Here is a 576,716-nt window from a genome sequence, read left to right on the forward strand (position 1 = left end):
TCCCCTCACATCCCATTCGAGCCAAGGGACAAGCCTTGGCCTGGGCCAGGCCTCCTGCACCCGGCGTCCCTGGCTGACGGACACGGCCCATAATGGAGCCCCTGCACTCGTGGGTTGGATGGAGGGGAAGGAAGGGGACAGGACTGGGGGCAGGAGTGCTGACAGCACGCCTTCCCCTCACTGCTTCGCTACACCGCATTTCCCTGGGACGGCGCGCAGCCCGCAGGGCCCAGCAGGAGCGGGTAGAGCCCAGCAGAAGGGCGCAGCGACGCGCCCCGCCGGCCCCGCTAGGGGGAGCCGCCATGACGTGAGGCGGCGCCGCCGCCATGCTGGGGCTGGGGCTGCCGCCCCGCCGCCTCCCTTCTCCTCCCGCGCTTCCGCCCGGCACCAGGCGGTGCCACCCCTCTCGCGAGAGCCCCGCGGCCCCCGCCCGCCGTGCCCTGAGGTGGCGGCGGCCCCGCTGCGCTGCCCTGCGCCGCCGGCGGCCCGGCCCGGCCCCGCCATGGCCTCCGACAGCGACACCGAGGAGTTCTACGACGCGCCCGAGGACGTGCACCTGGCGGCCGCCTCCCCCGCGCCGTGAGTCCGGCGCGGCCGCCGCCCTGCCCTGCTTTCCTTTCCCTCCCTGCCCTCAGCGCGGTCCTACGGGGGGATGCGGCCGCCCCCTCGCCTGGGGGGGTCCCGGGGGGGGGGTCCCGGGGCGGTGGGGCCCTGCCGCAGCCCTGCGGCCTCCACCCCCCTCCCCAGCAGGGTGCTGGGCCGGGCGGGGGGCCCAGCTCGGCCGGGGGCTGAGCAGAAAGTCAGGGGGATGCGAGGGAACGGGGCGGCTCTCGGTGTGCTGTGGGGGGGCGGTGGGGGGCTGGCAGCAGGTGTAGCCTTGGGGAGGTGGTAACGGCCTGTCTCGGGCGGGCGACACGTAGGTTTTGGGAAAGATGTGTGATGAAATCAGGGCTGGCGGAACTAATTCTGAAGCACGAGTAAAATAGCAGATTTTCCTGAGGGGAGAAGGAGAGAGCGAGCTCCTCCAGCAACAGGCTAACTGTTGCTACGTGTAAAACAACTTCTGGTGTACCCTGTCATTTGCTTTTAACAGCGTTGAATTGACGTGTCTTGTCTAATGCAAGCGTGTGGCTCTGCGCAGTGTGAGTTTAACAGCGTTTCATAGCGCGGATTCAGGGCTGTTACCTCAAACAGTGTCACTGCATTGTTAATGTTACTAAAATACACGATCTCTTTTTTTAATTTATAAATATCTTTCTGGTTTTGTGCTAAAACAGGTTATGGGTTGTATCAGTTCTGGTTTTCACGTAGCCTGGACCAAACCTCTCCGTCATTTGATCTTGCAAGATGAGGTTTCATGTAGGTTGTTTGAAGAGCACTAAGATATGGATTGTGGGATCCAGCCATTTGAAGCTTTAATAATTGACTAAGGGCTCGTTTTAATCTGTGTGCCAGCAGCCGCTGGATGCCTTGAACAAAGGAGAAACTAGACCTGCACTGCTCACTCCCACATCCTGTATCAAAGCTTTTCTGAACTTAGCTTTTTACGTAGCACGGTGAAAGGCACATCTTGACACGCAGTTCCGCAAGATGCGGTGAGCCAAATTAACAGCACGCTGTTGCTGAAGTGTTGTGTTGCTCCAGTTGCTTACCTTGCCCTGGCAGTAGTGATCATCAGACTCTTCTGAGTTGCTTTAACTCAGGAATTGAAAGCAGCTGAAAACTAGAAACAGCAAAATCTATTCAGTAAGTTAAAACAGCTGGAATCTGGGAGGGCAGGGACAGGAGAGGGTGAAGGTGTGGGATTGTGTGGCTAGAGGCAGAAGTGGGAAGCAGGAAACATCTTTTGCTTCAAGTGAGCCATTAAATCTGACCTGACTGCATATCCTACCTTTTATTTGATACAAATAATGCCATATGGCCAGGCTTGAAAGTTTTCCCCACCTGTATCTATGCAGATCTTAACATGAAGTTAATACAACTTAAAACTGAAGATGCTTTTTTGGTTTTGCATTGCTCTTCCGTAACCTATAAGCATGCATCATTGACTCAATTTGATAGAGATCAGTCAGCTTGAGTTAAGGAAGGAGTTAATCTCAGAGGACTTAGTTTGCAATGCAGATACCGAATCTGTTATTCCATCTGACATTGAATCTATACTAACAATATTGATAGTATTTTCTCTAAATAAGCTCTGAGATGAGCTTAAGAGCTAATTTCAAATTTCCATTGCATGCTTCTTGGAAGCAGGATTGTAGATTGCAGTTTTGAGACCTGTATGTGCACTGAGTTGGGATCACAAACAAACCAAAACCTCATGGGAAGAAGGGCAACTGAAAACAAGTTCATGTTACCCTCTGCAGTTTGAGGTTTTTCCTTGTGCATTCACCATTCTGATATCAGCAAAATGACTTAGGAATTGTTTTTTGCAGCATGTTACAGCCAGTTTTTAGCAAAGTAGTGTAGATATATTTGCCCTCATTAAAATTGTGGGTTTGGTAGCTTCCTCCCTTCTGCCCTGTGTGGGGAAGTTTACTAACTGCTGATACAGAAATTCTGAAAGTGGCAACTTCTTTGGTATTTGATTGTTTTACTAGTTATCTCTTGTGATATGCAAGAACGGAATTTTCAAGTTGGATGTAAGCTCCCGGTTCCCACCTGCAGTCAGAGGGTACCAAAGATTAAACCCTCTCTCTCAAGGAAAGCACTGTATCTGCATCCTCAAGTGCGTATATGAACTGGTGCTTTATAAGGATTAATTAGTAAAAATTACAGAACTTGTTACAAAATGTTTGTCATATAATAATGAACTGAGGTAGCTCATGGATTGATGACTTCTGTAAGGGGAAGTGTGTTTAAATGAGATGTTTGGAGACTATTGTTTTGCCTCTGGGGAGGCCTATATCCTTCACTTCTCTGTAGGTAAATCTGTCCTTTCGTGGGTAGCTCTGCTTTTGACGTGACGTATGGAGAGTGTCCATCTTACGGATAGCTAGGTCAAAAGCAACATCCCTTTCTATAAGCTTTTCAAGATAACTAGTGAAAAAGAAACCAAGGTGCCTATGTGGACCAGTCAATGAAGGCATCTATTTGTTGTATGGCCAGCGGATTGGGGAGGGAGAGGTAGTATGGCAGAAAATGTCCTTATTTAACCTCTATCACTCTGCTTTCAAAAGACCGTAACTACAAAAAAGGTCGAGAAAAAGTGTTCATGCCTCTAATAATTTCTGGGTCTCCCATGAAGAAGGATGTCAGCTTTGAGAGGAGAATATGAAGTAAGGCTCCCTTGTTTGGATGCAGGCGTGTGACTGACTTTATCTCATAAATAGGAAAAGTGGTTCACCCACTCAAATTGAGAATAGCCAAACCTAATAGTTTGAATATCATATACTTAATAGCAAGGAGTAAGTTTGTTCCTGGTATACTCTTATCCGAAAAATTTGCTATAAGAAACCAAACAAAAGGCACTAGATTCAAGAGATGGTATAGGAAGAGAAACATCCTGTGGTACGTTCAGAAATTTAAATTCTTGAATTCTAACTTCAGTAGTCCTGTTTTTCTGATGGTGTTTCAATGCTTTTCCTGAAGAAATGAGTTTTCCCTGTAGGAAGCTGGATCATGTTAAGGTGTGCCCTGTTTACACATGAGACATGTTTAGCACAACTTTGTGTGTTAGCCAGTGCACAAAACTGAACTCAGCAGGAAGCGGAGCGCTGGACGCGCTGCTGTAGTGCCTTGCAGCACTGCAGGCAAGTTTCTGCATCCTGAGCTAGCTGAAGATCCCACAGGCTTTCCTAGGCTGGCTCAAACAGTGCATTGCAGTAGCGACTCGGTGTGGTTTAGAAGGTGTGGACTACCACAGAGAGCTGCTTCAGGAATAATTGTAGCTTCCAGGCCAGCCCTGAGTTAGAGGGAGGAAACCATCGTGTGCCTCTGCAAGCTGAAGGACAGCAGTAAGTACTGTGCTGGCTGTGGCTGAGCCTGTATCTTCTGTACAATGTGCAACAACTATGCATACCCTTCAAACCTCTTTCCATCTGCCTGTTTGCACGCTTTCTTTGTAACGGTGTTCATCCTCCCAGGAAATCAGGCAGTCTAGTTCTGGAGTTTGACCAAGGGGAATCGTTTAGCACACTGGGTTTGTTTTTTGAAGGGCTAGATGTATTTTTTTTTTTCTCTCACAAAACTTAGCAACAAGAAGTTGAAAATGTGAACCTTAGTAGAGACTGAGTTACTGGTTGGAAAAAGTACTGGGCTGGAGCTACGAGTGGGAGAGACAGCCTCATGTAGTCTGATCAGCATTAGGATGAATTTTGCAGCTGAAGAAATACAAAAAAGTTCTTCAGGAGTTTGTTTGACTTACATATTAGTCAGACGTGGTTATGTTTGTGCAGGTGAAATAGGATTTTTCTTTGACTACTGCCTAATCTTTATAGATAACCTTGAACGTCTCCCTTTGTTAAACTGGTGTTACAATGGTATCATAAGAAAACTGAAGTTAGAAGCATTTTATTTGAAGTGTAGTCTACAAAATCTGTTGCTATGAAAGTTTTAATCATATTATTTACTGAACAATCATGTGAAAACAAAATGAAGTTCTTGCATTTTCTGTGGTGTGTCAGTCTTTTGTTTTACCTGATAACCCTATAAAGCCACAGACCTTTCAAAGCAAAACCAGTGTTTGATTATTGGGTTGTTGATCTTCATAGAAAATCTTTTCAAACACTTTTGCTACTACACGCAGAAACACGTACAAGCAAGCATTTCAGATGCAGTGTCTATAAAACTATTGGCCTTAACGTAAAACTGAGAGGGAAGAAGGCTGGTAACCTCACGTGGTGGGGAGGGCGAGACCGTTGCAGAGTAGTGTTGAACTGTAAGAGACTTTGGTTACCAAACTTTTCTTTGGCTTATTTTCTTTATAAATGTACTAGCGCATAAGCAGCAACTAATCATGACTAAGAGAGAGATGTAGAATAGTTGAAAATTTTTCGGCTAAAATATTTTTCAGGGAAGCCGCTAAACTCACTCGGCTGTTTTATGAACACATCTGAAAGTGGTAGCATTGCCAAAGTTATGGAAGCTTTGCAATGTTTTCAAAGCATGATAATTTCAATGACAAAGCTTTACCTTAACATAAGACTTGTATGCTTGATATATCAAGCAATTGGTATGGTTATATTCTATACCTGTGATCTCTAGCATTTATTCCCTGAGCAGCTTTGTCCTAATGCATCTGAGTAAAAGAGAGTGGGAAATAGCATCTGTTTTAGTCTTTTTGAAGCTTGCATTTTTTGTTACCCAGTTGGAGGAATGATTTGCTTGTACTGGCAGCGATGTGCTGATTGGTGGGAAGTGTCAGAAAACTGAAGTAGGGATTTGCACTTGAGGGATTTGCACTTTATTTAGGTTGTAATGTCTAAGCAGTGCCTTGTACAATTGGACCACGTGCTTGCTGAAGCCTAGGCATTATTGTAGTAATTATAAAACGTATTTAATTATTGAAGACATTTTGTGTATTTAATGAACTGACACACAGTTCGACCTCTGTTTCTGTGGAAATCCAAGAGTAGATAGTAGAATTGAAAATATTTCAGTAACAAGAAATTCAGCACAGGTTCTAGTCTTTCCCAGCAATGTATTATTATGGGAGACCAAAGACATGTTTGTTTTTCAGGTCAAAATACTGATTGCTCCTTTTGCACGCTGTGGTCAGTACCTTCTAGAAAGGAGCATTCTTTGAAACAGTGTTATAGATCTTGTGTATTTTAAATGTCAAGATCTGGACAGGAACGAGTTTAAGAGATTAAATTAGTTACAAATAATACAGTCTTCAAGCAAATCCTCTGTGCTTTCCTTAACTCTGCTGTACAAACGCAGTCTTTTCTTGTTGCCTTAAAATATTCTCAAACAGTAAAATATAATTAAAAAAGAACCAAAATTCTTAAAAAAAAATAATTGGAAATATGTCTTTTTCAGAAGTTATTGTCCCCTAAAGCCATCATTTTGGAGTCAGGAGGGTCAAATTAGACTGAAATCTGTATTTGTATTGGTCGGTACGAGATGATACAAATTATTGAATGTCCCTGACCTTGTTAGCTACCTGGGATGATTTTGCAATCCAGATTGTAGTTACATTTAGTGCTAAGCCTGTAAGGCTGTAATCTGTAACTTGGTCCTGCTTGTGACTGACAAACTTCTTTATGTATTAGTAAGATCTTGTAATCAGAAAAAAAACATGTGACTCATTGCTTAAGTATCTTCTATAATTCTGAAAATCTTGTGAAAATGCAGTTTCAGGATATAATAAAGGTTGACAGTTCACAGCTTGGGTTGCATGGTGATCTGAAGAGAAGTAATTATTTGATACCAGTCCCCTTTGATACCTTGTTTTATGTAATTAGTGATATGAGAGGTTGCGTGTGAGTGGATGCTAATGCAACTTAACTGCTTCAGAGTATGCGTTTTGGAAAGTAAGCAGTGCAAAACTGCTTCTCTCCTTTCTTGATGTAAATGCTTACATGTATGTTCAGCATTGTGATTAGAAATGAGTTTTCAATTACTAGAGATGTTGAAGAGCAAAATGTCTATGATAATGTTGACACTACAGATTAGGATTCAGGCACTTGATTTGCAAGATACTAGGGCGTTTGTACTTCTGCTTCCCATTTTGGTGTCCACCCTGAGCTTTCTAAATATACGTGCTGATTTTAAATTATCTATAATGGGAGATGTTGTTAAATGTCTACTTGGAATAGCATCAGTTTAGAAAAGGGTGATAGAAACACGGTTTCCAGAAACTTGAGCTGAGAAACTGCAAGGGATTATAGAGCCTTCGGTAGATCTGTGCATCTTAGTTGGGCACTTAACTCTATGTGGAGCATTTTGTGTAAAAGAGAGAAGTATCAGGAGCATTCACGTTGCTTGTGTGAAGCATCAAGTATACATTAACTGTAAAGGAAGACTCTGTTAGAGATTGTTTAACATGAAGTTTAGTGTTAAGAGACTGATTTTTCTTGGAGCTCTGCTTAAGTCTGTCTTCTCTTTCTAACAGGTCACCGACGAAAGTTGGATCCCATGTGTTAAAGGTGAGTTCCTTAAAATCAATCAAATATTTGTTGACGAACATAGTGCTAAGCATTTTTACCTGATATAGTTGTGCTATGGTAGTACTAACATCTACACAGACAGGAAATTGTAGACTTTCCTTGCTGTGGGGAGCAACCATTGGGCTTACATCTCTTGAAGTTCCAACTTTACTTTTATTTACAGTATGTTAACGTGTCTTGAAGCTAATTTTATTCTAAAAATTAAAAAATGCAATTGACCTGTACTCAACTACTACTCAGTTGAGCTGTACTCAGTTACTAGACTGTCCTCTTTTAGGTGATTTGTGAATAGGAAGTAAGTTCCTGCAGGACTTGTTCTTTTGGTCAGAATTTATCTGAAATAGTTGACTCTGCTCCCTTCAGTCTTCAAAATAAGAAAAATCTTTGTGTGTGTACTTCAGAAAGCCTCCCCTCTAGGTTATATGAAAATAAAATACTATATTTAGCTTATTGAGACAGCATCGCCACTTCCCACACAGGTAATTGGTATGCTGCATCTGTGCACAGTGACAGTGCAGCTGAAATCTGACACACATTAAATGGGTGAAGAGTTGGAAAATTGTACAAATAACACTCGTTTGCCTGTCTCAGAAGGGCCAAACGTGGTACTATGCAATACTTTCACATGGAGTAAAGACTTGACACTTTGTCCTAAAAATGCTTGTCACACAAAATAAGTGTTTATGATTTGTCAGCAGTGTTAGAAACTAAGTGATAGTACTCTGCTCTCCAGCTGCCAGCAAATCAATAGTCTTTTTTTTTTTACAGTGATATGATATCTTACGGTATCTCGTGTGGAACAGACTTACCCCTATTTTGTGTTCTACTTAATATCCCTTTAATCATAAAGTATTACATGTTTAAACCTTTCAGGAAATGTAACTATCATTCTGACTAAACTCAGCACAGTTAAACTAACTTTAATGTCAAATTTTGTTGACTGAAATGTGGAAAATTTTTAACTATAAAGTTTTGCATGTTATAGTTTTTTCTTTTTGTAAGTGTCCTCTTAAGTCAATTGTTCAAAGCTGGTTTTGAATCTGAAACATTAATTCCTTCTCTGATTGGTACCGTATCAGTTCAGTGAACGTGTGACTAATGGTATAGTTTGTCTTGGAGTGGGGAAAAATTATTTCTTAAGTCCAAAGTTTAACAGGTGTGGGAGATTAATGTCAACAAAATTAGAAATTAATATAATGGGCTACTGTAGGCACTGTTTACACTTAAGTATTTAAGTTATATCTTTGAAGACAGATTTTTAGTGATAAAGCAAAATAGAACTTGCACTTGGACTAGAAAGATTTTGTATGGAAGGGAGTGGACAGGAAAGAAGAATTTTTCTGTAACTTCAGCTGTCTCTGCGTGATATTCCATTTCTAGAGGTCAGAGCTCTAAAAAGTGAATGTTTACAAGTGTTTTTTTCCCCAAACATTAGAGTACGTTAGTATGCTATAAAAAGTTTTTGATTAGCTGAATGTCTTAGAAGACATATCTTACTTTTTTTTTGTCATCACTAGGTAGTCAGAAAATCTTTCAAAGTCAAAAAAGGAGAGGTCTTTTAAAATACTTGTTGAAAAATGGGAATTAAGTGTTTAATACGGAGAATAACGTATTTTGTGTATATCCAAAGCTGTATAAGCTAAATTAAATTAATAGCCTGACAAAAATAGTTTATAATGGTGACAGTTAATCTCTGTGGGCTCTAACATTGTGGGGTGACAGCTGAGGACTGATGACCTCAGCAGAAATTATCAGAGTTCTGTATCTGTTGGCAGGAAGGAGTAGAAGAACAGCAGTTCTGTATCTCAACTCCAGGGAATTGGTCAAGATACGTTTGTTTTCTCTTAACTTTTTGAGCAGCTGATGGCTTATTAGATACCAATTTTTAGAGCCAGTCATGAGAAGTCTTTCTCTTTTGTGAGACAAACTGAGGCTGCTCCATTAGTCAAGAGGTCCCTTCCAACCTCAGGGTTTCTATCAAATTCCACTTTTGATACTGCTTTTATGTATAGTATTTGTAGGCAACGTCATAAAAAAAACATGCAAACAGAAGGCATGTGATGAATGTGTTAATAGACCATACTAACTGAGGTTAAGGTAGGCTTCTGGTTAAAGCAGTATCCTTCGATATTATAAACTACCTGTTTCTCTGAACACGAGATTTTGAGGGAGTTGAGTATTTTTACTCACAGCTAGGATATTTTCAGACCTGTGTTAAGTCTTCGTATAGTTTTCCATACCTAGCATGCTCAATATGTAATCTAATTCTTCTTTAAAGAATTTAAATCTTTAATCTAAGAATCTAAATCTTTAAATCTTGCATAATAAAAAGTAATTAAATCAATTGCAAAGACTTAATGCTTTATTTTGGCACGCAAACCCACTTCTAGTGAAATCTTTTATTCTTTGTTTGATAGGGTATGCCAAAGTGTTGATGCTATTTATGCATTTCTAAACTATGCTTCTTAAATCACAAACTGACTTCACATCACTAGTATAATATCCTGGTAGTGTTGATGGTATATATAGAACCTATAAATAGTATACTCAGTTTTGAATATTCATGCAGTCTTTCATCCAAATGCTCTGAAAATCTTCTTGTTTTTTTTTTTTTTTGCTTAAATCCAGTAATTCCATTTGTTCTGCTACAGTTTATATAAATTTCAGAAGAATCTGCATGAAGATGACTGATAGCAAAAAGAGACAGTGCTAGATATAGTTGTTGTAGTTGAATGGAAGATTCCATGTCAGAACCTCAAAGGAGTTTTTGTGACTACTTGATAAGGTAGATCTGCCTAACTTAACCTGGTAATTTCTAATTGTGTTTCTATTATAAATGGTGATAATACAGTTCTTGCATCCTTTCCCACAACCTGATAAACAGCAAAATATTTTTGTGGCTTTTATTTCCTCCAGATTATTAAATGCATGTATTTCTCTAAACTTCATGCTATCTTCAGTTTTATCTCAGTTGAGGTTGCAACCTGTTAAATATATAGAACTTACATGTATAAAATAAATCTTATTTGGAAAAATATTAATGTTTATCTTGGAGTCTGTTCCATCAGATTTCCCTATGCTGCAGCAGTAGCCAGGAGAAGGTAGAACTCCAAATTTTGAATTGCATTTTTGTTTAGTAGTGTGCAGGCCGACTCTGTGTGCGCTAGTGTGAAATAATATTCCTGTGTACTGTGCATTCCTGTGTACTGTACATGTTTATACGACAGCAGGTGAAAATGCAGCAGAATTATTTTCCTTTTCGCTATTTAGTTTGTTGTAGCTGTACTTCAGATCAGTTTATTCAAGAACTTCTTACTACCTTCTACATGTGTCTTTTTTTTCATAGGACCTAGACAGCAAACTACACAAAGCTGGAAATGAAACCTTTGTACAAGAAATGAAACAAGATGACTCAAAAGAGGTTAGCTAAATACTGCTTTACATTTTCATCATCACACAAGAAATAATAAATAATAACATTAATCAGTTGTCATCCAAAAACTGACATAGGTTAGAATTCATCGTTAACGTGAGAATGTTCATCTGAAGTGTAAATATCAAGCTAAGCATTCTGAAAACGCATTTAAGATTCACTAGTGTTAAATTGTGTAATTTAGAGGATTGTATTTATCAGTGTGAGAGCTTGGAGGGTTGAACAGCTTTTGAGACAGAACCAGCTGTCTCTCAAACTAAATTAGAGGAGTGGAAATTTTTCACTTTTATCTTTCAGATATGTGTATTTCAGCACCTAGGTTCTCATCTCCAGAATTTTTAAACAAAACATATTTTGAATGCAAAGCAACTCTTCAATGGAAGGATTTTTGTGGGTATTATACAGGCTAACTGGTAAGTGTTCTCCAGGAGTGCCTGCTGTTTAACAGTAGATTTTTTTTTTTAATTTCTTTAGATTATTGACAGTATTATAGAAGAAAGCCAGAAGGCACAGCAGCTAGAGGATGATGATTCCTTAGGTACTAGAGGAAAAGGACTGACTGTTCCAGCTTCGGATGCAAATGCTTGGATTGCTGGAGCAGGTATCATTAGTAATATTCCAGAAGTATTAGCAGGTAAAATATCATTACAAGAAGATCCAGGTGAACCAATGTATCAGAGTGTGGGTAAGGACACTGACGTGGAGTCTGGGAAGCTTTTGTTTACTTCTGAGGAACAGGAAATTGATAAACTAACAGAACTAACAAATACGACTGACCATAAAATGGATGAAACTGAAGCACAAGAAGAAACATCAAAAAATGAGGACATAACAGACAAGAAAGAGGCAAACGCTTTAGAGCAAGTGGCTTCAGATTTGTCTACCAAAGACCTTCATACAACAGAAGAAATGCCTCCAGCAAAACCTCCAAGGCAGCTTACTGTAGAACCCGATATAGTTGCTAGCACAAAGAAGCCTGTTCCAGCACGGCCACCACCTCCGACAAATGTTCCCCCACCAAGACCACCACCACCTGCACGGCCAGCTCCACCACCCCGAAAAAAAAAGAGCGAACTGGATTTTGAAGTGCAAAAACCTGCTTTAGAAGGCAAGTATTCAATTTAAATGGCTTTAGTTATCTACATGGTTACTGTTTTTGTGTTTTGAGCGAAGAAGAATCATTTAATCTTGTGATTTCAGTTTAACTGACCTGTAAAAAGAGGAAAAAGTCTTTTAACAGTCTTAGCTTCTTACAATGTAAAAATACCCTTTTGCATTACAGATGTTCCTAATTCATGGACTTTCTTGCATACCAACACATTTTGCCAAAATAGCTACTTTTGCAGCAAGGAGAATTGGCCACAGTAATACAGAAACAAACAAACAAAACAACCCACACTCTAAATGAAGTATCTGCAATCTGTATTAGCATAGAAATACAAGTCAAGGTGTAGTCTGAGGCTTTGTGAAAATGAGTAGTTCTAGGTTACTAGAAAAATGACCAAAAGGAGGAAAAAAACAATTTCTTAATAAAACTTAAGAGAACTAGGTGTGAAGTCATGCCTGTGCATCCAGCTATGTATGAAATATATAATCGATGAGACAGGTATAGTGGTGGTTGGCATAAAAACAAACAAACAACTTGCCAGAAAGGGTGCTTGGGAGTTAAACTGTTATGCTAGGACTCCAGTAAACTCTGTAGCCTGCCCATGGCTACTTTTATGCTCTTCTTCCTGATATGGATCTCTTTTCAGTTCCTCGAGAGAATTTCACAGCTGGTGGTCTTTTAACTCCAACTACAGCAACAGAAGGCATTCCCAAGGATTCTCAGCCTTCTTTGGATTTGGCAAGTGCAACTAGTGGAGATAAAATAGTCACTGCACAGGTATTGGGAAATGGTTTTGAGTCTGAGAATAACTAACATTTTCTTTTATTCCGTTGTTATACTAGAGATTATGTGTTCTATGTTTGCAACATTTCAGGAAAATGGGAAAGCAGCTGATGGTCAAGCAACAAATGAAGTACTTGGACCACAAAGACCGAGATCTAATTCTGGAAGAGAGCTCACAGATGAGGTAGTAATAAATGTGGTCTGTACATAGTACTTTTCTGTGCTTGCAATTTCCAATCCGAGTTAAATGGAATAGTCACGTCACTTTTGCCTTCTGACTTCTATGTGCTGTGACTAGAGGCTCAGATAGATGGGACAACATGCTGACTTTGCCCACGTAAAGACTTTGTGGTTCCTGAGTCATTTGGGGTATTAGTGTTTGAAAGCATGAGGTGTAATAGATATGGGATGATAGGAGTTTGTGTTTGTAGCTGTGCAAACATAGTACAAGATTCAACGTAAGGGAACACCAGCAAACTTGGTATTTTTTTCATGCAGAGGAAAAAGGAAGCAGTCAGCAATGAGAGAATGACTTTCCTAATATTAAGAAATAGTTTGCTGAGTTCATAACTTCCAATAATCCTAGTGATATTATCAGACTGTTTCCAGTTTTTATTGGTGTATATCTGTGTGTAGTTTATTATTGCTGAACAAGTATACTCATACTCCAAAAACAACTTTACTTTTGTGTTGTACTTGCTAGGTTTAAATATTCTTTCTCTGTAGGTAAAGGTTCTTCGACTAAATCTAAACTACAGCTGCTAGAATATCTGAAAGGGTATTCAAAATCTTTTAATTACATATTAGCATGGAAGGTGTCAGGAAGTGTCTGATGTCTGTATAGCTTCATTTCTGATCTATGAAATTGAAGCTTGTGATGACATGTAATTGTTTCACTATGTGTAGTAGTTGATAGCACTTGCACCAACATGCCAAAGGCAAGTTTAGCTTGAACTTTCTTTGTAAAATATAATGAACTAGAGAATTGTTCTTTAATATAATGTGTAAGACCAGATGATTTCTGTTTTGCTCTAGGTTTTGGAGCCTAATCAAGTCATCTTGACTTCACACCTTATTTTTTCCATAGGAAATTCTAGCAAGTGTAATGATAAAAAACCTTGATACAGGTGAAGAAATACCCCTGAGTTTGGCAGAGGAAAAGTTGCCAACAGGCATTAATCCCCTCACTTTGCATATCATGAGGAGAACTAAAGAATATGTCAGGTATGAATGATGATAGCTTTCAGCTCTTTATAATACTGTTGCTCTCATAGTTTTTGCATGCGTGGGGACTCTTCTTATGCAATTAAGATCCCTGATCCATCTGTCTCTAATTTGCACGTTCAATTCCCAGCTCTTTATGAACTAGGTTATTTATTGAGGTAACAGAATTGTTTATTGAATTATTCTAATCTAACTAAAAGCTGATGATAGTGCTGGAATGTGCGCATCTCAGGCAAGTATCTCTGAAAATCCAACTGAACTGCAGTTAGCACTAAATGTGCTAAATATTGTCATTTCTCTTATGAATTAAAGTACTTGAATACAAACTGTAATTATGTTCATGCTACCTCCTCCTTTAAGTTTTTCAGTGTTTAATTTAGTAGACCATGGTGCTGTGAAATCTGTGGTCATTACAGCTGACTACATGGAGGTTTTCCTTTTCTCAGCAGAGCATTAGGCCCTTCTGATGCTTAAAACTGATTCTATTTGTAAAATTTAGTTTAAAAAAATCTAGACTGACATGATTTCCTGATTTTCATCATCAAGAAACTGGATTTTTTTCCTAATGCCTAAAATTATGTGCATTATAAATTAGACAGTTTCTTTTTTTTTGCATTGCTATATTATTGAAAAGCTCACTTCTATAAAACTGGATCTTTGGTATCTAGGGAATATATGCAGTTTTAGTATCAAGATTCCGAACAATTGAAAGATCTGTTTTATCACTTGGTTAACATTGTGTCCATATATTTCTGATATGTGATGTGAAAGAATGAAGTGGGATCCTAAAGTTCCTACTTTATTGATAGTAGGATCCTAAAGATCCTACTTCATTGATGTTTCAGTCAGTTTAGATTTAGCATGATTTTATACTAAACAACAATCACTTCTGTATTTCCTAGTAATGACGCAGCCCAGTCTGATGATGAAGACAAAATACAGACGCAGCAAACAGACTCTGATGGAGGGAGGTTAAAGCAGAAAACGTAAGATGTTGTTCCATGTCCCTACAAAGAAATGTCAGATTTCATTTTAGTAAGCTGAAGTTCCCCTTCTCGCTTCTGAACAAGTTCACTCTTAGGTACAAGTGATACCTGAAACTACATATGCCCGTTATTCTGCAGTTAAATTAAAGGTTACATGACTGCTGGCAAATTAAATGCTTATTTTTAGAAGCAGAAATGGAAAACAGTAATACTGCATTTCAAATCAAAGCTATTGATTCATAACAGAGATAAATAAGAAATTGCCAATATTATGTGTTGAAAAAGTGTCCTTGCTTTTTAAGGACCCAGCTGAAAAAATTCCTTGGCAAATCTGTAAAGCGAGCAAAGCACCTTGCTGAAGAATATGGCGAACGCGCTGTAAATAAAGTCAAGAGTGTTCGAGATGAAGGTCAGTGACACTTTCCATGCCCCCCAAATAAGTGTTTATCCTCAGGCCTCTTGAAATCGAGGCTGGCTGAGGGGCATTTACCACTATATGCTACCACTGTACAGTTGATAATGATGTGGCTTCTTAAAGTTTGTAGCTTGGTAGGCATTTTGAGAATATCAGGCTACAAGAATGAATTCTTGTATAGTAGTTGGTGAGTGACCTTTTTGGCTAAATCAGTTAAATACTGTATTTTTTTTATGCTGTTAGAAAGCTGTCTGGATATGAAAACAAACTTTTTGAAAAGTTATTCCAGCATAGTAAGAAGTTGGGATTGTCTTCACTGCTTTAATAAAATCAGATGTTTTTCTGACAGTCAATTCCATGTTCTCATAAAAACAGAGCTCCTGTCGGTTTTGGTACTTCAGTAAACCAGTCTAACCATAGCCTGAGATAAGTGCCATAGAATTGCTGCGCTTTAGAATCCTGTGTTGGCACTGACTGTTTGCCCCACCTGTTTTTGCAATTCTTATGCTTGAAGGTCAAACCACCTGGCCATTTCAGCACATAGAAACCAATACAATTAAATGGATGATTTTCAGCATGCATTAAATTGGCAGAAATTGCTAACCGCAGGATGTGCTGAATGCAAAACTTGTTGCAAGAAACAGGGCAGAACAAAAAATGATGGCAATTACTTGTAGTATTGAGTGTTTAGATATACCGCAACCTAAAATCAGTGTAAATGTATTTTTAGACCTTGATGCAACAGTACTTTTGTTTCGCTTTAAGATCTTAAAATTGCCTATCAAAAGTTGCTAATTCAAGACTGATCTGCTACCAAAATGTTTTGGCACAAATGCTTTCTAATAGAAAAAATGCATGCTGCAATATGTACTTCCAAATTTGTGTTCCTCTTAGTCTTCCATACAGATCAAGATGATCCTTCTTCCAGTGATGATGAAGGGATGCCATATACAAGACCAGTTAAGTTCAAAGCAGCACATGGCTTCAAGGGACCTTATGATTTTGAGCAAATTAAAGTTGTTCAGGATCTCAGCGGGGAACATATGGTATGTCTCAAGTTTCTTCTGTGGCTTTTTTTCATTTTTTCTGATGACCTTCAGAAATAACCGTCAAATTTCTTCTTGGAATTTCCATTCTGAAAAAGTAATATTCTGGCAAGAAATGGAAATTCAGTTGGTTTGATTAGATCTTCAGGAAAAAAAAAAATCAGTCTGCACATACTTAGGCACGAGGAAATCTCCAGAACTTTTCCTCGGAAGAGTTTGTGTTGAATTTGGTTTTCTGGTTCTTGTAATTACAAATGTAGGCTGAGTAGGCTATGATTCGCTACCAGAACTGGGCACAGAGCAGTGAGTTTGACCCAGTCAGCAGCAAATAAGCTATTTTGCTTAATAGAGATCTGACTATAAGTATTGAACTGAAACACTAGATTGGTTCCGCAGGCAAAAGTGGGGAGAGATTAATGGGGTATGTACATTGGAATGATAAGGATGGAAGAGACTGGAGTGTGATATTTGCAAAAGGACAACTGTGGAGAGTGATGCAGCAGAACTACCCGTCCATCACTGAAGCGTGCATGCTCCCCTGCAGAGTCTGAAATGCATTGTAGTATTCCTGACTTCCCAGATTCTTCTGACAGCAGCTGTGTGACAGCAACTGAAGCTGTCTTTTAACTGTTAGGCCAAGGATAATGACCTGTAGTAGCCAGTTGGACTGAAGAGTTCAAGCTTGCCTTCCAAAACTAAAGTTTCTTGTCCTGAAGGTAATGCATCTGTATAAGGTTTCCATCAAGCCAGTAGTTGACTTCTTAAAACCTAGAAAATTACCCAAGAGTATACTAAAAGGAAGTTAGGTTGGTGGAGTCAAATACCTCATAGCTGTTCATTAAGTAACAAAGAGGAGGTTGAATATTGCTTGTGCAGTATTGTGTTCTTATTAGTTGCTAATGTTTTGAACTTTGCATTGGAAAAATAATTGTTGTCATCACAGGCTTTGCAAAATTGCTCATTTAGTGTGTGTGTGTATATATTTATACACACACACATAGTACTCGGTTTGGGTGCCAGAATTGATGCAACTAAGTATGATTTCTCAAAAAAAGAGATAACACAGCTTGTGGTAACTTCAAGCACAGCTACAAATATTTGCTACTTCTGCAAGTAAGTCCTGCCTTGCTGGCTGTTAGTAAGCATATCAGTTTTACGTAGAATGCTGTGGCAACATTGAGCTTCCTTAACTCCTCTCTTCTACAATAATCTTCCCTATATGCTCTATCTTTTCAACTGTTTTTGCAGAGCTTGTTACACTATCCACAAGTTTTAACAACTGCCTTTCATGTCCTGATTGTATGTCCTAAATCATGTCAGTGAACATTATAGAAAGGTTTTCTGGTATGGAAAAGGGCACTTTAACTTAAACCGTGATGTCTTTGTTTTTGACAGGGTGCTGTTTGGACAATGAAATTCTCTCACTGCGGTCGCTTACTTGCATCTGCAGGACAGGACAACGTAGTGAGAATATGGGTTTTAAAAAATGCTTTTGACTACTTTAATAATATGCGAATGAAATACAACACAGAAGGTATCTTTCTGTATATTAGTAGAGCTCTAAAACATTAGAAATTCTGGTTTTGTAGTAATGTAGAGATGGTCATGGAATTTCTGCCTTTGTTCTAGGCCGTGTTTCTCCTTCCCCATCTCAAGAGAGTCTGAATTCTTCAAAGTCTGATACTGATGCAGGGGTATGTATACTAGATATTGAGAGGGAAAGAGATGGGGGGAGAAGTTGCACTGTTCTGTAATGACAAATCTTCATTGTCGCTTTATCCAAACACGTTAAAGAATTCTTGTCCTGAGGCATGGGCAAACTGTTTAATCAATAGATTTCATCAGTTGAATACTGTTATCCCATATATATGAGATGTAAGCAAGAAAAAGTCACTTAACTTCATGCATTACAAAATCTGCTTAACTTTGCTGTGGCCTTCTGCCAGCTAACTCGTTCCTCAGAGTAGATTTCTGAATTAAATACTAAAGAGGGAAAAAACATTATTGAATTTCCTGACCTAGTGTTTTGCCTTAGAGCATTACTTAGAGTTAACATCTGACTTGATGTCTTTTCTGAGAAAAGGCAAGCTGAACAATAAGATACTCAGAAGCCTGGTAAAACATGATGTTCTTTACACATCTGTATAGAATAAACTGGAACATACCAGACCAAAAGTTAAGACATTGTTACTTGTATTCAGATACTTTTGTAAGCTTGCCATTAAAATCTACATAATCAGTATTTTTCTATTTTTGGTTTTCAGTAATGTAAGAAAGACATAATAAAATGGGGGGTAAAATGAAGATTTTAAGCAGTAGCGTTATTTAATGTGTTGCTTTGGTGGTGGGGAATCTTTTCTTACCCTGAAGTGGATATGCCACACACACCAGGGGTGTTGTTTTGAGTTGTTTTTCACATGAGAGCTTTTGTATAGGAACTTCTAGTTTTGTTCTGCATTTGTCTATTCTGAAAGGCGCTTTTATTAGGAAGCTAACATTCTTGATATGCACTAGGAATGCTGAAACTTTACCTCACAGTTTATTTTCTAAATTGAAATGCACTTTCAAGTTTGGTATGCACCGTTCCAAAAACTTATCTTCAACTGTTTGCTTTAATTGCTGTCAAGCTTATCCCATTGAATAAAAGCTGTATTGATGGACAATATAAAGCTGCTTTGTTTTGGCATTTCAAAATGTGTTTCACAGCGTGTTTGTACTTGAAAATGACTATGGCTGTTTATTAGGACAGTGCTGTTTATTTTACCTTTTCTAAGAGTTGTTCTTCAAATTCATATTGGCTCTGTAGATTTTGTTAGTAGTAAATGCTTTATTTTTAATTTTTCCAGCTGATATTTTCTAATGTTTCAAAACACTTATCTGATAGATTTGCAGTGGAGTTGATGAAGACCCAGATGATAAAAATGCTCCATTTCGTCAACGACCGTTTTGCAAATACAAAGGCCACACAGCAGATCTTCTTGATCTTTCCTGGTCTAAAGTAAGGCACCTTAATAGAGACTACACAGTTCTGTGTTTTCATGGTTTTCTTTTAACAAATGACATTGGAACTATATTTATAAACAATATGAAATAATTTTTGAATTTAAAAGAAAAGTTTTATAGAGACATTGCTTATTGCATCTGAAATAACAGATAAAATGAATAAGCTTTTTGGACTTCTCTAAGTCTTAAAAAAAAAAAAAACTAGTAACAATTACAGTTGTGTATTCACTACTAAAGCAAGCTGAATTGTTTAGAATGAGAGAAAAAGAATTTCCATTGGGCAATTTTGTGATTTCTGATTTATGGCATTAACTGCATATCTTGATTTCCATATATTTCACTGTTTTTTGCAAAATGTACAGATTCTATAGTTATTGAAAACATACATGTATTACCTTGTACTAAATAGAAACTAGAGAATTGTCTTGTACTTAACTTTTGAAATGTTTCATATGAAGCCAGTTTGGGTAATTCTTCATATTGGAAGACTTGTCATTTTATTTAAGAATTTAGTCTAGTTGGAGGACCTTAATCAGGAGAGGCTCTCAACCCCTTCTCTGAAGCCTATTTTGCAATAAAACCCTTTCTTTCATAGTGCGTTACAGTCAATGCCCTGGAAATGCTGTGCAAAATAAAATTGTAGCATCTCAGTGAGTCATCACTTAGTGAACCAGTGTTAAACTAAAACTGTTAAACGTATTCATCAGTTGCAAGAAAGCATGTACAAAGCACTATAATGCAAGCCAAAATTTGCAGTATCAGGTTGTTCCTGTATTTTCTGTTATGATTGTGCCTGTTAATAACTGTGGAAATCTCTTGTTCCACAGAATTACTTCCTGCTTTCTTCTTCTATGGACAAAACTGTCAGATTATGGCACATATCAAGAAGAGAATGTCTCTGCTGTTTCCAGCATATAGACTTTGTCACTGCTATAGCATTCCATCCAAGGGTAAGTGTAATTGTCCTGTTTCTTCTAGAGGTGGAATTTGAAATGACAAGAGTCTTCCCCCTTTATTTTTGATTTTTAAAAGCACATTGAATAATAGCATTTCTACACTTCAAAAATATCCCCATTGGATAATATTCCAGAACTGTGTGTTGATCTTCACCAAACATCTCCAGAAATGTACGCTTAATCATACAAAGCTTCCTAATATTAATAAAACTGAAGGAGAGGAGCATTTTTGGCATTCCCTGAATTTATTCATATGTAACTAGTAGATGCATTAGGAACTCTGAAGGGAGCTTAGAGCTCCTGACAGGGTTAGTATTTTTCTAACTTGTGTTCAGAGGATAAAAAGTAACAGTGAACAATTCTCTAACTTGAGGTACTTCTGTTCCTTTGACAAGGTTAAATGTATTCAGTCTAAAATCTCTAAGAAATTGAACTGTATTTACCAGTAACTTTAACATTGTCTTTTCAATCATCTGAAACTTCATATTCAACTAATTTGGGAGGTTCTGGAAAGAGGTGGTTTCAAAGTGGGGTGGGAATATTTCAAGGCAGTACTTCAAGGGCGTGCTTATAGCGTAAGCTGAGATTAATGCAGTGTGTCCTCTCAGGATGACAGGTACTTCTTAAGTGGTTCATTGGATGGGAAACTTCGACTCTGGAACATTCCTGACAAAAAAGTGGCATTATGGAATGAAGTAGATGGGCAGACAAAATTGATTACAGCTGCCAACTTCTGTCAGAATGGCAAATATGCAGTCATAGGCACATATGATGGAAGATGTATCTTCTATGACACAGAGGTAAAACGTTTTGAGACTGTTTTCTCATGATAAAGAACAAATGGATTTAAAAGTCACGCTTATTATTTAACTATTAAGAGTCAAACCTGTTAGAACTTGAAGCAAAATAGCTTGAAATTGAAGTTTTTACACGATTATTTCAAATCAGGATACAATTTAATTTCTTTTCAGCACTTGAAGTACCATACACAAATTCATGTGCGTTCTACTAGAGGCCGAAATAGAGTTGGAAGAAAAATTACTGGCATTGAACCTTTGCCTGGGGAAAATAAGGTACTGTTTTTCAGTGTAACTTTGGCTCAGTCTGGCATTTATATCTAATGCTCAGTAAGTTTGTTTTGCTTGCTCAGCTAAGCTATTTGCTGTAACTGGCTTAAATCAGGATTCTTTTAAGACTTCTAAAACAAAATTGCTCTTTGGTGTTACACACTTACAGAATACTGAATAGTGTTAAAACATTTTTTTAAATGACATTTTACTGTGATTAATGCAAAACTGAGAAAATGCTTATAGATGGCTTTCGCTGATTTTTTTTTTTAATTCTTACTGTTCGAATGAACTCTGTTGCTCCTTCCTGGACATGCTAATGGTTTTCTCTTCTAAATTTATATTTTCTAGATATTGGTGACATCAAATGATTCCAGAATCAGATTGTATGACCTAAGAGATTTGTCTTTATCTATGAAATATAAAGGTTATGTCAACAGTAGCAGCCAAATCAAAGCCAGCTTTAGGTAAGACAGGAGTTCTTGAATTTTGGAAATACCATAGATGAAGTACAGAGGCTTTTGTTTGAATAACCTGTTTAGTTTGGTAGGAAAGTGAGTCTCTGAAACGTCACTTAGCTCAGAATACAAAGGTAACTAAAGGCTCTGGTCAAGAATGACAAAACTGCCTATGGGCTGAGATCCTTCTGTAAATGAGTAAATCCTTTTATATTGACAGCTTGGTCACTTTAATTACGAGAACTGTGCTACAGCTGGTAGGGCTGGAGCACCATTCTTTCTCTCCTCTGTGGTAAATACATTTAATGCCCTTACTTTTGTTGTGCTGTAGATTGGGTGTTGGTCACCCAAATATCGCTCAAGGCTGTTGGTAACCCCCATGTATCATAACTGTCAGGAAACGGCCTGCAAATCTGAGTTCTTTTTTCCTGTTTCCCTGTGGTTGTCTAAGACATTCTTCTCAGTTTGTGTGTATTGCTGTGGCTGTCACAGAAATAGTAGTTTTTAGTGTAGAAAAAGGAAGGGAGGAAGGGGAGAAGAACATTTACTCTACTTCTCTTTGAGCCTTTTAGAAGATGAAGGGGAAAAATGCTTGGTTATCTGTTTAAGCTGGATGTTTGAGCAGAGGAGGGTGGTGTTTAAGGAGAATAATACTAGGTTTAATCTCGGTTGTCATCTGGTGGCCTTTAGGTCAGCTTAAAGATGGTTTCAGTATTTCACAGAATGGCTGATGTTGGAAGGGACCTCTGGAGGTTATCTTGTGCAGACCCATGCTCAAGATTAATTTCCCAGATTGTCATCTCTACTTACAACACTGTAGCATGGTATTAGTTTTGATAAGTAGCATATGCATATAGTAAGTAAATTAAATACTTGGGTTGGATCTGCATGTATGGTTTTGTTTCTGTCAGTGTGTATTCATCATCTGGTTAGTCTTACTGAATGCCTTTCATCTTCCACTTACGTGGACTTTTTTTCTGCCCATAATTTGTGTTGCAAACAATTCCTGTTATAGTCTCAGGTGTTCACACAGGTCCCAGACTCAGAAGCAAATTGCGCCTAAAAATTATGCCACTTGCTTGTTGTTGAGCATAGCTGTTTAGTTTAACCCTATTCTATACTAGATGCTGCAGGAGAACGGCTTCTGTGCACCGTTATGAAGTTGTCTTATTCACGAGAACAGTTTTTTCAAACTGTTTTTTCTTTCATCAAGAAGCTTACATATACCTTTTTTTTTAGAGACTGCAGATCAAAAAATACAGTCTTCAAAGATAAAGGAGCAGTTTGAGTTGTGAACTTAGCCTGACTGCCACTTGTAAAGCTGCAAGTCATCTGAAGTGCCATTGTAGGAGTTGTTTGAACGTCCAATGCAAGTAATGTTTTTTCTTGTTTCTACCTTTAGCCATGACTTTACATACATCGTAAGTGGTTCAGAAGATAAATATGTTTATATTTGGAGTACCTACCATGACTTGAGCAAGTTTACATCTGTAAGAAGAGACCGTAATGACTTCTGGGAAGGCATTAAAGGTAAATCAGTTTTTGATCTTTGTTTTATCTAAGCTTATATGATTTCAAAAATTAAAAATATTTTTCTTTCAGTTTTAATTTGCTTGGCAGTGCTATTCATTTAGTTTGAACAACTTGTTAGCATTTCAAAAGCAAGGTGGTTTTAAGTTGTGGGTTTTTAATGAGTGGACTCTCAGAAAACCTTGTCCTCAGGAAAATGTTGCATGAGATTGGGATGCATGACTGGGATGGCAAGTGGCGAAGTAGCTTCAGTCAGAGATTCTGAATGAATGTAATGTATCACTGGCAGAAATGGATTGCTCATCGACACTTAAATCCTTTATGGAAAAGTGACTTTGCAAACAAATGCAAACATTTTTATTGTTCTTTAAATTCTATAATGAAAGAAAAAATGTAGCTCTCTTCTATTTATCCACCATGCCCCCCATACCCAAGTGTTTGGAAAATGCAGGACTATGTTTATATTAAATGTGCTTCGGAGCTCTTGACTACTGGTTTTGGGTACTTCCAGGAGCTTCTGAGATCCTCGATCTTATAAAACAATGAAAATTGTTTCTTGATTTATGAGCTTACCTGGTTTCACTAGCACTGATATTCTGGGATATTTACTAAAATTTATGCTTGCTGTTTTTTGTAAAGATTAACAATTCCTTGAAACAAGGTAATCAAAATTGGGTTGTCTTTCTCAAGCGCATAATGCAGTGGTGACATCTGCGATTTTTGCTCCCAATCCTGGCTTGATGGTATCTCTGGAAACTTCTGATAAGCAAGAAGGTGAAAGTAAAGGAGAAGATTCTGAAACAGCAGATACAATTCCCTCTGGTAGGTATTTAAGATGATCTCTGCTTGTTACCATGGTATGAAAAGGAAAACAAGAAAACTACTTTCAGTTTGGGAGGGAGGCTTTGGAACAAAAGCCCTGGCAAGGGGCATGGATATATTCCTGCCTTAGCAGTGGAACATTTTGACAGCTCTTGCATTCTTAAAATCACAGAGAAAATGAAGTGAGGGACATAGCTATTGCTGTTTGTACTTTAGGTGTATTCTTGTTATATCTGAGCTGTTATGAGGTATGTCTGTCTCTACCACATATATAATGTAATAGCCCCTTTCCTAGAAATGCAGATGTTTCTTGAAGCAATGGTTAGATAACAGGAACGTGAAAGGTGAAGAGGGGTGTCACACTGATTCTTTCAATGAGCTTGATTTCTATAAAAAAAAGTAATAATTTATTCTCTTTCCTTAAGGAGCATTGAAGACGGATCACACGGAAGTGCTTTTATCAGCTGACTTTACTGGAGCAATCAAAGTCTTCATTAACAAAAAGAAATATGTATCTTAATTGTTTTGCAACTGACAGCATAAAGCTATGGTACTATGGGATTAAAATTCCATAAATAATGTGGGTAAAAGCAAAGTATCTAATGTAATAATGTTACAGGCTGATTTATTTTTAAAATCTTTATTTTAAGGCTACTTAAATATTGGATCCTTGGAAAGCAGTGTACCTATTAACACCTGGGCTTGTAGAATAGAGAGGAATGTGTAAGAATAATCCTGCCATACATTAGAATCTAAAATTTCTGGGGAAAAAAAAAAGATATTTGCAATGTAATTGTGCACCTGCACAGGTTTCTGCACGAAAACGTATTCACACATGTGTGTGCCTTTTGGTTACATGCACTAATTTGAACATATATCAAGAGGAATATAGTGGTGCTTGTGGCCACTAGATGTCAGGAGTGGGAGTGGGGAGGAATGGCTGAAAAGATGCTGAATGATTGTCTGATCTTTGCACAAAAATCCATTTGAGAAAGATCTTGAATTTGTAGTAGCTCTTGTTCAGAATTTTAAGTTATGCAAGTTATCAGTGGGTCAGCAACCATGTGTAAATGTTTTTTATAAATTTCTCAACTTCAGGACGTGAAAATTTTTGTTGTCTTTTAATTGTTGTGGACTTTAGATTCTTATATATAATTTTTTTGCACACTGGAGCACAATACTTGTGTAAAGAATTCTCTCATTCCTTGTTCACGGGCACCAGGATATATTCACCTTCCAGATAAAATTAAGCTGCATTAGAAAATTCTTATATTTTACAACTATGTAAAATAAACTGTTTACATTTTTTAAGCATTGTAGCTTAAAGTTTTAAGTTCCTGTTTATTTGTTTAGTGCCACTGAATTTTGAAAGTCTTTGTAAATATTCATATAAAATACCTATGAAGTAACATTCTGGGCATCATAACCCACGAAATGTTATTGATGGTCAAGTGTTTCAGAGAACAGATGTATCATTAAACTTGGTCGCACACTTGGAAATTGTTGCTTCTTTTCCATTTTGGTTCATAAATTTGCCTTTTGTCTAAATAACTTTGATCTGTTTCTCACATCATTGTCTTGCATTCACTTGTTACTTTTGAGTTCTGCTTTGTCTGATCTTGTCACTTTTTTACAACTTTATTTCTGAAGTAATGGGGAATAGTGTATTGGAAATGGATAAGTTATGTTTTTTTAAGCATAGCTAAAGAGTAGTTACATGGTAATTTAATGTAAGGAGGAGACTTCAAAAGTGTGTAAAGAGTGCAGTCCTTCCCATTAGTGGAAGAACAAAGGTATGGAAAGTCGGGAAATCAGTCCTACTCTTTTAATTCTTTTTTTGCTTGGGTGAATTTGACCATGACTATGTAATACTGTACCAGAACAAGAAAGGGAGTTGCAAGGGGTACATTGTCTGACAAAATAAATACTAAAAATGTTATGTGCTGTAGAAAACTATTTTCAGATGGCACGCTTAGAGTAAGTATAACTCAGATTTGAAAATACTTGTGTACATGAGACAAAAACAAGCTCTCAAGATTTTGTTTTCTTTTTACTTTGAGTTCCACTGAGTTGACCGTTGACGAGATGGCACAAAAAGACGTTTGGTCTGTGACTCCAAAAATGAGTTTCTGTAATAGGTTATATATCTAGAAGACTGTAACTGACAGTTTCCTGTGAGCTAATCTCAGACACTTGTGAAGTTTGGTATGGATGCTACACATTTAGTGACATGCAAGCAAAGAAGCTGCTTTGTATGGTATAAACACCATCCCTTTGCTACAGCTTACAAGGAGAGCCCTGTAGATCCTGCTGGCCCCCCAGCTTGCCTTGCCTCACCTGGCACAGCAGCCCTGGCATGCGGAGCAGCACTGTGTGACCCTGCTGAGATGAGCACTCACCTGGACTGCACCCTTCTGTGAGAAAATCAGTGTTGGGACTTGGTGTTTCTCCTGTCTTTGAGCTGTGGTTGTGCAGCCCTATGTAAGTCAGCAGAGGGCGGTCCTTTAACAGCAAGGGCTTGGTAGCTCAAATTAAGCATCAATAAGCATCAATTTACTGCTACCCATCTGGAGTATGCTCCCTTCACAGGTGTGGAGAAGCCAACAATAAGCAGTTTCTTGTTGACAGTGCCTTTGACATATCCAGCATTAAGTGACACGGGTCAATAAGCAGGACAGATGGCACAGAAGGAGTAACAGTAGTAGCTAAGGTCTGCTAAACCCCAGTAGACGACAGAGTCCAAACGGTGCAGTTCTTGCCATATCCAGCCTTGCATGTAACAGTGCCAGTGCTATAATCAGGCTTCACTTCTCCTGGGGCACCAGATGTGCAGTGTATAGCTAAGGAAAAGGCAAGCGGTGTCTAATCAGATTATCAGATACATAGGTTTTTCCCATTCTTGCTTGACATTAGGCATGAGCTATGCAGAAAGCACTGCTTGAGGAATTCTTCACTTCTGAACCCAGAGCAGTCTGTCCCTTGGCTTTGTTATCAAGAAGGGTAAATGTGCAGATGTGATTCCAAGGCTACATCCTTTTTATTATTTTAAATCTTGAACCACGTGAAATGCATTAAAATACCACAGCTTTACCTTACAGAAATTGCGAAGTGAGGAAACTGAAGATGTAAAGGCATTAATAACCCCTTCCCTCCCAGCAAAATATGTCTGGATCTGGGTTACTGAGTCCTGCAGGTTCACTGCAGGAATGCAGGCTACTACCCAATGAAGTGAAACAATGGGATTAATCACCTACTTACGGTTAGTTACTTAGTTAAGTGTTTTTCTGGGATAGGCCCATTTGACGGTGATAAAAAGGCCCACAGGTAACCAGTGAAGGCAGTTCTATAACAGGATTATTTGCTAATGATATTAAGTGTCTTTTACCTTGGATGGCTCATGAGAAATGAAATCCTAAACCTGCTTCTAACCCTTCAGCTTTTCTGAGAGATTTTCAGAGCTGATTCGGGAGTCCCATAAATAGGGTTCTGGATCGTATATTAGTGTCAGCTACAGACTGATGTCCATTACCCCAAAATTTATTGTCCCTTAGTGCATCTTCCATGTCACAATGCTACTGATAAGTGGGGAAGGTTCTGTTGTTAGTCTATTACGATGTCCTTTGCAAATCTTGTTTTCTTGTAGTCTGTTCTGTCCATCAGACCTAGGGAAGGAGCTGGCAGGAGAGCTGCTTCACCCATGTTGGTTATACCTTCCAGTGTATCTCCTCCCAGTTCACTGTGAGCTGGTGCTGTTGCTCACCCTCTGATCAGCCAGGCAGGTGCAGACATCTCTGATGACTTGGGAAGCTGGAATGGATGTCATTAAGATTTTAACTGTCTAGAAAATCATGTAAAGAGGTAATTTTTTTTTCCTGTCATCTTGGATTGCCAGTCTACGCTTTTTTGTGGGAACATTTGGATTTCCAGGGTGAAAGGATTTCTGGAGTATGCCAGCATCCCTCCCTTCCCTTCAAATCTCTGGCTGAAGGTCAAACTAGCCTGGACAGCTCTTCACCCACACCCTGATACTGTGGGCTTTCACCATCAGCACAGACGATGCAAAGCACTGAAAACCCCTTGTGATTTCTGATATGTCATTAATTCTGTGCTTGCCCTGAGGATGTTTCAGGCTTGTTTTTAAAGCCGGTAGTCAAAGTTAAAAGCTGATACAGGCTGGAGGTAGTTTGGGATCAGCTGTGAGTTCTCTTCTGGCTGTGAACTCCATGTTGTTTTAGGGGTTCTGCTTTTTTTTTTTTGGTTGTGTCTGTGCTGATACTTATATTTTATTGAAATTTCCTTTTGGGTTGGGTAGACTATAAAGCCTGGTCAGTAGCAGAGTACATTTCTATATTCAGGCTGTTGAATTTGCCTCTTTCCTCAGAAAGAGGAGTTCCCTGCCTGACCTTGATGAGCGAAGGGTGACAGACAAAGGAAGCAGGAAGAGCTATCCTAAAGGCAACCTTGGGCTGCAGCAAAGACTATTTCTTTCTTCAGAAAACCTGGTGTTCGTTGCAGTTCCTGTGCTCCCAGTAAATGCACATGCCTGGGAAAAAGGCAGCCGATCCGTCAGCTGTAACGCATCAGCTGGAGAGCCTGGTGCTGGGTGCTCTTCTTGGAATCTTCTGAAGGCAAAGGAGAGGCTGCTGATGCTTACATGGAAGAAGGCAGCAGCCTGGGCATTATTAAGGTATGCACTGAAAAAATATTTTACTAAACTGTTTTTTGAAAAATGAAACTGGGAGCAATTTTAATGATGCCTGTATTTTGTAAAGACCTGTGTTTTCTGCCCTTCTTTGGGAACAGAACGCTGTGAGAGATCTCAAGGCTCTAGCCTCAATGAAGAGGTGAAAATGTCAGCGCAGTTGAGGCTGCAAGTTCCCTTTGGCAGGCTAAATTCAAGAAAGTTTGATTATCTGAGGCAGTGCTTCAGCACCTCCAGAATCCTACTGCATGGGGTTTGTTTGTTTGTTTGCTTGTTTTTTTTTTTTAATGCTGAAAAACCATCACTGGCCTTTCTTCCCCATGCAGAAGGAGATAAAAGTCCTGCAACCTTGGGCTTTTTGCAGTTATAATAATTGTTGTTATAATTTTGTTGCAGTGATGCTGTGGCTGCTGTTATCTTGCCTTAGTACTCCTTGTGCTTGAAACTCATATTCCGATGTTTGAACTTCCTGAGAGGGAGTCAGAGCTTTCTGCGTGTTGTTTTCATGTGATGTGTCCTTCCCATTATTTCTGTTTTCCTTTTGTTTTCACGCTTAGCTCCAAAAAACAGCCTCACTGTTTGCTGGTCTTCCATGGCTTCTTAGCTCCTTCGAGTGGAATGCTGATGTGCAGCTGATCAGACGCAGCTCCTCGCTGGCACCACACCAAGCTCATAACCTTACTGGAAAGTTCTTGCTTCTGACTGCATAAACAAGGGTGGGTGCTCTAGGGATGATTTTATTTCAAGTGACCCATCACAACGCTCTTCTTAGCCCCTTGGCAAATGCTCTAGTTCTTAGAGCTCTTCCTAATCTAGCAAACCAAAGACAGGAATGACACTGCTGTAAGTGCCGGTCCTCGATCTTAGGTGCTGTGCTGGCTGATGCTCTCCTGTGGTGCCCAGGCTGCCCTAAGCAACCACAGGGGCTGGGGCTCTTCCCTGCAGGCAGCATGAAAGAGGCTGCCCTGTTCTGGGACAAGCAGCCGTACAGCCACAAGCTGTGCTGTGTTCCCTGTCCTCTCACAGCCAGGTGGCTGAGACCCAACCTGTGTTATTCACCAGTATTGCCATAGCCCAGCTCAGCACAGTGCGGTCGCTGGGGCAGTGTAGTGTGGCACTTTAGCTGGCAAAATCTCTGCAAGAATGTGCACGGGTGAAGGGATAAGGAAGTGAACCTCAGTGCTCTGCAGCTGGAATTGTTTTTCACAAAGCTTATTGCTTCTTTAGAAGGAATTTAGACAGATTTGGAAAAGCCTAATGAAGGGATGCTTGTGAAAATGCGAATTCTCCAGCTAATAGCCCCCTTCTTTTCCTGTCCCTCATCTAGTAGATATTTTATAATAAAGGATAAACTTTTAGGTTTGTTTTGCCACTGGTGTAGAAAATCAGAGCAATGCTTAATATGAAGTGGTGTCTGCTGCCCCTTCAGTGAACTCCTAAAAAGCAGAACAATAACTGTCTTGCATGCTTTAGAAGTCACAAATAACATTTGCAATGGTTTGGATCATAATAGCTGTATTCATTGCCCCCCTACAGCCTGGCTCTCACAATCTCACCAATTTCTCTATACGTTGTGTGACTGACAGCATGCCTCTAATTCCAGTGGAGTCCTTGTGCATAGTATTTAATCAGCCATATGGCACAACGTGTGTAAATTCCTTAATGCTGTGACTACCGGGCAGCTCTGTTCCATTCAATATTTTACAGCGAAGACAAAGCACACAATAAAAAAATAAGCGAAAGCATTTAAAAGAAAGGTATTAAGGTGCAAAATATATATTTAAAAATAAAAAATCAATGGATCTCTCTACCGCTGTGGTAATTTCAAAACCACCATCCTTAGAACAATGCACGCTGCTAAAGCAAGCGGGACCAGGAATTAAAGGCAGTCCTAAGGACCCTTCCTTCCCCACCCGCTGCTTTTCTTGCTTTTGCAGCCAGGGCGCTGGGCTGGCGGCCGCTGTCATCGCAACCCCGTAGGTCGGAGAGGCTCAGGAACGGGCAGGCCCTCGTCCCGGCTCCAGCTGGGGGTCCCAGGGACCCAGCTGGGGCAGAGCTGCGCGGAGCCGGCGGACCCCGGCCGGGCGGCACCTGCCGCGGGGACAAAGCGGGGCCGCGCCGGGGGCGGGAGCCGAGCTCGGGCCCTCCCCGGCCCCGCCCGCCGCCGCCGCGCGGCTCCGCCCGCCCCCGGCCCGGCCCGGCCCGGCCCGGCCCCGCCCGCCCGCAGCAGCCCGCGGCGCGGCCCCCTCGGCTCGGCTCGGCTCGGCTCGGCGCGGACCATGCCGCCATGGCGGAGGTGAGGAAGTTCACCAAGCGGCTCAGCAAGCCGGGCACGGCCGCCGAGCTGCGGCAGAGCGTGTCGGAGGCGGTGCGCAGCTCCTTCGTCCTGGTGAGTGCGGGGCGCGGCGGGGAGCCCGGCACGGCTCGGTTCGGCTCGGCTCGGCTCGGCTCGGCGCGGCGGTACCTTGGGCAGCTCCCGGCGGGGCAGCCGGGAGGGGCCGCGCCCAGGCCGGGGAGCGGCGGCGGCGGAAGGGGCAGAGAGCGGCAGGGGATGCTCAGAGCAGGGGAAGAGGAAAAGGAAAGGGCTGGGGCAGGGGCTGGGGTAGGTGGGGGTGGGCTGGGCAAGGCGCGGGATGGGGCAGAATTCCCGTCGGGTCCTCCGCGTGTGCCGTGCCGTGCCGTGCCCTCCTGCCTTCGACCCTGCTTGCCGCCTGCGGTCCCCGTGCCCGTCTGAACGTCGCTCAGAGACGCGGGGACCGCAGGAACCGGGCACTGCTGTCACGTAGGATTAGGGTTAGGTAGCGCTCCCGTAACGGGAGCGGGAATTAATAAGAAGCCGTCGGTGCAGGGCAGCGAGCGAACAGGTGCTGGAGCTCACCCTGGTAGGGTGCAGGCAACGTGAATTTGGTAAACAAATAGGGCAGGGCTGAAGGGCACAGCCTGGCGAGGTGAGAGAGATGTGGGCATTGGCGTAAGCGGGCAGTCTGATGTATCCCAGGAATCGCGCTCGAACGTCCGGGGCAAAAGCCATGTGCTTTCCCAGATGCGTTTCATCCCTGCGTGGGGGATGCTGCAGCAGGTTGTCCTTGTTGTGCTCACAGCTGCGCAGATGTTAGCTGTGGTACCCTGGGTGGATGCTTGGGTCAGTTCAAAGCTTCCCCGGGCTTTGTGGGATGTATTTCGCTGCTGCTCATTGAATTACTCTAGCATGCGGTCACGCTTGACCTTGACTTTGATGGAAGGTTGTTCAGTGGGACGTGCAGAAAGTACAATACAACTTCAGTGAATAATTCCTATTCGTTTTCTGCTGGCACGTTAAATGGTGTGTGAGCTAAGTAAGTGGAGGGTTTTTAACAGTTCTCCTTAAAATAGAGTTTTCTTGTAAATTTGTTAATTACTAGGGCTGGAAAAAAAAAATCATGGTAATAATACCGTCTGATTTCCTTGTGCCAAGGCTATTGTTTCCTGCATGCAGTTGTTCAGGGATCTTTAGAGGCTCCTTTGGGGTTTGCTTTCACTCTTTCATCAACAATACATACAGAATGCTTTGTAGAAACTGATGGAGCCTTGTTAAAAATGAGCTTGTTTGGGACCTGAAGAGCTTTGGTATCCTACAGGCAAACAGTTACACAAGGCCTGTGCAGGGTGTCCTCTGTAACAGACTGAAGGGTTAGGTGGGACTGCAGATGAAATAAATGAAATCCTGACAGCAACCCAAAGGAGCCAGCGGAGTCCAGCAGCTGTCAGCAGCCACTCTCTCAGAGCCTCTCTAGGGTTTCATTGCCCACACTGTTCCTGCCAACTCTATCTCATTCTCTTTCAGACAGGCAAATCCCCCAGGGCTGCTGTGCTGCTCAGTGTGTTCGCAGCCAAGCGCCGGAGGAGGGTGAGGGAAGGTGTCTCTGATTCCCGAGGCTTGGCAGAGTTTCCTGCTTTTGACAGTTCAGTGGCAAGGGATAAATCCCAGCACTTCTGCATCCCTAGGAAGAGCCATAAGATGCTGCAGCGTTCAGGGACTGGGGAAGGAGGTGGTATAAGCTTAAGGACTGTCTCAGATAGCACTTCGGACACCTGCAGTGATTATGTGTGAGGTGCATACTCCCCAGGCTTCTGCAAGGACAAGGTGGTTCCTCTCCACCTGCTAGATCATCACGCTTGTGAGGAAGGGATGGATGTCCGTGCTGGGGTGTGCTGGCTGGAGCTGAGTCCACAGAGATCTGTGCTGGTGAGCACGGATGAGGCAAGGGGTGGGGAGCAGAGCTAACGCTGTACGTGCCAGATCACACAACTTCACCTGCAGGAGGAGCGGGCACCATAAGGGTCCATTACTGTGTAGATGGAGCTCAGCATTTTGGGCATTCAAGGCACTCCCTCGAGAGGAGGAACTGTCTGGAGTAAGACGCCATTTGCAGTCAGTGAATGAAATATTGCTGAAGCAAAACATCTCAGCGAGGAGAACCTTTAACGTCACAGAAAAGGTCAGCCTGTGTGGAGCCATAATTTGTGCGTCAAAGGAGACGCATCTCCAGCCAGGAACAGCGTGCTCCTGCAAGGCCACCCCGAGCGAGTGGGACATCTGGTGTGATGCAGGTGCGATGCAGCTCATGCGGCGTTGTTTCTGTTCCTGGTTTCCCGTTTATGCTCATCTAGCGCCACGAGAATATTTGTTCTTCTCTTTGGTGTGCGAACCTGGAGTGAAGTCAATGCGAGCTTTGTCGGTAACTTCTGGCAGGGCTTTGCTCTTTTGCGAAAGGGAAGCAGCAGAAAGGGTGGTGCTTGGGCTTCCCAGCAAAGAGAGGCTGCCCAGAGCTTCGCCCCCAGCCTTCCTGAGGTGGCCTGGGTTGCCCGTGTCCCACCCGTTGCCCTTTGCACCAGCTGCTAGGATGCAGCCATTGCTCTTCCTGTCATGATTTCAGGGGAGCTGTGATCCTGATCTGTAGCAGTGAAAGGCTAGGCTGTGGTGGGAGCCCGGGGCACTTCAGTCCCCCTGGATGGGGAAGGATGAAGCGCAGCTTTCACTTGGTGCTGTTCTGTTTCTTCTTCCTGTGCTGGTGTTCCCAGTGTCCTGGCTGTCATTCTGGCCTTGCATCACGTTCACAGACGGGCTGCGTAGAGGAGGTCTTGGCAAGAAAAAAGACTTCAGCAGGAATCCCTTGAAAGCACGCACAGCCCTACAAAGCGCTGCTGCAAGCACCTAGGGTGCTGCAAGCATCAGGGCATGTGGGAACCCCGATTCTGCCTGCACACTTTTCTTTGCAAAGCTGCAGGGCAGATTGTATCAAATTCAGCTTTGAATGGCCCCGGATGCATGCTACCGATTATAAATCATTGGATAGAGATTTGGCAGAATAACAGACAAACAAGGTCACTGTTGAAATAGAAAAATGCAAAAGCATTAAATTGTGTGGTGGGATAAATGACATGCAAAACAATGAAGGAAAAAAATTCAAGATTTGGTTAAAGAGAGGAACAGTCAAAGCACAAGTGTGATAACTGACACCACTCTTAACCAAGGGATTACCTGCAGTTTAAACCTTGGGGCACCAATAGTAAAATACTGTGGTAAAACTGCAACTTCAGAGCCAGAGTACAAAGTGCTGATGGTATCTGAGAGGGGTAGCGAGGCCAGACCTCAGGCAAGAAAAGGAGCAGCCAGGGGACCTTCGACAGTGAATAGACACTGGTGGGTTTGGCTCAGACATTCAGTGAAATCTCCCTCCTCTCCATGTTTGGGATGTTGCTGACTATTAATGTGAAGGTCGTGTGGTGAGGCAGGGGAAACCTGCACGGAGCCGCCCGCCGTGGTCGGACCTGCGCAGCCACGGGAGCGCTGCGGGACAGAGCTCAGCCCTCACCAGGAGGATGCAGCCCCGTGCTCCCCGGTCTGGCAGAGGTGCCTGTGCACCTCTCCTTTTTGCCCCATCTTTGCTTTCCGCTCAAAACGCTATGGGGTATTGTAGAGTTGAGCAGAGCGCGTGTGCTTGAATGAGATCCGTAATCTGTGGCGCTGCCAGAAGAATAGCAAAGGCTCTGCCTTCTGCCTCAGGACCCAGATCGGCTGCACGTGGTCACTTGCATTGTTGGGCCTGGGTGAGCGTAAGGCCAAGGCTTCCCCGTGCCTCCCCACCTCACAGGAGCCGTGCACTCAGCAGCGGCTGGGCCCCGGCGGGGTGAGGGTGGTCTCAAGCCAGTTGCAAGCTTTCCAAAGGTGTCATTCGCTGTGCTGCGACAGAGAAATGAAATGCGGGAGATGTGAGATCAGAGGAAGAAGCGTTTGACAAAACCCAGACAATCCATTTTCCCACAGTGCGGCCAAAACCAGTCATCTGGTGGTAATTGCAAGTATCCCCCAAATATTCTGATTTTCTTTAGGTCATTTCTATGCAGATTAACTGAAGACCCATTCACTGCTTCACCACAGAGGCTTACACAGGATGCAGACCCAGAGCATCGTACCTGGGCAGCTGCAGCTGTGCAGGCTTTCCCCAAGCTGGGTGTCAGCCCGCTCTGCGGGGCATCCCGAGGCGCAGCTCGGTGCCATGTGTCCCGTGCACGCAGACACAGCTTGGTGCTGTGTGCCCCACGCGCTCTGGCACGCTCACAGCTCTCAGCCACACGTCTGGCAGCACCTGAGCTCCCAGCAATTGCAATGCGGGAGAACCTCTGCTTGCAAACAACTGCGTCAATCCTTGCCGTACAGATGTATTCAAACTGAGAGCACCTTCCCTCCCGTGTTACACGGTGCTACGGGACGCGCTCCCTGTAACCGCGCCATGAGACTGTGGGCGGCACGCCAGGAGGAGAAGGTGGCTTTTGTTTGATCCTGGTGGGACTGGGTTGGTATGTGTCGCTCGGTTTCAGGCAGACACAAAATAGGAGATAAAAAGCTCCCAAAGAATGATATTAAGAAGGTTTTGACTGGAAGCAAAAAGGCACTTTGTTCTTTCTGTGTTTTTTTTCTTTTTTTTTTTTTTAACATCTTAATCTATATTGTATGTGACTGAATTTATACTCATGCAGGGGAAATCAGCTTTCTGCATAGAATCCTCTTTTAATAAGCTAAATTTGCTTTGATCAATGTGCAGACTGTTTATACGCACTGCTCGTAGCGATCTTAGTGCTCAAGAGAGACACATTATATGCATGTTCCCCCTTGGGTGTAGTCAGTACTCTGTGTTTGCATAACTTCAATAGAAAAAAGAGACGTACTGGAGACGAGGGAGGAAATTCAGCCCTTACTTCAGTGGGTGGGAGTTTTGCTGCCGGTTCAGCTGGGGCAGGCTTTCCTGCTGCGGCTGGCTGCCTCCAGAGGCTGCCGCTACCGCTTGCTCGAGTGACTTCTGGGGAAGTGCACACGGTGAGATGATTACTCACAGGGGCTTAGTCAAGAAAACACTTAAACGCATTCTTAAAATTAATCACATACTTTCCCGAATCGGGGCTTGTGTACTGTGAAGGGCTGAATTTTGCTCAGCATCGGCTGGTTGCTGTGACATGGCCTTGGGCAGCGCATGCAGTGGAAGTGGCCTGGTTTGTTCCTGCCTGAGCGCAGCTGGGTTGTGCTCTGGATGAAGGGCACCACTTTACAGGGAGGAGCAAGGCCCCTGCTACACCACACAGCTATTTGGGGCCGCTTCTTAGCAAATCTCCAGCGAATCTCTTACCAACACCCAGTCCGGAAGAGAGAGCAATACCTCCCCCGTGCATGCCTGTGTGCTGAGGAATGGGTACTGTAGTCTGAGCTGTGGTCACTACAGCCTTTTCTGGAGGGTTTTGGAGACTACAGCAAGCTTCTGGTAGGCATTAAATCCTATCCTTCCCAAAGCATCATTTAAATACGATTCGTCTGAGGAAGAGAGCAAACCAGGCAGCCCTTAAACTCGTGTGCATATACCTCTTGCCACGTTTTGCTGGCTGTGTGGCCAGGGCTTTAGCGCTTGTTGGACAAGGCTGAGAGCGGTTTGTCCTGTGCCAGAGGCAGTGTCATGAAATTGCAGGTGTCCCTGCATCGACAGCATCTGCCCCGACCTGCCACCGTCAATGCAGTGAAACGCCTGGAACAGATGGTTGTTCTTGGTGCCTGCAGCTAGTGCCAGCAATGCAGCTGGGGATTTGGCGCACTCAAAATCCAGCTAGGGGACAGTTCTAGGGCTTTGTTTCATCTCTTTCTGGTATCTGAGGATATTTGCAGAGTCCCTCCCAGGACCAGGATCATTTGAACCTGGGCTGCTGTAGCGCATATTGTAGCATCCTTTCATATAGGCCGTTTGGTGGCTCTTAGAGTGTTTCACTGAAGTCTTTGCACACTGATTTATCATCTCTAATGATGCAAAATTGCACAAAGCTTTTGACATTTCTGTGGCCTAAGAATGCAAATCACAATCACACACGGCAGCTGAACAGCAACCACTCCTGGGGCATATGCGTGGTTTTAGATTTCCCTGCTTAATTGGCCTCCTCACTGCTGTTCTGGCCAAGGAAGAGAAGGATGGTTTTGTACGCCTTTTTGGGCACTGCTGTCATCTTAGAAAGGCTGGAGTGTCTTTCCCTGTTGCCATCTCCCTCCATCTCTTTCATTCCCTTAAAAAGTACAAATCAAAGCTCTCCCTTGCTGACTCCTCTTCCCTTCAGCGCAGCCCTGTCTCATCTCTAACATTTTTCCCTGCATCCTGCTGCTTCTCTAATGGGGTCAGGTCTGCTTGTTCCTAACCCCTTTCTCACCCCTGTCTCCTTTCTTGCTGAACTGCAATTTCTTTCTCCCTCCTATTAATAACTCCTGCCACAGGGCTATCCCTGGAGAACAGCTGTGTGTGGAAGGAGACCCTACCTGCTTCAGTCCAGAGCACTCCATCCTCCCTCCTACATTTTGGCAGCGGTCGGGAGCCTGGGATGCAGGTTAGAGCTGTGCAAGCAGGGTGCAGATGAAGGCCATGGACTGCAGCCTGTATGCCGAGGGCTTGGGGCTGGGGTACCCAGGCAGCAGCAAGGTCCCGCAGCATGGCAGAAGCTGTGGCTTCTCTCGGGTGTTTGGTAGAACTGGGGAATCCACGAGTGTTGATTTTTGTGCAATTCAACCCTGCACATCTGCAGAGTTGCTGCAGGCTGCATGCAGAATCAGGAGAGGAGAAAGGAGTCTCCCCCTCTCATAGGGAGATGATTGCCTTGGCTCTTCCCACAGCAGGTTGGGGCTTCAGGAAAGTTGCACTGGGCTCAGGTTTTCCCTTGCAGTTCCACCTCTTTCTCCACGCTCCCTTGTCCCTTTGAATAATGCTGGAGCTCGTGCGGATGTCTTCACCTGGGAGAAACTTGGAGGTGCTTCCATCAACAACAGCATTTCATCTGTGGCCGAGCTGAAGCATTGCGGAGCCTGTCCAGCAGCTACAGAGGCCCTCCTGGAGCACTCAGCCACCATGTGTTTACTGGGGAGAACGTGGTTTAACTTTGCAGCCACTGCAGCCCGAAGACGGAGCCGAGATGGGAGCTGACACGATTTCCTGAGCTGGTTAAGTCACCACCGACATCCCTGGGGCCTGACTTCACTGTTGTGGGTGTTCACTCTATTGCTAAGGCAACCCAAAACCAGATTGCGACTTCCTGCTTCGGTTCCCCCTGCGGCGCTGCATGGGCTGGCGCTCAGCTGGCGCCCGGCCGGGCAGAGAAGCAGCTCGCCTCCTCCCGGGGCTGCTCGCCTGCGGGGAGCGGCCGCCCAGTTGGCTCGGCCCGGGGCGAGCGAGATTTCTTGAGTGAAAAACAAGGGTTTTCAAGAGCAGGCAGGAAAGGGAGGGGTTCTGCTTGTGTGCAATTAATTGTTTTCAGATGTTCTGAAGCTGGATCTTCTGGAGATGGTTGCTAAATATAAAACTGATACTACATAAATAAATGATGAAATACCAGTGACATCTGAAAAGCACTTTGGGATGCTGTAGTTAAGAACTTATATAAATATCATGCATTATTGTCATTATAATTACTATTTCCCTTTTTTAGCATGCCTGTGCTTACAGAATGTTTTGAGAATTCCTATCTGGCAGAAATTCATCTGTCCCATGGAAACCAGTAGCTTTTTGCCAATTTCTATTAACGCTATTATTTTCAGAAGAGAAAATCAAAGCTGCGCTGTGTTTCCATCTCTCATGCTCTGCAGCAGATGCTCAGCTGGATGCAGGTGCAGCTCTGCTGACACAGAGATGGATGCACTGATCCTTCCCTCTGCTCCTCATGAGGAAGGGCTGGGTTTGAGCCTGGACATAGGATGCCAGGGTATAGGATGAGCACTGCTGGGGTACCCTGCTGAAGGCATCACCTAACATCTCCTCAGCGAGCCTGTGCTGCTGCAGAGGGGATCTGTTTGCTGCTGGAAGAGGAGCAAACAACTGAGAAAAACCCGTAAAAGCTGCATGGGAGGAAGCTTTTTTCCAGCCCCTGTCTCCAGACTCATCTCGGCCTTCTGAAGAGCTTCCTCCTGTGCACCCGACCCCTCCACCTGTAAGCCCTGCACGTCCTTCACACGAAGCCCTCGGAGAGCTTTTGGGTCAGGGTTACAGCAGAGTCCTGCACCCTTCCTGCGACGCAGGGTTTTTGTGCCTCCAGCACAGCCAGGATTCCTGTCTGGGCATTTGTCTCGTGTTTCTAAACTTCCTTCTCTCTGGCCAGTGTAAAAATAGTTTTGGCCTGCTCCTACCCCACTTTATTGACTGTTTCTCATCCCTGTGGTTTTACTGTAGCACATCTCTGCGCATCTCTTACTGTGCCGGGCCGTTCCATCCAGCTGAGGGCTGGGTTTGCAGCAGACTCGTAGGCAGGAGCTCCCCACCACCCAGTGAGAGCTGCCTCATTGCCTCCCTCCTGGTTTCTCCTCAAAATGTGGCTTTGCTAAGAAGCCCGCAAACCCCTTGGCAGCAGCAAGGCTGCGTCGTGTTGTGACTGCTGCCATCTGTGCTGACTAACGCTGTCGCCCTGTTTGCCCTTCCTCCCCTGTTTCTCCATTTCCGCCTCTTTCTTCTCTCCTCTGCTTCAGATATTGTTTGGTTTTGCACTGGGTTACAACGGTTCCAGACGTTGAAAAGGCAAGCTCAGGGTCTCTCACTTTTTGTTTTTCTTCCTTATGCCCAGGTTCCTGGAATAATGAGTTATGTGTGAATCTCAGCTTTTTTAAATGAAGTGCTCTGGCCCTCTCGCAAGCTTGAGCTAGAGCCTGTAAATGTAATCAGACAGCAGTGCAGGAACTGGGAGCAGAGAAAGCGAAAAGTTACCAATGTGCTACTTAAATAAATAAAAACAAAACCAAAAAACTCTTCAGGACCACACGATCTGAGAGTGCTATGACTTGTGATCTTTGAACCCTTGGCTTTGGAAAAGTTTTTCTATGGATAGAAATTCCTCAGTTCTGCGTGTCCATACAGGTTGCCAAATGGGTTTTCTCAGTTCCCAGATTCCATATAAATTCTCCCATGGACTGTCAGGTTTCGTGAGCAAAACCCCAGTTAAGGAGTTTTCTTCTCTGAGTGGTATCTCTGCACTTCCAGATTGCGTACTGTGGTAGGAAGTGGGCCCTCCCTGACGAGGGCTGCTGCCGGTCTCAGAAGTGATACGACTGTGACTGTTATGGGCAGGGGTAGTTGTGCACCTCCTTTATTTGCCCCTTTAGCGTTGAATCAATTCCCCAGATTTAATTTGTTGTCTGTTTTCTGTGTATCTCACCTACTTGGCCCCTTGGGGTTTGTTTTAAAATTTGGGCTTCGCTAGGCTTTGCACTTAAGTGCATTACCAGATTGCAACAGATGAAGCAGTAAATAAATCAGCTATAAAATCCTCACTAAATTTTGCAGAACAGTTGTACAGTGCGAGGCAATACATTTACATGTACACGTGGTCTGCGCTATTTCCTTTTCTCTCAGGTACCTTAAATAAGCATCGCTTTTAATATACGCATCCCTTGTGTCTCTAGCTGCTTCGTGAGCATGGATTCGTGCCGCTGGCTGACGCTTCCCTTCTGAGGAAGTGAGAAACTGATGTCCCGGGCGCTGCTGAGCCTGCAAGCTTTCCAGTGAGAGGTGCGAGGGAAGTGCTGCAGGAATGGCTGAGCATCACGCAGGGCAAGCCCAGAAGCAACGCGTGCGCTAGCCGTTAGCAATGCGGCACTCGCAGGGAGAAGCGAAAGCCGAGCGCCGTGCAGCCGTTGCGCTGGGGCTGTGGGTTTTTCTGGGGCTGGCTTCCGCTGTGTGATGGGAAACGTGCGCTGGCAGCCAACGTGGGGCTCGTGTCAACGCAAACAGACGAGCATAGTGGTTAAAACAGAGCCAAACCAGGCGGGTTTGCCATCAAATTGTTTTATTTTTTATATTTTTTATTTTATTATTTTTTATATTTTTATATTGTTTGTTTTAAATGAGAGACAGCCTGAAAGGACTGAAAATATGCATACTTTCTGATAGTTTTCCTTTGGTTTCCGTTTTAAAATATCCTTGAGCGAAACATTTTTCCTTCACTTTCTGTACAGTTGTGTCAATTTGATTATATTTCTTGTAATTATGGGAGAAAAGGATCTCAGAAAGACATTAATCATAGAATAAGCTTTTATTGTGCAACAAAAGTTGCACATTTGTACAGTGTACAAATGCAGGACAGTAGAAGACAGATGGTCGCTCTTTTTTGAGCCATTAAAGTTGAAAATAGAAATGTCCTTCCCAGTATGAATATGTCCAGGTGTTGTTGTGTACCCTTGTTTATAAAGCAAATATAAGGAGTTTGATAAGCTTTGCAAATGGATGCAGAAAGGAGACAATTCAGTCTGACTGCTCCAGATTCCCTCATTTTGGTTAATGGGTTATTCCCTTGCTAATGCTTTCCTTCACCCCTATCTCGTGGTGTCTGTTCAGAGGAGGTTTGCTCTCGTGCTTTTTTCTCGGCTGGGCAAGCAGAGCAGCGAGGTTGGGAACCTTCACTTGGGGTTTTCCTGGGGCCCAGCTCTTTGTGCTTGTGCTTGGACGAAGGCAGAGCCTAGCGTTGGCGTCTGTGGGCATGTTTCTGTTGAAGTAATTCAATTGAATTTCCTGTTAAAATGCCAGCCAACTTGCTTCTTGGTGGTGAGTCAATACTGTAATAGATTGGCTGTTGTTTTGCCTGTGCTGTTGTCCAAGAGGAGCCTCGTGACCTGACCTGGACGGGGGCTCGGGGTCTGCAGACCCCCCTTTCCCTCGTGCACCGCAGAGCCCCGTGCTCACGAGAGCAACGCTCTCGGGGCAGAAGCAGATGGGAACAGCACACTGTTTTCAGGAACGGTCCGGTGTGCAGGGATTGAACCAGCATTTTTTGTAAGAGAAGTGAGAGGGCTCATCCACAAGGGCTCACTGCGCCCCTCATTAAAATTTTATTTAAAATCACGTTAATTTAGTTTTCTCCTCTGCGAGGTCTTTCCCAGCAAGTCCCGGTTTTTATCCCAGTGCGCTGGGCTGCGGTGCTTTGGGTTGGAAGCTGCTGCTGGGTGTTCTCAGTTTCCCCCTCCTGCCCACCCTAGTACAGGGTGCTGGAGCAAGCCACAGGGCAGCACGGAGAAGCCCTCTGCCAGCCCTGGGTAAGCAGCTGCTCTATGCCTGTCTGGAACAGGCTTGCTTTGGCATCACTGGGTGGTTTTTCCTGCAGAAATGGGTTGGTTTTGTTGCTGGACTGGCAGCATTTCTTTGCACTTGGATATTGGCTTTCCCTGTGGAGGAATTTGTGGTTTCTAAGACTCTAATTGCTTTAGTGTAATAGTTCTTCCTCTGCTTTCGTAATGACTTTGGTGGGTGCCATCTGCTGTTGTGACAGCACGGGGCAGCGTGAGGCTGAGCCTTGTCTGCTGGGAGATGTCTGCGTTAACCAAGCTCATCAGAAAAACTAAGACTTTGAAATCTGATTTTCAGGGCTTAAAGTTTTATCTCCTGCCCTGATGGGACACTGGGTGCTAGGGTGGGCCAAAGGATGAAAAATGTTTGTGATATCCCTACTTACTCTGGAGCTCTGTTTGCAGGGGCGTGAGCACGTCTGGCCGCGTGCAGTTCTGGACAGACGGAGGCGTCCGTGTTTCCTTGGCAGCAGGCAGACAGGCCACATCCTTTTGGTAGCTGTTGCTTTGCTTACATATAGTTTGACCTATATCTTTTGGCTTCGCTTTAGAGACACTGCTGTGGTTCCCCTCGTGGCCTGGGACAAGTTGGTTGTGCAGCGCTGGGTGCAGGGGACAGAGGGCTGCTGTGTGTGGCCACCCTCGTCCTGCACTCTCCTTGCTGCAACAAGCCAATGATGCAGCCTGGGTAAGGAGAGCACTAGGGACTGCGTTTCTAAAGCCCCCAGAGGAGAAATGAAGTCTGTGGGGACTGCAAACCTGCCTGGGGGACATCTCCGTTGGCACCCGTCTCTCGCCTCCTGGAGCTCCCTGGACAATCGGCCGCCCGCCCTGGCACTGCAGCAGCCTGCACCACGCTTCCTGCCCGGTATCACTAAACGCACAAGAGGGGAAGGGTGGCAGGGATTTGTTTTAAAAAGCTTTTTTGTAGCTGCAGCGGACAGTGCTATAAGGGTTTTGAAGCCTCTCACGTGAGAATAAGGGGTCCTCTTCGGTCCTCGAAGTCATTACCCTGTAATTGACATCAACGTTACCATAAAATAACTTTTACAACAACTTCTGGAACATGGTCCATTTCAGAACCGTGTTGCAAACGGGACTGAAAATAGTGAGGAATTGGGAGGCCTGAATTCAGAGTACCCAAAGCCACTATTTAATGCCACAGCAACGTGCAAGGCTCTTGGAAAGGAATCTAATTTACCATTACAGCTGCTGCTGGGGTGAGGCGAGACCAGGAGCTGGTGGGACCTTTAATGCCGGCAGCGTTGTTGGGATTGCTGCGGTGATGGCAGCGAGAAAGGCGGATTGGGCAGCGGAGTGGCTGAGATTTGGGGATGCCTGACTTGCAAATGGGAGAGCAGCTCATGAATGTCCTAACATGTTAAGTCACGTTAATGTGCCAGGCTTGGCAAATGTGCAGAAGTGCGTAGCATGCTAACGAAATAAGACCTGCGCTTCAGATGATTAACCAAATTCAGTGAAGCATTTAAAGAACGTGAGGCTGACTGAGGAAAAAAGGGGTTCCTTCTCTCCATCTTCCTGCTGTTTTTTAGGGACTCCTAATTTTCTGGTGATCTCCTTTTACACGAGATTCGTGTGTAAGCCAGGTCCTGGCTGCCAGAGCAGGAGCAGCTCCAGGTGTGGTTGTGCCGGTGGCACACAGTGCTGGGGCTGGCAACGCTTGCCGCCCCACATCACAGACTTCCCCCCAACCCCCTAGCTTGGCACACATCATGGGCTCTCTGCTGGGCAATGCTGCCCTTCCCCACGCATGTCCTGGTGGGCTGCTCCCTGGGATGCCACAGTGCTGCTGCTGGTCATGCAACAGGAGGCTTGTGAGGTTTCTTCTGGGACTGCATTAGGAGCGAAGCAAAGTTTTCCAGAGAGCGATTAAGAGGAAGCTGTTTCAAATATCTGAGCTAATCCCTGCTGGATTCCAGCGGCACGGAAAATAGACGTTTTGAATGCAGAAGTGCCTTGGGCAGGAGGTGCATTTTCTTCAGTCAAAAGTAAGAGTTTCTTTGTGGGCAGCCAGAAGCAGGGCAGAGTGGGTGCTTGACAAAAGCCACTGCAGAAATCACCCTGACCAGAAGCATCACTTACGCTAGTAACACAGGCCTTGATTACACATAGGCTCCTCTCTCTCCTCCTTCAGTGAGCTGCTGGGATACTGTCCTGCTGCTGGGATGCAGTCCTGGGAAACATGTCATGCGAGGTACCCACTTTGCATTTCTGAAGTGCTGTGGGGAAAATATTTCATCTCAGTTTTGCTTTCTGAACATACTACACGTTTACTGGGCAAGTACCTGGGATGGAAGAACAGCCTCTGCTCAGCAGGGCTGCCCTTTGAGTGGGAAAAGCCAGAGGCAGCCTCAGAGAGACATTTGCCTTCGCTGTTCCAGTCCATCAGACCATCCAGATCTGCCACAGAGCCTGGATTTTTATTATTTTTTACCACATGCTAAAGTATAGCAGAAAAAGGGGGAAAAAAAATCTACAATTCCTTTTTTTTTTTTAAGGTGCTTTTGTATGAGAAGATATCAACATACTAAGATTTTCTACAGTGTTTCAGAAAAAGATAAAAACAAGATTAAAACATGACCACCCCTGAATGGCTCTCCCCTGGGACTGTTACCTGCTTATGTGACAACTTTCTCCCCGGAGTCCCAGCAGCAGCTCCACTTCAACATGAGAGATGCTCAGCTGTCATTAAAACAAGTGGCTCACATTTGCTGCAAAGGAAGGGCTTGGTCATATTAATGCATCCTGGAGACTCAGGTGCCAAGGGCACAGGACAGAAACTCTTTGGCTATGATTGCTTTTGGAAGAACAATGTTGATTTCTTCTCTCATGCGTCACAGGCAATGTTGAGTTGTTTGGATGCTCAGTGGCACAGCTGTTTATTTACCTGGTGGTTTTATATGGTGCTGAGCTTTCAATCCTTATTTTTGAGTCATCTTCTTAGGCTGCAGGTTTTGTTGTCTTCAGCAAGAGACTTCCACCAGTCTAATTTTTAATTCAGGAAGCTATGTGAGTAGTAAAAAAAAAAAAAAAAAATCAACTGTGTGGTAAATCTTGCTGCTGTTGGAGAAGCATCTGACATTCCTTTTCCAAGGGTGAAGCGCCCAAACACACCATCTTGCAAGGGCGTTATCTCCCTGGGGCACGTGCCAGCCTGGCATCACACAAGCTGGAGGGGTTTTGTTAACACCATCCATAGCACGGCCAGGCACCGACAGTCTTCTGGTAGGAATTCAAAGCAAGGGAAAGTTCATGTATTGGAATTTACTTCCCCTTTTGTTATGAGCATTCTTGTGCATACAGGGTCATGGGTTTGATTTGGTGTCATTTTGACAACTGCAGTGCTAAGTGCCTGACTCTTGCTTATGAAAGCCAAAGTCTAGGAGTGGACAGCTAAGATGACGTTTTCCTACTTTGGAAGTTGTCTTTGTTTTTTTAACATTTTTAAGCTGTGTTTTCTGGGCTTGTAGCATGAACAGAAGTAATGCAATGCTAAGCATACTGGCATTCTCCTAACAGTTTTTAATGGGGACTCCAGAGATTATGGAGAAGTTCCTCTTGCTTCTCAGAAATGTAAGTGAGCAAAACCAGGCCCCAGGGTTTTCCAGATGTGGGCTGTGGCTGAGGTGTGATTTATGGAGAGGGCTTTCCAGCCTTTCCGGAGGAATCTTCCTTCCACAGGGAGAGATTCCTGCACTGGAGGTTATTGCAGCCAGCTTACTACCATCCCACCAGCAGCACATTTCCAGAGGTAGCACAACTCTCATCATCTTGTCTAGCAAAACCAGCTTCGAGCTGGTGTAGAGCCCGTATTCCTTCTGAGCTGTGCAGATGAGCTGCTCGTACTGGTGGAAGCTGAAGCTTGTAGCTGTTAAAGCTGTGGCCTTTCCAGGAGAATTGCTTTCTCCATTAAGAAATTAGAGTGCCTGGAGAAGAACAGCACAGTACTTGCTTTCTTCCTGTAGTTTATTACCAAGCACAAATAACTTAACCCCTTGTTTCCCTCACTGCAATACATGTACATCAGTGGTTCCTTGTATCATGCAAGTATCTGATTGTTGAATTAATAAGCAGTCCGTTGGTAACATGGTTTGAAGTTGTCAGACCAAATTAGGCACAAGATGTTAGTTACTGGTTATTTTATATGTTATACATCTGTAAATATTCTACCTTCTATTCATCCTACAGGAAAAAACCAAAGTTGTTGAACCCTTGGACTATGAGAACGTGATCCTTCAACGCAAAGTTCAGATCTACAGTGATCCCCTCCGGGACCTGCTGATATTTCCGATTGAAGATGTGTCTGTGAGTTTGCACTGGCTCTTTCTCATGTTTGAGGCTCATTCATCTCCAGTCCTGCTTACTTTGGAAAATTTCCCGCTTGGCTACACATTGATTTTGGCTGCGTTACTAACACATAAAAGTGAAACAACCCACTGGTGATTTGGGCCCGCCATATTTATTTAAAGCAAGTATCAATTCCTGAAGACCCAGTTTACACTGAAACCATTTTCTCCTTTTCCCTGCAGATCTCAGTTATCAGTCGCCAGAGAAGGACTGTCCAGTCTACAGTGCCAGAAGATGCTCTGAAGAAAGCTCAGAGTCTCTTTGTCAAAGAGGTAGGGGTAAAAGTCCATGCGATGCCTGTCCTCAGCACCTTCTCCCTTAAGCAAGATTCTCTGCTGTAGCTGCTTGTCTATGAGGTTGCAGATCACTTAGTTTATCCTGGGAAGCACTGATCACTGGCAGGGTACTGCGCTAGCTAGTTCCTACATGCCTCTTTTATGGCACTTCTTTCCAGCAGGTTTTGTATGCAGACAAGTTGTGTGGCTTGAGCTGCAAGGTGCGGGGCGTGCAGCAGGGCAGGGGCTGGGCTGCACAGCCTCTCTAGCTGCATCCTGAGTGCTGCAGGTTTGTTTTGCTGCTGCTCTCTAAGACCATTCCCTCCAAGCGCAGTGGAAGTAAATGCCAGGTGACGGTCAGTGTTGAATGAGAGGCACAATAGTTCTGAGGGCAGGAAATTGGTGCTTTCTGGAAAGCAGTCCCCTTGCAAATCACTATTCCTTTTTTAAAGTGTTAGAGCTATGTGGATACAAAATCAGCAGCTGTGTGGCAGTCCAGATGCTGTGTGATTTTTGTCTCTGTGCTGAAAAGGTTCCTTATGAAATCTTGTGTGGTAGCACAAAAATAAGTGAAGCAGCCTTGTTCACACTTTCCACTTATACTTACATCTTATACTTACATCACCCAGCAGTCTGTAACCTTTTGAACTTGTGCATGGTTTTGTTATGCTTTCTGTAGCTTTCAAATACCTGTATTGTTTTCCTTTCAGTGCATTAAAACCTACAGCTCAGACTGGCATGTGGTAAACTACAAATATGAGGAATACTCAGGCGACTTTCGGATGTTGCCATGGTAAGTGTCATGCTCCCTTGGAATACTAATACATGGTCATGGGACTGTGGTTTGATCAGGCTTAGGAGAAACAGTCTGGCCAAAGTAGGTCTGTTCTTAAGATCTTGCAGGGAAGTGAAGCAACAACGGAGCAACACTGTTGAACAAATTGTGTTAAAATTTGTGAATAATCTTGCAGTCTGATCTGGCTTCTCTTCTAGCAAGATGGAAGATAGATCTGCTTCATCCCTGTGTTGCACAAACGCAAGTCAGCAAAAACTCTGCAAAGGCAGACAGCTAATACAGAGAATGTTAATTACAGGCTCCTTGTGCTTAGCTTCAGTGAAGTGCATTCAGAAGTTAGATGTCTTCAGCTGTAAGGGGCTGTAGGTCTCTTGAAATCTTCTGCAGTTGGACGGTTCTGCTGTGCTCTGTAATCTGCAGTTTGACTGTTGGTTGTGGAGCCAGCATCAGATAGCTGGCTTTGTGCATCCTTGTTTCCCAGTCATTAAAAATGAAAATGTTGTGATTGCAGCAAATCCTTTAGGCCAGACAAGATTCCAAGTCATGTGTTTGAAATCGATGAAGACTTTGAAAAAGACGAGGTAAGGAAAAAGTTTTTTACATATTCCACTCCAAGATCTGTTATAACGAAAATTTCACAAGACAAAGTCAGAATTCAGCTCCCAGGAATGGCTTTACAGTGAAATGCTTCATACTGCAGATATGGGGCCAAAACTGAGACAGTGATTCATTTGAAAGTGTGACAAGATAATCTCTTGGAGCCAAGAGTCTCCTAAATTAGGTGGAAGATTAGCCTTAATGTTTCTCATGGCTTTTTCACTTGATAGAGTCCAGCAACGAAATATGGGAAATAAAAAAAAGGAAGCCAAGAAATTTACTAAGTAAAATTATTTGTGTGAATATAAAAAATAAAATTCTTTTATGTGACCATAATTTAAAGTGGACAGTTTAGTTTCCAGCTACATGGTGATACAGCAATATCAGGGTCCTCTTCTTCAACAGGCTGGCGCTCTGCCTGGTAATCTGCCATTCTTAACCAGTTACTTTTCCCCAGCATATTCACAGCACATCAATCTAATTCTGTATACACTCTGCAGATATTCAGAGGCATTCACCTCTTCTGGAAGCTGGCGCCTTTGTGTTTACCTGTCTGCAGGGGAGATTTTGCAGCTTGAGAGCTTTTCCACTTGGAGGAGCTGGGGGTTCTGACAATTGGGATATCTCAAACCTGGCAGTCATTTCGGGAAATATGCATGCCATGTTTTCCCAATGCATATTGCATTTTTGGGGTGGGGCATGGGCATGTTAACATATTTCTTTATCAATTACCATGTGAAGTTTAATTCCCACACTTGACACTAAGAAATTTTAGTTTACAGTCTGAAGAATTTAGTCCAGCTGTTTAAAATCCTCATGGCACCAAGGTGCTGCTGCTGAAGAACAGGAAAGTTTCTGTCTCGCAAAACTGTAGATTTGAAGGGCTGTTTCATACACATTTTTAACAATTGCTATGCATGTCCCACACCTCATGTCTGGACTGGGATGACTTTTTCATAAATGGAAACGTATTGTCAATTTTGGCCTTACTTTTTTTGGCTGCATTGTTGGTTTTCATTACATTGTTAACTTGAGCTGTTACTTCTTTAATAATATCTAATTTTGGCTGGAGACAGAGCTGAGACAGAGCTTATCAGCATGCCTCTGAAAAAGTAAAGGGATAAAAATATGCTATCAGAATTTGGTGGAGACCTTTTTTTTTTCCTCTGATCAGTGTCCCAAATATGCAAACAAGTGAAGTTACTGATCTTGACAATGGGAGAGTATTCCAAGTACTTTGGCAGATATTTTGACATTTATGTCTTTTGGCTTGGCCATATCTAAAGGATTCTGTTACAATTTCCTGACAGAACATTTACATTAGAACTATGCAATGGAAATTTGAGTAAAAGAAATCTCTTGATGAAAAAGGGCGAACCATTATAAAGGATAAATCATTGGTTGTTCTACCCAGAGAAATAAAGCATTAGAAATTTTACTTTTTTCACTGGAAGTTTGACAAGAAAAGAGTGAAAACCTGCCATTTGAGATGCTGGAGATGATATAAACCAGTGCCTTGATAGCTCATCAACAGTCAGTCCAGGTCCATCTCTGCTGCTGAGTCACTGGAAAGACCAGGGCAAGTTTTTTCATCAGTCTAGGATCTTGTTTCCCTCCATCTTTAGTGGAGGTCACTGTTGGATATGGATGGAGGGCTGTTCACCCATTCTGGGACCACAGGACAGGACAAAAGATAGAAATCCCAGCCCGTATGCCAAGAATAATGCAGTTGAGTCACTTGAAACTTTTCATTTTGATAAATGTAAAATACGCTAGTTACTTTTCAGTTATTTGGGTTTGCTGTTCTTTTACCTAAATTTAAAATGCAAGTTGATTTGTACAAAAGGAAATGATGAAATAAATCTAATGTTCTGCATTTTGCAACTGTCCAAACAGACCATTTTGAAAATTTCTTGCTTCCCTGGGTTTTTGAAATACTACCTAAGAACCATGCATTTCTTCATTGCAAAATCCATATGCAGCTCTGTCAGCATACATGTAATTTTTCCTTGTTAAAGGTGACCAAAACTAGCCTGTTTCACTTCTTTGTTGGAAAGAGATGACCCTGATATTTTTTTGTGATTATACCGTAAATGTAGCTGTACATGTGTACATTCTACGTGATAGCTGTGTTGCTGTAGTTATCAGTATTGCTTTCCAGTGCAGACGTACCCTCATGTCCAAGGGAAATTTTGCATGGAAGGCAGTTCACGTGACCTCCTCTTTTTATGATCTTTTGCTCTCTTTCAGGATTCCTCATCATTGTGCTCCCAGAAGGGTGGGGTGATAAAGCAAGGCTGGTTGCACAAAGCAAATGTGAACAGCACAATCACTGTTACCATGAAGGTGAGACTGATCCAGCATTATGTTAATCAGAAACGAGACATAACCCCTGTTAAGTTCAGATCACATCTCTAAAGGTAGCAGGAGTGCAGCAGTGGGTTCAGGTTCGGTTGGGTGTCCATCCCTTTTGTAGAGCATCCCAAGGTAGATTGGAAAACCCAGTCTGGAAAGAGCTTTTGACCCTTCCCTCCCAAGAATATAAGACCAATGCACTTCAAATCATGACAGGCAAGCTGAAGAAGAAGGCAAAGCATGCTCTAGAAAACCAAGACTGTTTTCATAATGAGCAGCTGAGGCTAGGAAGAGGAAGGCAATTTAAATAACTGAAACAGCTGCCCTGCAATGAAGACTTTATGAATAGATAGTTTCCTTGGTGGTAGAAAATATGTACAGAGAATAATTTTAAATTGAAATGACAAGGCTTTGCTCTAAAAGCAGGGATGATGTCACTGAGGAGACGGAGCATTACTGACCTAAAAGCAACAGCTGCATTGTCTCCTGTTCTCCCTTGTACATAATCTGGCATGACATTGCTTAGATTTTGCAGGGGAAGTTTTTTTATAGTTCCACTGAAAGTTTTTGCTGTGGCAATGGGCCTTTCTGTTGCTCCACCATGCAGTTGCCTTCTTAAAGCATAGAGAGAAAGAATATTAGGTAATTACATTCAACTGTGCAGCTGAGGAATGGCTGCAGTGGGGTTCTTTACTTTGTAAGGTCAGTTGCTCTAAGGCTCAATTCAACAAGTTTTACATTCATAAGTGGAACAAGGTAGTTCATATGGCTAATTTTAATTAGAGTTTTAAAATGACTCCTCGTGAACTTGAAGGAAATAGAGCAGGGATTTCTGTTTATCTGCTTTTCTGAGCAGCAAGATTGAAGTCATTTCTGCTCCTGTAACTTCTGGAGGAGGAGGTATTACCATACATGTTTGAAGCAGTTAGTTATGTCCATCCTTGACTGAGCCTCTTGTGGTATTGTTGGCCTCAGTGCCCAGCACCTTAGACCCACTTTTCAGAGAAGTCTGAACTGCACTGCTTTCAGTTCAGTTAATAAAAATCTCTCATGAAACTCAAAGTACCAGAAATGAGTGGCCATTTTCTGAGCTGGTTCTGGTCACTACTGTGTCTTACAAAACACCTCCTAAGGCACATGCGAGAAATCTGAGGACTTTTAAAGTGTTCGCCCTTATCGCCACTTCAACAAGCAGCTGTACTACTGTGGAAGCAGACATATCCATCTTTTGTGTGCTGGTTCTTTCACTGCTGTGACATACTGAGTCTCTGGTACCTCACGCTGTTGCTAAGCTCATGCAGAGTGTATTTTGTGGAGAGCCAGCCCATGAGCAAGCTGTAATTAGGCTACAGCTGCCAAAAATTATTTGAGTAACCTTTCCTTTGCAAAGAACTTCCCACTGCTTCAGTGGGCTGCTCTGCAACAATGGCATCAGCATTTTCTCTTCTTTCCTCTCTGCCATAACAGACTTCTCCAGTTCTCTAGCTGTCCTTCTGCAATTGCCATGCTCACCCTCAGCGTCTGTAACCTGATCAAATGGGATGTTCCCTCTGTTATTAGGTTTATACTATTTATTTTAATTGCTCGTAGACTTCTGACAATTATTTCTGACAGCAGTGCTTACAAGTGGGGGGAAGGTTACAGGAATAGTGTTTGCTTCTTACTTCTGCATTTTTCCCTTGAACAGGATTCAGAGGATACAAATGGTTTTGCACAAAACCCCATATCCATGAGGGATATCAACCCTGTAATGTCTAGAGAAACCCATGACAGATCTCTCTCTAGCATTAACTATCAAAGTTTCCAAGACTGATTCAATGAAGTGCTAAATCAGTGTTTAAGTTGGTGTAACACTCAGCAGACTTAGATTTCCATGTATTTTTATGCTTTGCTAAAGTCTAGTTGCATGTTTTTCAGTAAATTTGAAGCTCCACAAACTTTGATGCATCTCAGCAGTAAACTACTCATCTAAATGGTGCCAGAGGTTACCCTTCAGAGTGGTTGAGCACAGTGCTCCCTTCCAGTTCCATGCAAGTGAGCAAGTGGTTTTATTGAACATAGATTGTGTCAGTAGTGCTGGGTGCAGGAAATTACTGGCAGTCTCCTATCTGGGATGAAAAATGCTGTGTTCGTTCATAGCTCTTCCAGATATTCAGAACTGTGGAAATACTCTGAGCCTCGCAATGCTGCTTGCCCTGGCTTGCTTTGTGGTTCTCCTGTTATCCAGCAACTGTGAAATGCACCCTGCTCCTCACACACCTGGCAGCATATGGTGCTATCTTAATTGCTGCCAGAATGTTCTCCTGAATGGTCGTACACTGCCTATGAGCTGACAAATGTGAAGCAAGGTGTTCTGAGAAAAAGCTGGAGAGTTTTTTTTTTCCTAAATCTGTTTGGGGTCTTCATAACAATCAATAGCTCAAACATATGAGTAATTCTTCCAAATTTACTGCTTTTTAAGGTGAGAATTGAACATACTAAGCCAAAGCTAATTCATGAAAATAGGTGTGTTAGGAAAAAATGACAGCAACAACAAAATACCTTGAGCAGTTGCATGGATTACAGTGTTCTTTGGCTTGCATTTGAGCGCTAGGAATTTCCACATCTGCTCCAAAGCCTTCTGGAGAATTGCTTTGTAATTCTAACTGAGGTCTTTATCAAAAAGGCTCTGGAAATACCTGCTCTATGGCGGGATGAATCTTCAAGCAATGTACTGATCTGAATTTACCATGCAGCGTTACTTTGTGAAGACAAATGAGTCTGGAGCCAGCTGAGAGATGAGCTTGAAGCCCTGGGGCTTTGCTTTAGATGGGCAAACTTATAATAACAACAAGAACATTAAAATTAAAGAAGACAACAAAATCTCCCCACACAAAAACAAGTCGTACTCAAAGGGGTGCATTTGCAACACTCTAGGGTCATCAGTGCTTCTATTTATAGTATTTTCTCCATAGCAGGAGGGCAGATACTGAAACTGAGACTGTTGCTTGTAGTATACAGAAGAGTGAATGCTTGCATGAGCAAGACTTTGCACTTTTGCAGGTATTCAAGAGGAGGTATTTTTACTTGTCACAACTCACAGATGGCTCCTACATTCTTAATTCCTACAAAGATGAGAAAATTTCAAAAGAATCCAAAGGCTGTATCTTCTTGGATGCTTGTAATGATGTTGTTCAGGTAGGTGTACTTTTGCCATGACTGTACGTGGGCTTATGCGTTGCTAGATCAGACAGAAATGCTCTCTCAGTCTGTGACAATGAGGGCTGAAAGCACGGATTTACAAACTAACCCAAAGCTGTTTTGCCCAGTCAGTCTCCCTGCTTTGTCCATCCCCTTTACCAGGTGTCTTCCTGGTAAAGGGGATATCTCACACCCTGAGGATTGGGGCCAGTAAGTAGCTGGTGCAACTAAGTCTTGGGCACCTTCTTTGTTTGCTGTTAGCACCAGCTTCTTACTAGGTCTTGTTAGGTTCTTAAGTTAGGTCTTGATAGGTCTATGCAAACATACAGCCCTTTGGGGCTTACCTTCTGCAAATGGCATATAAGGTTCTTAGAGGAGGTATTTGCACTGGGCTTAAACTTGGGGTTGTTTTATGCTGAGAGTGAAGTATATGGGTGAATTGCTTTTGTGTCTTGTGCCATTGCTGTCTCTGCTGAAGCTTCAAGCACCAAGTGTGATGGAGCTGGTACAGGGCAACATAAATTACTTTGACTCTTTGCTTCAATGTAGATGAGTGAGAGCTGTGCATTTCCATTTATTTTTCTAAATAGAATAAAAGCAGTAGTAGAGATGCCTTGGTGATGTACAGGATGTACTTCCCAAGTTGCATCAGATTTGCCTGGGCTTCTCATTAGAAAGTACTGTTTAAAGGCCAGCAGAGCTCAGAAAATTGCATTGAACCACTTGCCTTTAAGATAGATGCCTCTCTAAATGTGCTGGAGTGCAAAATCACTGTGGACAAAACCAATTCCTGGTTTCTCTGGGTGAATATTAAAGGTACAATGACATAGGAAGGAGCTTGCTTCTGTTCCTTAGTGCTATGTCTGTGGTTCAGTCTGATTTTCTTCCACTCAGAGTAACTGGCTACTGTGGAGCTGTGTACTGCTTGATCACTGCTGTAAAGCCCTTTGTGATTAACTGCAGGAGAGGTGCTGTGGCAAGGACATTCTTATATTCTAAGTTAGGTGATTTTTTTCCCTGTCATGGTATTTCAGTTCAGGATGCTTTAAGCAGAGAGGAGCCTTGCAGAAGGTACTGTGCTGAGTTATTGAGGAAAGTTGTAACACAAAGCTTGCCCTTTTTGTTTGTTCAGTGTCCTAAAATGCGCCGCTATGCATTTGAACTCAAGACGATAGATAAATACAGCCACTATCTCGCAGCTGAAACTGAGCAGGAGATGGAAGAGTGGCTGGTAACTCTGAGAAAAATCATTCAGAGCAATACTGAGAGTTTGGTGCAAGAGAAGAAAGATACTGTGGAATCTGCACAAGGTCAGTTTATAAATAAACACCTACCTTCACCATTCTCCAGCAGGATGTGAGCAGTGTGCCTGTAGAAGCATATACTTTTCTTTCTGGATTAATAGCAAGAATTGTGGCTGACACAGGATATCATTCTGAATGGCTTAGTACAATGTAGACAATAGTCTGAGGAATAAAAGTGGAGAGAAACATGACCCTTCCTCTGGATGGGAAATCCATGGCAGTGTTTCAAGACTCCTGGAAAGTTGGATCTGTGCTGAAGTTATGCTTTGGAAAGACCTAGCAGGCTGTTAATAGTACGCTCTGGTACTAGTAATTTATGGAAAAATCTTACATCTGAGAAGTGGAAAAGTCTCCATAAATTGTTTCTGTGCTATTGTAGCAAATATTGCAGTATGCTTTCTGGCAGAGGGAAATAAAATGGTGCTCAGGCAGTTGTTTTTGAACATCTGTTTTTTTGTCCTTGCAGATGATGAATCAAGTATGCAAGGAAAATCAGAAAACATCCTGGAGAGCCTAGAGAGAAGCATGCATCCAGAGCTGATGAAGGTATTGTGTTTGTAGAGATCGCTCTCCCAGCCCTATAGCTAGTTCTCTCCGCCACATCTGTAACAGGAGTTTCCCTGTGCTTTGACTTCAGCTCTGAGCGAGCTGGGCAAGCACCAAGTGCTGCTGGGGTCTTGGGCATCTCACCTCCCTGTCTCCAGGATGGAGCTAGGGGAGCTCCATGGTTTGAGGCTGCGTGGTGCTCGCTCTTAGTGCGCGACCTATGAGGAAGATCCATGCTTACAGCGAAGGGTTGTCGTGGTTGGCACTACTCATTCGTGCTCCTCAGGGATGACTCTCGTGGCTACCAGTGCAGAGGGAGTTAAGTGGCAGCTGTATCCTGCATGGTCCAGAGCTCAGCTGCCTCCTCCTCTTTGCTCTCTCATTTAGCAGAGCCACATCACTTTACTCTGGCTGTGTGGTGTTGGTAGATACAGCTGGGAAGCTTTGTATTATCTCATATATCACAAGGGAACCTGAAAAATATTTTGTTTTGCTCCCATTCTTTCCAAATAACAAATGTTTACCTCTGTGTGGCCAGGCAGTAATATCATTGCTTTTCTTTGTCCTAGTATGGAAGAGAAACAGATCAGCTGAACAAACTGAGCAGAAATGATGGAAGACAAAACCTCTTTTCTTTTGACCCAGAAGTCCAGGTAAACATTCCCCTGTCGGCAAATGTGAGGTTTTGCTCCCTTGGCATCATGCCTACCCTGTTCCCTTGCATGGCCACAGCATTTGCCCGTAGAGGCAGTGTGTTTTTTGGTGGGTTGGAGAATAGGAGTGCAGCACATTCCGTTCAGTGTGAGCTGAACAACTTAGATGATAGCTCAAATAAAAGGAGAGCTCACGACAGCCCCACAAAGGGCCTCCTTCCAGCTTTGCTGGCTTATGTGATGCATGTTGATGTTTCTGGATCTCGAACCCATCATATGGGCCTCTGGGAGGTTCCCATGGTGGGTCAGAAGCTTTAGAAGTGGAGACACCAATGCACATCTGGAGGAGGGAGCAGTGATCTTAGAGACAATCCTAGGAGCTTACAGGGAGAGCCTCAATCTTCAGAGAGTTTTTATACGTGGGGGAGGTACAAACAAAAAAACACCATATGCTGTTCTCATGCACCGGAACAGGGGTTCATTGACTATTTGGCTTGTTTTCTTCTCGGCTTTGACCTCTTAGCTGAGCTTTCTGCCAAGGCCCAGGTGTGGGATTTCAGTGGAATGAGCTGCAATTGTTAACATGGTTTTAGAGAAGTGTTCCAAGTTGTTTCGTAGTTTCTGGTTCTCTTTCTGGCATTCTTTGACTTGTTCACACCTGTGAAAAAAAACATCCTGGTTTAACAAGGACATGTAATTAGTCTTTAAAAGGTTTGTAGGTTTTTCGTTGTTGTGGTGTTTGTTTGTTTTTTTGTTTTGAAGAGAAGCTTTGAGAAATTTCCTATATTTTATTCAGATAATAAAAATGGAAATATCATTCAGTGTAGCGTGCAGAGCATATGAGATGTTTTTTTCCTAACTAAACGTTTTGGCTAGATTTACTGCCCTCCCTACATACACAGAGCTCTTCATTATGGCGTGGGCCAGTCAGATCTGCTGTAATACTGGATATTCAAAATCACTGCCCCAGGCAATATGGTGTATACTTGTGTGCTTGTATGCCTGGTGCTAAGGAAACTGGGAGCAGGAACATATACCTGCAATGCACTTTTCTCGTGGAAGGGAAATGGGGAAAACAATGGTAAGAGTTTCCCAGAATCAGATTAACAATTGCAGCCTATTTTGCTGAAATTACTTGTTTGTGAGATTTCAGTATCCCAAGTTTGGCATGCAGGTTTCTGCAGGATGTGAGGGGGAAAAACTAATAAGACTGTGCCAGATTGTCACTAAGAGATGTGCTGGTGTTTAGGGGTGTCTGGTAGCTGTGTGTCCCTGGTGCCCAGGAGAATGGGTGTGGTGAAGGCTAAGGGTATTTTTCTGGCTGATGGTATTTTGGTCATTTATGTGTCTGCTCTCTGAGAAGGGCAGACATTGTGGCACAGACCAGCCATGGGTGTTCTGGGTTAGGAAGGAGGTGATTATAATCAAGGCTGTTTGGATTTCCCAGCCAGCTCTGCAGAGCCTTTGTTGTTGCTAACCATGCCAGTTATTGCTGTGCATCTAGAAATGCCTTCCAGTTCAAGATGTTGTTCACGATCCCAACAGCATGTGCCTTCTCTCTATTTCAGGCACAGGGACCATCTCTTAAACTAGTCAAATCTTCAAAGTGGAAGATACTTTACTGAGTGTAACGACGGCTTATGTTCCGCTTTCTTCCCCAAGCTCTAAATGGTGTTTGGGAAGATCCCCAGGGTTACAGCAAAGCAGGAAGGAACTGAAATCATTCTGAGGTTTAGTTTTCTGTGCTATACAAACCAGATTGCTAAAAATTGATACATCCCCATGAATTCATGTCTTGAATACATTTGTGTAACATCACCAAATGACACTCATTTGTGAATGTCTTGTACTTTTTACACCACCTAAATGAAAATGGTTAAGATAGTATTGGCTGTAATGTGATCCCTTAACATTATTCAGGTGTATATTTTCTTTTTTAATGAGACCATGTTTCTTTGTTTGCTGTATAGAGGCTAGACTTCTCAGGGATCGAGCCAGACGTGAAGCCATTTGAAGAAAAGTGCAGCAGGCGCTTTGTGGTGTACTGCCAGGATTTGTCCCTCAACCTTCTCGCTCAGCTCAATGATCGATCAGAAGGAGGACCTACCAACGTAAGGAGAACTCTGGCATTTCCTGCTTTGGCATCTTTCTACTCATTGGCAAAACAAAACAAAACAACAACAACAGCAAAACTATTGCATGTTAATCTGGGTGGATAGAGACGTCCCATTCTGCCATGAGCTGTGATGGAACCTGGGCCAGTGGTGTCTGCTGGCCCAGGGTCATTGCAGGATTTGTCTGCCTTGGTATTCTGGTGTTCCAAAATGTGTTTGGGGAGGAGGTTTGTCCTTACGTGCCTCAGCCTGCCAGGAACTGGGACTGCTGGGAAGCCAGAGGTTTGCAAGCACAGAGAACAAGAAGCGTGTCTGCAGTATTCTGGGTCCCTTTGAAAGTCCTGTTGGTAAATGATTAAGCTCCATCTCCAAACCACTCACTGCTGTGTTTTATTTCATTTCCCCTAATGGCAAGGGATTTCCCTATTCTGAAACCTTCTCCCGACTCCAAGACCAACAGTGTTCACAGCCACTTTATTGTATGCATTTGTTATTGTGCCAAAGTTGTACCTTAGCCTAAAAAGCTCTTCCTTGTATTTTCTGAGCCTCTCAGGTCTGTAGACAGCAATTATATCTCTCCTCAGCCTTTGTTCTGCCAGGCTGAACAGACCAGTCTTTTCTCCCAAGACAAGCTCCCTATTATCATGTCCTATACTTGCTGTGGCTGGGGTCAGCCCTTCATGCAGCAGTTCCCGGAGCAGCAGAGAGCGTTGCATGTGAGGGAGGCAGCAGCACCAGCTGACCAGTCTCTGCTGATGGTACCTTGTCTGGTGCCTATTAGGACTGCAAAAGCCTCTTTGTGAATGGTTTCACACTGGCAGCTCACAGTCCATGTAGGATCAGTTAATACACCAGGCTTGTTCTTCTCAGTCACTCCCAGCAGATGAGCGCCCCACCGATAGCAGAGATTGTTATTTGTACTTAATCAAGCCCAGCATTGGACCTAATCAGCACATTTTTAGTATTGATGTAATGCCTCGAAGTTATGTTGTAATGTCTCAGACACGCTACAGCCTTATCGCAGGCCTTCACTTTTATCCTTACATGGACGCATGCCTGCTGGGATCTTTGAACTAAAAATATGTGGAATTGCTGCCACTTACGTTGTGCTGTCAAGGTCAGTAGCTACAAAGGAAGCTGTGCTTGGTGTGAGACAGCCCTCATCTGTAGAGCACCTCCTGCGATGCAGCTTTTGCACATGTGGTTCCCCAGCAGTGTTAGCCTTGTGTTCAAGCTTTCCTAGCTGGGAGGTGCTTTATACTAACTTTGCTTCTGTGCCCCGGTGTATAGCAGCCAAGGAACGTTTTGTTAATGCCTTGCAGTTGGACTGTCCAGAGCTGACGGACTTGGGACCGTGATGAGTGAAGTGCTCTCTAGCATGTGAACATAAACACTCTTAAGTTGCTTTCTTTCACATTACAAGGGATAAATAATTCACAACTCTAATTGATGGATTGGGGTAATCTTTTCTTCATAACTTCATGGTTTATAATTTATATAAACCCCTCTACATTGCTGGTTTTTTAAAGTAGCTTTGTTTAAATTGACTAGATCAAAATGCAAGATGATGAAGGGCAAAAGTGGTTTTATGTATTTATAGAGCAAATAAGCATGGATTATATGAATCCTGGAAAATTCTGGTACACTAAACTAAAGGAACAAACAGATACAGAAGGCAAACCTAGTGGGAAAGGCAATGCACGTGAATATTCTTGAGCCAGTACCATGTTGTTTTTTTGACACATATATTCAATTTCCAGGTTGAGCCCTTTTTCCTAAGCTTGGCATTATTTGACCTGAAGAATAATTGCAAGATTTCAGCTGACTTCCATGTGGACTTGAACCCTCCATCTGTTCGTGATATGCTGCTGGATGCCTCCACATCTGGGGCAGAAGACAGCAAGGGACGTTCACCGGGAGAGAACCTTGTGCATGGAGTACCCGAGTCTTGCCTGCGCTACATAAAACGGGTGAAGAACTGACTTCGTCCTCTCGTTCTGTGTCTCCATTGAGGTTGTGGCTATTCAGTAGCATTGTGGTGTGTTGTTACCCACTGTGTGGGCCAGTGCTCGTGAGCTGTCGCTGTGGATGGCCATGCCCTGTTGTGCGAGCCATGGTTTAAAAACTGCTTGGAAAGGTTGCCTCCCCCAGACAGCCATCAGCCATCTCAATTGACCATATTTCTCTCACTTCATCTGCTGAAATGAGAACAGGTCAATCAAATGGAAAAGCAGAAGTCGGCTTTTCTCTGGGGCTGTGGGGTTTTGTCATGTTTTGGTCAGCGTCTCAAGCTGATTGCCACTTTGGGCTTGCTGGTAGCTATAGGCAAAATACCAGCTAGAGTTTTTCAAAAGCTGGCTGTTCTCCAGCCTTGAGAGCCCCCATGGCCCGTCTGTGGCAGCAGCCATAGCAGGGTCTGTGTGGACTGCGGCAAGGGATGTGAGACAACTGGGGCCAAACCCAGAGGTGTGAGTAGGGTGTCCCACTGTCTGACAGCCTACCATCTATTTGTTGTAGGGCGTTTTCTCTGTGACCGACCCACATGTGGAGATCTTCCTGGTGGCCCGCGTGGAGAAGGTGCTGCAGGGCAGCATTACGCACTGTGCAGAGCCATACATGAAAAACTCGGACCCGGGGAAGGTATTGGATGGGCCCATGAGAGTATCTGCTTAGTGGTGCTCTCTGTTGCTGTGGGGAGTAGCGTGGTCTGAAACATGGGTTGTTTCTGCTGCTCTTCAGCTTCTTTCTGGCAAATTCTCGTCTTCATCCATTCTGCTACCTGTGCTGTTCCCAGGCTGGCATCATCTGGGCTATCCTGGGAGAATCAGCTCCTTCCTCTGGCAGGAGGCAGACAATTTTTAGAAAGAGCCAGGCAGTTGGAGCAGGAGGACTTTCCCCATTGCACTGCAACAAAGCAGAGCCTGGTATGGCAGTGGCAAAGTAGGACACTTCATCCCCTGAGAAAGGGGCCACACTGCTACATAGTGCAACACACAGCATCTCTGACTGGTCCTGCCTCACTCCCACTGGGAATAGCGACGTTTTAGCAGCAGAACACAGGCTTCACCCTTTACTCTGCTTGCCCTGCCTCTGTCCTGCTGCATGCATGATTGTATGGGGGAACTTATGCACGTTTTGGTCAGTGAGGGGCCCTGGTCCTGCTGTGCATCAGCTCCACGTGGCATGCACAGACAGTGATGCTGCCTTGCTGCAGCCAATCAAACTTAGTCCCCAGAAAATTGACGCGTGGAGTACCTGGTATGTGATGGCATTCCCTCTGCGCTCTTTGTAAGCCACACAGCATGACTGTGCTCGTGACATGTTTGTTACTGCTTTGCAAAAGTAATAAATGTGCATGGTGTGAAGTGACAAAAGATTTCCTATTGACTGCTCAGGCAGTGTTACGCCGTGTGCCTGCAAGGCTGTGCATTGTGGAATACAGAATGTCTTCTCCCTTCTTTCACCCTTTATTCTTCTTCCAGTGGTGTGGAAGCAGTTGCACATGCTCACCTTCTCTCTTGTGTTTTGCAGACAGCCCAGAAGGTCCATAAAGTGGCCAAGCAGGTGTGCAGCCGTCTTGGGCAGTACAGGATGCCCTTCGGCTGGGCTGCCAGGTTAGTCACCTTGGACTGTGCTTTGGCTGGTATGGGAGCTGCTGCTCTAAGTTATTTGGGACACCATTAGGCTGAGTGGGCGAAGGGCCAACTTGCTGAAGTCAGTGAGGTTGCGTGGAAGCAACAGGGGGCAGAATCTGGCTCTGACTCCCTAGGCAGAATGTGGATTGGCCTGAAATACTCTATCTAGAATTAGAAACAAAATAATAAATAGTAAACAGTGCTGGGAAGACAGTAACCTTCCCGCTGACCTGCAGTTACTGATTTCAAGGCAGAACATTCCTGAAGATGGATTATCCTGTCCCATGCTATTGCGGGAATTGGTGTAGAAATTCCTTCCTGGCACCACGCATTCCCAGGGAAAGGGTGAGAGTGGAGACCTCCTGGCCTGACAGTGGCAATCAGCTTTGACTCTGCTTTAATTAATGTTCTTGGGAATGACCAGAGAATAGTGATCCTATTCTCTCACTGTTATCAGTTTATGTGACTGATAAAATACATTAGTGGTAACTCCCTTAAAACTCACATCAGAAGAAGGCCCTACAGGCAAGTTCAACCCTTTGCCCCTGCCTCCTGTTGCTAATTGCCATTTGGTGGTGATGCAAGTGACAGTAATGATATGGGAACACCAGGTGATTGTCACGGTAAGCTGGGATTTGGTGGTGTACAGCTTGCAATGTGTATTCCTGAGCTGGATTTTCCTGTCAGGAAAATACTTCACCATTCAGTATTAGTGGAAGGGGATTGAAGGACGTTTATGACTGCGGAATAGGTTTGGAGCTGGGCTGGGTGTGTATTTCTCACCTGGCTTGAGAGAAGAGAAGTGGATGATGTCCCGTGCAATTCTATGTGACGTGGTGCGTTGCAGACTGCGTGGGGTCTAAACACCGCATGAGGATGGGAGAGTGATCATGAGGTCTGGAGGTGATCAGAGCAGTCACCGTCCAGCGAACCTCTTGTCTGATAAACTCCAGACTGTCAAAGACCTCAGATGTCTGCATATTTACCAACATTTAGGAAGTGTGTCTGTTCTTTTCTGCAGACCAGTTTTCAAAGACTCCCAGGGCACTCTCGATGCTGAAGGAAAATTCTCACCTCTGTACAAGCAAGACAGTGGCAAACTCTCAAATGAAGATATGCTGAAGCTTTTAGCAGAGTATAAGAAGTAAGTGTAAGAGACTGGTGCAGAGGCTGAACAGACGTTTTAATATACATTTTTAAACAGTAAGTGTAAGCATGAGATGACGATTTCTGAAATACTCAGGAGGTAACAAAAAGCCCTGCTGATGTGTTCAGCACCTGAATTTTCAAGATTCATAGTCTTGTTCCTTTCTTCCTAATGCAGACCAGAGAAGACAAAACTACAGGTCATTCCAGCCCAGTTAAATATTGTCATCAAAGACATCCCGCTAGACTTCACAAGTAAGAATCTTGGATCCGAAAATAAATGCTGGTGGTGCTAGCCTCAGGAGTTAGCACTTATATGGGGAGTTTCTCTGTTTCATTAGCAAGAATATTGTGGGGTTGCAATAAGAAATGAGTAATCTGGGACAACTGCTGACTTGTAACTCTTTCTGATGGATTCTTTGGAGGGTTGTGGTCCAAGTGCAGAGGTTTACCTGAGGGGTGCATTTGCTTTGCAGCTTGGTTGTCACATCCTAAATCTAAAGGAAGCCACCTGCCCTCTTTTGCCATTATAATTACACCAGGCTTATATAACACCAGAGGGCTTCACAAACATACTCAGTGTGATTCTTCACACTCGTGTTCAGTGTCACCCCATGGGCCTTTGCCAGCTCCTGTCACAGGTTCTGTGATCCAGTCCCCTATCCTAAAGGCTTTTCTGGCAGCCTTCATTTTATTTATTTATTATTATTTTTTTAATCTTTGTGAACACCGTCACTTGAGCTGAACTCTCCCTCATGATGCATGTGAGTCTCAGTGAATTAGGTGGGGATTATGCACAGGTATTTGCAGGCAAACTAACCATCAAGCATCTTTCTGAAGCAGAGAGTCAAGGACTGACATAGTAGAATCAGTGCATTTTGAGAAGTCAGTCTCATGTCATAATTTCAGTAGCCTGTCTGCTTCAGTTAGGCAATTTGCATGATCTATAAAACAGTAACTTAACAGGTCATATTTCTGGGAGTCTCAGGTTAGAGGTCTTGGGCAGAGCAGCCATCACTGCCCAGATGCAGGTAGGCCACAAGACCCTTCAACTTTGCCCAGAGCTGCAGCAAAGTGCCACTTCTGCAGTCCTCTCTGGCAAGGAGAATGGAGCACCATGGTGCCTGTGCACCCGTCTTTTCTCAGCATTACTAATGCAGATGGAGACCTCAGATGTTGCATGATCAAGAGGAGAATTTTCCCTTAATCATTTCTATGGGAGTGGGCCAAGCCCCACTGCCTGGTCAACACACACGACCCTCCAGCATGGAGAGAACTGAGTGCTCAGGAGCAATGGCAGAGTTTCAGACCACAAATTTCCTGTCACGTAAGCTGTACTTCCCATGTTTCTGGGGTGTGTGCTCATCCAAACTTTTCTTCTCTTCTAGATTGTGTCACAGCTTCTTATATTCCTATCAAACCTTTTGAGAAGAGCTGTGAGAACATTGCAGTCGAAGTGGAGGAGCTTGTCCCAGAAGTTGCAAAATACTGTTATCCCTTCACTGTCTACAAAAACCACCTTTATGTCTACCCCTTGCATTTGAAGTATGAGAACCAGAAAGTGTTTGCAAAGGTGAGCAAACCAGAGAACAGGCTGCAGGCAGACTTGGTGGGCTTTGGGGCAATGCTGCTGACCTGGAGCAATGGCTCATCTTCCTGTTCTCCCCCATTCCAGGCGAGGAATATTGCTGTCTGTATTGAGTTCAGGGATTCAGATGAAGCTGATGCCAGGCCGTTAAAGGTGGGTACCTGTTATTTCTAGGGAACTGGGACTGCCATTTGCTCACTGCTGTGCTGTCCATATGCCAGCCAAGTTGAGCAGGACGGCAGGAAAGCACTGAGGTGTCATGCTCGCTGTTTCAATTTGGTCAGCTAATTTAGGGTGGCAACAACTCTGAATCCAGTTTCTCATTTGTACTTCCAGTGTATATATGGCAAGCCTGGAGGCCACCTCCTGACAGCAAATGCATACGCAGCCGTGCTGCATCACAACCAGAGCCCAGAGTTCTACGACGAGGTAAAGCAAAATGATGGGAAATAACCGATTTGCTTGGGTGCTACAAAGCCAAGCGGCTTTTCAGGGTTTTTCCAGGGCTGGGTGAAATATGGAAAAAGGAAAAAACAAAACCACCAGCCCTTTTCCCCTTTGCGCCTCAGTAGAAGGCCCCAGCAAAGCGAGAGACTTTGTCAATTTTTAATGCAGGTTAGTTTTCTGCAGTCTTTACTGTCACGCTTTGTGCACTCCAATCACACACCCCCATTAATAACTAATGTGCAAATGTGATGAAAATGTTAGCCAGGAGTTATCTTGGATGGGTAGGAATGTGTCTTGTGTAACTGCATAAAATGTAACATTTGTGAAATAAAATAGAACTTAAAATATTACTCCATGATTAAAAATACAGTCTTATCTATCATGATATCATTTTAGATTAAAATTGAGCTTCCAATTCACCTCCATCAAAAGCATCATTTGCTTTTCACCTTCTATCATGTCAGCTGTGAAATTAATACAAAGGCAACATCAAAAAAACAGGACACCGTTGAAACTCAAGGTATGTTCACTGCTTACATTATTTCTGTTGGAGTTTAAGAGTCCAAGATAAAATAAATGTAGACACATGAAATGTATGTCTAGACGCACAAATGTAGCTTATCTGAATTTTCTTTTTTGAAAGCAACCTAAGACAAATTGTGGGTTTAAACTGTGTATATTAAATCTCATACTTTTGCTGCAATCTGACAGCTGTTTCTGCACGTTCTTGATTTGGCTTGTGTGAATAGGACTATTGTCAGTCAAATCACTAACAAAAACTTGGCACAAAATCAAGGCCTCCAAGGTTGGTCCTGCCAACACTAGGCACATGTAAGAGACCGAGCGTACTGAAGTCCCCCTGGTTGGGATGCTTCTCCTTCTTGCCAGTCCTCGGGCAACTGAAGGACCCTCGTCCTTGTCACGGTGCTCACAGCTCACACATCATTTCTGTTCCTCAAACCCACTCCTTATCTTGGTTGAGCACTGTCTGACTTCTGTTCACTGAGTCTTCAGGTAAAGTATGTTTTAGCAAGGCTGACATGATCGATCCCAGCCTGGTTGAAGCCACTTGCACTACTGTGAGTTGGATTTTCTTAGGGTGAGACACAGCTCCTTTTGGAGCTTGAGCTAACCATGTATCACTGTGTGTCTGTTAACTTTGGTCCCTCGGTTGCCTCTGCAGTGGGGTACGCTTGGGTCCCGTTGCTGAAGGATGGACGGATTGTCACCCTGGAACGGCATTTGCCTGTTTCATCCAACCTTCCACCTGGGTACCTGGGTCTCGGGGACACAGAGTCACGAAGGGTAGGGCGGATATTTAAAATGGCTTAAACATAGAGAAAAGCTAAGCTTTTGTTACCGCTGTAAGTTCTTGCCTTGTGTTTGTGCTCTGCATGGCTGGAAAGATCTTCACAGCAGTGTAGCCCCCAAAGCTTACTGTTCAAAGGGGTGGGAGATGGGACACTTTCATTCCACTGCCTGTGATTGTATAGGTTGCAGATCATATTTCTGTGACAGGCTGGGCTGGGCTGTTGTACATGGTGCAGCGCAGGACAGTAGGCATATGCTCTGCATGCATGTTCTCATGTGGACCCCTCTGCCCTGCCGTGGCTGCAGCCATGTCACTTGGGGGTCCCCCTTCCTCCACCCCACCCTTACCTTCTGAGCAGGTGTCTGCCCGCACAGAACCACCTGCTCTCCACAGTCTGAGGCCAAGTGCTTGAATGTTGTCTGTTCACAGCAGTCCAGCGTGGATGCAAAGTGGGTGGATGGAGCAAAGCCTCTCTTTAAAGTCAGAATCCACTTGGATTCGACCATTTACACCCAGGTAAGTCAAACATCTCGTCCTTGCAGACTTTCAACACAAATGCAGAGGAAGCAACTGCTGTACCTCTGCTGCTGCTCTGCTGTAGGTGCTGTGGGAAAGAGGTACCCATGTTTGCAGAGCAGCACTGAGATACTTCTGTAGCAGGGATTACTTGTAGGGGTCTGCTGCTTTGTCTAGATTTGATGAGACAGCTGTGTGAGTGAATGAGCCCTGGGAGGTGCTGATGTTTCTTTGGCCAATCGTGCTGTAGCTGACAGGACAAGGGAAACATCTGAAAAAAACAACAAGAGGCAACATGCACAAACTGAAGCACAGGAGATTCCGGCTGAATATGGGTGGGCACTTCTTTACTGTGAAGGTGACAGAGCGTTGGAGCAGGTTGCCCAGAGGGGTTGTGGAGTCTCCTTCTCTGGAGATATATAAAATCTGCCTGGATGCCGTCCTGTGTAATGTGCTCTAGGTGATCCGGCCTAACAGAGGGGTTGGACTAGATGATCTTCAGAGGCTGCTTCCAACCTTGGCCATTCTGTGACTCTGTGAAATAAGCTGCTTTAATGATGCAAAAGAGAGGAGAACTGGTGGAGATGGGAGGTTTTTCCCAAATGATAGACTGTACATTGACTTAAAAAAAATAAATAAAAAAAATCTGACAACAGCAGACACTTTTCACAAGTGAACAAGAATCCTCATTTCCCTTTGAAACCAGTTTAGGCTGTTTTACCTAGTCCTAAGTGTTCTGTTGACTTATGGTGGTGATGGACTTCCTCAAGTTTCATGTGATGTGCAAAGATCCCCAGCAGATGCTCCAGGGCACCTTCTGTCTGCACTGCTCATGGGGAAATGTACTTGACAGGGCTTGTTGTCCTGTGCCGGATGGGATCATCTGCATTTACATTCACTGCAACTTGTTATAAGCATCACCTAAACCTGTTTTAAGGTCTTACTGATTCTGTACAGAACTAAGAGCAGCACAGTATCTCTACAGCCTTTCAAATTGCATTCCCAGATGCGTTTTAGGGTTCAATAACCCAGTAATTACATTTCACATTGGAAGAGGAGGGAGGGAAACAGAGAAGCACAGGAAGGAGCTGAGGTCTGCTTCAGATGGACTGCAGGAGGTCAGTGAGGCAGATAGCGAGGCAGTATGAAAGAGTCGCAGCTGTGCTGTCGTCCTGGGGGGTGGCAGCTGGGGACCAGGAGTGCCACTGCTAGTGACAGGAGCCTTGCTAGAAATGTACATGCTCCTGGCTCTCTGCTGCAGGTCTGTCAGCAGAGTTTCATGTGTAAGCTGGAAAGTAGGGGCTGGTAAAAAAACTGAGGCTGCTGCACTGAACTTACTTTTCGTCTCTTCCAGGACATGCACTTGCACAAATTCTTCCAGTACTGCCAGCTGGTTCAGGCGGGAGCTAAGGAAGTCCCTGGAGAGCTTGTTAAATACCTAAAGGTGAACAGTGCCTGTCAGTAGGTTTTGTTTGTTTTCTGGACCATCAGTAAATACCCAGAGCCCTGTTCTGTAGGGACACACACTCACTGCAGTGCTGGGACCGGTACATTGTGCAAGGTCCTTACCTTTGCTTACTGACACAACCGTCTGCTGTCTGTGTGCTGCTTCCTGCTGCCTTTCCCAGTGGAAGGAACATGTAGTCGGCGCTGCTCTGCCATGCTCATGCCAAACCCTCCTCCTGATAGGCTCGCACACTCCTCTGCTGCTGCCGTAGATCTGATTTAAACTTTTAAAACTGTAGCATGATTCCTTGGTTTCACAAATTTATCCGTTCAAAACAGGATTATTTTTTTTCAGGCTGAAAAAAGATCTGTGAGATTGTAACTCAGTGAAGTTTGACCACAGATGGCCTGTGACCCAGACCTAGCTTTTCAGCACTCGCTGCACCATGAGTAAGGGCCTCGGAGCAGGTCCAACAAAAGCTTCTGTAGGGAATATATTTCTTGGCTGTTTACTGTCCTTGTTTCCTTCCATAACTGCCTGTTTTTGAGATTGCTGCTGTAGCAACAACTCCATTTCCAGTGGTGAGGATTTATCATCACAAAGTTACTGGGTGTGTTTCAGATAGCATACAAATATTTTAAGTAGTAAAAATAATTGCAGGTTTTGAAGCCAAGCACTAAGAGAAACTGTTGCTTCGACCGCACTGCAGCCTGCAAGCAGGGAAACATTTATGTGCTAGCCACAAGTGGGGGCTTCTTACCACTGATACATCGGTAATTTCAGTCATTTTAATACCCACATACAGATTTAAGAACGTTTCTTTAGATTTGCAGGTTTGAAAACTGAAAATGAAACACACTGTCCTTCCTAGACTCATATCATGAGATTCAGGCAAAAGAGACCTATGAGACAGGTGAAGGGTGTGTACAACAGATGATCTTGGCCTTCACCAAGTCACTTAAATCCCATTTCCAATAGCAAGCTCTGCCCTTTAGAGAAAAGTCTTACCGCAAGTTATCAGGCATCATTTTTCCGTGCTTCAAAGGCATTTGTGAAAATGGTACTTAGTCACATCAAAAAACTGCCACAGAGGGCGAGAAGAGTTGGAAGCAAACCTTCAGCCTTAAATTCTGGGTTACTGGGGTCAAACTGTAGCATGTGACCTCTAATTAAGTCATAGCTGCCTGGGCACATCTGAGAGGAGGATTAATACCTGCCATGAGTGATTCATGTTGCTCCCTGAAGGCACGCAGCTGGGATCTGTCAGCTGAAAGGCAGGCAGTAAGTAGTGCTATGGGTCCAAGTTCTCCTGTCCTCTGGCAGGCTGAAGCCCAAACCCTGAAGCATTTGCTAATGCCTGTCATATTGCCACAGAAATGTCTGTGGACTGTAAATATTTAACATCTGCAAAATGTTGAACTAAAAGTGTCTGTATTTTGAACATTTGTTTTAGTGTTTGCACGCCATGGAGATCCAAGTAATGATTCAGTTTCTACCTGTAATTCTTATGCAACTATTTAGAGTCCTTACAAATGTGACCCAGGAAGATGAAGTAGCTGTCAACTGCACCATGTGAGTGTCTGGTAAACCATCTGTCTTTCTTCAGTCGCAAGCGCAAAGCCACAAACTACAGTGCGAGCCCGGGTGTGGTTTCCCAGCGCAGGGAGCTAAGTGACAGCGCTGGCTGTCCGCTGCTGCTTGGTCGCACGGTCATGCAGTGGGACACCAGACGCTGTCCTCTTCTGGCACAGGCAAGTGGCGTGAGGCAGTGTGGGGCCCTTCTCCCGGGAGCTGCCTGGGGGAAAATGTGTTAGTTTAGAGATAGCTGCTGAGAAGGAGTGCTGGAGATGGCAAGGAGGTGAGGGGACGCTTAAGAAAGTGATTTCAGGGAAACCATCCTGATATTTTGTCACTCACGGCAAGAAATGTAATTAGCAGTAGTCCTAGATGACATCTGTGGTGAAGACCCTGCAGAGTTCTGCAAGTTGCTGTGGTGAGGCATCCCAGTGCGGCACCTGGAACCTGGGGACTGGATTTTTCTCCTCCCCATCACCTCGTTTGGCTCACAGGCTTCGTTCTGGAGGTTTCAGGCCTCCCTTCAGCAGTCGGGCAGGGTTTGCTGGAGGGGCTTGCTGCCAGGAAAGCCGGGTCACTGGCATGCCGAAACGTCTGCGGGTGCCCCAGCTGCCGGTGGTGTCACCATGGGTGGGGGCCCAAACCCTGAAAACCCCATGGTGCGGGGTGCTGCCTCCCTGGAGGCTGCCTCAGGCAGCTCCTGCCCAGCCGTGGCAGCAGCCCCCAGAGGGCAGTGCTGCCTAGCGCCTGGCTGCCGTGCTGCTGCTCCCAAACAGAGCAAAAAGGTCTGAAAGCACCTTTCAGTCCTGCCTCTGGTCACCATGCGCATAAACTGAAGGATGCGTTAAAAACATGCATCTTCCTCCTATGGCTCTTGCTCTATAAAGTGCTGCAATGCCTAGGGGAGTGCTGGATGCCGCTGCATGGAGGTCTTGCATCCGCATATCAAAAGCATCTTGCTCTCGTGAAACCAAAGGTCAGAGACAGCCCTGGTTCCCCAAGGATGTAGGTCCCGTTGCAGCCGCAGTCCTGGGGTGAAGGTGTGGGGACTGCTTCTGTGCCAAGCACTTTCCCATTCTGCTTAAATTGCTGGAGGACAAGGACAGGGGAATAAGTGACCCCACAGCTACCTGCTGGGTGACCAGCTCCCACAGATTTGTACAAAGCTTGGCCTGATCCTTTCTCGCTTGTCAGTAGCTCTCTGTTAATGACAACTGCTTTCCTATCCAGGGTTTCGGAGTGGAATTTAAAACCCGCCTTATCTGATAAGCGGCTTGTAAACTCCTCTCTGTGGTTTGGCCTATGGGGTCTGTGACAATGTGCAACAGTTTGTTGTTCCCTCTGACTTGAACTGGAATGTAAATTCCTGATGTTGGCTGGGGAAGCCAGGCACTTGCTGCCTTCGTCAACTGCCTGGAGTGTTTCCAGAGGGCTGGCATGTTCTTCAGGGGCTGTGTATCCCCAGTGAACTGTAAGAAAAAAGCCTGGAAAAAATCTAGCACAGGTAACAAGGAGCAAGGGAGGACACAAGTGACACCAATTCAGTAAAAAAGAGCCTTCAAAATTAATACATTTGGAGGAACCAGGAAGATACCGGAGTATAACAACCATGGAGAATTTTTCTCCACTTCTCAGCAGAGATCTTTTTTGTTGTTGTTTTGTTTTTGTTTTTTAATTTAATTTTTAACTGATTTTTCAGACGATGTAGTGTTGCGGTTGTTAGAAATCACTCTTATTAGCATTAGGGAAAGGTTCACAATGAGGACAGACTCAACACACAATAAGCTGTATGATGTGGATGAACTGGTGGTGTGCAGAAGGTGAAATTTGGCTCCCTCTTCATGTAGAGATCTGGATATGCATCTTGTGTTGGGTGACACCAGCCAAAGAGCAGATGAACTTCATATTTTTATTTTTGACTTATCTAACCCCTGAATGTTGTTCAGGTGCCTAATGCTCACTGCAGTATGGGTTTAAGGAGCTGCAGACTTTAATCCTGGTATGCACAGAGGCTAATGAATAGGATATATCCTCCACAGGGAATCACTCCACCTCACCTCCTTGTGCAGGGGGCATTGAACATTGAAGGTAGCTGGTCAGAGTGCCACCTGGTCCAGTCCAACATCAGGATAAAAAGCTTCGGGTGCTCAGCTGTAGGTGTGCTGTCAATAGATTGAGCTATGGCAAGGATGGTGCAGCCACAAGAGCTGTGAGGGACGCTGGCCTGCAAGTACTGTCTGGAAAACCAGGACGTTTGCAGCAATCAGGCCTTGCCAGTGTTGAGGCTTTGGGGGTTGAGCAGGATAGGGCACAGACGGTGTCTGCTTTCATGAGCTGGAGGAACTTGCCCTCGCGCTGCATGCTGAACACAAACCACATTTCTCCCCAGGGTTCTTCTGCACATAGTGTCCAAGTGCCATGAAGAAGGCCTAGACCACTACTTGCGCTCCTTCATAAAGGTGAGTCATGACATACCATTCTGTGAAACTCCCTGCTGGGAGCAGGCACACCACTGACATTGTTCTTCTTGCCTTTCAGTACGTCTTTCGAGCTGAGAAACCCAGTGTTGCTCAGGCAAAGATGACCCATGAAATACTGGTCCTTTCCATGGCCACGATTTTGAAGCAATCAGCAGATTTTTTAGCCATCAATAAGCTACTCAAGGTGAAGTACTGGCAGTATTTGGCTGCCAAAGGTAGAAGGGAGGAAAAGGGGTTCTGGAATAAAGCCCATCATTTCCACCCATCCAAGCCCACCATGGAGCAAAGCTACCAGGGCAGCTCCTTGTATCCACATCCTTGAGGTTCTCCCATTACAACAGAGACAAGTTCTCGCAGAGGACTTGCCTGTGTTAAGGCTCATGGCCAGACACAGCAAAGGGCTTTCCGATTTGCCAGTTTTATCTTTTTTCTTCATGCCACACATGGGAAGCAAACCGAGTTCCTGCCCTTCTGGGTAGGACTTGCACCCTAAACTCTGCTGGCTGCTTGCAGAGCGCCTTGGGGTGCAGAGGGATGGAGCTATTCTCACCCCAAGGCTGGCAAGACTCCTCCAGGTAGCAAAGCATGCTTCCAGATTGCTTCCCATGCCAAGCTGGCTGTGCAAGCACAGCTGTGCTTACAAAATGCCATTTGAATGCGAACTCTATCTCCCACACTGCTTCTTCCCCACATAGTCAAGCGTGTTCAGTCCTGCTGAGAAAAAAACTAATATTCTTTGTTTGTTCTAGTACTCGTGGTTCTTCTTTGAAGCGCTGGCAAAATCAATGGCAATATACTTACTGGAAGAAAACAAAATCAAGGTAAAAATGAATTTGTTCATTGCTGCATTACAGAGCTGTCACAAACTAACTCCCCTCCATTTTTTTTATGAAAAGCTATGTAATTCTTTATTAAAAAAAAAAAAAAAGATAAGCTGAATGACTAGCCAGATCATTCCTTTTTTTTTTCTTTTCCCTCTTTTCTCTTTTTCATTCTCTTCTGTAATTTAAAAATTCCATATCTCCCTCTGGCTTGTGCAGCCTTTCTTTTCTGTTACAAGCTACTGTAGTTTCAGCCACAGCTTTTTTTGTGCCAATGTTTTATTAGGAAGCAACATAAACAAATATAAAAAACATAAACAAATGTTGAAGGGAACTTGTGCCTGTGCTCAGTTCTCTCCCAGCTGCTTGCCTGCAGCACTGAGTGTACGACATGCTTTTGGTTTCAGCTGCCCAGGGGCCAGCGGTTTCCTGACTCCTACCAGCATGCCCTGCATTCGCTCCTGCTTGCCATCATTCCTCACGTGACCATACGCTATAACGAAATCCCTGAAGAATCCAGGAATGCCAATTTTAGCTTGGCTAATTTCCTGAAGGTCAGCAGTTTCTTTCATTCTCCCAGGCTTTAATTTAAAAAAAAAATAAAAAAAACAGAGAAAAAAGAAGTAACAAGCAAACAAATATGTTTTTAGTGTCTCATCTCTCAGGTTTCTTCAGTGATGAAAACTCAAGAGATTAGCTTTCCTAGGAAAGAAACATTCTCTTTCTGAGAGGCTATGATGCTCAATATGTTATCTAGGGTTTTCAGTCATGACTAGAAACTGTTCAAAACCTGAGATGAAATATGCATGCTCTCATTTTAAATATTTCTGTTGTCCACTGGAGACTTAAGTGAGGTCATCCAAATAATTTCAGGGAAACAGGATCAAGTAAATTGAGACCCAGAGGATCAAATCTGGCTGCTGGTGGGATGGTAGCATGGAGATGATTTAGGATGATTGCTTTCTTCTTTAATGATTGGTCACATGCCACTATGTTTTCTGCAGCGTTGTTTGACCTTTATGGACAGAGGATTTGTTTTTAACCTGATAAATGATTACATTTCTGGATTCAGCCCGAAAGACCCTAAGGTATGTAGTGCATTTCTTGAAAGGTGGTTTGTGGTTGTACTTGTCTACCTCAGCCAAAGCTCTGTAGTGATTATTTCATACCACACTTGGAGGCCTTTTAGACACGGTTCTTGCAGAGCTTTCTGTAGGCAGAGACCTCTCTGTCTAGGCTGAGAGCCTCTATGCAGCTAAGCTTTAAAACAATATAAAGAGCCAGAACTAAAGGAGGGACTGGTTAATCGTCTGGATGAAAAAGGTAGAGACATCCCAAGTGACAGTTGCATGCAGTGATGCTTAAGAGGACATCACAAAAATTGGTCAATTATTACTGAGTTCACTAAATGGTATTTATATTCCCCAGTCTTTGTATAAGAAACACACAGAACTGGAAGCAAATAAGTCAAACTGAAAACGTATTTTTTTGTTTGTCTGTTTGTTTGTTTTTTCCTCAGCTGCTGGTTGAATACAAGTTTGAATTTCTTCAAACCATTTGCAATCATGAGCACTACATTCCTCTGAACTTACCAATGACCTTTTCCAAACCCAAGCTGCAGAGAGTTCAAGGTATGTCCTTTCTCAAGGGACAGGCTAGAAAGCTATAATTTGTCATTCCTGATGGCCTCAAACCAGACATAACTTGGTTTACTGTCAAGGAAATTTATGTCTGAGTTAGCCTTATTTACATTAACCTCAGGAAAAGATGCTGCTCAGGCAGTATTACCTTATTGGGCTCCAGAATGGTCTGCAATCAGTCCTTTCAGTATTTCCCACGTTGAAATTCAAAAGGGATTCACAATATCCAAAACAAATTGCCCCTATTTCAGTAAATACAGGCTGTACAAGTGTAATCCTTTGTTTCTACAGCTGTCAGCATCCCCTGAGAAGTATTGTTTCTCATCAATCAGGGCCGTAGTGAATGGAGATAAAGGAGAAAAGATTGCATTCGCTGCTCTGCTTCCAGCTCTCTTTATGGCCACAAGAAGGTGATTTAGGTTGCTTTCTGCTCTCGTTTTGAACACAAGTATAGCTGTGCACGGTGCATTCAAGCTTGTACTCAAGCCTGGGCAGAAGGCAGCCAGCAGAGCACTTGAACCCATGCTGATCCTTAGTGCACAGCATGGATGTACGTGCCGTGGCACCGCCACGCACCCAGCCTGCTTTCGCAGTCACACCACGTCCCCTTCGGTCCCGATGTTGCTCACCACAGGACAGATGCGGTTTGCAAGGGTCCGAGCTGAGGTGCTGTGCAAGTATTTGGCTGCAGCTGGGCTACCGATGACAGTAGGGATGAACAGTGCCTCACCAGCATCCTAAGATTGTTATAGACAGCCTCATGCTCTCTGGGTCCTGATTTCTCATCTGTGCTAGATAAATGTAGTGAAAATTGCCAGACCTGGGTGCTAATAACCTGGCCAAGACAAGTACCAAAGAGGAAGGTGAGGCTTGGGATTTCCTATGTGAAATCCCTGTGGATTTATTTTGTTGAGATAAGGGAATGTTTGGCTGTGTCTCCAGAAGCAGCTATGCAAATCCCAAAGGAGTTCCCTTTGCATCCTGGTGGCAAAAGCAGCAATAACTCTCAGAATAACTCTTTATTCTGGTATGTTTCTGACTGCTCTGAGTTTTCTGGGCCAGGTGCTAACACTGGTGTACGCTTACATCAGTTTGGCTACTTGCCTGCCATAGTTTTAACAAAGAGCACTGCTAGAAATGGCTGAGAAACAGAAAAACACACAACCACTGTGCCTCCCCATTGCTTATTAGTGGCACGATAACATAACAATGCTCTTTCTTAATTAACATTCGCCTTTGCATTGGTTTAACTGGGAAGACATAAGAGCAGGTCACCTTTTCTCTTCTGTTTTACTGTAACTGGGACCTGACAGTTGAGATTTTGCTTTTAAAATACCCTCAGGTAGCAGAAGTGCCTTTGTGGTAGTGCCTGTGCTATGCTTGCCATGGTAGAGGCATAGTAGTACATCTCCATTGCAGACTCATCTGTTTTCAAGGACAGAACTGTGATTACAGGAGACAGTGGGCTCAGAGGTTGGGAGTTACGATGTGCACATCACCAAGGAAATGTCCTGCTGGGGAGCCTCACCTCTGTATCAGCTTAATTTGAATGAAGAGAGGGGACATGCCCAGCCCCCTAGTACTCTGTTCCTTGGAAAAAAAAAGTAATAGCCTCCAGGAAGATGGAAAAAGAGGGCTTCTGCAGCAGAAGCTGGTATAGATGAGCCTGCAGGCAGAGCACATCCCAGTGAGCTGGAAGATTGCATCTTGGAGCAGTTTCTTTGAAACATCTTAACTGATGAGAGGCTGGTAGCTGGTCTGCATCCCTATTGCCTCTCCTTGGGGACGTGTGTTTCATCAGCCAGAGCAAACCACTACGCCTGTCCTCAGTCAGCAGCACAGAGTTGTGTTTGCTGTCTTGTGATAGCAAAAAACCCAAGAGATTGACAGAAGTTGGAAGTTAAGCAAGTAGCTTGTAAAAAATACCAAAACATGACGTACTCTCTAATTTCTCCAAGATCTGTTTGCTTTTGCTGTCTTTTTGTTGGTCCCTTTTCTTTTTACACACGAATTAGATTTTTTTATTTGCTGTGGAACAGTTCACTTCAGTGGGTAGGTCCAACTGGTGTCACTGAATCCTCTAATGTCAAATTAAATATGCAACCTCCAATCAATTAGCTTGCATCCGACTAACGAGGTAACTATGATGTGTGACACTTAGGCATTTACTAACATGACTAACAATGAAAGCAAGATAATAGTTCAGATTGCTTTCTCTTTCCTCTGAATCAGATTTTCACAAACCAATAAATGGTACTTATGAATCAACCAATTTGAAAATATGTTTTTGCATGGGGCAAAGCTGTTGGTACCCTTTGGCTGGGATTTTCAAAGCTGTGTGTATGCACCCTGCATAACCACAGAAAAGCTTTCATAGTTGTGGGGCTTTCAGAAACATCTGAGCTGAGCACACAGGTTTTGTACCCTTTGGGGGAGGAATGCACAACTTTGAGGTTATCCCTCTGGGAGGCCTAGTGCTGTAATGCAACAGTCAAACAGTTGTCTGTTGTGGGTCTGATTAAGCATATGGGCTGCCCGAAAGAGATAACGGTGTCAGGGTAAGGTCGTTTGTAGCAGGCTGAGTGAGCATGCAACCCACTCAGAAATCTGTGTCTCGGTTGCTTTTCTGCTGCATTACCCAGGCAAGTCAGTGAAAATGATGCCTCATCCTTGTTGCAGCCGCTCCTTTGATCACAGTATAGATACAGCCTGAATCTACGTGAGATGCAAAGTGCGAGTTAATTAACCAAGCTGATTAGGTACCGAGCTGCCTTTCTCCTGGTAGTCAGGGCTGCTTATAAGCTGTGCTGAGTGTTTGTTGGTGAGAAGCTAATGGAGTCTCTCAGCTTCTGGCAAGCAGCTTCCTGGAACCCTGCCCTGGTTCCCGGGTCCTTGCAGCGGGGCTGGAAAGCCTGGCTGTGTAAACTGCTGGAGGATGCAGTAGAGGTCACTTGGCACCGCGTCCTTGTTTGCATCCCTCATCCCAGCAGGAGTATTTGCCTCCGCTCTGCTCTCTGACCCTGGCGACGAGGAATGCAGGTTTCACAGAGGATGTGGAACAAGCTGCAGAGATGGCACTGCCAGAGCTGGGCAACTGTGATAAACATGCAGTCCCCCTACCACTCTCACAGCTGCACCGTGGAGGTTAGTGCCTCTGCTGCCTGGGCACTCCACGGATTTTCAGGGTCACATGGAGTGTGGAAGGAGCCTGTCAGCTCCCAGGCGGTAAGTCATGCTGTCTTTCCCTCTTTCACCCATCTCTGACTTTCCAAATTAGTCCTAATCCTTCATTTAGCTGCTGCTGAAATGCTGAGGGCCACAATTCATGTCTAGTCTGAACTGGAAGGTGCCAAGTTCTTTAGTATTACTTAACTCAGTGGTGGAAAAAACTGTAGTCAGTTCAGGCTTTATTAACAGATCACTGCACCGTAGAAGAGAGTGTGATGAACTGTGCTCTTGGACTGTTTTGGCTTACTTGACTGTTCTGTCTCACTCTGAATAGATCTTTGGAACATTTTCCTTAACCATTGCTTTGCTGTTTCTTTCAGATGTAAATCTTGAATACAGTTTAACTGATGAGTATTGCAGGCATCATTTCCTGGTGGGGATGCTTCTCAGAGAAGCCTCTGTTGCCTTGCAGGACAACTATGATATCAGATATACGGCCATTGCAGTCTTAAAAAATCTCTTGATAAAGCATGCCTTCGACAACAGATACCAGCACAAGGTCAGGCATATTTTGTTGGCTTTTAAATGTAACGTTCTTGAATTTTATGAAAAATCTTACATCAGAGTTTTAGATATTGCATGGTGCACTGAGGATGTTCTCATTACTGTTTAGGAAACTGTTTTAAGTAACTGATATTTATGACATTACAGAAATAGCTCTGAGAAATGGTCTAGGAATACAAATAATTGAGTAAGATAACTGCAGCGCTCTTATCCACGCTGAGTATTTAGATAAAGCTCTGAGCCAGTAAGGAACCTGAGAGTGTCGTTAGCCAAGAGGCTGTTCAAAGTTAAGCAATGGCAATGTTCTTCTGGTCTTGGGCTTAAATTAATATCCTGCATTAATATACTATAATTAGGAAGCAGGACAGATCTCTGTTACAAGTCAGCTGCATGTTTGGCTAATTAGTGAATCAAGAGAAGATCTGTGGATTGTCATGAGATGCTGGGTTTCCGCCGGGGAGTTTTCAGCTTTCTTTGGTCAGAGGTTCAGCATGTGGTATTGGTGAAAGAGCCTGGAGATAGACTTGTTTTCTTTCTGGATGCTGATCCCTCCCGAAGTACACGCCCTTGAAAGTACAGGGCTACCTGTCCAGGTACTACCTGTCCTTGCTGTAGGCTGAAAACTAGCCTCTTTTTAGAGTTTAGCTCCTAAAATTGCTCCTAGTTTGCTGCCGTCTGGGTTTTATCTGGGAACAAGGATAGTATCCTGGGCATGAAGGGTAGAAATGACCCAAATGTGCCAGGGACTCCTACCCCTCTGCATGGACAAGAACCAGCTCCTCTCCTCTCCCATCTCTGCGTCTTTGGCAGCATCACTAGATTTTCTCTGCAGCAAGGATTCCTGGTGACTTGTACAGCCTGGAAATAAAACCATAGCACGTGGTAGTTGGCCAGACTTGGTATAACGGGAGAGATTTGCCAGCTGTCTGCCAAGGCTGGGTCAGAGGCAGCCTGTTTCTGCTCTTTTGGGTGCCTGAAAACCCTTACGCTAATTCAGAAACTGTTTGCCTCATCAGTGTGCAACCTCCTCAAAAATACCATGTGCCTTAGAATTGTCCCTCTGGATTTTTGTACATGTGGTGCTCTGGGCTGCATGGCCAGGAAGCTGGCTGGAGCCAGGGCACGATGCTCAGCTGGTGTCCTGGGAATCAATCGCATTGCAGGCAGGACAGGCTGACCATGGCAGGGTCTGTTGCTGCAGTCTTGCTCTAGCCAAGCAAACCTCATCTTTATCAATGCCTGAAAGAGGATTTGCTCAGCCTGTGATTATTTTCAAGATTTCTTGTATCTTTTGTCGTACTGAATCAGAAGAAAATGTTGGATTCTTGTATCAGTCAAAATGTGCCATTCGATTTGCAAGCCTTAGATATCTTTTTCTAACCTTTCTGTCAAGTCCAGAATAATCAATTTTTATCAAGAAAAGAATTGGTTGTCGAAGAGTACTGCATTTAGAAAAGCCAAACAGACTGTTTTTGATCATTTCAGAAGGGTAAAAACAAGTCTGTATCAGTTAATTCAAGTTAATCCTTTCATACAAACTGTTTTAACTAGGAGCATTTGTTACAGAGAATTCCCGACTGGAAGCAATAGTCAGCACCAGGCAAAAAGCGAATGTTTTTAGTTCATTACTCCTGAGTGTTGCACTTGAAAATCAAGCCATGTGAGTGAAGTGCCAGTTAAAGAGTTAGGAAATCCGGGATTTAGTTTGTCACACTTCCTGTATGACTGGGAATGTCATTCAGCCCCCGAAATCCCTGACTTCCCAAAGCTTGTAGCTAAAAGGGTAATATCCACTGGTAGCGGGAGAACTGGTGATGAGAACTCAAACCAACCCGTGCCCCCAGACACCATATAGTGTGTAAATATATATATGTATGTATATACATTTTGGCTAAAGAGCTTCCCTTTTTCACTGTAGAAAGCCTGGGCTCTTACCTACGTTTTTCTCCCTTTTTTCAGAACCAGCAGGCAAAAATAGCCCAGCTCTACCTGCCGCTCTTTGGGCTGCTCCTGGAAAACATCCAGCGAGTGGCCGGCCGCGACGTGCTCTCCTCCTGCGCAGCCGCCTCCAGCCCCGTGAGTGAAGCCCCGTGACCCCCCACCGCTCCCCCTTGCACCTCTTCTCCCTGCGCACCCCCAGTTGCAACTCCCACTGCCTGCAGCTAGCCTTAACTGTAGATACACATTTTTTCGTTGTTTTTTTTGTTGTTTTTTTTTTCTCCCCGCCATCCAGTAATGTGCTTGTTTATTTAATTTGGCATTTCCTGTGACTTTGCTCTGTCTGCTGTACTGCTGGTTTGCTTGCTATTGTTCAGTGTATTTATTTACAGCATACATAGTGCTTTACGGTTAAGTCCCTCCAACTGGAGTGAGTTGGAGCAGGACTCAGCCTCAGCCTCCAATAGCTTTTCTGGGGACTGTCTGCCTGCCTGAGGGATCTGTGTGGACTCAGCCTTGCAGACGAGGCTTTCCTCCTTGTTTAGGGCAAAGTAACAACAACAACAAAGATATTTAAACAATAATAATTTCAAATCAAGTGATGAAACATGAAAGGGATAACACTGACATAATTTCCTTTAATATGTTCTACTGTTCCCCAAGTCATTTGTCTCCTTGTTGTGGGTGAAAGGAAATAGATTTTTTTTTTTAATCTGCATTTTAAAAGCTGCCCTGATTTTCTTTTTTATTTCATTATTCTATTCTATAGAAGAATTGGTATTAGCTTCCATTGGTCACAACAAAACTCATATTGCTTTACAGGCATCCAGGGATGAATTCATGTGCAGTTTTGCATCCCCCTCAAATAGATCCAGCCTGATTGCAGACAAAGATACAGGTAAATTAACTTTTCTTAAATGTTACTTTTGTTTTTATTTTCAATGTAACTGTCACCAGTCCTTGGCAGGCTCAGCTGGTAAACAGCTCTCTCCCAAAATCTGAAATAGCCATCTGCTCAGCAACTTCTAAGAGCTTGCATGCTTTTCCCAGGATGTGGTGGGACCCTGTCTGTCCTTTCCAGATGAACCAACTTTAAACGAAGGGTTTCTGCACGCCCCATCTGTACTGTCCAAATTGCATCCCCCACTCGTCCATGATGCATTGAGGAGTGTGGGTGCAAACCGTGTCATTTTGGGTGTTTTTTTGTTTTATTGTCCAGCCAGTGGAGCAGCACTTCCAAATGGCCATGGGATAAAGCGAGAGGACTCAAAAGGATCCCTGAACTCAGAAGGGGCAACCAGTTCACCGGATCAGTGTGAAAATGTAATGTATCTGGGGTCAGAAAGGACGGCATTTACTGCACCAGAACGTGGGCCGTGCACAGGCTGTTTTAGATAAGGGGAAAGGAAAAGGACTTCCCCTTGGTAACAAACTCAAAGAACAGCTTATAAAAACCTCTCTTTGGAAACAAGCAGATTCATGTTTAGTAGAGGAGGTCAGACTCACTGGTCTGGTATGCTTTCCCTCTTCAAAAATCTCTGAGCTAAAAATATAACTGCTGACAAATTATGAAATATGAAAGCCAAAATCCATGGGGAAAGTCTATCTGCATGTATCGATGTGCAGATGCATTCCCTGTGCTTGGATGGGTCTGAGCTGGTCAGTGCCTGGTATGTGGCACTGGGAACTGGCTTCCACACACGGCTGGGCGGTAAAGTGCCATGACATGAGGTTACCGGTGACTGCTGACTCAAGAGAAGATGAGATATTTGTAGGAAAATCAGCACAGGTTAATAACCACAGTCCCAAACTTGCATAAGGTGACCGTGGTCACACCAAAAAGAGGTCTGGTCCAAATATTCATATAGCGTGTACTCTCTTTGGCAGATTGCGCACATGGAAATCAGGTATTTGTGCAGACCAGCCCCTGGTTTTCTTCAAGGCACTCTCCAGATGTCTTGGGTTGGCATAAATCATTGATGCATCTTGAAAAACTTTGGCCCTTCCAACAAGCAAAGCAATGATTATCTGGGCTCCTGCTGGCTGTGTCCTGACATGCTCAGGAGAGGTGGGGCCTTTCACGCTCCCCCACATGAATCACAAAGCTACAAGACCAAGTATAGCCAAACGCCTGAGTATCGAACTGTTCATATTCAGCAGAGCTCAGAGCGTATGCTTCCACCCTGCTGGCAGCAACACCTGGCTGGGTTTGCAGAAAGCATTACGGCTTTCAGCTCAGCTTATCCCCACAGCCAGACACCCCCTTCTGTGTCCTTGAAGGAATATTTTTCAGAGTAGCTGAAAATAGATTCTCTGTCATTAAATGTAATATCCTCAAAGCCCTGTAAAAGTAATGCCATGTGAGGGAGCACAGCTTTAGGGCTGCTGTACTGGGGTAGACATGCTACTTATCGCCTGTTCCCCTGGAGTGAGTTGTGTGCTGACTTGATAGTTTGGCATGGTCAACAGCAAAGTTCTGGCTATAGCACTGTATCTCCAACCCTAATCTGAATGTTTAAATCTGTTTTCTTATGACTCATCCATAGCCTGTCACAGAATAAACAACAAATATGATCTGTGGGTCAGTCTCCAAACATCTGAGGCACAGCTTTAAGAGAAGCACCCTCCTTAGAGCTTAATTGTATCCATTTGTCAGGGGATACAGCTAGGGCAAGCACAGAGAACCCAAAGAAATGGTAAAATGTTAAGAGTCCAGTCTTTTCCACCACAGAATTCCCGGGCCTTTCCCACAAAGATTGACTCACCAGGAGGATTTCACTTATCTTTGCGTAATTCACCAAATAGGAGGGAAAAAAAGAACACAAAAGCCACTCCCAAAAATCAGGAGGGAAAAAAGTTTCTTAAGTTGAAAGTTCCTGTTTTTTAATAACTGTCATTTTGATTTGAAGTGTATGTATTTGGCAGAAAATTAGATTCTTGTTTTAAACCATGAAAGCTAATGAATTATTTTGTTTGATAAAAACTGACTTAAAAAACGTGGAACCTAGATGCCGTAGAGAGCAGAAGTGAAAGTAAGACTGCCGTGCGTTTTGCTGGATAAGTCATCATTCTCTGCCCAGACATTTTTTTCTGGGTGAAGAAGACTTTGGCTGTGTGTCCAGGATTTCCAGACTGCCCATCCCTGCATGGGCAGCAGCCCCGAAGGTGGAGATGTCTCCAAAGCATGTCACACATGGTGCTGATGGGGTTGCACGTGCTGGGGGCGGGAGGCATGCTGCTGTATCTGGGATGTGCTGGATTTGTTGTGCCCGCGCTCAGGTGCAGCCCAGGCACCCAGAGCCACTGGCCTCCGTGTGACATCTGTGTCCTGTTAGATCCGCAGAAGCTCCACGAGGAGCAGCGTGTCACACTGCAGCCGCCTGGATCAGTTTGAGATCCGAACGCTCCTGATGTGCTACCTCTACATTGTGAAGATGATTTCTGAAGGTTGGTGGCTCTTGCTTACTGAGGGTGGCGTACTGGAGGGCAGCCAGAAAGACAAAGAGTCCATTACTGGATGTTTGGGTCTGTAAATTCACTTTTTTATTAAAAAAAACAACGAAAACAACAAAGTGTAATTTTTTCCCTCTTTCAGATACGCTTTTAGCTTACTGGAACAAATTCTCCCCCCAGGAGCTGATCAACGTCCTTGTGCTTCTGGAGTGAGTATTGTGAGGCTACAATTCAAACACTGCACCTTTGTGCTGGCAGCATTGGCGAGGAAGAAGAAATGAGTGCAGCTGCCTCCCAGGGTGCACGTGGTCCTATGCAGCACTAGAGGTGTCTGGCCAGGGTACAATGAGTTGATCTTCCTCCCTTTGAGAAGCAGGTGTCTACGGAGGGAGCAGGGTGAAGTGGCAGTTCCCTGTGCTCAGTGCAGGCTGTGCAGAGGGTGTCCCAGCACCCACAGGGCAGCCTGGCTCACAGCGCAGCACAGCCTCCACCCCCTTGGTGGAACGGGTGGGTGGGAGACACGGGTGCACCGCTGGGTTCAGAAACCAAGGGTATGAGGTCTAGTAACGCATAAATATAGACCCCAAACCCTCATGCAACAGACACGGCTGGAGTAGATTTGAAATGTTTTGATCTTTCCTGATCTGCAGGATCTGTAACATACTTTTTTTTCTTTCTTTCTTTCTTTCTAGAGTGTGTTTATTTCACTTCAGATATGTGGGGAAGAGAAATATTGCCAGGTACTGTATTCTTCCATCTGGGGCCAGTGTGAGGGGGCCCTCCCCATGCTCCCCGCCACAGCAAAGGCAGGAAGGGAGCGTGCACACCCACGCCAGGCAAACCCAAGCAAGCAGGAAGCCTGTAGGGCTGGGGCTAGGACTCTGCTGAGTGTCATGTAGGGAGCAGAGTCCCCTCCTTTTAGCACCATGCCCCTTCCCTCCCGTCCAGCTCCTGCATGACACCCCCAGCCCCAGGCGCTCCTGGATGCCTGTGCAGGTTTGCAATGTCCCCCACAGTCGGCTGCAGGTGAGACACGAGTCACAGCTCCATCTCAGCTCTCCGAGCAGCAGCTCTGCTGTCTCATTTGCTCTACGGCCATCTATCTGTAGCAGGCAGGACCAAGGTAGCCTGGTCAGTCCTGGGATTGTCTGGGATGAGACGCTTTAGCTTGTGGGAGGGAGGCCAGATCTCCAGGCAGAGTACCTCGTGTAATCTTGTAGTGGTGTGGCTTCTGCTCCTTGTCCCATCCCACAGCCTTTGCTTCCCCTTGCAGGGTGCACGACGCCTGGTTATCCAAGCATGTGGCAGCTGATAGGAAATCCCAGACGATGCCAGTGCTCCGCAGCAGAGCTGGTGGGATGCAGGTGCGGCTCCAGCACCTGGGCAGCTTGGACACATCCTTCACACTCAACCACAGTATGTACAGTGGAGCGAGATGGGATCATGCAGTTTTAGCCTGTTGAAAACTTCATGCAGCCATTTGCTGTTTGCTCTTGGTTGCATGGGGATATTCGAACTCTGCAGAATTGCGGTGGTCACCACTCTCTCCTGCAACATTCCTAGATTTGAAGGGGAGATATCTGAGCCAGCCCCTTAAAAATAACCCCTGGGACTTAGGACTTTTCCCCTTGCCTGTCATGGCTCAGCTTCTTGGCTGGGAGTGAGCGCCGGTGATGCCTTGGTTTGGGTAGTGAGCAGGGCAGGCAGAAGAGTTGCCCTGGTGTGCAGTTCAGCTCTACACAGAGACCTGGGCTGGGATCTGCTCTAAACCTTTCCATGTGGGTATTTGCCATTTCCCTTATGTGGGTGCAACTTGTACACCTCAGTCTGTGTCTGGCTTTAAAGACAGATTAAGGGGAAATACTGACATTGTTTTTTTTGGTTGACATCAGGCTGAGGCATTCTCTAAATGGAGCCAGCAAATTTAGCATCTTGCTATGTGCACCTCATCTCACAAGACCAGGGAAGTGTAAAGGGAGAACCTGTCTATATCAGCATTTAAATCTTGTGGGAGCTGGAGTGCTGAATACTGTTTCCTCCTGATTTTTTTTTTCCGTCCACAGGTGCAGGCACCTCAGAAGCAGATATTGTGCACCAAGCATTACTGGAGGGCAATATAGCCACTGAAGTGTGCCTGACAGTTCTGGACACCATCTCTTTTTTCACTCAGAGTTTCAAGGTCAGCTTTGAAATCAAAAGTATTGGAGAAAAGTGTGCTGTTTTTCTGTGTGCTTGTTGCTTTTGGTGACCCATTCTCTTAGAATTACAGATTGTGAAAGGATTTACAAAAGTAAATCATTTGCAGCTTGTTTATTTTCCAAAACACTGAGTGTTCACAGGCTCAACAAGTAATTATGCACTTATGCAATCTCACAATTTCTTCAAAATTGCAAGACCAGGGAAAATTACGTGGATGTTATACCATGATTGTAGGCATTACAAAAATAGAATAAGAGGAAACGTACATCATATAGAAAGTAGGGACCAGAGGAAAGGGAAACGAACATGCTTACAATAGTCACTGTTTTCTACCATAAATTGCCTAGAAGTGAGAACCAGATTTCTTTGAATTGTAGTACATGGATGTCCCGGGGGCGGAGGCTTTCCACATGTGGTTGCTGGTCCAGATAGGACCAGTGCTGCTGGCAGAAGTCTTTGTCCTCCATATAGTGATTTACACTCCTGGCAGTTGTTGCCACCTACAAGAATCAAAGCCTTTGTGATGGAGAGAACCCTAGGCTGGCAAGAAAATACTGAAAAACCGTTCCAGAAAAGCTCTTCTTGAAGTGTGGTTGAACAACTCTGTATTTCAGAGTAAGCTCAATGAAGACTTCATTTTTAGATGTATTGAACAACATGAAGACAAAGTGTATCCTCTGCTTCTGTTATGGAGCAAAATGACCATCCTGGTGCATACATTAAATTACTCCATAATAGTTTGGCAATAGCAGAAGGATTTAGATGCAAGAGTTAAACCTTGCTTGAATTTCACAGTTACCTCTTTTTTAATATAGCTGAACCACAAAACAATGTGATTTTCAAACCACAGGATAGACTGGATTCCCTTCCGCTTTAATGGGCTTCTGCTTTGCTTTTATGGTTATACAGTGTTACCACACAGAAGTGTGCAGTAAATGTGCTGATGCTGTTCTTATTGACAATATAAATAATTTCAGTTTAAAAGTATGGATCCTAAACTTGCTCTGCTGCAAGGTGTGTATAGGATGTCAAAGACAAATCCAAGCCAGACAAAAGCTCGATTGAGCTGACAATCATACAGGGGACTGCTGATCTATTGATATGGAGCGTCTGAATTCCTGCTGGGTGGCCACAATGTGCCAGGCTTCCTGCCCAGTGGCTGCAAGGATGGCAGAGGCATAGGCAAGATAACTTTGACATGAAACTATATTAATCCTCTCTAGGTAATTCTGTTTTGCCGTCTGTCTACAGGGGAGGGAGGAAAAGGGAGATGGGTTCCCAGAAGGTGCAAGTAGTCAAAACTCTGCAAAAGAGGAGGGAAGTGATTTACTGATTTACTACAGCAATAAAACACTTGTTGAGACTCATAAAAAGAAATGGAAAAAGAGTGTAACTGTTATGTTGGTAGCAGCCTGTTTTATTTAAAATATCTCAAGACCATTGATGAACGTTGTACAGAACATTGTCCAAAACCTAAAAGAGTTAGGTTTTGGAATTAGTGATGCAATAATAATAAAATGTTTTGTTTTATTCTCTGCTATTAAAATAGCATCTGACCAAACAGTGCAAGTTTGTACTGATTGTCACAGTTTCTGGTTATATTTTTACTAAAGGCTCTGCTCCTTCTCTGGCTTAGGAATCAGTGTGATTAATTATGCAAAATTCTCTCTTTCATTTTCAGCTTCAGGCACAACATTGCTGGAAACTAAATTCTCTTATTGCTTTCCAGACTCAACTTTTAAGCAACGATGGCCATAATCCACTCATGAAGAAGGTTTTTGATATTCATCTTGCTTTTCTCAAAAATGGGCAGTCAGAAGCAGCTCTTAAGCATGTGTTTGCTTCTCTGAGAGCTTTCATTAGCAAGGTATGTAATGCATAACTCCAAAGGTGCAAGAGAATTTGCATGGAATATGCAAATATAAGACAGAATATGCAAAATAAGACAGAATATGCAAATATAAGACAGAATAAAACAATATTTAACTTAAGTTAACTTTAAAAAGTTTAACTCCTGTTAAACTGCCATTTTGTGCAGTTTGAAGATAAGATTTAGAAAATAGCTTCTTAACCAGGGCATGTCTTTAAAACAGTTGTTACAACCATTATTATTTGCTGTATACCAGGAAACAAAATGAGAAATCACAAGGAATTCCTTCATGAGCCTGGTTCGCACAACTCCTATTAAGGATTAATATCCTTTCTACCCAAAGCTGATGCTTCTTGACTATTTTTTCCCCAAACTGCCAATATTGCTAACAGTGCTATTGCTTGAATAGTACTTGCACTGAGTACTGATTACCCAGCTCATCCTCTAGCCTTGAGCTGGATTTTACAGAGGGTAGCACCTGCAGAACCTCTTCCTACACTTTTCTGAGCTATGAGGCTGTTTAATCCCCTGAGCTCATGCAGTGACAAAGCCACAGCTAACCACACAAGAGCAGTGACTGATGCTATTGCTGACATTTCCTTTCATGTGTATCAAAATTTGCCACTTCTCATAAGTACATTTTTGATACTAGATGTACACGCAAACTCCGCTGCTTCCAAGCTGCACAGTTATAATAAATTCAAAATGAATTAAAAGCTCTCAAATCACTTGAATGCAACACTTCATTAATGAGGTAAATTCATATGGCTTGAGATTGCAGCGAGGCAGCGCAGCATGTGATTGATATGCAGAAAAGTATTGTTTCCAGAGGAGGTCTTGCATGAGTCACTGAACAAAGTCTGATGAAAGACAGAGACTGCTAAAAGTGTTTTTCAAAGGTGAAAAAAATCTGTACTATGATTGTTTTACTATAACTACACATTAGAGCTAAGAGCTAATATGAGTATGTCTAGGGCTGATTTTTGGTTTGTTCTGACCAGACACGTGAAAAGCAGAAAATGCAGAAGTCTCGCTAGCTACCTATCTGGCTCCAGACAGCATGGTTTCCTACATGATGTTTTTTTCCATGGGGCTTCTTAAAGCCTGCCAAATTGGCAACTGTCACCAGCAGGAATCACTTAGTTTTTCTACAGGCTCTAATATATGTTTATTGCTTTACCTTTCCCAGTATCTTTCAAGTTTTCTGCTTGACTGTGATCTGCTTATCCTTGAAATACATCCTGCTGTAGATCTACATACACCCCACGTGAACATAGTCTCTCAGCACCTCTGTCCCCCTTATTAGCTGAAAGTTTGTATAGATGAAAGTATTGTTTCTTGCCTATAGCAAATAAGAGACCTTCCTTGCCTCCTTGGCAAATTTTCTGTGTTTGTTTAAATGCAAAGCCAAAGCTGCACACCTGTTCAACTTGATCTCACCATCAGCCTTCAAAACCTGGAGCCCTTCAGGGGTTACACACTCATTGTACGAAATGCTGATTGCAGCAACAAAGGCTGCATTCCAGGCAGCTGCGAGGACAGGCATTCGGGTGGTTTTCTTGGATTTCTGCCATCCTGAATCCACACTGAATTTGGCATTATGGGTCTTTGGAGATTTGAAAAATTGCTTTCAGTTAATTTCTCACATTTCCCCTATGACAGGACACGGTGTTGCTTCTGTAAAAGCAAGATATGAGCCCAGCAGATGGTATCTATAAGGAAGTGATTTCTTTGCCAGCTCTTTAACCGCATGGGTCCCAAACTTCCTTTTAAGTCCTCTGAAAGACTTTTCTAAGATCCGAAGCAACAATAAAATAGATGGGGCGTCACTGCATTTCACGACAAGTGCAAGGATGGCATGTTTTTCTGCAAGTTTGTTTTGAAATATGAAAGTTGAACTGTTTTGTTTTGAGTTGCGTATCATTGCTAGCTATAAAATAGAGTTAATTTCAAGAAAACCAAAAGTGAATTATACCTCTGACGCAGCTAGTAGAGACCATTTGTCAGTTTTATGGCCTTCTGCAGCCGATAATTAAAATGAAAAGGCCCCCCCTTTTATCTAGTGTCACAGCAAATGGTTGTTGGAGGGAAAACCTCCTGAGAGTTATTTCACTTCCCAAAATCTGTCTTAAAAGTACCCTTATTTCTTCATGAAACCCGGTTATTTCATAGGCAAGAGATTCAGAATAGAAATGTCGCAAGAAAGCAAAGAACAAAGGAGATTTATAATTGTTTGCATGTTTGGTTTTGGGTTTAAAATGAATGCTGCTTGCATGCATGTGTGCCGGGAATTTGGAAAGGGAGATTTGTCTGCTTTACTGGCTGGGAAGAAGCAATAATAGCTAGAATATTCCTGTTTAATATCCCAGGTTTTCTTAAAATCTAAATCTCTTTTCAGAGCATCAGATAGATGAATACGTATGTGTATGCTTGGGAATGGTCTTTAAGTTAAGGGTTATGAAGGAAAAGATGCATAAAGTAGAGGGCTGAGATAATTTGCCTGCGTTAAAGAGACAAGTGGATGTGAGAGAGATGGAAACCCCATGTAGCTGCCAGCTCCATGCCTCTCTGTCCCTTGGTGCATTCATACTATAGGGGCCTGTTAGAGGCATCACCATTCCCAGGCCCTGGAGTACAAAGGCATCAGAGCTTTGCTCCTTTCCTGCAACAGCTGATTGCATCTGACCATGTCAAGCCTTGCTTTCCTTCCCCATTAGTGCAATTTCACAGCATCAGGCTGTGATTTGTCCAAACTGATGCCCACAACTTTGAAAGGCAGGAAGGCGCATAAAGCTTTCTGCCCTACTTTACTGTGCCAAGGCTGGTCTGGAGCCTCTCGCTGTGCTGACTCCTGCTCCAGCCCTTCGTATTAGGCCTGGACCAGAAACATACTCCTCCAGAGCACATGGGGTCATGGCCACATACAATGTTTCTCAGCACTTCCCAGCTTGTGTTCTCCTGCCAGCTGGAGAGCCGCAGTCAGCACCTGGTCCAAGCTGCAGCAGGCATAAACCCTTGGGTCTGCAGCCCTGGCACCACATGTGATTGCATCTGCTTGGGATAGGTCTCCAGGAGGGAGGTGCTCAGGGATGCAGGTTGGCTATGAACAGGCCACAGCTTTTCCTCCTGGAGCTGCTGCACAGTGGAGAGGAGTACTCAGGGAGGGATATGGGGCTTGTTGCCCAACAGATTTTCAGGCAAAGTTTTCTCCCTAGCACTGAGTTGGAAATGTTCACTAAATCTCTGCAGGCAAGCAGTGATGCATGCCGAGAGCCAGTGCCAGACATATTTTCTTGGGTGCCCCTGTGCTGCCCGTGCATGCCCAATCTCACATCACTGTGGCCATCTCTGTGCTAATCCCAATTACTAGTGTGATCCTATCTCACTATGGGAGGATTGCATTACAACAGGCAGCAGTTACTTAATAGCTCCTTTCCCAAGTACACACGTGACCCTCTTGGCCCTGTTTTACTATGATACTTATTTGCTTTTCTCCTTTTTTTTTTTTTTTCCCCTGAAAATACTGCAAGAGGCAGAGAACATCAAATAGTTGGGCAGTATTTTCATGCTGCCTTGTAACCTGTGTGGCTCACTGTAATCTCTATGCTGTAGTCTTCCTAGATGCAGCTCCTAGATTTCTGTTTTAAAACTTGTCCACCGGCACGCCATGGTGGTGGCCACAGCAGTACCTACAAGCTTTTCTGAATCATATATATTTAATGCAAGGAATAGAGGGCCAAGGCAACATCTCCAGGCTCTGACTTGGAGGACGTGAGTGAATACTCTGACAGCGTTTACTGTCATCTCCCTTGGGGAGGTGGTAGGACAGAGAGAAGTGACTCACAGACCATGCCCCCTCAGTACCACTGTGTCGTGAATGAACTGAGCAAATCCTCTCCCCCGAATAGACAGAAAACATGGTTACCTCTTTGTGCTAGGAAGTTCCCTAGGGCTTGGTCCCTGGCAGAGGGAGCAAAGTGCTGCTGCATGATGCCTGAACAGCCTCCGCTCGCCCCAGGACGCACCCCTCTCTAGCCAAGTCCCTGTGGTGGCTGTGGAGGCGGCTGCGTGCCAGCACAAAACCTTGCCTTGTTCTGCTACTCTGCACCCAGCCCACTGTGGCGGGGGTGGAAGGAAGCAGCGTGCAGTCCCACCTCACAGCCAGCCACCGCTCTGACCAAGGACGGATGGATGCGTGCTGGCATCCCTGCTCCGGCAAGCCCTGCATGGAGGCTGCTGCCGATCGGGGCAATGCACTGCTGCAGCTGTCAGCTTTTCAGGCATGGCTGAGCTCGCCCCCACAGACATGCACTGAAATAGGTGTTTGCTAAGGTGACAGACGTGCTGTTGCAGTGCAGGCTGCTGCTCTTCCCTTTCTGCTTTTCTTCACCCTGCTGCAAATCCCCAAGCCCTGTTTCTAACCAAACTAGCTCATGCTGCGGTTTGGCTTGGTCCTGCTGCTCCCTGGGGCTGGCTCAGTTTGCGGGGTCACTGTGTATTTGAGGCGCTCTGGGACAAGTGTGTCCCTTACTTGCTTTCCTGAATTTCTGAGGGCAGTCATGACTTTAGGCATTTTTTCTGGGACTTGTAGAAGTAGCTGTGCAAGCATCGCAGGTCATGTTTCCCAGCAGGGCTGGACTTGTGGGCAAGCTCCAGCAGATTTTTTTGATATCTCACACAGCAGCCTGTGGTGGGAATGTCCATGGGACCTCCTGTCTCTGCCCTGCTGCCTGTGTTTATGGCTTTTGCAAAAGCATGAGACAGAATTCTCTCTGTCCGATATGATGAGAATTTGCACTAAACCAAAAATTGTTGGGGGTAGGGATAGATGGACATACACAAGCACATCCCCAAAAAGTGTGACAGTTAAGGGCACGTTGCTTTAGGAAATGTGGTTAAAAATAGATCCTGATTTCATTCCCACAAATACTTTTGAGCATGAAACTTTGGCAGAAGTTTTATTTAGGCTGTCCAGGCTGGAGCCCACTGTGTTGCCCCATGCCTCTGCTCATCTGAGCTCTGTAGGCATTATTTTGTGGAGTATGTTCTAATATTTGCATACCTTTTGTGAAGTTTCCCTCAGCGTTTTTCAAGGGAAGGGTGAACATGTGCGCTGCCCTCTGCTATGAGATTCTGAAGTGTTGCACTTCGAAGGTGGCCTCCACAAGGAATGAAGCCTCCGCTCTTCTGTATCTGCTGATGAGAAATAACTTTGAGTTCACCAAAAGGAGAACATTCCTGAGAACACATCTTCAGGTCAGTTACTGGGGAGAAGGGAGGGATTGGGACACCTCAGATTTAATGAACAGATATATCGATATAGCTGGGTTACCACATGTCTGCAGAGGAACTTGTCGTGTATTTCAAAAAAGAGCAAATCTTGCCAATCTTTTATATGGACAAAATGCCTCTTGATTTCCAGGCTTTACCTAATCCCTGTTTTCAGTAATTGGCTTGGGGCCCATTGGGTGAAATACGCTGCCATCAAGCACTCCAAGTTGTTGATTTTTTGAAATTGCAACTACAAGACACATCTCTGCCTCAGGTGCTGGCTGGGATGGGGTGCGAGGTATGGCAAGAAGAGCCACCTTTAGGGCAGGAGGAGGGATTTTTCTGGAGCTGCTTTTGAAGCGTTGCTTTTTTAAAGCAAATTTATATACCTAGAGGGGCAGATGAACACCCTCTGGGTTGTAATAAGTCAGGTAAGAAGGTAACCAATGTACTCATTTCTGTGTTGGGATTTGTGTTATGATTGTTATCTTGTTAATTCTGTGAATTTGCCATTCAGCAAAGCAGCTTGGTCCTCTGGGGACTGTTTGTCCATGAGAGATCAGACAGTAAAGCCACAACAATCGTTGCTTACACTGTGGGAAAGACATGTTTTTGTATAAGCTTTTTATGTAACTATGACAATAAAACTTTTCTGTTAGGGCTTGTTTAAAGAAAGCCCCTATGCTGTCCCAACAGATAATAATTGCAGTGAGCCAGTTAATAGCAGATGTGGCACTCAGCGGTGGGACGAGGTTTCAGGACTCCTTGCTCATCATTAACAACTTTGCAAACAGTGACAGGCCTATGAAGGTAAGTTGGAGAAGATAAATCACATTATGTGCTATCAGCCATTAATGCAAGATGGGGTATGTATGCACTCAAGGTAAGTGCATACTCATGTTTAAGGGTAAGCCTAATTATTCTAACTGTATGATTTATAAGCACACTCTGGCCTGGTTGCTCAGTAAACAAGAATTATAGCAACAGCAGTAGGGCCAGCTGTACCATGCGTCATGTTCCACTGTGATGCCTAACGGCAAGAGGAGAGAGCACAGTAACTCAGGTTACACTTCGCATAGGGTGCTCCTTTCAAGGGCTTCCAAAGAGCTTTCTAAGAACATCCAGCTTGGAGAGGAATGACAAGGGAGGGCCTGCTGCCTAAAGGAAATAATTAGCAGGAATTAAAATTAATTAACTGATTGTCAGTAATATTATGAAAGTCCTCTTTTGTAAAGATTAATGGTTTTATTTCTTTGGAAAATAACGGTCTCTCTTTGCACTAGAATGAACAGCTTCTACCTAACCCATTGAACAATATATCATCACTATAACTTGCTTCATTGTGCATGGTGTAGCTGCCAGTGTAGGACTGAGAAAAATGGAAAAGAAGACTTCTATAATTCTATGACCATCCTATGACCTAAAGGTGGAATGGGAACCTCAGTTGGGTGTTGAATTGTGATATAGCAAAGTTATAGTTAGGATATACCTGACAAAAACTTCAGCTCTCTTCTGCACACATATATTTATAGGGTTTTCACTGATCCAGATTTTGCTGGTCTTATTTTACATCATGAGACCATCATTATATCTAGTTTACGTACAAAAATAAGTACAAGACAGATTTCCCAGTACAAGAGAGATTCTATTATGGTGGAGAGAATGCCATGCACAGGTCCAGACATAGCACAAGGAGAGAGAAGTGAACCAGGCTCAATACATAAAAGAGAAAGATGAGGAGGCATCTAACTGTTACTTTCTACTACCAAAAAGGGAGGTTATAGAGATGAGGAAGTCAGGCTCTTCTCAAAGGGGCAGGATGAGAGGCAATGAACACAAGTTGCTACAAGGGAAATTCCAACTTTACATAAAGAAAAAAATGTTTTCCAAGATAGTGGGGCAGGGGCCAGAAAAGAGGTCAGATTTCTGTCCTTGGAGATTATCAAAACTTGGCTGGACAAGCCTTGCTCTAACTCAGTGCTGATCCTGCTCAGAGCAGACGATCAGACTTGAGCATGTGTTTTTTTCTCTAATACATTCCAGTGGTGGGAAGCTCTACAAATGCCTTTGGTGCTTTAGGAATTATAGAGTGAGCACATCAGATAGTAACAAGCCAGATGTTGATTGAAGAGAAAAATGCTTCAGGAGTGGTTTACGGTTCCATTCTGTGGCATTCACGTGCAAGGAGCACCTCTGTCTCACCCTCACACCCGCTCCTCAGGATGCAGAAGTACCTGCTGCACTTCAGCACAGGAATAGCTAGCCTGACATCCTGTGCACAACCAGGAGAGATTGGCCCTGTGCATGCTCAGATTGAAATATCTCTAATTGAATATGAAATATTGTTTACTTTATAAACTGTGAGTTCAGTAGGTAAAAGCTACAGTCAGTGCTATCCCCTATACTTTGCTTTTTCAGACTGACAGCAAGTGGAGTTTTGGCTTAAAGGGTACCAACGGTCTTTGACAAACCTAGAACACCTTTTGTTTCTGTGTTTGCTTCTAATTAAATTTGTTTTGTATCAGGCAACGGCTTTTCCTTCTGAAGTCAAAGATCTGACAAAGAGAATCCGTACAGTACTTATGGCTACTGCCCAAATGAAAGAACATGAAAAGGATCCAGAAATGTTGATAGATCTACAGTACAGTTTAGCTAAATCTTATGCAAGCACCCCAGAGCTCCGGAAAACATGGCTGGACAGTATGGCAAAGATACATGTGAAAAATGGAGACTTTTCAGAGGTAATTTACATAATTAAAAACAACGTGCCTAACAAGGCAGATGTACAGATGACATTTTAATTTTCCCTTTGTACTTTGCAGGCAGCCATGTGTTATGTTCATGTAGCAGCCCTTGTTGCAGAGTTTCTGCACAGAAAAAGTAAGTGTGTACTGTTTAAGAGGCACAAGACAATGCAGTGGTGAATGATGATTTGGTAAATTATTATTTATTGATCTCTTCTGAACATGCTAAAAAGGAAAAAAAAACGCAGTGTGACATGATGAAGGTAGAAGAAGGTGAGTATTTTTAAAGAAAGTAATCTAAGTGTTCAAACACAGGCATCTACTAGGCTGGCCAGGTCTTAGACAGTCATGTTGGCACCTTGCTGAGAAAAATAAGAACTGATACATCATGTCTCAGTTTAAATGTTCAGATGCATTTCACATTAGGAAATGTGCTCACAGGGGAAGCCCATTTTACAAACGGGCTGTATGTATGTTCATCAGAAGTATCGCTATAGGCAATACAGAAAACTATATAGAAGCAAACAGTCAAAAATCAGTCAAAAAATGAGGCTATAGCCTAACTATACAGATACATAAAGAGCAACTGGAAAAAAGAGAGTGGTGTGGTTTAATGCAAAACAGGACAAACTTGTGTATTCTCAAGTAAGAGCATAACATTTTGCAGGTTTTCTTGTAAAAAATTATTCCACAGTTGATATATTGACCCCATTTGTCCTTTCCATGTAAGGGAGTATCGTTGAAAGAGACTTAACTTTCTACTACTTTTAAAAGTTAAAACCGCACAGAATTTGACTGTGTGCACTGCCTTGGCTGGAAAGGTCTCTTAGTGCTTTGCTCAGGGGGCTTGAAGTCCCTCCAAATTCTGTGTGTTGGCTAAATGGAAAAAATCAGGACATGTTTTTTTGATATGTATATAAACTTCATATGGCTGCAGAGGGAAAGCTTTCATTGAAAAGCATTGAAAAGCTTCATTGAAAGCTGAACCTTCTTTATTTGTACCCTGGAGGCTGCTGTCCACAACCAGTGGTAAAAAAGAAGAGGAACGAGTCTGAAGGAATATCAAGTGATATACCTTGTGTTATCTCTGTCAGTGACACTGTTTACATGTATGTAGGCTGGAAACAGTTCAATACAGGCTGAACTACTCAAAGCTTCAGGGTGCATAACTATGGTTTCTGCTAGGAGTATACTGCCCTGTTCACTTCATATCCTGCTCTCCAGCATCCAGCGGTAGCTTTCTCCTTGCAACTTCTTTGCAAAAATATACCCTGGTCTGTCCTAATGGGTTGGTCAAAGGTGACTTCCAGATAGTACACTGGAAGATCTGTTGTTGATGTTAGTCACATACTAGGAATGACTCCTTTGGCAAATGGCTGGGGAGATTCTTATGTGTTCAATCCCGTGACAGCAAATCAGTAGCAAAAATGGGAGTCGGGTCCCCTGCTGCCTGTAGGACTTTGCTATCAACTGGACTTCTTCTTTGGCCATTGAAGCACGATGCATTTGAGAAAAGTTATTCTGTGAATTCATTTGCTTTTGTCTGCTACAGAACTCTTCCCCAGTGGATGCACTGCCTTCAGGAAAATCACTCCCAACATTGATGAAGAAGGTGCAATGAAAGAAGATGGTGGGATGATGGATGTACATTACAGTGAGGTGAGGTCCTGTAGTATAGAATACGGAAAATTTGATAACCTAATAGGATTTAGTGTTAGACTGTGCTCATGTGAGCTTTAGCAAATTGTAGTTGTGCACTGTCATCTGTAAGGAAGGCTGTTCCATGGCAATTTCCCAAGAGAACTCTTCGTTGACAGATGTTATGTGTACAATTCAGATAGGTAAATCTGGTGCAAGTTCTTGGTTCCTTTGAAAGGCTTTTCTAGTTCTGAGAGTGAAAAAGCTACACCGCAAACTTTGTCTGCCACGTTATGCAAATGCTAACCCTTGCCAGCACAGGACAGCGCAGCTTGGTATTTTTGAGGCACAGAATGTAAGTCAAGCTCTGCCGAGCAAGAGGTCCGTTTAGATTCCCCTTGAGTTTGGGCTGTGCTGCAGGACACCATGGTAACAGAACAATCTAGAGACCATAACAGGGCACTGGGGAAACAGAAAGATCCTCCCGTAAGTTACAGAGAGTCACGATTACTTCTGCTCCGTCCATGTGCAACTGGGTGGGCCACGTAGGTGAGTGAGGTGGCCCTGCAGCCTTGCTGCTTGACTGTCCGTTCATCAAGACTAGGCTTGGGGATCCTTAGCAGTACATCCCATTGCTATTGCATGCATGTTCCTTGAACATACCTCTTTATGTACCTCTTTCTTCCAGAACTTTCATCTCCATATCCTCCCAAAGTTTTGGCATTCTCTTAGGGAGGTAGCTAAATAACCAAGGCATACTTGCTGGCTACTGTGCTGATTGATGAGTTACTAAGAATTAAACTTTTAAAAATTAACTTTTTTTCCCCTTCACAGTTTAGAATACTTTTGGAAAGGCCAGGAACACAAAGTATTTGAACTTATGTAACTGTGACCACTTATACTGGGACCTATTAAAGTATCTGTAGCTCAAATGGTTTATCTTCTCTTTGACTTAACAACACACATTTGGTTGCTCTTGTAGGAGGTCCTAGTGGAGCTGCTGGAGCAATGTATAGATGGTCTGTGGAAAGCAGAGCGTTATGAAACAATTTCTGAAGTTTCCAAACTGATCATTCCTATTTATGAAAAACGGCGTGAATTTGAGGTACTCATTTTGAAGTAGTTTGTATGTATCAGGTAATTTCATAGGTTGCTAAGGAAAAAGCAAGACACTTCTATTTCTCACACTCTGAGTTAATGGAATGGAGTCTGTAAAGCACACATTTTGCTTCATTGCTGGTCATTAAACAAATGAATGAAAGCAGTGGTATGGAGGGTAATAATTAAAGTTAAAGCATTCCTAGACGTGGAAGACCATTACTAGTGAATAATGCCCATCTTCCTTTCCCTAAAATAAAGCTGTCATTCCCATATGCTCATCAAAGCCATAGATTCTTTTTGTCCTTTAGTACGTAGAGACTTGAGTGTTTTAAGGGTTAAGAAAAGCGTGAACTGTTCAAAGAGAGGACTGGATCCTCAAGTAATTCAGTGGCTAGCAGAGAGGAAGGAAGGAAGCAAGCTGTCACTGTCTTGCTACTCCCCAACACCTGCATTGATCTGTGCTCCAGCGAGGCTCAAATGCTGATCAGTGCTCCCCTTTCCCTTCCTCTCCCATGATCCCCTCCATGTCAGGAAAGCATCCAGCTACATAAATAAAGCTATGAGAAATCTTGATCTATTGTTTTCAACATAAAGCTGTTTTTAATCAGAAAAGAATTTCTGAGTAAAATACTGCAAGCTGGTCTACCCTTAAAGGCTTAGTCAGTGAACATGCTGAGACTGTAGGCTGTCTTCTCTCGAAAGACAGTGGTTTTACTGCAGTCCACTGTACCTTTCAGACCTGAAGCCAAGAATGTGCTTGAGACTGAGGTTTTTTGAAAGAAACTACATGAACTCAACCTTTTTAGAAATTCTAATTCGCATTCTCCAATGGATTGTGATCAAATACTCAGTAGCTTCCAGTGTTAGCTAGAATTTCCTGCTTGTGTAATTCTGCTTTAATGATGTCAAGATTTGTTTTTCAGAAACTTACTCAACTATACAGAACGCTTCATGGAGCATATGCTAAGATATTGGAAGTGATGCACACAAGGAAGAGGCTTCTTGGAACTTTTTTCAGAGTGGCCTTTTATGGACAGGTAAGTATATACACAGGCTTGCCAGCTACCGCTCACCTGGCATCGAGACCCATAAAGCTGCTGCTTGGTCAGGTCTTAAGCTGAAAAACCTACTAGCTCCTCTGGTGCTCCACTAGTTTGTTGTGTCTTTGTGAGTGTTTCGGTATTGCACCCTTGAGGTGAATGTTTGTATCTCTCTCTAGGAGCACTTGATTTATTATAAATTTTGTTTCTGCTGATGGGATTTTCAGAAAGCAGTAAGAAAATTACTTAGCGGGTTCAGAAAACGTTTTTTTTTTTTTTAAATTAGAATAGTTATAAGTTACACAAACACAATTTAGCGTGTATAGTATATAAGCAGTAATAGTATTCAACCATAGATTATAAACAGTAATAGTAACAGGTATTTTCTTTTGCAGACTATTGCTGCTTCCATCTAAATATTAGCAGAGTAAAAGGTTACCTTAGAAGCTGGAGGCAAAATATGTATCAGAGTTGGTTTCATACTTTTAGGGATAGGTAGTATTTTTCATTAGCTGAGGTAGTTGGAAAAATGGAGATCTGGGGCTCAGTCCCAAAGAGTGTGATCTTACCATATCTGATGCAGTCTTCTGAACCCGAAAGTAGTTGCATGTGTTTTTCTTCCACCTATAGCATTAATCAGATAAAGTGTGTTACTTCTCATCTCCCTTGCATCTCTGGACTATCTTCTTCTGCTTATGGACCCATAACCCCAAGGGAAATGCAGATTCCCTCTTTAGAAAATACTATGTAAATGATATTAGCCCTGCCTTTCCTGGTTCCTTCTTTTAGAAGATGTGATGAATACCCCTGAAACCATCATGGGTTTGTACCTTTGAACACCACTGTCATTTCACGAACAACATATCTTTATTGAGAGCAGCTCTGAGGAGGAGGACCTGGGAGTGTTGGTTGATGAGAAGCTCAACATGAGCCAGCAATGTGCACTTGTAGCCCAGAAAGACAACCATATCCTGGGCCGTATCAAAAGGAGAGTGGCCAGCAGGTTGAGGAAGGTGATTCTCCCTCTCTGCACTGCTCTCATGGGACCCCACATGAGTATTGCATTCAGGTCTGGGGCCCCCAGCACAAGGAGGGCATGGACATATTAGAATGAGCCTAGAGAAGGGCCTCAAAGATTATCAAAGGGCTGGAGCCCCTCTCCTATGGAGACGGACTGAGGGAGCTGGGGATGTTCAGCCTGGAGAAGGGAAGGCTCCAGGGAGGCCTTATAGCAGCCCTCCGGTACCTAAAGGGGGGCTACAGAAAATCTGGGAAGGGACTCTTTGTCATGGCGTTCTAATTCCATGGGTTGGAATTAGATGATCCCTAAGGTCTCTTCCAACCCAAGCCATTCTATGATTCTATGATCAGTGACTTTTGCTGCAGCAAACATTTTGTCCTCATCTTCATACTTCATATACTTTGGGTATGTAAAAAGTTAATAAGGTTAGCAACAGATAAAAGGAAACAACTGCTAGTTTGGTTTTCTAGAATCTAGAAATAACTGGATCAACCCCTAAAACTAAGCAACGTAACATATCATCCTGACAAACAATACTTGATCCAGTTTTGCACTGTAAAGCTTTGTCAGCTTTGTATGTCAGCTACATAGAGATAGTTTTAATAATGTCACAATTTCTGATTGGAGCAACTTGCCAAAGCATGAAGCTTTCATGCTGTTTCCATTACAGGGAGAACTGGTAAGGCAGGCACTGGTGCAATTTTGTTTCTGTTTTCAGCAAATACACTGAGTTCCACTTCCCTGAATGCAAGAAGAATCAAAACAGTGGAAGCATGTTTCTTTATTTATTGCTTGAAGTCCCCGTTGGCTTACACAAAATCCTTTTCTTTAGACTTTTCATATGGCTCTGCTTTCAGGGCTCGGCAAATTTGTCTTTCTACTCCTTCTCTATCCCTGGTTTTGGTGTTTTTTTCTCCTAGTTGCCTCTTTCCAACCTTCCTAAAAGACAACCTCTGACCAAATCCCTCTTCCACATTGTTTAGATTTCTCATTCGTCATACTAACGCTTTTGTGTTCAGCAATGACATGCTCGTATTTGTTGAGGAATTTAAAAATTTATTTGCACAATTTTTGAAGGAGTCTATTAAACAGACCACATTGCGAGATTTAGTGCAAGCCATAGTCTTCTAAACCTTCTTCACCTTCTGAAATGTTAGTAGAACGTTGCTTTCAAAGTAGCAAATCTGAAATAATGTTTTCTAAGCGAAGAAACTCATCTGTTCCTCATGACTTGTTTATGATTACTACTAGACATTCTTTGAAGAAGAAGATGGAAAGGAATATATCTATAAAGAGCCCAAGCTGACAGGCCTATCGGAGATCTCCCTCAGACTTCTTAAACTTTATGGAGAAAAGTTTGGGTCGGAAACTGTAAAAATTATCCAGGATTCCAACAAGGTAAAGTTAAAATGCATGATCAAGCTATCAAAATGCAGTGAACGTCAGGGCCACATAGTAGAGAGTGCACTGATGAGTGCACTAACAAAAATATCAATTGTATTCTACTAATACTGGTCAGGGCCTGGGACTACACTGCTCTAAGCACTGTGCAAATGCAGCACAGAAGGATGAGCTTTGCTGTGTGGACCTGACAGATGGGAGATGACGGAGCATCCCTTCCTTCTGCCAGTAGAAAGGGAGGAGCAAGCCCTATCTTCTGCCCTTTTACAGGCACCTTGCTTCCAATTGCCCCTCCCATCCCTATGCTCCCACGTGGACAAGGCGCATAGCTTGGCAGTGTGGTGCTGATCTGTCTTCCAGGTGGAAATAAATGAGTTGGGAATTATGAATGGGAAATGGCAATTTACATCTCTCTGAGCCCTGTTGCTGAAAGGTGTTGGGAACCAGCACAGAGGAGCAGATGATTGGAAGGAGAATTACTTGTCATTGCTCTGACACTCCAAATCTAAGAGAAAATCTTTTGTGGCCTCATAGTCATAGCTTTCTTTCCCTATAGAATATCAATTTATGCTCACTGCAAGGGCTGTGCACACTCTTGGGTTGGAACTATGGATATGTCTCAGTTACTAAAGACAATGCTAGAGACCTGAAATGTTGTTTTGTGCAAACCTGCAGATTTGCATCATACAGCACAGTGCTGCATAAATGCTAGCTCATGGCTGGGAAGCAATATGGTCATATTGGAAGTTCAGGAGTGTGCTGCATTGATCGATAGCACAATATGACTATCCCTTCCAGGTATACCTTGTTTGGCACCAGATGTGGTATTTCTTGTGCCACAGCCTCGTTGTCTTGTATGTCTGCTAGCTGATGGTCTAACCAACACAGCTGAAGGTAAAGGGAGTGTTTGATGTGTCATTCACATGCATGCAGTGGGGCCAGGACAGCAGAGAATCAGAGTGTACATCCAATCCCAGTATATAAATTAAATGATTGTAAGTTAAATTGCTAACCTTTGTTCTTTTAGTGAGAAACTCTCTTATTTCACAGGTCAATGTTAAAGACCTTGACCCTAAGTATGCTCATATTCAAGTGACTTACGTGAAGCCCTATTTTGAAGACAAAGAAATTTCTGAAAGAAAGACTGAATTTGAAAGAAATCATAACATCAATAGATTTGTATTTGAGACTCCTTACACTTTATCTGGAAAAAAACACGGCAGTGTGGAAGAACAGTGTAAAAAAAGGACCATTCTAACTAGTAAGTACAAGCATCTGAACTTGAGACAGTAGGTATCAGCAACTGTTTTTAGACCATTTTATCTCCTAAAAACTTCTTAATCAAAACTGTGGTATGATATTCTGGTTAGAAGGGGGATTTACCTTGCATTTCTATGTGCAAATTTTTACAAATGAATAAATTGTGATGTTAAATTATAGCCCTGTTCAGGATTTCACACACACCAAGTAAAACTCTGAGCATAAGGATCTATCTGTATATACTCCTGTTTGCTAAAAGACTTTTCAATCTATAAACCTCATTTGCTGTTTCTGCTAGCTTCGAACTCCTTTCCATATGTAAAGAAGAGAATTCCAGTCAATTATGAACACCAGGTTAATTTAAAACCAATTGATGTTGCAACTGATGAAATAAAAGACAAGACCGCAGAGCTGCAAAAACTCTGCTCTGCTGGTGATGTTGACATGATCCAGCTGCAGCTCAAACTGCAAGGCTGTGTTTCCGTGCAGGTAAGGCTTGACATCTATTCAAAATTACATTTATATACACATCTCAGAGTGAGTCATCTTTTCACAACACAGCACATTTACTTTCCAGAAATCATTAACTACCTTGTTTGCAGCACTGCAGCCATCAGCCTGCCAGCGCAGCTTGCCTTGCCACATATATTTGTGGGTGGTTCATGGCAATAAGGGTTTTGTCCAGTGGTGTTTGCAGTGCCAAGTCCAAGTGTAGCTGCACATTAGTTGTCCATGGGTGAATGCTAAAATACATTTACTTCTTGAAGACTGTACTGTAAATATCAGGCTGAAATAACCTTTTTGTGAACCTGACTATTCTCCAGCCGGATACATGACCTTAAGTCTCAGACCATACGGCTTGCCAAACGGAAATAAGTGGAAAGTATGAGGAAACAGATTGCCTCTCTGTTTTTTATCTCCCTTTATCTTTTGGTCTTAAAAAGCCTAGATGGAAAACAATTCTCAAGTGTTGAGAGTTCAGGTGCCTCTGGTGATACTAGTAATGTAGAGCTGGTAGCATTCAAATAATAAGCTAATTATTTTCAAGAAAAAAAAATATACGCTTCTTAACCACCTTTAGCAACTCAGTCAAAGTTCTATCATAAATGATTCCTTACTTCTTTGGTTCCAGGTTAATGCTGGTCCCTTGGCCTATGCCAGGGCTTTCCTAAGTGACAGCCAGTCCAGCAAATATCCTGCTAAGAAGGTGAATGAGTTGAAAGAAATGTTCAGGTAGGACTTCTAATGCAGTAAAAACTTGCCAACTGGCTGGAACATGGTACTTGCTTTTCTTGTGTTTTTGTGTGTCTCCAAAATCAGCAAATGCTGAATGCTCACATCTTATAAAGATCCAGGTCTGATGATGCCATGGTTGCTCAGACATATGGAAAAAAGCCACTGTAACTATATATGTCAAGTGTTCCCAGTCTTGGGGTTGCGATTACCATGACTGAATGCCTGCTTCAGTTGTTTTTGCGGGTATTTGAGTTTGTAGAAAGTACGCTTGAAAATTAGAGGTCTGATAGTCTTGTGTTCAGGACTCTTTCATTTTGTGCATTGTTTCCCAATCTTTCCCAAGATATTTTTGACTACATAATGATGAACTTCAAATATTTTAAAGCAAATCCCTTTCCATTTTATGAGGGACCATCATTCTTGATTGTTGCTATATTTGGACACTATATGACTTGCACAGGCATTTTTCTAACTCTCTCCAGTCCCACAGGATAGGTGCATAGACCATGGCCTTTTACTTCCCACTTGAAAGTGTCCCCCATATAATCCAGCAGCTCCTGCTTCACCTCAGGATGACGTGTTCCCACACTTTGCCACACTACTTTCTGGACCTCCTGGGAGCAAACAGTTGCCCACTGGCTCTTGCATTCATGGCTTGGTGCTGGTGACACCCATTTCATCTGCTGGTCACAAAGCAGCATTAGGGCCGATTCTAGGTATCTTCAGTGTATTGTGTAATCTAGCAAACCGTGGAAAGAATAAGGGAATAATCCCTGCAAACCTGCCATGCATGGCTGCAGAACAGAGGAAAAGGACAAACATAATCTGTTTCAAGCAAAAAATAAAATAAATAAATAAATACATTTCTGGAAAATCCCAGACATGCTTGTAGTATTTTCACTATAGTCTCATTAGAGAGAGAGAGAGAAATAATGCCTGTGAAATAAGAGAAGAAAATGAGCAACAGTAACCAAGAAAACAGTGTTACAGCTCCCCATGATCTATATTTCTTGTCTGCTGTTAGCAACTTGACCTTGTGTGGTGCACGTCCTGCATCACATACATCCAGATTTGTCAAGCCCTGTACAATTGATTTCCCTCCTGCGCCTGAGCATGGCCTGCCTCTGTTTTGTGACCCCACCTGCTGCTGGTTGGGCTCATCCGAGATCTACAAGCTGTGTGTGGTGCCACAGGTTCTGGAGAAGGTCAGAGACCATTGTGCACTGCAGGTGTGTGCGCCCCCTTTATTCAGCACCCAGGCTCAAAGGAGCCCAGCAGAACACGATCCTGTGTTGAAGTCCCTCCCCATTCACTGACCCACTGTGCCAGGGATGCCCCTAGAATGTGACTTGTCCCAGACATCGGGGAAAAGGGAAAAACTGTTTTCTTTCGGTAGAAAAAGACTGGGAAATTGTAATACACAAAGTTAATTCCTTTCCTCCCCAGGAAGTTTATACAAGCCTGTGGAATTGCTCTGGAGCTCAACGAGCGACTCATTAAGGAGGATCAAGTGGAGTACCATGAGGGACTAAAATCAAACTTCCGGGATATGGTGAAAGAGCTTTCAGATATCATCCATGAACAGGCATGTACCGCATGTCAAGAGCCCACAAAAGTGGTTCTCTGTGCTTGAAAATTAGCTAATGTTGAAAACTTACTGAAAACTAAGTGAAAACACCTCATGTAATTTAACTAAATTCAAAAAAAGGCAAATAACTAAATGTGAAAAGTAAATGATACACTTGGTAGGTTCCTAACAACCAGTTTCTGTTGCTCGCAAGCCTCATCCTGGCAATGGTATACACAGTGGAGTCTTCAGTGACGCATATCATTAGTTTCCTGGCTACTTTGGTCATCAGAAATCTTGTGCCGTGTTTTGCTTCATGCTTTCTGCATTGGAAAAGTCCTGTGATAAGTCACAGGTTGAAATTCTCTGGCAAAATTTCCATTTCCTGTTATATCCCGCTTAAGTTCCTTTTTTCTTTTCTTTAAAGGATGTTTTCTTTGAATTTTGACTTAATGCCAACTATTCATATGCACTGATAAGGTATTTGTGCTAAATTATGTGACCCATGTTTTAATGTTTTATTGGATCTTTCTAGGAAAACACATTTGAATCGTAACATCAGAGAAGTGAGAGGTTCAGGGAACAATTCCACATCTATCTAGGATCATGCTTTGAGATCAGATGAAAACTGGTTTTCTGAAGTAACCTCTTTATCTCTGTGCTCTAATTGTGCCTTCATTATGACAAAAGAAAAATCAATGTAGATTTATAGTATCAAGCATGTAAGATGAACGGTTCTGACTGTGTTGTGATTCATAGGTCTTGAAAGTTAGAAGAATGTTTTCAAAATCTCCTAGTTCCTCTATAAAGTCATTTAGCTTCTCACGCCACAGGTAGATATACTGCTTAAATATATAAATATATATTTACCTTTTATACGACAGTTCCACGTGTGGCAATTAAAAATGTAGCACGTTAAGTCCCTAAAAATAGATAGAGAAATTCCACAATAATTTGAGAAATACATTAAGGAAAATGTGCAAGTAGCAAAATAATATAACTGCAACAGGCTGCTATTTGTAAGTCACGTTATTTACAGTAAAATAATGCTTATGAAAATCAAACAAAGTTTTTTTTTTTTTTTATGGAAAAGTACCTTATCATTTCAGGGAAGCAGGATGTGTAGTCTCGTGACGTGGCTGAATTTTGTCGTAGAAATATAAGGGAGGATCTGTTTGAGAATAAGTAATATTCTGCTTGTGACCATCATTTTCCTAGTGTGCAAACTACTATTTTGCACATTTAGCGCATTCATTTTTTCATGTACATTCCCTACCTTGTTTACTTCACTGTTGAATTTTGCTCAGAGATGTTTGTCCATAGGAGTTGCCACCTGCTTACTCTATGCTATTTGCAAGTAATCCTCTCCAAGACATTTGATTTGCATGCAGCTGCTGGAACTTCTGTGGTTTCTGAATTCTGCAATAGTCAAATTGAAAACAAATCACTCAGTTCTGCACTGTGGCAGTATAATAGTTAAGATTATCTTAGAACAAAGAAGCATTATTAAAGCACACCTTATTATCTTTACATATTTACAAATACAATGTCTTGTTCTCTTCTGTTAATGTGTGAAATATTACAGCAACGGAAAAGTCAAAGTGAATTGCTCACTGGGAAGGAGATATTTTCACTTTCTTCTATGGGGCTTTAGTATTTTGTAATTGATCAAAAACAGCTTAAAACATAATGTTTACAAGCACTGTTCTTAATCATTGTACAAAATTATATAGATAACTGCTGACATTAATTTTGTATTGCAATCAAATGAGCCAAGTAACTAGCAATTTAAACAATGAAACATTTTCTTCTGCAAAATTGCTCAGTTAAGTGTAAAAAGTATATTATATTAATTTAGGGTTCTCATTACAAATAACAAATCCTTTTCTAAATTTTTTCAGTGCCCCAAAGCAACACAGGCAGTGCATTTATTTTGAGATGGCAGGGCAGATGGGTCAGCCTGTGACCTATCTACTGATATTTTAAGTTAGGGAAATGTAAAAACAAAAAATTGGTAAACTGCACCCGAATAGGTACAAGAAGCCTCAGAGAGTGTCTGAATACTGGATGTCCAGAAACTGTTTATGGTGGCCAGTGATCTCAGTTTCACAGATGTAAATTAAGACTAACTTGTTGGCTGATGAACCACAGAGTGAAAAACAAATACCCAGTCAGCTCTAGAGCAGCTCTAGCAGTACATTAGATTCCATGCTGTGAGACCATCCTTCAGCTTATAAAATACAAAATTTTGTCACAGATACAGTGGGTGTTTGTTATACTTAGCTGCATATGCTCCCCATGCTTATAAATTAATTAAAAACAAAAACAAAACCAAAAAAAACTATCGCTGCTAAGATATAATAAAGAATTTCTATACAGAGAGAATTGTTTCTTTGCTTGACTGGATAGTCATAACTGAAAGCTATCTGGTAATGTGCAGAAGAATGTATATATGAATGCTACAGAAATTGCTAAATTACTGTTCTTTCTCATTTTTTGTTGTGCTGCCTTTGTGAAACAGCTTTGAAGACAAGGTCGGATATCTTTTTCACATATCTTTTTAAAGAGCTTGATTATAATAATGAACTAAAACATTTACTGAATTTGTGGCTGTTTTGTTTCATCTAGATGTACCATGAAGATACAATGCATTCGCCATGGATGCATGACTCCTTACATGTCTTCTGCGCCATCAGCGGGACATCTGGTGATGGAAGTTACTGTTCACTCAGACCCACTGCTGAAATATGAACGTCAACGATATTTTACAGAGCTTTCTCAGGAATATTTGGAACTGTACAAAGGATGTTAAAAAAAAATCCGTGATGAGTGAATTTACCATTTTCTTCCTCCAAAGTTACTATGCTTTCAAACAGGGTGCTTGCTTATTTTGCTGAGCAACATTGAAAGTGCCTGGACATTGCACCACTGTGCTTGTTTTCTACCTTTTTTTTTTTTTTTTTAAAGTGTATAAGAGGACATGGAAAGGCAGTTATCTAACTATGTATTGAATTGCAGAACTATGAATTGAAATGATAATGGTACTGTGTAAAATTGTACAATGGAATATGATAAAATGTAAAACTACTTTGTAAATAGAAGGAGCATAGAGTATATAGAAATTAGCACTGTATCATATTTGCTGCTAAAAGCTTTCTCGGGCAGGGAAGATGACGGAGAAGTTCTAAGAGATCTCACCTGTAAGAGATCTTCCTTGTCTAGAAAGTGACATGGGGTCCAGACGCCCCTGTTTCCCTCACACGATGAGAGTAAACTCGTGTTAGTCTGGAATAATTAAAACCTAAATCAGAAATTATAGTTTTTGTACATCCTTTGGGCAGGTAATTGTAAAGCGACCTCTATGAGAACTGAGTATACTATAGCTGATTTGAATTTTGGCTAACCTTTCATGTCTCCAAGAGGATGGATTGTAGTCACTAAGGACAACCTAACAGATTTGTCATTTGATACCAGTTTTTCCTCTTTATCATTCATTGTCTCACACAAATATAAACCCTGAGAACACCTTAAAGTGAGTTGGGCATTATAAAGTGCTTTAATGTCTTTCGATATAATTCTAATAATCTATGAGATGTGTTTAAAAAAAAAAAAAAAGTGCAGTGCATTGCAATTAAGTAATTCATGCATAAATGGTATTGTTTTAACATCATATGACATGCATGTTCCCTCCTTTTAAACAGATCTGTTTTCTGCAAACTTGTTATTTTTGTCCAAGAAGTGGTTGAAGAAAATCTATTCTCCATAATGCTTTTATTCCGTCTTCCCCTCCCCAGAGCTTTAGTACATTAGCTCTGTCTCCTTTAATAAGACACTTTCAGATCCAGGAAGAAGAAAACAGTTCAGTAATTCTTTTATCCAGCAACATTTAAATGTCTGTGATTTTCAAAATCCCATAAATTGTAAATATGATTCCAGTAGTTGATATGGAAAGGTGTTTTGTTTGTTTCTTTTAAATGATATGTAACAAAATGCCATAATAAAAGGACTCCAGCCTAGGTATTTAGCTTGGCTATAGTGTTCATAGAACGTTAAGCTTCTAATTTCTGTAACAAAAAATATCTTCAAATAGTAAATGGACCACATTTCAAAATGTTCGTTATGCATGATTCTAAATACCTGAAATTAATTGTCTTTTGAGAAACAAATGTTGTGATCCATACATTCACCCACTAGCAGTTGCAAGCAACGTTTAGATATGCCAGTGTAACAGATAGCTCACATTTCTGCTTCTATGTGCTTTTATGCTAGGCAAGCCCTAAATTTAGTTTAACAGAAAGAGGAAGAGAGTTTGAATGTTTAAATATGGTTACTACCTTACTGATTTTCATCTTTCAGCAAAGAATGTTTAAAGGCAGATAGTGAGAGTTTCCCAAATTACTTTTCTAAAAGGTGATGAAGCTGCTTAATAGTGGATACATTAAAAGCTTGTTTTTGGAGCTAGTAATACTTTAAACATCAGTACTAAAGACCTATTCTGAATACAAGAAGCAATAATGAGAATTCACTAAAGTTCGTGAACTATCACTCTCTTATCAGTTACATTTTTCTGTAGCAATTTTCCTGGAATTGCAGTGAAATTCTTGGATGTCCATAATGTTCCAAAATAATGTTTATGGATTGATTTTCAATTGTTATTCCTTATTTTTGGTGAAATTCCAGTGAAGTTCTTGTACGTGTGTCTGGATGTCTTTAATGTTCCAAGATGAAATTTTGTCTGAATTTCTAAACCTAATGTTGGTATTGGAGTTATCCTATCATTTCATTTTAATATCAATATGGAAACCTGTCTCAGTAATTCAGCCAAAAAAAAATATTTAATACAAGTCCTTCCTTCTTTGGAAGAATATAAATATTTATTGTTTATTAGCACTTCAGTTTTTCTTATACTGCCTAACTAAGGAACAGTGGGAGTCATTTAGTCTATAATAATTACTAGACATATTTTAAATTACAAATGACGTGCACACTTTCTAATACCAGTGTATCTGCACATACATATTTTATATATGACTTTTTTTATATAAGACTTCTAATAATTTCTGCTGCAAAACTGCTCTCTATCAAGTCTTTAGAACAGATGCATTGGTAATTTAGCAATTAATTGGTTGTTTGCATAAAGGGAGAAGAAAAAGGGTAAAATGCCTGGCAATGAGGCACTTGACTACTGTCAGTATCAGTATTGTTTTGGATAATAGTATGTGTTAGAGCCAAATTGTTTGCAGATAGGACATAAAGAGCAACGCAGGGTCTGCCAGCACTTTATATTCAAAAAATGCTTTTAGAGATTTATATACCTGTGTGGGATAGAGTGAGAAAGCATACACATTTACTGTCATCTCTGACATGCTGCTTTTCTCTCTGCAGAGAGATTAGTAAGGAGTATTTTCAGACTTCAGAGGTACATTTCTTTCCAAAAAATAAAATAAGATAGTCTGGAACCCAGAGTTTACTACAGCCAAGGATATATTTCTACGCGCTACTTGATGTTCTAAATTTCTTCTGAGAACTGACATTTTCTTAAGATACGGTAATAAATGGGAAATCATGGGTGTGAGAATATCTGTAGTGTGTGAACATGAACATCTTGCTTCAGGAGCCTTTTGAACATATACCACATGGTATTTTGATATAGAGTAAGAGTTTACATAGGCATAATGCATTTTATCTTAAAGTATGTTTGTTTTCCCTTCTTGTAGAGACAGCATCCCATTGACTTTGCAGCAGGCTTCAGAATAAAGGGGAGAAAGAGACTCTCCCTCTCCAACTTCACATAACACATAAAAAAAAAAAAAAAAAAGAAGAAAACACGTGGAAATCATAGGCTCAAAGTGTCATACAAATTAAACCCCATCTTACTTAATTTTCCCACTTTAGGAGAGTAGCATGTATCTGGGGTGTTTCTTCCGATACTCATTGAGCTAAGTTCTCTAATTAAACAAAGCAATCTTACTGGATTTGGGAATATCATATGCAACTAATTATTATGCAACCATATACTGTAGTACATACCCTTTAGATAATATGCTTCTGTCAAGCAATGGTGAACCAATTGTGATATACACCTAATATAATCTACTCTCTCTTCATGTAAATAACATCTGCTAGCACATAGTCATAGCAGAAGTGTTTTTATCGTGCATGTTGCATATATGTGTGTTGTACAAGCTCTCTTTAACTTTCTGTTTGTGATGACAGAATGGTACATACTGTTTGACTTGGTTATTAACTGGTGTAACTTTGGCACTGAGTAATACACAAAGCTACTCTGGAGAATTCCGACACCAGTGATCCTATATTGCTCTTTTTGTTATTGTTTTCTTTTTCTTGAAGAATCAATAATTTTGACAAGAAGCAAGGACAAACTCATATTTTGGTTGATAAAAGAAGGGACAATTTGTTCTAGGGCACACTAAAAGACCCCAAAGTCAGGAAAAATAAGTGTTGCAATCAGTACACTTTGCGTAGGCTTCCTTTTTTTTCCCTTCACTGAACAACAGAATGACTTATCTGAAGATAATACCATGCTAAGATTCATGGAACCTAGCCAAATGTGTTATTGCATACACAGTTTCCAAAAAAACAGGGAAAAAAATAAAGGAAAAAAAAACTTCAAATACATAAGTACACCAAATGTAATCATTAACACTGAATTTTTCATTGTCAAATAGAAGATGTTGATTCAAAAATACCAAAGGAGCATGAATGCCACACATCCTTCTCTGAGCATCCTGGAAATACGATTCTTCAGGAAACCAACAACTGAGACACAGGAATGTATACAAATTTATAAATAGAAATAAAGTATGATTCACCCATGAAGAAATGTCACGGCAAATCAGCCTAATTTCCTATAAAGTAAGTTCAGTAAGTTTATGATCATGTTTTTGCTGTGTTTTGTAGTTCCAATTTTCAAACCCACACTTCTGCTCTTTGGGAATATGTTTGTGGTTGCTCTACTCCAACTAACTCGGCTTAGATGGCTAGATTCAGTTGCCAGTATACTAATAAATATTCCAAGCACAGGCTATTACATGATGTAACGGAAGTCAGTAATACCATTGCTATTTACCTCACACCATCTGATAAAGGACAAATTGCTTTTTCTACTGCTCTCTTCTACCTTCAAGGCTTTCTGTACAGGGTTCTTGCAAGTCTTGTCAAAACAGCTGCAGAATAAGGTATATTCCTGGCCTCCGTTTGTGAGTTATAAGAGGCAAAGGATTTACTCCCTTGCCAAATAAATAGACAAATTAAGCAGACCTTGACATTCGGGGAACTGAGCAGAAAAGTTGATGCATGCATTTGCAGTAGCTATTTCTTGGAGAGAAATACAATTTTTGCACAAGCATAGTTGGTTCTAAATCTATCCCAAAGGGCTCTTCAAGGGAATTGGTTTTTATTCAACATAATTCCTGGGTTCCAGTGATGCTTGGTTAGCAGCTCGGAGAGAACTTGCAGAGTTCATGGCTGTTTTGAGCACACGTACTCCAAAACTCTCGACATCCCCCGAAGAATACCGAGGTCAAAAATGGAGAGGCCCAGTGAGTCACACCGTATTTTTTTCAGCTCACATTTTTGGATTTTTATGCTTCTGATCCAACTGTACTCTAATTGACTGAGCTCTTTTTTTAATTGACCCCAGCCATCTTTTGAAGAGCCTGTAATTCTGTCAGGTGAGATCTAAAGTATTCACAGAAGTTGCTGCAAAATCAGAAATGATAAAGGAGGAATTTCGTGGTCAGCGTGGAGCAACTGAAGACTTCTGCTCCCAGAAGGGACAATCCCATACCCCATACTCCCCCCCCCCCCCCCCCCGCTGCTAATTACTGCTGCCTCTTCTTGCACCTAGTGATCATGCAGTCATACACATTAGACTCATTTATTAATCTGATTTAGAGAACATGTAGAGAAATATATGGTGTTTTTTTTTTGTTTGTTTGTTTGTTTGTTTAATGCATCAGCAGACTTGCTACACAGCCCATGATCTCTATCTTAACATGGGTGGAAATCGCAAGAACACACAGCCATGGGCAGATCACCAGTATGATCTTAAACCAGTTTACACCAAATATGATGCCATGTGCCAAGTAGCTATTCAGTAGTCTTTTAGAAATATCTCAGGTGTGTCTGTCACGAGTTTGTCACTGCGTCATGGATGTATTATCTAAGAACATCAGGAAGCATGAGATTTGCAACAGAAAGATGCAGGACAGGACTCACCGAGATTGAGAAACGTGAAGTCTTGGGGAGGTGGTAAGGATCAAAGGGTTTGGCAAGAGCTCTGATTGCCGTGCACTGGGACATGGGAGGGGAAAGTGACGACAGGCTGAGTGAGGGGGGAGGGAGACGGCTGCCGGTGAAAAACATTTCAACTGCCTCCAACTACGGGCAGGCAGCCAAAAGCATGCTAAGCATTGGATGTGGGCTTGGCTCTGTGTCCCCCAAGAGCAGGAGTGGACAAAACAGAAAGAAGGAAGGAAAGAAAGCATTAACAAGGAAACTGAAAGCAAGGGAGAGGTCACTGGGTCTCAGATCAATTTTGGTCAATGAAGGTCATCTGTAGCGACCATAGTCCACACCAGCTACGTGCAGTTATACAGCCTGACATGTAAATTCATGTCCTGGAACTTTAAGTCACACTTTCCATTTGTTTATAATTGCAGGTCTTTGGGTGCTTTATAGCAGCAACTAGGAAATTTGCTAAATCCTCTTGTTTTCCCAGGAGTACAAAAGCAAGCAGGCAGAAAAGAAAATTTACAGCATTAACACAGGATATTCCCCACCCTATTATAAAAAGATCTGCTTCCCTTTTTCTAAAATGAGTCTCTAAAAAGCAGATGAACTCTTGCAAAACTCCTTGAAGAGCTGAGTAAATACCAAACAGTGCAGTTGACTTAGGAATAGGTAATTTTCACTAATTAATTTCAGTTTGCCCTGAAATTTAGCCAAAGTTTCCTTTCTGCTTCTTCTGTGCTTTTTTATATCTGTATTTATGTGACAACTAGGAGCAAGCTTGCTAGCTGCCACAAAAATCTAGGTTCAGAAGAAAACACCTTATCCCAATTTTTTTCTTGTCCTGGAATGTGTCAAAAGATCACTCGTGTGATATTCCACCTCTGTGGAAATCTGGGAAAACTGCTGCCATATTACACCAGTAGAAATGAGAGCAATGGTGCAAGCGACCATATTGTGCTTGCAAAAGAGCTGAAGCAGAGGAAGTTTGGGGATGTTTGTAGAAAGACGATTCAGTAGTAGTAGATCAGACAATGAACAGTATGTGCGTTTAGTACAGATGAGAACTCTAGCAATGGCATGAATTTGCAGAAGGGATTGGGAAGAAGGGAGTTCTGCTGGGCAGGGAGTTGAATAACTAGGTGTAACATCAAGAGAACTACTAGGGGACTTGCTAACATTTTCCTGGTGAGAGGATATTAATGTCTTGGGCACATTTCGATAATAGTAGGTGACAAGTATAGATCTGGTCATAAAAGGAAAATTACTTTGACCCTCAAAACGAGATCTTGTAGAGTTTATGGCCATACTGCTCCAGGGATCTTCTCCTTGAGCACGGCATGAGGGCAAGTGGCAGGGTGTTGGGGGAGAGTGCAGTCGACATACGTTGGGGTGCCACTGGAGCGGGGGAAACAGCCTGGAGCCTCAGGGTGCCTGTGGTCCCCAGACAGCGATGCGCAGACAGCGCTCGGGAGCCTGGAGCGCGGACGAAGTTCTGGCTTGGTGGCAAGGCTGTAGCGGGACTTGGGGAAGGCCCCTGGGAAGCACAAAAGGCGCCGGGGACAAGAAAAGTGGCTCGGTGGCGGGGCTGCTTGAGGAACCGATGGGCAGCAAAGACCGCCAGCACGGGCAGGGGGGGCGCGGGGGGGACTCAAGGGGCGGCACCGGAGGGAGGTGGGGGGCAGTGGAAGGGCTAGGGCCCGGCCCCGCAGGGGATGCCCCCCCCCCGGCGGGGCAGACACAGCCCGCACCCTCGGGTGCGGGGCAGCAGAGCCGGGCCGGGGGCGGCCCAGGTAGCAGGGGCGGGGCGGCCGCCACCGCCCTGCCGAGGCCGCTCCCCGCTCGGCTCGGGTTACCTGGGCGGGCCGCGCCGCGGCTCTTCCCGTCTGGCCCGGCCCCCGCTACGGGAAGTGGGAGTCAGGGGCGCGCTCGGACGGCCGGGACGGCGGAGCCATGGATCCCGCCGGTCCCTTCGGAGCTGCGCTGCGGGGCCGGCTGCTCCTCGCCGTCTGCTGGGCGGTGACAGCGGTGGCGGCGGCAGGTGAGGAGCGGGCCGGGCCGGGGTGGGTGGGGGGGGTGGCGGTGGGACCCCCGGCCGGCTGCGAGCAGCGCGCCGGGCTCGCTCCGCTCTGCTGCCGGCTCCGCCGCCGGCTCCGCCGCCGGCACCGCGGCTCCGCCGCCGGCCGCTTCGCCCGCGGGGTCGGGGCCGGGGTGGCCTCGCTGCCGGCCCCAGCCCGTAACCGGCTCGGGGGCCCCGCGGGGCGAAGCGCCCGGCGGCGGAGCGGCGGTGCCGGCAGCGCCGTGCGGGGATCTGCCCCTGCCGAGCGGCTGCGGGGCTGGCGCGGGCGGCCGGGCCGGCGCGGAGACGTTCGTGTCCGCGTACCGAAGCCCAGTGCTTTCGTTTCGTGGTGGAGATCGCCTAAGCTTTGGCGAGATCAGTGCTCGGAGCGTCCTCGGCGTCTTACGAGACAGGGGGAAGGGGATGCGTACAACTCCGCTCGTCTTTCTCTGTAAAGGCAGCGTTTGACAGGGGCGGCGAATACCTTTTAAGCTCTTGTCTTCGGTTCCCGGGGCTGTCTGTGTCTTAAAAATCCAAGCAGAAGCCCACCGCCTTCTCCGTGCGTGTGTCTTGGGGCAGATTCCTGGAAATCAGGAAAGCTGTCGCTGACAGCGCTGAAGAAGCTGGGTTTGTTGTTTACTGGAGCTCTGTGCACAAAGTTTCCCTTACTGTACGCCTTGTACCTTGCGTTTGCCATTAGTTTTGGTTTCCTCACTTTTGCGAGCACGACGACTTAGGAGGAGGAAAAGAAGAGTGAATGCGTGAGAGGGTTTAATAGGAAATGGGGGGTGAAGCCTTGCTCTATCTTTGCCGCTGTTAATGCACCAGCACAGTAACAAGCGTTAAAGAATTGCTGTTTTTTTAACCGGCTGTCATTCAATTTTATAGGATGAAATCAGTCTTAAGAAAATATAGGAGGACAAAATGCAAGTAGAAAGTATTTTATGATATTTTACAGTACTTCATACAAACCATTCATTGATGTTTCCATCTTATTGCTCTTTAAAATAAAACGTTTCATTTCTTTTTTTTTTTTAAATGCGGGATTGTTTCTGCTAATCTCTGCTACAATTACTGCCACGCTTTTTTAGAAACCATTACCGTGTTGTTTTTTTTTAAGAGTAAAATAATAATGTCCTTCATGTGTTTTGTAATTTGTCTTTGAGATGTTTTCCTGCAGTGCTGTACCAATGAGATTTTAATAGCAAAAGTATTAGACTGTATGTATATCTTCATATTTTTAAAAAATGGGACTGGCCAAGCCTATGAATAAAAGAAAACTTTCATCTGAATATAACATTAATCTACACAATTCCTAAACTTGTGCTTTAACCTAAAACTTTTCAGATTTATACTTCTTATGCTAATGTGATTTATTCATTTATTTATAAATCTTGAATATTCACAGTTCGTACTTTGGGCAGTTAGAAATCTGCACGCTCCATTACTTCTCATCAGACGCGTTAAAAGGAAATGTGCAGAACTTCAGAATGTCAGTCAGAGAGAAAACTATACATTTTTTAAATGATTTGTGGCTTTTGTAGGTAATAACAAAAAAGTTGGTCATGAGAAGAGAATGTTTGGAGCTATGTAGTTATTTTGAATAAATATGTGCTTTTTTTTTGTTTTTTGTTTGTTTGATTGATTGATTGCTTACATGTTTTAAAGGACTTGGGCAAGAACACTCAGTACTTGCAAAGTCAGGCCCTGATGCTGTTGACTAGAGAGTTTGCTAGTGGAACAGATAATAGGTAAAGATGTTCTGGCTAGCTGACTAGGTTTAGTTTTCAAAGAGGAGGCTATTTTTGTAAGTTCATTGGCTCTGAAGAGCTACATGTTCTCTTCTCTGCTTCTGTGGTCAGCATTTAAAAACAAAAAATCCTGTAAGTTTCAAGCATTCAGAAAAGCTAGGAATAGTCAGACTAAATGAGCAAATCCTAGTAACTATTCTCGTTTCTTTGTGAACATAGTCACACGCATACACGGACACACAAATGGTGATAGCGTCCGATATCTGCTATTGCCTGTTCTTTAGCTATGTCTATGAAACCTCCAAGTGTTTCATGAATTTTCTTCAAGTTTTAGCAGATCTGGCTCCAGGGAACGCAAGATAATTGTGTCACAGACACTTACGAAAAAATCTTGCTGAAAGAACCTTTTTCGCCTTTTCATCCACCTTCTTCCTTGTGCTAGGAGAAGCCAATGTGGTGGCACAGTGAACTGGATGGGAGATTGCATCTCTGCAAACTATTTGCTGTTTCCATACACGCTTCCCCAAAAGTTGGAGGGGTTTTGAGACAGGTTTCCTGGGATGAGCAAGACCTGCAGTGCTGTTGATATCAATTGGGAGTGTTTATGAAACTGCTGCATAACAGGGATACTCTCTTTCCACAGACAAGTGGGTGGTGGTGCTTCAGTGGTGATACTTGTAAATGCGGTCGAGAAGCAGTCTCATTTGGCCTCTTAATTAATATCTTTTAATAGTACACAGAGGGGAGGGAGGGGGGAAGCTTAATCACTTTCAATTTCTTAGGGAATTACCAATTGCGAACTTTCTCTGGAATTTGACTTAGACTCATACTTTAATCTTTCATGGCAATTTCCTACTTTCTGTCTCATTTCTATTCTTCCTTTTCTAATCTGACCTTCGAGCTGTGTGACTGGATATTGAGTAGACTGTGACTCAGTGCACAAATGTGAGAAAGGTTCAAGGCACAAATGGATTTATCCCATCAAGTATTTCTGAGTCATGGCTCTTCCTCGGCTTCTGTCTTGTCTTTGGGGAGGTGAAAAAAATTACCAGTGAAGTGCGCCAGCAGTAAATTACTGTTTTTTCTCACACTGATTTTGCTCACTGTGCATGAGCATAGCGTTAAAAGTTTAATAGGTGAGTAATTGAAAAAGTGTTGTGGTTTTTTGGTTGTTTTTCTAATATTCTCGTTTTTGCTTATATTGGGCTAAATCGTGGTTGTAACTTACAACTGCTACTTGTGAGTTTTGTTGTTTGTCTTTTTGTAAAGTGCTCTTTTTAAAACTGTATCAAAGGCTAATTACTAGTAGAATAAAGCATTAACTGCTTCTCATAATTTAAATGTATTTACTAAAAAAATGTATTTACTAGAAATTGGCATGAATGATGCAAACTCACAGCAAGAAAGAACTGAAAAACAAGGGCATTTAGATTCATCTTCCCTCTGCCAACATAAATTTCATTAAGACAAGCACTATATTGTTGCATGCTGCAATTTCCTATAAAACGTTAAAACATGTTTTTTTGTGTGTGTTTCTTATAATTATTTAAATAATTAATGGACTCTGTTGGAAGAGTACAAACACTTTGGACAGTAACTTATCTGATACCAAGTAGGAACAGACAGAGTTGAGAATTCGTGTTCTTTCCTTTTGGAGAGTTAAAAAAAAAAATCTATCAGTGATGAAATGTGGACCAACAGGATTGTTATACTGACAATTTCTCCTTTCTTTTAGGAGCAAAAGTTCTTCCACCTCCATCCAACTTAAATTATTCATTTGTCCAAATCTGTACATTGAACTGGACATGGAATCCCCCAGAGAACATCAGCAGTAGCTGTGACCTGGAATATTCCAGTGACATAGTGATTGATGAGGTCCCTCAGGACCAAAGAGTAAGTTCCTCACATCTTGAAGCTGTGCTGTGCTCCAGTGAATATATTATTGTGTTAAAACTGTGCGTATATGTTTTTATATATATATAATATATATATATATAAAATATAGTTTTAATATAACCCTTAATTCTCATCATGGGATCAAAACCTCAAAAATGAGTCATACCAGCATGTGGAACATGAAGACTAGAAAAATCTCTCTGCTGCTCTCTGATAATCGAGCTACAACTGATAATGTAGAAGTACAATAGTAATAATGTGAAAAGACTTGTTTCCATCTTTTGGTTTTTACAGCCTTTCAGGAAAATACACAATATACACACACAGAGCAGCCTACATGTATAAGATGTAAATGTGAATTTGCAAAGGTCAACCTGCTTCACTATGAGCTCAATTCAAGAAAGAGGTTTGCACGTTAATCTTGGTGCAATTGTGATTTGACTGTTTAGAGGCTTTTGGAAGTAATGCCAAGTATTAATGTATTCCCATGTTTGCTTTGTCCCAGCACCTGTGCTTACATTTATTCCTGGGTGTTGTGTTAGGAATACGACATGGAACAAATTTTTTTTCCTGAAAAAGAAACTGTGCCTCTAAGGATGCCTCCTGAAATAGTTCTTTGTTGTTGAGCACTTCTTGTAGTTTTATGGCCCGATATAATGGCCTCTTCACTGTGACTGCTGTATTCTTTCTGATAGCTACGGGATATCCTGGACTTGAAGTAAGACTGCAGTTTCACAAACAGTTGAGCAGATTTAATGGCTGGACACTGCTAAAAGGGTGATATTTCATTTTTGACATCCCCTCCTCTAATGATCTTCATCAGACCTTTATATGAGCCAGTTGTACTTGCCAACTCAGCAGAAACCTATTTACCTCTTTAATAGGTTCATTAACAAGTTGAAAGTCTGCTTGGTTTATAAGTGGAATGAATTTGTAGAAAGGTTTACCAAATGTTAAGGTCAACAGCAGTGAAAGAGCTGTTAGACAGTTTCATGTAACAGGATAAACGAGAGTGTGCTTTGTCTTGTTGTTGTCTTGCATTACAGTTGGTAGAATGTAGTTTGTTAATAGCTGTTAGATTTCCTTGCGCTTTTATTAGTGCCAATATTATTATTTCTATACACACAATGCATAAGAGTGGTTATACCATTCTTTGATCATAACAATTTTTTTTTCTATCTTGTTTCCAGTCAAGTAAAAGGCATCACCCTAGCCAAAAATGATCAAGAAAGTGCATGAGAAAAGGTTTAGCCTTTTGCTTGCACAAACACATACTTTTTTGCAAAAATAGAAGTTCGTGGACTTCTTGGTCCTGCTGTGATGTCACTGTACTTAATAGCCGTTTGTGGATTTTTTTTTCTTTGCTTCTTATATCCTTGTAGACTCTTTTTATTATTTCAGATGTTCTTTCTGTATGTGTGCACATGTGAATGTGCAGTGTGAAGGTTGACTCTGTAAGCTTCTTTCTGTATAACTGTAGTATAACCAGGTGTATTTTGCATTACTCGTGCAGACTTACTCTAGGACCATTTTCCTCCACCTTATACTAGTTCCTTGGTCTCTCACTCCAGTTAGTAATAAATACGACCAATAGCCACAAAGAGAGGTTTTCCTTTGGTGACTTCTGAGCATGCCTGATAAGGAAAAAGAAAAGTTAAGTGACACTGAGACTTCCACGTTATCAGACGTTCATTTCATTTGTCTTTGAATTGCAGCTTTTTTGATGGACTCTAATGTACTTTTATTTTAACAGTAATTTCCATGTATTTGATACGATATACCAAATGCTATGGTTTTCTTTTTCCCCATCTAAACCTAGCAGTGGAGTAAGAGTCTCTTTCGCGTGACGGATACGTTCCTGAATGAGGAAATGCGTTTCAAAGTGAGAAGTGAATGCAAGCATGATAATGCCAGTGAACCAAGTCGATGGGTGGAGACTTCTGTTCTACCAAAAGGTAACGTGCAAAAAGGCAAGACTTGAGACAGACGTGCCTCTCTTGGACTGAGGAGATGTAGTTTTATCTGTGCTATTTTAACAAAATATCTTAGAACTATATCAGAGCAAAATGTCTGAGAGATACCGGAGGCAATGGAAAGGTCAGTTGACAAAGCTTAGTAAAATGACTTTGGTACGTTTAAACCAAAGTACTCTTCTGACACTTAAAATGTTACTGGCAAGCTTTTAAAATTTCAGTGCACTTCCAAGACATCCTGATTCCCATCATTAATCTTGTTTCTGCCATCCCGTGGTTGTGAGATGAGAGAACTTATGTTGATTAAGTCTGCTGACTTATCACTAAAATCTAAATATATTTTCTATGATTTCTCTATACAAGCAAGACTACTTAAACTACACTTGTAAACGTTGGAGGGATGAATCTAGCAAATTTAACAAGTCTGTGAATAAAAAAGGGACTTAATTACTGTAAGGTTCTCTCTTTTTCGAAAGGTAGCTGAGTGAATAGTAAAATGAGTAGAGAAAAATATTTTCTGTTTCTTGTTGTCCAGGAATGAAGGCTACATAGCAAAAGTTATGAAGCAGGCACTAAGCAAAATTGTGTTTTGATTTTATGTTCTATAACTTGTGTTTTCAATATGTTGAAGAAGTCAAATGTCTAGAGGTATATGGGTGTCAATTAAAAATTCAACTTAACCCCAGTGTTGCTTGTGTCCTTATTTAAGAGCTACAGGTATTTCCGTATTTAGAATACTGAGAAGCTAATACTCTGTCTGGAGAAGATAACTATAATTAAATACTATTTTTATGGAGATGTCTGTAATAACTATAACAAAGCTTAGCACTGTCCCTATAAGTGGTAATTACTTTAATTCTTTTTTAAAGTATCAGTAGTTTAATAGAAACAAAATATTGTTTCTGACTCACCACCTTGTGCTTAGTGTCAGATAACTGAGTAGTAATTCAAACATCGTGGAAACTTTGAGATTCAGTGTTACAGTAAGCTGACATTTAGAAGCTGTCCTGGTGAGATTTCAATAAACAACTGGATTTATAGTGCTGAGACTGCAGGCTTGAGAGGTAACCCATCTTTGCCTTTCGAGCATCGTTAGTTACGTAAAAAGGGATGTTTTACTTTTGGAAACTGAGATAAGAATTTGCTGGCAAAACAAACGTTGATGTCTTTCAATTTTCTTTTGTAGGTATTCCAGGGACTGCTGCTGTTGGTTTGAACTGTGTTTGGCACAATTTGGAGTACATGGTTTGTAAGTGGCATCCTGGAGAGAATGCAAGTAGTGATACCAATTATACTTTATTCTACTGGTTCGTATTAAGTTCTTGTTGCCAACCCTGTTAGTGTTAATCTGTAGTTTTACATTACTTTAGATTTACTACTTTATTTCCTGTTGCTTTGAGAGATTCCAAAAGCACTGCATACAAGTTAGTGTTGGGTCCTGTCCAACAGAAAATTTAGCAACTGAAGAAGTTGCCACTACTGAGTCTGTTTGGGAAGCTGATATGTTTATTATATGAAAGATTTGCTGCTTCTGTAGTTATTTTTAAAAATAACTGCTATTTCTTTTCTGCTTTTTTCTAATTGTGGATTCAAACAAGGAAAAAGAAGAACTGCACTAGAACAGTATATTCATTCCTTTCTTTAAAGCCCAATAAGCATGGGCCATTTAAGTCAGAATCACTCACTAATGCATATATCATCTCTTAAATCATTGGAAAATGGCATGGAAGCATTAACATCTAGTAGTTTTGTTTGTATCTTCTATGTCATAAATAACTTATTTGCAATGAAAGTAATGAACATCTTTTTATCATCATCCATGCTTGCAAGCTGACTGCCATAAATAGACTCTTGTTCCAAAGGAACAGAGTTGTGGTGTGAGCAAAAACTTGGCAGCAAGATCTGTGCGCACTAATCTATGCATACTTCTGCATGTTGATGGGGCTTGTGAAATGCCAAGTTGTATTAGTTTCCGTAGAAATATTGAAATTTTATTTTTGTAAGTCCCCTGTAGTTTTTAAATCAGCTTTGTGTCTTATCTGAATGGACTAAAGTCTTTCCCTCTTCAGTGTCAGTCTCACAGACTGTTGTATTTAATGCAATTTGACAGCAAACAGCAGAAGACTTCCTGTGTTAGTTAAATGCTTGGAGGACTGTTCTCTAATGGTCTAATCTGTTACTCACAGGAGGCTTTTTTGTTTATTACAAGAACAGTAAAAAGTTGAAGACCTGAATTTGTAGGTATATGGATACTTACTGGAATAGTGCTTTAGATGAGAACTCAATGCTTCAATCTTACCCCGTAATATAAAAGATGTAGCTGCAGCGGCATCAGAGTGATTTGATTACTGCTGCTTAACTGAATTTATGGCAAAAATAATTGAAAGTCAAACACCTTTTCTCCATTTCAGTCCAACGTTTTGCTTAACAAAAAGAAAAAGATACTTTAAAATTTTAAGGCTGAAAACTAAGGAAACACTTGATTTTTGGACTGAAAGATGCTTTTTCTATAATGCAGGAGAGGTCAGGGGTTTGTTTGTTTGTTTGTTTTTTACTAAGTAATGACTGAAAAATGACCTGAAAAAATACTGCTTGGTTTTGTTTTGTTTTGTTATTTTTCTTTAATGTTTTCTTCTAAAATGTATCTCTTCATCCGAAGTGAATGTGATTTATAACACTCGCATAGAACAAACAAATCCTGACAGTGCATAGGAATAATTGCTGAAACGGGGACTTACTAGAGCAGGTTGGTGTCCCTACATAGTGCTGTCTGCTCTGAATGCTTCCCGTCTTCACCAGACCTGGAGTAGAGAGATGAGAAGGACAGATACAAAAGGGGGCCTAAAAACAGGACAGGCAGTTTTGGCTTTGGTGTCCCCTATATAGAGCGATGTGAAATAGGGGAACTTTACTCCTATTGTGCTCCTAAATGGAGCCCTGGTTACTGGTTTGAGAGATTGATTCCCTAATTTTCTACAGAGGAAAAGCTACTGGAATATTTTCAGTGGAACCTAGGGAAGACAGAAACAAGGAAGAAGGTAGACATAGCTTCTCTGTTATTGGAAGTGAATAGTGACGTTTTGAAAAGCAAATGCATGCAGTAGGTGAAATTTGACCATGTGAAGCAAGAGCAGCAATACCTTAGGCATTGCTAAAGGGTGTTGGTGATTTCATCCTGTCACAAGTGGAATTCTGTTGATGGGAAGTGATCCAGATTGGTTTGATTTTTATTTTTTTTCCTTGAAGTTGTTTTCCCACGGGGAAAATGTGAACTCAAGCAGAAAGCAACTGTTATCTTTGCTTGGATATATAAACACTGTGACCTGTCTCTCTTTCTGATATTGGACACTTTATGAAAATAATATTCTTCCTAAAGTTTGATATAAATGAGAAGCATCTTACTTTGTTTAGCTTTAGTTTTATATATGTTATAGTACAATACAAGATCAGTCTTTAGAATTCGTAACAAGCTTAAAAAATAAGGTTACTCCCCGCTATCCTATTCTTCTGAAGTTCTTTAAAAATGTATATATATTTTTATTCCTGTAGGTTTGATGGTTTGAAAAATCCTAAGAAATGCAAAAACTATTCTATGAGCCAAGGAAGCTTTGAATGCACATTCGGTCTTACCTTCCCAAGGTTTACCAATACTTACCCAGCTATCAGTATTTTGATTAGAGATGATTCAGAAGAAATTAGGCCTGTGTGTGCAAGTAAAAATCCTACCACCCTTGGTAAGTTTAATGCCACGTAGCCTGGAAAAAAAAAAAAAAAAGTGGGGGTGGGGAATGAAGCTTGCTGATATACCAATGTGCTTGAGAAGCTTGCTGCTTGCAAGCTGTGCATCAGACAACATGGTATGTTTTCTTCTACTGATCTTTTGATTTAGAAATTATGTAGATAATCTATAGGGTTTTTTGGGAGGTGGGTGTTTTTTGTTGTCATTTGTTTTTAGCTCTTTTCTACTCCTACTGTTCCATTGTTTTTATTCCTTCTTTATTTTTTTGGTGCTAGCTTTTTTCCTCTTTCTGTTGCTAAACTGTGTATGCGTAATATGCAATACAGGACTTCTAACCACATGTGTAACCAGTGAAATATAATTTTTAATTATTTCTATTTTATATTTCAGTAAAACCTGCTACACCAAAAATAGTTGAAGTATCATATGTTAATGGTGGAATATATCTACAGTGGAGTGAATCAGACACCTTTCCAGCAAACTGTCTCTATTATGAATTGAGATATCACAATGGTGATCTGACCGTTGCTCAAACAATTCGAGTAAGTTTTCATTACTTACAGTTAACATTTTTTTTTCCTGTGCATCTTCTATAATTTGTATTGATGTTCACAGTAAATTTGCTGTTTGAAAATGAATGATTGCATATGCTGCATGTGAATGTGTCTGTCTGTTGTACTAGCTGAAAGTGTTGTGTGGATTGAATAGGTTTTTCTTCCATATAATAGTTTTCTGGTAGTAATATCTATCCAACATAATCCGTGTTTGTCTTCCAAATCTTTACCATCTATTATGGCAAAGCAATAACATGTGAAGAGTCTCTGATAAAGAAGTATTTATTAAACCAAATAGCACTTACCTGGGAATATACTGCCGTGTGTATAACCTGTTTACTTCTCTTTGGTATGGAACTTTGGTCTGTTCTTGTTTTATTTGCATGCTATTGGTCTGTTCTCTGTCAGATGACTGACTTGTCCTTGGATGACACGACTCGAATACCATAAAGCAAAATTAGTTGCTGATGCACAGAAAGTGATACAGAAAGTCAAGGGGATGAAAAGACTGAGGGTAGGAGGCAGGGGTGGGGAAAAAAAAAAAGTGTGTGCTCTTAGATATGCCAATTTTGATATACATATAAAAGACATTGGTTTTAGTGTCTGGATGTACTCATGCCTGAATATGCGTAATCAGCCTGATGGCTGTCTGATCAGAATGGTAAACAATATGGTAAATCTAAAAGAAAAGTGTCAGTCTTCTCCTGCAGAGCTTCTAGTTTTGTGTACTACCTAAAATTTAGCAAACCTGAATTACATCAACATTCAGAAAACTGGCCTCTTGGATAAAAAATAAGTGAAGTTCCATCTTAGCCGTCTGTAGAGGCATCACAGAAAACTTTTGTATGGTCAGAATTAGATCAACATTGTTACCCTGACTGAGGGAGGGGAAGGCAGTGTAAATCACAGATGTTTCTCAAAAACAAAACAAAAAGCTCTGCTCCAGGCATAGTCTTATTTTAATCATTTATGCCAAATGATGTATAATAAGTATAGCACTGAGTCAGTTCAAATCTTAGCTTTGGAATCTCTATTTAGGCAGTATTTGCTGGTTAAATGCTATTATATCCTTTTTTTTTAAGAAGTTTGGTATTCACAAATAGATCTTCCATCTAAACATTAAGAATACATTAGCTACATGATGAAAATGGGCTTGTAAATGACTGAGAATATGTTAGTAATCAGACAACTTCAATAACCTTTTCTTTGTATCCTAGGTTACATCTAATCGTACGTCAATTCCTAGTGTTGATTTTAATAGCAAGTATACCTTCCAAGTAAGAGCACAACCAAAGCCTGAGTGTTACAGCAGCAAGCTCTGCAGTGAATGGAGTGAAGAAAAGAGTATTGGTGAGAACAGTTGTTCCTTGAATTTGAACTTCATTTTTCATCTGTTAGTAATCTCATGCTTTTGTCTGCTAAGTAAATGGGAGTTCAAGGTCATCTTCTTATGTACGAGCAAGGGATTTCTGTTACTACATGCATTACTATATATGTTGATGGGGTTGCCATCCATTTAGCTGTGCAATAAGTTCTTTCTAGAGCTGTTGATTTTTCAGACCCAACTCTGTTTTTCATTGTCTTATCAACTGTATCTACATTATAACATCATATTTTGAAAAATGAGTTCTTGCCTACAAAAGTTAGTGTATTTGAAAAACATTGTCTCTGAATTAGAGACTTGATTTATTGTCATTATTCCCAGAAAGCCTCCCAAGACATCCCTAAACTTCAACAATTTTTGTCTTTCAGGTGTGAATCCAGATTCTACGTTCTATTTTGTTTTAATAGTCACCATTCCATTAATAGTAGCAGTATCTACAATAGTCCTACTAGTTTACCTTAAAAGGTAGGTAATTATATTGCTTTATTGTCAATACATTATTTCTGATTAATTTTTTGACTTCCATTGTAATGCATCTCTTCTAGATAACTGCCCATGATGTTACATGTTTCAACGGTAGCTGTTTTCTGAGTAACATGCATTGAATAAGAAAAATGGCAATGAAATCATAACTCAGTCATTAGGGTTATAGACCAAATACATGCTCTGTTTCCACTTTGGTAACATTGCTTATATTTGCTTACAGTTAGATTTATGTAGCGTGGACATTGCATTCCCTCTCTTTAAGCAATGAAATCCAAATACAAAATTAAGCAAATATATATATTTTATGGGATTAAAAAAATAGGCTACAGTTGCACGGAGGATAAAGGCTAGCCAGTGGTATCAAAGCTGATTCCACACATTTTCTAGACTGCACTCAGGAATTACTTTGAAATAGTGATTTTTAAATTAATATATCTTTCTTCTAAAGCTTTTCTTTTTAATTTTCTGAAGGCTTAAGATATTAATTCTTCCACCAATCCCGGACCCTAGAGAAATACTTAAGCGCATGTTTGGAGAGCAGAATGACAATCCTCAGGTTAGTACAAAGCTGTTTGGACACCTTGTCTATTGAGCTGGAATCTGTAAGCTTCCAGTTTTCTTTTTCATACTAAAAAATAACAATATATGTAAGTATATCATATGCAGACTAAGTATTTACAATGGAAAGAGTTGTACTGAAACAATTACCCAAATCAGAGAGGTTTTTTTCCTTAAATTGTTTATATTTTTCTAGATACATTAATAGAATTTCATTATTCTGCTATTTCACAGCCTGCTAGGCCCTCAAATTTGGTTTGGGTCTTTTGCAACTGCACTAAAATTTTCGTGAACATTCAGGTCTTTGCTCATTCCTCATATTTATGATGCTGAATAAAGCTACTCATATTTGACTTCCAGAAACTTCCACTTTTAGCACTTCTACTTTTATTGCAATCAGTTAGCTATGAGGTAAATAAAGACGTAATTTTTCACCGACGAAAGAACAAAACTATGGGTATAATATAGCTGCTTCTAGCTTTGCTTGATGGAAGTCTTGTTGTGAATCCTTATTTCAGGAAACATAATACTGATTATAGAAATTCTTCTGCAGTTTTTGTGTCTGGGTTTCTAAACAGAACTAACTCAGCAGATTTAAAAAATCCTAAGGGAAGTGCACTGACAAGCCCTAATTCAAACCTGGACACGAGGCAATGTATGTTGTTCTCTGAACACAATCCTTGTGTGGAAAGGACCTTTTGACTTACCGTGGCATCTCAAAATTGATGCTACCTGTGAAACCTTTGTAGAGGATAGTGGCTATCTAGGCTTATGGCACTGCATGCGTAGTGGATGTTTTCAACTGAGGTGGAGTCCAAGATATAGTAGTCCCTTCTTCTGTAGGGGTATACAGAGCTCCCCTAATAGGAAGCTAGAACTATGTGGAAAGCATGGGTCTGGCCTCCTAGTTTACTACTTTTTTGGATAAATGTTGCAGCATGTGTTGATCATTGTGGGACTAAGATGGAGCTCCTGGCCATCAGGATCATAACTGCTGTAGTTGTTGCACTTTGTCTTACAAGTGCTTTACCACAAGTAACACTGTTCTTGCCTCAGAGTATTATCTTGATCTTCTCTATATGTTCAGGGTCTTTGAAAACTGGGCTAAGTGCATACATTTTCACTCATCTGCCTTCCTGCCTGGCCTTCACACATTAGCTGTAGTTGGGATTACTCTGTTAAGGTAGAGGCCAACCTTCAGTTCTTCCTTGTCACCAGAAAGCATAACTCTTCTGTCAGCTGGGACTAAGTTATGCCCCTGAGAAAAATGATTTCTTGCCCAGCTATCTTTGCTTTTTCACCATAATACATACTGTATGTTGTGAAACTGGTCTTACTTTTGGGGGGTTGAAAAAAAACAATACTTACTATGAAGAAATTCTGTTTAAAATGTTGTTCTTCTCTTTCAGAGCTGTGCAAAGGATGATTCTATGAATGCTTATGACAGGTTAATCAAGGAAGAAGAAATTCATTCTTTAATTTTAACAGAAACTCCAGAATCCTCTAATTCTGAAAAAGAAAACCGACAAACTCTGCTTTCCCAATGATAGATAAGGAAAGACTTTCATTCTTGCTACTTTACCTCAGGTGACAATGTAGATGTGAAGAGGCCTGCAAGACATTCACCACCAACTTCTACCTTATGGAGTCCTTTCTGAGCCTTATTACTTTAATGCTCAGAAGATGAGTTGCTAATGTTGGCCGTTCCTCCATCTCTGCTAGAAAAATTCATCTTGGATCATTTGAGATGAATATGTACATAAATTTCATCTAACTGCATTGCAGCATCTCTTGTTCTAGCTCCAACCAGCTTTGCCTTTTTACTTGTCACTTGCACTTGTGTTTGAGCCTCACATTAGACTGTAAACGTTGGCTTTTCTTGGTTTCGTTGTTTTTAGGGTTTTGCTTTGCTTTATATTTTTGGAGCAGGCACTGTGACTTTGAAGTATTTGGCTCTGTTTTGCAGCAGGTGAGACAAGAATTGCTTGCAGTAGGTGAGCTGTCTCTGTTAATACACAGAACTGTTGCCAGATAGGATGCCAGAGCAATGGACCATTTGTGAATGGCTTTATTTTGAGTGCTCCAGAGGATTTTTTTTTTTTCCAGAGGACATTAACGGACTGACATTCATAAGCTTTTAGTTGATGTGTTTCAGCTGTGGGCTGATTAAACCCAGTAAGAGGATTGCTTTTTCTTTAAAAACACGTGTGGAAAGCCTCCTCACCTTACAGCTGGTATTCAGACTATTCATAGAGAAGGCTTGTATTTTTTTATTCTTTCAAGTGCCTGTTTTCAGATCTGAGGCCTTCGTGAGCTTCTTGGGCTAATCACACTTTAAAATTATAAAAAGAATTCTTTACCTCTGTTGTGCAGCAGCTGATACCACTGTATTGACTGTCACCAGACTGTGATTCCGCTTTGGCCATATTGGCCTGAAAGTATCTGATTTTTAGAAGCTGAGTCATCCTGAGTCTGTCCAGCAAAATAACCAGGATGGATGCATATGTCCAAGGAGCTGTGTACAAATTGCTTAATAAGATGCTAAACCACAGCAGCTGATGAATTCAACGACTTTAAGATTCATCCTTACTGCTACGCTGATGGATTTGTGGAAAGAAAATATGACAACCTTGGCCTGCTTTCTTGGGGACGAATTTTATTGTTTCTGTAGTGATGATGCTTTAATTTTAGCTTCTTCTCTAGGGAATTAGCAGTTAAAAAAAAAAAAGTGCTTATTTGACTTCTAAAAAATTTTCTTGGATATTTGCTGCTGCAGCTTGATGAATTCTTTTTTTTAAATCATGAATTGATTTGTTTTCATGTAATGGTTTTGTTTTGAGGTTTCTTTACCCAGCAGAGTCCAACAGAAGTTTTTTGATACAACTGTGACACTTCTCTGCTCTGAGTTCTGAGCATTGGTTTCTAACTTGTGCTGCAAGGGTGTTAACAGAAGTACCTTGATTGTACTGGAGGCAGAAAGTAATGAGGAGAAAGGGACCCATGCAGCTGTTTACTGTTGAGGAACTTGTTCCTCCTAGCTCCCTCAATAGCTAAAAGTGCTAGTTAGTCATTGAGACACAGATTCTTAATAGACTGGGAAAAGATCTCGGATGTTCATTTGGAAACAAATTCTGTAGCCACTGAATGTTGTAAAATTCAGCCTTCTCCTCAAACTCAATTCAATCAGAATCCTGAAATGAAATACTAATTTTTAGAACATGTTGTTCTGTGGGAAGTAGAACTAATGGAGTTGTTTTTTTTTAGTTACAAATTTACATTCTTTACCCTTCTGTGTATTTCTTCCCTCAAAAAATCCAGTTCTTTCCTCAGTCCCCACTGGACCTCTCAAATATGCAGTTTCTTCCACATCTCTTATCTACCTCTGGTTTCTGGTGGTTGAAAGGGGAGGAGAAATGTAGCAGAACTAGCAGACCACATAAGAGCTTAAATCTTTTACAAGCAGGCTAAAAGAAAAAACACTATAAAAATTGGTTAATGAGACAAAACAAGAAGTCTCAGGGATTTCAGTGAGATATAATGAAACTCAGGTTATATAAAGTCAGCTAGCAGCACTATTTGATATTCCAGAGGTAAAGGAACAGTGTGGGGGAAAGGGTTATTCATTTCCTTCATCAGCTTCACTCCCACTCCACCGCAACATTCACATCACTATGGAGAGATAACTATTTCTCAAATCTACCTCATCTCGAATGTTGCTCATTGTAGATCACTAGACAAACAGAAAAGTATGATTTCAATATCAGTAAGCATAACAGCTTAAAGTTTAGTGGCTTTCAGTACAGTAATCTAGGAAGATGATCCTTGGTACTTTACCCTAAGTTCATTTGACTTTGTTTTGATGTTTATAGTAAAGCCAAAGCTTTTTTTTTTTTAAAAAAAAAAAAAAAAAACTTCATAAAGCAAAAAGAGGGAAAAACAGATGAAGTACTAGGCCAAGAGGAAGGCTTAAATGCAAAGGATGGTTTAATCAGAATAGAAATGTTTGGGTAATACTTTGTTTTCTGAGTAATAGTAATTGACACACTTCCTAAGGATGGATTGCTTGAGCCTGTGTTTTGGCATACAAAGTAACTGTTCAAGTTTATTTTAATCTTGTCTTGTTTATGGTTAGTTTTTTCTAAGTTTTGCTATCATATGTTTGCTCTTTGTTGCAGTTACTTGATTTGTAAGTTTGTTTAAGGAATGAATAAATATGTTTGAATGTTTTTCAATATGGATGCATGGCATACTCTTCTTTGGTTGAGAAGATAAATTGAGACAGAAAAGATGCCAATGGTTTAATAAGAAAGTGTTTAAGGCATGCAAAACACAGAGGGAGAAAAAAGTGTTGCTTTGTCCTCTTCTCTTTCTGTGAACTCAGCCTGCACAATCAGTGGGGAGTGTTGGGGCTGCCATTTTTTGGCTGGAGAAATGAAACGGAGATAGGGCTGTGCACTAGGGGGGTGGTCTTGCCCTGTGCATGCTCATTGCAACACTATTTTCTTATATTGGCATGTTTTTTTTCATAATGCTGTAGAGAAGTAATAAAATTCTCAAACTGAAATTTGACTGAGTGTTCTGTAACCTTCAGAGTAGTTCAAATATTTGATGTGCCTGTTAGCTGCTGAAGTAATTGAAAATGTTAGGTTGCTAACCTGATGATAGCCATTGCTTAGTTGCTTAGACCAAAATGTGATCAAGTGCCAAATAAACACATTAGTGATGGATTATTTGATAGATTCAGTGAAAGTACATCTTGTTCCCTTCAGTTCGGTGAGCAGATACTTTTGCTATTTAACTTCACAGTTTATTCTTTAATTTTGAACAATCTTTTTTTTATTTCTACAATTTTTATGGCAGTAATGGCCACTAATTTTAAACATTTCCCTTCAATAATCTTTCCCTATTTTAATACATCATGTTAAATACAAGTAATTGAAGTTTTCTGTATTTGGAATGTCTAGAAAGATTAAACATTTGATTTGTGATATTTTTAATTAATTTCAATTAAGGTATGACAGTTGAATAACTTTAATCAGTAGATGGACACTGAGTTGTACACCAAGGTGTTTCAGTGTTTAGTAGGTAGAAAGAACTATTCACAGTTTGGGTATTTCCATTCTCTGGAAAGTCTTCAATAAATTTAGTTCTGAACTGGCACTTCAAATGTTCAGAATTTCCATTGGAAGGGAAATGTTGATTTATTTTTCATTTAAAAAAAAAAAAATCAGTTTTAGAGGGATTTTCCCCTCACCCTAAGAAAGAGGAGGAGGTAGGTGACTTGAAGCCCAGGTACGGTCAGGGCACAGCAAAAACCTCCCTCCTGCTCCCCCCAGCACTGTGCTCAGGCAGCTGCTGGGTGCCTGAGCTCCAGGAACGGGCACAGTGAGGCTGGTAGGAACAAGAGGTCTGCCAGGGTTATTGAAGATTCATCTTGGTGATTCCCAAATACTTTGGTTTTGCTCGCTTGCTTTAGGCTGAAACTATTCTATTGGAACAACCCCCAGTGGTTGTGCTGCCAGCTGTAGAAATGTGGCTTCTAGATAAAAATTAAAATCCAAATGCAAAACCAGATTAAGATCACTCTATTTGGACGAGTTTCCTACTAGCTACATTGAATCATGGTGAAAAGTAAGTGACTTAAGATCACTTTGATGTAAATAAATCCACACTCTCACCACAGCAAAGCAATATCAGTTTGGGTGGGAGGGACAGGGGAGAGAAAAACTTTCTTTTGGGTCCGGAAACGGTGCCTCAGGTTTGCAGCGTGTGAGAGCTTGAAAGCTTGTTGATGCCTTCTGGGTCTTTTCTCTTTTCTCCACTTATGTTGTTAGGCTAATGAAATAATTTCTCTTTGCTTGTAAACCTTGCATATTTATCATTAAAGTATCCCAACTACAGCTCTGATGTAGTTATTTCCAAGTAGTGCTCTTAAGGTAATAACTCAGCAGTGAAAGCTGATCACTGCTGTCACTGCAGAGCTGTAAACCAGCCAGTGTATTCTAGTAATGCTCCCGGCTCCCTGTTTTGCTTTTGCCAAAGTACTGGAATTATTTCGATGACTCTTGCACAAAGCATTTACAAAAAGATGCTTTCCAGCTAACCAGTATTTCGAGTAATCATACTCTTAGCTTATTACATTGACGTTTTGTTTAACTTGCATTACATTCTAAAATGGTCTTGGCTAAAAGCTTGAGATGGAAAGTAGACACAAAAAAGCTCATTAAACTCAGACAGTATCACTTTTTGGAACACAGAGTTTAACAAGCTAAATTGAAAGTTAGGGGCAGCTTGAACCCGGAGTTAAACTAATGTCTCATATTGAAAGTAGTGCTGGCCCTACATCTTCTGTGATATAAAAACAGCACAACAACCACCTGAATATGTGCTTCATCCTAAAAAAAAAAAAAAAAACTGATGTGTGCAATGGGCATCTTCTCCTATTGATCTAATCAAAGACCAGTCAGATCACATGCTATCAGCTATTGCTGTCTCAGAGCTCATTGCCTGTATACAGAGCAATTCTGTAACGTCTGAATTATAAAAAGCCAGTGCTTCCTTAACGCACTTAAGTATGTCATTACCACTTCTCTTTGACCTGTTGTAATGAAGCAAGTTCAAACAAATAGCATTGATTTTTGGCAATGACAGTGGAAGCACTGAAATTAATTCATATTTATCTATTTTGCCTGTTGGAACCTTTCTCACTCCTACACGTCAAAGCCTCTTAGCCTCACTAGTTTCCTTCCTTTACACAAAATGTCAGCATAGAAACTTTGAAAATGCCAGCTAGGTACTTTTTTGAAAAGGTATGAAACTGTTCAGCCCTTCAAATGTCAAGGTGTCAGCTACAGGGAATGTTATTCATGGTATGGCTATTTGGTTTTTAATTTACATCCTATCATTTTCCGGGAGAATATTCAAATGTAGATAACCCTGACTAGATTGGCAACTACTAAGGCAGAACCATTAGCTGACATTTGTCAAGAGCTGATTTTCATATAGCTATTACATTGTGCACAAGACTTTGACTTGTTTTCCTAGGGGGAATAAAAGGCAGAAAAGCTGATAACACACCCATCAAAGAGAAGGGAGTCTGCCTATCTGCATGCTGGACTTCAGGGGCTGTGTTTAAGCTTAGCTTGGAGCAAAAAACCTGCATCCTTGGAAAAACTGGATCATTTTTATTAGGTGTGTAATATGTGTGGGGTATTTTTTTTTGTTTATAGGAGCTATGTAAAATGATATCAATAACCAATTTATTAAAGCTTAGGTACGGCTGGAGGAGGTCTTAGGACAACACCTGCTGTGTTCTTCTGTGCCAGAACTGAGCACTCATAGTGTCTGTTTGCTAAGCTTGTTTTTTTGTTGTTGTTTTGTTGTTTTATTTTTTTAATAAATTAAAAATAAAAATAAAAATCTCATGAAGGAGGCTCCCAAATATTCTGTTCTACTTATTTGCCTTAATTAAAAAACTCCCCTAGTAACTGACCTAAATTGAATTTGCTGCAAACTAAGTTGATTTCTTGTTCTTCCTGCCATTGCCGGGGACCATGGCTGTTTAGCAGCTGTTTTTGCACTCTGATACACTGCCTTGACTTCAGTCTCTGCTTTCTCTTTTCTTTGAAAACAGCCCAAATCTTTCGAACTCATCTCCTAAATTATGTTTCTAAACATTTTGTCATTCTTACTGGTCTTCTCTATAGCTGTGTGTATTGCTTTCTAAGCAAAACTGCATCATCCCCAGAACAGCAGAACAATTACCTTATTTGTCCGTCAGTCCTTTCCCCAAGTACGTCCAGAATGAGTAGTTTTTCCTTCTTTTTGTGGCAATGGATTGTTATTGTCAGTTTGTGGCTTTCTACAATTTTGGATCTTTTTAGCGATGCTACTACCCTGTTAGTCACTTTTTACTGCAAAATTGATTTCTCCTGCCTAAGAGGAATGCTTTTAACAATTTTATTGAATTGCATTTTTGTCACTTGTCTTTCTGTGCCATTTGGAAACTATTGCAATCTTTTATACTCTAAGTGTGTCCCTGGACATCTTTCTAACCATTTCTCATTCAATATAATCCATGGAGTGCCATCTTTCGCATGATTAAATTGTTTAAAGTGCTGAATAAAGCTGCTAACCTGGCAGATTCCTGTGAAGTAGCAGCATTTGCTATCCTGCTGGGTGGTCAAGTGCTCTTTAAGAGTTTTTCTGTTTTTTTTTTTTTTTTTTAGCTAGCTGTGTGCCTATCTCAGTGATTGACTGTTGTATTTCTTCAAGCTGATTATAAGGATGTTGCCCCATGTATTTGGGCTATCAAAAAAAAAAAAAAATGTTTTGGCACAAACTGTTGTTAAGGGCTCATAAACAAAGCAAAGAAGGGATACAAAAATGTTTACTTTGTTCCAGGATTTCTCTCGGGATAAAAGTTGGGTAACTGGATGAATAATTGCTTGGAGGCTTCCTTTCTGAAAACAAATATAATGTTTGTTCTTCAGTTTTTAGAGACTTCTCTGTTTGCCGCAGGCTTCATAGAAAACTGCCAGCATTTCAGGTGGCCTCATTACTTAGGTCATCCTGCACTCAGGGATTAATATGGCCCTGCCCATCTGAAGATATCCACTTTATCTCAGTGTTCTCCAGCCTGTTCGTCTGGATGTATGTTTATTTGCTTGTTAAAGTTAATGCTCTCTGATTATAGATAATAGTTTTTGTGAGGACTAAAACAACAGGAAAATCAAATGCACCAAGATTCACTGCAGCCAGCTCGTTCTGACCCTTCTCATTGGGCCATAAGCCTGTATTTCATCTTCCTTTAGCTTGTGGGGTATGCACAGGTTCTTTCCTTGTCTGCTTTGCCCTGTGTTAATCAGGATGCCTTTTAGCCCTGGGCTCTCATGCTGGCCGCTGCAGTACAGAGCGTGGTGAGGTGAAGGCTGAAGGGCAGAGGCAGGGCACGCTCAGAGGGAGCAAAACGCATCAGATCTCCCTGAGATAGTGACCACAAATTACAGCATACACAAAACAGGCTCTATTGCCAACTGCTTGCCAAGCTGGGCTTTTTGTTCTTGCCTTGTATCCTCATTGCTCTACCAAATATGGTTGGAGGACAAGGTCTGGCAGCAGCGCGCAGTGGCCCTGAGACTTAAACCAGGTCTCCCACAGCTCTCCCCTGCTCCCGGTGCTCCCAAAGGTGTTTCGACATCTCTCCTGAATCACTCACTAGCTTGCCTTCTTAACAAGCCACGTATTTTTGCGTGTTTGTCAATTGTAGCTTTAAAAAAATATGTGGAAGTGGATGCAATGTGGATTTTTGCTCTGTTGTGTTCTAGAAGTAGAACAAAAATGGGAAGCGTACTGTAAAAAAACAGCAGCCACAGAGCTCAGGGCTCTGTTACTTTCCTATCAAGTAACTACATAAATAACAGGAGATTTTCAACTTGCCAGTGCCCAATTGTGTGATGCTGGTCTTTAAATGTTCTTATTTATAGCTGCCATCTTTTATTTTGTCTGTATGTTGGGATGTTGTATAGCATCTTCTTAATGCACATGGGCTTGGTAGTGTTTTTGTTCCCTTTAAGCAAAGTCTTCCAGAGTTGCTAATTTTCTACAGTAAGTGTGTGACACATGCAGATTTATGGATGCCAATAATAGTGGGATTAGAGTAAATGTCTCTCCCAGGGTGACTGAGGTATAGCTTACACAACCCAGAGCTGACTCAGCCGTTGTACAGCTTTTCTTCCTCTTGAGGAAACGTAACACCCTGTCTGGGGTTGGGAAATGTAATTTTCTTTATTTTTTAAGCAACTAGGAAGAGGAAGTATCTGAGAACTTTGTCCCTAGTGCAGAGCAGACCTCTGAGCTATTTTCCCTCCCACAGCCCCAAGGGGACACAATGACGGCTGGTTCAGAGCAGAAGCATCCAGCGTGTCCCCAGCCACGGCAGCTGAGAAGCGGCCGAGGAGCCAGCACGGGCTCTGCTCCATGTGCCCCGCGGCAGAGCACCCAGGCAGGGCAGGGGTGCTGGAGGCAGCCGGTCTCTGCTTGCGATTCTTCTGAGCGTCTCCTGCCAGCACCCAGTGTGCTCTGCCCTGGGGCATGGCTGTTCCCAGCCTTTGAATTTTTCCTCCTGAATATCAGCGTACAAAGGAGAAACTTTGCTCGTGCAATGGGCACGAAGTGTCTTCCTGAATCATCTGGACTAGGACCATGATTCTTCGTATTTAATTAATAGACGTGATAAAGCAAGGGTGTTTTCTAATGGTTTTGTAAGCGTGCTGCTGCTTATACTGCCTTCTACTACATTTATCTCCTGACTCGTTGTTTTTCTGCTTTTCTCCCTCTCTAGGTGATTGTTTTGGTTTAACCCCGGCAGGCAGCTCAGTACCACACAGGCAGTGCTCACTCACTTTCCATAGGCGGGATGGGGGAGAGAATTGGAAAGGTAAAAGTGTGAGAACTCATGCGTTGAGATAAAGGCAGATAAAGCAAAAGCTGCATGTGCAAGCAAAGCAAAACAAGGAATTCATTTGCCACTTCCTGTCAGCAGGCAGGTGTTCAGCCACTTCCAGGAAAGCAGGGCTCATCGCATGTAATGGTTTCTTGGGAAGGCAAATGCCATTACTCCAAATGTTCCCCCCCTCCGCCCTCCACCTCCATCTGTTATTGCTGAGCGTTACACCACAGGCTGTGGGACATCCCTTTGGTCAGCCCGGGTCACCTGTCCTGGATGTGTCCCCTCACAGCTCCTGGTGCACCCTCAGCCTCCCTGCTGGCAGAGCAGCACGAGAAGCTGAAAAGTTCTTGGCTCCGTGCGAGCGCTGCTCTGCAACAGCTCAGACATTGGTGTCCTATCACCACTCTTTTCATCTAAAACGCAGCATCATACAAACCTCTACGAAGGAAGTTAACTCTATCCCAGCCAAAACCATGACGGTCAGATAAGCAAAATAAGCTTGCGAAAGCAGCATTTCTTTCAGCACACAGAGCTCAGCGTACCAAGGATAGTCTTGTTAGCAGATTCTCATACAGAGGCTCCTGCCACCCTTATAAATGAGTTGTGTGCGGCCTCTACAGGAACTGGCACACAATTGATGTTTTTATGCTGCTTCACTGTTACGTGAAGCCTCTGAGTGAGTGATACAGAAAGAATTAAGAAGGAAGGTTGCTGTTGTGTTTAAGCTAAAACTATACACTTTTCGTAGTGTGTTTTGACTCCTGAGTAGCAGGAGTAAAACCTCCCACTTTGCCAGGGGAAAAAAAAAAAAAAGCCTCTGTTTTAAAGGCTAAATCCAAACAACGTGGTGCTTCTGGAGATGCACTATGTTAAACTTCTCAGAAACCAAGCTGACTGGTTAGGATTGATATAAAACAGATACAGATGGGTCACACCATGCAATTTTTTCCCCCTCCTTTGGATTCTTTGCCTTTTTGGTGTAATCGAGTCAGTTCTTGGCTCTCCCTTAACAATAAGGAAGGTAAAAGCTTTCTAGTGGAAGCTGTAGCCATTTATCTCTGGGACACAGAGCTCTGGGAAAATGTCAAACACTGCAAGATTCATGTCAGGCCCTGGTGTTACTTGCACCTCGTTTACAGATATTCTGAGGCAATGCTCTTGCCAGCTGCAGCTTGAACCTGTCTGTGGTTATTAATGCTGCAGGATAACTAGCTCCTAGTGAGAGCCTGGGCTCCTGTTACATTTTCTTTTCTTAGCTTGAAGGGGGGACAGGGAGAAAGGTGTCATGCTTTTCATGCCAAAGAGAGAGGCTGTGAGCGCTGAACCAAATGAAGCCTCGATTCCTGCAGATTTGTGCCTTGTGCTCCCTGACAGCTGCTTGGCAGGTAGGGTATGTGCTCTCTCTCCTATCCTGGGATGCGTTCATGGGCCTCATCCATCTCCTGTCTTCACAAGCTGGTAGGAGTAAATCCATGGGTGGAGGAACCCTCCCAGTCCTTTAACAAAGTCAGGTGAAAGCGGACCGAAGTCCAAAAGTGATGATGGAGAAGATGGAAGTGTTCAGCTCTCTCTGCACCTCTGAAAAGTCAGGTTTTCGAAAGAAATGGGAATGTAAAATTTGAGTGCAGTCCAACGTGTCATTGCAAGATGACTTAATGAGCAGAGCGCGGCACGAGCCGTGAGGCCGGCTGGCACGGAACATCACCCACAGGGAGTTTGTCCCTTCCGCGCACAGTTTTGGGACGCTTCTTTGACAGCTGTGTTTGTCTGTCTGTTGGCCTGTCGAACCGATGTAAATCCCTGCTTCTGCAAAACCAGCCGCAGCCCCGCGCGGCCGCCGGCCGTGGCAGCGCCGCAGTGCCCGCAGCCGGCGCTGGGGGGCAGGAGCCTGCCGCGGACGGGTGCCCGCGGTGCTGCCCTGTCCCTTCCCGGCCTGAACAGGTCCCTTCCCGGCCTGTCGCCTCCAGCACGGGCTGTGCTGTGCGCCCTGCCCACCCGGTGCGTGCCCGAGCACCCCCCTGTGCACGTCCAGGAGCCCCAGTGCATGCCTAGCTGCCCCAAGCCCTGGCACCCCCCCCCCTTGAATGCTTATCCCCCCTCCACCCTAGCATGCCCCGGCACCCCCCTGGCCTGCCTTGGCCCCCCCACACCCCAAACACGCCCTGGCAGCCCGCACACCTCGCAGCTGGCCACGCTGCCAGGGCTGGGTGTGCGGGCGTGCTCAGGGGCGTGCAGGTGTGCTCCAAGGCGTGCCTGTGTGCTGCAGGGCATGGCCTAGGCTGGGGCTAGGTGAGGGTAAATGGAGGGCGCACATCCCTCCCGCTGCTTGGGTAGACCAGGGCCATGTGGCTGTGAGTAATTAGCAGCTCTGATAACTTCTCAGAGTGCGGGGAACCTCTGCGTGGGAATGCACCTGGTCTACACCTCGTGGGTGAGCTCCTCCTGCTCTTTCCTCTTTTCTGTCTCGTCCCAGCTCTGTGCAGCACCTGCTGAGACAGGAAATGGCTTCGGTGAAGGTGCAAAGCACGGGATAAGGGCGAGAGGGGAGCGGAGGGATGGATGGGCCGCTCACTGTGTGCAGCTGCTGGGAGCTGTTTACGAATCCAACTCCCAACTTTTTTTTTTTCTTTTTTTTTTGAGAAATGTGACTGCACTACCCAAGAGTTACCCAGTGTCGGCAGTAGGTCTCACATTTCCTTTTGCAGAGAGGGTTCCTGCAGCCAGCCTCTGATACTTTAATAAAACCCATTTTCCTTGCTTTAAGTGAATCCATGTTTTCTAACAAGTGGGGCTAAGCAGCCTGTGACCTTTGGCCAGCCACTCTGGGAGGTTGTGGTTTGGTGATGTGCTGCATCCTGTTTCAGGGCTTCCAGTACCAGAATATGGGTGCTGCGGTCACACACCACTCAGCACCGACCCAGCCGCCACTGCGCCTCTCTCCGCCCTCGGCGGGTGCCCCAGCACCACAGGTGTCCCAGGGGATCGAGCTCGAACATGATTTCCTTCTCCCTAGCAACTGGTGCAATTGTACAAACTGCCCCTGTTCTGGCCTAAATGGGAAAGCACCTGGGGTTGCTCAGCCAGAAAAGCCCAAATTAGTAAAGTACACTTGGGAAATACCTTAAATACCTTAAGGGCAGAGGGCAGAATGGGGCAGAAAGCCTGAGATGACAGGGAAGAGTGATATTTTATTAATAAGCCACTAATGACAGTCTCTTTGGCGTTTCCTTAAAATTTAATATGTTGGCTTTGCCTTGCCTTCTGCTCACGGAGCACTCTGATGTCAGCAGCCAGAAATCCTGCTAAACCGGCCTAACCTGCAAATGAATGAAAGTCGGTGTAATCTGCTGTCTTATCTCTCCTCCGCCCCCAAATCTCATCCACTTCAGGCATCAGAGCAGAGCTAATTGACTATTGAGCTTCCTTTTCGTGCTCAGACACCTCAGGTGACTTGGCTATTTTCTCTCAATTTTGTTTCCTAAACAAATCAGCTTCAAAGCCGGTGCTGTGCAGGTGTCAGTGCTATGTGATAAATATCTCTGAAATAACTGGGGGAGAGGTCTAGCTTCACCAGGTGCTCGCTGCCTCTTTGAGAAGCCTGCTTGTAGTTTTGCTGCCTCTCCCAGCTAACCACAGTGAGGACTGACACCTGGCAGGATTTTGGTTGCTGCTTGCCTTCCCTCTCTCCCTTTATTCCCCAAAGCAGAGGCAGGTAGGGACTTCTGGATAGAATGGGCTGGTGTGGAGTGGCCTTCTCGGAAATGGGACCTTTGCAGGGACACAGAACCATTCCTCAGAGCAGCTTTTTTAATGGGCAGCTACCCATGGGAATGGTCCCCTGCTTGGGAGCTGGTACAGAGGTGGGTGGGTTCCTGTTTCTGCTCTACTTGACTCTAACCCTTGTCCTCCTCCACCCTGCAGAGTGCAGGGCCAGACATGCTGTGTTTTCCTTTCCCGGGCTGGAGGCACAGCAGAAATTTGGAGGGAGGCAGGGGATGCTGAGCTCTTGCCCTGGCATCAACCATGAAAGAGGGGCAAGAGGGGTGCGGGCAGGGGGACCACCAGGACCAAGCATGAGGAGTCCCAGCACCCCAGTGAGTGTATCTGTCTGATGTCACCTGCTGCTGCTAGCCAAGTCTAGTCCCATCTCTCTCTGTACCCCTCCACTGCAGAGGAGGTTTCCACCCACTTGGCCCACTCCTGCAAGAAATGAAAGCAAAGCACTACGACTTAAGACATGGGCCCATTAAGACAGCATGGTCTTCCCTCCCATGCTATCGTGCCAGCAGCATGCCATTCAAAACCGGCTAGTTAGGTTGGTGTTTTCCAAGGGATAAGCCAGCCAGCAGCCGCAATGCGCCCATCACAGCAGCCATAAACCACCAAACGACAGCATGGGAAGATGTGTCAGAGAAGACACGTAGGCAGATAAGGTGGCCGGGTTGGACCTACCTAATCCACGGGAGTATTAGACTAGGTATCTCACTGCAGGGCCTGTCTCTCAGGACTCCGCGCTGCCACCAGGCAGCTCACAGGCTGCAGGAGGGATGTGGCAGGCTGCTGAAGCATAAACCCCCGAGCAACGACACCATGTTGGGCCAGGCTGGGTATGTGACTTGTCCTTTCTGACCTTGCAATTGCAGATCGGTGACCCATCTTCCCCTGGGGAGCTGGCAGGGGAGGAGAGAGCCTTGTAGGGTTTCCCCTCCATGGCAGCAGGATGTGGGGCAGGAAGGCCATCTTAAGGCGTCTGCTCACCTTCCCTGCCAGTACCTGTACCAGTCCTTCGTCCCCAGGCGGCCCAAGTCAGAGCCATGGAAGCGTGCAGCATGAGCAGAAGACAGCAGTGACAGAGCTGAGATGCCGCTCACTGGGTGCTGCCATCCGGACTAGTACCTCCTGCCACCATAACATTTTTCTTGTTATTTATCCTGTTTCCAAAAATCGCTTCGTTTGTTTGTTTGTTTTTTGTTGCACATGCATATAGGGCCTTGGCCCTACTGTTCATTGTTTTGACTTGTGCAAACCCTTTCAGGAGGCTGGCTTGTTCCTCTTATCTGTGAGTTGATGTTTAACCAAGTTAAGCGTATTTTGCTATAATCTTTGTGTGTTGGCCCTGTTGCCCTTGAGCCTTCCCTATTCTCCTCCCTTGAATTTTTCAGTCTGTCAGCATCTTCCTTGACTTGCCATGCCATTAACACATGCTTTTCAAGGTGATGCTGTGCTTCGTGTTCATCCTGTCTGGCTTGCACAAACTCCCAGATTGTTGCTGGGCCTTCTGTTCACTCCATGGTATGAACAGAAAGTGGAAAGCTCTGCGAGAGAAGGCTCCTATGCAGTTCTGTACACTTCCTATGTGATCATAAGCTGCCATTGAAACCACAGAATGACACAGTTTTCCTTTCCTTTGAGTTCAGAGAATAGAGAACAGATGCAGGAGAGGGAGAACGGAAAGAGAAGAGATGCCACGTTATGCTGCATGGGAGCAGTCAGACTGGCACAACACAAAGCTGCAGCACATCACATTTTCTTATTTTAAATTAAAAAACAAACAAACAAAACAAAACAAAAACCAACCCACAGTTCTGCAAGAGGACACAGCTCTTAACCGTGTTTGTTTCCTCCCTGGGATTACAAAATCTGCTTCCAGGCCCCTCCACGACAGTCACAGCTGCAAAGGTAAAGCCGTTCTCTGGTGGGCCATGCTCACAGCAAGAGAGCTTCCAGGGAGTTGGCTCTATCTTGCAAAGGGAAGGTGAGCGCACCTTTTCACTGTGTTGTACTTTTCCTGCCTGCAATAAATACAATTTTGGTACCTAAAATCAGTAAGTGAAATAAGGTTAGTCACAGGACTTCCTGACAAAGCAGCTCATAAACAAGCTTTCCTCACTTCCCTCTTATGAAAGTTCAGCTCTCCTCTGCTGCACTGACTTCTTTGTTTCTCTCTTCTCCCACTTATCCCCTGACTCCCATTAGTATCTGAGTCAGTCTAGTAAACATTTCGCCCTGTGGCAGCCTCTCCAAACATAGCAGGAAGATCAGGCTCTGGAGTGCACTCTTGACACGTCTCCTGGGGATCCTTTCGTACTCGCTGGTAGGTTATTCTGCTGTCGTTCCTCATTCACACATTGAGAAAGAGGGAACCAATGGCCCATGTATTCAGCAGCTCGTTAGCAGTGAATGGTAATAGGGTCTGCAAGGCTTCCTCTTCCCTTTCTCACTCATATCCTCCATGTACTTTAACCTTTGTAGTGGCAGTTTCCTGGACTGAATGTGCTGTTCAACATCTGCTTGTAGAAGAAGGTACTTATCTAAGTCTCGCTATTATTTACATTTTATTTAAAAGCGTGCCCCCTTTCATGGATGCAAACCTGGTCAAACACGAGCACACACAGCGGATACATCAACCACCGCGCCCTTTATGGATGCAGTCTTCTACCACATAAGTCACGCTGCCATTCTCATGCCATTTACAGTCTTACCAGTAGCCTTGTTGGCCTTGATCCACGTATTTACGTCTGACTTCCTCGTCAGCACAAGGGATAAATGTACGTAGCAGTTGGACCAGATAGAGGAGAGCTTCCAAAGCGGTCGGGAAAGAAGTGTACTTATGAGTCATCTGCTCTTGGTTGCTCCTAGTTGGCAGAAAAATGACTCCCTACGAACAGGGCTGTACTGGAATTTTCCCTTCCTCGCTGCAGTCAGTCTACTTTTGAACCCACTAAGACCATATGACAATGTTGGTGCCTTGGCCTCATCCATTCACACAGAGAGACCCTTGCATGGGGTTATATTTCACCTACAAGACTACGTGTAAAAGTCTGACTGCAGAACTGAGACTGAGAGCTGTTAGTACCATTGTCAGCCCGTTTGCACCCTTTACTAGTCGCTGCTGTGCGGGCAGCTGGGCTGGTTTGCAGCATTGCTTGAGGCTTCATTTCCTGGAAACAAGAATTGTGAAGGCAGGAAAGTTTCCAGATCACCCTACTTACATATTCAAATTGAGATGAAAAGCTAGCAGGAATTTCTGGTAGCCCTGTGTTTCCTTTTTATTTCTGTTATCTTTTCACTCTCTTTTGCTGTAAAACTAGCAAAACCCTGAACTGTCCTCACTCTCTCAGCTTCTTAGTGCCCTCTCCCCCCCCCCACCCCCCTTCTGGCCTTGCTGAAGTCTTGAGCATCTCCTGATTTTCCCTACACAGGAGCCACCATCTGTGGTGTCTAACAGCACACCCAAAGCCGGGCACTTGCTGTTCTCATCAAGTGACAGCCCAACTGGCACACAGATGTTGAGCTTTGTTTCCCACAATCCAGTGGCTTTTGGACATTTTTCCAAGAGATTTGTTCCACTCTCTCCTCTTGCTCAAGTCCCCTTTTAACAACCAACTCAACTTAGCATGTCTTTTATGCAAACAGCAATTTCCTTTTGAAGCTCTCAGCGGAGGCCACGTTTGTCACTTCAATGCTCTGTGAGGAATTTGGGTAAATCAGACCAGAGACAAAAACCTCTCTGTTCCCTCTCCCAGGAAGGTATCGGGTTCCTTTGCTTAATGTGCATTTCTGCTCTGGGAAGGAGCTCACTAACAGGGGTATTATCAGGTTGTCTCTTCAGGTTGATTCCTGGCTCAAACACATCCAATTCACTTATTAAAAACACTTGTTGCCAACATTACTAAGTTCCATCTGGAGGCTCAAGTGGGACTTCATGAGCCAAGCTATGGTCTTACCCCTACTAGGCCATCATCATTAATAACAAAGGTATAGAAGACCAATAAAGCACTCGTTTCCGCTGCCTGTTACAGTAATAGAGTCCCAACTGTTCAAGCTCACCATGCCACTTGGGCTCGGCTTGCTGTTGTGTCACAGCCCTGCCTCTGCAGGGATACAGGAATTCAAAGACAGCAACAAGGAAAATAGGGTTTTGCATTTAATGTCCTGCTTCAGCCTTGCAGAAGCTGTAGGCAGAGACAAAAGCGATGGGTGTCTCCCACCCTGACTGCTCCCTGGGGAACTGCATGGTGCTGTTAACTGAGAGCCACCACATGCTTGTTGTGTGAGCTCTAGGAATAAGCGCTCTTCCACAGCCGCATCCCACTGCTTTTTTCCTCTTGCTACTTTGGGGCAGTGGAGAAGAAACTGGTCACAGATCAGGGTAATGAGCACATGCCCCAGCCCTGTCGAAGAAAACATGTTGCCGCAGTCTCTTCCTATCTGCCAGCGTCGCTGCAGGGGTGGTGAGTTTCTAAGCTGTATTCCTCCAAGGGAACTGTGAAGTTATTTCTAGCTTTGACCCAAGTTTTTTTCTTCCGAGCATCCCCATCTGCGCTCCCCACCGGGCTGTGACCACTCCGCCAGCCTGTTTTCAGCAGGTACTGATAGCTGTGATGTGCCAGGAGCCCTTGGAAGGCTGCCTGTGCATTTTGTGAGCCCTGTTGCCACGATACTGAACGCAGAGCAGATGTTTATTTCAACAGAGATGGCTTTGATTCCTTTTCAACTTTTCTTTTGAGCTGCCATCGTGTGTGAATACTTCTTCCCAGGAGCCAAGCACTGTCAGGGCCCAACAGGCAGGCACTGTTGCTGCAGCCAGCACGGAGGGAAAGGGGCTCGCAAGGCATGTGGCGGAGTTGTACGAAGCTAACTGATGGCCCTGGCAGATCTTTAAGCCTCTCAGGAGAGACAGGGAGACTGTTTGAAAATGGCTGTGCTTCTGTGTTCATGTCTGCTTGCAAACACGTGTGTGTGCATGTACATGTGCTTGCATGTCCTTGTGTTGATGCTAACAGTCTGGCAAGGCTAGGGAAAAGCAGTCTCCCACTTCTAGGTAGTGCTCCTAGAACTTAAGTTTTCTATTTTTTTCATCCCAGTTGCCGTCATGAAATCATTGCAGCCTTCTTGTAGGCCTGGACCAGTATGCCTGGGGCCTGAGCTGATGAGACCATCCTCTTCTGGAGAGCAAGAGAAACCAAATACCGAAAAAGACCAAAGATGTGGCAGAAAAGGTGAGCAGATCCATTTTTTTAAGGACAATTCCAGGTGAGAATTACTGAGTAGAGGTACCAGTTCCTTTCCCTTCCCTTCCATTTCCTTTTCTTTCCTAAAAAATTTCTTTATTTCTCTTTTGTCTTTCTCCTTTGAACCATCCTGTCTTTCTCTTCTTTCTCCAGCTCACCCCTGAGCTCCCTGCCCGGGGCTATCAACCCTTGTGGAGCAGCTGCTTTTTTAGTATAGGAATTCTACCAGACCCAGCTTCCTGTTGCCATTTCCTTATATAGAAATGTTTTTAATTCTATAAATATTGTATGTATTTTACTAAATATATATATATATATATATATATATATATATATGGCTGGACCAGCTATGCAAAGACACTGTGCTGATTGGGCTGGCATTTTGTTTGCCCACTGGCAGGGCCTCTCACTTCCTTCACCCCTTCCACTGTTGTGGCCAAGCTATTTTTGGTATTCCAAGAGTGCAAGCTTTGCTGAAATTTTGTTTTCATGCTAAGGTGAAGTTAGAGCAGGGAAGTTGTTTAAAAGAATAAAATATGTTTTCAAGTAGGGAGGATAATATGAGAGAACATTCTTTTGAGAAGATCAATGTTCTGTGATGTTAAACTACTGAACTGGTTATAATTACATATGTATGTATGAGCATATTGTTAATTTTACAAATGGAAGTATAAGTAGAGTGTATTTGTAATGAAGAGGTCAGAAACACAATATTAACACTATCTCAATTCTGTTGCAACCTTGGAAGCACAGGACTATCCTACAGAAGACTGACTTGTTTAAGCCAAATACTATATTGAAATATGAAGTTCACCAGGACAAGGATCTTTTTATCTTACACAAAGGTGTAAAGCTTGTCCTTGAACCTGCAAACAGGCCATTCAATTTATCATAATCCTTAATCATGTAGTGACTCACCAGTCACCACATAGGTACAATACACATTCACTGTTAGCTTAGTACCTGTGTAAAGAGAACTTACTGATCTTTTTATAATGTCAGGGAAAAACTCCCAGGAAAGAAACAGCAAAACTGTGCTACAGACTCATTTAGTACCACGGGTACCAGGTCTATTTGTTCTGTTAGCAAGCAGCTTTGCCTTGATTGCAAGATCGTTCCTTTCATTTCAGCTGTGTACTCTTTGGCCCAATGCTAACCCTCCAGGTTGAAAGTTCAACACAGGAACAGGCAGATTATGCCAGAATGGGAGTCTGCCTACCAGGGTAGCTCATCTCTGACTGGAGCCAGTGGCAGTGATTTAGGGAAGCGCGTGAGAACAGCGTAAGGATGGGTAATGCTTGCACATGCCTGCAGGGATTTGCAGCTCACATACTTCCTCAACCAGAGGTGCTAGTTTTATAAATAGTATTTCCCAATGCTTTTTTCTTCCATTAAATTGTCCAGTCACTTTTGGCCTGTAGCAAGGAGTTCCCCAGTTTAACTATTACCTCTGCAAAGAAGTATCTACTTTTGTTTGTTTTAAACTTGGCACCTGCTTGTTTGATTTAATGATCGTTAGTCTTTGCATTGAAGGAGATGGTGAACACGCATCCCTCACCCACCTTTTCCATCCTGATCATTTACCCCAGCCTGATTATTTTCCTTAAAACTGCAGGAAGTGACAATTAAAAAATAGTTCAGCCATTTCTAAGAAGATTGCAGGAAGATGCATCACTTTGCCCTGTTAAGAAAAAGAATAAATGTGCCCCATTTCTTTTAAGGGAGGATGTGGAATGCGGTATAGCAATCACCTTTGTGTTGAGGATGTGCCATTGTTGTCTCCAGGATAAAGCACACAATTTGGCCATATTACGTGAAAAATTCCATTTCTGAACACTTAGTTGACACTGGCAGACTTTGGCAGCTGAATTCTCTAAATAATTCATTTGTGCTGAAGGAGCTCTGTGCACCTGCTGATCAGGGGAACCCAGAGCTGGAGAAGGCTTTTGACAGCCAGGTCTCCTGGTGGCATTGAGCTGCTAACACCATGCTGGGAACAAGGGGAACCTGTACTTTATGTCCTGGCACTCACCTATGTGCATGCAGACAGCGGGAGGCTAGAAGCTACCATGGCAGGTCAGAGAGGAAACAAAGAAGGGCAGAGGCTGCAGGAGTTGGAGAATGAGGGGAGGCAGGGAGGTTGGATACAGGGCATGGAAAGGAAAGGAAAGTCCTGGGCAGAAGTGGATGTACTATGGTACTGTTTCTAGACCAGTGGCAAGGTTTTGTCATTTTAAATGATTAACTAGTTGTAGAAATATCAAAGTTGTAATATGGGACTGATGAGAGCTACATCTGTCTTCTACACTAGTAAGTACCCGCAATTTCCAGCAGCAGTGCTGGAAATTCTGCAGCTGCTGAATAACTTGCCTCTAAGACAAAGTGACTCCTAGTGCCCATGAGTCAGAGAATGATATACATCGAAGAATGGAGAAATTATACCCTTACAAAAACATTTTCATTCTTCCTTTAACATCTCTGGTGTTCTCATTAATAATAAATATGCAGCCCATTTTTACCATCTCAGTCAACTTTTAAGCTCCAAAACATCTTTGGCAGGTGTTTCAAATGGAAAAACGTGAAAGGCATTGGACTTTACAAGTTTGGGATGCGGTCTTCCACTTTTACTTGATGACCCTTTAGATATACTGCTTGTTTTATGAGAACGGTGTAAGGAAGAAAATTGTGGAGTGACCTGTAAGTTCATCACATGGGATGATCATCATGAGCCCAGGACAGTACTGCACTGGCCAGCTGAACTTTGCAAAGGCACTGAGGAGTTTTAAATACCCAGACCCACCGCTTATACGTAGAAACCGGGCATTCCATTTCCTAGACAGACATGTGAGTCTGATGGGGTCTTTGCTAATAGTGAGTTTGCATCAGCTCTACTGGAATGAGATCAGACATCCACTCCCTCCCTCATCCCAGAAAATCACTTGGAGGAGTCCCTGGAGTCCGCAGCTCTAAAATACAATATTTTCCTACTTACCAGTGTAATGACACTTTATGTTTGGAAGTTTGAGAGAAATCCCAACTGTTTGTGGTGAGTTTAAACTAGCTAACATGGTACAGGCACTCGCAAAGAGCCTAGTGTTTTTACTATCTCCCTGCAGTCTTCTGGTGTAAAAATAACTATTTTCACACCAGCAACATCAAAATAGTACCTAAATGCACAAAACAGTAGAAGGTCTGAACTGGGTCACATTGCTACTGTGAGGCCCTGAGAGATGTCCTATGTGAATTATAGACATATTTTAAGTCTTGGAAAACAGCAGCAACAGGTATTTACAGAGCGGGCTGGGAGAGGGCAGGGAAGGCCTTTCATACAGCAGTATCAGCAACTGACCATCTGACTTTCTTAATGGACAAATTAGATCTTGCTAATTACAGAGTGGCATACAATATTACAACCCTTTTCTAAGATGTTATGGTGCCAGCCTACCTTACTTCACAGCCTGGCTTGATGATTCAGTCGTTACGTGACTGACTGATTACTTAAGATTCCCTGACAGATTTTCTTTCCTGGCTTTGCTCACCATATCATCCCAGGGCTTTCTGAGCAAGCGTGGCATAAACAAGTGCGGCCTTTTTGCAGAACGTTTTGCTTATGTTCTTGTCACTGCAGTTCTCCCAGCCAGTCTGCCACGGGTGGGTTTTAACTACAGATACAATTACTGGGGAGAAAACATTGTACCATGCATATCGATTATCCTCTTCTTACTCTATTAAATACATTTTTTAGTCCTGGTCATTTTATACTCAGTTGTGTGCAAGCCAGAAATGCATAAAAGGCCGAAAGTCTCAGTGTATGGTCCCAAAACAGGAAGCATGGATTGGAACCGGTACTCTCGCTGATATAAAATAAACAGGTACCATCAAGAGAGAGAATATAAAATCCAGGCAAGGCTGAGATAACTAGTCAGCAGGATTCTAGGGAGAAAAATCAAGGTAACTAATGGATTGAAAAAGAAAACAGAGCCCCAGAGTCAGAGGAGGAACAGAGGGAACCAAAATGGTAATGCATTAGCAGCCGAAAAAAAACCCTCCAATGTCCTTTGTCAGGATTTTTTCAGGAATTATGTTCTACAGGTCATTAAAATGTAAGATGAGAAGTGATTTCAGTATGTCTGAGTAGAATGAACCAGGCAGGATTCAGAGGTTCTATGAGAGGATATTCATTCATTTATTCACTGAGCCACTGTATACAATTTAGAAAGCTTTTCATTAATAGAAAGCCCTCTTTCTTCCTCAATTTTATTAAATAAAAATATTTTTGAATTTAAGTTTACAACACAAACTTTCAGAAAATACATACCTTAGTTATTCCACCCATTAAACTGACCTCTTTACAGGCTCTTAAGTAACTTAGATGTATAACTGTCACTTAGAAACCTTTTACGGCTATATATTTTTAAAAGGTGCAGAATAATCTGAATATTTTAATAACAGTAAAGACTTAACAAAATGGCAAGTCAGAAAATAAAGTAATTCCAGCATGAGCCACAAGTCTGTCCTTAACTAACATCACTGTGAGTTGTTTTCTGATTCAAACCACAGTGAGTTAAGGATGGAAAGACTGCCTAACGTTGAAATTCTTGGCTTTAGCCTGCTTTAGCAAAACCTCACCTTAAACAGAGGTGTTTTGTGTTCCTTGCCATAGCGCAACATTTCTCCATGTCGTAACGGAGAGAGACTGCCTCCAGTCACATCCTTTCTGAAGAGAACCACCCTTTGAACCGGGTAGGTCCAGCATGGGCAACAATCCTAAGTCTCCGGTTTACTTTACACTTTCTTAGTTTTCAGACCCACAGATCTGTGAATTTGAGGAAAGTCCTGAAGAACACATGAGGATATTTGTAGTTGAGCATGAGTGTGACTGCCCCATGTGATTTCTATATTCTTGCTCAGAGGGGTAAGGGGAAGACCAGCGGCATAAAGGATGTCATTTTTAGCTTCACTTGAGTAACTGGCAAAACTTTAATGTATAGGAATGTGAATCATGCAACACAAATAGGTGACTCACACATGAATGAGAAAAATGTCGCCTTAAAACACTGTAATTTTCCTCTCCAGGCCCTTGCAGAATCTGGGGTAGATGTGGAAGATGGTAGTGAGAGGCAGAAGTGGTCATTGGGATGGTCCGGTAGCAGCTTGGGCCAGGCTGGCAGAGGGCTGGCCTTGGTGGGAAATCCTTCTGCTGACACAAAACCCACCCCAAACTGTATGCTGCACCTCCACAGCATATTGGACTTGCCCACACTACCTTTAGAGAGGCTGGCTGCCACGAGTGCCCCCGAGACAAGAAGATGCCACCTCTGTGTGTCACAAAAGCCAAAACCCCATAAAACGTCCACTGGATTACTTACACCAGTGTGTCTCTGGGGCACGGGAGCCCGAGGTACAGGTGCTGTGACAGTGTGTTTGTGGGTACGGGGCGCAGCAACTGTTTGCCCAGAGGTACAGACGCTGTTTGGTAGGACAGGGCCCAGCGACGTCGTGCCTGCAGGGGACATGGCCCTCTGACAGCGTGCTTGAGGGGGACACGGCCCTGTGACAGTGTGCTTGAGGGGGACAGGGCACTGTGACAGCGTGCCTGAGGGGGACGGGGCACCGTGACAGCGCCTGAGGGGTCCAGGCCGGTGTGACAGCGTGTCCGGGGGCCCAGGGCAGTGCGACAGAGCCCGAGGGGCCCAGGGCACAGCGCGACGTCGCGGGCGGCCTCGTCGGCGTGACAGCGGGGCTGAGGGGCCCCGCCGCGGCCCGGCCGCCACTCCCTGCCCGCCCGGCCCGGGGCGGCGGCAGAGGCGGGGGCAGCTGACGCCGGGGCCCGTGCGGCGGCGGCGGCGGCGGCTCCGCCCCGCGAGGCCGGAGCCGAGACGGAAGAAGCCGCCGCCGCCGCCGCACAGCAGCCGCCACCTCCTGCCGGAGCCCGACATGGCGCTCTGAGCCCAGCCCCGGCCGCGCCGAGAGCCGCCACCCCGCGCGCCTCTCCGGGGGGCTCCGAGCAGCCGCCCCCGCGCCGGCACCGGGAAGCGGGGCATGGGCAGGGCCGCTGCTAGGAGCCCGGCAGGCATGGGAGGAGAGCGGCGCTAGGGTCGCCGTCCCGCCCGCCTCGCAGCTCGGCCCCAGCCCCGCGGCCGCGAGGTGAGTCGGCGGCGGGCGGGCGGGCGAGCGGGCGGGCGGGCGGGGGCGCCGGGCAGGGCGGGCCGCGCGGGGAGGGAAGGAGGGAGCACGGCCCGCGCTGAAGCCGCTCCCCGCCGCTTTGTCCTTCCAGGCCCCGCCGCCGCCGCCGCCCAGGAGCAGGGAGGCCGAGAGAGGGGAGCAGCCGGCGGCGCCCGGCCGCCGCAGCCCGCCATGGCCCACTCGCCCGTGGCGGTGCAAGTGCCCGGCATGCAGGTGAGCTCCGCGCAGCGCCGGCCCCAAAATGGAGGCGCCGAGCCCCGGGCTCGGCCCCGGCTCCGGAAGCGGCGCTCTCGGCCCCGCCGGGCGGAGGCCGCCGCTGGGGCGCCGGGTGCGGGGGACCGCGGGCGGGCGAAGCGGGGTGGGCGAAGCGGCCTGGCCGCGGAAAGGCCGCGCTCGGCCTAGCGAGGAGCGGGGGAAGGCGGCGGGCCGGAGCCCTGGCCCCGCGGGAAGGGGTGCCGCGAGGTAACGGGAGGCCGGGGTGGCGGCGGGGGGGGGGGGGCCGCGCCTCGGCGGGCCGCTTGGGGGAGGGAGCGCTGCGGCGGCCGCGTCCCGGCAGCCGGCCCCTGGCGGGCGAAGGGTTTCTCTCCCTCCCCCCTTTGTTCAGGCATCCAGGAGCACGTAAGAGCTTCTAAAACTGATTAAAGGCGCAATGAAGTTAGCCGCGGGGCGCGCGGGTGCGCTGTAAATGACATATCGGCCTCGCTGGCAGGCGTACCTCCCGCAGGACTTCCCCAGCGACGTGCACTTGGCGCTGGGCCTGTAGCGCAGAGTCTCAGGGGACCTTGCGCTCGGTGGAAAGGGGAGGGCCGGTGTTCACGCGGCGTAGCGGCCACCTTGCTGTTGGGAGCCATCACCTGTGAGAAACTTCCACCTCTCTGTGGCTGGGAATGAGGCTTTGTGTCATTTATGTGTTTGTGGCACTTGCTTTAAAAAAAAAAACGAGCTAGTATATAGCTGATTTTTCGTAGGAAGGTGGGAGTACCTCTGAGTCTTCATTCTTACTCTACTGGACGATCTAATACAAGTTTGGTCAGAGATCTTTATCAAGCAAAGAGAACCTAAGCTCATTTCAGCGTTGGCTTTTGCTTGTCAAAGACTGGCAGCCCAGTCAGCGTTTTCAGCTTTCTCTCAACTTGTTAGGATAGTCATGCCTGTATAACAGCCAAGTTTTTTTTTTTAATTTTTTGTTGTTGTTCCAGTAACACAGAAGCCTTTATGATACATCTCTATATGTGTGAGATGTACAGTTAATAATTTAGGAGGTTTCAGAACAGATATTTAAAACTTCTTTTGGTCAAGTATCTTCCATGTTTTTAGAAAGTGTAGAATTGAGATATAAAGAGTATTTATGTATTAATTTATGTCGGTTACAATACCAAGGTTTGCTTTAATTTTTTTGATTTCATATAGCTTGCAGGCCTTTTAAAATCAGTTATATTTTGGTCATCTGCTGACTTTTTGTTTACATAAAAGGGCATAAACTACACTCAGCCTCCCTGTTCTATTGATATGTCAAGGTTACTGTTGGGTTGGTACATCCTCAACAATGGGAAGCTAAAGAAACTTTGTGATAAAGATTTACGAGCTTTAGCCTGAGCTTCTTTATTTATATACTCTGCCTTTGTTAGTATTTTCATATTTGGGAGACTTGTATTTCAAAATCCAAGTTTGTCAATTCTTTATTTTTGTATTTGCTTAATGTATTGCTGTCCAGTTTCCCGTAGCTGCCCTGTCATCACAAAAGGACCTTGAAATTATTTAAGGTCCTGTTTTCCATTGTTAAACAAATAAACTTTATGTAATACTGCACTTAGTTCCACGAGTGTTTTTAGCTTAACCCAAGTTTCTTAACCTATATCTGTAGGTTTAAAGCAAAACCTTTTTTTTAACTGTTAGGTATGTACAGCTGCATAGAATTAAGAAATCTTTATCAAGGTGACTTTTTTTAATGAAAACTATTATACAAGTTCTGACAGTCTTAAAGTAAAAAAGGGGTAGGCTTTGGTGCAAAATTACTCTGCTGCTCTTAAAGAAGAGTAGTTTATGGGGGAAAACAAAGAAGCTCTGGAAGAGGGTGGTAGTCTGAAGTATAAGGACTGTTGTTTTTTTTTTTTAACTTATTTGAAGTATTCAGTCAGGATCATCTAAGGGATTATAAAAGCATCCCTGCTTCTGCTCAACATTAAAATGAATGCATGGTGACTGAAGAAGGAATAAATAGGTTCATCTGTGATGGAAGAAGATCTAATAGCTGTCTTAAAACTAGCAGTGTGTGAAAGTGCATGTGATGTCAAACCCCTTATTTTGTAGTCTGTGTTGAGGGAAATAACTGATTGAATATAACAGCTGGAAACTGGATTTGCCAGAGAATGTGTTATAGGTGCGAACCCTTCGATTTTATGGTAATCCTATGATTTACATCCTATTTCATTATTTAAAAAACAAAACAAAACTCAGACTGGTGATAAACCGTCAGACTCTTCTTTCTGGAGTTTTACAGAAACTCTTTTGACTGTTTTAAGATCTTTCACCTAATAAAGTGTCAGACTCCCTTTAAAAAAATAAATACAGAAAATTACTGAAGGTCACATAGGGTTATTCTGGTGAAGTTGGTGTCTGACTTTGAGTGCCATGAGAACAGTGGAAGGCCCAGAGGTAGTGTTGTCTGTTGCCCTTAGGAGTAGTTACAGAATCATTTGTTTATATAGTGGTGGCATTCAGCTTATCCTGTCTTGTGTCCCTAACAAAACCAAGTATTATACCTAACAATTCATGCCTGCGCAAACAACTTCCTAAAGATGTTTTTCTCCCCCCCTCAGCTTTTTGGAAAGGCTCCATTTGGACCACTTGTATGATGTTAACTTAACCCAGCTATCAAACTTCTAAGACTGTTTAATATAGTCAAAGTGCTTAGTGAATGTACAAAATGAGTGCTTTGAAGCTGAGCGTGATACTCCAGGTTATGGCATTTTATACAGAATGCAAGATTAAAAGGAAAAACAAGGTTGATGGATCTATGTGAGCACAACTAATGTGCCCTGATTACACAAGGTACGCTTTGCTATGAAAGTCAGGTTGGAGTTTTTATTCAGTGATGCCATTGTAAGTTGGTTCCTCTTTCTAATGAGATAAAATACTCAAAATATTTTTTAGGCTGAAATACTTTGAAATCTCACAGTAAAGTGAGCATCTCGTTGACTGGCAGTATCTTTGAGGAATCCAATTGAACTGATACAGAGCACTTTTGGACATGGCATGCAAGACGGATGAGATATTAGAGCTGAGCCTACCTGTGTATTTCTACCAACCCGGGGATTATACTGAAAATGACAGTGTTGCTGGAGTGAGGGTGTTGGGTCCTTTATTGGTAGCCATACGCTTTGGCATTTCTCCTTTCCAGCGGACAGGATGCATAGTTCAAAGGATTGTTTGTTTCAAATGATCAGAAAGTTTAAAGTATGTCAGTCACTTCAGATTGATGTATCTTCTGATGAGCTTATGTTATTGACAGCATCTTATAAATTACTCGAAAACTTCCAGCCTCTCTTGTAAGCTTACAAATAAGTGACGGTTAACCTTTTTAAGGTGGGCAGTGAGGAAACTTTGCTATTAGCATCCTGAATTTCCAAACTAGTTTGTAGACTTCAACAATGGAACTTCACTCAAGTAATACCTTCTTCTTTTAGTTGTTACAGTTTTTTTTATGTATAAACGTTTCCTATTCTAACTTGTTCTGTAAAATAAGTCTGAAATACTCATTCATTAACTCATGGAAATGTTGATTCTTTGCTCTCTTCTTCCTGTCAGTATGCACGTCTCTGGAACTTGCTTTGGGGCTTTGTTATCTCTGTGTCTATGCTATGCTATCCTTCTAAACACTTTGCTTTTTTTCTAATGGCTTCATCTCCTGATGCTGCGTGGCAGTAGTCTTCAGGGCAGCCAGCAAGGTTATTTAGACCTGATCTGCTTTCCTTGGCATCCAGGTTATCTTGCAATAAGGAACCTACCTTCCTCTAAAAGCAGAGCAGCTAGAAACATGTGACCTGTCAGCCAGTGTACTCTGATTCATAGTTGAAGGATTGCTTGATTAAATGCAAACTCGGATGTACAGGTGAGCTTTGCTCTCTGTGCTGCCAGTGAACAGACTGACTGTAAGGTGCTGCTCGCTGAACAACCTGAGCTTGGCAGCTGGAGATTCTATCCCTACGGGATGCTCGGAGGTAGATCAGTTACAATCTAGTTATTGGATGGATATAGGAAGATGACAGGAGCAGTAGTGTTTAGATTTGGAAGTGGTAGACTTCATAGACTGAGGGGGAAGAAAAAATACACTTTCTCTTAAACTGGTTCATTTGTAGAAACAGACTCGTAATGCGCAGTGCCTAAAGATAAGTACGGGAGGTGTGTCAGATTGCTAGTAAACCTTATTTATTATGGTTACAAGGGTGAGACTTATGCTAAGAGCAAGTAATTTGTTACTGTCAGGTACTTACGTGTTTAGAGGGTGTGCATTAGAGGAACTTAAACCTTTGAAAAAAGATCCGTTCAAGGATCTGTTAATATATTACTGTCCACAGATCTGAATTGGCACCCAGATAGTTCCACAGTGAGTTTGAAAAGGCTTTACACTTAGAAATGTGACTTAACTAGAGGAAAGTGGAAAGTCTAGTGCTTGCAGGTCACCGGAAAACTTACACAGTGCCTAGAAAACTGGCATTCCTTGTGATTGATCTAGAATGGACTCTGATAAATACCTTGGTGCTATTTCAGCTTCTTGATTTGTGCTTTGACCCACAGTGCAGTCAGACTGCAGGAAGATAGTATTTAAGACTTGTGGAGAGCATGCCTCTTTGCTACTTCTAGTAGATTCGCATAAAAGTATTTGTGGAATTCAGCACTGCAGTTGTTCTTTTCCTGGTTGTACTTGATGTACAAGCTAACTCTGGTCGGGCTTCATTAGCTGAGCTTGGTCCTTCTGTCTCGTGCACTGTGATAAGTTATTCTGATGACAAAGAAAAGTAGGGCTCAGTCATACTCGTACTGTCGTAGTGTTATCAAAGGAGGATAGAGTGAGCTTTGGAAAGTGTTTGCTGCATGGAAGTTATATTAGGTATAACCAACTGGAATTCAGCAGATGCTTATATCAGTCAGGAGAAAAAAAATCCTCAGCAGTCTTTTCCTGTTATTTTTTTGGTGCAGATTTTACAGTTTTATACACTTGTTAAGTGCACTGACCTGGAATTCAGCAAATCTGCTGAAGCTGCAGAGAATACATAAACTCAACTCTTCTCACCTTAATTGCTTTGCTCTTCTGCACCATCTGATGCTATCAGTTTTGAGCAGAGGGTAATTCAACTTAAAAATATATAATTCTTATTTTATTCGGTAGTGGTTATTCTATTGAATTTCCCATTGGAAAGATTCATATGGGCTGTTTTTTGAACTCCAACAGCTTACTGTTATGGTTTTACAAGTCCTGATGAAAGGTTGTTTTTTCTTCCTTTTCTCAAGAAGGAGAAAATACATTCGTAGCTCAGTGCTGTATTGCACTTCGTTTAAAAAAATAAATCTCATTTAGATGTTTATTTTGAGGGGAGGATTCTCTCTTTATATCATAAAACATCCTGAGTTGGAAGGGACCAACGAAGATCATCGAGTCCAACTCCTGGCTCCACGCAGGACCACCACAAAACCAAACCCTGCGTCTGAGAGCATTGTCCAAGCGCTCCTTGAACTTTGGCAGGCTCGGTGCCATTCCCACTTCCCCAGGGAACGCCTGACCACCCTCTCCATGAAGATGCATGGTTACTTCATGGCATGCTGTTGAGAGTGTATGGCTACTTGTGCCACTGCAGTAATGTTTGGAACGTGAGACCTGTGAAACATCTTAGTAAGGATGGGCAAGCTAATTATCCTCAGTTTTCATTGGTTTTACTGCCCTGAAAATGCGGTTTTCAATCTTCTCCAAAAGTGAAAGGATGAATTTTAAACCTGTTAGTGGTTGCATCACTCATTTACTCTTTGGTGATTAACTTCAGATTTAAGAAAGGGTCACCAACTGTGAAAAGTGATAAGAGGCTATCATTTGTTTTTCTTTTTTCCAGCCTTAGGAACTGAGTTTAATAATTGCCAGGCATTCGGAGTTCAGGGGTGGGTTTTGGGGGAGGATGGGGTGGGGGATAAACAGTACAAGATTGGTTGTGAAACAAATAATTTTCTTGCACGCTGTAATTAGTGGCTACATGTATGCTCTCTTTGCAGACATAAAGAGCAGATGAGGTGAGCTACTGCTGCAAGTCCTGCTATTTCTTTCTAACTTAAAATTGCTGAAAATCAAATCCGTTCCTGATACTGTCTCACCAGGTTTCTTGGTGTTTTTAAACTCTGTTTAGAGAACTGTCATTTGTTCTTCAAACTTTCGGCAGTTCTTCTAGAATAAGTCTGTTCTGCTGATTAGGTGAGGATCACCGAGCACGCTCAGTTCTGAAGGAGACTTAAATTTCATGAGACGGAGGCCCATCTAGTGATAGTCACTGAAAACTATTCTCCCGGAGGGATTGCTACCTAAATAAATAGGGCGAAAGAACCTCCATCAGAGAAGCTAAGCTATTAATAAAGGGTCTGACAAGGTAACAGTAGCTTGCTGGTCTTGTTCTTTATCATATGTTGTGCGTGTGGTTTTGCAGAGAGATGCTATATACTGTGTGTGTGATTAGGTCCGTAGCTCAGGAAGGAGTTTCAGCTTAGATCTTTCTTGATTGCAGTTCTTTAAAGCTTTATTCGTAGTTGGGTGTTAGAAGTGTGAAGCAAAGTTTGTCTTACTAAAGTCTGGATTTGAGTGGTCTTGGTTGAGGCAGTGTATCTGGAGAAGCTTCATGGCGTGTTGTAGCTCAGATCTGCACGAATTCTGTATGCTCTCTTGAATGAGGAATGTTATCTGCAGGTTTAACTCTTTAGCTATGGGTATCTGAGAGCCCAGGGTGGCTTCCCCGTTTTTGTGACCAGAAGTCAAAAACCATCTGCTCAGTTCAATGTTAGTATTCCCTCCCTCCTCATCTTCTGCAGGCGTTTCATTCAACTGGATACTGCTAGGTCCTGAATATTGGAATAATGTTTACTGGGGGGCTGTCAGAGGCTATATGCTTGCTAGATGTCAAGTTGTATTTCAGTGCAGGCTTCAGCTTCAGGAGCTGAACACAGAGTAAATAATAAAAAATCAAAACCAAAAATACTGCGTACCTCAGAATGACTAATGTTATTGTGAAGTGCCTGAATGTAAAGTGCTGAGCGAAAAAGGTTGAATTTCCACTGATGTAAATTGACTTAAAAGCGTATAGAGAAACTGGGAGGGGAGGAGGGCGAGATGATGGATGTAAGTGCATTGCCACTGTTGGCAGAGACTTCTGCTGGCTGGACCTGCCCCCCGGCAGAGGTTGGGTGTGGTGGGGCAGACTGGCAGGGAGATCATTGCCATTGATCTCTCACCTAGGAAGGTGTTATCTGGCAACCGGTCACAACAAGAACATTTTTACATTCCTGCTCAGCTTTATTCCAGCATAGTTGGCAAGAAGAATCTTTTTTTTTGGGGGGTGGGGTGGGGGGGTGTTTCTCTTCCTCCCCTCCACCTCCCTTTTATGTAACAAGATGCTTTGCCATTGCTATGAATGAGCTGCAGAGTAATTGGAAAAAGGAGTTTCCTGAAATGGCCAGGTTGGTTCTGGTAGGGTAGGTTTTTCACTTCCTTTGTAGCTCATTTTGGAGTTGTCTTTTTTTATTTTTTTCTCCCCTTCTCCATTGTGTGTGTCAAGGGAAACCAGCTGATGTGAGCTTTTTGGATTTCAGCAAAGCTTTTGACACAGTTTCCCATAGGATTCTACTGGACAAAACATCCAGCATGCAGCTAAACAAAGCCATCATACGGTGGGTGAGCAATTGGCTGACGGGCAGGGCTCAAAGGGTTGTGGTAAATGGGCACCTGTGTGGTGTCAGGAGTTGGACTCGATGATCCTTGTGGGTCCCTTCCAACTCAGGATATTCCATGATTCTGTGTGTCTGGTAGCTTCAGGTCCAGTGTGAGAGCAGACCACAGCTTTTGGGCCAGTGGTCACGTAGCCTTGGAGAGAGGACAGGAATCTAGGAATCCAGTAGACTGGTGTATTATTTGTCCTTTCTCAAAACGGTCCCCTCCAAAACTAATGGAATAGTGTGATATCCTTGAACTGTGGGTTCCCATTTGGGGTTATTGCAGGCAGTGGTTATTCCCAGAGAGCTATCAGTAGTAAATGAAGTTGTGGCCTGCTCTTTCCCCCATATCATGTTTTCGAGCCATCTCTCTTTTTTCAGCCAATGTTTTTCTGCCATGTTTTAATGTTGTTTAGCCAAAAGTAAGTAGTGACTGCTTCACTAGAGATATTTAACAAGGATATGTGCAGTAAACTTGGTCTTGTTGCTGCTTTCTAGTTTAGGAACTAGCATGTTAAAAAGGTGGAGTTTATTTTTGTTCTATCTGGATTATTGTATGAGTTTAGCCTTACTTAAAATCAGTGTTATCAGGTTCCAACTTGCACAGGAGTCCTAAAATGGCTTCTAAGAGCAGTAAGAGGCCTTTGAAATTTATGTAGCAGGTGCCATCTTGTATCTTGTTGCAGGTACTAAACCTCTAAATATTGGGAAAATAGCCCAAATGCTGAAACAATATAATTTATTGCTGGTAGAGTGCTGACGTAGTTGTTCCTTTAAATGGGTGTGGCAAAAATTGAAAAAAAAATTGTTTATGTACTGATAAGCAGGCTGCTAGCTGAAAGGAAAGGCATAGTGCTAAAAGCAGACTGCAGCCCATAAATGGCTATTTTTCCGTGTTCCTGTTAGACGTGGCTTTTGTAATCTCTCTGCATATTGGGTATTTCAAAGCAGTTTGTAAAATTAGGAGAATACAAATACTCTTCAGCAACGAGAAGCTGTAGTAGTCTTCTGACTTGTAATTCAGATGTACAGGCAGTTCACTGAGGTGGGTTAATTACCCATTCAACAGTCATTTGTCCTGCGCTGTTCAACAAAGGAGATTAAATTTGTTTTGAAAGATCAGCTTGTTGAACTCCACAATAAATGCAGAATGGAATTTGAACATTTTGGGATACAGGAATCTGTTGAATTCTGACTGACTTCTGTCTCCATCAAAGCACACCCATCCGTCTTAGCTATGGAGTGCTGTCACTTGAGGCTTTTTTCTTTTCTAAATCACAGTAAGGATCTAGTCACGTAATTTGTGGCTTTCCTCCCCTTTACATTCCTCTGACTTGCTAGGCCATGCTCGCTGATGAAAGCAGACTGAAGGATATGAAGCAGTATGCAGAGGTTTGAGGACTTTTTATTTAAATATTTTACAATACTGGATAGTTAAAATGTATCTGTAAGGATTTTCAGTCACAGAGAAGCTCAGTGGCATGAGGACTTTCTTTTTTTGTCTTTTTCCACTATGCAGAATACTCAACATAAACATTTGGTGTAATTTTTTAATTGCCGGTGTCAAAGAGCTAATCTTTGGAAAAACGTGTTGTAATTCTTGCTTTTGGCTTATTTATCCTATTCCTTAAGCTTCTTGTGCTGTGTTACCAAAGTGGAAGAATAGCTAAGAACAGAGGAAGTGAGTTTGTTTGTTTCCACTTTCAGTGCAGTGTGCAATTGACAGCATGCGTCTGCCATGGGTCAGAGGTGGTTGGAGGATGAAGGTGTGATTCCTTCCTTGAAAATCTGAGAATGGGCGAGAATGAAAGCAAATTTTAAAATTTGATAGTGATAAGAATTTTTAAGCAGCTGGCCGTATAGCTAACGTGATGAAAACAAAGCCATATGGGTTTTTCTTTGCTTGCTTTTTAAAGAATATTGTTTTATAATAACATTCCCAGGTTTTTACTAAAAATGGGAATGAGTCTTGGCCTTGTCAGATAAGGGAGATGCTTTGTAAAGGGTGTAACAGGTCAGGTCCCATCTAAGGAGAGTAGAGCTCAGATCTAGTTTTTATTACCTGTGGTACAGAAAAGTTAGTGTAAAGGTTTGATGCTTTATATAATGAAATTATTTTGTTGTCAAAAGCACTTTTTCCTTCAGCAATTATATCAGTTATGGTAAATATAATAAAGTATCTATTATCTTGATGATTGAGTCTGAGAAAGGACTGTGGGGTAACATCAGAGTTCAGGTCCATGCAAAAGTCAGTGAGAAGCCAGAGTATGTACAAGATGGGGGAAAAAAACATGGCTACAGGTTCCGCCCTTGTATTGAATGTCTGCAGGTTAATTTTTTTCTGACTCTTTGTAAGTGATAATGGATTTGCACCTGTGCTTTTATTGACTTCAAGGTATTTTAATAATATATATATATATATATATACAAGCATATGGCACTGTGTGTATGAGTAACTTTAATTGTAATAGGATTTTAAAGGAAAATGGAAGGGGTGGAGGGGGGAGGAACTCTAGGAAGTAAAAAACTCTCTACCTGTGGTGGCTTTATTGTAAAGAAGTAGAATATTCCCTGTGCAGATAAAATACAGAAACTTACCTCTCTATATATATCCATGTATATGTTAGAATATGCATAGTGTACAGTTAATTTCATATCTGAAACTGCATGTAGATAATGTATGGAAAGAAATTCAGTCAAGATATTTTTACTATATCTATTGAGTAAAACATTATTCTAAAGTTGTCCTGTACCCTGTTAGTTTCACCATGCCTATTCCCCTCTTAATTTCATTTTTATTTGGAATTTGAATAGAATAAAAAATGTAGAGGTAACTTTTTCTCTGAGAATAAATATCTATGAGTGGACTGATAGCCTATGATTTCAATGTGCTTGACCCAGATGAAGTGTTTTGTAAGAGCCTGATAAATGCTGAGACTAGATTAAGTGACTTAATTTTTAATCTGGTTTTCTTTTTACTGACTTTCAAGTGTCTTTTATTCATTGTATTTCAGGTATGAATTCTTAAGACAATAAGTGGTATCTTGGAGATTTTACAGATAACAGTAATTATCAAGCCTAGCTTAATTTTATTGTCAGCAATAACTCAGGTATTGGGAATTCAGAGAAATCCTAGCGCAGTATCTGCGAGCTTCAGCAAAGTTGGCACATGTTCTTGATCTGGCATTTTAATGCTAACATGGCTGTGGGGCTGCCCAGCAAATTAATTACAGGGATGTTTTTTGTTTGGTTTGCTTTTAATGTTTTGCCATAACGTAATCTTTCCTGGAAGCTTTCTTTAAGATGATTCTTTTCCTTAAAGTTTGCCTTTGACTTGTACCTGACTAAAGGTCAGGCCTTTATTGTAGCAATTGTTTGAAATGTCTTTTAAACACATGGCTAATCTGATGACTTCCAAAGATACCACTATATGTTAGGGTGTCATTGAAGCAGATACGTGAAAAATATGACAGTAGATACTCAAGTCTTCTCATACTAGCCTCTTAGAAAATCTGAGTTAATTATATTTTTATAAATGATCTTTTAACTGTGTATTTCTGCAGTGTTTCACCGTGTAGGTGAACTATTCTGTATTATTCCTACAATTTTAAGAGAACTTCCATTCCAAATAAAGCCTGGGAGATGCTTGAAAAATCCAGCTAATGTAACGCCATTTATGCGTGAGGTTTTAGAAATACTGTTAAGACAACAGTCTTTATGTTCTCACGCGGATGGACTACATAGGAATCTAATGTGACTATGTTAAATTATTTGCTTTGGGAGACCTGGAGGATGCTGGTTTTGATTTAGTTAGATGCAAGGCATTAACTCAGTTTCTGTCTGAGGTACTTGGAAGCTTCTCTTTTCTCATCCAGTTGTACTCAGTACCCGTTAATGAACTACATTAATGAACCTTCTTACAGGAAGACCCAATTCAGGTCTTACAGGCTGGACTGGGTGACCTCTTGAGGTCGCTTCCAAGACAAAATGTGGTATGATCCCGTGACTCCATGTGTGTAGATGCATATGTGTATGAACTCAGACAGTAATGGCACTTATTTGGATACGAGGACGGCAGAGATTTTGCTAAACACTAGTGCAAGCAGTGTAGTTGTGCTGCACTGGTGAAATGGTGGACTTCCAAAGCTATGCAGAGGGCTTGTATCGTCATGCTTGTGCTGGTACTATTGTTACTCATGCTGGATAGATTGAAGTTGGCATGTATATATGCCTGTGCTTGTCATATTTGTTGCTGCTTTTGTCTGTGGTAGCAGATTTAGGGAGTAGAAGAGCCATAAATTCTCTTCCTGACCTGTCCACTTACAGGTGTTATCTTACCAGAGGTGATGGTGGAGTTCACGCACTGCCTATTGATACCACCTGCTCTTCAGCAGATACGGCTCTCCATAGGAACCTATTAAAAAAAAAAAGTGCTGTTATTCATGCTGGCAACTTGCAAGGCTTCTAATCCTTTTTGCTATTCAATGAAGTATCTGTGAAAGAATATAGAGTAACAGTTTTGGTCAGGAGTATTAATAGCGTTACATTTCAATTTCTACCATATTAGAAGCTTAGCTGGCATCTCTACTGCAAAATTTCAGTGATTTATATTGGGGGTGTATATACGCACACTTTTATTTACATAAATCTCCACCCTTCTCTGTACTAGGAGGAAGAGAATAGGCATTGCTGCATCTTTTAATTTTGCCTTTGATTAGAAAGTAGTAGTCTTTAGTTTTTGTTTGTTTTTATCAGATGTAAAGAAATACTCGTGTAGAACAACCTTAAAGACAAGGTAATTAAAGAAAGGTAAAAGCAAATGTGTTTCAAGATGCAGTCTTTGTTCTAAGCCTGTGTTTTAAGTAATGTAAGGGTTCTTAGTTTGAAGCCTTTCCAAAAGAAATTATCTCAACATTAGCCATAGTTGTTCAGAAATACTTGTTTTCGTCCTGGAGCATCCTACAGATGCTTGTCAGCCTCGGACGCTGTAACAGAAGCTGTAAAGCTGACTTGGCTTGTGGTAAAGGGATTTGCTCAGAATAAAGATTCAGCTTCTCCCTTTAGTAATTCCGCACTATTTGTTCAGCTCTGGGCTGCCTTTGTTCCACCCCTCTCTCCCCTGGGTGTACACAGTTCTGTGGTGCCATCTTTTGCCTATACTCCAGCACTCCCACGTGATGGCGTTAGGAATTGCCGGAAGTTAAAATAGCTTTTAAAGCTGTGATTCACCTGGAGTAGCTTGGGGGAATTGTGAGGCCTGTCTCGTTTTGTTGATGACCAACCGTTAATTGGTTGTATAAGGCTGAGTGGTGTGCATTTCCAATGAGGATCCCAGAGGGATCTTCTACTTAAGGTTTCTCCCCAAGCAAAATCCAAGAGCAGCTCTTTGAGTTCATCAAATGCTTGTAAAGGTTAGGTCAGCTGCCTGTGTGTGGGATTAGGTCCCTTTTGTTTTACCTATATGGAAGGGTTCAGCAGGTTTTCTATCCAATCCAACTGCACTAATTAACTGGAATGGGTATCCCAGGCTCTTAAGCATCTCAAAGTGAAGCTGGTATTTCTGAAGATGACTGTTTCGGGGTTAATGGAAAGTTTTGCCAGTCCTCTCTCTTCACTCTTTCTGGGGGATTTTTGTTTATGTCAACAGAGAACTATTGGTTAATCATTCTTATCCCAACTGGGGTCGTAGTTCAGAAACACATTAGTTTGCTAGCTAAGTAACAGTTCTGCAGCTTAACTAGCAGCAGGAGAAGGCTGGGTGGCAGTTGCTGCTGCTTTTGCCATACTTGTCCCCAAAATATTTTTTGAAACAGCTCTAAAAATGAACTTTGAATTCAGATTATTTTTATAGCCTTAATAATAAAATGCCATACACTACTGCATCAACTCCTGCCATCAATGTGACTGTCTCTGGGTAATTTGAAGATTTACCGTTCTTTCATCTAACTAAAAACTTTCCAAGCATCTGAGGCCTACAGTCATTTTCTTTCCTTTTATAATAATATTAATTATCTCATATTGCAGGTCACAATAGTACTGATCTTTTTTCCCACTTGCTTTGATTATGTATTTGCTTATCTTTCAAGTCCTTCAGATCTATCAACAGATGAAAATACACATTTTTTGCTTAATTATTTCTCTGAAGGTGTGTTTTGTGTTGTTGTTGTTTTGTGGTGTTTTAATGGAGCAAAGTAGTAAAGGGCTCTTTGTAGACAAAGGAGAAATTCCTTATTCTTTTTGCTTTAATGTGCTACCCAGGAACAATGTGTCCTGTGTATTTGCAAAATCTAAAATCTAGCTACACAGATCAGCATGAACCTGCCGTACGACTTCATGTTCCATCCTCTCGTGATAGCACAAATGACAGCTTGGTATATATGAGCAGTGAATTGATTCTGCTGAAAATAAACCTGATAAATCATATGGCTAAATCCTTGGTAATCTGTTCGGATTCATCTCACCATATTGTGGAATAAATTCTGGTCTTGATAGAAGGAACGGAACAATAATAAGGGGCCAGTAAGGAAATGAGATTAGTTCAGTCCAAAAGGAAAAAAAAATAGCAATGTTTTTGTTTTCCTGGTAAAGGTTTTGCATCTGTTTGCAAAAGGATTGATGTGAAGATGTTTTCTGGAGTTTCATGTTGGTATTGGAGTATTTTGTTATGCAAGGTAATCTGTGCACTGGCTTAAATATCCACTTTTGCTAGATAGGTTCTTTCATGACAGCTCACTTGTTCTGAGCAGTGAGCAAGAAGCTTAGGGGTATGAGAAAGATCTCAAATTATCTTGGTTTTATATTTTCAAAAGCTGATTTTTGAATCAGAGGGCTTTTCGGCAAAGTCCTCTCGTTTGAGGCTTGATCTGTGCAATGAATTGCCCAGTTCTGACAGCATTAGCAAATGAACAGTAGCAAAGTTGCGGTGAAGTGTTAGGGGTCATCTTTCTCAAAATCCTGTTGTATTTTTCAGTAGACGGTAATATATTTAACTTGCTTACTCTGCAAGGCATAGGCTGTTGTGTTCACATGTCTCTTTTACCTCTTCAAAACACCTTTCTGAAAACTTTCTGTGTTCTGAAGTTTTATGTACTTAAACCGTGGGTCAAATTGTCCATGTCCTTCCTAAGTCACTGCTGCGGCTTTTGGGTAAGCAAGGTTCTCTCAGCAGTTGTGTTATGCTTTGTCTTGAAAGAAAAATGAGAATTTGCTGGGTGTTTGTTTGTTTTTCCTCCTGTCTACTTGAACGAAGCTGAGAAGTCTTAAATCTTTATATGATATCACTCTTTGCTGATGTTAGAGCAGTTAACCTCCAGGGACTAGATCAGATGCCCTCAGCAGTGCTTTGCTGTCTGGTGCTCTGCTCCCCCTTCTAAGGCATGCTTGGGTGCTATCAGCAAGTTCAGATCAGTGCTTCAGTTTCACTTCAGCATTCTTATTCCTTCAAACTTCTCTCGATCCCTTTTGCTCAACTACCTGTCAGCACTTTCAGCTAACCTGAACATGTGCAACCTTACCAGAAGCCCAGTGTGCTTGTCGGAGGCTGCTGGTGAACACTGGTATTGCGGTCCTCTCACAACTAACCCTATACTGTGTTGTTTGGTGTAGTGCTTTGTCTGCCCCAGGCTGTTGGCCAGGTAGGAAGCCCAGCCTTTTTTGCCCGAGTAATGATGTTCGTGCTTCTGTGCCAGTAATTGCGTTCCCCAGTCTTCTGAGTTATGCACGGGTAGGATTAATATTAAGGATGGCTCTGTTCCTTCCTTTTAAAGTGTTATGTGGGGAAATGAAATGAGATTTGTACCTGACTCTCTCCTTGGTGAGACTCGTGTACCTTTAATATAATTGTGTAATGTATATTCTGTAACTAACAGCTGAATTAGAAGTTAGTGTATGGGAAACAAATTTATCTGGTATGATCCTTCTAATAATAAATCTGGATGATGTGCTTTTTGGGAAGTAATAAGGGCTAATAAATTGGAAGTTAATTAAGATAACTCATATCTTTTTTCTTCCTTTTTCTTTCTTTTTCCAGAACCATAGAGCAGACCCGGAAGAGCTATTCACAAAACTGGAACGCATTGGGAAAGGCTCCTTTGGTGAAGTCTTTAAAGGAATTGATAATCGGACGCAGCAAGTGGTTGCTATAAAAATCATAGACCTTGAGGAAGCAGAAGATGAAATAGAAGATATACAGCAAGAGATAACTGTTTTAAGTCAGTGTGATAGTCCTTATGTAACGAAATACTATGGATCATATTTAAAGGTAGTGTATAGTATTGCACAGATATTTGCTGGCAGTATGTCACCCAGTTTCGAATGCTGCTAGGAAAAAAAATCTGAATTTGAGGATATATTGTCACGCCAACTTTACTTTTTTAGTTGTTTTTTTTTCTTTGAACAGTTCTTTTCACTTTGTTTTTGCTTCTTTTGCTGCATATTCTTTGAGGCTAGAATTTGCATAAAATGGCTACTGTCCTGCGAATAGGGGATTGCCATTGCTATTGCTTTTGGACCATAGTTTTCTTTCTTCCCCTGCAATCTCTAGCACAATTTTGTGGCCTTTCTGGGGAAGGAAAAATACATTCATAGCTATACTAACAAAAACCTTTCTCTGATATGGAAAGAAATCATGCACCTTGTAGAGATACCTTTGTGTTTATGAAATATAGTAGGCCTGAGACAGTAGAACTGACATCAGCGTTATGTAACCACTTCGTAAAATGTTATATTTGTAAAAATGTTTTTTTAAAAAATCTACAACATAAACAAACAAAAAAAAAAACACCCCAACCCTACAGAAATCCAAAATGTTGAGAGTCTTTTCAACTTCTGAAACTGTCCAGGTGTAATCATCTAAAATATCCCTTAAAGTATCTGCAGTGCATATGCTTTAGGTGACTTTTTAAAACTAAAACCATTCTAAAAAAGCTAAAAGCATTACCTGTAGTTGGTATTTAAAATGATTGGGGTGGGGTTTGTTTTTTGAGGCTTAAGGTATACTGTTTTTGATGTTATTCCAAAGATATCTCTAAGTTGTGTCACACTTGTGAGTGATACTATAGAATTATTTGCAGAATCTATATAATAGTGTTCTCTGAGTTAGGTTCTAAATGTTATCCTCCTGGTTGTTCATTATTTTTACTTTGAGTTATAAAACCCAAATGTTTGCCCTGAAGTACAAACGTGTCAAGGTATGTCTTGGAAGTGTTTTTGCTTGGAATTAGTTCAGAATTAGACAGGGATTTCAACAGTTGTAAATGGAGAAATGAAACCTTGACTTGGTTAGTGGGGGGGAGGAGATATTGTTTGAGGGGTAGTGGGTGGAGGAAGCTTCGTAAGCCATGAGTTGAACAGGGAAAGAAAACTGTCGTTTTATTATTACAGTAACATAGGTGCTAAAAGGGTATTCCAAATCTAAATAGGTACCTGTACTTAACGATAGTGTCTTTGCCATTCTTATGCAAGTCTTCTTTTTTTTCCCCCTTTTCTCAAATACATATATGTAGCTATTTTGTCAGTGCTATAAAACTTTCAACTCTTGGTTAGGGCTTTTTACTCTTTAAAAATTCCTGGCAAATACGGGCGTATATTAATGCTTCGTTACTTTCCTCACCGCTGTTTGAGTTCTTTCCATTTCTGTTCTAGATGGATAAATTCTGAAAGATTAATGCTGATCTTCTGCTTACTTTTCGCACTTCTAATATTTTTGGGGAAGGAAAACTTGTGTGAAGTTTAGGGAGGTGTTTGTGGAATTTTGGTTACTCTTCCATTCCTTTAAGAAATTCATTTAAAAAAAAAAAAGTCCACAGGAATGTTTTTCATCCCAGACTAGCATGGTAGGTAATTCTATTGCTTGCTGTTCCCTGCTTAAGTAGTATCTTGGCTCCAAATTTTTCTTAGGTTAGATTTATTCTTGGTTGCTAATACTAGAGCTTTCAACTTGAGATTCCTCAGTGGAAAGAGTATATTAGCTTTGCTATAAATGTGCAAAGAATCTTTTATGCTGACTTTAATTTTGGTAATAACATGTATTTTGAGAGTAGTATCTGTCTACTTTTTAGAATTTAATTGCTATAACTTTTAACTTTCTGTTAACTATTATTCTGAGAATGGCTGTCAGCCTAAGTATTCAACTCTGTAGTATTTAATTCTGGATTTAATTTCTACATACACGGTAGACTTCTGTTGGAAACAAGTATGTGCAATTTTGTTCCAAATGACTTTATAATTAAAGGTTAAAGAACATGGAGGCTAAATTCTGAAAATTAAGATGTTATTTCTTAGAAAGCAAAGTCCTAGGCTATTGAGAGTAATAGCAGTTTGCTATGGATATGACTGGTACCACGATCAAATTCAAAGCAGTCAAATAGGTTTGTTGGTGAATAGTTAGTTATATATAACTAAATCAGTGAAAATAACTCCTAGAAATACTTCAAGGTAGTGGCTAGAAGAGCATTAGTATACACTAAATAGAAGACATTTCAAAATGTAAAAGATAGTACTCTTCTTCTGTTCGCATCTTTTATTTGCCAGAAAACAAACGGGTTGAGCTTGATTGACCTCTTCTAGATAATGCTTATGGAATATAAATAGTTTACTGAAATATAATAATTATATGTGTAGCTTTCTCCGAAGCTCTAGGAATGGTGTTAGAAATGTTTTTGCAGTTTTGCACTGCTTAAAGAGACTTTTCCTGTCTGTACCAAAGCAAACCATCAGTGCGGATGGTCAAATTGCTTTCAGTGCTTATTAATATATTTTAGTTGAATAATCCTGATCACTTTTAAAATACTGTTTGCAAGTTGCTGTTAATGAAGCCTACACGATTTGATGGGTTTTACTTTGAAGAAACTACACTTGAAACCATGTCTTGACTTCAGATTTTTCTTGTCTGTTCATCCAATTGAACTGTAACTGAACATCTTCTGTTGTAACTTATTCTTGTTCGTTGACTGATTTTTAAGTAAACTTTGAACAAGCGGATGATTATTGTCATCAAGGTTTAGTCAGTCTCAACTTTTCTTCTGTAAGATACCATAGCTGATAACTGAATGTTATTTATGATTAAAACTTGAAGTTAGAGATGTTAACTGTGAGGGTTTTCTAATGGCAAGCTTTTCAGATGAGTGATTTTTGTTTTGTATGGTCTATTTTAAGTATTCTGTAGCTTTACAGTTCTAGTTTCCTACAGTTCCTGATGCAGAAGCAGCTTTGTGACTGACAGGAATGGACTGACCCAGTCTTGGGCCTTGGGACTTGCCAGCAACATGCAGGCTCTTCCAGATGCTCCTCCAGCTAAAGCAGAAACTGGAAGTGGGGAGGAAAGTGTGTCTTTATCTTGATTACTTGACTTAACTAATTTGTAACTTAGTCAGCTCAGCAGATGCCATTAAGATACTCTAATGCTCTGCAGCCTAGCTGCTCTTTAGCTACAATGTTTACATCTGACTTTTAAATGTGGTTTTAAAAATATGGACAGTCCCTGAATATTTTTACCTAACAATGTGAGTTTATTTATCTGTTATTAGATACTTCAAAAAACTTATCATTGATAAAAGATAGTAAGGCTTACCTTTTTTAGAGCTTCTTGAGATAAAGCTGATGCCAGTTTTCCATTATTGTGATGCAAAAAAGGTGCAAAAAAAAAAACAAACCTACCCCACAAAACAAAAGACACATCTTTGTAATTTGGGACACCTGTATATCTTGAATTTTGGAGTTCAAGTGGGAGTTTCCCACTGATTTAATTTTAGAGTTTTGCTATTGTTACTATTTTTTTCTTAGTTTTTCTTTGGTGTCTGGCAAGATCACTAGTATTTTCTAAGCATTGGTAGGTGAAGTACAAGTATATAGTCAAAGAATGCACCACAGTAAACACTCATGTAGGTAGGAAAAGCTTTCACCTTTTGTATAATGCCTTTCACAAGTGTGTGTAGTATTGTGCAAGCGTACAGCTGTATTAATGGAACTTCTGTAGGTAAGATAACTGAAATCCTGATGTATCTGTTTGTAGATGTTCATGTCTGTGGTAGGTAAAGGTCTAAATTCCTCTTGTCATCCAGTGTTGCATTTAACATCATACCTCAGTAAATGAAACAGGTTATGTTAAGTACCCTTCAAAGTGATAAAACATAGCAATGTAGCAGTGTAAGATAAGCGAGACTGCTAAAGTGAGTATCTTCTTCAACTCTATGGCTTGCCAAAATGTTGGTATTACTACCTTATGGAAAAAAAAAATTAAAGTTATTAAAGGTTACTCCACTTCTCATATGTTTTGGTTATGCCAAATAGTGAAGCTTAATAAAATACTTGTACTGTCTTTTTTGCTTGATCCAATAGAGAGCAATCTTCTCTTGATGACTGAAATGCCATGATTGTTTTCTGTATTTGTGCTATGTAGCCTTTGGAGTAGGGAATTAAGTATCTGTCCTTGTAACTAGCATAGCTGCCTAGAATTGTTCTTTTCTTTTGCAATTAAACAAACCTGAATTTACTTAGTTCTTCGGATTTCAGTATGGAAAACTCATACTAGCATCCAGAGACTTCCATCAAAACTGTACAGAAGCTAGTGCAGCAAAGTTTTGAGTCCATCTAAAGATATTGTTTGTTCTACATTATCTATTTATACTTGGTCGACCTAAAATAGCTAGGAAAAAGGTTGTACATGCTTGGCTAGAAAATATCCACACCCGGTTAGGCTGGATAGTAGCAGTTTCTTTGAAACATTATTTCAGGAACACAGTACTTATTCATTTTCACCCTACGGTGTTTTCAACTAATAGTCAGACCCTCCAAACATGTCTGGTAACCACAATGTTTGCCTTAAACTGGAGTTCCTTGCAGGTCTTCTCAACTGACAAAGTAGGGCTTTATAAAAACTGCTAAAATTAGCTAGCCCTTCCCTGCTGATCTCATAATATTGGAATAGACTCTCATAAATGGCGTGTTTCTTAAATTCAGTATAAATCTAACAGAGTACACTTTGTTAACATAATTGGATGTGTTACTTTCAGAAACTGCACCTTTATTTGCTTGTTGTATCCTTTAGATTTCTATCACTAGTCAGGAAACGGTAGGACAGAATACAACCTAGTAAGAGGCTTTAAAAAGTACTCCAGCTATAAGCTTGTGTTCTGCTATAAGGAACTAGTGCTAGTAAATATTTGCTGCTTAAACACTGTGCGTGGTACTTCATCGTTTCTGCTCTATTTTAGTATTTTTTTAATAGCTGTGGTATTGATTTCAACGAATTGTTTTTACTCCCAAAATTCCTTAAAGTAGTAGCCCGTAGGTTAATATCTGTGTTTCTGCTTCTGAGGGGACTGTGGCAAGTAGCAGATCCCAGTTTTGAAATATATTCTCTGTAGTTCTCATAACAAATCTCTCAATTTTTTGTTTACATGAATCAGCTGCTTCTTGCAATTGCACACTAAGGATGAACTCAGCACCTATAAAATCGTTAGAAGAATGTCAAATCTAGTACTGTAGCTGAGACATCTCAACAAAGAAAGTACAGCAGCTCACAGAAGCGAAGATTCAAATAGTACATAGTGAAGGAATACGTGAACTTTGCAGTGTTACTAGGAATTCAAAAACAAACTATAAGTTAGGTTCCTTAAGTCATACCTTTTATCTAATTATATTGTTCTTATCAACTTTTTTTAGTGGTTGATTTAGAATGTCTGGTCTAAAAACCTAGGAAATAATGAATGTGTTTGTAGGCTTCCAGGTCTAACAGTGCAGTTTCTCCTGGTTGGTGCTTACAGTGCTGCTTACTATCTCAAAATTGGAGCTGCCTATCTGATAGCAGGCATGTTTCATGATAGATGCAAGAGCTGTGAATTTTCATTTATTTATTGTTTCCCACAACTTAAGTTGGAACTTGTAGACATGCAAGATATGCACTTGCACAATTAACGTGGATGGAGGGACAGCTAGCATCTATGTCCACTTAGTCTTTAAATGTCTGTTGTCTGAAGAGAGGTTTGTGTTCTCGCACTTGCCCAAAAGCAGCTCTAAGTTCTGTATATTTTCCTCAGATGAGAAATGTGGTGATGTTACAAGTTTTTTGTTAAAATGTTATTGATTCTGTGCAGCAAATATCTGGAAGTAATAATTTCAGTGCAAAGATAGATTGTAGTTCTTGCAAAAGACTTAAATTAAAACTCTGGCTTTAAACTTAAACTCCCACCAAAATCTTATTTTTTTCCTCCCGAGTTCCGTTTCTTTAGGTGGAATTGTTTTAGATCAGCTTAGAGGAAAGTGATTTGGGGGGAGGAGGAGGGTGGTGATGTGTATCACTTCTGGTGTTGTTTTTGTTCTTATATGGAAGTCAAACTTTAATTGATATGTAGGCATCTTGCACAGGAGCTATGTGATCATTCTGCAGGAAGTAATTAGATGCATCTTAATGATTAATGGGTTTCTATATTTGTATTCTCCTAACAGTATACTGGTAGTCCATCGAAGGACTTTTTTTATGGCACCCTTGGACTTCTAACAGCCCATGCATTCTTTTACAGGGCACAAAACTATGGATAATAATGGAATACTTGGGTGGAGGGTCAGCTTTGGATCTTGTAAGTATATAATATTTGCATTATAAGTATGAGCAAAAACTACTTAATTGTGTTTTCATATCACTTAATGAAATCAAGTCCCTGGAGGCTGTTAATGTTGCATCACTGCTACATTATAGTGCTCCAAAATTGTTGATTTGCATGGTAGTTCTGTTACATGTCGGTGTTAATTTTTTTGTTTGTTTGTTTTACTGTTTTTGTCTAAGCATTAGGAAACTCTTGTTCTCAGTCAAATGGAACGCAAATTGTGGTGTTTTTCTTTTTTAGTATGAGAAGTACTGTTTGCCCCATAGAGGGGGTAGGAGGGTGGGTGACTTGTCTTGGGTGGGGAGTTTTTGTTGTTGGTGGTGGTGTCCAATCCCCCCCAATCAGGGTATTCATTACAGTTGCATACAAAATGTTTCCTTTAGGATCAGGTCTGAGGAATTAATGCTATGTGTGCCTACAGAGTATAATTAATTTTAACTGGTTAGAAGGTGTTATTTTTTCCATTTTCTGTTAAACATGAAAGTACCTTTTATTTAAGATTGTGTAGCATTCATGAAGGATGTAGCTTAGACAGAACAAGCTCACAGTCCACTTCATGTGGATGTGGTTTCCCCATACTTTCAGTACTGCTCCGCCTCAACTGTAAAGCTTCAAGACCCACCCTTTCCTGCAAGATAATGTAACTCAGTCTTTGTGTGGTTCTGAAGGGAAAAATATCATGTCTTCAGTAGTACAATATGGTGTTAATTATATTTTTGCTACCAGTTCTCCTTTCTGCAAAGGTTTAAGTCTGTGCTTAACTTCACAGATCTATTTAAACTTTATGGAATTACATCACATCAGCTCAAGTCTAGGAATGCAAAAGCATAGTAATTATGTATAGTGTATAGTACTTTGTAGCTTTGGAACTTAGTCTTTTTGAGAGATAGACTGAGATAATAACTCTTTAACATTTTCACATAATTTATAGTCTTTCGTGGATTGTCAGGAAATAATGAAGTAGGTTTTTTTAGTAGTGTTCGGTGGTTTCACTTGTTCTTTAGAAGGATAAAACCTTAATTTTTGGCTTATTTCACTTTGCTTCAATTTTTTGTAATGTTACAGTTTTCTCTTTCACTACAGTTTTGTGTGGGTTTTTTGATTCTTGTTTTTGTAGTAGAATCTCACACCTTAATACTTCTGTTTTATTTACATAGCTTTCCAATGTGCAAAACTTCCCCCATATAAGCAGCTTTATAGTAGTGCATTGTGTTGTTGTTGCAAAGGCAAGCATGGAATCAAAAATATTGGAACAAGGAAAAAACTATCGTTAACTTTAAAAACAGCATTCAATAGACATTTATTCTGAAATAAACTCTTTCTTCATACACATTTTAAAATGCAAAATTCAGTCTACTGTGTTTGATAGAAAACTAAAACTTCTAGGAAGTTCTAGCTTTTCATGTGTGTTGCATGCTGAGGGGACTGTACTATACATAAAAGAAAAGTAGCAGCACTTTGCATGTATTATCAGTAGAGGAGATGTGAAGATGATCGTTCTAATGGCACCTATTTCTGATAGAATATTGAGTTACTTAATCAATTCTTCGTTTTATGAATTCTTTTAGCTCTTTACATTAAAAATGTTTCAAGTTAATATTTAATTAAATCAATAACAAGGCAGAAATTAGATACAAGAATAAAACTATTTTACTGTGTCTTTTCTCTAAAGCTGCGTGCTGGCCCATTTGATGAGTTCCAGATCGCTACCATGCTAAAGGAAATCTTGAAAGGTCTTGACTACCTACATTCAGAGAAAAAAATTCACAGGGATATAAAAGGTGCATTTAAAATGTAACTTTGTTAAAGCCCTTAAAAATCATGGGAGCAGCATTCTAAATTAGATGTTTTATTATTTCCATTTGGCAGCTGCCAATGTCTTGTTATCAGAGCAAGGTGATGTTAAGCTTGCTGATTTTGGAGTTGCTGGGCAGCTGACAGACACGCAAATTAAGAGGAATACCTTTGTTGGAACTCCATTTTGGATGGCCCCTGAAGTTATTCAGCAGTCAGCGTATGATTCAAAAGTAAGTATGAGAGTAGAATATCTTTTCTTTGTATCTGCAGATCTAACAGAAAGCACTTTGGTTTTTTGTCTTTCTAGCTTTATCAATACTGAAAAAAGTTTATTTCAAATTACGGGATTTTAAGTAACAAAAGAACAATTAAACTGTTATTACAGTAATTGGATGTCACTGTACTCCCATGCAAGATCCATGAAAACTCAGCAAGTAAACTTGATGCTTTCATGTTAGCATTACTAGAGAAACTCCCTGGATACTTTGTGTTGTGGGTTTATTTTTGTTTAATTTAAATTCAGTGTTTCCCATTTTATTCAAGCAGTAATAAAGCTTTCAAATCAGAATACTACCAGAATTTATCACCTTATTTTAAACCTGAGATCAGGACTGAAATTTTACTCTTTTCTCACTCTTTTATATGACATGAATCCTACCATTTGAACTAATTTCTTAAGATGCAGGTATTTAAGTTAGTCTCTAGGCTTCCTCTTACTGTCAAAGGAGAAGGAATTGAATGGGTTGCCTGTCTTTCCATTATTTACAGAAGGGTGACTTGTGTGAGACCAAGTTTAGCTTTAGTATTCATCTGTGTTTTGTCAGTAAACATTGCACTCTTAATACGTGATTGCATTTCTACAACTTGCTGTCAGGTATTTCTGTGTAATTCTGAAGATTTCAACTAATTGCAGATGAATTAGAAGGGAGAGTTTCTCAATGTGAACACACAGTAGAAAAGCAGACACTATACCCCTGCCATGTTTTCTGTGGGTTTGGAGCTGCTGCTAAAAATCACTATAAGGAAGGAACAATCCCCTTTACTCCTGTGTCTATACCCACAAAAAGGTCTAGAGCATGTGGTTAGTGAAATGGCATTATATTTTGGTGCTGGCACTGGATTTTCTACACTGTTTGTTTAGATACATCCTCAAGTAGGAACAAGAAATCTAAAAGTCTTGGTAGTGCAAAGTAACTTTCATACTGTTTTTCTCAAATAGTAAGCATTTAGCCATACTTGTAATGTGCAGTTTTACTTAACATAAAAGCCTTTTGAGTATCTGAGATGTACTAAAAATCCACAGATTTTTCCCAGAATCATTCAAGTTTGAAGAAATTTTGTACATATCAGGGGTTCTTGCTGATAATAAGGAGCATATACATTCACTTGTAATTTTCATGTGTAGAGTTCCAGTGGTACAGCTGTAATACTCTTTCTAGGGCTTTTTGGGAAAGTATTCTAGCTTGTTTTAAAAATGCAAGTTGTCCTGTCCAACTGAAAATAATTCCTCTTCTGTTTGCCCTGTGTGTAAATCAGCTGCACCACCCCTTCATTTACATTCTGCCAGCAACCTAATCTCCTGCTTTCCGTATCTCCTCACTATTGTTGCGAGAGTAATGCCCTTTCTCTTTTCTTTCCTAGCCAGAAGTCTAGTGGGAAAGTATGAAAGAGGCAAGCCTTCGGGTAGGACAGATGAAAAGGTTTTGGACAGGATACACTGATTTCTAGTCTAATACTGAAAAGCATTTTGGCATCTGGACTGAATTTTAACTTTTCTCTGTTCCCTTCTTCAGAATAGTAGAAAATGAAATAAATTAATACACTTTTTATAGTAACAGACTTACAAGCCCCATCTCTTTCAAAATGTTTTATTCCAGTTACGAGCTAGCTTATTTCTTCAATATTAAATTACAGATATTTTAGTTCTTCTTATGAATAGGAAAGGAGTATTGGAGTGATGCAACTTGTAACCCTTCTTTACTATATGGGCAGCTTTGGGTTATGACTAATTTGCCAAGTGTAGTCAATCATTCCCATTTTTAATGAGAAACACCTATAGTGACTTGAATGGCTCTTGTAACTAATCTAAAAAGATGTAAATGATGTATATTTCACTTGGGAGAAATCTGTAAGTTGGAAGATTTCATAGTTCATAAGACACAAATAAAATTCGTCTCTGTATCAATAATGCTTATTTCTAGGTAAAAACAGTATCACTTAATTCTTCAGAAACTTGTACTGCCAACTTGGTGTCTCAGATCTAAACATAGTTGTTGATCATTTTCCAGCAAACTTCATAAAGCTGTCTGTTAGGAAAGAAATAGACAATGCAACAATACCGATGTTGTATACCTCAGTCAAAGTTATTCAAGACTGATTAAATCACTTAGGTCTTTGGAAATTATAGCCTTTGAGTATTAAAAAAGAATGTTTATGCATTTTCTACTGAGACCAAAGTTTTATTATATGGATGCAGATTTCAGTTATTAAATACTTTGTTGTAATATCATCTAACTTTATGCTAAAAGTAACTTTTTCCTTTCTCAGGCTGACATCTGGTCATTGGGAATCACTGCTATTGAACTAGCCAAAGGGGAGCCACCCAACTCTGATATGCATCCAATGAGAGTTCTGTTTCTCATTCCAAAAAACAATCCTCCAACTTTGTTAGGAGAATTCAGTAAACCTTTTAAAGAATTCATCGATGCGTGTTTGAATAAGGATCCAACATTTGTGAGTAGATAAGTGTGTGTGTGTAGAGATGTATAATTATATTTTTTTAATACATGTTTGTGAAGTATTCTGCTGGTACGGTACATCCTAGTTGATTTTAATAATTTTGGAGACTATACTTTTGACTGTAAATATTAATGGTACTTCTTAACAGATGTCTCTTCACCCCAGCCTCTTTTGTTTAAAATTGGGGGGTGGGGGGAGGCAGAAGAAATGATGATGGCAGAGGCAACTTCCTACAACGCATGTGAACCTAGGATAAGGTCAGAAGAGAAGCTTTGAAAGAGGAGAGAATCCTAAATCTCTATCCTAGCAGAACTTTTGTTGTCTGCCTGAATTCTGCTTACAAGGAAATGTTGCAGTGGAGAAATTTGATTAGTCATTTTCCTGGGTGTGTACTTTCTAGCATAGAAGGGTAAGCAATAGCCTGTGTGTTACTTGATCATATTTTTAGAGTGCTTGTAAATGTGGATTACTGGCTTTTCTCAACTTCCTGTTTCTACTAATTTCCTGATGCTGTATGAGCTAAGTCAGTTGTCATACTAAATCTCCCCTACTAACATTTAAAGTCACAAAATGTTAGCATAACATTAAATACTTAAGTGTTTCTTATAGCGCCCTACAGCAAAAGAACTTCTGAAGCACAAATTCATTATGAAAAATGCCAAGAAGACTTCATACCTGACAGAACTAATTGATAGGTTTAAGAGATGGAAAGCAGAGGGACATAGTAGCGATGAAACTGATTCCGATGGTTCTGATTCGTAAGTTAATTTTCACAATTTAGTCTCTATCTGACTTTTTCTGTTTTGCATTGGCTTCTTTCAAGGAAATCCTCTGTTTGAAACTGAAGACTAATGTATAAGTCAAGCTATGCACTCATTCTCTTTAAATTTTTTTAAATCTAAACTCGGTTTCAGTGCTGTTTAAGTGCTGTGTGTTTCCTAGTTTGGGGCTAGTGGTTATACCAAAAACAATGAATTACAATTAGAAATACCACAGAGCAAGGCTGAGGTGTACAAAGAGGTTTGCACAATGTGGGTGGAACAACATGCCTTCTGTAAGTGTCTTGCTTTTCTGGACATCAGATAACTGTTTTAAATGGGATGTCATAGGAGAAGGTAAGCTTTATAAGTAGGCATCTTCTGGTTGCTTTGATTGTATTTCAAGATGGTCTCTGAAGTTGATTTTCTGAAGATCATTTAACGTTTCAACACATTTTTTTCCCTTGTTTTAAGGCATACAGAAATAATCCATATAGATTTACTATGTATTTGGGTTACCTATGGTTGCTTAGCATTATGCTGTGGCTAGTATTATGTACATCGTATCCTTTTTCTTAGGGAGTCAAGTAACAAAGAAAACAACTCTCATCCTGAGTGGAGCTTTACTACAGTTCGAAAGAAACCAGATGCAAAGAAGCTGCAGAATGGGACGGTATGTAGCCTAAAGAGTTCTTCTTTAAGAGACGGTTTTGAAGCCATCGTAAGGTAGTGTTAAAACTTTGTAATTATTCATTTTTATTAAGAACTGACTACTTTTTTGTAGTTCAACAGATAATGCTTGTTAGTGACATTTCCTATGCCTGTGTCAGCCTTAATGGCAAAAGATACCACATACTAATAGAACAGTATCTGTTCAAAGATATATTAATTTTAAACTGTTATATTAGAGAAGAGAAATTGAAGTGTGACAATGACATATGTCATCAGGCATCTATTTCCATATTTCCTAACGTTTTTTTGATGTACTGTACCTTCATTGTTTTGTGATATGTTACAAGGGCTGTGTTAAATTCAGCTGAACTTTCAAAATCATGTAAGCTGCATTTAACACAGCATACGTATGGTATAGGAATATACTGATATCCTTATTTGTTAATTTTTAGGATCAAGATCTTGTTAAAACCCTGAGTTGTTTAACTATGATAATCACCCCTGTCTTTGCTGAGGTAAGTTTTACCTTCAAAGAAATTTTTAAGTTATTGCCCAAGCACCTGATGAATTCTGTAAGCTTTATTTGCTTTGGTTTGCTACTCAGCTCAAACAGCAGGACACAAATAATGCTAGCAGAAAGAAAGCAATTGAGGAACTTGAGAAAAGCATCAATATGGCAGAAGCAACATGTCCAGGGATCACAGATAAGATGGTGAAGAAACTTATGGAGAAATTTCAGAAGTAAGTGAAGAAAGTTTTGTGTGCATTTAAAAAAACATATATGTTTTTGGGGGGGGGGGGGGGGGGGGGGGGGGGGGGGGGGGGGGGTGGAATGAAGTACTTCCATTAAGGAAAAGCTAGTTGATTTCAAGCATTTCATATGCTAGGGAAGTTTGAATACAGTATTTTGATAAGTGATAGATCTGTTACATCCAGGGCTCTACATTCTTAGCTTCATTAGTTACGTGTAACACTTCTGGTGATTGAAAGAAAAACTAATGCTAACAGTAACTTTTTTTGCTTGGTCTTTACGCTCTGCAATTTTACTGTAGTTGTTATATTTTGCTTCCTTTAATTTAACCTGCAGTTTTATCTTAAGCATATTTATAGCAAGGAAGGAAGCAGGAGAATCCTTACTAGTTTAATGATGCATAGATAGTTACTTGCTGTCTGCCAAGATGAGACACAATAATTAACAAAAATTTTACTTACTTTTTTATCCGTAGATTTTCTGTTAATGACTCATCCTAAGAAACTTCACATAATTGACTGCTGTTTCATATGGACCCAGTGAAACCCACCAAAACTACTTCAAGCTTGGCAGTGCTTAGCTCATGAGCTCCTTGTGCCTTTTGGATCTTTGCAACATATTGATGGTGATTTGAGGATTTGAAAGAACCTACTCAACTATTTTGTGGCAGTGCACATGGTTTTATATTTTCAGGAAATTATTTTGTAAAGAACAACTTTTAATATTGTAGTTTCACCAGTTTAATCTGATAAATGTTGAGGTGCAGTTTTGCTTTTAGAAATAACCATTACTTTAGTTGATAGAAAGTGCAAGTACAGTATGTTTTGATGCTATTTTGTTCCTGTACACAGGGATGTACAGGTCTTTTGTATTCATGAGTTAAACTTTTGTAAATCACTAACAAGCTTCAGAGAAAATAGCTTTTTCACAAGCGTATTCAAAACATGTATTGTAGTGGCAAGGGTATTGCTGTAGCACCTGCTTCAACCAGCATATAGTTATCGTGCCCTGAAGAATAAACCTGCAACAGTATCTATTATAATTCTAAATTGGTACAGTATTTTAGGCAGCTCTATGATTAAATATATTTGAGAGCAATATGTCAATAGTTTGCAGGTGATATGTAGCAACAGGTATATCCTGATGTACAGTATATGTATTACCTTTTAGAACAAGTAGTAATTCAATCTTACATCATCATGGTAGGAAAATTAAAGCAATACAGTTGAGGGGGTGGGGCTTTTGGCAATAATGGACAAAAACTGAAGTCCAATTTTATTTAACTTAATTTTTTCCTCTGAGTATACATACCTGGGTGGAAGGGAGCCAGAGAAGCCGAGCGTCGCATGATACATACCTCACAAGCAGGTATAAGTGTAACACCAGCGTTCTTTGTGGTGGTGTTGTTTCTCCTGTAAGATATTTATACACATTTTTGTTCTTAAATACATAAATACAGTACATCAACATAATTTGTTTATAATTTTCTGAAAGTGTATTTTAAATATGTATTTACCAGTTAATATGCAAATAACTGAGTTATAGATATTCTTTCACAAAAAGGTAGTACTGTGCAGTATGGAGTGATTTTTTTCATAAAAAGTAGGTAAGATTATAAAGTTGCTTTCAGTTATATATTTATGGTACTGCTAACTGGGTAATCTCTTCTGGTTTTATATTATTTTTTTGTTATTGTTTGTTTTTTCTTTCTTTTTCAACCCAGTATGTATATTATGCTGAAATTTTGAACTGGGATTTTTTTTTTCAGTACTTAGCTGTGGAACTGTTGGTGTAAATTTATTTTTGATAAAGGTTGGGTGTGTTTATTTTATGGTTCAGACCTGCACATTTTGTTTTTGCACAAAAGTCATTTTAAAAATCTGAAATATATCTGCCAAATATTAAAAAAGTAATGGTGTGCAAGTAAATACTGCATTTTTAGTCAAATGTTGCCATTACATCGTTTTTATATAAAGGACACTTGTGAGAGATGGTGGTTAGATATGCCAAGGACAATTATTTTCAATGGTGCCTACACTGTAAAAAAAATTAAAAAAGGAAAAAAAAAAAGAAAAAAATAACTTTGTTTTAATTTTAAAGAAGTGTTTCTGTTTAAAACTTTCATCTGCTATATAACTGAAATTCGATTAGAATTTATATCTGAGAAAAAGTCTGGAAATAGTTTTTGAAAACAATAATGTTATGGATTAAATAAATATTTTTATAAATGTAAAAGCAGCAAAAGTTGTAAATACAGTTGATCTGAAGCTTTACAAAATAACTGCATCACAAACAAATTGTAGTGCTTCTCTAGCTTCTGTAGTTGTTAGTCTTGTAAATCTGTTTATAGATGAAGCTTATTTCAATGTTTTGGGGGGTTTTAAATGGTTTAAAAATAAATATTTAAGTTCTGTAAACTTTCATGAGCTCTTTCTGTTGTGCATTTTATTCTGGATTTTAATAAAAATGTGCAGAGGCGTGGATATACCTCCTATCTTGTGTTATGGTTTAGCAAAGGTGTTCCTTGCACGGAGTTGCATGGTTGTTTTGAAAAGGTTTTGGGTCGTTCTCCCTTACCCCCCATGCTGTTCTTGTCTGGAAGATACCTACCAGCTGCTATGCAACAGGGAATGCTAGAGAGACAGAGCAACTCCAGGGCTCAGTTTTGGTTTCAGTCCCATAGAGGAGTGTTCAGGATCTATGTGGTCAAACGAATGTGCACGGCCTGTGACAACGTAGTGTGACCTAATATCTCTACGGACTTAATTGTGAACTTGGCGTTGTAAAGTGAAGGTACAAAAAGGCCAGGGCCACAGTTACCTCAGCTTTTACTTCACCAGTCTCATCCCAAATCTTATTGTAAAGACCTCCATATTCATTTCTCAGAATTAAAATCATGTTTTTACTTCTATGTCACTTCCTTTAATGTGTGGTATGGTTTTTTTGTTTCATTTTGTTTTTTAATGAGACCAAGGGGAGAGGTGATAAGAATTTCTCCTGAATTTTGTAATTGGTGGTTATACCCTGTTGACACAGTCTTTAATCTATGCAACTCCATATCCTGTTCTGGGTAGCCAGAAAATTCACTAACGTGAATTAATTAATCTGTCCTATCTATGTGGTAAGACTGTAGCAAGTTACTGAACTATGGTGCCTCTTCCTGTGAAATGGGTGGGTCATATGCCTACCTCACAGGACAGTATGGGGGGGAAAAATCATCCATGTATGCGTAAAACAGCTTCATTCTCTTGTAAGAACAGTCCATTTAAAGACTGCTTTATTGTACTGCACGTGGCATTTTTGCACCTAAGGTCTCTGTGCATTGTACGACTGTAACTCTTAAGAATGGATGTCTGTATTACTGGTTTCCAGAGAACAGTTTCTTTTTCCCCATGACTTGTTAGATATTGATGAACTGTGTAACTTAATCAGCAGTATTCTGTTGCTGGCAGATAGGTAATGGGAAGAGATATCAAGATATTCATTTAGGAATCATCTTCTTGTGTGTTTGGTTTGTTAGGTTTCCCACCGTAGATGGAGAATTGATATTGAAGTAGTCTTATCAAAGTAGTCTGAATCACAGAGTAGAGAAATGTATTTGTTCTTGGGTAGATGAGTCCTTTATCAATGTAATCATTCTTAAAACCCCTGGTCTCTTGATTCCTCTAGCACACTTCTGTACAGTAAGCATTGTAGTATTGTAAAAACCTGTTCTTGCATTCAATTGAATGTCTATAGTTGAATAGGAAAGTACATAGATTCCTGATGTGTTTGCACAAGGCTTAGCAATTGTTAAAGGTCTCATTTTTATAACACTGTTTTATGACTTAACACTGGAATAAAATTATTTTATTCTTTACAAAGTTTTAATGGTATGTATGTCGGCTTGCCTTATTTCACATCTTTCCAATAAATGAAGTTACACTTAATATAGAAATTAGTTAAATTTGCTGGAACCTTAGAGCTCCTCCAAACTAATATTCTTCATATACTGTGTACATTTTGATGCTTTTGTAACTTAATACATACACCTATATGTTAAAAAAAACAACTGAGTATCTTGCATGTAAATCTCAAGATTAGCTTTATCTGTAAGTGATGCATTTTATGAGCCCCAGCTACATCAGTCCAAATGCGTTGAGTAGCTTAATGTTTTGATGCTATAATGCTTCTGTGCCCCCACCCAATTAATACTGCATGTTTGCTTAAGGGATGTAAGTTTGCATTTTCCCAGGTACTGATATGTCTTTCACCATCAGCAGTCCATGTCATCTCTCTATCCTCAGTATTTTTTGTTCATTTGTTTTACTAGTGAAACACACCCAATATTCTTGCCTCTTGGTGAACAGGGCTGAGAAGGGACTATACAGGTACCATAGGGAAGGACTGATGCAAGGGTTATTTTGGTTGTTCCTTTGCATGTGTGCCACTGCTTACTGAGATTGTTCCTTTATTCTAGTCAGTCCCAGCAAAGCTGGCTTATGCAATGATTTTAGCTTAATTTCTGTCACCTACTCAGGACTGCTTTGTTCCTCTGCTATTGTTGACCATTATGTATGATGTGCTAAGTCACAGTGTACATGCTGTGCCCCGGTACTCTATAGTCAATGGAAAAATCCAAAAATAGTTCCCAAGTCCTTGTTTCTCCATCTCATTGCAGTGTCCCCAGCAGTCTCGAATGCCAGAGTTAGGAACTCCTGGAGGTTTGTGCACTGTAGTTTTACGTTGAACCCTCCCAGTCAGGCTGCTTATCTGTTCTGGGCTATGCTCAAGGTAAAGCTGACCTGGGCCAGCCTTCCATGTCTCCACATGATTTCAGGACCTAACAGTGATTGTAGGTTTGCCTGTGTGCTTAAGGTATAATAACCCTTTAAGGGATGTTCTCTGGGGCCTACGTGTAAATTCTGTAGTTGAATCACTACAGCTATTTTTTCCCCTCACCACACCATGCATGTAGATTGCCATACTTAAATGCTGCATTGAATGGCAGTTCTTGCTGTTTCCATGGAGAAAGTAAACTTTCTATTTATGCAGAGTTTTTTTCCTTTTTTTTTTTTCCTTCACCAGAATGTGTGCCAGTCCCAGAGCAGTATGTGGGGTCCAGGTAGTTCACAGCTTCTTCAGCCCAGAATAACCTGGAGCAAAAGCAAACTGTGCTCTCTTGTTGATCTAACACATTTCTTTGGGCAGCTGACCAAGAATGTGGTTGTTTTCAGCAGCATTCAGTGAGTCTCAGCTGCCTCTAAGACAATGAACGCACAGAGGGAAAGCAGCCTGGCAGCTCTGTGGAGCAATGAGGGCTGCCTGGGGGCTGTGAGCTGTAGGGGAAGGTGGGTTGAGGTGCAGATTGCCTTAGCTGCAGCAGCTTGGGCCCCATCCAAAAGGAGGAAACGAAAACTCTAGTGTGAACAACTGTTTTTTTTATTATTATTTTATTGTCCAGTAAGACAAAAGACAGCAACGCACAGTGAGGCAGTAACCATGAACCTAGTTTTTTTCACACTTATTTTCCATCCCTGCCCCAGCTTCCTTGTTCCTGAAATCCCTTCAAGTGGTTTGCACTGCTTTCTCAACCATAGGTATTACGGAGCTGTTCTTCTCCTCATAGTCATGTCCTGCAGTTTTACAGAGTTGTTCTTAAAGAAAAGTAATAAGAACTATAAACATCTTACAGAAGTAGCATCATTCTCCTGTTTTCAGAGTAAATTTCCTGTGTTTTTAGGGTAATAAGTTCTTTGTAATAAAAACATGTCTAGGAAGTATCTATACCTTTTCACTTCAGGGAGCAATGCACAAATAAGTAATCTCCCTCCTGCTGCCCTATGGATGGTGAGAAGCTCCCTCTCCTGCTCTTCTATAACTAGAAACGGCCCTGGTAAAAATAACATTGCATTCATGTAGCAAACAGGAACGTTTAGAAGCACCATGGTTACAGCAGCCTTCCTAATGCCAAAAGGGTAAGCACCAGCTGCCTCTCTTTCCTGCCCCCCTCCTGAGAGCTTTTTCCCCATGCTGCTTGGTGGAGGCCTGATTTGGGGGAGCAAGACCATCCTCTGCATGCCTCACTCCCCCCAGGTTTAAGCAGGACAGTGAGGTGCCTGGGCTATGGAGCTGCTGACAGAAAATAACAGCTAATAGGCCTAAGAAGAGTGGAGCTATACCTCATCATTCATTAACCCACTTACTACAGCTCAGAGTGGGATGCTGCTTAATGATTTACGAGTGCTGCTATGATATTTCCTGGGAAGGATAATGCCCTAAACTGGCCAGGGACAAGACAGAGCTGCTCACTTCCTACATGGCTCCAAGCATCACAAAGAGCACCCCATGTGTGGCACCCTGTCCTGAGGACTGGGTGTTCCTGCAGCATTGGCGCAAGGAGGGGCAGGAGGCTCTGTGCTGGGGCATTGACAGCTCCAAGAGCAGACATCTCTGCTCAGCTTCCCCTGACCATCCTGCTCCTCTCCCAAGGGGCGTCACAACACTCATCCCACCATCAGGTTTCCCTGGAGTTGTGAAAAACTAATGTTTAAGATCTTCCATAAAATGTCTTTTTTTTTTTTTTTTAATTTTCTTCCACCTCACTGATGAAGACTTGAGTGGCTGAGCTCTGAGCGTGGCCTGCTTGGACTGGATGCAGTGTTTGTGCAGGGCTTAAGAGAGAGCCCCTGCCCATCTGGCTAAAGCTGGACCTCTGCATGTGAAAAGCCTGGTGGCAGAGATGCGCCGGTTTCGAGGTGTGACGCAGGAGATGGGGACCTCTGAACATTCCCAGCTGTCCCTTAACACTTCCTCTACAGCTAAGAGCACTCACACAACATGAGCCCATCACAACGTTTCGCAAGCAGGACTGTGACCATTCTGTGGGTCCGGATCAGTCCCGGCCACCTGTGGCTCCTTTCAGCCGGTGTGAGGCACCTAAGTGAAATACCTGGAGGCCCCCCTGGAAGTCCTCTCTTCAGCAGCGCCGGTCGCGCAGGACACCTCTTCATCCTCTTCTTCCAGCTGGAGGCTGCCGGAGGACAGCCGCACCCGAGCCATGGGCGACCGCAGCACCCGGCCGTACAGGGAGCAGTATTCAGCGGCCAGGAGGTCGGAGTCGGAGTCGCTGGACTCAGTGCTGCTGCCCACGTAGCGCTCGGCGGGGTGCCGCGGCCGTGGCGTGAGGCCTTGCTGGGCCAGCGCGTGCCGTAGGATTCCTGCCTTCCGGCTGCTCAGGGCAGGGCGTGGGCCCAGGGGCCTGAACTCCGAGCCGTAGGGGAAGCGGATGGTTTTCATGTCCGACTGGCTCCAGGACCGTTTGGGAGGCTGCTCTTGAAGGCCGTAATCAAAGGAGCGAGCCAGCGACCTGCTCCCCCCTTCTGGGGCCTGCACCGGTGCCCACAGCCCTGTGCGAAGCCTCGTGCTGTAATTCCCCCGTCCAGGCAGCGCTTGGGCTCCACTTGGGTGTTTTTGTGGCCGTGGGGATGCATCCAGCGGCTGCTCCTGCTGCCTCCTGGCTGGGCGTTTGCGCGTGGCACAGGGGCTGTGGCGGCCTGTCTACGTAAAAGAGGACCTGCGGGGCCGGGGTGGCCAGTGGCTGGGGGCATGGCACGTCTGTGTACACCAGCGGCCTCGTGCTGACCTCCCGCATGTTGCCCACCGAGGTGCTCTTACTGTTCCCAGCAAACTTGTGGTGGGGCCGAAAGGATGTCAAGGGGTTCCTGGAGCCGAAGAGGTCGGCGGGCTCCCACGCCCGCTCCAGCTCCAGCTCGGCGTAGAGCAGGGGGAAGGCGGAGCTGCTCTTGGAGTGGGGCAGGAAGACGGGGGCTGCTTCAGGCTTGGAGCGCTCCAGCTCGGCGGCGAACGTCACCTCCGTGGTGGAGCTGCAGCAGCGGCTGTCCAGCGTGGGCTCCGAGGTGTGCACCCCGTTGGCGGTGCGGAAGGAGCCCCGGCTGCCATAGGCCAGGCGCAGCTCCTCCACCTGGCGGAAAACAAGGGTGTGCGGGCATCCTGCTCAGCCCCAGGCGGGCAGGGGGAGCGGAGCAGGGCCGGCAGCAGGATGAAGAGCCAGGGTTGTGGCTTGGACTCTGGCTGCCTCTTGGGCACATTGCGGGGACGTACCTGCTTGGACACATCTGTCAGGAGGTCCGGGGAAGAGCGGCACTGCCTCTCGTCATAGCGGGATGCATGGTGCTTCCTGCAAGGCCGAGTGCATGGGTGGATGCAGGGCCAGGATGCCCCCCCCCCCCAACACCTCAGTCCTGCCCCCCTCCCTGCCCTCGGTACCTCTCAAAGGGCAGGCTCTTCATCTTCGCCTTCCTCCCGTGCTCCAGCAGCTGTCTCTGTGTCCTCCCACTGCAGCAGCAAGGAGGAAAAGGTGTGAGCAGCACCATCGGCCCAGCCCTGGGCGGCCCCGCACCCTGGGGGAGGTGAGGGGACGCGGCAGGACCGGGGTGGCATCAGCAGGACCAGGGAAGCAGCTGTCAGGCATCAGCCTCTCGCACCCAGCCAGGGCAGATGTGAAGGGGAGGCTTAGAGCCTCTGCACACCAGGGCTTTTCCTCCGGGACTTTACCTGTAGCGGAAACTCGAGCCCTTGCTGCACAGAAGGGCTTTGGGCTTTGACTTGGGCTCTTCAGACAGCCGGAAGAATGCGTGGTACTCCACACACGTCTTCCAGAAAGCCTTGCAGGCATCCCTGCTCGCCATGGTGAACTCCAGCGTGTCCTTGCACAGTGCCTGTGTGGCCAGGGACAAGCACGCGGGTGTCAGGGGCGCGCTGGGCCAGGCTCTGCCGCTTGCCCTCGCAGTCCTGAGCTGGGCAGCTGCCTTAGCAGCTTAGAGAGACCTACTTACAGAAATGTTTGCGTGGAGCTTGATGAGAAAGTGCTTCCTCTTGAAACTCAGCTTGCGAATTTTGGACCAGTTGAATGTGTTGATCTTTGTATTGCCCTGCAAGGACGGACACAGCAGTTATACCCAGGATGGGGCAAGGTGCAGAAATATGACTGGCCGAGACCTGGGCTCTCAGGACACCACATGAGGCATTTCTACAGCTCTCACTGCCCCTGGGCCTGGGGAAGAGGCAGTGGGGATTTAGCATTTGACCCTCAGTTCTCTATCAGCTGATCCCAAGAGCAGGAATTAAGGCTCAGGGCTGAACTCTGCCTAATGAAGCTAACTGTAAAACTGCAGTAGTCCAAGAGAAAACTCTCAGAGGTCAAGGCAGAGTGTCCCATCCTCCCCAGCTCACAGGGCAGGTGAGGTGTTCATGCAGAATCTGCCTCCCAAAAGAAGTGAGATGGGAAGCACAGCAGAGCTCAGCTCATTTCCACGCCTTTAATGCCAGTTTAAGCAGACTGCAAGCATACCTTACCTTCATTACTGCTATGCATCAATTTGGATGCAGCCATGCAACACTCGTATCACAGCAGGAACAGATAAAGTTGTGCTACCCCGTGCTATGGCACTGGGACCCTCTCAGCTCTCTGGGAGAACCCAGATTCTCATGGGCTCGCAGATGCTCTAATCATGCATGCACACGAGGGGTGTTTATGGCTCTGAATAAATAACTGGGTCTGGCAGCACTAATTATGAACAGCAGACCCGCAGTTAGGATTTTTTTCTGCTCTGGCAAGATGTTCCCAGGTTGAAATTAGTCAGTGTGGGAGGCAAGCACTGTTTCACGCCGGCTGCGAGGAAGTCTGTATTTATTCCTCAGCTATGCTGTGATTACAACGTTATGTAATTGCACAGACATTAGGTGGCTATTTTTGCTGGAAGATTATACGGTGAATGCATGTGACGCAGCCATGTAACCTGTGGTGCTTACACGGCTGTGCCTGCAATGACAAGGGCCAGCAGAGCTTTGCCAGGGCCTGGGCAGGTGCAGCAGTGTGCAGCCAGTGCTGGCAGAGGTGCTGGGGCTGAGCCCAGGGTGATAGCCCAGAGCATCACCTCCCTGCCCAAGGTTTGCTAGGGTGCGCTTGCTCCGAGGGATTTGGGAGGGTTTAGCGCAGGTGAGGGGAGAAGGCTGAGGACGGGAGGTTATGGCCTCGCAGAGCCCACCCTGAGCCCCCAGCTTACCCGCAGGACCAGCACCCCCATGTGTGTCACGGCCAGGTTGATCTGCGTCCCCTCGCCGTCGCTGGCGGGGTGCGTGCGAATCCCATACATCTCCAGTTTCCTGGCCACGTCCAGCAGCTGGACGTCCGACTCAGCTGGCGTCTTCCCCCTGGAGACACAAACACACCGGAAAGTGACAAGAATGAAAAAGCAACTGCTGAAACGGGCTGAAAAGACAACGTTTTGGATGGGCGCATGCCAGGGTGCTGAGCACCCATGCTGCTGCTGGCCCTGTGTGCTGATGGAAAGGAACCCGTGCACAGCAGCCCTTACCCGTGCCTCCGGTGGTAGTGCATGATCTTGTTGTCCAGGTACTCCTGGTTGGGCAGGTACCTGTGGGTGGCCAGGTGCTGCTGGTCTGTCTCCTCGTGGAAGTCACCCAGCTCAGCTGTGGGGGGCACGGGGAGAGCGGGGTTAGGAGCAGCCCTTGCCATGCAGTCAAAGCAAAGCCCCGGTGCCCCCTGCTGCAGGCATGTGCCTGCCCTTACACTGCAGCAGGTGGGAGACGAGCAGCGCCGCGCTCTTGTCACTGCAGGGCAGCCGCCCCAGCGCCAGGTCCTTCTTGATCTGGAGCGTGAAGAGGTACCTGTGCAGGGGACAGGAGCTGCCCTGAGCGGGGACTCTTCTCAGGCCCCAGCTCAGCACAGCCAAGCTGTCCCCATGCCCGTCCCAGTGCTCGCCTGTGCCCCAACACAAGGGATGCAAGTCTGGGGCCGGGGGGGGGGTCATAGGAGGAGTGTGCAGCCCCTCCACGAGGGTACAGCTGGGCACCACCATGAGCAGCGTGCCCCTGCCGTTTAAATGGCCATTAATAGGTTTCAGAGCTAACATTCCTTTATGCTTCAGAGGGCATTTGTGTCTCCTCTCAGGGCTAATGTTCTGCAGAAGCACTGTATTGGTTTTATTCTTAGTTCCTGTTTGCAATGCGTTCGCTGAAATGTAAGAGCTAGCAATGTCATTTTTAAAAATAAAATTAAGGTTTTTTTTTCTTTCAGAACACAGCTTGAGGCAGGAGCTAGACTGAACAAAGTCAGACTTGGTGCTCAACTGCTAAAACGTTTGGCAGTAAACACACTGCAGCCTCTTAAGATGGCTGATTTTCAAGTGGTTTTTATATAAAAATAGAGCACCAAGATACTATTTGCAGTTTTGTTTTGTAAAGCACAGAGCTCTGGCAATACTTAGAATTACCATTGCTAACAGACAGGTTTGGTTGGATGAAGATAAGGATTTTTATACACATGCATTGCAATGGCAAAAACATGGGACTGTGCAATAAGGAAGGACCAGAACAAACACAGTACCTGGTCAGCTCTTCTCTCAGATGTCCGGGGTCCACTGGGAAAAATTTCACCATAAATTTGAAAAGAACCTCCTTAGGATCTTAAAACACAACATCTTCATAAGTTTTCTATTATGTGCCTAGTGAGAACATTTACAACTCTTTTCACACATGCTGTCTCCTTACAGAGCAAATTACCCTGCTCACTTACAAACCAGGGCTGGAAGCCCTGAGCATCAGGATCTCCGTCCTGCCTGGAAGGACCAGCCTGCCCCAACCCCTGGCATCCAGGATGGAAGCAAACGGGGAGTCGGACACCTCCAAATTATTCCAGAAAAAATGCCCCAGCATTTCTTTAAATTGTAAAGGACCCCGCCAGGAGCGGGATTGCCACATGGGTCCCCGCTGGAGCAGTGCTATGGGTGCTGCTCCGAAGTGTGGCCAGAGCCCCACTGTAGCAGCCATCAGAAGCTGTACGTTAAACCCTCAGCAAAAGCCCTGAGCTTTACCCAGCCCTGCAAGCACTCGGGATGCAACAGCTTCAGGGGAGGCCATTTGGGCAAAGCTGGTTTGTGGGACGGGCGAGAGCAAGCAGCCAAACCCCAGGCGAAGTGCAGGGAGGCGATTGTGTAGGCACCAACCACCCCAGGCCACCGCGGGATGGCTCCGGGACTCCCCCTTGTAAACACACGGGTCATGGCCTCGTGCTCTTGACCACTTGCTAGTCATCATGTATTTGGGAAAAATACTGTTTGGTTCATTATGGGGGTGGAAATGGGCTGATAGAGGTGCTGTGTTAACACGGGCCATGGATTCAGGTCAGGGTGCGCTGCATCACTGTGCAGCGGCGTGGGGGTCTGGAGGCTGCGGGGGAGCGGGGTCGCCGCACGCCTGTGAGGCACACGGTTAACACTGCTCTACACGGGGCTCGCGCTGTGTGGGCATCTGGGCTGCTAAGAGCTGCAAAGGGGAAAGGAGGACACTCAGAGAGCAATTCCTACTGCTCTGCCAGCACAGCAACATGCACACACACGCACGCGCGCGTGCACGCAGCCGCCCCTGCCCCTCCGCCAAGCTGTCAGGGTATTAACGGCTCAGGCCTAAAATGGTGCAAAAAGCAGATTGCAAAGGCAGTGGCGTTTCTGCAGGATTTTATGTGGACAACGCTGTTTTTGCAAACAATTCTGCCCAGCTTCACACCATACGGATAGCTCAGGTAAATGCCAAAAACCCGAGCTCCCGTCCTCAAGCCCAAGAAACTACACAAATGTGCCCCCACTGGTAGCGACTGAGATGAGTTTTATTTTTGAAATACTTACTTTTGACTTGCTTTGTTATGGGTTTTAGTGGCTCCAGCCAGACCTGAAATAAGGCAATGAACTGAGTGAATGAACAGCACAAGGGCAGTGGGAATAAAAGCAGGAGCATCGTGCTGGAACACCACAAAGGAACACTGGTTAGCTTGGGGACTGCCACAAACTGTCCTGCTGGGGCTGCGCTGCTTGCCACAGACGGTTACGGATAAACCCTGTGTGCTGTGGCTGTCACCAGCGTTTTGCCGACCAGGTCATGGCTTGTGACTCCAATTTTCAAGGTTTTTTTAGCATTATGGCAAGCCTTCCCGATTTCGATTTTCCACCCAGTATTTCGTGGAGGTTCCAGCACCTGCAGCAGCGCGGGCTGTTTCTGCCTGGCTGTGGGCACTGCAATGGGGCCGTGCTGCAACTGCACTCACGTGGTTCCCGGCCTGGCTGCGAAACTCCAGCCCGAAGTACTCCTTCTCCGCCAGGTTGAGGTGGCTGCAGGTGAGGTTAAACAGCCCTTTTCCACAGGATTTTTGCTAGTGAGCAAACAGACCAGGGAAGCAGCAGGTTAGGCAATGCTGACAGCAGTGGTGAGAGGATTTCAGGGATATTGGGAAGACGATTTAGCCCCCTCCCTTCAGCTGAGATAGGCTGTGGGATTTTTCCAAATTGTGCCACAGCAAAACCTTACTCTGCTGATGGCTTTGGTATGTGGGACAGGATGAGAGCAGCTGTATGATATTTACCTCAGCTCTTGGAAGCCAGATTCCTCCCCACCACTTCTCACCTTTATTAAGGAACTTAATAAATCAGGAGGGGAAGGAGGAGGAAAGAAATCTCAGTCTCACCTTGCCTGTTGCAGCCGTTGGGACAGCTCTGTCCCTGGCTGGAGCCTGTGGACGGACACACTGCCTGGACCAGGGACAGGCAGGCAAAGGTGCACAGGTAACTGCAAACCGGGGCACGCCACCGGTGCGGCCAGCCCGCAGGCAGATGGCCAGGATGAGCTGCCATTAATGGTAATTAACAGCAACTGGACCTTGCAGAGATCCTGTGCATTGGGCCCTGGGTCATCTGCGAACTTCAGCGATGCTAATTAAGTGGCACTACACACTGATAAGGGAGGCCAGGTTTATGTACACCCAGGAAACAGAAACACTTGGAGGGCATTTGGCGTTGTCACCACACTGCCCGACTCAGCTGGGGAATGACCTGGCAGGCCAGAAAACCCCGAAGATGACCACGGAAATGACCAAACCCAGCAAAAATCCATGTTCCTAAATCATTAACCCGGGAAAAGCAGCCCAGAAATGAGCAGTGGCCAGTGCAAAGGCCAGGTGGGGTAGGGGAGTCGTGCGGCACGGCCTGCGCAGGGGTGGGAGGGGACGGGTGCTGGCGGGGCTGCATGCTAATGACCGCCTTTCACAGCTTCTCCCCGCGTGAAATTGCTAGCTCCGTGCTGTAAGGCTGCTGAAAAGTGATAGCGTAATAACAGCATTCGCTCCGCAGCACTCCCGGTTCTCCCCGAAATTACTGGATCACAGAGGTAATTAAAACAATTATAATTGTTGATTCCCAAGCTAGAATTTTCCAGCATGAAAGGCCTTGGCCTTTGTCAGGCATCCAGGGAAGACAAGCGTTTCCTACCAGGTTATTAGCCACCACGTCTGCGGGCAGCGAGCCGCTCTCCTCGGCGCGTGCAGACGGGGCTGTGCTGCACTGCAAAGCAGGCGCGCGACGTGCGGGACTGGAACCTACGTCCCAGCCTAAATGTGCCGCTGGTGGTGCATACAATGATGCTGCAGGGCCGGGGCAGCACCCACAGGCAGAAACCTCAGCAGCGAGGCCGATAGAAAGGAGGGGCTGCACGCACCCTTCCTCTATGTGCTGGGAGCAGATGGGGCTGTACGCAGGGTATGAAATGGAGTGGCACGTCCAGAAGCAGACAGCAGCACGTGTGATGCACGGGGACGTGCACAGCCTTCTCCAAAGGACCTCCTGGCAGCACACGTGCTCCAAGGGCAAAGCCACATTTCAGCGGCTTTTCCTGTCAATACACCCAGCAATGTGTTTTGGGGGGGGCAAATTGCTGTGACCATACCCCACCACCTTGGGAGATGGCCCCCCCACGCTGGCCATGCTGGTGTCTTCTGTGTGGCTGCAGTTGGTGTGCAACGCCATCGACCAAAAGCCACCAGCCCTGGTGCTCCCCACCCCCTTGCTGGACCAGCTTGCGTGCAGCCAGCTCTATGCACCTCCTTTCAAAAATTCCAGTCTTTTCTCATTAGAAGGGACACGAGACCAAGGGAGACTTTGTCCTTCACTCAGTTCCAGCAATTAGTTTCCCTGGCTTGTTTGGTTTCCCTTTTCTTTCTTTTTTTTTTTTTTTTTTTCCTTCCCAATGAATCTTGCCCTGTAGCAAAGTCTACTTGCAAAGACGCGAACCCTGCGAACACCCAGCCTTTGTGAAGCTGTGAAGTGGATCATGCTCTTTCTGTGCTTCTCCCAAGGCTCCAGGGGCTCAGGGCTGCTTTGTTTAAACCCTTTCCAGAGAGAAGAGTGGCTTTATAGGCAAGAGCACGCACCAGTTCACAGCTTTAGATATCTGGGGCAGGGGAAAGATGTAGGGAGGCAGCTTTGCAAGGTCTCCTCTCAGTGCCAGAGGCCAGTGAATGCGGACGCGGGGCTGTCTGGGTGCCAGGGCACTGGGGCAGGGCATCCCAGTGTCCTCCCAAGTGCAAGGTGCTGGGCCCACTGGAGCACGCAGGGATGTGCCGGCACCAGGCTAGTCTTCCCCTGCCATGGGATCACCTCGTTACACCCCCAGCAGATTTTTAACTTGCCAGCTGGGAGTGCAGCCGCAGTGCCCTCTTGCAGAGCTGGCCCTGGTGTGTGGCCGCAGGGGGGGTACCAGTCCTGGCCACCTGCAAAAGTCTGGCCACACGTGCTGGCAGCTGCTACCCATGCGAGGTAGGTACAAACGCACACAGTGAGCGCAAGGCATCAGGCCCACTGTGTTTTCTCTCTGCTGTCTTTCTCCCAGCCATTATACTGAAGTACTAGCCATTGAAAAGAGCTTTCCAAAGTCAGGTTTAGGAAGAGTTGCTTGAAATGTATGCTCAAGACTTAGCCCAAAGCGGTCCTGTTATAATGGAGACCTCACTAATTCGGCTACTCATTTATCGCAACCACGCAGCATGAAACGCATAGGATGCCTAAAAGGGGTTTCCACGACCCTTCCTTGCTAAAAAAGGAATCAGCTCCGAGTCCCTCTAATGGAAGCCACTTGCTGCAATAACATGTTGTGCTGAGCTGTAGGACTGTAAGTGTTTTGGGAAATAAGAAAGCAGAGATGGATAAAATGCAGCAATATTGTAACAGCAGCATCTTTCAAATTGTCTTTTACTGTGCCCTGATCTAATTGATAAAAAAAAATAATAATAATAATAAAAAAAAGACTAATCTCATTTTTAAGCAGACTCCAGGTCTAGGATACATTAATTAAACTAAATCAGACAACTTCCATACCAGTCCAAGAGATGAAATTCCTTTGCAATCCTCTTTTGTGCAAAATTGCCATTGCAAAGAAACTGAACAGTACGTTGAGACCAAGTAGTTCTTAGGCTATGCTATAAAAAAGAACAGGAATGTCTAAGAAATGTAAAAGAACTTGAAAAAAATGGTTATCTATAAAACACGCTGGTCCCATAAGATATGTAGGTAAGGACTAGAACAGATCTACCTGAGTTATCTAATTTGTTTAGCTACTGTGATTATCAAATCCTAACCAACAGCAATTGCTCAATGACACTTGTAATTCTAACACATAGACAGGACAGCCATTACATTTAGTTTCAGTTATCTATACACACGCACACCCACATATATATAAATCTAATACCATAGATACTGATGCCTGACATTTAAAACATATTCCAGCAGTCAATATTCAAAGCTAGTGTTTGCTAAATACGAATTATTAATGACAGTGTGTTTTGGGACACTGTCATACAGAAAACAAGACACAGTGAGTTTTTTTCCTCAGTTATCCCCCAAACCAGTTTTCCTTTTTAAACAGAATGCCCAAGAAGAGACACATACAGATGTTTCTCACCACAGGTAGTGTAGTTTATTTAACTACTGCTATTTTTATTCTGTTCTCAGATTTTTCTTCCTTGTTGAATGCTCATGCTGGCAGCCAGACAAATACGAGAACTCCGCACTTGTCAAGAACATCACTTCATATTTGCTGATTTCCAAAAGATAACACCAGATAAATAAAAGCCATTCCTCCTTCTTTATAAGTAATTCCAATAAGAGGAGAGAGTGGGAGTGTGTTGGTGCTGAAAGACACTTAGCAATCAGCACTGTGAGCTTTTTTTAAGCTTTTTGTTTGTTTGTTTTTGCTTGTTTTGTCTTTTTGCTTTGCAAAGCTGAAAACCAGAAGCTAGCAGAGAACATTAGAGAGCTATGCAATCCTGCAGAGTAGAAATGACTTCACTAATTAGCACAAAAACCAATAATATCATACCCACTTACATCAACTACAAAGATCTTCTGGGAGTCATCCAGGAACTGGACTTTCAGATGCAGCATCCTCGAGCATGCGGCTGAGCGTGCAGCAGGCGCGGCGTCCTAGTGCTGTGAGCAGGGAGCCCTGACTCCTCGCTCATAAATAATTTCCTTCTCAGCTGGATGCAGAAGGCTGCAGTCACAGATGTGGAGTGGAGGTTGCAGCAAAGGAGTGGAATGTCTAAAACCAAGTCAAAAAAATTACTGATGCCTCCCCTGGTCTGAACATCACCACTACACTGCAGGATACTTCCCCCCTGTGAATGATGCTTCTGTCGCTAGGGGAGAAGGCTGTGCACCGGCTCTGCAAGAGTCACAACGATGGGGAAGAGCTGGTAAACATGCAGTTTTACAGCTCCTGGTGAGAAATGTGAGGGCAAAGCAAGCCCAGGTTTTACACAGCAGGGTCAGGGAGCAGCTCCCCTGCAGAAGTCATGGAGCAGTGAGCATCACCTGCGCTTTGCTCTGGTTAAGGTGCATTGAAACATTTGCTCGCTAGCAGTCTTGCGTTTGGCTGGTGTGGCAAGCCTCTTGGTAGGTCAGGTCCTATCAGCCCAGCAGATGCATGTGAACCTGGCAGGAGGGCTGATGGACTTCACCAGAGACCCCAAAACGTTTCCTGCTGAACCAAAATGCCGTGGGAGCCCTTCTTGGGGAGGCAGAGGAGGGCCTGGGGCGTGCCAACCCCCACCCCATTCTCTGTCCTGTTCCTCTGACTGCCCCTTGTCCCCCTCCCTGAGTGCTTGGATGACGGCAGTGTGGGAGCCCCCACTCACAGAAAAAAGAGGCAGTGAGTACATGAATGCACCAAAATGCAGCCACTGGACTGTCACAGGGGATCACTATTGCTGCTCCCGGAAAAAAAGCCCCAACCACTCACAGTCCTGGGGGACTCAAAGCAAAGCTAAAAAGCCACATTAAGTGCTGCTGAGATTTTGCTTGTTGCTTTCCTCTCAGTTTCCACTGAAATATCCACTGTCAGTGACTCCAGGCAGCTGAGCCATTCGCTGTGGTCCCTCTTACACTTCCCAAATATTCCTGGCAATGGTAGGACAGAGCCTGTCAGGGCACATGCTTACCTTGCTCTCTGGGCTGCAGAGAGGAAAAAAACCTACAGAACCAACTTCTTATTAGTATTCTACTGACTGGGACAAAATAAATAAATAAATATATAAATATATAAATTGAAGCTAATCTGCTTTTCCATGTGAATCTGCTCTGCAAAGCAGGTGAAGTAATCTGCCAGTGGCGAGGGAAAGGGGCTGGCTGTGCCAAGTGTCTGGTCACTGCCTTGTGGGACCGAATGTCTTGTGCTTTCCTTGGCCCGGGATTCACGCTCGTTGTGTCACTGGAAGGGGGCAGCGTCACCTGCAGACCTCCCAAAGAGGACCGAGCGCCTCTTCCTCAGCATGACCGTGCCAGACGGAGCTGCCGGAGAACTTCCACCCAGGCAGGGAGCTCCTCGAGGAAGCAGCACGGTGGCTTGGCTGCTGTCTCTGGCCACAGGCTCAGGTGAAGCTGAAGTCTTGGCTGAACAGCGTGAGGCACAAGGAGCACAGTTCATTAACCAGCTGGTTAAAAAGCCTGAGGTAGGGCACTGATACTGCAAAACAGGTAAGTTTCTTTCTGGAACAGGATTCCTGCAATGTTCCTGCTCTCTATGCTGGGGTCTTGGCTTAGGTACCAGCTGCTTTATTTATTTATTTTAATGCCTTACCTCACCCACCCCCACCCCCCAAAAAAAAAAATAAAAAAAAAAGTAATTTCAAAAACTGAAGTCTGAAAGAACTAGACTTGTTAAAAAAAAAAAAAAGAGAAGAGAGAGGAAACAGCAATGGTCTATTTCTTGATATATGCAGGACCATGCCAGGATGACCAGCCGGCTGGGCTCCTGAGCTATGAGGGAAACAAAGAAATAATTTGAAACTGCAGAAAAGATCTGAGTTAGGTGCTAAGAAAGACCTGTAAACTGTGAGGCAGGGGAAATACTAGAGCAGAGAGTCCAAGCAAACTGGGTCCTGCCACGGGGCCGAGGAAAGGATGAGCTGAGTCCTTTCAGCCAGCCTCGTCTCTGACTCCATGCATGAGCACAGATGCCTCCTGCTTGCAGTCTTGCATTAGTAAGGAGACTTCCCAATTGATGCAATCATTCCTGGAATGCCTGTTGCTGATGATGACAACTGGAGACCTGTGTGGGCAGGGGAAGCAACTGGAAGGAAAAGGAAAGCGTTTATGTTGCTCATTCAGTGGGAGGCTGCCAGCAAGCGCGCCGCCACTCTGCAGCCTCACACTGTCAAAGTACAGGCCCATCCCTGGATTAAGAAGGTTGTGCATAAATACTTCGTTAATTTGTTGTTGAGAAAAGATCATAAGGACATCTGCCAAAGTGGTATTCATTGACAGTTCTCAAATGGGACTATTCACAGAAATATATCAGTGATTAGTCCAAAACAAAAAAGTTCCCTAAAGTTTTAACAATGACTATTATTTTTCATTGATTTCTCAAGTCATTATATTTTGAGCATATCTCAACAGTTACAAGTGACCAGCCAAGTCCTGCCCTTCCAGAAACTTCTGCACCAGAACCATTCTATTTATTGAATATAATAAACAATGATACATTCGCATTTCCATCAAATTTTCTTGCCAAACATCAGTTAAACAGTCTGACATCACTCTGCTGTAACTTATTACTCATAAGTAATTGCTGGGAAAGTAGAAGCGGTTGCATTTTTAATTTTGTGTTTTAGGTAGGTTTTGCCCATTAGCTTCCAACAGCAGGATGAGGCCACGCTTTGCTTTGACACCAGAAGGTGACATTATGCAGCAGCGTAATTTGCCCCCGGTTTGCCCCAGTCCTACCCAAGAAAAGGTTGTGTAGTGTTTCAGATGCTTGGTGACTGCTCTTCTTGCTAGAATTCCCACTGAGGGCTGTACTTATGGCAACGCAACATCACAAATTACTCACTGAAAGAAGCTCCACAGACACCCCGGTGTTCATCAGCGTTAATATATTCTGTCTGCAAAACTTGATGAGGCTGGCAGGAGGGGACCAGCCTCGATGCCTGAACTCTGACGAGAGGACTGATGTTCAACACCCCTGGCGTTAGGCTGGAAATGAAGACAAGTATAAGGAAGAATTGTGCCGTCTGCCAGTCTCTCACCAGGTGGTGCCAGGGCAGGTGATGACACAATTACACACTAGCTGTATGAATTATTTGCATCAGTGTTCAGCTGGGAAGTATTGCAAGATAAACAAGGGGCAGGACTTTTCGGAGTGGTCCAGCTTCCGTGCAGGCAGCTCTCCTGCAGGCAGGCATCCCAGCCAAACCAGCAGACCCGTGTTCATCACAACCTGCAGGCGTCTGTCTGTGTGGGAGCAGAGGGTGACTCTGACGTGGTAAGAAGCATGTTGATGTTTCAGCTGTTGGACCAGGTTGCAATTAAAAAAACCAAACAAACAAAACCAGAAAAAGTAGGTTCAGCTTTATTTAAGCACTAAGTCAAATTCAGAGTCAATCACCCTGCTCCTCCTGCTTTTTTTTTTTTTTTTTCAGTGACAATTTCTGATATCCAAGGAAGCAGTCGTATCAGATCTTATTCTCATAATGACATTTTTGCTTCTGTCTCAGCAGCTGAGATAAATAACAATTTTTACCAAGACGTAATAATAGAGTAGGAAAAGAAAAATAACCCTTAATCATGCACGAAAAGTCTCCGAGTGTGATCTGCAATTCCAGACACCCAATAGACAAATTAACTGTAAGTGCAAAACTTTCTTGGCAGTCTTATTAAGATACACTCTGACCATGCTACCGAAGTCCTGAAATCTAAATTTATCTCAGTTATTCTTCTGTTCTCAACCTGCACCCAACCACGTTTGCTCTCCAGGGACGGAGCACAGCCCCGCGCTATGAAGACCATTGCCAGGAGGAAACCGAGCCTTGCTTCCAAGCTCCCTCTCGTGGTTCTCGTGCCCAACAACCAGACAGCGCAGGTGTGCACAGATGGTGAGCGATTCAGCGCAGCAATAACCCTACCTACCATGCATTGATGTATACTGCTAACTTTTCTTCGTTTTTCAGATGCTGTGTAAAAACTATTATCAGGCAGTGACGAAGGCAGCTTGCTTTATGCTAATGCTATATAAGAAACTTAAATAATGGTACAACTCTGGTATTATCCAGAATACAACGTTGTCTCATTTTTAATGCGTCCGTCGTGCTCCGTTGTTGGCACAGCTAGATAAAAAGCACTCAGGGATGTTTAATTCTAACAGCTCGCTTCCAAGACACAAGAAAGCAATTTATACAGAAAAAGGAAGCCTCATGAACATATCAAGTCAAAGGAGCACTGATTCCTCCATAGACTCAGGCGTGTTTCAGCTTTCAGTCATTTCTGGCTGGGGAGATGCATCTCCCTACATCTATGTAGTAGTACAAAAAGTCGGACGAGGCTATACTATCCTCAATTTGCTTCAAGCATGAACACTTCACGGTCCACTTGCATGTCTCCACGTCAACAAGGTAAAGGTAAATTTACCTGTAAAGCAGAGGTCCTGTGACAAGGTCTCAGGATGCCTAGGCTCTCTGTCCTTGTGAGTGTTGTCAGGAAGACAAACCAAGCAATCCTCCCCCTCGGGCTCGCCAAGGGTAGCATGCAGATCTTTCCCAACTTACGCCCCAAAGGGAGAAAACGTCAGACCCCAGCTAGGAATGAATATCGATTTCAACATACACGCACTACACTGCAGAAACCTGAATGACAGGTGGGTAGTGTCTGCCCTTCTGCTCACGCAGCTCTGGCGATCGAGAGTTAGGAGACCATAAACAGCAGCAACTCTTCAGACGGGAATGAAAGGTGATAAGGTAATAAAGGCAGCTTCCTTTGCTGATCATCATCAGGAAGGATCCTACGGCTAAAGGCTGACTCTGAGGAAGCTGCCAAATTAAGTCTGCAGTACCAGATGAAGACACTGAACCCTAGAGAAAAGGATGGACTTCTAAGGAACTATATTGCTTATTTTCATGACAGATGTGGTTTCCCTCTTGGCTGGAGACAACCAGCTCTGGCTGAGTAAGCCTTGATTACATCTAGGCAAAGAAACGCACGTGTTCTCAAGGTGCCTCCAGGCTAATGGATCAGACCCATCTCACCATATAGATCTTGATCCTGCATTTTGTTAACATGTTTCCCTCCCAGGTAGTCTCTCTTCTCCCACTCACTTCCTTTGCTTTTATTCTTCCTTTAAAAACCCTTATCACACTTCAGTCCTATTAAGGCCCACCAAATTCCAAGTATATAGCTCAAAGCAGAGCTGAAGTTGAGTCAAAGCCATTCTTCACAGCAGGAAGCAGAGGACAATAGAGCAGCATCCATCTGAAGTTGGGAACTTGGTAATTTTGCAGTGATCAAAGGCAACCCCTGTTTTACAGTTCCTCTTCCAGGGCCTTCTGGCAGAGGGTGGAAGCTGAAAGACAGACGTGTTTCAAAGAACAGGAAACATTCCTACACCATGACTGGCAAAAAGTTTCAGGGGTACATTCGTAAAATCTTTCTAAACCATTAATTTTGGCCACAAGATAAAACAATTCAGATGGCCCGAGATAGCGTGCTGACAGTTAATAGAGAAACGGCCTACATAGTTAAAATGTTTGTTCAGAGAGGTAACTAACAGATTTTCCCCAAAAGAAACCACTCACAGCCAGACTCCAAAGTACTTCCAACCACAGCTTGACCCTAGGACAGGCCCTGAAGCTAAAATCTTTATTCAAACCTATTAGAAAATACATTTGCATTACTGAGATTAAACATAAGGCATTTGGCAAGTCTGTGCTAATTCCTGGAACATCAAATGGAAAACAGTGCCAGGATCAGTAATGTGACTGAGGTCATAGAAATACAGGGCTGCAAGGGACTTCAGGAGATCCCACATGACAACCCAGCATACTGAGGCAGGAGCCATACGTACCACACAAGCTCCTTCCTTCAGCAAATGGTTATCCAGTGTTGCCTTCAAAAATTCTCCATCACCTCCAAATGCAGCTTGCTCCAGCACGTCAGCCATCCAGTGAGAGGTTTTCGCTGATTTCCAACATAAATCAGCTTTGCTGAAAATTCTGTTTATTTCTTCTTGCTTTCCCAGAGCGGTCATGCTATGGATGACTACACGGACATTCCTAATTTGCTTTTAATTGTCTAAGCTCTTTTACAGTGGTAGGATGAATCCCAGGCTGACAATTAACGATCCTATCTGCCAGTTCCCAAAGGGACAAGTAGCCCTTAAGGAATGTTACAAACAGCAAATATATTTTCTCTTTTCTGGGCTGACCAGATAATTTAAATCTAATGTCAAGGCAGATCTTCTAAGGACATAAAAATGGAGAAAATAATCAGCCTAGAGGCAGAAGAAAAAAAAAAACAAACTTGAAGAGCCAGACATTTCCCAGAAAGCTGACTATCTGAATTACTGTGTTCACTTATTTATTTTATCAATTGTTATTACTCTATTTCGTATAAGCATAAGAAGTCTAAATCAATTCTATTGTGTAAAGTATTTCATACTTTCATACAAAAGTATGAAAGACTTCTCATAAATCTGAAAAAAAAATCATTTTGATTTTTAGATCTAGCCCACTTATTTACATTCAAGAAATGAAACGTCAAAATTATTCTACTATGCAATATGAAAATTATTCTACTACGCCAGTGCATCTGATTCCAGGTAAGCCTGAGCACCTCGTAGCCTTAATGCAGTCTTCACTTTATGCCCCCCAAATTAACATTTTTCTTCCAATTAAGAACTGAGGTTACCCAGTAGCCAGCAATGTCTCAGAGCCTCAAATGCCGTGTAAGCTTCATCACTGAAAATATGATTTGGAGGAAGTAAGTCACTGTTAGAAAGCACATTCAAACAGAACCTGCAGAACACAGACACATCAGAAAACAAACATAAACAGCAAATGCTTCCCTTCGTTGAGCGTTTTTCGGTTCCTGCAACGCAAGAGACTCTTCCCCATCAGTGGCTGCAGTTAACTCTGGACTTTTTGAAGGGACATGAGGAGAACCACAGCTTCGAGGGTGATCTTTTAAGACTGATTCCGTGCTAAATATACTGGCTCCATAAAGAAAAAAATTTATCCCCCACAATCTTGTAGTTGAACTGTATCACTGCTGCCAGCAAAGCTATTGTAAGCTCAATGCTGCCCTCAACAGAGACAAGAAATAATTACAGGTAGGATTTGACCTTTGAATTGAAAAACACAGTTGCTGATTTACAGCTGAAAGTCCATCTTCTCTGCTCCTCACAGCTGCACTTCTCTGCTCCTCAGCAGCTGTACTGACCAGGCAGAGCTAAAAGCGAAGCACCCTTTATTATTTCACTTTCACACTGTGCAGAGCACAGGGCCACAGCCACCTCATCTCTTGACTGAACTTGCCCGCAGCCGCAGTAGCTGTGCGCACACTTCCTCCAGCTGCCAAGCGAGCGGTGACTCAACCAACAAACGACTGAAGCGCCTACCAGCAAGCCGAGCTAGCAGGGCTGCTGACTTTTCAGCAGAGATAACTCAAACAGGTCAATAGACACTGTTTTAGAACCCGTATCTCATTTTAATTAAGGCTAGACACTTCCACCTGGCTCAGAACTGTAATTACAGTAAAGCCTATTAGGGCAGATAACAGCTTGCTACCCGACACGAGGTGTGGCGGCCGGCTCGCACCCCACCCACTCCGGGTACCCTGCGTGTACTTCCTCCTAGGGCCGTCTCCACTGCAGGGTTCGTGCGGTTGTTGGTTCACAGCCCAGTGCAGCCAGCCAGGCTGCAAGGCCAGCTCTGCCCTCGTTAGCAATTCGTTTACGCGCCACCCTGCTACACGGGAGCGGGGTGGGAGAGTCCTCTAGCCTGTGCTGTGGTTAGCTAGTGCCTTCCAAACACACTGGGGGCCTACATGTCCTGGCCACACAGGAGAAGCGGGACACCGGGCAGCTTTCTGCATGGCATGGGCACTTTTACAGCAGGAACTGTTCCACCAGAAATAAAGCTTTGCCTATGAAGTCCCATCTATACAGCCCTCTAAACCAGCTAGCCCAGGTTTAAAACAACATGAAGCTGTCACACCTGTTTTATGAAGGACACTACTCAACAATTGTACAGCAGTAGCTGAGTTGACTCTCAGCACCAAGACTTTTGAAATATAATGGCCTTAAACATAAATCTTCCACACTTCCTTAAAACCCCAGCCCCAATGACTCTACTGTCACCTTGAAACAAATCAGTGCTGTGAAGTCCCAGGGACTTACTGGCTGCACTTGTCATCAGTTCCTGGCCTGAGTGAGAAGAGGAAGCAGCTTCGTTACACTGGAGTGCCATGAGAATCAGGAATATTATCACCCAACTATGACTTTTTTAAACTGCATGAGAAAACAGACATAGACAGTGACCAATCAACTAGTTACATCTGAATGCACATCAGCCTTTGTCAGCTAACACACTCGCTGACGCATCAGTGCTAGTCAGAGCAACACTCCTTGAGAGGAGGAGGTTAGGGGAAGCATACATTTACTCCAAGATCATTTAGAACGGGAGCCTACCTTTCCTCTCTGACATTTTCCCTTGAGATGGAAATTATTTCCCGGTCTCAGTGAGGAAGTCTGAGGAGCAGGAAGGAACAGTATGGATGCCTACCAACAAGATAAGGCTAACACTTTTTACCAGGAAGAGAAGCATTAAGTGTGCTAGGTGATTTTGCCTGCCGACACAATGCAGACAACCAAAGGTGCTGCTAAAGTAGCAAGTTTTTGTTGATGTTGTTGTTATTTTTTTTGAAGTTTAAAACACATTTCACATTAATGCATGGCTTTAGTTACAAAAGCAATATAAAGGGTCAGTACCAAGACATTAAGTTCTGAGGAAGATGCACTTTTTGTTATAGAGTCCAGATGATTCAATCACTGACTTAGCAAATTCAAGGCTTTTACCGAGCATTTAAGATAATGGTTATCAAATAGCACTCTCAGCTGAAAGGTTTTGTAGACAAATATTCCACCTCTCGAGGCAGAGCTCCAAGTGTGCTTATTGGATGGTGTGGTGGAAAGATGCCAGTTCAGGGTTACTGGGAGGGAGAGTAGCTACCGGTACACCGTAAGATGATGTCAGGGCCCCTACCCATTGTCACCTTTATGAACGCAGAAGCCTGTATGAAAAATAAGGACATTACAGATTTGGACAAGACAAACATGGACACTTTTGAACAAAGCCTCATCATACCAGCCTGTGAGCGGAAGCACCGCTGCAGCTCTTGGACCCCATCTTCTCTATTCACCGCATGAGACAGTGCTTTATGCCAGCCCAGCAGGGGTGTCTGCACGGTTTCCCTGAGCTAGAAGTTGTAATCCCTGACAAGTCAGGTGTAGCTACTATGTTTGGAATAACCAGTACCTCAAAAAAAAAAAGTTACTAAATAAGAGGCTTGTTTATTCAGCCCACTTCAGAAGAAATTGAACACAGACTAGTCACCCCAGTTTGGTAATACAGGTATCTATTTTATTAAAAAAGTTACAAACAGGTGGACTGTAGGGTTGTCTTACAAAATGACAAGAATGATTTCTACTGGAAAAAACTTTTTACAAAGCATTATAGGTAATTGTTCCATTTTTGCACTTGTTATTCCAGATTTCACCTATCACTGATAAAGATACAGTACATTAGATACATGATGTTAGGTTACATTTTTATTTGTAGAGCCCTACTGCAGTGATTTGAACAACTCCTAAACAGATGCCATAGTAAAGACAATACATATTTCATTTATTATTAGCCTCTTACTCTAATAAGCAACTTCACATGCAATCTATTGAGGAAGCCTAAAATAACTTTTGGTCCCTTTTTCCCCCCCAAAGTGTGCTGAAGAAACCATCTCTCGTTTTCCCAGTCCTGTCACTCTAAGCTAGTTCAAGTTTTTTTTTTTCCTCTTTTTTTTTTTTTTTTTTTGCTGAGGTCGATGAAAATGAACACTGGCTTGATAGCTACCCATAGGAATGAACCACTGATTAATATTAACCAACTTCTCCCCCCTTAGACAAAGGAAAACTAAGATCTTTATGAATTACTTTTATTTCCTATTACTCCCTTACAACCTACAAAAAAAGTTCAACAACCACCACTTAAAAGTCTACTTTGAATACAAGGTTTGGTTTAATTCTGATATTAAAGTGCAAACCTAAATATTAGCCTCAGCCTGTTTATAAAGTTTGTACAAACAGGGGGGAAAAAAAAAATTCAAGTAACCCCACAGGAAAAGATCAGGTGTTTTGATACCCAAGCAGAAAACCTGATATTCTCTTCTTTTCAGGATTCAAATTCAACACTGGATGTAGACTCAGAACCTTTATGTCTGCTAAACACTGTAAAGTCAGCCTGCATTATTACCAATAAAACACATTAATGTTGAGATACTGTACCGGTGATCTTTTATTGTTTCAAATGCCATCATCCACAATACATTTTGTGAGTTTTAAACTGCTTAACCTCATATATCCATCACTGCTTTTACTGGAGCTTTTCTCAAAGTTATTTAGCTATTACAGGGAAAGAATGTACATTTCTAGAAGCATGTTCAAATGACTAAAGCTGGGCTCCTAAAAACCTAGAACTTTGGTGCAGTAGGTGAGCTGCAGTTATTAAACTTCTGCAAAAAAAAAATTACACATTTTAAACCACCGCTAGAAAAAGCTCTCATGTATGCAACATGTTAATAAAACCGAACAAAAAGATTTCATCTGTTCTTTGTACATTTTCATTCTGCTCTTTATACCTGTGTTATTGTTAAAATTTTCAAGTATTCAGAGAAAATGTTGATCAGGTAAACAATATGGAAGGCAATGGCTGTTTAAAGCACGCTTGCAGTTAGTATCACTGAAACCTGGTGCTTTTCCCCTTGTTACACCAACTTGTCTCTAATATTAAACTTGCTTATTGGGAAAAAAAACTAAAAAGCAATTTGTGACAGTGCAAGAAAAACTTTAACAAATATTGCTTTAAAATATTATTCAGAAAGACAATATTAGGAACTATAAAATGTAAAGTGATCTTATTTGCATTAGATTTACATGTGCAGAGGTCTACAAGATGTCTCAATGTGCCAGGCAAAGCTGAGCTGACTCTGACTAGGCATACAGCCCATTTTGAAGGATACATTATCCCTTTTCAAAGGCATGAAGAAGCTACTTGTAAACAAGCAAGTTTAGAAACTCAGTAGGAGGAAAAGTGTGCTGCCATTCTGCAATGCTACAATTGTCATTTTTTTGATTAGATGAGTCTAAGAAACCCATGATTGCAAGAAAAGAAACATCAGCCGGAGACTTTACATCCCGTTCCAAGTGATCCCTATTGTCAAATCAGAGCGGTTAACAAACAATATCACAGCTGCATTTGCCAAGAAAAGGGATACTACATCCATACAGAGGTGCCCTCAGTATCTTTTCATGACACTGTCACACGTAAACAAAAAGTCTCAAAGAATGACCGACTACATTGTAGGAGAAAACTTTGCAAATAGAAATAAGCACTGATGCGAGGTAATATACAGAAGTAACCATTTGTTTAAGGCTCAATTTATTCTCCATTAAAACTCTCTTTTAAAAGGCATTGAGTAGGTAATACTGAGTTTAAGTATTTAATAAATACAAGTTCAGAAATTGATTAAAGAAATCAATTAAAATATTAAAAATGAACTCTTGCATATTAGCCATTATATGAACTTAGAAAGCTATAAAAGGACTGATAGATAAAGAACAGATTTTAAACTTATGGTAAACATGCTAAGCATTCTGATTAAGGTGTGTGGATCCTGGAGGCCACCAACCTTATGCACTTAGATGTATGGCAATGTGCTGTAATAGAGACAGGTTTACCAAGGCTCAGCTCTGCAATCTGGGCTGAAAGTTCTCCAAAGCAGCATCTGTGCAAGTTTCCTCTGAGTTTTATCTGAAATTTAAACAAAATAACCAATGAAAGCCACATTCAATACATGTTCAAAGTGAACTCAGCTTCTCCCATAGATCGAAACAACTCGTTGTCCACACTGGGCTTCAAAGCACTGCTTTACAGTGGCATTCTTGAACTACTTTTCATCTAATTCTGGTAATGTAAAAGGCAAGCAGGTAACAACAACCATTAACTTCCCAACAGCTGCCCTAAGGGATACTAAACTGCTTCTAAAGACCTGAAACCTCTAGGAAATTTAAGTTCTCCTGTACAGTGATGTATAGACTGGGCTTTGCATTGGTGGTAAGGAGGCACTACATCACTCAGCAACATTAAGCAATGGTATTTTACACAACTTCTGGGAACAGGCAGTGATCCAACTAATTCAGTTTTGACATCTGAGTCCTCAGCATTCAGATGCCCTAAATTACTACCAAAAAGCCCTTAGCATTTATCAGACTTAGCTTCAGCTGGGAGAATTGTATGCTGCTTTTCTTAATCAAGCACACAAAGTTCTACTAGCTTTGACCAATAAATCTTTGTATTTCTGATAATTTGCTTGCATTTCACAAGATTTATTGGCAGAGATCCTAAACAGCTCAGTAGAAGCTCAAAGTCTGTTGAAACCAGTCCTCCATATTCACGTGCATACATTTCATTAGAGTTTGACACTTGACTTTTGAGGGAATTTTGATGAGTCTACTGAGAAATTACTTCAAGTATAGAGAAGTCAGGACTCTACTTTTCCTACAATACTGTTTCTTTTCAACTCGTGACTTGTACCTCTCTGGCCTTACTTGCCCATGACATTCCTATACTATTCTCTATTCTCTTCTGTAAGCAGGCAGGAAGGGGTGGGAGATAGTAGACTAGGAGGATAATTTTGCCTGTGTTGCACAGCCACACAAACCAGAAGCCAGCATACTTTCGGTTTTCTCCCTAGAGAGAACTATTCCTTCACCACTTGCTAATTTCAGTTACTCATGATTGGAAGGGGCAGATATCATTAATCAGGATCAATCTTTCACCCTAATATCAAATGTTCTCCATCTGCTCAGTACCTCTTACAGAATACCTTTAACACCAACGCTGGAACAGGTACTGTATTTTAAATATGATGCAAAATAAAAAGACACTATCATACTGAAAATTCGAGAGAAATGCTGAGCAAGCAACAGAGGGCAGCTACTGGGAATCTCACATCTCTGAATGCAACAACGAGATGACAGAAGACCACTGCAGAAGCAGGAAAGGGAAGGAGGGGGAAACAGGATGCAAGAACAACACACATTTTAAAAGGAACTATGGGTTATTCTGATTATGTAGTTATGTTCCATCCTCCGTTTCACCGGAAGGACTGAAACAGCAATCTAAGCTCAAAAATACCTACTCAAAAAAAGAACCTACACAACATCCTACTTCACATACAGATTGAGGTACCAGTACTAAAAAGAAGTGATAACTGCTAGTTAAAACTGATACTGAAACAGCCTTAGATGAGCCTAGGCCCAGCACACACCCCTCCTCCCCCACACCCACTAGTTTCTCCACCTGAACTGTAGAAAAACTGTTTCTATATACCTCATCCTGAGGCGACTTACTGGTTCAGACCAAAGACTGCCCCTAGACGGACAGGTTGCAGAATTCAGGTGTGATGATGTTGGGACAGAGCTATCGTTCAAGCCTGTTTCTTACTCACAGGTTTTTAGACAGCTGTTTTCACTATACCTAGGAGGGGTCACTGCTACAGCAGATGTTTGAGAAGCAGCAGTTGTCCCTTGGATCACAGATAAGAAGAACACTTATCCCTGCAGAGAAGATTACAGCTATCAGAAGACACCATCAGCAGCTCTCTCCTACACTAGAGCACATTAGACAGATATTACCAGGCAGCAAAGGCTTATCATAAAGTTAATGAGATCCTACACCTACTCAAAGAACAAGGACAGAGTGGGAGCCAGGAAGAAGAAAATATCCCAAAAGCGTGAAGCTGAAGCAAGGTACTGGGCAGAAGCAGCATTTCCTGGAACCATGGAAGTATTTCGCTTCTACAGGTTTTGTGTGACATGAGCAACGCAGTATGAAGAAGAAATCCATATACCAGAAGCTTGGTATCCTCTATCTCAAGAGATCACAGACATAAAAATACAGATGTTTCTTGCAAAGCAAGAGCATGCTCTGCTTTGGAAGCTCATCAAATCTAGGCATAACTTAGAAGGACTCAAAGGAGTAACGCATAGCTCCATTCCCCCTCAACTTCAACTTGAAGATTAAACTTGGTACTTAACCAGTCCAGAACTGGTCTGGTTACATGGAAGCTTCCCTTAGCAGTAATCAACTTTGGAAGTATAAATTTCATGGATAAATGACCTGATTTTGTCAGAGTTGAAGATCGCAAGCCGCACAAGACGAACCACTAGTAACCCAAAAAATTGCCAGAACTTCTAGCACGATACCTTAAGTTCCGATGCTCTGATTTGTGAATCTGCCTTAGAACTCGCTGAAACCACATTACCGTAGGTGGTCCAAGATATTAACCCCGTACCACTTTATTTGTACTTTGCTCTCCTCCAATACAAGCAGTTTGCTTGCCTTTCAGCAAGAAAGCCTTGAACCTGTACACACCTCTTACATGCTGACAGCAGACTTTCCTTATTTCACAAAATTAGAGATAAAAATATTGTCTATTATCTTCAGCATGACAGTACCAGGGTCATGAGTACCTAAAATTTTATATTCACAAAGCACTTGATAACAATCTCAGAGACAAGCTCTGAGACTTCACTCTCTGACCTTACACTCCAGATTAAAGAGGATACATAGTCCAAAGCTTCCAGTAATAACCTATTTTCGCTCTTGTCACTCAGACACAAAAAGCTCCTTTGACTCCAGTTACTACCACGGCAGTCAGAGCCTAAGCTTTAATCAGTGTAGCTGTCAAGACAAGCAGTTCTTTCCCCTGAATTTTCATGCCCTCCCTCATCCCTGCAGTTGCCCTTACAGATTACATCAAGTTGTTTGCCGAGACAGATCCAACAGACAACTGCAGGTCTGATGGACCACCTGGCTGCACTGAGAGCCCACGTAAAAAGCGTGCCAGTGACGTAGAAGAGCCCCTTGCAGCAGCACGGGTTCAAGCTGATGGTGAAACCGCACCCGCAACGGCTACAAGGAAAACAGAGCAAGGGTAACAGTGCCACCTCACACAGGAATGACAGCGCTGCTGCTTGCACGGGAGGAGCTGATCCATTGACACAGTCACATGAGAGGCAAGGACTGGTACAGAAAGACGACCACGCATGTGAAGGGCCAAGAGCAGCTATCCTGGCAGAAGAATCAAAGCAACACCCAAGACTAGTGAAGCTTTACTTCAGGGTCCCCTCTGAACACTGCACTCTTGCAACACCTTTTATGAGTCACTGGGAAAGGAAAGAGCCCTGCATTGGGAAGCCATTATCATGTGTTCTCTGCTCAGGAGTTTTTAGATGAAGAGCACTTTGCACGTGTCCTTGACTAGTATGTGTGGGCTTCAAGCCACTCCTTACAGCTCAGGGTAGTTTTCTTTTAAACTTACTCTGCTGATAAGGCAGAAATGTACTCTAAGTACACTCAGTTTCTGTACCACAGTTTTTGTTTTGTTTTGTTTTTAAACCCACCCGCTTTAAAAAAAAAAAAAAGAGTCTTCTCAGAATAATTAGTGGAAAACTTGATCACAATACTCCTGTATAGGTCCAAAGTAATTCACATTAACTTGCAAATAATTCAGTATAGCAAGTGGAACCAATGAAGAATCCCACTGCAACATCACAAAACATTATTAAGGATACAGTAACGTCAAATACGGCAGTGACAGTCAAAATAGGTGAGGATGAGATCATACACTTTGTCTCGCTGCAAAATTGCTACAAGTAAAGGCAGTGTTCCCTGACTAACCCTAATGCAGTAATGCAAGAAGTCCATTGACTCAAGTACTTATGTGCCACTGAATCCACAAGTTTCCGTCTCTTCCAGAGGAAAGCTACCTCCAAGTTAGGCTACTTAATTTCAGACTCCTTGTCACATTTTATCTGCTTACTTCAACAGCATGCTTATGCACCTCAATTAGTTATGACTGTTCAACCAACCTGCTCTGTATGGCCATGACTGAGGTTTTTCTTAATTTCTCTCACTGGACGATGCAAGTTGTACAACACTGATCTTGTTTTTCAGGCAGGGAGGCATAGTTCATTTGCCTGACGATCTCAGCAAACAGTTCATCCACCATTGTTTTGCTCTTGGCTGACGTCTCCATGAAGGGACAGCCCCACTCCTGAGCCAGAGCTCTGCCTTCTGCAGACAAGACCTCCCTCTCCGACTCCAGATCCACTTTATTTCCCACTAGGATCAGAGGAACTTTCTCGTATCTCTTCACCCGGACAATCTGGTCCCTCATTGGCTTGATGTCCTGATCAAACAATCCAAGCGGTTAGTACGTGCAAGCAATCATATGAAATTGCCATATAAACACTACAAAAGCACATTTTAATCAACCCTCACATGCTACTGAAAATTGAAAATATTCCAGGAGGTTTATTAAATTCATATCCACGTGGATCTAGTAATCAGAGACAGTTCATTACCCACTTTTAGTAAGCTATATGCATGTATATAAAATAAGACTTAAACTGTATAAAATGAACACACATTATACATAAGCAGAAAGCTACTACTGCACTCAGAGAGATTTTTGGTTCAGCCAGAGGAAGACACAGTACAGCTGTTTTGAAAAAGTTGATATCAGTTTTCTGAAAAATTTGTCTCAAGTCTAATGACAGCAAACCTGTAACATAAGCAACATCATACCCTTACACAATCGTTTAGGAAACCTGTATTGAGTTCACAGCTCGAGAAAGTTTGTAATTTAAATAGAGACTTCTCACTTCTGGAATGCTTAAAATAATTCATTGTGAACACATTTAATCACATGTAAGCAACCAAATCAGATGCTGTAAGAATACTGTAGTACCTAGAGATGCATTTATTCAAGCCCGAGCTAATATTAGGAGTTTACATTTGAAAGTCTGAGTCAGCCTCCTCTGCCCCCTGCATGTTTTATGTTACTATCAGTGTCACTAAGTTCTACAAATTCTGGCATAGTTCTGAGACAAAGCAACTAAGCTTTGAAGTTATTACTGTGGAAAAGAACCATAGAGTGGTTTACGCCTACAGGTTTGCAGTAAACATGCTATAGACAGACAACAATAACTAAATATTAACAGAGTGGATTACTAACTATACACCCGTTCCTTAAATAAGGAGGTCTCATTGGTCCCAAAAATGTGTGAAAATGAGAAGCATGCTAATGTCATTGCTGTTGCTTTCTAAAGAACGTCTTCAGCTTGTACTTGAGCTACATCGAGGTCTCTGCTAAGATAAAGTTTAGCCTTCAGCAGAAGCAAACATTCTGCTTCAGTGGGGGTGTGCAAGGTTCTGCCAAGCAGCTGGAATACACCCAACTCAGAAACTGAAGCCAACGCAGTAGTTGCAAATCCCTGTGCTGCATGCAGTGCTGCTAAATCCATGTGTTCCCCTCAAATAAAGACTCATTTCGAGAGGCAGCTTAGACCGGTTACTGGCCAAAACATTTCAATTTTTTCAAGAGTTTTAACAGTAGAAATGAAATCCAGACCCACAGATTATCACATATGGCTTGCTTCTCTTCTTCAGTACACCACCTACGCTGTGAAAGCATCGAGCTTATGCTGGACAGGAATATGTTTGGGGGGGAGGGGGCGGAAAATAACAGCTTATTTAACAAGTCGTAACTGAAGAACAATAATTCTCTCTTCAAAAGCAACTGAAGACAGATGCCTTTCAAGAAGGGGTGGGGGGGAAAAGGCGGAAGTCTCAATTTTAATACCGAGTGGTTTCTTCATAGAAGGGGATTGCCAAAACATTTCTATTAGGGAAGTGGGAGCGGGTCATTGTTCTCCAGCACTGCGTGGGATTTAACAATGGTGGCACCCCGATAAGTACCTGCAAGGCAAGCAGTTTTCCACCGGGAAGCAGGGCTCCTAAAGGCACTTTCGGGGGGGGGGGGGGGGGGACATTTTAACTCGCTGCCTGTTGGAGGAAGGCTGCGGGCACGGACGGCCAACCCTAAAACTTCCTCCTCGGCCCCGCGCCTTCAGCAGGGCCGGGCTGCGTGGGGCCGGCCGCCTCCTCTCCCCCCTTCCTTCCCTTCCCTCCCCGGGCCCGGCGGGGTTACCTGGAAGGACTGCTGATTGACCAGGCTGTAGACGAGGATGAAGCCCTGCCCGTTCTTGATGTAGAGGTCGCGCATGGAGGCGAACTGCTCGGTGCCCGCCGTGTCCAGGATCTCCAGCACCGAGGGGGACGAGTCCACCTCGATCTCCTTGCGGTAGAAGTCCTCGATGGTGGGGTCGTACTTCTCGATGAACGTCCCGGTGACGAACTGCACCGTCAGGGCGGACTTCCCCACCCCCCCGCTGCCCAGCACCACCACCTTGTACTCCCGCATCGGGCCCCGCAGCCGCTCCCCCGCCCCCCGCCGGGCCCGGGCCTAGGGCAGGCGGCAGCGCGGCCCTCGCATAGCCCCGGCCCGCCTGCGGAGAAGGGCGAGGCCCCGCTGCTCCCGCGACGGCCTGCAGGGGAGAACACAGCCGTTAGGGGCCGCCCGGCCCCGGCCCCGGCCCCGCCGCCGCCGCCCCGCTCCGCTCCTTACCGCCGCCGCCTCGCCTCACTCCATCGCGCCGCGGGAGCCGCCCGGCAGCGGCCGCCCCGCCCGGAACGGTTACGCTGCGGCACCCGCCGCGCGCCCCTCCCCGCCTCGCCTGCGCCGCGGAGGAAGGGGTTGCGTGTGGCACCGCGCCGCCGCCCCGCCCTGCGCCAGGGGCCCGCCCCAAGATGGCGGCTGCCGGCCGGCCCGGCCCGCCCCGGAGCCGGACGCGGTCCCTCACGGGTCCTGCGCCGGCCTCACGCCGCCCCGGGGGCCGTGGGCGATCGTTGCCGGGCTGAGGGGGCTCCGTCGTGGAGCTGCATCCCGCCCTCGGAGAGAAAACTAAGGGGGGGAGGGGGGAGGCAGCGCCGTGCGCTTTTCGGCTTGGGCGCGCGGGTCTGTGCGGTAATAAAATAAAACCTGTGAGGAAATAAACGCCCTCCTCGTTTCTTTACGCTTTATCCGAGTCCTTCCCCGCGGCGCAGCCCGGGGGGGGAGCCGGGCAGGCCGCTGGGTGCCGGGCCGGCAGCCGGCGCCAGGTGTCGGTAGGGGACGTGATTTGAGTCACTCTTGATTACACCTAAGTAATAACTCCTCTCCTTCCTCTGCCGCTGCCTCCGACGTCGTTTTGTCAGGTGGATTGCTGGCATGGGGTAGATGTGCAAGGACGGGAGATACTCATGTGGCTGGTGAATCAGCTCGAAACTGTAAAAAGGTGAACATTAAAACCGTCTGCCTCCTGCCTCAGCTCGATTATAAATCATGACCCGGTGCAAACTACCTGATGCATTCAAGGTGCTCGGGATGAAGAGGAGAAAGGTCCCGTCACCGGCTGAGGAGCTTCTGTCTGATTTTAGCCGTGACACAGTCAGCGACAGTGACAAACTGGGGGGGGGGGGGGGGGGGGAAGAGAGGGAGAAAGGGGGAAAGGAATGATGAGGGTTACAATAATAAGATTACACGGTCACTTAGGTTCATTGTGTGCACGTCTGTGTGGTGCTGCTGGTCCTTTATGTGTGGGATGGGTGGAGGAATGACTAAGGAAGAGGGACTGGGGCAAAGAGCACAACGGTGGGGCGAGCCAAAGAAAAAACCCTCGTGTCTTAAGATAATTTGACTTAACCAGCAGCGCCTTGCTTGTGGGCAGCCCAAGGGGGTGGTGTGGGATTGGGAGCTTGGATCTTTCCTCCAGGTCCTTGGTGTATAATCGATATCAGTTTGGAGTTCCTGGGATGTATTTTCCAGCATACAGCACTCGATACTTCCCCCTACATAGCTTACGTCTGAAAAAAAAAGGTAGAGCTCAAAGTGCACACGATTGCTCATTATCCTTAAAGCAAGTAATTCCTTCATCAGTTCGCTGGGTTATCTCACCGGGCTGTGTGCTACCATGCACTGGAGCCACGAAAATTGCTGGTGATGTAAAGGCTTTGAAGCTCCAGATGGGAATAGCTGCTGCTCCCGTAAATGGCCAAGCCCTGCGTGAGCCACGCGGCCACCTCCAGCCAGCGATGCCTTTCTGCTGCTCCCTCGCTGGCGCTGTCTCGCCATACCTGTGAGGTGCAGCACTCCCTGGGTCAAAGACCTGATTTAATCTCTGCTGCTGTACTTTCCCCAGCTCCTGCCAAGGAGAAAAACGCAGGGCTCGGCTCCTGGGAGGGCTCGTGCTCCCTCAGCAAAACAAACCTCCCAAATGAGCATCTGGGCAGGATTTGATTCCTGCCCGAGCTGCTCTGTGCTGTTGATGGACTCAGCTGCTCTGTGCCATGCCCGCAGCCAGCAACAATAAAGCAGGCTCTTATTAAATTAACCTGCTAAGACACAGATCCTGCAGGGATGTTCGGGGAACGGACAGATGGCACAAGCAAGGGCCAGAAATAATTGCAATCCCCATCTCACGGACGTGAGAGACAGCTCCTGCACAGTGCCGTGTCCTGCAGCGAGGTGGGTATGGACGGAGGGCAGTATCCTGCCCTGCCCTGAAGCCCAGAGAGCAGCATCCCGGCCTCTGGAAGGAGGGAGAGTGCCTGGAGCATCTTTCCTGGAGGGGATACTGCAGCATCCTCCTCACCAGACAAAGCGTGAACGCTGCCTGGCTGCTGCTGGTGCCTGTTGCAGGCTGTAATTACTGCCCGGCCGGCTGCTGTGACTCACTGCCGCTGCCCAAGCTCTGCACCAGGCTCTGCCAGCAGGCATACAGCAGGCGGCTGAGTGAAGGCAGCAGGGCGGACACCAGGATTTCACCTGTTACCCTCTAGCTGAGCACATAATTTGCATGAATACACACAAAAACAGCTTAAGACCCTGTGTCATTTTTTTTCCACCTCTTTCAGCGTTTTTTTGCTAATCTGCTTGTGCCTTATGGTGTTCGTGCAGTGCAGGGACAGGATCCTCGGGGCCAGAGGGCTGTCGAGGTGTTAAGTTTGATTTCATATAAGGCTTTTTCAAGGTGTTCCCTTTCTACTGATCACATAACCATAAGGACGGCTTTCTATTTCAGCTCCTTTGGAGTACAGTGAGATATGTCTTGGGGGCTGGACGTGTTCACCTGGCCGAGTCTCCTAATCCTGGGCCGTTACAGTCAGTATTACCTGCAGAGATACTTTCTTCTTTGCCACCTTCTCCTGCCAACATAGAGATGACTCAGAGGCAAATTCTGAGGACTTTTCTCTGAAATTTCATATTTCTGCCATGCAGCTTTCAGCCATTATTTTAGTAGCACCAAAAGGCATGCTGGCAAGTAAAAAAAAGTTATGGATTTTTTTCCAAAGCAATTACTGATTTTGGGGATGCACTGAATTACAGTTGCTACAAGGAGGCGACCATGGTTTCTGGGCAGGAGAAGCATCGCTCTCTGTTTCCCAGGCATGGTACCAGACCACAAGCAGTTTAGAAACGCTTGGCCCGGGCACTGGTCATTGCTGACTTGAGGTTGAAGCTGGCTCCTGGGGGCAGCCACGGACACAGCCCCGCTCCTCCTGCCGCTCTGGGCAGGTCTAGGGGAGCCCCAAGGACACCACAGCTGCAGGGCTGTCCCCAGCGATGGGCTTCATTGCTCTTTCTGCTTTTCAACACGTGCTCATCCTCAGCCCTGCACCCAGCCACAGAAATCTGCTGTCTCCTTACAGCCCTTCATGGTCCACTCTGAAATAATCCACACCGCTCGCCTTCCCCATCCCGCGCACCGTGCGATGCCCGCATGGCACGCTCTCCCCAGGCACCAGCTTCCTCTGGTTCCTGCAAAGCTGAGGGGACAGGGATGGCCTCAAACTTTACCTTGGCAAATCACCAATGTGTGTGACAGCCTCCCTCTGTACAAATACACAGAAAGGTTTCCAGACAATGCTGTCCTGGGGTGAAGCTGAAAATATGTCTCTTTAAGGCTCAAAAGCCAGAAGGCAGCAGTGAACAAATAAACCAAACATGTTGTTTTAAACCTGAACTGAAAAGAAAGGTGGGGGAAGCTTAATATACCATCAGGATGTATTTAGGATTTGTGGAAATAGAGCAATTTTAAACTGACACCAAAGAGAAGAGTTCTTTTAAAATTCCATGGATTTTCATTTTTTTTTTAAATCATATTCCTGCAGCACTTACAATTCAAATGCTACAGAAACGTGCAAACTTGTGCATGAAATGGAATAAAAGACTCAAGCAGCTAACAGTTAATTAGAGTGAAACTCTCTGCTTTATTCCCATTGAAGGGAGAGATAAAACGTAAAATTAAACCCAAATGGGGTTTTGTGAAAAACACGTTAATACTATGTTGATCTTAATTGGCAAAAACATTTCTATATTCTTTATAATAATTGCACTTGACGGTTTCCTTGTAGCAAGGTGACAAGCGCTACTCCTAGATGCTGATTCCTCCACGCAGACTCCGTTAACACGTGCTGGGTGCAAGGCTGTGCTCCCGCGCAGCGCACGCTGACCAAGGCTGTTAAGATCTCTGTGCAGCCCCGGGTGGGAGACGTGGCCAGGGCTGGCTCTAGGTCTGAGGAAAGCTGTGCAGCGTGCCCCGTCCCTGCGCACTCTCCTTCACGCCCATCACTTTTTTCCTGTGGCAGCTGAGGGTGCGCACACACGGCAAAGCCGGAGGAGAACTCGCGTGCGTGTCCCCAGGTCACCGCGCTGCATGCAGCTGTCGCTGGAGGGAGGAGGCAGGTACCGGGCTGAGATGCTTCTGGAGAAGATCAACCTGAGGCCGGAGGAAAAGACTTCCCAGACAAGTGTAATGGCAGAGCTGTGAGTAGTGTCCAGACAGCCAGAGATTCTCCCCAGACTGCATTTGTGAAAGCTAACAAAGCTGTCTGCGAAGCGAGAACACAGCAATCTCATTAGGAGACACTTTATCAGCTTTCCTGGCAAGGGAGGACGATGGCGCCGAGCTGCGCCTCCTCCTTGCCAGAACCTGTCAGCTCCCCTGGAAACAGCACCTGGCTGCTTGGAGGCAATCCAGGTGACGGCGAGAAGCTCCGTGGCACCCCCAAAAGCTACGGCCTGGAGAACACGTGGCGTCCGGCACCAGGGGAGCTGGAGCAGCACAACTCAGAGCCCCACTGCTCTGGGAGCCCGGCGCAGGAGCTGAGGACTTGAAGCACTTGGATGGGGAAACTCCTCGAGGCCTCACTGGAGCATTCAAATTGGACAGGGTTGCAAAAAGCAGTTACTTTCTTGACTTGAAAAACAGAGCCAATATTTGCCAGTCGGGAGCAGGAGCAGCAGGGGCCATCAACAGGCTCAATGGGGCTCTCCGCGCTGCTGAGGACTCACCAGGTCTCTGCAGCAGTTGCCCGCAGTCGTTAGTGTTTTGTTCTGCAGTTTATGAACTTGCTTGAGTTCATTTTGTGGACAAAAGCTAGCAATCCAAACCCCAGCTGTCTCCCTGCCCTCAGCAGTGAGGGGCTGCTGGCTCCTCCAGTTTTGCAGAGCAGCGCTTCGGCATTTCAAAGAATTTCCTAATTCGCTCAGTCTGGAGAGGATCAAACCGCGGGCTGATGAAAGTGAGCACGGCTCTGGCAGGGCCAGCACTCCCTCCCGGCCTTCAGTGCAGCCAGCTGCCTCACCGGCCCTGCAGATGGACAAAGAGACAGAGCCCTGCACAAAAAAAGTGGCAGCCAGGGGCCCACGGGCACCTCAGTATCAGCAGGCACTGGAGCCCAGGTGCCCCAGCAGCAGGGGGAGGATGCTCTCGCCTCTGCCTTGTACCGCAGCGGACCCGGAGGCCGGCGCAAATATTAAACCTCTGTCCCTGTCCCTGCCTGAGCTGAGCCCTGCTCCCACCCCAGCCCATCCGCAATTCCCTCGTCCCAGTGGTGGAGGACAGGGGACGCATCTGCCAGCCCGGCTCAGTGGCCCAGGAAGTTGGGGGATGCGGATTTGGGATGCTGGGGGGAGAGTGCTGAGGCTCATCTGTGGTCTCACCCTCATCCATGGGCTGGCAGCTCTCCTTGATCTGGTGCAACTGCCTCATCCCCAGGGCTTTTCTCATCTCCTGATTCTCACTTTTCTAATTTTTTCCCCAATAAGTAATCCCATGCCAAATTCTTCCTCATCCTCTTAAAATTCTGCAAGTCTCTTACTTTCTTTTTTTTCCCCCCACTGTGAAGTGTTTCGAATCCCTCTGCATTTAGACTTCATACCTTGCACCACCACTATGTTCTGATCATTTAAACATGAGCTCTTTGCGTATTATGCCTGCTTGACACAAATTCTTGCACGTTCCCTAGAAAGAAAATTATCCTCCATTATCCAGTGCTTCACAATGAATAGGAATGGACATCGCACCAAGAAGAGCGGCAGCAGCTCAGTTAAGGATTAGAGGTGGATAAAAGGCAATTAGCAGCCTTTTAAGTTCTGTTTCAGTATCTGCTGACGCCTTGTGGCCCGGCTTGTGCAGCCCAGCTGGAGCTGATGGTCTCTGGGGTGGGGTGAAGGGAATTTGTCCCTGCATGCCCCATAGGTTAGTTCCATCCCCTTGGAGTTTGGGGAAGTTTGGGGAGAGAATGTGCTGGGGCTGGTCCAGACACAGGTGCCACAAGCACTGGATCTGCGAGGACCCGTCTCACCTTGGATTTCCTTGCTTGGTGCCACAGGGCTGGACGGGAAGCACACACTTGTGCCAGGCTCACCCAGGGGACGTTGCTCAAACGACAGCCACGATTTGTCTCCTGAAGTCTTTGTGAAAACCACAGCCGCGTGCATACCCAAAATGGGAGTCTGGAGGATCCTCCCGCTCCTGCCAGCACACCCCAGCTGGCCCAGCCACTTGCAGGCCCGGGGACACACACACGGTCCCATCCTCGCCCAGCTGTTTACCAGCAGCAGGCAGAGCTGTGGCGCTTCCAGGCACCTGCGGGAGGGGACACCAGGGCACCGCCGTGCCCCCGTGCTGCCACCCCAGCCCCGGGTCAGCACTGCCAGAAACCTCATGGCAGGACCAGGCAGGAAGGATGCTCCCTCGTTTTGTGTCCCGGCAAAGACACAGGTCAGTAATGCCGCAAACAGGACAACCCCTGCCTGATAGCCCCAGCGCAGAGGCTGGGAGGGGCAGGGGAGGAGGGCAGCAGCGTGGGCTGGAGCATCCCTACTCTCTCTGCTCCTGCCCTGCAGCCCTGTGCCAGGACCAGGCTGGCTGGCGGTGGGCGTCCGTGACTCATTATCCCTGCTCGCATCCTGATGACACATTTATTGCCAGCAGGACCGGCCTCCTGCCAGCCCGGCAGCCTCACGGGAGCGAGGCAGGGAAGAGGGCTGGCTCTGCCAGGGCCAGGCGTGGCTGGCGAGGAGCCCTCCAGCAGCGCCAGCACCCTCCCCTCCTGCAGCACCCGTCATGCCCCAGCCACCGGGCTGGCAGTGCCGGGGCCATGGCAACAAATGCCTTTAAAACGTTCTTTATTAAGTGAGAAATCTGACTCCGCTTCCCGTGCCAAGTCCTAATACAGTGCAGACCTAAATACAGCACTAATGCAAAAGCTTAAAGGATTTCCCATAATTGAGCAAAGCTGGCAGAGGGGTGAGAGCCTGGGAGGGGGAACTGCAGCCCACCTCCCCACCCGGCACGGGCCACGCTCTGCCTGTCCCTGCTGGTCCAAATCCAGCCACAGCCCCGCCATCAGACTAGGAATTAAAAAGACTTCCAAGGCCTCATCCTGCCCAGCCCCAAGCCTCAGGCTCCCACTGTCACCCTGCATCGGGGCAGTGCCTGGTACATCCCAGCTGTCCCTCTGGCTCCCTGAACTGAGGGGTCAGATCTGCTCTAAAACTCTGGCTGGGCTCCCCAACACCTGCCCCGCGCCTGCCCTAGCACAGCATTTCACCCCCAGGGCTCCACAGAGCCCAGCGGTGTCTGCAGGGCAGTGTCCCCACCGGGAGGGACAGCCCAAGGCATGGCCAAGTGGGTGCTGCCTCCTCTCGTTCAGCTCAGCAGGGCTGCAGTGAGGGACACAGAGTAATGCGCCCAGGGCCAGCGAGGACAACTGCTTTATGAGGGGTCACCCCCCGCAATTAGCTGCCCTGCTCTAGGCAGTGCTGGGCTCTTAAATTCCTCGCTCCAGGCTTTCGCATCAGCCAGGCGACCCCGTTCGAACGGTGCAATCAATTACATACAGCAGCCTCTGTAGCTGCGTGGAGCGGGAGCGCCCTTTGCCGCCGGGATGTGCTAACATGGTGTGGGCAGACCTGTGCCCAGGCTCCTGGGCACGAGCCCCACGTCCCACGTCTGTCATCCCTTGGCCCTTCCAAGTCCCCCAGACTGCCCCACCGAGAGCTGAGGGGAGCCGTGCCCCTTTCGCATTTGGCACAGAGGGCAGGGGATTATTTCAGCCCGAGGTCACCAAGTTCAAAGACGTTTCCTAGCAAATTGAGGGAAGAAAGTGTAAAAAAAAAAAAAAAAAAAAAAAGACAGGGTGAGGCCTGGGGCTAGCAGGGCAGCGGCACATCCCCTGCCGCAGAGCACACCCCGGAGCCCTGGGAAGGGTCCCACTGCCGCTTCCCCTGCTCCAGCGGGGGACAAACACCGAGCCCAGCGTGGGGCTCGCCGGGGCGCTGGAGTGGCACCGGTCTGGGCCTCTCGTGCCGTAACCTGCCTGGCAGTTCAGCAGCGCCCTTGAGCGCCGGCGGTGCGTCACACATCTCCTCCCGCGTCTCCTCACCACCACGTCCCTCGGGCAGGGTCACGCCGCAGGGACAGAAGGACGGCGGCTGTCGTTCAGGCCTGGGTTTCTGCAGTGGAAGTCAAACGGTATTTTTCTTTGACAGGCATTTTCCAGAAGCCTCGCAGAGTAGCTGTGAGCACTCTTACTACGGCACACACACACGCATGCACCCCAAAACACCCCTCTGCACCTTTTGGCAGGAGCTGCTCACAAGCCAGGGCCCTTCCAGACAGCAGCCACACTGCAGGTGTGGGGGCAGAAATGGGGCTGGCAGCGGGGACACAGGGCACGCCGGAGAGCCCACGCTGTCTGGAGCCGCTGCTTGTGCACAGAAGCTGCAGCAGAAACCACACCACTGAGATCAGCTGAATTATGGTGGCAGAGTGTTAGAGCAGAAGCTGCATCGATTACAAACACAGGCTTTGAGAACGTGATGGCTACAGAGGGGAGGAAGGCAGCAGCAGCTCCTTTGGGATGGTGCAGATAACATTTACAAGCAAATAATTTGCATGCACTGCGGAGGGAAGCAGAAATACCTCTGTGTGACCCAGGTGCAGCTCTAAAGAAATCCACGGTGCAGCGTCATACCGCAGCCTCCTGCCTGGCTGTGTTGCTCCTTGCTGTGGCAGCTGCCGCACACGTCCCGTCGCCCTGGGCTGGATTTACACCTCCAGATCCAAGGCAAGGACAGCGGGAACAGCGGGGACAGGACAACGCGCTGCTGCTGCTGCACTGACTGGCAGAAACACCCTGAAAAAGGCAAAATGGGGAGGAAAGGGCAAAGGCATTTGCAGCAAAGGTCTTGTAGCCCAGCCAAGCCAAACCTGGAGGAGCGGACGCTCCTCCAAGCCCATCTGCGTGGCCTTTGGGCTGTGGTTTTCCTCCTCCAGGCAGGTCCCTCTGCCCACAGACCCCGCAGGAACTTTCTGGGCCCTTCACAGGTGTTGCTTTTTGGGGAAATGTACTTGAGGGAGGGACCCACCCTGGCTGAAAAGGGCAAATTGGTGCATTGACAGCAATCACAGCTATCGTACAAGCAAGAACACACGGGCTGTTCCCTGGGACGCAGCTTGCTCTGAGCCTGCTCCCTCCTCCACGAAGGGTTAACTGGCTGCTTTTGTTGGTGAAAATATTTTAAATCCACAACTCATGGGGGATTAGCCAAACATGTCTTTCTCCATCCTCCTTTTCCTTATAATAAATAGATCAAAGCGATCTATTTATCCAGCACTAAGTCCAGACTGGGTAAAAACTGTCTGGCTTTGGACCACAGAGGCCCATCTTAATATGGAGCAAGCTTTGAAAAATAGATATTTTCCCTGGGTTTCCCACTGAAGTTTCAATAGCCAAAGAGCTAAATGGAGATTTTTATTAAACTTGGCTTTCCTGCACAAACATGCCCCAGCAGAGAGGAAGATAGATGGGCCGGGTGCTGCAATATTTCCAGATGACACTTGCCATAAATACGGCATCATGTATGGTGTGCTCAGGTTCTTTAATCCAACCTCATCTACAAAGCGCTAGTCCTGGCTCAAGACAAGTAATTGCACCTGAGCAGTCAGGAGTGCTTGGCTTGCCGGCAAAAAAACGCTGGCAGCTCTCTTCTTCTGGCCTCATTTTCCCTCATGCCCAACCTCAATCTCAGCACGGTCGTACTCGAGCTGGCAGGGGTGGACGGGCTGCCTTGGGCTCGTGTCAGCTGAGAGGTGGATTCTGCCTCTCCTGAGCAGGCTTCAGCTTTGCAGCAGTGTGGCTCCATCCTGCGGGGCTGGGAGCCTGCCTGCAGCCCAGCGCTGCCCGCAGCCACCCACAGCACTGCCAGCCCAGCAAAACCCCTCCTGCTGCTGCTGGTCAGCAGATGAGCTCGGTATGAACTCATTTAAGAGCCGTGGCTGCATCACCCTCTCTGATACACAGGGCCATAAAATTAAACCCATCAACGTTTCTCAGCTCCAAAGCTTTGGGTTTCTCCAACTGACCCACAGCACAGCGTTAGCAGCAGGGAAAGTGAAGCAGAGGAAAGCTGGTAATGAAAACCGAGTAACCATTCAGGAACGGTCCCACACCATTAGTGGAACTCCAAAGCATCCATTGCTTAGAAAAGTTTCAGTTTTCCCTGTTCTTTTTTTGTTTCAGAAAAAAATACAGACATTTAATTACGCCATCAGACTAGGCAGGAGTCATTTATAGAAAAAAAAAATCTAAGTGGCCTTGACACATAAATAGAGTCAATTAACCTGCAAGGAGAAGACAGGGAAACAGGCTGATGAAAAAGAAGCAGTTATATAATTTTGTCCTAGACTTGGTCTGTCTTTTCTCAAAGTCAACAGCGTGTCCTACTAAAGCCGATGGGGAACAGCAGTGCGTGCCTGGGAGCATTGCTCCTGCTTCTGCTCACCACCAGGCAGCTCTAGTAGACCAGGAGCCTGACATATTTACTTTAAAACTCCTATTTTTCCCCGGTATCAGATTCTTGAACACATTTGGGAACCAAGATCCTTACTATCCATGCGGCTTGCACCAAGATGTGAAATGCAGAACAGTTCACCTGGTCTCCCACCCTGTTTTTCTGGGCTATGAGGCAGGACTCCAGGTCAGATGCCATCCCTGACTGGGCATGCACACACATCTATGCTGCCCAGGAGCTGCAAAGAACCTGCCTCGGATCTAGTTAAATCAACCAAGGAACCTGTAGCAAAAATGGCCAACAATGCCCATGCCCACGCCGCAGTGCCCTTCCTCGTGCTGGCATTAAACACCTCCTGTCGCACAGGTCTTGACCCGCTTGTCGTCTTGCATCACCTGTGTTGCAGCAGCCTGGGTGCCACGGCAAACATACGACTCAAGAGTTTAACAAAAATGAGAGCCTTCCACATCTTCAGGGGCTTCCAGGTGTCCTTTCCAGCTGCTGAGAGCCTTTCCTGCCAAAGCCATGCCGCAGGGCTTGGTGCCTCCAGCTGGACCCAACACGTGAGCGCAAAAGCAGCTGGTAGCAGAGGAGAGCTCGCAGTGAACATCAGGAGCCCCTGCACAGCCCGTCCCCTCCCTTGTGCCATCACAGGCAGCTCTGGCCGTCCCTTGGCCAAGGCAGATGCTGCATTTCGGTGTGGCTGAGGGAGAGGCACCTCCAACGGCTCCGGTGCAGCTCCCTCTGGTCACTGTAGGAGGACATGGCCCTGATGCTGTCATCAAGCTCACAGCGGGGACCCCAGGCACGTCAGGATCAGCATCGCAGGGAAAGACGATTTCTGCTTCGCTTTCAGACCTGAATCCCCTAGGGCTGAGGAAAACGGAGGCTAACGCTTTTAGGGAGTAAGTGGTGACCTCAGGACAGTTTAGGGGCAGAAGTCCCCTTTACAGCAATGCTGCTGGCACACAGGCGGCAACCAAGGAGGGCAGACGCTGCGGAACGATGTTCTTATCTCTACATCTGCTCAGCGCTACAGAAGGAACAAAACCTCTGTGTCTCAGCAAGAAGCAGGTTTCCCGTGAGGAAGATCAGACCAAGCGCCGCTGCAGTCGCCCCAGGTGCAGCGAGAGGCACCCCAGCCCCGCTGGCTGCCTGCAGCCGGGGGCGTGGGGCTCGGCCGGGCAGCCCAGGGGAAGAGCCGGGCACTTGGAGGAGAGTTTGGGAATCCAGGACTCTGCCAAAGGGAGATTACTGTTGTATTACTGCACTGGGACGTTCAAAACAGTATCTGACACAAATGCTGAAAGAGAAAAATTAATACACACATCACTGTGCTACAAAAGCTGCAGGCCTTTGAATTATATTCAATTTATTCTTCATGGTTATCTTCAAATGCACAGCTCTGATCTCCTCTCTAATCACATCATAGATAGGGTCAGAAAGGAAGCATGGAAAAATACAAAACAAACATAACACATCGCATGTGTCTCAGAAGGTCTAAGGCACAAGAGAAACCAAAAGGCAGCATCTGGAAAGTTTTACTTTTATTTTTCTAAAATACAAATTTCTTTCTTATGTTAGTAACTTTAATATGATAGGCCTAATGCATCCAGTAAAGAGGAGGCACTGGCTACAGAATTCAAAATACTGGAAGTATTTTCTGGAAAGAAATTTATTCTGTTCTTCTACACTTTAGAGATAACATTGAATCAAATTCATTAGTTATTATTTTTACATCAGAACCTTTAAAGATTGGGACTAATAAACTGGAACTTGAAAAGTTCTTAAAGTAAACTCCTATTAATGTGTAGATATGGATCCATAAAAAACATAACCAAGAATTTTATACACTTTATTAAAAGATCAAAAAATAAACAATAACAATATAGAAGTAACATACTAAAATGAGTAGCATTATGCACATTTCTAAAGCACGTACAAGCACTACAGCAATATAACGTGGCAAAAAGAAAAATAAATTCAAAGCGTACACCCTGTTGGTAGCAGTTGAGGGAATGAACTATTGTGTTATGGAACTGAAATACTGCATTAGCCTATGCCTGTCTGAATCTGATGATATTTTAATTTCTTACAATTCCACAGGGCTAACTGTAATTGTTTGTATATATTCTAAACTATACCATTAAATTGATTCCTAATGTTTCCCTTACTTTGTTTTACCAGAAATGCCTATGAAAAGAAGAATGTGCTTCAAATATCTACTTTACACAGTACAGTATAAGTGTTTTTATATATTTAAATTAAAAATTGACAATTTAGAACATTCTCTGTTTGATTTGATTGCCTAAAATACAATTCTCTATTTAAAAAAAAAAAGTGATCTGTTGTCAGGTGATATAATAAGGAGCATGGGGAGTTTAGTTTCATTTTCATGATTTAAAATATAAATAAAATTGAAAGAAAGCTAATTGTAAAGAAAAAAATCCCATAATCCAATCTAAGAATGGTCTTATCATCCCCTCATCTGCTAGGATACAAAAGCCATGGCAACAAAATCATTTGGCTTCCACCACTATCAAATAGCATCTGTGTACAGTAATAAAGAACTGGAACCTTGTAATTCGGTGTCAGGTAATTCTCTCTGTTGTGTGTTTGGAAAAAATAACTTCATTTTATTTAATAGTTGTGTTATTTTGCATGTTTAAATATCCCATTTGAGAGGCATATAGAGTTATTTTTGATGATAGAGATGTCAGTAAAGATCACTAGCAAAGATTTTAGCAGTGTTGTCATGATCATCCTCATATCCCAAGGAAGTTTTACCAGCTACGATTCATTTCGCATAGTGCAAAATATTTTTCTCTCAATCTTAGAAGCGAGTAAGAGCTTGATTATAAAATTGATTACAGCAAAGGGAAGCCTTAGTAGCACGGTGGCTAGAATTTGCTATTTCATATTAAAATCTAGGTTATTGTAACGCCCACAAAGAGACATCTGATTTTTTTCCCGCTGTTTTAAAGACACTGGGACCACATGATGCTAAGGTTCTGATTCATCAAACCACCCGTTTAAACGAACCACGTGGTGAAACACAGTCTGGGCAGGGGACATTTGTCAGCGATGTCAAGAGAGCAACCTCTGAGACAGCCGCCGGCAGCGGTGGCTGAAGGGCAGCCACTTGGCAGCGACACAACAGCCCCCAGCCCTGGGATGGGCAGGAAAGGCAGCCAGGGACACCGGGTGCCACCACCCACCGGCACTGTTCTGGGGTGTTCAGAGCTCAGCAGCTTGAGCTGGGACCAGCCTTGTGGCAAAACCAGCAACCTTCCCAAAGCAAATCTGAGGTTTGCATTTTGAAAAGCAAACAAACAAACAAAAAACAAACAAAACCCCACAACTGGTTCCAACCAAAACCTAAGTGGGTCAATACGGGCCCTCCAGCTTTTCCAAAAACCACCCAGTACTGCAGAGAGTTGCCAGTACAACCAACCGAGCAGCAGTGGGAAGGGAATCGAGAGAGCCCAGGGACCCAGGGCTGCTGGCAATTAGGAATCTGCTGCAGGGGAAGGATATTTTACACCATTAATCTTCTGTTTTCTCTGTTACAACTAACATTTCATTAGGGCGAACAAAAGGACAACCAGCTCCGCATATGAGAGCATCTCCTGGCTAGTAAGGGGCTTTGCCTGGGATTCCCGACACTTGGCTGTGGGCTGCTTCGCGCTGCACAGCGGGCAGCCAGACAGCTCCGAAGAACCAGGGGCAGCCTCGGCTGGACAGGGAACGCAGGGCCAGGTCCTCCTGGAAGCGCCAGTCCTCTCTGTTAAACTGTGACCGACTACGGGGAGAGAAGCAGCAGAGCCACGCACCCCCCGGCCCCCGGGCAGCCCCTTTCTACCCAGAAGATGCTTGAGGAGCACCGTGTGCTGCTGCTCAGCAGGCTGGGCGGGATGGCTGCACTCCCTTTCGATGGCAAGTCAACAGGGACTGTTAAATCCAGCCAGAAGCTGGCCACGCTGCCATGATTAGCGTTCACTTCCCTGCCCAGCATCCGTCCAACAGCTTCCTCATGGCAGGCAGCGCCGTGCAGCACTGCCGTCTGACCAGGACCTTTGGCTCTCTCAGACGAACGCTAAGGCAGGGGGCACAGCAGGAGCAAACTGTCCCAAGACAATGTGAAACAGCTCCTGTCCCTCCGCTGCTCATCGGTCGCTTCAATTTTGTTAGCTTGCCCCAAAAGGTTTTAAAAAAAAAAGAAAAAAAAAAATCAGCAAAACCAAAACAACCAAAACAACCAACAAACCAGCATGTTGCACCAGTTCAAACTCCCTCTGGGATTTAAAACACTTGCTGCAATGACAGCCACCTATAACAGACAAGCACCTCCAGCTGGAAATAGGATTAGGTGCTAGGAAAAACGTGTGTATGCTGTCACTGACTTATCAGTCCTAATAGGATTCACCGAGAATACAAAGCATCAGAAACATGACCTAGGGTGTGTTTGAAAATGTAGGCTGATTACAAAAATCTTTGCTAGTGACCTTACTAATTAATTAAGCACTGTTTCCCATTTCTCTGTGCTGCAGGTTGGAGCTGACCTGTTATCAGTCTGCTGTATAATAAGCTATGGCAAACTACAAAGCTTTTACAACAGCAAAGCAACATCATGCTTTCAGATAAGTTTTATAGCAAAAAACTCCTCCTTTTCAAAGCCTTAGTAATACCTATCTCTTTTACAAACTTTTCCTGTATTATTACAGACTTTTTATATTCAAAATAAGTTCCAAGGATTTCTTTCGTGGACTATGTACATAAGTGCAAAAAAGGTGTGTCTCACACATTCGTACACTAACTGAATCAGTTTAACTGCAGCATATTTGTATCTTCAACACTGTTACGGGGTCATTCCACAATATTTTTTCTTATGTACAGTTTTTGCTAATATAAATTAGTATTAAAATAGTTACACGTTTAATTATTTAGCCCTGATCGTAACATAATCATGTGAGTGTTCAATTTCAGGAAAACAAAACAAACCAAAATTGCAAGCAGAGCTACAGTACTGAAACCGATTAATTCTGAATTCCCACAATGCAGGCGAACGTGAAATGAAAGAAAGACCAGTCACTATGTCGTAAATACAGGCTGTCGTGTTTTCAAAGTTAAAATACTGTGGAATAACCCTTGCCACACAACAATTTCTACAAGCTATAAAACCTGACTCTAAATCCATGTGTTGTAAACTTCTTGACTGAAAAAGTGACATAAAGACACAAATTCAGCGTTCACATGGGACTTTGGGATTTTAAAAATATTCAATCATATCTTTATCTGACAGTATCGAACTGTACCTTTAACAAGCTCATACTGTTACACATCACTTTTAATTTACATGTGAAAATTTCACAAATAATGTATACAAAGGTAGCCATGTTGTAGTTTTGTTGCCATAGCAACAACAACTTAATATAATTAGTTAACAATGAATCTATCATTGTAGGAGTTACATACAAAGTTAATTTTGTTCTTAAACTGTAAACTATACAAACTAGTTATGGACTGTATTCTATACCTTACCATGCTTCAGTGTTGGTTTAGAATATAACTAAATGGGTTGAATACATGTAGTAAAAATTTTAAACTTTCTCTAACTCTCCTTCAAAATTAAATTCATTAGTTACTAAAGATATCAAAAAAGCAATAATGAAAACCTTAAAAACTAATGGCAAAGAAATGAAAATATATGACATGAATTAATGCGTTGTAGCCTAGTAACAATGTGTTGTAGCTATATTTACATTTGGATTAGGCTATCAACTATTTTTTTTTTTTAATGTTATTACAGTCTTTAACATACAGTATATACTCTAAGGCCTTCAACAGGCACATGGTAAAATCAGGTCAATATCAAACTAAATCCATTCAACAGGAATGGGAAATTAGATTTTCCTCATAAATTTCACCTTTTTCAATTTTCATGTATGTGAAATGTACAAGGGATTAAAAAAAAAAATGAGGACTCCAGTTTCTCAATCGTTGTGTACTAGCATGTCCTAGAGCTACTCTACTGCGTTAGCAAGGAGCCTGCAAGGTGGAGAAGACATCTCATCAGACACACGCGTCTCCTTATCCGACCCGATGCACCTTACAAGAGACACATACCCATCTCCATCGCTGCCTGTACGGTTTGCACAGCTCCAGCCGCTCGGGCAGGACTTTCGCCGTGGTCCGCAGCCGACCGCACGCTGGGAGGACCCCACCGCAGGAATCCGAAGCTCCGCAGCCGCTGCCGGAGCCGCGGCAGGAGCACGGCGCTTGTGGTTTGCAGAGCGCGCGGCCAGCCCGCCCGCGCCGCTGTTCGTGAACACTCCGAGCGCAGTGCGAAACGACACGTATGGCAGAGAGGAAAGTGCTTCAGAGTGTTCAGGAACGGGGCCGGCGCGGGCTGGCCAGGGAGGTAATGGTTTCTAGAACATCACGATGCAAAAATACAAAGTCAAAAATCATCAGCTAGAAACTTCCAACTAAAAAACACGGCTGATTGTGAAATCATGTTCCAAACTACTAAAAACACTGTATTTAACAAAAATAATCTTAATAGTTTTATGAATCCATTTTATTTTAAATCCCTCTTTTATTGTCTGCTTATGTTACAGTTTAGTAGTAGTACTTATTATTGAAACTACTAACAACCTTTTCGTGAAAATGATCAATCTCAGCTTTCATTTTCCCTCTGCATGACCCGTTTTATCCAAGTTTCAGCATTTCTTGCATATTGTTTGCATAAGGCTGAGAGAAATGGACAAAGAGAAATAACTTTGGATAAATAAAAAATATAGGTTCATGGAAAGTGGGAAGCTTATAAAAATGTCACTAAAATTATATTGATTTAAACAAACTTACATACATCTCTTGTCAAATAAAGGATGATATTCATGCTTTTATGACATTTGTTTAGAGTCACTAACTAGCTTGGTGACTTTGTAATAGTCTATTTAGGAAATTTATAGTCTGTCGACTGTTTTTTTTTTCTTTCTTGAACAAAGAAAATTAGAGCAAGTCATTGCACAACTAGTTTAAATAGTGCTACCTCAAAATGGCATTTTGCCGAGATTGTTTTGAATTTGGTGAAGTTTAGTGCTTCAAGCTTTTCTTTCCTTAAACTCATTTACAAATTAACTCTAAATTTGCCAGCAATATAAAAACTGTTGTGGCACCTAATATAACTACCCTGAACATCCCTCATTGGACCTCTTTAATAAAAAATAATCCTTAAACGTTTTTTTTCAGTGCTTTAAATGTGACGTGAAAACAGCTGTATTCTAGGTTTACATTCTATGCACATCTATGCCAGATGTTTAAGTAGATAAATAAAATAGGAGGTTACATCAAAGTGTCAAGATATACAAAAATCCATTTAGCACTGAAAAAGTTCCAACCTCCTTTAACTCATAAAGCCATACAAGCTTGAATGCATCCTTTCTGGCTTAAGAAGATCAGCTCTGTTCTTTGTTGAGGCACTGGCACAGGTTGTGCAAAACCCATTTTGATACACAAATAATTTCAAACAGGAAGTACTCAAATCCACTTTTTCCACTAACAATGTTATGGTTTTGGGAAACAGAAACTCAGTGGTTAAAAGAACAGGTATGTGGTAGCCAATATAAATGAGAGTCACTAATTTCAGGCAACACCATCTTGCTTTTGAATGGTGATGGCTGGGAAACAGCTACAGACACAAGTGACTGTCAAAACACGAGGTTCATGATTGAGGGTTAGGGGTGTGTGTTTTTTTCCCCTCTTTCAGGGTTTGGTTCAAAGCCTGCTGAAATGAATAGAAAGATCCCTTCTGGCTCAAGGCCTTTTTGAGCTGGACTCTTCAAAGGTTCTTGCTATGAATAAATTGCCACAAGCAGCTGGTCAGAGCCTCATCAGGGACAAACCTGTCGTGCTCCACACGCCCCTTTATCACTTGTGGCCCACGTAGGTACGTGTCTATCAATGTATCTGTGCCCGCACTGGACGAGAGGGGGCAAGGAAATTCTCTAACCAAGGCCAAGGAACTTGGAAAAAAAAATATAACCTGTTTGTCAGAGTTTGGCACTCTGCAAGACCACTGTGAATTCAGGGAGGCAGGACACTAGGAACTTGTCTCTTGCTTGTATTTAATAATGACTGTCTTTCTCCTAGCACTTGATACGTTTATGGAGTTCATGGATTTACAGGAGCAAATCCATCTCTTCCATAATGCCAGTGATACTATGAAGCTATGACAGGGATGAATTTAGCTGCATTGTTGAACTAAAATGCATTCTGTGTAGCCAGATTGTTCAGCAAGGCCACACAACACCAGGCCGTGCTGCCCAGCATGCTCAGCTGGTAGCTGTTTTATTCAAGCGCTTGATGAGGAGGTATTGAAAACTAGCCCTTGGTTGTGACAAACGTTGGTCTTGATCAAGTTGAAGGTGCCAAAATACATCCCCTGACCTACAAGAACCCCATTAAAAAGAATGTTAATGTATGGTAGAAAGCTTATGCTTCGTTTTTTTCTGGTTTGTTACTGCTGTGTTTGCTTTAAAGGGCCAGAGATCTTGGGAAAAATCACCGAATCATGAACAATGGTGGTTAAAAAATTGGTGCATGCTGACAAAATTTCAAAGAGCCACAGAGGATTTCAGGCGGAAATGTTTCAGCATGCTTAGAGAAGACAAGCCCAGTCTACATGGTATTACCCAGCTTGGGCTATGTCATGATTATGGGCCTGCTCCAGCTACACGTTTTATAGCTAACAGTTGGCATTTGTTTCTCTCCAATGCAAATGCATCTTTGCCCAACTGAAGCCATCTCACTTATCCACGTGTTTTTTTTTTCACTGCACCATGAAAACAGCAAGAAAGATTGTGCGCCGTTTGCAGCTGAGAATGCACTTCAACGGACAACAGAACTGCAGAAATTCCTTGATGCTTACCATAATCTGAGCAAATCTTTCCTATCCCCTTACTGAGATTGGGTTTTTGTGTTTTTCTTTTTTCTTCAGTTTCCAGAATGAGCTCACTGTATTTAAAGAAATACCCTGAACTGGACTAAAATGACAGCTGTCCTTTCATATTGTTTGTACTAAGAATTTGGAGACTCTGCTTGAAGGCAAATTTTCCATGATAAAAGGAGCATTAACACAAGCAACTCTAGCTGACATTAACTGCAAAATCCAGAAAAGGGCAGAACATTCCTGCGTCGTGTTTTTCAAGCACATAATTCCTGTTTCCCACAATAACATTTTTAGTAAAAAACAAACAAAACCCCATAAAACCTACAGTATATGAAAACTTAAGACATAACAATAATGAAAAAATGGTATTGAGTATACTTGATAATGATGTACACTTTAAAACAAATCAATAGACTATGATGTAAACAAAACAGTAAGATAACACTTTAAAAACAAGACAAACATTTATCCATCGATAGTATACAGTAAACCAACAGTCCGCTGTGCAGATGCACTTATCAGGATGGTAGTCATAAAATGATTAAGTGTGTTAAAGTAATGTGTTATAAAAGTCTATTATAATTTTCTACTTGTATATCTCATATAACAGAGCGCTGTTTGTTAATTGTTTCTATAGTGCTTTTTTTTTCTTTTTTTTTTTCTTTTTTTCCTTTTTTTTTTTGACATTCCCATTGATCAGTTTTTGGTTAACATGTAGGCTGCAACAGGCTTACTGTAGAGGTGGTAGAGAACGATAGAAGGGAAGAGGGAATATATACAGAAAGGCCATGCGCAGCTTCCCACCAAGAAGTCCTGGTGCTCCATAATTTTACGGTTCAGAATTTCAACATGGTCTGCTGCAGGGGAAAGAAAAAAAGAACGAAGAAAGAATGTGAAGCTAGCTATATATTTTCTTCAATAAAGTCATTCTACTAAGATATATCTGCATCCCCACTGCATTGCCCAACGGGTTGCCATTTGTATGTTGCGGAGAGACAACGTTTTATTCCCTTAATTTTCTGATGTAGGATGAAACTACTAATAACACATTTGGCATCCTCTTTAATCTGCACTTGGAGCTTTCCATTTCCAGTGTGCTTCACACATGCTGAAAAAAACAATTTATGAAATATGGAGGTGAGAAAATAACAGTCTCATTTGTGAGACAAGAAGGCAGGTGGAGAGTGACTAATGAGAGGACCGGAGGAATCCCTGACCACCGTTGGCTCCTGTTTCCTTTGAAGGCAGCCATAGATATTCACATTAAAATCTAATCCTAGGGAGCCAAATATGAATCAGGCTCAGAGACAAAATAGGAACATACAAACCCTGTGCTCAGGTTACCCTCTTCTGGGAGCAAATCTCCTCTCCTCGAATATACTTCTGAAAATCCTCCCTGTAAAGAGCTAGGCTAGCCAGCCTGGCTGCCAGGACCTCGTCAACCATGGAGAAAAAGAACAACATCTGCCAGAGCAGCAAGTATTTCTATAACAAAACTCCCACTCACAGCAGCTTTGGGAATTCACCCCTTGGCACTGAGAAATGTCAGTGAAGATCCTTATCTGGCAAAAAACTTGAGCACACGCACAACTTCACATGCTTGGGTGGCAGCATGAAATGATGGGTGCTTGAGAGATTTGCTGGCCTTTAGTTTACACATGGATATGGTGGGAAACAACACAGAAATGGGATCAAAACACAAGGGCTCCTGACAGTGGGGGAAACAGCCCTTTTCTACCAGTCTATGAAGGGGGTTTACACCCTGCAGCTGTGAGGTGTTGAGAGGCCAAGAGCTTCTGGCAGACTGGTGGGTCATACACATGGTCACAGCTCCCTCACGAAGAACGGGCTTGTCTTCTTACACAGATGCTTTCCATGCCCAGCAGACTGATCCCCAAGAGAACCCATCACATTTGAAATGCTGACCCTACTTCTTTCAGGTAAGTATTTTTCACTGTCCTTAAAAGCATGGCTGATGCTTTGTTTGGACAGACTGTACTGTGCTCCCTGTTTGCTAAATACATTTCATGGAGTTTCCTTTCCTACTCTGAAATCACTAGCTATTGACAGTGTGAATTTAAGAACACACTCACATGGAAATGAAAAGAATTCAGAAAAAAGAAGTTTCCTGAAATAATGAAGTCAATCTCAGAGTTCAAGAACGAGGTTCTTCCAGTGCAAATGATCTCCTTATTGGGTGGAACAGACTGTTTTGCATGTGTTATGGAGATAGTGTAACATGTCAGGTGGCACATCTGTCTGCCGTTTAGGAGAGCAGTACATTGTATAACGCACAACATTTTCAACTGACAGGGATACCTCAGTGTCCACCCCTAGACTAACACGGGTCCACGGCCACAGTTAGCAGGCCATTTATACATAAAACAGCTTACTTAGGTCACCAGAGATAAAGGCCACCACCAACATGAGTAACTTCTGTCATTTGCTAAAGATATAATTAGAGAGTTGCTTGCCAAATTGATTTCCAGCTTTTAAGTACTTGCCTGTAAGTGTGACCTGTGGAAGAAATAGGTTGCCTATCTGTGTACACTAAACGGCCTGCACTGGGAAAATCTGGTGATTTCTTGTTGAAGTGGCTGAACTACTCTTTCATGCCTTGGGGTGAAAAATACAGCAGTGAACTAGAAGTCCCAAGGGATCTTTTTCTTATGAACATTAGCTAATGTTTACAAATAAAAGCAATGGAAAAATGACTGCTGCTAAGGCCTTAAAACACTCTAAGTCAAGGAAAAGGACAAACAACTTTGTTATTCCCATTCAGAGAAACCCAGCAGCCTAGGGAAGCCCAGGATCTCCATATAGTGTGAAGGATGCTGCTTGTGGCATTCATCTTAAAGACGTACGAGGACCTCTAAAGCAAACTGTCACGGGCCAGGCCCCTACTGCAGTTAACAGCAGATCTGTGCCCATACCAAGCCAGTCCTGCTGATGCACAGCAGCTGCTGATGACCCAGTCCTGCTTACCCCAGGAAAAGGAATATGCCACTAACAGCAAAACAGAAGTTTCCCCTTTTCAGCTGACTCATTACCAGAGCAGTCTTTACCATCAATAGCACAACCCCCTGAGGCACCTGCAGGCAGCTGGGAGCTGTGCAGAGCAAGAGTAACTTGTAAACACGACTGCCAGACTCAGGGGGATGCAAGACAGGCGGCTATGAATACCACGAAACAGGTATTTTAGACACAACAAAACATGGCTTTTGTAAGCCACAAGGCTGGTCCATATCTGTGCTTCGGCTGCTGAATTTTCTGTCGACTTGGCAGAGAGCAAAGCCACCGCGGTCCTGCAGGCTCAGTCCCTCTGCCCAAACCAGCCCCTTTTGGGGGATGCAGTGCCCTTGTACAAAGTACTCCGCTGTAAAGAGAAATACCAAAAAGCAACTTACTGTTCTATCGGGAACTTCTACATCTGTGAAACAAACATGCTGCTACTCAGTTCATCTACTGATAACTGGGATATCTACAGCAAAACAAACAAAGAACACAACACATTAAAACATTGTCTCGAGAAAAGTCTCTTCATTCTGTCTTCAGTTTCAGGTTAGTAAATACATCAGCGTCTTATAAAACATGATCCATTCCCAACTTGCATTTATTTTGCCACACATTAAGTACAACACAGTTGCATCACTACTGATGCCTCATGGAGTGGTGGTTAATTGTACTGGGACTTTAACTCCATGGACTACAAGTAAGACAAAATGCCCTGAAGCTAGCTGGCTGAAACATAAGGAGCATAACTTTGTCCAGACTCATATAGCCACAGAGCAACACTGCACAGAAATCTCTGCTTTCTTCTCATGACCGATACAAGTATGAGTAAGACCTTCTCTACCTGAAAATTAAAACAAAGCACAGAAAAAGAATAGCAATACCTACTGCAAGCAGTAAAAAACTGCTGAGGACTTATGCAGGCAAAACTTCTTCTGAAAGCTTTATGACCTTGCGCTAGCAAAAGACTACAGGACATCCCCCGAGATAACGCTGGCGTTCAGCATGCCTAATAGCATCCTATTGAATAAAGTGATACCCCATTTTTCTTTGCTACAGCTCTAAACCTGAGAGCAGGACAAAGAACTAAAAAAATGCTACAAGTGGTATTGGGGAGTGGTGGGGAAAGCACTTGAAATTTCTCTGGTCTAACTGGAAAAAGTTGTGGCACACCAAATTATCAGGAAGCATCACTAGGACAGATTGTGCATATACAGGTCAGGACTGGTGCGGAAGCAGCCATCACAACTCAGTATCTTCAGAGGAAAGTTTTGGAGAGAATTATGGCTTGGCAGACATGCATGAAGTCCTGTACACTTATGGCAGTGCTACAACGGCACGTACTGCACATCCAGAGTAATTTCTGTAGGGATGGGTGACATGTAACTGATGTAAATAAGCTTCAGACTTCATCGCCTCACTCCCGTTTTTCTTTTTCTGGGAGGGGAATGGGGGGGATTGTTTTCAGAGTCCAATCTTGCACTGGGATAGGCCTCCTTGTGTTCCCACTTCCACTTTCCAGCCAGGAGAGGACATGCCAAAATACCACAGGGAAGGATGCTCGGGGTGGTATTTCTGCTTGAGACTGAAAGCAGAAGTGCTGCAGGTCTAGTGCGACAGTATCGTCGGGAGTTTTACGGCCTGTTTTTTTCAGGACCTGGGGAGGGGGGCGCGTTTTGGAGAAGCCGGACGCGCTGCCAGAGAAGCGGCCAGACCTCCGGCAGCCTGCGCACCCCTGCGGATCGCCCATCCCTACGCTCCGGCTGGGCTAGCCGCCGCAGCAGGACCAGCACCGGGTGCCCCCTCACCGATCCCCAGACACACACGCACGCACGCGCGCACACGCACACGCACACACGCACGCTGCCTCTGCACGCCCGAGCCGAGCAGGATCCGGCCCTCGCCCGGTCCTCGAGATCTGAACACGTGAAAGAAAGCCATTGAAAGGGCCAAACCTGATTGGCGGTAGCTGTTGCAGCGAAGGGGACGCTGGTGGCAGGAGTTGTTGCTGCAGACACAGTGGTGGGCGTAGCACCGTGCATCATGGGCACTTTCGGAAGGGAACCATGGAAGCGACATACGGGAGGGTGGAGCGGTTTTTTTTTTTTGTTTTGTTTTTTTTTTTTGTTTTTTTTTTTATGTAACCATGGCAACATGTGGTGGATTTGGGGGCGTGGCAGGAATCACAGCAACAAGCCATGTGACATCGTCATGAAGGACACATCGGGGCGCAGCATGCAATCACAGTGCAAAGCAAGACAGCGTTGGGAAAAAAAATAAACAAGAGAGAAGGGGAAAAGCCAATTACAATTATAATTAAGGAAAAAACCAAAACATTCTCAACACTTAGTACATTTATAAGCAGAACAATGATGTATTAGACTCCGAGGGCCAAATTTCCAAAGGGGGGGAGGGCGGGTGTGCTAGCAAAAGCCCACGTCAGCTCGCACCCGTGGGGAGTTAGACACAGCCAGTGCACGTTCCTTTGGGTGGGGACATTTTGGCAAGCGCACCCTCCCACCCGCCTTGGAAAGCTCGTCCCCTTCCCTCCCCTCCCCGTCCCCGCCAGGAACCAGAGGTACATGATGCACTTTGCAGCGAGCCGCTGGCAGGGCCCATTTCGCGGCTGCGATCTCGCCGGGCCAGCAGCCGCGTATCGGCTCTCCAACCGGGTTTTCTCGCCTCTCTCTAGCGGGGACGTTTCGGCACGGTACAGGGGTGAAGGCACTGCAGACGAGCGGCTAGCAGCCCGAGCTCTCTCCGCACAAATCCAGCGTGCTTCCTTTCCACTCTAATTCTAGAGGATTTGGCAAAATTCCCCCCTCGCGAGGCAGGAGGGAATAGAAAGGGGAGGAGGCCGAGAGGGAGAAATTCCCGAATGCATTCCAACGGTCACCACTCGCGGGAAGAGCATCTGAAAGGACAACGCAGCAGCAGGGAGCTCGGCAGCCTTTCGAAGCTGCACTTCCCATGGAGCGCGGAGCTGGAGGGGATGCTCTTGGGGTGCACAGAGCCACCCCCCAAACCCACGGAAGGATGGGGAGGATGCTGCCCTGGATCACTCCAACCTGCAGCCACTGATTTCTCCTCCTGGCCAGGAAAGAGCCGGGCGCGGAGCAGCAGACAGCAGTGAACTTGTTGGCACCAAACCCCAGGAGACACACCTGGCCTTCCCACGGGGACAGTTCAGACACTGCAGTCACCCAGGTATATCCACAGCCATAGCTTGTCTGTGTGTCCTCCCACCCAGCCCGTCTCAGCACAGACACCGGGACTGGGAGCTGGGGCCTGCAGGAGCGATCACGGGGTTCAGCAGCGGGATAACCCTGTGCCCACGGGGCCTCCTGCCCCGCAGGATCCCCCTCAGGTGGATAAAGCAGCCTGGAGGGATGGGGGAGGTTCAAGAGCAGAGTGCTCAGCCATTTCTGCCAAAGCTGCTGGCTTTCAGGCTACCCCAAATGGTTCCCTGGAGGCCCTGCTCTCTTCTCTCCCCAAAGCTCCTGCTCCCCTCTTTCTCACTCTGGCTGAAGCGGGTGCGCTCCCGGATGGTTGCAGCCTTGCGTAACCTTGGCTGGAGGATGAAATCTCAGCTTTCACCCACCCTGCTGTACCCAGCAGCCGTAGAGAGAGGGGAGGGTCCCTCAAAGACCCACACAGGTTCCTAGCATATGCCGGATCCTGAGACTGCATGTTAGCAGCAGAGAGCGTGTTCTCAGCCTCACTGCATCCCTGGTACCTCCTCACAGCAACCTGTACCTGCACAGCTGACAATTTACTAAAGAGATGAACCTTCAGCTGGTCCACAGTTTAAGCTCTTCTTCACTCGCTGTACAAGCAGCACCCTGCTCTGGTAAAGGGGCTGACCTTGGATGCATTCCTTCTTAAAGCCTTTACTAAAACAGTCTCTTAAAATGTCCTCAGAAGGACAACCAAAAATCTGAATGCTAATACACCTGATGCAAAAATAATAAACCATCAGTAACCTCTCATTGATATTTCTTTTGTTGGATGACTTAAATGGGTTATAAAGACATTTAGGTTGACAGATTTTTGTCTCTGCAGCAGAACTAAATAGGGGTGGGAATGCATCGCCTTGGATTCTCATATTAGTCACACGAAACACTGCACTGCACAGAAATTAAAAGGGATACAACCATTTAAGCCTCAAAGAAGACAGCGGATAGACAATCACACCACTCAGCCACCCAGGTTCTCACTGATGCATACTAATTTGCTGTCTCTTTCAGATTAGGAAAAGTTGAGAAGTTTGTGTAGAAAAACCTACCAACGCTTGCAGTGGGTGTCATGCACAGAACTGACCCTGCACACCATGCATTGAAGCGTGGAAAGATGAACAAAAGGGATATTTCATTAGTGAAGCTTCAGTGTTAGAAATCACTTTAACTAAAAAGCAGGTATTCTCTTTGCAGCATTCAATATTTAAGCACATGCAAAACAGATTCTGCATATTGATACACAGATAGTTTAAACTCAGTTTTAAGAGAACATAGCAAACCAAATTAATTCTTGAATTCTTGGGTAGTAGAAAAAGTATTTCTTCTCCAACCCTGGTATTAGATGATGTGATCTAGCCGACAAACCAGAGCTGTTTGGTGGTTTTTGTTTTTTTGGTATCAAGTGTGTTGATTTTTTTCTGATTATGTCAGCAGACAAGTTTGCTTTATAGGAAAAACACGCTCATGTTAAAACCAATTTTCAAAAACAATTTACTCCTGAAAGCAGGGGTTGGGATTCAAAGTCTCTAGTTTAAGCTGAAAGAGGCAGTTGCTTTTAGATTTGAAGGAGTTGCAGTTCTGACACCACTTTCAATATTCACTACTCTGACCCCCCCTGGCTCCATAGGAAACCATGATGCTGATCTCTCAATAACTGAAGAGGTGAAATTAACGAAAACAACCACTCACTTCCACTCCCAGCCATGTGAGTTGTTACATGCCACCCCTCTGCTTTGCTTTCAAGAGTGCTGCAAAGGCTTAGACCAGATTTGCAGCCTGATGCATCAGGAAGGGAAAATGTGGATGTGTAAATTCATCAGAGATTCACTCTGTGACTGGAAATTTACTCCTCTGACCAGTGTTAATATCCTCAGATGAGAGCAGATGCCAGTAAATAGACCTGTTACACATCTGCCTGTGTGTAATTCTATTCCCACGAGACAGGGCACAACAGCACTACAAGAGTTCTGGGTAAAAGCTAATTTATAGTGCTTGCATCAGAAATGTAGGTCTTTATGTCAGCTTTGGAGACTGCGACCTCAAGGGAAGGAAGCACGTAGCCAGCTCATAGATTTCGCTTTCTAGAAAGTGTCAGTGTTTTCTGAAGTTGTATTTCAGTTGGCATCTGAAAAAGCTGTGGTAAGGTCCGTAGAGCCAATCCACTCCAAGAGCACTTTGCAGAGCACAAGGCTCCGGCTTAGTCCCTCCCTCCATCTCTTCATACAAGACTCCATTCCCCTGGAAAAACATTCTGGCGCCTACTGAATTCTGAATATTTCCAAGTACTCTCATAACATCCAGGCCACATGAATCCAATGTTTAGGTCTCAGCTCTCTGGATCCACGCTCACACCTAAAATGCAGTTTGGTCTCGATATTGGGGTATCTCTTAAAGCTTTTCCCCTGACCGCAGGGAATGGCAAGGCCAAGGTCCAGGTCCACTGCATGTTCACTGCACGGCCAGCCCAGAGAAAGGTTTTGTATGTTTTTGTAAACATAAAATTTGGCATATGAATACAGCATTAGACATTAAAAACTTCAGGCAGTCATTTTCATATGATGCTCTGCGATGAGAATAATGATACTAAAAACGAGCTATCGGCTCTGGAATATTTCCTTTTTCAGCCACTTTCAGAACTTACTACTCTAAGCAGGTTTTGGTTTTAATTTGGCTGCAGCGAAAACGTTAATTGGCTAGTCAGCTGTCACATCTGCCATGTCAACATTTCAGCTTCTGTATGAATTACTGAACTGCATCTTTCAATTTTACTCTGAGACCTTAAAGGTACAATAAAAGCTGGGAGTTAAATTGCTTTTAAAAATCTTAGGTTATCATACTGGTCAAAAGACAAGCAAGAGGAAAATACATGACTTTAAAGAGGATTATGTAATTTGTATTTACTAAAGATGAGCCATTCCCTCCATAAACACCACAGCTGCTGGAATATGTAGGTCACTGAGACAGAAGGTTAGAAAGATACCTGCAGCTTGAAGTGAGTGGACAGCTCTACATAGAGGTCCGCCAAACATTTTAACATGAGTCCATAATATAGCTACACAAGAGTCAAAGAATTAATTTGGGATTAACTAGTTGAACCATAAGGAGGAGAAACAGGAAGTGTGAATTCAGAAACATGCAGACATTTTTCTTAGTTTGACTGCTTTAAAAAAAAAAAAGGCTAAGAAGGGATCTTTACAAGTGAAAAGCTCTAAATTGTATTAGGTGAAGGAAAAAAGTCAAACATACATTAACTTCCCACTGATTTTTAACATGAAACTTTATACACTAATACTCTTTTGCGAAGGACTCTTATAAATCTGCTTATTAGCTCAATATCTAGGCCATAAAAAGAAAGCAATGACGATGGGGAAAGCAAGGAAACACTTACCTGTAGGGATGAACGTAGGCTGTTGCAACTGCATGTTGGCTAGAGCCTGTTGGTAGTGGAAAACGCTTGGGTTAAAGACTGTGGTGGCACCATTGTTTTTTTCAAGTGCTGGCCTCTTTGGTAAAGGTTGAAGTGCACCAGGCGGCAGGGCCTGTGGATAAGGGAGTCATTAAAGACAAGCGGAATATAAAAGCGACCCAAAAGCAGACAGAGCATGCAATAAATAATAGGGGGTCTTGGCTGCAAATCACCTGCAACTGTATCAACTTAGCAGACAGGAAATAGAAGAGCAGCTAAATCACAGTAAAAGTTGTAGGTGTAACCACAGCTTCACTAGCTAAGCAGTTAGTAAATGCACCAGGAGACAGGGGCAGAGTCCAGGATGAGGAAACACTGAGGAAGATTTTCAGTAGGATTGACTTGGAAAAAAAGCACGAGGGGGAAGAAGGGAAGAGGTGACCATCTGGACAGGATACCACAAAGCACAATTGCAGGCAACAAGCATTTAAAAAAACATACCAGCTAAGAGAAACACAGTAGACGACTATTTAAAAACAAAAAGATTAGCATAAGTAATAAGTGCCATGGAAAAATTAGGGATGCTTGCCTCTGCTTATTCCAATACCTGCCTACATGGATGTGCACATCTGTGGGAGTGTGCGCTCTTGTATGCAGATGACTCGTGTGTTCAGGTGGTAAAGTGAAAGCTGTTGCCAATTACACAAATAATGTCACATTCATAGTAAAATGCATTTCCACTTGTTATTAGCGAGGCTGAGCAACATAGCCAAGAATAGGCCTGATTCTCTGCTGCCTGCAACAGCTGCACAGCTCACAAACAGCAGATTTGGACTTGCTCCCAATTTCTAGTAGCGCAGCACTAGAAGAAGGCCTCCAACAGTTAAATACCGCTTGCTCATTATTAACAGTGGAAAAAGCCATTGACAAATCTGCTGTTCGAACAAGATCTGGGTGGGTCTTGCTATCAGGCAAATCCTTTCTTTTTGTTCTATCACACCACAGTGCTTCTTCCAGCCCGTCAAACCTGTTTCATGATCAGACTTGGTAAAAAGCATTAACCCAACTCAGGAACTTTTCTCAGTAAGGTACTCATCATTCAAAAAGCATGTCTCAACAGCGAAGTAGTATGTCAGGTTCTTAGGAGACAGAAACGTGTCTAATGATTTACAGCTTTTCATTGTACCCAAGCAAAAACCACATTTTTTTCCACATTGTGATAGAAAAGGGTCCTTTTTAATTATGCCCTGCAGTCCTTTTGCACGTAACACTCCCATTGACGTCAATGAGATTTACGCACGTGGAAGTCATGCAGAATCAGGTCCTTTCTGCCTAGTTGTGTTTTATATCATGTAGCAAAGCAATGGCTGAACCATAGGGTTATCACTCCTCTTTTTTTTTTTTTTTTTGAGTAAATGGCAGGGAAGGGTGGGTATTAGAGGAGGTTTAGCTAATGAAGAGTTAAGGCTACAAACACATAGCACTTGTAAGAAAGGACACAAGGAAAGAGAGATTTTAAAATGTCATGAAGATCAACACAACAGAATATAACCAAAAGCTTGCAACAGTTTGTCACCATCTAGAAACAGGTTTCACTTTAAAGTTAATTTGCTATAGGAGACTGCTCATCTGAGAAACGTTAAGCAAGATACTTCCAGGCAAAACATTACTCCAACCTATTGCTATTCACGTGGTGGCTTTTGGGTAGCTTTAATATTAAAAAAACAAATAAGTAGAAGACATTGCATTTGCAAAACTGCCCTCAGACATGCACACATCCTCTGCTAATGCTAGCAGACATCCAGTGCCAGCATTACGACTTAATGATATCTTTCTAGATTTCTTCTGGCTAGTATCAAGAGACAGCAGTCAAACGCGAGCCAACGTTCTCAGACAGAAACCAAAGTCTCTTGCTTAAGATCTATATTTCAGGATGAGATCTTCTAGGTAAAGATCTAAGTGTTTCCATTTTTAGGGGAGCCCCCACTGATATCTACACTAAATCTGTCTTTATATACATCATGTCTATTTAATGATGGTTCCATGAATGTTCCTTCAGGCACAAAACAGATTTGCAGCTTGCAGAGACTGTAGTAACTCCACCGACACCAGAGGTGCTTTACAGATTTACAGTAACTGAAGAACGTGCTGCTTAAATCCATATCCCTTACTGCGCCTGATTGCAAAACATGCTTTTTCCAAAATCTGCCTCAGAAAAAAGAAATTACTAATTATAGCAAAGCAACTGTGCCAAGCACGTAATGGACTTTTGACTCCTTGCTTCTTGGCCAAAGGCTGTCACCACCCCAAAAAGTTCATTATCCCTACTGTCAGTGCCAAAAGCAGAATGGCTGGAGGCTTTGAGACCTCACTGTGAAGTGCTGTCTCTTTACACGGGGGACAATTCCTGAGCCCAGCGCTGCAGTCAGAGGTGGCGTATAAACACGAACAAGCCACAGGGATGTCAAGGCACAACAGCCTGCCCTGCTGTCTCTCTAACACTGTGCTTCCTCCTACCCAGCTTCAGCCCCTTGGGGGCATGGGAGAGAATGCAGCTACAGCAATTCCACTTCTGTTGCCTGAACAGCACCTTTGGGAAATGCCTACACAGCAGCTGGGGTGGAGGAGCCCAAAGAAATGTAACATTTCTACAGTCTTCTAAAGAAGCAAGCACTCTGGCTTCACGCTGTGCAGCCCAGAGGCCAGCTCTGCCATTTGAGCTCCGTGGGCACAAGAGTCAGAGCCCACCTCGGTCTGCTCCTGTTCTGGCAGCCTTCTGGGTGTCCTGCTCCCACGCCAGCTGTTGGGGGAAGCATCCGTACCGGAGCACGCCCTGCAGAACCCCTCTTCTTGCCAACCTACCTAAGTCTTGAGTTAGTCACCACTGCAGCTACTGAGAGTGGACAAGTGACGGCTCTGCAATTTGCCCTGCTGTTTGGTACACAATGCTGCTTGTCATTGCCCTCTGGACAAGCCTCAGTCAACACAGACGTAGCAGTAACCTTTGATAGCTGACAGTAACCTTTTCTGATTCTTACTGTCTCCACGTGCACACAGGTATGCGACTTTTGTAACATGATCAGGCCATTTGCACTAACGAAGGGGTTAATTTTTTTTTTCCTGTTCAGTATCCATCTGATAGCCCGAACTGATCCTAGCGAACAATTCCCACTACAAAAATGCCAGGCAGTCTCCCATTTTGGGGCTGGGAAAGCCACATTCCTGCCGGAATATGAGTATCTGAACAAAAAGATTTGTCACTTCTCTGCATGGCACAGAAATAAATCAGCCTGAATGACAGACAAAAATGCAATGCATGCCTAAATCAAGATTTCCCACGTGCAGGTTAATAACTCTCTCTTGTTATTTTTTTGCAAGACAGGAACTGGATTAAATCTTTGCAACAAACAATTTAATTGCGCCTCAGAGTTCCCCTCAGATCCGTATCTCCTGGGAGCAGATCACACTTTCACTCCTTTGCACTTAGCTTCGAGGGGTTGGCTCCGTATCTGACTTGCTGCTTCAGTCCAAGTCACAACAGACAGAACGATCTGAAAGAGGGCAGAGGTTGCACCCATTCCCTGGCAAGCAGGGGAACCGATCTGAGCAGTTTCCTCTGAAGATTATGTGTGTTCTTATCGGCACCGTAAATCATTCTCCGGTGCAGCCTTCACAAAGGGTTCAGAGGAGGTGACATATTCCAACATTATAGCTGAAAACGTTCAGATGTTCCAAGGCAGGAAGACTATTAACAGTCCCTTATCTGATCAGGTTTTGTTCAGCGGGGAAGGTCAGGAGGGTAGGGGAGTTACAGGGCTTCCCCATTCTCAGCTGGGCTGTCTCCCAGGCGAGGTGGCTCTCGGCAAGGGCAGCGAGGCACTGCCGAGGTCACTGTCTAAGCTGGCTTTGGGGCTGTGCCTGTGCCAGCAGCGAGCACCGAGAGGCTGTTGTGTCAGTCACGGTGTAATTCCAGCCTGCTGGCGGAAGCTGGCCCCTAACAAGATTTCCTCATGCTGCTGTCTAAAGCTACAACAGGGGAAGCCTGCTGACTATCAAAAAAAAAACCAACACATAAAAACACACCACACACACAAAAAAACCACCACAACCACCAGCGAAAACAACACAAGTCTTGCAAAGTTGCCAAAGGGGCTTTGCCTCTGGCCAAACTCAACACAACCTCTTTTCATTTTAATTTTCCCCAAACAGAGCTTAAAGAAACACGCTAACATTCCCGTTCTGGGAAAAACAGCCTCCCTGCCTGAGCTAATATTCACTGGCATTGGAGGGAATATTCATCCCACTGAGACCCCCGGGAAGGCGACCTGCTCAGACTGGGGGTGAGGAACAACCAGACACAGGCAATGAGAAAGGTGGGGGAGCCCCTGCTTGTACAAGGAACCCGCCCAGCCAGAGGGGAAGGGGAGCAGATCAGCTGTGCTTCCCCGTGCTGGGAACGGCGAGCAACAGTGGCTTGAAGGTTTCAGGACTCCTCTGTGTCCACTCTTCCCTTTCCCCCTACAGCTCTGGGACTAGATTTTTTTTAGGATGCATTAAATCCCCCACATTAGGGTGACTGAGAAGGAATTGTCTTCTACAGAGCCAGGACTGACAGCAGGCTGGGAGGATGGCTTTTGCCTTACTATGAGGATCACGAAGATGGGTAAACGTATCCGGGGCTTAGAAAATTATCGAAATTAGCTTACATGAAGGCAATTTGCAGGCAGAAGGCTGCAAAGCAGATCCCATGCCTGAGGCAGAAGCAAATGGGCACCCAGAGCCAGGCGCTTTTGCTGATACGGGGGGAGGAACCAGAGCCAGAGCCAGCTGCAGTAGCCACGGCCTCCCCAGCTTACCCAACACACCATCAAAGTCCTGCCTTACACCTGCTTCAGCTCCCAGCACAAATCTCTGTGGTGCTGCTTAGCTCTCCCTCTGCTTCGCTCAACACTGGGAACAGCCAGGGTTGGGGAAGTCCTAAATTTGGTCTGTGCCCTTTGAACAGAACACCCTGCCAAGGGCAGCACCAGCACGACACTGCCGGGCAAGGCGGTGTTGTCGGGCGTACCACAAAAAGCCTCTCTGCCTTCAGTGGCAGGAACAGGATCCATCCCGCACCGCCCAGTCCTCTGCCGTATCCAGCACAGTGCAGACCTACCGAGTTAAATCCTCACCAAAACGCTGTGTTTCCCAACTCTGCTGCCGCAGTTTGGAAAAAAACAGCTCAAAACCCTGAGCTGCCTGCCACCACAAAGGCCCCCAGGATTATTCCGTGCCTCCAAACCATATCTGGGCTTCGGGAGGAAAAGCTCACGTGGTTAATGGGTGGTGGGTGGGTGCAGGATCGGCATGTCTGAAAGGACGCTGCAACATTTCTGACCCGGATGGGCAGTCTCCCCAGGCACTAACACAACAGACCAAGCGAGGAAGGCTTTCATGCAGATGGTTACGTGCAAAGCGAGAAGGCGAAAGGTCCAAGTACCAGGTCAAAGGTTGCCTCGAGCGGTCGCTTCAGTGATCTGACAGCTGGCTGAGTCTTAATTAGCAGGCAGCGAGCACATGATGGCAATGGGCCAGGGAGGGGGGTCAAGCACAGTAACAAAAAACAGCAAGCAGAGGTGTGTCAAGAGAGCCGTATTTTGGGGGAGGTGAAGAGAAAAAAAATAAAAATGAATGCATTATACAATATATTAAAAAGACGAGGCATGCACAACATGGGATGTCTGAGTAATTACCTGGCCCAGTGGCTAGTCAGCTCTTTTGCCTCAGTAAAATTCAAAAACTAAAGAAATAACATCATGGGCGTGTGCCCTAGAGCATTTTCACTGCAGCTGGCACAGCGGGTGAGGAGTGCTTGGGGATTAGCGCCTGCACGTGGACTCGCACTGGGCTCCAGCCCTAATTCTGCAGCTACATGCGGAGGTCAGCAGGAGGGCTCGTGGCAGGAAAAGGACCACTGGTAAAGAAGGGAGGTTCAAGCACTGCTTAAGTGTCATCCTGAACCAGGGAGTGAGCCTGACCCAATTCACCTGGCTGTGCCGCACAGACCTGAGCCGAGTTGCAGAGAGTAGAGCTCCTACTCGCGCGTGACAAGTAACTGCAGGATTGTGTCCCTCAGAAATGTCTTCTGAATTTAGATTTGAAATCATTCCTAATCTATTTTAGAAGGGCTTATTACACCCATTTGTCTGGCATGTGATTTTTGATCCAAGAAGACTGGGCACCAGTCTTCGCTTTAATAAAGTCTTATCCCGCAACAGGTACAGTAAGTGCATCAAACCTTGAGAAGTCAATGAATAATGTAAGCTGTTTTGGTGGCAAGGGTGATGCAACAAGCCATCAATAAATATTTTAAAGGTTCTAGTTAACAGCATACAAATAAGGTTAATTACATTTTTAAGAGAAGCCAGCAGCATGAATAAAACATGCATTGGCTTTAGTTAAGTAGCAGTGTCCTAGATAATTAGTGAAAAAGTAAAGCATCAAGTGTAAAAAACACAAGAGTTTAATTTCAGAAGGGTCTTTTTCAACAGACCTTGGCTGCTGTTTCAATAATAATAAAAACAATAAGAGATATAACAAATAAACTGTTCAGGAGAGATAAATACTGCATTATAAATTGGTTCTTCAAATTACATTCCATGTAATGTTGATGTTAACAGAAAAACATTTGTGAATCCTCCCCTTTTTTGTACTATGTTTCACCATGAATGATAAGCAACCTTCTTACTGTCTTAAAAAAAGGTATTTAGAAAAATTTTAGTATCCTTACTTCTAAATCAAAAAGGAGGCAAGAACCTTTTTAATGTTAGTTATTCACGTAATCCCAAAACTGATGAGTCTGGAAGGGCCCAACCTACCGCTCAAAGCAATGTCAGCTGAAGCACCTTGCTAAGGACTGCATCCAGGCAGATTTTGAGTATCTCCAAGGATGGAACAACCTGTTCTGGTGTTTGGCAAACCTCACAGTAAAGAAGTTTTTTCCTACATTCATATGGAATTTCCTGTATTTCAATTTGCGCCCACCGCCTCTTGTCCTTTCACTGAGCACTGCAGAGAAGAGCAAGCCTCTGTCTTCTTTACCCTCTCCCATCCCTCTCTCCAGCAGTTGTAGCTCTCTCAGCCTTTCCCGGTGTGTCAGATGCTCCAAGTTCTTCATCGTCTGAACTATTCATCTACTGATCCGAGTGAATCCTTTGCTGGACTCACTCCTGGATGTCCATGTCTCTCTTGCACTGGGGAGCCCAGCACTGGCTACAGCCTTCCAGTTATGGCCTCACCAGGAATGAGAAGAGAAGGATCACCTCCCTTGATCTGCAGACATTATTCTTCCTAGTGCAGCCCAGGATGCTGTTGGCCCTTTTTGCCATGAGGGCACAAGAAAAATTCATAACAGCAATATTGTCCCCACTCTGGACAATTTCAACAGTGCAACTAGATTTTTCTAATGCGCTGTTAGAAGACAAGTTTCCACCTAGAACGAAGGTGTCGTTAAATGGAAGTCAACAGAATGGCAAACATTCACTCCACCTAGGAATTTGATCCACACTGCTAAGTTTTCTTTGACTTTTTATAATTCTAGGTATTAGAAGTCACATCTCAAATTAAAATGTAGGTGGGACCATCCTTACCAGGTTCTAAGTATCAAACAGATCAGGAAGTCATCCTTGATATGAGACTTGCCATTTCACTAAGCCTTGGCAAAAGTAATAGGCACAAGCCTCCTCTGTTTGCTAGGCTGGAACAATTGATATGTTGTCTGCTTTGAAGTAAGTGGAAATTTTGCTACTGACTTCAGCAGGCCAAGATTCCCCTGCAAAGGGTTTATTATAACATGAACATTTTTTCCTTTCTTTGTGTAGTGAGGAAGCTAACCTGACACCTGCATCTTAGCAGGAAGGTGTTTGTTTCGTGTACTGCTGAACTTGCTTTCGGGCCTGATGCACGTCACCTCATGATGTCTTGTCAGAAAATCACAGGGTTCAACACTGCTTCCCTAACTGGCGAGATGGCACTGCCTCGCTCAGTGCTTCATGCTACAGCAAGCACATACAAAGGATGGAAAGATGGGATTCACACTGCACATGCTCTCAGCTCTCTATTCAGCAATTTACAAAATACTCTTCTCTTCCGCACATGACACATATAACACAAATGAAATCTCTCAGCAATAGAAATATAGCTTGATAAGAGCTCTACTTACCATTGCAGCTGCAGCTGTCTGGTTCACCTGGTGTTGAGCTGCCTTGATTTTGGCTTGCAGGTGTGCAGGGGGATGAAAGTACTTGCATTTCTCCCTAGAGCATCGACCTTTGATGTAATCCATGCAAACTGTAACAGTATTTTCATTTGTGTCTATCATTGCAATATCTATAGGGTGAGCATAACGGCAATCATTCTCACCACGTGTGCAATTTCCACGCTGAAACTCTCGACAAACCTTAAAAGAAAGTCACATTGTTGAGAAGGACATAATGTTACTCTTCATTTAGAATTTTCAACACAGAGTATCAGTTCATTGGCTGAATTAAATTATGGGTATATTCTAAATCCATGCTCTTGGGTACCACTTAGACAGTCACAGGGGCAACTGGTGCTACTCATAACTGGTTCACAATATGAGGAAAACTCATTGTTACCAATGCCAATTACCAAATGTAAGTGAAGTACAGAATTTGTACAAAATGGGAAGTGACCTGAATCCTGAACCTGGAAAGTCAATGGTGTTTTGCCAAAACTCGAGGAGCTCAGTATTCCTCCCCAGCCTCTAAAGCTTTTAATAAAGATTTTAATAACTCTGCCATTTGTGTCTCAGGTGGATTATATATATATATATATATTTTATGGAGCATACTCCTGGGCAGGACTTCTAATTCTAAATGTTGCAAGCTGTAGTATTTGCAATAGGTACTTATTCTTAAATACGAAGAACCTCTTCCATGTAAATAGTCTCACTGCCCTCAATAATAAAACTCTGACCTTGGGGTTACATGACAGTGCATTTGATTGCACTGCAGTGTGTTCATAAGGAGTCGCCAAAACTGCCAGCCTTAAAAAGATCGTGCAGCTCCCCATACGTTATGAGCACTGAAGCAGCAAAAGTAGAGAAAAAGGTTTCACAAAATGGATCTTCAAGGCTTCCTTGTCTGAAGGTATGAAAGAGCTAAGAAACACTGTTAAGGCCTATAGCTAGCAGCATAAATCACATACCGGTACGCTATCAGACTGTGTGCAGGGAAAGGTGAGACGTCACGTGAGAAAGGAAGCAATCAGCAATGCAATACGAAGCACATAACACAAAACAATATGTTTTGAAATGACACCCTTTTCCACTACCTTCCTGTGTTATAATTTACTCCTGCAGGAGCCTCTGCATTCAAGTCCTCAGCCCTTATTTCCTACAGAGCCTCTGCTCAGGGTCTGAAAGACATATACAACTCCTCCAACACTAAGTCCCAGCATGCCCAGCCAACTGTCAGGGCAAGCCTGCCAGGGGAAATGTCTTTCCAATGCCCCGTACTCAGCAATCCCAACAGCATAATGCTTGATATTTTCAGTAAAAACTTAGTAAGCTTGTCTCAAGACAAGGGAAGTGTCTGTTACTTCCACCCTCTTGTTCTCATTCCAAAACATCTCCCACTCAACTCAGTTAAAGGGCAGACTATCTACTTGCCTTTTTTTTTTTTTTTGTAAGCGTGGCAGATCACACACAGAAAACAACAATCCCATGCCTGCTCTAATGCCTACTGAAATCAGAAGAGTGAGCACTCCCAATTTTCCAGTAACTTCATAAGATTTTGGGATCAGTCCCCAAATAAGTCTGCCCAAGCAGAGAGCAGCAGCCTGGTTTTAGGAGAGGTCTAAGTTTAACTTTGCGCTGCACTGCATGAGGTCACTCTAGCAGAGCGCAACAGTTAGACCCACATGCCCTGTTCATTCCCTTTAGCAGTATTAAATCAGACATCCAAATACCTCCAGTTTATCCGTACGCATCAGTTTCTGCCCAGCAGAGCCTCCTGGTACTGTAACAGTAGGATTTCCAGAAACCAGGACAGGAGTATTTGGTAAAAGCTCTGCAGGAACTAAGCCCATCCCAGGAGAGACATGACTCAGGTAGGGACTAAAAGCCATCGTGGGGCTTGTTGCAAGCGATGGAGTCACAGGAAACGTTGTCTGTGTATAGAAAAAGGAAAAACAAAATGTTAGTTAAAGAGCTCTGTCTTGGATTATCCAGTCAAAGCCTTGAAGCACTTCAATCCTTTTAAACAATTCGATTAGCAACATCAAAATGCTGTGCTCTCCAATCTATTCATTTATCGCCATTTACTTGTGATCTATTCGTTTCTCCTGACTCACAAATTCGTGACTCATCCTGAACACAAGGCATCTTTATTTGTCAGATCAAAGCATATTGATGATCTTTATAGTCTAATGACACAATTAAGGATTTCATGCCAGCAATTAGGGCAGGCCCAAATAAAACAGACTTCTCATTTCCAAATAAATATCTCAGCTTCTGTATGTCTACACCGCAACGCTGTACAGGGACCTCAAGGTAAACTGAAGCTTCAGGACCTAGAAGCAGGTAACCCAACTAGTTACATGGTTGAATTTACTATAAACCTGCACTGAGTTTCATGGTACCATGGACAGCCTGGCTCAGGTAGGCAAACTGGATCATTTAGAGTCATGAGGCATCTCTGCTCTGGTACCCTTCAAGGTCTACCATTCTGCACATTGATAGGTTTCAGACCGTCAACATCCTCCAGGCAAAAGCCATTTTACAGGAACATCCCGCGCCTACACTCCATGGGAATGGCTACAAGAGGACACCAACATCATTAGCGACGCAACATGCCAGACCTCAGAGATTTGCAAGAGCAGATGGGTAGCTGGCTTGGAAGCGACGTGGTCAGAGCGTGCCAGGTGAGGTGGCTCGTTCAGGTGGGCCATTAACAAGTTCGGGACTCCACCTGTGCTGCGGGAAGCGATGTTCCCATGAGGAGACAGAACATCAGGCCATAAAGACCTTGACTGTTCCTGAATCCTTAATTGCCCTAGGCAGGCCCTGCAAGAAGAGCAGAGGAGAGCGCAGGTGGCCAGACCAGCTTCCCTTGCCTGAACTTCTCCAGCAATTCCAGTCTGTTAGAAGAATTTCCATTCTCCTAGGTAGGCAAGGTCATACTAAACTCCTAAGCGGGTACTGAAGTTTAAGTCTGTGAATAGCCCCTATAGTCAGGGAGTTTGTGAAACTTTAAAGCGCCAGATCTGAGGTGTGTTTGGGAATGGACCCAATTCCAGTTGATGTAAAGTAACCCCCGACCACCCAGATGGCAAGAGCCTGCACGGAAGCCTTTCTACTCTCCTAACAGTGGCTCAACAAAGCCCAGGGGAAACAGCCTGTGACTTGCAACTATTTTTATTTTTCCTTCTGTCACCTGTTCCACTGGAAACTCTGGCTTACAGTTAAAGCCTGATCACATTTGCTGGCATGCATGACGCTGTCCTCAGTAGCTAGAGCCTCTGCTTAGTGATAAACACAAGTGTGCTTACAAAATGGCCTTAGGCATGTCGCGTCACCCCTTCCTTGCCTTTGTATTTGTATGTCCAGTCCTATGGGTTTCTAAAAGAAAATGTATGTGAACAGTTTGTTTCCTGAAAGCACACTCATCCCAGTACTTTGACATACTAGAAAACACATTGCTTGTTGTGGTCTGGAATAAACTAACCCACAGTAGCACCAGCTAAGCTGACCTAACCTATCTTTAGCTTAATGATGCCCTCTTCTTAGGGTCAGAGTGATAGCAACAGCCCCTGTGCTGATAGGAAACGGGATGACAGGTCACCTCCAGCATACATCCCACTTTCTCCTCCACAATGACAAGACACAGCCTCCTGAATCAGGGGGCCTTGGTGTTTTAAGGGTAGCAAACCAAAAAATGCTCTAAGAGGGATCTCCAATGTTCCTTCTTTTGAGCCTGATCTAAGCCCTGCTTCAGCTGATGGGAGACTAACTATTAAACCCAGAGATCCTCCAGTCCACAGCCCTTCATTAAATCATTTTCTTCTCTCTTTCACTTCTCAGTGGCTCCCAGACATATTACACCTTTTGCTGCTAGAAAAGCTCTTTAAGGATCTTCAAACACCATGACTCCCTGAACACTTTAGTGAGAAGGCAGTATCCATTGGACTACTTTCCTTCCTATGAGCACTAGTAATTACAACGGCATGTGCTGTACTTCTGTCACAATGCACGCTGCTAATTCTATTTTAAGGCGCTTCTTCAGCCTGGCCAGTCTGCATGGGATTATGCTAGAGCCTGACACACTTTGTCAGCGCTTATTTTAGGCATCCATAGTAGCTTGAACCTTGCAGTACATGTGGCTTTCACAAACGTGGGCAAATCTACTTGATGTTTTTCCAGCACCTAATCCAGCAGAAAACCCAGGTATCCTGGGAGAGCAGCGTGGATGCAGGGAGAAGCACTTCTCCCACTGCTCAAGGGGAAGATGCTGGGGCATTTGTGGAGCCAGGGAGTAAGGCTGGGGGCTTGCAATGCCTCACAGTGGATGAATTCACCAGAAACATGTAGGAGGATGTTTGAAATGTTCCCAAAGAGGTTATATAGCAGCCTCTCCACAAAAACCACTACAGCTGGGAGGCAGGTCCTGCTCCCTGAAACACAGCCCCCATCTACGAGGCCGTACTCTCACGGGCATCTCCTTTCTTCACCAGGAGCAAGCAACACAAAACACAAGCTAATGGACCTGAGCCTGATGTGAAGCAAGTGAAAGAAACGTCTGTGAAGAGCAATTAAGGAGTGCTATTTATTTACTCCTGGTTCTGGGGCCTACAGAGGGGTGCATGAAGGATCAGGATGGTTTTTATTTTATTCCTGCTACTAGTTATTCACCCGTTTCCATGCCCTGCCTGGCATCTGCTCCAGCATTCCCAAGGTTTTATAGCTGTTTATTCTGCCTGCCCGAACCGTGCACCTGATACTGCTGACTGAAAGCTACAGCTCTGCTCCACACCCTGCCCGAGGGCCGGGGACCGAAACTCAGGAGCCGTGCGGGCACTGTCACCGGGAGACCCGCACGTTCCCCTCCCGCCCTGCTGGACGCTGATGCAGCTCCCCAGCCCTCACCTGTCAGCAGATCATCCCAGAAAAAAAACACATTTAAATGAGAGCCTGAAACCAACCCAGGGCTCCTCCTTCCAGGAAACCCAGGAGAGCAGAGGCAAAGCCTAGCTGGGGGAAGGCTGTATTAAAATCCAGATGCACAGCCAGAGAACGAACAGACCTCACTCAATGCATTAAACCTAAAAACACTGGGTGTCTAAGTCTGATGTGTGCTAAATGCACTTAAAACTGCTCCTTTGTAAGCTGGCATCAGGGAGCTCTGTATTTATTGTGGCTGATGAGGGGAAAAGATGGGCTGTGCTCACTGCCAGCCCCGGCTGCCTGTCTTGGATTGGGAAATCCAGTCTGGCTTATGCATCAGTACCAGTAATAAAGATGCTGCCAGCCAAATCTTTCTTCCCTTTACGTCTGTGCAGGTCCCCTGTGCCAGGCCTGTCCCGAGGGAACAGAAGCAAATTTCTTCCTTGCAGCCAGAACCCAACTGTAATTTCTACTCCCAACAGCACTCTTCCCCTGTACCTCCCATCCATCTCTTGTGATTGCATCTGGGCAGAAGACTTGCCTGACAGATCAATATTTTGACTGCACGCTATAAAAAAAAAGTCTTACAATCAGTGGACAGGCACACACTCTGTGAGCCCCTGACAGAGGGCTGCTAAGGTGGTTTCAGTGCAAAACCCAACAATGCAACTCCAAATCACTGATGAAGGAACAACACTAATGAAGCATCAAGACGAAGCTTTTGAATAGCAGGTTGAAAGCACTGTCTCTGTGGGAATGGTGAAATGCTTTAGCTTGCCTTAAAGATTATCAGAAATTCCAAACGACTGCCACTATAACTTGAGGCGATCACCTGGAGCACCTGTGGCAGCGCAGACTGTGACAAACACGTGCAAGGGAAGCGCCCGGTGGGCTGGGTGAAGTCGCTGACACTGGAGACACCATGGGACAGTCCCAACACCACCTCGAGCTGCCAGGCATCAGCACGGCCATCAGCTCTGCCTGCTGCCTGAGCAGCGTGAGGTCTGACACAGGTTGCTATGACACGGGCAACAGCCAGCTTGGACGGTATTAAGAAGGTTCAATGACAGACCTGTGTAATAGGCTCCTTTAATGACTGGGAGCACAGATGATCACCTTCAGAGCTGCAGGACACCAGGGCATGCAGCCCGCAGGTCCCCATGCCGACTGAGGACAGAGGGAAGCCCCTGGGAGCAGGCAGCCTGGCTGCGGTAGAATTAGGGATCAACTCTACCAGGTGTGTCTGAAGAAACTGAAATTACTTTTACCTGAAAACTTCATGTATGTCAGACTTAGGAGCCTGCTATCTGCACAAGCACTGGTATGCTCTGGGGTAAAACAGCCTAATGGAAAACATCACCACTTTCCCTTGTTGTCCCCCGTAGAGCTCTTGCAAGTTCAGCAAATGCAGGGACAGGTTTCCTCGCAGACTGCCTTTTATTAAGCTTAGCATATGCAAACACTACCGGTAACTCCTGAGCAGAGGGAAACAGGTTACCGTGTAGTAGCAGAGGGTATCAAACCAGTAGCAGCTCACAAGACTCGTTTACTAAGTATTAAAATGCTTGCAAGAATGAAAACAGCCGAAATGGGTGTTGAGAGACTATCTCGCAGAGGAACACCTGCCGAAGACTCAGGCGGCTCTGTCCACAGCAGCCGTCGTTTGACTGCCCAGCTCTGAGCTCTTCCCAGATGCAGAGCACAGGAGGTGTTTGGTTGAAGGTGCGAGCACAGAGAAGGGACTGTCCAAGGGAGGAGCGTGTCACCAGAGTGACGTATGACCTGGAACAGCTGATTTTGTTAACAAACTAGAAGTTGCATTCAATTTGCCTAACAGAAATTGTGCTAAAGCTACAGCAGAAACACAGAGTGGGTGTGAAGAGGAAGGCAGTGGAGCGGTTGGTGTTTTGTTGAGCACAGCACAAGCGCTGCCTCAGGCGGGAAGTGTTGATTCTGAGTTACCTCAGCCCCTAAAAAGGGAAAGCTTGAAAATGAGAGACCCAGTAAAAAAAAAAAAAAAAGGCAGCTTTTATTACAGCCTGGTGATAGAAATATAAAAGATATGGATCTTGTACTGATAAGGCTGAAGACCCTGATATTGAAGACACAAGTGGTACTGTTCAGAAAACGCAAAAACTTGTGTTCCCATGCAATGCAACTGCATGAGACTTGCTGCAGGACGATCGCTTTAGCATGAAGGCTGAGCATGCTGGAGTGAACCCAGCTGGACTGTTACCACTGTGTCCAGCTGCCTGTTACCACAGATGCTTTTTTTCCCCAGTCAGACCCCAAAGACACACTCCTAGCTCAAAGACTGGGCTGCTGCTGCATAAAAGTCCGGTGTAAATGCCCCATGACACCGGCTGCTGGCAGATACCAGCTCCCAGGCAGGCGAAGGTACTTGTGCTCATCCATTCTTACTATGCTTTTGACTACAGGTCCAGAGGACCAGATTTTTGCTGCACGGAGCAAGCACGTGCCCAAAATACCAGTTCAAATCTGCTGCACTTACTCCATGTTACTGGCCAAGAAAGTTGGTCACCCTGTGCTTTATCCCCTCGATCAGTAGCACAGGGCAGTGGCAGAGACCTGCTGCACCAGGAGAGGGACACAGGGCTGGGTTAAAGCCTGGATCAGGTTGTCATTGGGGGTGCATGCGACTGAATGACGTCAAGACACCTGGAGAGACAGTTCAGTCTACAAAGAGCGTGACAGGAAGAAAAACTGTAGGGCTTGAAAGCAAAGAGTGCAGAGAGGGGAAACAACTTCCCAGGGCAGCAGTAGAAGCAGCTGCGAGGCAGCAGAGGCAGCTGTACCAACACTGCAGTGCTCTACGCAGCCATCTGTTCAGACAGCACTAACAGGGCAGCACTTCGCAAGCCACAACCAGGCACCGCTGGGTCAGTTCAGGAGTCAGTGCTGAAGCACCTCCACGGCCAACTCCAGAAGTCTGCCTCATACCGCTGCAAAGGGATAAAACAGAATGAAAAGGGTGTGGATCAGGTCCAGAGAGCATCATCTTTTGGTGTCCTTGCTTCTGCACACGCGTCTCAAAGAAACCGCATCTGAGCATTGACTGAAACGGCTCTCCGTGTCAATGCCAGAACCCAGCTCTATCCACCTTCAAGCTGACTTCTACTTGGTCTTCAACAGAGACATAGGCAAAACCATCCCAGGGAGCTTCCAACACAGTTCAGCCAAAGCCAGCCGTTAAGGTGAATTCGGACTTTTAAAAGTTGAAATTTTACTACAAAGCCTTCCTACTTGGCACCTGTGTGATCTCCCCACGGTTCCTCTAAGAGGAGTATAACATACAGAGTAAACACTCGCCTCTGTGTCCTTGCCTGACTTGTTTTTAAGTGCTGCATGAAGCCTTCTGTTTAAAACTGCATCATGGGCATCAAACATTCATGTGATTCTCAGCTTTGCATGGATGGTTAACAGCAACATCAGAGAGCAACCAGAGACTTCAGAGAAACAGGCTCACGCTAGCAACCATTAATTCGCACCTAGTAGGCTTCTGTGAGCAGTGTGCAGCAGGCAACCCACCTGGGACACAGTTCTCCAAGCAGTGGCTTCATTAAACAGGCATCATGAGGGTCCTGACTGTTGGCTCAACGGGAAGATTAGCTCTTGCTGGATGTCAGCAGTGGTGCAAGAAGATCTGATGGTGAACGTTCAGATGCAAGCTCATACACAGACACATCCAATGCCATTTCAGGAATTGCGATGCAAAGCTGCTAAGTTAAGTACTGTTTTTACATAGTAGCTTTTCTGGTGAAAATGCACTTTAAAATGTCTAGGCATTCAGCTATTGTTCGGAGCTATTAAATATACTGCTTCAAATCTCGTCTCTGGCAAGCACCCCAATTAAGCAGGCATACCGTTGATCAGCTTTCTGATCACATGGGATCTGTTCTGCTGCTGCATCTGATATAATGCTTTTTGCTTTGAAGAATTTCATGTGTAGCCAGAAGGAGGCCCCACCCTTCTCATTTAGAAAGAGAGAAAAAAAAATTCTCAAAGCCTGCTTCCACTGGCAGCATCTTTGGAAAATCAAAGGCAGGTGAAAGAGCAGTCTCTTGTTTGTCCTGAAACTGATGTGGAACAAGTTGGGCAGCAGGAATTACAACAAGAGCTCGTTTACTCTGAGCAAAGTGTGGGAAAGCAGGAAATGAACAGTCGTCGCAGAACAAATTTTTATTTTTCTTCTTTGCCCATGTCTCCCTCATGGCACAATTTAGAAACCAGGGACCTTTCTCATCAGATAAGGTTACCTCTGAAATGAGAGCACTAACTAGACAAAGCAACAGATTCAGTCTCAGAGGCAATTTAAAAGGCAGCAGAGAAATTGTGGTAGAAATGAACTGGACCTGCAAGATTGCAAAGTGGGAAGATGAGAACTTTCCCAAGAGGAAATCCCAAAGATATTTTGAACAGCCAGCCAAAGAGCATCCACTGTGAATTCCCCACAGAGGAAAACCCCAAACGGGAAAGGTTTGCTTTCGACACAGGGCTAGGAAACCAGTGCTACCATTTTGTGGGAATTCAGGATTTCCTTCTCATGTACATGCACTTTGGTGAAAAGCAAACTCCACAAAAAGAGGTGCAAAGATGGCAGCAGATTTGAGTTTAAGATCCAGAGCAACTAATGACTTCTTGTGGCCCATTTTCTTTTCTGCTTTACTTTCCCACCTTTGAAATTGGAAGAATTAACAGCATTTCCCTATCTTACATGGCAGGGTGAAGATAAAGCTGCTAGCACATGCAGGATGATCATGGAATAGCCTTCACAAGAAACAAAGAATGTGCCAAATTGCAGAAATGCCTCAGTCCAGTGGCACAGCGAAGCACAGCATCATCACAAACTCCTATAGCAAACAGCACAACAGCCTCCAAGAAGGAAAAACACTCCCTCAATGTCTTATAAAGATAAACCAGTGATACCCAAACTTGTCAAAAGTGGGGTGATGGATGCTGAGTCTGAAGCCCCATCTGCGCAGAGAAGCCAGGGACTGTAGATGGGACACCACGAGGCCAAGTGCAGGCTGGATTACAGACTCGTATGTCTTCAGGCTAGAAGGGTTTGTCCTAGGGATCTAGTCAGACCTCCTGTGTGGCACAGCCCAAGGAGCCTCACCCAGCAACTGCACATCAAGTGCACACTGCCCCAGGAAAGACATTCAGCCATGACTTTAAATGGAAAATTCCTAATTAGGCTCACGGTTAAAAATGTGCAGCTTATTTATGTCAGCACTGAAGAGCTACTTCAAGACCTCTGACGTTTTCTTAAAGATACACGCGGTGACAGACACAAACTCACCAGATGATTGTTGCCTCTTCCCAGATACATCAGCCAGCAGGCACAAGCCATTCTCTCCCTGGCATTAACAGGGTTCTCCAGCCTGAAAACCTGCTTTAACTGATAGTCCACAGCAGGGACAGCTAACGAAGGCTTCATCAAACCACCTGCTCTGCAAACACCTATCTCCCACAGGCTTCCCTCCCTACCTGAAGAGAAGTAAAACTTCCCTGCTGTAGGTATAAAGCAGCATTACTGTGAAAAACCGTGCAGTAGGGGCAACTGCAATGAAATTCATCTCACTCCCAGACATAAATACCTTACAGTCTGGGTGGGATTCATCTTCCCTGTTTTTAGCCCTCGAGTGCAATGTACCTAGTCCGAGGGACTCAGCTGGCTTCTTGCCACAGAAGAGAAGAATTCCAGCATCCTCATCCCAGTGCAAAACAGATATCCAAAACATGACACACTGGAATCAAGACACTCAATTTCTGCGATGTACATGAATTAACTGGTCAAAAATCCAGCTAGCGCTAAGATGCTTCCACTTGATGCCCTGAATCTCACAGGAACATAGTTATCAGAGGAAAGGAGCGCCACACCTTGCAAGAATATGCAGAGGCAGCATCACAGAGCCCTGTGCTTACAGTGTGTGACAGCAGAGGCTGGATGAGACCAACCCGAAGGCCAGACTTGCTGTAGCTCTTCAGTCCCACACTTGGATGCCCTCAGGCAGTATTCAGCACCCGCCCAGATGCTGCCGGAGTCAGTGCAGAAGGAAGATCTGCCTATCTGAGCTCAAGCACAGGGCTGAGGCCTCCAGAAGCAAACAGGAAACAAATCTGGACCAGAGTGAACCCAATCCACTGTGGGAACTTACAATCGGCTGTAGCTGCGCGCCCGGTAGCATGAACTGCATTTGCTGAGCAAACATGGCTGCGGCTGTCTTTTGCTGGATCAGGTTGTTGCGTCCATTTATTTCGAGTTGCGTTTTTAAGTGTGGGGGAGGGTGGAGATATTTGCAGTTCTCTCGGGTACACCGGCCCTGAAAAACATAATGAAACAGCATCTCAGCGCATGTAACACTCATGGCAGCCAGAGAAATTTAATTAAGGATTGTTTGGGTTACTGTAACAACACAATCATCCAGGCAGAGGCATTTTGGTACCTACTGTGCTGCTTTTGTGATTTTCCTGTAGCAGTGCAATACTTAGGTGAAGAAAAGAGCAACATGACTTCTGCTGCTGTAACACTAACTGAACGCTATCAAGCTAAAACCAAAAGTGAAGCTTCCTGACGTTAACATGATTGTTGTAAAAAAACAAAACAAAACAAAACAAAACACAAACACCATTATTCTGAGAAGCCAGCAACAACAGTTCCAGAAGCGATGTCAAAAATTCCCCATTTTCTTGTGATTCTTGTTTTTTCCACTCCCTTCCAACCCCAGGCCACTTAATTGGCCCTGACAACCAGACAGCGAGAAACAAAACTGTCTCTGCCACTTACTTCCCCAGCTGCTTTGGGTAAAACGTCAGACAACTTCTCTGTAAAAAGCACCTCTGATCTTCAGCATACATGTAGCCTGAGATACTGAAGATTAGCAGTAACAGGAATAATAATTAAAGCAAATTTCCCCTTTGTGCTTTCATTCATTAAAAGCCACGGTACTTTGCGTCACTGATTACTTTTCCCCCCCCTAAATAAACAGAAGTACAAGTGAAACCTGTGGCTCCCAAAAAAGCAGAGTATCACGAATGATACAAATTACCTGAAATAAACTCAAAGAATCACTTTCAAAAACCATCTGTAAACAGCACCTTGCTTTAATAGTGTTTGCAAGTAGTCATATGAACCTTCAAATAAAATAAAAATTTTAAAAATAAAATAAAATACATAAAAAATAAAATAAATGCCAATAGTCCACTAAGCACACAAAACTAGTGACAAATTTTAACATTAAGAATAAATAATTCTTTAAAAATAATGTTTTTTTTTTCCTTTATGTTTTTCCTCCTCGAAAGAGGCATACAGAATAACGGAGACATTTTGTACAACTCATGCACAAGTTTTATAAGTAACTTTTATGCAAAAATGTTTGTGTGGTTTTGGGTTTTGTGCCCTTTTTTGGGGGGGGAGAAGGAGGGGAGAGCAGGGGGCGTTAATTCCTTGGGGCTATTCAGAGCCTAACGGAACAGGGCCAGACCTGAGGGACGCAGAGCTGTTACGTGACGGATAACTAATAGTTGTTACTGCAGACAGCAAAGGACTAGCACCATCCTTTACCCAGCCTGTGTCCCGGGCATTCTCTCCGAGGGTTGGACACTGAGTTCTCAGCCCCAATATAATTAAGTGTGCTTTCAAAAAAAACAAAAGGGCAAACGAGGTGATCTCCTGTCCCTGCCCGCTGGCAGGATCACACACAGCGTAACCGTAACCCCATACCCAGACCCGCGTGCGTACCCCGTTACACGTCACCGGACACAGGGCTCCTCAGGCTGGTGGAAACCCCTCTGTGATGTCCCCTGCCTGAACTGAGGATGCTCCCCTGGGGGTTTTTAAGGCCTGTCTCTGCCAGTCCAAAAGCACAGGTGGAATCACTGCACAAAGCCAGTGCTGTGACGCACCGGAGAGGATGGCTTTTAACCCTCCCAGCACACCGGGAGAGGCAGGCTGCTGGAGCTGCAAGCTTTAGGTGTGCTTTCTGCTGCCCCTTTCCTGATAGGGACAAGGACTTCACGGAGAAGAGGGCTGCAGAGCCGGTCTGCAGCGTGGAAGGGGCCGTGCAACGGAGCGTCAGACTGGAGACAGACTCCTCTTATCTGCTCTGAGGCGATCAAGCCCAGTTAAACAAAACTCCTGGCTCACCACTGTTATTTAGAGGCAAATAATTAAACGCAAGAAGTGATGGGCTAAACCTGCTGGGACGGGGAAAAAACCACTCGCAAACTTCTCGCTCTGCAAAGGCAGGCTTCTGATCGTGCCTTGCTCCTAGAGGAGGTGCTAAGCGTCTCCTGACAACCAAACTGAAAAAGAGGAGGCTTTTTTAACGCTCTTGTTTTGGCTTCTCTGCAATCCAACAGCACCAGATCCCTAGCAGTGAGCTAATTGCTCACAGGCCCTGAGTACATGAATCCTCATCGCCAGACACTTTCCTACAGCTGCTTGAAGTGAGGGTAAAATGGCACCACGCGGCTGGCTGGTGCCCAGAGAAGACAGCACTGCTAAAAGGTAAATAGCTGCGTTAAACCAGGAGGAGGAGGAGACTCGTTTGGAACGAGGTTGGCCTGGGTTGCCCTTCCTGCTTCCCAGACTGACCCTGCTCACCTTGCTCGCAGACGGGAGGACCAGCAAAAGCAACCACGTTGCCTCAAGGTGACGTTAGACACCATCTTGAATTTATTTTTCCAAACCACGCTGTTTCTGTGATCTGTTTATGGCCTTCCCCTCCCCAACCCACGTGCACCGAGGAGCTCGCAAAGAAGGCGGCGCCTGTCCAGCTCCATAGGATCGGGTCCCCCCGCGGCCCTTCCCACCACCTGGAACCAAACAAGGGCCCAGCCTCCAGGCTCAGAGCACGTCTGCAGCATCCCACCTCCACAGCTTCCGCAGGGATGCAGACCCACTCAGAGCCGCGTGCCGCCAGCGGCCGGGCAGCTGCTCTATTCTAAGCTACAGCCTTCAAGGGCTTACATGTTAATCCTCGAAATTCTTCCTGGTCGAAACTTGGCACGAGTACCTTGCGTTGGGAAAACACGAAATTTCTACCAAATTTGGAATAAATCTGGGAAGTTGCTTCCACACTGCAGGAATGGAGAAGATAAAACAGCTACCGTTTTTGTAAATAATACTTATAGGGTCTACTTCAGCTAGAAAAGGACTTTGCTATTCTAACTGAAATTTTGCATGTCACTGATAGCAGGCTTGGTGTGAAGCTTTGCGCTCTTTTTTTTTTTTTCTTTTCTCCCTTCAAAACAGAGTTTATTTGATTCCAGTTGGGGGCTTCTGAAAACAAAATGTTTTTGTTATCAAGAAAACATAGGACACGAGGCCTTGTCTGCAGAGAGTCGTGAGCAGAAACCAGTGCCCAAAAGGAGGGCTACTGGTTTCAGTGAGGGTTTGTGATACTCGTTTGCAAGGAACTAAGAGCTGCGGAGGTGCACAGAGATGCTGCTGCAGAGCAAAGGCTGTGAAGTGCAAGCACTGCTGTCGTTCAGGCCTTCTATGGCTCCAGGAAGACTAAATGAATCACCACGGCATGCAAATTCAAAATCACACCTTCAACCTTGCTCCCACTTGTCATCATTTTAGTCCCGAGCATCATTAACTGCTGCATTTCACCATGACTGCTTAAAAGCCACAATTGAGAAGAGTTTCACCCTCCGACTCCACTGTCGATTCTTCATCTGACGATGAATGTTAGGAACTGATGGTGTGACAGAGACAAAACATTCCTGTTCTTGGCAACCCCGGTTCAGACATCCAGCTATGAAAAAAAACTTTCAAAATTGCTCTAAAGCAATGGGCACTACTGAACATCCACGCTGGTACGGCTAATCTCTTCTTCTACACTTCTATCACAAAGTCCACAGTTTCCCAGTACTTCTCAGCAACACAAAAGCTTTTCAAGACTGATTTCGGCTCTACGAAAGCAGCCAGAAGGAAGAAGGAACTGACATTATTCACTTCTCAGTACCAGCTGAAACACAGCGGGGAAAACAACGGGGAACTGGTAGCAAATCTGCTGTGTGGATAGTGGGATGGGGACAAATAAGGACAACTCCATTTTATACCTGGGTTGGCCTAGGAAAACGGGAAGAGAAAATAAAACAGGAGTCAGGCTCCTAAGCCTCAGATGAACATTTTTACCACTAAAAGGCACCGACTGCTTTGATGCAGTGAGTAGCTGCGGCTCCAGCATATCGATGTTCAGCACAAGGGCACGAGGTGGTCTCAGAGCCCTACACAGAAGCACTGAGCACCACACAGGAAAGCGCCCACCAAAGCACCTGAACTGGACGGCTGTGTGCATTAGGAAAGGCACGGTGAGAGACCGACCCACGTCGCTGAGCAGCGTGCTGAGCCTGCTGTAACCACTGCATCCGTCGCACCGGAATTGGTGGAGTTTGTTTCGGTGCTGTTATTTCAGCACGAGTACCGATTCCAGGCAACACACATTCCCACCCTTTCCCAGGGTGGCACATGAGCCTCCAGCCAGGGAATCACCACCCAGCAACAGACTCTGCTGCTGGCCTTGGAAACGTGCTAAATATAGCCATATTTTCTGGCTCCTCACAAAATGGAAGGAGTATGAAGGACCATATTCATCAGCTTCTTTGCCAACTACAGCCAGGAGGGAAAAGCATATGGGCTGCAATTCCCCAGGCTTAAAAAATGGATATTAAAAATAAATCATTAAAGCATTTTATGAGAGTATCTTCTCCCCCTTCTTCCCACATACTCCCCCACCCTTACAGGAGGCTGCTGGCATGTGACTGACTCCGTGTTGCCAACTGAAGTCATGCCGTGATGGCGCATACTGTAAATGGCTGGCATCTGACACGAGCTAACGTGACAGCAGCTTGCAGTGGAGGTAACAAAGCCAGCTGTTTTGAGCGTAGCACTGATGGCAACACACTTAAATCCAGTCAGAATACCTGTATTACACCTGCCCCGTTGGAGTCTGCTGGGCTGCGGGGCTAGATGCGGCTACCAGCACGCTGCACACCCGCACACGGCTGGGGAAGCCAACCCCAAGCATGCTGCGCAAATTCTCCCCTTACCGGCTGCCGAAGTGAGCCAAACCATGCTACCAAAACACAAAACTTTCAGTATAAACCCAAGGCTGTGCTCACATTTGCACCACGCTGCTAGGAAGTTTGTTACACACTTGAATTCAGGATGCCAGTGAGGGGTTCCGGAGCAGACACGTTTCTGGTTTTAATGACTGTGCTTTATGTCCTGTCAATCACCAGCAGTTCTCATGTGAAAATCTTTAAGCTAATGTTGCTTTTCACACACTAGAGGCTGCAGTAGTCTCGGGCCCTGGCTGTGCTGTCTTTTCCACAGACACTGGTGACACGTGCAATGACTGACAGGAAAAGGAATGAAAAGAGACCAGGCAGGAAAGGATTTCCATGTTTTGCACAAAACCAGGCACCGAAACACAGCTTGTCTACATAACTTTTCCTTGCATGAAACAGCAGATTTTCCCCCCTCAGAGGAACTCCGTGGGGAGGCACAGTCATAGATGCGTTGGCCCTGCTTACTCAGTGCCTCTTGCTCCAGCTCTGCGGCACGAAGCGCTCTGCTTTCACCCACTCAGCACATGCACGGAGGCCTTCTCCTAGCCGGGGGGATCCTCGCTCCTGCCAGAGCCCAGCACAGCATTCACGTGCGTGATGTGCAACACAACCTCGGCCACCGTGGTTTTTGCGACTGCACCTGGAAGGCACAGACCAGGCAGCAGACGTAGCCACAACGCATGAATTACCATGTGATGGTGGGAGCCAGCAACAGGGGAGCTCCGGGCTTCATCCCCTGTGCCCGTGCTATGAGCACGTACGGAGCCGCATGTGCTGCCCTAGGTCTAACCCTATTGCTAGCTGCTCTTTAAGATGACAGAGACACTGGCAGGCAGACTTGGCACCTGGTCCAAGCTCCAAGTCTTTTGGTAACCCTGTGGGGACTCGCAGCTTCAAAGTTACCTTCCCAGGAATGCAAATGTCCGGGGAGTTGGGAACACCGTCCACCCACTCCCCTAACTCAAGTGTTTCATGCTCCCTGCAGTTTGTCCCTAAGCAACTTGTTGCACGGATGAACAACTAGGACGCTTACTGCACCGTGTGGCTCGTGTTGCTGTCTCCAGCGCTGTGCCACATTCCGCTTCCCACCCAAGTACAGGGTTGTGCTGGAGGAAGAAGGCTGGCCATCTCGCTGCTGGAGCAAAACGCCTAGCAAACATCAAATAGCATGGAAATGGCATGTTTTCCAGTGCAACTGCAAAACAAAGGAAGCTGGGGCAGACAAGTCAGCCTGATCATTAGCAAGTGCTGTCTCACGGATTGGTGTTCATGCAGCCAAGCTGTCACTCGCTGCAGTTCAAAGACTAGTTCTGTACATACCTTATCTGCAATTCCTTTCTACGGACTAATGAAATTTTGAAGTTACGCTGCCAACCGAGTCAGTGGGAAGTACAATCTTGTAGCCTCCCTTGAACATTGACCAAAGCACAGTACATCAGATAACTTCTCCTTAATTGCAATGCTTTTTTCCTTGTAGTGTTAGAGCAGCTGACTTTCAGAAAGAGGTTTTAGAATATGATTATGTACAAAGCCCTACTCCGCACAAATGTGTTCTCATTGTTCTCAGTGGCTGTTGGCCCACTTACAAGGATCTTAACAAGCAAGTCTACAAGGACCTGGATAAGTGAGAGACCATCCTTAGGCCAACACAGATCAACTCCGCCTATTTTCCCCATGTTTAGTATTTCCCAGGCAAAGGACTCCAAGACATCACTCTCCCTGCAGCTACAAAGCTACTCCTGATTCCCAAATGCAGTTTTGCTCCTCCTGTAACTGAAGTCCCAAACTCCTTGTTTCACCCCAGAGGGCCAGAACAGCAATCATTCCTTTCCTGTTTGAGAAAGTGCCCATACTTAAAGACTGCAGTCGCATCTATCTCCTTCCTCAAACCTCTCTACTCTAGACTATGCAAACCACGCTCTTTCAACTCTGAACGTGGTCTCTAAACCTTTCATTAGGAGCAGCTTTCTCCAGTCACCCTGCACCCCTGCTGATGTGTGTGCATGCACGGGGTACAGAGCTCCAGAAAACCCCTTACCATTGCTGTGGAGATTTGACTTTTTTTCCCCTACCTGCCTTGTAGATGATGCTGCTGTTTATACATCCCGGTATGACATTTTCTTTGCTTGTAGCAGCATAACATTTTTGGTTGACTCTCAGCAAGCCTCCATCAGGCAGCTGATTATTTACTTCTCATTTCATACTGATTTATTGAACTTACACCTTTTTTCTAGATCATTTTCCCAACTTATCGAGATTATCTGCAACTCTAAACCTGGTTCTCTGAAGCGTCTGTAGTTCCTCCCAGCTCAGAACACCCTACAAATTTAACAAACAATCTCTATTCCATCATTCAAGTCATCAGAAAAAGAAAAAAAGAAAAAAAAGAAAAAAAAAAGATCAGTTTTGCCAATCACATCCTTCCAGGCTGCTACTGAACTCTTAGCAGTCTTCCAAGCAGTTACAGGTTGTCACACAGAAGTTTCTCCTATGCTTTATTCCGTCTTGCTTGGAAACTGATTTGTGCCATACCACAAAGACTCCCAAACCAAATGCCAGTGCTCCATCTCCATATCTCTAAAATAACCCACCCCAAAGGCTTTCAAATTCTACTGCTTCCTCCGCTCCTCTCTCGCCATCCTTGTAGGGTTGCTAGAAAGCTAGTGGTCTGCACCCGTCCTGGGACAGGACTCCTCTTTGCAATCAGGCATGCATTTGTACATAATGTTTCGTACAAAGGAACTATTGGTCTGAAGTTACTTGCAACGGTCTAATAAAACACTACAGCAAATCTGTGGGTTGTTTTTTTGGCTGTTTGTTTTTTTCTTCAGGTGCTGGTTTAACCTGACATTTTTCAAATGCAGGCGTAACACCCGCTTACCTCTCAGTAGCCCAAAAGACTCCTGTTAAGATGTAGATCCCTGCTGAGAACAGTTCATAGCTGAAAAAGCATAACGTATCTTCTAGTGAGAATTACCAGATGGCTGATCAGCCTTGAACAGAGGGGGAGCAACACACATTTCCTACTGTTCAGAAGCACCAACGTATATGCATAAAAATGCTAGAGTTACAGCAGATTTGGTAACTTCCAGTCACAGATAATACAGCTCTTGTGAAATGAACGGTCTAGCTAAGAATGAGTACAGTTCATGAATATGTAATTTGCTGGAAATACAGTTCAAACAATCCATAAAAGTCACAAAACCACAGCTTTGCAATGTCTATATAATGAGTTTTGCCCCACTTCTTTGAACTTCTCACCTTCTGGATCCAAAGAGCCACCTCCCTGAGCCTGTGCAGACAGATTAGAAGAAAAGTGCTGAAAACACCCCAAGTGCTCTTTTGTCCCAAGTCAGCTCCCCCTGCAGCAGCTAGACAAACCTCTTCAGATTTTGTTGGGAGCAAACAGAACAAAGCCAAATGCTTTTCAAGTTCCTGCTATCACATAACTCAGAAGAGCGCTACAAACAAGAAGAATGATTCCACACGTCACCGTGCGATTCACTTAATTTGGCCTCACGTCAGGGACAAAAGCAATCCCCCCTCTCAGGGCTGGTGCCGAGGCGTCTAACCACGCTGCAGCTTCTGCTCCGACGAAGCGACGCTCTCTGCTGCAGCAGCAGCTTGTCAGTTCAGACGCAGGCTGCTCAAGTGAAGAAGGTCATGTCTTTCGTCAGGGAACAGAGGGCAAGTCAGACCTCCCTTTCACCCTACCCCCAATCTTATTTCCCGGCAGAAAGAGAAACGCTGCCATTTCCTACGTACTGTTTGAAGAGGTGCTTCCCACAGAGGAGTAGAAATTCTCAAGCTGCCTCAGACATCCACAGACTTCAGGGGAAAAACTGTGCCTCTGCCACAAGCTCCCAGCGCTACCAAGGCTTGTCACTGAAATAGCAACGGAATTTCCATTGGCTTCAACGAGCGCCAGGTCAAGCCCTTTCTGGGCAAGCCTAGATGTGATTTTGACTGAAGCGAGTGAACCCCGATGTTTTGCATGATTTCAAATGAAAGCAGGTGACATCTGGCAGCTCCAAAGAGTTTTGGGTCTTTTTGAGCTGAAAGCTCAAAGCAAAGCCCAGTGCAAGCATAGGGGAGCTAGCAAGCTCCCACAGCGACCCAAGGAGCCACATCGTGCTCACCCCAGGGAAACGATGCTGGTACATCCTCCAGTCCTGCTCTGCCCTGTCCTCTCCCCACAGCTGTGGGCAGAGCTCTGGGAGGCCAACCAGGAGGTAAGCGAGGATTTGGGCTTCAAAAATATTCTGTTCCCCTGCAGCCTTTAAAAAGGCAGATTGGGCAAATATAATCACTTCAGTCCAGTGAGGCTCTTTACATCCAGTCAATCAGAAAAATGCAGAAGGAATGGGAAGCTGAGACAAAAATCCCTGGCTCTAGCACATTGGCACCATTCATCAGCCTCCCTGTCTGACCCTTGTGACTGCTCTGCTAGAATATTTTTGCTTTGCAGGGAGATGGAAGGAAGGCCGGGGGAAGCAAAACGTCAGCGTCATTTCTGCAAGTACATTTGAGTCCAGACAAAAGCCATCAACAGCCCGCTGAGGGGACTGCTGAACTAACAGTGCTGGAGACCTGTACCCCCATCTCTCTGCCATTCAGGCCTTTGTCCATGAAAGCCCCCACCAAAGCTGAAGAGACCACGTCCCTGCACACCCCTGCCTTGGGGGAATGTGCCGTGCTGGAGCCCAACATCAGCCTTGGGTTGAAGACAGACAAGCAGGGTATTCAGAAGCTGAGACAAGGTACTAAACAACGGCTGCACTGATGACCCAGGAAGGAGTTTTCATCTAAACAAACTCATTATTTCCCCCCTTTGTGGCTTTTTCAGGCCACACAGCACCCCAGGCATGCTCAAGGGACCTGACACTGCAACCCCTTCTCCACCCCAGGACAGGGAAGCAAGCCGCCCTTCCAGCCTGACACAGGCCCAAGCTGACGGGCCTTCGGTCGTGCACCTGTCCTACAGCCCGACAGGCCTTCGCCAACAGGCTTCGTGTGACAAACCGCAGCACTTTGCTCAAACAGGGGACATGCTTCCCATCACGGGACAGGAACTGTTCAGCTACTGAACAATTTCACCAGTACTTTCGAAGCTAAGCACAACTTTTTTTTGTGAGTGAAATAGCGCTAAGAGGTAGGCATCGGAAGCAAAATGCTGGAAAACAGACGCACAGTGTGGACAAATTCAGACACTGGTCCTTTCAAACAGTGTGTACAAAACTATAAAGCACGTGGGCCAGGGGTTTCTCAAGATCAGAGGCATTCTGCTGGGATACAAACGCGCTTATCTAGGACTCCCTTAAAAAGTCTGCAGCCTGAAAATGTTTGCGTTTTGTCACATAGCTCATAACAGAACACAAGAGACAAACAAAGCCACCACAGCAACATTTCTAGATCACTGTACTCTTTTTGGTATCACCTTAACTGGTGACAGCCTTACCTGCTACCAAGCACTCCAAACCATGGAGCTCTGCAGGCAAATCCTGCTGCACACGGACGGGATGGCTTGTTAGCAGGGAGCTCGTGTATTTAAGCAAGTACCATCGCCCTGGCAATTTTTTAAAATTTTAATTAGAAACAAGGGCGACATGCCTCTGCTCTATTCTGGTAGGCTCCAAGTAGCCACAGGCACCAGCTTAGTCTCCCAACTCCTCATTCACCTGGCAATTAGGAAAGCTGAGAGCTGCTGTGAGAGAAATTTACTTCTGCACAGTGCTGAATACAGCAATGTTCTGCTGAATTTCCCCAAGACAGCACAAAGAGGTCATGGCTGTCCTGCTTTCATGTAGGATTTTCATTCCAAGCTGTTTGTTATACTTGAAGTTCTTACAAACTCAGACCAGTTATTTTGTTGGGGAAAAGCCCTGTAGCTCCTTCATTATATTTTTACAACTTGACAACTCTTTCCAGCTCTGTTCTCCTGCCAAGCTCTCTTCATTCAGGCCAATGGCATGCTCCGCTATGCTCAATGAAAAACGTGTATTGATTTTATGTTTTTTGTTTTGTGGAACATTTTTGCTTGCTCCAAGCCATGGACAGTGTTTACCAAATCCAAGAAATATATATTGAAAGAGTACAGCACTGTCAAAGCATATTTTTTTATGAACTGCAGAGCCAAAAAGCAGGAAAACATGTTTATGTGAGAGATTACTACTTGTGTTGAACAGCAATCTCATTCCACAAAAGAGGAAAAAAGATATATTTTTTTTAACATTTATCCAGCAATACATCTTGATCAGGTTATGTTTTGTTCACAATCTGTTAACACCACATACTTGAAATGAGGTTAAAACAGAACCGAAGTGGCATCAGGTTTGGAGTTCTGAACCGATCACTTGATCATATCTGATGTCTTCAAAGTATTCTGCTCTGCTCCCAGGTTCAGGAATGTTAAAAGCATAGTGAAATATTTCTTTAATACAGTATCAAATACAGGTTTTCTCCAAGTGCAACAAGCTTTTATAGACATCCTTAGCCCTGGAACCGTTCAAGCAACTGATCAATAACAATTATGAAAGAATGCATTTAGTGCCCCGTAAAGAGAGCAAGTTTAAAAGCATGTTTAGCCCTAGGATCACTGCATGTATTTAGAGCAGGACATGAAGCAGGTGACATCCTCCAATGTTAATACTCCTGGGGGTGAATGTTTCTGTGTGGAGATATTCGTAAGTAAAGAAATCGATTCTACCTGGAAGATACAAACACTGGCATTTCATTGATTTTTTTTCTGTAATAATTTACAAAAACTATGCCAGTCTCGAACAATATACACAACTACAGTATTAAAATCAACAACAAAAAACACACAAAAATATTCTTTAATATCTTTTACACCTTTTGTCAATGTTGCTCCAGATTGCTATTACACCAGGCCAGCTTTTGAAAACAAGAAGTGTAGTTTCTCTTGCCCCTTAAACCACTTTTTCATCGCAAATCCCATAATCCAATTCCACAACTTTCACTGGCTGATTGAATCTGTCAAGGTCATATGGAAAGTTGATGCTTCTGACCTTCCTCTACCTACAGTCTGTTGAATATTACAATTGAAGCAGGCAAACCACACGTAGACAGAACCAAGCGAAGTACATTAAAGCCCAGGAGAATAAATGTTAAAGCACTGTGTTCATGAATACAAATATCAGACGTGTGACCACCTCTGGCTGCCTCACTCCTTGAGTTTACACAAGGGAAAAGACAAACAAGGAAGTACAGACTGTTAACTGAGAGTCCAACCCCCAAACCCTCTCTCCTGTCCTATGGAGGGCAAAGTGATGCTCAGAAAGCCTCATCCTCCCTGTGCTTTGGAGATAATTAAAAACAAAACAAAAACCACAGAAAATGAACCTGCAAATAAAAACCTCTCTCCCCCATCTCCGTTTTAGAACTTGGCAGGAAATAACATCTTACCATCTGAGAATTAGCCCAATTTTTGTTTGTGTCGTTGCTTCACTCTGAAAGCAACAGCTTAATGGGCATAAACAGATTCCTGTTTTTCAAAAAATAATGAAAAAGTTTTAAAAAAAATTAATTCCATCTGGGCTGACAATTCACAGGGAGAATCCTCAGACTGGAAAAATAACTTGGCAGGATGTTTTTCAGCCTCAGCTACCGAGGGGCTGCCATGGAGTAACGCAGCTGCACCGTTGTGCCAGCAGCTCTCTGGGCAGGGAAAGGTGCTGGCCGGGCTCTGATAGCTCCGGCTATCAGAGGGGGGCACACCCCAGAAGTGCCAACCCCTGCTTTCCACCCTTCTGCTGGTGACACCAACAGACGTCAGCACAGCACAGGATGGCTCCCCCGTCCATTACCTTAACCCACTGAAGAAGGTGACTACAGGCAGACACAGCAGAGGGTGATGTCCTCAGCTGCTGCCACCGTAAGATCTGCTCCCAGATACTCACTTAGCACTCACTTCACAGCTGATGAGCTCAGGTTTGCTGGCAGCCACGCTCCCGGGTGTCAGCTACAGCTGGAGACCATCCACCACCTCCCACAGGCCTTTGAGACTGGTGCAAATAAAGCACGCCGAGCCTCAGATTTCACACCCGTGATTTAAGGGGCTTGCTGCTAGTCAGAGGACTAAAGCTGCTGATACCTAAGGCACCTTCAAGAGAGCTCCTCCAGCCTGCTAAGCGCAATGGGAAGGACCACACACCTTCAACACGTCTGAGCTTCCAGGGGGGGCATCCAGGCCGAGTGACATTGAATCACAGGCCTCCTCTATCTAGGAGGCAGCAAGGCTTGAAAAGAAATGAACTGGGGAAAAAAAAATAATAATAAAAGAAAAGAAAAATAAAACCTGCCTTGCCCCAGGCAAATATTTCACCTTGGTCAGCTTTTGGAGATTGGTTTGTGTTCTTTATACTTTATTACAGCCAGTAACGTATGCACATTTAAGTCACGGAGGATTTTTCATTTAAGAAAACTCCTTCAGATGTGTTCTTTAAGAAATGCCTAGCACTAGAAAGCAGGTATGTGACCAATCTTTGCTACAATCCCAAGTGAAAGGAAGGTAAAGGCAGTGACCCCACCACAGCAGCAGCAGAGCACATGGGCTGCAGCAACAACAGGACGAGTCCTTTACAGACAGTAATTTGTCCACAGACATTAAGACAATGCAATGCCATCTCTGTGGGCAAAGAGAATTTGGTCAATAACACACTGCAAACTATGGGACATATTTAACTGCCGGTCGTGTGTGCTCATCACAAGTACCACAGGGGCAGCTAGTCTTAAGGGACAGCACGCCTAATTCTGTGCCAGCATCTGAAAATCTGTTAATTTATGATGGATTTATTAGAGCAGCCTCAGCCACAGGAAAAAAAAAAGCTTCTAATGATCTGTCCTCATTACAAAGCTCCTTGTAGACCCTTCTTCCTCCCAGTCTGCTATCCAGAGTCTCTTGAGGGCCTGTGCAAATTCAGGCTCCCTACCTTGCTCAGCCGAAGCAGACCCACAGCCTTGCTCCTAACTGAGCACAGTCAGATAATAAACCCTTCCCAGGACAGAAGCCAAATGGAGGCTGCAAGGCAGCTTGCTCGAGGAGGCTTTTTGCTCATCCTGTATTCCACGCTGACCTACAGACTCAGAAATCAGAGCAGCTATGGCAATGTACCGCCCAGAGACCCCAAAATCTGGTAACATTTGTTTTCTCCAAACAATGCCAGGAACGAGGAATTAACTAATAACGCATTTTGTAGAAAACAATTTCAGACGCTGAAAGGTTAATTTCATGTAGCTGCTGATTAGATCTGTTCCCTCTCATGTAACAAGAGCTGCAGGACAGGACGCTGAAAAGGTTGTACAGCCTTATTTTGTGGATGTATCCACTTTCTCCTGCAGGATGCAACTTCTGCCCTGCCAGAAATCCTGACCTAAATTCTCTTCTGAGTGGCACTAGTACAAGCCCAGAATAACACTGCTCAGTAACAGAACAGCAAAGAGGGGAACGTGACGTGTGTGTGTGTCTGTTTGTCCGTCTCAGCAGACCAACAGAAATGGAACTGACCAGAGCTTTCATTTCATTCGCTTTGTTTTTTGGAGTTTGTTTTTAATAACTGCCAGATTCATCTATTTGGGTTCAACAGCATAAAAGCTGAGGGAGGTGGAAGGAACTAAAGCACATCCATGTGCACACACTTGTTTTTTCAGGCTTCAGTCGCAAAAAGCAAACTGATCAAATTACTGTGGTTTTTTTTTTCTGTCCTTTCCCCGTATTACCACTCTACTTTCCAAACTCCTGCCCTCAACTTCCACTCTGAGCTGCTTATCCTTGTCCCAGTCACCCGTACAATACAGCCTGCCTGCCATTCAGCCTTTCGCAGACACAAAGGAATGCAAAGATTTGCTTTCTAATAGAAAACAGCCTTTAAAAGCTATCTCGACAATATGACTTCCTTACATAAGCTGGCAGACACCCGACCTCATGCATTCTGCTGCTGCCACCGACAAGAGAGACCTTCAAACCCAGCACAATCCTTTCCTAAAAGGACGGCAAGAAAAAGACCTTCCGCTGCCCTGATCAGGTAGAGCCAGGATGAGAGCCAGCTGCGATGCAAACGTTAATTTGCGTTTAAGCAAGACGGGGCCCACAGCGTATGGGGTGAGGGAAGATTTTTCTGCAAGGCAGCGTGACCTTTCCTGAGGACATCTGCAGCCTCTCTGGCCACGTGAGAGGAGTAGCTGCTGCAAAGAAGCTCCAGTGTCATTAGCGAGGCTGGAATGCAGCACGACCGGTGCCTACGTCAGTGAACACCCGGCTGGAAAAAACGCTCTCACTCGTTTAAACTGATAGATGGACTTACGATAGAGCCTGGGCAGAAATCCCATGCAAACTTTTCTCTAAGTACCTCTGATACAAAGGAGGAACATTTAAAGAACAGCACTAAAACTTTTTATCTTGCTGGGCTACTCCTGACAGGGTTACACTCAGAGGACGCTTAAAGTTGTTTTCCTAGAGGCCGCACAAATCAAGACACCAAAAATCATTTACATTGGTGTTTTCATCCTAGCTAATGTAAGCTCTGTTCTGTGTAAATGCTTCTAAAGATTTTACATTACCTTGGGCTCCTCAAAAAACCCACACAGAAAAACACAAAAACAGCAGCAATAAAAATCCTTTTAATCCACTCCGCGCTACATCACACAAGGCCACAACGGGGGATTTTTGTCTGTGGGAACACAAATACTCATCGATGAGACAGCTCTGGGTCCTGCTCCGAACGCTACCCGAACATAGAACAAGACGGTCTTTGCCTGAAGAGTTTTCACAGTCTCAATACACCAGACTTGGTGGAAAAAAAACGCTACTGCTGGGAGAAGCCTGTCACACCACAGATCTGCCACGTGAAGAGTCCCCTTCTCTGCCATGCCTCTCTGCACTGCAGGGAGCTACAACACAGAACTGCTCGCTACCATTCTTTATGAATCATCTCCAAATTACCGATCCTCCATAACCATGAGGCCGTGTGGCAGCACGGGGGGGGGGGGGGGAAAGCATCCAGCTATGATTCTGCTGAGCCTTGCAGGAGGACCGACTCCGCTGCATTTTACACACAGGCAATTGAATCGAGTCTGCAAGTTGCACGCACAGGCTCTGCGGGAGACCACTTCTGCGTTCCCTCCTCAAAGGCTTGCTAACTCAGGCAGACAATTCACTTGGAAGCAAGCCTCCAGATGAGCCTCTCCTTGCTGGACTGCTGCAGCCGCGGAGCTGCAGCCACGTGGCCCTCGGCGCTGAGCTCCTACCTCCCAGCAGCAGACAGGGCGCTCTCCCCACCTCCGCGTCGCCAGCTGGAAGCAACCCCAGCCATGCGCCTCTCAGCCCCCCCGAGGCACTTTTCTCCTAAACGCTCCGAACCCGTGGCTCACAAACCGTTTTGAGTGGGCTGCTGGTGACAGAACCGTGACACAGAGCTGGCGGGGAGGCAGCGCTGGATAATCCGCCCCCCCTTGCTACAGCGCGGTGGGCAGGCAGCCCACGCCGCTCAGGCTGGCGTGCCTGTGCCCAGCCTCCCCACCCCATGTGCCAGCCCCGGGAGCCCCCCGGAGCTACTCCCCTCCTGCCTGCGGTGGCCCCCACCACCTGCCATCCACCTCTCCCAGCCCCGCGAACGTTTCAGGCATCTCCGGCCTACTTTCGTCAACCTGACGGCTCCCCAGCTCTGAGCACCTCTGAGTCACTCAGCCTGCTTGCCTTGTGCCAGCTCCTACACCTCAGAACGCTACGGGGGCTTTGCAGGCAACACGATTGACACAGCAGGGAGCCAGAGTCTGCGGGGAGGTAACCGTGATGATTACTGCTTATCTGCAAGCGTACCAGATGCACTGAGAACTAAAAAGTGACCACAGACGCAACAGGAGGAGGGAGAGGCAGAGACTTCCCCAGGTCGCCTCGTTCAGTCCCCACGGACACCACCACCTAATGACAGGGGTGGAGAGGGCAGCGGAGCCGCAGGAAGGCTTGGGGACGAATAAACCCAGAGGGCAGGAGGACACAGAGCAGAAAGGAGGAGAAACTGGGCATTGGAATAAGGCTGCATGTCTTGTGACACGGGAGCGAGATTTGGGAGGACTCCTGCAAAAAGTGCCAGGTGCATTTTTAACACCTGCCACTCCAGAGTTTGGGAGGAAGCAACACTGCATCGGAAGACAAGCCTGCGCCTCAGAAATCCACTGTTTTATGAAACAAGATTCCCTCACAGGGAGTAAAGCACTTTACTTCCTACAGCTGACCTCAAACCTCCGAGAGTCACCTCTGCCATATCTGCCTGACTTTCCAAGCCCTCCTTGAAGGTTCGTCTCCATTTCCTGCTTTCAGTTCCCTGCTGCCCGGGCTACTCAGGCATTTCTGCATAGGCTGAATTGCCTGACCCAGCAAGGCTCTTGCTTCCTCCTGCTGAACTCCCCCAGCCCAGCCAGCACCCCGTATCCGCAGAGCCACACGGAAGGGGCCCCCAGGAGCAGAGCCCCAGTACCGCACGTGGCACAGCGCTGCGCAAAGGGAGCACGCACGATCGAGTCGAACTTAATGGTCAGAAAGAAAGCTCAGCTCACGCTCTGATCCTGCGGTGACTAACAGCAATAGGACGACATGCCGGCCAGCAGGATCAGCTGGTGCAGTTGAGATTACACGCTGAGGTTTTGTTTTCGAACTTTGCTCAGTTGTGGCAGGGGCTCTTTAAGGACCTAATCTCCATGTGATTGTTCCCAGCGCCAGCCGTTCCCCTGCGGATAATAAGGACTTAGGAACCACCGTCACATAAAGGCTGCGCTCTCAGGCAGGCTAGCTGCAACCTTCCCGCGGCTGCACTGCCCTGGCCGAATCCTGAGCCCAGCAAAAGCAGACAGGCACTTCACGTGCTCTCCCTGCAGCCCCTCAATGCGGTGGGGCCACGCGGGCAGGGCAGAGCTGTTTTCTCTCCATAAGCCCACGGATCTGACCACAGCACTCCAGAGCAGCTACCTGCTCATTCAAAGCAGAAGCAAGGAGACAAACAGAGTTAAAGCATCACCATCTGGGCTAAGGGCTTAAACCCTCGTCAGAGCCTGGTGTAGGTACTGCTGGGCAGGGACAAGGGCACCACTAACACAACCCAGCTGATGCCCAAACTCCTGTCTGTCATGGTTTGCTCTGACACCTGGTTTAGAAGAGACCAGCTAGAAGCAAACGCTGTGTTAATGTAGTGTTCAGATAAGCCTGCCTCAAGTTGATCCGTTTAAAAGACACTGCTTCACTGAGGAGCTGGGAGGATGAGAGCTGCCTTTTCCCTTCCTGCCTAGCAGTGATGTACACCAGCCCTCTCCAGCCATCCCAGTGGCAGCTAAGCCTTGCTAACCCCGAATGGGGACTCTCCAGCTGGGCTCAGAGAAGGTTCAGGAGGCTCAAGTCTTAATTTTTCTAAACCTGAGCTACTTTTCCAATCTCTCTGCTATGAGATGATCCAATTCCCCCATGCACTGAGGAGCAGAACCCGCTGACACGGAGAGGCTGTGCCTGGAAAAGAAAGGCTTGTTCCATGCAGACCCACCCAGAGGGAGCGCTGAGAGAAGAGGCACGACAAAACTCAGTGCACACCACTAACCAGTTAGCAGGGAACCAGGCAATGCCTTTGATGGCATACTAATTCTGTAGGACCAGCTGAACTGATCCTGGGCTCCCATTCTTGGGGCTGTTACTGCAAGCAGAATTTGTCTCCGCTTTTTAAGGGTGCTTCGTGAGCTTACCTCAGCCAAGGGTCACAGCAAGCAGTGTCCCTGCAGCAGATGTGCAGGGCTGGGCAGCGGGTGTTTCTGTCTCCTCTGCAGCCACATTAATGCGTGCAGAAGTAGCGTGTTTTGTGCATTCACATTCTACTCCTGCAAGAGAAAAACTTGTCCCCTAGAGCGCAGGCTGCCACCTTGCAAACAAGGTCAGACACCGACCTCCTCCCCCACTGTCAATGACCTTATTAGCACTGATCATGGTTCTAATAATATCCCACGTTGTAAGCGGGCCATCTGCTATAACATTTCGCTATAAACTTTGGGAATTGCAAGTGTGCTTGGTTTGAGTACACTCATTTCTCAGCAAGCCCATTTTCTCCCTCAGGAGTATGTACCTTCCGCCACAGTTTTAAACTAAGCGTTACAGAAAGGCACTTCTAGATCCCAGCTTTCCAGCTTGGAGCTCACGCATAACACAGGAAACAGCACAGAGCCACACCAAGGTGCCAGCTTCAGGCAGAAGTGAAAATACACTTCGAGGTTAAAATCCACCGGTCCAGAATCACAGCCTCCAACTCTTCTGGCGGTGGGGACAGAGTAACCAAGTCACTGAAAGCCAACGCCAAGGCCAGACACTGAGCAGCAGATGTTCAGAGAGTCAGATGTCAGAAGTGCCAAGGCTCCTGAGAGCACAGATCACCACTCCTTTTGTGCCACGTACTTTATAGTGCATGGAAAGTAGAAATATTTTAACACCTTAACACGTTAGCTAGAGTTAAGCACAATATTTTCCCTTCTGTTGCAGGAGAGAGGGCTTTCAATAACAGGCAGTCTTGCTTGCAGAACTAACCACATTTGATAGCTATTCATTTAGACAGAGTCAGGTTTTGAAATGCTTACTCAGTCAGGACATCTAAGACACCCAGAGTCTCGTTACTACAGTAGCTCAACTCCACTCGGTCTTCTAAGGCATTTTCTTTGTGCTGCTTCTGAGAGGTCAAGAAGTGCAATTAGGCAGGGAGACCGGCATTGCAACACTTTAAAGCAGGCTGCATCACAGCAAGGGTTCAAATGCTGTTTTTCCAAATCCTTGGCTTTTCCTTTAATCAAAAGGCCATCGTTTGACACAGTAGGAGAGAGTAAATGGGACAAGAAGTGGTCACTGCATGGTTCTCTGCGGTTTTAAAAACAGCAATAAAACAACATTAATAAGCCATAAATAAAACTGTGCTTGTATGGGGGCAACATTCACCCAAGTGCCTCAAATTCATTTATTTTAATACCAGCTTAACAATATTTATAGGGGCAGGTTTTCAAAGAGCTCAGCTCCTCACTTGGAAATCTAACCACTTATTTAAATGTTCTGTGGGAGATGTCAGACTATGGGCTCTCCAGAGAACCTGGCACATCTTGTTTGTATTTGTTTCAAAGCTTCCAAACAGCTCAATTACATAAATACACATTACTGCACCCTCTTTCAGATGAGTGAACCAAGCAGCAGAATGCTATTGTCAGCAAAGGGATTACATCAAACCGATGCTACACTACTGAAGAAATCCACCAACTCCATGTGCTCGTTCGGTGTCATTCTCCTTGAAGGAATCTTCCACCCTCTTCCCTGCAGCCAACTTCATCAGGCTAATGCAATCAAGAGAAATAGCTGGGTAGATTTGCTGACGAAGCAGCAAGGCGGGACACCATGCCCAAACGTGGCTCCACATTTACAAGGATCCTATTTGCCCCAACCCCCTCCGGGGATAGGGACTTGCAGGTTTGGGGCATCTATTTGAATCCCAGCATCAGCCACTGTTACGGATCAGGGCTAGAAGAAGGAAGGCTTGAACCTCCTTCCCCATGTGGATCCGGCGATGCTGCAGGTTACATTGCAGTGCACGCTGAGGTGCCAGAGCTCACTTTAGGCACAACCAACTCCTCTGCACTCCCTTGGCCAGCTCCTGGCTCTGACTCACAGACACACAAGGGTAAATGTAAAAGCTGCCAGAGCTTGCCAGCTGGGTTTTAGAGCCCCATCTCTCTCCTTTCAGTGCAGAGACAACCCCTGGGGCTTGCCGAGCACAGCGTTGCGTTTGCACTGGGTCACAGGCACTGAGCTTGTACTTGCACATCCACGCGGAGCTGGCAGGACTGTGAGCTCCGAGAGCATGTGTGAAGAAAGCTCTCCTGAACTGGGAAGCCAAAGGTAAGAGAGGAAACTACAGGCGGTTCCTCCCCTTGGATAAGGGCTGAGAGGACCATTTCCCTCTCTCAAAACCTGATTCAACAGCTCACTTCAGCACAAGGACTTCATCGCTTTCCACAGTAATTCTAAACTGCTTAAAGTCAGACTTAAGTATTTCACATAACTGGAACGTCGGTCTGGAGGGCTTTGCCCTTAAAAAAGGGAAGTAAGACTCAGGAGCAGGAGATGGCATGCCATGGCCCATGCAACACTGCAATATGCCCATAAAAGGTTTCAAAATGCATGTGCTTAAGCGGACGCCGTAACTCAGAAGGGTTTAGAGTCACATCCCAAAAGAATTTCTCTCCTGCTTTTTTAGGCAACTGTGAGCAGCAGTCAGCACTTTACCATCATCTTCCCAACCAGAAAACCAAGGTTACTCTTGGCTGATATTAATAATGTAAATGCTGCTGGCTTTATCCTTTTGGGATAGCGGTTTGCTCACGCCACAGGGACAAGATCAGGACGTTTTGAACTGCAGACAGGAGCAGAGGCCCTGCATTGCCAGGGCTGGCTGATGAGGAGAGGAGAGGTTGGCAGGAAAACCCCACTGGTGAATTTGCTTGGCCTGTCTCCCCTAAGAGGCTGGCCTCCAAAGTGTGGTCTCGGGACAAGTTTGTGGCCACGGCTCTGCCTTCCAACATGTTCAAGGGAAAATGCAAACACATCTGAGAAACTCTCCTGAGGAAAAGTTATAAAAAAAAAAATAATCATGTACCTAAATGACAAAAGAAAACCACAGAGGTCTTGTGTGGCTCCTTGCACCAAGACCACCTCAGGGGCCTAGCCCTCAAGTGCAAGTCTGCACCCACACCTCTGCCAGCCTCTGAACCTGACCCAAGGACACCACATGTGAGAGTGGCACCCCAAATTCAGGCAACTGTACACTGCCATACACAGATCTGCTCGGCATCTCCCTGACGAGTTAAATCCCAGCGTAACACCAAGCACCAAGCTTGCCAAGCACCCGCTGCAAAGCACATGAACTCCTGGGAAAGCAAGCACCCAAAATCCACCCCCCACAGGTATAAGAGTCTGAGGCCATTCAGGCCAAGTTGGCATACCAGGACCAACACTTTCAGGAAGAAGTTGCCCAAACCTAATCAGTTCAGAAAGTGTGAATCTCCGGGAATCCCCAAGAAGCCCTCTACGCTAGGATGGGGTCTCGCTTCTCAGTTTCCACCAGAGCTACTTGATACTCTCAATATTTCCTCTGCTCTTCTAGCAATGAACTAAGAAGGGAGCGCCCCCCCCCCCAGCATAGCACCAAAACTAGACTATGTGCAAGGAAATCTATGGACATCTTGTCTTTCTTGTCATGTTATCCTTGGACAACACCAGTTTTTCACAAGCCACATATCCTTGGAAACATAAAGGCCAAGATAAAGCATTCCCTGCTGAGGCTGCTCAGCTGCAGAAGGACCCAGTGGAGATAAGGACAGGGCTAACCCCTTCTCCCTCCATAGCGTGCCTCAAAATCACCTGCTTGCTATAAAGCACAGACAAGAGATTCCTGCCAAAGGCTCTGCCTTACATCTTTGCAAAAAGCTGCAATGAATAATGCCTTCCTGCCCCTTGCTGTCTGTTACTGTTCTGCAGAGTCAGCAGGTAACACAGGTCTGTTTCCACTTGCTTTAAGTTCCCCGTCCAGCACCTTAACAAAAAGCTGGGACCAAGGGGATTTCAGCTCAGATGTTCAACTTACTATTCAGCACCTAAGGCACCCTGTCCTCCAGCTAACCCTGCTGTAGAGGTACAAACCTATGACAGAGTAGCAGCAAGAGGACAGCTCAAGACAGCATCCTTTTAAACCATCAAAGCAAGATTCACCAGCACACACCTGTCAGGTTCCGCTGTCAAAACCAGAGTGGTGCTTCCAGCAGAAGTGACTATTTTGAGAGAAATACATTAACAGCAGCTCCTATAAATAAAAACTCAGTCTAAATACATTTCTCCCTCTTCCAGACATTTGATTCACTAGAAAAAAAAAAAAGACACTTAAAGCGTGCCATAAGACTTGCAAGCATCCAGACAAGACACTGAGTGTCAACAGCATGCTGCTGCAAATCTGTCTTATCATCAGAAGCTGCCACTACACAGGTAAGTGACTTAACTGATGGGAAGTAAAGGTTTCTCACAAAGGTGACTTGGCTTAAAGTTGTTCACCCGACTTATTTGCACCTTCATTATGCTGAGCTGAGATACACAGTCAGGGTCTCTCCAAAAATATCTCTATGGCTTTGTTTGCTTTCTTCCTCTGTAAGAGTGTAACCATATGCTGAGTTTAGTGGGCGTTTTCAGTTGTTTGCCAGTTTGTAGTTTATTTAAGTTGAAAAGATTTGATTGCAAATCAGTAACAATCCGAAATAGTTATAATGAAGTCAGCATAAAACAAGTACAAATTAGCATGAAAACTGTAAGGAACAACCTCAGGTACTCCAGCATCAGGCGTAAACACAGTCAGCTTTTCAGGTTGCTGTGGGACTTTGAACGCTATTACCAGATAGTGACCTCTTTTAGAGAGCAGAGGATTTAAACAAAACTGTATTACTGATTTTATGCATGTCCACAGCCAACTTTTCTTTAGAATTACATTGAAACACCTAGTGGCTTTATGAGTATTTTTAAAGTTGATCTCCTAAAGTCAAAATTCATAACCCTAAAATTTTCACCACACAATCTTTTGTCCTTCAAAGTGCTCTTCAAAACTTTAATCTGCATATGAAAACACCTATTTATAAAGCAAATTCAAACAAAATAAAAACCACAAAGCTAGGCTTGTATTTTTTTTTAAACTATGAGGCCACGATGCAGATGCCCAAACTACGAGCAATACAGATTAAAGCTTCTTTGAACACCTGGTGTGTATCACCCACATATTCTTTAAATACCACCTCACTATCTGCTAATGCTCTTTCTATCAGCTTACTGCTTATCAATTTGTGTTTCAAGCAAACCCTTTTTTTTTTTTTTTTCCTTTTTCTTCCTGACATCCTTAGAAGCCGAAGAATACAACTGACGATTTGCTGGCCAGTGAATTAAGAATCAGACAGACTCATACTGCGGCTGCCTGATCCCATCTGAATAGGAAGGTTAATGGCTCTATGAGCACTTGCAGACAGCCCACCCCAGCGCCATGACAAGCCTTTGTAGGAACTGCCATGAGCCAGCAAACCACGTCCTGACCCTTATAAAAACCACCAGCTATGCATGGGCCAGGGCATACCGAGCCTGGGAGAAAAGCTGATGAATGAACACAAAGGGCATCTCAGTTTACAGCGACGACAGTACAGTCTTCTCCTTTGCTCAAATGTTATTTTCTACTTTAGAGCTTCTAAAACAAATGTTCCTTAGCGAAACATAACAGACTTCACGCCACCTCACCAACTAGCAGCTGGGGTTGGGGGGGAGGTGGCGGCAAGGTCTTCCCTCTGGAAAAGGATGAGCCCACGGTGTTGTCCTGAAATGAGTCTGCTGCCGTCTGTACCGACATCCCCGCATGTGAAGGGCACCTCACGAAGACCACATCTTTCTTCTTCAATGGCCCTGTTAAGTAATGCCCAGGTGTCCTCGTGGGACCTGCCCAGGGGGTACTGCAGGGCACTGGCCACTGCCCAGCTGCCTCTGTGGTCCCTTCTGGAACGGGGCTGGCGCGGCTGCAGCTGGACTGGGTACCCCTGAGCTGCCCTTCACCGAGCAGGGCACACTTGCCCTTCCATTCAGGCAAATTAATTCAAATAACACTGTTCCTAAAGACTAATGGGGGGGGGGGGGGGAGCGCGAGTAGAGAGTGAGAGATCTCTTGGCATCTCATTCAAATCTGTGAACAGCTTCTCACAGGAACTATTTTTAAATTTCGTATCAATCTGCTTGAGAAAGGTTCCTTCTGTTGCGAACAAATGTGCAAACTCCCCCTTCGAAGAACCGCAGTTCCGGGACAACAAGATCCAAGCCCTGCACCTACAACCTAATCAAGACCCAAATATTTCACGACCAAAGCTCTTCTACAACTACACATCGCTCCTGCAGAGCGCGTGCTGGTGAATCCCACCGGCGCATCAACGAAGCCCCTGCATTACCTCACCAAGAGCCCCGTCTTTTTTTTTTTTTTTTTACATGCTTACAGGTAGCACACCCTCACACGTGAGCCAACGCGCAGCAAAGCGTTCTGACTACTTCTGGAAGCACTGCTGCTCTCACCACTGCGACAGAAGCAGAACTGCTGTGCGAGACTGGGGAAGGAAAAAAAACAACAGAGATGCAGTAAGCGTATAGATGCTGTGCGTGACCTGACCGGTGAGGTGAAACCATTGTATGCTGGGTTATCAGAAGTTCCTGTATGAACGCATTGTTCGGGCTTAAGAGGTCTGTGAGAAAAAACAAGCAGCAGCACTACACAATGGATGCAGATAAGCAACCTCTGAACAAAGCCCTGGGCGACTGCAAGACAACGGGAAAACTTATTAGCGGCAAGCATCCTATATCCTGTCTCCAATAAAGCAACACAGATGTTCGGCTAATGCAGGGCGTGAAAAGATGAAAAGAGCACTAAGCAGTCATAAAGCCCTCCGCCGGAGAGGAGAGGGTTTGGTGTTCAACAGCTGTCGGAGGGGAAGAGCAACTGCGCACACAAAGATGTGCACAGGGCGGGCAGGGGAAAACCTCCCTGTAACAGGTCTGAGAACGCAGCAGCGTTAACGGGGGGGCCTCAGCACAACGCTGGGCCAACCCTGGGGTGGGCCGGAGGGCTGACAATCCTCCCCCCCCCCCCCCGGCAGGCAGCAGCGTGGCGAGAGACAAAGATGAACTTCTACGCATCGCAGCCGCTATCAGGGAATAGTTATGCACCCAGGCAGCAGAGGCGGTCACAGCTCCGGACATGCGCGTAACGCTGCCCTTGCCCCCGGTAAGGGAGGCCGCTGTTGTGACCACAAGCCCCTCGATACCACAGCAAACAGGGCTGGAGCCGGGCTTGCAAGGGCCAAGAACAGAAAGACTATTGTTCGGGCGTTTAGTCACCAGGGCGGTTATCTCCGCTGGGAAACGTGCGGTGTGCGTTCACACATCCACCTAGCCACCCCTGTTAACCTGCCACGAGGGCCGGGAGCTGCACCCTTCAGCGGGATGGCAGAACCAGGCTCTGCCCAACGAGAGCACCTGGACCCACGGGGCGACACAGAGGAGTTGCGGGGTGGAGGAAGGAAGGGCTGTGGGGGGGGAAGACGGGGTGCAGAACTAGCCCCCCCCCCCCGCAACCCCTGGCCATGTGCTGAACAGTCTGCTCTCTGCCAGCTGTAATTCCTGGGAGGCGGAGTGCTGGCCCTCTGCAGGGCTATCGTGAGCCTGAAAAATCTGGAGAACCTGTTCCCATGAAAATTCAGGCCACATAACCAGCGCACATTGGGCATCTGCTACTGTGTCAGGAGAAAACTGCAATGAGAACATTATTAACAGCCGGTTACAGAGGAAACAAGCCGAGCTGTAGGAGACCATACCAATAGAGCCAACAGATTTTTTTTTTTTTTTTCCTCTTTTTCCCCTTTTTCAACACGGTGTTCCCCATCGCATTCCTCAGCGCTGATGCGGGAGAAGTGCATGCTCTTGCCAGCAGCAGGGATTTGAACCTGAGCTGTGAACACACGTGTCCTGCACATCCCACAGCCTGAGCAGCGCAGAGGAAGAGGAAGGCACGGCGCAGAGGGCCTGGGCACGTTACAAACGCCGTACGCACACCGGGGAATCGTCGTGCACTGGGCGCTGCTTTCAGGGTAGCTCAGTGCCAAACCGAGAGGGGTGGCTACGCAGCGGGTGCCCCCCTCAGAAAGCTGCAAGCATTGGGCAGGTGCTGCAAAGGACGTGGTAATATCTTACACGGCCTTACAGCACTCCTTTCGGTTCACAAATGAATGCTATAAAACGTAAACATATTAATCTCCTCATTCAAAATATCTGCACCGCCACTGGCTACAATTCAAGAAGTTTCAAGGGTATAAAGAACATTACTTTTTCCCCCCTCTGATAAAGAATATTTCTGTCTCTTACTGTCAGCAAGCCAGCAATGTAAATGAACATTTGAAAGTCACTGTACAACTAAGTCATTGTATACACTCAGATTAAAAAGAGCAAAACCAAATGCAAATAGGAAGCTTGAACTTCTTGGTAAAAGGGAACAGAAGTGAAACTATGAAGAAGCCACAAACAGTAATAAAATGGGTAAGCCCGTGTTAGACCAGATCCAGTCCTGGTCTGAACCTGCACATACATAATTCCACCAGTTCTGTTAGTCATTGTGCTCATAAAAATAAACCCAAAGCTTTTCAAGCAACAGTTGAAGTTCAAGGGAAAATTTTTAAGCTTATAAAATTTACCAGATTCCTTTTAGATATTCAAACAGGTTAATTACTCAAATCAAAACATTAAACACAATGTCAAGAGTTCTCAAAAGCAATCACTTATCCATGACATCTCAAGGTTTTTATCATCCTAGTTAAAACACCTTTGAGGGGCCCCACTTTCAGGAGAGAGGGGAAAAAAAAAAAAAGTCCTTTCCAGAGACCTCCAGTGAAGTGACCCAGAGATGCTCGGGTCCCCTGTCAACCCGCCCTGACTCAGAATCTGACTATTTCAGGAGTTTTGAAAGTTACCCCTGGAACTGCGACAGTGACAAGCAACCAAGAACCATTTACTCCCTGCAAAATTGACTTTACAAAGACGATCACTAGCAAAAAGGCTCAGCTCTAACTTAGACAATACTAGCAGAACAATCATGTTTTAATATCCTTTGCAGAATGCATTTTCCCAACAGCCATTTTTTCCCTGTGAGCACCACTCTCCAAATATTTTGCCTGTTCCTCATCTACAGGACAGTGGTAGAGTGCAATTGCAACTCCGTCTCCAGGAAATACACATAAAGCTGATTCATTATCTTAAAATGCTGCTTTTATTTCTGCTCAGTAAAAGCACATTTCAGATCCCTGCACTGAATACATAGCCAATGTGCTCTGGACACAAATTAAAGCAGTGGGTTTCAGTTCTCTACTTTTCTCATTTCAGTTTCATTTGCTGCCCACATGAATTCTCCATTTCAAGGAGAACTGTATCAGACCTGAGGTACAAATCAGAAAATGCTCTGGATGAAATCCTCTTTTTCCTTCTCTCTCCCCCTGTGATCTCTGACACTTCATGCAATTGCACCTGATGCCAGACTCAATCAAAACAGCACTGCTGCAGAGTCTCCCCCCCATCACTTATTTCTACTATCACTAGGATTTCTAAACAAAAAGCTGTCTGAAACTTCCAGTTTTTGAATGAGACTGAGCAAAGGAAAAGCAGACTCCTGGCTAACCCAGATTTCGGGAGTTACGTCCCACACCAACAGCAACCTCTCCGCAGAAACGGAACAAAAACCAGTTGTTCTATACATCTCATATCCCAGCACGCCGAGTGATTCAGAAGAGAAGGAAAGCAAGTGAGCTTAGGTAATGCATGTGTTAGACAGTCCTCACCTTTAGGGAGTCAAAGCAGGCAATAACTCGACCATTTTCCACATGGCAACTCCGTGACGGGTGGGCGAACTTGCACTCTGCATCAGACCGAGAACAAGTACCTCTCTGAAACTCTCGACACACTTCTAATGTCAGCCATTTTGTATCACGAACCAGGGAGACGTTTACAGCCATATTAAAAACAAAAATTAAAATGCAAGCAATCACACCCTTCTTCAGGGCAATATTTACTGCTGATCTTTTTTTTCTTTTTTTTTTAAAAAAAGGGTAAAAAAGTGAATTCAAGTTAAACGTGAAGAAATAACTAACTTGTTGCTTTGGTAGAACTCCTATTCATCAGCACTTAGGTTTTCATTTAAGTCAAATCGTGTTTGTTTAAACAAGAATTAAACATAAAGCCAATCATAAAATAGAAATCTTATCAGAACAACTGAAAATCAAATTAGAGGCCAGCTCCTAAAAGTGCAATTGTAGAAGTTAAAATATAAGTGTTATATTTTGTGCCACTGCCTAAGTTACTTGAAAATAACTGGCAGACTTTCAAAAGAATTCTGTGCTCTCCAGTTAATGGTTTCAATTATTCTTGCAAAAAGCATATGCTGCTGGCAGCACTTCAGTTTGTGGAATGGTCTCGGTCCTTAGGGGGAAAACTTTTTTTTTTTTTTTCCTTCTTTTTCTTGCTTCTAAAAATTACGGTTCACGAGCATCAAAACAAGCAGAAGGATGTTAGGTTTTTTTTTTTCTCCTTTTTTAAAATATTTGCTACATACTCGGGGAAGAAAAATGGCTGAGCAAACTGTGTGTAAATGGGGAGCAAAAAAAAAAAAAAAAAAAAAGGAAGAGGATGGATGAGTTGCCGTCAGGGTATGAACTGCAAGCAACGCCAAATTAAAAAGAAAGGGGGGCAAAGGGGGGAAGAGAGAGGCAGCCCTAGACAGAAATCCAAGCAGCGGTGGCTTCAGGAAAGGCACTTTTCAGCAACCTGCAGGAAAAAGAGAAATAGAATCAGCTACAACAAGACAATCGCCCCCTTTCCGAACTCGAGCCGTAAGCAGCAGCCGTACTCGCTGGCGAGGGGCTCCCCAGGCACTGGCAGTGCGGCACTGCGCAGTCAGCCATTGTAGATAAAAAGGGCATTTCCCACACGAAGCTGCGCATGGGAGGAGGAAGCAACCAATTAGATTTACTGTTGCAGCACAAGGCCTGGGCAGCCACCCAATAAAGGAGAAGGTTTCACATCGATCTCTTCTGGCAGACGTTCATTTTTGTGCCCACTGCACAGAAAATGCCTTCGCCCGACGCCGCCGGCGCTACCAGGACACGGCTCGGCGGCGGGCGGCGGGCACCGGGCACCACTGGCTGCTGCCAGCCCCGCTGGGCCACCACCCACCCACCCAACCCACCCACCCAGCGACCCCACCGGGCACCCCACGCCCCGACACCCGTGGCTGCGACCCCCCGGCTGCCCGCGAGCCTCCGCCAAGAGGCGGCCGGCCGGGAGCGGCACCAGCGGGCAGCCCTTCCAGACAAAGGAGGGACATTTCGCCGCTCGGTCTTTCTCGATATGTGTATTTTTTTTCCATTCGTCTTCCCCCCTCCTTCCCCCCTTCTGTAGGAAGCGTGCTGGCAGGAAGAGCAGCCGGTGGCTCTCTTGTATACAAAGCAGAAGGAGCTGCTCCGACCGCTCCAAGGTGCCGTGGTTAACCCGTTGCAGGCGGCAGCGCTGCTCCAGCAGCGGACTGGGACGCCCCCTGAGCACAAGCTACCAGTCCGCATGGGCCTTCTATACATTTGGAACCTGCAGAACAAAAAAGCAAACCTGACGGGGAAACTTGAGCCACGCGCAAGGGGAAAATGTTAACTCGCTGTTCACAGCCGTGCTTCTCTGCGAGACTAACGACAGCTCTGATTACTCCGATCCCAGCAACTTGCGTTACACAGCAAGCGATTCCCAGAACACCCCTATTCAAGGTGTCCTTGGCATCCACTGAAATGTTAAGCCATCCTTAAGAGTTTTCCACTCTCATATTTGAGGTACCACCGCCACCTGATAGGACCGGGCTGAGTCCCCCAAACCCAGCCCTTCATCCCCCTGAAGTGCTGCCGTCCCCCCTTGCAGCCACTTAACGGGCGCAGCGTGTTGCTCGCGTGACTGCTATTAAGGCTTCAAACTTCTGCAAGAAGAGCCTTCAACTACAAGAAAAGGAAGCTTAAATTCCTCTTATTATTGGTGTGTTATTGCAATTACGCTGATTGGTAACTGAAACCTACTGGAGCTGGAACAGTCAATGCTACCAAGGAAGGAGTGTGGGAAGATGCTGTCATCAGCTGTAGGGGGTGGGGCAGGGAGGCTGTTTGATTCATGGATTGAATTATTTCACATTAAAAACAACATTGGCTAAACCTACATTACAAGTATTTTCTAGGCTAATTAGAGTCAAGTTCGTTACAGAAACTGCCCAGATCTCTGCGTCCAGGATGGCACCCTCAGCACAAAGATTCAGCGAACCCATGCTTCTGGAAAGACCTCTGCATTTTCGCACATCAGGTGGGGAACAGACTGCAAAGATCAGATTTGCTAGGCATGTTTTAAACTTCAAAGCAAAGGAAAAAAGCGTATCTAGCCACGCTCACGTCTTCTGGGTTTCGTAAGAAACAGAGATGCTCTCAATCAATTCTGATTTTGCGAGTGGGGCAAATCTATACACGAATCCCCCTCGCTGATCTCTGGGCTCCCGGTCCGGATGAGCTCAGTACACGGGAAAAGCCGCGCTAAAACTTTCTGCAGAGAGCTAGGGACAGGCTGGGTGCAGCTCTTCAAAACGAGCTAGAACAGGTCAAATATGGGTGGGGATTAGAAGGAATGCTCTCAGGAGCTGTTCCGAGCAGACTGAAATCTTGTGGATGAGCTGCCTGCTCCGCAGCCTCACGCTCCTGGGGAAGCGAGGCTCTGAGCTTCACGCAGCTAGGCCAGGCGTACCGGCAGCACCGCAACTGCCACTTCCTAGCACCTTCGCCCTGAGAAATCCCTAAGGCCACAACAAAGGAAACGTTCACCTTGCTGTCGCCCGTGTAACTGAGGAACACACGTGTGCACACGCGGGCTCTACAGGCGCACAGGTACACGCGTGCCGCAAGCTGCTCTGAGAACCCTCGCGACGAGGAGAAGCACGTTAATGGAAGGTAAGCCGCGTGAAGCCTAGGAAACGCTAAGCTACAGAGACCAAAACACTCCGATGCACGTGACACGACTGATGTTTTCTCTTAAAACCATTACGGAAAAAAAAAAAAGACTATGAAGAAACACTTGTTGATGTTCTGCTGATGGAAACAGAAAGGGGACCCCTGCCCCACGCCCTGCAGAAGGGCACTACGGTCCGCTCAATGGGCAAGAGCAGGACACAAGGAATACTCGGTGCCGCGGGAACCACCCACCTCTGCAGGCGGGCAGACTGCCATCTCAGACCCTAGCACGAGGGCTCCTCTACTGGGGGAGCTAAATAAATCACGTTAATAATACCAGGGCATCAGTTTTGCTGCCCGCTTGACAAAGGGCAAAGCGCAGGCGAGGCGCACGCTTGTTACGCGCTCAGGAGAGCGCAGACGCTTCACTCGGAGCACACCGACAGGCTGACTGGGAAGGAGAGAGCTGAAGCCTGTACCTAAGTGCTTTGCTGAATCGGGGCCTAAATAAATGAATCTGGTTCCCAGGTTTATTGAGGCCGGGAGAGCAGCAAGCGCAGACAGAAGTCATCGCGTTCAGGCTTACGCGCTTGCAGCCCAGAGGAGCACGAGCTAGGATTTTCTGCAAGTCAACAAATACGGTTCTGTCAATGTTTGGATTATTGCAAATTCCCTCTCCATGTGGCCACGGGGAAAGCCTAAAACGTGTGCTTTGTAGGCTGACATCACACAGAGCCTTCGTAACACTGCAGTGAGACTCCGTGCAGGCAGCCAGAAGATAAAAACATCTGACAGAAACCCACCCCTGACGCTACCAAGTTTCACTTCCCTGCGTTTCAACTCCTGGCAGCAAACAATTGCAACCATTCTCACCACGGTACATCTTTACAACTCTGTATTACCCTTTTTTTTTTTTTTTTGGAATTGGCATTTCAGTCACTTTGTTCTCCCACTTACTTCAAACAGGAGGAATAAAAGCATCCATGCCAAAACCAACATAACAAGGTTACAAAGTAGCTCCACAAAACACTGGTTTCGTTAGCTTGCAGGAAATACAACAAAGGGTAGGTGCTGCCTTTTGAACCCTTCCCAGCGCTGCTGCTCAGCGAGCCAGATTTGTCTGGCAGAGCTCAGCTCCTCCACTACCAGATGGACCCATCCAGTTGCAACTGCAGCAGCAGCAAAGCTGGGAAAAAAAAAAAAAAAGCAGCAAAAGAGAGAAAGGCCAGTGGTTTTTTTTTTTATCCCTTTAAGGAAACAATAACCCTAACGCCCCTGCTCCAGGGCCTCTTGCTGGGCCAGGCGCTAATTGCCTGAAATGCAGCAGGATGGGGGCTTGCTCCAGACGTCAGACCCGGTCCTGCGGCTACCGAAGGGAACAGGACAAGGGCAGCGCGATGAGCGAAGGTCACACCGGAGCTTGCCTCTGGCAGGACCGAGATGCCCTCGCCGCTTGAGGTAACGTGAGGACAAGCGTATTCACTCAACGGTTGAATTCCTCCTGCTTCCCATGAAACCGATCCCCTTCCACTGCCACCCCCCATGGATGTCAGCTCGTGAGCATGCTTCCTGACAGCCAGGTTCGGAGATGGTAATTTATGTGACAGGGTGGATTCAAGCAGCTTCCATGTATAAACGATGCCCTGTAAGGAGTTGGGTCAGTCTCGTCTCCCCCCCCCCTCCTTTTTTCTGTTTTTTTTTTTTTTTGTTTGTTTGTTTTCTCCTGCAGAAATACAAAAGTGACTCAGTAAAAGCAGCAAGGTGGGGTTCCGCATTAATTGTTCCTCAACAATTTCCAGGTCATGACTGCTCGGCTGAGAAGCAGAAGTGCTTTCATCCAAGCCGACAGCCCTGGTGAGGGAGAACGGCAGCTATCTCCCTTCAGCTGAAGGGAGCCAGGGCAGACAGTGAGGGGGCACTGGAGCTTTCTCAAAGCCAAGCTCCAGCGATGTTTTCTTTGCTGCAGCCGGCACTCTCCGTGCTCCTTTCCTCAACACGAGCCACCAGCACTTACCAGAGGGACGAAGGACACGTCCCCATGAGTCTGAGCTCGGCTCTGTACTGCCAGACAGCAGCACACTTTCCGCAGTTTTGCGAGTCGTTGTCCCTGAAAGCTCAGACCAAGCCAGCCTGGATGGGTAAATACCTTGTTTCACTGCAGCAATAAACTTTGCTCTTCAGCCAGCAAAACTCTATTTTTTTTTTCCTATGTTTTTTTCCTCGAAGAACTAAATTCATCTGACAGCACAAATGACACCGTCACTCTTCAGCCCTTGCACCTATAGATGATTCTGTAACCTTGGCGTTTCACTGCACTCTGACGGGTGCAGAGAAGCTTAGTGCACCACTCCTGCCTCCTTGGGTAAGCCGGGGTGGTGAAACCCCTCCTTCAGACTGAAGCGACATGATTTCAGCGACAAAAAATATCTTCCAAATAAACGACGTGTTCCTGGAAATACTGCATGGCAAAGAGAAACAGGAACAATAAAAATAGCACGTTGAACTATTTTGTTCTGAAAGAGAAACAAAGGCCTTCAGAACACTGGATGTTGAACACATCCAACAGGATTTTCGCATACCCATAGAAAACCAAGCCTGAGCATCTTCCCCAGTTTTCTTTCTCCTCCACTTTCACAGCAGGAATAAAGAAGGACATGGGAAGCTGCATCTTGTTCTTCAGGGGAACCAGAAGGGCACAGCCAAAGACAAGATTTTGCTGGGGAGTGCCGCACTGGCACGTTTATTGGCAGTCACGCATGACAAAAGGTAAGTCACATTTGTAGGGAGCTTTCACAGTCAGTGAGGGGAAAAACGAAAACTCATGTATCTTCATTCAGGACCTACCGAGCCAGGAACACGATGACATTAGTTCAGTTGTCTGACATGAAAGAAATTCAGCTTGAGCCTCACAAGAGCCCATGGCAAGTGAGGCACTGCCACGACTGGATCACAGAGCAGCTCTGCTTCTCTTGGGACTGGTTCACAAGTGCAACTGGCAAGGCTGTACCACCAAAATAACCCCCGTAAGAACAAGGCACGGATCCTCCACTACTGAAGTCCAGATTAGCAGGGCTCTTACCCTACATCACATAAAAATCAGCAGCATTCAAGTTGCTGTAGACTCAAATTCCTGTGCCAGTGCCAGCAGCGTGTAGGCAGCGGGCTGGGTGCCCTCCCCAGGCCCGCACACCCCGTGTGCTAGGAGCAGAGGGATCGGCTTCCCAACAGCTCCTGCTCCTTGCCTCTGCACTTCACGGGCTGCGGGATACAGTCTGAAGAAGGTCCATGTATTTTCTGCCACCTGCAAGAGGTATTTTTTGCTTTCAAATAAGAAAATATTCTGTTTATCGCTCTGGCTCTTATACTTTAAAGCAAACACTTTAGGAGCTCAGTAGACACTTTGAATATTTCCTTTGCGAACAGTCTGTACCTGGACACTTTCTCCCTCAGGGAACAGTTTACTTAATTTATGGTAGACCTTCATAGCTAGTAAAAAAAGAGAAAAAAAAAAAAGACTTTTTTTCCTTCTCCCAGTTAAACAGAAAGAGCAGATTCTCTACTGTGGCCACGCATGGAAAGTTTCCGTTCGAGGCCTAATGGCAGACGTTGGGGGCCATGAATCACCAAGGCTCACGCTGTGTGCCCAAGAGCCAGCTTCAGCCCTCATTGCTGTCTGTTCACAAAAGGCCAGACAAACCCAGAAACCACACACACAAATAAAACACCCCCAGCGCTGCTGCAACGCAAAAGCCTCACTGACAGGATACAACCCAATGACAGAAGTGGCTGTGCACGACAGCCGGATGCTTGGGCATGTAAATACCACACTCCGAGAGCCGCTAACAGCTCAGCCCTGTTGCCCCACACTCGCTCACGTCTACGGCTTGGAGTAACTTTACAGAGCGTGGGTTACCAAGTCACGACCTCTACGGAAAGAGCAGCACGAGGAAGATCCTCCCGTTCCTCAGCGGCTGCAGTTGCACGTATCGCATCCCGTGTCTTGGAAAGCTCGCCAAGAAGCACCTCGCTAAAGGATTTATGGCACCCCAGAAGACAGACGTGGTGCTCTGCAGGGACAACTGTGCTTTGTGCTGGTGTCCTCGGGAAAATGGATCATCCATCACCCGCCCCTGGATGCTACACGCTGCTCATAATGGCTCTGGCATGACCTAGGCTGACCTAGGCACTTCTCTTACTGGGAGAAGGACAAAAAGACATCAGATAAAATAAAGCACTGTGAGGGAGGGAAGTGCTTCAGTGCAGAGAAAAATATAAATAAACTTTGGGAACTTTATCCTCCATTACACACATGCAATTCTTCACATTAAAAACCTGCAGCAAACAATCACAGGAAAAATAATTGCCAAATCTAATGAAACATCTGGGGGAAAAAAAATTGTTTCTGGAATCTATCATTCTTCCCTGCGGCGCTCCTACTCCCTCAGCCACCTGAAATCCTCATAATCCGTTTTTCTTCATCACCAACCTCCACCACCTTCTGTCCAGTTCAAGTTCAAAGAACACCTCTCCCCTTCGCTCCTGCAGGACTAGCTCTTCTCCAAAATGCTTCCAAAGGCTTACAGCTATTTGCCGCTATCTGCTGGGAAATTCTAAGACAAAAAGGTATTACAAACGTATTGCAGTTTAAGGATCTTTTTTGTTTATTTGTTTGCCTCTGAACAAAGCGAGAGAAGCTACTATAGCGGACCCGCATGTGTGCCTAGCAGAACAAATGCCTTTCCATAGGGTGTTTCAGGGCCGCATGCGGTACAGCGGTGCAAAGGAAACTTCTCCCTGCTTTGCTGAATAGCTTTACTGTTAGAATTAGCAACCCCACCACCACAGTCATCTTTGTTCTTGCGGGTTTTTGATTCCCTCCGATCAGCTTATTTGGGACCAGCTGGAGGACAGGACTGTGGTGCTTTCTGCTACGAGTGATGGAGACGGCCTGCACCCCGAGGTGAGGTACGGGTGTTCCCCAGGGATGCTCTGCTGTGCAGGCAGTGAAGCGGGAGCGTTGCTCAAGCATCGTTCCAGCACATGGGAGGCAGCTTCCTGGGACCAAGGGCCAGGGAGTACGTTAGAGCGAGGTGGTTAACCCACAAGCAACATTTCCTCTGTTGCACAGAAAACAGCCGTGATGCTGCTGTGAGCTGGTGCTAAAATCCCCTCCACTGCCAGCACTGCTAGGAAGGGGTTAGGACCACAATTACACCATCTGCAAACACAAAAAAAGAAAGGGGAAAAAAAAAAAGTTGGCAGGGATCTCTGGAGGTCAGCTAATCCACAGCCCAGCTCAAAGCACAGCCAGCTTCAGAGGTAGATGCTTCCATCTCCAAGCACAAAGAGAGATGTCGCACACAAAAGAGAGCTCAATTGAGTCAAACAGATTTACAGAGGAGACAGGAAAGGCCAAGGCTCATTAAGGCTTGTTCCCCACCACGTAATCATAAGAAATAGGATCAAGCAGATGTATCCCACAATCTATCTGATTATCCTGCTCAGTGCTCAAGAAACCCCCAAGGTCCTTGCCAATCAGCTAAGTGTCCGCGCGTGTTGGGGCAGGCCGACAGGGACACGGCCGACGGGAAGGAATCCCTTTACTGAATCGCCCTTTGTGGGATCCTGCTGGCAACAGTGACCTCCGAGCCCTTCCTAAGCTTCGAGCACGGCCGTAGCCCTTGAGCCAGACAATGTATGCCACGAAAGAGCAGAAGTACTGAAATACGAGGCCGGTTCGGTCATTCGGAGCGCTGCACAGGCGGCCTTGAGCTTCAGGAAGGCGGCAGCCTTACTGCACGGGGCAGGCTCGGCAGGTGTGGCGCTCCACGGGTGCCTCTGCCCACGTGCACGGCCTCGCGCCTAAAACATTCCCACTGCACGGCCCCGCTGCTCCCCTCCGACCCGGGGGACGGCCTGCTGGGTGCCAGCACTGCGCCCCCCGGCACAGCCCCCGCGTCTGCTCCCCAGGCTCAGAGCCGACGGCCCACTGCAGAGGACGGCCACGGGGAACGACGACTTGCACACCTGCAACACGGAGGGGCGGCGGGTCTTGCAGGAGTGAGGCGAAGCCTCCTCGCAAGAAAGAGCTGCGGAAAAACGCTGCAGGGTCAGCACAGTCCTGCCTACGGCCAGCCCGCTCTGGACTTGCCAATTATGCCAAGCCTGGTGCTCCAGGAGACGGATTTTCTCCGAGAGGCAAGCCATTGCCTCCAGGGGAATAACAGGGAGGCAGTTCCCTTCCAGGTCTCGTGCTGCACCTCCTCAAAGTAAATGTGCTCCCCCCCCACGTAGATTCACACAGTACCGCGTTAGCCGTGCCCTACCTGGTGAAAACAGGCCTGCAGAGAGAGGACACAGCCACTTGGACAGCGGTTTGAATTCTCCCAGCTGGAGGAATTCGCAGAAAACAAAAAATAGTTTTTCTTTCGACATTCTTTGTACTGAGCGCTTGGATAAGCCGTAAGTAACCTGGCAGTGAACCAGTTTGGTACAAACACAGAGCACCAGAACACAATGCAGTCATCACAAAGCCATTGCTCTGGGCCAGACAGTAATTTTCCCCTTCGCACAGGGCAGGCCTCCAAAGTCTTTATGCTACTACATTCAAGTCCATCCGAATTACACGATGCGTTATACAATGAGGAGCCATGCGCAATACTGACCGTACCTGTCACTTCTGAGCTACGCAGAAGGGCACAGAGCATACAAAGGTACTGAAGAATCATTTGTGAAATGATTCGGGACCCAGGAAAAGGAAAGCCTTGAATTATTCCTCAGCTCGAACCTGTAACAGCATCTTCAGGTAGCAAATCAAATATGCAATGACAGAAGGAAATGGAAAGAGAGGCAACAGAAGCATCCAAGATAATTAGAATAATTTCTTTCAGGATTAAAAAAAAAACATAGAGGAAACCAGGAAAAGCAAACGTACCGACAGCTAAGAGCTTACTTTCCACTTCCACGTGCTAGCGAAAATCTGGAGCAGCCTCGTCCCAAAGCCCCAGAGGCATTATTTTCACACCTGCTGTTGTCACAGGAAAGGTGCTCCAGTCTGCAAGTGCCAGACTCTGGAGACAGAGCCCCAAACCCCACCCCAGCCGTGGGTGCCAGCAGTGACACCGGGCAAGTTGCTCAATCTCCCTGCAAATGGAGGCTGCTACTTCCTTATCCCCACCACGACGTTTGGCACGTGAAACCCAGGAACAGCAACTGGGCATTAAGAAATGCCTGCGGTAAGGGCTGTGTAAGTACTAGATGAAGCGATCGCTCGGACCCCGTGGCCATTACAGCGTGAAACAGGATATAGAAAGGGAGGAGGGGAAAGCACGCACACACACCTGCCCCATTAATCCAGCAGGCTGCAACAGGATGAAAGGCATGTCCAACAGCTCCAGTCTTGCTTGCACAGCAATAAACACCCTGCTGGCATGGCAGGGAAGCACTGCTGCAGCACACGTGGGGGGAAGAGCCAAGCCGAGAGGCACGTGGAAGGTTTAGGTGCCAGTTCTGGAAGTGTACTTCTGGCATCCAGTGCCACCTGCTCGGCTAGGCTCCAGGGGCTGCCCGCCTGGTGTTCCCATGGGACAGGGAATGGTTGGGGGTCTGCACAGAGGGGAGCCGACAGAGCTAAGCCCTGAAAAAAGGCAAGGAGAAGTCAAAGCCACCCTTGAGGCGCTTTCCAAGCTGTTTAGAATTAGCGCGTTGGCCTCTCTTGCCTTCCACACACCCCAAAATCTATTATTCATTGCTCTTCATCTCACTGCCAGGTAGATGAATCAACTTTCCAGTGACTGAACATCCTCCCTTGTCTCTAAGATGCCTGAGTCACGGACTTCAGCTGAAGTCCTCAAACCTTCAGTTATCTCACCTTCCTGCGTCCACACCGTGATGGCCCCCAGCTTCTCCCCCATGGAAGGCTTGGTGACCTGAATTACTTCCAGTTTCCCACATAGCACCTGCGGCATTCTTTTCTTCCAGAAAACATCTGACTCCATACGAAACCACTGAATCAGAACCGGGAGGTGGGCTCCGGCTAGCCAGAGTCTGTGTCCAGATGAGTGGTGCCTTCTGCCTGCCCCGTCCTTCCTGCCAGCACCCCGCAGCCCCCAGCTACTTCGGGTCAGCAGCAATGCAGACACACAAGCACCCACCCCTGCTTTGTTTGGTGCCTGTCTGCTGACTTTAAAAGCAGCAGACGAAAACTAAACAGGGATATATTCCCCCAAGCCCTGAGCACGCGCTCAGAACCTCCATCAGCGCATTTATTTCCTTCCCCTAGGAGAAGGAGCTTGGGTGATGGCAGAGGGAAGAGGGGATAGATGGCAAGAGGAGTCTTTGTTTTAATTGGCTGCTGTTAAGAACATTAGAAGGGTGTTTGAAGGAGAATGATTACGGGCAGAGTGCAGAGGAGGTAATCAAAGGTGTCCGACAAACTGAATTTATGATGTGGCTTAGCAATCCATCACCTGGCTATCATTCCTACGTACATGCACGTACATAAGCCTCAAAAATATACTTAGCTCAGGGGTCTGGAGGAAAAAAAGCCTCTTTTCTTGCAAGCCCAGGTAGAGCCACTCTGCTCCTTATAACTTTACAGAAGCTATTTATTTCAAATGGGGGAGGCAAATCAGTTCAGATCTAAAGGACAAAAATTGTTTTAAATTCTTCTAAGTGTGAAGATAACTTTGTTTACAAAATGCATACAAGGGAACATATGCATACAGCACAAACTCGGCTGTGGAAATTTGGCTCCCTGCAGTTCCCTGTGATATAGCTGCATTTTTTCCAGAGGAAGTCAAATGGTCTTGTTTGTTTTCACCACTCATAGAGGAGTTCAATGAAATTTTCTATTGGGAAAGTCTAATGAGGTCACAACAACAGACCAGGGTAACTAGGAAGGAATGTCCTTGCATTTTATTTTTAGAATAAGGATAAAGGTGGGGCTTTGCAAGAGACAGGGGACGGGCCTGTTTTAGGGCACACGGCCAGGCTGGAACGCTTGGTCCTGGGAGGCTGGGGGGTGTCGAGTTTGTTTGTTTTTGCAACAGCAAAGCTCTTACTGAAATCAGCAGCAAGAGAGCAGGAGAGTCCGAAGTGGAGAAGACCAGCGTGATGCCTGCCACAGGGATCGATCGCAGCCGAGCAGCTCTTAGCCACACGAGCAGAGAACGCCCTCCCCTCCTGGCCACGTTTCCTTTTCTTTGCTGCAAAGACGAGTACCTTCAGTAGCTCCAGTGAACCTGAGACCTCTACTTCTGCACGTTAAGGGGAATCCAAGTCACAGCAGGACGAGCGTTGCGGAGAAAAGCAAGAGCGAGAAAAGCACGACATGGCAGAGCAGAGGGGCGCAGTGCACCAACACGCTGCCAGCAGAGCATCCCGCACCGCGGCAGGGAACGGAATTTGGTCTATTGTTAAGAGTTAAGGCTGGGTGTCAAAACGCAGCGAGACAGCCTCAGGGAGAGACGAGCCAGAATGAGACCGAAAATGAAAAGGAAGAAACAAAACTAAATAAAAGAACCAAGGTGGAGCGGGAAGTGGCTTGACTGGGATAAACAGGTAAGGAGGAAAAAGGGTGCATTCAAGAGCAAGCAGGCCACGGTCTGTTTCCTGGCACTGGCTAATCTGATCGGCACGGAGATACAAGAAACAGAGGCTTAAATAGCTCATGGGAGCAGATCTTCAGCAGGGGAGGGCCGTCATCACTCGGCAATTAACTCCGTCACAGGCTCTGCCCCACGGAGCACGGAGTTATTCAGCGCAGCTCTGCCCCTAAACCCAAAGCAGGGACCTGACCCTGCCGAGCACAGCCAACGCAGAACAAAGGAGAACAAGATTAAGCGCCTCTGTAAGGGTTAACAGACAATAGAGAACAAGCTGTTCCACGCGCTCGGGTCAGGAAAAACAGGACTGGGACTTGACACGGGCACAGCGCACGCATCGCTGCTGCCCTGCCTGGATCACCGGAGCCCAAGCGGAGGAGCTCTGCCCGCCAGGAACAGCGCCCTGAGGGTCCTCACCCTCAAACGAGGGCAGACAGGGCTAACCCAGGGGGCTGTCTGGTAGGGGTAGGGTTTGGGGAGAATTGGGGCTTTCAAGAACGGGCTCCAAGCAACCGGAGGCCGGCATCTCTGCTCTGCTCCTTGACATTGTCTCTAGGGAAGGAATAAGGGATGGCAGAGCGTGCGGGACGCGGGGCAAAGCACCCCCTCACCCCTCCTGTGCTGCCCAGAGCTGCTGGTCTCCTGCTCGTACCGAAGACAGACGTAGGTGGAAGAATCCAGCAGGCTGGAACCAGAATCACAGGAACAACCCGGGGAGGGCATGAAACTGCTCTTTGATGGGCAGTCACGGGAGGCTGCACTTGTCTTCCAGCACGCAAGTCCTCCAACACGGTGTCTCTGAGCAGTACGTTGCCCGCAAGCCTTTCTGCTCCTGCCTGCAAGCAGGCGCGGGCAGAGAGGGAACATCCCCCTGAGCAGCACGCTCTGCCCAGCTGAATCTGGGGAGCCTCTCTAGCGTTACAAAGGGCACAGCCAGGTCGGCGGCAGGACAGGTATACGAGCAGCAGCGTTGTGCGCACAGCACAGGGCACAGCGAGGAGTCAGACCGCAAGAAAAACACCCCAGGTTCACACCAAGGCTCCGCTTAACCCCAGCTCCTTCCTGCCCCGACAGGGACCGCAGCACCTCCCCACCCTCCCACAGGGCAGGTTGCTCTTTTCCTCGTGGCAGAACCTTTGGCCCCAAACTCCAGTCCTCACCGCGGCAGGGACAGCACGGGACAGCGCAGCTCAGAGCGCCCCCGAGGATGGGGGCAGACAGGGCAGGAGGAACGGCCCTCCTTCCCCCTGGAGCCCAGCAGCCACCCGCAAAGAGTTACAAGGCACTCACACGCGATCTCCCGGCGTGATCCTCACCCAGCCACCCGCTATTTTTAACTCGGAGGATTTCCTGAGCCTGCTGTGGTTGGCCCGCTCGGTATTCCCCAACCAGCTCCCCACTTGGTGCTTGTCCGGTCTCCCCAACACTTGTGCAAGCTTTGTACACCCACGGCCTCTCTCGGCAAGGACCTCAAGAGCTCCTCTGTGAAGGACAAAGATCAAACTCCTCCGGAGCCTTTGGCCACAGTCACGCTTCGATCTCCCTGCTCCCCCCGTACTTTTACGATATGCTGCAGGCTGAGCACCAGTCTCTTCTCGAAGACTTCTCTTTTTAGGGACTTCCAGTTAAAGTCTGCGTATGACAGTTTGTACAGCTTATTTTTCTCTTAGATAAAGAGGAGTGGCAGGGTGACACAGAGCAATCTCGAGATGAAATGTCACAATTTCCAGCCATTTGGGGACGCTCCCTGCAGCAAGTCTCATTTGCAACGTCAGATCTGGGAGCAAGCTTGCAATTAAAAAAAAATAATTAGGAGTGACCTTGAAAACAAGGGCTACAATATAACCAACCCTCCTTCAGGATTTGTTAATAAAGAAGCTCTTCCGTGGGCTACAGCACAAGGGCACTTTTTCCAAAGACCATGTCACCTCTGCCCAGTTATGCCATAGTGGAAATTTTAGGGACCTTTACACAAAGGCACCGGGAGAGCGTTCCCCCGCAGACACCTCCCTGCCCACTCTTCACCCTCCACTCTTCAAGGAGCAGGGTAGGGTAAGCTCCAGCCTTGCCAAGTCCACGGGTAAGGCAGGGCTTGCAATTAAGCAATAATGATCACAATCACAAGGCATTTCCAAGGGACTGATGACCGGCTGGGTGGGGTTACATTACAATCCATTAACCTAATCAGCATTTAAACCTCCAGAACTACACAGCAGAGGCTGCCACCGGGATTATAAAACAAAATGAGAACATACTCTCGAAACATGTGTCTTTCAAGGCTTTGGAGAGCCTTACAGCTACGTCTTCACAGATAATCACATCACAGGTACAGGACAAGGTTAGGAAATAAATGCCCAGGGCTAATGAGCGAGTTCATTCATCTTATCTAGCACAGAAGTGTTTTCCCCCTCCATCTCATGGTGATGTTACCTTGACAGGTACAGAGCCCAGAGCAAATTCTGCGTCTGTCCTATATTCTGAATTATCCCTTTAGGGATTAGAGCAAAGATACATATTTGGGGAATGGGTACTGTGGTGCTTCCTACAGCCTCCCGCGTGGCTTGCAGCATCGGAAAATTAAGCTGACTGGAAGAGCAAAGCCTGATGCTGCCCCACAAAGCAGGACTTGTTTGGTACCATTACTCACAGGCCAGTTAAACTATGAAGCAGCTACTCCACACCCTTTCCTACATATTTACAGATTATAGGGCAAGGGGAAAAAAAGCACAAATTTCAAAGAAGCATCCCGGAAATACCACGTGCCCTCAGACACCCCATACATCCCGCTGGATGTAGAGCTGAGCCTAACTTTACCTCTCCTTAACTGCTACTCTGCGAGCTCCCAAAGCATTGATCATACGCCTCTGCTCTTATCGACTAGCTGGGATATCACTGAAACGTGGTGCTGGTTGGTAACTTAATATTTTTTTCCCCCTCTCTCCTCGGAAGACTTTTACATGGGATAGTCCCTGCTGGGGTGGGTTTTGACATGCTGCCCTCGCTTCTCTGAAGGCTGGCCTGCCAACACGAGGACCTCAGGCATGGACATCCATGCACATGGATGGATGGAGTACAAGGGACCTGCCAGGACAAAGCCGGCCTGATGTTGAGCACTGCAGCAGGGACTTTGCAGCTTTCCCCATCGCCCTCCTCTTTTTGTGATTTTAGTTGCTAGTTTAGTGCATTCCCCACTCTCCACACCATTTCTGCCCAGCCAGGGGCTCTGCTTGCAGATAGGTGGGCTCTTTTTGTCTGGATCTTTCTTCTGCCAGCATCCTCTAAGTATCATTCCCTTAACACCTGATTTAATATTGCAACCCCTTTAATTATACACAATGGAGATTTTATTGGAAATCTGATTATTCTTTCAAAGTCTGAGCATTTCATCCCAGCCTCAGAATTGATCTATTGACTGCTTTCAAATCCCCCATTTTAATTTAACATTTAACACTTTATACCCACATTAATTACACTCCCCGTGATCACTATTAACAAACACCATCTCCGACCCTCTCCCGATATCCCTCAGGAACAGCCCTGGGCAGACCTCGCTCCGACAAAACTCGCGAGAGGGATTTGTTCTTGAACGCGGGCACTTATTGCACTGATCTCTTCAGCGGGTGAGGACGAGAAAGAAAAACCCACGGCGCCAAGTAAGCAGCGAGAATCTGCGCTAGCAGATAGCCGCGGAGCTGGGCGAAACACCGACTCGGTTCAGCAGGGGAAGCGACTGCCAGCCCACGCGGAGCTGAGCAGGCGCAGACCCCACGCCGGCGGCGGCGCGGGCGCTGGCCAGGCCCCAGGACACGCCGAGCGGAGGCTCCGGCCAGCTCAGGGGCCATCTGTCCCACCCCCGTCTCGGCTGGAGAGGGACCAGACTCTGATGTGGGGAGCCACCATTTATAGGCTCCGTGGTGACTCCTGCCCACGCGGGATAGCAGGTGAGCCGTACTTGGCCGGGTTCGGAGCTGCACGCAAGAACTGGAGCACAGGAGATGCCGACAGGGAAGTCGGGGAAAACGAAGCTTTGCCAGCTCAGGATCTCCCGGCACGCAGCGTGCACCGTGCCAGCCTGCAGGTCGAGGTCCCTCTGCTTGCCTCACCGCAGCGCAACGTGGAGTGCAAGGCGCTCCTCTGAGGCGCCATGCCGTCCTGCCCCTGAGGAGCCAAGAACACAATCTTTCTGCAGGGGGCTTACCAGGGGGCTGGACAGTCCAAGCCCAGACCCAGCTCCAGAGAAGCAGACACCTAGATTTGTGAGTAAATAAAAACCCCCCAAAAAATAAATCATTTTCACAGAGCAATAACGCCACCCTCCTCCACACTAGCATTTTCCTATCAATCCTCCTTGTTACTACTTTGCGTGCCTGCAACAGAGCAGAGCTCTTGTTAGAAGACACAAACCGCGTGGACTAATTAAGGAAGACACCCACCACGCTGCCTTTATATCCAGCCATCGCCAGGTCTCCAAGAGAAGGTGGCTGCTATAAGGCACTGGGAAAGCTCAGCTCAGGCAGGACGGTACCAGATTCCTTCTCCAGACCACAGAAAAAAAAACAAACTCAAAGAGCTTGCGGGGAGTCAGGTGCTCTTTTTACCCTGTCCACAATGCACTCGTGTTTCTACGTTGCAAATGGAGGTGGAGTAAGAAGATCGCATCCCCAGTGCTGCAGGAAACAAGAATATTTGTCCGTGAATAATTTCTCCAGCATATTAAGCACAAGTCATTCTTATGCAAAGGCTGCCCTGTACAGCTGCCAAGGTCAGTAAGACCTTGCTTTATTTGCTGCATAAGGGCTGGCTGCGCAAGTTTTACCTTGTACATATATTTCCATGCCTTCTCATCTTAGATTTCCCTGCTGCTAGTGCCTATGCATCTTGCTGTCTGTTCAGTAGGTCATGCTACCATCTCTGGCTGCTGCTAATGACTACCCAATATCCAATCCTCCAGTACAGTCAAAATTCCAGCAAGCCATTTTGTACGGTATGTTTAATTCAAAGACACCGAGGACAATATTGAATAACAATTTTCAAGGAAAACATGCTCCACAGCTTTTGCTAACAACATCAATATGCTTCTATTTTCAGGGGGTCTTGACCCCGTTATCCAGTCACACAGCCAGCACTGTTCACATCCTAGTATCTACATACAGACGATTTTTTGTGCAGGGATTGCATTCAACCAAGAGGCACTGCCCGCAAACACAAGCTCTGGATTACGACACCAGTGAGCGCACATCTCTGTAAGCAGCCAACTATGTGTGCTTACCGAGCAGCCTGAATCTAAATATTCAGAGGGTGGCGAGACACTGGCACAGGCTGCCCAGAGAAGCTGTGGACGCCCCATGCCGGAGGTGTTCAAGGTTGGACGAGGCCCTGGGCAACCTGACCGAGTGGGTGGCATCCCCGCCCATGGCAGGGGGTCCGAACTGAATGGGCTTTAAGGTCCCTTCCAAGCCGAGCCATCCTATGACGATTCTATGAAAAAGATGCCAGGGTCTGAAAATAAGGCCCTATGCCTTATAAAGTGCAGGCACTGCTTTTTTTTTTCTCCCCCGGAAAATTGCCAGCAGTTATACCCAGACTAAGGACCCTTCCCCCTGCCCCAGTTTACTAAATGCTCTGACACTGCAGGGGCAACAGACAAACTTTCATATTTACACAAAGAAAAATAATATTTTGAGCTTGTATACCCTTGTGGTATTATGAAGGACTCGAACATCAAGAAACTGTAATCCAAGCTTTAGTCCCTTTGCAGAAGAGAGATAAGTGCCCTGCCTGAGGTCAGTGGTTGCGTAGGAAAACTTCCCAACAGCCTGTCCTGTTCAGGAAGCACGCTGCCCTGCCCCATCCTCTCTATGGGCTAGACCTGTACAAATGGGGAGATGGCAAGCAAAAGTGTCCCCTACACCCCCTGACCTGCCAGGAGAAGTGCAGCACAGCGCCTAGTGACAGCACTTCTTCACTCTGCTGGCCTATTGCAGATTGCACCTCACCACACCTGATGTCCCACGGCAGCATCCGGTGTGGAGCTCTTGCTTATCAGCATCTGATGCAAACAGGCTTCCAGGCTGAGAGGAGATCTGGTCCAGCAAGAACAGGAAGCCGGGGCTCAGAATGAGCGCTCACACATCCCTCCTGAGCCCAGAAACCAAGCGCTGCATGTTCACGCTGAGGGCTACGTGCTCCTCAGGGTAAAAGCCCTCTCCCCTCTTATTCTGCAGCAGACCGATCTTGGTACGAACCCACAGCCACCGCCGTAACACAAATCATCACTCAAGCTTAACACACACACACACTGGTGCCAGAAGTTTCTCAATCGGAGATCAGCAGCATCATAATGAGGCTGTACAGAGGGGTTAAGAAGCACGGCTGAAAAGGGATGCAAACATATGGACTTTAGGCTCTGAGCAAGCACACTGCCATACGTGCAGCTCAAAAGGTTAGCGTCACTTGCGAGCAAGAACTGCCTGGCTGAATGTACTGCCTTTGTTAAACCGAGAACAGCTACATGATAGAGTGGGCTAATTAACTGCATTTTACTTTTGGGGACCCAGGCTTAAATCCTGGCTCTTGTCACAGCTGAAAATGAATTTAGGGACTACAATGAGAGCTGAGATCATTTATTTTCCACAAAATCATCAAACAATTGCCGCTCTCCTGACAGAGAGGCCCAGAACTCTATGCAAGGGTATTAGGGCTTGCGCTGTTATTTCCCCAAGTGTAAAAGTTATCAACGGGCTGATGTGAACAGTTACCACAACTATCGGTGCCATTTAGCTGGGCTGAGCGCCTGAACGGGAAGAGCACTGCCATGCAACGCTGGGGACACTTCATGGTGCAATGCCGTGCAGATGGCAAGTTCTATAGAGAGTATTATTTGGCAGGACTTTATATTAAATTTTCATACCAATTCATATACCCCTTAAATTAAGAGGGGCAAAACACGGCCCTGGTGTAACTCTAGCTACTTCACTGGAAAACCACCAGGTCTGATCTAATTTCCCCACTTCCTCCCAGCCAAAGGCCACTCGGAGTTGGTAGGGAAGTCAGTACTTTCCCCATCAAGTAATTCTCTATTTTTATCTTGCTAAGAACGGTTTTCATTTAGAAACTTCATTTAGAAACTTTAGAAACTCCTGCTTCAGGGAGAAACCAAGAACACTTTTCCTCCCAGATTCTTACTACATAAATTTTCATCTAATCAAATAAGCCATTTTTCCATGACGATTTCTTTCAGTGGAAGAGTCAGGACACTGGACCAGTCCCTGAATGCTTCCAATCAAATAAACGTGAATACCTGGGGAGCTGCGGTCAGGCTGTACCAGTGTCCCCAGCGAGAAAATCTGAGCCCTCCTATGGCGTCAGGCTAGAGGCCAGCCCAGGCAGCTCAGGCACAGCCACTGGAGCTGGGAAGCTGAGGGCAGCTGGACACCTCTTCCACAAGGTTGGCAGCAGACTGCAGACCTCCCTAAACACACTCAAAGCCTGCTTGAGCCCCAGTTCCCTCCTGGCTCACTGTCCCCTCCTAGGAAAGCGCTGAAAAGACCGATTAATTGCGTTACTGACTGTGGCAGCAGCACCAAGCTCCTTCACTGAGTTGGCAGTATGTCATTTCACCTCTCCATGCTTCAGTTCACCTACCCCAAATGACGGCGATCCTCTGCATTAAACCCTTTGGAAAGCAGCATGTTCAAAACATAAGTTAAGCAGCAGCTAGTGACAGTGAACCACAGTTCGGAAACAATATGATGCCCTATTAAAGCACAAGGGTTATTGCTCCAGAAGTGCTGTTGCCTTCTTTCCTCCCCTCTTAGCAAAGAAACAGTCTCCAGCATCCTCAGCAGCCAGCACAACTGAGGGTGGGCAGGAAGATGCAACAGAGGTCAAAAGGAACAGAAATATTTTCTGAAGCAGCCTCTGGCACATAACACTCAGCAACGCAGCCCGGCTCAGCAATACAGCACCTTTCATCTGCACCCAGCAAAAGGCCCAGGCGTTTAACCCTTTAGCAGAACAAAGCAAGGGGTGGGTGCCATCTTTGCCACGGGGTTTTAGAGCAAGCCAAAGGTTTGCGAGGAAGGCTTTCCTTGAACAGGAGAAGGAGAAAGCTCAAGTCAGACTTCTATCCACAGACTCACAGACTTGGAGGAAAGGGATGAAGCAGGAAACATTTGTGAACCAGGGGAGAAGGGAGCAGCAGCCACAGCTCTCCGGAGGCTCACAAAGAAACCAGGCGACCACGAGCTCCCAGCTCTCAGACAGGGCAAGAGTCCCAAGGCCAAGCCAAATTCTGCAAGTAAGGGCTACGCATCTCCCCCCGCCGTTATCTTTAAATCCTCTTTACTCTGTGGAGCTATTCTCCACCCTCCTTTGCTTTTAATCAGGCCTGACCTACAGATGTCAGCCTCATTTCGGCTAAGTCAACACAACTGCTGCATCTAGGATGCTGTTACAGGAAAAACCTTACTTACGCTTTTGGCTGGATTCCAGAGTCTACTTCTTGGTCTAGACCTGACCTCGTTCCTTTTCTGCAAGCCTAATCCTTTACCTTAAGGGCACAGCGAACACACAGGGACTCCAACGTGGGCCTGTCTCTGCTCAGTCTCCCCTTCAGCCTGCAGAGCCACGAGACTCTTGATCACGCTGCACAAGTGCTGATGTTTATTGACAAAAGGCTCCCTCAGAACCTCACGTTCTTTAAAAGCACACATGCATTCAGGAGACAGAAAGCAAACGGGAAACACGGGCTTTACGTTCTGCAAGGTAAATCCCCACCCTAGCACTTGCACGACAGGACACGAACCTTCAATTAACAGCCCCAAAAAAGCTACCTCAAATGCAGCCCTGGCCTCACACAGAAGGATCTGCTACATCCAGCTTCTTCTAAAGTTTTTCATCCTTCAGCAAAGAGACGTCAATACGGTACATTCATTTAGCACAAAGGACTTCAGCCAGCTACCATGTCACCCTGTAACAGTACCTCGCCAAGCCCAGCCCAGCTACTCGCTGCAATAGTACTTACAAATTAAGAGCTAGCTCATGGCTCTTGCACCACCTCGCATTCGGCACGTTCCTTTCTGTCCCCACACCGCGCAGCCAACACGCAGGAGGTGCAGGCCAGAGGCAGACGGACAGTAGCTTGCCCCGTCTTGCCCAGACACATCATACGAGCAGGGTATTTGCCTTGGATCCTGTGGGGAACAATGGGAGCACAGGCACAGTCCCAGCTGCGCAGCACAAAGTCATGCTCCAAGCCCAGAACACAGAGGCTCCTGCTGACACCCCTGACACTCCTCCCCACCATGCTGCCATCCACCCAAACACCTTTCTTCTGGTTCGGGCCCCAGCCCTGCCTCCCCTTCCTACCCCTCTCCTCCATCTATCCCTTCACACAAGCTCCCTGTCTTCACTCTCAAAGCTAACTATCCCACCCCCCCTCAAAATCCTGACTCCCCCCCACCTCATCTCCCTACTTTTTCAGTTTGCCATCAAATGTCTTGTGCCTTGGGAGCCTTCACGTGCAGAGACCTGCAAAATCTCCTTTACCACACACCTCTGACAGCCTCCAACTTGCTGGGACCCCCATGCCTCTTGCCTGGACACCCAGCCCTCGGGCGCTGGCTCCCTGGAGCCCTCTGCCTTCTTATCCCACACCGAGCCCGGCCTGGTTTTGTGCTCCGTCCACCTCGTGACCAGAAAACCTCGGCCCCAGCAGCATATCAACAGCAGCAGTGGAAATATCAACCTGTGAATGAGATATTAGCAACTAATCTCTTATCAGCTTATTTGAGAAGGCAGCCAGCTAACAAAAAAAAAAAAAAAAAAAAAAACTCACACCAACCTTCAGGCAACACCACAGGTGTTTCTTGGTTCTCAAAGACATTTGCATGGTGTTTCCTACAAAGGTTTGTGGGGGGATGATCAAAACCCCAAATATTAGTGTCTGACCTGGTACTGAGCTCATGTTCGGTGCCCAGGAGCACAGCCTTGCACTAGATGCACAGGAGCTGTAAACAAAACCCCACTGAGCCTAGGAGGAGCCTCCCGATCAAATTCTGAGCTCTACAGCATTCCTCAAACACGTGCTGCAAGAAAGCCTCCACACAGACTCACCTTTCATATCACAGGAGTAGGTGGGGAAAGGAGAGAAAAACAGATTAAAAACAAGATGCGGGCCAGGTCCTCAGAAAACAAGAATCAGAGATGCCCCCTCAGTTTACACAACGACAGATTCCAGCCAAATGTGCTTTTTAAGTCCTTTCACAAAATATTTTAACCCGCCTTTATGTCTGCAACGATTGCAAGCTAGGTAGTGTTTTTTCAGGGAAATTATTTATTCAGCTTTAGTGACTAACCTGAATTTTCAGATCATTTCAAAAGAAAAATCGGAGCATTTCTTCACAAAAGGCAAGCAGCGTTAGGTTTTTCTCTCACTTGTTTTTCTCTTCTCCTCTACCTCTCAGCTGAAACTACGCTTCAAGGCCAAGTATCTCTACCTTTCATCTAATAAATAAACAAACTATATATTTCTTAGCAAAAATGCTCTTCCCTATGCCTCTATGCCAGAAAATGGGAGTTTTTTCAGCTCATCACTGAAGCCAAAGACTCTTTACCAGTTTACCTAAAGTGGAATAAAATCCTTTTCTTTTTTAATTGAGTTTTCAGTTTAGCCACCTACTTGAAAAAACAACAGCTAGTCTTACATTTCTGGCTGCAGCCTTACAACCTGGAATTAGCCGAACACAAAGTTCAAAGTGTGGGATTACCACTGGCTTGGCATTAGCGAAGCACCCTATGAAAAACATCCACAGAAAGCAGAGACAGTCAAAAGCAAATTACAGGGTCAGCGAAAGCGGCCACACTATTGTATGAACCACGCTAATGTTCCTTCCCAGACTAAAGAACAAAAACCAGCAGCACAAAGCTCAAATTAAATAAAATTAAGGCTCTAATCTGAGTCCATCCTATTAAGGCACAGCTCCAAAAGGCACAGACTCACCCCAGAGGCATTTCTGGCACCCGGGTGAGGCTCTCCCGCTAAGGGAAGCTCAGGTGGCACATGCCCACCTTCACCAAGGCTCCTGCGGAGCGCTCGCCACGGGGGAAGCAATGCCCACGCAGCAGGTCTGGTTGAAGGCAAGGAGACCGCTCCATTTCATCACGAGTAAGCTCTAATTCTGGAAGGCAGAGAACAGATGTACATTTTCTTGTATGGAGATGCCCTCTACTCAACCCAGCCTAAGACCTTCACTTACGTGAGGCTGCGATTAGGGGATTCAGGTCATGAGCAAGCAGATCTCACACTTTAATTCTCTCACTTGCCTGAATCTCCCAGATGAGCAACATCACATTACCGCAGAAATCTAAGCAAACTTGCGTGCGCAGGGATGACTGCCAGTCTCTCCCTCAGAAAAGGGAGATGCATGAAGACAAGCATGATAACCTCCCACCCAAAGGTATTCGATGCTGCTGCTCCACTCGCCCAACACTAAAAGCTCAATCTTTGCAAACAACAATCTCAAAGCCAATCTCGCCTCTTTGTCACCACAATCTATCTACCATTACTACATCAAGTACATCAGCAGCGTTGCATTTATATTTCTCCTTCGGTACATCTCCCAGGAAGGTGTACACCAGCAAACGCAGCAGACCGTATCCCCTCTTGCTCTCCAAGCTCAGCAAGCCTCCTCCCGAGATCACCCTGCTGAGAAGCGCTTTGGAAGCAGACAGGTTTAGGATGAGACTAAACGCAGCCACGTACCTGAGATCCAGTCACAGCCCCAGTTCCGTCCTCCTGCAGGCATCGTGCAGGACCAGGCCCTTGCTACGTGATCTGGGACTGCAGTAGCACGTTCCTAGCTGCACTGCTATCTTTTTTTTTTTTGGTGGCAGCTTTCACTACCTGCAGATGCTGTCCAAAAATATAGAAGAGTACTTTGTGCTCTTGGGAGCTCATAGTCTAAAGGCAGAGGTCAGGAGAAACTCTGTTCTTATTAACGCAGTTCTGGGGAAGCAGCGGGGTGGGGACAATCAACACTGAGTGCTTCTCACCAGCAGATTACAGCTAATAACAAAGATTATTGACATCAAATGAATTTAAACGCATTCTTCTGCCATTCAGAATATTACTGTTTGTTGTTTTTTTTTTAAACCTTCCTCCCAGTCTTGCTCCTATCTGTAGTCAGCTTTGCTTTCTGCCTATCACAAAGATGTTATATTTGGACTACAATCACTGTAATGGACTTCTCCCCCTCAGCAGTTTTGTCGTACTAGGAGTCTTAAAAAAAAAGCATTTGTAGTGTTAGTTTAACAAGCATCTTATCTTTCCTTTTTTTTTTTTTTTTTTTTTTGGTAATTGCTGCATAACTCCGTGAGTAAGTTCTGCAGTTCTAATGGCTTTCTTCCCTCTCACCAGGCAATGGGGAAGTCTCACCAGCACGGCGTTACTCAGGCAGAACAAGCGAGTGCCAGCGCCACAGCCACGGTCCAGCCCGGGGCTCTGCTGGGGAGGGGGAGCCGGCAGCACTCAGCACCATCCGCAGGCACCAGAGACAAAGGGCACCAACAGAGCGTCTGCTACCGGTGACCACACCGAGGTTTTGAACTCGGGTGGCTTCAATGAACGTTCACATTCAACCCGGGGACGCCTCTCCGTGCCGCCCCTCTAAACGAAAGGCTTCCCGCATGCGCTCACATCTCTGTTTCACTGTAGGAAAGGCAACTCCGTGGCAGCCAAGCTGCCAGTCCCTGCCTGCCAGCCCCAAAGCAGGAGCACTTGGTGGGGCCGCGGCTGCTGCCCGCAGGGCCAGTCTCCGTGATTCAGCCCCCACGTTTGCTCACCCGGTCCCCACAGTGGCAACGCATTTCCAAGCCTTCAGTGCGGGCACCTGTGTGCAGTTATTTTTTTTTTTTTTGTGGTGAATTCCAGCAGCACGCGATCAGCCCAACTCAACTGTCCAGTCCTTTTGTTTCAGAAAGGGAGTTACCACTGGTAAAAGGCACCTGCCTTCGCTCACAGGCTCATGCAACAGCTGTATTAAGCACTACTCTTAATAACTGGTATGTAACTACAACAGTTAGCATTTTATTGAATTTGAAAAAAAAACAAAACACAGCACCTTGCAAAAGGCTGTCACTGAGCAGCTCGGCCCCACCTGCGCAGACGCTCTCCTGCAGGCCTGGGCAGCCTCCAGCTCCGATTTCACCACCACTTCCAGCTGACCCAAGCACAGGCTGCCATCGGCCTGGGCAGTTCTGCCCTCCCACGGGGCCCCAGGGCTCATTCCTGCCCTCCCTCCTGGCCAGGACAAACATTTATGAGACCAAGCACAAGGCAGAGGAATGAGGACTGCAACAGAGGAAAGAGACTGTACCTTTCAGTGCCAAAACCCCTCTGAAGGGCATGAAACAGCAGGTTCCATTCCATGCGGAGCCCATGGGTACTCGAGCAGCCTTGGCAATGCTTCTCACATGCAGCTTCCACAATTCCCCCACATACAAAACTTCCACACAAGTTTGATTCTCTCTTTACCTGCACCTGGAAGTCATCTATATCAGAGACACAAGAAGAATTGGGTGTAGACCCTATGATAAGGGTAAATCCCACAGCATTTTGCAACCAAATGCTCTGTTGCCAGATACTGCGTCCTCCAGGTTGGCTGAGCAGGTGGAGATGCTCCAAGACCTGGGGGAGAAACTGCTTCTAATGTAAGCTGGTATGCAAAATAGTGTAGTCACCCACCCGAGGGAATCTGGGACAGACTCTACAGCTGTGCTGAATTTACAAATCTGGTATCACTATAGGGATGAGATGGTGGCACCATACAGTAAATAAGTAAATCTATTGTCAGATACACCAGAAACTTCCCTGTATGTTACGGATCGATCTCAGGGTCTTTTCAGAAGTATAACCTTCCACCTAACGTAGGACAACCTTGAGATCCAAGCATCAGCTATTGAATGTGTCACATAATGAATTTGACTTTGCAGCGTTGCTTCCTCAAGCCCCACACGAAAGGTGCTGCTGCATCAGCCAGAGCACGTCAGAGCCCACGGGAGCTGTTACCACGGCCATGCACAAGGAAGGGCGCAGGGGCTCTTGCACAAAGCACTTTACTCAGCAATTAGCCACGCCAAATTTGCAGGTGGAGGACTTGGTCTGGGGAACAAACCGAGGTCGAGCGAGGACCTAGGGCTGAGGTGTTCGGTTCCGGACCCCAGAATCAAATGCAGCAACTACAAGGCAGGGGGGCAGCGCCATAAGCCGGGAAGCCTGTCCGAGGGCATGAAGGCACCTGCATGCTCTGGGTTCCTCAGGGGTATAGTGCAGGCATCTGCAAACTTTGGGGGAAAGAGGACAGACAGTTACCTCTTAGTGCTACCGTGTAACCCTGCTAACAGCTCCATGCTACTGTTTCTTTTTTTGTACAAAAATAACTTCACCAAAGGGTATCTAAAGATATAAGGGGAGCTGCTTATTTTCATTTGTTTAAGAACGTGTGTAAAAGGACACCGCTTCCCTTCCCTTCCCCACCAGTTTTGGGCTTGGAGGCCCGTGGTAGCGCCTCGCACCCTGCAGGGTGATCCCAGACCCAGCGCTCTGGAGCGCAATGCCCAGCAGCAGCGCCACAGCACGTGCCACACTCGGGCTCTCAGGGGTCCTCAGGGGTTTTCTTTCGGGGACGGGTTTCCCCACCGGGAAGCCACGCACACGCAGCAGCTCGGCGCCTCTGCCACCACAAGAACGAGACCCGCCTGCCCTCCGCGAGGCGCACGCACCCCGCTAGGCACCACGGCCCTGCGCCCCGAGAACCTTCCTCCGGGAGGAACATTTCACAGATGTTATTAACGAGTTCAGCCCCAATTAGCCCTGGCAGCGTATCCCCTGGCAAGCAGGGAGTGCGGGACTGGGCTGAGCTGTCCCCGCCAGGCTGCGGAGGGGCCAGCGACGGCCGCCAGGCCTGCTGCCTGCCTCCCTCCCCACCGCCAGCTCCGGAGCGCGGCCTTCCCGTGGCTGCAAAGGCTTTCCAAAACACGGCAAGGAAAAAGAAGACAAAAAAAAAAAAAAGCTTTCTGCTTTCCCTGAAAAGCAGGTCCATGCAATAAGAGAGGTACCAATAAAGATTTCACCATCCAAATTAAAAGTCAGGGCGGCAATAAAGAGCCCCCGAAATATAAGAAACACGTTGTGCACAGTGTGAAATTTATTGCTGCCTCGCAGAATGAAGCCAAACATCGTAATATGGAAAAACACCGCTACTTTTGACCCAAACAGATTGGGAACAGGAAGTAAAAACAAATCACCCAGCTGCGGCCCCCCCGAGTTCTGAGCAGCAGCAGAGAAACCAGCGTTTCCTGTCAGTGCCTGTCACGACCCACCACTGCCCGCACGCTGTTTTCCTAGGGCCTGGTCCTAATCCCACCTGAACCACTACCGGTTTGTTGTACAGCTCTCACAGAGAGGATCGGGCCTTCATCGGACAGGAATTGGGGCACGAACCTCACGGGGCCAGCGCCTGGTCACGGGCGTCGAGGGCCTTCCGCTGTCCCACGGCCCCATCTCCATTTTCGGCAGTGAAACTCCTGACTCAGTACAGGCATTTATCAGGAGTCAACTTTGGTTTTACTGCGTTGTCACCAGCAAACCCTGGGAAATTAAGTCAAGCCTCGAACGGCTTAAAGGATAATTGCATTTCTTTTAAACAATAGTTCTGTGTTACTTTTTTTTTTTTTGAGCTTACGTATATTACATCCTAATTATGTTTTCAAGTTTTCCTCTGCAGGTACAAGAATAACCCAGAAAGACATACAGATGAGCTAATTTTAAAATCGTAACTTGAGTCAAGGAGCTGAAGCTTTAAAGAAGTGCCAGATATACCACAGGATCTTCAAGAAAAAAAAATATATATATATATATACAAAACTGATAGTCCAGCACCTCTTTTGTTAAAAATGGTAACTAAATGCCAGAGACATTGACTTAAGCAGAAGAAATGTTGAATAGCACTCACGCAATGCAACAAAAAAGCCATTTACACATACATTACATACTAAACTGCAGCTCAATCTAATATTTTGATTAAAATTCAGCTTTCCGAAGAAATCTTATAAACACTGCTTTTATCAAGCAGATTTTTACTACAAGATTTTAAGACTACATGACAGGTCTAGAATACTTCATGAACTAGAATAAGAATATTGTTTTGTATTTCTTTGTTTTAAAATTCTTTTTTTTAAATAATCACAACCAGCCAAATTACGGTCATTAACACCACACTGGCTTTGCAGCAGATTTATGCCAGCATAAGTGAAAGCAGAATTTCACCCTCTAACACTTCTGGGCAATACAGACATCCGCAGAAACAAAGAAAAAAGGCACATAAACGTGCACGAACGCACATTTTGTCCATTATAATCCACAAGTTTTACACGGACGTGCATTTTGTGCCTTTGTTTTGCAATAAAGTACCCTGAGCGTGCACGCAAGTACGATCTCCCCCACACAGCAATTTCCAGTCCTACCTCATACTCTTTTAAATCTGTCACTTTCGTGTTCCTAAATGCTGCTTCGGCGGAGGGGTTGCATTGTGAGGAAGGAAACTCTCGCCGCACTCCCGTTATCACGCTGCATGAAATTCTCGCTGTACCCAAGAAACCTCCCAGCAAAATCCAAGTTTATCACGCCAAGGAGAGAACAATAAGTGGGAGTCCGAAAAGGCAGTCAGAACTGCCGCCAAAATCCAAGCTCTTTCTCAAAAAAGGCCCTCCCTTAGGAAGCCTGCCAGTCAAACCCGATCACGAGGCTGTTTTCAGAGAGTGAATAGAGTTCTTATTGACACAGCTTATGTCTGCAGCATGCAGCCCTCTGCAAGGCTTTCAAGAACAGATCGGATTACACAGACACATTCTCTCTGATTTTATGCATTCAGAAGCCCTCAGACATAAAATACTGAGCTCTGAAGGCCACTGGTTTTCTGGCTTGCTATCACCATACGTGCTCTTACAAACGGCGTATGAGCAGATCCTGGCACCCTGACGTGGGCTCCCGAGGACCTCACCCTTATCGAGCAGGGCCATGTAATTTGGAGGCCAAGCCACAGATTTGCTCCAAGTGAGTAACGCAAGACGACTCATCCCAGCGGTGGGTACTTAGCATCAGGACGGGAGAAAGGAAAAAAATAAATATCTGCTGACACCACTTAAAATGGGGGAAGATAACATCGCTCTGGGTAGACAATCCTTCCTGGAAGATGGCATGGAAAAATGGGAGGATACACACCTTTTAAGAGAACACGCACCACCACAGCTTCGCAGGCAAAAGGCACGCAGCTGCGGAAATGTCACAAGCACTGATTCAGGCAAACAACCTACCCAGGAGCAGCAATTTGCATGCCTACATGAGCCTAGAGAAAGCAAACTAAAAGGAACAGTTTATACCGTTTCTACATTCAGTGGACACAATGAGGAAGTCTGTTCCAGGAGAAGACACACGTACAAAGTCTGGAGTACCCGCGATTGATGTTGCATTAAAGGTGAACAGAGCATTACAAAATGTTTCAGTATTATAAAGGCTCCAGCTCAAAGACCGCACTTCAGCAAAGAGAGACGCGTCTGTGCTTGGCACATATGCTAAAGTGGGACCTGAGCAATGCCCCTAGGGAAGGACACATGCACTGCCCAGAGGTCTGAAATATACCGATTGAAAAGACAGTTGGAAAATAATCCAACCAGCAAACCAGTTCCCTATCACCTAAAAGGGAACAGTTCCTGCACTAACTCACCCACACAGAACTGAAACTTCTCACTGCGATATTACATGTGGCAAACACAGCAAATCGAGCAAGTTTGAGCTTCAGAGCTTTTAAGGGATTTTAAGAGCAAATACACACTGTTCAACAAAGAAAGACATCCTCTGCCTTCCAGGCTATGATCACCCTCCAGCCAAATGTTTCTATCATGTTTCAAAAGATTTTTTCTCACATTTTGTGCTTTGGGTCCAGCCAGGAGGCTGGACCTGGGTAACCCAAATGTGCAATGCCGTGTCTGTCTGAGATGGCAGATCTTTGGTTGGACATTCGGACTTTGTTTTCAGAGCACAGTGAAAGAGCCGCAGCTCTTATAACTACATCTGGAAGGTGAGACCTAGGCAAACTCTGCTTTTCAGCGCACAGCCTCCCTCTGAATGAGCAGCATCGTGTTTCTAGTACTCGGTTTCCACACGTGACTTCTAGTACACTCATGGTCAGAAAAGCCTGCTCCTATAAAGGCTGCATGTTCTTTCCCAACATGTCTGAGTCACACAATGGTTTGCTCCACTGCCAAAGCCAAGCTCTTACCACTGGTATGGCAAGGGTGTCCTGCTGCAGGCATCAGTAACCAAATTCTGACTGCAGATTCATAATCATCACCTGTGCCTGCATCATCCACACACAAAAAAAATATCTTGATTTGCTTTCAGGCTCCTGACTAAGCTGCAGACGCCGGTGCCTAGGAAAGCCGTGGTTTGACCTGTTCATGAAGAAAGAGCCATTTGCAAGACACCAGCCATGCAGTTTTGCCATCATTTTAACTTGGCATAAGTCAGTGCTGCTAACAAAAGCGGCAGTCTGGCCTCATCCTGTCCTGCTTGTACACCCCAGGTCCGTGTGCCAGCACAACTGTTTGTGTGGCCACAGGGAAAAACAAACCAGGGAAGCCGTGACTGTTAAAGAGTGTCACTTTCTTTGTTGTTACTCTGAAAGATTATTTTCAATCAGTAAGGATGGCAAAGGCACGAGAACAAAAGGCTGGAAGCAGAAGCACTTTTTCCACTACAGCACCAGCTTCAAAACTGATTTCCAAACTACACTGCAAGAGGTGACAAATCCAGAGCCCCCCAGTTCGGGGTCACAAGTTTAAGTCCCACTTCGATGTTCCCTTAAACACACAGAACAAAACTTCTAGACCTGTAAAACGTAAGAAAAACACTTATGCCTCTTGCCAGACGTTCTTCATCAAAGCAGGAGGCAGAGCGGGCCACTGTTGCTTACGAAGTGGAATTGTGCATGAAAACCACTAGAAAATCCTCTTCGTGGATGCCAAACTGCATCCGGTACTGCAGCACTGCCACCCCAGCACCCCTGCTTTTCGGTAACCTCCCCGTGGCAGCTAAGGGAAGAGGCCAGTCACTAGATGTACTTCCTCACCCCCCTTGGAGGGTCCTCGCTCCCCCTTAGTGGGGAAGAGGATGTCGTGCCCCAACTTCTCCCGACTCGGCCAGACATTGCGGGAGGCTGAGCATCACAGAGCTTACAGCACCTAGGGGGTAGTTTCCTCCCTAACCATCAGGGCTGCTCCGGACCCCGGTGGGTCTATCACAAACCTCCTGGAAGATAGTACCAGACCCGTTATAGACGCATCCAGACTGAACAGGTACGTGTGTAAAACACGGCTGCTCCGGGAAGACTGACTGCATATGAGAACAGGCTGCACCTTCTCTCGCTATAGGTGCATCCCATAATAGCTAGAAGCTTCTGTACAGTCCGCTGTCTCTCAAATAGAAACACTCAAATGCCAAAATAGCTCTCAAACTTTTCTGGGCCATCGCTAGTTGGAAATGACTTAATTTAAATATGTACCATATCTATACACTCACACACACACACACACCAGGGGAAGTTAGCACTTGTAAGAAGGGCTAGTGCCCACGCACGGGAACTCTGCGCTCGCACTGCGTGTGCCCGGGAGCCGCACAGCCCCGGAGCAAGGCAGGCCCTGTCCGACAGCCCCCCCAGCTCCCACCCGCTGGCAGGGAGCGCTGGAAAGACCCCGGCCCGCGGGCTCCAGACCAGACCTCTTGGTAACACAGATCTTTTCGGGGGTATAGAGTGGTGGGGGCAGGGAAGATTTAAGACCAAATTACAGAGCCCTTTAAATCCCCCTCAGTTGCGCGAGCTGCACAAAGCTGAACCCGCGAGCCCTTTCCTTCGGGAGGTTGTTTCTTCCCCCCTAGGGCCGAGATGTGCAATTCAGGCCCTCATTTGTAAATAAAGCTCCAAGGAGCAGGACTGTGCCACATAAGGTATTTCTCCAACCTGGAGAGCAGCACCGCTGCAGCCTCTACGCGCTACCTTAAAAGCGAAATACCCGCAAGGAGGACCCATAGGGGGAAAACATCTCTGCAACCCCATTGAAGCTGCTTATGGAAACTTTAACTGCATTACTTCTGCTACTGCATAATCCCAGCAGAACTTGCTTAATTCAGACTGCTCCAACTCAGACACTCGATAGTTTCAACGCGGTATATAGACTATTACCTCGCTCTAATTACAGGATCACATTACATGTCCGACAACCACTGCAATTTAGTCTTGCTTGATACACCCCAGCTCAAAATTGCTCATCCCACCTCTCACTTCCATACTTTCTGGCATCCTTTGAATAAAGGCAGAAACACCAAGCAGCCCTTTACTAATTGACATGCACACGCCCCAAGCCCCCCAAAGTCGTTATTTCTTCGCAGTAACGAAGCCGACGACTTTCACCAGCGCAGAATAAACAAGCACCCAGTTTCAGGCAAACAGCACGGACACGGCGCTGCTCCAACGCTTACCTATACAAACACATCCCAGGATCACGGCTTATAACCGTAGCTGCACAACACCCCCCCATTCCCACGCCACTCCCGAAAGCCGGCGTCGGTCTCGCCCGGAGCCCCGGCACACGCGGAGCCTCCACGGCAGGATCGGGCCCTCCAAGTTTCGCTACCTCAGAGGCAGCGGCGCGCCTTTCGCCCCTGAGCTCCAAACTGCACCCACGGCTCCCGCCGCCGCGGGAGGGGACGGCTCGCTCCCCGAGAGCGCACGGCCGAGCCCGAACCGAACGCTAACGGGTCTCTTACTCTCTTCTTGCCTCGCCATCACCCTCATGCTCCACAGGGGAATATTTGGCTCCCCGAGCAGATGAGCTGTCCGGCCATCGCTCCGCAATGATTCAGCAAGGGGGTGGCTCCCGGTCGGAAGGCACACCTACCGCGAACTGTCATACCACAGGGCTGGGTGAAAATGGGAGAAGTTGCTCTCTCTATCATGGCTGCACTTTCCGAAATGCGTAGACCTGGCCTGGCAGGGTCGAGGGGGGCAGGGGCGGGAGGGGGGAATCCATCTGCAGACACACGGAGGCAACTCGGGGAAATATCTAGAGCCTTTTAACTACGGCACAAGTGAACGATGAAGGAGGAAAAAAAAAAAAAAGCCAGACACTTTCAGAGCCAGCATCAACTTCGCCAGGCTGTGTTCTTTGTTTCTAGGCAGACTCCAGTGCAGTGGCAAGAACGAACAAATGCGCATGTCTTAATAAGAGTCCAAAAAAAAAAAAGAAAAAAAATCCCCCCCCTCCAAAGCCCCCACTCGTTCCTGTAGCAGGAGGGGAGCCCACCCAACAGTTTGCGCTGCTTTTTCAGGACTAAAACTCCGCTTCGGCCTCGTTCCGAAGGCGGATTTCGCTACGCCGCGCGCTATCAGCGCGGAAAGCCGCCCGGCACACTTTTCGGCAGCCACGACGGCTGCAGAAACGAGTTAGTTAGTTTGCTGCTCGGGTTGGTTTTTTATTTATTTATTTATTTATTAATATTATTTTTTTTTTTTTTTTAATGAAAGCCCAGAACCGAGCAGCAGCCAGGGGCGAGCTTTTGCGGATGCTTTCCGCCAGCCTGCGCCAGCAGCCGGGCGTGTTTCGGGGGGGGGGGGGGGGGGGGGCAGCGCCGAGCCGCGGCTCAGACAAAGACCCGGAGCGCCCCAACCCCCCCCCCCCCCGGGGCCGAGCCCCGTACCCCGGCCCCGCGGCTCCCCCCGGCGCCGCCCCGCACGCAGCCGCCCCCCCCCCCCCCCTTCCCCGTTCCCCCCCCCGGGGGGGGGCTTCCCCGGGGCCGCTGCGGGGGGGGGCGGCGCGGCCTTACCTTGGCGGCGGCGCTAAGCGGGCGGGCGGGCAGCGGGCGGCCGCTCCGTGCCACACGCGCGGCGGCGGCGGCGGCGAGCCACGGGGGCCGGTTTAGCACGGGGGCCGGCTGCGCGCCGCCATTTTAACGCCTCCCTCCCCGCCCTCCCCCTCCCTCTCCCTCTCCCCCCCTCCCTCCCCGCGGCGGCCGGCCACGCGCGGCGTGGAAATGTCACTCAGCGGCGCCCCCTCCCCGCTGCTCCCCGCTTCCCCTCCCCTCCACCACCACCGCCGCCGCCGTTACATTGACGCAGCGGCTCCCGGTCGCCGTGCCCGCCGCGGCGGAGCTAGCAGGGCACCGGCACCAGCAGCAGCAGCAGCCGCCGCCGTCGTGGTGCTGGCCCCTCCGCCGCCTCCCGCCGCCGGGCGCACATGGTACGCTCCGGGGCCGCGCCGCGCCGCCGCGCCGCCTGGCTGCTGCCATGGCAACCCGCCGGCAGCCCCGGCCCGGCCCGGCCCGGCCCGGCCCGGCCCCGCGCCCCGGGGGCTCGGCGCGGCCCAGCCGAGCCCCCCCCTCCGCCTCCCCCCCCGCAGCCGTCCCCGCAAAACCGGCCTCGCGTCCTGCCGCCCGGGGGCAGCGGCCCAGCCGCCCCCGCTCCCCCCGGAGTCGCCCCGGGCATCCCCTCCGCCCCCGCAGACCCCTCCAGCCCTGTCGCGACCCGATCGCCAGAGCCGCGGGCCGTGTCGCCCCGCCGAGGGGCTGCAGCCCCGGCTGTCCCCGAAGCCACCGTCACATCTCCCCGTCCCCCCCCCCCCCCCGGTCCCCAAAACTACCGTCGCTTCACCCCCCCGGGGCAGAGGGGGGCTGCGTCCCCGCCAGCCCGGGCCGCCCTTACCTCGGCAGCGGCGCGGCCCGCCCGCACCGCAGCGCTCATTTTCGCTCCCGGTTTACAGCAGAAAATCGCCTCCGCCAGGACGGTCGCGAGGGAGAAGAGGCGCAACGTGAGGCAGACGAGGGAGTAAATCAGAAAGCCGCCCTGCGCGCTCTGCACGCTGCAGGCGAGGAGCTGATTTCCTGGTAGACGTCTTCAGGGTGCCTCAAGCCAGACCTCGCCAGAGCGGCCCTTAAAGATACCCGCTGTCTGACTGCAAGCAGCCCCGGTAATTTCTGACTTGAGCGTCTCGTTCCCACGAATGCTCACATTTTAATCGCGCTTTTTTGTTAGGGCGAGCTGAAAACAACCAGCAACCGTTGGATCACGTAAGAAAACTGAGTCAATCACCTTTTTCTTTTCTTTTTTTTTTTTTTTAAACCAGCGTTTTACGGGGTTCAGCGACGCATACTACGTTTTGTCAAGCTCAACCAGAAGCTGAAAGAGGCAGACGAGGGTCGCTTATCGCATGCGGAATGGCCCTCCCTGAAAACAGCACCGATGGAAATGACTGTAATAAAAGCGCCGGTGTTGGCGGTCCGAGCAGCACACCGGGAGCCCTGCTTTCTGCACCCTGTTCAGACAACGACTTCCTCTGCGGCCAGGAGCAGATCACTTCTCCTAGTTACCACCATGCCGATTCATAGTTGAAATCAATTAGTTAATGTTTGCAAAGTCAGTTGAAGATGAAAAAGCATTACATACTGCTAATAAAACTGTAATGATCCCGCTGTTAAACATTAAACGCACAATGATGTGTAAAAAAATTGCATTTATGCCTCTTGCTGCAAGGACAAAGGATTAGCTCCTAAAAAAGGAAGGACGACCTCAGGTTCGCATCGCAGGACTGTGCCTCTGGGGTCTGGCTTCTGTTTATGTCTGCTGCCGGTTATCTGGGCGGCTGCGGGCAAATCGATGGGGCCAGCTTTTTCTGAAGCAGCCGGTGGGGTGACCGTGGCAGGTTAATCCACAGCTAACCCAAAATCACCAGATGCTTTTGGAAAATGCCCATCCTGAGCATTTTTGTGCCTCAGTTTCCCCGCCTGATAAACGGGGTGAAAATTGCCACGGTTACTGCTCAGCCCAGAGCCGGGCCGTGCTCAAGTCCAGGACGCAGGGACAAGCCCGTGGGCAGCCAGTGCCATCAGCCCGTCGCCCCCACACACACGGCAACTGCTCCAACCTCTGTCCCCAGAGGAGCATGGTAGCACCAGCAGCTACACTTTTATTCACCTCAGCACCATCCAAGCGGTAGTAAAAAAAAATCCCTGCCAGATTTTTGCCAGCAAGAGACTACAGTGGGGAGCAAGCCCTGGCAGCACGGTCATTAAAAGCAGGGAGGGTTGAGCTGCTCACGGGACACATCACCCGGCAGTGTGAGGAATAAAAGCGGGCACGCAGGACTTTCTAGGAGATTTTTCTTGGCAATGAGTCTTGCCTTAGATGTAAAACCAGTAGCTGTGCTGCCGGTAGGGCTCCAGGTTGCAGTCTGTAGAGCAACGCATGTCTGATGTTCTGACCTACAGGCAAGAAGGAGGTGAAGAAAACCGGGAAAACCAAGCTTGCCTGTACCTTTGGGCCTGCACAGGGCCACATTCACATTGATGAGGCACCGGTGTTTCTGGCTGGGCAGAAGGATGGGTGGGGATTTGCACAACAGAAGCTCCGGGCAGTTTTAGATTTGGCACAGGGATCTCGGAGAGGAGAACTCCTCTCCAAAAAGAGCAGCCTTTTGACAAGGTATCCCTCATTTCCTTAATGGAACTGCCCTTTTGCAAGGAGCATCCCTGAGCTGCACCATCCTATTGCATCTTCCTCCCGAAATCTGATGCTACCCTGCTCTGATGGTGATCGGTTGTTGATTGCAGAAAAGCTGAATCATGAAACAGAGGTTATAAACAAGGTTATTTTTAACAAAGCAAATGAAGCTGGCATGCAGAAGTCGCAGCAAGGGGCTGCCAGCTAGGGCTCTCGGGTCCCAGTCCTGCCCCAATACTCCCCGTATCCTGAAGCAAATTACAGGCTCTCTAACCTTTAATTTACCTGCTTATAACAGGGACAAAGCAGCAGACTCCAGTTGTGCTTTCTTTGTACGACAAAGCTCCTGGTGTGACAGTGCAGCAGTGCTGGGAGCCATGCAATGCCAGGGGCTGGCTTTCGCTATCGCCCAGCACCTTGCAGAGCAATTTCCAGAAATGCAAAACGATCACACAGTCACATGGCGCTTCAACGATGTTCATAGGCGCTTTGAATGCAGAGAGAGACCGCTCAGTCTGATTCCCCCCTCCCATATTTCACAGGCTCTTTTGTTTCATTTCCCACACGGAGCCCAGTGATTTGTGCTTCATTTTACTCCCTGAAAACTCAAAATGTACAAGTTTTGTAGCCCAGAGTCTCATGTTACATCCTTCAGGCACCCGAGTGCTGTAGGGTGTTTGTTGTAGATACCCAGCCCAGGGGGAGGGAAGTCTGGTACACCCGCGGCTGACTGCAAGATTTCCCGATGATGCCACTTCTTATCGCTCTCTCAAGAACTTACATTCTTCACGGAAAAACATATTTAATTTCCACTGGGAAAGACGTATCAACTCAGGGAAGTGGGGGACTGTGGCTGGGACTGTGTTCAGCCCTCCACACACTGCCCGAAGAATGTGAACTGCCCCACGTACCGGTTTTTGGGAACCTTCTGTACTCCAGTGCATGCCCCGGTTAACAAGCACTTCGGGTGTCTCTCCACCTTTCTATAGATAGGCAGTAAGGTTAAAGAACTCTAGCACTTTTGAAAATATTTTGTAAATAAATATATATATGTGTATATATTTATAGGCATACGTTTTATATATATATATATATGCATAGACACACATAAGTTTATGAAAACTTCAGGTTTGAAACTTTTCTGCCGTACATTATTACAACCCTGCTGCAGCTCCTTGTTTCTGGAGGGACTCACCTTTCTCGCTCAAATTTTCTTCCAGCTAAACATTGATTGCCACACAGAAAAAAGAAACCAAGGCATCGGCGGATTAGATCCTGAGTGAGTTCTGTTCCCGTTGTCCACTCCCTGGTGCAAAACCCTGGCTCACCTTCACCTGCCTGCTGTGCAAGCAGACGTTGAGCCCCCTCCGCGTGCCGGGGACACACGCCTGCACCTTGGCACAGGTTGGTGACGCCCATGCCGGGCACCTCCGGTGTGGCTGTGAGAGGTGGAACAGGACCAACCTTGCAAGCCAGTTCCCTCCTGCAGATGCCTGCAAGGACATGTGGCTGCATGCCAGTGGATAGAATAACCATCGCCCCGCGCTAGTTATGGGGCAGGGATGCTGCAAGGCGGCTTTAATGAGTGCTTGAGACGCCTCTGTGATCTGTAGATGAAAGGTGATTTACAGCTGCAAATTATTGTTCTTCTTCATGTGAAGTCTATTATTTTCTGGTGTCCCTCATTTTGACTCACGCTGGAGCCCGTATTTGGAGTGGAGCAGGCTGAGAGGCAGGCTTCTCTCTGTGGGTGGCTGTGTAGTTGCTTTACATCCCAGCTTCTTGCATGCCTTAGAAATGTGTGATCAGCTCCGAGCGTCCGTTTGAGGCAGCCTGGCAGTGCCCATTGTTAGGTAACTTGGTCTGGGGTTTGCACAAAACTGCAGCACTCCAGCAGGTTGCTTAGCTGGTGGTAGTGGAGAGCCCGTGTTGGAGACTGGATATGCGGCTGGGTTGTGTATCCCGGGGACAAGCAGAGGACCATCTGGGTGCACCTTAAATCCTGCTGCAGGGAGAAGGGAAAGGAATATAATGGGCCTCCTTGCTTCTGGCTGCCCCGGGGAAGGGGAGGGGAGCAGAGAGGACCAGACAGCACCCACCCAGTCTACAGCTTCTCATTTGTGTCCCAAAACCTCCTGGGCAGCAATTACAGAGCAGGAGAGGTTTGTGTCTTTGGCATGAGTCTGGAGGGAAGGGATATCAATGTGTTTTTTGTGAGGGAGCAGGTAGATTTGTTGTTCTTCCTATTAAACTCACTATGCACCACAGCACACTCATCCCATCAGGCTCTGGACAGAAAGAGTCCTTTTGCTCTTTACTACTAAATAAAACAGTAGAAAATATCACGTGGTGCAAGATGGTTGTAAGATGGAGGGAGAAATACCTCTGCTACCCCACGCTGCACGGGGCTGCCAAACATACACCTGCAGGAGGGCAGGACTGGTGGCACCGGGGGGACGTACCTGTCCCACCCCAGGAGAAAAGGGCATCTGCAAACACTGTGACCAGGAGCGACTCCGGCACGGAGCATGAGTTCGTGCTGCTGCACTTGTTGTGCAGCCCTCACGCTGGGAAGTAAATGACCACTCACAGAGGCCAGCACGAGGAAATCGGAGATTTTCTCAATCAGAAGAGACCTTTCAGCCCCTTTAAATCCTGCCTCCTGTCCAGACCAATTTCCCCTTTCTTTCCCAGGGTCCATCTAAAGAGCAGCAGGTTTTAAACCCCTTTAAGTGCTGAGTTTCCCAGGTAGCCTCATGTACCAGTGACCGAGGACTGAAAGGAGCCTCCAGTCCCACCACAGCCCCTTCCCTACCGCCAGCAGCACCGACTCCACCAAACCTTCCCCAGCAGCTGTTTGCCTGAACAGTTAGTTGGTCCAGGGCTGTCATTACCCTCACCATTGACACAACAGTCACGCTCTAATTTCAACATTGGCTCGCTCCCAGCAAATCCATTTGGGTCCCATTTTGGGAGCGCCGCGAGCCTGTGCCCACAGCACAGCTGCCACCGGCAGCGGCTGCGCAGAAGGGCACCCGCAACATCACCCATGCGGGTGGCTGGGCTCCCCGAAATGCAGGCTGCTGCTGGCTCCCGCCGGTCCCTAACATCCCCTTGGGGACCAGCCATGGCAACAGCCCTGCCTGCCTTCTGCAGAAGCACCGCCAGCGTGCACGCGACTACCCGCAGCTTGGTAGCAGGAGCAAATCTGTGTGCTGAGCAGAAACAAGGCTGTAGGTTCTGTGCCCCGGTGACAATATATACATATATATATGCACAGAAGGAGGCTGTGCTTCAAAAGCATTTGGGTCTCTAGTGCCAGGACCGAGAGGGATAATTAACACCGCAGTCATTCTCTGGGCCAGTCTCACCTTTGCACCACTTGCAGACCCGGGACTCCTCTGCATCCCCTGCTGAGGGACACGGTGCTTCGGGACGATGCTGCAACCCCTCCCCGACACCATCTCATGGCACAGGGAATCCTCTGAGGTGCTAGAGAGCTACAACCAATCCTTGTTCTTGCTGTTAAAGGCTGCAAGACTGACAACAGTGTGAGTCAAGCACAGTTATGGGGAGCATCTGGGAGGAAATTCATTGCAGCTCCCATCAGTACTGTGATAAGCCCTAAGGAAAACAGGGAAAGAAAACGTGTGCGGAAGATTCACCCTTACATCACCGTAAAGTCCTGCTCAGTCTCCTTGCCTATCCCCTGGTCTTTAACACGCTCTCGTGTTGCATTTTCTTGCTGCAAAATTTTCTTCAGGAGGTTTTGTCCAGGGCAGGGGGGCTCCAGGTCCACCATTACCCTGCCCAGCACTCGTGTCCTGGGTGATGAAATCCAGCTTTCTGGTGACAGCATCCTGCTCCGAATTCCTGTATCGCTCTGTGACAGTACTGACCGAGAGAAATATTGCCAAACTCTCTAAAACCTAATTCCACTCAAGCAGATGTTGTTTTAAATGGTCACTGCTGAATATTGCCGGTCTCACGAGTGGTAAGGCCAGTTCTCTGAGCAGCTCAGAAAATGACATTTTACGTAAAAGCTCGGCACATCAGGATCAGTTTGACATCTCATCAAGATACGTATTGTTAAAGTATTAGAAATATTTTATTTTTAGCAGCTGCATTTTGGCAATTAACAGTTTTTAATAACCACAAGTGATGTCAAAGTGCCACACCCTGAACCGAAATCGCTCCTGGCAGGTGGGGCCAGACTTCTCAGCTTCCTCCTCCTTTTAAACAACTGCTGCAGCAAAGAGACACTGAAAGGTGGAAAAAAAACACACAATCTTGCATTGTGGTGACATTGACAGATGTGATGGTGCGGGCTGTACATGACGTTGTGATTTTTTATTAATAACTCTGCACTGCAGAGCTCAGGGAAGGAAGAAATGCCTGAGTGCGTGGGGAGGACAGCTTTATTCTTTGGACTTGCAAGGGAAGGAACATAACGGTGAAGGCAGAAGCACTGGAGGGGAACGAGGGTTCACGGGAGAGGCAGTGGGTGTCTGGGAGCACCAGGTGCACGCAGCAGACAGGACCCCAAGCGTCACCTATTTCGGCTTTCAAACAGGCCGTCTTGAACCGTCCCTCCTCTCCCTCCCAGCCCTGGAGGAGCCGCTCTGCAGGGAGGGCAGGGGCCGTGAAAGCAGCCGAGCGAGAGCGCCAGCACGTGAGGAACATGCTGCCCAGAGTCACGTCGCCACGCCGCCGAGGGGAAGGAAACCAGGCTGTAAAGGGAGGGAGGCCGGAGGGGCAGGAGCTTCCGGGGGCGGCTGCTCTGCTCTGCTCCTCGTCCTCTGAAGGACGAGTGAAAGTTTTTGCTCTTCGGGTAATTACTACAGACATTTGGGTTTTGCTTTCACATGCCCTCTTTTTTTTTTTTTTTTTTAAACTTTCTTTCTTTAATTAACTGTGAACCCCACCACGGCTGCGAAACATGGATCTGCAGAAGCGAAGCTCGTATAAACGCAGTGATTTACGAGCCTCTGGAAGTGAACTGGCATTTCTAAAGAACCCCACCCAGGCCTGGCAAATACCAAGGGAGCGAGCTGACTCACTGCCTGCTGGCACTCACTGCTCGCCCCCGATGGCCACGGGTCTGCAGCCAGTTTGGGTGCACACAAGACGGTTGCGGCGACTGGATCCCTGCTCCCAAAGCGACGCTCATTTCCACCCGAGGAGCCACCTGCTGTGACCTCCTGGTCCCAGGGGAGGTTCGGATGGGAACAGCAGCAGTGTTGCAAGGCTGGATCGAGCTGTAATCACCGGAGCTATGTGCTGAATGAACCAGCGTGTTGACACAGCCTCTGCCTCCAGCAAGGACTAATAACCTGCCTGGAATTCACAAGCGCTCGAGTCACCAGAAGGCAGAGGAGAGCCCTGGAGAGCAGCCTACCTGGCAAGCTGTGGCAGAAGCCCCTTTGCTTTGCTATGCCGTGAGACCAGATGAGAGGATAGATGAGCTTGAGAAAGCTCTTAAAAAATCCTCTGTTTACTGCAGGAGGATCAGCCGAAGAAGCAATTGCCCTCTGAGCACCTGACACAGAGGCGAAGAAATCAGTTCAGCCATTTGCAGGTGTGATCTTGGCTAAAAAAAAAAAAAAAAAAAAAAAAAGACAAAGGCGTTACCACTTTGTTAAAATGGCCCCTGCCTACTCAGCTCTCTGCTCCCTCGCATTAACGCAGCCATATGTGACAACTGCGAAGTCCCTTCCCATCGCTGTGTTCCCATCAAACCACACCGCGCTGGCCCTCAGCCTGGCTCAGGGGGCATCTCTGGGCTCCCCAGGGACCGCCAGCCCGGGCAGCCACCCGCAGGCACTCCCTGTCCCAAAGGCTGGCTCTGCCACCGGCCCGGCCGTGCGCGGCCCCCTTCCCACGCGCCCGCGGAGTGGCGCTGGCTGCGGGTGCCCCTTGGGGGGTTTGCCTACCAGAGCATGTGCTGAGTGCCGACGGTGCCCGGATTCCTGAAAGTGAACCAGCTGGGCTGGTTTTTCCTTGCCCTTTTTTTTTTTTTTTTTCCAATAGCTACCCATCCAATATCTGCTGTAATAAAAAAGGCAAATCAGAAAACAATGCGGTCTGTTTGTGTGCTGTAAACCGGGAGAACAGCTGCTACTCCTAGGCTGAACAGGAAACGTTGGTACGAGAGCCATAAAAAGCAGAGTTTCTACTTTCAGTTGCTGTGTCTTCCTGCGAAAAGCAGCTTCTGCCAGCCCTGCTGCCTTTTTTTTCTAACTAAACTCACTGTAGTAGTGGGGAACAAAACACAGGAAACAACGCTGGCTCTCAGCACTGAGTTGGGGCTTTGGAGAGCCTGAATTACATCCAAGGAGGAGAAAAATTGTTTCCCGATGGTGCCCAGTGTGCAGGGAATCTGCAAACAAACCCCAGCCGCGGTGTGCCCCTCCAAACCGCAGCATCGCCTCTGAACACAACTGGCTCTGTCTGCCCTGGAAACCTCTCGCTGCAGATCAGGGCACCGGCAGGCGCTGTGGTTGGTGTGCGTATCCATTCCTGTTGGAATAGTCTCCATCTCTGACTTAAATAAACCTCCCTGGCTCTCTGGTGGACTCAAGACGTGGCTGATGCTGAAGGGAAATCCTTTTCCAAACAGGTCTCTGTTTCTTCCTCCAGCATCACCTGTCCAAGCACTTCATCAGAAACGAAAGGCTGCTCTAAATTTGATCCTGAGCCAGGCTGGTCAGTCCAGCCTGTACAGTCCCCACCGTATCAGAATACAGAAATGCTTTGTTTAAGTATTAGTCAGCCATTATTATTTTTTTTTTCTGATTTACAAAAGGTGTGCAAATGACTGTGCGAGAACAGGAGAGGTGGGAAAGACTGCGAAATGCCACACATCCCAGCAGGGCCACTGCTCACACCGTCAGGGCTCCAAAATGTCCCCAAAATGTAGCCCAGCGCTTACCCAGCTAGGTGAGCCCTGCATGAGCTGCTGTGTCTCCCTGCAGCTGAAAAGCTGGAAACCCTTCCCCACTATTTAACTAATAAAATGCTGGGTGTCAGCTTTGCTCTCCCAGACTGTTGCTAGAGCTCCTTATCCCCAGGGAGACGTCTTTTGGGGAGTTGCATTGTCAGACCTGCAGCCCCTCTGAAAATTTACACAGCTGGGGGCACACACACACACAAAAAAAAAAGCATGGAGGCAAGTGGAAATAAATAAATTGGAGATGTCTACTCTTTTCTGAAAATAATTGTGTTTGACAGGAGAAAACTTTTGTCCTAGTTTTTGTTTTATCAGTGGAACAGCACTTGACAAGACCACTGCTTGGCTTTTCTTTTCTTGTCGTGCGGAGGGAAATATTTCTGCCTTAACAGAAGTGATGCTTCCTTACAGACAAAAAGCAGCCCTTAACAGAGCTGCAGTACAGACAGCTCATCAAAGCTGCAACAAAGATGCCGTTGTACCGTAACAGGGCTAAGCAAACAGCCTGCTAACGTTATCATTCAGGCCTCACATATGCGGCACTGCAATGACCATTAATAACAGAATGGGCTAAATTCTCATACCTCTGCACAGATTTCAGCCTTGCTCTAGTAGTAGCCCCACTCTTCTCCCACGAAGCCACTGGTGAAAGCAGTCATTACAGAAATCGGGCCCTGGGAGCAGCCACATGACATGGCACAGCGCACCGAGGGTTTGACCTCCCCAAGGCTCCATCAGCGCATTGAGATTTTATCACCACTTCCTCACATTCGCCCTGCGAGTAGGGAAAGGGGACTGCACTGCTGCCGTCATACCTCGGCCTTTACACACAAGCACCGTCCAGCCAAGGAAACTCTGGGCATGGGAGGCGGTTGGAAGGCTGAAAACATCGGTCCCGGCATTTTAATATCAGACTCGAACGTTTTAGTAGGGCTCTGGGTGCCTTCAGATTGTCTTGCTGAGGGTGCTATGGTGCACCAAAGCATTTCCCGCGTGCGCACGGCATGCGGGTGCGCAGCAGGAGCACAGGTAACACCAAAAAGGAGCGGGGAGCTTGGAGGCGCTCAAAACGCGACGTCTTGATGCTGGGGAAACAGAAGCTAAAACTCGGACAAACATCAGCGTAGCCAAACGGCGCGCTTCGCTTCCAACAGAACTGCTCCTGCAGCAGCCCCAGCGGGGCTTTGCTGCTGAAAGACCCCCGGGTTTCCGAGGGAGGAGCGTGGGAGCGGCTGGGGAGCAGGGCGGCACTCGCAGCGTTGGTTTTTCCGTGGCTCCCTCTAGCGCGCACAGCGCGCACCGTGGCGAGGCTCCCGCACTCAACCGGAGGACCGGATGCGATCTGAAACAGATCTAAAACAACGGGCAGTTAACGTGTATTTGCAGAGAAGATGTTTGCTCTGGTAGAAACTCTATCATTTCGCACCGAAAAACAGCTCCCGGGTCGGCACGGCTGGCTGGCTGCGTTTTGCATGCTCACGGAGTCTGGTTTCCCGTGGTTTTGAACCAAAAAATTAAAAGGTCAGAAAGACTCTTCTGTAACAGCAGCTCTGGCCTATTTTTCACCTATCACTTTTTCATTTATTCATATCTTCCTCAGGGACTGATCTACCTATTAGAATAATAAGGTTATTTTCTGAGTCTAATCTAAGAAAATAAATTAAAAAGTCTAAACCTTCCATTAGATCTCAGAGAGACAGCATTTCTCGGTCAAGGAGAGCCGAGACACTCAGGAATATTCGTCCAGCGAATAACATTTATTAATTATGCATATTCATACACACAGCCATGGACGGCAGGCAGCCTCCACCCGCAGACTCATAGAAGGGTGCCTGCAAACTGATGTGTTAAGTAAATAGCTCCTTTATTGGTCTAAGTAGTCACGTAGTAAAGGAGCTCCCATTTCCAAGTATCCGTGGAGCAAAATAATAGAAAAGCTATTAAAATCCAGAGAAAGATAGATTGCATTATATTGCCTAAATTAAAGCCTCAATTGGTACGAATGTAAACATTAAGGTTCCTACTTTCCTCCAGTTCTGAATACCAAGCAGATCTTGGCCAGCACGTATAATATATCCCTTCCATAAATTTTTTTTTTTTTTTTCCTCCCCTCTAACTTTTTCTTTTAATCTTTGCATTTATTCTGAGGCCAAAGGCATGACTACGCTGGAAAGAGCAGATCCACCGCAGCTTCAGGTGAATAATGTGCAAGGAACAACTCACCCTCTGCACTCCATGCCAGCAATTGGCTGGAGGACCCCGTGTCCTGTGCTCTGCACGCCCCAGCCCAGCCTTCTTCCCTGGGACCAGACGGGGCAGGGGAGCAGATTTCATCCCCTGAGGGCAGCGAGCGAGCTGGGATGTGATGAGATGTCTGCGTGTCTCTGCTGCTTGGCATGCGAGGGGAGAATCTCAACACCTATATTTAATGTCGCGATATCAAACCCACTGGGATTTGATCTGGAAACGCATCCGGAAACATTTTGTTCTGAAAAAAAAAACCACCTTGTCCATCACCCTTCTCAAAGGCAGGACTGCCACAAGCCCTCTGCAGCGAGGACTGCTCCGTCCTGCTTCCACCTTCCTCCTCCCACCCCGAGGGAGCCACTCAGCGCCTCACTGTGGGCATCCGAGCTGAGAAACACCCCACCGGCATGATCCGTGCCTCCAGCCGCCGCGTGTTTGAGGGTTTCATAGCTGGCTGCCAACTGATGAGCGAGGCCCCCGCTGAGCAAATCAAAATCTCGCAGAAAAGAAAAGAAAAAAAAAAAAAGGCTTGTAACCAAATCCTTTTGTTGAGCAAATCCGAGGCACATCCTGCTTAATTAGCAGTCCTGAGAATTAATCAATTAATCAGAGACGTTTCCCAGGCTTTGAGCTCCGGAGCAGCATGCAAGCACAGGGGATGGCCAAGCCCCTGTGTGATGTCGGCGAGGAAGACGAGCGTCCCAGGGTGAGACGGTGATGAAAGGCAGCCGGGGCTAACTGCCCTCCGGGAGCAGCTTGCTCTCTCTAAACTAAAGGTGGCCACGCCAAAGGGAGTCTGAAACACACTGTTACTGTGGCAATGGGAGCCACAGGAGGTGCAGAGCATCTGCCCACCCAATTTTAAAGAATTGGCTATTCCTTTTTGTGTAGGGCTTCCGTGGAGATGGGGAAGATTCAACTGCAATCCCCTACCCTGGCTCGGAACTGCTGGTAGCCAAGCACCTACAGGGACAGGTCACGGAGAAAACCCTTGCTTTTCTCCCCAAGATGGTGAAAGCCATTGCCCCAGGGCTGAATCCCAGGGAGAGACGGTAACACCGGGTGATGCAGAAATCTCTCATCTCATTAGAAAGCCAGCTTGAATAGAAAAGGCCCAGTGCAAGCAGAACCCACCCCATTAGCCACAAGCAACATACTGGGGTAACTGGTGGGTGCTTGGGCCCTTTGAGGGGCAGCCTCAAAAGGGCTGATCACCCCACTGAGCCCTCCCTGACACCACTGAAGCAAGTCTCAGAGCACGACATGGCACGACATCGTGTGAAATGGCTCACCACGGCATCACACAGCCCTCCAGAGAGATGGGAGAGGTGCTAACACGGCTCCTTCTCAGTTGCTTGCAGGAATCGGCAGTGCTGGGGATGCAAATAGCAGTGCCAGTGTGTCCTCCACCCACTGCTGCAGGGTGAAAGCTCATTTTAACAGCTGACCCTAATGAAAAGTAGATTTACCTTGCTCCCCGCCCCCCCCCCCCACCTTTCAGACGCCAAGGAAAGGTGCTGCACCCCTCTGCACCCACATTTGCAGGGAACAGAAAAACCAGCCCAGTGGCTGGTGCCAGCTGAAAGGTATTTATTTAAAGGGAACTGAATGAGCTGACCTATGCATATTCACAATGTGCATTAACACCCAGACCTTTTTAAAGAGCCTGTGACAAACCTTGTGGGTGGATGAGACCATTAGGTTGTCTCCACTGGCCTCTTGCATGTCGTGGGCTCCTGCTGTGGTTCATCCAGTCGCACTAACACTGAGGCCAACAACGCTGTCTGGCAGAAGCAGCTCTTGCAGAAAGGCAGCCAAGCTTCATCCGGAGACAATACGAAGCTGAGAAGCCCCTGCTCCCCTCGGTGGCTTGATCCAGTAGTTAACCACCCCCCACTTAGAAATCTGTGCATGAACCAGTAACGTGAAATTAATGATTTCTTTCATCTTCCTCCTTGGCAGCCTGCTTGAGCTGCTTGTTCTACTGACAGTAATGATTCAATAATCTGAAAAACATTGTACTTCATTTACAGTATTAACAGCTGAGTGTACAGATACAGAGATTTTATTTATCCTTAAGGAAAGGCTGTTCTGCAGGCTGCAGAAGGTGACAGAATGAGTCACCTTTAGATCTTAATTTCAGATGTTGCCTCTGCAGTTTTTGGTTTGTGCTTCCGCTTTGTACAGAAGTGACAGAAAAGCAGCCAGGTCAAACAGGCTCATCTGGGGGTTAGGACTCAGGGCACGGGTTGCCAGGTTTAGCAAAGAACCAGAAGGCAGGGATGTGGGGGCCCCGATCCCCCTTTTTTACAGCTTGCGGGTTGCACAGTACCAAGACTGTAGCAACATCTCCTCCACCTCTCAGATGGGTTGGGAAGGAAAACGCTGCCCTAAGAGCATGTTTAGCAAGTGACATTCTGCTCAACAGCTGAATGTTTCTGGGGGAAATGTGAGAGTCAGCTGCTTCATTTCAGATTTTCCTATCCCCATCCAAAATATGACCCTCTGTTTGCAGAAAATCAATGCAACAAAAGCAGATAATGCCACCCCTCTGCCCCGCAATGGGGAAAAGCGAGAGATCATCTTTGACAAATGCAGAGGGCCACAAAAAGTGCACTGCCTTAAAGAGCCATCAAAGTAATTTTAAAATCAATGTGATGCTTGATAAAGAGCCAGCACGACTCCCTCCAGATGGGCAGTGACATCCTGAAAGGCCTTTGGAGGGAGTTAAAATTCTGCAGGCAGCACTTTGCACGCACGGCAGCCGATGCAGCATTCTGTCATCCACAAAAAAAAAAAAAAAAAAAAAGGGAAGGAAAAAAAAGAAATGCATTGCAATGGCGTGACCGGGCGGTGTGGGGAAGCGTGCACCACGGTGCGTGAGTCAGCAGCGGCCGCGGGCCCGGCGAGCTGCAGGCTCTGCACGGAGCCAGCCCTGCAAGCGCGTGCCTCCAGCACGGCCGCTGCGCTCTGAAGGGCACCGAGGAAGCCAGCCAGCGTTCATTTTAATTCGTGCCCTCTCCCTGACCGAGCTCTAGGGCACGGTGGGAGGGAGCAGCCCTGCTCTTGCTGCTGCAAAAATAATCTGTGACCGTTTGAGAAACTGCTTTGGCAAACCGTGCTTCTCCTGCCTGCTCTGGCAATGGGAGGCCAAGTGCGTGCCGAACAGGGCCTGGCAGCCGGCTTATTATTTCGGCAGAGCCCAGTGCGGTGTGGCCGCCCCGGGTGGGATCTCGGCACGGGCTGAGCCACGGCTGTGCCCCAGCTCTCCGCCGTTTGTCTCAGCAACGAGCACCCAGGTGCGGTGTCCCAGTTTAGACACCCACCGAGGGCAGCATGAACACCCCACCTGGACGCAGGGACGCCCGGCAGCACGCGGCACCGCCTGGGTCCCCTCCGCCTGCGGGTCCTCCGTGCGGAAATTCGGAGTGGGGCGTGCAGGGCCTGAGGGAACTGGCTCTGTGACAGCCTTCTCGTTATTCTCATACATTTTTACAGAATACATTTTTCTGTATTTTAAGAATTCAGCGTATGGCTGCGTTTATTCACAACTCATTACTCCCAATAAGCACCCATATTTTTTGGTATGTAAATAAACAACGCAGCCCCATTAATTTTGCACAGCATCACATTCAGCTCTACGATTTTTAATTACAGGTGAAATAGCAGCTTGTGCAGCCTCCCCATCTCCTCGCTCCTGGAGAGGATGAACTGCTTTCAGCCCCACTCCAGACCCCCCCTCTTCCCCCCACCCCCATCGGCTCCTCAGCAAGAAAAGATCCCGGGGCCAGCACCCTCAGCCTGAGCTGCAGAGCAGCAGGAAGGTGCTGCACAACCCCCTGCTCGAGGCATGACAAGCGATTTAAAGCATTGCTGCTTCTTTCTGACCAGACCACAGCTGCGTGTATGCCGTGAGCCCATCCTGCTCCCCATCTCCAGGGAGGACGGGGGATTTTGCCAAGCAAGTGGTGCCCTGGCACTGACGCCTGCGCTGGGCAGGGTGCTCTGGCTGCAGCCCTGGTCCCCAAAGAGCCCAAATCCAGGCGCTCTCCCTCTCCCTCCCTCCTCCCGTGCAGCTCTCTGCGCGGTGCGCCAGGTGGTTTCCATCATGGGGAGGTCACCGTTGCTTGTGAATCCCCCATGTGAACGATTTTGACATAAAACACCCTTTCCCAACACCTACCGCTGATCTCTCCGGGGGAGAATAGATGCTTGTAAAGAGAGACCAGAGAAATTTTTGTCAGTTCTCTCTCTTTCGTCTGTATGTATTCAGAAACCAAAGGCGCTGCCATCGGAGAGAGGGAGGTGGTGGGTTAGGTGGTGGGGAGACGGAGCCACGTTGGAGGGAACTGCTCACTGCGTTCACCTTCCCACACAAGGAATTAGCCCACCTTGAGCTGGTGGGGAGGATTTATTTAAAACACAAATACGGAAGACTTATTTTTCTACTGAATCCAAATAAACACGTGCCCATAAAACACCTCTGAGGATGACACCAAATGGGGCAATGCCAGCGGCAAATGCACCGCCCAGAAGCAGTCGCAGCACAACTTATCCTCCCAGAGTGACTACATCCACAGTGCTGGGGGAAAAGGGGAGTTCCTGACATTGGCCTTCAACCAAAAGCGGCAGAAATTATTACAAGTGTGGCAGGTCCCAGGAAAACACAAAAATGCCAGCAATGACTGCGAATCTGTGAGTGATCTCTGCAAACAGCTCCAGGGGACACAGCCTTGGTGTGTACTGGCCACAGGTCGTGGCACACGGGGACAACTGGCACAAGACAGCTTCCATCCATCAGTGCCACAGGCGTCCCAACCTCGACACCAGTCTGGCATTATCCAGCTGTGCCAGCGGGTTCCCAGGACGGCCGGGGCTCAGCCAGGGACATGCATTGCAACTCCTTCCCTGCAGAGAGGATTTCGGTTCTTTGTATACTGACAGCTGCAGGGCTCCTGGAAGCAGCACCCTGCAGCCGGGCTTTGCCCTGCTGCCGCCTGGGACGCGACCCGGTGATGTGGGCCGCGGGGACGGTGCACGGCCCTGCGTGACAGCAGTTGCAAGGGTTGTTGCCTCCTGCTGCAGCGGAAAGGCCGTAGCAGTTCGGCACAACCCTGCAACAGCGAAAGTCGCACTGGTTTGTGTCTGTGCAGGAGGACAGCTACTGAGGAGCTTTGGGCTCCACAGGGCTCCAGACTCGTCCCGCTGTTGCTGATTTCGTTTTAAAAAGGAGTCAAATGGTGACCTGTGAAAGCCAGGCCTGCAAAATGGTTACCAGAGAGACACACGGGCTCTGCTCCAAGCATGGGGACAGATCGGCCCCCCGGTGGGAACTCTCCCTGGGGTCCTGCTGCTCAGAGGTGCTGGGGTCCCCCCCGGCTGCGGCTCCTCTCCCAGTAACCGCCTCCCGCCCCGTTTCGCTGAGGGCGCTGCAAGCATTCAGCCAGCCTCCGCTCATCAGTAATCAGGCGGGCGTTGTCTGGCAGCCGGATTAATCCCCCTTTTAATTATTTTGAAACCGGGCGAGATTTCCCAGGCATTAAAGACCACGTCCGCGCCTGCAGATCCCGCAGCGATTATCCTGACGGAACGCCGTCTGTTAAGACGCTTCCCAGCTCGCCGTGCCCGGAGGGGAAATTCCCCATTCCTCCCGGCGGAGCCGCGGTGCTGTGGCTGTGTCCCGGCGAGGGATCGGCCCCCGGGGAGAAGCGGAGGCCGGGCAGCCCCGGGAGGAGGCTCCGAGGCTCCGGGGCTCGGCCCCCCCGCAGCCCGCCCGGGCCCGGCTCCGGCTCCCCCCGGCTCCCTCTGGCGGCCGCGGAGCCGCAGCTTCGGCTGGGTGGCTTTTTAACCCCTTGAACTCGTCCTTCCTTACTCTAGCTCTCATCACTCTCGAACTTCCTTTACAAGAAAATTCACTGTTCGCTGCCAAAAGGAACATTGTGCCACCAGACAGCGAATCTCTGCCGTGGGGCTCCTCATCCAGGTCAGGTAGCTGAGAACTCTTCAGCAGAACAAGGGCTCAAACGAATGCATCCTTCGAGGAGTCATTCACAGCCCTCTGTCCACGAACGCCCACTAGAAAATACAGTTTGCGCAGTTTATAGTTTATACCGAGGTTTATGTCAACAACTTCTTGCAAACATCCTTGCAAGTGAAAACCTTATTTGCAGTCATACAAAGGCAAATACAAGTTCAGAGAGCTGAGAATACCAAAAAGCTGTTTTCATATTCTGAAAATGAACACAGCCCTCGCTCTAAATGCTTTGATTGCTTTGCATATATATTGTTTCAGCATTTCATTGCTCCCAACACAAGTGATATAACCTCACCTGGCTGGCCTAATGCATCCTTTCAGAGCTGAACCGCATGACAAAGCTTCTGGGTAGAGACCACAGGTAATTTCGCTGATAGATCCTCTTGAAGCTTCGAGCCAAATTTGATTTTGGGCCTAAGCTCGTCACTCAAGTCTCTGGGGATAGCAGAACAGTGATATTAGCATTATGGCAACACAGTTGACTCTGAACTCAAGAAATGGATTAAATGAAATTACACTCTTCCCTGATGAGGCTGGTGGAACGGGGAGATTGCTTCAGGAAATCCAGAATTGAATTTCATAGGTAAGAGTTCAGATGTTTTGCTGTTTGCTCACGACGGTGCCGTGCACGCTGCTCCTCCTGGGCACGCGGGAGCCGCGGGTAGCGGCGGGCTGGGATGCCCAGCATGGCTCGGGAGGGCCGGATCCAGCCACAGGGGACAAATGTCCCCCCGTCCCCTTGAGGGCTGCACTCACGGGCTGCGGGTCCCAGCTCGGGGGTTGGTGGGGAACACGTCCCTTAGCGCCTCGGCACTCTTGATGGCAAAGGCATGCAAGGAAACATGGAGCATGTCCTGTCTCTCGTTACTGCAATTTTAAAATCATGGTAAGCCATTTCTGGATATTAACTCTGGGCAAGCCTTACCTGACACCTGGGACAGCCAGTGTCTCTCAAAGGGGCACTAAAAGCAGAGGGGACCGCACTGCCAAAGGCCGCCCCCACCAGGGTCTGGCAACAACCAAAACTTTCCCAGCTCCACTCAAAACGTTTTGGAGACAGGGACTTTTTTTGTAAGTCAAAGATTTAAATCCAACAACCCCTTAGAAAACATTTCGCAGCAGTCTGGGTCCACAGCTGCAGGTGTGCATTGGACTGGCAGGTTCACTCAATTACCTGATGTTTCTGGCTGAAATTTGAGAGGGGATGTATCGGTTTTTCTTCTCATCTCCTCGGTGATTTTCATGAGCTGAAACATCAGTTGCATTGCATCCATTAGGTCTCATTCATGTCTCTGATCATTTTTGATATTGTGAAATTTTTATAAGTTACATGAAATAGAAATCCAGTTAGCTCACTTTTACTCAAAGATGACACAGTGCAATCAAATATACATTACGCTATACTAAAACATGTAATTATGTTATACAAATAGGTTGCAAAGTTCATTGACAAAAATCAGCTGAGCGATTCCCTTCCAACAACCCCTATGTACTAGACACCATCTAGGTAAGTTTTAGTAAATGCAAAATATTTGCCCCAAATACAGCACTTTGCAAGACCACTGTAGCTATCAACTCCACAGTCTGTTGGAGGGCAAACTGAACAATCCAGCAAAACTGCAGATCAATTTTGTTGCAGAGGCCAAGATGGCTTTTAACATGACAGATTCCTTTTAACATTACAGATCAGTGTAACCCATCTCCTTCTCCCAAGCAGTCCCCAGTTCCACGCCAGCTGCCCCTGCACTGATGCTGGCAGCAATTAGTTCCGCTTCATCCCCGTCTGATGGAAACTCAGAGACATCTCATTGCTCAGAAGAGTCTTAACATGTGCCCAGGCTTTTCAAAATGTACCAGAGGGCCTGAGTGCTACCTGGTTCATGGATGTAGCTCCTCCGCTTCTAAGTTTGTCCAAACACACCCCCCTTCCTCTCCATCCTGCGGCAAAAGTTTTCCCAACTGACAAAGTACTCCTCTCAAAAGGCAACCCCCAAACCATTTGCTTTTATGCTGGACTTCACCGTTCGGTGCTTTTTTCATTGCAGGGAAGCACCTTTTGTGACCTCCATGCCATTAGCAGCTCCACTGGCAGCGCTTCCAGCGTACAAATATATAAAGCCATGTCAGTCAAATGCATGTGCGCTGGCAGATCCCTCCATATCCCCATCCGCAACACTCAGGCTTCAAAAAGCCTTGCAGAGAAAACGCCCCACAGGTACTCACAAAAGGAAGGGCACCTCCATCCTTACAGGGAATTGGATTAAGCCAAGGCATAGGCTTCTACAGACACCTTTGAGTCTACCGGCCCCGGTGTGAGTCCTGCTGATCCGAGGGCACATTTTGTAACCACCAAGAAAGGCCTCTATCCAAATCATAAAAAAAACCCATATTTTCTAGTTGATTTTGGTCATTCTGCTCCTTTTCATCTCATCTGCTTTTGCATATTTGTGCTTGACAATACCTCCGGAAGCAATAAAGCAGGGCACACTGGAAACTGCAAGGCAGCATCTCCTGGCACCAGCTCTGGTGCAAAAATGGTGGGCATCATACAAAAGAAAAGAACAATCATATGTATACAAACACACATACATGTACACACACAGGAACAATCCCTCAGTGATGCAGACCATTGACAATAATATTTAAAATCAGCAGAAACCACCACTGAGAAAAGCTCAGAAAAGCAGTTAAAACCTGTGCAGTAACTACTGAACAAGAGGAAGTCCAAAGTGGCTTTGCTCTTGAAGGCTGTAGTTTAAATACACTTCAGGAAAGCCATAATTTTAAATTCCTATATTTGCCTGCCAACAGCTATTTCATTTGAGTCAAAATTACCACTCTGAACTGCACAACTCCCAGTGCATCTTCAGATAAAGAAATAATCACATGAAAATCAGAAGACTGTAGTTAAATTTTATTTATCGGTTCTATTGTTAAATTACACAATCAAAGTCAGTGGATCGGCTTGTAAATCTACACAATAAGACAGCATCTACAGTGGAAATCAGTAGAATTTGATATGATTATGACAAAACGGTATCCTTATATTCGTACATCCCCTATATACAATAAACAGTATACACAAAGAAAATGCAACTAGTCTCTGTAAACCATGCACACCACAGCATAAAAACAAAATGCACCTTCTGCAACAGGCCCTCCAGCTCGCTCATGGTTAAGTCCTGTTTCCAGCAGTGCCTTTCAGTTTTAAGAGCGCATTACTTTCCCCCATAAAAAACAAAGTACAACCGAGACATCATATTGGCAACTGCAGTTCTCATTTAAAAAAAAAAAAAATGCTGTACACGACATTATTCTCTCTTCTGAGTTGCTAATGCAGGGTATTGGTTTGCAGCCGTGCTTTTCCTTTGCCCCAGGCAGGATTGCTGCCCACCCAGGTCGCAATACGACGTCAGCTGTAACACAACCTTCGGCTAACTTAGGCGCGGAGCCTCGAGATGTTTTTTAAAGCCTCCTTCTGCATTTCATGCCCCCTGCCCTCTTTGTGTATATAATATTACAGGCAAAAGGAAATAGTGCAAGTGAGCCTTGTAAGCATCGTGTATACCGGGACGAAGAATGCCGTTCTCAGGTGCCTCCGTCACCCAGCACCGAGCGGGGAGCCAAGCAGGCGCGCGCGCACCAGCCGCGACCGAGCACGCGGACAGAGATCGCCGTTCAGTGCGAAGCTCAAGAGCGCTGCAGGCTACGTACAAAATTTCTGAACTTGCTGAATTTATAACCAAAGCCTTACAGAGCTTTTTTTTTTTTTTTTTTTTTTTTTTGCATAGAGATTATAGGAGCCCCTCACCTACAGCCCCATCTCCTCCCCCTGTTGGTCTTGGTGAGCCTGGTCCTGCTGGGGCCGATGGGGCAACAGCTCCAGCTCCAGCAGTGCCTGCATCCTGTTTCACCATGCAACTTTCTCGTACTGTGTAACTATGGCTATGGTAATACTTGTTTCCATCATTTTTAGTCATTGCGAGTCTGTCGTCACTAAGAAGGGCTCAAGAGTGTAAAAAAAACAGCCCTATTTTTATATTGTGTAGCAAAGATTTACTGCAAGTAAATCCTAATTCAAGTGTAAACCTACTTCTTCAATTGAGCAATTCTCTTTATAATATTGCTGGGATTAGAGATTTTTACGACTTTTTAAAGACACTATACAAATATCCGCAACACAATTTCATCTAGTTTATATCACCAATTATTAAGGAATAATAAGTTCAGCATTACGTATTCTAATGGGTAAGAAAGACCTAAAATTAGATACTGTCACAAGATTATAATTGGTAAAAGGCTTTATGAAACATGAAGATGTGCTGTAACTTCTCCAGAATGGTTAAAATCATATTGACCTGAAAATTTCTGGAAATAATGCCTTTAACGTTGGCATTGAGTTCAGAAAAGTATGTATGTATATATATATTTTTTAATATGAGTTAGACCAAGCTTAAAACTCTAAACAGCAGTAGGTAGAAAAAGTTTAAAATTTTAAATATTTATATAACTAGAGAAATTACTTCTATTCCTTTTAAAAGCCAATATTTTACATAAAACTAGTCAATATTCTTTCTAGACCTTTACTGTTCCCTTCATTGTCCATTCATTAACTTGGTAAATATCATAAGCAGTTGGTGCCCTTTGAAAACACATAATTAAATAAAATTAAGATAAAATCAAAAGGAAAAGGTTTTGCTCATATACTGTATTGTGAGAGTATGTTAAATGCTCATTATTAGGAAATGAGTTTGCTTCCCAGATAGGTTTCAGCAGAGCATCATAAACATTTTCCAGCATCCCATTTTGTATTCATAACTAATTTAAGGATTTTTTTTTTTTAAATAAATGTCCAAGCAACCATTTCCGATGAGCTTACTTGGCTCCTGTGTTTCATAAATAATCCAACAAACCTAAAAAGGACAATTTAATTACGCACTAGGATTAAGTGTTCCACGTACAGTACAACATTTACTGCAAAGGCAACTGCAAAGGCAACATTTTAACCTCTTTTTGCTTCAAATATTTAAGAAGCTTAATTTGTCTGGACTACTCTGTCGGCTCCGATTTGGGTGTTGGGTTGGGTTCTGCTTTGCTTTCGGTGTCCAGCGAGTCTCCTGAGAAGCTCCCCCCACTACCGCCGCCACCGCTCCACGTTCCCTATGTAGTCAGTGCTGGAGCTGTTTTCGCCCTGCTCTTTCAGGTGCGCCTGCTTCGCCCTCAGGATCTTGCGCTGCTCCTGGCGTTTCCGCCGTGCTTCCTGGTGCTCCTTCTGCCGCATGTACTGGTACCGCTGCAAAAAAAGGTCTTTTGCATAATCGTACAATTCCATGTCTAAAAAATTGAGGGCCTCGATGCGCTGCTGAGTCTGCCCGTCTATCTCCACGCTGGAGGCCCTTGTGCTATTGTACTGCGTGAACGGCGAGATGAAGTTCATGTTAAAAGTTTTCTCAAAGAGATACTGAGTCTTCCTCTGAAATTCAGTAAGGCCGAAGAAGGCCATGCGCTTCAGGTTCTCCTTGGCACTGTCTAGCAGAACCTTGTTTCTCTGCTCCTCCGGCATGACCGACAGGTTGTAGCATCCCACCAGGCTGAGATCGGACAGCATGCGGACCTGGCGGTTATTGGCGAGGTTGTAGGGGCAATCCATGAACTCCTGGAGGGAGCAGCCCGACCAGTCGTCCCCCGTGTAGCAGCTGGGCAGCTCCTCGGTGGTCGGGGATCGCCCGTCGCAGACGTGCAGGGACGCTTTCCACGTGGCTCCTCGCTGCACGTGGCGCCATTCGCTCAGGTATCGGGAGACAGGGTCACGCAAGATGGTGATATAGTAGAAATTCCTGCAAAGGGGCGAGAGAGGCAGAGCGTTCAGTCTCCTGCGTCTCGAGCGCACGGCATATTAACAATCAAAATCAATAGAAACTTGGAGATGCACTTAAGATGCTTTCAGAAACCCTGCTGCAGAGTGCTCCTCTGTGCGCTCACCTCTCCGAGGCGAAGGATAACTGAACAACGTCCCTGTGGGGGAACAGAAACAGGGATATCTGCACACACGGTGCTCTGCTTAACGGGTTTGCCTCTACACAGGCTGAAGGGAACCGCAAACTTCCATCTGTGGTGGGCTGCCCGTGTAGTAACATGCTCGTGCTGGGCATTAAGAGATGCCCTCCCATGACCCACAATGGCATTATCAAAATACCTCCTGCGGTGGAAGCCCGAGCCCAAGCAGGCACCGGTAGCTCTGGCTTTTCCATGGCCACACCACTTACAGCCCCCTCCAGAGGAGGGGCACAGGCTGCTCCCCAGTCACGCGGGAGCTTCATTTGAGAGCAAAGCGTTGTTTTGTGCACAACCGAGCTGGGCTGGCAACCTTCTGTTGCCTGCAAAGTGCTGCTTATATGACTTGTCACGGTGAGCAGCCGTGGGTCTGAGCTACACAGGCCCTACAACAGTGCTATGCCTGCAAGGAGAACATTTCCTGTAAGACATTTCCTTTCACAGGCCAGATAAATGGGATGTCCCCAGCAGACCCAACCTCCTTGAACTGAAACGAAGATCACGGAAAAGCCCAGGCAAACACCATTTTATCCTCCTGCTTTCACCTGATACAAAGATGAGAGAGGATAGAGAAGTAAATAACAGGAAATTGAACGGTGCATTACAGTGCTTTCTAACAAAAGATATTCCGAGGGAAGCGGAGGCTTTTGTTCAGAGCAGCAGGATGGTGGCACACACAGGGAGGCTGCACGCACGGCTGTGACATGACAGCACGTGCCAGGGCAGCACCAGAAGTGCTACGGGCTGGACTTCTCGTGGGGAATGTCCCTGCCCGGTGCCCAGAGGCAGCAGGATGCCCCGCCACATAGTGCTGTCAGGGTAAGGGCAATCTGCTTAAGTAAACTGAATTGAGGCAGCTCAATAAGCAAATAGCCCTGCCAGGGAAGCTCGCTCCTCCAGGATGAGGACACAGAGCAGCGTGTGCCCAGCAGCCCCGAGCCCCCAGGCTGGGACTGCCACGTCCTGGGTGCTGCGCGGGGAGGAGACAGGGTATTTCTTTGCTCTCCAGGAGACATCGTGGCTGGCCACCCGCAACCAAGCCTTTGTTCCCCGTCGTTTCCTTCAGCAGAAAAGCCACTAGATGTCAATGTTTTACAGAAAATTGTCTCTGGGTGAACTCAAAAGTGAATCACAGGCTCTGAAAGCATCCAGCAGCATGGGGGACAGGAAACACAGAGAGTCACCATTCCCCTCCTCTTTTAGAGCATCCAAGCTTATAAATGATTAAATAAAGGGAAAGTACAATAAACTTGCAAAACCAAATACAGCCAAGGAGCCTGATAAAGCATCAGTGGCCGACACAACGGCACCTCATGTCTGGAGAGCCAGGACGCCACGATCGGCACTGCCACGTGTTTGCAGGCTCACCCTGGCGCTGCTGCAGCCACCCCAGGCTCCGAGGGCTTTGAACTCAGAAGCAAACATGTTTGGTGAGCCAAGGCCCCTGCCATGGTCCAGAGGAAGGTAATTTTTCCCAAAGCGTCATTGCAAAGCGTGGGCACAAAGAACATCTCCAAGGCAAACCCAAGCCCCTTCTTTAACAGCTGCCAGAACTCCTCGCAGTTGGATCCAGTTTACTACCATCCTGCGCTAAAATAATGACCCGATCCCTCAAGCAATAACAAGTTAGTACCGTAGCTGTGGCATGCCTATATGTAACATACAGTATGACCAAAGAGGCCGTAGCAAAGCCCTGCTTACCCTTCTTGTACCAACCGGCCCCGCTTTCGCACCATCAGCGGTTTGAGGAGGCTGGGAGCAGAGCGGGATGCAAGAGCGGGGTGCTGCTTGCTGAGGGATACGGCCAGCAAACCCACATGCTCTAAGGTCATCACAGCAATCGATGGGGAGTTAATGCAAGAAGGAAAACAAATCCTGAGCCAAGATCAATGCAGTGAGCATTTTATCATAGCTCAAATTCTTCAGCCTCTCTCCTTTTGTGCTCTTTGGTCATAGGCAGTGACAAAGCGCCTCTCTTTGCTGCTATTGTAAAAACAAAAGAATGAATAAAATGTGTATGTTGGTGGAAGAAACTGTGTCGTAATGGATCACCATCACCCTAGGTGGCCGATCACCTCATCCAGGCAAATATCTCCATCAGCACCTGCCAAGGGAAGTTGAAGGAGACCAGGTGAAGGAGGCTGAACGAAGCCGCTTGCTGGGCTCTGCAGTGAGGACGGACGTGGCCGGGCTCCCTCCAGCACCTTGTGCTCAGGAAACCAGGCTGTGGGCAGGCTTATGGGACGCCCCACACAGACCCCGTAGCTCACCTGCTCTGAAGCACAGTGCCCTACAACCAGGCCCAGCACTGTCCTTAGTTATGCTATGTCATACTCTGCTTTGTCAGCTGCTGGGCCCATCTCAGCTGTCCTGTGCATTTCTCCCCTTCTTCAGTCTCCCTGTTAAAATTCTACTGGAAACGGTACCATTCCTTTTGGGAACACCAGCTTTTGGGTTAGCCCCAAGCCACACTGATCAAAGTTCGAAATCATGGCAGCTCCAAAAAAGCAGCCACACTGCTGTGCGTTTATCTGAACTGAGCTTCAAAAAGTCACAAACGCTTTAATGCACCATCGAGTGAGAGCTGTGCCGGAGACGGATTCGGCCATCGGTGCTCAGAACATCCTTCTGCTGCAATTGGGAGGCAGATTCAAAGCTTTGCAATTATTTTTAGCTCCGTACGTAACAGCTTGTTCCCTCTGCTACCTTAACAAGGGGGTGTTGAGCTCCTGCCCATTCCTTGAAGCTTGTGCTTCAGAGCCCGAGACAATGTTTGCAGGTAGAGCTCAGACTTTACTGTGAATCATCCCTCCAGCTTAAAGAACTGCCCTCTTCAGAAATACAGGTTTCCTAATAAAGTTTAGTTGGATGCCTATGAAGCAGAGAACAAAAGTTGCTCGCAGGCAACTTCGAAAGTAGGTTGACCCTGGGGCCACCAGGAATCTGTGATGGTACGACAGTCACTTGTTCCTTTCCTGGTAGCTCCCTGCACACAGCTATTTCCTGAGGACCGCGAGCACCGAGCGGTCTCACGATGCTGAGTTTGCTCCCTGTGCTAAACCAGCTGCTCTGCTTGTCACATCATTGCAAGGTTAAAGCGAGAGCATTTTGGGGAGCAACGGACTATTTGCGCATGAACCATTTCCGTAGAGGAGCTCGGAAAAGGTCAGAGGCTCTCTTCAGATAAACGCCCAGCTCACGGCTCACACACGCTCCACCAGGGTGAGAAAGCCGAGCCAGGGAGGCTGTGATCCAGCAGGTCCCACACCACACCACTCTTCTGCCTGGGCTCTGATTCAGCTTTATGTGCAGCCCCGGCACGGAGGGTCTCTTTACCTGCCCTAAGAGAGCAAAAGACAAACCAGCTCCCAAACCAGCCCTGGTGCTGGCTAGAAATAGGAAATTCTTGGTGCTGTGTTACTTCTACCACGTGTGGGAAGATTTTTGCTAAAAGTAACCGAGCGGAGCATGCAATCAGTGCGCAAACCTGCTTTCAGTTGTCCAGTTCCTCAGCCCACAGCAGCCCCTTCTCTTTCCTGCACAGACCTCAGAGAAAATAAGAAGCGAGCTGAAACCACAAAGACCTCTGGTGAATCTCTCTGAGGGGTTTATTGAGAAGGAGCCATCTGCTCTCTTTGAAAGATAATTCTGTGGTCATATAGTACATCTGTGCCATGCCGTTCCCCACCTTCCCCACCTCTGCCTAGCACAGGGGCTGAATGAGAATCTTTTTTTTTTTTATTTTTTCAATCTAATGATTTTTTTAAAAAGCATCCTCATAGCAAGCTTCTAAAAGCAACATTAAAGAAAAAGAAAAAAAAGGCAAATTGAAGTCAAATTGAGGAGGTGTGAACCCCTAGGGGATGACAGCACTGAGTAAAGTCAGAGACTTCAGAGCACGTGGGGAGCCTGCAGCTCCCTCGCTCCTGCTTTGCCACCCCACCACGAGCGGCCTGGCAAAACCACTGACAGCTGAGCAACCTCGGGTCTGAATACAGCACCCACCTAGGGGCTTTACCTATTGCACCTGCTTCCAGGGAAGGACACCTTAACCCCAATGGAAAGGCTTCAAACCACTGCTCTGGGGTCCAAGAGAACAGTAATTCCACAAGGACAGCAACTGGGGGGGGCTGGCTCCACCCATATGAGCCCTTTTAGGCCCTGCTGGTGCCACGGCAGAGGAATATCGATCTCCGTCAGAGGACAGAGGCTGTTTAATTGCTCTTTGAGGCAGAGGAAGACTGGAGGTCGGGTGCTGGCAGCTGCCATGCCTTCAGCCTGGAAACCTGAGCCTGGCTTGATGGAGCCGTGAGCTAGGAAGCGCGAGATGGAAGCTGAAAGCTAACCACCTGCTCAACGTTACATCCATTAGCGTACGGATAAGCAGGGGAGGGACCGAGTGACCTTCTCCCATTTCCCCTAAGAGATGAGGCTGTAGCAAGAGGGGCTCCCAAAGGCTACAGAGGGGGAGAAACCGACAGCCCTTGCACAGGGAGCACTGCAGCCCTGACATCCCACTCAGACCGTGCCTGGGGGAAAGGCAAACCAGGACAACAGAGCTTTGGTGCACGGCTGAGGAAGCAGAGCTGTGATTAGCAGGGGGAAATACTGGGGACAGTCCCATTCTCCCAGCAAAGCTAAGGCTACCCTTTAAAACTTGCTCGAGCACATCAGTTTGCATCTAGGTCAAGCTCATCCAGGTGGTAAGCCTGGCTAAGACGGTTTGGACATGCAGATGGGCTCGTGCAATGAATGGGAGGCAGTTTTGCTAAAGTGTCTCCAAAGCTTTGGTTGAAGACGGGGGAGAAAGGGAAATCTGGGAATGTTTCCTATTCTAGGAGATTTTTTTTTTCACAGCAGGTCAGCTTACAGACTTTGTCGTATATTAACAGGGCAGTGTGAAACCAAATTACACCACAGGTGAGGACAGACATTTTGAAAGGAAAGTCTCCTTTGAATGGAAAGGGCAGGGGCAGAGGGACGGATGAGATTTGTATCACGTCCAACAGAAAAGCAAACAAAATGAAATAAAACCCTGCAGCAGGGATTCTGCGTATGAAACTAAGGATTAAGAACTGAGCTACTGAAAAAAAAGAAAAATAATTGTATGGTTGGTGACTCGGCACCAGGAACAACGTGCAATCAACCAGAATTGACTAACGGCACAAGGACGACCAACATCCTCACCACTCTCCCCATAAACTGAACTGATTTATAAGAGTATTCTTTTCATCTTTAAAACCTGAGCTGTTGTTTTGTTTTTGTTTTTTTTGAGACAGCAACTCTTCCTCTTCTATAGTTCATCTGATGAGAGGAAGACGGTCCTACACATGGGTCCAGATCCTGTCTTTGCTCCACCACCACTCCAAAACCCCAGTGCAGCAGGCTCCACGCTCTTCCCTTATCCTGCACCACGCGCAAAAGGTTTGTGCACTGCGTAACTTTACAGCGTAGCTATGGAAGGTCAGAAACACCGGTGGTGCAAGCCTCGCAGCACCACAGGTTAGAAATCCTCCACGTGCAATTCCAAAGCTGCCAAACCCTGCAGCTGATGTATTTTAACTTTCAGCAGACGGGGCACGAGGCCGGCGTGGCGTGGGTCTCCCTTGCCCATCCATCATCCCCACCACGTCTCCAGGAGAAGTCAAACTCAATTACATCAGGCCGGCTGCCCAGAGCGCCTGGCTCCCAGTAGGTGAGGTTAATTCCCATAAAGAGTGGCCCACCGAGAATTTGATTTGCTAATACTGCAAATTGTTCCTCAAAGAGAAATACCCCTGCTGCCTCATTTGTTAGAGGCAGGCATCTGTCTGGAGATCGCTCGGAGAGAAGCAAAATGTTCATTTAATACTGTGACTCACCCGAATCCTTAACAAACCATGTCACCTACGGACGCAATTGAAAGGATGGGGTGAACATCGTGGTGACAGCCCTTCCTGCTCCGACCAAGCATGCTTGGGAAAACCCCTTCATTCGTAAACCCCCCAAACGAGAGTACCACTTCCAGGCTGAGAGATGCTCATGCAGGACAGTTTGCAGAGGCTAGGCCAAAATATTTGGCAAGCTCTCACCCACATCGCTGGGAATCAAACGCTTGCATCTACTCCAGATTGGTCCCAGATGCTTCACATCAGTGATTTGGATGACAACAGAAGCAGCAGCTGAAAAGCATCACCCACCCACTTCCCACAGTGCTTCCCCGTGCTCCCAGCCCAGGGGATGAGGGAAAGGGCCCCGCTGCTGACTGTGGCAGCACGGCGGGGGGCTGCTGTGCTCCCCAGGAGCTTCGGGAGGAAGCTCTCATGCCCAGCATCCCACGGTGGCAGTATGCACGGAGCAGGATCATTGCAGCCGGTCTGCCGCCCTCACCTTCTATCACCCCTGTCACCTCCCCACCTCAGCCCCCACCCCGAGTCCACCGGGTGCCTGCTCAGGGACCCAGCCCCGTCTTCTCCCCCGCAGCCTCGATGCGGTGGATGCGCAGCAGGCGGGCCGGGAGCAGGGCCGGTCCTATTGCTTTGGCTACGAAGTGAGACGTCTCTTCGTTCCATCATTTCAAACCAAATGCCCAGATCTGCCTCGTCCAAAATTCAAAGTACAGCAAAATCTAGCTGCATAAATGACACCCTATTAAAGAAGCGCATCTTGAAAGTGCAAACTTTTTTTTTTTTCCTCCACAAGCAGTTCCTACAGCAGTGGCTAACGCCACCCCCTGTTGCAATACCTGGCGGAGGTGCTGTCAGAACAGCAGCATTCCCTTTTACAGCCATTTATAAGGTCAAATATAAAAAATATGGGAAAGGGGAGAAGGAGGAGGAAAAAAACCCTGCTCTTCTCTGCAGCAGTCTGCAAAAGTACACACACATGGACTTATATTCCTTTACTCTGGTCTCAGTATGGCACAAGAGAATCATAACATGCATTAGCTCAGAACATGGGCCTAGGAGGAAAGGAGATAAGTATTTCAGGGCTGTGAATTAAAGCCTTTAGCAAATGTAAATTTACATTTCCTCTAAGTAATCATTATGTTTTCACTTCTATCAGCACCCAATGAATCACAGAGATGTTTTGTCTAGAAACACTAATGGTGGGGGTAGGAAGCCAGCAGCCTACCCACAGTAGCTGCAGCAGGAGAAAAATGCCAGAGGAACCCATAAAAAGGAGCTGGATTTTGCAAGAGTGGCAATTACACCAGCCCATCATTGCCCATGAAATTATCAAATGGGAAAGATTTGCAAAAAAGCAGCACTTTAGGCACAGAGGAAGGCAGCATTTGAAGATTTTTTCAGCTCAAGGTACCTGTTCATATATGTGCGGAGCTGGCACCTGGAACACAAGTATACTGACAATAAGGTTTTAAAGAAGTAAAAAATATGCAGCCTCACACACACACATGCTCCCAGCTACCCTCACGCACAAACTAATTGTCCACAGCATTGCCTGCGCAGGGGAGAGCTGCCCTGCAGATTTGCCGGAGTGGTATTAATTTCATAATTGCCTGTATTATTAAGATCTCTGCAGGATACCCTTGCACACAACCAATTCAGCAAGAACAGTAGCCTTTTTCACTTTTTTTTTTTTTTTAAGTGGTGGATAAAAAGAGAAGCGAGCTTCCATTTTTAGACTCGGCAAACAGAAGAGTGACTCAGCGGCTGGATCCGTCCCCGAACTCGCCGCCTCCACCCAGGAGCCTCGCACGGGAGAGGTGGCAGCGCCCAGACCCATCCGCCCGGCCGATGGGCTGCAGGGAAAGGGGCTGAAGCGCCTGTTGGCAACACCCATCGCCCACCACCACCTACCCAGCAGCAAAGCTTCCCACCTCATGAACTTCATTACATGATAGAGGCGTCTGGATGGAAGGCGGCAGCGGTGCTGAGGCAGCCCGCTCTCACTCTTACTGGGACCCTGGAGCCGCACGTGGGAGGTAAAACCCAAGGGAAAGAGAGGAGCTGGCAGAGGAGCCCCAGCTAAGAGCACGTCGCACTTCCCCTCTTGCTAGGTGCTGAGCTGTAGTGATGCTGAATTTGTGGGGTTTGCCTCCAGCGTCAGGCAAGGTCTTGGCTTTTTAAAGTGCCTTTCTTGCCACAGTCAGTTATTCCTTAAAAAAGAGGTTGCAGAGCACAATCCTGCCCTTAATGCGCACTAGGAAAAATACAGGTGTGGGTGACGTCTTTTGAAATTCACCACCTGAAATCCACGTGAGTACCAGGAGCAATCTGAAATCCACATAGTACCAGGAACGCCTTCCCACTCCCCGTGCAAGGAACCACGCGGACGCCGCAGCACCATCCCCGTCCCCAGGAGCTGTGTCGCACGGCACCTCCCTGGCGCACGGCAGCCGGCACCTCCCCGTCCTCTCCTACAGATTCATTAGAAAGCAATGGCAGACCTCCCAAAATGAAAAGGCGGGCCGGCTAGGCTACTGCAAAAGAGCTGGTGAATAACCACAGGATGTTGCCATAAATCAGATATTTACTACAGTATTTACCCTATCTAAATGCTGTTGCAGGAATTGGTTTCAACTTGTAACTGATATTTCCGTGGCGTGGAAGATAGAGGTTTGCAAAGCCGACGCTCCATAAGCAGCGGTTTACAGAGATGGAATAGTGGCAGTTTTTCATTTTCCAGAGTCCGCTCACCCTTCCAAAAATCTTAATGCCTCATTGATTCATAATACAGTACATAAAGATTTCATTTTTTCCTGCCCACAGTGATATATTATGGAGGCAATCTATTTTGCCACTGAAAAGTTTGCTTAGTAGAAAAATTTGGAGTTTTGACATTCAGGAAATTACAGTCATCTGTAAAGCACGATTGATATGCCAAGGCTAACATTTTCATTGCACTTATGGAGCCAGGATAACTATGCTAAGATATTTATCATATTCTAAAAAATTCCAGATTCTTGTTTATAAAAGGTGTATATTTAGTATTAAAGAAAAAGGCTTCATCTTTATATTCATATACATTTTAGATACGCCTTAAACGCGCTAAGCCACATATTCTCTGACCGGATGAAAATACTTTAATAATTTAACAGAAATCAGTACTTCAGATAGTCTCTGCTTCGCGGTGACTTTTCAAGCAGGCGGCGCACAGCCGCGCACGCTGCCACGGTGAGTGGCACCAAAGCAGCATGTGGGATGGGGAGAGCTGCTCTGAACCTGCCACCAAACGGCCACACACACAGGACACGTGAAACTAAGGATCAGTGAACCCCGCGCACTTTACTTGTAAACTCTGCTGTTAATATCGTCTAGGAACAAGACGGCTTAGAGGGTCCCAGTCTCAGCTCAACACATTTATTTGTCTCTTTTGTGAACGTGTGAAGGCGTATTTAGGAGCTGTATCTATCCTATTTCCTCAGCACTCACCGTAATTTCCTAATCACTGCTTGAATCATAGTGACATGCCTCCCAACTGCTTCCTATATAAAAATACGTACTGTTCAATAGCCCTGCCCCAACACTTGAGAAATCTCGGAGCTTTCAAGATCATAAACATTATCTTCGAGAACTTCATATATCCCACAATGGGGAATTAACTCCAGAGAGGTGTTTATAAAATCATTTGTTACTATATCAGATCTAAATCAATTCTCTTCAATAATACATAAAAGATCAAGGTTTGGCTCATGTGAGAAAAGGCTGATGTTCATTCCTTCACAAGCCATTTGCAGATAATCTCCCATATGCCAGCTAACGTAGCTCATGATAGGTTACACAAGAATGCTTTTAAAATCAAAAGCGAACGTATATACTGTATAATAAAAGCACATTAATGCCACTTATATTTTGCTTGTCATAATTATTGGGCATACAGAAACGCAAGGAAAAATCTTTCATAGTCTTTCTAAAATTTTGTCAAAGGAAGGCATCTATTGAAAATGTATTTGAAATGTAATTAATGAACTGATACTAATATATTCTCATTCCTATTGCTGAAAGGGGCTGAGGAATGGACAACGTATTTATGGCTGCAGCTTGCTACAATTTTAATTTCAGCTTTCATTGATTTCATTTAGCACCACGAGATTGTATAATGAAGAAATCTGTATCAATTGAAAATACCAAGTGTGCTCCTGCCCCACTAGGGCACTTCAGTAATATCACGTAATGAAAGGGGATTCTCATTTAATTGAATTGGAAATGAAACACATATTAGCTAAGAAAACTTAATCAGCGCAATAATATTAAAATGGGCCACTCAGACAAACTATTCTGATTAAGTCACTTGCAAACATTTCTGTAATCATCACTGAGACTTGTGGCGTTAATGATTTAAACTCACTTTTCTACTCCAGGGAACAAAACTGTAATTTCACGGTAGACAATTAGAATATTTTAAACCTTCTCTCACACGTTACAATGGAGTCTCCTGGCAAAAGCACAGGACCCAATCCTGCAAGGAAATGTCCAGAGCCTCAACACAGAAGAAGCCTGCATGAATGCCAGCGTGTCGTCAAACTGTTTGATTTAAGCCAGGAGACAGCCCAGAAAGCACCTCATGTGCCCACTTGCTGGTGAGCCCTCCTGAAGTACTCACGGCAGCTCCTTTGCTGACTTCATCTTTAATCTTGACTAGTTGCTGATAGCACACACCAATGCACCGTAAAGCTGTGAGCTTTAAATATCTCCCAGCAGACCAGGATTTTAAAAAATCTCACTCACCCATAGTTCACATAAATGGATTTAAAATGTTCGTGGAATAGCAGAATGCATTTCTAATAAAACTTTGCCGATGTATTTGTTGTGCCAAAGCTCATCTGGGAGACGTTTTTATTTCAGCTAAGCAATCAAGAATTTCCAGATATCACAAGAGGAGCAGAACATCCCGTTTCCAACGTCTGCTCATTCCGCCGCACGCATTTAGTAAAAGCATGTTTTACTTAGTCTGAATTAGTTACAGCAATGCCCGTAGAGAGGCACTTTTGTGGAAAGTGACACTTTTGCCTCTTACACAACCCTGAACCAATGCAGGGATATGTCTACCACGTTGTGTTGACAGGAGGACCGTCTACACGGTCCAAGCGTGTGACCTGCCTGGGAAGCAGAGACCGAGCTGGCAATACCTAATCAAACGCTTTCCTGGTGGTCAGCGAAAGCACATTCAGCACAGATACCAGCTAAGACACGTTGTGTTTTTACGGATTTCAGATGCCTCCTACGTTGTTCATTAATCTCTCGCATTAAGACGTTCAGAATCCAATTTTAGGGCAGCCAAAACCAAATTCTGTTTTTGCATCTTTTTCAGTGCCACGGAGCAAACTTCGGCCAAACTGGCAGCTGCACTGAGGTCACTGTGAAGAGGAGACGCAGCAACCCGGGCCAGCCGAGGAGAGGAGCCCAGCTCCCTTCTGCACGAGCTGAAAGGGTGACGACCAGCTGGGCAAAAACCACTCGAACGCACAGCCCACAAACGACACTGCTTGCTCTGCCTCTCTCGCAGTGAGAACACCACAAAGATGGACCAAAACCTGACCTTTCCCTGAGCATCCTCTTGCCGTGATTCTTAAGCCCTGAGCCTGCTGCGCTCACCATCCTCAGCTTCCCAGGCAGAGAGCTAACCAAATAGACGGTGCTTTGAGCCCTTGGCCAGACCAGCTGGAGAAGCCTTGCTTAAGATAGACGGCATATCCTTAAAAACACCTTAAAAACAAACTGATTGCAACTGAAGCCAAAGCAAACCTACCAGCCAGAACAAAACCAGGAGAGGCACCACCAGCCCAGCCCCAGCACGACCAGCCTAACACAAAACAAACATCTGGTCAAGAAGCGTCTGTGTGTGAAAAAGGCTGCAAGTCACCTCTTTGGCATCTCTATCCAGGCTGCTCACATTCCTGCTGATGCTAAAGGGAAGCAGACAGATCTAGCTAGAGAACTATAGTTCTCTTTGAGGACTTCCTAAACATCAAATGAGCCCAAGCACTGTCTGAGTGCATTGAATCAGCACAAACTGTACTTCATCCAATAAACCACAAAAATCCAGCATTATTCAGTGAGGTTCACAGGTTCTTCCAAAAGAAGCTGCAATTGTTCCCATCCCTCCACCCTACTCCTCAAAATATGAAAAAATGGCAAAACACTCTCCTATAAGCAGCAGGAGATGGTTCAAAATGGCATCATTCTTATCCGTGAGCATCTCCCGCATGGTTTTCAGAAGACACAGTTCTACTCCTGCACGGATTATATGCTGGCTAAAAATGTGTGTGACATTTTAATTATCAAGTACAAATGTTACTGCAAGCAAGCAATGAAACAGATGGTGTCCTGAATTTTACAGTACAGCCACATTTTCCAGCTCAAATTTACAGTTCACCGATCAGGGAGCTTCAAGTCCTGACTTTACTGCGTTCCCCCTCACCATCTGAACCACTGCAGCCAACGATGCTGGGAGCGCAGCTTTGGGAGCAGAACCACGATACAAGTCAACTTCCTCCAAGTAAACGCACAATCTGTTTCCAGTGAGGAACCAAAACAGGGCACAAATCTATACATCTCAAAAACATGGCATGCATGAAGTGGGAGAGTACCGTTGCCTTGGAAAAAGAATAAAGAGATGAAAGAACAATTGCCCTGCTCAAGGGAGCAGAGAAGGAGACCTCGCTACTTCCATCTCAGTGAAGGACTTGCTGTGTTTAACTCCGTGCTTCCTTCAGTGAATCCTGCCTGTATCGGCTACCGGCCCCCAGATCTCCTCCTCTTCCCCTCCGGTGTGTTCTGCAGTCCTCTTGAAGGGGAAGGGACACGAGTGGATGCGCGTCCCTTCAGGACCTGTCAATGCAGGGTCCCACAACACCACGGGGTCAGAGAGCAGCACGCATTTCTGTCATGTATTTCTTTTCCTCCTTTGTTACCAAAACCTATCTATTTATATAAACGGAGAAACAGGAGTCGCAGGAGAACCTAAGTACAAGTGTCACGCAACACGGAGAGGGGGAAGGAGGACTTGGGGTCCCCTTCAGCTGACCACAGCTCCCCGGGCATGTTCAGCTGTGTCTGCATGTTATCCGTGATGGATAGCCTACAGAAGACCCTTGTCAGGCTGGATCTGTCCTGTGGCTTTCACAGATCTTCTGTAACCCCTTACTGAAAGCAACGAAGGGGGTGAGTGCTCCTGGGCTTACAGCACCGTGGCAAACAGCAGGAGCTCATAACCCAGCTCAAGCAATGCAGGAGGAGACAGCATGTGTCCAGGGACAGGGGGGAGGGAGCTGCAGCAGCTTCCTCGGAGTTCCAGTCAGAAATAGGACGAGTTTTCGGCTACCACTGTCCTCCTTGCAGCCAGGCTATTTCCCCTGTCAGGCTGAGGAACATGCACTGCCCTCACTGAAGGGGCTCCTGATTTAACAGGCTGTGGCAAAACTTCATCTCTGAGAGCTCTCCTAATAGTCTGCTCCATTCATCTTCACTACTGTAAGCCTAAAACCCAAAGGGGAGCCACTGCCTGGGCTTACGGCATCACGGCTGTAATTACCACGAGGAAACATTTTCTGGGAAGGTGTCCCAGAATATAATATGCTGAACATTTCCTCTCGCCACTCACAATACCGAGTAATAACCCCTTCTCCCAACATCAGCGCTCGGCTGCCCTCCAGCCACCTCTGGGAGGACAGGCACGCTCTCCCCGCAGTGCCCAGTCTCCAGGGATGGGCACGGGGCAAAGCTGTTCCCACCGGCTGCTCACAGATGCGAAAGCACAGCCAGCCCTCACCTGACAGCTCACTTCTTAACAAGAGGGTGAACTATCCTCTTTTCTCACGTTTCACCTTCTTGCAGACATCCCCTGTGACGTGCAAGTACTTGTGCAAAGGCAAGTGGCACGGTGAGATACTGTATGGCCAAGGCACAGCCCCTTGGGGACCCCAAGCTCTTCCAATTTTGCTCAGAAATGCATCCAGGAACAGAGTTTTGGAGGCACCACAGCCAGGCGGCGATGCTTGGTTCACCCTGCTAGCTGGAAAAGCATTTCCTGGGAGGGCTTTGCCTTTTGCACGCAGACATGCCTGCTGTGACTTAATCCAACAACGTGCTGGCACCCAGAGCTGCAGACGGCGAGCTCCGTGGTGCTCTTCCAAGCTCACCTTGGAGACTTGGGGACCTTGGGGACTTCTTCCTTAGAGGGAGGCAAACAGGGAGGCTTGCAGAGCTGGAGGGAGCCAAGGGCAGAGTTTGCCTTGGAGCACGGGCGCTCTCATGATTGCTTCTCCCCCGAGTAACAGGGAAGCCCACCCAGGGCTTTGTTACCAGGGAGAGAAGCCAAAGCACCGGCTGGCACCACCGACACCGCGGTGCAGTCTGGTTTGCAGCAGATCGATGCCGTCTTGTTTGAACTCAGCAGACGGGCGCTCCAGAGGATGAAGAAGTGCAGCACAACAGTGCAGGTTCTGCTCAGTCACACCGGCAGCTGGATTGCTCAGATAAATAAACCTGAAAATCAACTGCTTCTGAGTGACAATGGCCTCTTCCTAGGTGTCCATTCCCGGAGGGGTTAATCTAAACCAATCTAATTTCTTCCTCAAATTGCACAAAATCCAATAAGCGCCAGGCAGCAGTGTCTTTTCCCATTTAGCAGATTAAGAAACTGTGTTCTACTGACTTTATCTGAACAATTCATTCCCACGAAATTACACCGGGCTTTGAACCTGAGGTTGATACACTCCATTATATCCGCAGGCTGAGCCATCCGCTGAGAGGCCAGATTAATGCACTGCCAAATGCCACCTGAGCAAGGTTTTCTGGTGAAGCGTCCAAGCAGGGACGTGGACACGAGCAGCGGGGTGCAAAAGGTCTCCCCCCTGCTCATGGCAGCTGCGATTTGTGCCAGGGCTCAGCAGCATCTTTAACTACATCCCGGCCCCACTGTCATTAAAACAGCAGCACCTGCATAACTCATTTCAACATACTGAGACTGGGCTTCTCTTCACATTATTTTAAACAAAATGACACTTTCTCTAGACACTTAAATGCGCCCCAGTCTCATCGCATCAACAGAGGAAGCATATTTTTTCTGTTTATGTGAAAGGTGATATTGGATGCATCATACATTGAAATCGTTTGCTGGCTTCCTCTCTCAACATAAATAAGAGGAAAGAAAGTCAGAGAAGATTGATTTTAAAGATGTATACATATGCATGCCCATTCTCTAACCTAGAACATTATTAAATTCTTTCATATATTCATGTGAGGACTGCAAAAGATTGTGAAAGTAGAGATGCTATCACTCATACTTTTCCCCAAGTAAGGATTAGGGAGCTTTTCTCCTAATAAAAGCTATACATTTGAATAATACACGCCCATCCAAGCTCTAGTTAGTACCAGCCAACACATGTGGGGCACACAGCTCGCATCCCAGTGTTGTGGCACAGACCTGCCTGCAGCCCAGGAGTTGGACCTGGCTGCCCAGAAGAGCAGGAGCGGGATGGAGCAGCTTTGCTGGCGCAGGGCAGGCACGGAGCACATGTTGAACCTCCTCCTGCGGTACAAGGTGCTAGGGCAGCAGCCCAAAGGGCGCAAGACTGAGCACGAGATCTCTCATGCTTGTCAAAGCGTTGACCTTTTCACAGCTATTAAATGCTTTTTAACTTGTGAAGCTTCCACAGGTCTGAGCATCCTCTACCGAAACCACATCCCGTGCGCCCCATCCAACCACCTCCCAGCCCCAGCAGAGCTGAACCACAGCCAGGCCCCACCTAAGCTACGTTACCCAAAGGCGTTGCAGAGATCTGCTGGATTGCAAGTGATGCTAAATTCATCTAAACAGCTTTATTTATGAGTGGTGTTACATCCCGCTTCCTGGGCAGACAGATCTGCCACTAGAATTGCCTTTTTCTGCCTGCAGAAACTGTAAGTCTGCATCAACATTACATGATTATTTTAAAGATGTTATTTAGATAGCTCCATGGTAATGTGTATGTACACCAACCCCAGCCTTGCAGAATTTGCATAGCAGAATTTTTATCACGCTTCCTAAAGATTAATAATTTAAAGCAAGTTGTAACTGTGCTAAGATTTAGTCTTACGTTTTCATCACTGCTTTATATTCTCATAAATATCCAACATTCCCAAGTATATAGGAACCTGAAATGGTATTCAAGAGGAAAAACTGCAACCAATATATCTTCCATTTATGGAATTGAATATAAGATCATATTCAAAGCGCTGCATTTACTGTCTGATTTTGAATACATAAAATATATAGCCATTACAAATTCACCTTTCATTGCAAAGCTTTGTTCTTGTAGTGACATAACTTATTGCCAGATTAGAGCCCTAAGTAGAGCTAGACCGTTTTTCATCTTCTCCGTTCCCACAAACACGACTCGGAGAGACAGGTCATGCTCTCTATCAAAGTTGTGCTTACCACACAGCAATATTGCAACACGTCCCATTATAGTTATGTCTGCAGAGACTGTGAGCACAGACTTGGCTGCAGGCACCTCCTAATGGAATTACATAATTGGAGGCATGTCATCTAAATCTGAACAAATTGGATTCCCTTGTCATGCACTATTGAATCAAAACGGAAAGAACACTCCACGCTGTTATCTACGGTAAACCAAAGACGGCAAATCCGGCGTCACTAATATTTTGATAATGTGATGTTTATTAAAAATGGGGCGGGAGGAGGAAAAGAGAAAGGGTTCATGTAAGGCATGCCAACGTCGTGTTGCAGGCAAAAATGAGCTCATCTAAGTTTGGTTTCAGACTGGGAATTACATTAATGGCTTATGACGCTTGAGATGTTAGAAGAAGCAATGGCAGAACTATGCAAGGCCAGCTGCCTGTAAGAGCCAGGGGAATGAAGGTGAGGACTTCAGGCCCTCCCACCACCCGTTTTGGAAAAAGCAACAACCACCAAGCTGTTTTCTCAGCCCCTGCTCTACTGCTGTTCCCTCCCATACCTGGTAAGCAGTGGTTTGGTGGCATTAACATTCACATCTTATGACCGAATTCTCCAGCCCTTGTAATTCATAAGCATGCCCTGTTTTAGGTTTACAAGTATATCAACTTTAATTTGGAATTACTGAAGGAATCTTAACTAGGGAACGATAACTGAGCTTACTGAACTGTGCATTCAGGGCAAATTTTCACTGAGCGCTCGGCTCAACCTCCAGCTCTGCACGTATGAAAGAACAGAGGCATTAATTACATTACCAGAATCACTAATCAGCTCACTGCATCTTTACATTTCATCAGCTAACTGCTGGTGCAAAATCAAAGCCTTTTTTTTCCCTTTAATTTGGCTCTCCAATCCTCACCACAATATTTCCATGCACACATATCATGCATTCATTAAAAAAAAACAACACAACAACGAATTCGGACGCCTTGCAGAATTCACAGTTCTCCCAGTTAATTGCTGGAGGACTTGGGCTCCCAGCCTGCGCTGAGCCACCAAGGGCATCCCGAGGATGGAGACGGGGCACCCGAGGCAGCAGCGTGCAATGAGAAGGGGAAGGCAGCATCCCAACTCAGGTCCAAGGCACGCAGGGGTTTGGGCGACCGGCCCTCAGCTTGGTGGTTTCTGACAGCAGGAGGGGTTATCTGCAACACAACTCAAACACGGCTAGCGCACTGCAGAAATTCAATTTTTAGGATTACGTCAGCACGCTGCACTTTAACTACAAAGGTATCGGCTGCTTCTGCCCCCCACCTCCAGCAATACTGCATTTATGCGGCAGGTGTGCCAACGCCTATTTATATTCGGTGCGAGGGAGAAACGCTGTCAAATCACCAAATTACCTCAAGTTGCAAGAGCACACAGCACACCGCAGGGGGAGAAGTGTTAACTACCTACCTACCCTTTGCCTGCAGATCAACGCCCAGAGGCGTCAGCTAAATATTTACTTTGCACTACCGGGGGCTGAAAATCTTCCCAGGAGCTGTAGGGCTCAGTGGCAACACCGGGCAGCCCAGCTCCTGCCAAGCATCCCTCTGGCAACAACGTGGGCAGAAGTATGCTGAGTCCTGGCCCTACAGTCCATTGCAGAAGCGACCCCCCCCTCAAAGCTGTAGCCCCCAGATTCTCTAAGCGGGTGTAACTGCCAGCTATCGTAAAGAGACATTAATCCATACAGATGAAGGAAGCACGAGAAGAACAAATGCTCCTGCAGGTTCCCCGGCGCAGCCACCAGGTTGCTCCAGCCCTGGCAGTGATGCTGTCTCACCCTGACTCCTCGGCTGCTTCGGCACCGAGCTCCTGGGATCACTCACGGCATGCACCAGCACGTCACGGGAAGCAATAAATGTCACAGGTCTCCCACAGCGGGCAGAGAAGCAGTAACAGGAGAGCTCATGCTCCCGCTGGGACTGTCCCACCGCTGCTGAAAAATGGTCACGTCATCCTGCTTTGACGGCTCACGGAGTCCAAAATACTGTACTAATATTTCGTGACATTTCTAGATCTAAAGAGAGGGAGAGGGGAAAGGAAACATCACCAACCATCCCGGTATTTTGCTAGAGTTGGCAATAAGTGGCACATCTTAAATCTAAAGATTACTAAATTACATGGATGCTACCTGATCCCTAAGCATCCTCGGGATGAAGGCCAAGAAGTTTCAATATTTCCTCCAGGAGCATTTGCTGTGCAGATTTGCCCACCCCAGTACCGGCCTGCAGGAGCTACACCACAATTCCCTGACTCCACGGCTCTGCACTCCTCTCACATCCCAGAAATTGCTGCTAAATAAATTGCCAAGCATGTTTACCTGCTCCTGTCAGGCTAACGGTATCGCAGTGGAGTCAACTGACCACAGCGTAAACCCAACCAAACCGGATTACCGACTGCAGCACCCCCGATTCCTTTATCGAGCCATCTTTCACTCATCTCCAGCTCCAGCCTCCCCTGCCGCAGAGCTGCGACCTTCCTCCCGCGCCCATCCCCACGGAGACCAGCTCTCCAGCCCGACGGCACCGCTTTGCTTCCGTTGACCACAGAGATCCCTCTGCTGTGACCGTGGCGCACGCAGAAGACCCCAAGGGCGGCCTAAACTACACGGTACACCCTCCTACCTCCATCTCAAGCACCAGCCCCTTGCAAAGCCTCGGCACGTCGGCTTGCGCCAAGGACCTCGACCGCGTTGCAAAGGCTGAGTCTCGCCAGGGCTGGGTGCTGCTGTGCTCACGCCCTCGAGCCGCACGACTTACGCCACCAGACAACGCGCGCTCGACGCCGCCACGGCATGCCCAGGCTGCTGCTCCAGTCAAAAAGCCAGGGGCTGAACTGGGGAACCTCCAGCCTGGGGAAGAGCGGGTCTGCATCTGGCGTTGCAGCAGGGAACTGGGGCTGTTGCAGGCGTTTTATCTGATCTGGCCTAGGCGGAGCCAGGGCAAACAGGTTATGAAGCTCATTCTTGCACTCAGCTCCCTTTATGTTAGCAAGATCAGTTCGTAATTAATACATTACAACTAATTAATATCACTAATTAACGAATCAAAGCAAGGGCAGGGAGATAGGAGAACATTATTTTTGATAGCTGTGAAACGCACTAACAGGAGCCAGTTGGGAAATGACTCCTCTCTATGGGGAGTTCTTGCTAGTTTGATTTTCAATCAGAAAAGCTCTAGTGAATATTTAAAGAATGAATTATTATAAGAATAGAAAGAAGAAGAGCTATAAAGCACTTTGCATTTCCACTCTAAGAATAATTTAGAATACTGGGGGGGAGAGGGAACATTTCCAAACAATTATCTGCCAGAAATGTTTTAAACTGATTTTTTTTTTTTTTTTGAACAACAGTTTTTAACATTAAGCAGGTCTAACAGACCAGGCCAGCTCATAAGAGCCAGTAAACCTTCCTAAAAAATAGCCCTGCTGGAATTACCTGCCAAGAACGCAGAATTGATCCTAGGAAGTATAAATAGGGCTTTTATACCCCAGCCTTGGGATGGCAAGCCTCCCACTAGTCACAATGTCCATCGGCCTCACCACGGGTCGCAGTGGGGCCGCCACCACGTTGCAGACCCTCAGCAAAGAGACGAATTGGTCCTGTTCCCCTCTTGTCCTCCCGACCATGGGAGCCCAGGCTACGTTCGGCGCAATGGCCCATGTGGCAGAGGGATGGGGAACGCTTCAATTAGCGCTCACACCTCGTTAAAACCTCTGCTTGGGAAGAGCCGTGCTGGAGCGGGGTCTGCACGCTGGCACTTGGCTAGGGTGGGGAGAGAAACCCTGGGGAATTGCCCCAAGAGGCCTCGCCCCCGCACCAGGGCTCTCGGGCTCCCAGGCTGGGTCACCCTGGGTGCTGCTGCGGGAAGCTGCTCACCCCCAGGGGTGGGGTGAACACTGGGGATGGGTAGGGTGGCGTTGGGGTTACACAGTAATAACAGCTGGTTAGGACAATAAATTAGCACCTGATTAACAGGAGCGTTGGCTGCAAAACACCGAGTTAACGGAATAGAAAAAAAAAAAAGTGGTAAAATACTGCTGCTATGAAACAGGGAGATTGCTTTAGGAACTACTTGGTCGGGGACACATCTTGGAAGCTGCGGGTTTAAAAGCAGAAGGAAGAGAAGTGCTTTTGTGGAGGGAGGCTTCCCCAGTCGTTGCCCAAGGTCAGGGTTTGTTGCCCAGGCAGGCAGCAGCCTGCAGCATCGCCGTGTGATTAGGCACAGGCTCCCCATACCAGGCAGAAGAAGGGGCTGTGGCATCTCGGAAGCTGCATGTGAAAGGCTAAGGTAAGCATTTGGGATGCAGAAAATATATTCAGGACAAATATTTATTGGGTCAGTAGTTACTAGCGAGGAACAGAAGCTATAAAAGTGGAGATAACAAGGAATAATGCTGCCACAATGGGAAACCGCGCTAATGACTTAACAGCTCTTTGCACCTCTCTCTAAAAACCTCCTAAGGGAAATCTCTTATTCGGGGCTGAAGCAGCAGCGGTGTAAATCTGCTCGTCATTACATCTGACCCCCCCCGCGCTCCCTGCAGCTGCTCAACCTGCCACCTTACAGCCCCTGTGCTCACCGGACCCCATCGCTGGCTGCTGCCTCCCGTCCCGCCAGGGCCCAGCAGGCAGGGACAGGAGTCCCCTGGGCTCGGGGACCGGCCGGGCAGGGACACAGGACTGGCACAGGTACAGCGAAGGGTGACCTGCACCCTGCCCAAACCCCGTCACTTGCCACGGGACCACGCACAGAAGGCAAACGCAGAGTAAGCAACTCCACCAGGCAGGAGAGACCGAAAATGCAACTGGAAAAAAAAAAAAAAAAAAAAGGCAGTTTAACTGTCTTTAATTAATATTCCAAACTACATGTAAGCCTTTAACACACAGCAGGATTGCAGTGAAAGATTTATGAGATTGGTTCACCTTTCTCGAGTGCTGCCTTGGGTCATCAGCACAAACTTATCAGCCCATGTACCAGCGGAGAGCTGGAGTGAGAAGGGAAGGGTAACATCTGCAAGAGTGTGATGTGACCTACTTTTACAGTAATTTGAATGCATATCTGAAAAAAAAAAAACCTCTAAAATTTTAAGGGAGAATTATAAATCAAGCCATGACAGTAAACAAGTAATTTGTGAAGTTGTACTGTCTACTCAGTACAAACAAGAGATTCATCAAATAATAAAATACTACTTTAGAAGAAAACAAGCACAATTATTTTATAATTACGGCTGCTCTAGTCTTCGGAGGGCAAGAAACCTTCCTACCTCCATAGAATCATAATCAAGACTCATCAAAGTCCTGTAAAAGCAAATCAATATCTGCTCTTGGCAGGACGAGTTAATTAATACCGGAGCGTTCTCCTGAACGCCTCCCTGGCTGTCAGTCTGAACGGGGCAAGCCCTCTTTCTGAATGCTCTCTACAAAAGCGCACAGCACCACTGCAGCTGGGGGTGGCAAAGGCTGCCACGTCCCTGCACGCCCAGACACACGGGCACCCTGGCCCCGCATGGGCTGTGCTCCTCTCCGTAAAGGGCACGGGTGCCCAAGCGTTCAAAATCGGTACGAAGCAATCAGCTCCGTGCTCATCTGGATCCTTATCTCCACCAAAAGGCTTGGGGGGAGATGACTCAGGCGGCACTAGGCAGCTAATTTTCTGGTTTATCTACCACCACACACGCAGGAAAATCAAAGGCACGTCCTTTTCACCATTACTGCACTAGCAGAGCTGGTCGCTGGTTACGCCTGGTTATCTAACGTGCTGCCGCATCACACATCAGACACAAAAGCTCATTGTTATCAGATAAATGACTCCTCGCACTCTGCCCCTCGCCAGCAGCCATGGCTCAGTGGGTTAATACTCTGCGAGAGACTTTGGAGATGCCACTTCAAATATTGGCAATCAGAGCACAAGCTTTCATCATTCCAAGGTAGATCCACTGGAGCGCCGTGCCATTTACTGGATGCCTGTTCAATTTTATTTTATTTTTTTCCTTCTTATGAGACCTTTAAAGCCGAGGTCTTGTCTGCCCTCTGTGATTAGCAAAAAATTTCTCAGCCTTCCTGAAAGAGCAGGGGCTCATACAGCAGGAAAATTACAGCCAAGAACATGACAGCAGTTACATGCCCAGAGCAGGAAAGAGTGAGACACACTCAGCAGATTGCTTTGAAGCAAAAGCTCAGTAAAACATTATTAAACTTATTTTTAGCCTCATTTCCTGAAGATATCAGCCTCTCATGAGCACGCTGTCTGTCCATCTCCCTACTCACCCCAACCCCCTCCACCGCCCGCCAGCCTCCTAATAATTTTTTAATCATTTGCCTTATCTGAGAATCCCTTGTTAAATAGGGATGGAGGATAAATAAGAGCCCAGAGGAGACACGGGGGAAGCACCCAGCTGGCAGTGGGGAGCCAGCACCGCTGGGGAGCAGCCAGCCCGCCAGCACAGCTGCCTCCCAGTTCACCTGCCGGCCCTTCCCTGCCTGCAAGAGGCAGGAGAGGGAGCTGGGGATGCTGCAGCAGAAAGGGAGACGGGCCGCAGAAATCCACAGGAAAACAGGGTTTTTCTTATTGCTTTGAAATTAAACACATGTGCCCCATGGAGAGCCATCTCCAGCCCTATCTTCCATCCTTCCCCTCATTTATTACGTTTCACATTCCCTACCTGATCTGCTATTCTTGGAAAACTCTGAGGGCTGGATCCGAGCTGTTCAGCAAAACACGACAGGCTTGTAGGAGTTACAGCTACCACTGAGATGCCAGCACCCACTGTCACCGGCAGAGCTGTAGGAATGGTAGCAGTGACCCGCACGAGCAGCGTGCACTTTTTCAGTCGAAGGCAATTCCTTCTTGTCCCCACGCTATCTGCCCTTTGGCTGCAAACTTTAATGGAGCTGCGCAGTAATTTTTAGCATACAAAACTGGCAGATGCAGCTACTGCTCAATGGCGTTGCTGAACAACAGCGTTTACCACGTCCCAAGAGCACCAGTGATGTTTTACAGAGATCCCACAACGACTGCGCCCTTGCCAACAGGAGCTGATGCATCACCTCAAATCAGGCAGAAAAATGGGACAAAGATGCAAAAAGACACATGACTGGGAAAAGCCAGCTCTGCAGAGCAACGCTGTTTATTTACTTGCGTTGTTGCTTAATAGATTTCTTGGACCAAGCAATAGGGAATGCAGCTACACTCCACCCTGGAGCCTTCTTTAATGCTGTACCTTTTCTTTAAAATGTGAATATAAGTTTAATTTCTCAGCCACCTCCAGCTATTATTCCACACTCAGAGCACGCAGAGCCTGTGCATGAATGGTAAGGGAGCAGCCGAGGCCAGGCACCGGGATTTACTGTAATTCCCACTGCCCGCTCCCAGGAAAGGAGATGTAGGTGCTCGCAGTTGGCAGGGAGACAGAGTTTTGCTTTGCACAGGTACCACAGAGTGTCTTACTGTGAGGATGGGGAGAGCCTTCAGGCAGCAGAGGGCTAGGTGGCAGTAATACCTGCTGCTGGAGCCCGGGTAAGGAGCTGGGCAAACGTGCTGCTGCCCAGCCTGTCGCCGATGGGTTCTGCGCTCACAGGAAGGCAACTCGCGTGGACGCCGTCCTCTATAGCGGCGAACACCGGAGCAGGCTCTCTCCTTTCAGTGCAACTGGCTGTTCCTGGGGGCTTCACCAACGTCCCGCTTAGTGCTAAAACCCCCGGCTGGCGAGCGCCTGCCTGTCCAAGCCGGATACTCAAGGGAAGGCTCCTGGGGAAGCGGCTTTGCTTTTCATCCCACGCCCATCCCCGACTTGCGGGCGAAGCGAGGGCAGCCTCTGCCCTTCGCAGCGGGTTCACAGCAGACGGGCCCCCTGCTACTTCTGGCTGAGGGGTGCCGCGGACATCAGCACGCCGTTTAGCATCTGTCAGGGACAGCGCTTCAAGCGTTTCTGTGGCAGGTCTGGCTGAGAGGCTCTCATTATTCAAGAGAGAAAGCTAAGCAGCGTGGCGACGAGCTTGCGGGCAGCCTGGTCACAAGCAGCCGACCCCCTTGGTGCAGAGCTGGCCGCCCGGGACCGTTCCCTACCATGCGCTGGTTTCTGTGCTGAATTATCCCCTCGTGCTCCCCCGCCCAAAAAAGCTACGATCACGCTGGTAGAAACGCTCTGCTGTTTTAATTAAGATGCAAGCGCCTGGTATACCGAGCCGCCTTGTTGTACACAAAGAACAGACTTTGCGTTCTTGCCACTTCAGGCAAAATATTTCTCTTCCCAGCAGTCAAGATGTTCCTCCGAGCACCGTATTTTCCCCCATACCCAGTGCTCCTACCACTCTGCCAAAGGCAGGCTCTGAGAGTGGGAAATGCTGCAGACATTCATCTTCCGCAAGTCTCATCTTTCCTGTGGATTTGGCAATTATTGCAAACAACACAGGACGAGCTCAATAGTAGGTGAGTGAAAAATTGGATCTGACAGTACTAATTGAGCCTGAAGTCCCATTTACTGAAAATGATCTGGCATAATTAAAAATTCACAACTGGAGACCAGTTGTGGTGAACACTATACATTATGGTTTCTCTGAATTACTCCAGGAAACACACACTCTCCAGGCTTTGGACTTGCAGCCAAAACAGCTCGTGCCACATTGATGGAGTCATCTGAGAGCAGTAGCTCCAGATTTCGGGGGTGGGAGGAGACGGCCGCTGGCACCCAGCACGCATCCCTGTCACAGCACGGTGGTGGCTATGCCTGATTCACACCAGGCACTGGTTTCCAAATATTCCCTTATTTCTAAGATTTCTCCAGACGCAGTTTGTTGCCATCTCTACCTTGGGGATACTCTCTTCACTACCAGTTAAGGCAGCGACAGGACAGCTGCTGTTTTTCTATTTTATTTCAAGTCTGGGTATAAAGCAAAAGGACAAACTCTATCGCAAGCACTGAAGGGAGCAGCTTTGCGCACAGAAGTGCTCTCAGACCTTTGCCATGTGCCATGCCCACTGCTGACAAGCAACATCCCCAGTGCCCTAGCACAGATGCACAAGCACCTTTGCGATCCCTTTCTCCTTGTTAACGTAATTGGGATTTAATTCCAGCACATAATTTGCAAGCTCCCCTTAGCTTGTGACAACTTAGAGGGAATGCAATTGGAAACATCTTTGTTTCTGCTTTTAACAAGCCACCAAGATGCCTCTGGTAAACAGAATATTTGAATAAACACATGCCAGTCTTCAGCAGGGCAGGATGTGGGAAGAGGTGCGTTAGTTGCGACGTGTTCGTAGGGAAATAAAAGCCTCAATAAACAAAGCACATTCTGTTCAGCACACAAACATACCAATCACAGCTAAATAACAGGCCTTGGATCATTTATAATAACCCATAACTTTCCATTTACAAGTGTTTTTAAGAACAGCCCTCAACCAGGAGATTTAACTGAGCGGAGCGCTGAAGGTACTAATCAAATGCTCTATCGCTACGTCTCACTCGATAGGTAGGATGCTCGCGGGAGAAAAGGAATAATTACTTAATCATTAGCATTTTTAAAAGCCAACATATCCACAGTGATAACATCATTATATTTTTATCTAGGCAAGTACACTGATCCTCCCATTCTATACCTAAGGCTGAAATGGAGATAGTATGCCGCTTAGTCCTCCTTCACAGCAGGGTTTTGTTGTGTGCTCCCTCCCCCCGCAGCTCCCCTTCTCCCTGTCAGTTGCTCAGAACCAGCACGACAACCCAAACTTCCCAATAAATCATACAGGCAGCGACTCATTTAAACCCTTCACTTCAGAGAAACAGCAAGGTGTCATCTTCTCAGCGCGCCACAGCAATCGTTAGCGATGCAATGCTGCTTTTCCAAGGCATGTCACCTGCGCCACAATCCTAAAATAGGCCATCCCAAAATAGGCCGTCAAGGCAGGAGAGGGAACCGAGTTGCACACGCAGGCATTTCCAACAGGTAACACAAAGCCTGCTGCATGCCCAGGCTGGCAAAAAGACAGCGGTCTGGCCCTGGCTAATGCTGCAGGGCATCTGGACCTTCTCGATCCCTGCTGTGATGCTAATTTGAGCATCTAGGTGCGAGACGAGCATTTATGCACCAATGTGCTCATCTGATGATGGCTGGAGCTTACCTAGGCTGGACCTGGGCAGCTTTCCGTGTGCTGTGGTGGCAGACAGGGGCACTGAAGGGGGCTCCGCACTGTCTCTGTGCTGGGGGACAGCAGAGCATCCCTGGGGCCGAAGGGGAACAACAACTGTGAGCCTTGCTGTCAAACACACGCCCTTTAACATTTCTGCTGGGTTGTTCTGACATCACCATCTAAGGGCACCCCAAGGCAAGTCAAAGTGAAGGGAGTGGGGCTCACACCCTCCAGAAGTCTGGGAAAGGATTTAGGAAGTAGCAATCTGTTAAAAACACTGAGCTTACAGGACATCCACCCATTCCCTGGGCTCTGCAAAGTCAGACAAGCCAGAAGCAGTTTTGCCTTCCACGTTTGCAAGAGCCTGACCTTAGCCCATCCTGAAACCATCCTGAAACCACCTATGAGCAAGGCACGTGGAAGTCTAGAAGATTCAAAACACAGAAATCTGGGGAAAAACAAAAAAGATACACCCAGCACACAGTGCTCTCCCTCTGTGGTTTGAGACTAATTCATTACAACTGCTGCTGTCCTGCTGTTTTTCTGGCACAATGTTCAGGACACTGGAAGAGACTTTTGCATGGTTTCCGCCATCATCACAAGACTGCTGTCTGTAAACTTGTGTAGTTTCTTGCCTGTATTCTTTCCCCTGGGCAAACACCCCCTCCCTCCCTTAAGTTTTATACAGAAAGCATTTGTAGCAAGCCTGCTTTCATGCTGTCCCTACAGACTGTAACTACAAAATGATCTCTAACCCTATTCACAAACAGTAGCACTTTGAATGCTTATATATTTTCCTAATTTGATTAAATAAAAAAAAAGAGAGTCCCAAAGTAGAAAAAGGAAAAAATCTCCTCCTGACCTGGGTTACCACTGCCCTTAGCTAAGCTTTCACGTTGTCCTTTAAGGTGTCAGCAGATGGTGACAGCAGAATACTCTCCCAGGATCACGCACAGCCCGTTCTCAGAAATTGCTGGCAAGGATGCTTCTGAGTTTGCCCAGAAAACATCTTGCCTCAAACAAATCCATATTTATAGGCTCCAGATATATTTTTCAGCTTGAGTTTATTTATTACAACCGAGGCCAATAAAACAAGAAAATTTAGGTCTACATGGACATTGGGTTCAATGAAGAAAGCAAAATTTGCATAACTTTGAACCATGATCTCCCACAGTAACAACTAATCTGCCAGTGATTATCTTTCTATTTGCTTATCACTGTCTGTATTGATGGGGAGATGAAAGAGGACAGCACTGCATTAGCAGAGGGAAAGTCATGCCAGAGTTCAAATAATCTGAAGCAAAGGCAGGTATCCAGGCGTTTGTTTTCAGTTAGGCTAGAAGTTACGCTATCTCATAAATACCTGGCCTTTCCCAAGCCGCTGGATCCCAGCGTGTTTTACAGCCTTGGAAGAATCTCCAGGGTGTCGGTTCAGCTGCCAAGTGATCAACTTTCTATCTATTAAACATCTGAAACGAGCTCAAATCTGGCGAGCTGCCACCTCACAAGCCCACAGAATAACAAGCTCATTGTAAGTCCTTTTAGCATGGATTAATTGGTGCACAGAGCCGGCAATGTGAAGAGGGCAAAAAAACCAACCAAGCAGCTCCCCCTCAGAAAAGGCACAAAGCTCATCAAATTTCATTTGCTCCGGATACAAGACGAGTAAAGACTTCCGTACTACACAAGCAAGCACAATCTGTCGGTGAGTCTGGCATCAGATTTGCATCACCCTGCTTCTCTGCTGCTATTTTAACATTTCCTGCCATTCCAGTGGTTGTTCGGGAGAGGAAATAAATTTAAAAGCATCTGGAAACACTGCAGCTATCATCGAGGTAATTAAATGAAAGGAAAACAGCCCAAAGTGCATCCGTGAAGACAGGAAACCAGAAACCCCAAGTTTTGCTCCCAGGGGTGCTGGCCAAGCCATTGGGCCCTGAGTTCTCCATCTCACTCACATGGCGAAAAAGTGTTAGTGCCTTAATGCACCACAGAGATCCAGGGAAGACTGTTATTTAAGTATTTGCATAGGGCTCTGGCTGTCAGTAGTCTGTTAAGAATACCGCCTGTGCCGAGTCAAACCCCGGAGGAGTTAACAGCTTTTCTGCAAATCACTGAATCCACCCTCCTTTTTCCTTTTTTGCCTCAAAATACGAAACTGAGTGGACAAATCCTTTCCAGAACAACAAAACCAGAACGAAGAGAATCATAGAATGGCTCAGGTTGGAAGGGACCTTCAAGGCCATCCAGTTCCAACCCCCTGCCACGGGCAGGACTGCCACCCACTAGACCAGGTTGCCCAGGGCCCATTCCCATCCAACCTGGCTTTGAACACCTCTGGGGACGGGGCATCCACAGCTTCTCTGGGCAAGCTGTGCCAGTGCCTCGTCACTCTCCGAGTGAAGAAATAAACCGCATACAAACACATTGTAGACAGTAGCTCAGTTGCTCTCAGCAAAGCTCAGACTTAAATCACATATAAGATGATTCTTAAACAAAAGACCATCAATTTGCACGTCTTCAGAACAGCAACAATACTAAGGGGATTCAAACCTCAATATGACAACACACACCACGCATGGCTTTGCTCCAAAGATTTCTTTTACCATCACCCAAAACCTAGCAGCCTCCACAAACGTGCCTTCTGCCCCACCTCCCTCTTTGCATCTGCCTTCCGAGCACACCAGGCAGACGTCCTCCAGCAGGAGCCACGGACACCAGCCACCACTGCTGAGGCGCCTGAGCCTTTCTGCATGCCATCCACAAAGCTTTCTTCACAAGGGGACCGGTGACGATCCTGGCCTCACAAACAAACCCACGTGTGCAACCAGTTTCACTACAGCCCGTCTCTTACTTGCCTGTAATGGCACGAGAAGGACCATCGCTCGTTTTTGGTTAAATCCCCGATAAAACCTGAACGTCCCTTATTTACATCCAGCCTGACTCCAATGCACACGCTACACCCTCGCCCTCTCCCCACACGCTCTAAGCTGCGCTTGCTATTTTTTGGCCTGGATTTGGTCGTGTGAGGAGACCGCATCTGTTCAGACAGGCGGATCGGTGCTGCGCCAGCCTGACGGAGGGGGTTGGGTCCCCAGAGCAGGACCCACGCTTCTCAGAGGGGCAAAAGCCCCCGCTGAGCAAGTACGAGCACCGCACGATGCGTGTGATCCCGGAGAGCATGGGAGAGGAGGAAAGCATGATGAGGAACAGGATGAACGTTCTGACATCCTGAGATGCATTTTTCCTGGCAGTTCACTGGGCAAAGGACAGTCAAAGGATTGTGTTGTCTAATGAATCAATACTTTTTGGAGAGAATTTCATTAGCTGTGACACCTCTTCCCGATACAGGGGTAACTGGAAGTCATTCAAGTCACCAGACCCCATGATAGTATCTGCATACTGATGGAGTGCTAATTGTATTTGGAACATTAAAAGGTCATAAATCAAACTGGCTTCCCCCTGGGAACACAATAACTTGATTCATACACGAAGGACTTTTAAAATTTAAAGTCATGATCAAACAGGGAACTACATTTATTAACACTTCTTCCACTGTGTTTCAACCCCTCAGTCAAGCAGCTGAATTGTCCAAACGGGCTTAAAACTACAGTTAATCAATACCGAATGTGTTATTAAGCAGCATGCAGCCAAAAAACTGCCTGCTGTTTTGTGTCAGCCCATTCTTTTCCTGGAGAACAAATGATATGGTCAGTCCCTTTATTCCACGTAGATGCCTGTGAAAACTCAGCACTAAACCTCAGCTGATTTTACACCTCTGCGTGTCTTACAGTTTCCGTCCTGGTAACGCCTGAAAGCTGCAGCAAAGGTTGGCCTTGCCGTATACCCGGTAGGCCAAAGCAGCTTGTGCAGCTTCAGCACCTTGCTGAGGGAACAGAAGGAACCTCTCCTCTCCTCTTCAGAGACATTTCTTAACATGCCAAGGATGGCAAAGGTAGAGGATAGCCTGCCTTGGAAAGGGGAATAGGACAGGAACAAACTCAGGTCTCCAGTGAGGCAGGTGAAGTTTTTAAAATAAAGAACAACCTGGGCATAAGGCAGCCTTTTAGCTTGCAAATGTCCTCACCCACGTGCTTTGCAAAGACCCTCCTGCTGAAAAGCAAGTCCTGATAATTGGCTTCTGCACAGCACCAACTCTGCAGCTGCCTCCCTCCCCAGCAGGGTGCCTGCACCGTCAGCAAGCAGCACTTACCCAGGAATATTTGTAACAGCGATCAGAAAAAGATATACAAGCCTATTGCGCTCTGCATGCTCGGCTGCCCGATTAGGGCTGAATCAGCTGTCACACACTGTCTGTATCACAGATGAGTGCCCTTCCTCATCTCTTACAGCAAGCTCTTTTTCACTATGCTGAGCAGCAAATACCGCCCTAAATACAGCCCCATAAAGGTCCCCTGGTCCTCTTCTTGGCTCACAAATCCAAAGGAAAATTCCCACATGACAGCTCGTGCAATTCACCCTCCTGCAGGCAGCTAAGCAGGAGCAAATAAACTCTTCTGGGGCTACACAGAACACGGCTTTGCAAGCACAGCATGTCCAAGCCAGCTCGACCATCGTCCTGCTTCAGAGCAGAGCACGAGAGCAGCCCTGGAGGCCAGGACTGCTCCAAACAGTCCTGCAGAGCAGGAGCTTCCAGGAGCTGCTGCCCTGGGCCTCAGGGCAGGATCCTTCCCTCCCATCCTACCGCTATCACTGCTAGCAGCTCCAGTGTCATCATCTCGACTTATTCCTGGAAGATGAGGGGGAAGGAGAAAGGGATTAGCCTTTAGAAACGTCCTCTCGTCCTCCCTTTTCTGCACAGGAAAACTAGTCCACAGAGGCTTGAAATTCCAAGCAACTGTTAGACATCTAACAGGTTGTGGAGATGAGCTCCCCCCTGCTGACCTGACAGTGCCTCAGGAGGGATCACGTTTTACAAGTGCTGCAGAGTGAACCTGCACGCAGACACTGCGACACCTGTGAAAACCAGCAAGCACGGAAGTGAAGATATCCGTGTTCCTTCAGCTCAGCCTCATTCTGCAAGCAAGGGGAGGGCAAGGCAATAGATGCAGCCTCTGCTGGCACTGCCAGCAAGCCGGGAAGAGGAGCTGCGACCGGAAAGGCAAATGCCCGGAGCTGCTGAGCCTAGTGAGTCCCTGAGCCTTTGAAAGCTCTTCCTTTGCACTCCTGGAGCATCATTGTCAAAGAAGAAATGTCGCAGCCACGACACAAGCAATGAAGCGTATAGAAAACCAACACTTCTGCCCTCATCCACAGAGGCCCCTGGTTGTCCTCTAGGGACCTCATCCCTTGGGGCAGGTAGCAGTGCAGGGGGCACGGCACAGCCCTGGTTTTACTTCCCCATGCCCTCAGATACATGTTCCAATCACAACGACAACTATATGAGAGGTTCTGATAAATACTTTGTCAGCTGTTTTATTCCAAATTCTGGGCAATTTCTCTTCCCTCTCTTTGCATGATTAATTAAATAAAACTCACACAATCGAAATGGCAGCGTAACGAACATTGTTTATAAAAGGGTGCTTCTTGATGTCAGTCTATGCATGACAAACCCCCTACAAGAACATTGTTTGGGTAGTCCCAGGCTATTCCTCCACATTTTAAACAGCCAGAGTAGTCAGTGGAGCATGAAATTATTATTTTAACGATTTCTAAATGTGCAGGTGTTAATTTGAAAAGCACGATCAGACAGAGGGTGGAGAAGCTGCAGGTGCATTTACTCCGATGGCTCATTCCCAGCTTCGCACTGTTTTGGGAACTTCATCCTGCTGAAAAGAGCAGGAAGGAGCAGCCACGGTCTCTGGGCTGCGATATTCCTCCAAGCACCCTGCACATGCTCTGGGTGCCTTTGCTGCTGCACGTAAGCTAAAGGCAGGTGGGCTTGCACGAGCACCGCTTCCTGCCAGGACACTGCTGTTATCACACAGCACAAAAGAAATCGCTTCCAGCGCGGTCCCTCCAACTCTACGTATTGCATTTACCACTTGAAACACTGCCCACTTACTCCACTGCCTTACTCCTCCCTTTACCCCCAAGTCCTATAAGATCAAAGCATCATCTGACATTGATAAGCTGCAAGACTCTAAGCTCACATGATGCCTTCAGCATCTGTAGACCGATAACGTTAAAAAATAAATGGTCGGGGTTTTTTTGGGCAATCCACGGAGAGCCCTGCTGAGATGAGACAGTGGCTTATGAGGCTCATTACGATCATACTGCAGCAGTGACCTTCAGCATGCAGCAAAGGAAAGCAGGATTTAGTGTTCGTGTCAACAGCATAATGAAACAACTCAGGGGAAGGCCAGACTCAGCCACAACTTTCATCCTGCTAAAGAACTTGCAAAGCTGTGGCAGCGAGAGGGAGTTTGCAGACGAAAATAAGAGGAAGCCTTCAGCCTTTTTATCCCAGGCTCCCGCATTACAGAAGAAGTCATAAATAAGGCAACAAAACATTTTGCTGGATAAAAAGCCACGAGAGGAAGCAATTCGCAGCTTTTCATCTGGAGCTTTCCAGCCCCATGTGGCGGGAGGCGCGTGCCGGCCAGCCCGGGCTGGCCTCTGGAGCTCAGTGGAAATCCGAGTGCACCACTGTCCATGGCTCTGCACGCCCGGTGAGCTGCCACAAATAGGGTGGGCAGCCTTTGCCCAGCCACCCCAACCACAGCCCCTGCAGCTGCCCCGCAGTCGCGCTCCCGAGCCGCCAGCAGTCGATCTTGTTTCTCCTCCGCTCTCTTCCATCCAACACTTCACACCGCGCACAGCTGTCTAAAAACGCAGCGAGCCTTTGAGTTCCCTCTCATTAAACCGAATAGATCATCGGTCCCCAGAAACGCGGCGGCGAGCCATCCGCAGCCGTGCTCCCCTACAGACAAGGGACAGATCACAGCTTCAGCCTTGTTCCAAGCTCAGCAAACCTCAGCTCCCACGCCCTGACGACTTTTCATCTCGCTACGGAGTAAACACCGGGTGACAAGCCAGGAGGCATCTGACAGCCCTTCCCAGCCCTCCCGCGCCACGTGTATGCAACCAGCTCTGCAGCACTGCCTGAAGTGTCAGACAATTTGCTTTCCACGTGATTTAGCCAGCTTGCAATTATAGATTTGATTGACTTGCTATAAATCCCGAAAGACGACCAGAACCACACAGTCACCCTCTTAGGCTTCGAATTAGTACCCAAATTAATCAATCCTAACACAGCAATTTCACTAATTTGATGAATTACAATCAACACTGCATTGTCGATTTGCCCTGGCTTTGATACTTATTTGATAAGCATACTGCTTTGTTGTTATTTTAACGCTGTAAACAGCACTGGGTGAGGGGGGGACCTTTCTCAGAAACATGCTAAAACATTTTGCAGAGACAGCAATGCAATTTATATTGATAATATACACGGTCTGTGAAGGAGCAGAGGAATGACTGCTCAAGAGAGGGATGTGGGGTCACCTCTCCTCATGTACCCCAAATAGGGACACGTGGAAGCACCCCTCAAGCAGACCTGGACCAGAGTTTTGGGTGATGGGAATGATTTGGCATCATCCTACAGCTTCTCCAGCCCAGGACAGGACAGGATGCAGCAGGACAATACGGAGCAGAATGAGGACAGTCAAGGAACCATCTGCTGAGAAATTATGGTATTTTCTTCATTTATTTACTCAGGTAGGTCCACTAACGACCAGATCATTCAGAGCTGAAAAGCAGAACAAGAAGAGATAGACGATGACACCTTTTGCTCTTCTGTCAGTTTACGAATGAAAATAAGATGCAAGAAGATGGAAATTGCTAGTTCATCTTGAAGGACTGGAAGACCAGATATCACTGAGTTTGACTGTAACCGTGAGTAAAATATTGCCTTTCACAGTCAATCCTGAACATAAAAGAGGCACATCTCAAAAAACTTGCTACTTTTCCTATATAGACTCCACATTTGAAATACTTTATTATCAATGAGTCAATTAACACCAAATTCTAAAAAAGTGACTTTCTAGAATGGCAATTCCAAACCAGATGTGACTTAAGACAGATTGGGAATAAAAAATAAAAACTAACAATTAGCTGTAAAGGCAATATCGGGGGCCCAGGTTAGCAAAAGGCACCAAACAAACAGACCAAACCTCCCATCAGGGAGATAACCAGCACATATAAAATAGAACAAAAAAAAAAAAAGATGAAACATTGATTATTTAAACCCTAGGTCCTGCTTGGCAATGCAAGTCACAACTGCTATCAGGAATTTAACAACCACGTTCAATTTAAGAGCAGTTCATTGAGGTGGATGATTAATGCTTGTTTACTTGGGGGATGGCTGCACTGGGGAAATCAAGCTGCATCCCGTCCCTCCGCTGCAGCTCTGAGGGAAGCGCTCCAAGTGCTGGGGAGCAGGAGGTCCCTTTGCACATCAAGACCCTGCAACAGATTTAGTGGTCAGGAATGATCTTTGACCATCTGCCAAAGCAACAGCGGCAAAGCTACAACAGAACAATGACCCAAACAGTGCTTTTTAATTATACAGATGACACAGTTCAAGTTCTTAAGTAGTTTTAAACACTTGCCTTGGCTGTCTCCCCTTCTGTGTAATGAAAATCTGCCACTGAAATGGCAAATCATTTACTGGGGGAGGCTGGGGGGGCTGCCGTGTTTAAGCAGCTGGTGACAGCTATGTAGTCAACAGGCTTCAGAGAGAATAGAGGGATGTACGCAAGATGCCTAGTAGGCAAAAAAAGTATCTTTATTGTCTCATCTATGGTCCTTTGTATATTACAAGAAACACTGGATTGTTAACATCTTTATCTCTACATATGCGGACATAAAACCTACCAGTGTTGTTTCATCAACCTGCAGTACTGGCACGTTTGTGAGGATGCTCGTATGCTTGCCTTTGCTGGTTTTGCCTGGTGAACTTTTCTGGGAAGAAAGGAGAAGTCATCCATACCAGAAAAGGCTCAGGAGAAACAGCTTTCAAAACCAGGAAAGCTGATGGAGAGGCTCCAGTTTTTCCTCTACATGAAACTTTTGTTGCACCTCATGTGTTAAGGAGCCCAAGCAACTGCTGGGTAGGTTTGAACGTAGGTGTCTGGAGACTGGGGTTCCAACAAGCTGGATCATGGGGCCTGATCCTGCATTTCACCAATCACAAAGACACAGGGGCACCCTGCAGCTCCTTGCAAGCAAACACTGGTTTGATCCTTGTGTCCCCAAACACCACCCTCATCTTTGCAGGAGGATGTTTTTTTCTGTAGCAGACACGACAATCCAGTTTATGCTCCCCGTTGGTTTGATTAACGTGCTTTAATGCAATCCAATTAACAAAGTATTATGGCTTCCAACATTACAGCTTTTACATCCTTTTCTAACCAGGAAAAACCTATGAAACATGATACAAGCATTAGAAAGACGCAGATAGCTTTCACTCAAAATGCTCTCTAGCACCTGACCCAGAAGCAGACGGGGTCAGTGGAAAGACATTTGCTGACTCCAATGGGTCATGGATCAGGCACTAGAGAGTGAAATCTGTAACTGCCCTTCCTCTGGGAAGTCACTGCACATTACTGCACTCAATGAATTGTGGAGGGAAAAAAATCCCAGATAAGAACTGCAGTATTTACATGTGTAAATAAACAACTCTTGCTACAGCGCTGTCTCAGCTATAAAATCCTTTCCTGGGAATTGGAGGTGGGGGAGCAGGGACTGCAAATGACTTTGTGAGAATTACAATATGATGGATTAGCTGAGCATGAATAGGCCAAAGCTGTACAGAAACATTAGACACAGTACTTGAAAGCTAGCACAAAGTCTTTCCTGGATTAAGTCCTTCCACTGTTCTTCCTTTCAAAGTAAGTAAAAACAAGGTAAGATGAATTCCTTGTCAAGCCTGTGAAGAACAGACTCCAGCACAGAAATAAACACAAATTGAATTTGCTTTGGTGGCTTTAGATAGGTCACATCGAGCCCAAACTAATGCCGTATTGACCCAGTCTTACTTTAGACTACATAACAAAGCAGCAAACAACATTGCAGGCGCTGCGAATTCATTTCATTTAGCATTGTCTGGGCAGCAAAGTTAGTCTGTTACAGGCTGCATTCAATAGACACCTATCTATCAGCAGGAAGCAGGGCGAATACCAAACGTTGGGCGCTTAGGCACTATCTGACAGAGATGAATGCCTGCCCTATTCACCGCAGCCCACTTGGAAGAGTTCACACCCAGCCGGCGGCCGCTGGACAGCCGCACAATCGGGTGTACTGATACAATCCGTAAGACTTGACCAGAAGGCAGAAGTGAAAAGGCAGCGTCCTGCCTTGTAGAAAGCTTCTGCTGCGTTACTCAGTACACATTTTGAAGCCACATGAAGCTGCCAAACTCAGGTAGTGCAGCCACCAAGAGAAAACCACATCCAGGCAGCCGCAGGTTTCACAGTGCAGGATAAAAGCCTCCTGCGCTGCATTTCCCGCAGGCACCAGACAGGTTGTCGAGCTTTCGGACATCTCTGCAAACCTCAGTGGGAACCAACCGCAGCTGCAAGAGCTTTGCTGGGAACCCTTCCTGTCCTTCATGCCCTGGAAAGCTGTGGGATTCAGATCCTGATGTTTCATTTATTGATTTTTATACAAGGCAAAGAACATGCACAGAAAGATCTGCGAAAACAGAGCATTAAGTGGTGTCAGGATGGCATTGTAAGTTTTGAATAGCCTCTCATCTTCCCTGCCCTTGTACCAAAGGTGACATTACACAGATCACACAAAGAATCTCAGATTTTTTTTTCCTCCACTCGTACAGCACCATAAAATATTCATCACATTCCACATCTCCTTTAATGCAACTATGAACTGTTCATGTAAGTATCACAAAAACATCAGAGCTGTCCTTTGATACCCGATGCAAAGTGGACACGCACCTTCTCTGCTCTTCAGCCAGACCAGGGTGTTAGCCTTTCCTCTCTGCAATTAACAGCCACATAATGGAATGGAAACCACAGTGTGAAAATCGTAGTGAACCAAGAAGCACCGTTACCCCTAGACCTATAATGTGCCCACATTCTTGTGTACTTCAGATTGACGGTTAAAAATTACTTTCTGCCAGCTGCAATTCCATCAGCCGGTCCCTCGGACCGTGGGTCACCCCACTCGTTAATGCAGTCTCGGGTACCATCAAAGAGTCGCTCCCACGACTTATTCACAACTGCAGTTGCTTTCAGTGGGAGCTGCAGGATACATCAAAGGGCAAAATAAATCAAGCCTGCTTGTGCAAATAAGGGAGAAGTAAGACCAAGGATGCGTGTTACTAAGAAGTTTCCATCAGAACGCTTTTGAAGGAAAATTGGGTTTTTGACAAAAGTATTTATCACAAAGGGTTCCTTTTCCTCAGGGAACTTCAGAGTATCAGTAAGGTAAACATTTGAGACAAAACAATCAGAAAGCTTCCAGCCAAGAGGAGCAGTTATGCTGCACCACCTCGCTGGGCAGCCCTAGAGCTGCCTTTTCCCTGCATTTTCCTCTTTCTGGACAAGTCTACCCAGTTTAAGCTACATCTCTCACAACCCACAGTAGCAGATGAGCAACTGGGGACCCGGAGCACACTGTGGGACAGCTGTTCTGGACCTGAACGCTGTCTGAACACAAAGGACACGTGGTGCAGTACCAGCCATGCCCCTGACGCAATGCAATGAGAATGCCAAGCCTCTCTGCAATTCCGTTATTTTCTCCTTGATAAAAGCTAGATTTCCAGCAGGAAAACCACAATCATTTCCTACCTGCCCTAGTTATTGCTATCCTGAGATGGTAGAGGTGCTCATTTCTCCACTTTGCTGAGCTGAAAACTCCCAGCTGAAAACAGGGAACACTCCAATAAGCAACTTCCATTTTGTTCTTATTCAATCTGCAACCCCTGCCACCCCTCCAGAAAGGGCATTTGTTTGGGGACCCAACCTCGCAGGAGAAAATGGCTCCTTGACAGGATAGAAAAAAGAAAAAGGATTAAAACATTCAGCCTTGTGAAAGAGCCCTGAGAATGCCTTCCCATTTCCCTCCAATCACTTCTGCACAAGCCCTTCCCCTCCTTGCAAGAGCACGTTACTCCTATTACCCCTTCCAAGCAGTTTTGTTGCAGCTCCAGTGACTTCTAAGCTCCCACTGAACAGAGAAACGCTGCTTATGGCCCCATAATACCTGTTCCAACCCACGTGCTGAGAGCAAGATCTGGTTTCAGAGGAAATGTGGTGCGAAGGTGCCAGAAAAGCACCTCACAGCCACACAGAAAACCCGCCTGGTGAATTAACTAAATGCCTTGCTGAGCTGGTTGCTGATCAGCATTGCAAATAAGCGCTGCCTTGCACAGCCTTGGCTCCAGGAATGGATGGCAGCCCCACTTGCACAGCTTTACACTTCATGCCTCTAAGCAAGCATTATTTATAGTCTCACACTCAACCTGCAATAAATGCGAATCAGATTAAAAACACGTTAATAGTTCATATTTATTAGCAGTGCATGGAAGATACTCATAAAAATAAGTAAATTATGATGGTGCAAGCCTGCACATTCACTTCTTCAAATGAGATTTTGGGCTGATTGCATATTAAATCATTTGGCTCTTAGATTACACAATATCATCTTGTTCCAAGCAAGTTGCCTAACAGATTCTGTTCTGCCCTTTTAGCGAGCACGCATGAGGGCCCCCATTTAGGAGCACCCTCAACCGTGCACCTAAGGTCCCATGATTTACATGGCACGCATTTCAGTGCTTTCCTTAACAGCAACACTACTTTTGGTCTACAGCCTGGTGCAGGAAAGGGCCTTTTGAGGATCTGTTTCAGGATTGCCACCAAAGACTTAGAAGAACCTTCTCACCCAAGCACTGCTCAATAGCTGCAACATCATGCACACCTTCCTCTACCTCTTCACTGCATGAGCTCTACCGCAGGCTCGGGGGTCCTAACTGCTAAGAAGCAAAGTCGACTAGGTTGCACACAACGCTCTTAAAGAGAAGTCAAGTCAACAGACGTTCAAAAATTGGAAAATTCCCAGCACTGGCTAAGGATAGGCTTGCACAGACTCTAGTGTCTTACTGACAAGCAACATCAGCAAACTCAGGCTGTGTCCCCCCACAAAATAAGAGTCACCTGAGAATGACATTTAAACAGCTTTCAAGATAAGTGCAACCTAATAAGCACAATCCCTCTGACTGCTCAGAGAGGCGCATTCCCCAGATCCCGTCATTTCCAAGCCACACAAGTTTAAATACAGAACTCATTTTGTACAGCACCAGTCTACTCCTTCACACGGGTGAATTTTCCGAAAGCAGGACCACATATGCAAAGTTTCTCCCAGGGTACATTTAATCTCCCGAAACTTGTGAGCAGATGAACACGCAAAGCCAGAAGGCGAAGGCAGGTCCCACCTCTCGGAAGGAACGCTGCGGCAACGGGCAGCTACCCACGGCACTACCTGTTCCCTCGGCTGAGCCTTCTCTTCATGTGACAACAAGAGATATAACAATCCATTGTTCAGGAGCTGAAATGTAGCCCTGAGTACATACATTTACATACATTTCACGGCTTAGACAGAAGCTTGGGAAAAGACAAGACTATCGCGAACGATACGCTGCAAACACAACAAATATAATCTGGTTACAACCAACTGCAGACCTTATGATACTGCTGGCTGTGGGGAAAAAGAAAGAGAGGCACTCTGAGAATTAATGTTCTTCCAGCCTACAGAGAAACAAATGAGTTTCTGGTGCTGAACAATTAGTACTCCTGTTAATTATGCGTGTGGGTTAGAAATAACACCAAGCTTTTGGGACTGCTTCCATTTCGATTGTTTTCTTTCTGCACTGGATAACAAAAATATATTCAGACAGCTAAATAAATCCTTCATAACACTGATGGGACTTCTTGTTCACAGCAAGCAGTTATGCAAATTGCTAATTATGAGGCAGAGATAATCATAATCTAGCACATTTATGCAACCGCATGTACAAGAGGGAAAGCTAAAGCAATAGTTGCCTTCTTGTCCTCGCTGCATTTTTTTGAAGCCATGCTGATGGGCTGGCTCACTGCAAGGCGTCACAGTCCGATGCAGCGGGTACTGCTGCAGCCCAGGAGCAGCCATGTGCTGGCATGCAAAAGGGCCACAAGATGTCAGAAGCTTTAGCATAAGGATCACAGCTACGGGAACACAAAGGTCTACTTTGGGTACGGAGCCCTAGGAAACAAACGTGACAGTGCACGTCGAAGCGTCCCCACGGTTTTCAGTTTGTCCTTGGAGAAGATGCAGATGCACTCCAGTGCACATAGGTGCTCAGCCAGGCTCTTAGGACATGACATGGCCACCAGTTCAAGTCCCACCTGCCCCAAAAAAAACTCGAAATCCTGACCATGAGCATTTGGGACAACAGTGCAAGAAACAGTAGGCAGTCCCAGAGGGTCCATTTTCTGGGATGAACTCCCTGGGGCGAAGGGATAAAAGGCTCGGAGCTTCCCCAAAACGCGATTCTCCTAACACTAATGAAGCAGACAAACACAACCTGTGCTGTAATGCTTATCCCAAACCTCATTTAACAGAAAGTTTCAGCTTCAGAGATCTGTTGCTTCAGACTGAGCAAAGGAGACTGATGAAAATAAGTGAGGCAAAAAAAAAAACCAAAACAAACAAAGAAAAACCACAAAACCATGACACTGCAACACAAATGCAAAACTTCCCAATCTAGAGCAGCTTCTATTCACTTGCTCTGAGCCAGCAGACACTTGCCTTGCTCCTTCTGTCCTGTTTCCCAGGCCAGTTATTCCAGCTCAGAAAAAACAACATTGCGTTATCATTTTCACTTCAGGCTCCAAATTCAGAAGCTTCCACCACTTACTGCAAAGAAATAGAAGCGTGAACACAACCTGCTGCACCACTGGGGTAAGTGCATGACAATAGCCTCAAAAAAAAATCCTGCAAGGCAACGGCCCAGAGGATGGTCAGCTCCTGCCCCAATCAGCTATTGCTTTGGCAAAGGCAAGGGAGATGCAGTGAGAACCACCCTGTGACTTCATGTAACCAAAACTCAAAGAGAAGCTCCTGATGGGCTCTGAACTAGAAATGATGGATGTGGCTTACTTGCGCTGTAATTAAATCTCCTTCCACAAAATAAGAACAGCAATCTGTGTCCTGACGAAAAACCTGCTGCATCATGGAAACAGAAAAGAACGATCAGGCGGACCTGGGAGGAATTGCCAAGGAATTCTCCGGCCTGTCAGTGAGATATTAAGTGCAGAGAAAGAAAGAAAAAAAAAGCAACTTCCCAAGGCTGGTTCTCTCTGCGAGATGAGCAACTACCACCATGAGATGGGGTCTGGGGTGCGCACCCACCTTAGCTCAGCAGCAACCTGCCCACACACACGCACCTGGGTGACAAAAGCTGTGGGATGCACGAGCAGCTGGACACTGCACCCAGCACCTCAAAATGTCTCCTCCTACAGTTACCCATGCAGCAGTTGGGTAGATCAATATTTTTCTGTCCTTTCCTGATCAAAAAGCACTTCAGGGCTTTGGCTAGCCCTCAGGAAGGAAAATAAAATAAAATAAAATAAAAATTTGGCTAACTATCTTGGACCAGATCCTCAATACTGGTGGCAGGGTACGAGGACCACCCTCCCCTCCCAGGCAGCTCTCCCTGTGATGCAGAGAGCTGGCAGCTTTGGTGCATCTTCACGACTTGGGGTAATACTCAAAGCACACAGTCGAATTATGTCTTTCACAGAAACTTACACATTAATTTCTTAGATGCCATCTGGATGCAGCTAATCCACTCAGTCAGGACTTAAGCCTCAAGTAGACAGGCCATGCAGGACAACTTGGAGGTCTCCAGGCAGAAGGCAACCAGGCAAGGAGAAATTTGTGCAGGGCTGTGTCCCCGTGAATACTGTGCCGGCAAGCCTGACACTGCACGTAATATGGTGGTGCTTGCAAACACTGCCTCGTGCCTGCACACACCAGACCCTGTGCATCAGAGCCAGTCTTGGCTCGTTGCCTCCTGTCACCCATCTGAGGTCATCCTGGCACCCAACTGACCATCTTGGTACCCAAGGGATGATCCCACCAACTTGCTGAGGGCAACAGCAGGGAAGAGCTGCACCTATGCACAGACCCTGGCTAACTAACAACAGCGTCTTTGCGAAAGTGAACGCTGTGTAAGAGAGCAACTAAAGAATGGTATCCAAAGGCAACCCAGGATCAAGCCTTCAAAAACTGAGAAAAGCCCCAAGAATCCTAAAACTCTAGAAATTCATCCATGCTCAGTTATTTGTATGTGACTTCTGCTCTCAGAGCACTTAAGGGTCTTGTCTTCAAGCTGTCCTTAGGAGCTACAGGGTTAGAAACTTTGTTCCTGGCAAAAGAATGATGCAAGTAAACCTTAATTCCTAGAGAGGAACCATCAAAAAATACCTGCAACAATTTCAAGACATGATGAAATCCCAAGTGCTAGAAATGTTTGGCAGGTTCCTGAATGCATTATGCTGTGTTTCTTTCTTTAACATGGCATGCTGAATTGAATTGTAGTCTGTCCGGTAAGCATTTTGCAGCATTGGTATCTAATCCTTGGTGACAAAACGGAGTATACAACAGGCTGATCAGTTGCAATTGCTGGCAATTTCCTCCCAAAATTGTAACGTAAAACCTAGGCTAGACAAAAGATACAGATCCAAGTAGTTTTAATAAAAATGGGCTTACCTGGGAGTAGGAATTTCCATAAGAAGAGTTGAGATAAAAAATGCAAAATGCCAAATATCCAGCAATTTCAAGCATTTCCGATCATCGCAGGTGAAACGCATTAGGAGAGAAACAAAAAGATACTGATTAGCATAACAACTACGCAGTCTGCAGCACATATTTTTATCACTCTTAATTGCAGTCATAATTCCACTAAGAATCGAGAGTTCTCATTCCAGCTTTCTTTTACAGGACTTGTTTACACTTAAGATTCATTTATATACTTTTCAGAAGGCTGGGCTCCATCTTGCAGTTCTTACTCAGACAAAGCTCCCACAACAGCCACAGAAATGCAGACGAGACAAGGAAAGCTTTGCCTAAAGGCCTGGGTACTCCAGCCAAGAAAAAATATTCCCCCCAAAATATCCAGTAAGGGGGCAGCTGTAATTTATACCCTGTGGCAAGCAGAACTTCCAATTCAGAGTTTGCTCTGCTTTTAATAAGATTGCTATCTGCAGCTGGAAGGTACATTTCAAATTCATTTTTTTTTTCCTTGTGGAAATCAAAACAAAGCCATAAGAACCTCATTTCAGCACCAGTCTGTTTGCTGCCCATATAACTTTATGTGATCAAGCCTCACATAACTGTAATAAAAAGAACTCTGTAAACCATAGTTTTATAATACTAGAGCACGCATTTAAACAGCTGAGGAGTTCCTCCAACCTGACGGAGCGTACTGCTTCCCATTATTCCTAGAGACAGCAAGTCTGGGACGGCTTTCACAGCTCCTCAGTGACCAGCACTCGTCCTCAGCGGCCGGATGGGAACTCGCGGGGCAGTTCGCTCCGACTGCCCTGCCTCAGAACGGGAGCAGATCCCATCGGAGCAGCAAGAGCCATCCACCTCTGCAGCGCAGCATTAGGCAGGAGTGGGCTGGGGGCTGTTTTCTTCGGTACACAGAAGTCCTACTGGGAATTTGTCGGGATTTTGTTCGGTTTTTGGGGTCCCCCCACCAAAAAAAAAAAAGGGGGAAAGAAAAGAAAAAATAAGGAGAATATATGAACTGACATTTCAAGAGATAAAATACAGGACAAACAGGTAGCTCCTTAGAGTTGCTAACTCTACGTCGTATTACGTGCCAGACAGCCTCAGCTCCTGGAATCATGTGAAATCAGAATCCGAACTGACATTAAAAAAAATAACAATTTCTACTCCCTAATAACTAGAAAAGGCTTGAAAACCTAAACGCTTGCTTGATCCCTAAACACTTGCTATAAGCAACTGAAGAAAACCCAAGTTTGGCTGTGATCCTGCAAAGCACTTAAGTGCATGCTTAGCTTTGTGAAATCAATGGGACTTTGTAAGCTTCTAGAGGATTCCAAGCACACAAGAGATTTGTGGGATCAAATGAGAAAAAAAATGATGGCCTTAAACCTTAACTTAATGGTACTTCAGATACTCTGCTGCCTGGCTCATGATTTTTATTTTAAATGCTGCGGACTGAACTTCATATGTTTGCATAAAAACAAATATTTACTGGACAACCTTTAAAAGGTGACAGGTCTTTGTAGACATTTGGAAGGCGAGGGGATCTTAACAGGGCAGCTACTGACCATCACAATTCCAGCTTTCCCAGGTGGGAGTCTGGAAGGACAGCAGCACAAAAAAAAATATTAAAAGAAACCCCCCAGTTCCCCATTGCCTGTGTTAATTACAACACTTACCAGTACCTTCAACATAAAAATCACTTCCATACACGTGCTACTTCAATCCCCCTAGGCTTAAAATGGAAAAAAAAAAATCCTACAGGATTGTTATTATACTTCACCCCAAACCGTTACAGCCTCAGTTACAACCTTGAAAAAAAAAAATCAAAATAACGGGAGCTCTCTACATTTTGAAGCTTTAGAAAAGAAATAAATTAAGATTTCAGTCAAATGTCTACCAGGCACTGAATGGCCCAGTAAGTCTTCAATCAAGGTGTGCATTCTTACCAGCTAACAAGAAGGAGCAACTATTAAGATCTCTGAATTAACTTAAACCGCTTCCCCCCCACCAAATCCTACATTCATCACAACTGACATGCTTCTGATGGGAATTCACTATTTTACCATCTCCCCAAGGGTCATATCAAGCAGATACTGACAATAGAAAATTCAATGACACAACACTTTCTTCTTCCATTACTTCTTGCTTTTAATGAGTCTGAACTAGTCAGTCAGGGCCAATTGTCTGATGACAGCCAACTGCTTTTAAAGTCACCGTGGTCACAGGAGGACAGCAAAAGGGAAAAAGCAACACTTCTCCCACCCAAAGTGCCCATCGCACCATAACGCACTCTTCTTCCAAAGAGCTCAGAGACAAATGGAAGCTGATACAGTTTAAGGGGAAAAAAAAAAAAGGAAAAAAAAAGAAAAAAACAGATTGCACAGAAGCAAAGGAGAGAGGAAGAACAAGCAAGCAAAAAATCCTATATTGTAAAGGGAGCTAAAGTACTTTCCAGCTGCTAATGAGGTAGACTAAACCTCTGCTATACCCTTTTTGTAAGCCTGACTATTTGCAGTCAAAAACAGGATCGAGAAGACAGTTAAAAGCCATTAACAAACTACATTTTGAATTATTGCTTTATCATAAGCTATTAAACCATAAACATGCATTCTACTAATGCTCGTTTCTCATGTTTCCCCCCAAATGTTATTTTTACTGCTGGATTGCAATGATAAACACCAGCGACTCTGATATTCCTTCCACTTGCTTTGAGAACGAAGATGCATTCCCCCAGCAATGTATTTACCAAGGCACCAATCACATTTTTTAAAATAAGTGGATTTGATGATGAGAACTGCTGAACAAATCTTCAGCAAATGGTGTTTATTGCCTATGCGAATGTTAACCATGCCACGCCAGCTGATATACAGGTCCTTAAAGCACTCGCTCCCTGTATTTATAGGTATAGCTCTCCGGCTCTGGACTGTGAATTAGCAGCTGAGCGAAGCCCTGCCATTTCCATGCTATCCCTGCACCTCCAGCGCTGTCGCAGCTCGGGGCCAGCGCAATTTGCATCGCAGACTTGCATACGCTCATCCAAGTGCGCTTCTGCTGTAAAATTCATTCCTGCCTGAAGCTTTGCAAAGATTACAAAGTCTTATGTGCTGAAGTTGGTTTTCCTAAAGTGCTTCCACACTACTTTAGAAAGGGACCTTTGTAAGCAGAATAGTTTAGGTGATTTCTTTTCTGATGGCAGGCTAAGCAGTCAGTGCATGATTTGTCCAAGTCTGGTATGCTCGTGTGCCTGCGCACAGCTTTTCCCCCAAGAAGCAGAAACTACCTTGCATTTTCTTCGGGCTATCCGATTCAACTTTGAAGTTGGCCCTGCAAAGGGTTGGAAAGGGATGATCAGAGACCCCTTCCAGCCTAACCCAGCCCAACTCCATGCTGACCCAGATCTACCTGCAGGCAGCCCATGCCAGCATAGAAAACCCACAGCCTGGGAAGGCAGATGTGTAATCCAGTGCCTAGGAGCAGGACAGCATCGTGCACAAGTCCTACCCAAAAGGCAGGCAGGCTTAAAAGTGCTCTGGCATTGTAGGAAGCATGCTGTTCCCATTTTGGAGGCAGACAGAGCTTATTTTACCATTCACCCAACATGGGAACAGAGCTGAAATGGCTCTGAGCTCCTGCTGCCACTTTTGCTGCAGGCATTGGACAGAGCTTGCACCTTCCTCATTTCCTCTGAAAAATCAGTTTCTCCAGAAGCATAAACTTTGCACGCGGCAAGGTAGGAGGAAAAAAATATTAAAAGAAAATCTGAATATTAAAAATTTTAGAGTTATTCACTGAATACTGTCATCTAAATTAATTTTAAAAAGCCTGAATCCTTTTCAAACTGACTGTTTTTCTCTGACAAGAGCCTGTGCTTGCAGCAATCAAAGAAAATGAAGAAATCTCACACACAGTAAATATAAAACAAGTCAAGGACAAAGCTACAAATCTCGTCTTTGATGTGGATTTTGCAAGAATCCAGGAGATTTTTTTTTAGTCAAGCTGATTAATGCTATTTTAATGTACAATAACTTGTGTTCAATAACCCTGGCCTTCCCTCTGAAAGGAGGAAAGCGTTTTACAGTTCAGTTTTTTACAATCAGTTTTGCAAAGGGCTACCACTAGATTGCATCCATAATTTTTTATGCTGACACTTCAGACAGCAGATGGCAAACTGCCAAGACTGAATTCAATGGCTTGCCTGAAATTGTAATGTTTTTGGACGGGGGGACACAAAATGTGGCCACAAAAAGAAGAAATGCGAAAAGAGCAAAGAAACTTCATTTAGCCAGGGCTGCTAATTACCCAAGTACGTACTCATACTTATTTCAGAGGTCTCCATCCCCTTTAAAGTCCTCCGACAGGACAAAAACACAAAATAACAGAAAGCCCTTCAGTCCTCCCTCGGTCACTGCCGATCCCAGCCTGAAATTATTTGCACTAATAAAAGCAGGATGGAAAGAATATTAAACACCTGGTGGCCGGCATTCACAGCGCATCTCCTGTACCATTTCTCTGCAGCAGGAGCTGGAGGAGGTGGGACCTGTCCCAGGAGAGCTGCTGCATAACGTGGCACAGGGCGGGCGGCTGGCAGGGGAGCACTGCTTGTGCACCCCAAGGAGAGTTTGCAGGTGGTCACAGCGAATTCAAACACTGCGGCATCCAGCTGCAGGGATGCTCCGGCAAAGGGGAAGGAAGAGGCTCCATGTGAAGAAAAATGGGTTGGATGTGGGGAGAGAGGAGAAGCCGCCTCAGTCAGCCGTAGGTTTTGCAACTCATAAATTTCCCTGTTGCAACAGGAAAACCTCTCCTTCCCATGATGTGCTCACAGGGTAGGTCTCAGCCCCTGGGAAACCCCAAGTGTTTAGGTTTAAAGCGCTAAGCCTGGAGGGACCATCCCTTTTCAGCCACGCTCCCAGCAGGTGACGCTGGCTGCAGGCAGCCCAACCTGCTTTGCTCCACCAGCATAAGCCCTGTCTTTTGGGGAAGATGGAAAAAGAGAAACTCCTCAGCAGCTTTCTTTGCTTCTGCTTCATTGGAAGCGGCTCACAACACATCAGAAATGAAAATCAAGCTCAAAGCAGATAAGCTGAAGCTTCAAATCAATCTAAAAATTTTTGGCTCTACCTAACACGTCTCTGCTGTTGCAAAGAGCAAAACAAAAAGCAAGGGTTTTATTAGGATAAATTCCTTCCATAGGAAGGGCTTCACTTTTAATTATACCATTTTAAGGTTACAAATTGTTTTCTGGCCCTTATTCATAATTAAATATAGATGTTCTCCGAGCTTAATGTCAGTTTAAATTCAAGGCCAGAGAAAGTAATTTGTTTGCATGTTCAATGAACAAACCATTTCTTGCAGGTTTCAAAGAACTATGCTCATGCATCATGTATAAAGGTTGCCTTTCTCCAAGCTAAAAGGTCAAGCAAAGCAGACCTGAAATAGCACTTGGTCCTCTAAGGAGGAAGTGAGAGCCGCTGAAAAACATAAATTAAATCTTCCTGCTTAAAACATAGTAGTTGCAAGCTTTCCAGGCTAGCTAACGCCCCACTTGCTAGCATGATCTCAAATACTCCTACCCTGGCACGTGTCAATGCAGGCTGCAGACAGCAGGCTAACAAAGTTCGTGTGTTAGAGGCACATCTATCAGAGCAACTGTGCAAGGCCTTGGAATTACACTCCCCAGAGTCATTTAAAAATCGATGATGATGGTGATCCACAGCACAGAAGAGATTGGCAGACCAGATGTAAAAATGCCCGTAAAATAAAAATCCATGCTTCTCAACCTCTTTGCACCATAAATGTTTGCTAAATTACAGTGGATTGAAATCTGGAGCAGGGGACCTGTGACAAACAAACTGATGGGAACAACTCTCAGCAGGGAGTGGGGGCTTCCCACCGAACTCTGCTTGGGGCAGACAGCACCAGGACTTCCTAAATGTATCTTTTCAAGTTGCTCCTGCTAGACCTGATGGAGTTGCAGTCAAGACAGTTTGCCTCAAAAACTTCAGAGGGAACCCTCCTGCTCCCTGGGGAACCTCCCTTCTCCAGCGTGGGGCTGCCATCATCCACAGAGGCAGCCTTTCAAGTGGCAGGCTGGGCCCTCCCTCTCACCATGCCAAAAGGCACAAGAAATGCTTCTCCCATGAGAAACACCGAGTTACCAACCCCAGGTTTCACACATCCATTGTGCACACATCCTCTTCTAAAAGCATTGTTCAATCCCCCTGAAAAGAGCACTGGAAGGACACCAAAATCGCTTGCTTCTCAGTAATTGCTACTGCTTTTGCTTAACTTACAAAGTAAAGAGATTTTACCATTTTTATTTCATTCCATTCATTTATTTATTTTTTATTCAGTTTGGCAGCATTTGAAAACCTGGCTCATTTCTTGATTTATTTTGCATCACTCTTCAGAACATGTTTTACCTATCAAATCCTCCACTGAGACAACGTAGGCACCTTGCCTGCACTGATACGTTTCCTGCACCTGGGTTACACTGCTCTCACTGGAAACAGCAGGGAAGGCACGGGGGTGAAAGCACACCTTCCCAATCGCTGCAGTTTTGAGGCTTCCACAGGACTGATACAAAAAGAAGCAAAACTTTGGTGTTCCCCTTAGAAATGAAGAGCACCGGAGAATGAAGATTCGCCTGGAGAAGCAGACGGGCTGTGCGAGCAGGCAGTTTTATTGCCATGTCACTGTCCCTCTTTGCTACCAGCCCCTAACAAGCCTGGTCTGAAAAACAGCCTGAGTTGCAGCAAACCCCGACTTGCCTTTCACTCGCAGGGCTGTGATGCTCCTGCCATTACCTGCTGCATCCTGGCAGCTTCCTACGCACGCCAGCCTGACAATGAGCATGCTATTTTTGCCCTTTACATAACACAGCGTTCATAGCTCTTTCTCCCTGTGCTCACAAGCTCACCCTTCCTTGCTACCCAGAAGACTCTGTGCCACCTCTGAGCACCTGCTGAATCACACTCTGCAAACACCGCCCGCCCCAGCTCCCTCCTCTTGCTGCCCTGGAGCCTTTGAGTTTTTATCTATTTCAAAGTGCTCGAAGGAAATCCTGAGGGGAAGTCGGGAGCACCCTAGCAGCCGTGATTTTGCATCAACATTTCTTCTGAACCTCGAATGAGATGGAAAAGGGACGGGCTCACTGCACGTTGGCTGCAAATACTCTGTACCTGCTTGCTCGCTGCCTTCCTCCCCGTCTCGTGCACCAGGCACTCACCGCAGAAATGTCTGTAGCCTTGCTACAAAACCTCCGCTAGATGAAAGAGCTCTTTAACAGATTGTGTGTGTCCGTAGGAAGGTACCAGTGCACTGATCACACCACGTTAGTCCCCTTCGTGGGTAATTTGAAGACAAGCTCGAAGCCTGCTGCAGGATGCTGGCACCCCGCGGCACGGTCCTACGGGCAATAGGACGGCGTGGTGCCCCGCAGCCTCCCCGCTCCGCATCGCCCTCGCACGGAGCTGAGCACGAGGGGAGCTCCTCGAGCTCCTCTGTGTGCTCAGGGCAAGAGGGGACATGCTGTGTGCAAAAACAGTTGGTTTCTCCTCAACCTATTCACCTTTATTTAAGTATTTCCCAATTGGTTGCACAATAAATTATTTGCCATGCCATTAATTATGCATTATTGACTTCATAGATGGCAATTTATGTTGACAATGGCAATATTTCCCTGTGCTGAAGGTGCTAGGTGCTGACTAGTCACCAAGAGGGATGCCGTCATCTAGTCCAAACAGAGCGCTTCACACACATTAAACGCTTCAGGAGGTCAGATGCTAGCTTGGAGAAGACTTCAGAAACAGCAGAAGTGCCTAAAACATCCCAGCAAAATTCCTCTGAGACATTTCAGAACCCGTTTCCCTGCAAGAGCAACAGGGTTTGCCACCGCTGGATCATCTGGGGTTAAAACGGAGAGGATGGAGGAAGGGAAGTGACAGTTGTACAGGAAGCACCATATTTTGCTATCAATAGTTAATCTACTGTGTCACATTTCTTAGAGAACTAAATGACATGCAGCAAGTGCTGTGTAAAATTGGAGCTAGGGAGCAAAATGATTTTGTAGAGCAAATAACTATCTCATACTGGCTGTTTTATGCCCTATTGAACAACCAGCAGTTTATGAAAACAAAGTTTCATAAATATCGAAGCAGGCTCCTCAGCAGAGGTTTCCTTCACGTGCAGCAACGACTCCACGGGTTCACAGAGCCAGACGCCTTCAGCCCAAGGCCCTTCGTCTTCAGACAGACTGCAGTGAGAACAAAAACCTGTGCGAAGCGCAGGCCTTGCCCACGCTGTTGCCACTGCCCCGCAGCACGGTGCTAATGAGATCGGAAGAGAAACCTCAGCACAACAGGGACACCAGGAGAACTTCCCACCTCCAGCCCATCCACGACACGGACACACTAAGGCCTTAAAATCCAAACAGAAACAGCGTGACGGCTACACAACCTGACGGTGCTGGTAACACGCGGCTCTCTGTACATCATCAAGCATTGGTTTCCACATTCGAGTCTCATGCTGTTACCCAGAGCTCCGAATGCTGACCTGACCCATCTCTAGACCTTCCTCGTACAAGACAATGTTACCCGTGGCCTTAGCATGGGGGACTTGACAGAGACACGAACAGGTAGTACGTTCGGCTCCGACAGAAACCTGTCACCTCCACGACTCACCTCAGCTACGGCAGCAGAGTCAGTCTGCCTTTACTTCCAAAACGAGGGCTTTTTGCCAGATGCTGTCAAAATTAGGCATTTTAACACCTCAAGCAGAGCCCGTTAATTTTTTGAGGTGAAATCGCAGTGAATCTGAATTAACATCTACTGAAGCAGTCGGAACAAACACTTAATAAAGCGCTCCAACACTTCCTCCGTTCCCCTCTCTCACTCCTCACCTCCGAAAACAAGCGGCAGCACCAGCACAACACACGGGCTTTGTTACAAAACGACTTTCCACGTGGATTTCCCAAGGATAAGCAGAGCTTAAGAAAAACAAACAATTACTGTGAACCACTTTGGGAATGCTTCAGATAACCCATTGCCAAGCCGGGGACTGAAGAATTATTCACTCCGAAAGCCATTTCACTGGAGGAAAAACACGATCTAAACGTCAGTGGGTCTGAGGAGAAGTGCTAACTGCTGAAGTATCAAGGGCCCTAAAAGCAACCCAATAAGATGCAGCTTTTATGAAGCTTCCCTGCAAGAAGTCTTCACCAGTTACAGGCCCTGCGAGAAGCGGCAGATGGCCAGTGGGAAGGGCCAGGTTTTTGCCATCACGTGCTGATGCCAGCTATATTTTACACTCCTCCGGACAACACTGCAAAATCCCAGCCCGCTGCTCTGCAGGATGTAAGGCTGACATTAAGCATACTGTCATTTTCAAGTCTCTCCTTGTCTAATAGAGCAAATGAATGAACCTCCTCGCATTTCTCTCCATCAGCATTACCAGAAAATCCCTGAGCCACCTGCCGCAGCCCAGCCTCAGCACAGGGCTGGCCGTTTGGGTCCCATCCCCACGTCCGAGGATGCAACGAGCCCCAGCACAGCTCGTGCTGCTGCGAAGCACCAGAAACACCCAGTCGAGAGACAGGCTACACTCAGGACCTGCAAAAAAAAGGCTTGAATACCTACCCAAGGCTTTTGCAAGCCACCTGCAGTGGCTATCAGCGCTGCTCTATTTCGGAGGGTGCCCTGCGAGGGTCTCTGCAAACGGCCTTTGCCCTGCGGCGACGGGCAGCAAGCCCAGCACGGCCTCGTGTGCCAAAATCCAGCCCAGCTCCCAGGAGGCACGGCCAGCCAAACAACCCACACCCCCCAGAGCACGCCTTCACAAGAAAGGGACTTTTACTCGGTCCTTTGTTCAGAGCAGGACTCCCGAAGGCAGGCAGAAGCCCTGTGCACTCCCAAAGGCAGGGGTTGGCCTGGCCAGGCTTCGCCCCCAGCTCTGCTGGGCCCTATGAGACCCTGGGAGCCCGCGCTGCCCGTGGGATGCACGTTGCTAGCACGTCTGGTGTGGAAGAGGGTGAGTGAAGGAGAAGGTTGCTGTCAGCAGCTGACTCTCCCGGGCTGACCCTCTGATAGCTTTTTGTTTTGTTTTGCTTAAATGATGTGATAAAAATCAGCAGCGAATTATGCGGCATCACTTGATAAGCCCAGCCCCAACTGTTCTTGAGAATCCCATTTTAAAGTTAAATTGGAGTTGGATCCTTTATCTCGAAGCTTTAATAAGCTAAGCCAGCCATCTGCTACATAGGCACCACTCTCCTTGCCACAATTCACCCTCCAAGGGACCGGGATGCTCTGTCCCTCCCCTCCCCAAGCGTAGGGGAGACCCAGGAAGCTCTCCTGACCACAGTCCTGCCCTCCCGCACAAGCGCGGCACCAGCAAAACACATCCCAGGGTCTCTCAGTCTCGCCCTTCCCTGTGCTGCAGGCAGGTAAATCAGCAGCTGGTTTTTTTCCCCCACTTAGCTGGCAAGCAGCAGCCTTGCTGACGGCTCAACCTCACTGGCGCCACGAAAAGGGGAAAAACACCCCTCAGCAGCGCTGTTGTAGAGCACCTCCGCAAGCTGCTTGGCAGAGAAGAGCAACAGTTTTCCTCGGCCTCCACTCAGCTTCGCTGGCTTTTCCGAGACATCTTTGCTGCGCTGAAGCCAGCAAGCCTCACATCTGATCCTCAGCTTAGCACAGGTCAGGTTACCGGCCCGCGTTGTCTCCTCCTGACCCAGTGCTGCTCTTCCAACCTGGGAGGGTGATGGCTGCCTAATTGATCCCAGGGCAACTGGCCATCCTCTCCTGTGTGGCATCATCAGCAAGAAAACAGCTGTAGCTATTAACGGGACAAGGATTTTGATGGATGAACTGTCATGACATTGCTTGCTGTAACATTTCATACTGCAACCAGCTCGTTTCTAGCCAAATGATGGAAGACCAAATCAGCAAAAGGGTGTTTTTTTTTTTGTTGTTTGTTTGTCCATCTGTTTTCCCCAGTACAGGCAGCATTTCTAAAATCTCCAGCCATGAATACTTGAACGGATAGGCTGAACTGACGCTTTTCTAAAGTGTTAACCACAGTTCAGGTTTCCAGACCTCCGGGGCTTACACCGGGAGCACTTTTTGGACATGATACCAAACATCCAGTGATTCGGGTGGGATAGTTGGGCCGGGAGGTAAGGTGAGCAACACCAACACATCAGCAGAGCTACCTCCCGGTACCCGCAGCGGGGGCGCAGCAGTGGGACAGGGTGCACGGGGTTAAGCACAGGGTTGGCGTGACCGCAAGACTCAGCAATGCGGCACAGGGGACGCTGAGCTCAAATGTCATATTCTGAAAGCCGAGCAGACCACTGCTGCAGGATCGCTTTCCATTCGAGAGTCTGGAAAAAAGGACAGCGCGTAGCACGAACCCCAACGTGCGCGTTCGTGTGCAGAATGGGAACACTTGACCCTCCCTCGCCACAGAGCGACAGACTTAATGGAGCCACTACAGAGGGGAAAAACAGCAATCCATACCTCTAACAAAAGCCTTTCTGAAACACTAAAAGGCTGCGTGCTGCGAGCCGTGCCAGCCCGCTCGGCTGCGGGTCCTGACTTCCTGTGCCTTGCTGGTGACGCAATCAAAATGGACAATTTAATTAATTAAATTAAAATGCATTAAGCAATCCAGCAGGAAGGCAGGGCTGTCTATTTCGGTTCTTCTGAAGTACCAATTATTACAGCAGGGGGAAAGAAAACAGCCATCATCATAGCCCCAGTGGCATTAAAAATAAAATCCAGGGGAAAAACAAGCGAGAGCAGCAGTGAGGCGCGATGCGCAGCAGCAGCCCGGCATGAGCCTGGGCAAAGAACGGCCACTGCAGAGAAAGCAGCGTGGGGACCGGAGCAAGGCAAGCCAGGTTGCTCTGGGACAGCACCGATGCACAGCGGTGAGAGGTGCCTTACACATACCCAAGGGCCAAAAACAAGTCAATTTCTCCTCAATTTGAAGCCAACAGATTGCTTTGACATAACTGGGAACACAACCTGGCCTGGGGAAGGGATCAGTCTCCTCGCTAAGAAAATCCATCTCTATGCCAACAGCATTTTTAGGGAGGAAAATGTCCTTGGAAATGCCACAGTACGAGATCCCCCGCATCCCAGTTGGAGTGCTTGAGCACCACCAGAGCCAACCCTTCTGTCTGGCCTGGTGACAGAAGTGAAAATAAAACACATCCTCGTCAACTGATGCTGCACGTAGGAGGAGACTGACCGTCCCCAAAGTAAACAGCCTTCAAATTAAAGCCAATGCCTTGCACTAGCTCTTTGTTCCTTTATCTAAGCAGACTTTGGTGCAGGTGCTGGGACAGACCAGCAGCCAGCCCGGGGATGGATGAAACCCAACAGAAACCTGGAATACTGTCTCTGAAGGAGAAACCCCTTCCTGAGCACATTGTGCCATTCAGTGGGGCTCACTGACCTGCTCACTACAACCTTATATCCAAATAAACAACCCCCAAAGGAGGCCGGGTTGGAAGCTGGCCCCTAGCTTAGGCCACAGCATGTTGTGCAATTCGTCCACGTGCCACGCGTTGCTCCTTTCCCTTGCCCAAACCTCCCTTTCCCAAGGCACAGGGCTGCGCAAAGGCCACCTCAATGCCACGTGCCCACGCAGGGTTCGAGCCAGTCGTCAGAGCCTGGCTGCAGTGGGCAGATCCAAGGAAGGCTGCAGCGATGTTTGGCTATAGCCACCCTCAAATGAGACCTGGAATAACCACCAGGGTATAGCAGAGAAGATCTCCCACCAAAAGCATCTTCCAGTGGGATGCCATCTGCAGCAGTCCTCCAAAGTCAACGCAATCCTTCGCTCTCCTTCCAGACCTCACAGGTTTCCCCTGCGCTCCGGAAGGGCTCAGCAGGGCCATGTTCAGGCAGAAGACTGTACTGCTTTTATTAAACTAACGCACAGCATCCGTTATTAGGACATTTATCTTCTGGTACAAGGCGTCTCATACGTATCTCCTCAAGAGCCACAGGCAAGAGATGCGGTCACGGGGACAGAACAGCTTGCTGAGATTTTACTTTTGCAAATAAAACAAGAGAAGGGACTGCAGATGCAGGATGCCACGCAGGTAACTGAAAGGACTGATTAGGATCTGCAGCTAAGGGTTCCTGCAGACGCAGGAGAGAGGTTAAGACAGAAAAATGTTTCAATAAAATAACAGTTTATAACAGCCACCTACACCGGTCCTGCCCCATCCCCCATCTTTTTGCAAGAATAAACGGTTTCTCCATTATTTTCCTATTTCCCATCCTGCACAGAGCAAGTACCACCACCAAGATCAAAAAGTTATTGCAACAGATCTCAAAAATGATTCCTCCCCCATGTCCTGCAGACTTCTGAAGGAACCTGCAGAGCCATTATCAGTGCCGGCTCCCATCAATGAGCCTTTCATGTGCTAAAGCCTTGTATTGACACTCGCTTATTTATAGCAACTGTACTGCACCATTCATTTAAACACATCAGCATTTGTGAATAAAAGATAAAGTGGACTTTGAAGCATCAGTCTCAGAACACACCAGCCAAAAGCGGGATACAAAGCTCTCTAAATGTAAAGCTGTAACGAGTTATTGGCCCCCAGCTCCCTGTGACCTGACCTATACCTGCAGAGGATGGATCTCCGTTCCCCAAGCTTCCCTGTACAGCAGCGAAGGGGCTGCAAGGACTCCAGTATTTCTTGGCTTCAGCTAGTTCACCTTTAAATGACAACTGCTCTTAATTATTTCTTTTGATTTAGTGTATTCCAGGTGCAAAACACCTGCCATAGAACTCCTCTGTCATCATGTTCAGTGTTGCCTGTCAACTTTTCCCTTATAATAACAATAGTTTTATTTAATCACCACCTCTCTCCGAGGCTTACTAGCAGAAAAAATATATATATTCACTCAATGGGGAAAACAACTCTACTCGAGAGAGCAAACCAACCAAAGAGAGAAGGAAGAGTTCTTCTCAGTTGTGGCAAACATAGCTAAGTTACAAGAGTGCAAGAATAAACCCAAAACACTGAGAAAATCCAGGGACAATATGAAAGTAAGATTTAGAGACCCCAGCCTGAAGTGCCTGTGCTCTTCATTGCAGTTCATGCATGGGTGAGGTCAATTTTTAACTAAGCAGAAAAAAGCGATGGAACTCTACAACTGGATGTCTGAGTGGCAGAAGGGCAAGACTGATGCCAAAGAAACCAGGATGCAGAGGCTGAACAATGCTCAGATGAGAGCATCCAAGAGCATGGCCTTTTCAAGACCCTTCTGCAAACGTGAGAACCCGCTTGGTGCTGAAATAGCCCATGTCGGGGCTGGTCTCGTGCCAGCTTGGAGCAGCTGAACTTGGATTAATTTGGATTTAAGCGAGTGTAAAGGAAAAGAAAATCAAGCCTCCAGGGAATCAGCACTGACGTTCATATGACTATATGAAACACCTCACAACGTTTTATATTCCTATAGCTTCAGCTTTTGGCATCTGAGTTTTCAGTTAAAAAACATTTAAGTCTTAGTCATTCTGGAAGCAAATAATAAGAAAATGGCCAAAACTTCAACGTGACCCAAATGCAACCACAAAGTTCACAACCCAAGAAAAAAAGTCCAGAAGTTGCTGCTGCCTCAATCCTGGGATTTTAATGTTTCAGTCAAACATAGTTCACGGGCAGAAGCTGCTACGTGAGCTCGAGTCATGGTTGCTGCTTCATGGAGTATCACACACATCGTCAGTCGTGCAAACTGTGATGCAGCTTGAGCTTAAATGCCCACCCAACTCAAATCTCTTTGAGAATTGTCCAAGAACTTAATTAAGAGGCTGAATATCAATTTGGCCAAGCCCATTAACAGATGATCCTCAGGCACCTCTGACATGCCCCTGAAGTCGCAGCACGGGGTAGATCTCAACTCTGAACAGGGGGAAAACTCCCAAGCAGCCGTCTACATTGTGGCAAACACTCCAGATCCAGATGCGCACAAGTGGGTATACTTTACTTTGGTCGTATTTTTCTGGTCAACTTCTGGGTCACAACCAAAGGGTGGAGAAGCATACTGTATAGCAAAGAAACTCCATCTTTTTTTTTTTTTTTAAATAACTTTTTTCTTGTTATTTTGCTTCTGAACAAAAAATAAATCAGAAGAGCAATCGGGAAAAATAGAGGCAACGTGCATGAAACACGGGAGACATCTCTCATCTCCAGTGCACACAGACCCCAGCCTTCACATGCTGTCAGGCTGTATCTCAAAATCTGGGACAGTATCACTGATGCACCAGACAAGGAGCAGTTGATTAGGATAAATCTTTACACGTAAATCAGCATAATGGCAATGTTTATAGCCACTGCTCAGCACCGCCAGCTGCTGCCTGAATCACATCAAGAGCCAGCATGGGTCAGGGAAGTGCTTCCTTCCACCCTCTCCTGTAACCCCTTTAAAATCTTCATATTCTTCTCTGTCACTGGCACCTTGCTATAGGTGGGTACCTGACCCATTTTTACAAATAACACATTCCTTCAATTAGTTAATTAGGAGGAAAGTGCTTTTTTTTTTTTTTCCTGCAGCATCACGATACGTGACAAAATGCTGTGCTTTAGAAAGAAGGACATATTTGAAGCAGCTCATTACCTAGAGCACCTTTTTCAGCACAGATACCACTGGTAGACACTGGCTTTCACTGGAGAGGGCTTTCTACAGGAACAGAGTAGGTCTGAGTTAAGCTGCTTTGCTCTGAGCTGAGCAGCACGCTGGCAGCTAGCGCGAGGGGCAGCAACATTGTGAGCTGCTCAGATGGTCTCACCTGGCACACAGGAATACAAATCTCACCTTTAAGTATTTTCTGAAAGCGAATTAGCAGTCTGCAGGCAACAAACCCGTTTGCTCGACAGCAAGTGCACTATTCTGTGCTAATGCACAACTCTGGGTCTAAAGGAGTACCACAATCCTGCGGCCAAGCACAGCAGGCAACCACTGCTGAAATCAATATTGCTTATCAATGAAGGGGAAAATGCATCCAAGCCTTTGAAGACATCTAAGCCTATTGTAATGAAGCTTCCTGCTCTAATCTAGCTTGTGCACACAACAAAAACAGTCAGGCTTCCGTTTGCAATTCCTGCATTTTAAATAATTCACAAAGAAATCAAGAGAGCTTATCGCAGCGCACCGGGAATCGCAGCAGACACGGTTTCACTGCAGCACTCCTCCCTGGGATGCCTGTTGCTCTTGGTTCTTAGGTCCCACACTTAGCTGCCCCGCACAGATCCCGGCCTTCGGGGCTGACAGCTCACCTGCAGGCTCAGGCTGCTGCTCAGGTGTCCCGCAGCACGGTGCCTCCTCAGCAACCCAGGACACACCGACGGGTGGGTGGAAGGTCCCCACGTGCAGGTGCACGTGCAGCAATGGGAGGCAACGTGATTCCCCCCCCCCAGTTAGACACAGCCTAACTCCACAGCGCAAACACATCTTCAGTGCAACATTTTCCCTTGTTCTCTTGCGCTTTAGCATTTCCACTCAACCATGTCCAGCCAAGCTGTTGTTATTGGCCATAGCACTGCTGCCCTGAGGGCTGAATTAGTGCTTCTTCTACAGCCAGCTCGCTCTTGCCTGAAGGGCTGCCAGAGAGGGGGTGGGAGGAGGCTCCTTCCAGCAGCCACCCTCCTGGCGGGGACGCGCAGTATTCCTATAATTTGCTTTGAAGTTCCCAGCCTCCGGGTAGGAAGAAGCAACCAACATGCAGTTGCTCTTGCTCTGTAAACACCCAGTCAACAGACAGCGTTTCTCAGCACCGGCGTCTTCCCCGCTAGCTTTGCGCACACCAGAATTGCTTTGCCCTCCTCAAGGAGAGGCTTTTTGGGAGGCGAGGAGGCCGCAACCCTTTCCCTGGTTAGGCGCCTGCAGAGCCGGTGGCCCAGCGTGTCACAGAGGGGGCTGCCTGAAGCTCTACGAGGCCTGGCCCACATCTGCTGCAGCTTCTTCTCTGCACCTTTACTTTTTGCTTTCCCATCACACGCGCTCGCTGCCGGCAGCTATCTTTATTCTCCTTCCAGTTTTACTTTGGAAAAAAAGGAAAAAGTGGGCTTGCCTTCCCGGTAAAAATTGGGAAGTCTGAGAAGTAACTTAGCCCAAAGGATCCATTATTTTCAAATGACGGAGAACCAAAGGAAATTGTTCCCATCAGAGCATTTCACCTGGTTTAGAAGCAAATCTGGTTCCTTCTTCTCCAGAACCCCCTGAGGACGTTCAGGGGTCCTTTAGACCCCACCGGCTGGGACAGGCCAGTGTCACAGGCATGCAGCACCAGCCCCACAGCCTCTCCTCCCGAGCCTCCGATGGAGGGACAGCAAACCGCCGGAGCAAGCTGCTAGCACTCTGCAGCCCATTTGCGTAAATCTCATATGCTTTCCCCTCTCCTGAGAGCCGCAACACTTCTCGGCCCCAGCCTTTTAATCTGCCGTTCGCATTTAAGCGTTCTGCTAATTAAACAATCTATTATAAAGTCGCTGCTGCAATGCCTTCCCCTCGTGTCCCCCTTGCCGAAGCAGGGCAGCGCTATTAAGCAACGCGAGCAGCCTGGCAGCGCTGACAGCTTTGGGAATATGATGGCGCTGGTCCCTGAGAGAGCCAGACCCCCACGGCTCAGGGATTATGCTACACTTCAACTTGTTGTCCATCAAAACCCAGAAAGTGATCTCACCCAGTAGAAGAAAAATCAATAGCTTTCTCTTCCAGCACCAGGGGATGCATTTCATCTCCTCTCCCAGGGGCTTAATCAAGGGGCACGATCAAAGACAACGTATAGGGGATGGTTTTGCAGCAGCTACGGGTATCTGGCACTTCACAGTTTTATCCATGGGCCACTTCTCTGGGTCAGAATTCACTCCTGCTAAGAGGCTGAGGTTTGACCATCAGAGCATTGGAAGTACCAGCACAGGTAAAGCCACATGGGGCACTGCCAGAAGGACGACAGAGCTGAGCTGCAGGCAGCACCAGCAACAACTTTGGTTCTCACCGAACAGCACCCAGCAGCATTCCTCCCCTGGCAGGACAACAAGCCTTGCACAAACATAGCCACACGCCTGTCACGTCTGCGAGACCAAGTGCCAGGGGTGCTACAGCACCCAGGAGCATGGGGAGCGGGGCGGCTGGAGACGCAGAGTACTTCTTGGCAGGAAGAAAGCACTTGTAACCTATCACTGAACACCCTGCCGAGGCTAATTGCTGCATTAGACATCTGAACAAACAACACTAATCACCACATTAAACAACTACAATTAATGCTGTGCTGACAAGCTAAGTGCCACGCTGCACACAACGCCTCCATCCCCAGCGCCCCGCGCAGCAACCCCTGCCGCAGGTCAGCCGCAGGCTCCGAGCCAGCGTGGGGGCCGCTTCCCCTCTTACTGCCCGTCAGCTACAGCACTTTTGGCCCGCTGCTGGTCCCGCCGCCCGCCTGCAGGGCTACATCCTGCTCGGCACCGCGCAGGGCTGGAGGCAGCCCACCACAGCTCCCGAAGTCCGCCGGGAGCGATGCAGCACAGCCTCCCGCTGACGGGGAGACGCCAGGGAGAGCTGGGCTGGTTTCAGAGCCTGGGGCTTGGCAAGGAATTTCGTTTCATTTATTAAAAACAACAACAAGAAAAAGCCACAGCGTTTGTACAGTGAGGCCTGATTAAAAGCATAAATAAAACATTTTATGTCACATTGGATTTTCACACAAGGAATCAATAGAGTTTTGATTTAGTAATAATGAAGCGGAGAGCCCTGTTTATTACCTGTCAGGAGGGCAACCAAGAAGCACCAAAGGGTCTCACTCACTCTCAGCTCTTTTAAGCAGCCATTTCACACTGGTGGTATGCCTGCTACACCCTCACATAGAGGGAGAACACCCCAAACCAGGCAAGCGGACATGTAACTCAAACTTTTTTCTCCTTTAGCATTCACCCACGCCCTAGCTGGCTGGAGGTCCCTAGCCCTTTTATGTCATGGTTTCCACGTGCACAGATTAGAAGGGAACAAAGATGCTCCAGACGCAGGACCTGCAGCCAGGGACAGCAGGGACAGTGCAGCTGCCCCCACCGCAGGGTGCCCCGAGTCCCACAGTTACAGCCTGGGCACGCTGCCCCCTCCTGCACCTCCCCATCACCTGCAGGACCCGTGTCTGGGGCTGGCACCGTGCTGCCAGCTAGAAGGGGCCAGGGACATGGGTCAGCCAAGCCAGAGAGATGTTAACTTTTTCCCCCTTTTCTTCATTCTCCCCCCAAAATGTGCAAGTTATCCAACGAACCCAATGGAGAGACAAGGCAATAGCTTTCCAGAAACAGTTCATGGGGAGCCCAGGGTGCTGTAAGACCATAGGACAAGGCGTCGCTGGACCCCTTGTCTCTGAGCATCCATGTTCACCCTCACGCTGCTACCGCTGGATCGAGGCAGGAACGCAGGAAAAGTGAAAGAAATCCATGATGTGACCGCGGAGCCAGGGCTGTGCAGAGAGAGGGGCCCAGGAGCTGGCCAGGACGGCCGGCTGAGCAGCACACAGCGCCTGCAGCCAGCACCAGGGGAGGCCTCGCTGCTAATTACACACAGGACACAGCTCTGCTGGGCACTGCTGCGCCAGCAGACGTCACCGAGTGAGGTTCAGGCACAGGGGAGCACGCACAGAGGCAGGCGCCATGGCATTAGCGCGGAACAAGTCCGAGCTCCGTGCATCCCCCTCTCAGGTTTTGTTTTCAGTTCCCACAGGATTCTCGTCACTGGGAAGGGAGAACGTGGAAGCACTTACTCATTGCTCATTTGTTCATCTGCGTGTTTCCAAGTGAGGCTGGCGAGGGTCGAACCTGAAGATGCAAGAATGACACCAAGACCCTGCTTGGGGCTGTTCCCACATCAGCCAAGGAAGAGGTGCCCAAAAGAGAAGAAAACACCCCAGACCTCTCCACAACTTCCAGAGTGATTTGCACATCAAGTCCGCTCACGTAGTCAGCATCAGGTACACGGGACTTCCAGTTAATTAGTTTCTAATGTTATTAATTACCTGTCTTGCAAGCATTCTACATCAGACGTACAACGTTTAATTTCATACATAAGAACCCAGAGCACTCAACTTCCAATATTAATCGGGAGGACTTTTTTTAATGCCTGTCTCATTTTCACAGCACAATACTGGTACTTACATAAGAAAAGCTCCGCTACACCCTATCATCTGGCACTCCGTTATCATCAAGAAGCACAAGAACCACATGCTGTTGCTTAATTAAGTCCCTGTAGCACAGGGGTATGTGGGGAGGTTGTTTTGTTTTTCGTTAAGAGAGAGACCCCGGGGGGTTCGGCTCCCTGCAGCACTGCTCCTGCAGTGCCCCGAGCCCCTCCACACAGCACAGATCTCAACACTCAACAGGCAGCTTCATCACCACCACCACCCCTTATTTTTCTTGGATGTTTGGAGTCAGGGTTGTACTCCCTGCCTACCCTGATCGGGCTGCTTCACGGTTTATTCTGGGAGTTGGAATATTGCACATGGAGCGCAGTTCGCAAAATGCTTTCATTCCCTTTTGTCAAGTGTCTGCATGCTGCTTCCTTCATCGATTGCTCACCCAGAGCCTGAAGGGAAGCAAGAAACATAGCAAGGGTGTGGGGAAAACAACACCTTTCGGCACACTTTGTAAGTAAAACAAAAGGGCGCATCTCTCCCTGGGTGCATATGGACACAGAAGACGCCCAGATTTATTTGCACAGGTGATAACGCCCGCAGCCTGAGCAACAGACAGAGGAACTGTGTTTGGCTGGTCAGCAGCCCGTGCTGATGCTGAAGACAGAGGAGCCGTGCTCCTTGCCCAGAGCAGTCCCGTGGACACCCGGGGGGCTCAGCCCTTGCCAGCACCAGCACTGCGGAGCACAAGCATGCAGCGCTTCCCTGTGCTGGATGCTAACTTCAGGCCAACTGGGTTTCATCATTGCTAACTTCAATGGAAAATCCCCGTGATACTCCAAGCCAAGGGCTCTCAGCTGTTTACAACAGCTCACAACCGGGTGAAGTACGATAGAGTATTGGCACAACTCTGATTACAAGGTGCTGTAGAAACTATGTTTCTATGGCAACACCATATTACAAAGCTATTTGGATGTTCATCAGGGTTTTTTAATTCTTCTGAATCTGCTTGGTCCATAATTCTCATTTTTCCCAAGATCATCTATGGGATCTGGGCTACCTGGGCAGCAGACCCTTGCTTTGCAAGACAGCTCCACTTGCCTGCCCCATCAGGGAGGGAACCTTCACTCCAGGTGTGGCAGGGGCTGCGGTCCAAGATTTTGCTCTTTATCTCAGCTGAGGCAGTCAAGAAAATAATGGCATTCTGCAGTGCTCTGAGAAACTCCAGTCGTGGCACATAAAACAATTTAGCCTGAAAACAGATTGAGAACAAAAGGCTAAGATCGTTAACAAAAAATAAAAAATAAAAAGACAGTAGAAAGGTTCACAAGTATAAAATCAAGAGAACACAAGAAAAATGCTTGCCAAACCACCACCACATTGCCAGAAGACAGAGCACAGCCATCTGCTGGAGCAGGGGTCCCACAAAGCAACAGGGCAAACACAGCACTGCTTATGCGAGGTAAGCCTTTGTTTCAAGAAAAAAAAATGCATACACTGTTACCGAAGTCCTGCCCCTTACACCACATCACCCCAGAGACACAGCTGCCTGAAGAGGGGCTCCTCATGAACCCCAGATCCCCCAGAGGAGCAGTCCTACCACATACACAGTGCCTTTCAGAAGCACAGGAGCTACTGAAAGTTACAAAATTAAACTCAACACAGGTTTTAAGAGACAAAGAAGTCTTCGCAAAGGCACCCTAGGTACCCAACAGCTCTTGATTTTAATGCAAGCAAATGCAAATTAGTTCATTTGCACAATTCACTACAAATAGGAACTGGGCACCCAAAGGTTTTTGTTTGAGCTGCAACATGAGGGCCCAGGTCTTGGAGGAAGTCAGCTGAATGTATGGTTTTAAGTAATGTTTTTTTAATGCTTTCTGAACTTAAAAATTGGTGTTCCAAGCCCTGGGCCAGCTTGCCTGAGCCTGCAGGGCATCCTCCTTCTGCCATCAGCAGTGAGTGCAGACAAAGCGCCTGCGCCAGCCTCCCTCCCTTCGAGGGGCAGGCCAGCTGGGAGGACGCTGAACAGGAACAGACACATCCTTCCCCAGCACAGCTGGGAAAGGGGCTGCACAGCACCGAGTTCACCAGAAGAGCAACTGAGAACGAACTTGCTGCTCTCTGAGCCTCCAAGTCCCTTCCCCAGTCCCTCTTTCTCTCACCTCCCCCTTGCAAAAAGGCCTGACGAGCAGCACCCTGGGGGTACTTTCACAGGCATCCCGCTCCATCCTCAGCAGCCTCGGGTGACGGCAGCAATGAGGTTAGCTGGGAGCAGCTGCAGCCCTGAAACAGCAACACTGCTTCTGCTCACACAGGCAAACCTCAACGGACTTGAGAAGGCAAAAGGTACGGGATGCAAGCACTTCCTGACAGGTTTGGAGAGAGGAAATGTGAAAGCAAATCTGACGTGTCGACGAGCTGGAGAGATCATCACCTGCCGCTGGTATACCTGATCCGGAATGGTCCTGGGGGCCTTTCTGGTTTTGGATTACAGAAGAAAACAAAACACAGGTAGTGGAGAGGGGGAGGAGTTTTTGGAACGGGACCTGGGACTTCACCGTCGTGTATCATCTTCCTGTCTTGCGGCTGTCACTGAAAACCCGTGCTGCGATCTAACACCCACCTTATTTGACAGTCAGAAGTAATGCTGGGCACACGTGGGTGTAAAGAGTGAAGTCCGTAGAGGCAGGAAGGGCTGGAAGTGTGGACGGTGGGGTTGGCAGGGCATGGCCAGAGTGCTCCTTGCCGTGAGACAGCCGCTGCACCAGAGCTCAGCTGCCGGCGCAGCCCTCAGCCGCGGGAGCAGTGTGGAGCACAGGGCGGAAGAGAAGCCAGCCCTGTTCCCTAGCAGCTTTCTTGCTCCCACACCAGGACCCTGGGAAAAGCCTCACAGATGAGTTTTGGAGCACTTGATGCACTGGAGATGCTGAGCACCAGGCCTCCGCAGGGCCGAGCTCCTCCAGAACAGCTTGCTTTGACGTGCAGCCATATCAACAAGAGAAAACACAATCTGACTGCTCAAAAACAACAAATATTAACAGGGAAATCAAATCCACGCTTTTTTTTTTCTAGTCTCCATACACAAGGAAACCAGATACCCGCTTTTAAAATGGCAAGGAAAAAAATAAAAAACCTTTTCCCCTTGCAACATATAATGCAACTGGGGAACACAATGCTGCAGGGCACAGGGGAGGAGGTCTGCCACCTGTGGGCATCATCGAGATCCCTGAACTTGCCACAAAATCCAGTATTCTTAGGAACAAAGAACAGTTTTAGACCTTGTGTATAACTTATCTTCCTTGGTTTAGGTTGCAGTCTATCTGCCCTTTTTTTCTGAAAAGCCTGGAGCTGAAAGACTGTGGGTCTGATCCCATTTAGCAATTTTTCTGTTTTCTGCTGGGTGAGCATAGGGACTACCCCATTTATACCTTGAAAACATGCTATAAAACAACAGAAAGATTCAGATTAAACTATACAGTACTTGAGAAAAAAACATGATGTTATGCCAGAAACCCCACAGACAAGAATTAAGAGCACTTTGCTGGTTTATTTAGGGTATACAAGAATTCATCCCCAGTGCTTGCTGGTTGCAGTAAGACCCATGGCCATATCAGCAGCACCATCTGCGACTCCATCTGAGCTTATAAGCTAAGCAATGCTGGGCATGGTACTTTCGGCTAGAGAAGCTATTCTCCGCTTCCCCTGTTGTGCAGTGCCAATGACAACAAATTGTGGCTGTATATTCCGTCCCAGAAACGGCTCCGCTGCCATAGCAGAGGTTACTTAAAGTTAAATCTAATGCAACATACACTCAAATATGCACGCACTTAAAAATAAAAATCAATATAGCACTTTAAGCACAAGCATTACTGAATCTAGAGGTCCATTACCTGCTCAAGGTATTGGTTTAAGAACAGCTATAAAAATGACCTCTGCAAACAAACTGTCCATTGCTAATAATCTTGCCAAAACCAGAAAAAATTACAGCATACCAGAGTTTGAGTTCCATAGTTAGAGGAGTCACCGTGTGATGGGAGAGCTCACTAGATACCATAGAAATGTGCCACCACAAGAAAACATTTCTGCAGGAACAGAAAATGATGGAAAGATGTTTGCTTATTTTTAGCCTCTAGAGGTCACAGCCTCACAGTTAAATCCCTGAAGTCAGACAGGCAGTCTCTAGTTTTGCTCCAATGCATCATTTATAAGACATCGCAATCTTTTAAACAACCCAATTTAAGGTCTCAATTTTGGGGACATCAAAAGAAACTTTGCTTGGCCTTTACAGCTCCGTACCACCCACTGAGCTGAGCGTGGGAAGGGCCCGCTGTAATGCTTCAGCCTCAGCAAGTTGCATGGGTCCTGTTCGCGACCCGCGGTGCTGAGACGACAGAAGTGGGTAGAACTGCCGAAGCATGAAATTGGTTTAAAATGATGAAGCGAAGATCTGTTTTCCTTTGAGATCAAATCACATCTGAGAGCACCGACAGCAGTCTGTTTAGTTCCCCTGAAACCTGATCCACACCATTGTTTTTCCATCCTCCTATTTCCTGCTTGGAAGCCAGCAGGGACCTACGATATACTATTACCTGCGAAGTTTTTCACTTGACCAAATGTCACCAGGCAGTTTGGCAAGAGGTTCTTGACATGGCGAGGAAGAAAACACCTCCCCTCCGAGCTCCTCTAGATGGCAAGAGATGAAGCACGGTGACCTACGCTGCGCCGCTTTGGGGACGTAACACAGGGCCGCCCAACAGCAGCAGGACTGAGTGGGTAGCGCAACGCTTCTGGCAGTGCTGACCCACAGCTACAGACAACCTCATCCAACCACATCCGACAGCTTGTTCTGCCCAAGCCCAGCAACGGCTTGGAGACATCCCAACACAGCATTTGAACGCAGGGGGAAATGGCCAAAGGCTGCCTGTGCTCCTGGGGAGGGAGGAGGGTGCTCAGGAGGTGAGGGATGCCGGCCTCCGCTGGTGCCGGGTACTTTATTCGGACTCTCGGGTACCGGGCCCACGGTGCCATCCCAGATGGACTTTGAACACGTGCCATAAGAACGTGCTCCAAGGCCTTAAAAGGGCCTTCCTCCAGAGACAAACAAGCCCTCTCTTTTCACGCTGCTCCTTGTTTATAAATAGTTCAAACTCATTAATTACTAAAGAGCAGGTGATGCTTGGTGCAGTTCAATTACAGCTGCAGCATTTAGTGTATTACCACTCTTTAGCATGCCTCAGCCATGTATTATCTTGTAACCGGATAACAGGCATTCCCGCAGGGACTAAAACCTCAACTTCCAAGCAGGCAAACTGTTTTTTTTTTTTTTTTGTCTAAAATAGAAGTTTTAACGTGAAAGCAGTGTTGCACGTCTGCTTTCTGGACACAGAAAAAGCAGAAGCCCTGCCCAGATCAAAGCCAAACGTACAAAACGAGGTCCCTGTTTTGCAAATAATGCTGGTTGGGCAGCCAGCCACAAAACCTCTCTCCTTCTCTTCTGCCTCAGCAGCTCTCTGCGCCAACCAAAAGCCATTGATACAGAAGCCAGCCTTCAAATAGCATATCAAAGGACCACTCTAAGCACTAGCACCCACATCCCGCTACATTCAAATTTCTCTGGGGCCTCAAACAAACTTTGGAAACTCAGGTCATAAAAAAAACACAGCAGCAGCTGCATGAATTTAATTCTGCAGGCCTAGCTGGATATAAGACATCTTCATTTAGAGGGTACCTTTCCTAAAATCCTTCTGCCTGTCCTCATTCCTACAGCAGATAGAGCTCATTTGAGCAAGACGGTCCTGACAAACCCAGACACCACCAGTTCTTGTGAGCAACAGCCCAAAAAACATCCTGAAGGAATAAAATAATATAAAAAAAATCAGCCCCCTCCTTCCCGCCTCCTCCAAACATTACGTTTTATTGTTTGGCTGTTAAAAAACAAACACCAAACACCCAAGCATCTGCCAAGCACTTCTGTTTCACTTGTAAATGCACCACTGGTGAGGAGTGGTGGGCTCCCCTCTTCTGCAGAGAGCAGCGCGTGGTCCCCAGGCTGCCAGACACCGTGTCCTGTCCTCACCTCCACCAGCGACACCAGGGCCACGTGCTCGGCTCTCGCAGGAGGCATGACCACAGACACACATCGTTAATAAATCCCGGCCCAGCACCAGCAATTTTCTTCCTGTAACAAACTTCATCTGGAGCAAGAAGAGGTATCGGCTGCAATTAGCTGAAAACCGTGTCCTTGCCACAATGAGACCACAGGCAAAAAAGGAAAAAAAAATATTAAATCATAGCTTAACTCTACCTACGTCACCCCACAGAAACCACAGAGGCAATGGCTTGAATTGGGGAAACTTAATACCAGAGGACAGATTCTGGATCCTTTAAGGCAGCTTAAGCAGGTAAAAACCAAATGGCATCATTTTTAACAACACACCTGCACTTCAAGCTGCTTTAATGAAAGGTGGGTAAATTCAGGTAGAGCAAAACTGACAGGTTCGTCTCCAGTTACAACAGCCTAGATTTCCAAGATTTAGCTCAGCGTATCTAAATGCAGTCAGAGGAGCGTTTCCTACTGAAATTGATTGCAGTCCAATATATGATTCGATTAGGTGCTCACTGCAACTGCTCCAGAAGTCCATGCATCTTCCCACATTAGAAGGGGAACCTGCTCCTCCTGGCTCTCAGCCTGGGCTCACGTCTTCTGCTGCTCGTTTTCATTACTCCAAGGCTTTCAGAAGGGGCTGGAGGAATAGGTATCACCAGTACCAATTCCCTCTTTTTTTCCAGCTTCCAGTCAATTTTTCAACCTCAAACAGAAATCCAAGCTAGAAAATATTCCCTCTGTACCTGTTAGCTAAGCTGACAAAGGTAATTAAAGCAATTGGCTTCCCTGTACAAAAGGAACAGAGCATACCCTGCCCCCACCACCTCCATAACCATGGAGATGCAAAACATTTCCATCATATTAGTATGGAGATACTAAGCAGGACTGGGTCTGTATCTACCTAGAAGAAACGCTACTGGTACCCAACTACCAATTAAAAATACAACCTTTAACAATTATCATTTGCACCTGATGGTCCAGCCACTTTCTCATCCAGCTTACAGTCCACCCATCCAGTCTGTCTCTCCCCAGTTTCACTGCGCGGACACCGCAGAAGACTACAGTCCTGCAGTTATCAGGGTGGTAAAAATCCCCACCAAGAGCCCACATTGCAACTAGGAGTCTTCCTTGTACTGGAATAGGCTTGGTCATCCTCCTCCTCTTCATCCTCTGCCTACCGCGCCATGCTCCTTGTTGGCCCAGATTCTGGTCCTGCCCCATCAGCTCTCAAGCAAGCATTTATGCTGGCATTTATGCTTTTAGAAACCATAGTGGAAACCGAAAATAACAGATGCATCTGCACATGACATTCACATTTATATGGTTTGAGCTGGCCTATAAATATATATACACATCTATTTTCTCCCTGAAGAATCAGTGTTTAACTGAAAAGTAGTACCCCGTATCTCAATGCCATGAAAAGGGTACAACAAAGTTGTGCACTGTTGGCTTATATCATTTTGAAAGATTACCTTCAGCTCAAGCCTGGCAACTTCAAACTGAGCTGGGCCATGGTGGTGTTCTGGGGGGAGGCTGTTGGTGTGTTTTTGGTTGTTGTTTTTTCTAAAATATACATATACATGCACGCACTAAAACCCCTATTAATATCCACAAACAGAAATTAGTAATAACTATTATAGGTTTTCTTTTAAAGAAAATAAATTATATACCCGACTGAAATAACCTTTAAAAACATGAATCATCTGTCTGCTGTCATTTTAAACCAGATTGATGTTATTTTTAAACATGCAGGTGAATCAGTGTTCATACATTTACTTAAGAAGGTGGGATCTGGAAGAACTGCATCAGGACAGACTTCTGGGAAGATTGTAACTGCAGATTCATCAATTGTGCCTCAAAACCAAAACATCGTTCTGCTAAAAATTCCTCAATTGTACTCTTCTGTTCACTTGGAAAGATGATGCTATTGTTAGGAAAATGCACTAATTAGAATTCCTGAGCTAGTTTCAGGCTGAGTTTCTCTTCAAAAACTGCCTCTAGCAAACGCTGAATCCATTGCTTTTGTTTAACTAGAACATGGCTTATCATTTTTTCCCCTTTGGTATATTTTACAGCTCAGATTTTAGTAAGAATTCCAGTTTAGAAATGAAAGAGTTCTTGCCAAGAATACATTCCTGTAACATTGCAATTTGATGGTATACTTTACTATTTTTCCCCACTTGGATGTTTATTTGCAAGTGATTAACCATGCTGTATACGCACACAATGCAAGTTATCAGTTTTCACCTACTCTTTGTCTGCAAGGGCTTAGCTACTATGAGCCAACCTGCATATTTAATGTATTTTAAACCAGTTGTATTTGCTGCATTACTGCTGCGGAGTTTTGGATGACATCCAAGCGTACTAAGTTTAGCTCCAAAATTGGCTCTTTTAAAACAATTCCCTTGTTAAAGAGCTGACTGCAGAGCCTCCGGCCTCTGCTTGGCACCACAAGCACTCCGGCCCCAGCAGCGCTTGTGGCTGCCTGGAGGGGAGCTGGAGAGGTTTGGGGATACTGCAGCAGCCCAGAGGGACCAGCCATGCCCCCACAGCACGCCCGCTGCCTGCATCCCAGCCAATTTGGAGGAGAAAAGCCCCACTCCCTGCTCCCAGCCCTGCTGTTCTGGTGAAGCAGCCGGCTCGGCAGTCTCAGCCGCACTGACACCGTGATTTACTGTTGGGCAAAATCGAGTGAACCCAAACTCTCCTCCCTCATGGCTGGAAAGCCATTTTAGTCGCATAACAAACAGTAGAGGTGAAGAAGAGCTCTCTGAAAATACTCTTTTGTCCCTCCCCGCACACCAGTACAGGTACTGGAACAAGTGTGCATGGCACACTGGCACATCTGCCAGTTCAAGTGAACAACGCGCGAGGAGTCCATCTGGGCTGGGATGCTGGGCGCCGTCCCTCCAGAGCATCCCCGGGGCTCAATGCAAACCAAGAAAAAGCAGGTCAGCAGGCAGCCACCTGACAGCTCCAGTGGACCCTCATTTTCTGGAAAGCTGTAAGCCAGTCCTATCAAAAGGGCAAGTGTGACCAAACCCGACACTTCCCTTTGGTAGGCCTCTTTGATAGACCTCCATACATCACAGAGATGCTTCAGGAAACATGCCCACGCCACACAGACACCCTGGGATGCTCCGTAAGATTTAACTGGATTCAGAGGAACCAACAACTTATAAGACAGTATGCAGCTGCATTAAGAAAAATACAGATTTTTCTTAATGAATTATACAGTGAATATTGCCTTTATTCAATACGTCTTTTAAAGCTTCTGATTTAAATCAGTAAATTGAAATACGCCCCCTTCTACCCTTTTTCAAATGCGACTCTGGCAAAAACGGAAGAGCTTGACAAAGGCTTATGCTTAGGGTCTTCTGCAAACAAAGATCCTAGCATCTTGGTACCACCCCAAAGCTGTAACATGACGCCAGGTTAGATGGCCTCGAGGTCTTAGGACATGAGATTCAGTTCTTTGCACTCAGCTCAGCACAGCACGGCGCACCACACAGTGGCTTCCCTGGCTTCTGTATAAAAGCAGGTTTCTGTTGCTGACTGACTTAAACCAGCTTTTACAAACAGATTTATAACTCCATTTAACTTTTATACAGATCATCTTCTATAAGAAAAACTGAACATTATACTAATCCCAATTAGATTTGAGACCCAGAAGACTCTATCTATCTCTTTATAATTATTATGAGAATGTATTCAATTTGCTACTTTCATCTAACAGCAATTACAACTGTTTACAAGTTCTAAAGCACATCCTTTAGGAAAGCATGAGTCATATTTCATGCTAATCACTGTTTATTTGGTATTCTCTTCTGAAAATAAAGGGATCAGATCACAAACCCTTAAACAGAAATGATAAGAAAGAGAAAAATCAAATGAAGTGGTGCATTAGAAAGAGATAAAAAATTAAGATCTTCCACACACTGAATAGTTTTACAAAGCACCCATTGTAAAAATCTATCCCTAGGACAAACGCTGACTATAAATAAGAATGTTCAAGGCAGTTCTTTGAAGCCACATAGAAAAAATTAGCAGCTGAGCAGTACTACAAAAAGACTCCCTTCAAGGAGATTTAAGCTAAGTTTTACAAGAGGAAAGACTCTAGCAAAAAGAGATGATACCCACTAGCAGACCACTATGGAGCCTCCTGTATCTTTCTTGGGCTACAAGAACAGGCCTGCCTGCTTCTGCGTGGCACCCAAGTGGCAAAGTTTGGGGGCAATGACTACTCAAACGCAGAGCAGAAATCCCCTCCTGCTTCCCGTGCCTTGGGGCACGGCAGGCTGATGCCACTGCTACACATCCAGCATTTCTCCTGCTCTCCTTGCAGCCCCTCCGTTAGCAGAGTTTCTGACAGCATGCTAAATGCCATAAACATACACGGCACTTCACCCTCCCTGCTAAGGAGTTTGCAGTTCAAATTTGCAGGCATGAAAATATCACAGAACCTAAGTCTAAAATAAACATATGTTATCAGCAATGAGTGACATGGAGAGAGAGCCCCTAGAGGCTCTAAGTCTCAAGGAACAGTACGGTAGTCATCTCTAGCCCCCTACAGTTTATATTTGCAAATGAGAAAACCGGTGGTTTATCTTACTTTCTTGCAGTGCTGTTCCCCTGAGCAGCAGGGTATGGCAGCCCCCGAAACACGGATCTATGCAGCACCCTGCACACGTACAACAGGACAGAGTCGAGCTGCGCCTACGTCCGTCGGCCGATCTAAAACTAACAGGAAAGCAAATTCCAGCTTAATCCAATTATTTGTGCTAAATTAAAAACTCTCACTAATCCTTTATCAATGCCTGGTTATTTTACCAAGGAGAGAAGCCTGGGGCTTCTGCGACCGATGGGAAGCTGCGGGAGGTAAGGCGAGCAGGTGAGGAGGAAGGCGAGCCCTATCAGCCCGCCGCACAGACCCATAAGCCTGAAAACCCATGAGAAACCTCAGGCTTGATCCCAGCCCTGGTGTCCAAGCCAGGTTGGAGGGGTGCGGATCCGCAGGGCTAGCCGCACCTTGGAGCTGGTATCTGAAGAGACAGATGTGGAACTGGGAGCCTGCAGGAGGCAGATGGCACACAGGAATCAATGTGGAGCCTGCATCATGGGCAAGACAACGCGGTACCTCAGCACACCACAGACAGTAATAGAAGTTCTGGCCTCATACCTCCCGCAGGAGCAGGGAAAGACTGCTCCCACGAGAGAGCTGACAACGGGCCCGACGCAAGCGGCTCCACCAGGAAACGTGTGTCCAGACTGGAATCCGGGGCCGCATCCTCGCGGTCACAGCAGGCCGCGCACCCCGCTCTTCCCTTAGGCCACCGTCACGCTGTCACCAGCTCCCGACCGGCCGGTGCACCCAGCCTGCGGCGACCCGGCGGGGAAGCACTTCGGCAGCCGCAGCGCGCTCGCTGCCTGAGCACAGGCTCGTAGCTTGCGTGCTGCCATCTCGACAGGCTTCACAAGACTCCCATTCACACCAGCACACCCCCCCTGCAACAGCCACCGCCCACGGCTTTCCAAAGCACAAAAATAAACTCATTCATTAGAACGTTTAGCAGCGTGTTCCCCGCAGAGGAGGAAGACGCGTGGAGACTTCTTCTGAAAGCGGCATTATTCAATGCTCAAGTTGCTATTTACTTGTTAAATGATGAAAAAGAGGAGACATCGTGTACAACAACCCTCTTGAGCAAAGCACGAGTTTACTCTGAATGCTCACAGCCGCAGGGTCAAGCCAAGAGGTACGTCTCAAGCACCGCAATGCAGAAAACCTTCCTGTTCTCCAGGACCCGGCAACTTTCCAAGGCACCATCGGGAGACTCTTGCTTGGTAGCAGCAGTCCATAAGGACTTCCCTCACCTACTGACACCACTGAATAACCAAGCCCAGCAAGACAACGCAAACCACCAGAGCGACCCAAGGGCGCTCTTGCTGAAATAAAGCAGAGGTCAAGCTTTGCTAAACTGAACCCTTCTGAAAGGAAAAAAAATAAAGTGCGTGTGTGTGCGCGCCCTTCTGATTTAGGAGACATCACGAAGAACATGACCTTTCATGCTGTGGGCTAGAACAGGGGTGGATTCAGTGTCAAAAGGTTTATCTGCCGTGGAAGGAAGCAGCTACAACAGAAAGCCGCCTCATGGGGATTTTTAACCATGGACAAGTTTCAAAAAATAAACCAGCGGGTGCTGCTGATGACTATGAGCCCTATAAAACATGCAGAGGTTTTGTTCTGATCACCATAGGTGTGTTAAGAATTAAGAAATAGTCTTATAGTTAATAAAAAACAACTGCCAAAAAAACAGCCTGCAGTAAAAGCAGCTCATTAAACAGTTTTTAATCAAGCTGGGGAGAAAAAAAAATACTTATTTCCGAGTTGTGAATAAAGGGAGGTTGTGAAAAGTCATGGGATAAAACCTGAAAGTTAAAATGAGATTTTACAAAAAAAAAAACACCAAGAAAAAACATTAGAAGAAATCTCTGCATTCATCCCTCTCTGAAAACATGTTTTCAGCAGACTTACAGACTTCTGAAGTCAAAGCATTGGCTCCAACTGCTCATCTCTCCCTTCCATATATCTCAGGGCAGAAATCAAATATTTGGGACATTCATAATTCAAGCTTCTTAAAATTCAAAATTAAATCAAGTTTTCTTAATAAGCTACACACCATGCACTTCTTCTAAAGGGCTTTTTTTTTTTGAAAGGTTTAATAAACACTAAATAAATAAATAAAACATTGCACATCAAGAAGTCATAAAGTTCATATAAGATAACCTTGAATTTAGTTTCCTGCACATGGTAATGAAGCTCCAGAGTATTGGAAATTCCTGCTGCTGCGGAGAAAAATAAATTGGGCAGACGCAGTGAGTGCTATCCCTTAGTACAAATGAACATAAACAAGATGCAAGAATGCAAAGCCAGCATGTGCGGCCAGCTATAATTTTCTGTGATTAGAGACTAAAACGAAATGTAAAACAACCTCCCAGAGTGTCAAATTAGCGAAAAAAAGTCATGAACAACACAAAAAGAGGATTCTTTAAAGTCTTACAACTCCCTGTAAAAATGATGAAAATCAAAAGCAGATTCATCTGGGTATTCAAATGAGTCTTCAGCTTAGCTTCCCCTTGCACACACGCCCGCAGCCAACCAGCGCTCGCTCCCGTGCGAGGAGGCTGGGTGCTCGGCGGGTCTGCCAGGCAGACGGGTGCCCCCAGCAGCCCCCCTCTGCCCACCCCTGCAGCACCCCTGGGCCACGGCTTCCCCCCGAGCCAGCCCCGGGCAGCAGCCAAAACCAAGCCTCGTTACACAGCCAAAGGCTTTCAAGACAGGAAGCGCTGCGAGATGAGCACTCATCCAAGAGAAAAAAACAAAACTACAAAATATTATGATATTAAATCCCCAGGATTAAGTTTCTTTGTTCAAGCTCAGATGTCCTAACGGGCGTTACTGCTATGCGCTGGCTAAGGTCACCAGGAACCACACCATAGCCGTGACACAGCATCTGGCCAGCACGTGTAAGCTGCATGTTTTCTGCCGAGGATGAGCCATGTCCAAGGACAGAAGGACTTGATGAATTCAGAAAAGGAGCCTGGCTCGCCTACAGGAAGTGATCAGTCCAAAAGTAATTGTCCTCTAGAAATAGAGCAATCAAGAAATCCTCAGACTGTATACAGAGTTGTACTGATGTGTACACACTACACATGCAAATCCCTGCATATACATACATGCAAAACACACAAGCACAGGGTAACAGGAGAGATGTCAGACACTGCCTTTACATCTGTACCACGACATAATCAAAAGCCACCTAGCAGACAATTCTGCCTCACTTGAAGAGAAACCTGACTTGAAGGAAGAGCGTCCCACCACTGGGATGAACAATTTCTACCCTATCCCTTAAGAACCGCTTGTTGCTGAATGTCACTCTGCCCCAGGGCACCTCAGCCAGGCTGGGACACCAGCCTGGAAACATCTCCACATACTGAGCTCTGTCCCGGGCAGCGGCATTGTTTCATCCCCATTCCTAAGACTAGGCAAGCCCCGTCCTGGAAATAATCAGGATTTGTTTTCCCGAAGAGGCTGCAAATAACTTCTGGTTCTAATGAACATTTCAACCTCCTCAATTTCCAGCCAAAATGTATTTCTGGCCAGCTCATTGCCACAGTAATACACTGCCCATAAGCATTCAACTTCAGGTTTGGAGCTTTACTAGCGTATGAAGATGCATCTGCTTCCCCGCAGATAAACAACTCTGCTGAGGAGGCTCCAGACAACACATTAATCCTTCTAAAGTCAGTAGTAATTTAAGGTCATTAAACAAGCTTCAATTTAACAAACTCCAAGCAGAAAGCTGGGGGATGGGAAGAGGGAGGGTCCTATGAACTGTCACATCTCTCAGCGCATCTGTGCACAGGACTGCTTCCCAGTCTGGTTCTTCGCTACTCCAAGACCAAGAGAAAGAAGCCATCCGGCTCTGGAGTCGGAGTCAAGGGGAGACGGTACAAAGAGACGTGCTCTCCCTCCTCCCTTCCATCCCGCTCACCCGTTTTTGTAGGGAGACCAGTAGGGTATCCAAGCGGTAGGACCTTACACTGCTGATTCCCAATGCTTTAGCAAAACTATTTACCTGTAAGACACTAGGCAAGCATCTAAATGCAAGCTACAAGCACAAAGATGAAAGCTCACTGTCGCAGTAAACAAAGCTACTTTTTCCATTTAATGCAGAGAGGAAGCGTTAAGACTAAAGCTGGACAGCAGATGGCTGGGGCAATGGGTCCCACTGCTGAGCAGAGGCATCCCTCCGCCGCAGCTCAGATGGCTCAAGACTCAAGAGCTCAAAGCGAAGCAGCACAGAGCACACGACTCCGTCAACATGGGGCCAAATCCAGCTTTCTACGGAAAAAAAGAATCAACAAAAAGGATTTTGATACTCTGTCTCATTTCAAAAAGAGGCTCCAGGACCGGCAATGCACGTACCCATTTCCTTATATCTGCACCTGTCCTTACAGCAGTGTCCACCCACGCCTATCCCCTAATGACACCAAGGAGCTACAAAAACTTTTCCACACTCCCATCTACAACTAGCCCCAGTGACAGCATAGCTACATTTATAGTCCATGGCTCTTCACGCACCAAGAAGGTGCTCAAGTGAATGTGAAGCAGCTCCTTATTTGCACAGGCTGACCTGGTATCAGAGTGGAGATCTAAGAGCTCAGGGAGCTTGAAAAAACAATGTCCGAAGCCTCCTAGGACCCCAGCTCTCTTCATTCCTTTCATCCTTAGTTCCGGCTGCCAAGGGTCTTGACAGGTGACTTTTGTTGGTTTATCACCTTCAGAGGGCAACAGCACGCAGCATAAAGATGAATCTAGAACCGAGATACTCCTTACCCTGGGAGCAAAGCCTGGCATTAAAGGCAGAAACAACCTCCAGTAGAAAATCAGAGAAGACAGGGCTGAAGCATCTCATGAGGACATTTGACTTGCCGACCTGCTGATGCTGAAGCCTAGGGCAATTCTTAGCCTTTCCTACCCAAGAGTACCTCTGAATTTCTAACACTTTCAGTTTTAGCCAACAGCCTCTCCTTATTTCTTAACCTTTCACCCAGCAGCAATATCAGTAATTATAGATTTTTTTGTAAGACATTTAGCTCCAGTACACTCAAGGGGGAATCAAAGTGGGAGGGTATGAAAGTCTGGTTCTGTCATCAAACCCAGTTCAAGCCACAGCAGGACTCTGAACTTATCTTCCTGCACAAGACTTTGATCTGAGATTTTCTAGAAAATGATTACCGAAACCCCAAACGCAAAGCGCTGCACTTGCTCTCAAATCTGGCACGAGCATCCTCAGTGAATTCTTTGGGATGGCATCACAGGGACAGACCAAGCTTTGCGGAGACCCCAGCATGACTGCAGAGCATCGTGAACACCGCGAGTACACGGTCCCCTGTTGGCACCCCTGGGTTTGCCTGTGGAGCTATGAGCCACTGAAGTCACAGCTTGCTTGTATTGAAGCAGGATTCAGGAGAAGAACAGGACTGGTGTCAGCAGTGACACAGTAAGGCCTCTTTAAGACATAAGCACTGTGATGCCTCCTTAGGACAAAGATCCTTCTAGCTTCGTGCCCTAAGGTGAATCCGTCCAGTCTTTGAACTCACACAAACTTTGTGTACCCACAGTGTCGGGAAGTCATCACAAACCACCTCCTACAGCCTGTTTGAAGTCGATGCCTGCTGGCCCTTGCGATGTGAGAAACAGCAAGCAGTCATCCCCCGTTCAGTCCTCAAAGCCACGCGTGGTTTTACAGGTTTTGATCACAGGCTTGCCCCCCATCATTCGTTTTCCAGGCAGCACGAGCTCTCCTCTGTGCGCGCACCTAGCGCTCACCCTGCTGCTGGCAGCACAGCCCTCGCACATCTCGCTGACGGGGCGAGCACCCTGCCCTGCCGCTGTCCTGGGAGGGACGGGAGACCGGGGTGTCAAGGGAAGTCTCGTCAACTCAATGAGGGTTAATAGATGCAAAAAAAAAAAAAAAAAAACCCACCAAAAAAACATTTTTTTGAGCAAATCTATTTTTGAGCAAATCTATTCATCTTTTTTTGTATTTTGGCCGCACAACAGAAGCTCACAAACAAGGCTTTATGAGATGCTCAGCAACACTATCTGGGAAGGGTGGACTTGCTATCCTGTCCTTTGGTTTATTTACCACAAATTTCCTCTCCCCTCAGACATGAAATCCACAGATCATAATCTGAAAAAAAAAGGAGGAAGTTAGGTCTGAGTTAGAGACACAAAAGCCCACCAGGATGTGGGCAGATAATGGATGGTCTGACTCTTTGTCAGGAGAGAAAGTACTCTGAACACTGATGCTCCAGCATCAAACCCCGGTCTATATAAAAGCAAGAAAGGCAGGAGAGACTAACATCAGACTGCCTCATAATGCCAGGCAGCAAAGCTGTACTCAGAAAAGTTGCTCGCTCTCAGTTCATTTTTTTCATAAAATGGAAAGACACTTTTTTGCTCTGATAGGAGATCATGAGTAAATACAGTTGTGGGAACAAAAGTTTTAAATAGGATATTCCATTAATGACTTGATCTTTCCCATTTCCATTTTCCACCTGTACAGGAACAACATCCCACAGCCAGAGGGAGCAAGGGGCAGCCCGCAACCTCTTCCAAGAAGTATCCTGCGATGGTGTTCACACAGTGCCTGCCAGGGTAAAAAATCAGATTCCAATTGAGCTCTCAGCACATTAGTCTTTAACAAACTTCGTTTGGTACTATAAATAGCCCTAATTTACAATGTTTTTTAAAAAAAATCTTGAAAGACTTTCACCAGACTTTCACTTTATTTTTTTTCCAGCAATTTGAAAGTCTTCAAAGTTGCTTATTTTTTCTATCCTCCTTACAATAGAAAGTTTTCCTCAGCCCCTAGGAAATCCCTCTACATAGAATGGCAAGAATAAAGGAAAATGCTTCATGTGCAAAAAAGCAGAACTCTACACAAGCGTTTTTATCTTTTCTTAATCAAGAAGAATTTAAGTATTAACAAACTACAAATGTTTGAGAACTAATTTCATACACTTCTCTTTCTCCCAAATTAGGCTCCGTTAATCTTTGAAATAGAAAAAATAGCTTTTTGCATTGTAAATTACTTCCACTGCTGTGCCTTGAAGCCTCAATGAGCTACACTCAAATCTCCAAGCCAGCCAGACGGCAGAAACATCCTTAACACAAAAATCTGTACTTTGCTGTGAGCCTGACCATACCGTTCTTCTTTCAAGCCCAAGTTACATCCCGAGTAATTTGGTAGGGCTTCTCAAATGACATTTTCAACATAAAAAAAAAAAATCCAGCAGCTTATTCCTGGCAGAAGGGCAACAAAGGAAAAGATATGCGTGCACCAACTTTCTGAATTAATTGGGGTCCGATGCCACACGGAGCTATCGTGGCAAATGCAACACGCGAGAGGAGCTGGGTGCGGGACCAATTAGCACTTCCCCTCGTCCCCCAGGCACGGGAAATGTTACCGCGCTTCCCCATCAGCAAGGGAGGCGGCGAGCGCGTTGCGGAGCCATCCGCACCGCACGCTCGACGGATGGGCTGCTTAATTAAGCATAACACCCAGCAGCGGCAGGAATTTCACGGAGGTATTTTGACAGGCAAAGGAGATAGGAGCCCAGAGTACTGCCCTGTTTCGGTTTTAATTTCACCGCGGCCTATATGAAAGATGTCCCTAGCGTCACTAGTTGTTTTCTAAAAGCAGATATAAGGAAACTCTACGTGGAGCTGTTGTAGTAGATGAAAACAGGTCTAAACTCAGGTACAATCCCCTCCCAAGACAACTAGATGAAAATGGGCAGCAGTCTCTTCTGCAAGTAATGCCTCTGGATTTACTCTCCTCTTACGGGGTGAAGTGCCTAAAGCAGGCCAAATCTGAGGGTTTAGAGCATTTAAGGAGAGAAATACATTCTTGCATCTTATACGAAAGCCTTGCGTATTCAGCAAAATGCCCATTTCGTTTACCACAAAACACCCTACAATCACCTGATTTAGCACAGCAGAGACGAAATGCACATCCCAGGAACAATTCCAGTTCAGGAAGTATTTTCTTCAATGTTAAAGATGCACCTTTACCACAGACACCTTCAACAGCAGCACTGTACAATGGCAATGAAAATCAGTGTTGACATCTGTACTTTAAGTTTAAAAGAAAATGCAATTTACAACTAATGTACTTCCAGATGAAAGAAATCTAGTTATCTTTTATGAAAGCAATTATTTAAGCTATCAGAAACAAAACAAAGCAACAACATCTTTGACAAGTGGCATGCCCCCAAAACTGACAAAACAGCAGATAATACCTCTTCCACCAGCCTACGTTAAACAGAAGCAAGAGGAAGGGAGGGAGAAAAGCACCCATCTATTCAGGTATAAATTAAATTGACAGTGTTCGGTATCATCTGCATTAGGAGTACGACACTTTCACTGACAAACAATTCAAGCTACTAAACAGTCCTTCCCACTGTCTTGGTGCTCAGAGAGGAGCAGAGTTACCACTGGGACCGCCACAAAAAGATGCGGTGTTCCCTATCCTGTAGCTTAGCAACTGTTTTTATTTCTTAAGGCCTGCCTGAGAAAGAGGAGAGGAAAAAAAAACAGCATGGAGGAAGCAAATGTCATGTCTGGTTTCTTTCGGACTGGATGACAAGAGAGGCTGATGGCACGCGGTCGTTGCAGCCAGGAAGGACCGGGTGCGCGGTCATCCCCCCCATCCCACCCAGCTCCAGTCCTTGGAGGCAGAGAGAATTCTCGCCACGTCTAGAGCGCAGCCGAAGTAGAGTGAATGCATTATTTATCACCAGAAGCCTGGAGGCAAAAAAAAAAAAAAAAAAAAGGAAAAAAAAAGATGCTCAGAGTCTCCTTCCTCCCTGTAGGTCTCCGATTCTTTAGGCACATCAAAATTCTTCCTGCTTAATCTCTGCTGCCTGCTTGAGAGCGGAAGAAAAGCCTTCCTCACAAAAGGGAGAGCTTGCCCAAGCCCAGCAAGGCTTTGCTTCCTCGGAGCAGAGGAAAGCAGGCTTACAGCCAGCACGGCAGCCTGTGACTGCCCCGTGTCACTTCCAAAGATATACATATTATTACCAGAATACTTCACCTGAACAGCTTTAATAAAATACGAGGGGATATTAACTAAGCTGTAAAAATCTATAAAAAATCTGCTTTACAAGAGATATTTACCTATGAATCAGCAGTTGGGTTAATTCATTATTCAGTAGGCTTATATTTACAGTGTATTACAGCTTTGTAAATTATTTATATGTGCTTGTCTCTGTCTGTGCATGATTTTCCCTTAAGAGAAGGGAAATGTTTATAATCTCCCACACAGGGAGGTTGTTTCAGTCAGAGGTAGGATATTAAAGCATCTGATGCTCCACTCTGGTTTTCTTCTTATCTAGATCCTGCTGCACTTTTGTGTACAGAAACAAACACACTAAGCTCTGCCCCAGCGCAGGGATCCCAGGGAAATCCACCCCAGCATTTGGGAGCCTTCAACTTGAAGAGCACTGCTTTTTGCATGATTTAGGTGAGCATCAGCATAGACAACAGCTACCCTGGGGCCACCGCCAGTCACAGTTCCAGGAGAAAAAGAACGTTTACATTTTGCTTAATGTGGGTTATGAAAACCCACCACCAAACCAGATTCCTAATGGGAAGCTTTTTAGCTGCTAATGGTAAATCAGGTTATAAAATCTGCTGTCTGATCAGCAAGCACATGCACTTCGCGTAGCAGATCCCGAGAAAACCATCAGAGGGACCTGGTATCTGGTCTTCAGGTGGAGACCCCAAGGTAGTGTGAAGCTACCAAACCAAGAGCTCAGCACCACCTCCACCCAGGTCCAGCCGACATGAGCCACGGACAAGTTAGATGATGTCTTAGACCCAAGCAGCGTCAACAGGGATTCATTGGACTTTTATATGCATCCTAAAATCTGTCAACCGCCCTCTTCTCAATGGTGTCAACTACAGATGAGTACTTCACAGTACTCACATAACCGTAATAAATAAGGGCTGGCACCCACGTTGCTTGAGAAGTGACTCAGGTAGCTAATCTGATCCAAGCTTTCCTTCGCTTAGTAAATCAGCAAATAATGTTAAACATGTTTTTTTAATGCATCAAGCCCACTTAAGACTTTTCATCAATAAAAAACAAAACTCAGACCATGTTTCTGTACTAAACTTCAACCCTATGCAAACGCAACTTGGTACAAGTCCAAGATAAGCAGTTTGTAGTAAACATGAGCCCCGGCATTCGCCGTGCCTAACATAAAAACACGTGCAGATGGACGTGTGCTAAGCCACATCATTAGCTCAGAGCGTGCCTGCCTGTTCAGCAAGAGTAACAACAAATTCAGAGCAGGAATACTAGCAACTGTAAACAGCATGTGTTGATGCTCCTATCCGCTGATAAAAGCAAATCCCTTAAAAAATTACCTTTAAAATTTTAAGAACACTGATTCAAAGCATCTCATCCGTTGATTTGAGTGATGACAATAGACCTCAAAAATGGAGTAAATGGGCAGAAAAGAGGACAGATAAAGTTCACTGAAGCCAGGGGCACCGTGAAGGCACCAGTGCCATGGAGGTAGGAAGCATCCAGGGAAGAGGAGCTAAAAGGACTGACGGGATGGAGCTGAGACTCCAAAAAGAGCAGACCACTACTGTGATCCTATGGGGCAACCCTATTGTTGGTAAATCAAAGATCAAATTTGCTTAACCAAGGTGTAGTAGGACCTGGACTTGACAGCTCTGGATGGCTGGGGGTACACTTCCAGATTTGGGGACAGTGTGCGGCGGTGTGCTGGGAGCAGCAGCACTGCCCTGCCACGTGCTGAACTGGCTTCGCAAGGTCTCATAACCCCTGCCCACAAAGTGCCCACATAAGGAGGCAAAATTAAGTCACGAAAGAAAATGACTGAAGTTGTGTTTAACTCGATTAAATATTAAGAACATTTCTATGTAAAGCCAGCATTAAATCACTCTAATCGCATTACCAATTTTTTTTAATACTACTGGCAACGTCAGGCTTAATTTATGTCAATCCATGCCAACAAAGAACTCCAGTCTTTTTATACCCACAAAAAATACAAAATTTCTGACCTCGAAGAAGTCTGCCATACAGTTATTGTTTCTTTTTCACAATCTACTGATCATGAAAAGTTAATGAAATTGCTTATAGGTAGGACAAAAAAAAATAAATCATTTCTCCCTTTTGAATAAAGTTAATGCATTTTCCTGCTCTATCAGAAACCATGGTGGACCAGACATATCCAATTCTTCACTCTTATGATCACAGCTCCTATCTTTAGGTCTTAAAGAACATTAGCTTGTTTTCTTGTAATCTTTCCCTTACTAAATGCTCAAAATGGGATATTTATTTATTAATCCTTGTTTATTAGTTTTTACACATTTTGATGATGCTACAGTTTCTCAATTCATAACCGACTCTCCTAGATAATGATTCTTATTAACAGAAGCTTATTTTCTCCTCAGCTGACAGAAAAGTGAATTTATTCGAAATACTTGCAGTGGCTCGAAACCTGCACTTACACCTATGCAATCGATTCACCATTGGGGTTCCCACGTGAAAGCAATACAGCTAAAAGACCAAGACAAGAATATGCAGCACTAATTTGTGTTGGAAATCCACAACACTATAAGAAATAGTACTCTCAAACCACATTATAAATACATTTTCTTACCCTCTCACTACTGAACGAAGACTCCAAGTACATATATTCATTATTTGTTACCCAGAAATGGGATTTTAGCCCCTGTTTTAAATAGGGTCAAGTTTTACAGGCAATCAAGCCACTGAACTGGGCTAAGAACAAGGGGGTGACCCTGCCGTGCCGCTGACCTGACTTCCGAGCACAGAAGGCACCACTCCAGCTCCAGGCTTCTTCAAACAGCTTCCTTCTCTCAGACCTGGAAAACTAGCTCGAACTAGATAAAGCAGGGACCTTATGTGGCTCTTCCTGCTTAACGAAGGAACAATGCACCCTACCAATCCTTACATTTTTAGTAGCATGGTAAGAACTGGAAATCAGTCCAAACTTTTCACATTCTGAACTTCCTTGTTAGAAAAGCAGTCCTAACGGAAAGGGTGCTCTGTGTGTGTGTGTGTGCGTTTGATATGCGTTAGATAATTAGAATTCAGTAGAGCTTGCAAGTGCTATTTTGGTGCACAAGTAATTGAATCCCAGTTTCTTTCCAAAGAGAGCCTGATACGAAGTCACAAATAAAACAACAGTAATTAATATATCAAGAATGATACAGATCCTAACACACAACAAACCCATACAACTTACTAAAAATGTATGCATGGACACTGGAGTTCTTTCCCTGGCTAAGGAGGAACACCAAATCCAATGCAACACAGCCACTCTCAGCATACTTTACGGCTACAAGCCCGTGAGAATCACTTTAATAAACAGAAATAGAAAAAACAAGACTCGAGTCAATTATTTAAATGAAGATAGTTTACATCAGCAAGCAACAATGTCTAAAGTTGGTGGTTTAAATCAATCAAGTCTTAATGCATTTAAGAGGTCTGATGCAAGCGTGCCCATCACTAGCCCATCCCTGCTGTGCTTTCCTGTCCTTATTGTTTTTAAGGGAAAGGGGTGAAACCCTGACTCTGGATAAATCAGTGGGATTTTTGTGCACATGGGCTGTGCCCATTGCTGGAGGAGCACCTGGGAACATCAAGGACAATAATTCAGCCCTCTTGGCAAGGAGAGGGCTTAGCTGAATACGCCACATCGTCAGCACCTTGTGCCGGTAAAGGGGAGCCAGAGCCTTGCCAAAAAACCATGACCACAGTAGATGAGGGGAAGGTGCCCACAGCTCCCCAAGGACACGAACGCAAGGATTTCTCCCAATGCAAAACAAGCCATAGGGAACTGAGCACAGACCTCCTGCCAGGCAAGGCAGAAGCACCACGAAGTACCAAAATGAAGCAGGGTCCCCTCAAACATTGCTGTGCGACTGCTCACAATCTGTGAATTCAAGGCCCGAAGATGGGCACCCCAGTAGAAGGCCTTTGAGGCCACTGCTTTGGCACTCCTAAAAGGAAGGCACTGAACTCATGCTTTCTTCCTCCCTGCCCTCCCTCCGCACACCCACCCCCAGGTGTAACACCCCTGTCCCTGTCGCTCCCTTACTGGGACCAGTTTGGTCATTTCAGCCCTGGGTCGGCTTTGGTTCACCACTGGTAAAAGGAATCGTTCAAATGTTCTCGGAGAAAACCTGGCTTCCCAGCTGTGTGTATCAAACGCGTATCTGCAGTGCAGAAGACTGTAAGCAAACGGAGAACGATGCCAACTCTTCCCCCTACAATCTGGTGCCTATTAATTTAAAATTATTTGAAAACTCCAATGAAATATTGAATTAAAATGTAATTGCAGGGGTTGGGAGAGGTTGTGGCACTAAAGCTCTTACGAAGCTGCTTCATCTACATGACATTTTGGCAGCATTTACTGCCAGCTATGCAATTTAAGCATGGAAGCTCATAGACAAAAAGAGAAAGATTCCAAACCTGCACATTTTGGAGCATCACTCCGTGCTCTAATACAGCCGTGCAGAGCACCGTGCTGAGCCAGGACACCTCAACAGACCAGTCTTAAGCCTCCCCCTCAGCCTAAGACACTTCATTTAAAGGAAGAAGCATTCCGATAACAGCAAAAAAAAACCAGCATAAAGCTAGAAAAAAATGCTCTTGATTCATTTCTCTCTCTTCCCCAACAGCACGCCATCTAAGATTCAAAGCATGCAATGTTCTTGCCCACCCCTGTGGGCACATTTTGGCAAGCACTTCCTTCAGAGGCATGGCGTGCTGTAGTCATGCTCTCTCGTTCAGCTCGGTTATTTTTACCCCGTATGGACTCCCCAGCCCAGATACCACAGAGGCAGCTTCAGCTGATGGAAAGAAATGCTATGTAAGCCATGGTCTGAAACAGCGTGGGCAGACACTGAGTTAGATTCACGTTCTTCTGCTCCTGTTTCATATTCATCACGCTCCAGCAGCAGCCACCAACACTCTCCATCGGCACGTGTAGTACCCCCCTTGCACAACTCCCCCCCCAAGCCCTGGGGCAAGCACGTTGGCAGGAACAGCCGCACCCTGGGCCATGCAGCATCCCCCCTCTGCACCACCCTAGCAGAGCGCTAGCCTGTCCCAAAAACATCCCTCATCCCGCTGGTGGTGCAGCCCTGCCTCACCGGCCGGTATCGTGGCATTAAAGAGGGGTGCTCCGCCTCCCGAACCTGAGTTAGAAACAGAACAGCAGAAATCTCAAATATGTTTCCTCCTCCTCGGCTTGCCCTGTCCACGGCCCCAGGCTGGGAATGCTGTACGTTTCTTTGACCTCCCGCCATCCATCTGGCTGTTTCAACACCAACAATAGCTCATGCTTGAGCACAAGAGTTTTCGCACACCCACCATCGGCTGTGCATATAAATAGAGATTTGCCTGCTCAACAGACACTGAATCCTACAGCAGCCCAGCGAAACTCAATATCTTCCTACCACGCCACCAGCCTCTCCCTCAGACACCCATATAAAGACGCCTTTCCAGCACTAACCCTTTCGGGAGCAAAAAAAGTAAAAAATTCCTACAACTCCAGCGGAGCAGGAGCAAGTTTCTAAGTCAGCAAATCCCACACGCCAGCCTCACGTTTTAGCCAGGACGTTCTGCCCACAGCTCCCTCCCAGCATCTCAGCTGCTGAACTGGGACGCAGGGAACCAGCCAGACTCCTGCGCCACTCACCCAACATCTCGAAATAACCCTCACCACTAACCAGCACCTCCTGCCAGGTAGCAGGGTGCTGCCGTGACCTGTGGTCGCATCAAGGAGACGATCAGTTGCTGGCAGTTGTCTGCTGCCAAACCCAGCCCCGCGCACAGGGGCACGTTCTGCAGACACCGTTGCTCCACCACACGTGAGATGGGTTGGCCACGACACGTCTTCCCAGCATATTTGCCAGAAACACCGTGTCTTTTGCTTCATTCAGCTTCAAGGAATGCAAAGGCACTTATGCTGCTGGGACGTGGCGAACACACCCCTAGTCTAGCTAAATATATTAAGTCTTGTCTCTCTTCAGGAAAAATCAGACCCAGAATCCAAATTAATCAAAGTCCACCAAGCCCCTAAACAACAAGTGCTCCCCCGCTCAGTCGCCAGCTCTCCACCAGCCCAAGAAGGATGCAGCAGTCTCAGCTGGGATGGATTTTTATTTATAGGTGCAGATTAGCATAGAGGACTCGCTGTACAGTAAGTCCCCGTGAGACAGAGCCCGAGCCGACACCAGCCACAGACAGTTATTGATTACCAGTCAGAATGAAGAACGGTATGTTTTGAAACTGAACAATTTTATTACAGTCTTTGCTACCAAGACACAGTGGCTCCTGAAGACAGGCTTCAGTAAGCAAATCGCCAGGCTATCTGTCAAAGGCAATGCCAACATTATTATCCGATGGGGTTATTCAAGTGACCTTTAAGCGACTGTACGGACCTCTGATATTTGTGCAGGTCAAAGACTGTCTTCATACATTCTGAAGACATATAGTAGATATGCAGCACTGTGTCAAAAGATGATTTTTTTTTTTCTTTTTCTAACTAAAGTCTTTTAGATCATTAGCCATCAAGAACATTGGAAATCTCTAGCTGAGAAGTACTGAGACCCCAGGAACCTCGTGTAAATGTACGTGCTTTCTACAGCCCCAAAGTCACCCAGCTTCACAGCAAGTCCCTTCCAGAGCTCAATATCCTCTCAGGTTCCAGAGAGGATTATTTCACCAGGCTGGGCACTAATACCAGTTTCATCAGACGCTATAGTATCATCTTGCAAAGTAAAAAACTTCACTGCCAACACGACGCGGAAAGAAATACAATGAAGCAACTGCCACACATCAGTACTGCTGCTGGTACGTAACTACAGGTTTAATAACATGCTCCTGTGCAGCATTAGCATGACAATAGCTCAGTTTCAGCTCTTCGTTCTCCTGTCTAGAGCACTTATTTAATGACTTTCTTATCTGCTTGGCTCGGTCCATATCCACATTTTCTAACAGATCTCCACACAACACAAAGTAGTGGTTTTCTGCTAACTTGTCAGCCTTCCAAGCAGCAGTTATACCCAGGTAAGCAATAAAGCAATGAGTCTGCTCACCAAGAACTCTTCCCACCTGGCAATTGATTCTTAGAGCAACACGACGAATATCAAACAACGAACTTGTGCGCCAATATTCAGCTAAACAGCTGCGTCTTGCCTTTCCCATGAAAAAGCCAACAAAAAAGCAGTTTACGCCTTTCTGGATCTGCTGGCAAATAACAGAGAGTACTCCAAATACACAGCTTTCTACATAATACACCCACTCTGTTGTCGTAATACTTCAGCAGAAAAAAATAATCGCATTCATTGAAAGTTTTGCAATTCAGGCCTAATCCCAAGCAGTTGTCCCATGCAGGTGAGGGAAATGCAAGCATATGCAAAGGTTAAGATCTGTGTCACAGCCGAGATCGCAGCAAGCACATCCTCTCTCATGGGATAAACAACATTCCGGTAGCATTTCCTACAGCAGAGACACAGGTGAACAGCCTTTAGCCTCTCAAGGAACAGAAAAGGAAAGGTTCAAAGAAATTTGAACCAACAACAACTAACCATTTTTGCAAAAGCACGCAAATAACCACCTCTTTCTTGCTACGATAATCTGGCAATTTGGTATTGATAAGATACCATCACTGCAATTAGAGCTCATAGCTCTGCAGGGCTCTGAATGAATTCTGCATAAATGATGTAGAGGGATGCACAGCTCTCTTGTTTAACCAGCACATTCGCTTTTCAAGTTCGTTCTTCACTTGTGAACCTTAGCCAACCTAATTTGATAATTCAATTTTTCTTGTTTATTTCACCCTAACATTGATTTTTTTGCTTTCTCACTCATGACTGAACATGTTAAAAAAAAAAAAAAGACAAAGTAAAAAAACCATCAGCAATAAGAAATATACTACTGTTTTGTTTCTGCAGTTCCCAACTGGTATATTCTCCTTCTCCAACTACCTGCCATATTCAGAAAAGCAGATGGCATCACTCAAACAAAATTGAAATGGATGACTGCGTGCTAACTTTTTTATGCCTTATGACGACCATCTTTATGATTTTGATTTGAAAGTGCAAAAACTACACCAAGATCCAAGGCAGTATAAAGTGTGTCACGGGAAATGGATTAACAAATGTCCTTCCACTCCTACAGCAAATGCAGATCCCACTGAGGTTTCACAAACCTACAGTGTTAATATTAATGGCACTGAGGTTGGCCACTGTTTGGGAAAAGAGAATTTCCTTTTGCAGCAAGCAGCAAGAGCCGTATGCATTTATATATGATTATGCACACACCACAGGGAAACGCATGCAGCAAAAACGCACACCAGTCTGCATCGCAAATTCCTAGAGCCAAGGTGCCTTGGAAAAATTCACAGGCACTTGGGGGTGAGGCAGCGTTGAACGCGTATGGAAGAAAAACATTTAGCTAGAACTGTTTTGTTGTGGTTTGGTTTTGTTTTTATGCCAACACAGCAGTCAACATTGCACACAACAAATGGACAGACTGTGGCACCTCACCCTTACAATATCAAAGGAATAAAAAAAAAAAAAAGAAAGAAGCAAACGTGGGCAGGCGAGGCAGGTATCAAGAGGAAAATTTCTCCAGTTCAGACGAGAAATTCATCCCTTTCCGAAGTCTCCTCATCTCTAATAAAAATGTCACCAAAAGCATATTTGCATGGTTGGGTATGCACAGTCCTCAGACTGCAAGTGTCCGTCCCACACCAGCAGCCACCGTAAGGGGTGCTCGTGGCCCCGCGGTCTTGCTCCCAGACTGCCTACAACTCGCCTAGCAGGCAATTACTGTTCTTCCAGTAACTTTGCAAAGTCACTGCAAAGACATCTGAGAATGCAGCTTGCTCACAGATGTTACTATATGGGGAGAGCAGCCGAACTGATTTTTTGTATTTAAGTATTTTTCCTTCTTCTAACAGCCCTGGTGCCTTTCTGGCAAAGTGTATCCTTGTCAGTCCATGGCTAACCTTGTCAAGGGGAAGAAAAGGCTAGGAAGTGACAGGTTTGACAACCTGTCGGATGCCTGGTGCTCTGCTCTCCTCCTGATCTGATCACTATCAAACATTAAACCACTGTTCTTCCACACAGGAGTGCAACTTGATGCTTGCAAGCGTCAGCCAAGAAAGATAGCGAGGCTGGTTAGCTGCCAATATCCTTGCTTTGTCCCTTCCTTGCATGTTCTAGACTCCCCTTTTATGAGCCGATATTTGAATATGTCACACGGGGAATGGTCCCTTTGGAGTCCCAGATAGGTCACCAAAACTGCGATTGGTTTTCAGGAAAACGAGAACTAGAGATGGGAGGAGGAGCTGTAAAGATCTGAAAGGAGATACAAGGGTGACAACTGCCTGATTTCCAGGCTGCAGAACCTAACTCGCAAACTGAACTCCAAACTCAGAGAAACCCCAGATGGACCAAGATCTCCTCATCCCCCCAGAAAAGCAAGGAGCCCCCTTCCATGCCACTTGTACTAAAAAACCCAGCGCGCTGCACATCATTCACTCAGTCTTTACACACCCACTGAATGAGATCATCTAAACATAAGGACTCCTTCTGTGTGTTCAGGAGGGGATAGAATATTTTAATTCATCTCTTCCCTCCACACACAAAACCTCTGCCTTTCCAGAGCAGCTTTCTTTCAGGATTCATGAGCTAAAGCAGCAGCACTGGCTGTAAAACCCTGCTCTTTATGCTCTTGAATTCCACTGACACTGCAAGTCAATGGCTGAATAGTCAGGAGGAAAAAGCATCTTGCAATCAGGAGCTTAGCTGCAACTAAGCGAAGCTGGAGCGGTAGTGTATGTTTGAAGAGGCCATTTAGCCAACAGATGCCAAGGACAGACTACAAGTAGCAATTACATTGTTCTTTCACAGTGTTCGTATTAAACTTATGGCAAGATGTCTTGCTGTCTTCCCAGTTCCCAGTGGGCTTAAGTCAAAACGTGCATTTATTTAGCATCAATTTGTTTCATGAAGACCTTCTCAGTGGCAGAAGATGCCTGCTGCAAAGCCCAGCTGCTTCAACTTGGCATCTAACAAGCAAGTTGGCTTAAGCAAAAGGCATCCTGGCGGGCTTCTTCAAGTCTGAGGAGACTTGTGAACTCCTCACAACATTTTCTGTTAAAGTGCAATCGCAGATGCAAAGCGGAGAGGTGAACAACATACACACACAAAGTCCTCAATGCACCGCACAAGCAAAATGAAGCCCGACTCGACTTCTACGGTGCTTTGAAAGCATGGTCTTACCCAAGCCACTTTAAAAGATGTCATCCTTTAGATGAGACCAATCTAACTCAAAACACCAGACAAGCTGCCAAGAACGTATAAAGCCTTCCTCCTCAGGTTTTCATAGCTTGTTTGCCTGAGAGATTGTCTGTTTTGGTTTTTTATTTATTTATTTTTGTTCAGTCGCGGCTGGGGAGGAAGTAGGTTTCCAAGCCCATTCACCGCTAGGTGCAGTTTTACCACTTCAGGTCCTGCAGCCCAGGAGGTCGTCGCCACAGACAGAGGGGAAGAAGCCCCCCAGCAGCCCAGCTGCCCCTTCCCTGTGCTCCCTGACTGCTCCCCTCTGCTTCCCGCAGCCAACGTTGGATGCAGATGCGCGGACCCCACACCACACCGCCTGCCCGCCCACCAGCCGTGCCTCGCTGTTCTGAATAGACAGAAGCACGTTGGTGCTAAGCTTGAAATTCGGCTAAAGATCTGGGGGAGAAAATAAAACCGTGAGAACATCCTCTTTAAAAAGCAAGATTTTACATCTCACATCGCTTGTGGACTTCCAGGCTCACTCCCTTGCAACAGACACAGCTCAGTGCTCACTTCGCTTTAAAGATCCTCCCTCTCTTTTCACACTCCACAAAAAGGTTTCCTTTTAAACAAATAAAAACTAGGCTTTTTAAGACTGATTTCCCTTTTCAAAGCAGTAAGGAAATAGATTCCTTTTAGCATGCTTCATGCTTGAAAAGGTTACAGTGGCCTTTCAAAATACCACATGCTGTACATTCTGTATAGCATTAATGACTTGGAGGATGCACTGATACTTCCTAGTACATCTTAACCTTTTAAAATTGGGCCTTCATTGTCTTACCTTAATAAGCAGTTTGTTCACCTTATGTCATTTGTGTCTCACAAAGGCCACCCTGGCTGAAAATACACATTAGATGTAAAACCACTTGTCTGGCGCGCGTAGTTCAGCACATGTAACAGCAAAGAGACTGCATCAACTAAAACTTGTTTGTCCTCTCCTTCCACTATTTCTCTCTGCTGTGGCTAAAGCTTCAGTTCCCAGGTGAGCAGGTCCCTGGCCCTTCACTGCGTTCCTTCGAACCACAGGGCAAGAGGGCACTGACAAAGGTGCAAGATTTTATTCACTGCGCAGCAGTTCAGTGGCCAGTGCAAGCACGCTGGCTCTCTGGGAGAAGGGGAGGGTAGAAATCAATGAGAAATCAACAGTGATTAATGCTGTTTGACAATCTTCTACATTAATCATGCTTCCATGCTCTTGAGAATGTGAAGTGGAAAAATCTATAGTCATAAAAGTATAATTGGGAACACTCTTCCTACTTGCACTGATGTAAGGGAGGGAAAATCTTAAAAAAACAAAATGTTTAATTATTAAATGTCTAATTTAAGTGATACACACAATAGCACCTGCTTATTGAAAGAAAACCTGAAGAGCAAACAGAGAACCAAGTATCCTCCCTGCCTGCTACAAGCAAGTCCTGCTCGTTTTGACAACGATCTCATCGTCTGATCCTTCCGCTCCACCATTAACAGCCTGATAAAAAATTCATAAACGCACACACCTAGCACAAGTTAAAATACAGCCACAACAAGGATTCAATCACTCTTTCTGGAAAACAAGCTATGAGATGCCATGGAAAGCAATGATGTCTTCATTAGCTTTTACAGTAAACATCCCTCTTGGAAAGCAGTCTTTATGATCCACCAAAGGCAATAAAGATGTCTTTGCAAATTGATGAAACAAATACTTCAGAGGCATAGTTTTCTCCATAGCTGGTGGGAAACAGAGAATAACACCATTCATTAAAGTCATGCAGAAGAAAACAAAAATCTTTATGGTTACTCTGACAACTTCACACCTGTACAAAATTAGGGTCATGCACTAAAATGGCTTTAAGCATATTAGCAAAGAATGAGGAAAGCTGCTGCCCGCAGAACGGACATCAGAGATGCTGAGGCATCCGGCAGGGATCAGTCCAGCTAGCGCAGTATGAGCCGGATACCCCCACTGCAGCTGTGCTCTGAAGTTTCGCATGTAACAGTGAGGACCATCCTCTGTGACAGCTTTTCACCATTAATTTTAAGGAGTTCCTGAGCTACGCAACAAGTAAGAGGAAAGGAAAATAGAAAGAAAACAAGAAGCATCTGATATACAACAGAGCTGATCTGAAATTCTTCTTGCACTAATAAGACATGATGCTGACCAACCACATTATACAGAAAAGCCATTTTTCAGCAAGGACTGAGTTACCAGAAGCTAAAGAAATTTAATTTCCAGGCCTAAATCTGCAGTCTTAAAATTGAGTTTTATCCAAGGCAAGAGACCTCTGCTAGCATAGAAATACAAAATGTCTCTAAAGGAAAAGTACATAGGCATAAGGAGCACAAGAAGGATACTTCTTATACGAAAAATACAGCTGCTTACAACAACGACAAAAACCACTGGAGGCAACTGGAAACCAGCAGCACAGGTACAACTGGGGACAGACATGCAAAACAAAATTCAAATTCCTTCCTTGCTCCAACAACTGCTGTTAGGGATGCATTCACATGGCGTTTTGGTGCAGATGGACTGAGCCCCAGGGCCTGACAACCCTCGCAGCAGCGCTGCCTACTGCAAAGCCAGCACAGAGCAGCACTGCTCTGACAGCATTTGTTGAGCAGTGAGCCCAAGCAAAAGGACTAGCTGAAGAAGTTGTCACTGTTTCTGTCACAGCTTTGCTGCCAAAGCAAGTACGCTGCACCCTAAACCGTAACATTTCTCATAAAATCAACTCCTTTGAGTATAACCTTCATAGAGAGGAAGGGTTCACCTTAACAGCTCTCTTGCTGAGATCCAGAAGGCTCATGTGCTCTCACATACCCTTCCTCTACCATACTCCACAAGCGCTGGATGAGCCAATCCAGTTTTACAAGATTTATTGCTTAATTATTAACTTTGATGTTGGCAATTAAGGTGTGTTTGAAAGAAGATAATGAATATTTTTTCACATGAAAGCACCACCTTTTTAGTCTAGCAAACCTCTGTGCAAACTATAATTGATAGTTTGGTTTAACGTGGAATATTCCTGCAGCAATTATGGGTTTTATTGCTCTATGTTACTGCACTTTGCACAAAAAATATTTTTGTTATCATGAATTCCTTTGCTAGCAGACTGCTTAGGCTGGGAGCAAGAACGAGCATCAGCTTCTCCAGCATCAGAAATCTTGTCTTATTTCTTTCAACGCAGCAGTAGAGGAGCTCTCATTCAAGACCGTGCCTGGATCACTACAAACCTGTGAAGGACCTGGGACACCTTTGAGGGCAGCACACAACTCCCTGCTGTGAGGCACTGCATACCTACTTGTAGCTTACACAGGGTAGACAAGCAGGAGGACATAAATTGTCACCCCCATTTCTAGGGGGAAGAGGAGGAAACTGAGGCAGGGAGCGTGTACACAACCTACCAGGAGTCACGAGAGCTTCGCTGAGGAGCTGAGGTTCAAATCCTCCCAGAAGTGCCTTCAAACCACCCTTTGCCCCAGGAACCCTCGAGGAGAAACAGTTCGGCACGTGGGTGCCGACACCCTGAACGCGGAGCGGGAACAAGGGGAACAAAACGGGGAACATCAGGCAAGAGGCAGTCAACTGAGGAGGTGGCCAGCGCAGAAGCATGGGATACCAGGGTTGGCGGTGCTTGATCCTGAGCTGCCCATCAGCTGGAGGCCACCTGGAGAGAAGACCGCTGCCCCAGGATGTCCCTGCACTTCCCCGGCCCTGTGAAGGTGAGCACAGGCAGTGCCGTCCCGACGCTGTGCCGCAGGCAAAACGACAAGATTTCCGCTCCAGGGTATCAACGGCCGCTCTTCGGCCTGGAAACACTGACTGAAGCAGGCATCTCTGCTCACTGCCAGATCAGCTTCTACCTTAGCTTGAGGGGCTAGCCTGAAAGGAGTCTTGCAGTCCGGAGTTCCTGACCCTACTCCCGAGGCCAGCTTCGAGGACAGCCCTGTAACGCCAGGTCACAGGTTCCCATTGAGTCACTGGATGGGGATGCTGGGATCCACTCACACCAACACGGCCGCTCCGCAGCACCGCTTCCAAGACCACTGACAAATCCCTCTGTGTCCTCTGCCAAGATCAAACCACTGCTAACTGGAAAACGTCTTGCCCAGATCCAGTAAATGCTATACATCTGCTCCCCAGAGAGAAGACACCCACTTAACCTAAAGGGAAGACACAAGAGAGCTCAGAGACTCTCAGGCCTTAGACATGGCACCAAACGTTCTTCCAGAGCTCATTCTGTGCCACCTGCAAGCCCAATTCTTGAGCTGAAGCTCCTAAACGCGCCCCACGTGTGCCCACGTGTTTTACATTCACCACCTCGCGGGCTTAGAAAGAGGATTTACTGAGCGAGAGCTGCAGCCTGCACTCTAATCCAGAAAGCAAAACCACAGGAACCAGAGTTTGTCAGCGTAAGATTTACACCAAATTACTTCACCACCAGAGATGGCTCCCTAGGGAAGAAGAGCTCCGCGCTCCGGCCGCGCTTTGCCACCCAACCCGGCCCAGGACCAAACGCTGGCAGGGACCATCCCCAGCCACTCCGCCCAACGCTGATCGATCCCCCCATTACCTGCCCAACCTAAGTCACGTGAAAGCGTGTGAACATGAGGCTCACAAAGCTGCTGAACAATCCAGATAGACTTACTCTAAAATAAGCCTTGGAGGAAATGCCAAATCTCACTTTATTAGCACTTAAATGAATTTAATGCTATCTATAGTTGCAGCTCTAACTATAGCTACAGCCGAAGAAGCCAGCAGAGTTGTATTTTAAGACGTTCCTTAACTAGAAACAATTTGCATCAAGCTGTGTAAGGTGCTGCTTCTTACCACGAAGGGAAAGGTAATTTGTGCTCGTCCCCTCCTCGTACTGTTTAATTTCCTAGGAGGTTAGCAGGCTCACCTGGCCATTAATATAACAATATTACTAGGTTCACAGAATTGCTGTAGACCACGATCATTAGAGCAGCTGTGGCAGAAGTACAAGTCTCTACAGTTCTGTCCCAAGCCTCTACTGTTGCTCTGCACACCTAGAAAAGGTGTGTACACTTCATTTCATAGTGCACCTGGGGAAATAATAAGCCAGAGCGAACCACACCATGTCTATAATCCAAAACTTTGTAACCTGCCCTGAAGAGAGATTACATAACGGAGAAGCAATGGTCCACACGTGCACATCTTGGGAAGGACATCTTTTTCCCCCAAATGCGCCTTTCCACATTACACTTGCTGCAGCAGCCCAACCACAAATTTTCCACAGTGAATTGGGCCCTAATTACTGAACAGTTTGTGAACAACTGCCCTTAAAATGTTAACAGCTGAAATGATGATAACAATAATTCTGTTTGCAGTTATAATGGCCTCTCATTAGAGCCGCTTAATTAAATATTTTCCAAAACTACCCCAGAAAAAAAAAAAAAAAGTCTGCTCTCTCAACTGTAAAAGCAGAATCCAAAGCAGCCGCAAGGAAATGGTGGCTTTTTCCAGTTGAAATATTTCCTACAGCCAACCACGAGGAGTGACCTCACACACGTCCCTAACACGGCAGAATTTGCCATCATTAATCCGTTCATTCAATAGGAAAAGATGTTGCAGGTCTTGGTGAGCACATTTGCCTGTGAGCACTGTGCCATAAATTAGAAATGCTTAAATCTTTTACACTTATTTAGCCTTTGTGCTATCTCTGCACCCTGTTCACCCAGTGCCTTTGCTGGATGAAGCAGTAATTTAACATTCAAAAAGAACAAAGGTGCTTCCTTTGACATAAGCACGGCAGGACAAAGGGGGAAAGTTGTCTTTTATATAAATGCTTCCAGCATACGTGATGCCATGGCACGCACTGTCCCACCTTCCCAGCTCCCCGCACCTTTGCCTAGGCACATCTAATCCTCTTAGCCACACAACAACAAAAAGTCCTCGCGCTCCCGATCCAGCGGCTATCTTCCACACCATGCAAATGAGACTAAAGAGATATCATGTAAATACATTTCCATTTGTTACCTAATTAAGATTTAATGGCAAGCCCTGATTGGTTTACTGCAACACAAACAGCTGTTTACAAACAACTGCAGAGAGCTGGTCTAGGAGAACACACACAAACTCAGTGTTACCATTCATTGCCAAAATATCTGGAGTCCCATTGAGGAAAGTCAGACAATTCTTGTCATTAAAAACATATTAAAAAAGACACTAGCATGCCTTACAGCTTACATGGGGTTGTCGACTTCAATAAAGTATACAAGAGAATAGACTTGGATTATTTTTCACACTTATCCCCAAGCATTTGCAGCTGGAGACAGGCTATGGGCTGGACAGGTCTTTGGCCTGACCTGGCAGATGTAAAGATATTACACGGATTTGACACTGCTGTATCAATGCACTTGGCTGTTACTGGGGCCACAACTGAACAGCTGTGCCTCCCAGCCCAGAGCATCCCTGGCACGTGCTCCCAGCACACGGCAACAGGGCAGGCACTTCACCTCTGTGCTCCTCTAGTAAAAACTGTGTGCAAGCAGTCGGCAGATTAAAAGATCACACACACACACCCACACCCCTTTTTCTCTCACCCCCCCCCCATCTTTTTTTTTTTTTGCAGGGGTAGTGGGGAGGGTTGAGATTCATGCCGGTAAGCTGGGGAGATGACTTAACAGAAGGACGCAGCAGGAGTCTGTGGAGAACAAGTACTGCTTGGGCTCCCAGGAGAGGGTTGTACAGTTTGGGGGGGGACAGGGTAAGGAAATATGCATTACCTCACTCATTTGTAGGATGAAAAATCTTGGACATTTTTATTCTAAACCCTACTCCCAAGGCTGTAGAATATAAGGCAGCAAACAAGTGAAAACTGTGTGACACGGCTCCAGTAGCAGTATATCTTCAGTGGCCTGCAGTTCATGGATTAATTCGTACTGCTCTTCCTTTTTGGGGTGAACTTAGCCTCATGTGAGTTAGAGTACTCCCGACACATAAGGTAGGCATCTGTTTTCATCATTGCACTTGCCAGAATCATGATGTCTTTCTGGGCAATCAGTGATGTTCCTTGTTCTTCCAGGCACCTTTGCTTTCCTTCCTGCCTTTGCAAAGCTGTTAAAATCCATTTTTATAAATGAATGTTTTCCAAAGTGCTATAGACACCAGTAGGGCTAAAGCATCCATTGAATCTTCAGATGGGCACTTGGAGGCAATATGCACTATAATCCCTGAAGGGGATTATACCTTTGCAGTGTGACTCGAAACATTATTTTCCAACTTGATTATGCATGACAAAAAGGTAGGTACATCACAAAAAGGTCCATCCTGTTCTACTAATCTGAGAAAAAAAAATGGGCTTGCTTGGACAGATCTGAATTCAGTTTTATTTCTCCTCCAAATAAAACTTCAAAATATTTAGGGCCTTTCTGACACTTCCATAGGAAGAAGAAATGATCAACTGTGACTGTTCAAAAGCCATAGTTGCATTAACTTCAATTCAGACTTCAAATTAAAGGTATTTTAATACTCAAAAATTGTCAAAGCCCCAACAAATTGCCTCTAAAGCAGAAAAATAGCTGGCTGGGTATTTAAATGGAAGGAAATCAGGTTGGCCAAAACTGGTCAAAAATCAAAAAAGCTTTGATTTTACCGTGATAAGATGTACATTAAAAGCCTTTGCTAAAAGCAGTAATAACTTCCTGAAATACATACAAGAAACACAAATACACAGCCAAGAGCCAGAAAGCCCAAAGCAGAGACGCTAAGAAAGAAAAAGGAAGTCTCTAGAAAAGGAAGAGGGGAGGGGTGTGGGAAAAGATTTTGCAGGTAACCCAGCACGCAGACCAGAAGCCGGTGCACACCGTACTCAGGGTGCCGTGAACACACACCGCGATGTCCACAGAATTGGGAAGGGGCCCTAGAAACCTGCCTTGGTCAGCTGTCAGCACCTCCCACCGCATTTGGGACACAAGCACACACACGGGCACCAAGCAGATCCAAACAGCACTTCTCTTCCCGCGAACTCTGTCAGGCAAACATCTGTCAGAGCGTCTCAGTTGTTTAATCACATAAAATGTTTCGTTTTCTTTTTTTTTTTTTTTTTGGCACCTTATACTGAAATAGTCTATTGCAAGATGTCTCTATCACGCTCTATCAGTGTAATGCAAAAGAAAAGCTGTTTATAAATAAAGAAGGCACATTTTGAGCTTATTAGATTTTCATGTGCTTGCTAGCAGCCAAACATACATAACAGCAGAGTAATTGCAAATAAAGCACAAACATATGCATGGTCCAGGGAAAAAACCCCAAGCAGTTCTGCACTGCGCTTTAATTTCCTCAAACATTATCTTTCTAATGAACTGGGAGAGTGATGAATGATCACCTTTCTCTGCTCGGCCATATTACAACCATTTCAAACAGTTGTTTACTGTTCCTGGCCACCTGAATGTTAATTTTCTTTTCAAAACAGCACTTACTTAATATTGATCTTAACACCAGTAAAAAAAAAGATTCAGCAAAAGGGGGAAATGCATCCCCCCCAAAAAAAATTACTACAGCAGCTCTTCACCTGCAATTACAGAGTTTTTGTTTTGTTTTGATTTTTAAATAAGACTATATACTGAAGATCCTGCCAAGTACCAATTTCATGGATACGTTATGGGTAAACTAACAGGAAAGCAGTGAAACTCCACCACTCCTACAATTCCTAGGCAGAGTTTGAGATGAGAAACCACAGAAAAGCTCCATCTCAATAGCAATGGTAAGAGAAAACATCAGAAACACCCAACATTAAGTGATTTCACTAATACAAACAAGTTCTAGAAGCCGCCTCCTCTTTAAAATGAACAAAGCTTAACCAGAGCTTGAAAGCAGGCCAGGGGGAGGAAGAGCTGGTACTAATTTGGGGAAGCTCATTTGGTACCTGCATCCTCAATGGCAAAGATTTTTTTATTTTTTTATTTTTTATTCCTTTAGGCCCCACAGCACGTTAATTCCGTGCACTGCAAAGCAGCACTGTGCAGAGTGATGAACCCCTGCATGTGCTGCCCCCAGCCCTCCCCTCCCCTCCCTCCTGCAGCCCCCGGGCTCGATGCCCCCCCCAGCACACACGGGCTCTTCTCTCCGGGGCTCGGATGCACTCGTCTCTCCAGCTGTCTGTCTCCCCATCCTCCCTTCATCTTTACACTCATCGAACATGCTTTTAACAAACCACTGGAGATCCTCACAGGCAGGCTGTATCGAGGGCTTGCTGATTCTTTCTGCATACCATTTAATGAACAACCTTTCCTATCCAGCCACACGCAGCAGCTCCCTCCCAGGGACCGCTCATCTCACACCTCGATTACAGCAAATTCCCTTCTCCAACCCAGACAAACGCATCTTTCCCTGCCGATACCCGCTCAGAAAACTGAGCAGAAAGGTGTTTCTCCTACCTACCAACCTCTATGCCTCCATCCACATATTCCTCCATTTCTGCTTCTCTACCAAGCCAGCAACTTGGCTGCAGGTTCGGGGCCCTTCCCACCCTGACCACCACCTTCCAGTCCTGCAAGGAAGATCTGACTCCCACCTCCGAGCAGCCCATGCCACCCGTGAGCCAAGCAAAGCAACCAGCCTCTGGGCTTTCTCCCATAGCAAGCCCCTCAGCAAAGTTGAAGCAAAGCATCAGGAAAGCAGCTCCCCTCCTCAGATGGAAACACTTAAAAAAATAAATAAAATACAATGCTTTGAGGTGTCTACAAGATCCTTCACTTTCTTCAGGTCTCTGCCCAGAGAGGCAACCAGACATGGTTCTCCTGTGCTGACTGCAGTCTCTTTGGAACTGGGACTGTCCCGCACCTTAGAGCACAACAGGGTATTTCTCCATGGCACGTGCTTCCAAAAGCCAGATCAAGAACAGATGGATCCCAAGACTGCACTAATTTTAACACTATATATATTAAAAAAAAAAAAAAAAGGCTGCAAAAACCACTTCAGAGAATTCAGAAGGTAGAGGGACCCTGACATACAAATTTTAGATACGAGCGCTACTTTTACACATCACACTTCTTTTTTTAAAACATGAAGCTGGACTATTACACATTTTCCACTGCAGACCGTTGCTAGAAAAGGTGGGAAGACACCTTGTGCTGCCCAAGAACAACCCAAACCAAAGTTTCGCTGCATCATTAGGCCTCCAGAAGTACATTTGAGCAACTCATAGCCATCGAGCCTTTTTCATCCATGGATCCTAGAGTAATTTGCAAACTTAAAACCCTGCATTCCTGCACATATTACTAGACGTGAACCCACCTAAGTCAATGACACTACAAGAGGGCTTGTAAGCGCTCCTTCTACCAAGTACTTCCCTCCAAAAGCCAGCCTATTTCTTCCTCTGTCACAAGTCCACCTGTCACATCCAAGCACTGCTAGAAATCTGGAAGCCCCTGCCCTGGCAGCTTACTTAGGATGCGACCAGTCAATCCCATTCAATAGCTGTGATTAAACACAGCAAGTTGTAGACTGAACAGTAGTGTCTGAATCAGCCCACAGCCTGTTTAATCAGTCTGCATAATTACAGCAGAAAGGCTCATTTATTATTCCCTTTTCAGATTCAAGTTTTCCACTTTTGTAGTTTTTCTTTTTTTCTTTAAACACTTAAAATATTAGTATAACTGGGTTAACATCCATGAAGAATAGGCAGTTAGTTTTATGGATGAGATTAGCTAACAAGCTCGAACAGGTTTTATGTTTGACTTTCAGCTGATCTGGACTTGTTCGGTCATTTACCTGGTCTCTGCTGCAAGACATTCATTAACTCACTGTTCACAATATTTTTTTTTTTTAAAGTCATACTTAAAGCACCCCCTTAATTATTTGTGGTCTGGCAGAAGCTGTAATACTAACCTATTAATGTTAATGAGAGAAATATAGCACGCATAATAATTATATCTGCCACTTCGTGTGCAATGAAATGAAAGCGAGCAGGTTAACTTAAGCCTGAAAGACTGTTTTAACTCTAAATTTGAAAATAGAATTTGATGGTGCATGATTAAACCTCAAATTCTGTAATTGGGTAGGTATTATTGGAGCAAGATGTTAACTTTTTAACAGTAGGAAGTTTTATGAAATCTTCCCTGAAAAGAAAAAAAATCCAAGCTTAAAAAAAGCATTCACTGTAAAACACTGTTTTGCTCTCCTTCTACAAATCTTTGATTTACTTTTGACTCAATAACTCACTAAAATTAACAAGATGAAATTATGTTTTGACAAGTTCCAGTGCTGATGAACAGATTTTCAAATCACGAATCCAGCTTCACCTCATTTCTCCACCACAGCTGACAGTTGAGAAGTGAATCATTCATTCCTTCTGGCCTTTGTGTATTTTATCAAATGCTACAGGGAACAACTAACTTCAGTTCCCTCAAGTAATTTCATAAAATGCCAAGCTTACCAATTTTTCACACTTTAATAAAATTAAGATCCATAGAAAAGAAAACATCCGTCTAGCCAAGCTCAACCATTTTGGCCATATGTTGCCATCAGAGGAACCTAACCAAAACTGAGCAAAAGCGATTACTGTACGCAATCCAGTCACTCAGAACACATACAAAATATACCCTTGGTAAGCTTTCCACCACTCCTTGGCAGCATACAAGGTTGTCTTCTGCATATGGTTTGGGTTACACCTCACTGAACAGATGGGTATGACGGTTACACTTCACTGAGGATAAATAAAGAGGATTATTTGTCCCTAGAGCCAAGGAGCTGAACTCACAGCATCTTCTACACAGAGGACAGGCACACGCAAGCAGCACGTGTCCAAAATTGAGTCGAATACACACAGAGGAGCTTCACAGCTTTGCAAAGCTTCTGAAAGAGGCCGAACAAGCAGAAGAGCAGCAAGAGCAGGCCCAGAAGCTGAAGACTTGAGACACTGGGGGAAGAAAGTCAAGGATCATTCCTAGGTTGAACACCAGTTATTAAAAGCGAAGCAAGGAAACTGCTCCCCCATTTGGTTCTCTCTTACGTTGAGAGAAACAGGACTCAAATGCCCTGCATTTTTTTCAAAAGGACACACACACGTATCTTGCTTCACTGTCAATCTTTCCTCCTCACCCAAAGGACGCTGGGTTTTGTGTAAGTGGCCAAAAACGGAAGCCGGCCCACTTGGACAGAAGTCAGATGCACGCAAGCTTCTGGTTTCCCCCAGTATATCAGAGCTGCTGGGATGCAGGTAAGCTCCTTCAGGATAACAAACCACCAGAGAAGCGCAAACACCACATTTTCATCATAGCTACTGACAGGGGCAAATCCTAAGTAACTCTACCAAGGTCCATAGGCCTGTAGTAAACAGAGAACACGATCCCCGTGGCAATATACTAAATCCATAAAACCTCAGGTTTTGTGTACAGATGGGATGTTTTTAAAGTGTTTAAACACAGCACCTGGGGTAGCATCCTAAGCTCTGCTGCAGTCAGCAATGACAGCCGTCTCTACCGGCTCCTCGCCCCACAAGGACATCACGCAAGGTCAGGCAGTGTGCTAGCTTGAAGGACACCTCCTCGTCCCCCTCCCTGAGGGCACAGGAATTGAGCTTCTCCCCCCCTTGCAACTCTCCCGGGAGCAGCACCTACTGGAGACAGCGGAGTCAGAGAGGCTGCATTTAAACGCAGCTGCAAATGTTTTACGTATTCTGAAAATTCAAACAACACAGCTGTGTGATCTGAAATATGACTCGGCGGAGTTAAGTGTCTTACTGCAGGCAATCACATTTATTATAATAAATAACTATAAATAAATAATGAGGTTGCTTAACAGGGACACGGGTAACCTGTCTAGACAATCACGGAGGTGACGTACTCGGTGCTGGAACGTCCTCCAGATTTCAACAATAAGTCCTGATTAAAATTAGCCTGTTTTTTTGTTGTTGTTGTTATGTTTAAAAAGAAAAAAAGCTGGGCAACAATTGCTTATGTAAAAGTACTGAAGCCTACTTCCCAGCAGGTGCCTAGCAAGTTTAGCTAGTAACGCCACACTCCCTAGCATGCCTTCACCACAGCGGACCCTTCGAAAAATCAGGAAAACATTCTAGCACTCAGATTTTCTCACCATATACTGCCACATAGAATAAATTCTTCTATCTGTAGCAGCAAACAATACTGCTGCATCGACAGGCTGACCTACCTGTGGCTCAACAGCACCCCACAACCATCGCCCAGGTCTTTTGGTGGTGCTCCGCTGAGGGGAGAATGCTCCTGCTCCTGCCCGGTCATTTCACTGCCTGCCTAATGGAGAAAAGCGATGGCCAAACTAATAGCTAGAACATGTGACCTTAATTAATTAGCAGACCTAGTGGAAAATGCCAGCTCTGCATTGTCACTGCCTGCTTTCAAGGACCCTCTGCCTGTGTCAGCAGCACAGAGACGCTGGGTCTATTAGCATTTGCTCTGGGATGAGGACAGGAGATGCAAGACTAGCTTTAGCAACCTACTACGAGAGACAGACAAAGTCTGATATAAAAGAGCAAGCACCCGTGAATCGGTTCACGGAGGATTTCTTCCCTCTCCAACAGCTCTAACAGGCTCTAGGAGAAAGCCATGGAGAACTAACCTAAGGTCAACCAGAGAGGACCAGGTAGTGAGCAGATGGCCACCTGCCACCTCACCACTCAGCGATATCATTCCCTTCAGGTGCACCCTGAAACATTCCCTCGGTTCTTCCTCTCTCCCTCTAGCCACTTTCTTTCATCCATTGCTGTGTTCCCTTAGGTTACGGAACCCATTTAGCATGTAGTGGGGAACAGCTGGGAAAGCAAACAAAAAGAAATCAAGCCAGTACCTTCCACAATTACTCTGAAATCCTACAGACAGCTGCAACAAGCAATGCTCTTCCAGTAGTAACATATAAGAAAAACACATTTCTTATTCTATAAAAACATCCCTGACTTCGAGCAGGCCTGCAGTCACAATCAATTTCAATAACAAATTTTATCAATACTGGGCACCAGCCTTCAGGAAAAGAGCTCCCTTTCTCCCCTAGGCCATGCATCTTCCTCTGGATGAAAAAAAACAGCACTCAGAACTTTTTCGAAGCAAATACTGCGAACAGCAACTCTGCTAACGTTTGCAGAATAGCCACTGGGAGCTTGATCAAGGCTGAGATGAAGAACTACCTTCCAGGACAGACGCATGTTCACATGGGTACTGTTCCAGCAGTCAGGTCCTAATGTTTGCTGAAGATCTTCTGCGTCACAGATGAAAACCTGCAGTCACGGCTACTCAGGGGGATTTTCATTATTATTTCCACAGGTCATATTAGGGAACGAAATACCTTGCAGCTCAGCAACTAAATTTATGTGGGTTTTGCGTGTGCGTATTTTTTTTAGAGTACTGTTATTGCTACCACCTGTAAACCATTAAGAAGTGCAGATGCTGCCAAGAATGATTTGAATACCAGTATAAATAACAAAATAAGTAGAAAATGAGCAAATAGGCTAGGTTCATCTCCCCCAACACCCCCAGGGGCAATGACCTTACAAAACTTCATACCATCCCAGACCACAGCCAGTCTTGCAATTTAGACCAGAATTCTCGCTCGAATTTCCCAGTGTTTTCTGTTTTTGCTAAGTCGTCTTTTTGTTTTGTTTCATTTTGATAAAGTTTCTTCAACATCCACTGCACGTTGGACTTATAATGCTAATCAAACTTCTCTGGGTAGAGACAGAGTTTATAAATTAATCCTAGTAAAATAAATACATCAGCCAATCTTGGTATAAACATTCCTGCCTCTGATTAAGTTGAATTCCAGGACTGTGCAGCACGCATTTCAAAAGAGTAAAGGAAAGATGCATACGTACAGTGCAGCACATTTCCAGCAACGTGACCTTAAAGTGACAATGCCTGAGCAGGAGTCAGGATGAGACTGAGTTATTATGCAGAAGTGCAACCTGCTTTGCTTTCTTTCATGTCTTACCCATGCAGGGAGCTCTCAGGGCTGGGGCAGTGCCTGCGCTCGCCTGCTGCTTGCAAGGCTCCCGGTTTTGGCTGTGCCCTCCCTGTGCCAAGCACTGGGACAACCTGAGGATGCAGCCCCATGCTGAGGGTCCCCGACTGTGCCCTCCCAGGTTCCTCGGAAACTCTGAGATATTTTTAAGTGCCCACAATACAAGTTGTACTTTCCTGTTGTGCGTTAACTACAGGCACCTATAAGAAGCAATCAATAGTAGTCTGTGCCATACCCTAAGAACCCTAAAATACTAAGTGCAGGAACCATCACAGACAAGACATTACAGCATTTATATAGGCTGGACTCCTATATCAAGAGCTATTTATAAACTGTAACTCGGCAGAGCTTCAGTGTTCATCTACTAACAAAAATGGGTGTTTTAAACAGGATCCAGGATAAGATCTTGGCAAAAGCACGAGCAACGATTCTGTTCGGTTTCACAAGTTTCCCAGTACAACCAGTGAAAAGAAAACTTCAACATCGCTAGGGAAGCTGTATGTAACCTTTCATGCGTGGGGAGTAAGGACAGGAAGTGCATCCCTATCCATTGCAAATAAGGAATTTCTAACCTTGAAATCAGTCTTGCTTATATCCACGTTGCTGCAGTGCTAGTGCCAGGTTAACTTGCCATGCAAAGCCCAGGGGCACAGACGAGGGCACCAGTCCCCCTCCAGCCAAGGCAATCCCTTCCCAACCACTTTCCTCGTGAAATAAAAGCCTCAATGGTCCGAATCTCTGCCTCCAAATCCACAGTGAAATCCCCTCTCTTCCACCATGGACATGATACAACTGCCTGTTAAAAAGTGAAAGCAGAATGCAATGCAATACTATAAAGCAATTAAACTGGAAAAATGTCATGAGAGCAGAATAAACAGAGTCTACTGGGAAAAAAAAAATAAGAAATTGGTCCTTTAAAAGCAACAATAAAAGAACTGTAGGTACCAGATTTGATTTTAAGAAAATGTTAGCAATGGTACATATGTTCAGTTAAGTTGTCAAAAGGAATTAGTTTAAATGAAAAGTTTTAAAAACACACTTAGAAAGCATTTATGTACTGCCACTCCACTGCTGCATTACACAATGCTTCGGAGATCACAAAACAGTCTCCCATCACCAAAATGAAACCCGGCAAATTGCTAATGATAACATTTAAAGCAAGACATGGGAATCCAGTTCTAAAAATGAAGAATGTGAAAACCTGTGTGCTTGTTTAACTGACCCAAGCCAGGTTCCGTATGGAGCCTTGCTGTCCCGGCACAGCACTCTGCAGAGCCAGCACAAAGCAGGAATTACTAACTACGAGGGTTTAAGGAGGATGCAGCAACACTTCTTTCTAAGACTGGAGCACTCTGTAATGTATTACTCTGGCTTTTAACCTCTCATCCCATCACACTGCTCTCACGAGTTTTGTGGTCCCAGCATTAACTGCGTGGAAAACAGCTGACGTTGCAAAAACTCAGCTCTTATCGTTAAAGCTAGCTGGATCCTGCTCTTCAAGATGAAGCCGGCGTGGGGCACAAATTCTCTCCTTCCCTGGGAGGCCGCCTCTCCAGGGAGCCGGACTTCTCGCTCCCGCACTGCAGGACGAGCACCTTTGTCTCTGGGAGGCGCGAGCTGGCCATGAAAGCATCACGTATGTGACGGGGAGAGTATATTTCTGCTGTGCTGCCACCGGAGAACAGTGCCAGAGGTCAGCCAGGATGAAACCCTACAGTTCCCCAGAGCACAGAGGACAGGCAGCCTGTCGCTTCCTCTCCCGCTCCTACCCCAGCCAGCACCAGGCTCACAAACAAAACAGGAAAGCAAACAGACAGGTGAAGACCTGCTCTGCTCAGGCTGGAGGCAATGAGGCTTTTCAGATCAGTGCCAGATCCACAGCAGAGCTGCAGGATTTGTTTCCAGCGTGGGCAAGTCATAGCATCCCCTTAGACCTTGTCAGTGTACTCAGACATCTCCAGGAGCAAGCCAAGGATGCGCCGCTGAATGCACAAACTCCTTCCCCAGGTGGTTCAGATTCCTGGCAACCTTGTTGCCATGCTACAGCTCCCAGAAAACTTAAATTTCAACGCAAAAGCAAGGGCCTCTAATGTTACCTCCTTCTAAGAACTTACCTTGTGCTCACGAATGAAAGGAGCCCTCAAAGTAACTTTCTAAACCAAAGAAAATGAAAGAGTTGGACAATGTGTGTTACGCAGTTTTGTTTTTCAACTCTTCAGATTTCTAGGCAGCTGGTAAGAAGAAGCGGGATCTGATCTCAATTAGCTAAGAAATCCCAGATGTTTTACAAAGCTTTACCGGTAAATTCAGCTATTGATCAGGGCACTGACCCTTTCAAGTCTGCACAAACCCAGAACTTCAATACCTCCTCCAGATATCGAGGAGGAATTCCAGACCAAGGCCAGGTCTTAACAATCCCAACTGAAGTTCTTTTTTAAAGCATATTAAATCATTGCTATTAAAATATTTACGGCAAAACATGTTCAGGTATCCCGCAGGCATCTCTAGCACCAATTGCTGCAGAAACATATGTGCCATGAAAATGAAGTTGACTGATGAGCTTTGGGATGCCTAACTGCATGAGCTTGTCCGTTAATCCAAATTTTGTTCAGAGACTCTAAGACACACAAGTTGGATGGGATTTACTTGCTCATCCCCTAAATCTCAGGTTTAGGTATTTCATTTCGACAGCCTTCACGCGGGGTTTAAACCATGTGACAGAGCGTGCTACAGAAGTCTGCAGACGAACTCACTTTTAACTCGCAGACTGAGAGCAAGGTCACAAAGCCTCGGCTCCAGCAAGGAGCAGGTCACTCCGTTCAGAGAAAACTTCCACGCCAGGACAAGGACAGAGCAGACTCAGCCCAAGCTTCCACACATTTCTGCTCACAGTTCTTGCTGGGTCCGACATAGGCCTGGGAAGCCAACTGCAACAAGCAGGCAGTAATCTGGGGGAAAATGTGGCATTTTGAAAGCTAAACTGAGGCAACAACTTTCGCTTGCAGGCTGTGGTTAAAGCAGGTGCCTATATATAGTTACGCTGAATGAAAATGTCTGATGTTACTTCTCTTGTATACAAAAGTTGCTCCTTACTCTGCTTCATTTTTTTTTTTAAGCCAAATCAAGGTCTTTCCCATTGCAGGCCATCACCTAGCTATCTTCTGGATTTTAATTAAGCAGAAAGAAAAAGGCTAAACTGGAAAAACTGCCGGCTGGTTTGTTTTTGACAGTCATTTCTCCAGCATCCCCCTGTCCCCTCCAAATTGCTTTCGTATCATGCTGTACAAAATGCTGAATGGCAAATGGTCTTTAGCTCCGCTGGGACGCTGGAGGAGCATCTCGCAGGAAGGATGACCGGCTTTCACAACACGTGGTTTTGGAGGTTGGTGTTCAATTTTACACTGTAGCTCCCAAGTAATTGTGACTAACCACTAAATCACCATGTGTAATAGATTCCTCTGAACATTTATAGCTAACAGTTCCATTATGGCCTAATCTGGAAAACATCTAAATGACTCTCCACAAAAATTAGAGGGGAACATAAACGTCTTGATAAAAACAAGATTCCAGAGGTACTCCACTTAACCACGGTGACTTCTGTAATATAATGTCTAGTGTCTATCCATTTAGTCATTTGCTATTTGATTTTTAAACTCATGCTTCAAGACATCAATCCAGAGGCCATCAAGTCTACACAAAAGGTGAAATGATCAAGAACAAACCTCTAGCACAGCGCTGGGAACCACACAGGGGAGTGACTGGTAGTCTCTTGATGCTGCTTGGCTCACTTGCTGTCTGACTGCTGTGGATGAATGCTGCCTGTCACCAAATGGGAAATATGAAGATGCCATTGGATTTTCATCCCTGCCCTTCCTTTAAGCCAAACGCCCTCGCCCCGTGTTATGACACTGCACTCACTGTACAGAGTTTGTTGCCTTTTCTGGCACTCTGTAAAGAAGGGATGCACAAGGCTGTCCCTCGCAGCACAGCCAGGCACCGAGGGGAAGCCCTAGGCTCTGAGAAACGCAGAAAGCCTCAACCCCAGGTACCATTGGTCGCAGCAAGCCCGTGGCACCGATCACCCTCGTACATTCGGCAGGACACTGGAAGAGGTGCGGGCAGATCGGGGCAGATGCACACCACAAGTGCTGCAGCACGGCCAGACCTGCACCCATCTGGAGATCCACCTACCCCTCAGCCGTGCTCCCAGGATGGGAGAGAGTAATCCCCCAGCACCCAGAGCCCTTGCTCAGCTTCGTCCTCCTCCTAACTCTGTGATTTCCCAGCTCTAAAGTTTTAGGGGAATATAGCCGTGGAGGGAGAGGCACGACCGTGGAAGGTTTGGAGAAGGTGCCGTGCCAAACGTGAGTGATCCTGGCTATCCTTTCTTGTCAAGAGAACAATGCCACTTTGGCAGGGACAGAAGAAGGGCTGTATGCAATCAGACCCGCAGACAATACAATCAGCTAAGCACATAAGCAGCAAAGGAGGGAAGTGTTACTGATTCATTCAGTTTTCCAGGAAAAGCCTGAACTGTGGTTAAGTGGAGGACAAGCTGAAATTTTCCATTAGGGAAAAAAAAAAAAACACACTTTGTTTACAGAGAGAAGGGGAAAAAATCCCTCCGGTTAGCATTCAAGTACAGCAGCAACAAAATTTACCACAAAATCTCTATGAGGCAGGTACTCACCCTGCTCCCAGCCCAAAGAGCAGTGGAGCTTGCAAACAGGCTGCACTTGTTTAACAGAAAAACTGTGCTGAAAATAAACACCAGTAAGAGAATCCCAACCTTCAAAAAAAAAAAAAAGGAAAAGAATAGAGAGCCTTTTAACTTTCATTCCAGCGATTTTTCCTTCCATCTCCCTGCCTGTGGGGCACGCATGGTGGGAAAGATGTGCTCAACAGGGGACGTGGCTGCTGTAGGTGACCCAAGGCGTCAGCCCAGGCCAAGCACTTGAAACCACCACCACACCTTCCTGAGCTGCGTTGTGCACTCCTACGCCGCAGCCAAGGATCAAAGCCAAGAGATGCAATAAGTGGCTGCAGCCCAGCCCAGCCCTGGTACCTGCATTAAGCAAAGGCTTTTGCTTTTGTTCTTAGCAGAAAGGAATGTTTCATCTCAGCTACTCAAAGATGAAAAACAACTTGTAAAGTAAAAGGATGTTGTCCACGTGAGCTAAGCAGCCTTTGTTCTGTTCCCCCTTCTACAAACACTGCAAACTCACTCCCACCAGCCAGCGCACAGCGCCGTTCAGAACCACTGGCCCTAGCACAGGTCATGCCCTTGGACCACGACACGCCATTCAGCATCTATAATCCTGCCAGGATCTGCTTCCAAAAAGAAAGTGCATCTCTCAAGTCCCACGACACAGACCAAAGCAAACTCCCACAAACACCAAAAGGCAATGGCTCCTAGCAGCCCGGAACTGCAATTGCTGCCTTTCTATCACATCCCAGATGCCCACTTCCCTTTTCCACAGTAAATTAAGCCAGTCCCCTGCCAAAACTGAAACAATTAGCTGCGCTGTAAAAGATGTGGTCCTAGTTAGGCAAGCCATCTGCAAGTGCTCGTGAGAGCAATGACTTCTACCTGCCCTGTGTTCGGAGGGACACCGCTTACTTGATCCTAATGCCACAGGGCTTGCTAGGAACAAGGAACAACTACAAAAAGCACCTGATGAAACACAAAGTCTGTTTTTAACAACCTGCCGCACGAGATGTCATGCACGAAGATACAAACGGACCACCTCATGCACTGGTGAAAGCCCGGAGACATGCTGGCCCAAAGCCTGGGCTCCTAGCACCAGGGGACGTCTCTGCACTGCTCGCTATCCAGCGTGCCCTCTCTGTCCCTACAGACACGCGTAGTGAGACGTGCCTCAGCAAGGTCCGCACTGAGATGAGGTGCCCACCCCAAAGCTGCCCTCGATAAGAAAACACGATCTAAGTAAGCTGAACCTATGGAGGTAAAATTTACAGGAAAGCAGCTTTGTAATGCTTGCTGCTCGCAGAGCTCCTTGTTCCAGACTGCTTTAGTTCCTTCTGACGATCAGATTTCAGCTGGAGCATCAATTGTCACAAGATGTCAGATCCCAGGTTTAATCAACCTGACTTCCATTATAAGCAATGAGTACAAGTACTGGAATTCTATCATGTATCAAAAGATATATAAATATCCTTAAAAAGATCTTTTAATCACAGGAGTAAAGAGATCTGAATTTCACTTATCTTGATGTAACTTTATATAGGACATTAAATATTTTTACTGTAAGGGAAAAAGTGAAGGATGATACTGTACCTCACACCCATAACTCTTGCCTGAATACACAGGTTTATTGCAGGAATCAATTCACCCTACGGAAACCATGACTTCAGGTGACAGATGGGAAAAGCAGAAGCAAAACTGTCCTGCTATTTCCAGGAAAATAACATAACATGACAGAAAAAGCAAATATAAACCTTCAGACAAGAAACAAGAGAACCTTAGATTCCTTAAAAAAGAATACAGTGGCAGTTTCCAAAGTACGGTTAATGCGCAGCATTTAATACAGAAGCTGTTGTCAGCCTGAAACCTCGATGCCCAGACTGCAGCCCTGCCTGGGGCAGCAGCGGCAGGAAGGGCCGAGCAGGCGCTGCCTTCAAATCCTCCAGAACCGCTGCTGAGCCGCTGTGGCCGAGGCACAGAATCTGCTTATATATTTTACAAATAACCGGATCCTTCCATAATCCAGGCTCTGAGAAATTTTTATCTCTCCATGAGCTCAGCTATTCTCAAGCCCTTTCTATCTTTTTACCTCTGCGGTGCCTGATACGCTGATTTTATAGAAGGGACTGGCTGACACGAGGTCTGGATTCAGCTCAGATGGAGCTGGCCTTTTGGATCTGCTCTCCCACGTGCTGGTGGAAACTCACAGAATCACAGAATGGATGAATCATAGAAGTCGAAAGTCATCTAAAACTCACATCCTCCTGAAAATCCAAATCAAGCCCACCCAGGAAAGGCATCTGTTACTGCAGCCTCTGCCTGCAGAGGCTTGGATGTTACACAGAGCCTGGAACAGCTGCTGCTTCTGGATTTCCAGGTCCCCAGCCCAAACTTGACATGCTAGTCAGGACAGACATCATCACGTGGATGCATCAGCTTACCCAAGCTGCTCTCTACGTCTTTGGGCCTTTTAACAGGGAACCTCAGTTTTCACTTGTCTCAGCAAGTCTCCAGACCCTACACACACTGCTCCTCTTGGTAAGCACATAGCTGAAGTTATAGGAAGAGGAGAATTGCAGCAGGGAAAGCTAGCATCTCAAAGGAGAACCAGAACAAAGACATCCACAACACAGGGAAATCCTAACTCTGCAGAAAACTTCAGCACCCCATGGCAGCAAGAGGTGCTCATGCCATTATACTGACCCCTATTCTGCAGAGCCTTTAGCAATACATTTAAGCTAAGTATATGCTTAAGCAATATATTTAAGCACTTTTGTTCGCACCATAGTGTTCAGGCTTGACAAGATATGGTTTGTGGGCATCTTAAACCTACTGATGCGCAACCTCCTTCCAAAATCCTTCTCCAGAAATATCAGCACTATTCTCAGTTATGTGCATGAGTTAAACGTCCCAATAAACAAATAAATAAAAAAGACTGAGGGTGATTTTTTCCAAAAGCTGTACTGTATTAAACCTCAGGTCCAACAAACACGGTAAGCCAAGCTCACAAACAAGGGTAGTTATTCACACTCTTTTGTCCTTGCAAGTTACAAAGGAGCTCAGTAATCCAAACAGAAGAGCGCTCAACCATTTGCTGTACAACATTTTCTGATGACTGTACTTCTAGAAAAACTGCTATTCCTTCTTGCATGTGGTAGCACGTTGAATGTCTTGGAAAACACTGGGTAGTAAGACAGCCTGCAGAACTACTCCCCAGTTTAAATTCATCCCTAGTCATAGCCCTGTTCTTCAGCTGTCCTACGTCACTGCTAACTAGCTGCAGCCTCCAAAATCCAGCAGGTATTACTAGCCGAATCTCAGCACTACCCCATAAATCTAAAGCAGGAAGGAAGTTGCCTCTATCCATAAAATTCTGAGAGTGATCATATTCCAGCCCACAACACTGCTGACATCCAAAATGCGACTAGCAGAACGGAAAGCAGGCCAACTTCTCAGGAGAAGCAGCTGCAGGTGCAGCTACTCTTTTCATTTGTTCTCTCTGCCTTTCCTCTCCTCTGGAAATGAGGATAAGGAAAAAAGGCATTTATAACTATACTTTGCAAAATGCAGGTTATACTCGGGAAGATGGACTCACCTAGGGTCTGTCATCTGTTCCAGAAGCAGGACCAGTTTAAATGGCTCTATAGGATATATTTGCAAATGAACACTGTTCAAGAGAAAAGAAAATGAGATATCTGCTCTGAGGGGCTGCGGCCAAAACAGCAACACGTTGTGAGCAGACAATACAAGCTTAAAGCAGAGCACCAATGCTGCAGTCCTGATGGCTTTGGTCAGGACATCTGGTGTTACATACCCAGTGTCTCCTATTTAGGAACACCTCCTAGCTCTTCTCACTATGCTCTTCTACAAGCCAGAGCACTGGCCTCACAGACACACCTTTAGGACATGCTTAGGGCCATACTTTAGGGCAAGCCTACTGGGATTCTGATTTTTCCAAGTTGTTCTTTCCAAAGAGCAAAGTCTGAAACTGCTTCATCCATGAACATGGATGAAAAATTACAGAAGATGCAAGAGTTCTGGCGTGACCACGTGCCAGCTGCTACGTGGTCAGCAAGCTTTCCTCTTTCTTTCGTTGGAGGGAAACCAGGCCAGGAAACCAAAGATCCTTCATGCTACATACACACAGAAATCCTGATGCAAAGAGCTGAATTAAGCTGACAAGCCAGAGGCTGAGAGGAGGAGGACATGTCTGGTGATGGAGGCAGGACTCACCCCAGCTCAGGAACAGAGCCAGCTGTACAGTCCTGGCTTCTTCCATCCCACTCACTTGTTTATCCTCCGCTTTTCTCCCACGCAGACCAGAGCCAAGTACAGAGACCCCAGCAGTACCTTCCTCCAAAAAGCCAAACAACTGCCCTTTAAGTCACTTTTATTTGAAAGCCAAAACTATACCCCACATTTTATCGACCGAAAGTTATTTGAAGTCACCAAAATTCAAAAAACTAGTGAAGTTTCAGCTAAAGATGCGTGACTAGGAAAACAGAAAATGTAATGGGTAGGCCATGCAAACAAATACTTCTTGTTGTACCGGCAACTGACTTGCAGCATACTAGAACTGACAGAGTTAAAGCCTAATTTATGCCATTTATGTTTTTGCAAGTCACTCAGCTACCATCAGGCAGACGCATCCTGTTGCGTCTGACATTTCCTTGAGCACTTTTGTCTTACTTCTCCGCGCTACCACTACACTGATGAGATCCAACACCCCCACAGAAAAACAAACGGCTCGGTGAAGCGCAGAAGCCACGCAGCCATCTTCCTCCCCACCCGCAGCTGGCGACACCGGCTGAAGGAGGAACGACGCCTGCCGCTTTTTGGGAGCGCTGCACAGACGGACGCCTCCACCCACAGCCGGCCCCACTGATGTCCTCAGCAGCAGCCCCGCAGCATCTTCCACCTCAGAATGAGCTAACTGCTTGCCGAAGGAAGTTAGAGACGTATCCCCTGGTAATTTTTGCTCAAGTGGGACACAAACACATGCCCAATAACTTTCTCTGAACCCACAAGAAAGGAAAAAACAGCCCCAGATTAGCTGAGGATTGCTCCAGGGAGTAGCTTTCCCACGGGCAAACAGAGAGCGTGAGGAAGCAAACAGAAGGCAATGTTTTAAGCACTTCCACCTAAGTCTTAGTTTCTTAAGCAGAGGGGTTTTAGGTATCACACAGATTAGATTAACCTCACCTAGACCTGCTTAAGGATTCTCTCCCCTCAGTTAACCTGAAAAAGGAACTCTCAGAAGCAACTTCTCTGCATTTAACCAGAGAAACTTTGCTTTCCTTAGCAGAGGGTTAAAACGGCTGCTTTACTCTGAAGACAAGGAAGCTTGGAGAAAATAGTCCCAAAGAGTGCTTTACTCACTTGATTTGGGTGTTTGCTGAAGGATCCCACAGTTCAAATTGCAGTTCCAAAGAGCAGATTCCCACTGCTAGGAGCAGCACTGTTTTAATTTATCCGGCACAAAATGGAATAAAGGAAGAACTGATCTTCCAGCTACTTGGACCTCTAAGAACATCAAAACTTCACAGCCCTTTTGATTATGGAAAATTAGGAGCATTTGCTACAAGGATCTCATGAAAGGCATTGCTATCTTCATGCTTTTATGGAAATGCGCAAAATCGTTTAATGCTGCAAGATTCTCTCTCTCATAGCTGCATATGTTTAGCTATATGACATCAAAGTTTGGCTCCTCCACAGTTGCACAAGCAGCTGAGAACCAAGAAGCAATGTGATGAGTCTCACCCCTAATGGATCTTACGACTTATAGGTCCTCTAAACACTAATGATTTATTTAGTCTTGAAAAAAATGGAGATTTCACTCAAAGCTGTATACAAGCAATATCTTAAATGGATTCTGTCTTTAAAAGCATGAATGGCTGAGGAAGAAGGCTGGAGTCAGGGAAGAAGAAAAAGCTAATCCTAATCATCACTCATTCAAAAACACCATCTTGTTACGCGCTTATATACGCTACCCACCCAGAGACAGGTAAGTGTATGGAAACAGCAAGCGAGTTAAGTGTTTACCAACTGACTTTTTATTTTGAAACAAACAAAAACCATACACTGGATGTTAAACACAGGTCCTACCCAGTGCGAAAAAATTATACTTTTACTGTTTACATCTGCAGTATGAACTTAAATGCAAAAATATACATACACTGCTTTGGCTTCTTAGTCTCACATTAGCAAATGCAATTATCTTTCATTAATTTTACAGAGTGCTCACAGTAGAAATTAAATCATTTCTTCATGGCTGTTTAAGAAAAACTTTACCGTGTTAATTATTCATAAATACAAAAGTCTGCTACTTATTACTCATCACAACTGTGATTCATTTCAATAATGCCTGAATAATTCGGTGCTACCCTATTAATCCCAGAACACGCTGTACAATGGCCGGCATCAGCAAATCAATCACGAACAGCAAACCACGCTCGCTGGCAGGTCGAGGAGGAGGAGGAGGAAGAGGGCAGGAGCGGCGCGGGACTTGCTGGCGACCCTCCACACCGAAGCCCACTCGTCCGAGCGCCATCCCGCACCTCCGTCCTCGCCAGCTTCGCGGACGCAGCCAGGGAGCGAAGAAGGGAGGGAGCAGGCGGCAGCCCCGCGAGGAGGAGCGGGAGGAAATGAAATCCTCTCCAGCAACGCAGGGAGCGTGCACGGGCAGTTGCAAAAAAGGCTGAGCCGGGAGGGCTCCTCGGCCCCAGCGGTCCCCGCAGCGCAGACAAAGCGGCCGCCATTTCTGCGGCTAGGTGTGGAAATGAGGAGCCGCCCGGGGGTCTGCACCCAGCGCCCTGGCTGCTCAGGGAGGACAGAGCCAGCCCAAGGCTGTCGCCCGCACAGACCTGATGCCGCAGGGAGGGGGAAGGGGGCAGAGAAGTGACTACGGCAAGAAAGCGCACTCAGACCTGGTGGAGTCCCAGCTTCTTGTACCGCTTCCACAGTTATTTAAAACAAAACCGAAAAAAAAAAAAAAAGAACAACAAACCCACAGACCTGGCCACACACACACAAAAAATAAAATAAAATCGCACCAAATTACTGCTATTTTTTCCCCTATAAGAAGGTCAGAAAATCATCAGTGCCTTGGAAACACCTCTCTCATCACCACGCTCGATCGGCGCTTGCAGGGGGCACGCACGCAGCCACCCCAGCGCTGGGCCGGCACTGCCGAATACCCACGCGATCTCACAAAGACCCTTTCCTGCATTCGGTATTCAACTACGTATTATTATTTTGCTTTCTAGCAAGCTACGCAAGCTAATTTGGGCTGATACTGTACAGAAACGCTACCTTTATTATTATGGTTGTGGAGAAAGTAAATTAATGCAAAGGATTGCACACAGAGGCCTAATCCATTTGAGGTAAATCAATGCATTGCACATTTAAATTGCTCTGCTTTCCTTCAGAAAAGTACATTGAAGTGATTCATTAGGCACTGAACTGTTCACAAGAAACAGACCAATTCTCTTAGGCATGCCAGTGCATCTCTGCTAGTTAAATTTAAAAAGCAATCAAGTCTACTAATAAGTCCTTTTTGCCGACATTTACATCAGTAGAGAACATGATTCCTGACAATTCAGATTAAATAAATGAGGGACAAATTAATATCAGTTAATATACCTCAGAACCAATGTTCAACTCGTTAAACTTAAAAAATCTGTCTTTTAATAAAAATAAATAACCTATTGGTGATGCTCGACTTCAAAGTGCCTTTGATAACCTTTATTAAAGGTTATCAAGTTATGAAGAGGAATCACGTGGCACAATCTGTGTCTATTTTAATACAGTTGAAGCGTGTATTTATAGTTTCCTTTTAATATTTATAAATTCCCAGAAAAATTAGCAGAAAGGCACCTTTTCAACGAGGAGCGCTTGTGTGTCTTAGTACAACAGCACCGCGCCATGGTGTTCACATTCCCACTCTGCTCTTTAGGGAGGACTGACCTGGATAACAAACGGAACAAACAATGCAGGGAAGAGCATCTCTGCCTCGCCTCTTGCTCTGCTGCAATCACTGGCATTTATTTGTGCGTTAAATAACATCAACTCTCCACCCACCCACACACACGTTTTCCGAAGTTAAAATAAAAGACAGTAGGAAACATACTTTTAAATAACAAAAAGTCAATTTGCACTTTAATAAAGATTTACAGCAGAAATGAAGAGACCTAATAGGGAAAATGATTTTTTTTTAATCCTTTTAAGGTGGCCTTTAAGAAGTCCAACGCTATCTGCAAAACCAGCAGTATCAATTTGGAGAGCTAGGCCCTGCCGTCCAAACTTAAAAAACGTGAGTTTAAGTTCACAATCAGGACCTTCAAGACAGGGCCCTGCAACAGGATTAGGCTAAGGAATGACTTATTTGTGGAAGCAATCTCCTGCCCTTCCCTCCAGGCCCCTTTTTGGCCAGGCTGCTGATGCCAACACCACGAAACCAGGTGACAGAAGGGGAACCACCAGCCACAGCAGCACGTTAGCAGCTCACCAGGCGATGCCCGCTGCGCCACCCGCATCTCATCTCGCGGCTCCGAACCGAAAGAAGCCAGGTCATTCAGGATCCCCGCCGATAAACCAAGCGGCGTGGCATCACCCAGGCCTCGCAGCACCGCCGCGACCGCGTGGTTATTTCTGCGGTGTCACAGCTGCTGCAGAGGTTTCCTGGGAGCCTCACCCAGGAGCGTTTCAAGGGCAGGCGTGCTCCCCTGCATGCTGTTTTCTGCGGGACCCTCACACCTCGCTTCCAGCCCTTCTCCTTTTTTTTTTTTTTTTTTATGTCCAGCCTTTCAACTGCCAATTCTGTGGATAAGCGATAACCACCAAATCGTCTCATTCACACACAACCAGACGGAGGAGTGCCACCGGGCAGGAGGAAAGCTCAGCTGGCCCCACAAGAAAAGCAGCGGTGAGAAGCCAGCCCTGGCACAGACCAAGCACCAGCAAGCAGGGGTTTTACTGCTCTCTGGCTGGAAGGCGCATCCTTGGAAAGAGTTTCTGCTCCATCAGCATCCAGAGGTTTTAAATTGTCCACCTCCTGCCAAAGCTGGAAGGAAGCTGGTCATTAGCATCGGCCCCATGCCTCGGAGCACCTTGGGACTTCACTGAACCCCTTGTAGGATGAGAAGATATCGTGCTAATTTGCAAGGCTTAACTATTTCCCAAATCCCACTCGGGTTAGCTACCAGCGCAGGTGAGCTGTTGGAGCTCAGTCCCTCGCACGGCTGTCCAGCAGCCGCTGTTGAGCGAGCCTCTCCCTAGGTTGCAAAACCCCCAAAACAATTTCTGCTACACGACTTCCCCCCCTCCAGGCAGAAGCGGCCTGCTGGGAAAACCCAAGCACAGGGCCCACCCTGCTCCGGGAGGAGCGGAGACGCCACCAGCACTGCCGCTGCTGATGGTAACGCTCGCTGCAGCCAAGCCACCTCCTTCCAGGGGCTCTGCCAGAGGGCCGGCTCGCAAGGAGCCACACGCATGGCAAAGGACCTCAGATTTGCAAATGCAAATCCCTCCACATTTCCAAGAACGCAGGGATTAATCTGCTCAGCCAAAGGAGCCGAACACAGTAAATGCTTCCAGTGTGCTGGAAAACGTTTTAATGCATCTTTTCTTTAGATTTTCATAAGACGTAATTTGGAAGAGTTTAACTAACATCAAGGGACAAGGCAAGAACATCCACACGCTGCCAGGGGCTTTTGCCACACATCACAACGACACGGTGCCAGCATCAGGCTTCCCAAAAACCAGTAACTTGCATCCCTGCTCCTGGTCCAACAGGCTTCTACCAGCAACGTAACTTTTCTTCCAGTCGCAGACTTCCTGGCTCCAGGCTTGCTCTCCTCCCAACAGAGAGAATCTCTTCCCTTCAACACCAGCCAGGAGGGACACTGCGTTAGCCTGACCTTCGCCCGCAGCCACATCTCTCACCCGATGAGGGTACGAAGCCATGACACCACTTAAGCGTGCAGGTATCAGTATTTGCTCCTATGTCTCATTACATTTGCCAGCCTAACCCCAAGCCCTTTTGTTTCTTACAATGGTGCCATTGGATTTATTGCTATAGACAAGTTTGGTAGATACCTCCCATAATAATTAGCCAGAGCTGAGTGAAATCTGTTGTGTGATGCTCTCACGCACAGTTACTTTGGATGCTGCTTCAGTCTGGCGTGCCAAAAGCTTTGAGGCTTCCACAATCAATCAAGTGACCCAAGTCAGTCACTCCTGACTAGGAAAAGGCACATTTCTCCTTTCTCACCACTGATGCCAAGCGGCTGAGACAACCCACTCCTTTCTGCCACCACCATCAGCCCACTCCACCAACCTCCCAGGCAGCAAATCCAGAGAGCCCAAAGCATCAGCCCCGCCTGTACCTTCCCCCTTCCCTCTCCCAAGATTTCCGGAGGCTGCGGTGCTGCTGCTCCGTTCCCATCCCCATCAGCTGAAGGCAAAGCCAGCTGCAGGGAGAGGCAGCCAGGAGGATGAGGAAGAGGTGAACAGCCTTCAGCACTGATGGAACAGGCGACAAGCAGGAAGGAGGCCGACAGAATACGCACCCTGATGGGATAGGGGAGGAAAAAAAAAAAAATCCCTTTCCCCACACACACAGACTTATGTTCCTCTATGGCAAGGAAGGGCCTGAAGGAAAAAAAGGGAGCTCTGTTTATCTACTTACTTCATATTAAGCAGCGCAGGCACCACTAAAAAGAAAAGCAAATTTGGGGAATCTACATGCTTAGAGACAGGAAAGTACCATTGTGTTAAATCCAAAATAAAAAACTATCACAAACAGCCACCCTGAGCACTTCTACCCCAGAGCAGCAACGTGCCCTTCAACCCTGCAGTTCCTAAAGAAAACACACGCAGACTACTGATGAGAGAAGAGCAGAGGCTGAAGAAGGAATGCTCCAGGCAACCAGATTCCTCACAGGCACAGCCCCAAGGCTGATCCCATCACATCATATCGTGGTGATGCTCAGGTACCTGGTGCTGAGCCACAGAGATCCCAGACTGGGCATCTTCTGGACTTCCTAAACAAAGGCTCAACTTTTAAACAAATGCAGAGGCTCCTCGGGAATGGTCCTGCTAATCACCAATCCAACCAGCCTCAAGACAAGTAGACTCCCCATGCTCCTCATCACAAACCTCCACGCAAAGTAATCACGCATAGATGCAAGCTAAGAAGTTTGCTGGAACAACCACCTCTCACTTGGCTACTCCCAAACAAGGCTAGGCAGCCCAAATGTGGTAACTACAGACTGCGTTATAAAGCTACCAAGTCATTCAAACCACCCTTAGAGCAGGTACGCATTTTTTAATCACCTTGACCATAAACAGGAATTCCCATCCTTGCCTAGCCAAGCTTCACGTGAGGAAGCTGTGGTCCTCTGCTCCTGACTGAACCCCGTTCCCTGCCCTGACGATGGACCCCAGCCAGGCCTTGCAGCCCTCCTTCCTCCTCCAAGCTGCGCCCTTCACTCAGGACTCAAGCAGAGAGGGATTTTTCCCTTCCCTCCCTGCCAGTACCGTTCAGGCTTCCCCCAGTGACCACAGCACAGGAACAGCCAGGCTGGCCCTGCTCAGAGCCCCAGCCAGCCAGCACGGCTCCTCTGCCCAGACACCCTCATCCCACACCTACCACTACTCTGAAAGAAGTCATTATCTGCCCAGAAAGTGCTTAGATGACCGTCTGTTACTGGCACTAGGAATAGGTGCTACTTAACTAGTTGTCAACCGAATGTTACTAAATCGAGAATGCAAAATAAAATTAAGCACGAGACGTTACAATGTGTAGGAAGACTTGAAGGGACTATTGTTCGTTTCAGAACGTCTCCTGCTGTATTTTTAAACGTCTAGAAGTTGCAGTCCAAATAATCGCTTGTCAAAACATTATTTGGGAGAACAACTGTAGCTACTAAGCAACCTGCGTAATTAGGTTATTAAAAATGCAACATGATTTCAAAGCAGGCTTTTATAGAGTAGACCTATACGTAACACAAAACCATCACAGCTTCATTTTCATCCTTTTCAGCTTCCATCCCAAGTCACGAGGCCTCAGGACCTCTCTACGTCGGTTGTGATGACACCCACGGCATTGCTGGACGAGCAACCGTCGCTGTGAGCTCCTGGGAAGGTACATGCAACAGTTCTGTTTTGACTCAGAAAAGCATGTTTGGTAATCCAAAAGGGGGGGGGGGGAAATCAGCCAAAGCCAAAAGCCACAAACAACTCAGCTCTGCAAGCCTGGCATTTCCTTCTGCCTAAGGTGGCTGGCCCAGGACAAGGACTGTCCCATTTTTCCAGAGGGCAGGACTAACCCTGAGCACAGAGGGGACCCTGCGCCTCTGGGCAGCGAAAGGAATCCGTGCCCCACAGCTACAACTCTGCAGACCAGGCCCATCTCTAGGGGGAGAGAAAGAAAGATCACTTGAAGATGTTTAGCGAAAGAGACGTCACGTTCCGCGTTTCCATTTCTGCCGGCAAACAATGCATTTACATGACAGGTAAAATAAACTACACAGCCTGGGAAACTGGGAAGATAATGTGCCCAGAGGGCAAAGAATTAGTTCCTGATGTTTGCAAATGGAGTGCCACAAAAACGAGACAATTAAATTTTAAGGCAGTGGGGAAAACAAAAGAGCGAGAATCACAATAGCTAAGCCTCATGAAGAGCTTCATCTAGGCTACAGGAAGATAATGACGCTAACCATTTTTCTACTAGATGGCAGTGTGGTGTCACGCTATATAAAAGGAATTCTATAAAGAAATTGCACTCTATTTCAACTGAATCTGTGCTTAGACTTGACTTCAGACAGCATGATATATAACAGTACCCTCCTTGTAAGGGGACCTGCCATTAATCTAACAGCGCAAGAGGAGCGATACCCTAGTTTCTGATTTCCCAGCAAAGCAATGCGAAAAGACGCTGAAACCCCGAGCCGTTCGGCCGCACGCACGGCCGCGGACAAGCTCCGAGGTGGGTTACATCCGCAGGTGTGCTGTCACCGCACCGGGAGCGCGCGGCACGGAGGCCCTCGCCGCTCGGAGCACCGGCCAGCTGGGCTCTGGAAACGCAGGGGCAGCCTTCAGGCAGCCAGGCGGCTACGGTCAGGTTAGGTCAGCAACTTCTACGGGAAGAGCAGGGCTGAAGAAAAGCAGCGCCACTAAAATCCGAAAAGGCGAGCCCGAAATAAAACGAGGTTAGGGCTGGAGGGCAACGGCAACGCTTGCGGGTGATATTCAGCCCTAAGAATAACCTCTAACTCGCAAGGCTGACGTTCGCGCAACCTAAACTTCAGCCCTAACAGCACCCGGCGGCTCCCAGTTCCTCCCACCGCCAGCGTTTCTCTCTGGGCACCAGGCTCAGCGCGCTGAGGCTGAAAAGCCCCGGGGCACGGGGGCTGCTCAAGGCACTCGGGGAGCCCCGGGGCAGCCGGGCCGGGGCCGGGCAGCACCGTGCGAGGGGCTCGCAGCTTCGGCCGGCCCGCAGGGACCCTTTAGGACGGCGGCAGCCCGCGGGCTATCCCTTACGGGCGGCCGGCTCGCGGCACGGAGGGGCGGCGGGCCCCCGGAGGAGGGGCGCGTGGGCTCGGCTCACCTGGAGGGCCGGAGCCGCACCTCCTTCTTGCTGTCCACCACGGAGGGCACGCAGTTGGTGAGCTCGGTCCAGTCGGCGTGCAGCCCGCAGCTCCAGCCGGTGGAGAAGCGGGAGAAGAGCCAGGTCTCCCGCTTACCGGGCCGGTGGCAGGTGCACTTCTTCTGCCCGGCGCGGCACTCGCACGGCTGCTCCAGCTGGATGTTGCGGACCAGGTGGCGGCCGAAGGTGGTGCCGCCGGTCTTCTGGATGTGCAGGAAGACGATCAGGTCGTCCCCCTTGATGTTGAAGTCCACCCGCCGCAGCAGGTCGCCGGCGGAGAAATTGAAGCGCGGCACGAAGCGAGCCGGCGTCTCGTCCTCCGCCCGGTACGGGTCGGCGGCGGCGGCGGCGGGGCTGAGGGCGCGGAGCCGCAGGAGCTGGCACTCGGTGCCGGGGCACACGTACTGCAGCACGATCACCGCGAACAGGAAGAGCATCACCAGCGCCAGCAGCACCTTGTGCGACCGGTCCTCCATCGTCGCCGGACGCGCCGCACATCGCCGCCCCTCGCTCACAGCCGCCGCCGCTCGCTCACAGCCGCCGCCGCCTCGGGGGGCAGCCCCGGCCGCGCTCCGCCGCCATCGCCCCTCCGCCGCCGCCACCGGCCCTTCCCGGCAGCCCCCGCGCCGCCTCCGTTCCTCCCCCCCCCCCCGCTCCCGGCACGGCTCCGCCCCGGGCTCGGCTCCGCCCCGGGTCCGGGCACGCGCTGCCGCCGCCTCAGCGGGGGTCTGGCAGCGCCGCCACGCAGCGCGGTGCCCCGGCGGGGGAGGCACGGCTACACCGCTGCCCCGGGCCCTGCCCGCCTTGCCCCGGGCCCTGCCGGCCTGCCCCGGGCCCTGCCCGCCGGTTCGGGTGCCGGGGCAGCGGTTTCTCGACGCCCCGGGTGGCTGCAGGCGATCCGGTGGCAATTACACGTTCTGAAAACAAACACGAGGGCTCCGCGGGCATGTGGCGGGCCGGCGTCCCGTGTACACCCCTGTCCAGCCCTCCCGCACCCACCGGGTCGCCGCTCAGGCCCGGCGGCCCGGTTCGCACCCCGACGCCTTGCGCCCGGCTCTCTCCCTCTCCTGTTGCTTCCGCCGCCCCCGTCCCTGTCAGCCAAGGGCTGAATTTTCTAATACACACAGCAGCCAGCACAGAAAATAATTTGATGCCACTCGCCCAGACCTTCATCCATCATCAAAAGAAAAAAAAAAAAAGAAATGGCCTGCCTCCTTTCTCCTCCTCTCAAAGGGCTCCTGCAGTCCACTTTAAGTAATTTCACCGGCTACGTGTGATGTTCGGAGGGGATGTCTTTATGGTTTTTTATCCTTGAGCAACCTACCCTGCCTTTCCTATTTTTTTTTTCCAGTTGTCTCAACTATTTTTGAAAACATTTACACTCACAATAATAGGCAATTTTATCACAAAGATTCTAGGCATGAGAACTACTGAGTTAATTTGCTTCTGTTTATATCTGTCTCTCCAAAATGAATGGATTGCACCATTTAATGAAAATGCTGTGTTCTGAAATTCGAGCTTTAAAATTATAAAGATGTTGCTGTGCTTTATATCCATCAGTCTCTCACAGTCATTTATTTAAAAAAAAAATACATTTGCCTCCAGCTTTATTTATTTTACATTACAAAATAACAAAGATGTGTGCTGGGTTAAAACTGCTCCTGAATGCTAATACGTGAGAATTAAAAGGAGGGAATAATGACGGCCTAATGTCTACACTAAATTAATATATACTATAAAAGATATGATGCATACTGGGTTGGTGTTCCCAGCAGAGCCATTATTCTGGAATGGGCTAAACAAACAATGATCATCCTTTCACTGATGAGTGATGGTCTCCAGTCTGCTGCCTCCTCACCCACGGTATGCAAATGATGCTCCCTAGCTTTGATCCAGGGGGCACAAAACATTAGCTTAGGCACTACAGAAGCGAAATTCACCCCGAATGAGATAAAAGTCTGCGGTCCCCCGTGGGTAATGCGCTCCCTGGTCAGGCAGGGGCATGCTGCTGCTGGTACAAAGCAAGGAGCTGCTTTAAAAAAGGAGTTGAAGGGACGAAGACAATATGAAAGCAGGGTCGAGCCAAGCTGGTGCAGGATCTCCTCTTGAGCTGACCCCTGTTTACCTGCGGAAACTTTCTGAAAGGCAGTGGCTTGTATGTAGAGGCACCAGGTATTTGCCCAGAGACAGATGAGTACAAAGCCTTCTGCCTCAGGCCCTAGATCGATGCTTGCAGCTTTTGGAAACTCTTGTTAACTTTTCATGTGGGACAGATTATCACATCCCTGTCGCTTTTTTAAAGACCTTCACAGCATCTGAATTTCACTTCCGCTTTTGGTTGACAAATGGTGACTGCTTAGCCCTAGCAAAGAGAAAAGACCCGTCAGCTCTGCGGCAAGCAGGCTGCCAGAGTGCAAACCGGAGCTTTATTAGGCATTAACACCTCTAGCTCATAGGAAGGATCACGGTTTCCCGTCCCCCAGCATCAGCCGCACTGCAGAGGCCCGGGCAGGGCCTGCAGGCAGCTGTGAGCCCTGCGGGCAGAGGGGCAGGACTGGGCTGGGGACACCCCGACTGCTGGGGAACCCGCAGCTGCCTCCCGTGTCATGAAAATATGTATATTTACATATATATATTCCATATATATGGCATATGTATTCCAGCCACAAACCCACCTGCCACCAGCCCAACGGCTACTGCTTTCTCTCGGAGAATGGTCTCTCTCAGCTGGAGCAGCTGATGGCTAAATGGGTTTGTGGTGAGCGCGTTCAAAACCTCTCTTTCCAAAGTGGGTCCTCAAAGTGATGGGGCACATGCTCCAGCCTTGTCCTCCACTAACCCAGAAGGAGCTGTCCCCGTCCTGCTTCCACAAGACTTGTAGAAACAGGTAGATTTTCTTGGCTGTCGAGGCTGGGTGAAATTGGATACCAGGGTCAAAAGATGTCAGTGGGGTCAGCTAGGCAGCATGAACACACCACCCTGTTTCCTGAGGAAACAAGGTTTAGAAAGAGTAGAAAAGCACAGAGCAATGAGATCTTCTGCAGGCAGGGCACTGGCATCACGTGGGAGGAGAAGCAGAGATGAGAGCAAGGAAATGCCCAGCAAAGAACCAAAGAAATGCAATCATGGGAGCTGGATAGAAGCTTCGCCAGTGCCTCACAGAATAAGGCCCTTATCTAGAAAAAAGGTATGCAAATAAGTAAAGGCACGGAGCAGCAGGGTGATGAGTAAAACTAATTAGAAAATGAGGCTTGATTATTCATGGACTTGACATATCAGAGAGCAGCTAATCAAAGGAATAATACAAGTTTGCATATTCTTTGTAACGTGGGCATCAAAGCCCTCAAAGCCTCTCTTCTTGTCACTATGGCATCACCACTGCTCATCCCTAAAACCAAGCACACTCAATGAGAGCGTAACGTCTCACTCCGGATCACGCGATGCATCTAGGAGAGCTTGGAGTGTCCAAAAGCACGTCTTTTCTTTCCAGCTATTGAACTCATCTAGCAGTTACCTCTCCCTTTAGATCTTACCTTCACAAATACAAACATCACCCTAAGCTCTTTGGATATATGGGAAACTGGACAGCCTTTAAAGGCTGGAGCCAAAGGCCTAGAAACAAGAGACCTACGTGAAATTGGAAGATAATCCTTTACAGTTTCATTTTGCTGCTGACTGACAATTAAATAAACTTTGTAGAAATCACGCTTGGGACAATGGGCTTGGTAGGAGGTACGTGCATAGTATTTGCTGCGTGCATGAAGCTTTCAGAGGTATCTCTTTCCCAACACATGGCCTCAGAAACCATCCATCCAGGCTGCTCATTTCCATGTACCAGCAATTGGAGCAGGCCAAAAGGCAGGCTGCCTTTCAAGTTTTGAGGTATAAGCAGATTTTCAGTTTTACACACAGGACTTAGTCCTGTGAAAGATTTCATAGGAGGACCTGATGAGGGGCTGGACGTGTACCAAGCTTCCGGGCAGCAGTCAGACGCTGAATGAACGATACCATCTCATCACCACTGATTCTTATCCCAGCATGAAATTGGCTGAGAAACTGCTGAAACATCTAGTTCCCTTTTGATGAGGACAGCCTGGGACAACTCCAGGGAACAGGATCCATGGGGATGAAAGGATTCTTTCAAGTATGCCTCTGAATCAGTGGGAAAAGTGAGAAGTTGGGACGGCTGCACTACTACTCCTGCCACTGTTTGCTTGTCTGAATAATTACAGTGATGGGTATATTAATTCCATCTGGCATCAGTGCCAAAGAGCAACCAGGCACTGAAAGAGATTACTGGTAGAGGTGTGTGAAGCACTCTCTTCAGAGGTGCTTATGAGCAGATTAGCAGGCATTAGAAAGGGTGTGAGCCAGCAAAGCACAGGGCTGCAGACCATATGGCCCAAGCGACATTTTGTGCCCTCTCCCACGAACATATTGGGGCTGCTCTGCAATGGCAGTTTTGCAAAACGCTCCTCCTTTCAAATATCCCCCGCCCCTTCATTCATTCTCAGCATGGACTTGTGTGCCGGCACAGGGCTGCGAGGGGATGGACTGAAAACTGCACACACAAACCCTGAGGTCCCCACCATCTAGTGGGTAATACAAACCTGGCGGCTCTGGCCTACTTCAGATCAAAACCTGCAGCATTTGCCCAGTTAAGGTAGCTAAGAGTCTAACTCAGGTAACGTAGAGTGGTCTTCAGCAGCAGTTTCGCGCTGGAGAGAAAAGCTATAAAGCACTCACAATATTTGTTGCATCTCTCTAAAACCAAGAGGGAAATCATTTTGTGTGGCTCTGAAAGGAGCAGTGGGAAAAGGGACAATATCACCGAATATTATTTCGATAGACAGTCCTGTGTGGAGTAAATACAGTGGGATTTAATCCAAAGGCATTCAAGAAATCTAAACAGTGTATGAAATCTGTCCTTCACAGTGAAAAATATACCAATTAATTACATTGGCTTTGAAAATGATTTAGTTAAAGCAGTACCACCCTTTTGCCTGGACACTCTTCAATCTAAGAGTAGTTAATATCAATTTAACTTAATTTGGAGTCATTCTGTGTACAGATTGCACCTAAGATGCGGGATAAATATTTGCTTCTTGAAACTGATGCTGAATTCAGGCACCACAGTCTTGGGGGATTAACCTGCGTGAGAGGGGATCACATGCAAAAGCAAAAAATCACAGGAAGGTCTTAAACTTCCACAGATGGGTTCTTGCAGTTACCTAATTTGCAAAATGAATGAAAAAAAAAATAAATGAATGCAAAGTAAAAAGAATCCTGAGCATAATCAAATTAAAAAAAAAAAAAAAAAAGGAAGCTTCGGGGCCAGCTTCCTACATGGAGCCTCCCAAGCAGCAGCACTGACGCATCTTCAGGGAGCGATCTCATAGTCCTGTGAAACAAAGAAATGCTCATTTCACAGTGAGGCTTTGCAAAAGCAGATTTACCAGGGATAGCAAATAAATAATTCACAATTTATGAAGATGTGAAGATAAATTTTCTTTCTTTTATTTCAAAGCTAGTCCTGCAAGTTGCAAGAGCGTGTACAGCAAACATTCCCCTCCAAATAAAAATGAGGGATGAGGCAAGACTTCCACTTCTTTCCAGATATGTAAAAGTATTCCTAAAACAAAAAAAAGTCACCTTTCTCGCTGTCTTTCTCCTCTGCCATCACAAATCCACAAGGAAACAGAATATTCATGCCATATTACACTGAAACTTCTGGAATAAAATAAAAATTAGTATTTAAAATCTGGATGTTACCACACAGATTTCAGCAGACAAACCCCAGCTGGACTGTACGCAAATACAGAATATTGAGCACAACACTGTCTTGTTGCTTCCTGAGAATGTTTAGGGTTCACAGTATTGCAACACTTTGCAATAACTCAAGGGAAAAAAAAACAAATAAAAAAACGGGAAGCTTGAATTTATTCCTCCTGATCCCAGATTCTAGCCAGTTGGGTCAGATGGTCCCAGGGCCATGTTTTACGAGGGCTGGTCCGCTGGCTACAGCCTGTGGTTGCATTACCAGAGGCACAGGACGCTCTTTGAATCCCGGCTTTGAGGGAGACACGCTTGCTGCCAGTCCTGCATGTGCGGTAGCTGCCGCTTCTCCAGATTAAAATAGTAGCAGCTATTTTAATCTGCTGTTGGAATACAGCTGAAGAAATTCCTTGCAATGACTTTCTTCTCTTCCTAGCTGACTGAGCAGCACGGCAGGGAGGGCACATGCAGTTAGCAACCCCTGGCCAGGTCCATCCTTGCCCCGGACAAGAGAGTTGTATTTTGAGGAGCTGCTAGAGATGGTACCCACTCTGTGCTGCAGTCACCCCTCTGGCCAGTGAGCAGTGCAGACTGCCCCCTTCTCTGTCTGAGCCTCCAGCTCAGCATTTTGAGGTAGGTTTGGGATGCTGCAGGCCCCCAAGGAGGGGTGGCTGGGGACCAGCAGCAGCCCCACCACAGCCCCAGCTTCCCCTCTTCCCCCTGGTGCCAACCTGAGCAATTTGTCCTCCAGCCTGGGGGGCTGCACAATCGAGCATTTGCCACGTGGTTTGTAAAATCTTAGCAAGAAGGCTTAAATAAGAGGAGCTAACAGATGACCTCTTCCTTGTCTTGGAAGTTTGTTAACTGCTAATTGATCTCATCGGGGAAATAACTGGACAGAGGAGAGAGGGTTAATGCTTTTGTTCCTGCTCAGCCGTGGGTGGCAGGGTCTGCTGATGTTGCGTATGCACCATGCTACACACAGACGCTGCATTACAGTACATTACAGTAGCATGAATTACCTGTGCGAGGAAATGGTGAAGACAGCAATTATTTTATTGCATGAGACTGATTCCATTCCTTCTCCTGCCTATCTTCCCCTGTTAGGGATAAGTGACATGTGACAGTATGATGCTGTGCACTAAGGGGTGTACGACAGCACCTCTCGGCATCAAAATTCAACACAATTCCTACAAGGAAATGCATCCTCCAGCTTCACAGAACTTTTATGAACCTGACTAGGTCCCAGACTATATTTTTATATAGCAGTGGTAAATTCTTGTAGTTGTTTGTGTCTGAAAATACTTGGGAACAAATTGATACACTTCTGTATACTCTTCCAGACTACCTGATTGATGACTGTTCATATTCTTAGCAGACTGTTCTTGGACAGCTTCAGACTCGGGGTCTCAGTCCCTATCTAGCAAAAATCTCTTGGCTGAGGAGACTTGCCACTGACTGTTGGACCAGCTCCACGTGCTTACGTGAGCTGAGGAGTCCCAGGAGCTCCCTCAAACTCTGAATTTTCAAAAGCTGAGGATATGACCCTGGATAAATTAATCGGCCAAAGAGCTGGGACTGCCAATTGGAGGCTGTGACACTAAACAGAACACTGTAACAAACAGAAGAAAAATAATTTACTGAAAATATTACTTTCTTTCATGCAAAGAATCAAACTTTAAATGATCCCATCTGTCACTTTCATCTGCACCCTGTTCCATTGGCTGGATTTTGCTCATTAAGATAAATTTCAAGCCAGCAGATCATTTTTACCTTCAGGGCTTTGTTGAAATGTAGTGTTTGGGACTTCCTCCCCTCCTCCATTTTTGACAGACATGACAGAGGAATACGCGTATTTCTCTTATGCTGCTTCGCAGTTGCATGGAATGGCTTTGACCTTCCAAAAGCGAAAACACCACATTCAAATTCCTCCTCCTTTCCCCCATGGGATGAGGAGCTGGCCAAACCCCTCCAATAAAAGTTTCCCATTCGACCTTGCATCATAAAACCCTCTTTTCTTTATTACTCCCTCTCCTCAAAGCTTCCCCAGCAAGCCTCCAGCCCTTTAAAAACTTGTGCTGGAGAGCTTCTATGTTGTGCAAATGGTTCAAATGCCTTTGTTTCTTCCCTGAAAAGACATAAAAGAGATTTGTTGGATTCCTTACCTCATAACCAAACACAACTATATACCGTGCACTTTGCATGTTACAGCTCCCCATGCTTTCCGCCCGAATGACTTATTTTACTGTAAGTGTAATTAAGCATTGGAATGGTTTCATGAGGGATGGAATAAATCATCCGCCACTTAGTCTTTAAATCAAGACTGGGTGTTTTCAGTGGGGTCCTGCTCCATGTCTGGAGCACACAGAGGCTCTCGCAGTGCATTTTCCTAACTGTATTTAATCACACGGTCATGGTCAGCCCGGGTATTGAGGAATTAGGGGATGGGCGGGATGGCCTTTGTCATGCAGGATGTAGGATTAGTTGGACTTAATGGTCTGTTTTGGCCTTTAAATCTATGAATAGAGAAAAGGAAAAAGAAAAACAAAATAAAGAACAAAAGTCTCTATTATAGCCAGCCTGTTTCTCCCTTCTGAAGGCAGAGCCAGAGGGACTGCGGGCAGCTGGGGTTACAAATAAGTGCTGGAGAAAACCAAGGCACCCCCGTGCCCAGGCATCTGCACCGAGCCCCCTGAAGCCCAGGCAGCCTCATGCAGCCATACCCAAACCTGCTGGGATCTGCTGAGGTCTTACAGAAAACATGAGGCCATGCACAAAGCTCAACCGACTTTCACTTTGTTCCCCTCCCCCTTGATATCATTTATGTGTTTCAGAACTGTAAGTCTAATGCTTTTTCTATTCCTAAATTAAGCTAATTAAAATTTTAATCTGGTAGACATTATCTTATAGCATAATTAGTGGAGAGCTTATAGTGCAGTAGTTTGGTTGGTACCCATCCTTCTTACTTCAAATTGTGTTTCGTTAATTGAACGGAGCTTAGATAGGTGCTTGTAAGGTAATAAGCTAACTATCTGCTTTTAACAAATAACTTCATTTTCCCAAGCAACTGTACCTGCTCTGACCCCACGTGCTTTACACCGGAACAGTTTTCCCTTAGCAAAGCATAGGTGATTACACCCATTACAACCTGGGCATTTCGGGGACTGAGGGCACCCCTCCTATGCACCGCTGCAGACTGACTCTGTAGCAAACACTAATGATCCTCTTTGGTAAATGACAAACACAAACTCTGCCCACTGACTGGATGATAATATCTTCTTAACCATGGGTTATTGTATAATTAATTACTCCCAGAGCTTTTTTAAGTCCCAAAGAATCCTTCTATAGACTAGACTGGCATTACTCCGCCATACATTTTAAAGAGATTACTGTTAATTAATTAAACTCATCTGCATACCTAAAACTCAGCTAAACCCTCTACTGTGCCATCTGCTGTCATTTCAGACATGTAGGACTTTCAAACTCCCATAGAAATATAAACAGATTAATGATCTCTACTCAGATATAAAACAATTTCAAAAATAAAATGCCTTCGTACACTTGCAGCAGTGCCCTGCATGGAGAGGGTGTCGGGAGCTGCCCAGGGCACGGCGAGAGTCCTTCCCATGGGCTGTCATCCCGCTGGGAGAGAATTTTCCTCCGGGGCTATCGATCTGGTGCTTTCCAAAGACACTAAATTCCCTGAAAGTGTAAATAAAACATTAAACCACAATTTATCTACTCCCGGGACTAAGGCACCCAAAACGGTTAACATAAATCACTTGGAACATTTATGATCTACTGACAGATTTCCCTCCTAAAATTGGAGCCCAACACACGTAAATCTTCACAAACGCTCCTCCAGAGCGGAGCCATGCAGCAGCAGAGCCGACACGGAGGGCTGGGCCGACGTCCTTCCATAGCCCACAGTGTGCACGTGGGGCACAAGCGATGCTTGTTGAAAGCGGGGTACCACCCCTAGCCTTTTCACCCTGCGTGGTGTCACCACCCCTGGGCACAGCCACCAAACCTGCACAGGAACCTGCACAATGGCTGAGACCAACAGGGCCAACAGATGAGCTAAGGGCTCTCGTGGCTACCAGAACACAAACAACGAATAGCAATGCTAGTAAGGAGCCTGGCCTTCCAGTCGGCCAAGACACACTAGCTGGAGAACTTTCTATCAGTAAACAATTTACTGGAAAAAAAAAAAGTAGCTTTTTGTCAAAAACAGTTCCACGCAGCAAGAATCCCTTGGATAAGAATTGCCATTCCCCCCCCCCTGCAATGAAAACAAACTAATTCAAGCATAAAAATTCTTGGTTTTCTACAAAAACATACATGAAATCTTACAAGAGTATTTGAAAGCGCTATTTGTTCATTTCTCAGGTAGCAGCTGCTTCTGAAAACATGAATATTTTTAGCAGAAGGTTGCAATGAATGTTAAAAAAAAAAAAAAGGAAAAAAAAAAAACCACAGAAAAAGAGCAGTTTCCACCCAGCACCCCTTCAGGAGCTTGTTTGGGATGAACAGTACAACACCAGATGGTTCACACCCTGCACATTTCCAGCAGGGTCTCCTGTGCAGCAGCCGCCTGTGCAGGGATGCCCGGCTGCATTTGAGATTGCAGGGACACACACGCACCATGGAAGCAAGCTGTAAGGCACAGCATGCCCAGAGAAAGCTTGCGGCATTGTTGGAAGCATCCTCCCATCTCACCAAGCTGAGCTTGCGTGCTCACCTGCTCATTCAGATCTTGTTTGGAAATAGGCACAATATTGCTCCACCGCTCCAAACAGACAGTGCTGAAGCAGGATCGCTTTTCTAACCAATAACTCATTTCCAGAGTAGTCAGTAACTCTGCACAAGGTGAGTCCCAGCAGCCCTCCCTGTTTGATTTGCACACTGGTTTTGTTCAGGACGCGGTCCCTGCATTGCCACCTCTCCAACACTGGCATTTTCCAGGCTGGCAGCCAAAGGGATGCTTAGGCAGACATCCATGCAGACAGAAAGCTAAATCTGGTTTGCATTACACTTGCTCCAAGAGAGGCTGGATGGAGAGCAGTGGCTTGCATGTAGGCAAGGGGTCTGAGCCAATACATCACTCAGGCACTGAGAGTTTGTTTGCACTTTCTGGCAAATGCCATTTGTTTGCAATGAGTGTACCACCATGCTTGTGGAAGGGAACAGTCTCGGCTGACACCAATCCCACCACCTTCCTGCCAGCATTGCCTCTATAGGTGTGCCTCTCAGTAAGGTGCTGACGGATCTGTCTGTACGTTCTCGACAGTCGATACACAACATGCATCTGTTACAAAGCAAAAGGTTCACACCCCATTGTACCACCCTTCTTGAATACCCTTTCAGGGCCACTGAAGCATGGGATCACAGCACTGTTGGTGGGGAGGGACCTCCAGAGCCTCTAATCCACCCCTCCACACCCCAAGCAGGGCTACGGGCAGCACTAAATGAGCTTGGCCACAGCTTTGTCTTGCCAGGGTGTGAAAACCTCCCAAGACGCAGACGCCACAACCTCAGCAGATAACCAAGGATGCACCTCTATCAAAGGAAAAAAAGCCTTTCCTAACACCCAGACTGAGCCTCCTGAGCTGCCCCTTATAACGTCACTTACCATTACCAAGAAGAGTCCAGCTCCATTTCTTCTGCGTCTTCCCTGTAGGTAGCTGTAGGCTGCTACTAACTCGCCCCTTCACCAGTCTAACCAAGCCCAGCCCATCAGCCAGATCCTTGCAGGCCAGGCATCTAAGCCCCCGAACAAGTCTCCAGTTAAACTGGGATCAGACAGATACGGCAGTACAGGCCTAGATCTTGCTCTGTGCTTCACAACACAAAACCCACTCCCTTACAGGCGGTCAAGCAATAACAATCCAAGGCCACCACCAAGGGTGGCACAGGGACCTCCCAGATCTTCTCTGACAGCAGCACTGAGGCATCCAAGCGAGGCAGGCATAAAACAGAGACCACGCAGTTATGATTTGCCCATTCACTGAGCTGTCTGAAAGCTGCGGCTTGGGTAGACATTAAAGCAGCTACAGTGTCCGGGGCTCAGCAGATGCTCGCTATGTGGTGGCATCCCACCATGTCCTAAAGCATTCGCAGCCTCCAGCCTGAGTAAAGTCCTCCCTACCCATTTAACTGCTCGGTTTACATGGCAAGACAGCTCTGCCAAATGTCTCTGCATCACACCAAACAAGCTTGCCTCAGATTTCGGTGTGATTTGTAATCAGTGCATCAGCCATCAGAAGTGGGTTATTAAAATATCTGTCATGATGAACAATGTAAAATAAATGCAGATAAATTGTATTACTCTGGGTCATTTAGCTTTAAGTGCAACAGTCTCTGTATTTTTTTTGCCACTTAAGCGATATGCAGCATGAAACAGCACAAATAAATACAGATGTAGAGAACATTAGATACACTTTGTAAGAGCAAATTATGCACGTTCACATTTCATTCTAGTTAGATCAAAATTAGATGGTTTTCCTCCATTATCTCAGTGGATACACTAAAAGCCGGTGATTTATGAAAGAAACCGGTGTGAATGCCATTATAATTGATTAACCTAAGAGACTGGTGACCTACTTATAGGTATACAAATATGATTATAATTGTGCAGTAAGTAATTGAATGTTCTGCAGGACTTCTTTATAATGTGACTGTAATGCATAAAAACAAGAGGGAGACAAAGGGCTTCAACCCTGTGCAGCGAGCTGCGATCCTAGGAGAGGTGCTGAGAGCTTTCTGCTCCTGTCGAGGTGGATAGGTGTTGAGGCCTTGCAGAATCAACCCCCTCCCGCACAGCAGTGTTTCCCATCAATAGACTGTCACTTGGACAAGAGTCTCCAGCACACTTCACAGCTGGGATAGCTTTTGACACGTTAGGCAGATCTCATCACCTGGGAGATGCTGTGCACAGACCCCTCTCAATTCACCGGTGCTGGAGCACTTTGTCAAGTATTTCCTTTGGGTCAAGAAAGGGGGAGAGACAGCTCCAGAAACCCTACTAAATGAAGCTGTGGGTCTGTATTTCTAAGCCATCCCTTTGCAATGAAAGTCAGCACTGCTGCAGGGGGTTTGGGAATCCGCCAAACTTCGGGCCCCTACCAGCTGTGACTGAGAGCCCGCCACAGCTGCCGCGTCTGCTAACGGGTACGAGCATCCGTGCTGCCTGTTTTACAGTCACAGGCAGAACACAGAAAAGCACAAGAGCATCTCTCTGCCCCCCATGGTTTGCAATCCACAGACAAGACAAGGGGCAACGGATGGAGACAATCCCCATATGCCGGCGGCTCATGGGTTGAAGCCCAAAGACCTCACCTAAACCACGCTTATGATCTCCCAGTACCTCAGCAACGCACATACCGCTAGACCATGTACCAGTATCACCCGCTGCACTGCTGCTGAGGCTCTCACAGCACTGCATATCACACATTTTCCTGCATCTTCTACTGCCAGTCACTTCCTCTGACTTAATTTCTCTGAACTCTTCTGCATGGAGACAGGCAGCAGAGCTAACCTCTGACAATGACACACACACTAGCTCACCGCAGAGCAAAATTCCTGATTCCTAATTTGAGTGACTAAATATACTGAAGCCCAGTGATGAATTATTTAAAATCTATACAAATTTTGATGCTACACACAGAATTAGACTTGAACACACCCCTGCAATCACGAGTCTCTCTGCCTAAAGCTCCACCATGGAAAAGCATCCATTTAAGCCCCCTGGGATAAATGATCTGTTACAGCTCCCTGGACTAGAAACCCTGGAGATGATGTGGAAGCCAGGACTTGGTAGGATGGGATTGAGTTAATTAGCACTGTGTCTGATGAGAGCCATAACAGCATAATGAAACAAATGAATATAAGCAGTCTAAAATGACTCCAGTGGATTGATGGGTGCTTGCTGCTGTCTGTGGTATGGGTCAGGACCACAACAGTGTATGCAGGGCAATGCATTGCTCACTCTGAAGGAGACAGGTGGGGAAGAGGGTGCTAGTAGGGTCACAGGGGGCCTGCAAGACCTTTGTGTGACAAGCTGGGGACAGACAGGTGAGAAGCATTGCTAGCAGCCCCTTGCCACCAGGGCACACCCTGCTCAGCATCAGCCCTGCTTGTGGAGAGCCAGAGCCAGCAAGCCCCAAGTCCCTGTGTAGGGCCAGGTCAGGTCCAGCATGCAGCTCCTGAAAAAACAACGGTCAGGGATTCACTGTAGCACCAGGAGCACCTGGCTCCCCACAGATAACCACTGCACTGGCTGAAGGTGCCCCATTGCTGCCGAGGAGCCCTGGTAGGGTTCACAGGACCCCCAGCTCCAATGCGTCCTGCCCCAGCCTCTTGTTGAGCTAACACTGGCTACGACCGTGCTCTGCCCTGCAGAAGAGCGGTACATTGACTCCACTGCAAAGCACAGATTTAAGACATGTCCCAGAGAAGAGCATGCACCCCACCTCCTGAGGAGTTACCTCTAAATGGTGCACACGAGCGACTGGATGAAGATGGCTGCGCTTGAATTCTGCACCCATCCTTTCAGATGTCGACAGCCGCCGAGGGGTGACTGACAGGTTCTGCTTTTTCTTGTGTGTTTTGCATTCCTCTCCATATTCAGGTGTCTGGAAGACGAATACATCGACCACAGCAATGCTGTATTTGGGAGAGGTGTTGGCTTCTCAAGAGTAAATAGTTCAGGAGATTTTTGTCGTTGGCATAAAAATACTGACACTGCCTGTATGGATAGCTCTGCTATCGTGCCTCAGGCTGGTAAAGAAAGCATAAGGAAAGAGAGAAAGCCACAAGTCAAACCCGTACTTTACAGCAATCAGGCTCATCCTTTTAATTTTCAACCTTCTCAAAGCCTAACTTTGACCAAAATGAATTAGTAAAGGACAAATAGAGTTGCGGTATTTTGAAGCAGAGAGATGCCTCCTAGCTTGACCAACTATTTCAGCCACCAAACATAACATGCATTAAAGTGACAAAGGATTACAATGCAGAAGAGCATGCACTATTTTTAGTCCGTATACAGCCCTATATCTACGTCCACCACAGGGAACTGGAGCTGTGTGCAGCTGATGTATCTAGTCCTGAGCACAGCCTATCTACCAAAAACTAGAGAGAACTGCTAGGGACAGATAGTGACTATCAGCTGAGCTGCTAAAATGATACCTGCAATTTTGCTTAAACAAGAGAAGTAGCTATAAAAAAAGAACACCCTGGCTCTCTGTCCTCTCTCCTTCAGACCTCTGCTCCTTCCAATTGCAGCTCTGTCAATGTAAGTGTAGTGACCAGCCTGCTAATATGGACTGTGGGGCCAAATGAATCTCTACAGGGAGCACCTGTGCCCCTCTCGTTTCCTCCACAGACAACAGCTGCTCCTCCTTCCTAAGTGCTGCTTTGAGCAACAGTCCTGCAGTGAAATAATCCCAGCTTCAAGTCTGTTGCAGAAATTAAAAATGACTTGCTTTTAGTTGGATGCAAGGCTTACTAATTACCCAGCAGTATTCGGGTGGCAAGTTTGCCACATGAATAATTGCATGGCCACAAAAGTGTTCCACTGGTAGGATTATTAGCAGGAAAACAGGAATTCAGTTGGAAAGCATTAATAAACCTTGAAGACAACAGCAATTATGGTGATTGATCCACTATCCAAGTGTACACAACTCCTGCAGGATAGAGGAGCAGAGGATGATGCACAGGAAGCGTGTTCTGAGGGCTGGGAAGGAAGGCAGGGTTGTTGTAGAGGTCAGGGATAAAAATTGGCACTGTCACATTCAAAGGGTTTTAAAAAACCCCACACACTTCTTTTCCAAAGAGGACTCAAAATTAGATCATTTTACTAGTCTGCAGCATTTGCCACTTAGGCTGTTTCTTGCTTTCCTATATTTAACATGGGCAATGGAAGCAGAAGAGGTCTGTGTGCATCACAGGGCAATTGCTGTGTCTGGTTTCCCAAGACCAGCGGAAGCTGCAATGCAGAGACTGCAGATGCCCCAAGGAATAGACTCAAATATGCCCAGTGCACTGCTGCTTCTGTCCCAGGAGAGTGATAACATCACCAAATTGCTTCAAGGGCTGAAGGAAGAAATGCCAAGAATTTCTGTCCCAGAGAGAGGAGTGAGAAGCAGCCCTGCAGACCCCAAGGTCAGTGCAGCAGGAGGCAGGAGGTGCTCCAGGCACGCAGCACAAGTTCCCCTGCGGCCTGTGGAGAGGCCCCTGGTGGAGCAGGCTGTCCCCCTGCACCCATGGGTCCCACATGAAGCAGATCTCCACGCTGCAGCCCCTCCTTTGGGGAGCAGGAGTAAGGGAGCGGTTGTGGTGGAGTTTAGCCGCCCATCAGGGTGAAAGCACCACATCAGGTCCCCCTCCCAGATCTTGGGTTTCCTCCAGTACCACACAACAGGGGGGGTCTCCCTCTGCTGCAGGTGTGGGGGGGTTCATGGCGCTCATCTGCCCGTGCTGATGCCTCTGCCACACTCCTCCACCCAGGCTCACCACTGTGGCTGGGTGCAGCCCGTGATCCGCCCCAAATTGATCTCATCACGGCATTACAGTTCACGCCAAGCTACACTATAGGGTGTTGAGCTCATTGCAGTATTTTTCCTTCTGAAAGGAAACAAAAACAAACTCTCACCAGTTTATTATTTCAGCTAATTATATGAACCAACAGTATTTCATCTAAACCATTTTAGGAAAATAATTGGAGAACGTTCGCAAAACCCAAGCAACCATTTTTCTCCTGCCAGCGTGGCAGATGCAAACATAAAGAGTAACATGTCCATACATCTCCAATCTCAACTTCTTATGAAACAAAATAAAAGCAATCTGGTTGTGAACTGATCCAAAGCAAATACAATATTTCAGAACACTCCACATTTAGTTGGTAGGGTTGATTTATATAATGCAATCTAAGGACCAGTGTGCAAATATGAGGGGAAGACTATTTCCCCTTCACACTTTCTTACCTCACAGACATTGTTTTTGTTCTGCATGCAAGTGAGGAGCCCTTGGCCTGCACAGCAGAATCCTTTGAAGGATGAACACTTGACAGGTTTCTGCGGTACTCCCAAAAAGGGTTGTTTTACAAGCCAGAGGTTCTCCTTGTCATATATAACACTTTGACATTTATTGTGGGATCCACGAGATAATCACACAGTGGTCTTCAAAATGAGCGTTGCTGGAAGCTTTCCCTGCCTGACTTCAATTAGCAGGTGCTGTCTCTGGTCCCAGTTTACAGATGGAGAGGGAAGGAATGAAAGGGCAGAATCTTCCTCAGCGCAGCTCTACATGCAGGCTGAACCACAGTGCTGGCAGCCTATGGGCCACCACTGAGCCCGGGACACTGAGACCCCATGCAGTGGCCTTGCCTTCATCACCCGCTCTCTTATGTGCCAAGAGCTCATTTGTGTCTGAGGTTTCTGCCTTCCCTGTTTCGAGGAAGTGTTGCTCCAGCCGTCGTTCCTGTCCCGTTACTAGATTTCATGGTTAGCTTCCAAGATTTAGTGGCTTTTCAGCAGGCAGAACTCCTTGGGTTCATGGCACTGCAGTCCTACTTAAAGATAATTGCCAAAGTAAATCAGAAACAAGGGGGAACCTAATAAAAACTGGAAATCGTATGCTTTAAAAGTGAAATAAAAAAAAAAAAGGGGGGGGGAAAGAAATACTAAAAGGATAATTGCATTTTTCAGTAAGGAGGCCATTGAAGAATTTTCCAAAAACAGTTCAGTCCCAGTCCTCAGTTTGCTCTGTTAAACCTTGATCCATCATTTTGGAATGAGCCTAAGCATCCATTCCTCAGGGACCCACAAGCTTTCTGAAAGAAATCCTCCAGCCCTCCATCAAGGACTGCAGGCAGGAGGGATGCCAACACCTGCTCCGGAGGCTGCTGCCGCTGCTGCCTTGGGCAGGAGCCACTCCTGGCCCTTCCCCAGCTTAACCCCACTCACCCCCCCCCTTCCCTGGGAGAAGCAAAGCTGCATGTTGCTCCGAGGCCACGCACGGCCGCATTGCTGCGTTATATCCAGGCTCTCTCAATGCCTGGGCTGCAGCAGCCCCACAGCATTGCAGGCAAGTGCGAGACATCACCAGGCTGGGCCGGCTCTAACTTACGCCTCCCAGGAGTGAGGGAGGTCAACAAGAATAAACATAAATGCAATGGGGTTTTTTTTTGCTGCTTTCACCTTGTTCCCAACAGTTACATTTAGGTGTGTCTGCACACAAGGGTTGTGAGGAGTGCACTCGGCTGTGTCCCAGGGTACCTGCATTTCATGAGCAAGTCAAAACAGCCACGCCGTGAATTAATGGCAGATCTTATGGCAATGCCAATAAACAGAGACACTAATTAATACCCGCTCATAATTCAATTCATTTAGGACTCAGATTGCTAACCAAAGCTCTTCTCCCCCCGCATCCGGCTGTTGCAGACCTTCGAGCAGGGCTGGATGTTTTCTGGCTGCTCCCTGGGCAGCGAGCTGCAATGTGAGCTGATTTACTGTCGCTCTGCCGGCGGCTGGGCTGGGATTCACGCAACGTTCAAGGCCTTTTCTGCAATGAAATACGCCTGACGTGGAGGTCAAGCAAACTGCGCTGTGTTGCATTCATAAGCATTCTTCAATTAGCACTGAAGACTGTCTGCGGTCTCACAGTTCAAATATTGAAAGTCTGAGGGTTGTTCGAGGTCGAGCATGGCTTCAGCTAGGGCCTAGCCCTCCATTTATTTTTTAAACACTGGCTTGTCTGCCATCTTTATTTACCATAATTAATACTTCCATAATGCGGACTCTCCCTGGACCTGTTCTGGGATATGCTGTACTCCTTGTTCTTGTGCTGAGTAGTGTTTGCCCACCAAAACGCAGACATGTCTTGATGGCTTGGATTTGCAAAGGCCATTTTATTTTTCTTATAGAATTCATATTATCAGTGCAGAAATTCCCCTTCTTGTTCATGGCAGAGTGGCCCACTCCACTCCAAATGAAAATGTGGATGATTCCATAATTACACACTGATCTGTGTTGAATAAGCCTGCTCAAATGCTGTTTTAGTTCTGTGGGGCCAGACGTTATCAGATTTATTCTATCTAGAGGAATTCGCATCAAAAATAAATAACTTCAGTGGTACATGGGAGTGTTTTAAAAGCAAGTTATTTGGCGAGCATTCCCCTTTCTTCTCCTCCTTATTCAGCCAGTTTATAGGGCCATTAACGAACGCAGCCTGAGCTAAAAGAGCAGATTTAGAGACGAATAGACAACCTTACCGCTCTTCCACTTCATGAAGTTTTATTTTGAGTCCCTTCCTCCTCGTGCCCTCTAGAGACCTCATGCGCTGCAACATCTTGTGAGTCGCTGCTGCCAGCCCAGGAGGGCAGACAGGCAACGAGCTCCTCACAAGACAGGGGGCTTTCCTGGTGCCTGCTCCTTGCTGTAAGCGCGGCGTTGCCAGCCTCCTTGTGCACCACTTACACCTCGCTTCCTCGCACACACCCACCGATGCCCCCAGTGCTCCCCCGTGGCGAGGCGAGCCAGCACGAGATCCAGCCACAGGTGGGAAGGACCGTGCCACACTCTCAGGCAGATCAGCAAAGACGCATTTCCCTCCCCAGTGACACCAGTTGTGCAGACCACAGGCACCGGTTCTCCCCGCAAGGTTGCTTTTTTCATTGCCCGCGGTCCCTTCCTGATGCAAGTATGACAAATGCCAGAACTCTTCAGCTATTTTCCTCTAGGAGAATTAAAGTTTTAATGATTAACCTTTATAAATTATAACAGCAATGCTCTAAATAATAAATAGTTTCTGGCCAGGTCTAGCCCTCTGAGCTATTATTCTCCAGCATGATATGCTGAGCCCCCATCTGCATTTATTTTCCATACTGTATTCAAGTCCTCTTATGTCATTGAGATAAGCAGTCAGGAGATATGTGTTTTCCAAAATGATGTCCTCATTCATCATTTCTTCCTCGCTGCTCAGCCTGATTACATTTAATTCAAGAAGAAAGAAGCCTCGCCTGGGCCCACTGAGCATATAAGGTTAAAAAAGCAATGCAAATGAAGCAATGGCTTCCTGGAGAAATGGCTACAGAAAACAAAATAACAGCATCCCTTATCAGCACTGGGGCTGTGTACTCTCTTCCTCATTTCAGAGGAAACTCAGAGCACAAATGACCCATTCATCAAGATCAGCAGGTACAATTCTGCTTTAAACACATATGCACAGCAGCAACCACCCTCTCGATTAATAGGGAAAGAGCTTTGAGCCTTAATTTCATCTGATATTAATGCAAAGCTTAATTACAAATACAGATAGGGGAGTAAAAGCTTACTGCAGCCTGAACCCTTTCCAGAGACACTTGGCTTAGGGAGAAATATCTTTTGTTTCTACAAGTTCTTTGTCGCAGTATTTGGCCGCTCCAGGATACATCAAGGAAAAATAATGCCAAAACATGTCTAGGCAAAATGTGGCACTGAGCAGCGGCTTTTTACAGTTTGAGGAAGGATTCCTGGTCACATTGCACAAACACACCTTTGCTGGGAATGCCCAGGCTGCAGCCTCTGGCACAGCCACCGCTTGTCCCCACGCTGCTCAATGGCAAAGACGATACTGTTGGGAAGCGTGCGTGGCACAGAGAGGGACTCAGCTCAGCATGGGGCATCCACATATGATGCCGATGGGTGTTGTGGATGCTGGTGGGTGCACAACTCTGTGGGACAGCAGCAATGGTCCCCTCAGGTCCACTCAATGAGCTGGGCTGACTTCTGCAGAGCCAGGCTGGCATCCACATGGTTACAGAAGGAATTTCCCACTAGGCAAGGCAGCTAGCATATTTGCTCTCATCAGACTTCAAAGAAACGCCAAAGGAGCCAGGGAAATGAAACACATACTGAGCCAGCCAAATGGGCAAATAAACACAGGCAAAAAAGCTAGAGCTTCTGATCAAATGAACTCAGACCAAAACTCCGGATTTAAAATGGGAATTAAAAGGGTCTTAAAGAGCTGGGCAGCTTCCCAGAACGTCCAGAGGGCAGCAAATCTGCAGTTCCAAGAAGGTCAGACAGCAAGCCCAGAACCTGAGCTGTGTCCCTGGCATGGCCACGACCTGGGATTGAGCCCATGGACACATTAAAAGTGCATTTTCTTACTGAAGAAAATGCCTGTGTTTCACAGAAAACACCTATTTTAGGATAAAGGCCACAGGGGTTATTAATAGAACAACTGCATAACTCAGCTTGCATTAAATGCAAATGATCAGAGACAGTTTTTAGCACTGGGACCATTTTTCCACAAGTGCATCTGAAATAGCTAGCCAAGATGTCCTGAGTTTCCTAAAGCTCCCCCAAGACTGTGACACAGCCAGCAAACAGTGTCAGCTGCATTACCCATTTTCCTGATGTTTTGCTCACAGTGCCCCATGAATGCTTTTGAAACACAGCCTCAAAGAGACTGAGATGCCTAGTTCCCATTGTAGCAGCTTTGAAGAATAATTCATCCCAATTTGTTTCCTCTCCTTCAGCATGGTTCAAGCTCAGGCTGTTATTTATAGGCTTAGAGTTTTGCCCAGCAGCTATGGCAGTGGGATTCTTTCCATCGCCTTCAGGGGATGTTGGGTCCTGACCTCATAATTTGCATTTAAAAGTACACTTCTCTGTTCTCCTCGGACAGCTCCTAAAGGTTCCTCTGACCAGACAGGCACTGGATAGATACAGGTGCAAGAGAAAAACATGCAAAAGATTGGGAAAAATTTGTGCTTCTGCACCTGGAGCAGATAGGCATCTTATTTGGGTTGATTGCATGTCTGTAAAAACTCTAAACACAACAAAAATAAATGTGCAATAATAGGAAGACACCTATTATTCAGTCCCACATAATACAAGTAGTCATGAGCTGAATGGAAAACCAAGCAGAAGATTTTTATAGCAGAGACATGTCTAGGAGCAAGAAACTACTGTGAGATGCCACCATCATCAAGGGCTCTTTTCAGACGAGCAGCAGAGTTTCTGGGGACACATCCAGTGCACAGGTGGGGGTCTTCTGCTATGGAGACATGAGGCTCTTCTAGAGACCCAAATAATAAAATGGAGTTGGGAGAGAAGCAACCCATGACCTGTCACTGCTTGAACCTGCCTGGGTGAATCAACACTGGATTCAACCTGCCCTCTCAGAGGCACCAGCGATACACACGCCTAGGGGAGCAGGGCAGCTGACCACTCTGCCCTGTACAACAAGCTCGGACAGCAAGGGAGGGAGGTCATGTTATCCATCTGAAGCTACAATAGCAGGCAAAATGTAATTATAATCACCCAAGCTGGAGTTCTGCCAGGACATCAGGGCTAATGGTCTTGCTCTTGCAAAAGCGCCATGGGATTTTTCAAACGATCACAGGTGGTCAGGACCTCAGTTTCACATCTCATTTGGACGATAATGAAGAAGTCTCCCATTTATTTTTTGGTCCTAAGGGAGGTAAGGACAAATTGACTATGTCAAAGGGCGTGAGGATTTAGAAATGCAGATTCTTTTGCTGGAGAGCTGACTGGTAGCTCTGAGAGCCAGGAGGGATGGCGGAGGGAAAACAAGGAGCAAGGAGGAAGCACATGTGATTTCCTATGACTCCTGCTAGTGCCTCCACTTTTTCTGAATGTGCCATGACTCCACTGACATTGCTGAAAGGAAGGTGAATCTTTTTTCATATGAGTTATTCCTGCTGTAAAATATATTTGGAGGGAATGAGTTTTATAAAGCTATCTCTGAGATAATTGGCAAGGATACTCCACTCTCCCGTGAAGGTTATGAGTGGGTTACAAGAGGGTCTTCACTTTAAACTTGGAGCAATGAGAAATTAATAGATCTTACAGTGTCAGTCCCAAGGCAGAGGATCATGATAAACTGGAAACAGGCAGAGAGGCTCTCTAAGTTACAGAGGGGGGAAGAGAGACATATCAGACCCCTGGGAGCTACACAAATTCAAACCGACACCTCTGCTGAACACAAACGTGGCGATTGCCAATAAAAGGTCAGTGTGATTGGAGAGGCAACAGATATTGCCTTACCCTCTGAGGAGGAGCAAGCGCAGCGTCTCTAGAGGCTCTGCGTGTTGCTGGGCTGGAGTAGGGAGCTCTGCCCTGGGAAGCTGCTCCATCAGCAGCATTGGCAAGCGCTTTCTTTTAAAGTGAAAGCTGCTGTGCACATGGAGGATGATTTCATTCTTTCCAGAGATAATTATTTTCATATCTAAATCCTTCGTAAGGCATACATTGCATACATTGCCTCTTTTTTTTTTTTTTTTTTTTTTTTTTTTTCCTGCCAGGAGCATAAGAAAAAGTGATCACACTCTGGAAAACTGTAGAGAAGGGTTTGGACAAAAGGAAGAATTGGCAAGAGCTGTTCTGGAAGGTCATTATGTGGATATTGGCTGTTGTATAGATGGAGCTGCCTGAGCGGAGAAAGAACTGGCTGCGTTATCGATGAGAACGAGTAGTTAAATGAAAGCAGTTTGGGTTGCAAAGCATAGACTGCCATTGAGATCAATATTGGAATCAGTTTAATTAATTTGTATGATCAATAACCTAGAAAGAGGAAGGCACAGACCAGCAATGCAATTTGTTCACAATACAAAACAATCATGGCAGAGCTGTCAACATGCAGGGCGATGCCTCCGGCTCAGACCAGGAAAAGCAACGTGCATGCAAAGAGCACGAGAAACGTCAGTAGGGACAGACAGCAAAGACAGGATTCATCTCAGTGATCTCACGCAGCAAAACAGGGACTAAAAGGAGCAGAGCTTAGCCCTGAAGTGCAGCACTAGACCACAAGAGCAAGAGGTGTGCCACGAGGGCCTAGGCCAGAAGTAGGGAGGGTACATTGGCGTCAGCAGGGAACTGGGCAAATCCAGCAGAGGTGGGGGCTTTGATTTCTTTGTATGGGGAAGAGCATAAATTACACGCTGAAGGTGCAGAGAGCTCACGAATGTAGAGACATCTTCATAGAGCAGAAACCAAGCAGAGGGGTTTAGGTGCCCCAGGACCAGCACAGCAGCAAGCAGACCCCGTAAGGCAGCAGGTCTCTGACGTGGGAAGGTGCTGTCAGAGGGCAGGCGAGCAGAACTGGGCTTCGTGCTCCTCCTTTGGGTCCGAGAGCATCCTGCGTTTCAGCCTGCAGGCGACTGGGGAGCACGATTCAAGCTAAAAGCACTGACTGTGTATTGGCTGTGACTGCACCACTCTGTACAGGAGCTGTAGCAGAGCTCTCTCAGAGAAGGGCTGATGCTGGTTAAATCAATTTCAGAGAAGACTTTGGGCAAGATTCTGATTTTTTTTTTCCCCTTTCTTGCTTACACTGAGGGGAAGCATGGCTGCTGCCAGCGCTTGTACATGGGTGACGCTGTCAGGTTGCCAGCTGAGCCCTGTGGTGATGGAGAAGGGGCCCTGGCAAACACTGTCCCCATTGGTGCCAGGCCCAGTAGCGATGGGGAACGCGCCTCAGCTGTGAGCAGGGAACACCGGTGCCACTCCTATTTCTGGAGCAAAGAAAGCGGGGAGAGTACACGGGAAGGTGAGGACATAAATATCAGTCCTTGGGGAGAGAAGCCGATAATTCCCTTGTGTCTTCTGATCTGCAAACTCTGTCAGAGGCTTTTGATTCTCTCAGAACAGAGAAAGGAAGAGACAGATGCTGAGATAATTACTATCCTGGCAAAGAACTTTTTCTTGTATCCAGAAGGAGAGTTACGGCCTCACAGCTGTCTTCAGGATAGAGTGAAAGCATTTTTTCCATGGTACATTGCAATGGCAATTAATTCTCTCGATGAGCTTAAACTAACCTTTATTTTAAAGAGGAAGATAACTAGTTGTATGAAGCATCTTCTAACCTGACATTTACCAAGGACAATGGGATAATCATTTGAAAAGCAATTAAAGGTACTTTTTGTTGGTGGTGGTATTTTTTGTTTGTTTTGTGTTTTTTGTTTTTGTTTTTCAAGTTTCCCAGTGCCTCTTTAAGATGCTGCAGAGACTATGGACCCCTTGCTCTGGACGACTCAGTGTTTGTCCTTCCGTAGCACATTTCCAAATGCTCAGAGCTTCTCAGAGCCCAGTGCTTGGGGCCAAACTTTGGCACAGTCTCTCTAAAATGGGAATTGCTTCCTCCTGGAGCTCTGATCATAGGATTGGCCCATTCTCGCACATACAAGGCATATGAAACTGGTTTGGCTCTTCTCTACTACACAAAATGAGTTTGGTGAGCTTGAGCCCTTCAGCAGAAAACGTTGAAATGTTTTAAATTCTGAGAGCTGTCCCCTTGACCTCAGTACACTCTTTCAGTTTTTACAGAAGACTTTTTTCACCTAGACAAACATTGCTAAAGTGCTTTGAAGAGGAAAAATGCCATATAAGTGCTCAACACCATTCTATTATACTAAATAATCCCTTTATCTTAATGGAAACAATATTTGGACTGTTTTAAATAATGCATTCTACTTTTTTAATCAACAAAACCTTTATAATAATGCATGTGTAATTACTGCCAAGAACACGACAATATCTCATTCTAAATTACAATAGAGGAGGCAGCAACGAGCCAAAAGGCGCAGTTCATGGAAAAACTAACAGCTTGGTCTTGCTGGTACTTTTCTGGAGCATTTAGTCAGGAGTTAGCATAAAGTGTGACTAGCTCCAAGACAAAAGAAGACATGCCTGCAAGGGCACTGAGGTGGAACCTGCACGGAGCAGTTAAGATGCTGCAAGGCAGCCCTCCCTGGAACCACCCTATTGGAAAGGACCTTACCCAGGGACATAGCTCTTTTTCTTTATTCCTGCTAGTGGAAATGAGCTTGTGCCTGAAAGAAACCTGATACAGGGGACACAGAGGAGGTATGCCTCACTTGTAGGCATTTATCTGGTTTGCAGCTGGGTAATGAATGTATGATGTATGGTGGTGAGCACTATTAGCTACTACTTCTGTGTGAAACTCCTTTCCTCTCGACTCACACTACCTGCTTTGTCCAGCAGCACCCTTGAACAAAACATTGCTATGAAGGTGGAAATGCATCATTTTACTTACATTGCAAGTGAGCACAGGGTGTGCTAGCAGGGAGAGAACCAGTGTCACTTTAGTGAGGCTTGAGCACAGCAACGTACCAAAGGAAGACATCAAGGCAAATTCAATCAAATATTTCAGAAAAGTCATTTGCTGCATTTTGCAGCCCCAGATGCCAGACGCACTTGGTTCAAATCCTCCTGTCATTAAAATGAATTTCCTAAACAATTTGCCGTAGTGAAAAGCAGGCAGATAAAGTTAAGAGCCACAACCTCAGCTGGTGCCAGTCAGCCTCCACCCAGGGAGTGGGGTGAGGAAGGGAAGGGAATTGGACAGGCTACCAAGCAGCAACCACTAGCTCTGAAAGCACTGTTTATTTTAAAGTTTTCCTACCTTCATGTCTTTGACGTGTAGCACATGCAGCAGCAAGATAAAATACCTCCAGTCCCATCTAATTGTTTTGTGGGATGACCTGTCAAAGCATAATTAGATCATTCCATGCATTGTTGTTGTGGGGATGCTTTGTGATCCTTGAATGTCAAGCTGTCAAGGAGACAACCCAACCTTTGAAATAACAGTACGTTAAATCCAGGAGTTATTTATTATTGGCAATGTTGCTTACATGGCTTTAGTGCAGAAGCACTGTGAGGGAATGGCAAACTAAAAATCCAAGACACAATAATGACAGTAAAAATGAACAAAACAAACATGCAGCAAATGGGGACTGATAAAAAAAAAAAAGTCACTGCAGAAGTCAGCAGAAGAGCTTCAGAAGTCCTCATGGAGCACTGTACCTTACCCTGACCCGTCTGCTTTAATATTTGATCTCATGTGCTGGCTTCAGCTGCTCCAGCATGATATCTTGGGGCCTCAGATCTCTAAAAAACTATGCTGCTGGATTCTAGATGAACACAGAAAGTCCGGATAAGATTGCTTACTGGAGGGAATTAGGTTACAATATTACTTTAGGCAGAGAGACCTATGGGAAAATGACGTGCTTTATATAAATAACTCTTGCAAAAGTGTAAGGGGGGCCTGGGACAAGTTGATAAGAGAAAACAAATTGCATACAAACAGATGTTTTAACAGACAGTACCTAGCCACCAAATTAGGTAATGAAGCAACCAAAGAGGTTTCAAACACTGCAAGACAAAGCGGGGTGGGCAAACATGCGCTTACAGGAGCGCGTGGCAAGCAGTGATGCTGGCTGCAGCACCCCCTGCACAGACGAGCAGCTTGTGCCCCTCAGCCTGCCTCCACAGCCCCGCTCCGTCCTGTGTGGATGTACAGCACCCCACCTTTGTTGCAGATGTTAGGAGCAGGCCTGTGAGGGCAATATACATAAGTGTCTTCAAGAAGATCAATTCGGTTGTATAGATCTCCAGTGGTGGAGAATCTGCAGCCACTGGAGCAGGTCTTTGCCCTGGCTGTTCATTGTTTTGCAATGTAGTTTCCATCTGAATTTAGCTAAGAGATGGAAGAGCTCGGCTGCACCGCCCAGCTGCCTTTCCCTCAACACGTTCGCCACTCAAAGTACTACTTAACCTCCGCTTTGAAAAATCAAGAGACAACTCTCACAAACTCTGCGAGGCAGTTTCTCAACACTTGGATCATTCTTGTGTCTCTCCTCTGACATTTTGCAATTTCTCTCCATACTTTCAGAAATGTGGACACCAGAAACAAGCACAGTACCCAGCAGCTGTGCACCAGTGCCAAACCCAGAGGTAATACAACTCCCTGCTCCTACTGCCTACTATACTTAGCCATATGCCCGGGAAACTTACTGGTCTTTCAGGGGCAACCACAAGTGGGAAGTCACACGCATTTAGTTTTCCACCATTCCCTTACTGAGCTACTGCTTACTGAGACAGCCTCCTCCTCCTCAGCCTGACCCACATTCTTTCTTTCTAAATGCTTGACCTTGCATTTGCATGTCTTGAAATGCTTATTTGTCTGCTTGCACTTGGCTTAGCTAGCTGCCCAGGTTGTATATCAGTGAACATCTCCTTGTGCACTGTATTTCCAATCTAGAAATCACTTGGAAAGCTTATCAGTACTTTCAAAATATTTTCTTCCATTCTCTAGGTAAAAATGTAACAATAAGCATACGAACAAGAACTGATTCTTAGGAACAACAACAACAAAAAGAGATTTCATTCTGAACATAGGTTGGCCACTGTTTAAACTATTTAGTGATTAAATATCATTTTTGATCGATAGCAAGAATTTACAAAATCATAAATGCTTACAGACATCTACATATATTAGGTCAATACTATTGCTTTTATTGACCCTGGGTGTAATCTAATGAGAAAACATCATGTTAATGTGACAAGGTCTAGTTCTTGTAGCCTTGCATTCCCTGACATGAATTATCTCACTTTCCTTCAGCACTTTATTCACTAAAATCTGCCCTTTTATTACCTTGACCCAGCATCACCACCCTGCCCCTGTCCCTCACTTTCCCTGATGTCTTTTCTCCAGGCTCTCTGAACTGTCCCTGCTTTCTCATATCAAACATTTCGGTCTGGTCTAACGAATCAGGACAGACTTTGAACAAGTTGATTGAACTTGGTTGCAAAATACAGTTCATTTTAGGTCTTTCTTGGGTGCATCAGAGAGGGACGTAGCTTCCACACATCCCGGCTTCTTTGGCCCATGCTCACTCTGCAGTATTGAGGAGTGCCATACTGGAACCTGTTAGTGTGGAAGCATCTCTGGTTTGGAACCGCACAGTCACAACACAACAGCCTCTGGTGGCCTTTCCTTTACTGCAAAATTGATCGCAGACAGTTGTGTAATGCTTTCATGAAACTTGTCTTTGTAGAGACCCTGCAGCACCTTGCCTGTTTCTCACAGAACACCCTTTACCCAATTCCTAGCAGAAAATTCCTTAAACACTTTATAAATGATGGTTATTTGCTAGGAAATTGGTTCAACATAACTGGATGAATATCACATATAGGATTGTTACAATGATTCTGCTAATGGACAACAAATTTATGACAAAGTTGTATTTCCCCTCCTACCATGTGATTCCCCAGAAGTTATCCAAACTAAGGAGGACAGGTTATTGTCATACCTTCCCAAAATTTCCTTTTTTTGTAAAAGAAAGCCTCATTTATAGAAGGGAAATTAAATACCCTTCGCTGTGGTGAATTCTCTAATGCTTGGAGCTTCTACTTCAAAAGATGTCAAGTGAAAGGTGTGTCCTCAGTCAAGCACAAGAAATTTGGCTTAATGCAAGACCCAGCAAAAGAAATCACTCCCCCCATGATTTCTAAGTCAGATCAAACTGCCAGAGCAGTCCCATCAAATGCAAAACCCAGGCTTCGCTCAGCCTTACCCACCATCTGAACATGGTTTCCAGATAGTTCACATCAAGTCTCACTATCCTTACATCCTTTATTCATTACGCTCCTTTGCAACTTCTACTTTCACAAGGTAGGTGGTTTTGTTTGCCTTTTTATGACAGCAGCAGCGGAAAAAAACCCACCAGTGGGACCCGTGTTCACTGGGCAGGCAGAGCTGCCTGGAACATCTTCCTGCCCCACATCTGCGCTGGGTTTATTGTATCTACAGAAGGGGCACCAGCGTCTTCCAACTGCAACCTTTCCAGCAAGACCACTGACACACATTGTTATCTGTCACACCAGCCCTTGGGCAATCCTACATGGGAAGAAGGGGGCAAGCAACCTCCTCAGTCCCTCATGGAGACGAAAAGCACAAGAGCACAAGCCTGACATCAAGGAGAGAAGGCTTCTGAGATGATCAGCAGCTGGTGTTTCTCTTGCCCTTTGCACACGCTGCAAAAAGGCGACGACTGTGCCAGGTTTTTCAGCCAGGAGGTTATTGATATTTATAGCAGTGATATAGCAGATCATTTGGACACGGAAAAGAGACAGGAAATCAATTATCATCAACACATGTCTCCATACTGCTAACTTACTCATACAAATCCAAATAACCTTCCCTCTCCACACTCTGTGGTGCTCAGGACAGGCACAGGACCTGACCGTTCTTCAAAGGGCCTCTGAAAACAGGAGGAAACGCAAACAGGAACTTCTGGAAGCAAAAGCAATTGCTTCGCTTTGCATGCAATAAGGACTGCAATGGACTGCAATAAGCACTAAATGGAACTAACAAAGTGCTAGCAGAATAACAACAGAGCAAAAGACATTAACACTGAGCTGTAAAAGACGCATTACTGATTCACGTGGCAAGTACAGCTTTTTTGCCACCCTTTCTCTGCTCTGTCAGGGACGCATGCAGCTGGCAGAATGCACCACCCTGCCTGGCTCTCCCAAGCCCACTGCAAACAGACGTTCTGTAACCTCTGTCCTTCTCTGAGCCTCATGCTCTGGCCCAGAGAAGGCCAAAATTCCTGTCACCAGAACCGCAAGTAAAGTTATTGTATGATCAAGGGGAGAAGGGGTAGAACTGGAAGAAAGGGGTAGGATCTCTGCTGCACAGGCATGGGAGAAGCTGAAGTTCCCTAGATGCCCATTGCCATCGCACTGCACATCACTGTATCCGCTGCAGTAGCATGGCAGTACTTGGTGCCCAGATACTGCAACAGAATTTTTGTTAGAAAATGTCCCAGTCTGAGGGAGTAGGAGGGCGAGATATACTGGCCGTCTTCTTGTAGATAAATCTGGGCTTTCTAGAAGCTGTAGCACTCTGCAGCTAAGCTCAGGGAGCTGCAAAAAGCAAACCACCAAGGAGCTGTGCAATACGATACGAAACCAACGCCTTTTGAATATCATCTAAGAGTGAGAGCATTCCCACTAGAACTACACACAGATGAAGGAATTGGTCTATATGGGACAGAGAAAAACAGCGCAGCCCAGAGCAAGCAAACATGTCCATGTCATAACACCTGCAGGCATCATGGGGATGGGCCAGCACCCAAGCCTCCTGCTGGGCACTGCAGCACCCTGAGCTGGAAGGAGGATGGACAGCCCGAGCATCACATGGCCAAAGGCTGTCGTCTCCATGGGGGGGACACAGAGCGTGTTGAGAGCAACCCACGCCGATGGCAACGTGGGTGTTACCTTGCAGCCCAGACTTTTTGCATTAGTGAGTCCATTCCTGCTTCCCATATACTCTTTCCTTTGTGTACACAATCCCTCTCATTAGGAAAGGTGCCTCACAGCCCCCACGGGAAAGCCCATGCTTGCACATCCAGACTAAATCTCACTGTTTGGGATCCAAGGAGAAGCTCAGCAGGAGCCTGTCTCTCAGCAAGGCTCAGGCATGTGTTGCTGTGCTCTGGGCTTCCCCGGGGGAGAGATGCATCCCACAGAGCCTGAGTCACACCGGAGATTTGTTCACGTCTGCCAGCTCTGGCTCTCCGAAGCTAAAACAAGACCACACGCATACTCCGAGACATCACTAGAGGTGCAGAGCCAAGCCCTTTGGTAGGAGCTGGTACAGAAGAAGGACAGCCACAGCAGGAATATAGCTGTGCAGTGATAGGCAGCTGCTGGGTACACAGGGGCACTGGTGGCTCTGCACACCCCAGAGAGCTCAGGGAGGGATGGGATGTCCCCTTCATGTCATCTTCTTCATTGCTCCTGGTGTCCCCCACCAAGCACTGGAGTCCGCACCTACCCCACTCCCTCTCCCTTCCCTGTGGGCGTTGTGCACCTGGCACAGGGTGCCCTCCAAAGTCCTTTAAAAATGCAGATCACTGTGTCTCAAGCTGGCTATCCCCCCAAAAACTGACAATAATAAAAAAAAGTTAAAAAGATCTTCCTGTAAGCATCTGAAGAACACTGTGGTCCAGGACGAAGATACTCCTCCTCCAGCTACCTTCCTACACCAAATCCCTTCAGGGCTGTGCAGCCTTGGTTCAAACCCAGCATCTCATCATACCAAGCATTCAGTGATTCACCAGCCTAAGCGCACACTAGGCAATTCTGCATATGTCCGCTGTTCCTGTCAATCTGTCTCCTTGTGTACAGAGAGAGAGAGAGAGCAGAGATCTCCGACAGTGGACAGATTAATAATACATTTATTTTCTCCATGCATCATGAGGAAGAGGAAGAGCCATAATTCAAGAGCCTCTCTGAGAGTTTTGCAAGTTTTTCACAATAGGAGACAAGAGCAGGAAGGGAGCTTTTGCGCTTCAACTCTTTAAAGCTGGTGCCACTCTGTATTTTAATGTAACATTTATAGGTGCACAAAGAACTGTGCGCACCACAAATACAACGTGTGGTTATTAAACCAGTCGATACAACCAGGACATAATTATCTCAAGCTCTCAGGATCAAGAGACAGCAGCTCTATGTAGTTCTTTGTGGCACTGATGGCTCCTCAATATGTTTTAAGGAAAAGCTTTTTGGGCACCCATAAAGACTTCAAAGTGGAGCTCTCCGTGGGGAAAGCAGCATGGTGCTGCAGAGTGGGGCTGGTCCAAGACACCAGGAAAGGTCTGGTTCCCCTGTGCTGCTCGCTCTCACTGCATACTTTTTTTCCAGAGCCCCCAGAAAGTTGGTTATGAGGGTGACCTCCCTGCAGATAGACATTTTGTTCATGAAATGGCTGTGGTTATATAAGAAAAATACCAAACCCCTCGAAATTGCCCAGCCGTACAGCCCCAGATCCACTGGTGCTGTGCTGAGCACTGCTCTCGGGGCACCCCTGAGCTCTCAGCCACCCAGAGCCAAAACAGGCAGCTCCGCTGGGGCCCGTTTAAAAGCTGGTGCCCTCAAGTCAGACAGGCAATTGGAGCAACATCTGCTTGACAAGTGAAACATGCACTTTAAGAAGAAATGCAAAGCCTAAATCGCTGAGGCACAAATCTGACCTGGTTGGTGTTCCTGCAGGGCTGGGATGCAGCAGTTCCAGCCCCACTGCCCATGCCCTGCCAGCCAGGAGCTCTGTCCCCATGCCCTCTTCCCCTCTCATCCTCGTAAAGTTTCCTCAATGCCTGGATGAAAAAGATGATACAGAGAGAGCACACACTGCATTTCTTGTCCACTTAAACATCTGCATTCCAGTTTAGGGAAGGTAATTGTTATTTAAAAAGCTAAGGCTATTTCTCACAGTCTCTATTATTTTTTTCCCTCCTAGCTCATTTGCACATTCACCTACTTTCAAACAAAGGGAAGCAGAAGATGAGATTTTCTGATATCAGCGTTGCTTTACATATCTGACGGGTAGGTACAAAACAGGGCGATAATGAAGGCATGTTGGCGTGTATTAATCAGAAACGCACACGGAAAGGCACAGGCTGAGACTAGTAATTTATATGTCTTGCTTTCTTCACAGTTTTTTTGAAACCTTAAGAAGAGGAAAACGCAGAGAAATCTGAATAAAAATTACCATCAGATGTCTGCATTTCAGAGAGCAGATCTGAGCAGGTCTCCCTGAGCGTGCCAGCCCTGCGAGGTCATGGTATCCTTAGGGCTGCACAAACCAGAGCAAAAACAGAGAACTAGAGCAAAAACCCAAAATAAGATACGCAGAGCAGGATGTGCTGGGAAAAGCTAAGCTTCTGGCTTGGCCAAGAGACCCATAAGTTAACCTGGCCAAGAAACTGTCTTTCAAATGCACAGCTTGGCTGAGAGTTTGAGGGTAAGGAACAGTATGCAGAAGACCCTATTCTTAATGGCCAGCTACTGTTTTGAGACCACAGACCCTGTCAGTACAAGCATACTAATCACTTTTGTTTTTTAAAACTCCTAATAAGAACGACAGCACAGGGAAATGCTATTTTACCAATAGGTAGTACAATCCATACCAATAACCCACCAAAGGCAGCCAGCATGCACCAATAACCTACCAAAGAAAAGCAGTATATGTGACCTTGCAGGACAGTCTGAGTCCCTACAACATCACGCAGACACTAGATGCCATTAGGATGAGGAAAAAACAACTTCAAAGGAACTAAATTCAGCTAAGAGTGTAAGTCATATTTTTCAATATGCCTGCATTATTGGTAACTCTTATGATCATGACATAGCATTATGCAGCCTCATATATGCCTATGCTAGATACTGTTAGGCCATCATTTGAGCCAGTAGAGCTGCTGTTCCATAGGCATTTCAATTATAAAACTCCTTTGCAGAGATTAATAACATAGCTCATGCTTTAAGCCAAGAAGCAATTTTTTCCCCCTTCAAAATTTCATTAAAGTCTGCTGATAGAGCAAAAAGCACAGTGACTTTTTTTTGTACTTTCAGATGCTACTTCCATACTCTCACTATAGAGAAATTATGCTCCAGGCAATTAGTTCTTAGCTGGGACTAGTTGTTCCTGACCTCTAACGTTTCAAAGGAAAACCCAGATCCTACACAACTCAAATACCACTGCAAGAAGTCTGTACAACAACAGTGATTCCCCTGCTATAACAATGGCTATAACCTATATAGCAGAACTTGTACTAGAACAGAGGTATCAGTCTCAATATGTTGACCATGTCTTATGCTGGATACAGCCAATTCCCAGTGATACAACATATTTAGACCTACTTCTGCAAATGACTACACACATGTTACAGACTTGAGCTGCACTGTGGAGTTTGATGGGTCTAAGATACTACCCCTAAGCACATTGGACCACTGCATTCCCTGACTGTTTTCCATCACAGTAATGGCTACAGACTATGACCAAAACACATTACTACACCACTTCACATCAGTCCATGATTCCTAACGAGTGTCATTGTGATTTACTACCCACAGTGTGTTCAAGACGGTGGAAAGAAAACATCATTCGCGAGAAAGATCCTTCTAACAAATCACTGAGCAGTGACTGAAGCTATGTCTGGGAATCACCTCCCAGTCTCTGTCCCCACTGCACCTTCTTCCCAAAGCCTCCACCTACATGGGCCCTGCTGGGACAGGGCCAGCTCCATGCAGGATGACCTTGGTCCTGCAAATGGGCAGCAGCAAGTAGGTTGTTAGCAGCCCAGTCCCATCTAATGTGTTCCCAGCACCAGTTTAAGTCCTCACTCCAAACAGCTTTTTGTCTTACAAGATGCCCTTTACAAAAGCCAACCACCTCATGGAGCCACCACCAGCATTATTTCTGATCTCCACTGTCCTGTACTAAAGGGCTGCTGTCCCTTAAAGACGTACCTATGCCTTTTCCACGCTCAGTTAATCTGGTGGATTTGGAATATTCTCTCAATTTTCTTTATTTTTTCCCCAGATCTCTGCCTTCCCTCTGAGCTTTTTTTTCCTGGGTTTCAGCGAGCCAAACAGCTAGATTGCAGAAACAATCATCTTTAGCTGAAGTGAAATTGAATCATAACATTACAGGATTCCTATCCATAAACATTCAATTCTCAATTTCAGCCTGTTTTGTCTTGCTTTGCCTTAATGGTCAATAGAAAGATTCTCTAAGACCTTGACAGGATAAGAGAAAACTTGTTAACATAATAACATCATCTCAGGGAATTCATTGCAAAGCTGCTGAGGGCTTTCGGCTCCTTACAAGCTGCCTCAGCGGCTTGCTCCTGAGTGGTGCTGGCAAAGATCTCATCTCCTTCTCCCAATAGGGTTTTGTAGGATGGGTCCAGAGCCATCTGTAAATTGGAGATTCACATTATTAGGTGAAAAGATGGCTGAATGCACACAAAAATACACCTGCTTCTAACAAAAATGTGCACAACCCAGCATAGAGTCAGAGAGATAAAATGCCCCATCTTTTATAACATATGTCAGGGCTGGGGATATTTGCGTGCCTCACCTATATAGTGTGGTCTTTCAGACAACACCTCATGCTGACACATCTTGAATTAGTGTTCCAGAAAGCAGCAAAATTATAATTCTTTCTTCCTTTTTCTTTTCCTCTCCTTTCCCATCTTCTGGGTGAGAACTCTGCAAGAAGTGAAACATTTTGCTTCAGTAAGATCAGGAGTCAAAGAAGTCTTTGTGCCAAGAGGGGAGAGATGAGGTTTGTGATGTTCTTTGGGTGCCGGGAAGCTCCTGCCCTTACTTTGGAGACGCTCTCCAGAAAGCCGGGCTGCCAGGACAGACAGCCATTAGGACAACTGCACCAGGTGCTGTGCAGTGGCTGTCAGTGCTCTCCGGTGTGCAGGTCCCAAGGTCCTCTCTAGCGAAGATGTAAATTCCAGGAAAGGGAAATTAAACCTGGCTTTGCCTGGACTGCTGGCAATAAACCACAGACCTCCAGAGGGTGGTCTGAACCGCAGCTTGAAAATCTTTTCATCCGCAGCCCTTGCTGCTGACATTTGCATAATCTTTTAAACTATGCAGCCACAAGCAAAGGATGCTAAAGGTGAAGACTATGGATTTTTGTTTGTTTGATTGATAAGAAACTTACAGTGGGGAACAAGCAGACCTGTTATCTTTGCAACAGTCCAGCACGGCTCAGCATCGTGCGAGGCTGATGGGCACAGCCAGCTGGGAAGTTCCACCCACAGCTGGACCGGCTCCGCAGCCCACGTAACACAAGCCAGCCCAGCAAAGGCAAAAACACAGCTGTCCCCGTGTTATTAAATCACAACCTGAATATACTTTCACAAGTACAGTAGCTAGCTGTTTGGCTAATTAAACCATTAAATTATGCTGGAAAATAAACATTTGGAAGTTCCAAGAAAGACAAAGCCGTGAATACTAAGAACTCCCCAACTTAGCGTGATTGATTATACAAACAAACCCTATGTATTGAAGAAGTGTTACGAAAAAACATCTCTTTCATCAAGTTTTAAGCGAACAGTTGGGGGGGGGATTAATTAATTACGCCCTGAAACATTTTACTGATTGAATCCACGACCCCAGCTCTTGTAAGGTCATCTAATGATAGATTAGTGCTGCACAGAGTATCACAAATGGCATTTGCGCTGGGAAGCTCATTGTATGAGACGTCAGGTCATGTAAATCATAGGAAACAAATACAAACATCCATCAGAAAAATGCAGAAAGTCATTACAGGCAGCAGAGAAGAGTTGAATTATTATGCAAAATTTATTTTGACTATTAAAATACAAAGAGGTGACACAAAATTGTCCTTTAAACAAACATAAACTACAAGCAGTCTGACAGGAGGTTTTGTTTATAAATGTTTCATCTTTTCAGTGTACCATGGCTGTAAACAGTACCTGAAAAACAAAGGAGGGAAAAAACCCACACCACCACCAAAACAATGTTTCGATATTTGGGTCTCCAGATCTTTTATTTTACTCAAGATAGAGCTAGTCTTCCTACATCTAAATAATCAATGCAGGATAGGAAGGAATAGAGTGTAATTACTACATGTGAGTCATTTGTTACGGATCCTGTCTGCTCAGAGAGAGCAAAGGCAAGCACTGCTTCTAGAGAAGCAATTATTTTTTTTTAGGGAGATGCACTAAGCAGTTTGACAGAAATATGTGGATGCTCAAGAGCAGAAAACCAAGAAGCAAGAGACACTAAAACAGGGAGGTTACTACCACCCTCCAAACGTCCACACAGGAATCCACTCACCGGTTCTCAGTACCATGAATGAATCCAAACAGTGAAACAACTTCTTCTGGAGTTCATTTCCTTGCTCAATAAAATAACCCCTCAGGTGTTCTTCCTATTTCTTTTTCATTTGCTCAAAGAAGCCAAACTCATGCCCGTTAATAGAACAGATGAATGTATTTTTGGTTTGTCGACCAGGAAGGCAAATTCTGTAAGTCCCAAGTACAAGAAGAGCTAGACTCTCTAGCCATAACTAATACTGATAATTTTGAAGCACTATAAATAACAATCAAAGTATAATTCCCTCATATTGAATTCAAATAAAAGTATCTTTTTTTTTTTCTTTTTAAAATCTCACACAACATTTACAAGATAACCTTTTCAGAGCAATATCATAAAGTAGACTTAGATGGTCAGGAAGGAGTTTGGGAGTCTTTGCTCTGAATTGCTTGGCTGGTTTCACAAAAGATAAAATCAGGGATGGTAGGTCATGTTTTCGGGTGGAACAGATGCTTTGGTACTGAAACACCTCAAGGGCAGGTCTAAATCCCCCAGACTGCCCTGGAAAATCACAGCATGCCTTCCTGAGTGATGCAGGTTCCTTCCAACAGCCACAGGATGTCTAATGAGTCACATCTCCTCTTAGTCTTGTTCCATCTTTCACTATTGTAAATCACTCTAATCTCATTTTATGAACACCGCACAAGAAGGCAAGCACTGAAAATTACAAATAATAGGTCAAACTGTGATTTGTGAATAGGGAATGCAATATCCTTTCCATTACCTGGAAGTTGTTTGTATGATGGAAAGGAGGAACTGGACCTTACAATGAAACAGAATAAAATAGATTTATTGGATCTTTTACCATCTGAAAAAATGTTTACAGTGTTACTAATGTAAGACTGATTGATATCAATTGTACATTTCTTCTACTGCTGCTCCATGGTGGGATAAATTAGTATGCTCTGAACTTTCCTTGGGTAACAAGCCGTGAGTACCCGACCACTGCCAGTCTCAGTACATTCAGTACTGCCAATATAAATTGCCTAGTCCCTTTGCAACCAGATAAATGGAGTACAATTCCAGTAAAATAAACACAATTCCAGCACTGAAAGAAATTGCATCTGCTGGTGAGCCCTTTTCTATCAAAGCACAGAAGGGGGTTGTGACAAGAAGCTAAACATTGTTGTTGGAGGTGCAGTGAGCAGTTGAGTTCACCCAAAAACAGAGAAGAAAAATACTCTGAGATCCAGTTCCTCCTGGCCATATTTTTTTGGAAAGCACTGAGAGTACAGCATTTGAAGGAACCTAGTCAGTACCTGGGAAAGCCCCTGGCCTGGTGAGCAGTGAGCCCAGCAAACCTGCACTGACAGGTATAAGCACTGGGATGCTCCTATGGAAATGCAAAAACAGTGCAATAGGCGTAGGAAGGTTGGGGTGAGATAGTGGGAGTGTGCAAAAAATGTTTAAAAAGTCAATGCAATCAGTTGCTGTGCCATTTTGTACCAGGAAAGGTTCCTGACAATATTAGAAACAGTGACCTTGAACAGCCATGTACTTGGCAGGCATGGCCGAGCGGGGCAAAGTGTTTCCAAGCTGAGAACAAAGGCAGGTTTGCAGAGGTCTGGTTACCCCTGGGTGTTGTGACACTGCCAGAGCTTCATCTGAACCACCTGGTGCAGGGGCACCCCAGGGAGAGTTTGTACCCCAGGGCAGTATGTAGGGGTAAACCTCTACAGAGGCTCTTGGGAAAGGGTGCGTGGTGTGATCCATACCTCATGCTACAGCCCTTCCTGGGAAGCTGCCGGAGCCCTGGCTCACCCCAGTGCCCCACACGCTGCAGGTGCTGGCACAGACATCCCCACGCACCTGCAGTGTTCAGCTTAATAGATGGCACCACACCATGGGGGGGCTATATATGTCATGGTGCTACATCGTGGCGTGGCTTAATATATAATCCAAGAGGAGCTCACCTGGTGACATCTTTATCTTGAAAGCAGCAGCAACTGGGGTGTGCTATTTTCAGCTTCACAGGCTTGTTTTGAGCATCTCTCCTGCTGTTTCTTGAAGTCAATGCCCCAGATGAGTTCATCCCAAAGGATAAAGCAGCAATACTGGAGGTGAACACACAGGAAAGTGTCTGGAGTAGAGAAGGAGCTTGCTGGTCTGCCCCGACCTCTCCCAACACCAACTCCACACCCCATTCAGCAGCCCTCACCCCTTTGTCCCTGTTTGAAATGGGGACAATGCCAGGCACACGCTTGCTACCAGAGCACCCAGCCCCACTACTGCTCTTCCAGCTTCGGACAACACTATGATAAACTATTGCCGTATTATTTTAAATGGGAGAGGCTTATTAGAGTCTCCTGTAAATCAGGCCTGAAATTGCCACTGTGGTTTCACGATAAGCCTGAGTCCTGCTGAACAGCTCATGCAGCTTCTGTTTGAAATTCCTATTTTAAAACCACTTTTGTGGCTCCCCCATGAAAGCAGTTCGATTTGCAGCCATACAGCATGGTACGGTGTGGCCCGCCAAGCTGGGAGAGGCTCTTTCCCTTTAATGACAGCCATCTGCAGGTTCCTATAACTTAGCAATGTTCCCAGCTATGATTTATGGAGGGTGCTTAGCTTTACGGTATAATCTTTACTATTTTACAGGGTTCCCTTTTTCTCAGTTAAATGTTGTTTTCTGAATAATTCCAAGCTGCCAGTAGGTTTACAGAGAAGAAAACCAGAATGAATCTCTCCTTGCTTTTATTTACTTCTATTTGAGTACTGTGTTTCTGCATCCATTTTGGAGATTTACAATGGTATTAAGTTTGCTTCCCTCGTCCTCATTTTATAGATTTCTGCTGCAATCATTTTGAAAGCCAGAAAGCTGACAGGAAAATTAGGAAATTAGATAGCATGTTCCTATTCCCTCCAGTGCCCTGATGAAGAAGTGAGGAAGAAAAAGAAAATGAAAGTGTAATAAATAACAGTATATACCCTGGAGTCCCCTTGCTGGTGCACCTCCTCTGGGCATCCCCACCGCATCCCAGCCTGCCAGCACTGCTCTGACCCTGGGAATGGTGGGCAGCTGAGCCCTACGGAGGCTTCGGGAGGCTCCTGCGGTGGCTGTTGAGGCAGCAGTGATCTGAGTGCCAAGTTCACAGGCTAATTGTTTATCTAATTTTAATTGCTAATGGTGGCCTGTGGTGCAGCAGCTCCCTGCGCTGAAGTTACCTCAGCCGAGTTTTCAAGATTATTGAAAATAATCACCCCAGAAAGAGAGAAGTGATGGCAGTAACCATAGGATTTAGGGGTGATGATGGGGTGGGATCCCTGTGTGACTTACCATGCATGAATTGGAACACCACATGAATACCCTGAGAGCACAGAGGAGCCTCATTGATGTTATGTGCTGGACTCATCCTGCATCACTCCAAGCATCAGGGGGATTGCAGAAACTGCTGGAGGAAACATTTTTTCTTTCACTTGAGCTTTACTTTTTGTCTGAGGTGGCCACAGTGGCAAAGTGATGCCCTGTAGAGACCCTCCCGCAGCTCATCATGCACAGGGAATTGCGCTAATTTGCTCCTGCACCACCAGCTTGCTAGGAAAACAACCTTCAAATCAGCACTTCAAATCATCCACAGGACTGCATGGACCCGACTTTAAAACCTTTCAAATCAAAATAGGTATGCTGTGAATTGCAAAGGGTTGCTTATCTAGTGACGAGCAAGGGCTGGTTATCTCACAGGAACTGGTACCACCTGCAGCCAGTGACAACCTCATCCATAGCATGAGCAACATTCGTCTAGTTGTAGGTTTCTGTTCTGTTTTAGCTGCTAGTTGTTGCAGGCAAAACAAAAATACTGGAAATCATCCCAGCAGGTCACAAAGCTATCTATTTTTTCTGATTTCTTCCCACATTGGATTACAAAGATGAGTTTTTAACATCGTTTGGTGCTGTTTCCAGTGTTGTGCCAACTACAGAAGTGATTTGCTTGCTCATTTTACCCCCAATACTGTTGATTTTCCACCTACCTTTAAAATCTGACTCATCCATGTTGCATGATACACTGGCCTTGGTTCAGGTTAAGAATAGGTATTTTCATTTAAAGAGAGAGAACATTCAATCCAACTTTCCTGCTCTTTATGGAAACATCTGCAAAATGAAGCAACAAAACACATCAAAACACTGAAATTGCCCGTTGAGTGAAATTCTGAAATTGCATTCTGCCATTGTCATTTAGCCCAATAAGTTAGAAAGAGATTCAAGTATAGTTTTTATTTTGTCTTCACAGACTCAAGCTTTATACAACATAAAATATAACTTTATATTAATGGTTGATATGATATGCAAATAAAAATGTACCTACTTCTTACTGCACATACTTTTTACATTTGTTTGTTTTTATATCTTAAAATGCAGGTTTAAAAACTCATTTAAATTATAATATAAATTATACTCATTGGGTGACTTGTACTTCGATTTGACACTTGATATTGCGATAGGTAAGGGAGCATTTTCTACTGCTGCAAGTATATTGAATATAAAATATAAAGGTTAAAATGAAGGAAAAATGTAATACAAATAGACTAACAACAAAGTAAAGAAAAATCAAACAGGCTGCTGGCTGCAGCATGGTAGCCCAGCTGTCCCAGCGAGACAGCCAGCTGGGCAGCAGGCAAGGAGGCTGGGCAGATGTCTGGCTTCTGCTGATGGCTTTGATGGCATTGACGTGTTCCCACAGAGCATCTTGATACCATCGAATCAGCATTTTCCAAGAGAAAGGGGCTCAGAAAACTATTCTGCTGGAAAATTGTTGACCTGCTGTATTGGCGGGTGATCATTCAGCAATACAGCTGAACATTGTGCTTTAAAATAAATAAATCAAGCAACAAACCCTCTTCTCCCCAAATTAGGAGTTTGGTGCTCTTCCTCTTACATTACAAGCGATAGTCATCACCTTCACATCACTCATGATGACCCAGACCTCTACCCTTTTCCCCTTCAATCTTGTCCTTTGCAGGCAAGAGCCCTAAACATATTTAGCTTTTCCTTCCACAGAGGCCAGTCCTTACGTCTAACAATCTCTCTTGCCTTCTCCACACCTTCTGTTGTTCTCCTATGGTATTTCTGCAAGGGGCAACCAGATCCGCAGGCAGGATTTGAGGTGTGGGGATTTAGCCATGGCATAACAATGCTTCTTGTTCTCAGAGCCTTCCTTCGCCCTCCCCATGGCTGTGAGAATGGTGCCAGCACTTGGAGCAGCTGCAAAGGTGCCAGAACTCCTTCCTGCTAAGGGTAAGTGCTAATTTAAAGCCCATCGTTCTATATATGTAGGTAGACCTGTTTTAACAGGGGCATTAATTTGCACTTACCAGTGCTGAATTTCACCTGCCACTTTATATCACACCGCCACTTATTTCTGTAAATCATTCTGCAAACTGCTGCTGTAGGTCTGGCTACTCTGCACAGATCTGTGTCACCTACAAACTTTGCCACCTCACCACTCATCCCTTTTTCTGGTTCCTTTCTTTTTTGGGCAGTGTCCAGCCCAGATACATGCAGGATTTCTACTGAAATTTCTATCCATTGTGAAAACAGATCTAGGTCTTGATTCCTAGTCCTTGTTTCATACCTTTTACCAGTCCAGGAGAAGATCAATCTTGCGAGAGCCTAGTCCTGTTAAGTCCACACTCAGTGATTCTCTATTTTAGAAGCTCTTTGGATACATAAAATAGGTCTCTAGTTCTAATATACATCATCCACTGTCATCCTGCTGGCCTGCTTTCTGGTGTATTTGTATGATTTTTGTAAGCATCAAATGAGCAATAGCTGTTTGCAGATAGCGTTGAGGCAATATATATTTTTTTAATTTAATGTTTCTTCCAATTTCTTCTCACCCTCTTTCCTCGTTCTTCCATATCATTACATTCTTTTAAAGTGAAATACAGCTCTTCTAGGATGTTTTTCCATAAGGATGCTGAATTTCATAAGAATAGCCACTGCTAGGGAGTAGCTCATTTCTGGTTATATCTTCAGTGAGATCCTCAGGTATAAATCAAGAGCTGCTTCTCCTCACCTGGTCTTTCTAATTGTTTCAAATAAAATAGGTGTCTTACGATATTTTCAAACCTGGCCTATGTCTCATGACCCCTTGTGCTGTGGACAACTCTTTATGGGGAATACTGCAGTCCCCCATCGTTACCAAAGAAGGTGCTACTTTCTTTGCACAGTTTCTGAAGGTTTATAGGGTTTTAGAGATATTCAGAAAAGCCTGGGCCTAACAGAGCTGGGAAGGAGACTTCAAAGCTACCTTGTTGTTGTCTCAGCTTCAGCAAACCAACACCCGCAGCACGCTGGGGAGGGCGGGCAGCACGGTCCCGTGGGCAAGCACGCAACATTCATCTCCCGTCTGGTGAAGCGGGGCCGCTCTGTATTGACCAGGTTAGAATTAGAATTGATTTTCATAGAACGATGTTGTTGATCCTCCTGGATCGTGTTACTTCCTTCTCTGGTTTCTTGTTTACTTTTCAACAAAGCTGGAGCTTTCTCCACCACAGGTTCAGCTGTGTCCAGAGCTCCTGCTAAAGGTGGGAGAGGTGGGGAAGGGGCTGCTGGCGCTGGGAAGCAGGTGGTGAAATACTGTACAAATCCTTTCTAGTAAATCAGATTTAATACTTTTATGCTATTACAAGCTCCATTGAAAACAGTGCAAAAACTCTTCGTAAATCTGTCCCCTAGGTGCCTTATGTCTGTATTTATTCTGTCTTTTGAAATTCATTCATTTACCCAGTTCAGTTTTAGCTTCTGGGTGTTAGTTTTTATCCAACATGATTTAATTTTATACTCAGGATTGGGCTTAAAGCTTGCACCATGAACTAAATAAGTTCATTAAATGCTCTAAGTTTCTCTGGTTACAAGTATAAATTCATCAGCACGGAAATAATGACATCTTAAACCTATTAAATTTAAAATATCTTTATGCTCAACCCCAGAGCTCAGATATGCCAACCAATGATAATCAAATGCCACCCGACCACTCAGAAATTCCAGGGAAGAGAAAATGAGCTGGCTTGAGTATGCCTGCGAGGCAAATCAGACTGTCAAAATCCTATCATTCTTGGGAGAAATTTACATAGCTCATATTAAACACACCAGAGAGACTGGGAACCCAGAGTAATTAAATGCTGGGAGGAGGCATGATACTGGACGTGACACAGCCAGGAGGCCTGGCCCCAGGGATGGCAGTGCAGGAGAGATGCCCAGGGCGAGCTGGGTGGCACAGGGAAAGGGGAAGCACTGGGCTGTGCACCCACGAACTCCTTTCTCTGTAGCAGATGCCTCTGGTTGCAAACAGCACAGGAGGGGGTGAACCCAGGGTGCTGCGGATTAGGAGCTGCCACCAGTTTACACCATCAGTCTTGGCTGTAGTACATTAAAGCACTAATAGCTGCCTTGCACTGAATCCCTGGTCCCCAGTCCCAGAGCACAACTGCACTGCAGTTTTGGTGTGTTTTTTTTTTTTTTTGGTTTGTTTGTGGTTTTTTTTGTTGTTGTTGTTTCAAAAAGGCAATTGCTTTTGTTTAACACTGGTTTACAGCAGATAGACCCTGTCACTGTACAAAACATAAGGGACCTTAATCCTCCTCTTATTGACATGACATACCGTAATGGCTTCTTTGGTTACCTATCGAGTTACTGTGTACTTAGAAAGCTTTAATCTGTAGATTATTTACTCAATAGACTGTAACGGCTTCGCATAATAGCCCATAACGGCTTCCAGCAGTTATGGTCTATTGTGTCACAGGGAGTTTGTGTTGATTTTTCCCCCCTAAATCTAACTCAAAGCATCTAAGGTAATATATGGTATTGTGCTGGCCTAATAAGAAGTGCCTACACTCTCATTTTGTTCAATTCTTTTGCTTTTAAGAAGTCAATATCAAGAACAGCATTTGTTTTCAGAAAAGAGCAAGAAAAATAGAAAGCAGCCCCTGCCTGGAGGCTGGGAAGGCATCCTCTCCTCCACCGACCAGAGAACAGAACTGCAGTCATCACCTCCATCCCTGATCTTGTCTTGCACCATCTCCTTCAGCACAGGCTGAAGGGCTTCATTCGGGCTGGTCTCCCTTCCTTCTCCAGCTGTGGACTTTCACAATACCTCTAAGAATTTTGTAACTCTTGAAGCTTCTGTCTCATGGCCAGAAGCGGGCAGAAAACTCAGAGATAATGGAGGCTGAACATAAGCTACACCCCCTTGTGCTCAGAAATTACATTAATGACGTGCAAGCTAACCTACTTCCACAACTTTCCTATTTACTTGTTAGTGTCAACAGTGACAACAAGGGTAATAATGCCCCATGAGAAGTTGTAATAAAAAGGGAAAAACGTATATTCAAGACTCCATTATCCAGGCTTGGCATGGGTCTGGGTGCTGCACATCTAGAAGATGTCACGTAAATGCTGGCTGCCATGTACACAGACTAAGAGGCTTAATTTCCATGTACTGTCCTTATGACAATTACAGTAACATTAGATCATCAGACTACTGGCCATTCTCTGCACAAATAGGAAAAGGAAAGAAAAATATACGGATGAAATTTTTTAAAGGCATTTTTAATTCTCATTGTCTGTAAGATGTTCAGAATTTGAAGGACATTTCCCACCAGGTGAAAACAACTTTAATTTTGAGCCTAACTGCTCCAAATTGATTTGATTTCATTTAAAGCCTAGCTAGTTAATTAAAGCCACTTGACAATGCCCCTTTAATGTTTAACCAAAGAGCACACTGTACTCCAACTGAGCTGCTAAATGTTTATGTCTTATTAGCAGGGATCCCAAAGCTTAGAGAAAAGGGTTTCCATGCAAGTTCTCACCACATCTTTTAATTACACCTAAACAACTCATCTCATTATAGTTCTACTATGGGCTTTGCTCATGAGAACACCCTGCCACATGCATTTACCAGGTACAAACAAGGTACACACACTTATGCTCACACATCTCTCTGTTTTTAAGTGGAAATTCCCCAGCTGAAGACCTCAGAAAGTCACTCTGCTCCTTTTTTGGCACAGTGAACACCAACGCTTGTTTCTACATTAATTGCAAATATGAAACAAATGCATCATTAAGACTTGCATTAAAACCAAGTTAGTATCAAGCAATACGTAGATTTGTTCCTGGTAATCAATAAACTCAATTTATTGAAGTTAATTTAAGAATTTAAGAATTAAGTTAATTTAAGAATTTAAGAATTAAGTTAATTTAAGAATTAAGAATTTAAGAATTTAAGAATTAAGAATTTAAGAATGAAGTTAAAGAATTAAGAATTTAAGAATGAAGTTAATTTAAGAATTTAAGGGAAGAATTTAAGAATTTAAGGGAAATTGCAAGTAATGGGAGCCGTGGGCGGTGTGGGGAAGGGTGCGAATGGCTTTCCCTGCAGGATCTTTCACCATATGCTTCTCCCCATTTTCCCCTAGAAGAGTCGTGCGCGCACTGGAGAGCTGCACGGGCTGAGTGCTTCGGGTACCCTGCTGAGCTCACCCCTTCCAGCCACCCTCCCTGAGCCCAGGTCTCCATGCAGCTCCTGCCCAGGGATTTCAACAGGCAGAGCCAGGCCCTTCAAGCCAAATTTTTGTGTGTCTCCCCAGCTGAAGGGGCGAGGTGCCAGTGCTGGTCTGTTAGACAGGGGTGGAATGGACGTTCAGCAGCTTTGGTGGCGTTTTTCCACAGTGACGGATTGATTCCTCCCCGCCTGCAGATGGTTAGTCACACAGAGCAGGAATAACGCCAAATACAGAATTCAGGTGCCATCGGATCGGGACTCCCTTCTTACCTCAGTCTGGGGGCTGAGATGATAATTTGCTTGCACTTGAGTAATTTTTGAAAATATAAACAACATCTTGCCACATGCTGGCCTTTTTCTGTTTACTGGGTTTTATTTCACTTCTGAAGAAAGCCCATAGAGACAACAGAGGGATTCTGCAAGAAAGTATTGGCTGAACGAGTGAAATCATTAATGCCAGCTCAGGAGTCCTAATTGCCCCAAATGAGTTACTAGCTAAAATAGCCTGGCCCAGTTATTAGCAGCCAGCAAACCCTTAAGAGCCGGGCATTGCAGCACAGAGAGGAGGCTGCATGTGAGGCACCATTCTCAGCCCTTTCCCTCTCCCCGTTGCTTTTCTAAACAACTCCGTTAGGATTTATACTGTCAATATGGGATTATTCCCTATACTTCTATTTCTTGTTCAAATGTATAGAAATTAATTTTCTGGTCATAATTTCAGTACCTCTGGGACATTAGCAGGATGGAAGTAAAAATAGAACATCATTACAGTGTCAGGTAATGCGGATGAGTGTGACTAATAACCTGAGTGTCATTGATTTAATAATCTAATAATGTCTCTGCACACTCAGCGCTCAGACTCACCGATTGCAGATCAAGATTTAAACCCAGCTGCAGCTGCAGATTAGAATCAGCACCTCAGCTTTGGGGATCAGGACCGATGATAAGCAACCCATGGCTGGTATCCAAAAATGAAAGCAAGGGAAGGAGCCGGATAGCATCTGCAGCTCGCGCCGCAAGGGAGGCAGGTTTTCCATTCCCCTGGGTGACAGCACCAGCGGGTCACAGCTCCCCAGCAGAGACATTTTCCTGTCTCAAAGAGACATGTTCAACAAGTAGGAAAGGTCTGGTAGCTTTCAAACAGCCGCTGGCCAACAATAACTTGGTCTATGGCGATCTAAAATGCAAAGGAAAATTGCATTAAGGTTAATTACGACACCAACTGGGAAAGGTCTGATCCATAGGCTCGAAATGAGAGGGGAGGGCGGGGGCTCTGAATCTGTACACAAACCTTCTAATTTGGGATAACCTGGATTATTCATTTGGAGAAACTGCACCATGACAGCCCTCAAGCTCTATACAGGGGAGGATTTCCTGGACCTTAGAGCATCCCTGCCATTCAGCCAGGCACACCCCTCGCCATCCTTTCACACCCTGGAGGGCGTACATTTAGGTACGTTTACGCAGGCTAGGTGGCTGCAGGCAGCCCGGGGGATGAGGCTTTGCCCTTCCAGCACAGACCCACCTGTTGGGGAGCACAGCCCCTGCTGAGCACCAGCACTGGGTCTGGCGCCCCTGGACGGGTGGCGATAGTGTCGCTTCCCCAGCATTCCCAAGGACAAGATGACAAATGGCTGTCACCCACGCTGTCCCCCCCTTGCCACAGCGCATGAAACTGTGCAGAGATGCCAGCTAATGAGACATGACATCAGGTTTATTATAATTTGGTTCGAACAGGGACTATTGATCTTCTCAAACTGTGTGTGAAAATCCCATTCCCTGGCTAAGAATCTCCAGGCTTAGTGTGTTTGGGCTCTTCGTTTTTAAATTTTTTTTTTATTATTTTTTTTTTATTAGCGCAGCAAAATTTGACTCTACCTGGGACTGCTCTGGCACCATGGAGGACAAATGTGATTTAGGCAAAACCTTTGAACACAGTAGCTTCAAGCCCCATCCAGATGATTTTTTTTTTTCCAGACCACATCAGTCTTCTCCAACACCACTTCATCTAAACATATTTATTTGTTTCCAGTTAACTTCACCGAGATAACAGGAAAACTCCCCAGGGAGTTGCCATAGAAACACCCGATGGAGACCGGGCGAGATTAGGGCAGTGGAGCCCGAAGATACTGTTAATCCTAAAAGAGATTTAGCCACAACTCTCCAAGTATCATTCTACTGGAAGAGGAGCAAAAACAAGGCTTAAAATGGAAAATGTCCTGCATGGTTAGAGATGGAGCAGCAGCTGACAGCTCCTCTCTCTGGGGATACTCAGCACCACAACGCAGCAGAAAAGCTGGCGCTGCCTCACTAGGGGTCAAGCGGGACCAGTGCATACTTTGCAAAAGCACTTGGGAAGTTCCTGCTTTGTCTCTTCCAGGTGCCTCATTGCAGGCAAACCCTGCAGCAGTAGTACTTTGCCCCCCCTCTGGGAAGCCCTGCTCCACAACTAGGGTCCATTTCTACTTCAGAAATTAATATCTGTGGTAATTAGCTCTTCAGTTGCGCAGCAAGTGACTCTTACACAGAGTCCCTATCACTGGGATTTTCCCAGATGTCAGCCTTTGGAAAGGCTCTCTGACAGCTTTCCAGCCTCAGAAAAGCTCTGCTGAATCTCAACAGTACGTGCGACTCCCGTCTGCAAAACTGTTAAAAATGTACCCAGATCTTTTTCTGTGCCTGGCGACATCGATAACCCTTTAAGCAAAGTAGTGTCCTTCTGCATAACGGACTGAGAAGGATGGGATTAAATCCAAGAAAGAAGTATAACAAGAAGTCAAGGAGCTGCCTACCATTAGCAACGATTTGAGTGTCAGGCAGTCTCGTTTCAGGCAATTTACCAGTGCTTTTGTCCAAGCTGTTCATTCAACAAAACACTATTATGAAAATAGATGTCATTAGAAGCACTTTTTAATATAGAAAATATTCTTTTTTATTTTTGCTATTCAAAAGTGTACTTAATCCCATTTTTCTATTAAACTCCGTTAATTTTCCTGGAGTTCAAACAGAAGGCCCTGACTGTAAGAAATTGGGGTCATGGTTTTCCTTATAGGGAAAATTTTGGGCACAGTTCCTGCGCTTCCTGCTATTTCATGCTCATACACACAAATACCGAGAACCATTAGAAATTAAATATCCTTTAACTGCAAAACAGAAGGGAATTCATCAACAATATTGATTTTTTTTTTCGTGCACGTGTAGCTCCTTTGGCAATTAGCTGTGGAACTGCTGTTTCTTTCCTGTGAACCAGATTTCAGTTGCAGTGTTTTCTGTATTCTAATAATAAGCTTTTGTTCGCATTATTTTTTCTCATGCAAATTGTCAGCCTGGATTTGCAGGCATATTTCTCCTGCAGCCAATGAGGTGGTTAATTAAAATGTACTCAGTGAGTCAAAGGTGGAGCTGATGAGGGAGCCTAAATAAAACAGGATCTTCATCAGGCAATGGATACACACATGCTTGGGAGCTCAGGGACAGACAGCCCTAGGAAACAGATAAAAACAAGCAAAAACAGAAAACTCCCAAACCAATTAAAAAAACAATTGGTTGGGACCAAATACCTAAAATAGTTTTTTTTTTTTGGGGGGGGAATAATAATAATAAAAAAAAATGGATAATAATTTTAAAGGAAAAGAAACAGATAGTAGTTTTATAGGAAAAGCATATACTATAGACAAATATGTGCCTCTCACTCTAATTGTAAGCTGGGAGGTTGGCAGGGCTAGGTGGAATCTGTGTGTGTGTGTGTGTGAACATTTATCTTAATTGCATTCATGTGGTTGTGGGGTGATTTGATATTGAGATAACTGATGTCTGATTTTTATGTGCGTTTCTGACAGGTGTGAAGGATGCGCAGAGCAGGGGATGTATTGAATGTATGTACAAAGTTGTGGAAAAGGTTCGTGATGCCATAACTGTCAAGTATTAAATCTCAAAAAGAAACAGGCAAATTCTGCTTCTAACTAATTCTCATGTAAACTTGTAGTGTTAGTAGACGATACTCATTTCTTGGTTTATGAGCACCAGAGAGGCATGTCATAAAAGGGAGAAGAATATGATTAAAATTAACGTAAAATACCATAGGACGCATAACTTTCAAGTTTCTTTTGTCCAATACTGGGACTTTCAGAATCAGCTAGAATAACAATCTCAGAGCATATTGCTTTCCGCTGTAATGACACACAGAAATTAATGTTCCTGGACTTTTCAAGAAAACCAGACTTTTCTTGAACAACAGAACTGTAATTGATCACTAACTGGCTTCAGCATCAGAACAAACACTTAGCTAAATCACTCAGCTGCTCCAGGTTCATTTTTGGTGTGCCAACATCTTTTGCAATAAACACAACAAATGAAATATGGAATTACTCTAGTAACAAAATCATTCCTAATTGTTAGTCCCTGGTATAGCAAGTTTCAGGAAAGAAATCACACTTCAAATAGCTTCCTGCAATGTTACCCTCAGACAGCCTTCTGCACTGAGCCCTCACTGCCACGAAGGAGCAGGAGCCCAGCATTACCTGGGAAGCTCATTTCCTCCTATGTAACACTTACTCACTGAGGTCACTTGGGTTGCCACAGACTGCTTTTCCAATTCATCACATCTCATAATTTCTGAGTTTTGTTATTTCATGTTAAATTTATTCATTTAAGTTTTGCGAACTTATTTTCAAAACTCTATTTAGATTCTATTCCCTCATAAAATATTTATCCTTAAGTTCCATGCTGACCCTGTCTAAAACAAGATCTTTTCAAATTTTCAACTCTACATTGGCCAAACCATATAGATTCTTATGGAAAGCATAGCTGGAAAAATCCTTAAGTCACTGTAATTAACCTATTTACACCTTAATTTTCATATAAGAAGCTAAGGAGCTTGAAAAATTAATAAGATAGTCTGTGTTGTTTCCAGCTTTGTGTTGGAGTTCAGACTGTGCCACCTCTCCTATGCACAACTCCTGCCATATATTGTTTAATCATTTTGAAGATGAGATGATTGCATTTGTGACCCATGAGGGCTCGTCAAGCAGCTCATCACATTTGCAAACCCCTGTAGCTTATATAGGGTCCCCAGACATTGTCTTACATATTCTGAAAAGAACTGCTGCTGTTTGTGCCTCCCATCAGAGCCGCTATTTAATTTCCAACTGGATGTAAATTAACACATTTTATTAATCAGACAGCACTGAAGTCTGAACAAGAAATTTCAGCCATGGCAGAGCCTCCTCTGAAATTCATAGCGTGGCCTGTGTGAAAATCCCCTGGCTTTGCTCGTGACCAGGAGCAGATCTTTCTCCTGTCAGAGACATGCTTGGAGTCTAATGAAGACAAAGCCCAACAGGAGCACATGCAAAAAGACAAAAAAAATCTTTCATATACTAGCTATAAAAATGCAGTGCATTGTTCTAGGCACCAATGAAGTCAAATTACCAGTAGAGTTAATCTTGATGTAAAGCATCTTAAAGTTAACAATATAAAAAGACAAATTAGCCACACATGTGAGTTAGACAGGATATAGAAGTCTGGCTCCGTAGGGCAGTACACAATTCTCCCGTTCTCACTGAAATGTAAAAAGCCTTACATTTGGGCTCATTCAGAGATTTCTGACAAAACTTCCTCTCTCCTTCCTGCTCTCCCTATTCCTCACATAAGGGAAAAAAAAAAATAAAAAAAATAAAGAGAAAGGTTGAAATGAAACTTTTTACAGTGATGTGTGAGACCTGGGTGACTTCCAGTGCGGAGGGAACTGGCTCTGCAGGCTGCAACGCTGCCACCACAACCCAGGGAAGGAGCACAGGATATCTGCTCCGGACCCAGGCAAATGCCTGAGCTCAACATCTATGGCTTCCTCTCTCCTTTTAAAAATACATCTCCTTATGGTTTTGTTTGTTCGGCTGGTTTTCTGTTACTCCATTTGACTGTGTTCCTCACATGAACACTGAGTATCACCCCCTTTAGTTTTTAGATTTAGGAGGCTGCAGGCTCAGCACTGGAAATTCAGCATCACAATGTTTTTCTTAAGGAAACATCAACACTCCAGGTAAGAAATAACCCTTAGAAACGCACAGCCTTTGATAAAGCTTTTCCTTGGCAGACCACAGGCAGGACCCCTGCCAGCCTTGCAGCTGCACACCAGCGCTCTTAGGCCAGGGTATAAACGTGGCCCAGCATGTCTGAGCTGGAGGGCTCAGCACAAGTCTGTTCCCCCCATCCCAAAGAAACTGATATCCCAAGAGCTGAGACATCTTGTGGGAACTGATATTACCTTTTCACCGTGTGATAACTTGCGTCCTCAGGGGTCTGCCAGACTCAGGATCTCCAGATGCAGCGCTGGCGCCAGAAGCCACCACACTGGCTGATGAACGTATACCCGTCATGGCTTTCACGTGGTGAAGAGACGAGGGTCGCACACACCTCTATTCCCTGCTGCCAGCGCCACTTATTGCCGGTTTTGGAAACAAAGTGAAAATCCACGGTTAATGCACTTTGCCAGGAGATCACGCCTCCACACCTTCTGAATTACAATAACATCAAATTGTCAAGTGCTTGGGTTTTGCATGCACCTAGATTTCCGAATGCCCATCAACCCTAACCCCAGGCACAGAACCTCATGTCTGACTGATTTTAGCTGTAGTCTGATCGAAGTGTTCTGGAGGGTCATCAGAATCCCAAGATGTTTATCCTCATAAGCTTTCTGGATTTAACAGCGACAGCTTCTACTGGGCAAATTAGGCAAGCCAATTTTAAAGCCAAGGCAAGACATATATGGTATAATTAATTCAAATTTACACACCCACAAGCTTCTGAAGCCTATCATCAGTCAGTTGGGTATGCCTGCAGAAATGTCCAAATAGAAGTAATTAGCAAGAACCTTAAGACTAAACATTTCAGAGGAAAACAGAAATAAGCCGTGCAAAAGCAGTCTGGATTGCAGAAAAACAAATTTTATCTTCCTACAGAACTTCGTTATTAACAATGGCCAACAAAGCAAAACACATCCTGTAAATCTAATTCTTTCACATTACATATAACTGTTCAGTATTCAGCCTCTACGGAGAATTACTGGAGTGTATCCCATGCTACATATGGTCTATGATAGGAAAAGATACCTCTGAAACACTGAATAGCACAATGCCATTCAGGAAATTGGAGAATATTGTGCTTTGCAGTTACAGGCTTAAAATGTCACCTGCTGATTTTTTTCATTTACGAAAGCAAAGCGTCCAAAGATATTTAATGTGATCAGGTGACAGAAGCACAAATATCAAGGCCAAAAAAGCTTATCCTGAGACAACAAAGTTATTATTTGGGTGCAGAAGTAATCAATTTTGATGTATTCTAACACGTGGTCTCATAACTTCAGCTTTTTATTTCACGCATTGGACAAGGCTGTTGGAAATAGAGGCCAGGAAGCAATTTCGGACCATTAGGTTGTGGGTGGCTCGTAGGCCATCTCTGGAGCGCAGTCAAGCTTTTCTGAGCTGTCAAATGTTAAATAGTTAATTGTACAAAGAGGAACAATAGCCAGAGAAACGTTGCTAAGTGCAAAGGGCGGCACTGCTGGTGTACTGACAGCCTAAATACCGTGCACGCTGCCCTGATGCAAACAGGGACCAAACTGGGGTAGGTCTTGCCAGCAGTGCAGTGCATATACACAGCACCAAGTCACTGTTAGGAGAATATTGCTTTGGTTTTGATGTTTGTGTGAGAAGTTCACCTCCAATACAACAAGCATGGCCATATTTGCTTCTATCCAAAAAAGCTTTCCTTAGTGAGAAAGTCCCACCTCCAGACCATGGAGGCTCGAAAGCAGAAATGGAGCTGGATGCTGAGCTCCCAGAGAATGCAGGGCTTCACAGCCCCCAGCAGCTTGCAAGAAACACCAAAACTTTGCCAGCAGGAAAACCACAGCAGCCTCACACCACCATTACCGGTACCCTTACCTTTAGTTCTCCAAAAGAAAGAGAGGCTATCTGAGCAGAGATTCTCATGAGAAGGAATATGCTAGGGAGGAGAGGGGGAGAAGGGCTGGACATGCAGTTCTACCCTGTGCTAACCCCTGCAGCCACTGCTTCTCCACCCCATCCCTGGGGCAGGAACCGGTGGTTCCACAAAAAGCCCGGTAAGCCTTTCTTCGCCAACAACCCGGACAGCAGAGGAGGCAGGTCTCCTTGTGCCAGCTGCACCCATGCTGCGTTAGATGACTCTGCAAGCACAGAAACCCACCTGGCACCCCAGGAGCGAGCAGGTGGAAACTTGTGACAGAGGAGGCAGGCTCAGCAAAGAGGGGCAAATTTTCTCCTGGGTCTCCTCAGATGTAAATGGCGCTTCCCTAAGCGATGCTGAATGACACCACCCTCCTCCACCCAGCGCTCCCAGTTGCCTACTTACATTAGCATTTGCCAGCTGTCAAGCTCTTGCTCAGTTCCAGTGAAATCTCCTGGATTTTCTCTGCTTTCAGTGATTACGTTGAACTGCTGGGATCAGCTCCTGCTGACACTGAAATTGTCAAATCACCCTCTGCTTTTTTTAAAAATCTTTTTTTTTTTCCCCCCCTCTTCCTTACTAACCTGAACAATGCAAACCCCAGCACATGCTCTTCAGCAGGATGCACAAATGACAGCCACCCTCCTGGGGACTGTCTCCTCAAGGTGAGCTGAGGCTCTTTGTAACAGAAACAGCTCTCAGAGACACTGAGAGCACACATCACTTGACAATGAGATCATACAAACTTAATGTCTTTTAGCGCTGCCTAAAACAGAGATGAAAACAAGTCACCTCCTGTCTCATGCAAATGGCCAGGTTGGCTCAGAGCAGAAGTCCCTCTACCCAGCGTCCTGTCTCTGACACCAAGGAGTCGTGGATGTCCGCAGAAGAGGTTAAGAACAGGACAAACACACAACGATAATTGCCTGGGGGTGCGCTGACAGTCTCCAGTGAGCTGGGCTTAGTGACTTTCTGAGCTGCAGGCAGTCTCTGGGTGTGTAATAGCCCTTGCTGTATCATTCTTCCATGAACTCACCTAATTGTTTTTTGCACCATTTAAGCTTTTGGCAACCACAGCCTCCTGTGGCAATGAGTGCCACAGTCGAACAGCAGGTTGTGATAGGAAACAGCGTTGTTTGCACTGACAAAGTCCCAAGGGACATCTAGGTTTGTTTTTTCACCCTGGGTGACACACTTAATGTTCACACATCCATGTTCAAAGCCCCCACAGCTAGCCAAGGCACCACCTGCCTGCTAGCCTTCAAGCCTCCAGGCTACAAAGCACGCCCAGCCCTGGGGTCTCACCTGTGTCTTCCAGCCCCAGGGCTGCTTTCTAATGGGCAGAAATAATCATCAGAGGCAGAACGAGACCAGGACCCCAGGGTGACCAGCAAATATAAAGGACTAAAAAACTCGGCACAGTCGAAGTTTTACTTTCTCACAGACCCCACAGCTCAGCAGCTGCATTTGGAGAAGCCTTTAAACATCTGGTTTACCTGAACATCTTAGATCCACTCTGTGCTGTAGACCAGAAAATTTTGCCAAAAGGCAGGCATGGAGATGCAAGATGTATGCAGGCATGTAAAGATCCCTCCGTTCCACCCCTTTTTTTTTTTTAATCATTTTTTCCTAAAGCCCAATTTAGCAATCACAGTAGAGACTTAGTGTTTTTATGCAAATTCTTAAATTTACAGAAGCGCTGAGCTGAGCTGGGATTTGAAGTGAAGGCTTACTTGCTATTCCTCCTGCCATTTAAACATCATGCAGGGGTACACTGGTAGAGGCAGCCAGAAATAGCTTTGAGACTTCAAAAGTGTCAAAATCAAATTCTGAGAAACTAGGCATGAGAGAGAACCAGCACAGTAGAGCCCGGGTCTGAGCATTCACACAGGGCTTCCAAAAACAAGGTTTAGATAACAAAGTCATCACTGGTGAGTGCCATAATCCTTGTGCTTTGCTATAACTAGTATTTTCTGCCAGGCTGTACAAACTAATATTTTCTGATGAGAAATTGTTCTGCTGAAAGTTTTTGACTGGCTCTCTGAATCACGCAGCGCCCTGACGTGGGTTCGCAGCTTTGCCAGATAACACATTTCTGCCCTGTGACACCGAGCGGCTTTGCCTCCATCCTAGCACAGGCCAGGCTGCAAGAGTTAATTTACTGTAAGTTGCTGATAGTGTCACTGACAGTTTATCATTCCTGGGCTGGTATGTCTTTAGCCTGATTTAAACTGGTAGCAGCTTGGATCTCATTTTTAATTACAGTTTGAGTATAGCTGTCTGGTTATTAGTATAGGCAAAATATTGGCACGCCAATCAGGTCATAAACCATCAGCCGGATCACATAGAGGAACAGCTAAAATGCCATGTATGCTACTGTCACAAGAATCATTCCTAATAATGATGCACTCTATGACATATAATTTTTAGCAAGTTGTGTTTAAAAAACAGATTGCTTTTCTGATATACTCTGCCAACAAGGTATTTAACAGAGCTGTGCTGGCTCTAATGTCCCCCTTTTGCATCCTTTCAGAGACAAGAATAGATACATCACCATCATGACGTTAGCAAACCTGGAGACTGCAGACACTTCATGAAATAAATTGGGAATGGCAGGCTAAGTACTTGAATTGACGATGCAGGAACCACTGGACCTGTCTTCATTTGACACACTATTGCTGGGAGAATCAACAATGAACCCTGCTGCCTTCAGCATTAATGACTGCAGCTTTGCTGGCTTTGCAGGCTGGGAATACAGCTGCAACATCACCTCCACAAGGCCCAGGTGAGTCAAAATTAAGAAGTGACAGCCATGCTATCACTTGCTGCTATCCTGCTACTGAGCCTGCCATGTGCTTCACTTGCTACTTTAAATGTGTTTTTTGTTTTGTTCTGGTTTTTGTTTTCCTCTCTAAATGCCTCAAATACACTGCAGTATCAACTTGTCAGAGTGCCTTCTTGAACAAAATGACCTGCCAGCCATAAAGCTCTTGCCCTGATCCTAGAGTTGATAAAAGTCTGGTGAAAAACAAACAAACCAAAAAACCAAACAAAACCAAAACAAACAACAGAAATAGCTTACATTAAGGACCAAAAATAAAATAAGTAAAAAGAATGACTTAATTTAAATGATGAACTGAATAGGTAATCAATCTATCAATGTATTTCTAATTAGTCAGGAAGAGAACGGCATTTTCAGATATTGTATGAAAGTTGTGAAATGGAGTGAATCTGAAAGAAGCACAACCCCCACGTTTGGCAGACAAAGACTGCCGATCTAGCGCGTAGTCCTGCATGAGTGGCTGCCACCAGCTCTGACCCACTAGCTTGCTGTGCTGTTGCCGTACCTACCTTTTCTGCTGCTAGAAGTGCAGGCTCTGAATTTAACCCAGAAGCACCAGCTCTCCTCTGGAGATCCACAGAGGATGGTGTCTCATGGCTGTGCAGGAGGCACCTCAGGAGGTACAGACCCACCGGACAAACTATCTCCTGCGAAAACAATAGTGAAAACAACTGAGTACTCCACGTGTAGTCCAACAGTAAGAAGGTGGGAAATGACCAACGGGTTTCACAAGCAAATCACATCAAACCAATCTGGCTTCCTCCTTTGACAGGATAATTAGTGTGGAGGCAAAGGGGAGCAGTGGATGTGATCTATCTTGTCTCAGGAAGGCTCTTGACACCATCCCATTTAACTTTCACATAAGCAAAGTGAGGAAATGGGAACTAAATGAAAATTCACTGCAAATCTACACTTTCAAAGTGTCTATCTGCAGCTCTCCGTCACACACAGCCTTGTCCTGTAACCCATGTTTCTGCTAGCATGATGGACAGTTCACCTACAAAACTGTAAGCACATGGCTGCGAGGGGGCACATCATGCCGGACAACAGGATCAAGGTACAAATGACCTCTCCAAATAGGAGATACAGCCCAACATCACCATGGTGGAAGTTCAGTGAGGTTATTTGTGGAATACAACACCACAACAGGTAGTTTGAGACTATCTAAAGCTGTCCCTTTTCTTTTTGGAGGATCAGGCAGCCCCATTCATTGTGAAACCTTCTGCTGAGTCTGCCTTGAGAGCTTCACCTTGCACTTAAAACTGAGACCATTTCCAGTAACATTTGGGTTTCATTTGTTCTTCATTTTCAGGAGGGTGGCAGTGTCCCTCATTTCTGACCTGTGCTGTTGGTTTCTGAGGGACCTGGGTGCTTGCCTTCCTCCCTGAGCTTGGGCCAAAAGCTTTTAAGTGACTTCTGCAAGTGAGACCAACTCCTAAAAAATTATGTTCTTTCCCAAATCTTAACCGTACCTTTATATTTTTCCATTTTCAGGGGTGTATTTTTACTCTTTAGCATGATCTTGCCTTTAAAATACCACAAACAACATTTGTGGTATAGATAAATAATTTAAAGAAAAGAAAATGGATGCTCTATCAGAGTACACAGCTGTTCAGCCATCCGGTGGGGCACGCTAGACTGGGATAGTCAAGGGCTGCATGTAAACCTGATTGCCCATTAAAGAGACACACATTTCACAATGCTGCAATCAAGGCTCTCTGGAGAATTAAGCATTGTGCCCACGTGTAATATGTCAGTTATTTGCCAGCAGGGGAAACACTGCAAGAAGTGAATGAGTTTTACTCTGTTCAGTGACATTACTAATGACTCATGCAGGATTATGGGTAACAAACCTTTGAAATGAGAGGTTGAGTTGTACACTACATTATACATCTGAATTTCATGGTATATTAGTGACAGTGATTGGTAATACAATATGATGGGAAATTGCTAACATCAGAGAGAAGTTAATGTGATGCACTGCAATTTCTCAAAGAGTTCCATACTTTTTCTAGCACCACCCATAATCTGCTCATTACTGTTTGGCAAAGAGCAATCCCTCTCGTGGAGTGAGGGGCACCAGTGCTCTGACAGCTGGTCATAAATTTGAATAGAAGATATGCAATCTGAAACATTCATGTTTCCATGGATCGTTACCCAATTGTATCTCCTCTAAGAAGCAGGTGATTTTTTAACATCCTGCGACAGTTTGTTTCTGCCGATATTTTCTCTCTCCAGATGAATCTGATGCCAGCTCGTATCTTATAGCTTTTCTTCCCATTCTCATTCTATTAAAATGGCTGATACAGTCTATACACACGTTAACTAAACACCAGTTAATGGAGTGTAACTAAGAAGAATGAATATATTTACAAAAAGAGTATTTCTAGGCCATTAAAATAAGCGTAAAACATCTCACATTATGCATTAAATTAATAAATGTAACCACAAATTTATGTTTATAGACTCTGGCAAACCCCGTGACCACATGTGCCCCTTCGGTTATTCTTGTTTCAGTCTAAGAAAATTTTTAAATTCTTTACTTGATATAACCTGGAATGTTTTGTGAGTGATTTACAAGGCCAGTAAATATCCACCTGGCCTTCTCCATTTCTAGATTTAGTGTTTTCTGAGGGAAAAGCCCATGAATAGGGGAGTGCCCTACAGTGATGACCCTGAAGGTCAAACCCAACATACCTGTATAGAAGATGCACCAAGAGCATCACCCTCCCAAAGGAGTCATTTGAAATGGTGAGTCATTCCCAGGACAAAGTAGGAACACCAGTCTCTGTGCCTTGTTCATACTCACCCCAAACCCACTGTTGCTTACTTTCATTTCTTCACTTGTGTCTGCATTGGTGGAGGTGGCCATTTGAATTTTTTCTAGCTATTTCAACGTTATCTCTCTGTCCAGCCATGAGTGTATGGAAACACTCCAGGTTTAACAGTGGGAACAGCTCATTTTTATGGGTCATTCATCACTGACACCTAGTACTGACCTGCTGACCCGTAGCAAAAATAATCTCTGCTGCTACATTGCCCTGGGGAGCTGAAGGGATCAACAAAGGGTCATTAATAAGCTTTAGTACCATGAAGTGTCTTAGTGCTTGAAAGCATCAGACCTGCCTAGGAACATGGGGTTGATCCAGTAAGATCATAAAATCATAGAATGGTTTGGGTTGGAAGAGACCTTAAAGACCATCTAATTCCAACTCCCCTGCCACAGTCAAGGAAACCTCTCACCAGACCAGGTTGCTAAAAGCTCCATCCAGCCTGGATTTGAACACTTCCAGGAATGGGGCATCCACAGCTTCTCTGGGCAAGATCTTGAAGTCAATGACTCTGAGGCTGAAGCAAAGTCACCCTTTCACAGTCATCCACTCCTCTGTGTATCTGCTTTTCTTCTTCCACTGGTCTGTTCTGTGCATCAACACCTCAGCCAACCAAGCACCCCCCAGAGCTGTTCACACAGAACATCCCAGACAAAGGAGTCTTCATACATCCTAGAGGCTCCTGGTGTTACCTTGAGATAGGTAGAAAACAGAATTACACATTCTGCCACTGTCACAGCTCAGCTCCCATAACAAAGCAATGGATTTAAAGACTATTATTTGATTTAATCCTGCTTTTGCTGGAGAAGATCTTGGATGGATGCCCAAAACACTTTGTTGGCAAGTCCATTGAAAGCCATAGCTGAGATCCCATCACCAGGTAGGGACAGGAACTGGATGGTAATTATGACGAGTGAATAGAAGACAATATCTCCCTCCAGCATTAAATTCAAGCCCTGACCTTTTCCAACATAATGACTAACTCAACCTTTACATAATAATGTGTGTGATATTTGGAGAGTATAACATATGTGTCATTTTAATTAATTGAACAGAAATAGATTTACAGAAGTAAAATGAATTAACCAATCAGCAATCACCTTTCTATCTATTTGATGTCAGAATAATTAGTTTATTCTCCTAATCTCTTGACTCCTCTAGAAATCATAACCTCACTGACCTCTATGAGAATAGGAGCTCATTTGAATAGTGTCATAATTGTGCTCTGGGTGCATTATCATCTGGTTTCATTTTTATTAAGGTAATCTTATCCCTTCTTATTATGTCTCTCTCTAAAAGGCTGACCCAAACCCTGGGAAAGACTTCAGTTCTTTGCTCAGTAACATCAGTGTACTTTGGATCAAGACCATAGCCAGCTCAGAATCCTTCCTCCAAAAAGGCTGGTCTTGTTGGATGGTGGATCAGCAATATCTTCACTGTCATTCTGTCTGTCTATTCAGATGTGTCCTGACATTGGCAGTTGCAGACTGTTGCCAACTAGCAAACGCTTAAACAAGATCACAATTTTTTCCAGAATGATAAAATGACCCTACCAAGTGAATTACACTGTGAAAAATAAATGTAAAATACTGTGTAGATGCACAAATGATTATTTCATTATCTGGCCAATATATGAGCGACAGATACAAATTGTTCCAATCATAGTGTGATGAAAGAGTAATGAACAATGGGTTCTTGAATGAGCACAGGAAGAAAATAATGAATTGCAGTTTAAATGAAATCAGGAGTCAATGGACTGGATCACAGACTGTCCTTCAGACATAGGAATTCTGCATTAGTTAAACATTGTCATTTGGAGAAACGTCCTTTAAGAGGAAGAAATCTAAATGGGTCGGGAAAAGAGACAAATAAGATAACCCTGGCCACTGACTTGCCTTTGCAACCTGGATTGGAGCATTTCTATTCCCGCTGCTTTGCTAATTCAGATGGTGATCTACTGCAAATTAGCATCTTGCACTCTGCAAAGTTAATAGACCATTTGTACTAATGTCTTTTCCCTATTTTAACCTTACTCCACCTCTGCTACTCGATTACTTTTAGGTGACATCTTGTGAGGTCCCTTGCTCATCTTATAATTTCCACACAGAATGAGGACCAAGAAACCAAAAACTTCTGGGGAAGAAAGGGTTAGTGATGTTGAAATAACACGTGGCAAAGGCTCTTTTTTTATGTTTGTTGGAAATCTTTCTGCAATAGCCATTTTTCTCTTCTTCAGTTTTGTTTCATACCAATAAACCAAGAATTAGGATTTTTAACATTATTTTCACAGATACATGTCACATTTCATGTATCACATCTATCCATCACATTGCACAACATCTTGTTAGATCTATACAGAAGCTGCATTTCACTTGCAAGTGTGGGACATCTGACCATTTCAGCTCACTGTACAGAATTTCTTTACACTCTAATAAGACATCTTCCTCCGGAAATAGCCCGCAGAAACAAGTTAGTTTCACAGACAGGGCTGAAGGAGTGACATAAACCAGCTCTGTCAGTTTGCCTACTGATGCTCCGCTCCTGCCACATCCAGAGCTCACGCTGCTCCCCAGCACCTGCCCTCCTGCTCCTCACACAAAAGCAAGCACAAGAACAAGACAGACAGCGCTCCAAGTCTCACATGCCTCTGTAAAGGACACAGCACTCAGGGCTGGACGTCCCCAAGGGAAAGGTCGTCTTTTGTTGCCTGCTGCTCAATAAACTCACAATATTTGAAAACAAGGACGTCCCAAATTAAACAGCCCTGAGACCTGTCAAAAGCCAGACAGCGATGGCAAGAGATAAAAATAAAAAAAAATAAAAAAATAAAAAATAAAAAAATAAAAATAAAATAGGAAAAAGTAAATATTTTAGTGTTTTGCAGACAGAATTAAGTACTTGTTTGGAGGAAAAACCAAACCACTGTTGTGTAAGTGACTGAAAGGCCACCTGCTTCTGCCTAATTCAATGGCATCCTCTGCAAACGGTCTCTCGCCTGAAAGGTCCAGGTAAACTTCATGTGCCTGCTTTGTACATGTGTGATAACGTCCTTCAAGCACTATATACATCCCTATTGTAGGCAGACTATCCATGCAGAATCAGGCAAAAGCCAACCACACCACTTAAAGCATTTTGAGATCTTCAATTAAAAGAGACCTTACCTTACAAGTGCCTCGTTCTTCAGCTTACCTGACCTGCATTTCAACAGCCCCTGATGTCAAGCACATGAGCCCCTCCATGGACTTTCCTGCAACTCCATAAGGATCTCCAGGGATGGTGGAGCACAGGCCAAGACATCAAGCCTGCCACACCACAGGCAACATATAGAGAGCAGGGGTAAAACAACTTCCTGGGGCAGTGCTGAAAACTCAGGAAAAAGCTTTCCTCATAGACAAAAGGAGACATAATTCTCTGGCTTGCTGATGGCTCTCCTAGTTTATTTTGGGTCTAAGATCACCTGTGACGTAGCATGATGTGATCTTTTGTGGTCTCCTCCAAACCTACCTGGTGCCAGATGTTCATTCAGTCAAGTGAAATAGAAGTTCAAACACTGTGAAGAGCCACCCATCCACCACCTTGGATTTGAAATCCAACTGAAAATATTCACTGGGGCGTACTATGGAGAGCTCTGTTCCTGTACAACTGTCAGACCACTTGCAGTGCAAAAATATATGGCACTCTTCCTCGGTGATCGGATAGGCCTGGGAAAAACACTGGCACATGGGAGGACAGGAGGATGCTCCCCACTGCCCTAGCCAAGGCTCCAGTCCCTTCTGTCCTGTTTGATACAAGCAACAGCACTGTGGTCTCGAAGAGGTGTTGGCTTTGAAAGGCATCAGTCAGCAGGAGCACTTCTCCTGGATGAAAAGTTGAGCAACAGTGACAGCACTGGGTTTTAGAAGGTGGAAAAAAAATGCATTAGGTTATTTTGGGTAGTTAGTCTAGAGATATGATCTGGCGTGTGCATGAGGACAACCAGGATGATCCGGGAACTTGGCATTACAGTTCAAAGCCCTGAGACGAGGCAAGGCTCCAGCTCCCTTGCTTGCAGCTTTCCTGCTGCTGCCTGCAGCAGTGCCTGTAGGGAGCCCTGCGCTGCAGTGCAGAGGAACCGGCTCTGCCTTGCTGGCATTCCCACACAGCAGTGACCCTGCCCTGCAGAGCATGACAGCTCTGAGGTGCTGCAGAGGCTCTCTGCAAAGAAAACAAAGTGCAAATTACAGAGAAGATGCACCCTGTGCCGAGCACTCCAACGTGGGTGGCAGAGCCCTGCCTGCCCCAGGAACTGTGTCACCCTCAGATGACAGCACGGTTTGGTCAGTACCAACAAAAGCAGCAGCAAATACTTAACATGGGCTAGCTGCTAGCACCCACATTACTCACAGTCCTGACTCATATCAAGGCCCGTGCTCTCTCTGCTTCACCAATTTCGTTATCCCTGTACTCAGACTACGTTGGCACCATCACCTGTGTGGCAGAACTGCGAGCTGCACACGTGCTGTGTGAGAAGGAAGGCCCTGCCCCGCTGTGCCCAGCTGCATCCAGCACACCTCCCTGGCTCAGGGTTCGTCACCACACCTCTATCAGGACGGTCACAGCCAGCTGGACAGACAGACAAGTCCTGGAGCTCAGCAGTGCCATCCTGCTGTAGTGCTGGACTCTGCTGGCTGCACAAACTCATCCGAGACTGCAGGCAGGGCAGAGCATCCCTGCAGGCGTGTCTCCATCCAGGTGTTGCTGCTCACACCACACGTGTAGCAGCCACCAAATGCGACACTGCAACATCTCAGCCTGGCATCCAGCAAGACCGCTGCCAGGAAAGTTTTGCCCACCGTTGTGGTTTTCCTCAGGTGGGCGTCCAAATTCTACCCTCAGCTGTTCTCTCACCCCCCCTCCTCAAAGGGAAAGGGGGAGAAAATACGATGCAACGGGCTCAAGAGTTGAGATAAGGACGGGGACATCGCTCAACAATTATCGTGACAGGCAAAACCGACTCAGAGTAGGGAGATAGTAAGATTTATTGCCTATTACTAACAAGCTAGAGAAGTAAGAAACAAAGGAAAGAAACCAAAAACGCCTTCCCCCCATCCACCCTCTTCCACCTCCTCCCCCCCAAGTGGCGCAGGGCAACGAGGGTGTGGGGGCTGTGGTCAGTCTATAGCACCTTGTCTCCGCCGCTCCTTCTCGGTCACTCTCGTCCCCTGTGCTGTGGGGTCCCTCCCACGGGATGCAGTCCTTGCTGAACTGATCCGACATGGGCTGCCCACATGCAGCAGCTCTTCAAGAACTGCTCCAGGTATGGGTCCGTACCACGGGGTCCATCCCTCAGGAGCAAACTGCTCCAGCCTGGGTCCCCCACGGGCGGCAGCTCCTGCCAGGTCACCTGCTCCTGCGTGGGCTCCTCTCCACGGGCTGCAGCTCCGGCAGGGGTCCTCCGCAGGCCGCAGCCTCTGTCAGTGCAGGTCCACCTGCTCCACCGTGGTCTCCTCCACGGGCTGCAGCGTGGAACCCTGCTCCACCGTGGTACTCCGTGGGCTGCAGGGGGACAGCCTGCTTCACCATGGTCCTCACCACAGGCAGCAGGAGACTTCTGCTCCGGCACCTGGAGCACCTCTCCCCCTCCTTCTTCACTGACCTTGGTGCCTGCAAGGCTGTTCCTCACTCCTCTCTCTTCCCCAACTGCTGCACCTGCCAGCCTGAGAAACACCTCAAGAGGAAGGAACTGCCTGCCAAAGGATTGGCCATACCTCCTCACCCCTGTTGTTTGGGGCTTTTGGAAATAACCACAAATGCCTCCTTGCTTTCCTTGCAGAAAGCCGGGGCTAGGCTATGCAGGAGGGAGGGGGTAAACACCAGGAGCCAGCCTCTTCATTAAGCAGCAGTCCACAGCAGGAAAATGCCTGGAAAACAGTGTGCTGCACAACACCCAGAAGAAAGCCAGAAAAGCTGGCATGGGGAACGGTAAGCATTTATGATGGGAGAGCTGGGGGGGTTGCAGGCTGTGTGTTATAAGTGCGCCCGGGTACGTTATTCACCTTCCATGCGAGCATGCGTCAGTGCAGGGCTTTCTGTGGGTGTGCATTTGTTTGGTTGGATTTACTCTGTCCTTGTTTCTGTGTGCATAGCTGCACAAGTAATGAATGCGCCTATTAAAATCCAGCCAGAACATTTGTCGCTGTAGCTGGTAGAGAAGATTCCTCACTCCAGCGATATGCTGCATTTCTTTTTATTTGTTCTGAATGCTCCACGCACTTGGTTCAGTGTTTTTAGACTCCAAGACAGGTGCACTGGATTGATTTCTAATGTAACTCATAATTACATATATCTGGTAACGGTATCGCTGCAAGCACCTGAAGCAGACTTGAAGACAGATTTTGCTGCTTTAGACCGTGGCTTCCCATGTCCTTTATGTGGTTACAGAGCACAAGGACTCATTCTGGATTAATATTCGATAAAAAGGAGCTTCAGTTACCCAAATGTACATCAAAGGATAAATGCATTGTCAGCACGTGAGCACAGCTTCACTGAAATCCTTACTGGTTACATAGCAATTACCTGGTTTTCAGTGTTACATTTGATTGCTTATGCCAGTCAGATTTGGTTGGTTATGCAAAACTTGCATGAGATTTTGAAGGCTCATCAGAAAAACACTAAATAATAATAAAAGTTTGTTGCTCACAATTCTCAGTAAGAAGCCCAGCGTTGCCTTTATCACCTGCAGAGTTGTTAATGCAGAAGTTAGAGAAGTTCAGAATGGGCTTTCAGCACTGGGCATTTCCTGACTCCCGGACCTTTGGTTTTCTTTCCTTATTGTTACATTAACACTTGTGTTATGGAATATTTATGATGCACACCACATGCTTAATGGATTTCCTCCTTTATTTGAAGCGAGGCTGCATTAATACAATACTCACAGTATTCAATATGAAATCCATCAAGGATTCATGGGCTTAATATTACCATCATTTTTAATGAGAAAAGAAATCTGTAAATCAAATGAGCAAAAGCAAAAACAAAGGCTGAGTGGGAGCAGCAAAAGCAGTTCAACAGCATCCCTCATATTAAAAGCACCTGGAAGTGAACTCTGATAACTGAGCCAGTTCTAAAGCTGTGAATTACAATGCAACTCTCTGCCCCAAATCATGGCCATAGTTCCCAGAATAGGTGTCAGCACACCATCACACATTCCTCTCCCTATTTGCATGTACTGCAACATACAGGTACATGAGCACGGTGATAGGTAAGAAGTATTAGAGCTGGCCTTGGGACTCCAGTGGTATCACCAACCGCTCCTATTTATATTTTCTCATGGGAGGAAGAAATCAGCTGAAAAACAGGCATGTAATGTGGTATAATTGTTAAGATCTCATTTGCTGGACATGAGCTACTTGGCCTTGTGCTGTTGGCACAATTAGATACAGATGAATACTCACCTTTCCTCAACCTTGTCATCTCTTAGTGCAACAGCAAACTTTCTCCAAGCACATGTGCCACTAAGTGGTCATGTCACTGGAGCAATGTGGACCATCCGCAAGGAGGGAACACTTTGCCCAAGGTGACTGATAAGCTATTGTTGCTGACTGATGTGATTTCCTAGAATTTTCTGATATGTTTTTCGTAATAACATGAAAATGTTGATAGGGAAGAATGATTTCTTATCTTCTATGTTCACACACACACGCAAGTTAACCCAGACTACTAACAGAAGCAACAGATCTCACTCCTAGTGAGTCCACTATAACACCATATAAATCAGTCCAATTGCTTGAAGTAACAGTACAACACTGAGTGCCATTTAGTGACAAGAGGTGCACAGAAAATAAATATGAAAGTGCAAAGACAAGCTGATGCTTTGCAGGTACAAAAAAGTCTCAGTGGATGATACTTTCATGAAAGGGCTCTAGAAGCCTTTAAGGCTGGACCTCCTTCTTGGATACACATTCGTACGCTTGAACTCCCTGTATTAGTTAATTTGAGTTCCTTGCTTCTGTTGTCAGACTCTGTTTCGGCAAGAGACCTCAGGATATGACCAACTTCCAGCTACTGCTCTCTCCCCCTTTGAGGATAGCAGGGCAATCACACATTTAAAGTTAGATGTCTTTTCCTCTGCTGGTAAAAGACGCCCTTAATATCACCAACTTTAAAGGAAGATCTTGCAATATTTCTATTCATCTTCATGCAAAGGGCAGAAGTTACAGATTTAAGAGTGGAAGGTAATTTCCCCTCCTGCACTCAGCAACAAGGAATAGTGCCATAGGCTTTCAAATAGCCAATCCATTTTGTTACTTCACTGACAAGGTTAAAACAGTCAGAAATATATTGTGAACATATTGGAATGGAGCATATTTTTTTGCTCATATGTATCTAATTTCCACCGAGATGTTGGGTAAGGAAAGAAGTAATTGATAATATGAGTTCATAACCAGTAGCAGAGTCACCAGATAGGAAGCAGAAGGCAAGGGCTAATTTACTATTTGCAGAACATCTGATTTCCAATGAAATGAACACATTCAATGAAACAAAGCAAACCTGACGGTGCAGGAACCAAGCTGGGGGATCGCACTTTGCCCCCTGGGTGCATTCAGGAAAGAAACAGGGACTGCGGAGATGTCACAGGCTGGAGAGAAAATCCCCCAAGACAGTTCTACTCACTTCTGTAAAACTCTGGGTGCACACCTGGTCAGAAATAGGATGCAGACATCTGCAGGAGCACATCCCAGACAAGACTCGCTCTGCAGCATTTCAGACCATCTCTCTCCCCAGCCATGGCTTTGTCAGGGTACTTCTTAGGTGCCTGCAAGCCCCCTCTGCTGAGCTAACACTGTTTGAAGCTCACTGCTGTTCTGCGGCATGACACTGAAGGCAATGGTACCCAGCCTCTGACTGAACGCAGACAGGAGGCTGAGAAAAACTACAAAGAAAAAACAGTGTCTAAATCAGCACATGAAAAGAAGCAATCAGAAACAAGCAGATTAGTCTGCATTACAGTGTTTCTACTCAAAAATGGGTAAGGCTGCTGCAAATTCAGACCCATGGCAATAAAAAAGCCCTTAGGAAAGCAGAGGGGCTCAGAAGCATCTCCTGGAACAGGCTCTGCAGCTCCATAAAGAGCCTGTTGAGCAGCTTGCACATCTGGGCCCATTGTGCCCAACTGTTTTCACTGCATTATTTAATCTTTCAAAAAACATAACATTTTGAAGCAAGGTAAATTATTTTTTTCTCTCCCTCCAAAGATTAAAAAATGGCGTCAGTGAAAACAGATGATCTCAAACCTGAAAACACGATCACTTGGTGCAACTTGGTTTGTCTGTTTTTTCAAAAACACAAAACACATTGTAAGAAATAGCCACCTGGGTAGAGTTTGAACTGCCTGTCCCCTTTTTGGCTGCTTGTAGTAATTAGTTCATACAGAGAGTGTGCCCTTGCAAAGCGCTAGACCCACGTGTAATTTACATAAGCAAAATAAGCCATGACACAGAGAAGGGAAGGAAGGTGTGATGGAGCACAGTGGATGAATATTGATCCTGCAAACAGTGTTTAAGCTCCACCAGTCAGCACAGAGCAGATGGTTAGCCCTTGCTGTGAGCATACCACATGTGTACTGACATCCAGAGGTGCTGAAATATCCAAGGGAGTGAGCTCAGTCCCTGCAGAGGCAAAAAGAGGGAAATCCAGCCTCCGAAAGGCTCTAGGCCAGCACAGATCCTCAGGCAGACTGGAGAGGGTTGGTGCTACCACTTCCCCATGCAAAGTGGTTCTGGGGAGGGAAGAATCACATCAGATAGGGACATACTCCTGAATGACCCATTAAATTCCCCCGGGGGGCAGGGGGACGAGGCCACAACCCACCCCACCCCATCCATTTGGGCTCACTGCTCTGGCTCACCACAGCCCAGGCAGTGCTGCTGTATCCCAAATACCTTCCGTCCACGCTGCTGCTAGCTCTGCTGTAGCATCTCCAGCGTGCTGTGCTGAGACACACACACGTCTGGGATGCTGGGCACTGCCTCCTTGGCTCCAAGACTGGTGTTGCATCTGGAGGCATAAGTTACTTGGGGGTCAGAAAACAACGTGCAGAAGCAGCAGTTGCAACATTGGCTGATCTTGGTTGAAATCCAGCAGGTTCACACCGTCAGATTTTGCTGGTGGCTGAAGACAGACCTCCCCCCCGGCATTTTTAGATGACTTTGTGATACTCATCTTCCCTTTCTACTATTTGCCTTACACTTGAAAAAATGTTATCTCAGGAGTCCTTTGAACATTAAAATTTATGCCATTCACGCTACTTTCTGCAAATATCTTAAAATATTCCAAATGTAAGGACCTTGGCACAGTGCCTGGGATCCTGTCTTTTCGGATAAAAGTTTCAGATAACCGACACTTCCAATTACCATTTCTCCCTGAAGAGGTCATCTCCGATTTGGCTCCATAGCAGAGCAGGGAAGGTACCGGGGCTCCCTGAATTTCACAAAAGGTTAAAAAAACCTGCACAGTTGCTAATTAAAGCCAACGCACATTGTGTCTGACCTAGTTCTGCCTTGCGTTCAGGAGGTTTTACCTGAGTATCTTCAAACCACTTAAAAATTAAAATGGTTAATAATGCATCAGAGCCAAATGTTACCCAGGGGCTTGCTACATGGGGAATCTCAGTTTTGCATGTGGATGGCATATTTCTTACTGAATGTGGGAAGGGAAAACTACAAGTCTAACTCCTTGCCTTTATTCAACAGTGCACATGCTTATGTCAATTGATTGATGCCCCAAACCTATTTAGGCTGATTTTTAAAAAGTGATAAATAACACACCAGGCAAATCAGGGGGCAGGAGTAGGCCAAGCTGTTCATCCAGTCCCCAGCACACCTATATGCACACTCCATGATCACCAAGAAAAACATCTGTGCATTTCCACAGATCCCTGTTATTGCCAGCTCCTCCTTAGGTTTAATTTCCAGGGGTAAAGAGCAGGCCGTCTCAGAGCTCAGGAATCAGGGCTTAGAAATTTTGTTTATGCTGCTGTGCCCTGTGCTGACATTAGATGAAATATTTATTCAGGAAAGTTTCATTTTACTATAATTTTTACTTGACTGCCACTTAGTGGCAATTTAAAGTAATAGCTCGGGGAGGTTAGTTGGCAAGCCCTACAAATCAATCTAGTATTTCAGTGACTCTTCCCAAACGTGTGTGGTGGGTTACTCTTTCAAGGATTTGGTTTTCACTCCGCACATTTCCCACGGGTTATGAACAAGGTTACAGAATCCTGTCTTCCGTAAAAAAGCAGTAAAACTATCAAGGCCATTACAAAGGCAACCTCCGTTTCTGTGGTGCTCTTCTTTCTTAAAAAGGCTGCTATTTTCCACCAGCATACGCCTGGAAAGGACTTTCGGAGGTCAGGATCAGAAGTACTAAAAGGTCCATCAGCCCACTGGTAAGGCAGCCACCACATGGCAGGTGGGTTGTTGCTGCCTCACCCCTCAAGAAGGGTCTGTCTCCTGCAGGGGAAAAAAGAAAATATACGTTTCTGGCCAAAAAAAGCAGACTTCTGGTAACCCATGTGCACCATTTCTGACATCAACACAACATCTCATGGGAATTCATAGCGCAAGGGGAGGACACCTCCCAGCTCCCACCTGCCCGCAGTGTTGGGACTGCATTTCTGAAGCAAAACCAGTTCATTTTTTCTGCTGAAATGTCAATATTTTCTATGAAAACAGTGAAAATAAATCATGTCATTGTGATTTTATAGGGGGCAATTACAGCAACAGGAATTATCACGACAGAGTAGAATTTAAAAAGTCAAGTGAAATTTTCAAGAGAGGAAGCTTACACACTCCCAGCAGAAGTTCTGTACTCAAAGTCTGGTATCGTATCCATGTGATGCAACAACTTATTTCTGTAAGTTTACTTTCTATCTCCATAATTGCACTGGCAATGTCAAAAAAGATTTTCTTTTTTGGCATTCTACATGCAGGTGGAAGAGAAGGTGCTGAAATTACTGCTTGATGGAGCCTTCGTATTGCAAAGGCTCTGAGGTTTTTTGTTTGTTTTTAAAACTGCATTGATTAATGTTGAGACAAATTTCTTGGTGTGAAATAGAGGTAAGTCCTTGTAACCAGACCCTGAACCCAAACTGCCATTCAGATTGTATTTAAAAAACGAGAACAAAAAAGCGCCACGATAATAATAATATTCAAACCTTAGAGAAGCCCTCAATTTCACCTCCTGCTGTTATCACGGCTCTTGCAGAGGTACGGCCTTACAAAGTCATCTGAAGGGCTCTCTGGCACCTCTTCTTGTCCCCATCCCTCACACACACCGCAGCACGCCCAGCACTGCATGAGGTGGCTTTTGCTGGAGGGGTGGCAATGCATCACGTATAAGGAATACCCTAATTCCATTTCCTTGCTGTTCCCAGACATGTCTGGAGAAATCACGCTAGGCTGCTGTGTTTTGCCCTGCATGGATTAAAATGCCACCGTGGGGAGCAGAGAAGTGACCCAGGCCATGCACACAGGTGCTCAGGAACTCCAGGTCCTGTTCTCAACCTGCATGTGGACCCCTCACCTTGCCCGTGGAGACCACAGCAGCACCCCGAGACAGCAAATTCAGAAATAGGTCAAAAGAAGCCATTTCTTGCACCATGGATTTCTTTGTTATGAATTTTAATGGTACTGCAGATTAGTTCAGCTGCTGAGAGCGGTTTGCATCCCATTTGAACATCTCTACCTGCTCCAGCATTAAGATGAAATGTTTACTTTTCATATGGCTGCACTTTAAGCTGTGCTGCGGGAATCCAGCTTTTCAGAGCTTGAGCCTGACTAGGAATTTAGATCCCTTTTCATCCGCTTTATCAATTGTCTCCTCGTGGAAACATTTTGCCAACGCTGCGGATGATTAAAGGCTCAGGAGCACGTGCCAGGAGGCAGCCCCAAGTGTTCTGCCACGGGGATGTCCCCCTACAAACACAGCAGGACCTCAAGCAGGGTGACTTTGTGCTGCTGCCATTTCTGTCTAGTGGCAAATAGCACTGCAGACACAGGGAGAGCCTCGCGTTAACCCACAGCAGCAACAGAGGCAGGGTGAGCTCTGCTGCTGCCACCATCATGGTTGGAAGCTGATGTCCCACCTCGGGAGGCAATCTTTTGCTCAGTGCACCTCAGAAAGCTCCCATCTCATCTGGCGCTCCTCTGTGGTCAGCCCATAACCATGCCACCAAACCCAGTCCGGTGCCAGGTCTGGGGCTGCTCACAGCACGAGGAAGCTGGAAAGAGAGCTGGACACCGGGCTGGGCATTGCATCCCTGAATTAGCACACAGCAATGCCTAGCAGAGCGATCTGCTGAAGAAGTATGCCAAAAAATAAAAATCTTCACAGCTTCCATGGCCCTGACTTTGCTTGCCTAATTTCCATTGCATTTTACTCCCTTAGAGCCATAAGAAGCGTTCAGGTGGAGGTGCCTCGGCTGGTGCAGATGCACACCCAGCTCTACCTGAGGGTAACTTGAAGGGTTTGGCTGACAATTACAGGCAGTTTCTCAGGTCTAGAAAGAGCCACCCATATCAGGCAGCTGCAGGAGCAGGTAACGTTTAGCTTACTTCTTGATAGAAAAGAGATGATGGTAATAACATGGAATTAAGATATATAAATATACACAACAGAAATAAATCACACAAGTGGGATAAAACACAATAAAGCTGTCTGTGGCAGAGGTACAAACTCAATAAATTTGTTTGAGGCACAACTGGTTATTGGGGGCTCTCCTGATGTGAAGATACTTTGCCTTCCTCAGGAAGACACTTCAAAGCAGGACTCTGTGCCTTTTGCTTGCCCATACACAGTGAGAGACAGAGGCAATGGAAGCTTCTAGGAACGCACTTGCAATGCACGTTTCATGCTCCCAATGTAAAGTTCAAGGCACTTTGTAGGTGGGAGAGATTCCCCTCACCAGCATCCCGGAGCAATGGGCTCGGCAGGACACCATTTTTTCCCTTTGAGCTAATATTTTAGGGGAAATGGGATAACTGCATTTTTTAAAAAGGACAGAGTTAAAATTCTGGCACGCTAGCCTTGCCTTGCCCAGGGCAAGTAATTTTTTTGACAGGTGAATAAAATATCATTAGCTTCTCCACTGCCATAAGTCATCAAAGTGAAGGCTGGGCGAGTAACCTCTCCAGACAGTCCCAGGGGACTGCATTAGCCCCTGGTTTCTAAAGAAGCAGAGAGGGGCAGAGCTGGGAGGCTCCCATTTTATCTAAATGCATGGGAGGCAGACAGCTAAAACCTCTCCACAACTCTGACTTTTTCCCCCTGAGTGTTAAAAGCTGACAAGAGCATAGAAATGTAGATTTCACGTTGTCACTCCAGCCTTGACCAGCTATTTGTGCCCAGGTAGCCCAAGAGCTCACAAGCTGCGCTGTATATTGTATCGCGGCGTTTCTGAGACTGGCGGCATAAGTTAAGGAGAGAGAATGACAAATCTGAAGCTTTTGTCCAAAGGTCACACACTTGATGCTTCTTTCGCATTTGTGTGAGTTAATTTACTTTAAAAAAAAATCTTCACAACAAAGAAAAATGAACAGAAATCTGTCCCTGAGACTGCCGTGGCCATGAACTTCCAAAGCTATTGTGTTTTCTATAGAAGAATAGGAGACACTGCCATCGAAAATGCCATTGATATTGTAACAGATCATTGCCTAAATAGACCATAACAGCCCTCATTTCAATGGTTACTGAGAAACGCTTTAACCCCTTCACTTCTGAGCGCCTGCACAATCTCTGCGTGACACATCAAAGGAGACATACCAGATAGTATGAATTTCACACCCTTTTTCTGCCTCTGTCAGCATTTCTGAGCTTCCCTGTCCCTTTCCTTTTCTACACTGAATCAGAGCTATCCGCAAGTGCAAATCCTTTTAAGCACAGGCAGAAAACCTGGGGTTAGGGCATTGTCTCACCCTCCCCCCCCACCCCGAGCAGCACTCCCTGAACCACCCAAGAGAAGGCAAATATTTCCAGCATCACCTCTTGCTCGGTAGCAGTTAAAATGCCAACACTTTACTACAAGGATATATTTATCTATAGACAGATAGATGTACACACACACACACTTTATATATGCACGCATACCTGGTTTTAGTTATCACTGGACCAAACCCCAAACCCTTCCAATGACAAAAGGATCTTTTAGGAAAAATTTTAAAAGAAAAAAAAAAAGTGGCTCATCTTCCAGTCCCAAGGAGGCTGTTGCAGCAGATCCCCATTAAGCTCCTCTTTGAAGTTACTCATTTACCTTGTTCTTGAAATTTTGCCATGTCCCACCACTGGTGCACCTTGTCTTCATCAGGACCTCCTGGAACATTAAGCTAAACTTCTTTTAAAACGTGCCACACTTCCTTGTCACCTTGATTTACAGAACCTGGGGAGGAAAGAACGAAGGCAGGTTTCTTCCCATAATGTTGCACTTTAATTGAATCTCAATCCTTTAATTCTCTACTAATTGAGCCTGAAGCCACATTTACCGTTATTTAGTGTGGGATAGATGCCAGGCTAACCAGAGTTGACTGCGCAGAGCATCCTGCCTTTCCTGCACCAAGATCCAAACACACACCTCCCTGGATTTGTGCCATGCTTTCATTTCTTCTCATGCTTACACATATGTGTATGAGTAAATAAACATAAAGCAGGAAAAAAAAAAAAACTAGCTTCCCTTCTGATTTGGTTGTTCACCTCAAGTTTCTCTAGGCTGATTTTTTTTCTTCTAAATATCACCCTGCAATACAATCATTTACTGTTTTGTGAGTTTTAATAGCTCCTTGCCATAGCCTTGTAGTCTCTCCTCCAGAGGGATACAAGCAAGAAACACACAAGTACCCCAACTTTCCATGGGGCTCAGGGCCTGGTGTTTTCTCCCTTCTGAGAGCCCACGCAGCAATTTGCCACCTGAAAGCAGCATGGGGCCACCAGCCACAGGGACCTTTCAGGAGGCTTCCAACTGTTACCAGTCAGTTTTGAATTAAGAAATAATTGCAGAAAGTAAATACACTTTTTGGTGAGTCCCACAGACAACGGGAGTCCTGGGGAGGACACCTCCTGGGCTGAGGGTTTGTTAATCCTAACGGACTTGCACGGTTCAGACCCAGCCCTTCTCAAGTGCTCTTCAGCTCCTTCTGGCACCCCAGGGAGAAACCCACCCTGTGTGGAGCCTCCTGTGGGACCCACAGGGCACACACACACCCTCCAAAGGGGCTGCTGTGGGACTGAAGTGCTTTGCAACCATACACAGATGGACCAGCAGCAGCTCTGGGAGGTGCCACAGTGGCAGCGAGGATGCTCTTGGTGCTGGCATGGACAACGCAGCACCCATGTTTCAGCCCACCTCTCTGCTAACATCTGAGCAACTTGTGCCTTGACAAGACACCAACCAGGACATTATTCCTTTCTCTGTCAGCTCTGGGGAGGAGAAGGTGACTATTATTTTTCATTTCAATCCCATTACTTATGAGTCTTAATTACTTTCCCGTCCCCAGAAGATTCAGCAACAAATAACCACAAAAGCAACCCCCGTCTGCAAACTAAAAGGCAACTGATTCACACAGTTGCCACAAAATGACTCTGATAACCCCGTCCTGTTTCACGTAGGCCTTTGGGAGAGCCCAGTACAATGAGAAATAAAGCTACACTTTGCAGGGCTTCAGTGGCAATTTCCTCCCCATATGTTTCTCAAGACACTCTCTTAATTTAGTTTGCCTATAATGAATTCTGTCATTATTCCAAACATCCATTCTCATGACCTAGTCTTATAGCATATCACCACCAAGTATCTTTTTTTGGCTATACAATCTCCCCGGGGAGCTGAAAATTGTCTCCGTCTGCAGCACAACTATGCTGGGGAGCAGCCTGGAAAACAGATCCGAGATTATTCCTTTCTGTGTCAGTCATTTAAGCTTCTTTGTGCTAAAGTTGACATTTGTCTCAATGCTGTCTCAATAGGCCCCGCTGGCTGGGTTTCATTCAGTGCTTTGAGCTGGGGGAGAGCTTGCCTCTTGTTTTACTTTCAGGCCATTATTGTGCCAAAGCGTGAAGGGAGGGAGCTGAATAACCACAAACAGGTGAGGCGGGGAGAGGCTTTCTGTCTCCGCTCTCAGCTTGCGAGAGCCGAGCTCTTTGGATGCTTTTCAAAGCCAGGAGAAGCCAAAGGCAATAATCCCCACCATGGGAGCAGGCAGGAAGGAAGGGTATCTGGTGTTGGCCAGAGATGTCCCAGCACAGGGGAAGCGCATTCCCGCGCAGTGACATCGCGCTGCGCCAGGGCAGCCTCAGTGAGGCCAGAAACATAGGGTTTGAAAACCATCCAAGCTCCACACCCACCTTGACTGGAGCTGCAGATGAGCAGGGCAGTGAGGGATGCTTTTATTTTTTCTTTTTTTCTTTTCAAGTCTAATTCATAAGAAACAGCTGTTATGAGTGAGGGGTCTTCGCATTAGCCACTGCTGCCTTCCTCTACCTCTGCCTGCCTCCATTAGCAATCTGGAGGTATCAGAAAAGGGCTTTTCAGTAAATCAGAACCATTTATCTTCCCTTTTCCTCCCCATCCCATGCCTTCGTTTAATCAGCCTTGTAAAAGAGCTCTTTTTGCCTGACCTTCACACAGCTCCAAGGGCTGGTTGGCAGTGGATGAGTGCCAGCGGGAAGCACGGGCAGCATCCTCCACGGGACACAGCACTCCTAGACTCCAGTCACACTGTCCAGTGCTCCACAAGAAAGTGCACAAGAATCATCTCCAAAAGGCAGGGTTCCACCCCAGCTTTCACGTGGCAAAGCATCCCCCTCCCCTTTGGAGAAGCATGATTATCCACCTGCAGTAACACTCCAGTAAGTTCTGCACTCCTGCCTTGGATGGTGTTCTGGCTGCATCCCAGCCCTCGCTCGCTCACTTCAGGCTCCACATCTTTAAGAAGAATAGGATGTTATGCCATAAACTCTTTAAAGTGAGACAAGGAACAGCAGGTTGTTGGGTAACATCAGGCTTTCTCTCTCACAATTGCAAAGGCTCATCAGTGATATTACATGCATATCTCTCATATGACTTCAGACATCTCACACCAAAAACTCCTGTACCAAGGGATTAGGGAAGAGGCTGGGAATGTTAAAACTCTCCACTGGAAACTTGTTATGAAATGTTTACAGCCAACTTGTCCTTTACCTTGTAAGCCTGAGGGCTGTATGTGCATGGGGCATCCTGCCCAACAGCAAACACCACTGCCCCACTGCTGCCCACAAGCTTACCCAACAGCACGGCACAGACAAAGACTACGAGCAGGAACGTGGTTCCCCAGGCTGAACCTGTGCCACATCAAGAACAAGCATCTGTACGCATCTTAGTTTCCCACGGTGCAAGTCCTGGTTTAATTCCCAGTTGAACAGGAATGCAGGATGCCCCAGTAGGGCAATACGCCCCCCAAAAAACTGTGCAATGGAAACAAGCTCATTCCCCTTGTAATACGCAAGAGCCACATTCACTCATTAGCAGTATTGGAGGGGATATCCCTGATTATGCCTGAAGGCATACAGTGACCCACCCCAGCCCAAAATCTAAGGCTTGCATGAAGCAGAATGAATATCCAGGACCTCAGTGAAAAGAGGGATAACATTTTCAAGAAGAGGAGGAAAGCAGCAGAGAACATTCACATCATGGTGATGCAACACAACTTCTCTGTATGAAGAATACAGGCAAATAACGCTCCTAGGTTTGGTTCAAGCAGGTAACCCAAACAGCCCAGGGCCTGATCTGGCCCTTTCGGGTCTTCAGAGGTAACCCAGAGTTTTCTCTTGGCATTACAGTTACGCCACAGACCCAAGCTCTTAGATGTCCTTATTCAGCTCTATCTCAGCCCCTCCTGTCGCATATTTTTGGAATTTGAGCAAGGAGTGTCTCTCACAGGGTGTTTCTGTGACACCCCAACACTGGCAGCCGCTGCACAGTGCAGGCACCATCATACCCACAAGCCCAGAAGAACACAAGCCCTCCCAGCTGGAAAATGCACGTCATGACCACAATGGGGTTTGAAAGGTTTGTGGTGGAAAACCATTTCTCTTCTCAGGGCCTACTTTGGACTGATGTACGAAAGAAAACCTTTCCCAGCCAACATTAGCTGGCAGAGCTGGTTCGTAATCAGCCAGGACAGATGGGAACACACAATGCCTTGAACCCAATCAAGAAAACATCCCAGGAATGCCTGTTAATGCGAACCTTTAGTGGGGTAAAACGGTCATTCAAATCAGAGCAGGATGATTGATTCCAACCTAAGAGAAAAGCACAAATCAAACTGATTCCTGTCCAGGGGACAGAAAGGTTTGATCTGAAGCAAGACTTGACAGCACATGAATTCAAATATTTTCAGCTTCCAAGATAAACTAATACAATGGAAATCTGGATGCACAGGCGCTGAGAGAAGCTGGATAGAGAAAGTCCCATTCGTATATTTTGTAAAACCCAGTGAAGGGTTACATGCCAACTCCTGCGGGCCTGTAGGCATTACTTTCCTCCTAGGTAGTGGCATTTGCTTACCTGGTTCAACAGTAAATGGCGTTTTCCACCTCGATGTAGCACTGTGGAAGCAAGCATGCACTGGCCCTTTTGGAAGGGCTCAGGTTTGTGAGTGCAGTCACCTCCCCTTCTTAAAATTTCCCTCCATGCAAAATTATAATCTTATGTGTCAGTATGCATTTTGGTTTATAAAACAGGCATGCAACACATTTAGAAGAAAAATTGCACCTGTCAAATGTCCTACCCCATGAAATAAACCTGTGTAATTTCACTTTTCACCTAGTAAATACCCAATCGTTTTCCAGAACAGCCCTTTCCAGTATTCAAAACTGTTTCCATTAATATTAGAAGTTAGGAGGGTTTGGGAGAAAAGGAAGGAATTGATTAAAAGCAGATGGTATTCATTATCTTGCTAATCACAATCCTGCAGGGTTTTTACAAAGAAGAAAAAAAAAGAATGAAAAAGCAACATCAAGAAAAGGTCATGCTAGGACTTTTCAAATAAAACATTAGAAAAATAACACTTCCAAGGATTTACTCCACTCTCATGAGAAAATCAGCTTGTTTCATATCACAGCTCAGCCATGCTGGGAAAATGCCTTTGTGATACAGACATCATTCTCACATTTTGTGCTGGGACTGCAAACCTTTGCAGAACATCTGAGAAAAAAAATTGTGGCAAGGATGATTACCGTCCGCACGTCCTACTGCCTCTGAGAGCACTGGTGTACCTCCGAGTGGCTTTTTTCCTAAAGGGAAGTCACAAATAAGCAAGCAAAGCAAACAAAACCAAACAGAAATAAAACAAACAAGCAGTTTATTGGCCAGAAGCAGCGTAGTGGGAAAACACAGGGATGGATTATGTTCAAACTGACTGGCTGGAGTTCACTCAAAACAACTTTCTTGGGAGGATTTTTGCTGTTGGTATCTGATCCTGCTCCCATTAATGTCAATGAAAATACCGTTATTAACCATCCACAGCACTGGGACAGGGAGAGATGCTGGTAACAAAGACACTGGCACTTTTTCACGTTATGAAGTCACCAGAATCAAAAGGGTCATGTTCAGCTTTGCTTCAAGACAGCAAAACAGGATGCCACTCACGAGGAGGCAGTTTGCAAAAGAAAATCCCAGTGGTGTTTTGCAACTGCAGGAGCACAAGCATTTGTTTGTTCATGACCACACGCTCCTCTGCCTTTTCAAAATGCACCACTCCTTCACAAAAACTACCCAGAAACGAAACCTGTAGGTGCTCCAGCACATCTCCAATCAGCTAGCACATTAGGACTGGTGCCCCAAAGGTGGTGGGTGGGCTCAGGGTCAGGGCCACAGAGGCAAAACTGTCTGAAGACAGGATGCAAAAACTGGTTAGGACACAATCAGCCTCTTGGGCTTTTAGGCACTAGAAAACCACCAGCAGTTGTCACTGACAAGAGACTTTATTCTTCTCCTGTGATTTTTTTTTTTTTTTTTAAATAGGAAGCGGTTTTATGACCTGCAGCCAAAATGTTCCACAAGTAGACATGGTACTACGTAAGCCAAAGAAACTATGCGCTGGTGAGATTTTATGGTCTTCAGGCTGAGATTCCTAAGCAGCTATTTATATGATAATTTATTTTTTAAACCACAGTGACTCAAGACTGCCTTGAATGGCAGCAGATTCATTGTTAACAGTCTTTCTGTCATCTCACAAGATACTAAATAGCTGAGAGAGGACGAACAACACCATTCCTGCTCCCCATCTGGGTACTTTTAGTACATCTGTGCTGGTATTTAGACTTGACCTAAGGTTTTCCCTCAACTATCCCCAAATTCTTCTGCTGTCATTTTCTTATTTCCAGGTCAGTCCTTTTGCTAGGCAAGGGTCTCGTCTGCAACGAACTCCATTTTCAAGATGGTGTGAAAACATGTGAAATGGAAAGGGAGAGAAAGATAGCTTTAGGGTTTTTTTGCAGGCACAAGTACAAGAAAAATAAGCAGACCTGTGAACAGTTACAAGCAGAAAACCTAGTTTTCTGCAGCTTTTGCCTGTGGGTTTTCTGAAGACAACTAACCACCATTGAGACTCACACTATGACTTTCTCTCCAAGGGGATCAACCTGAGTCCCCCTCGAGCACCCTGATATTTATTTTCAGGGAACCTAGAAAGCTTAATCTCTTTGGGATATCGACCCACCAGGAGTGGAATCAGGCAGTTGGATCAAAACCTATTCAGAGGGGGAAACACAGCCCCACAGGATGACTCTGTAATTCTCACCTAAACACCATTTATTATGAAACCAAATGAAAACCCCAAGGCCTCTTAGGTATGTGAGGGGGCAGCATGTTGTACCTTGATGGGATTATGTCTAGTCTCTGCAACCTAGTTGCATAAGGACATTCACGTGCATCAATTTAACCACACAAAAACAGAACTAAAAAGTCACCAGCATTCACCAGACCTACTGCAGCATCTCCTCAAGGAGATCAGCAATATTAAGAGTAGTCATCTCCAACAGCCCTGTTCAAAGGTCTCCTCTTCCCCAGCACAGAGGGTTAAAGCCTGACCATGTATGCGCATTGAGGCACTGCAGGTTGCATTCCTCAGACCATTTTTTTTGCCTCTTGTCGTGCCTGCAAGGCCAAGTCCTTGTGGTATTTGTGAAAAGAATGCCGGAAAGCATATATTTCTGGTTAGTTAGCACTTACTAAGAAAAAAAAGATCCCAGATAAAAGAAAGGGATACTGTATGAATGCTGACACTGCAGAAAGCTAAAGTGGTAGCCCAGAGTCCTGTGGGGCACTCGTTTCTCCTGTTCAATGGAAAAACCCCACCCTGCATGCCGAGAACAAAGTAGGGTACGCAGTCACGGTGGGCTTGGTGGTGACCGCCCAGCGGTGAGCTCAGCCCGACACCCAGCCAAGAAAGACCACCACACCCAGGAGAAGCAAAGCCCTCCAGGAAATGAGATTCTCCTCCATGAGTTTTTGTTTTAATAATTTTGTTTTACTTTCATTCAATTTCCTCAACCTGCAAGCAATTCTGCTGGGTCAATCTTCTGTTTCCACAAAGCTGACATCCAACAGCTCCCTCTTCTCTTTCTGTCCTTCTCCATCTACAGGTATAGATGGAGATATCATTAAAGAAGAAAAAACACCACCATAATAAACAAACCAACCAGATATCTTTGATTTTAAGTTCATAGTCAGCATCATGCTATTTTGGAAAAGTGCAAGGAAATAGCCTGTTCTTCGTACCTCATCTGCAAGTAAATAACACCAGACCCCACGTCCAGTACTCCTTAGCTGAACACCACAAGCTGCCAGTCACACAATATGCCGTGATCCTATCCTGGAGCCAAAACCTGAGTCACCTGGTAGAACCAGAAGAAAGGCAAAACATCCCAGTAATGCCCCTAGTCCAGCCAGGGCTTCGTGCTGGGGATGGGCACTCAAGCTCAGCAGGTCCTTGGTGGCCCAGCTGCAAACCTTTCCCGTGGAGCAAGGGTATTATTCTTCCTCCCTCACCCAAGTCACCTGGCCAGACCCAAACTAGATCTTTAAACAATAATCCTTTGGGCTAGGACCATATATGGCAAAACTTCAGCCAAAAAAATCCAGCTTTTCAAAGGAAAGTCTGCTTGTCAGGATAGGTGTGGGTGGTCATGGAGGGAAGAGGGATGTTTATCCATCACCCATAGCTGGGCCATCGAAATTTAGCCAGAGGGGGCTTCCTCAGCTGGAAAGACATCACCAGTCAAAACAAAAGCAATACAAACAAATGCTAAACACATTCCTTGCAATTTTTTTTTCCTTATAAATATTGTCACTTGGGGATCATGAGCGAGGTTTGCTGTCCGACTTCCTAGGGGGGTTCAGCCCTGGGAACCCACCACTACTACTCATGCATGCATGGCACAACATAACCACGTTTTCCGTGCCCGGGGAGCATCATCAAGCCCTTGGCACACAGAGCGAAGGAGCAGCCATGGGAACTTCCAGCAGCTCCCTGGGTCTCAGGAGAGCAGCTTTGCAGGAAAGGGCTCCAGCTGAGCAGAAGAGATTTTCCCCAAGACAAAATGCTTTTCCTATTTCTCCACCACTCCCCTGAGTTGATGGGAAACTGTTTGCAAAACTAGAAGTATCCCCCGTGGAAAAGTCTGAAAGAATTCAAAGAATGAAACAGCTGCATTCTTTAAAAGTCACTGGAGTGGAGTTTGATGGAAGGTAAGATCTTCTCCATAGTGTTTTTTAATGCCTTTAAGAATTCAGTGGCAGAGATCTAATTTTCTGTTAAGTTCCACAAGAAGGTTACGAACAAAATCCATCGAGATAAAACCTGCTGTTCAGTACCACACGCTTGGGTTTTTTCATTCTTTCTTCCTAGATAATCAAACCTTCACCTAGACACCAAGCGGCAGAGGTTTAGCTGTAATTTTAAGATAGAGCTCACACACTGAAAGACAGATCATGTCTTGAGCATATTCTGAAACATACTTTTAGGTATTAATTCTGTTATGAAAGCTCAAACATCAGCTACCGACTATAGACAGAGATGGCTCTGCAGTTACAGAGGTAATCATGCTGGTACACGTGAAAACCAAGCGCACCTTCTCCAGCACACTGCGTTGGGAACCTCCGACTAATACTGCTGCATCAAGGGGGGCTGGGGCCAGGCCCTGCTGACTTGCAAGCTGAACTCACAGGTTTGCAGGTCACTGGGATAATTCAGGATTTACTACCTCATTTTTGGAGATTGTCTTCAGAAACCGATGGTTTGTTATCAGACATTTTTTACCCCAATTTATTTTAGTTCCAGACCCTCCTCCATCCAGAAACCCTAGAAATCGGCTGCTCTAGAAGAAAGGGTGGGAGGATGTTGTTTAGCAGTGAATGGACACCATCCCCTCCTCCAAAATCAGTTCCACAACAGCAACAATAAAATGTTTGTTATAAACTGAGAACATCCCAGTTTTGCACCCTTTCAGAACAACAGGAATCCAGTACATAGCTAAAAAAACACAATAAACAAGCCTAACCCACTGCACTACTATTCCTGAACTGTGGTGCAATGAAGCATACATTTAGGATCCTGTAGGTTTCCAAGACTTGAATTTCTTTTAACTTCTAATAACTACCTGTGCCTGCAAATATGCCCTGTGTTATTCATCTGTGGACTAAGCACCAGCCTAAGGTAGTCACAGCTAGGGGAAAGGGCTCAGCTTGAGCAGCTGCAGTCATCCCTGGTTGGCCACCACAGGTAGCGCAGCAATTACATTGCATTTTGCTAACAGCACATCCCACAGAGCCAAAGGAATTGATGCTTGGGTTAAATGAGAAGGCTCTGGGTGTACCTCTATGAAGAGTTCCTAACTTGCAAACAAAGTCACCACAAGGTCATCCAGCTGTAGAGGCAACTCTAACTGAAAGACTTTCTTGAGACTTCAACTGCTTCCATAAGCAATGAGAAATTAAAGTAGATAAGCCTGGCAGAGTGAGGGCCAGCTAAACACTCAGTCCATTTAAGACATAAATATGAGCATCATACTTATTTACCTAGCAAATGAACACCACTCAGAGTGACCGGTGCAACAATAATATTTGGACACTGGTACACCAAGTTCATGCATACAAATAACTGGCTCCTTTAATAAAGCTGAAGAATTCTGACATCATTTTACCATTTTTCTACAATCACTTTTGCCTACTGTAGTCTCTAGAATTATGCCCATACATATGCTTCCTAATTCATCCCATTAAGGAGGACATTAGAGATGATGATGCTTTATTTTCATTGCTTTAGAGATATATGCGACACTGCTTGAGGCCTGTTTTTTTTTGGACAGGGAATATAATTGGTTTGAGATCTCATGAATCTAATGAGATATCTTCCCTGAGCATGCAGTAAAAATATATATTTCCTGTCCACATCACAGTCCTAGATATAGATGTTCTGGTTCTCTGAACATGTCACATTACCCAGGTCTAAAGGAACACCTAGGACTGAACTGCGTTTTTGGTTTGCTTTGAAATCCCATTTGAACAAGCAGTGAAGTGGGGAGGGGGAAAGCTAAATTTTTGTGCTTTATGATGGCAAAGTTTTTGGTTCCTAAGACAACCGGCATGCTCACTTTAATTAGAGAAAGAGAGTCAAAAATTACAACATAGCTCAACATTAAAATATGAACAACAAATTTTGTGGAGGTTTGCTGAGCAACCTGGGGATGAGATCCAGCAAATCCAGCCAGCTGAAGCTAACCATGAAAACTGCTGTAGAAAGTCATCAGAAATGGCAAAACATCACGCTGGTGGGGCCACTGGTAACAAGCAAGAAGGGCAGAAAGCAGGAGGTTAATGGCTCATATAGCCTTGGAACAGTGCTTTTAGCTCAAAGCTGTCTTAGTTCTTCCTTGCAGATAACACTTTATGTCTCCAAGGGGGTAATAGAGGCGTAGAAGTGACTTGCCAAAGATCATATAAAATATATCTCAGGCAAAACAAGGCATGAAACCAAGAATCACTGATTGACAGCGCTGCAATGGCCCAAACAAAACACGCAGGCCAAGTCCTTCTTCCTAGAAGCTCAGCTGCTCACAATGCTGTACTTTTCCAAGAGCAGCTCTGCTCAAAGCCCTACACTGGAAGGAAAGCAGACAGCTCCCCCTTCCATTCAAACTGAAATACTCCACATGGTGTTAGAGCAGCTCTCCATACAACCAGATGCAGAGAAAAGACTTTTTGTAAGTCTGCAGAGCAGTATTGCACCACAAAGTCTCTGCATTACTAGTTCTTTTGTTTTGATGTTTCCACAAGGAACCCCACAGTGAGCACAGACCTATCTGCCCAGGGGGAGATTCATCCTGAACATTTTCCACGAACATTTCAGCAACGCCAACGCTGACCACGTAGGAGAGCAATTTGGAAAGTCTGAGGACATGGATACATTGAAATGCTAATACAGCTCGAATAATACTTCTGTTGATCATGAGATCCACCAGCAGCCACATGCTCATGCCCTGGACTGATGCCTCCAAGCAACAAAAGGGAACTCTGAATGAAAACCAAGCTGTTGTCAACCCCAACCTCTCCAGCCAGGACTCAGTGCTCAGGAGGACACAAGCAGGAGGCTACAGACATTTCTAGACGAGCATATCCGTCACTGACCACCATCTGGGAAAGCAGGACCTCAGTTTTACTTGAATACTATCCAGGATTTTCAAGAGAAGCTGCAAGCAAGGGCAGAAACAAAGACACATTTGAACCTCTGGAGCTCAGGGTTTGCTCTGGCGGGACAGCAGATGCTCAGAGCACAAATACCCGAGTGTGCATTGCGCAGTCCCAGCTGCTCTGGTAAAGGACTGCGAACCCTGGCGTGCAGATACAGACAGAAAGATATAAGAGTACAGAAATAGCAGCAATGTACCTTTGGTTCTTAAAACAAGCTCAGAGTCTAAGGAGCAGGCAACAGTTTAGGAAGACACACAGACTTAAAATTCCTCTATTCTTAGGATGCGTTAGACATTCAGAATCAGCTGCTGTATTCAAGGAACCAGGTAAAACCCGCTTGGATGCATCCTCTGCCCATACCTTTTTGCTGTGCCTGTCACTGATCCCAGCCCAGTAAAACCCTGAAACAGAGGACTGATGCAAAGCCGTCACTGAAGACGGCAAAAGGGAATGGCCTGACACAAAGGATGCTGCTGGTGAGGGCAGTGGTACCAATGTACCCAGCAAGCACAGGGGCAGCTGGCACAGTATGGGGCCTTGCAGCCCCTCGTCCGAAGCCCTGCCAGAGCCCATTCCCCTTAGCTAAGTTGGCAATGCCATCTAGTGCATAGAGGCAGAAATAGCACAGTGTCTGCGGGCAGACAGGCACGCACGGCACCAGATGTGCAATCCAGATGTGCTCTCAGCTTGGGCCATGAGGCCCACGATGGCACCAGACTCCAACCTGCTGCCTTCAGTACCGGTGCCCTGGCCATGCTCACAGCCCTCACAATGCACATTAAAGCAGCCTCAAACATCACCTGCCCTGGATTTCTCCCACCAAAAAAGAGCCTAGCCTTATCCAGAAAGCTCCACTTGCCTTGAGAGGAAAGGGAAATCCTTCCCTTTCCCCAAAGGGTGTCAGTTTAATTGTTCCAGCTTCATCAGCTTGTGGTCTTTACGGCCAATATAGCTCAACATTTTGGATCTCTGGCGTCACTCGAATGTAAAACATCTCCCAAAGAAACATGTTTTTCACGCAAGACAAACACTCTCTCAGTAACAAGAAACATTTTTCTTAGACATGAACAAAGGGTGAGGTTTCTGCAGACAAAGGAACTGAAGGTTTCATTTTATGGAGCGCATTCTCTGACGCAGACCAAAATCTTTTTGCGTTTTGGGGTTGTTTTTTTCCTGAATGCCTACTTTTTCCAAAAATATATCTCATCTGATTATAATTTTCACTAGTGATTTAAAAATTTAATGGAAATAATTTGGCTTTTAGAGTACTTTTAACCAAAAAATGCATCTTTCGCTACAAACGCACGACCTCTATAAGCAAAGTTTGTTGACGGCTATTGAAAGCAGATATTTTGTGAAGAATATAAGTTGTGAACTTCTCGCTTTGTTGAAAAATGGATCTACTTCTAGCTCTGTAAGATACAACTTTCTCCTAGTGTTCTCCTAAGCTGTTCCTCAACCTGATTTAAAGGAGACAAGCTTATTTAAAGCTTTCAACTTCTTCCATATCATTAACGCAAAGCATTCACATAAGGACTCTGCATTGCTCATTACAAACTCCTTGCCTTACATATACAAATGCATTTTGTACATTTAATAAGCACAAAAAGATAGTGGCAGAAAAAAAATAAAAGATATATCTACGCTTGATTTAGAAGTAGAGTTTAATATAGGGACCAGGTCCACCCCACTCGCAACCATTGAAGCCAGGATATCTACCCACACCTGTACACTGCATTAGTAGGATGATTTGCCCATAGAGCAGAGAAGATATTTCTCTGTGGCTGCTGGTGTGGTCAGAGGGTCACATCCACCTGGGCCATGCAAGGACTGGGCACAAGGCTCCCTGCACACGGGGCCTCAGATGGGACGGGCTCAGCCCCAGCGCTGCTGGATGCAGCGGGAGCTCCTCCACAGACTTGGAGCAAAGTCAGGGCTTAAGTAGCAACTGGAAGGATAAAAGCTTGTGGGATCAGGCCTTAAACCAACAGCTCCTGACTCACGACAGCCTTGGAGAATGTCTGAAATAACCGATATTGTTACAGGCCCGCATGTTAAAATAAATGAAAATCCATAATGTTAATAGACATTAATTCATGCTAATGGAATCACTGCTCTAAAAGCCGAGTTCATAAGCCCAGCTAGACCACTACCACCGTCTACACATTAAAAAGATCCAAAACATTTAAATATTGACCACATTCCTTTGAAATTAATAGTATTTCCTTTGGATTACGCATTGATCTCAGCTGAGCTGTGCTTGACATCTGGAGCAGTTAAAACAGCAACCTGAACAGCCATAGTCTGCCACTAATTTTGAAAGGAGAAAACCAATTTTAACTTATGTGCTCTCATTAAAACCACTCGGCTGTCTCAGTGCCGGGCCCAGCAGAGCTGCAAAACCACTGCCTGCAATCGGCTGAGCCAGAGTGCCTGCCATTGCTTCAGCCCCGGGGCTGCTTGCATGGGTCCCCAAAATCCCTGTCTTCCTGGGGAAAGGCCCCTTGAGCACAGCTCTGATGGTGGAGAAATCATTTCATTGCTCTTAGCATTGCGTCGCCAGTGTGCACGCGGTGGGGAGGTTGGAGAACTTTTAGGTTTTGGTGGGTTTTGTTTGTTTGTTTGTTTTTCTCCCCTTTAATGTTTTTGAAAAATCCATTGCTTCCTCCATGCACTGAGACAGGACAAGTCACAGTTGTGCTCTTGGTTCTACTCAAGTTCTCCATGCAGCTCTTAATTGCACAGGTTTAGCAACTGCTCACAGCGGGAACTCCTTCTAAAATGATCCTGGTGTGAGCAGCAAGGGCACGAAGCTGAGGAAGAAGCAAACCACCCTTTGCAATGCACCAGGAGCAAATCCTGCTGGGGAAGGTTTTCCCTTCCAGAATCCTCCGGCTTACTTCTGGTTCTTGGCATTCCCTGGATGGTACAACACTAAATTTGTGTGAAAACCTGACTCCCACCACCCCACCAGCTACCCAGGGACCTTGCCCCCATCCACCCCTCCCCATGAGGCTCCCCAGCAGCTTCTCCTGCCTGATACTGCCCTTGCAAAGCACAGCCCTTACATTTTCCCATAGGTGCACAGCAGCAAGCTGGGGTGTTGTGGAGGCACCTGATGAGACCGGCATAGCTATCGCCTGTCTATACATTTCCCCCTTCAGCTAGGAAGCCAAATGTCAGAATTATTTAGTATAAAACACACAGGCAATATAACGCACCTAATTTATTTGGCTAATTATTTTCAGAAAACGAGGCTCCGGAAGACCTCAGTCAAAGACAACGGCTTCTTTGTAATCTGTCCTCTTGGCCTCTGGCTGGCTGCAAGCACTCCCTCACCCACACAAACGCTGGTCCCCAACTGTCCCTTCTGGTGGGAGCATTGCTCAAACCCCAAAATCCCACCACTACATTATAGCAACAAATGCTCATTTGATACTCAAGTCTAATATTTTTGATCCTAAAAAAATACATAATGAATAAATAGTGATTATGTATTCTAAACTTCTCCAATTGTGGACTTTTCCCCCCCCCTATGGGAACAGCAGAAGAAACAATGCCATGACACCAGCCAAATTTCACACTTGCCCCCAGCCACGGAGGCACAAGAGCCTGATGTAAGTCAGTGCCTCGTCTTCATTTCCTGATACATTTTACCTGGAACATCCTCAAAAAGCCAACACAGACCGTGCTAGTGCATGGAAAATTCAGAGCAAACGACAAACTCGTGTAGGTCTGTTAGACTGGGCGACACTTTTCCTGTTATTCCACACACCTATCCATGCATCAGAGCACCCAGCTCCTCACCTGCAAACAGGACAGGCTGACCACCCCAAAGCCAGAGGGATGGTTTGAAGAAAAATGCATTGAATCATGCCTCTAGAACCCAGACGCACAGGCACAGATTTATTTAGGATTTCCCATAGCAGCTGTGATACATATTCACTCCATCATGGAGATTCAAACGAAGGCAGCCATTAAAAAAGAATGAAAATGAACTCAAACAAGCCTCTTTGTTAAATCAGAATAGCTTTCCTACAGCAGCAACTTAGTTGATACAAATCTGTGACCTTGCCGGATAAAAGTCCCTGGAAATGCAGATGCACCTCCCGTTAACATCAGTGAAAAGCCTCCTGTGGACTTAACAGTCTTCAGATCTGCTTCTTGCACAAGACAACAAGCACGTGTGTGGTATTGGCATGGGGGAAACGGCTGAACACGTACAACAATTAGCTTTATAAATGTAAGATTTCAGCTATTGTTTTAGTTGCCTGTCCCCAGGGATCCTCAGCATTACTGTATTATTGATGATGCTAAATTGGGTTTTCAGCAAAGCTGTTTTGAAGGCTAGTGAATGCCAAAACAGCATTTCAAGCCATTAAACTTAACAGACGAAACAATTTCTTCTAAAAATAATCATAACTTCTTTCCACCAGAAAAAATAAAAGCCTGGCCAATTCCTAATGTTCCAAGCAGGCCTGTATTTTAGAGCTAGACTTGCAAAGTTCTGAAAAAAATCAATTTACATTGGAAGCAGTAACAGACCTGGACTGTAGGTAAAGAGCAGCCACTCTACACAATGGGGCTGTGAGCAACTACAGGCTAACACATTCCACCTTGCTAATCCTGAATTTTCCCATTCCAAGGAAAAAAAAAAAAAATGCAATGTCTTAGCTCCTGCTAACATCCTCACCATTATGTCGATGCAAATACAGTCACGAGGCAATTACCAGCCCAGCCAAGGGCCAGGCATTGTGGGGCTGACAATAAGTCGGCGAGCCATTTAGAGGAGAAACAAATAGCCTTAACCTCCTCCAAGATTTTAAGTCTCATTAGTATAAATCAGTAACCCAATTAACGAGGGTTTTAGCATATTGATTTGCATCAGATTACATGAATTAATGACACACATAGCAGGAGACAACGTGGCAGGAAGCGCTGGGAATACAAACAGCTATGTAAAGGAAGGCTCTGGGAAGATGAACAGCTATGTAAAAGAAGGCAATGCAGAGCACCGATTTTGACTGAGCGTGGCAGAAGCCTCCTTCCAGACACGAATACAGTTCCTCCATCATCTTGCTCATCCTCTGCAAGACACATGGGACAGCTACAAGGACACGGCCCCAGCTTTCTCCCCCTTCTCCTCAACCATACTGCAGTGCACCCAGCAGCCCAGCAGATACCCACTTTGGCATTACTGGGCCAAAAACCCAAGTAGGTCTGTAGCCTATTTGTTGCCCTTCCCCATCGCTTGGCCCCTTTCCTGGGCTTCCAAGAGAAACTGGCTTCTGAAATGTGTAACAAGGTTAGGCAGGTTTGCCAGCGTGAATTGTAAGAGCTGCTTTGGGAAGAATATGGAAGCTCTTGTTTTAACAGTTGCAGTGATCTGTGGCTGGGGGTTAAAAGGACATAGCCTCCGGAGGAGGCCACACAAGCAAGAAGATCCACAACAGTGCAAGAACTATGGGAAAAACCAGCTAAGTCAGCAAGGAACAAGGGGCAAAGGCAGTGAGAGCGGGCTGGAAGGAGCCCAAACAATCAGCCAACAAAGCAGAGCAGGCTCAGGAGGAAAAGCAGCTCCACCAACTGCCCCAGCATCAAGCCCACCACACCTGGGAGAGAAAACACAACACTGGGACATGCCACCAGCGTCCCCCAGAAGGGATCGTACCCAGGGACTAAATGTTCATCCGTCATCCGGTAACTCTGCGAGACCTGCGGGGTTCAGCAAACGCCTCCTGCCCAGGGCCCCTCCATCTCGGCAGGCTGCCCAGCGCCACGGACTGCCGAAGAGGACGGCCCTTTCAGAGAAAAGGGACAAAGGGGATGCCTTCCCCTCCTCCCGAGGCGGGCAGCCCCTCCTTGATCCAGCAGTTATAAAAGGGCTCTCAATCCATGTAATCCATTAGATACAAATTACAGCAATTTAAGCACACTTGACCCAGAATTACAGCAAGCCCATAAATAGCTGCATCTTCCCAGGCAATTTACACTGTTACATGCCCTCCAACAAGCCAAAGCAGAGGATTTAAAACAGAAACAAAAACAAACCATAAAAAAACACCAAACCACCCCCCAAAAAACATGATGCCTGCAACAGCAGTATTAAGAACTGAAAACCAGTACTAAAGGTTGGTTTACATTCAGGTTGTCCTTAAAAAAAAAAAGCCACAGTTACACAATCTCTAATCAACATGTGTCTTGCAGATATGGATCACCTTAAGCCATTAAATCACAGCCACAAGAAAGATGCTGTGAAGAAGTGTGGCATGACACCACACAGCTGTTTGGGACAAGGAAAACAACCACACCAAGCACACGGGATGCTGGCACAAGGACAGGATGCTGACCAAGGCAGCTGCTCCACCCTCCCAGGGCAGCTCCTTGCTGCAAATCTCACCCTGGGGTGTAACCCTCACCAGCCAGGTTGGGAATTGCAATGCTCCTACATCAATTTTACCACTCTGCTTTCATTTTTATGTTTTTAAATTACGATTATCCTTACAGATAGCATCCAAAAGAGAAGCAGCAGACGAAGGCCACCTCAGCCCATCCTAAATGGGAAAATAAAACCAACAGCATTAAGGGAAAAAAAAAAAAAAAAAGCTGTTTTCTTCCAACAATGGGAGATGGATATATCCAGGTTTGGGTTTTCAGCCACAGCCACCAGCTTCCACTGGCACAATCCTTGCTCTTCAGCATCCCCAAGATGTGTCAGGAGTGTCTGTGTTGGCAGGAGATGCCCATTTGCTGCTCCCAGCTGTAGGGATGTGCAAGTGCACAGGCCTTCCCACCAACGAGAAACACTGAGGTTTTGTGCTGGAAAGTGACGTGCACACGAGCAGCATCCCTGGTGCAGGGTGCCACTGGTCTGGTTTACTGCTGCTGCCAGCACGTCAGCCATGCACCATGCATCACTGCTTTCACAACAGGGGACTGCACAAGAGAGGTATGAAGGTAGAGGGTGTCTGTGGTGGGGTGACAAACAGAGCCATTAGTTACTGTAGGACATGCTACAACTAAAAACGTCCAAAGAAATTGAAAGGATTTTTCATG

The 576,716-nt window shown here is 45.7% G+C and overlaps 8 protein-coding genes and 5 long non-coding RNA genes across 28 annotated transcripts; 5 read left to right on the forward strand and 8 right to left on the reverse strand.

Moving 5' to 3' along the window:
- Window positions 1–404: 404 nt before the first annotated feature.
- Window positions 405–31,032, forward strand: WDR44 (WD repeat domain 44). 3 transcript variants are annotated; one of them, XM_067005300.1, is made up of 20 exons: window positions 405–579; window positions 7,055–7,088; window positions 10,456–10,530; window positions 11,017–11,650; window positions 12,297–12,427; window positions 12,525–12,617; window positions 13,521–13,657; window positions 14,560–14,643; window positions 14,946–15,052; window positions 15,953–16,104; window positions 17,500–17,638; window positions 17,734–17,798; window positions 18,989–19,102; window positions 19,935–20,057; window positions 20,672–20,863; window positions 21,035–21,136; window positions 21,482–21,591; window positions 22,985–23,118; window positions 23,809–23,940; window positions 24,369–31,032. In XM_067005300.1, the coding sequence occupies exons 1-20, from the start codon at window positions 503–505 to the stop codon at window positions 24,458–24,460; spliced, it is 2,727 nt and encodes a 908-aa protein (XP_066861401.1). In that variant the 5' UTR covers window positions 405–502; the 3' UTR covers window positions 24,461–31,032. The 3 variants fall into 3 exon arrangements, with proteins under 3 accessions (XP_066861401.1, XP_066861400.1, XP_066861402.1); XM_067005299.1 differs by having other exon boundaries at window positions 406–579; window positions 24,366–31,032; XM_067005301.1 differs by lacking the exons at window positions 405–579; window positions 7,055–7,088 and adding an exon at window positions 9,775–9,894 and having other exon boundaries at window positions 24,366–31,032.
- DOCK11 (dedicator of cytokinesis 11) lies at window positions 30,900–112,811 on the forward strand. 4 transcript variants are annotated; one of them, XM_067005298.1, is made up of 54 exons: window positions 30,900–31,031; window positions 46,455–46,571; window positions 46,796–46,885; window positions 47,599–47,681; window positions 48,196–48,265; window positions 50,532–50,627; window positions 53,679–53,813; window positions 54,949–55,126; window positions 55,587–55,666; window positions 56,236–56,319; window positions 58,290–58,430; window positions 60,194–60,403; window positions 60,951–61,073; window positions 61,965–62,047; window positions 63,090–63,212; window positions 63,393–63,469; window positions 64,603–64,787; window positions 64,890–64,955; window positions 65,139–65,231; window positions 65,646–65,769; window positions 66,433–66,554; window positions 66,991–67,077; window positions 68,432–68,521; window positions 69,978–70,096; window positions 72,489–72,558; window positions 72,638–72,763; window positions 73,329–73,400; window positions 73,808–73,954; window positions 74,405–74,488; window positions 74,920–75,031; window positions 78,589–78,767; window positions 80,732–80,848; window positions 81,533–81,608; window positions 81,930–82,033; window positions 84,046–84,157; window positions 84,306–84,372; window positions 84,856–84,903; window positions 85,112–85,189; window positions 85,437–85,579; window positions 86,227–86,342; window positions 88,092–88,229; window positions 93,306–93,488; window positions 94,200–94,313; window positions 96,029–96,244; window positions 96,326–96,383; window positions 97,800–97,906; window positions 98,868–98,990; window positions 99,910–100,023; window positions 102,299–102,445; window positions 103,499–103,709; window positions 104,007–104,197; window positions 104,841–104,941; window positions 106,391–106,529; window positions 109,140–112,811. In XM_067005298.1, the coding sequence occupies exons 1-54, from the start codon at window positions 30,930–30,932 to the stop codon at window positions 109,260–109,262; spliced, it is 6,294 nt and encodes a 2,097-aa protein (XP_066861399.1). In that variant the 5' UTR covers window positions 30,900–30,929; the 3' UTR covers window positions 109,263–112,811. The 4 variants fall into 4 exon arrangements, with proteins under 4 accessions (XP_066861399.1, XP_047931584.1, XP_047931587.1 ...); XM_048075627.2 differs by lacking the exon at window positions 85,112–85,189; XM_048075630.2 differs by lacking the exon at window positions 85,112–85,189 and having other exon boundaries at window positions 66,994–67,077.
- Window positions 107,297–108,205, reverse strand: LOC136791886 (uncharacterized). The gene is made up of 3 exons (XR_010834883.1): window positions 107,788–108,205; window positions 107,608–107,682; window positions 107,297–107,434 (listed from the first exon to the last, which is right to left on the reverse strand). It is a non-coding gene; the product is annotated as an uncharacterized lncRNA (long non-coding RNA).
- Window positions 112,812–116,464: 3,653 nt separating the features above from the next.
- Window positions 116,465–133,053, forward strand: IL13RA1 (interleukin 13 receptor subunit alpha 1). The gene is given in 12 exon segments (XM_048075648.2): window positions 116,465–116,596; window positions 116,599–116,680; window positions 116,683–116,805; window positions 120,310–120,467; window positions 122,290–122,425; window positions 123,630–123,750; window positions 125,993–126,177; window positions 126,573–126,724; window positions 127,954–128,086; window positions 128,489–128,585; window positions 129,078–129,162; window positions 130,574–133,053. Coding segments are annotated over 12 exon segments (1,527 nt in total). The 5' UTR covers window positions 116,465–116,479; the 3' UTR covers window positions 130,712–133,053.
- A 21,439-nt stretch (window positions 133,054–154,492) lies between these two features.
- STK26 (serine/threonine kinase 26) lies at window positions 154,493–186,588 on the forward strand. Its single transcript, XM_067004791.1, has 12 exons — window positions 154,493–154,775; window positions 154,906–155,027; window positions 170,806–171,036; window positions 177,296–177,352; window positions 179,052–179,160; window positions 179,249–179,406; window positions 181,724–181,909; window positions 182,525–182,673; window positions 183,253–183,346; window positions 183,798–183,860; window positions 183,950–184,086; window positions 184,572–186,588. The coding sequence occupies exons 2-12, from the start codon at window positions 154,986–154,988 to the stop codon at window positions 184,594–184,596; spliced, it is 1,251 nt and encodes a 416-aa protein (XP_066860892.1). The 5' UTR covers window positions 154,493–154,775; window positions 154,906–154,985; the 3' UTR covers window positions 184,597–186,588.
- A 3,610-nt stretch (window positions 186,589–190,198) lies between these two features.
- On the reverse strand, window positions 190,199–201,511 carry FRMD7 (FERM domain containing 7). Its single transcript, XM_048076155.2, is given in 13 exon segments — window positions 190,199–191,461; window positions 191,463–192,059; window positions 192,200–192,275; window positions 192,365–192,433; window positions 192,653–192,816; window positions 192,934–193,029; window positions 194,164–194,311; window positions 194,476–194,590; window positions 194,691–194,788; window positions 195,507–195,585; window positions 196,804–196,846; window positions 197,220–197,324; window positions 201,328–201,511. Coding segments are annotated over 13 exon segments (2,094 nt in total). The 5' UTR covers window positions 201,385–201,511; the 3' UTR covers window positions 190,199–191,014.
- Window positions 201,512–217,471: 15,960 nt separating this feature from the next.
- On the reverse strand, window positions 217,472–220,225 carry RAP2C (RAP2C, member of RAS oncogene family). Its single transcript, XM_048076151.2, has 3 exons — window positions 220,072–220,225; window positions 219,595–219,991; window positions 217,472–217,791 (listed from the first exon to the last, which is right to left on the reverse strand). Exons 2-3 carry the CDS (start codon window positions 219,865–219,867, stop codon window positions 217,513–217,515), a joined length of 552 nt encoding a protein of 183 aa, XP_047932108.1. The 5' UTR covers window positions 219,868–219,991; window positions 220,072–220,225; the 3' UTR covers window positions 217,472–217,512.
- Window positions 220,226–232,157: 11,932 nt separating this feature from the next.
- On the reverse strand, window positions 232,158–332,708 carry MBNL3 (muscleblind like splicing regulator 3). Of its 11 annotated transcripts, none has more exons than XM_048075021.2 (10): window positions 332,572–332,708; window positions 296,973–297,954; window positions 268,583–268,747; window positions 259,208–259,408; window positions 257,439–257,675; window positions 249,218–249,368; window positions 246,879–246,914; window positions 244,549–244,643; window positions 242,989–243,062; window positions 232,158–240,438 (listed from the first exon to the last, which is right to left on the reverse strand). In XM_048075021.2, the coding sequence occupies exons 2-9, from the start codon at window positions 297,144–297,146 to the stop codon at window positions 243,006–243,008; spliced, it is 1,116 nt and encodes a 371-aa protein (XP_047930978.1). In that variant the 5' UTR covers window positions 297,147–297,954; window positions 332,572–332,708; the 3' UTR covers window positions 232,158–240,438; window positions 242,989–243,005. The 11 variants fall into 11 exon arrangements, 10 of the variants coding, with proteins under 10 accessions (XP_047930978.1, XP_066861354.1, XP_066861356.1 ...); XM_067005253.1 differs by lacking the exon at window positions 332,572–332,708 and adding an exon at window positions 331,980–332,118; XM_067005255.1 differs by lacking the exon at window positions 332,572–332,708 and adding an exon at window positions 331,698–331,837 and having other exon boundaries at window positions 249,218–249,263.
- On the forward strand, window positions 331,968–333,377 carry LOC125184132 (uncharacterized). The gene is made up of 3 exons (XR_010834868.1): window positions 331,968–332,110; window positions 332,630–332,836; window positions 332,993–333,377. It is a non-coding gene; the product is annotated as an uncharacterized lncRNA (long non-coding RNA).
- Window positions 333,378–342,549: 9,172 nt separating this feature from the next.
- Window positions 342,550–345,083, reverse strand: LOC106037366 (uncharacterized). The gene is made up of 3 exons (XR_001207980.3): window positions 344,854–345,083; window positions 343,538–344,057; window positions 342,550–342,667 (listed from the first exon to the last, which is right to left on the reverse strand). It is a non-coding gene; the product is annotated as an uncharacterized lncRNA (long non-coding RNA).
- Window positions 345,084–352,488: 7,405 nt separating this feature from the next.
- On the reverse strand, window positions 352,489–483,082 carry HS6ST2 (heparan sulfate 6-O-sulfotransferase 2). Its single transcript, XM_048076922.2, has 2 exons — window positions 482,425–483,082; window positions 352,489–355,432 (listed from the first exon to the last, which is right to left on the reverse strand). Exons 1-2 carry the CDS (start codon window positions 482,937–482,939, stop codon window positions 354,730–354,732), a joined length of 1,218 nt encoding a protein of 405 aa, XP_047932879.2. The 5' UTR covers window positions 482,940–483,082; the 3' UTR covers window positions 352,489–354,729.
- On the reverse strand, window positions 431,195–462,374 carry LOC136791841 (uncharacterized). The gene is made up of 3 exons (XR_010834693.1): window positions 462,293–462,374; window positions 437,737–437,849; window positions 431,195–436,399 (listed from the first exon to the last, which is right to left on the reverse strand). It is a non-coding gene; the product is annotated as an uncharacterized lncRNA (long non-coding RNA).
- Window positions 483,083–487,761: 4,679 nt separating the features above from the next.
- Window positions 487,762–498,498, reverse strand: LOC106037365 (uncharacterized). The gene is made up of 4 exons (XR_001207979.3): window positions 497,425–498,498; window positions 496,725–497,016; window positions 488,116–488,193; window positions 487,762–487,864 (listed from the first exon to the last, which is right to left on the reverse strand). It is a non-coding gene; the product is annotated as an uncharacterized lncRNA (long non-coding RNA).
- Window positions 498,499–576,716: the final 78,218 nt, after the last annotated feature.

The sequence above is a fragment of the Anser cygnoides genome, chromosome 13 (genome assembly GCF_040182565.1).
Source record: "Anser cygnoides isolate HZ-2024a breed goose chromosome 13, Taihu_goose_T2T_genome, whole genome shotgun sequence".
Classification (NCBI taxonomy): Eukaryota; Metazoa; Chordata; class Aves; order Anseriformes; family Anatidae; genus Anser; species Anser cygnoides.

Excerpts from the sequence above, each read along its gene's own strand:
- MBNL3 (XM_048075021.2), bottom strand. The coding sequence starts at position 297,146 with ATGGCTGTAAACGTCTCCCTGGTTCGTGATACAAAATGGCTGACATTA. Across the intron at positions 268,748-296,972 it reads CCTGCTTTGACTCCCTAAAG|GGCCGGTGTACCCGAGAGAA; the intron begins GTGAGGACTGTC and ends TATGTTTTTCAG. Across the intron at positions 257,676-259,207 it reads TGCGTACGGATAAACTGGAG|GTTTGTCGAGAGTTTCAGCG; the intron begins GTATTTGGATGT and ends CTTTCTTTTAAG.
- STK26 (XM_067004791.1), top strand. The coding sequence starts at position 154,986 with ATGGCCCACTCGCCCGTGGCGGTGCAAGTGCCCGGCATGCAG. Across the intron at positions 155,028-170,805 it reads TGCAAGTGCCCGGCATGCAG|AACCATAGAGCAGACCCGGA; the intron begins GTGAGCTCCGCG and ends TTCTTTTTCCAG. Across the intron at positions 183,347-183,797 it reads AGAAGCTGCAGAATGGGACG|GATCAAGATCTTGTTAAAAC; the intron begins GTATGTAGCCTA and ends GTTAATTTTTAG.
- WDR44 (XM_067005299.1), top strand. The coding sequence starts at position 503 with ATGGCCTCCGACAGCGACACCGAGGAGTTCTACGACGCGCCCGAGGAC. Across the intron at positions 12,618-13,520 it reads GAAGAGAGCTCACAGATGAG|GAAATTCTAGCAAGTGTAAT; the intron begins GTAGTAATAAAT and ends TTTTTTCCATAG. Across the intron at positions 17,799-18,988 it reads AGTCTGATACTGATGCAGGG|ATTTGCAGTGGAGTTGATGA; the intron begins GTATGTATACTA and ends CTTATCTGATAG.
- RAP2C (XM_048076151.2), bottom strand. The coding sequence starts at position 219,867 with ATGCGGGAGTACAAGGTGGTGGTGCTGGGCAGCGGGGGGGTGGGGAAG. Across the intron at positions 217,792-219,594 it reads TCAATCAGCAGTCCTTCCAG|GACATCAAGCCAATGAGGGA; the intron begins GTAACCCCGCCG and ends TTGTTTGATCAG.
- DOCK11 (XM_067005298.1), top strand. The coding sequence starts at position 30,930 with ATGGCGGAGGTGAGGAAGTTCACCAAGCGGCTCAGCAAGCCGGGCACG. Across the intron at positions 60,404-60,950 it reads GCCTGCGCTACATAAAACGG|GGCGTTTTCTCTGTGACCGA; the intron begins GTGAAGAACTGA and ends TATTTGTTGTAG. Across the intron at positions 85,190-85,436 it reads TCCCCCACAGTCGGCTGCAG|GGTGCACGACGCCTGGTTAT; the intron begins GTGAGACACGAG and ends TTCCCCTTGCAG.
- HS6ST2 (XM_048076922.2), bottom strand. The coding sequence starts at position 482,939 with ATGGAGGACCGGTCGCACAAGGTGCTGCTGGCGCTGGTGATGCTCTTC. Across the intron at positions 355,433-482,424 it reads GTGCGGCTCCGGCCCTCCAG|GAATTTCTACTATATCACCA; the intron begins GTGAGCCGAGCC and ends GCCCCTTTGCAG.